General features: G+C 45.4%; 1 protein-coding gene across 1 annotated transcript; it reads left to right on the top strand.

The window, feature by feature from the left end:
• Positions 1–148,299: 148,299 nt before the first annotated feature.
• Positions 148,300–381,029, top strand: PTPN9 (protein tyrosine phosphatase non-receptor type 9). Its single transcript, XM_069222172.1, has 13 exons — positions 148,300–148,996; positions 272,971–273,114; positions 276,234–276,323; positions 287,370–287,494; positions 316,334–316,439; positions 319,376–319,486; positions 319,770–320,098; positions 336,799–336,889; positions 342,628–342,697; positions 343,931–344,009; positions 350,060–350,210; positions 373,600–373,807; positions 374,525–381,029. The coding sequence occupies exons 1-13, from the start codon at positions 148,964–148,966 to the stop codon at positions 374,737–374,739; spliced, it is 1,752 nt and encodes a 583-aa protein (XP_069078273.1). The 5' UTR covers positions 148,300–148,963; the 3' UTR covers positions 374,740–381,029.
• The last annotated feature ends 161,728 nt before the right edge of the window (positions 381,030–542,757 follow it).

The following is a 542,757-nucleotide window of genomic DNA, read 5'->3' as shown; positions in this document are numbered from 1 at the left end:
CACCTTAGTCAGCTTTGTTAGGGAAGATAAATCCCTACAATAGTAAACTCCTACCGGCCAACAAGTCTGCTTAATGCAGCCTATAAATTATTCACAAAAGTTTTGGCATCTTGTATGATCCCTGTAGCTCCTGCGCTAATTCATAAGGATCAGAGCGGATTTGTATTCAGTAGGCTTATGGTAGCAAATACAAACTTTTAAATTCATGCTATTGATTATTTTACGAGTACTCAAACTAAGGCTGAGATAGTCCTAATTGATGCTGAAAAGGCTTTCGACCTGGTCAATTGGGATGCCCTTTTTTACAGTTTGGGTAGATTCGGAATTTTCAACCAATTCATAAAAATGCTTAGAAATGTTTACCAGCGCACAGAGGCCAAAATTATTATCGATTTAAAGCTTGGGGGTTCTTTGAAAATAGAGGTACCCGTCAGGGGTGCCCTATGTCCTGCATTCTTTTTACCTTTTTAATCAAACCTTTAGAGGAGAAAATTTGTAGTACAAGCTCGATTGACCGACCTATTGATGGGATGCCAAACACAAAATTATGTGCGGATGACATTATTCTATACCTTAAAGCCGATAGGGTTACTATTCAGGGGTTATTTGACTTAATCCAAGATTTTACTAATATAGGAGGGTATAAGGTCAATCAATGTAAAACAGAGTTCCTTTTATTTCATGCATCACCCATGGTTCTTCCTCTTTCTCTGCAGTGCCAGGGTAGCTCTTGCCACCCAATTCACTATTTGAGGATTTTTGTTACAAATAGCTACTCTCAACTGTTCCAACTGAATTATGTTGCATTGCTCCGGAAACTTCAGGGCTTATTAGGAAAATGGGCTGTACTTCAGTTGACAGGGACGGTGGCACTAATTAAGATGTCAATATTACCCCTGCTTTTATTTCTTTTTTTTCTACCCCTGTTTTTTTATTTCTCTTTTCTGATGTACAGATTAGAATCAGTAGTTTATATTTTAGCAAGTTAGATTCCCTCATCAGAAGTTTTTTTGGAGCAGAAGAACCCATACGATTAGATACTCAATTCTCCGGCTGGATAAAACCCAAGGAGGTTTAGCGCTTCACTATTTTCAGACTTACTATCAGGCGTCATTGTTTGAAACCATGGCCCAACTTATTGATGGCGCTGGAGTATTAGATGACTAGTTACTGAAATGTATGGTGTGAGAGTCCGGAATTGATTTACCGGACTTTATTAAAACTGCGAAGCTCCCAAAGAAGACTAGTCATAAGGCATTACAGGAGTTGGGAAATCAAGTTGGTTCTCTGCTTAGGTCGGAGCAGTTCACACTTGTCATAGATTTATCCCACTTCAGGAATGTACATGTTTGGGCTTGAATTTATCTGGGATAACGTTAAGGTTCTGGAAATTGAAAAGTTTTAGAGGGATAGGAGATTACCCTGATTAAGTGGGAAGAGCTAATGTTGCACTGGGGCATGGGGTGCCATCAGTTTATCTTCAGTTTTACCTTTATCAACTCATTTGTAGAGAGGCAAATCACTTTCTACTATAAATGTGCATAAGTAAAGCTGAAGGCATCCTGTTTCTTCTGGTAGTTTCTAACCATTGGGAATACGCACACAGATCTTAGAAATAAATATAGATAAAGCATCATTTTTTTTTAGAAAAGAATAAAAAAAATTGAGGTTTAAAGTAAGGATCAAGTATCTTATGTTACACTTTTACAAAAGACGATAGTTTAGAATTCAAGGGCAGCCTAAAAGTAAGCTCTGCATTCTTCACCTACCTCTAACCTAAACTTCAGACAACTTAATACTAAGTGCCACATTTAGCAAAAGCCCATCTTTCTACAACGTAGGTGGTTGACTTGCACCACAAATCTCATACCTCATAATTTCCATTATAGCAGCCATAATTGCATAGAATATAACACAAGCATGAGACTCTCCTATGCCATTCTGTTTCAGTAAGTAGAGGAATGATTACCTCTGTCCTATCGAGGAGGACGCGAAGGGCTTCAAGCACATTACCTTAAAATTATAATTTGCCAGAGAGTTCCAGAATATAGGTAAGTGATGCTTACAAGGTTTTACATAATTGGCACAATTGTGTTTGTCCTGATATCTTTATCAGCTCATGTAGAGAAAATAAACAAGCATTGGCATAGCAAATAGGTCTCGTCTTTGGGACCTTATAAGTATTTAGCCATGCAGCACATTATCCTGGGTGCTACAACATCTACTGTTATTTCATGTACCACTGGTGAATGGCCACACACACACCCAAGGATGGGCTTCCATGCTGTTTAATGAAAACATGATAAAGTCTCTTCAAAATTCAAAAATTTTATTTCTTTAACAAAGAAGCTTTGACACTAATAGGCACAGAGATGCACACTGATATGCACTGTTTGCCACTGTCATATTCAGAGAAAAAGTAAGGTATATTATCATATACTGGAAAGTGGTCAACTGAAGGAAAAATGGAGGTATGAAAAAATGAACTGAAGCGTAATAAAACAAATAGACCAGTGTTTTTGATCAGTTTGTTGTTGGCCTTTAAGAACCTATGCCAGTCTTAAATATGTTCAATCCCCCCAATTAATATGGGTACCTCGACTATAGGTGTGATGTGTACACTAAGGATATTCCAGGTTGCATGCAGCCACGTGTATTTGAGCAAAATAGGCATGAAATTGTATTCAAAGTGTAAGGAAATGCCTCCTTGGCATGGTTACCCCCTGACTTTTTGCCTTTGCTGATGCCAAGTTATGATTTGAAAGTGTGCTGAGGCCTGCTAACCAGGCCCCAGCACCAGTGTTCTTTCCCTAAAACTGTATCTTTGTTTCCACAATTGGCACACCCTGGCATCCAGGTAAGTCCCTTGTAACTGGTACCCCTGGTACCAAGGGCCCTGATGCCAGGGAAGGTCTGTAAGGGCTGCAGCATGTCTTATGCCACCCTGGGGATCCCTCACTCAGCACAGACACACTGCTTGCCAGCTTGTGTGTGCTGGTAGGGAGAAAATGACTAAGTTGACATGGCACTCCCCTCAGGGTGCCATGCCAACCTCACATTGCCTATGGCATAGATAAGTCACCCCTCTAGCAGGCCTTACAGCCCTAAGGCAGGGTGCACTATACCATAGATGAGGGCATAGGTGCATGAGCACTATGCCCCTACAGTGTCTAAGCAAAACCTTAGACATTGTAAGTGCAGGGTAGCCATAAGAGTATATGGTCTGGGAGTCTGTCATACACGAACTCCACTGCACCATTGTGGCTACACTGAAAACTGGGAAGTTTGGTATCAAACTTCTCTGCACAATAAATGCACACTGATGCCAGTGTACATTTTATTGTGAAATACACCCCAGAGGGCATCTTAGAGATGCCCCCTGAAAACATACCCGACTTCCAGTGTGGGCTGACTAGTTTTGCCAGCCTGCCACACACCAGACATGTTGCTGGCCACATGGGGAGAGTGCCTTTGTCACTCTGTGGCTAGTAACAAAGCCTGTACTGGGTGGAGGTGCTTCTCACCTCCCCCTGCAGGAACTGTAACACCTGGCGGTGAGCCTCAAAGGCTCACACCCTTTGTTGTTACAGCGCCACAGGGCACTCCAGCTAGTGGAGATGCCCGCCCCCTCCGGCCACGGCCCCACTTTTGGAGGCAAGGCCGGAGAAGATAATGAGAAAAACAAGGAGGAGTCACTGGCCAGTCAGGACAACCCCTAAGGTGTCCTGAGCAGAGGTGACTCTGACTTTTAGAAATCCTCCATCTTGCAGATGGAGGATTCCCCCAATAGGATTAGGGATGTGCCCCCCTCCCCTCAGGGAGGAGGCACAAAGAGGGCGTAGCCACACTCGGGGCAAGTAGCCATTGGCTACTAACCCCTCAGACCTAAACACACCCCTAAATTGAGTATTTAGGGGCCCCCAGAACCAAGCAAGATAGATTCCTGCAACCTGAAGATGAAGAAGGACTGCTGACCTGAAGCCCTGCAGAGAAGACGGAGACACCAACTGCTTTGGCCCCAGACCTACCAGCCTGTCTCCCCACTTCAAGAAAAACTGCACCAGCGACGCGTCCCACAGGGTCCAGCGACCTCTGAAGGCTCAGAGGGCTACCCTGCATCTAAAAGGACCAAGAACTCCCGAGGACAGCGGCTCTGCTCCAAAGAAGAAACAACTTTGCAATAAAGAAACAAACTTTAAAGGACTGCGCGTTTCCCGCCGGAAGCGTGAGACTTTCCACTCTGCACCCGACGCCCCCGGCTCGACCTGCGGAGAAACACTACAGGGAGGACTCCCCGGCGACTGCGACCCTGTGAGTAGCCAGAGGCTCCCCCTGACCGCGACTGCCTGCTTCTAAGAACCCGACGCCTGGTAAAGACACTGCACCCGCAGCCCCCAGGACCTGAAGGATCCGACCTCCAGTGCAGAAGCGGCCCCAAGGTGGCCCTCTCCCTTGCCCAGGTGGTGGCTACCCAGAGGAGCCCCCCCTTGCCTGCCTGCTTCGTTGAAGAGACCCCTGGGTCTCCCATTGAACTCCATTGCAAACCTGATGCCTGTTTGTACTCTGCACCCGGCCGCCCCCGTGCCGCTGAAGGTGTACTTTTTGTGCTGACTTGTGCCCCCCCCGGTGCCCTACAAAACCCCCCTGGTCTGCCCTCAGAAGTCGCGTGTACCTACCTGCTGGCAGACTGGAACAGGGGCACCCCCTTCTCCTTTGAAGCCCTTGTGTTTTGGGCACCACTTTGACCTCTGCACTTGACCGGCCCTGAGCTGCTGGTGTGGTAACTTTGGGGTTGCCCTGAACCCCCAACGGTGGGCTACCTTGGACCCAACTTTGAACCCTGTAGGTGCTTTACTTACCTGCAAAACTAACAAACACTTACCTCCCCCAGGAACTGTTGAAATTTGCACTGTCTAGTTTTAAAATAGCTTATTGCCATTTGTGCCAAAAACGGAACATGCTATTTTGCGGATTCAGAGTTCCTATGTTACCTAAATGAAGTACCTTTCATTTGAAGTATTGATTGTAAATCTTGAACCTGTGGTTCTTAAAATAAACTAAGAAAATATATTTTTCTATACAAAAACCTATTGGCCTAGAATTGTCTTTGAGTGTGTGTTTCTCATTTATTTCCTGTGTGTGATCAACAAATGCTTAACACTACCCTCTGATAAGCCTACTGCTCGACCACACTACCACAAAATAGAGCATCAGAATTATCTCTTGTTGCCACTATCTTACCTCTTAGGGGAGCCCCTGGACTCTTTGCATGCTATTTCTTACTTTGAAATAGTACATACAGAGCCAACTTCCTACACAAAGCATCACTAAATCGGATTAGTTTAATGATGTTACAAAGTGTTGTATGCATCTTTAACTGGATAACAAATAATCACAGAGTCATGGGAACAAGATGCATTCAACTAGAATATCTCGATTTAACCCTTAACAGTATTGAAAATTATCAAAACAAACGTGCTCATTATGTGTATTCGTATAGCGCCAATATGATAAATGACGGGAAAACGAACACACTGGTTTAAACAGCTGTGTATGAATGTGTTTCAAACTTAGCAGGCATGCGTCTTATCGTGTGATAATATTTCTGAAAGCTAGACGTCACTGAACTGGCATTTAAAATAAATGTGGATTAAATACCCAGACTTCAACTTGCAACTGGGGTGCAGTACGGAGCATCAGAGTGTGATTGCGATGCTCTGTAGAGGCTTCTAGGAACCAATGGCTAATTACCAGTCGGGTTCGGATTAGTAAATCGTTCCTCTGCATGAACAATAGTAGCGGAAGTGGCGATAGTCGCCAACATTTGTGTCTCGCCTTCTGTATGCGGTGGTACAGCTTGCAAAAGCTCTGTCAGCATCCTCTGTGGTCGGCCATATTCGAGTGCTATAAGTACTCCGGGAGCAGGGCCCATGGAAAAGGGACTGTTTTGGAAACTAGTGTGGAAAAGTGAAAACCATCACCTTACTGGAGTTAAAGACAAACGATCCCCGGAGTTGGAAAACCGGCCATAGAAAGGGGACCACTATGAGGCCAAGTGTGGAAAGGTGAATAACCACTGCCATACTGTTGTTGGAAAACACTACCCCATAACACTTGGAAACTATACCTCGCGCTTTCAGTGATGTCACCCCACCGGCTAGAACTCCCTCTAACTAAGCAAGATTAAAATAAACGAGCAGAGTGTGACACCGTGCTGGTGTGTTGTCAAGCAATACCCACCGCCTTCCTCACATCATGATTAATGCGCGAGAAGAGCTACTTCGCCTTTGCTCCTAAGGGCTGTTGCAGGGTAGGCTCTCTGCGCAGGAGTCTAAATCGCCCCCAAAATTAGATAATCAACGGAGGGGGGACAGGAGTGGGGAATTTACAACATTGACCGCATGAGGAGGAAAGAGGGGGGCCAAAGGCACACAGACAATGGGTGAATGAAAAGCGGACACGGGGCGGCGGTCGGAGATATGGAACCAGAGCACAAGCAGGAAACTAACAAAACAAGCCAAGGAAAAAGAAAAAAAGTAGTGCACTGACACCAACTTATATGGCTGATCGTGCAATAATACATTTAACAGTGGCATTCTTCAGGGCGGGAACAAAACAGCCAAAAGGCGGGACAAGCATAAAGCTTTTACCAATGAAACCAAAGGAATTTCGAAAGGCAGGCCAAGGAGCGAAAGAAAGTGACGGGCATGGTGAAAGCCCATAGAAGTCGATAACAGCATGTCGAGAGGTGGCGCATTAGTGCTGCCTAGGCTAGACCTAAATACAAACAAAAAATATGCTTCTTATAATTTTGCTGGGCTAACAATTTTATATAGAAAGGAGAAGGATTTTAAATACTACCCGGCCTCTAAGGCTGAGTTCTGCCTTTCACTTAATTTGCATTGTCATTTTATAGTGTATTTTATCAGCCTTGGGTAGAATAGAACACACGAATGACAATGTTCCACTTGACCCTTGGGAGCAAAGGAGTTCCTCCCATAGCCGTGATCCTCTTCCGTGTTAGATTGTATTAATCAGGTCCTTTTACACTTTTTTTTTTATTGCAACGGTTTCAAGAAAACTCCCACAACACTCGTCACACTTAAGGTATTCTTAGTTAAGAATGTCCAGTACAGAGGCATTTTTTGACTAACGTTTAAGTCCGCTTGTGCTAGTAAGGATTTAAGTATGTCTTTCCGTCCTGTGCAGTGCAGTCCCTTGACCCATAGCGAGCATCATTTGGAGATTAGTAAGGTTTTATAAAATACAGATATCACTATTCTGGTACTCATTCACCCATTACTTTAAAAGTAACTTTTCTGAAAAATTGGGTATCAGAAAACCTTCAAAAGGTGCTGAGATTACTCTATAGATTATAATAAAAGTGTATTCTTCATATGGACTCAATTAGAAACTCTTGTACACCTCAGGTGCAAAGCATGATTAAGCTTTGTCAGGAATGCCCCATTTTCCTTTTATCAAAGATCTCCTCAACCACTTCTGAGATAGACACGTAGATTTTGAAATACATATTCCAGAGTGCAGCATAAATAAAAAAGAATAAAAAAGATTCAATAAAGGGAGTGAGGGCCTCAAAAAGAAAGCTAAACTTAGGTATAACCACCATTTTGTAATTTGCGGATTACAGTCAAATTGGCGGGATTTCTTTTCATAAACATGAATTTAACCATAGTGATGAATTGATCAACGTTTGCTGCTTTACTTCTCCCATGATTTGCTGATTCAAACCCTGCGTATTTCACAGTAAATGCCTGTATAAGTCTGGTGCGTGCAATTCCATTGCATGAATTCACACAGAATAATTCACATCTTATCCTGGTTTGGGGCAAAACTTTTAAAAAAATAGATGAAGCCTTTAGCATGTCCTTATACGTTATCAGGTTATTAGCATAAAATCCAGACTAGGTTTCAGTTCCTTAAAACATAATGGGGATACAGATCTCTTCTAATCGAAGCTTTTAGTCTAACGGTTCGATTGCAGTGAATAAAAGAGGAGAAAAAATACATCAGTGCTTAGTCTATGTATGAACCTTAATGCTTCCGAAAGAAACTCATCTATATCTAGCTTGGAAACCTGACTTTATACAAAGCCCAAATACCTCTTTTAATAACATCGGACAATCCATGAAATTTTAGATTTGTCCTTAAATACCTCCAGACCGTGTGTCAAATGCTTTTTCAGCATCCACTAAATCCACATGGATAGCACTTTTGAAGATAGAAATATCTACCGTGTGGATTACAGTATGCATGAGTGACCTCAGCTGGAAGTTAGGGATAAACTTGTTGATCATTATGAATTAAGGTCTCTGTCAACCACCTCACTCAATCGATCCACCAAAATGTTGGAATGAAAAGGCTCTAAATACTTGGGGGTCATGATAATGAACTCGGAAATGAAATTGCACAAGATTAACACTATCCGATTACTGGAGAGCCTCAAGGGGTTGTTGGATTTCTGGGCCTCACACCCACTGTCGAGAGAATAGCAGTAGCTCAGATGATAGCACTACCCAGGTGTTTATATTTGTTTCAGTGCAGCCTGTACATGATCCTGCAAGAGTAAATCAGGCAACTAAGGTTATTACTGAACATTTTGGTATAGGGTTGTTAAAGAAGCAGAGTCAAAGTGGACACACTAACATCCACATAGGCGGAACGGAGGACTCTTTTCTCCAGATATTAATACGTATTGTTTGGCATCACAGTTGCAGTTTGCGGCAGGCTGATTTGCTCAAGAGCCCAACAATGATAAAGACCTACTGGGTGGGATACTGCAGGCAGACAAAATAGTCAGTGGTTTATTTCAGCATGCCCGGGCATCCCAGGAGACCTCCTGCTTAGTATTAATCATGCTATCAGTCTGGAACATAGCAAAGGATGTAGGGTAACTGTATGCACAAGATCTGTCAGAGTGGTACCTGCTGGGATTTGAAAATCTGGAGAGAAATGTGAGTATGTTCAGAATAAAAAGGAGAGGTTGTGATACATTGGCTGATGTTTGGGTCATGGGAACCCTGCCTTGGTTTGAAATGACAAACGAACTGTTCCAGTAAGATTAACACAAACTTTATTGCCTTTATGAATCACAGTGCATATATATGGCAAAATAACAGTAATATTTAATATCGTTTGGCTCTCTTAGCCATGCATTGATTGCTTATATATCTGGTGTATGAATCATCAATGCAATATTCAACATCATATAAGAAAAAATAAAGAAGTAATAAACAATCCAGTTCCCACCCCTCCTGTTGTCTTCTGCTTTTCAGTTTGACGGTGATAGTGTTGGTATGGGGGGTCACAGTTCACTACAACAAAGCAACCTAAAAGAGCCTATATATGGTAAATGATTGTATAACCACTAAACTTCTGGACGGTGGGGGGCGGGGGGCTAAGGAGGTAGTTTGGAAGGAGCTAGCTAGCAGGGCTATTCAGGGTTGTAATATGGCACGGGGAACAGCGTGTATTAGGAGGTCCTATTATGTACATCCTAATCTCCTTCTCGAAATGATTCTAGTATGGCCTACCATTGCATTGAGACTGGTCTTTTACATAGCCCTCTGTATTCTTCACAGTGTATTGCCACGCTTTTGGCCTGCCCCCACTGTATGACTTTGTCCCAAATGTAGAACTCCTGAAGCTACATAGTTCCACTAAGTATGGGATTGTCCCGGGCTTGCGGAATATTGGAAGAAGGTTATAGAAAGGAATACCCAACATGTGCCAGTCTCAATATTATTACTTCCACATACGTGCTTATTGGGCATAGCCACTGGAAAATCCAAACACAAAATAAAAGGTTGATGCAGATCACGTTACTTCTAGGAAAAAGATGTATTGCTAATAGTTGGCGTGGTGCCGGGGTCCCACAATGGAAGGCTGGTTTCCTGACGCTGCCAAATGAACATTAGGGGAAAAGATACAAATACAATTGACCAGAAAAGACGAGAAACTGCAAGAGGACTTCAATATGTTGAATATTCTAGCAATAATTCAAATTTTCTCACCATACGAAAGGCCCCTTTGATTGTTACAGTCCTGTACTAGAACGTTAAGGTGTCATTTCACTTCGAAGCCATTGCTCTATATTAGAGTATACTGTTCTGCAACACTGTGATGTTTCTCAGAACCCGTTACCACCTACGACAGGTGTTCATTGATACAACTCCATATACCATGGCACTTCTTGTTTATTGAAATATAAAAATACGTTTAAAAAGTGTTACCATATATCCTGATGCTAGAGTTCAGAAAGGAGTTGAAGCATAAAGGTGGACAATTTCGGAAAACCTTTGCAAGTATATTAAATACTGTGATTGCTGTTGGTTCACATAAATTGAGGACCTAAGCCCAGAATAAAATCTGGAAGTGTGTCAAACAAAGGAGGTAATCACTTGTTAAAGACATTCTTTATCTCTATCCCTCTGTGCTTCTGAAATTCAAGAAGAGATGGCAGAGAAATGTCAAGCCTTCTCGAAGGATATTGTGGATTCTAGGGATTTCTTGAATTTCTGGGATCCTTTAAAGGCTTGTTTAAGGGCCTCGTGTGGTCATGATTGGGAACAAGGAAAAACCTTTGAGTATGAATCAAAAAGCTACAACCAGAGTGGGTACAGCTGGAGAGTGAAACTTTCTGCCATCTAAATGATTTTATGCTGAATCTTAGAAAGAGAAGGCCAGAGGCACTGAATTCTTGCACATTTTAGGAAAGTTTATTAGGAGCAATATACTCGAATATTCAAGTAGAAAAGTGGAAGACAATTGGCTCGTCAATAAAAAATACAACAGGCGAACTCTGAGATTAATTAAATTTTTGACTTTGATTTGCAAATGTCGGGTGCAAGTGGAATATTGGGAATGTTTGAAGATTTTTTCAGAAAACTCTTTAAGGAAGAGGGTATGTCACAGGGGTTCTATTAAATGATAATTATTAATCGAAAACGTTCTTAAGAGGAACGAATAAATTTTTCTCCCTCTTATAGTCCTCATCAAGCAGGAGAAGATTTATGAGACTTTAGCAGAAAAGCAGCTGATCCTAATGAAATACCCTCTGAAGTTCATAAATGTCTTCCCTGAGGCAAACCACATTTAGCGGTGTCCACAAAATGTCATGGTTGGCTTGTAGGTTGTGACTGAGCAGGCGGAAGTAGTACTGCAGCAATACTCTTGGATACTCTTACATGACTGTTATTTGGTCCCGAATCATCCAACTCCATATTAGCAAAAGTGAAAAGACAACTCCCTAATAGCAAAAGTGCAAAGAACATAAAGTCATTTTTCTTTGTACTAATTGTGTGTGCTTATTCCGTGGATATTCCCATTTTTGTTGCTTTGGGGATAATTCACAAAGGTGTATAAAAATGTACTGCTTTACATACTCCCAAGTGCATTCATGAATAGGCCCCCCATATGTAGAAAGTGTTCTTTTAAGTATTTTAGTGACCATTCTATTCTCTCTCAAGGATGTCCGTGTGTTTGTGTATATAAGTAAACATAATATGGAAGTGCCACTATGTAGCATACATACAGAATTACACGTTGGGTAATCTAAAACAGACTACAGCCACATGTATTAACATTTGAGGGATTTTTTTTAACCTTCAACTTTTTTACCATAGGATGTTAAACCAAATCGACATTATCGGGTAAAACAACATATGACGGAAAAAAAGAAACACATTTAAAACCTACGTGCCTTTTCAACCAGTATCAAAACTGAAGGATCGGATCCCAATGAAATGTCAATTTTTATGGATTTTAGTTTTATTTATATTGCACATATGCTAAATCAATATACATAGGAACATTATAAATGGGACAAGGCTATTGAAAACTATGGGCCTGATTACGACCTTGGCGGAGGGGATTATTCTGTCCCAAATGTGACGGATATCGCGCCCGCCATATTACAAGTTCCATTCTATCCTATAGAACTTGTAACACGGGGGATGGGATATCCGTCACATTTGGGTCAGAGTAATCCCATCCGCCAAGGTCGTAATCACGCCCATAGTATTAAAGTTGGAATGAACAGGTTAGACAAGAAAGAACTGATGAGGGAAAGAGATGGAAAGCGGTAGAATTTAGTAGTAGTTTAGATTAGAAGCAGGATGTACAGATGACGGCACTTAGGATATGGCGGGAAGGAGTAACAAAGCATACAAGTGAGAAGCCACCAGGGAGGCTTTTTGGGGAATAAGATAGAGTAAATAGCATTAAAACCAAAAAATCACAATATAAGCAAAACCAAGAAAACTGTTTCAGTTTAGAATAAAAGGAAGTGTTATGAAATGAAACAGCAAATACTCAGCAGATCTTTTATCTTCATGCTTCTCCTCTTTCAGTCAATGAATTTGATTCATCGGTGTGCTCCTAGTGATTGTATTTATTCAAGATTCTTTTCTTTCAGTACTTTGTTCTAAGGAAATATCGGTACACCCGGCGTAAATGTGGGTATTTCAGCATTCATCCATGATCTGATTTTGTTGTTTTGTTTGCTTAGTTAGTTGCAAAAATAATAACCATTAAGCTCTTTAAATAAGTGCTGAAATTGCAAGAGTTGTTGGCCTTCCCTTGTACCAAGTGTGATGTTCCATTACTTCCTATAAGCCTCAGCCCAGGTACTATTCAAGATAATCTTTGTTCTTTGAAAACTTGTACACTGTCTTTAGGTCTTACGAACCAGGGAGATACTAGGTGTCTGGCAGGTAAAACCCTTTTATGGAATATACTTTGACCCAAACCACTTGCTTCTATGTTGTAACTCCCATTTGCGTGTGTTTTATTCTATGGCTCTTGTCCATTTCCTGTTTGTTCCTCCCCTAAATCTACTGTGTTCTCAGTTGGTGACTGCCCACAGGACCTGGATTGGACATTGGAATTGTGATTGCCTCATGCAGCTTTAAATATTTGGGTATTTTTGTACACCTCAATGCTGCATTGACACGGACACGTAACTTAGAACCTGATCTAGCTTGCTTAAAAGAAGATATACAAATTTGGTCGGTTCTGCCTCGCTCCCTAACCTGTAGGTCTGCAATATTAAAAATGGTATAGCTGCCCCAGTTGCTATATCAACTACAGAATTTTCTGCACGCTATTTCGTGACAATGGTTTCACTCCGTCATCTCCATCCTTAATAGTTTTCTCTGGGATGGCAGAACTCCCCGCATTTCTCTTGGTAAGTGTTTTCAAACTACTTACTTCGTGGATATTGCTGAGGCTGTTATAGAATTATATTATCAGGCGCTGCACCTCCTTCTCATAAATGATTGGTGGTATGATGTACGGGGCGACCCTGCTTCCTCATCTGAAAAATGGGCGATGGGGGACACTTATTTCATACCTATACAGTAAGGGCGATTGTAATTGTCTTCCTCCAGTGATGAGAGTTATCTTGACTCAATGGAGGCACTCTCTCCGGTGGATGGGGTGGTGGGGGAGACTGACACATTGTTTAAATTTTGCTCATAGTTTCACCACCCATAAGAATATGTGCCTTGTAAGAATACTGGGCATCTCTGGGTCAGGTTTCTTGTACAGAATATGAAGCGGGATTAAGTGTTTTTTCTCGCCTGTTCCATAACATATCCATACCTCTGACAGTCGTTGACTTATGAACATTGCAACAAATCTAAATAGCACAATAATAACATCTGTGGCATTTGACAGTACAATGACTGGATTGGAACCATTTTGAACAGCCCACTCAACATGTGGCACAACATGAAGGTCAGCTTCCTCCAATTTGCTGTTAAGTTCTTGAACAGGATGGCCTGTACCTTTCGGATATCTCTCTGCAGACACCAACTCCTCAATGACAATCATTCCCCTTGTAATAATTAGAAATTCAGTGTTCACTGAAGCATCAGCGATGTTTTGGTGAGTTAACATCTCCAAATTCATCTTGTACAATGTTGATGACCAGAATTTATCAAGTTGCACAGGTATGTGTCGAATTTTTGTTGCAGACAAGGTCAATTGTTCCACTTGTAGGCATTCGTCTGATTCTCTCACATTCGTTGACAGATAGTTCAAGATAACTATCAAAAACAATGGCCAGTTCTTGAAAGGTGCACACTGACTTTGATATCTGTAGAACAGTCTGAACCACCTCTCCGAAGTTTTGCATGGATGAAATCATGACCATTTGCATTTGTGACACATAGTTCACATCAACAGCAGTTTTCAACAAGGACACATTTTCAAATTAAAGTTCTTCAGGCGAAGGTTTTTTTTCAAGCTCTTGTAAGAGTAAGTGCTTCTCTGGTTTGGTTGCAGCATCTCCATCAAATAATGCGTTTGTTAGACAAAGAGCATGCAACAGAATGTCCTTGATAAATTCACCCCTTTCTTTCGCTACATCATTCTCTCCATGTGATTGAGGAAGTTGTTTTTTTTGTAACCTGTTTTGTATGGGAATTAAAGCGTGGAAGTTTTAGCTTCAGTGATTATGTCAAACAGATTTTTTTCTTTCAATACAAATCTTTCCTGCTTCAGTTATGCGTATAGTTTCGATCCATGTTCCATGACATCTAGGAGACTTGTCTTTATATCGTTATCTACATATTGTTTGGTCACGAAGTTGTGTAGTCACACAGGCCCAGTCATTTCAAAGGGTTTTCCTTGCTGCTGCATGGAATGAAGAAGGCTCTCAACATGTTTATTAAAATGTCCCCTCTCTTTCCCACAAGTTGGTTGTGAGGAACAGTTTTATGATGGGCCAGTAATTTTGAATTTGTCGTCTCTCTGAAAACATTGCAAATAGAAAGGACTTCATGGTAAACTAGCTGCCATTGAGCAACATATTCACTTTTACATGTCTGACCAACAATTCCCTTGGAGATTTTCTGGGATCTCTGGATCGTCTGTTCCAGTTTCATATCTAGAGCCACAGCATTGAAACTTCCCTCTTTGTCTTTCACCACAAAATGTCTTTGGATGAATTTTCTGTAGAGGTATGGGTTTTCCACCTCTAGCTTCTTCACTCTTTCCAAACACCAGGACCCATATCACTGGTAGCTTATGGAACTGAATTTGCAAAGCACAGTAATCAGTAATGCCACCGTCTTCACATGCAGCTCCCATTAACATTCCTGATTGGCATGTTTTTACTAGAGCTATCATGTTTGAAACATTTCCCCAGTACATGCAAAGTTCTGATTGTTCTTCACATTCTTTGACAAACTCCATGAACTTGGTTTTCAGGTTTTCTGATTATGAACTGAGTGTATTGAACATTGCCTGGCTTTGTATTGTGTCTTTTGAAGGAAGTACACACTGTGCCTTGTTTACTTCTGAGATAAGATATGGAACACCTGATTTGTCATTCTTTATCCAGAAAGCATTCCAATGCATTGTTTCTATAGCCTCAGATATGATGATCATGCCTTGTAACGAAAAAACATAATGATTTCCGCTCACTACTGACTGGACAGTTTGGCTTCCAAAGATTTCAGCCTTATCGTCTGTGCCACATCCACTGAGATAGCATCCTGCACACCGCAGCACAACTTTTGCCATGTGGAAAATGCCCGTCATTGGATAAATATCATCAAATTCTACTCGATTGCTCATAAAAACATCAGCTACAATACATAAAATACCTTCATCTCAGAAAATTGGCAGGATAGGCTGGTCTTCAAGCTGAGCATGCCCATTTTGGAATTTTGTGTAGAGCTCCGTATACTGTTGCATAGTTTGTGAATGGAGATGGTATTGCTTGTAAAAAACAAACTTTCTTCAGTGGGACAGTATTCTGGGAGATCAGAGCATGAATTTCAGCCCACGAAGAAACAGGCTTTTCTTCCTCCTTCAATATACACTGAATAAGCGATATGATAAATTCAGTTAAGTCAGCTTTTGGGACCACAGCATAAGGTAGAAGAAGATGCATGTCCTCAGCCACTTTGAAACTTTCAGGTAGACTGGCACATGTTGATGGTTTGCAGTGATTTTGTACATGTTGGCAAAGTAGTTGGGTTATAAGTTTGCTGCTTCGTGTGTTCATGCCTACAGTTGACACAGCTCATTTTCCAATCAGTCAGTCAATCAATCAGTACTTCTATAGCGTGGCTCATCACCGTGGGGTCTGAAGGCGATGTTTGTTGGCATACTGCTCAATCGACTAGCCAGGTCTTGAGGTCCTTCCTGAACTGCTTCAGTGATGAGGTCTGTCTGAGTTTGAGGTAGTGTGCTCCATGTCTGGGCTGTGAAGTAGGAGAAGGCTGTTCCTCCTGCTGTGCCTTACCGGATCTTGGGAATGGCTGCGAGGGGAATCTGGGAAGACCAGAGTTGTCTGTTGGGTACGTAGAAGGTGAGGCAGTGGTTGAGGTAGGCCGGTCCTTTGTTGTGTAGTGCCTTGTAGGTGTGTATCTGTAGTTTGTAGGTGATGCGCTTGTTGACTGGGAGACAGTGTAGGTCTTTGAGGTGGGAGGAGATGTGGCTGTGTCAGGAGATGTCCAGGATGAGTCTGGCTGCTGCACTCTGGATTCTTTGTAGTCTTGATTGCAGTTTCTTGGTGATGCCGGCATAGAATGCATTGCCGTAGTCCAGCTTGCTACTGATGATTGCATGGGTGACTGTCCTCCTTGTCTCGATGGGAATCCATTTGAAGATCTTTCTTAGGAGTCGTGGGGTGTGGAACCATGATGACGACGCGGCGTTGACTTGGCAGCTCATGGACAGAGAGGAGTCCAGGATGATTCCAGCAGCAGCTACTTTGTTACAGTCTTGAAAAGGCAGCAGGGCAGCAGGGCAGCAGGGCAGTATCATGTGTCATGATAATAAAAATTATCAAGAGCTGCAATTGTAAATCCTTTCCTTGTGAAGTAACTTGCAAGTGGTGTGCTGTCGGAGTCACAAGATTTTACAGCATGAGCTGCTAACAAGTTCCTACTCTGTACTATGTCATTATAACTTGTTGATACACCAATCCTACTAATTGAAGTGGCTAGCTCTCTACTTTTGAACTTGTAATGGAATGCATAGGCAGTCATCATGTGTAGCGGATTTTCCACTATGGCGTGATGTAATTAATAAAACATGATTTAGAAAAGACAGTACATTTGTGCAGCATAAGCCTGTTGGTTCATGGGATTGTCTTCCACTTCTTTGCTTAAATCTTCAAAACCATCATCAAAATTGTCGGCTTCTGTTTCGAACTCAAACACTTTAGTTTGTAACAGTTTTGCTTTGCTGATATTAAACAATGATCTAAAAATGTTTAAAAAAACATCAGGCATTCTTGTTGACTCCCATGATTTGCAGAGCTCTGGGGCATCACAAAATGTGTCATTAAGTCCAAAATCTAAATCTTTCAGGATTCTTCTTAAAATGGTTCCTGCTGATTTTACTGCATCCTGTGATCTTATTTTGGCAGCAAGAACATCAGGAGTCACATCAGCTGGGAACACCATCAGTGGTTCATTCTTTTTTTAGACTGACAAAAGCTAATTCTGTCATTGTACATTCTCACCAGAAAAATCTATACAGTTTCATCAACATTGACCATTATTTCGCTCATCTCACAGAGGATGAACCCGTAGCCAGCACTCAGGAGTGGCTTTAAAACGTAATTTTCTTTTTCAAAGAGTGCAAACTTAACTGAAGGCTGGTGGTTATGTTGCTGCTGGGAGCTCATTGTATATTCAGATTTTCAAATGTATGCACGTATGCAGTTCGGGTGGGCACACAAACGCCCCTGCAAATACATTCACCTCATAGTTTAGATCAGCTACTCGACTGAAAACTTCACCTTGGAAGGAACTAGCTGCAGATAAAAACATGTTTGCCCTTTGAGACTCAGATACTCTGTACTTTGTTCATTCATCAATCCCTTTGGCCTGTGTTCTGGCTAAACCACAGATAACACATTGAAGATCCTCTGCTTTTTGATCAGTTGTTGGAGGTGGACAAAGGGTAGCCATAGATTTTCAGAGACTCAGATTCTTGTTATCATCAGTTTCAATCTTTTGTGAACTTTGTCTTTCCATATTTCTGCAGTAACTCTCACTCTCTTCTGTCCAGTCACAGCTGATGTTAGCTTTTTAAAAAATTAGTTTGGCATATGACACATTTTTCTTTCTTGAAGGAGTCCTCAGATTTTGTAGTTAGCAACACTCTGTTAGGAGGTACAGATCCTCTGCAACCAACTGCTTTGCTCATGTTTACGAATTTGAATCAAGGGAAACCTTAAAACAAAACAATATTAAAATAAATTACGAATATGATGGCTAAAACACATCATTATTGAGCCGCCATTTTGACAAAATTGTGGAAGGGTTGCTCTGAGAAGTTATTTTCTGTCTCTAGAAGACTACTTGACCCCCAAGTCCTATGTTTCATGGCTCCTGAAATATTAATTCATCACTGCAATACATCTGCGATTTAAAAAAATGTTGTCCAGAAAAAAAATGGCCCGGATTAGCAATGTCTACCCAAGCTAAATTACTTCTCTAATGTTACAAAATCACAAATCAAAAATAAAAATCTCTTGACAACAATTCTTTTACGGAGGTATATCAAGGGGCCAGGACTATGATGAACCTCCATGTGGAACATGTCCTCCATTCAACAGGAGCTCCTTCTTTCAATCATACTGTGGCATGGTAAATCAGACCGTTGCCTAGCTAGCTACAATTGGCACTAGGATCAACCACAAACAATATGTTACTAACCAACACCAGGGTAGGTATAAGCATTAGTAGTGGGATAATATACACCTCCTTTGTCTTCAGTAAAATTAAAATTCTTCTCCACTAACAGGCCAGGAGAATCAGCAATTTGTTTTTACAAGACACGAGGCTCATAATATGCATGCTTCAAGCAGATTCACAACTGTCATTGCTGTATGCTGGATCGGTTTACAGCAAAAAGCCTCAAACAGTGACACCCTAGACCAATTTGCTGATTAAGGATATCTTCTAATCTTGCACCTACCCTAAATACCTTTGATGCCATAGCCCATGGGGACAAGCATGTCACAAAAGACCGTCCACTGCCACAAGGGCCATCATTCCTTTAGACCACCTACTTAGGGTAGTTGCAGATACCGAAGTGAAAGGTTTGAGTAATAACATTTTTAACATGGTGATGGAAGTTCTCAGGGACTCTATCACCATAAGACACTGCTTTAGGCATCTCACCACACACAACCTAGGGTGAATGAAGGTAACTCTATAGAGGTAGCAGCATTCTTGGTGCCCCTCATAAAGGTAAAATCGGCCAGTACTGGGATAAAGTCCATCACAGAAGTATCCACAGATCTGATACACTTCTAAATGATATCAGATAGAACAGTATCACCAAATTAGTAAACAACAATTTAAAATAAAGACTGTCATCCTCCCATGATGAGAAGGTTTGCCATGCCACATTACTGTCCCATAATGTAGATTATATGGGTTTAGGGGAATTTGCAAACTTTCTCCACTTCAAGCTGAAAAAATAAAGGGTGCTCTTCAGTTGATTTACCATCAACCTTATGACACCGTATTGATACTGCTGACTTACACACATGCAAAAGAGGCTGGGAAGTTCAGTGACCATCTGGCAATTGAAGAAAAGGGTTCCATACCCATTCCATACACCAACCATTTAAAACCTCTTAAGCTGAGCTCCAGGCCCTGATAGTGCCTTCTGCCCGTGATTGCCTGATACACCCGTAGTAGACTCTGAATGTCCCGGCCTGTTTACAAACAACATGAAGAGTTCCATGGTACCTGGGTTAGGTTGCTTTGCATAAGAATAGGTCACTTCAACAATTATGGGAGGACCAGCAGACGAATTGGGCAACCCACCATAAGCTCTAAGAGGTGCGGATACCAAGGTTACACTGTTGAAAGTGGTGTTATCATACCACTTTCACTGACGACCTGCACCACACACCAGGGTATCATGAAAGACGGAAAAGCATAGTGATTTCCAGTGGATCAATCTTGAAGAAAAGCATCAGTTGCTAACTCTTACGGATCTGGCCTCCAGCTGAAATATTTTATAACTGAGCTGTCAGTCAGGAAGCAAACAGGTCTATGTCGAATGGACCCAACGTTTTGTTCAGGGTCTCGAAAACCTGATCATCCAGACATTGGAATCGTAGTGGTTTCTTGTGAATCAGTCTGCCACCCAATTACATGGGCCCAGAAGACACTCCTCCTTCTGTGATCTTCTCAGATGGAGTAAAAACACACAACAGCCTGGCTAACTGTGCTAGGTGCCTTGACCTCCTTCCCCCCAATCTGTTTATATATCTGTCCGTGACATGGGCCCTCTGATCAACTGACTTTAATTTGGTAGTGATACCTTACACGAATAGGCTCAGGTTTGGAGGTCAGTCCTTTAAAAAAATTGCTCCGGTTTTATGGAACAACCTGCCTCTATATTTACGTAATACTCATAACCATCTTTATTTAAGAAAGCAGTTGAAGATCTGGCTATTTTCAGCATAGGTCCTTCTGCTTCAGTTCTGTGATAAGTCATCTTGGTAGTAGTAGGCTAAGTCTGGGAAGCCCCGTTGTTGGGCAGATATGCGCTTTATAAGTTAGCATAACATATCAGGTTATTTATTATTTTCCAATTTAGTAATAACGTTAAAGACCAGAGAAAGGGATATATTCTGAATTTGTAAGCCATTTAAAATCCCCGTTAAGCACCACTAAATGCCCACAAACGCGACATGCTTTCTTTGACTCATTGTTAAAAATTGAACCCGCTGGACTAAAAAGCTTACATGTATGTATTTAATGCTCTTTCACTTATCTAAAGGAGAATGCAGCTTGTACTTGATTTCCAGTTTTATGCAGGTTCATTACGAACTGAAGGCAAACTGAATTACTCCTCTGTGTAAATTACCAACATATTTCTATCGGAAGTTCTCCTTCTTCAGTCATTGTTGCATAAAGGAAAATGTACTAAATTCTTAAACTATTTTTAGGTAATGAATATCATAATTGAGTTCAAAAACTCTAAATATCTCCACCTATGTGTAGGTTGGTCTGAGAACGTATAACAAAAATAAACATATTTCTAAGATCCGACATAAATGCAAATTTCTTCGAATAAGCCAATTGGAAACTAAAACACATTTTTGAATGAAATAGTCCTGTTAAAATCTAAATAAAACAAACAGGGCCAAACGGTAACACATTTTCAGGGAGACGAAAAACGGCACTGTGATATAAAGCAGAAGGTTTGACTTCCTAACCCACAACAACATGCACCAACAGTTCAAAGTCAGCTCATTTCAGAGTAAGCAACTTTACCTCATTATACTGTTGGCTTTAAGATAATATTCATAAACACTGCATTGAGTATAAAACTCAATCCACCACTTAACAGTGGAAAAGCCAAAGAAATGGTACAATAGACACCATGAATGAATTAGCATCAAATGTTGCAACATAATTAATTAGTATGGGGAAGTCGTGATAACTACCACGAATAAAGCTAATCCATAGAAGTTGCTGGGGTTCTGATTGTGCACAGGCTCAAAAGGACGACCAGTTTGAACAAGACAACACTTAATTAGGAGAGAAGACATTCTAAAAAAATAATTGACAAATCATGAAAGAAAGTGTGGGAAAGATATTCCCTAGAACAGCAGTTCCCAACCTGTGGTCCAGGGACCCCTGGGGGTCCACAAAGCCTCCTCAGGGAGTCCATGACAGCTTAGAAAATGTAATAATAATTAACAGATTAGGTCTCCAGCTTACATTAATGACTCATTGGGTGAGGGGTTGGGGGTTCCCGTATTCCAATAATGATTCAGTGGGGGTCCCCGGGTTCCACTACTGATAAAGTGGGGGTCCACAGAAGTCAAAATATTGGGAATCACTGCCCTAGAAGCAGCAATTATCACCTGGTAAAAATGTAACACAACTGCAAACTAGATGGAAATGGAGAAAATACTCTGCCTGCAAGGTCTGAAAGGATTTAAGAACCATCCCGCTCATAACATCACCCAGAGTGGAGATTCCAATCAGATCCTATCTTCTGAAACCCTCTAATGCACCAAAGCAGCCGCCTGTGCTGAACCAGTGAAAATTTTAAAAGTATTTGCTTAGACAGAAGAAGAATGTGACTTTAATGACATAGAAAAATACCTTGTGCGTATGTGGAAAATGAGGCCTGACTGTGACACATTTGACGATCTTCGGTACAGTAAGTTCAAGAGATCAGTCCCACCAACTGACCTTCCACTGATATCATATTCTGTGTGTGGACACATTAAACGAGCCTTCTACTTGCTCAGAAGATGTGTAAATGTTTTGGATCATGCATATGTAGAAAAAGATCGGTGTGAATTTGGTTGGGAAGATATTGAAGGGGTGCTACAACGCATGAAATTTCTAAAGCCAGTACCCACAGAACCTACACATACATGTACATGCAAAACCTGTGCTGCAAAAAGATGTCCCTGTTGATATGCACTTCTCAAATGTTCAACATTCTGCAAATGTACCACGAGCAATTGCCAAAACAAATAAATAAAGTGAACTATGAAAATGTGTCTAAAGGAGGAGTGATAAACATTTTTTTTTTCATATTCAGATCATAAATATTGGTGTATACATAAAATGATTAAAAACCATTACTATTTGTTTCATTTCTACATATATCTCTTCTTTCTCTATTGTAGCCGCCATTTTGGAAAATGATGGAAAGGTTGTTCTAAGGAGTTATTTTTCTGTCGCTATAAGACTACTTGACCCCTAAAACCTATGTTTTGACACCAAAAAGAAGTATGCAGGTCTCATGGTTACTAAATTATTACATCATCACTGCAACAAATCTGCCATTTTTAAAAATGTTGTTCAGAACAATTCGGCCCGGATCAGTAATGTCTACCCAAGCTAAATTACTTTGCTAATGATCCAAAAACACAAATCAAAAATGAAAATCTCTGGACAACAATTTTTTTATGGCGGTGTATCAGGGGGCTAGGATTACCAAAGGAAAGAGGAAGTTATTTGGCTACTTCTGGGATTTCTTTCTGTAGAAGGGATGGGTGAATATAAGGACACAAAGGCTGCATAGGTTTCTGAATTTTGAATTGTTGTGGCTGTACAGTTGAACTATACAGGCTCTGTAGGGTTTTGGGTGGTTTGGGATGGTGGTCATCCTTTTTTTAATGTTAACTGTTATACAGTTTATTTTCTATCTTTTCAGGTATTCTCCATCAGGATGGCGCCGCCAGGAGTCTTGCGTAAAAAAGAGCAGTAGGCATAAGTTTTGGGTGCTGACATTTTAGTTATAAACTGGGTGTCTCCAACCTTTTCTTTAGTGAGAGCTACTTATGGTCCGTGAAAATAGTTGTGAGCTACTAAAGGCCAAGCAATTCACACATTTTTCTGAGAGACCCCCCACGGCCAGCTTCATTGATGTTAAACTTAATTTCTTCAGAGCCCATAGTGTGATTTCAACAAAATACTTAGAGAATGAATTTGGATTTGTGTTGCCGCCATGCTTCAAGACCTTTCAAATAATAGCTGTCACTGAAATAGCCATTGTAATGCAGCTCAATTAAATCAATCTTACCTTCAGTGTGGAACTGTGTGATTTTCTCTAATACTGTGTATGCTGGAAGCCTGGGAGGGAAATTCTGAAGAAGTCACTGTAGTAGTCACAGTGCCTGGCAGTCAGCGGGTGCAAAGCATTACTGAATCTCAAATGCAGATGGATTAAAATAGTTATTACTGTTGTATTGCAGATTTGACAATGTTGCTGTGTTTTTTCAATGTCCAGATAAGCTGAACTTCAGCTTTGTTTTATGCAGCTACTTGGGAAAGTACTGAATTTGTCCTCTACTCTGCATTCTTTGAAAGGTTATGTTTTGACTGTAAGGTTTTTATGGCACCAGTCATGTTGGCAATTATATTCCTATTGCTCCCTTTACTTTTTTGGAGTGTCAGTAAACCAGACCTGCAGTGCCCATTGCTTTGTTTTTGTTCAACTAATAAAAGAACTGTGAAAGATGCCAAATATTTTCCTCAATAGCTATATTTTTTTCTTGATCTCAATAAACCAGGCCTCCAGTAAACACTGCTTTGCTCTTCTGCAGCAAATACAAATTTGGAAAGGTGCTGAAGATTCTTCTCTCCAGCTTATTTTTCTTGGTGTTAGTACAATAGGCCTGCAGTACACATTCCTTTGTTTGTGTTCAACTAATAAAAAAACTTTGTAAGATGCTGAAGATTCTTTGCAGCAACTTTTTTCTTGGTGTCAGTAATGAAACAGATGCCTGGATTTGGGATTTCACTAGTAACTGTCACTGAATATGTGTTCATTGCAGCTGCATACAAACCATTTTAGTGAGAGACTTGACACTGCCGGGTGTCCCCAAACCCCTGTAATCTGGGATATAGCCTGAGGGCAACGCTAATGGAGTCATTCAAATGTTCATCAGTCAGGCGTGTGCGTAACTTAGATTTTACAACGCTCATATCAGAGAATTTTGATCCACAAAATAAGTAGAACCAAACAGGGAAAAAAGTTTCAATGCAGCTGTGTGGATGTTCTTATACTTTTCAGCATCCACAAGACTCCAGAAATTAATGTTAGATTGCCTTGCTTACAATTCAATGTCAATTTGAAGTGTGACAATTTCCATTTCCATGGTGGCAGGCTCAAGGTTAAGAAGCAGACTAATTTTCTCAGAAATATCACTAACTTCCATGAAGGAGTTTGACGTGACCATCACACAGGGCTCCAATTGCTCAAGATCACTAAATCTGTCACTGAACTCTTGATTAAGCCTCACCGGGAGGCTATTTGTCTATGTCCAGGAGCTCAGCCTCAGCTCTCTTTTCTGAGCGGATTTGGAGCACAGAGGGAAAGTGCTGCATCTTTCTTTGCTGTGCATGCTCTATAAAAAGGTTTGATTTGAATGTTTTCACAGAATTAATCATGTTGGTGATTGTCTTTTTTTTCCCTTGTACTTCGCAGTTCAGTACATTTCATTTTTCTGTCACATCTGTCAATAATGCTAAATCGAGCAACCACTTAGTGTTTGATAACTGTGTAGTATCTTCATTTCTAGACTCCATGAAAGCTTTGACTTCTGGCAATAGCAAAAGGAATCTAAACAGTATGTTCCCCTGCCGAGCCATCGGATCCGAGTATTCATGAAAAGGTCACCATTCGGCTTATAGTTATTCAAGGAATAATTTGAAGGATCAGTGCTGCTTGGCCTTTGCACAAATTAAATTAATAATTTTAACAACAGGAGCCATCACATGATCAAACCTCATTATCTTGGCACATATTGCCTGTTGATGTATAATGCGATGGTAGTTCAATAACGGAGGGAAATCTGAATCTGCTTTACCAGTGGCAATGATACCAGAATGATGCCCTGTCATCGCAGGTGCACCATCAGTTGTTATTGCCACTAACATTTTCAATGGAACATTTTGTTTAAAAAATAATTCTTCACCTCATTGTCGATGTCAGCTCCTCTAGTTGCGGTTTTCAGAGGCAATAGAGTTAAAAACTCCTCTTTTTCAGTGAAATCTTCAAAAAACATTCTAACAAACATTGCCAACTGAGCAATATCGCTTGCGTCAACTGATTCATCACTGAATAGAAAAATATTTGCATGTCTTTAAATCCCACTCTAACTGCTCTATCATGTTGCAGATAATGCAGATATCCTTCTTTCCATAGTGTTAGACCCTAACTGCACATCTAAAATTGCAGGCATAACTTCAGGGCTATTTTTGAAATCTTTGCATAAGGACTCTGCTATTAGAAGCATTTCTTCCTTCACAATGGCTCCATCCAAAAATGTTGCTTTGTGCTCGATCAAGTGATGAGTAACTTTGAAGGATGCTTCAGTTGCCACAGTGGGTTTCTTCACTGGCTATGTAAAAAATGATTGCGTGTCTGCAAAGCAGATTTCAGTTTGTTTACATTTTGTGACTTCAGGATGCTTCCTTTAGGGAACTTCCTCTCAAAATGCATGTGCTTTGTGCTTTGTTAAAAAAATACCTCTCAATTGCCGTTTTTCCCCACTGCAACATTTGCTCCACAGATTAAACATATTAAACAGTTGTCTTTGATTTGTGTATATAAAACTTCAGTCTCCCACTCTTGATGGAAGTAGTATGTCTTACTCTTTGGCAATTTAGAGGGACCTGGTTCTTCATCCATGATTATAGTTGTTAAGCCTGCAAGCAAGAGTAGAAATATTGATGAAGTCAGGATCCAATCCACAACAGACAAGAGTACTATATGGACACCTTTAATGATGTTGAATTGCAGCCCAGGTGTGATTAGCAGCCATGCTGGTAAATTAAACAGCTTTGTTTAATTGTGAACACTGGATAACTGCTTTTCACAAATGACCTGAGATTTGATTCAGTATGACCAAAGCATCGTTTTTGGATGGTGTGGGGTTTAGCCAATTTATGTAAATACTAAGAGGACTAAAATTTGTACCACACAAAGCACCCAATTCACAAAGGTGAAAGTTTTGAAATTCATTTTTATCAGGTTCTCTGTCATTTTGTAGCAAACATCGGACCTTTTTGAATTAGGACACGTTTTCAAAACTACTCCAGATACCAATATTCCATGACTGCTGCAGATTTTGGGACATAACCCCATGAGCTCTGGCTTATATCAACTGGGGTCATCCATGTTTCAAACCAGTATCACCCTCCTAAAGATATTCATTCTCCATTCCCTTGGGATCACCCTCTTAAATGCCTATCGTCAACTGCATTTTTGAGGGAAGAAGTTCACACGTAGGCAAGATAAGTATAAATTCAGAAAAATCATTAAAAGAAGTACATGATCTTTTTTTGATACACAATATGCATACAACAATTACAAGATACAAGAAGATGTCCTGGACCTAAAACCCAACTGAGTTTTAAACCAAACATTATTTCCTTGAGCGAGGTGTGACCTAGATTCCATATTGCACACAGCTGATTGAGGCAACAAATAATGTTATCTGATTATCCCATTATACTTAGGACTGAAAATGTCTTGGTATCAGGATAACCAGTTATTCTTTAACTTGCCCTGGTGCGAAGAGTCAGGTCGTTGAGCACTGCTGCTCTAAACTGCCCTGGTCCTCTGCTCTTGTCTAATCTTCTTCAGTACACCAAAGGTTGCAGTTCACCCAGTGAAGCACTAAAGGTGGCCAAGCCATCTCTAGGGAGAAGATACTCAGTGGTTGAACTGTACAACATGAAACCAAAAACCTTGGGCTCAATCCCGGGCTCCCCTCTTCAACAATTTGTGTGATCCTGTCCTTAGTAGTAACCAATTAAGGCTGCTAGCAAACTACTACAATCACTAGAAATACCTACAGAGCTGTTAGCAGACTGAAAATCATACAGAACTGCAAAGCCACATGCAAGAAGCATGATGCCGCATCAGGTGCATAGGGAACCCCCCACTGCAGCAGCTTAAGCTGGGGTTGACACTGGAAACATGGGCTGGTGGACTTTGTCTCAGTTAAAAATTAATAACTTGTTAATGTGCCTTTTCTGTCTGCAATCAAAATGCTCATAAATAACAATATGTGGCACACCATGAAGGAGGGATGTGGTGTACAATGATAGAAAAAAGAGATAAATAAAAAAAGTGAAACACAGGGCGAGGGATCAATAGAAAATGTATGCATGAGAGAGAAATTAAGAAAGAACAAGTAAGAATATGAGAAATTCAGTGGGTACATAGAAAGGGGAAAGAAAGAACAGGAGGAGAAAGAAAGGATGATAGGAAGCAAACAGTGAAATGAAAAAAGGGGAAGCGATAGAACAGTGAATGAATGAACGGATGTAAATGTAAAAGGTTGAACAGATAGAAGGATGAAAGGGTGGATGGAAGAATGAAATGATAAGAATGTGAAAGGGTGAATGAATGTAAGAAAGAGCAGACGGATAACTATGAAAAGACGGAAGGATGGATACATGGATGATGGAATTATTGGTAGATGGGTGGGTAGATGGAAAGGGAAACAGGTGGATAGATGGAAAGGTGAAGGGTTGGATAGATGGATCGATGGATAAATAAATGAAATGGTTAATGGGTGAATGTTTAGATGGTTGGAAAGGAGAAGAAATGAACTCCTAAAAGGAGGGTCTGATTTGCTTGCTTTACATGCTTGATGGTAATAAACAGAGGTGTACTTCAAGTGAGGGGTATTTAAATTTTCTGGCAACTCCCTTGCGCAGCAGGCCATAGTATGGCTTATTTCAAGCGTTCCAAAACAAAATCAGCCTTTTCGCACACCCTGCTGGGCCCGGGATTGTGGTTCTTAACTTGTGTTTGACACTGCCTGACAGTATCAGGGCTTTGTGTCCCTTAAGGGTGCTGGTCACTTGGCCCGCTACGGACCACTTTTCTTGGCTAATGGGCTGCTAGGCCTCAGGGGCCGCCAGGCCTGTGTTTAAGGGGCTGGTGGCCCACTGTATCTCTCTGCCCAGGAGAGGTCATTCTCATCCACCCCCTCGGCCTCCCCAGCCCTTAAGGCCTCAGCAAAACCCAAAGCTAGATGCAGGAAGCACGGGCCTGTGCTTAAAGCGAAGTCACCAGCTCCTTGCAGGGGCATAGCTTCAGGGGGGTGGTTGGGGTGTTACGTCCCTCCTAATAAATGTATTTTCTGAAGAATAGTTGGGTTACAGTTGCTTTCAGGTATATGGTGAGGTGTCTGTTGAACTTCACCTGGCATTTATACACACATTCAGACAAATACACACTCTCTCTCTGTTTTGAAAGCCCCAAAAAATGTTCATTATTTTAAAGATTCGAATATTGTGTTTCTCTCACTTAGTACTCCTATCAATTCGCATGCCTCCCCTTTCCACTGGCTCTTAAGCCGCTCTCTCATGCATCCCGCTTGTCATATAATGTATTTTAACATTATATCACAGCGTAATTGACAGGAAATGTGAAGTTCACACACTCGCAGGATTCCTGACTAAGCTAGCCCCTGGCTCCTCGCTTCCAGCAGGGCATATGATAGCTCTGAAGTACACCCAGGCCTTGTGAGGAGCCGTACCGTGCGCAGGGCCTCTCGCCCCTGCTTGGCCTCTCTCACGCAGATGGGGCAGAGTGATGACTTCTCTACGAGGAAGGGAGGAAGGTAGAAGACCGGAGTTGTCCCAACAATCAGTGCAAGAAGGGGGAGGGACAGGAGTGTGGGTTGGAGGGAAAAGCCAAGGGTGTTGGCACTTCAGGAAAGGGCAAAAGGGGCCTCTTGCAGTTTATCTCCTATAAGCATCAGCAGCATTGGGGGCCAGTATTTCATATGAATTAGTGTCACACGTTCCAGGGCCACAAAAAATGTTAGTTTTTTTAATATTCATGGAATGCGTATGGTTTATCTGATTAACGATAAATATTTCATGGATATTAAAAAAACAAACCCTCATTGTACACCGGGCACACATGACAATAATTCATATGAAATACTGGCCCCCATGCTGCTGATGTTTACAGCAGATTAGAAATGATCCGACTGGCCTAGCCTATACAACTATTAGGCCAGTGCCGGTGCATACTATGGGTGTGGAGCTGATCTTGCCAGCAAGGGACTTCTTTAAACCTTACCTGCTGCTCTGATCGGTGGAAGGCTGAACAGAGCAGGTGGTGCGTGTCCTGGTAGCAGTTCAATACTGCTTGTGCCACCTACACGCTTTCCTGCTCTGGCCACTTTGCCCTGCTAAACCTACTGCTCCGCACCAGCGCTCTCGCACAGGATGAAAAGTGAGGTACTAGGGTGTGAAAGGCAGGTGGTGCAGAGACAGAGATGCCAGGAAGGAACAATGTCATCCTCTTCGGGCTGCCCTGCCTCAATCTGAGCAGCTGGTTTTTGGTGAGGGCAGCAACGTCACCTAAAAAAAGAAAAAGCCTAAATATTTTAATGATGTTAATGGGCTACTAAATTGAGACACTACCGGTGTGAGCTATTCAGGCGGTCTCGGCGAGCTACAGGTTGGAGACCCCTGTTAAAGACCATCACCACACCCTTAAATAGTGACTTGCATAGGTGTCAGTCTGGTGACCATGTGTAATCTTTAAATATGAGCACCTCTGTTCTTGTTCATAGTGGATCCTTTCATGCATGAGAGTTATAAACTGTTCTTTCAAAGACACCATTGAACCTCCTCTCTATCATGCCCATGAAGCACCACGCTGTTTCTACTACTCACATGTTCACGCGCAATCCATCGACCACCACTCGTTTTACACTCTGCACCTGCTCCATGTAACTCGCTTTACCAGTGGTCTATGGGGAAACAGAACAAAATGGTCTCGTTCAGTCTGACAGAACATGCCAGGCTTGCAGTGTTCCTATCATACAGTGGCGGACGGGGGGGCGTGGCCGGGGACCAATAGAGCTGCACGCGTAGTGCGGCGCTCTTGGACCGCAATCCAGGCCCGAAGCTTAAATCCTGCCATAATAACGACCAGAGGTCTCAAAAATTGAAGAGAAGTGACCGGAGAATATACAGAATGAGTAAATACCGCAGCGATACACTTTGGGGCAGAGTTTACCCCAAAAACTCCCCCCGACAACTTCGCGGCTACTGTGACTCAAAATGGCGGCCGCAACAGAGCAGTGAACCCGTTGCAGCCGCGGCTCGCGGCCAAGAGGATACAAGGATCTCGTGGAGGTGAGGGCCATCGCACCATTCGTTGGGGGGCACGAGAGGCTCAGACACCTTCGCCACAAACGGCGAGAGCAACAGAACGAAGCGGAACATTAACGAAAGCGGCATAGTGTGGCGCCCTTGGACCACAATCCAGGCCCGAAGTTTAAATCCTGCCATAATGACAACCGGAGGTCTTGGGGTCTGAAGAGAAGTGATCGGAGAATACACAGCACAAATAGAAACCGCGGCGCCCCACCCTGGTGCAGAGATCGCCCAGATAACTCCCCCCGAAAACTTCGCGGCTGCCGCAACCCAAAATGGCAGCCGCAACAGAATAGTGAGCTCGCAGCGGCTGCAGCTCTCGGATGAGAGGTCACGAAGGTCTCGGGGAGGTGAAGACCCTCACACCATCCATCGAAGGACACAAGGAGCTCAGACGCCATCGCCACCAACGGCGAGAACAACATTACGAAGCGGAACATCAGCGAATGCGAAGTAGGACGGCGCCCTCAGGCCACAAACCAGGCCCAAAGCTTAAATTCTGCCATAATAATGACCGGAGGTCTTAAAAATTATAGGGAAGCGATCGAAGAATATGCAGCATAGGTAGGAATCGCGGCGCTCCACTTTGGGGCAGAGATCGCCCGAAAAACTCCCCCCGTCAATTTTGCGGCTATAGCGGCATAAAATAGCGGCCGCGACGGAGCAGGGAACCAGCTACAGCCGCGGCACTTGGCTGAGAGGATACAAAGGTCCCGCGGAGGTGAGACCTCCCACACCATCCATTGAAGAGCGCAAAGGACTCAGCCACCTTTGCCACTAACGACGAGAACAACAGTACGAAGCGGAACATCAGCGAATATAGCGTAGTTCAACGCCCTCGGGCCACAATCCAGGCCCAAAGCTTAAATTCTGCCATAAAAAAGAAGCGTCTGGGACCTGTTACAATGGTAAAACCAAAAAAACAAGACAAATCACCAGCGGGGGACTCCTCGCACACTGAGAATCCACCCCCAAATCCCACCAGAGAATCGCAAACGGGGCACGAACAACGAGAAACAACTCTGGACACTGTACTGCTGGCCATTAAAGATTCCCGGGAAGCGCTTGAGCGTAAAATCGATAACCTCACCGCAGATCTTTCCCCCCGAAAACTTTGCGGCTGCCGCAACCCAAAATGGCAGCCACAACAGAATAGTGAGCTCGCGGCGGCTGCAGCTCTCGGATGAGAGGTCACGAAGGTCTTGGGGAGGTGAAGACCCTCACACCATCCATCGAAGGACACAAGGAGCTCAGACGCCATCGCCACCAACAGCGAGAACAACATTACGAAGCGGAACATCAGCGAATGCGAAGTAGGACGGCGCCCTCAGGCCATAAACCAGGCCCAAAGCTTAAATTCTGCCATAATAACGACCGGAGGTCTTAAAAATTATAGGGAAGCGATCGAAGAATATGCAGCATAGGTAGGAACCGCGGCGCTCCACTTTGGGGCAGAGATCGCCCGAAAAACTCCCCCCGTCAATTTCGCGGCTACAGCGGCATAAAATAGCGGCCGCGACGGAGCAGGGAACCAGCTACAGCCGCGGCACTTGGCTGAGAGGATACGAAGGTCCCGCGGAGGTGAGACCTCCCACACCATCCATTGAAGAGCGCAAAGGACTCAGCCACCTTTGCCACTAACGACGAGAACAACAGTACGAAGCGGAACATCAGCGAATATAGCGTAGTGCAACGCCCTCGGGCCACAATCCAGGCCCAAAGCTTAAATCCTGCCATAAAAAAGAAGCGTCTGGGACCTGTTACAATGGTAAAACCAAAAAAACAAGACAAATCACCAGCGGGGGACTCCTCGCACACTGAGAATCCACCCCCAAATCCCACCAGAGAATCGCAAACGGGGCACGAACAACGAGAAACAACTCTGGACACTGTACTGCTGGCCATTAAAGATTCCCGGGAAGCGCTTGAGCGTAAAATCGATAACCTCACCGCAGATCTTTCCCTTTTGAGAGACGATCACCGTAAATTAAAGGAAACGTGGGTTTGCACGAGACTACGCTGACAGGGGTATTAGCGACGCACAAAAACTCATCCTCAGAAATTAAAGACCTGACCACCCGGCTGAAAACATTGGAGGCAAGGGCAGAGGATGCAGAAAACCGAGCCCGACGGAACAACATCAGATTGGTGGGGGTTCCGGAAGGGGCAGAGACCTCCGCGGCTAATACAGAAATATTACTAGAACAGTGGCTCAGAGAAACAATACCATCAGCGGGCTTCTCACCGTTTTTTGCGGTGGAACGAGCACACAGGATCCCTGGCGGACCACCCCCACCAGGAGCTAGGCCACGGCCAATAATCGCTAGATTACTCCACCACAAGGATAGAGACTACGTATTGTCACAATCCCGCCAGCTAGGAGAGATTCAATTGGATGGCCAAAAGGTTATGATATTCCCAGACTTTACGAAAGAAACACAGGCGCAAAGGGCATCCTACATCGTAGTAAAACGAGCCATGCGGGAGCATGGTATTAAATATGCCATGCTCTTTCCAGCAAAACTCCGAGTGGAATACGATAACAGAACCCATTTTTTTCTCACACCTCAGCTGGCGATGGAATGGCTTGAATCGCTGAACATCCACTGCAGAGCAACTTGCGACCGGTCATTCCGAAACCCCAGGAAGAAACGTAGCAGATCCCGGAAGAAGACCACAGAAGCGGCTCCATCGAAACGTCAGTCGCAACATGAGATGCGTGATGCAGTGGAAACAGCAGCAGCATTAAGCGGAGGAGACTTCCATACACACCGGACCCCAGATACTGCATCAGACGTTGAATCAAACTGTGAACATTCCTCAATATCCTCTCAGGACACTCGTGTTGACTTACCTTTGATCACCCCAGGAACGGCAGACGAGATTATTTGACCTCGCTAAAAGAACGAGTTGGCAAGTGAGCGGACAATTGTGGGGGAACCTCAATCTGTTTAGGGACATTGATAGGACCCAACCGTAAATAGAGAGCGATGGGAACCTAGATATCATTTCTTAACCGGCACATTACACATGATCGGGCCTGAGGAAGGGTCCGGGACGCTGCCTCTTGGTCTCTGGCACGCTTCCCTCCAATAGGTTGATAATTAAGATTACAATAGTTGTAATGGTTTGGACGGGGAGAGTTGTAGGTACCGGTCCTGGGGAGAGGGAGTTACAAAAGGGGTTTGATTTTGGTTGTGTTGTTTTCAGGGTTTATCAGGCACATCTATCTCGCAGCCCAAACAGTTCACACCTTCGATTACGAAACTCAATAGGTTTCTCCAGTAGTAGTAGTAGAGCGGTGTTAGTCGACCGCCTCTACACCCCTCCTTAGATTATGTCCACAGAATATAAGATAATCACATGGAATGTCAGGGGCCTAAATAACATGTCCAAGTGGTACAAGGTTCACAGCTTTCTTAAAAGAAGGGGAGTGCACATAGCTATCTTACAAGAGACTAACTTGTTAGAGCAGGAGATCAAGACCTTGAAAAAGCGCTGGAGGGGACAAATATTCGCTACTACCCACTCAGCGTTTGCGAGGGGAGTGTTGATATGGGTCAGACCAGGCGTCCCATTCCAGGTTCTTCATACCTTGATTGATACTGAGGTGAGATACGTAGTGATTTCTGGTAGATTGGACAGAGAGAGGTAACTCTTGCGGGACTATACGCCCCAAATCACGAACAGGGAAGATTCCTAGACAGATTATCACTGAGCATGAGCACACTTCTCACTAGCACTACGTTAATAGGAGGAGACTTTAATTGCGTAATGGATACCGCAATGGATAGATCGCACCCACCATTGTCACAATCCATAACCCATAAAACAGCATTACACTTCCAGCAGTGGCAAAAACACTGGCAATTAACGGATTGTTGGCGCAAACTTAATCCCCCCAATAGAGAATACTCTTTCTATTCAGCAGTTCATGACCTGCATGTACGACTGGACACCTTTTTGGCGTCTCCAGAGGTGCAGTCTGTGGTGACAAGGGCTGGAACTGCCTCGTCCAGATCTGTAGAATGGGAATCCTTTAAAACAGTGATCAGGGGATATTGTATTAGCACCACCGTAGGAGTACAGAAGGTGCTAGAGATAGAATTAACCGATCTCGAGAACTCCCTAAGGGATCTCGAACGTAAGCACCCAACACAACCCGACCTCTCAACACAAATAGAAGAAACAAGGACTAGAATAATAGAAACTAACACTAGATTGTCTTGTTTTGACTACAAACAATTCTTGCAGAAGCAACATACAGAGGGCGACAGAGCAGGGGCCCTACTGGCCTGGCTGGCCAAACCACCCCAACATCAAACCATAGTGGTGGAGTTAGAGACCACCCCGGGTATTAAAGTATATGGACAGAAGGAGATTAATGCCACCTTTCTTAAATATTACTCAGAGTTATATGCCCCTCCCACCGAAGTACTCAGCGACGCTCAATTACAAGATCTGGGGAACCTCAACCTCCCGGCATTGAAATGGGAAGATAGAATAGCCCTGGCGACTCCCATATCGCTTACAGAAATAAAGACTGCAATCCAGAGTATGGCAAGGGGCAAGGTACCGGGAGCAGATGGTCTCCCCTTGGAGTTCTACCTTACGTACCAGGACTCATTAACCTCCCAGCTCAGCATCTTATATGCAGAGGCATGGATTAACAACAGCTTACCTCCTTCCACTACGGAGGCCATAATGATTCCCCTTCTGAAACCCACCAAACCCCCCACAGAAGTTCGATCATAACGCCCACTATCAATGTTGAACTTAGATTATAAAATATTAAGCAGAGTACTAGCTAACAGACTTCTACCATACATGTCCTCATTAATCCATCAGGATCAATCGGGATTTATCCCAAAGCGAAGCACTGCCCAAAATATCCGTCGATTGATTTCACTCCTTCATGCCCTGCCCTCTGACGCAAATAGAGCAGTAATCATCTCGATAGATGTCGAGAAGGCTTTTGATAGCCTACGATGGGACTACCTAGAACGAGTGATGCTGCAGCTAGGACTAGGAGAAGGGTTTGTCAAATGGACGAGGCTTCTTTACACAAACCCCACAGCGAGAGTATGAACTGGCCGTACAATATCCCCTTCCTTTGCCATAGGTAGGGGTACAAGACAGGGCTGCCCGCTATCACCTTTGCTTTTTGCGTTGGCAGTTGAGCCTCTCGCCCAATCAGCTAGGTCCCAGAGGTTCTACGAAGGCATTACAATCAATGCTTGGACGCATCATATTGCTCTCTATGCGGATGACATGTTTACTCTTCCTCAGGAATGCAGAGACCGATCTACCAGGAGCAATGACAATGTTAGACAACTTTGGAGCTGCATCTGGGCTCCGGATAAACTGGGGGAAGTCGTCCATTTTTCCAGCTACTAGGGGTATCGAAGAACCAATAGACAATCAAGGTCTCCCGTGGTCCCCGTCCACATTCAAATACTTAGGGGTCAATATCTATCACTCTGCTGAGGATTTACTAGAGGGGAACATTCAGAGCACGATTAGGAGTATAAAAAACAGCATGATATTCTGGCAGACACTTCCGCTAGCGGTCACTGGGAGAATTGCACTGATTAAGATGATAGTATTACCCAGAATGTTATATTATTTCGCAACCATCCCACTCATTATACCAAAGGTGGTATTTAAAACAATTTCGTCCTTGATTACAGGATTTATATGGGGAACCAACAGACAAAGGATAGCATTGCACACCATCCAGAGAACAACAGCAGAGGGTGGTTTGGCTGTTCCTGACTTTGAATTATACTATTGGGCGAGCCAACTCCAATGGCTGGCGCGATTCATCAGAGCACCCCCAGTGGGGGAAGCACTGAGAGCCCCTCTCCACTGTACCCGTGATAGAATTCTGGGCATTCTACTAAACCCCAAGAAACAGAACACACCTCTTCCGATAGAATGGGAAGCATCACGTCACTGCTGGGAACAATACCTAAAACGAACACATACCAGAACACCGTACTCACCAGAGGCCCCACTGATCTGATCTGTATAGGAACCATCACAGGAAACCATGTGATAAGGAGTATCACCCAATTCATGGCACTTCAGATCGACACTATAGGGGATCTATATAATGAGGGGAAACTGTGCACTTATGCAGAACTGCAGGAAAGGTTCCAGATACCACCAGGGCTGTTCCTAGCTTTTAACGCAATTGCTAGGACTCTTCGTAGACAATGGGGCACAGGACTAGAAGAACCCCCCAGACATAATACCTGTGACCAAATATGCACTATAGGAGACCAAGGGAAGTTGATATCAGGGATATATACATCTCTACTAACCGGCATATGTCTTCCCTTAGATAAACTTAAGACCAAATGCAGGGGGAATTAGATGTTACAATAGATGACACACAGTGGACCAGAATAACCACACACATATATACAGTTTCCAGAAATGCCAGGTTTAAATTAATAAACACATTTGTTTATCACAGAGCTTACTTAACCCCCTATATGATATCAAAGATTTATGGTGTAGAAAATGCCAGCTTCCCCGATGTGCAGAACTAGCAGTAGAGTTGCTGCACATGCTTTGGAGTTGCCCACTAATCGGGGACTTCTGGACGGGGATATTTGAAGCACTCTCCACCTGCACGGGCAGAACATTATCCCAATCAGCCATGGTAGCGGTTTTGGGAGATTTCCCTCGCCCCAGCAAGCATAAAATCACAAACCGATTCATAGACCTGGATCTGATATTAGCAAGGATAGAAATAACCTCACACTGGAAAGATCCGAAGGGACCACAGATAAATCGTTGGAGAAATGCATTAATCAAATTGGCGGAAATTGAAGGGACAGTATTATTAAGGGGCCTAGGAACTAGAGACAATGCCCAGCATTGGAACACGATACTGGACAATTTTAGAACACCTGACACCTCTAACTCCGATGCAGAGGCAAATTTATCAGAGTCAGATCATGTATAGTTGACCAGGATATTCCTGTTGAAGATCGTACAAGAGACCAAATAAGTGACTCATTTGTGAACTGAACAAACACATCTGTATAATTGATGAGAAGTGCGAAAGGGGAGAGGGAGGGGAGGATACAAAAAGAGGGGAAGTTATTTTGTTCTGTATGCGTTTTCATGCAATTATAAAGCAATAAAAGAGATTTTAAAAAAAATAATCATACAGTGGCGGACTTGCAATGCTCTTTTTTTATGCAAGGCATCAACACATAATTAAAGTAACTAAAGCAAATGTGTATGGAGGATTTTAAGTTGCAGAACTTGCCACAGTGAATTCCCGTCCACACCCTCCCAAGCTTCACTCACCGTCTGCGCTGCAACTCTTCTGAGTTGTGGCGGGCTCTTCAGAGTCCTCCGGCGTCCTCCACCTTTCCTTGGTCCAGATCTCCTGGGTCCGTTCCTCGTTGGTGGCGTTGTCCTCTTTTGGTCCAGCTGCTTTGGTGGTTCTCCCTTCGGTCGGCTACAGGTACCTTCCTCTTCGAACTTCACAGTGTTTCCTGCAACCTCCTCTTGACCTTCCTCAACATTCTTTTCTCCTCCTTCAAGAGGCTCTGATTGGTCCTTGTTTGGCGAGGCCCCGCCTACCTGTCCAAAGACCCAGGGGTCTTTTGTTACTTTCAATGGTGACGGATTTTTGCCTTGTTTAACCAGTGGTTCCCCACGGGTGTGCAAGTTTCTGCAGCTGGGGTCAGCCCATACCCAGGGAATCACTTCAGGTGTGAAAGGGGGTTCAAGGGACTCCTCCTCGCACTGTCCTTTTTTGTACTGTTTTGGTTCTTCTATAGATTATGAAGTTCAGTCATCAAGAGAAGAGGATATGATGTATGCTGTCCCCCTATATATAGGGCAGTGCTTCCCAACCCTTTTAAAACCACAACCCAATTTTTGGAACAACAAACTTTCACTTCTCTCCTAGCTTGAATAAAAATGAGGCATGGACAACTTTTATTGTAATAGTAGACGTACTTTCAAAATTCTGTGATTTACTAAAATAACGTACTCTTAAATGTTTTTTTAGTTTAGTTCCTCTCTAACAGAAATTGATAGTAAATTTCACAACTTTGGCCACGCTCTTTAATATGTCTTTATCAGACTGTGGCCAAGATATTGGTCTACTCAAAAAAGTGCCAGATGTTGAACACTTTTCGAGTGAGTGATGGGTCAAACAGTAAACTCGCAGGGTAGAATTCAAGACAGGTTTAAGGTTGAGCTTTTCCAATACAGCACGCTGAACAGCTGTCTTCAATTTACTCATGAAACATTTGACAAGGCCATTGGTCTGTGGCCAAAGAGGTGTCCTCTTTTGGTGCTTCCCAATACTGAGAAAGTCTCTGACTTCTTGACTCATGAGAGGTGGCTATTGTCAGATTTTAAGATCGCAGTAATACCCCAAGTTGAAAACATGCCATCTAATCACTCAATGACTCTCTTTAGTGATAGATGAGAGATCTTCAATCAATTAAAAGAAAGAATTAATCAACAATCACCATCAGGTGATGTCCATTGTCAAGAGGACTAAAATAGTCAACAGCAATTCTTTCCCATACAAGCTTTTGCAACTCTGACATGCTTACGGTTTCATAGATGACAGGCCTTCAACTCTCTTTCAACTCTCTCATTGAGATGAGGAAACCAGACTAGGTCTCGGAGATCTAGTTTTGTGGCAACGATTCTACAATGTTCCTCATGGGTCACTTCTATTATCTGTTGTCAGAGACTCTCTGGAATGACAATTCTCGAACCGCTCAGGGTAATGCCTTCTTGAGTCAGGGACAGTTAATCTTTGTCACTTTTAAACTTCTGGTATTCATTGTCAGTGGCAAGAAGTCAAGTGCACTGGTTCCAAGACTGGTGTGTAATAAGGTCTTTCAGTTTTAACATGTCACTATCTTGACTTGTGGCAGTGACAATTTGCTCCAATAAAATGACAGCTGGTGTGTTTGATTCCACAATGAAATTTATGTAGGCTTTAGCCTTTTTGGAAAGGGTACCGTGACACTGTATAGGCACTCTGAAGAAGTAATCGGCAGGGTTTTGATCTTTCCCTGGACAGTGCACACCTGTGTAGTTATATTCTTGTAATTGTAGACCCCCAATGTTCAAAGCGAGAAGGCATCTTGGCCAAAATGGTCAACAATGCTTGATGATCTGTCACAAGCATAAAGGTTTTCCATATAAGAACACATGGAAATGTTCACAAACCTATACCACTACTAAACGTTCTTTCTCAAGTTGTGAGTAAGCATGTTCAGTTTGGGACAAACTTTTGCTTGCATATGCCACAATTTGTCTTTGAGCATTTGGGTATCTGCTGTGCAAGGATTGCACCTAATCCACTGGGTTAACGTCAACAACTTCTGAATGAAACTTTGAATTAAAATATGCCATTTCAGTAGCATTCTCAATAGCTTGTTTGATTCTCTTAAAGCTTTGCTTGCATTCATGTCATCAAGTCTCTCAATAGAGCACTCATGGTGGCAAAGTCTTGTTCATATCTGGAACAGTAACTGGCCATGCCAAGGAAAAAACGTAACATGGAAACATCTTGTGAGGCACTGGCAGTTGACAATGCATTTTAGCTGGATCGAGTGTCATACCCCCATCAGAAAAGATATGGCCAAAGAACTTTAGCTTTGTTATATGTGTACGAAAGTACCATCTTGCCTGGCATGTTACCCCCATTTTCACTGTATGTATGTTTGTTTTAGTCCTTGTGTCTCTGGGATCCTGCTATGCAGGACCCCAGTGCTCATAATGGTGGTCATTACAACCCTAGCGGATGGTGTTAAAGCGGCGGTAGGACCGCCAACAGGCCGGCGGTAAAAAAATGGGAATTATGACCGTGGCGGAAACCGCCAACAAAGACAGCCACTTTAACACTCCGACCGCCACAGCGGTACAGACAAACAGCGCGGCGGTCACCGCCAACAGACAGGCGAGAGACAATGTACCGTCCACAGTATCACAACCTACCAATCCGCCACCTTTTCCGGGGCGGATTCACCGCGGATAAAAACACGGCGGAAACAGCCATTTCAAAGGGAAAACGCTCACCTCTACACACTTCACGAGGAAGGAGGGCACCATGGAGCCGGAACTCCATATTCTTCCTGCACTAGTCTTCCTGCTCCTATACGAAGATCATCAATGCCGGCGGCGAAGACAAAGGTGAGTACTGCACCTACGACATAGGGGAGGGGGAGGCAAAAGACAGGGACACACACAACCAACATCCCAACCCCCACCCGACCCTCACCCACTACAACACGCACACCGATGCATATCCAAACATTACAGTAACAACCCCCAACCCCCCCGGAAGAATGCAAAGACAAAAGGAAATGAGTGGAACCATTGTAATATATCAAAATACAGTAACCAAATATATACAGATATATATATACACATTAAACAAAATATACATCACGATTAGTAGTGCAGGTAATGCACCATTCATTGTCCATGGACCACTGGGGCCAAAATGCATGGGCGAAGCCCACACCAGATACCTGATCAAAACGGAGAGAACACTGCTGGGGCATCAGATAGAAATACAACAGGCACCTCAGGGGGAAGGGAAGAGGGGCACCTCAGCCGGATGAGTGCACCATGCCAGATCCACGAGGGGGCTCCATGCCCATTGATGTATCCTGGGGAGTGCAAAGCCACAGTCTCTCAAGTCTCTACAGTGGGTGGTTTGCCCACTGTTCCATCCTGGGGAGTGCAAAGCCACAGTCTCTCAAGTCTCTACAGTGGGTGGTTTGCCCACTGTACCATCCTGGGGAGTGCAAAGCCACAGTCTCTCATGTCTCGACAGTGGGTGGTTTGCCCACTGTACCATCCTGGGGAGTGCAAAGCCACAGTCTCTCAAGTGGATAACAGCCTCCACTGGTTCTGGAGGGGGACTGGTGCCCAGAGTGCTTCATCCTGTGAAGGACAGACAGAGTGGATGCATGTCTCCACTGGTTCTAGAGGGGGACTGGTGCCCAGAGTGCTTCATCCTGTGAAGGACAGACGGAGTGGATGCATGTCTCCACTGGTTCTGGAGGGGGACTGGTGCCCAGAGTGCTTCATCCTGTGAAGGACAGACGGAGTGGATGCATGTCTCCACTGGTTCTGGAGGGGGACTGGTGCCCATAGTGCTGCATCCTGTGAAGGACAGACGGAGTGGATGCATGTCTCCACTGGTTCTGGAGGGGGACTGGTGCCCAGAGTGCATCACTCACCCCGTGACGGTCCCAGTTGCGTCACTGCCCCTGCCGCCCATGGGCTAGCGGTGCTTGCGTTGGCGGTCTTTGCCCTGTTCAGCGGTGCTTGAGTTTGCAGTTTCTGAGTTGTTCAGCGGTGCTTGCGCTGTTCAGCGGAGCTTGCCATGGCGGTCCTTCATTGCCCAGCTGGGCTGGGGCTGGCGGTCCTTCATTGGGCAGCTGGGCTGTGGCTGCCGGGGCCCTCCTGGGCAGCTGGGCTGTGGCTGGCGGTGGCCTCCTGGGCACTGACTCTGGCGGTGGCCTCCTGGCCAGTGACGATCGGGCTGCCCTCCTGGGCACTGACTCTGGCGGTGGCCTCCTGGCCAGTGACGATTGGGGTGGCGGTGGCCTCCTGGGCAGCGGGGATGATGGCGGTCTTCTCCGTCGTGTTGCTCCTCCCAGACTTTGGAGATTTCTTCTGCCCCTTCCCCACCTTGGGAGGAGTCACAGCTGAGTCAACACTCCCCCCGGCACCCTTGTGAACGGCTTTGCTGGCTGGAGTCTTCACCCTCTCCCGCTGGGCACTGTCCAACTTCTGGTGCTTCACAGGGGGGGGACTGGCTGTGCTGTGGGTCCGTGTCACACTGGCTGTCCTGGTGGCCGGTGCACTCCACACACCTGTAACAACAGGCACCACTGGTCCCGGAGATTTTTTGGCTGAGGTGCTAGTACGGGACCTATGATTTGGAGGGGGGGTGGGAAAGAGGTCAAGCTTGGTCAGGAAAAGTTTCTTAGGAACACTGGGACGGGTAGCTGGAGGGGGTTTGGGAGTGGAGGAAGAGGTAGTGGTTGTAGGAGGTGTAGGTTTGGTGACTTTGGGTGAAGGTGCATGCGCTGGAGGCTGTCGTGAGGTGGATGGCTGTTGGGTGGGTGTGTGCCTGCGTTTGTGTATCTTGGGAGGGGGCGTCACAGACACACTGGGAGAGGACACAGGGGACGTGTAAATGGTAGTGGGGGTGGTGAGTGCACGTGAGCGTGGTGTGGTGGTGGGTGTGCTGGTGCGGGACGTAGTGGCTGTAGTGATAGTGCATGCAGGTGAGAGTGTAGACGACACTGGGAGGGAGGAGGGAGACGACGAGGAGGGGGACACAGTGGAGGCAGTGGATGTTGGGGTGTCTGCATGTGTGTGATGCTTGCATGAGTGCCTGTGGGATGTGTGGTGCTTATGTTTGCCTGAGCTTCCCTTGTGTGTTGACGTGTGTATGCTGGTCTGATGGTGTGCTTGGGATAGGATGGGGTACAGGGGATTGGGTCTGGGTGGAGGAAGTTGGAGGGGGGAGGCTAGAGACAGGGACAATGGCTGCCATCAGTGCTGAGGCCAGAGTTTGCAGGGTTCGATGAAGGGCAGCCTGACCAGAATGAATGCCCTCCAGGAATGCATTTGTGTGTTGCAATTCCCTTTCTACACCCTGGATGGCATTCAAAATGGTAGACTGCCCAACAGTGAGTGACCTGAGGAGGTCAATGGCCTCCTCACTGAGAGCAGCAGAGGTGACAGGGACAGGGGCTGAGGTGCCTGGGGCGAAGGTGATGCCCACCCTCCTGGGTGAGCGGGCACGGGGCGAAGGCTGAGGGGCTGCTGGGAGGGCGGTGCTGGTAGTGGGGGTGGCGGCTGTACCTGTAGAAGTGGGGGGCACAGATGTTGCCACCACCACAAGGGAGCTCCCATCGGAGGACGAATCCGTGTCGCTGGTAGCTGATCCGGTGACCGCCGTGAAGCTCCCCTCGCCTTCCGTCCCACTGGTGTATTCAGAGTCCGTGGTGTGTCCCTCCATGGCCATGTGGGATGCAGCCCCCTAGTGCTCCGGTGCCACTGTACCTCCGCCTGATGATGCTGATGCACACAAGAACAGGGAGACCACAAAAAGGGGGAGGACGACAGAAGAAAGACAGGTTGAGTGCATGGCTTACTGCTACCATTGGCGGACAATACAGACACAGAAGCCCCCTGCACTACGCCGCGCTGTTGGGCTCTACAGATGCAATTCCTGGGATATGTCCTATATGGCTATGGTCGACATCTGCACACATACACAGGGGCATGTATACCTGTACTTGGCACTCTACAGAGGTGAGGTGGGGTGCCACATGGCCTGCATTACGGAGGGGCCTAGCCTACGGAACTCGCCCTGGCCTAGGGAAACCCACAGCCCTCCTCCCCCACCCAGACACCTTCACTGTGCGCAAAGTCCGCTGAATGATGTTGTACTCACCCCCTTGTGTCTGCTGTGATGCCCTCAAGCGCCCATCCAACTCAGGGTAGGCTACCGCCAGGATCCGGAACATCAGGGGGGTCATGGTTCGACGGGCACCCCTCCCACGTTGGGAGGCCATCCCCAGCTGAGCCTCCGCCGTCTTCTTGCTCCAGCGGCGAATGTCCTCCCATCTTTTCCGGCAGTGGGTGCTCCGTCTATGGTGGAGCCTCAGGGTCCGGACGTCCTTGGCGATGGCATGCCAAATATCCTTCTTCTGGTGGGCGCTGACCTACATGAAATGTACAGGGAAAGAAGAGAAGTCATTACCAACTGCACCGTCGAAGTGAGTGGCCCACATCCCTAGCCTTGCCATGTGGCACATTCATTCACAGTCCTTCATGCACGCAGAACTGTGCCCCCTTCCTTCTTACAACCAGCCCTCTCCACACAGGCATAGCCCATACAACGTGCTCCCTGTGTACTTACCTGTTGGTCTGGAGGACCGTAGAGTAGCGTGTACTAGGGGAGGACCCCGTCCACGAGCTTCTCCAACTCCGCTGCAGTGAAGGTAGGGGCCCTTTCCCCAGACGCACAAGCCATTGTCTCTTCCAGACCGAGGTCACAGCAGCACTTGCAGTGTAGGTCTTCTCTGTTGAAAATCAGGTATCGAGTGATTGAACAGCTAGAAAATGGCGGTCACGTCCGCGGCAGTGCGTACCATCACCGCTGGCGTACATCGTCATTGGCTCCTGGGACCCATAGGGTCCAATGTTAACCAATGCAGCATTGCGCCGCGTTCTCCGACCGCCTACCGCGACGGTGTACAACGCCAGCGCAGTTACATCACATCCCATTGTCCCACTTTAGAGGTCAGGCAGCCGCCATTTCAGGGGCCCACATGGCCTGATTCACAACTGCGTCACACAGACCTAGGCCTTGTCGCACAACACAAATACAGGCCAGAATCTGTGTATGAATGGTGTTCTATGTAGACTGTGGGTACATACCTCTGAGTTGTTTGACTCTGTGGTCGCTGTTGTCCTTCCTAGGCACCGTCCGCTGGGACATGTGAGGAGATGGCGGAATCCTCCAGTGTACCGACCGCTGGTGGACCTGTTGACAATGGAGGAGCGACATTTGATCATCACCTACAGGTTTGACCATGCCACAATCCAGGAACTGTGTACCCAGTTGGAGCCAGACCTGATGTCAGCAATCCGCCATCCCACAGGGATCCCCCCTCAAGTGCAGGTGCTATCAGTGCTCCATTTCCTTGCAAGTGGGTCATTTTAAACAACAGTGGCCATGGCATCAGGGATGTCCCAGCCTATGTTTTCCAACGTGTTGTCCAGAGTGTTGTCTGCCCTTCTGAAACACATGCGGAGCTACATCGTTTTCCCTCAGGTGGAGGATTTGCCTACAGCTAAAGGTGACTTCTATGCCCTTGGACATATCCCCAACATCATAGGTGCCATTGATAGGACCCATGTAGCTCTGGTCCCCCCCCACAGGAGTGAACAGGTGTACAGGAACCGGAAGAGTTATCATTCCATGAATGTACAGATGGTATGTTTGGCAGACCAGTACATCTCCCAGGTAAATGCTATGTTCCCTGGCTCTGTGCATGATGCCTACATCCTGCGGAATAGCAGCATCCCTTATGTGATGGGGCAACTCCAAAGGCACCGTGTGTGGCTATTAGGGGACTCTGGTTACCCCAACCTGTCATGGCTACTGACCCCAGTGTGGAATCCCAGGACCAGGGCAGAGCAACGCTACAATGAGGCCCATGGGCGGACTAGGAGGGTGATCGAACGCACCTTCGGCCTCCTGAAGGCCAGGTTCAGGTGCCTCCATATGACAGGTGGTTCCCTATTCTACTCACCAAGGAAGGTGTGCCAGATCATCGTGGCCTGCTGTATGCTTCACAATCTGGCTTTGTGACGACAGGTGCCTTTTCTGCAGGAGGATGGTCCAGATGACGGTGTTGTGGCAGCTGTGGAGCCTGTGGACAGTGATGAGGAGGAAGCAGAGGAAGAAGACATTGACAACAGGGACTCAGTTATCCAGCAATATTTCCAGTGACACACAGGTGAGAACACATTCCTGCCTACTACAAGTAGTTTCACACTTCTACCTCTATCCTGTCTGCCGATTTCAACCAGTATATGGTAACTGAGTTGTACATTTCCTTTACGGTTTCACAGGTGTGGTTACCAACGTGTGTCATCTGCTTACATTCCACATGGACTTGAGTTGTGTGACATAGGTATGTTGACAGTACATTTGAGAACGCATTTTGTCACTGTCATTGCTAATACACATTTTCAAAATCACAGACTGACTCCAGATTGTTTTGTGCTTCAAGGGTGTTTATTGCAGTGCTAAATATTGGAGGGGGGTTGTAAAATGGTGATGAGTGATGGTGGAGGAATGTCCATGGCAGAGTCCAGTCTATTAGTCTCACAGGTGCATTGCCCATATGGGCATAGGAAGTGGAGCTGGAGCAGTTCCAATATGGACAGGGTTACAAAGTGGGACAGTAGGATGACAATCAGGGTGGTGTCATTTCTTGGCGGGGGTCTTGGCATCGTGCTCTGTTTTGTTCCTGGATCTCAGGGACCGTTTGCGGGGTGGTTCTCCGTCTGCAGGGGGTACGGTGCTGGTGTGGTGGTCCTGTGGCGGTGCCTCCTGTCCACTAGCGCCGGCGGAGGTGGTGGGCAGTTCTTCGTCCATGCTAGTGTCAGGGGCCCCTTGGAGTGCCACAGTGCCCCTCCTGGTGTTAAGTATCTCCTTCAGCACCCCTACGATGGTGCCCAGGGCGGTGCTGATGGTTCTGAGTTCCTCCCTGAACCCCAAATACTGTTCCTCCTGCAGCCGCTGGGTGTCCTGAAACTTGGCCAGGACCGTTGCCATTGTCTCCTGGGAGTGGTGGTATGCTCCCATGATGGAGGAGAGGGCCTCGTGGAGAGTGGGTTTCCTAGGCCTGTCCGCCCCCTGTCGCACAGCAGCCCTCCCAGTTCCCCTGTGTTCCTGGGCGTCCGTCCCCTGGACCGTGTGCCCACTACCACTGCCCCCAGGTCCCTGTTGTTGTTGGGGTGGTGGGTTATCCTGGGTTCCCTTTAGTGGTGGACACACAGCTGATTGACGTGTCCTGGGTACGGAGGTATGGGCCCGCTGGGTGGGTGCTGTGCTGGTGTTACCAGAGGGTGGAAGGTCTGTGGTGGCCTGTGACTGGGTGTGGGGAACCGACTGTCCCGAGGCCCACGATGGTCCGGGCTGGTCATCTGGATCCAGTTGGACAGAGCTGCTGTCATCACTGTGGGCCTCTTCTGTGGGTGGGGTGGAGATGTTTGGACCCTCCTGTCTGGTGACGTTGGGTAGTGGTCCTATAGGGGTGTAAAAGCATGATTATTGCATCTGTGTGTGTCATGGTGTGCAATGGGTGGGTGACCGTGTACCCCAGTGCTTGCACTCCTGTGTGGGGGCTTGTGTGATGATGGTTGAGGGGGGTGTTATGGGTATGTGCAGTGGGCATGCTTTAGTGATGGGTGTCCATGCTTTGTTGTGTCATGCAGGGCTTGGTGTTGGGATGGGTGGTTTGTGTTAGTAGTACATATGAGAGGAGTTGAAGTGATAGGGGAGGGGGTGAGGGTGGGGGTCTGTGATAGCATGCAGGTAGGGTGGGGGATATGATAGTTAAGATTTGACTTACCAGAGTCCATTCCTCCACCGACTCCTGCGAGGCCCTCAGGATGCAGAATAGTCAAGACCTGCTCCTCCCATGTTGTTAGTTGTGGGGGAGGAGGCGGGGGTCTGCCGCCAGTCCGCTGTACCGCGATGTTGTGTCTGGAGACCACGGAACGCACCTTCCCCCGTAGGTCGTTCCACCTCTTCCTGATGTCGTCCCGATTTCTTGGGTGCTGTCCCACTGCGTTGACCCTGTCGACTATTCTTCGCCATAGCTCCAACTTCCTAGCTATGGAGGTGTGCTGCACCTGTGATCCAAATAGCTGTGGTTCTACCCGTACGATTTCCTCCACCATGACCCTGAGCTCCTCCTCCGAGAACCTGGGGTGTCTTTGCCGTGCCATGGGGTGGTGTAGGTGATGTGTGGGGTGGTGTATGTGGTGATAAGTGTGGCGATATGTAGTGGTGTGTGGTGTTTTGTATGTGGAAGTAGTGTGGGTGATGGTGTTGAGTGCCTGTGGCTGCTAGTTTGTGGATGGTGGTGTCTCTCTCTGGCCTTCTTTCAGATTTTTTGGTCGTAGGGGTTTGTGGGTGTGTGTTTTATATAGTATTGAGTGTGTGGGAGTGGTGTGTGTATGTGCATCAGGTGTGTGTATTTCGAATTGTCCAATGTGGTGGTGTTTTGGAGATGTGTGTGTGTATTTTGAGCGCGGCGGTGTGTACCGCCAATGGAATACCACGGTTGAAAGACCGCCGTGTGGATTCATGGGTCCTGATAGCATGGGCGTATTTCTGTTGGCGTGACGGTGGAGGTTTTGTTTTCGCTAGTTTATCACTGACATTTGGTGTGGCGGACTTGTGTGGGTGTCTGAATTTTGTCGGATTTCGGGATGTGGGTCATAACAGCTGTGGCGGATTTCCGTGGCCACGGCGGTGTGTTGGAGGTCTTCTGCACGGCGGTAAGCGGCTTTTACCGCCAATGTTGTAATGACCCCCAATATGTGCCCTGTATGTGTTCCCTGTGTGGTATTTATGCTCTCTCTGCTTTCTAAATTTGTCACTGCAGGCTAGTGACTAAATTTACCAATTCTCATTGGCAGACTGGTACATCCATATAATTCCCTTGTATATGGTACTTAGGTACCCAGGGTATTGGGGTTCCAGGAGATCCCTATGGGCTGCAGCATTTCTTTTGCCACCCATAGGGAGCTCAGACAATTCTTACACAGAACTGCCACTGCAGCCTGAGAGAAATAACGTCCACGTTATTTCACAGCCTTTTTTCAGTACACATAAGTAACTTATAAGTCACCTATATGTCTAACCCTCGCTTGGTGAAGGTTGGGTGCCAAGTTACTTAGTGTGTGGGCACCCTGGCACTATTCAAGGTGCCCCCACATTGTTCAGGGCAATTTACATGTGCGCACTATACATAGGTCTCTACCTATGTATAGCGTCACAATGGTAACTCCGAAAATGGCCATGTAACATGTCTAAGATCATAGAATTGTCACCCCAATGCCATTCTGGTATTTGGGGGACAATTCCATGATCCCCCGGGTCTCTAGCACAGAACCCGGGTACTGCCAAACTGCCATTCTGGGGTTTCCACTGCAGCTGCTGCCAACCCCTCAGACAGGATTCTGCCCTCCTGGGGTCTGGGCAGCCCTGGCCCAGGAAGGCAAAACAAAGGATTTCCTCTGAGAGAGGGTGTTACACCCTCTCCCTATGGAAATAGGTGTGAAGGGCTGGGGAGGAGTAGCCTCTGGAAATGCTTTGATGGGCACAGATGGTGCCCATCTCTGCATAAGCCAGTCTACACCGGTTCATGGATCCCCCAGTCCTGCTCTGGCGTGAAACTGGACAAAGGAAAGAGGAGTGACCACTCCCCTGACCAGTACCTCCCAGGGGAGGTGTCCAGAGCTCCTCCAGTGTTTCCCAGACCTCTGCCATCTTGGAAACAGAGGTGTTGGGGGCACACTGGACTACTCTGAGTGGCCAATGCCAGCAAGTAACGTCAGAGACCCCCTCTGATAGGTTCTTACCTCTCTTGGTAGCCAATTCTCCTTTCTTGGTAGCCAAACCTCCTTTTCTGGCTTTTTAGGGTCTCTCCTCTGGGGTATTCTTCAGATAACGAATGCAAGAGCTCACCAGAGTTCCTCTGCACTTCCCTCTTAGACTTCTGCCAAGGATCGACCGCTGACTGCTCCAGAATACCTGCAAAACCACAACAAAGTAGCAAGACAACTACCAGCAACATTGTAGCGCCTAATCCTGCCGGCTTTCTCGTCTGCTTCCTGGTGGTGCATGCTCTGAGGGCTGTCTGCCTTCACCCTGCACTGGAAATCCCGAAGAAATCTCCTGTGGGTTGACAGAGTCTTCCCCCTGCTAACCAGGCACCAAACTTCTGCATCACCAGTCCTCTGGGTCCCCTCTCATCTCGACGAGCGTGGTCCCTGGAACACAGGAGCTAGATCCAAGTGACCCCCACAGTCCAGTGATCCTTCAGTCCAAGTTTGGTGGAGGTAAGTCCTTGCCTCCCCACACTAGACTGCAAACCTGTGTACTGCGTGATTTGCAGATACTCTGGCTTCTGTGCACTTCTCCAAGGATTCCTTTGTGCACAGCATAGCATGGATCCCCAGCACTCCGTCCTGCAGTGCTCAACCCTCTGAGTTGGACTCTGACGTCGTCGGACCCTCCTTTGTGGCTCTGAGTTAACTGCTGTCCTCAGATCTTCCAAGTGCCTGCTCCGGTACTTCTGCTGGTGCTGCCTGCTTCTGTGAGGGCTTTCTGAGTTGCTGAGAGTCCCCTCCGACTCATCCTCCAGGGGGCGACATCCTGGTCCTTCCTGGTCCCCAGCAGCACCCAAAAACCTCTACTGCAACTCTTGCAGCTAGCAAGGCTTGTTTGCGGTATTTCTGCGTGGAAACAGTTCTGCAACATCCAGCACGCCTGGGGACATCTTCCATCCAAAGCAGAAGTTCCTAGCCCTTTTCGTTGTTGCAGAATCTTTGGCTTCTTCCACCCAGAGGCAGCCTCCTTGCACCTTCATCCGGGGTTTCCTGGGCTGCTGCCCCCCCTGGACACTATCGCGACTCTTGGACTTGGTCTCCTTGCCTTGCAGGTCCTCAGGTCCAGGAATCCGTCTTCAGTGCTTGGCTGGTGTTTGTGGTTCTTGCAGAATCCCCCTATCACGACTATTGTGTCCTTTTGGGGTAGTAGGGAAACTTTACTCCTACTTTTCAGGGTCGTGGGGTGGGGTATCCTGGACACCCTGACTGTTTTCTTACAGTCCCAGCGACCCTCTACAAGCTCCCATAGGTCTGGGGTCCATTCATGATTTGCATTCCACTTTTGGAGCATATGGTTTGTGTCGCCCCTAGACCTATATTCACCTATTGCATCCTATTGTAATTCTACACTGTTTGCATTACTTTTCTTACTATTACTTACCTGTTTTGGGTTTGTTTACATATAACTTGTGTATATTACTTACCTTCTACCTGAGGGTACTCACTGAGATACTTGTGGCATATTGTCATAAAAATAAAGTACCTTTATTTTTAGTAACTCTGAGTATTGTGTTTTCTTATGATATTGTGCTATATGATATAAGTGATATAGTAGGAGCTTTGCATGTCTCCTAGTTCATCCTAAGCTGCTTTGCCATAGCTACCTTTTATCAGCCTAAGCTGCTAGAAACACCTCTATTCTACTAATAAGGGATAACTGGACCTGGCACAGGGTATAAGTACCATAAGGTACCCACTATAAGTCAGGCCAGCCTCCTACAATATGGAATTCACATTTCTCAGCATTCAAAGTTAAACCTGCATCAACTTGTAAGCACCAAACTTTCTTGAGAGTTTTATTGTGTTCTTTCTGTGTAGCTCCGAAAACGAATATGTCTTCACTGTACTTGAAAGCATTCATGACAGATGATACATCAAATGACATCTTGAAAAGGTTACAATGTACATACAATTCTCCTTGAGTTCCTACTGATGATATCCTTTATTTAAATAAAGGCGAGGGACGAACTTCACAGCATTCAATTGTTATCATGTCAGCAATGTGGGGAGCTTGATGTTGTTCTCTTTCAATTGTCTTGTTCACTGGATGCATATTCACACAGATGCATATAGCTCCTTCACTGTCCTTTTTGAGTACTAACACTATGGAAGAAACCCATGGCGTGGACCAGTTGAATGCTCAATTATATCATGTTTAAGTAATGATTCACGTTTCTATTCTACAGCTTCTTGTAAATGAAATGCAATTCATTTGTGTCTCTGAGCAACAGGAATGATGCCCTCATTAATATGAAACTGTACTCTCAGAGTCTTACGTATTCCTAACCCATGTAAACAATGAGGGGAACCGACTTACTGAGCATTCATGATGAGCATTCATGTTGTAGTTCACTCATATCAGTCCCATATCAGCAGCCATGCTGAAACTGAGTAAACAGGCAGTTGATGCTGTACCATGAAGCACATGAATGGATGCTTGCACTTTTGTTGTTTTGTGTTTCATAGTTGCTACGAATTAACCTTGACTTTTCAATGGCGATGATGCAGCCCATGTATAAACTTTAGTTTTCAATGGCATCAGTTGTGGCAATAGAGATAGTTCATTATATTTCTCCTCAGGCATAATGTTTATAAGCACCACTGTTGATAATGAACAACCTTTTACTTTCAGCGTAATCTTCGGACAATGTTGAAATGACTTTGGTGCTTTTTCTTGTCGACTTTTCTTTGACTGGTATTTTTCTTCATATGCAGCTAGTCCAATATGCACACATTTTTCAGAGATAAACATAGACATTGCATAACCATCTTCTTTGCTTTCACTTTATATTGATACTGAAGAACGTTTTGATGATGATTGACTTAGTTTGGTGTCGATTGGTCTCAACTTGTGTTGTCGCTGGGCCTAGGGCATGCATTGAACATTGCTTCTGGAACATTCTGTGGCTATTTTGTCTCCTCGCTGTGAAGCACTTACTTTTTCCTTCACCTTGCAAACTGTTACAACATGGTACTCCTTCTCACAGCCTTTGCATATCTGTCCAATGGCATGTGGTAACGAAAATTCACACCTGAAACACACTTCTGCTTGCTTTTTACATTCATGACTGACTCATTTTGTCACCTCTCGCCTCCATGTCAGCAGCTTGTTGATCAGCAGAGTTGATGAGTCTGGCAGCCATGAGAACTCACTCTAGGCTAGGAGTTTCTCTCAGAATTCATCATATGAATGAATCTGAAAGGCATCAGTCAATAACTCTGTGATGTATTGCTTCCTCATCGTCAAATTCATTGAACTTACAGTGTTTGATGATATCCACATTAACAAATTTGTCTTTGGTTTCACCAACTCTGTCATTCTCGACTGAAAATGTACCTTTCGTAATCTACATTTGGCATTGGATTCAACTTGAGATTCAAGGCTTCTTTAATTTGACAGTATGTAACTTTGTCAGATCACAGCATTTTCTTTTTTACTTCTTTTACACCCTCACCAGCATGATTCTCAAGTTATTTGATAATCTTCTTTTTATCTGTTTCTTCTAGTGCATCAATGAAATCATCAAACGTACCTATCCAAGCAGCCCTTCTTTTGCTAATATTGTGCTTTTTGGTGATATCGAATTGTGGTGGTAGTTTCAGCAAGGCAAAGGCATTATAACTGTTTACAGACTGGTTGACACTGAGATTGGAGTTCTCTCTGATAATGTCTGCTGTCCACTAGGAACCACTTCCTCCGTGCCATCTCTAAGGCCCTATGATGTGCTGGCCTCTGGGTCATCTTGTACTGTCTGTGGAACTGTGAACTCTTTCTTAGTCTCCATTGGAAAACAGCCTTTCACTTTTCGCTGCTCTCTCTATTTCAGTCTTTAAAGACCTGTGGAGCTGTTCTGAGCCCCACTTAGCAGCTTTGGTGGTGTGCGCTTCAGATGTGAATGGCTCTGTAAGCGCAACCCTGGACACTTCTCCTTGGGCCACTACACCCAGTGTTGTGGGATGATGACCCTTTATAATTGGTTCTTATAAGCAGATGACCATTTCTTTTACCTGAATTGCTTTGTTTTCAGGTTTTTAGGTGTCCTTTTGTGCTTTTTGACACGTGGTTCATCTCTGCCTCCCAGTGCTTCTAATCACAGCGTTAACTTGCAATTTGCTGTTGCTATTTGCTGTACTTTTAAAACCTGCTACTATCCACCTTCAGCATTATCAATCGGCATAGCTTTATATTGCATAGTAGCATGGTACCCCTCTTTATGGCCTTGCCAGCAGGTTCTTTGCCAATGATATGTAGATTTCTCAGTGAAGCTTTCATTATTTTCAGGTGATTTACACCAGCTGGAATTACGCTTTGACTTCACATTGTCAGTTCTGCACTTTGATGGAGGCACACATGGCACGCACAAGCAAACTCTCTGGGAGAGCACTGTGAATCTTTGGGTTACATATCTCCTATCGCATTGCTAGCTGTAGTGTCTTCCCCAACCTGGGTACCCGCCAATAACTATACCACACACAAAGCTGGGTATTACACGTCTTTATTCGTCTCCGTGTAACCATGAACTAAACATTCCAAACCTGCATTCACTTCACCATGCCCTAATACGTCATATGCAGGCCGCAGCACGACCTTATCAGTAGGCACCTGGACACCTAGCCCGCCACTTGCCTGTGACTTCCAGTTCCTGCTTTTCCAGATTGATCTAGTGACACTGCAGCTGCCTGACTGAGTTTTCCCACTCACCGTTCTTCCCGCCAACAGAATCCCAGCCCACCCTGGGACCTACTTAATGCAGGCAGCAGCGCAACCGCAGAGTGACAGCATAGCAGACACATGCAGTGGGCGCGCCAAAGGTGTGCTAAAGGCAATCCTGTCTGCACCTGGACCGCGCCCAGAACTATGACCCCTGGCCTTCCCTCCCCTGGAAGATAAACCATTGCTGAGCTCTACACCCTCGACCCCGGAAGCCGCAACAAACACTGCCACCATGCCGACCCACGCTCCACATTAGGATCCTTTACCTGCAGCCACTGCCATATCACCTGCCACAGCACACACACCAGCCCACCGTCCAGCCCCACCACAAACACACCACAGACACCACCTGAACAAAAACACCAACTTGCAAGCGCCCTTCTCACCACACGCTCACTATGCAAGCATTACACCGAATTATGGGACCTCAACGCCACCCTTGCTCCCGACACCGTCTTCCTCACCGAGACCTGGCTCAACCCCACATCCGCCCCACACATTGCCATAGCTATCTCCAACAAATATAAAATCACTCACCAGGACCACACCAAAAAGCCAGGAGGAGGAACAGCCATCATTCACAAAGAGACCATACAGTGCACCAACATCTCACTTTTAAGCTCCACATGGATGACAAAACAACCATCACAGGCACCCTTGCATACCAACCCCCAGACCCGCGCTCCAGCTTCTGCAACACCATTGCAGACTTCATTGCGCCCCTAGCCTTAGACTCCAAGGACTACATCTTCCTCAGTGATATAAATTTCCACACTGATGACCCCACCATCAACAACACTGCACACCTCCTCGACAGTATGAGCAGTCTCAGATTGTCCACGATCCTACACACACCGCAGGACACATGCTAGACCCCATTTTCACCTCCAGCAACTGTGTCAAATACAGCTATGTTACAGAACTCACCTGGACTCCATCGTCCACTTCAGCATCTCCAGCCCCTACACCTCCACCCTCAAGATGACCATCGCCCCCCACAAGCAGTGCAACAAAATCTTAGACACCAGCTGGACTCAGAGACCAGCTCTACACTTCCAACCCCGCTACCACCACTAACCTCGAACAGGGAGTGAAAGATGTCAACACCTGGATCACCAATTGCGTTGACAGCATCATCACCATCAAGAACAACATCCAGAGAAAATCCCCCAAAAAGGCCAGTTTCTACACCCAAGAACTCAGAACAGCGAACTGAGACAGCAAGCACCTGGAGAAGAGATGGCGCGCCTCAGACAGAGCAGCTTTTAAGACCTCCCTCAACCTATTCCACCGTCTGCGGAGGGCAACAAAGAAAACAGCCAAGGAACTTTTCAAAATCACTAAGGAATTCTAAAACCAGGCTGCTAGCGAAAACAACATCACAGCCTCACAGGAGCTGTGTGGCCACCTTGCCCACTTCTTCCACAACAAGATCGCAACTATATACAGAAACTTTAAACCCCAATGGACTTCCTTGATAGATAGGCCAGCACTGTAATCGACATGAACCACTTACTGACCAGCTGGAACATCCTCTCAACCAAGGACAGCACCTTCATCATGAAATCTATCCACTCCACAGACCCAGGCCAGCACTACATCTTCACCCTTGGAAACCAAAAGATCAGCCAGGAACTCACCACCCTGTTCAACACTTCTATCAACAACGCAACATTCCTGATGCCTGGAAACATGATGAAGTCAGACCACTACTCAAAAGATCCTCCGCCGACCCCAGGTAACACAAAAACTACCAGCCAGTCTCCCTGCTCCCATTCCCAGCGAAGTTGCTGAAAAAGATCATCAACAAGTAACTCATGACATACCTGGAGCAGAACCAACTACTCTATGCCTCCCAATCCGGCTTTCACCGAAATCAGAGCACCGAAACAGCCCTGATCCCAGCCACCTACGACATCCGACGAAGGACAAACAGCTTTGATCCTCCTCGACCTCTTGGCAGACTTCAACACTGTATCGAAAGTCTCCACTACATTGGCACCCAAGGGGAAGCGCTCAGGTGGATCACCTCCTTCCTCACTGGTATAACCCAGAAGATCTACCTCCCAACTTTCATCTCCGAACCCAAGGAGATCACCTGCGGTGTGCCCCAGCGCTCATCCCTCAGTCCCATGTTCTTCTACGCATATATTACCCAGCTGGCCAACATTGTCAGAGCCCATGGTCTCAACATAATTTCCTAGGCAAACGACACCCAACTTATCCTCTCACTCATCAATGACCCCTCCACCACCAGAACCAGCTTCCACAGATGTATGACAAGCATTGCAGATTGGATGAAGAACAACTGCCTGCAGCTGAAAACAAATAAGTCGGAAGTGCTGATCTTTGGCAACAGCAGTAACACATGGAACAACTCCTGGTGTCCATCAGACCTAGGACCCACACGCACTCCCTCTGATCACACCAGAAACCTCAGAATAATCATTGACAACAAGCTCACCATGAGATCAAAGATCAATGCAGTCTCCTCTGCCTTCTTCCGCACTTTGCGCATGCTACATAAGATCATCAAGTGGCTAACTCCACATATGAGACGCACCGTGACACAAGCCATCATCACCAGCCAACGGGACTACGGCAATGCCCTCTATGTAGGAATCGCTGCGCACCTCCTACTGAGACTTCAGACCATATAGCACGCCGCAGCCTGACTAACCCACATCACACCCCACATCAGTAACTCCACTGGCTCCCCGTACAGTAGGATGCCAATTCAAGCTGCTGACCCACGCACGCAAGGCTCTACACAACCAAGGACCCGCGTATATTAACCACTGCCTGAACTTCCAATTACATTGAGAAAACTATGCCTCCCTTTCACTTGCCCATACTCCTTGCATCTGCAGAAGTGTAAGACACTCCTTCTCTCACATCACAGCAAAAACCTGGAACAGCCTCCACACATGCCTCTGGGCCATCACCTCACTTCCGGAATTCCAAAGGGCCCTCAAGACCTCGCTGTTCGAATAAGCCTCCGGTACCTGCAAGCGCCTGGAAACTCTATCGGGTGATTAGCCACGCTTTATAAATCCTGATTGATTGATAGTTCTACAGAGCCCAACAGGAACCAAGGGAGTTCTGTCATTAATAACTCACACAACACTACAATGGCTACTAAATTTGCACAGACATACAGTTTTACTGAAACACATTATATAGCAAACAAATAATGAGGGAAATCAGATTTTGGTGAATGTTTATTGTTTGTGCATCACAAAGTAAAAGCATCTTGATTTGTTTTTAAAACCTACTAAAATCTTTTTTTTCCATCAAACTTCAGAATAACAAAAATTATGATGCATTTTTGCTTTTCTAAGTGCTGATATATTATGAAATAGGTGTATAGTTTATTTACAGTATTTAAATTGTGTTTTGTGTTCCAAAAATGGCATACTTCAGCATATCCTTTCACACTTCCTGTACCCCAACAAGATTGTCACAGTTCACTTTAAAAAATCCTCTATTTTTTCAGTCAGAAAGAAAAATAAACACCAATCCACATGTTAAAAGAATAAGCACAAATTTGTCAGATGATTTACCCTGCAATTTGACCTCTGTCTTTGAAGCACATTGTAGGAGGCTGGCCTGGCTTATAATGGGTACCTTCTGGTACTACTTGTGGTAGCAGTTTAGGCTGTTAGAGGTAGCTATGGCAAAGCAGCTTAGGCTGAAATAGGAGACATGCAAAGCTCCTACCATACCACTTATATCATATAGCACAATATCATAAGAAAACACAATACTCAGAGTTACTAAAAATAAAGGTACTTTATTTTAGTGACAATATGCCAAAAGTATCTCAGAGGATGCCCTCACTTAGGAGGTAAGTAATATACACAAATTATATGTACATAAACCAAAATCAGGTAAGTAACAGTAAGAAAGTACAAACAATGTAGAATCACAATAGAATGCAATAGGTAGAAATAGGCCTAGGGGCAACACAAACCATATACTCCAAAAGTGGAATGTGAATCATGAATGGACCCCAGGCCTATGGTAGGTTGTAGAGGGTTGCTGGGACTGTGAGAAAACAGTAAGGGTGTCCAAAATACCCCACCCCAAGACCCTGAAAAGTAGAAGTAAAGTTACCCTACTACCCCAGAAAGACAGTATAGTCGAGATAGGGGATTCTTCAAGAACCACAACTGCTACCAAAGCACTGAAGACAGATTCCTGGACCTGAGGACCTGTAAAGGAAGGGGACCAAGTCCAAGAGTCACCGAAGTATCGGGGGGGGCAGGAGCCCACTAAACCCCAGATGAAGGTGCAAAAGGGCTGCCTCTGGGTGGAAGAAGCCAAAGATTCTGCAACAACGAAAGGTGCCAGGAACTTCTGCTTTGGTCAGAAGATGTCCCACGGTGTGCTCGAGGATGCAGGAGTGTTTCCATGCAGAAATACCGCAAAGAAGCCTTGCTAGCTGCAAGAGTCGTGGTTGAGGATTTTTGGTGCTGCTGGGGCCCAGGAAGGACCAGGTTGTCGCCCCTTGGAGGAGGAGACAGAGGGGGTACTCAGCAACTCAGAGAGCCCCCGCAGAAGAAGGCAGCATCCGCAGAAGTACTGGAACAGGAACTTAGAAGATTTGAGGACAGTGGTCAACTCAGAGTCACACAGGAGGGTCCCACGACGTCGGAGTCCAACTCAGCGAGTTGGACAATGCAGGACGGAGTGCTTGGGACCCATGCTAGACTGTGCACCAAGGAATCCTTGGAAAAGTGCACAGAAGCTGGAGCAGCTGCAAATCACGCAGTACACAGGTTTGCTGTCTGGCGTGGGGAGGCAAGGACTTACCCCCACCAAATTTGGACAGAAGGGCCACTGGACTGTGGGAGACACTTGGACCCAGCTCCTGTGTTCCAGGGACCACGCTCGTCAGGATGAGAGGGGACCCAGAGGACCGGTGATGCAGAAAATTGGTGCCTGCGTTGGCAGGGGGAAGATTCCGTCGACCCACAGGAGATTTCTTTTTGGCTTCCAGTGCAGGGTGAAGGCAGACAGCCCTCAGAGCATGCACCACCAGGAAACAGTCAAGAAAGCCAGCAGGATGAGGCGCTACAATGTTTCTGGTAGTCGTCTTGCTACTTTGTTGCGGTTTTACAGGCGTCCTGGAGCAGTCAGCGGTCGATCCTTGGCAGAAGTCGAAGAGGGAAGTGCAGAGGAACTCTGGTGAGCTCTTGCATTCGTTATCTGAGTAATAGCCCAGAGGAGAGACCCTAAATAGCCTACAAAGGAGGTTTGGCTACTGAGAAAGGAGGATTGGCTACTAAGAGAGGTAAGCACCTATCAGGAGGGGTCTCTGACGTCACCTGCTGGCACTGGCCACTCAGAGCTGTCCATTGTGCCCCAACACCTCTGAATCCAAGATGGCAGAGGTCTGGGACACACTGGAGGAGCTCTGGGCACTTCCTCTGGGAGGTGCTGGTCAGGGGAGTGGTCACCCCCTTTTCCTTTGTCCAGTTTTGCACCAGAGCAGGGCTGGGGGATCCCTGAACCGGTGTAGACTGGCTTATGCAGAGATGGGCACCATCTGTGCCCATCAAAACATTTCCAGAGGCTGGGGGAGGCTACTCCTCCCCAGCCCTTCACACCTATTGCCAAAGGGAGTGGGTGTAACACCCTCTCTCAGAGGAAATCCTTTGTTCTGCCTTCTTGGGACCAGGCTGCCCAGGCCCCAGGGGGGTAGAAACCTGTCTGAGGGGTGGCAGCAGCAGCAGCTGCAGTGGAGACCCAGAAAGGCAGTTTGGCAGTACCCGGGTTCTGTGCTAGAGACCCGGGGATGCATGGAATTGTCCCCTCAATACCAGAATGGTATTGGGGGGACAATTCCATGATCCTAGACATGTTACATGGCCATGTTCGGAGTTACCATTGTGACGCTACATATAGGTAGTGACGGTGTAATTGTGTACCCGCACTCACAAAGTCTGGGGAATTTGCCCTGAACAATGTGCCGGCACCTTGGCTAGTGCCAGGGTGCCCACACGCTAAGTAACTTGGCACCTAACCTTCACCAAGTGAGGGTTAGAGATATAGGTGACTTATAAGTTACTTATGTGCAGTGAAAAATGGCTGTGAAATAACGGGGACGTTATTTCACTCAGGCTGCAGTGGCAGTCCTGTGTAAGAATTGTCTTAGCTCCCTATGGGTGGCAAAAAAATGCTGCAGCCCATAGGGATCTCCTGGAACCCCAATACCCTGGGTACCTACGTACCATATACAAGGGAATTATAAGGGTGTTCCAGTGTGCCAATGAGAATTGGTAACATTAGTCACTAGCCTGCAGTGACAATTTTAAAGCAGAGAGAGAGCATAAACACTGAGGTTCTGGTTAGCAGAGCCTCAGTGATTCAATTAGGCACCACACAGGGAACACATACAGGGCATACATTATGAGCACTGGGGTCCTACCTGGCAGGATCCCAGTAACACATAGGCAAAAACAAACATACATACAGTGAAAATGGGGGTAACATGCCAGGCAAGATGGTACTTTCCTCCACAAACCCCCCCAAACGAAGACCAATAAGGCTAACCTTGCCCAGATGAGTCTTCATTGTCTAAGTGGAAATATCTGGAGAGTCCATCTGCATTGGAGTGGGTACTCCAAGGTCTATGTTCCACTGTATAGTCCATTCCCTGTAGGGATATAGAACACCTCAACAATTTAGGGTTTTCACCTTTCATTTGTTTTAGCCAAAGTAGAGGTTTGTAGTCTGTCTGAACAATAAAGTGAGTACCAAACAGGTATGGTCTCAACTTTTTCAGTGCCCAGGCCACAACAAAGGCCTCCCTCTCTATGGCAGACCAATGCTTTTCTCTAGGGGTCAACCTTCTGCTGATTAAAGCAACTGGTTGATCCTGGCCCTCAGTATTCAGTTGTGATAGTACTGCCCCAACCCCTAATTCAGATGCATCAGTTTGTACAATGAATTTCTTGGAGTAACTAGGGCTTTTTAGGACAGGTGCAGAGCACATGGCCTGTTTGAGCTCCTCAAAAGCTTTTTGACAGGTGGCTGTCCACAATACCTTCTTAGGCATCTTCTTGCTAGTGAGACCATTAAGAGGGGCTGAAATGGAGCCATAATTCTTTATGAATCTCCTATAGTACCCTGTGAGGCCTAAAAAAGCTCTCACCTGGGTTTGAGTTGTGGTGGGAGCCCAGTCCAAGATAGTCTGGATCTTCCCCTGTAGTGGTGCAATCTGTTCTCCACCTACCAGGAGGCCCAGATAAACCACTTTCCCCTGCCCTATCTGGCACTTTGAGGCCTTGATAGTGAGGCCCGCCTTTTGCAGGGCCTCCAAAACTTTCCATAGGTGGACCAGGTGATCATCCCAGGTTGAGCTAAAGACAGCAATATCATCTAGATATGTTGCACTAAAAGCTTCTAACCCTTGCAGGACTGTGTTCACCAACCTCTGAAAAGTGGCAGGTGCATTTTTCAAACCAAAGGGCATTACTGTAAATTGATAGTGCCCTCCAATTGTTGAAAATGCAGTCTTGGGTTTAGCATCCTCTGATAACCTAATTTACCAATACCCTGCAGTTAGATCAAAATTGCTTAGATACTTGGCAGAAGCCAGTGTATCTATAAGCTCATCTGCCCTGGGTATAGGGTGAGCATCTGTCTTGGTTACTTGATTGAGCCCTCTATAATCCACACAAAACCTCATCTCTCTTTTTCCATCTTTGGTGTGAGGTTTTGGTACAAGCACAACTGGGCTCAATAACCCCTAAGTCCAACATTTCCTGCACCTCTTGTTTGATGCAGTCCCTGACATGGTCAGGCTGCCTATAAATTTTACTTTTGACAGGCAAGCTGTCTCCAGTATCAATTGTATGTTCACACCAAGTAGTAGTACCTGGCATAAGTGAAAAGAGTTCAGAAAACTGACTTAGGAGATTGACACAGTTGTCTTTCTGTTCAGCAGTAGGACAATCTGCTAAGACCACTCCCTCCACTAAGCCATCAGCTTCAGTGGTGGAGAAGAGATCAGGGAGAGGGTCACTCTCTTCTTCCTGTCCCTCATCTGTTGCCATGAGCAGGGTGAGATCAGCCCTATCATAGCAGGGTTTTAGGCGGTTGACATGAATCACCCTAAGGGGACTCCTGGCAGTGCCCAGGTCTACCAAATAGGTAACCTCACCCTTCTTTTCAACAATTAGATGGGGTCCACTATATTTGTCCTGGAGTGCTCTTGAGGCCACTGTTTCTAATACCCACACCTTCTGTCCTGGGTGGTACTGAGTCAGGACAGCCTTCTGGTCATGCCGTTGCTTTTGCAGCTCCTGGCTGACCTGAAGGTTTTTACTGGCCTTTTTCATATACTCAGCCATTCTTGATCTTAGACCAAGTATAAAGTCTACTATGTCCTGTTTAGGAGCTTTTAAAGGTTGTTCCCAACCCTCCTTCACAAGAGCAAGAGGACCTCTCACAGGGTGCCCAAAGAGGAGTTCAAAGGGGCTGAAGCCCACTCCTTTTTGAGGTACCTCCCTGTAAGCAAAAAGGAGGCAAGGTAACAGGACATCCCATCTCCTTCTGAGTTTTTCAGGGAGTCCCATTATCATACCTTTGAGAGGTTTATTAAACCTCTCAACCAGACCATTTGTTTGTGGATGGTAAGGGGTGGTGAACTTGTAGGTTACACCACACTCCTTCCACATTGCTTTGAGGTATGCAGACATGAAGTTACTACCTCTGTCTGACACCACTTCCTTAGGAAAACCCACCCTGGAAAAGATTCCCAGGAGGGCCTTTGCCATTGCAGGAGCTGTAGTGGCAGGAGCTGTAGTGGTCCTTCAGGGGATGGCTCCAGGATACCTAGTGGCATGGTCCACTACCAAAAGAATGAATGCCTGAAGCTGTTGGAGGGTCAAGGGGGCCAACTATGTCAACCCCTACCCTTTCAAAGGGCACCCCAACCACTAAAAGTGGAATTAAGGGCACCTTTGGAGTGCCACCAGTCTTGCCACTGGCTTGGCAGGTCACACAAGAGCGAAAAAACTCTTTAGTGTCCTCTGACACATGAGGCCAGTGAAACAAGGGGACAAGTCTTTCCCAAGTTTTCGTCTGGCCCAAATGCCCAGCCAAAGGAATGGCATGTGCCAGGGTAAGAAGAAACTCTCTGTACTGCAAGGGAATGACCAATCTCCTGGCAGCTCCAGGTTTAGGGTCCCTTGCCTCTGTGTACAAGAGGTTATCTTCCCAATACACCCTATGGCTATCACTGACATCCCCATTCTGCTGTTTGACAGCTTGCTGTCTTAAACCCTCTAATGTGGGACAGGTTTGCTGTGCCACACTCAGCTCCTCCCTGGCAGGCCCCCCTGCACCCAAAAGCTCAGCAGTGTCTGCTGCCAGCTCATCTGGTGTAGGTTCTACACAGGGAGAGGATTCCTCTTCCTCAAAAGTGGAATCATCTGCAGAGGGAGGGATAGTGGGCAGGGATTTACCCTTTCTACCCCTGGTTATTGGGAGCACTTGGTCCATTGTTCCAGGATCCAAGTTTCCCTGTCCTTTTTGCTTTTTGGTCTGAGCCCTTGTCAAAGCACAAATATGCCCAGGAATGCCCAGCATTGCTGCATGAGCCTCCAACTCCATTTCTGCCCAGGCTGATGTTTCCAAATCATTGCCCAGTAAGCAATCTACAGGTAATTTAGTGGCTACCACAACTTTCTTTGGACCAGTAACCTCGAACCGACCCCCCACCCCCCCAGTTGAGATTCACAACAGCCATGGGGTGGCTAAGAGTGTTGTTATGAGCATCAGTCACTTGGTACTGCTGACCAAGTAGGTGTTGATCAGGGTGGACCAGTTTTTCTATTACCATAGTTACACTGGGTCCTGTGTCCCTGTAGGCTTCAACCTCAACACCATTGATTAGGGGAAGTTGCTTGTACTTATCCATATTAAGGGGACAAGCAACCAAGGTGGCAAAGTCAATGCCACCATCAGAGACTAAAACAGCCTCTGTGGTCTCCCTAACAAGACCAACCCCAAGTACATTACCAATAGTGAGCCCAGCTACACCCTTGGACTGGCTATTTGTAGTAGATTTCCCACCACCACTGCTATTACTAGGGGCACTAGAGGTTGCAGTTGGGGTTGTGGTGGTGGAAGGTTTGGTGTTTTTCTTTGGACAAGTGGAATCACTTGCCCAATGGCCTTTTACTTTATATAAATAACACCAAGGCTTTTTCTGATTGTTAGAAGAGGATTTGAACCACCACCCCCAGAGGATTTTTGTGGGCCTGATGAAGACTCAGAATGTTTACTTTTGTCCCCACCCTTGTCAGAAGACTTACCATCCTTCTTCCTGCCATCGTTGTCAACCCCTGTATGAACTTTTCTGTTCACTCTTGTTCTGACCCATTTGTCTGCCTTCTTTCCCAATTCTTGGGGAGAGGTCAGATCTGAGTCTACCAAGTATTGGTGCAACAAATCAGACACACAATTGTTAAGAATATGCTCTCTCAGGATAAGATTATACAGGCTTTCATAGTCAGATACTTTACTGCCATGTAACCAACCCTCCAAGGCCTTCACTGAACAGTCAACAAAATCTGTCCAGTCTTGAGAGGACTCTTTTCTGGTGTCTCTGAACGTAATCCTATATTGTTCAGTGGTTAAGCCAAATCCATCCAAGAGTGCATCCTTCAAAACTTTTTAATTATTGGCATCACTTTCTCGGACAGTAAGGAGCCTATCCCTACCCATTCCAGTGAAAGATAGCCACAAGATAGCAGCCCACTGCCTTTGAGGGACCAACTGTACCCTCAAGTGCAGCAAACCACTTGTTAATGTCATCCCCCTCCTCGTAAGGGGGAACTATCTTATGCAGATTTCTGGAATCTTGCTCTCTGACAGGATTACTATCTGAAACACTGCTGCCGCCACCATGGGGACCTAACCCCATTCTCTGTCTTTCCCTCTCTATATCTAGGGATTCCCTGTCTAAGGCCAGCTGCTGCTGTTTAAGCTTCAGTCTGGTCTCTTCCAACCTCAGCTTTCTGAGTTCCCTTTCCATTAAGTTATCCTCAGGGTGGGAGGCTTGGGAATGTTTCGATACAGAGGAGATTTGGGAATTGGCAGAGAGAGACCTGGCCCTAACTGGGTGGACCCTAGTAACCTTGCCTTTAGGAGTGAAAGATGCCCTACTAATGTATGACTCTCTAACACTACCAGTGTCACTAGGTGGCCTGCTAGATGGCAGGTCTTTGTAAGAACCCTCCCCAGCTTCTTCAGGAAACTCCTCTGAGTCTGACTGGGAAGCTTCCCCTCCTACCTCCCTTTTCTGAGATGGGCCAGACTGGTTCTGGTCATCCTCTAAGAGTAGGTTAAAGAGAAACTCTTTTGTTGGATTCTTACCAAGGCTTAAACCTCTTTCTAAGCAGAGACCCCTCAAACTTTTATAGCTTAAACTCTCATAAGTTGCCTGAACAACTTTGGGAGAGACCTCTACTGAAGACATGATAGAAAAGGTTTAAGACAGAGAGAGAATTTTTTTTAGAACTTTTAAAAATTCAGAGAAAAAACTTTTTCAAACTTTTAGAAAACTTTTAAAAGTTTTCAGAACTTTTCAGAAACGTAGTAGAACGTTTTAGAGCAGAAAAGTAAACTGTTTTGGTTCAATGTACATATACTAAACTATTTGGTATAAGATTTTCTTATGAAAAGCACCAAATGACAAAGTGGTAAAACAGTTACAAGTACTTATCCCACCGCTGCACCACCAATGTAGGAGGCTGGCCTGGTTTATAGTGGGTACCTTGTGGTACTTACACCTTATGCCAGGTCCAGTTATCTCTTATTAGTAGAATAGAGGTGTTTCTAGCAGCTTAGGCTGTTAGAGGTAGCTATGGCAAAGGAGCTTAGGCTGAACTAGGTGACATGCAAAGTTCCTACCATACCACTTATATCATATAGCACAATATCATAAGAAAACACAATACTCAGAGTTACTAAAAATAAAGGTACTTTATTTTTAGTGACAATATGCCAAAAGTATCTCAGAGGATGCCCTCACTTAGGAGGTAAGTAATATACACAAATTATATGTACACAAACCAAAATCAGGTAAGTAACAGTAAGAAAAGTAGTGCAAAAAATGTAGAATCACAATAGGATGCAATAGGTAGAAATAGGCCTAGGGGCAACACAAACCATATACTCCAAAAGTGGAATGCGAATCACGAAAAGACCCCAGGCCTATGGTAGGTTGTAGAGGGTCGCTGGGACTGTGAGAAAACAGTAAGGGTGTCCATAATACCCCACCCCAAGACCCTGAAAAGTAGGAGTAAAGTTAACCTACTACCCTAGAAAGACAGTATAGTCGAGATAGGGGATTCTGCAAGAACCACAACTGCTACCAAAGCACTGAAGATGGATTCCTGGACCTGAGAATCTGTAAAGGAAGGGGACCAAGTCCAAGAGTCACGCAAGTGTCCAGGGGGGGCAGGAGCCCACTAAACCCTGGATGAAGGTGCAAAAGGGCTGCCTCCAGGTGGAAGAAGCCAAAGATCCTGCAACAACGGAAGTTGCCAGGAACTTCTCCTTTGGTCAGAAGATGTCCCACGGCGTGCTGAAGGATGCAGGAGTGTTTCCACGCAGAAATACCACAAACGAGCCTTGCTAGCTGCAAGAGTCACGGCTGAGAATTTTGGGTGCTGCTGGGGCCCAAGAAGGACCACGGTGTCGCCCCTTGGAGGGGGAAACAGAGGGGGCACTCAGCAACTCAGAGAGCCCCCACAGAAGCAGGCAGCACCTGCAGAAGTACTGGAACAGGCACTTAGAAGATCTGAGGACAGCGGTCAACTCAGAGTTACAAAGGAGGGTCCCACGATGTCAGAGTCCAACTCAGTGAGTTGGGCAATGCAGGACGGAGTGCTGGGGACCCAGGCTAGGCTGTGCACCAAGGAATCCTTGGAAAAGTGCACAGAAGCGGGAGCAGCTGCAAATCACGCAGTACACAGGTTTGCTGTCTGGCGTGGGGAGGCAAGGACTTACCTCCACCAAATTTGGACAGAAGGGCCACTGGACTGTGGGAGACACTTGGACCCATCTCCTGTGTTCCAGGGACCATGCTCGTCAGGATCAGAGGGGACCCAGAGGACCAGTAATGCAGAAGTTTGGTGCCTGCGTTGGCAGGGGGAAGATTCCATCGACCCACTGGAGATTTCGTCTTGGCTTCCAGTGCAGGGTGAAGGCAGACAGCCCTCAGAGCATGCACCACCAGGCAACAGTCGAGAAAGCCGGCAGGATGAGGCGCTACAGTGTTGCTGGTAGTCGTCTTGCTACTTTGTAGCGGTTTTGCAGGCGTTCTTAAGCAGTAAGTGGTCGATCCTTGGCAGAAGTCGAAGAGGGAAGTGCAGAGGAACTCTGGTGAGCTCTTGCATTCGTTATCTGAGGAATAGCCCAGAGGAGAGACCCTAAATAGCCCAAAAAGGAGGTTTGGCTACTGAGAAAGGAGGCTTGGCTACTAAGAGAGGTAAGCACCTATCAGGAGGGGTCTCTGACGTCACCTGCTGGCACTGGCCACTCAGAGCTGTCCATTGTGCCCCAACACCTCTGAATCCAAGATGGTCTGGGACACACTGGAGGAGCTCTGGGCACCTCCTCTGGGAGGTGCTGGTCAGGGGAGTGGTCACTCCCCTTTCCTTTGTCCAGTTTTGCGCCAGAGCAGGGCTGGGGTATCCCTGAACCGGTGTAGACTGGCTTATGCAGAGATGGGCACCATCTATGCCCATCAAAGCATTTCCAGAGGCTGGGGGAGGCTACTCCTCCCCAGCCCTTCACACCTATTTCCAAAGGGAGAGGGTGTAACACCCTCTCTCAGAGGAAATCCTTTGTTCTGCCTTCTTGGGACCAGGCTGCCCAGGCCCCAGGGGGGCAGAAACCTGTCTGAGGGGTTGGCAGCAGCAGCTGCAGTGGAGACCCCGGAAAGGCAGTTTGGCAGTACCCAGGTTCTGTGCTAGAGACCCGGGGATAAATGCAATTGTCCCTCCAATACCAGAATGGTATTGGGGTTACAATTCCATGATCCTAGACATGTTACATGGCCATGTTCGGAGTTACCATTGTGACACTACATATAGGTAGTGACCTATATGTAGTGCACGCGTGTAATGGTGTCCCGCACTCACAAAGTCCAGGGAATTTGCCCTGAACAATGTGAGTGCACCTTGGCTAGTGTCAGGGTGCCCACACGCTAAGTAACTTGGCACCTAACCTTCACCAAGTGAGGGTTAGACATATAGGTGACTTATAAGTTACTTATGTGCAGTGAAAAATGGCTGTGAAATAACATGGACGTTATTTCACTCAGGCTGCAGTGGAAGTCCTGTGTAAGAATTGTCTGAGCTCCCTATGGGTGGCAAAAGAAATGCTGAAGCCCATAGGGATCTCCTGGAACCCCAATACCCTGGGTACCTAGGTACCATATACAAGGGAACTATAAGGGTGTTCCAGTGTGCCAATGAGAATTGGTAAAATTAGTCACCAGCCTGCAGTGACAATTTTAAAGCAGAGAGAGAGAGAGCATAAACACTGAGGTTCTGGTTAGCAGAGCCTCAGTGATACAGTTAGACACCACACAGGGAACACATATAGGGCATACATTATGAGCACTAGGGTCCTGCCTGGCAGGATCCCAGTGACACATAGGCAAACGCAAACATACATACAGTGAAAATGGGGGTAACATGCCAGGCAAGATGGTACTTTCCTACACACATCAAATGTGACAAAATAAATGCAATTGTAAAGTCAGAAATCAGCTGATGACCCACCACCGGGGGGTGTAACCCACAATTTGGGAAATGCTGTTATTATAGGGTTTTATAGGGTGTTGATGTATTTCTTCTGTAATGTTACTTCCTGCCCACAGGAGCAGGTTTGTGGGTAAGGTAGTGTACTTTAAAAGTGCGGGTCAATAAACAGCACGAAAAGAGGCAATATAATATTTGTTTCCATTAATCTTTAATAAAACCAGGACTCTCCTTCATAAACTGGCTAGGAGAATAAGCAATTTGTATAAGGAATGCCTGAGAGACAGTCATCGATCTAGTCATGCTTTAGGCATTTTGGTAGCAGTGCTTAATTTGTCAAAAACTCACCGGTGCCAAAAGCACTCCTCTGAAACACGGGCTGCTGCAATTAAATGTGAGAGCACAGCATACTAAGGCAGCGTAATACTGAAGCCATCTCTGGCATCTTTAATCCATTTTCAACCACTCCGTGCTCCTTCAACTCATTCTTGCAGCTTTCTGCTTTCTCCCTTTGTGACGCTTTTTAGTTTTTCTCTTCTGCCTCCTTTCCCATGGGTGTTTTTTGCTTGCAGTAAGGGCCTCATTACGAGTGCGGTCTTCAGATTGCCACACAGTCAGGACCGTCGCTGTTTCTGAAGTCCGACCACCATATTAAAACCGTGGGAGTCAGACAGCCAGCGCCGCCAGGATCCATGATCCCTGCGGCCTGGCCGTGGCAGAGATCGTAATCCACAGAGCAGCGCTGCCTGCAGTGCTGCCCTGCGGATTACAACCTTGTTCTCCGCCAGCCTTTTCATGGCGGTAACACCGCCATGAAAAGGCTGGCAGAGAACAGGTGCAGGGGGCTATGGGGGACCCCTGCACTGCCCATGCACTTGGAATGGTCAGTGCAGGGGCCCCCGTGCCCAGCACAGTCTCAATGTTCACTGTCTGCTTTGCAGACAGTGAATATTACGAGGGTGCTGGTGCACCCTGCGGGCTACAGCATTTCCACCCGGGTGAATTATGAGCCGGAGACAATGCTGTAGCCTGTTTCCCGCTAGGCCGGGAGGCGGAAACTGAGCCGACCCAGTGGGAAACTTTTATTAGCTCTGGCGGGGTGGTCACCACAGAGGCAGTGGCCACCCTTTTGGGAGTTTGGCCGACAGGCTTTCCGTGTGCCGCAAACTCTTAATTAGGCCATAAATGCCTGATTCTGAAAACTAATGGCCTGATTACGATCTTGGCGGACGGGATACTGTAAAATGGCGGGCAGGATATCCATCATGTTTGTGACAAAGTATCCTAACCGCCAAGGTCGAAATCGGGCCCTAAGTGCCGGCTCTCAAAAATAAATGCCCTGCACTGGAAACCACTGGCTCAAACTAAGCACTGTTTGGTAGATATGATTCCTCGCAGTAGATGGCTATGAATGTTAAAAGTGGGGCTTTTTTGAGGTTACCAGGTTTCACCATGTCAGGAAGGAGTCAGTTCTCCACTCTTGGGCTTTTTCTTTACAATGCATTGAACTGAGATCTCTTAATTCGATGGATAAGTGTAAGAGATATTGGAATACAATTCCCAGAATGCACTGGGGTATTAAACGAAAACCTAAGAGTGGCGCTGTGGTGACACTGTCTCATCTGGTAACTTTGGACCTGTTGGTATTGTAGGCTAGCTTGTTTGTTAGTGTATCACATAAGGCCTCCAATCCATTATTTGGTAAGACTGCATGGACTGTTTCCTTTGATGCCTGTGGACCTCACTCTTGCGTCACTCTGACGAACATTTTAGTTCTTTCCTGTAGAGCCAGATACGTTATTTTTAGGCTCATCCTGGGCCACCAGAGCTATGCACAGAATGTATTATGTTTTGGTGGCACAGTGTCACTAACTGCGCGGATACTGCTCACAGCCCGTTTCCTCTCTGTCGCATCACTTTGACCTTTCTCTTGCTTCGACTGGCCTTTTCTTTCCCACGTCTGGCTTCTCGTTTCCTTTCATGTGACGTATGTCCCTTAGGAATGCTCGCCTCTTCTCTTTTCTTTTTCTCTGCTTCTTCCCTGCTCGTGGTTCTGTTTTTTTCTGAAAGGGAAGTCACCCTGCTTCCTGTTGTTGTGAATGGAAACAGCTCTGTTTCTGATAGCCTGAATATGTGGCCACAGCCTCTGGCCTGCCTTTCTCTGGTTTTGAAAAGAAAGTGTGCGGTCTCATGTGTAAACCTGAGGGATGTGTTAAGCCCCATGTCTTATATAGCTGGTGAGATGTGTAATCCTGAGATACAGCTCTTCTGGGGGGCGGGGTTGTAACACTAAGAATAAATCCGGGGTGTTCTTCTGAGATAACTGTGACCCGAAGTACAATTCATCTGAAGTCAAGCATCTGAACCTGTAAACCTGGTGTAATCAGCCTCCCACTCTGCCAGCAGCAGCGGCTGCAAAACTTTTACAAGAAAACGATAATAAACAAAGTTTATTATCGTTTTCTTGTAAAAGGGACGAGGCCATGGGCTGTGACGAGCACGGAGGGGGAATGCACCCCCCCCCCTCAGTGCGCATGTATGTTTGGCCAGCTGTCTGGGGTGGCCAAACATACATGCGCACTAGGCTGTCTCCAACCCTGAACGCAGGAACTGCATTGCTGGGTTGGAGACAGCAGGCAGAGACTTTCAGTCTGCTTCGGAGCGCCCAGTCTAATCCTAACACAGCTTTCATACTGCGCCGCCAGGCACCGCTCTGCCCCTTTTCCCTCCCATGAGCCGCCGCTGGTCTCTTAACTTGTTCATAGTCGTGTCATGTCCATTGCGTAGCCCATTATTGTATGGCTTAAGCCGATGAGTATTAAAAGCATTTGTTTTAACCCTGAAGGCAAGTACCCCAAATACTTTGTATATCTGCAGTGGTTCATGTAGCTCGTACATTGTTCTTTCAAACAGTGGCATTAACTTCATGGTTTACAACCATTCCTGTCAGGGGTACTGGTGAGTGCTGGTGTCGAAGGATACATAGGAAACTTATTTAGGGAAAGTGGTGCCGCACTAGCGCCACTTTCCTAGCACCCCTTAGTGCCCCCCTAAGCCACCATGTCTGTGCCGTATCTATGACATGGCACACCATGGCTGTAGTTAGTGAACTAGCGTCAACATTTTTGACACTAGTTTGAAGCTTAGCAGGATTAGCGTAAAACATGTTGACGCTAATCCTGCAAAGCCCATTGTGGCACATTGTAAACAATGGTGTGCCTCCTTTAAATGCCTGATCTGAGCAGGCGTTAAAAGTGCCGAAAAAAATGATGCAAAGAAATCTCTTCGATTTCTGTGCACCATTTTTTCAGCCTCCCTAACGGGGGAAAGCCCCCTTTGCATACATTATGCCTGGCGCAGGCATAATGTAGCCCAAAGGGTTAAAAAGTGGTGCAGGGAATGCTTTGCGCCACTCTGTAAATTTGGCGCTGTGATTTTGGCCTCGTTACACCACATTAGCGGAAAAAAACAAATACGCTAATGTGGTGCAAGGAGATGCTAGGGGCTCTTAAATCTGCCCCATAGTGTTGCCATAGAGAGCTCAGAGTCTTGCCAACTGTGTCTATGGACATTTGTGCCTTCCACATCCAGCCTGTCATGAAGGATTGGTAGTTCAATGGCGGGGGTCAAGAATAGGGCGCTAACACGAGAAAGGAGAGTCCAAAATCTTTCATCTTTGAACAGGACCAGAGAATATGAATTATGTCTCCGTTTGGATCATTACAGCGTTAACAGTCCAAAGTTGGTATTCACCTTCAATAGTTTTTATGGTGACTAGTGTCAGTCATGGAGCAATTAGAACAACTGGCTTCTAAGAAGGCTTTGTAATGAGTAGCTAAGAGTTCTTCTCAGTCTTCAGAGGAATAAACCTAGATCAGGGGTTACCATTCTTCCGTAAAAATTGCATCACAGACTTATGATAAGGATCTTCGATCAGTGTTGTGTACAGACCACTGTTGAGCTTCCTGTAACTGCCTCATTCCCATGGTAAAGTATGAAATGGAAGGTATGTGATTGCATGCACTGACCTTTAAAGCACAGCTCAGCTGTTGTTAACACAAAAATTGAGAGTGGGGCTGGTTGTAAAGGATTTGGTAATCCCTTCAAAGAGAACCTGTCTCACTGAAGTTACCTCTTTACTGATTCATATTGGCCAGAATAGTGGTTGTGCAGCTAGACAAATGGCTGAATTATTCCATAAGGGGCCATGCATGTTCACAAAACTGTTCTGTTAGAAGTGTTTATCGACTGTCACCCACATTTTTCTGGATCCTTGCAAGAGAGGCTTTGTCTTTGCTGCTTGTGAGGAGTGGTGGAGGTATATCACATGCAATCCTTGTGCTACACTTTGTAGCTGTGTTTTAGAAGAACTCAGTGTAGGCACTCCAGATCTTTTCCAAATTGGTATTCCTGTTGTGAGAGATGGTGTGCCATAAGATTGATTTGCATCTTGGAAGCTGTAGTGCATCAGAGTTAGTGCCTTCATGGAGTTTGGACCAGAGCTGGACTGAGAACCCAAAGCAGCCCTGGAAACTTTTGGCAGACCAGCCCCATTAGGGTGCATAGCAAGCGAGTCTGACCACAACAATGGGTCTCAGTGGGTTCTGCCCCATCCCCTAAGAAAATAGCAGAAACAGTGCATTCTACAACACATTTGGCATTATAAATTCAATTTATTGGTTTTTAAAGCATAGGGAATGATGTCCTTGTAGTGCACCAGGATGCAGCAATCTTTATTGGGGGTTCTTCAATAATTTCCAATTTCCTCACTATCACCCTCTAACAGTGCCTCTCATCGCTCCATAGCCCCTCTCTCACATGTATTTAATTTGTTTTATAGCACCTCTCTTACCAGCGTAGGGTGTTGGAACACTTTACATCAAACACACATATGGAGACAATGAATCATATGTGTTGTTGGAAATGGCACTCTTTGCAGGGTTATCCCCAAAAGGTTTGCCTCTGTCCTCCTGTTTTTGTCTATGTGCTGCATTTCATTTTTGATGGCTTTAGGACTCTGAACACTTTACCACTGCTAAAGTGCAAGTGCTCTCTGGCTAAATTGTATTGGTGATTGGTGTATCCATGAGTGGCATATTTGATTTACTGGTAAGTCCCTAGTATATTGTACCATGTGTGCTGAAGGCCTGTAAATCAAATGCTACTAGTGGGCCTGCAGCACTGATTGTGCCACCCACATGAGTACCCCTGTAGACATGTCTCAGACCTGCCACTGCAGTGTCTGTGTGTACAGTTTAAACTGCCTTTTCGACCTGGCAAGTGTACCAAATTGCCAGGCCCAAGCCTTCCCTTTTACTACATGTAAGGTACCCCTAAGATAGGCCCAAAGCAGCCCCATGGGCAGGGTCTAGTGTATGTAAAAGGTAGGGCATGTACTGGTGTGGTTTATATGTCCTGATATTGAAATACTGCTAAATTCGTTTTTCACTATTGCAAGGACTATCGCTCCCATAGGGTAACATGGGGATTGCCTTGAAATAGTTTTAAGTGTAATTTCCCATTGGGAGCAGATAGAGATGTGGAGTTTGGGGGCTCTGAACCTATTTTGGCGAAGATGGTTTTTAAATTGTACGTTTGAAAATGGCACTTTTAGAAAGTGTGCATTTTCTTGCTTAACCATTTTGTGCCTCTGTCTGTCTGTGGAATACACATCTGGGTCAGGATGACAGCTTGGCTGTTTGTAAATTTACTATAGACAGTCACACAAAGGGAGATGAGCTGTGCCCTGCATATCCTGATGGGTCTTCCTGAGCTAGAGTTGTGGGAGGAACTGACACTTGCATCTGAATAGGGCTGTGCCAGTCCTTACAAAAAAGCAGTCTCCAAACCCTTGTAGTGTATCCGGGGCCAGGGCAGGAAAGGCAGGGTCTTGTGCAATACAAAGACTTTTCTTTGAAGTTTGCCTACTTCAAAGGCAGAAATGGGTATAAGTACTGGACCTCTGACCCCACAAAGTTAAAACACTTCTAGACTGAGGACATTCTGCCAGGAAGAAGATGCTGTAAGAGGGACTGCCACTCTGCTTGTTGCTTTGTTGTGCTGGCCTGCTGCTTCTGTCCTGGCAGTGAAAGAAGTAGACTTTGCTTTCTACATCCTGCTTTCCAAATTTCGCCAAGGGCTTGAACTAAGAAGCCTGAGGGACATCAAAACCTTTATCTGCCAGTGCCTGGGCTCTTTTGGTGAGAGTCCTGACTTTCCAAGTGGTGCCAACTCCAGTCGCTGGGCCCTTGGAGATGTAAGCTGGTGACCTGAAGGAGAAAATCAACGCACTGACATTCCGTAGCAGAAAAATCTAAGTAGCGCCTTTCCCACAGCTGCAAAATTGACGCAGCGCCTGTCTTGCAGCTGCAGAATCAACGCAGTGCCTGTTTCACTGTGGCTCCATCAACACAGTGCGCCTGATTTTCCACGCATCGTTTCTGCACATCAATTTCTCTTCAGCCCGCACTGCAGTAAGGGACTGAGGCTCCATGTCTGGAAATCAATGCATCACCTTTCCTGCGAGGAAAGAATTGACACATCACCTCCCCTGTCAGTAAGGAACCAACGCATCACCTCACCTGTGAGGAAAGAATTGATGCATCACCTCCCCTGTGCAGTAAGGAACTGACGCATCGCTTTGCTTTTTCAGCACCTCACCTTCTCTGCAGCCCGCATCGTCTTTGTTTTTGACGCATCCCAGGTACCTTTTGCTAAAAAGATACAACCATTGAATCCTATGGACTAAGGCTCATTTAAACCTTTAAAGTGTGATATCTTTACTTGTGTATGTTGGATTTTTGCTGTTTTGGTCTTGTTGTATTTAGATAAATATTGGCTACTTTTCTAAGCTGGTGTGGACTCCTTTTGTAGTGTTTTCACCGTGTTACTGTGTGCATGTGTACAAATACTTTACACATTGCCTCCGAGATAAGACTGACTGCTCGTGCCAAGCTACCAAGGGAGTGAGCAGGGTTTATCTTAGCTGTGTGGCTCCCTCACCCTGACTAGAATCAAAGTCCCTACTTGGATAGGGTGCAAACCACTGCCAACTAGAGATCTCATTTCTAACACATGTGTAAATCAGTGTATAGAAAATGTTGACATAGGGAACTACAAGGTGTAGAATTCACATGTCATCCATACTGGTGGGCATTTTTTAAGAGTGCTTGGTCTGGGGAAGCATAAACTCAGGGTTCAGAATTAACACAGTGGTTATAGTTGACTTTACTAATAACAATTTCTTTCCATCCAAACATAACTTTCTAACCCGTATCATGAAGTTTGCATGCAGCTCTTTGATGGCAATTCGTAGCTCACTGTGCTAGGTTATGATTGTAACTTATGAAATGCACAGTAACAAAAGGAGCATGTGACAAAAGCAGTAGCCCACTGAGATATGCATATAAAATACCGTTCTGAGATATGCATAGCATGCATTCTTTGCAGCAGGCACATTAACCCTCTGTGCTACGTTAGATAAGTCAAAACTGCCACTAGACAAAACCCCAATCTCTCTCAGGCAGGTACAGTAGTCACCAGAGTTATCTTGGCACTTTTATTGTTGCCTGAAAACTGTTGGCTATACAAGGAACTCTGCAGTGCTTTGACAGCTGCTGCACTGCTACAAAACCGCCCCCAGTACAAAAGCAACCCCTACCCTTTCAGCCTCCTGGGGAAGTCCAGTCCAGTGTTGGTTTGGACACAGCCATTTGTTTCTCTTGATGGCTGCATCTATCAGTTAAACTTTTGATGCAGGGACTGGCAGAGGTAACATACCAAAAACATATTTAAACTTCGGGCCACCACCATCTACACAGTTTGGACCTGTCCCTAGAGCAACAATTGCAGCTTGATCCATTCCACAAACTCCTGGTGCATTTTTTCAGTCAATAGCCATATTATCTTTGATTATCATTTGGAAATGAGTAGCAAACAATACCCCTAGATATTTAATCTTGGTGGACCTCCACCAGAATGGATATGTGTGTGTAGTGCCCCTTTAATTATGTGAATCATCTTGGGTAAAGTTTCACTTTTAGTCCAGTTCATTTTATAACTGGAAAACATAGAGAAAGGTGATCTAGTGGACATCAGTGCCGGTAGTGAATGTTATGGGGAAGCTATCATAAGGTGTATATCGTCAGTGTATAACATAATTTTCAGGTTACTGGCTGGGTTATCAATTCACCGGATGTCTTACATATGGCTGTTACATGGGGCTCCAGGACTATCAAGAACATCAGCGGTATGGGGTCACCCTTGCCTTGTGCCGCAGCTGAAAGTTATATTATGTGACAAAAAACCTTTACAGTTAACTACGGCTGTCTGTGAAGTGAAGAGATACTGTGCCATCTGCATGAATTGCTGACCAATACCTATTCTGCTTATTGGAAAAGATAGCTCATTTCACATAATAAAATGCCTTCTCTGTGTCGAGAGAGAGGGCTATTTTTTCATTTTTGTCATGAGGGGTTCTCCAGAGCAAGTGTAGGTGGATTTGCATGTGATTACATGATAATCAGCCAGGTCCGACTGCCACTTGAGATTTGTGAATCAACAAAGGGATGACTCTCTTAAGACATTTGGCCAACACTTTAGCCACAATTTTAATATGGCAATTGAACAGGCATATTGGCTTATAGTTTCTGCAGTAGAGGGGATCCCTTCTGGGTTTAGGAATAAGGGACATAAGTACATTATTCCCACTACAAGCAGGCCTCCTGTCGGAGTTCCCTGAACAGATTGCCTAGGATAGGGACTGTTTTTAAAAGTAATTTTATAAAATTTGTCAGGGAAGCCATCTTCACTGGGCTTCTTCTTCATGTGCTTCTGTTATTTCATCATCTGAGATGTCTGCATTCAGATCCTCCTGGAGGTCTGGTGGTAGACATGAGATTGTAATGTCAGCCATTATTGAATCTCAGTGCAGTCAATGACTGGGGCTTCTGCTGTGTATAACATTGAATAGAAGGGAGCATAATCCTTGGATTGGTGAGTAGGGTGCCCTGAGCATCATATATTGGCGGTATCATCGACTGAGCTTTTCTTTGTTTCAATTGGAGAGCACAGAGCCTTCTGGCCTTTTCTTCCTGATCATAGTGGTGTTCCTTTAGTCAGTGTAAAACCCTCTCTGCCTTTTACCCTAGAGGGCAATCTGTAGCAGGGAGAGTAGCGATTCTTAAAATGATAGTGCTATCACGACTATTGTACCACTTTACAGTACTGCCAATATGGATACCCAAGGCCACATTTAAGGAGCTGGAAACTATGGTGGTGGCATTCCTATGGGGCGATGGGCGGTCGAGAGTAGCTTTGACCAAGCTCCAGAAACACTCCACAGACGGAGGACTAGCGGTCCCCGATTTCGAAGCTTACTACCTGGCATCACAACTCCAGTGGCTGGCACAGTGGATAGCAAGTAGAGTAGAGCCAGGGGCGAGAGTGAAGGCATTCACCCCACCGGGGTCTAGGTTGTTCGAAGTATTGCTGAGAACCGCGTGAGACGGGAAGCGGGACTCCCCAGAACTAAACATCTTGACTCAATGCTGGAAAGGCTTCCTACGCATAATCAAAATAAGGGCCCCTTACTCACCAGAACTCCCTCTGCTGTCGCTGCGAGCCTTGCCCCACCGAGGTGCCTGGAGTGGACTCCAGATTTGGTTAGAGGCCGGAATCCTGACAGTGGGAACATTATTTAAAGAAGGGACATTGATACCCTTTGAGGCTCTCAGAGCAGAATTTGGGCTACCAAGGGGACACTTCTTGTTACATGGTTCGCTAGCGGCCAGTATCCGTAGTTACTGGCGAGGAGGAGTGGGGGAACCTCCTGCACAGGTGGCGTGTTCATATCTGGCGTCATCTGCTGGCAAATATAAAGCAGTGTCAAACCTCTACAGTAGGATTCGAACTGACAAGACCTCTCCTCTGACCCAACTTAAACTGGCCTGGGAGAGAGATCTGGGCACTGATATTACTGAGGAAGAATGGGAGCGCATTCTGGGGGGTTTCCCTGTAATGCCAGATTCAAGCTTATAAACTTTTATGTGCTCCACCAGGCATACCTAACACCTGGACTGATTAATAAGTACTTTGGAACGGAGAGTGAGGGCTTTCCAAGATGTGGTTTGATAGGGGTGGAATTTAAACATATGTTCTGGGACTGCCCCAGGTTGGAGGCATACTGGGCAGAGGTGAGCCAGATTGTGGCAAGAGCCATAGGAAGGGATATTCCTTGCACAATGGGTCACTGTCTGTTGGGATGGTTTCCGCATACAGCCATAAAGTTGCTAGCAAGCTTCAAGACCTGGCCTAAACACTGGCAAAAAGAGAAATTGCAATGTCCTGGAAGAACCCATTAGGGCCGAAAATTGATTAAATGGGCTAGCTGCGAGGGAAACATTCTCTACCGGGAGGCCAAGAGAGGAATAAGACCTCCCAAAGTGGCTGAAGGATGGGAGATAGTGCTTGAAGCACTCAGAGCCGAAACCCAAGCTGGACCGACCCCCTGACCGACCCATTGATCAACAGGCAATAAAGACATAGGTGGTCATTACGACCCTGGCGGATTACTTCCGCCAGGGCCGCGGGACGCGGTGGCACCGCCGACAGGCCGGCGGTGCCCCGTGGGGCATTCTGACCGCGGCGGCTTAGCCGCGGTCAGAGAAGGGAAACCGGCGGTCTCCCGCCGGTTTCCCGCTGCCCCCAAGGAATCCTCCAAGCCGGCGCAGCTTGCTGCTCCGGCTTGGGGATTCCGACTCCCCCTCCCGCCATCCAGTTCCTGGCGGTTCTCCCGCCGGGAACCGGATGGCGGGAGGGGGAGTCGCGGGGCCCCTGGGACCCTGGGGGCCCCTGCAGTGCCCATGCCAACGGCATGGGCACTGCAGGGGCCCCCGTAAGAGGGCCCCAAAATGTATTTCACGGTCTGCCTTGCAGACAGTGAAATACGCGACGGGTGCAACAGCACCCGTCGCACCTTCCCACTCCGCCGGCTCTATTACGAGCCGGCATCCTCGTGGGAAGGGAGTTTTTCCCTGGGCTGGCGGGCGGTCTTTTGGAGACCGCCCGCCAGCCCAGGGAAAAACTCATAATACCCTCCGCTGTCTTCTGACCGCGGAGCGGTATTATGGAGGGCGGAATTCTGGCGGGCGGCCTCCGCCGCCCGCCGGAATCGTAATCAGGCCCATAGTTATGTTCTGACTACTGGCGGTTCCCTTGTGATTCATACCCCGGGGGAAACAAGCAAGATAGGGGAGTTGCATTTTACCTTAAGTTTCGAGAATAGGGCCACACCTGACCATGGCACACCCAGTTCAACTAAGAGTATTACAATACATCATAATGCTCACCTAGAGGTAGCAGGGGTGGGCAACGGGAGGGATGATAAGGGCATAGCCGCGTGTAACCGGACGTCTCCGGACGCCGGTTTCCAGGACATTGTGCGGAACGGACGCGAGCCTGTGACGTCAGACGCCTTCGGCGTCTGGACGACAACCGAAAGAAAAGACGGACCAAAAGAGGACGAAGAGAGAGAGGAGACGGAAGTGGTATCTCGACGTGCGCGGCCGGAGGAGAAGGAGACCGGGACGCCGACGACAGAGAAGAAGGAACCCGCCGAAGGAACCGAGACCCCGAGAGAGAGAGGAGAGCCCCGGGGCTCTCCCGCCCCCGTCGGAGAGAAGCCGGGAGGCTGCCAAAGTGCCGGCCACGTCCCAGGAGGGGCGTGGCCACCTCAGGTACGTTCGTACCGCAGCTGGGGGTTTGCTAGAGGGTGGTTGTTAGGGAAAAGGGGAGCCAAGGGAAAGGAAGGGAGGTCCTGCCGGGAAGGGGAGGCCATATAACAAAGACCCCTAAAATAAAACCTAACCTCACAAAAACCAACCACCAGAGGATTTCTACAAGGAGGAGAAGGTCTGAGAACACCCATTGGGGGGAACCACAAACCAACGGGCAGTTAAACCCTCACTTCCCTTCACTTATACCTACCCCCCCCCTCACCGCCCTACTAACCCTATATACTTACCTTATATATATATCCCACTTACCTGTTTTGTTATCCTCCTTTCTATTTCTTTGGAGAGCCGGGCCCCTGACGAAGAGGAGGACCGGAGACCTTCCCAAGGCTGGACCGCGTTACTCACGGACTACCACCAAAACCCTGAAAGAGAAAAACAAGGGGGAACTTTTTTGTTAATTATTTCTGGATTGCAAGTGCGTTATCCGTGTGAACAAAACAAGGGATAAAAAGCCATCCTTAAAACCAAAACACGAATAAAATAACTAAAACCTACCTTCTGCGCCTGTTATCTTATTCCAATATCCCTTTTATGTGCTTCAGGGATAAAGAACCCATTACAGTGGTGTCAGAAGTGGGATATTGGAATAACTACAGGTAACCAAAGACGATGGAGGGCACACCCAGCCTATCGGAGATGATGCAGCAGCTAGCCGCAGGGCAGAGGCATCTGCAAGTAGTATGGGAAGAGCAACAGAAGGAGGCTAAAGTGGAAAGGGAGGCCCTACAAAGCGCTCTGAAAAGTCAGGCCACTATCATGGCCAACAATCAGTTGGTCCATGAGACTGCAATCAAAAACCTCACGGACACTATTGCCGCTACCCGGGTACATCCGAACGTACCCAGTTCGGTCCTGCAGCGATATCAGGAAGGCGAAGACCCGGATGCCTTTTTCACGAATTTCGAGCGGGTTGCTACTTCCGCCACCTGGCCCCCGGATAGGTGGGGCCAATACATCGCCCCGTTATTGACAGGAACTCTCCAAGCGGCTTATCAAGCGGTAAACCCCGGCGGAACGACACCCTATCAGGATATTAAGAAGAGTATCCTGGAGCGGGTGGGGTTTGATACAGAACATTATAGGGTCCGGTTTAGGAAAGCCAAGTGGGGACCCTCCGAGAATCCCCGGGCCCTATATTTTCGAATTAAGGACTTAGGACTCAAATGGCTAGGTCCCATTGGGACCAATAGGGAGGATATCATTGAGGTTGTTCTCCTAGAACAATATCTAGATGCTCTACCTACCAATACCCGTAATTGGATCAAGCAACACCCAAGTCCAGATACTAACACCACTATTGAATTAGCCTGTGCCTTTCACCGCTCCCTCGAGTTCAAAATCCCTCCCGTACGGCCAACACTTAACCCCCTCCGACAGAACCTCGGACCCTCCCCATCCCTACGGCGAAAACCAACCGAGGATCCGGGAAAATTACGAGGTCCAGAAAGACCCTATATGCAACAACCACAGTGTTTTAGCTGTGGAGAGTGGGGACATATCGCCCGGGTTTGCCCACTGAAATCAGAAAAGTCAGAGCCGATGGAAATAGGAGTCACCAGGGGGAGAGTCTTCTATACAGGGGGAAAGGAAACCCGATACAAGAAGAGACTTGTTATCAATGGAAGAACCACAGTAGCGCTCATCGACTCAGGGTGCAGCCAATCTGTAATTCGTGCTGATTTATTGGAAAAACCCCTTTTTGCTTCAGGGCTTACAGTATCCATATGTTGTATTCATGGAGATACAAGGGAATACCCCCTAATCTGGACAACTTTGTCCTGGGATGGAAAAGAAGTCCCCATAAGGATGGGGGTGGTGGAACGATTAGTCGAAGAAGCTATCATAGGAACCGACTTCCCTGACTTTTCGGAACTTCTTGACAGTACAAAAGACTCTGAAAACATGAGCACATGGTGGAAAAGAGCTCCTTTTTCTAGTACACCAATAACACCACCGGTGCTTAAATACCGACCCTCCCGAAAAGAAAAGAGAGAAACCCGAAGAGTCTTTGCCCAAGGAAACATGAGTCCAGATAGGGTAATTACAAAGGTCCTTACTCTTACTGACCTTCCCCCATTCCGTAGTTGTCAAAGGGAAGATCCGAGTTTGATCCATGCCTGGAAAAATGCCCGACCCCGGGAACCCCAAGACAAAAGCCCCTCTTTTACCATAATCAGAAACCTGTTGTACCGTGTCACTGGTAATAACCGAGAAGAAAAGAAGCAGCTATTAGTCCCCGAACCTTATAGACCACAAGTCCTACACCTAGCCCATAGCCAGCCAGGGGGGGGTCACTATGGCAGGGAAAAAACTGAAGAATATCTGTTGAGGAAGTTTTACTGGCCGGGGGTCTTTTCACAGATTAGGAGGTTTTGTCAGCAATGTCCCAAATGCCAAATGATTGATCCTGGTCCCAAAAGAAGAGCCCCCTTACAACCGTTGCCCATTATAGACATCCCTTTTTCAAGAATAGGAATGGACATTGTAGGTCCTCTCCTACCTTCTTCTAGAGGATACCGTTATATACTGGTATTGGTGGATTATGCCACCAGATACCCAGAAGCCATCCCACTCAGCAGTATTAACTCCAAGAGCGTAGCTCATGCAATGATAGGGTTCTTCTCCCGAATAGGCTTTCCCCGAGAAATTTTAACAGACCAAGGTACCCAGTTCATGTCCAACTTGATGTCACAAATATGTCAACTTCTGGGGATCAAACAGTTACGGACAGCGGTTTATCATCCTCAAACGGATGGTTTGGTAGAAAGGTATAACCGCACTCTGAAAACTCTACTAAAGAAATCTATTTCAGAGACAGGTAAGGACTGGGATAGAAAACTCCCCTTAGTGTTATACGCTATCAGGACCCATGAACAAGCTTCCACGGGCCATAGTCCATTTGAATTATTGTTCGGACGACAGCCAGGACCTTGTTAGATATGGCTGCCGAGTTATGGGAGGAGGAGGACGGAGAAAAATCCCTCTTAGAATATACCCAGGAGTTAAAAACCAACATCCAAAATGTGTGGGAAAATGTAAGGGAGCATATGGAAAAGGCTCAAGAAAAGCAGAAAAGATATTACGACAAGAATACCCAATTAAGGACCTTTACCATAGGTGATAAGGTGTTAGTGCTTCTCCCTAGCTCAGACAACAAGTTGCTGGCAAAGTGGCAGGGACCTTATAAAGTGATAGGGGTAATAACCCCCGTGACCTATAAGATCCAGCTCACAGATAGTTCCAACCGGTCCCAGATCTTTCATGTCAATCTATTGAAAAAGTGGGAAGAGCCACAGGGAGAACCAACCAGGGGATGCCTAGTTAACACCGTTAAGGAGTTGGAGATAGGGTGGTGTCCCACTGAGCATCCTAGCGGAAACGAGGTGCCTCCCATAAATAGCGAAATCTCGATCCAACAGAGTGAGCAATTAAATCAGCTCCTCCATGTTCATGCCCATGTGTTCTCCTCGATACCAGGCAAGACCAAGCTGGTGCATCATCAAATCATAACCCCACCTGGCAAGGTCATACGCTTACGGCCATATCGTATCCCAGAAGCTAGAAAGATCCTGGTAGAAAACGAAATAGAAAAGATGTTAGACCTAGGCGTTATAGAGCCTTCCCAGAGTCCCTGGTGTTCCCCGGTGGTATTAGTGCCAAAGCCAGATGGGTCCATACGTTTCTGTATTGACTTTAGACAAGTCAATTCTATATCCCAGTTTGATACCTATCCCCTTCCAAGGGTAGACGAACTCTTAGAGAAGTTGGGAAAAGCTAGGTACATGTCTACACTCGACTTGACCAAAGGCTATTGGCAGATTCCTTTGACGCCAGAAGATAAAGAGAAAACGGCCTTCTCTACCCCCTCTGGGTTATACCATTTTAAGGTTCTCCCTTTCGGGTTACATGGGGCACCCGCCACCTTCCAACGTCTCATCGACACCATTCTACGACCTCATACCAGATACGCTGCCGCGTATCTGGATGATATCGTTATCCACAGCGAGACTTGGGAGGATCACTTGACACATTTAACCAAAATCTTTACAGCCTTACGAGGGGCTGGGTTAACAGCCAATGCCTCCAAAAGCCGGTTGGCGTTCAATGAGATCTCTTATCTAGGATATCATATAGGGAAAGGTATACTTAGACCACAAATGAGTAAAGTTGAAGCCATCCTACGGATAGAGGCACCCACAACGAAAAAGGAGGTCCGCTCATTCTTAGGCTTAGTAGGCTACTACCGAAGATTTATACCCCATTATTCCACCGTGGCCGCTCCCCTAACCGATCTCCTGAGGAAAGGACAGAAAAAAAATATCACAAATTTAAACCCCGTACAATCCCATAGTTACCGTACCCTCCAAAGATACCTCACTACCCAACCGATTTTAAAATGTCCTGACTTCACTGTCCCCTTTCACCTCCAAACGGATGCCTCAGACGTGGGTCTGGGGGCCGTGCTTTTTCAGAAAGATGGGAAAGGTATTAGTCACCCCGTGGTCTTTATTAGCCGTAAACTGTTTCCCAGGGAGCGAAACTATCCCATTATTGAGCGAGAATGTCTCGCCATCAAGTGGGCACTTGAGAGCCTCCAATATTACCTCCTGGGAAGATCCTTTCTATTATATACGGACCACGCTCCCCTCACCTGGCTATCGAGGTATAAAGATACTAACAGTCGCATATTGAGATGGTTTATGGAGCTTCAACCTTTCTCCTTCCAGGTTTGCCATCTCCCTGGTGATCTTATGGGACAGGCTGACTATTTATCCCGGTTCCCGGGACCTTTGGGTCTCGAACAGCCCCATTCAAGGGAGGGGATGTGTAACCGGACGTCTCCGGACGCCGGTTTCCAGGACATTGTGCGGAACGGACGCGAGCCTGTGACGTCAGACGCCTTCGGCGTCTGGACGACAACCGAAAGAAAAGACGGACCAAAAGAGGACGAAGAGAGAGAGGAGACGGAAGTGGTATCTCGACGTGCGCGGCCGGAGGAGAAGGAGACCGGGACGCCGACGACAGAGAAGAAGGAACCCGCCGAAGGAACCGAGACCCCGAGAGAGAGAGGAGAGCCCCGGGGCTCTCCCGCCCCCGTCGGAGAGAAGCCGGGAGGCTGCCAAAGTGCCGGCCACGTCCCAGGAGGGGCGTGGCCACCTCAGGTACGTTCGTACCGCAGCTGGGGGTTTGCTAGAGGGTGGTTGTTAGGGAAAAGGGGAGCCAAGGGAAAGGAAGGGAGGTCCTGCCGGGAAGGGGAGGCCATATAACAAAGACCCCTAAAATAAAACCTAACCTCACAAAAACCAACCACCAGAGGATTTCTACAAGGAGGAGAAGGTCTGAGAACACCCATAGGGGGGAACCACAAACCAACGGGCAGTTAAACCCTCACTTCCCTTCACTTATACCTACCCCCCCCCTCACCGCCCTACTAACCCTATATACTTACCTTATATATATATCCCACTTACCTGTTTTGTTATCCTCCTTTCTATTTCTTTGGAGAGCCGGGCCCCTGACGAAGAGGAGGACCGGAGACCTTCCCAAGGCTGGACCGCGTTACTCACGGACTACCACCAAAACCCTGAAAGAGAAAAACAAGGGGGAACTTTTTTGTTAATTATTTCTGGATTGCAAGTGCGTTATCCGTGTGAACAAAACAAGGGATAAAAAGCCATCCTTAAAACCAAAACACAAATAAAATAACTAAAACCTACCTTCTGCGCCTGTTATCTTATTCCAATATCCCTTTTATGTGCTTCAGGGATAAAGAACCCATTACACCGCGATTTTAGGATTCCTTAGAACAGGGCTCTAAAGATCAGGTATTGGGTAGACATGGGACAAATAAATAGATTGTTACATGTTGTACTGTATGATGTTTTAACTACCTGCCAAATGACTGATTGAAAATCACAATAAAATATGTTTACAAAAAAAAAGAAAAACCTCCCTGCCTTTGATAAATGAGTTGAGCTGATATTTCTTCAGCAGACAGAAGTGTTAATTTAAGGTGTCTAATTGTTAAGCACTTTGCACCTGGGAAATGTCCCCTTCCAACAATGCAGCCTGCTTATGTCTGTGCCTGTGGCCTATAGAAGTGTCTTTCATCAGCAGGTATCTTTAATCAGCAAACGCCTCATGTAGTCCCTGCCAGCTGTTCATTAGACTGGTGATGAGGAAACTGATACAGAGGTAAAATGCAATAAGTCTTTGAAATAGTGTAGCATTTGTTTCTTCTCCTTTAGGTGTTTCAGTTTTAGAGTATCTAGTCTCCAGGTTCTGTCTTTCTGTGTTATGAGGTTCCAGTCTAACTGTATATTGGTCAGGGCATGATCTGTGATACTACTTTGAGCATGTAATGACTCTAGGGAGGACATTGCCATGGGTCAGGAAGTAGTCTATTCTGGAATCAGTTCCATGTGTATACAATGGAAAACTATAGCCTTGGTCAGTCGGATATATGGTGTGCCACAGACCAACCAAGGAGCGATCTAAGAGAAGGTCTTTCAGCAGGCCTCTGTTGTGGAAGTTATGTCTTCCAGATTATTCCAGTACTGGGTTAGGAGCTAAATCCCTGTCTCCACCAATCAGCAACTGAACGTGGCGTAGTTCTGTTAGGACTCTATTTAGTGAGGCAAAATAGGAGGCGTTTGTAGCGTTGGGAGCACATACGGATCCATTGCACGAGGCATACCCTGTTGAATGGAAAGTTTGACAAATACTAATCGACCTTCGGGGTCACACACACCACTCACACCCATACACCCCTCACACATGCCACATCACACACCCCAACACATTACCCAACACACATCACATAACACCCATGGCACCACAAAGACACCCCCGTTTCACTGAGGAGTTAAGGGTCTTGGTGGAGGAAATCGTCAGGGTAGAGCCACAGCTACTTGGAGCACAGGTGCAGCAGATATCAATAGCAAGGAAGATGGAGCTATGGCGGAGAATCGTGGACAGGGTCAACACCGTGGGACAGCACTCAAGAACAAGGGATGACATCAGGAAGAGGTGGAACGACCTACGGGGCAAGGTACGTTCCATAGCAGCAAGAAACCAGCTCGCTATACAGAGGACTGGCGGTGGACCCCCACCTCCTCCCCCACAACTCACAGCATGGGAGGAGCAGGCACTGGCAATACTGCATCCTGAGGGCCTGGCCGGAGTTGGAGGAGGACTGGACACTGGTAAGTCAACTTTCAACAATTATCATCCCCCATACTTGCATGCCATCACACAACCTCACCCTCACTCCCATCACTCCATCCCACACACTCCACCATCACATCCCACTGATCACAATGCCAAGCCCTGCATGCTGTACCAATGCATGGACAGCCCTCACACCCCTGCATGGACACTCATCACCAAAGCATGCACAGCATAAGGATACTAACATAACCACTATACACTAACATACATGATCAAAAGCTGGCAGGGGAACAACAACCATAGATAGGAAGCTACAGGTGTACAAATGTCAGACACCTGAAGCATAATACATCATTTACATCCCCACAGGTACCCCAGCCAATGTCACTGGAGAGGAGATGCCACCACTATCCAGACCCCCAACAGAAGAGGCACACAGTGATGACAGTAACTCTGGACTTCAGGATCTGGATGATCTACCTGGTCCATCAGGGACCACTGGACAGTTGGTCACCCAAATACAGTCAGAGACCACCGCAGAGCCTCTACCATCAAGAACCAACACTACAGCACCCATCCAGCGTACCCACACCTCTGTCCCCAGGACATGTCAATCAGCAGTGTGTCTACCTGTACAGGGACCCCAGGCCACAACTCATACCCAAGACAATCAGGGACCTGGGGTCGGTGGCACTGGGCACACCGTTCAGGGGACAGAGGCACAGGCCAACAGGGACACTGGGAGGACTGCTGTTCGCCAGGGGAGAGACAGGACCAGGGAACTGACTCTCCAGGAGGCACTCTCCGAAATCCTGGGAGCCTATCAACATTCCCAGGACACGATGGGCCAGATCCTTGACAACATGCAGGAGAACAGGCGGGTGCAGGAGGGAAAGTATCAGGGGATCAGGGAGGACTTTCAGGCCATCAACAACACCCTGATCACCATAGCAGGGGTGCTGGCAGTCATGGCCAACATTATGAGGGAGGCAGTGTCACACCAGTGGGCCCCTACCACTAGCCTGTCAACTGTACAGCCCTCCACTTCCGCTGCCGCTAGTGGCCAGGAGGCCCCACCACAGGACCAACAGGCCACCAGCACCCCACCCCCTGCAGAAGGTGAACCACCCCGCAAACGTTCAATGCAAACCAGATAGAAGCCAGAGACTCACCTGAATGTCACCCTTGTGTCCCACTCCGTCACCTTGACCACCTTGAACTGTCATTGCTCCCTTTCCTATGTCCCCATGGACAATGCACCTGTGCTACAAACAGACTGGAACATTACCCTGGACTTTCCTCCATCATCACCCCATTACCATTGCACGTTACCCTCTAGATATTAGCACTACAATAAACACCTTTGGATAAAAATTGACTACAAGTAATTAATGTTTTGCAAATTTGTATTGATTGAAACAGCAAAAACCATGGCAAATAAACTGTACATACAGTGAGCATAGAAATAATGACCTGTAGCTGGCTGTTGTGATCACACCAGGAGAATGTGTCATATCACCAACATCTGCAAAATCAAGATTCAAAGGTAACAGTAAGTAGGGGAAAGAAGTGGGTAATGCCAGCATGGCCATGCCACACAGAATACAACAATAGTCATAGAAATGTAAAGTTTCACTGTCTCACCTGTGTGTCATTGGAAGTACTGACGAATCACTAATGTTCTGTTATCCACATCCTCATCCTCTGCCTCTTCATCCTCACTGTCCTCAGGGTCCACTGCTGCCACAGGGTCATCTCCAGTCTCCTCCTCCTGCAGAAAAGGTAAATGGCGCCTGAGGGCCAGGTTGTGCAACATGCAGCATACCACCACTATCTGGCAGACCTTCTTGGGTGAGTAGCACAGGGATCCACCTGTCAGATGGAGGCACCTGAACCTGGCCTTCAGGAGGCCAAAGGTCCTTTCTATGATCCTTCTGGTTCGCCCATGTGCCTCCTTATAACGTTCTTCTGCCCTTGTCCTGGCATTCCTCACAGGGGTCAGCAGCCATGACAGGTGTGGGTAACAAGAGTCACCTGCAAATATTGGGGAACAACATTTAGCCACACACTATCCTATATGGCCAACAGCATAGTCATACACCAACATATACCTGGGTGGGAACCAAGGCTCACCTATCAGCCACACCCTGTGCTTCTGTAGTTGGGCCATCACATTTGGGATTCTGCTATTCCTCAGAACAAAGGCATCATGCACCGACCCAGGACATTTAGCATTGACCTGGGAGATGTACTGGTCCGCCAAGCAGGCCATCTGCACATTCATGTAGTGGAAACTCTTATGATTCCTGAACACCTGTTCATTCTGGTGGGGGGGGTACAAATGCAATATGTGTCCAGTCAGTTGCACCAATTATGTTGGGGATATGTCCCATTGCATAGAATCCGGCCTTCACAGTGGCCAAATCCTCAACCTGGGGGAATGCAATGTAGCTGCACATGTGTTTTATCAGGGCAGACAACACTCTGGTTAGCACGTTTGAGAACATTGGGTGTGACATTCCTGCTGCCAAGCCCACTGTCACTTGGAAAGAACGATTTGCCAAGAAATGGAGAACTGATAGCCCTTGCACAAGAGGGGGATCCCAGTGGGTTGACGGATAGCAGATATCAGGTCAGGCTCTAATTGGGCACACAGCTCTGTGATTGTGGCCCTGTCCAGTCTATAGGTCAGTATTATGTGCCTGTCCTTCAGTGTACCCAAGTCCCCCAGGGGTCTGTACACAAGGGAATGTCTCCATCTCCTATTCATCCGCATGGGTGGGTATCTAAGGGACGCAAGAGTGAGTAGGCTGTCACAAAATGAACAATGGAGCCACAACAGCACTCCACAATGTGCAAACATGTAATGGGACATTGTAATTAATGAAATATGTGCCTATTGACCCTGAGATGCAGCAATAAACGATAGGCCTGTCTACCCCCCCAGAAATGGCGACCGCCTGTCCTGTGTGGAGGGACAGGTGGAAGTGAGGTAATGCTGCAGACGTTGTGCGCTGTGGCGGTAGGCGATCGTGAACCGCCATGAATTCCTCATTCATTAATATTGGGCTCTGTGGGGTACATTGGCCAATGGTGATCTAAGCCGGCGGTAACGGTATGCACCGCCGCGGTCGTGACCCCCATTTTCTATCTGATTCCTCACTTGTTTCCTGACCTTCCAATGGAGAGGACCTACACTGCATGTCCTGCTGTGACCTGTGTCTGGAACCTACCAGGGCCCGTGTGACCGGGGAAAGGGCCCCAGCCTTTACTTTGGAGGAGTTGGAGCGACTGGTAGATGGGGTCCTACCCCAGTACGGACTGCTGTATGGGGCTCCAGACCAACAGGTGAGTACACTGTGGACATGATGCATGTGGCCTGAATGCTTGGAGTTGTGTGTGAAGACCTCGTGTAAGGGGGGTGGGTGGATGTCCTCTTGGCGGTGTACCTATTGTGGGCTGGGCAAAAGTGTGTGCCAATGGTGATGGAAACGTGATGGTGGGCCATGTGTGTGACAGGCTGGACTGCTGGTTTAATGGTGTTCTCCTGTCTGTATTGCCTCTGGAGGTCAGCGCCCACCAAAAGAAGTGATTATGGCGTGCCATCGCCAAGGAGGTGTGGACCCTGGTGGTCTATGGCAGGCGGAGCACACACTGTCGGAAACGGTGGGATGACCTAAGGCTCAGCTGGGGATGGCCTCCCAACGAGGAAGGGGTGCCCTTCAGACCCTGACCCCCCCTGATGCCCCACATACTGGCGGTGGCCTACCCTGAGCTGGATGGGTGCTTGAGGGAATCAGAGCAGCCACAAGGAGGTGAGTACAGTTGGTATCAATGCATATGTTGGCTGGTGGGAAGGTATCCGGGTGGTGGTTGTGTGTCCTTGGGTGCCCCAAGGCCAGTTCAGACATTGCAGCGGGGGTCCTCGGGTGGCTAAGGGTCTGAATGGGAAATATTGCTTACCTAGCTTGTTAGAACTCACTCCCGGGCAGGGCTGCGTGGGTCCCAGGTGTGTTGCAGTTGGCGGTGTGTGCCCCTCCACATTCCTTAGTGACTAGCCATTTCACTGGTGGTGCAATGCACAGTGCGTAGGCGTGTTCCCTGTGTGTGAGGGTGCTGTGTATGCCAACAGTGGTGTTGGTGCAGCCACTGACCATGTGTATCCTTTGTCCCTCTCCCTTCCTTTCTTGTTTTGTCATCTAGTCCTTGTGTGCATTAGCATCATCTGGTGGGGGAGCATGGGCCCCAGTGACAGAGGGAGCTGCATCCCACAGGACCCTGGAGGCAGAGTCCACCGACGCTGAGGGCACCAGTGGGATGGAGGGTGAGGGGAGCACCACGGTGGAGAATGGAGGGGACAATACAGGCTCAGATACCTCCTTCAATGGGAGCTCCCTGGTGGTGGCGGACACTTCTGTGACCACCCCAGCTACAGGTACAGCCGCCACCCCGTACCAGCACCGCCCCCCCCAGTATCCCCTCAGCGAGTTGCCCGTGCTCGATCACCCAGGAGGGTGGGCATCTCATTTGCCCCAGGCACCTCAGGCCCTGCCCCAGTGAGCCCTGCTGCCCTGAGTGAGGAGGCTATTGACCTCCTGAGATCCATCTCTGTAGGGCAAACAACCATTGTGAATGCCATCCAGAGGCTGGCAGCCCAGATGCAGCAATCTAATGCATTCCTGGAGGGCATTCACAGTGGATCGGCAGCCCAACAGAGATTGATTCAGGCTCTGGCCTCCTCTCTGATGGCAGCTATTGTCCCTGTTTCAACCATCCCCCCTCCAACCTCCACTTCCCAATCTCATTCTCCTCAACCCCAACCCATCCCAAGCACACAGGCAGACGAGCATGCACACAAGACAACACCCAATAGTGTCACAGGCAAACACAAGGACCACACTTCATCCCACAGGCACTCACACAAACACCATTCAGTTGCAGACATGACAACATCCACTATCTCCACTGTCTCCCCCTCCTCCTCCTTCACCTCCCACCCAGTTGCGTCTACTCTCACACCTGCATGCACTACATCAATATCCACTATCAGCATTATCACACCAAGCAGAACGCACACCTCACTGACAGACACCTCCACAACATCCATTCACGCGTCCCCGGTGTCCTATCCCACCATGTCTGTCTCCTCTCCCTAAAGTACACAAACGCAAGTACTCAGACACCCAACAGCCATCCACCTCACAACAGCATACAGCCCATGCACCTGCACCCAAATACAGCAGACAAACACCTCCAACAACCATTCCCTCATCCTCCACTCCCATTACCTCTCCCTCTTCCCGCCCCAACGTCCCTAAAAAGCTTTTCCTTTCCCAGATTGACCTCTTCCCTACCCCTCCCCCCCGTCCTGCATGTATGGGCAGGGTAGCAAGGACCCAGCCAAGCACCTCAGACCACGGGCCCAGTGGTTGCATCACCTACTCATGGTGGAAAGGATTCCAGGACAACAGTACTGAAGGGGAAGGAGCCTGCACCAGCTGCTAAGAAGGGGAAGGAGCCCGCACCAGCTGCTAAGAAGGGGAAGGAGCCTGCACCAGCTTCTAAGAAGCGGAAGGAGCCAACACCAGCGGGCAGAGGGGGGGAAGAGCCCATCCACCAGTGCCAGGAAGGGTAAGGGATCCCCAACCCATGAGCAGGAGGAGAGGAGGCACTCTACGCCAGTGGAATCTGCCAGCCAAACACTGTCACCACCAGCAGCTGCCCCAGGGCCCCCACTGCCAGCCGTGGTTGTGCAGCCATCAGAGGGTGCAGGGGCTGAACAGGAGCCTTGCACAACCACCACCACAGTGCAGCCATTTGAGGGTGCAGGGGCTGAGCTGGAGCCTCCCACAACCACCACCACAGTGCAGCCATCTGAGGGTGCAGGGGCTGAGCAGGAGCCTCCCACAACCACCACCGCAGTGCAGCCGTCACCGCCGGCGGACGCCATATAGTCCATCCTCCAGGGGCTGCTGTGAGGCCTGCCCCCACCAGAACCATTGGGCAAGACACCCACTTGAGAGACTGTGGCCTTGCACTCCCAAGGACCAAGAGCACAGGGCATGTTGCCCCCTCCAGAACCAGTGGGCAAGACACCCACTTGAGAGACTGTGGCCTTGCACTCCCCAGGACAAAGCACAGGGCATATTGCCCCCTCCAGAACCAGTGGGCAAGACACCCACTCGAGGGACTGTGGCATTGCACTCCCCAGGACAAAGCACAGGGCATGTTGCCCCCTCCAGAACCAGTGGGCAAGACACCCACTTGAGAGACTGTGGCCTTGCACTCCCCAGGACAAAGCAGAGGGCATGTTGCCCCCTCCAGAACCAGTGGGCGAGATACCCACTCAAGAGACTGTGGTCTTGCACTCCCCAGGACAAAGCACATGGCATGTTGCCACCTCCAGAACCAGTGGGCTTATTCCCACATCCGGCTGAGGTGCCATCCCACCTCCCTCCCCCTGAGGTGCCTTCCTATTTGACAACTGATGCCCTTGCAGTGTTCTCTCCGGATTGTTGCAGGTTTCAAATGGGGCCTTGGACTGTGCCCTGTGGCCATGTGGGCCCTTTGCGCTAAGGACTGGGCAGTATCCCTTTATTATATATATATATATATGTACAGATCTGTATCATGGCCAAATCGGAATTATTATTTTATTGTTGGACTGATTACAATAATTTTCGTAAATTCCTGTTGTCTTTGCATTATTCAGTATATTTTTGTGAACAGATTGTTTTTTTAACACATCTGGTTGTGTGTATGGCGTGTGTATGTCGGGAGTGTGTGGTGCGTGTGTGTGTCACTCTCTTTTTCCCTCCCCACCCCCGTGTGTGCTAGTCTGCTGTACTCACATGCATCGTCTTCGCCGACGTTGGCGTTCCAGGTGGAGCATAACGTAGAATAACATCGGGAAAACTTGCAGTTCTGATTTCACGCCGGGGTGGTTCTTCCCTGTGTCTTCAATGGTGAGTCCTTTCACTTCTGAGCTCTGTTTTCACCAGGGTTTTGTTGGTGTTGGTACCGCTCCAGAAACGGTGGCGGATTGTGGTGTCATAATATGGTGGGCGGAACTTTGTCTTCTGCCTGGCTGTAGGCGGCTACCGCTGTGGTGAGTGTTATCTCCACCCTAGCGGTCGGTGTGATACATTGGCTGTCTATCGGAGATAACACCGCCATGGTCATAATTTGGCGGTAATTACCGTCAGCCTGTTGGCAGTATTGCCGCCACTTTATCAACGACCGCCAGGCTCATAATGAGGGCCTTAGTCTTTGAGAGAGCAGAACAAATTAAACCAGTGGTTCTCAACCATTTGACTTCTGTGGACCCCCAATTTATCATTACTGGAACCTGGGACCCCCACTGAATCATTAGTGGAATCTGGGGACCCCCTACTGAGCCATTAGTGGAAGCCTGGGACCCTGGCCTAAACATAGTCTATGATTTGAACTGCAAAACAGTACACAAAAAATACAGAAGCACTCATCAAACACATGCGCAAATGATAACACATTGTATTTAATGTGCAAACAAATATAAATAAATAAAAAATAATAATAATTTTAATAGAAAGGTTGGAGCTTTTCTAAATTCAATTGAAGCCACATATCGTCCATACTATATCCTGTTTCATGCACCTGCACTGCTCCCACCACTCAATCTGAGGATACTAATTTAATTTTTACCCTCCAATTTCAAATTACTTGACATTTACAGTACGTTTTAAATTTTTCAATTGTACATTAAGCTACTTTATTTATATACACTTAAATAATCTGTTAATATTATTTCATTTATAAACTATCGCGGACCCTCTGAAGAGGCTTCGAGGACCCCTGGACCACAGGTTGGAAACCACTGTACTAAACCGCTTGAATGATGTCTCAGAAAGGCAATGTAGAAAGATAACATTGCCTGATTTGTAGTAGCACATGAAGTACAACTCAAAGCGTTGTCGGCTATCTGAGCACCACTCGTGTTAACGTTTCTTTAAAGTGTAATGAATCACACGCCATGTGTGCTCCCATAGAAAGTGTATTTATTCTGGTAAGGCCAAGCAACAAACCGGAGTCACCTTTTAGCCACATTTGGAATTGAGAGTGTTGAGTTTTTATCGGCACACGAGGTGCAATTAAACTCGGTGTTTCTGAGGCATCCCCTACTTCGGCCACAATTAAAGGACAGGTGTCAGCAACGTTATTCTCTAATTCAACAAGCAAGCATGATGTTACCAGAGGCTATGAAAAGCATGTGGTACAGCGCCCCATAATGCAAGATGTGTGCATTTCACTGATTAGATAACCACACCACCTCCTTCTCAAGGCAGATAGCTCAATAGAGGTGCTAGATCTCTGGATAAATTGACTTTCCAGAAATTGCCTCCAATTGGTGCCAGTACAATCAGGGCCTGAGTCTTCTGATATTCAGAGCCCCCCGGCAAGGCATATGGGGGGTCATTCTGACCCCGGCGGGCGGCGGTTGCGAACATTGTTAGCGCCCGCTGGCCCAGCGGGAAGGGGGCCTGCAACACTGAAGCCGGCTCCGAATGGAGCCGGCGGTGTTGCAGGTGTGCGACGGGTGCAGTTGCAACCGTCGCGCTTTTCACTGTCTGCTAGGCAGACAGTGAAAAGCAGGCTGGGGCCCTGTTAGGGGGCCCCTGCACTGCCCATGCCAGTGGCATGGGCAGTGCAGGGGCCCCTAGACACCCGTTACCGCCAGCCTCTTCCTGGCGGTGTAAACCGCCAGGAACAGGCTGGCAGTAAGGGGGTCAGAATCCCCATGGCGGATTCGCCCAGCCGGGGGAAGACCGCGGCTTTACCGCCACGGTCAGAATGGGCAGGGAAGCACCGCCAGCCTGTTGGCGGTGCTTCCGTCATTTTAGCCTTGGCGGTCTCGGACCGCCAGGGTTAGAATGACCCCCATGGTCTCATAGTCATGCAGACTTTAGTAAGGCTTCAAGGTTTTGATTCCCCCAGGCTGGAGAAGCAGAGTAGCCCCTAGCAAATGGCTGTGGCTTTCACTGCCTGCAACCTGTGAGGGTGGAAAGGCAAGTTTGAGAATAACAGCAGTTCCAGACAGGGTTCAAAGCCAGGTTGAGATCTTTACAGTATTCCTATTCCATTTGTCAAATAGGAGTGTGCTCTCGCCAGATGTTCAGGAAGATCCACTAGATATAAAGGGAGCAACACGGGCCTCCATGGGAACCTGTGTTTTAACACATTGTGAATAGGTATTTTTGAGAAACATTCATCCTGTCAATACCATATCCAGGTCTTGGTACGTAACTTTCCTGTTATTCACAAAAAAATAGCTGACATCCCCAACACCCTTAATTTGGCCCATGGCCTAGGATGTACAATGCTGCCCAAGCAGCAGACGCAATAATCAAAATAAGAATCGTAAATACACTTGTATTGATGATATATTATCCCTTGATAATTGTTAGTGCCAGATTGTTATCTATAGTTGAGCCCTTAGTTCTAAACCCCACACTGCTTAGGTTTGACGTGTTGATTCAGTCCTGCAAGTCTACCAAACCTAAAAGCTTTATTGGGTGTTAATTCTCTAGATCATTTCCAAAAAAAAGTCCTGTTTGTAATTTTGGGTAAGAGGCTCAACAGGTAAAAAGGTAAAACAGAAAGACAATAGGAGGTAAAGACAACTGAGAAAAGGATCTCTTCGAAAAACACTTTCTGGATTCCCGTCTGCCCTGTGCCCATTAGGTGCTGGATCTAAGATTTAGGGCCCTATTTTTAGTTTGCAGGATGGGATACTTTGTCACAAACAGTGGATGATAGGCTATGTATGGCACTCCTAACACTGCGGACAGGATATCCGTCACCTTTTGACTGAGTATCCTGTTCCCCAAGCTCTAAATAAATTCCTTAGTCAGAAAGATTCTTCCTGACTCATCACAAGAATCTCCCCTTATCCTTTCCTTGATGACCCTTTCTAGGAGTTATCGTAACCTGCTCAACGTCATGTTGCTTGTCTAACATGGATAAATATGCAACTCACTCCTTTTACCCTAGCATAATAGATATTTTCAGAATATCTTTTCTTCCAACTTTGCCAGAAATCCCTCATGCTTTTGTTGTCGATAGCTTTCTTTATCTAACAAGAAAGTTCTGCTGTTTCAGCCTCTTCTACACTTTTGTGTGGGGCTGTAGCTAGTAGGGGTGAGTGTAACTTGAGCAATTCTGTGTAGTATAATCACACTGAATTACCTAACAATACTGCAAGATTACTTTTGAAGTACACAAGAATAGTAATTCTGCAGTTAGCACTATTTCTTAGCTTAAAATGGCCCCCCGCTTCCAAAATCGATGCAAGAAGGCATTTTGCTCTAAGAAACACCGCTAAATGCAGCAGAATGCAGCAGAATACAAATACTGAGTGTGAGCGCCCGGTTGCGCTCACTAAATATGCTCTTATGTTAGGATTTTTTCCCCAAAATTACTCTTTCTTATGCGAGCAGGACTAATCACGTAATAATCGTAAATTCTGCATCAAAGAAAAAAGCAAAATTACTCAAGCGTAATCAAATTTCTGCCCAGGCCTACTAGCTAGTGGAAGGTCTTTTTTAGAGCAACTACTCCACATCAACTCCCATGTGCTAAATTAACTGGGTACCAAGCAGAGCCACTGTGAATCCCCCAATTTAGCAGCTACCGTGGGGGTGGAGATACTAAAGGGCCTTTTCTGTGTGCAGTTTGGCAGACAAAAGCTCATTACTAATGCTAAAAGGAAGAAAGAAAGATGAGGTGATAGAAAAGGGAAAAAAGGATGGAAGGTTATAAGGAAGGAAAGGTGAAAGTAAAGAAGGTGAAAGAAGGATGATAGGAAGGATGGAGATGGAGTGATGAGTGGGTGAAAGGATGGGTGAATGGCTTGGTTGATGGGCAGGTTAAACAATGGCAGAGTAAATAGAAATCCGAGAGTGTGGATGGTTGGAAGAATCAGTTGATGAATGAAAGGCTTTATCAATACTTTATTTAGGGGTTTTGACATTGTGTGGGTTGACATTGTGTCAATGTTTTGACAATGTCTTGTACAAAAGGAGGAAGAAAAAAAGATGGTATAATTGGTCCAGCCAATGTCTGGATTATGTGTTGTGAGCCAAGGAATACCTAGAATTGCTTGAAACTGAGGAGCGTGTATCAGGTCAAATCTAACAGATTCCCTGTGACAGTCCTGTACGGTAAAACAGAGGTCCACCGTTGAGTGAGTGATAGGATGTGATTTGATGGTACTACCGTCAATGGTCTTAACATCATCTATACTATCTTTTTGCAATAGAGGAATCCCAAGCTGTTTTGCTAGCTGTAAATCCATGAAATTTCCAGTAGCACCAGAGTCTATCATGATACGTATGGCTGTGGTATGATCCTCCCATTAAATATCAGCATACACAAAGAGATGATGATGGATAGATAGAGAGGCAATAGGAGTTAAGGCTTCTGAGACTATAAGACCTGAACTACCCGAAATACACTCGTCTCAGTAGGTTTCCAAACGTGCCTCTTTTCTTGGGGTTCACAGCACAGTCACAGTCACATAAAAAATGTCCCTGTTTTCCACAGTATAAGCAGAGTTTTTTATCTCTACGTCTCTGTCGTTCCTCATCACTCAAAGGACCATGCACGCATTGGTTCCAGTTCCTCTGTTGTCTTCTTGTTTTCTGTCTTTCTCTCCCTATACTCTGCTATCTGAATAACCTTTTTCTCTACATCATTTGCGAAGTCTTTGATCCAGTTTACCTGCAAGATCAATAAGATCACGACAGGAGGATCCACTAATTGTGCCAATAAATCATTAAAATCACCTTTCAGTTCTGTGTAAAATAAGGCACTACGTTTGGCTTCTGGCCATCCTGCTTCAGCCACTAGTTGATTAAAGTATGTCAGAAGATCCTTGGTACCCTGTTTCAGATTCAGCAACCTAGTAACCACTGATTGCATAAATGAATGACTATCAAATAACCTCCTTAACTCAGTTTTAAAATCATTGTAATCATACAGTAAAGGATCATTACATTCCACAAGGGGAATAGACCAAGTAGCCACCGTAACCCCCAAATATGACAAAGCAAAAGGTACTTTGGATTGGTCAGTAGGAAAACAAGAGGCCTTACACAGAAAGTGCAGATGGCACTGGTTCATGAATGTAGTGTATTTTGTGGGATCTCCTGTGAACCTTTCAGGTGGTGCCAACGGAATAGATGGAGGAGTTGTGACATGAATCACTAAAGGTGCAGAACCAAAATGAGCAACATGAAAAAAAGTATCCCCAGAGGCTCCCTTTCTAGTCCCAGGAGTAGGATTAGGGGTATTGTCATGTTGTAATGCATCTACTCTAAAAGAAAAAGCATGTGTTTCTTTTTGTAAATTGCCTAAAATGTTCACTAAGTTGGCTAACGTGACATCAAGCACTTCCATATTGCTCAGGCAGAAATTTGACGTGGGCTTAGCATTCTGTCAGATCTCACCTTACTCTCCGCAGGAGCGATATGGAATTCCTGACGTGATTTGCCAACTTTCCACACCACTGAGTCAGCCCAACAAAACAAAAGTGAAAGCCAATCAAGGATGAGTGGGGGAGGTGGGGGTGGAAAGGAGAAATATCAAACGTCCCACAAAGGTGGTGCAGAAAAGTGTGTGTGCCCAGCTGAGTCCTGTACGCCTTCCTGAGTGAAATAGAAAGTACAGAAAGAATCAGTAAATGTCCACTAGAGCCATGCATAAAATGTAGCCACAGATATGCCCATTTATAATCCCTGAATGAAACCCCTCTTCCATTGTGTGGTAGACAAATAGCTGAGTGTGATAAAATGTGAAATCTTACAAAATCTCAGTATTTGGCAATAATAAATGTCAAAACAACAACAAAAAAACAATTATAAAGTCTTTCTTAGAGTTCATAGTTCTATGTCCTTTAACTCCAGAACCAGCACTAATGTATCCTGTTAGAATCCACAGGGAAAGGTACTTCAGCTTCAAGACAACAAAGGTCCCAGATGCAGGATGCCAATCTCAGTACATAGCAAAATAAATCATGCAGGCGCATAGCGCGTTGTTGCCTTTTGAATGGAACTGCATGATGCGTAAAAGTCTTCTTGGACTTTTGGTTTTCTACACAGTTATACTTAGGGTGAAAATCAGGAGCGGCAGTAATGGAGAATCCCAGGATCCTGAAACAGGAGAAAAATCGACGGTGGAACCGCCGACACCGCAACATGGCTTGCTGTGCCCTGGAAACAGAAGAAAAGTGCCAGACGTCATAAACTACAGACGCGTAGCCAGAACACTAAGCAGTTTCCTGCTGGGCAAGAGTGGCTTTAATGCTGCTGAGCCCCACACTTGCCGCATCCGCTAAGCGGATCGCAGCAGGCGCAACAGCTGGGCACAATAGAGCAGTGTCTTAACCTGAGTCTAATAGCCATCAAGCATGTCCAGATTAAGCGCTGCCCTCTGTACCTGGCCTTTATTGATCTCTCAACAGCTTTTGATTCAGTCAGTAGGTCCAAGCTGTGGCCGAAGCTGTTGGATATAGGCATTGATGCACCAGTGGTGAACTTGCTGTTTAACCTGCATACTAATTTGGTAGTCAGAGTGCTTCGAGCCCAAATGGGGAAATGTCTCTGGGAATTTATCTTGACCCCCTTACTTTTTATTTGTATTTTATACATCAATGATCTTTCTCCTTATCTAAACGCTAGCTTGGTCGATACCCCGAGAGTCGCTGGCAGACAGGTAGCTGCGTTATTATACATTGATGACGCTGTTTTGTTAGTTCATACCCCCAAAGCTTTGTGAACATTGGTGGCCCTTTTTGTTCAGTTCATGAGTAGTTTAGACTTGGCAACAAACTATGGTAAATCCCAGATCATGGCCTGTGGTCCAGGCAGCATTTCTTTATGAAATGTTTATTTTAATATGTGTGTTACTTATTAATTTTATATTTGATGTTTTCTATTGATCTGTGTCTTTTATGGCCACATTAGGCCAAATAAAGATGTTAATTGATTGATTAACTAGGCCCCATTTGTTTGTATCTACAGGCTGAGTTGGCACCTCCTGTATGAGGGCTTCAATTGGTACTCTGTTAGTATGCTGAATGTTTCCCACCTGTTTCTGGGCTGCAAAAGAAACAGTGCAGATTCTTCTGTAGGTGGCCAGTATGTTGCTGACTATGTCTTCTTTTTTTAAAAAGAACTGCACAACCAGCTTGATGCAATGCGCCAAACACAGGACCCTGAAATACCCACCATCTACCATGGCCTTACCTATAATACTGCCATTCTCTGTTGCAACATATCCAATTCTGAGACCTCTGGGTAACAGCCATTCAAACACTCTGCTGTTTAAGTCTTCCAAGATGTTTGCATCTATATGGGATTTCTCCATGGCGAACATGGCTACTGTTACATGCCGTGAACGCACTTTAAAGTTTCTTCAGCACTAAGACCAGTAGATAGCTGTTGCCTAACCCCTGCAAAAGAAATCAAATGTGAAATGATACACATGTAATCAGTTGCTTGACAACTGGTCCACTTGTTTGTCATCAGATGGATAGTGTGAACAGCACTCTGATGCAAAGCTTGTCCAGCCAATTGCAGCGCATCGTGATGGCGCACTGGACCAGCAACTACGGCCAACTAGGTCTGACTGAGAACCTTCCATTTCAGGCAGATGGCCCCCACAAATTCTAAAAATCCCACTCCCTCACCAAAAGAAAAAGGGAGGCGGTCCAGCGCTAACAAGTTAGCCAGCTTCCCATTGTACAAACCTGCCACTGGGTGGTTGCAGTCGTAGGGCCACTCCTGCCTAAACATGCCCTTAATAGTATCCTTGATTTTTTTATTTTCTGGGGCCACTGACTCAGGTGACTTCCGAGACACTGTATGCTGTGGTGTTTCCATCGACTCTTGTGCCATTTTGAGGTTGCTGAGGCGGGTGGAACTGGCTCACTGCTGGGGACAGTGCTGCATTGCATAAAGGTGTCACCCTCTTCTTCCTCATCACTTTCACCTCCCACCATGATCAGAGCTGATTCCCCACTCTCATGACCTTCACCACCACCACATGCAGCAATTTTGTTAAGTTGTTCCTCCCACCCGATTGCATGATGTTTTTTCATATGGGTTGTTTGGCCTCTAGCACCATAGTGTGAACCAGGCTTACCTTGACAAACACTCACATGGCAAATGAAGCATATTGAAATGTTATCCTCCTGCTTTCTGATCATAAAAAAGCCCCATACTAAGAAGGAAAACGTTCTTAGTGTGCCATTACCAAAGTCTGAAAAAAGGACCTGAGGTCGATGGATGTGTCATCCATTGCCTCTCTGCAGTGCATACTTCTACTGACGTAGGGGTTAATGCAGGTCTCAGCAGAGGACTTACAAGTATAGGAACTGGCAACTTGTGGTGCTACAACTCTCAGAACAGCGTGAATAGGAGGGGTAATGCCAGTCTCCTATGGGCCAGCCTCCATGACAATGACTGGCTCGTCATCCTCCTCATCCCCTTCCATAATTCTAAGGCTTTCAGGAACTTTTATTTTCCCTTGCCTCTCCTGGTGTGTCTTGGACTCTACTCGGGTCCAATCCATGTCTAAATCATCAGAAGGGGTGCTTGGAGAAGGTGGCGGAGTAACCTTCCTTTTCCTTGCTGGAGATATGGGAGCTAATGACTCTAAAAGAGGAGGTTCATGCTTAGCAGAGAGCTAAACCTCCTGTTCTGCTTCTACTTCAGGAGGATCTACCATTGCTGGTTACGGCTGTTGTCCACTTTGCTCAGTTCCCTGCAACGATTGGGCACTACTTTTCAAAAACGATAAACCCAATTCAACCTCACTGCTCGTCGCAATAATTGCAGTGGCTGCCTTGCAGACATGGGCTTGGGATTAGGTTGGGGTGGTGCCGTTCATTGGGGAGTGCTGCTCCTTGCTTTCTCCCCAGAGGCTGGTGCGGCAGGCACAACTTTCTGGAAAAAGGTTGTGGTTGGAACACCAGTGGTGGAAAGCTTCTTATTCTCACAGGCCACTTTCTTGGTAACATCTTTCTTTGGGGCCATCTTGAAGCTGTCAGTTGGTAGTGACACTGAGCTGCACAAGTGAATTAGATTGGAGAACTCATGTCACATGTTGTGTGGTCACACCACTTTGTACAGGCCTTCTGTTTGGCAATACTGTGGGAAATGACTCTTCTCTTGTGCACCTAAAAGCAAAGAAGGAAGAAAACATGTATTGAAATGTGGCATTGTTGTAGTTTGAATTAGTACAGACAAAGACAATGCCATTCAGTGTGGTTTGTTACTTAAGTATTATCCTAAATAATTAACAACAATATATCCAACATTTTAAAGTCAAACCAAACCACCATAATATACAATGTAATTTCCAATCAGAATAAGAATTTACAGATGTAACTCCTTGCTTTATGTGCATCTATTTTACACACCTGTGGCAGTCAGGGAGGTGCTTGGAAAAATGGAATAATCCTTAAAAACTGAAGGCTGGTGTACACCTAGGACAGGCAAGTGGGTCTAGTGCGTAATGGAATAATCCTTAAAACTGAATGATGCTGGTGTGAATGAACCTACTACGGTAGGCAGAAGGTCCAGGGGAAAATGGAATAATACTTAAAAATGAATGCAGAAATGTGGTTGTGCACCTAAGGCAGTCAGGGAGTGGATGGATGCAAAAAATGCATGTAATAGAAAACACTGTTCATCTTAATATACATATACTACAATGATCCTCAGGCATATTTTCAAACTGATATCAGGGAAAAGAAAAAACATGAACAAAAACAAAAAGCTATAACCCTCTCCTATAATTCTCCAAAGAAAATGGCTTTGAAAACTGGAATAAAGGGTGGCTGCACAAAATAGCCACTGGCCACATGGTCAACCAACAACAGCAAGCAAGGAGGCATGGAGAACAAAGAACACATGCAAGCCTATGGCAAAAAGCACACTGGCTGGCTACACAAAATGGCCACCGGCCACATGGGTAAACAAAAAGAGCAGGTAAGGAGGCATTGACAACAAAGAACAGAGCCAACAAAAGCATAGTAACTAGCTGCACAAAATGGCCACCAGCCACATGGACAAACACCAAGCAAGGCGGGATGATGGAGCATTCTGTGCAAAGGGATCAACTAGGGCATCAGGTAACATTCAATCAACATTTAATTTACAGTGTAACCAATCTGACCAAACAATGAACACCCAACTGGAAATAAAGTTAAAGGGTTTATTACAAATTAACACTCAGGTTAATGGAGACAATTCTCAAGAATATAGTGTAAAGGTACAAAATCACCATAGGATAGCCATATCTTCTGAAGAAATTTAGTTGAACTAACATGAGACAAACTAAACACTCATTAACAGCAATACAAAATATCAGCCGGAGAATTTGATGCTCCTCAAATAGACACTGGTCAAATCTTTTACACAATAGTGAAAATTAAATCATCTAGCTAAAGAAAACTATGAGCAATTTGGATACGTTCCCTAGGACCTCAAATGTTAAAACATATTAATCGAACTAAAGACATATTGGAAAAAAATAAGGAGCAAATTTAGGACAAAAAGGATTTGGAAAAATGAAAGAGAAATTGGAAAGGGAAGCACAAGGGAGGTTGTCAGCATTTCAGAAGCTCTGTCAGTAGTCGTCTTTGAGAATTAAGTGTACGCATAAGCCACACTCAGCAAACAACAGGGCAAAAAGGGGAAGTCAGAGTGTGCCGCAGCGAAGACTGGCGGCGTCCCACTTGCGGGCCGCCGTCAAATCGGCGGTCCGTGTCTCGGATGGCCGTTTCTGCCGCTGGCCGCTTTTTGGGTCGCGACCTGCTTGTTGGGCCGCAGCACAACCTGAAACTTTCCCTTTGGTCTCTGTTTCAGGCTGCTCTCACCTTTTAGCCCCCGAGCTTTACTTACCTGTTTTTGCTGTTTTTCTTCTTTTCTGTCTTTTTTCTTTTTGTTTCTTCTAGCCCATATTTTCTCTTACCCAGGAGTCTGTGTTTTCTTCCCTGCATGCTTTGCTCTCTACTTTTTATACTACGGCTATTTTCCCATTTTCTTTAATGTGGCTTTTCCTAATCCAAGATGGTGTCATCATTACTTTCTGCATGTCACTACCTATTTGTCAGTATGTAAGCACAGTTGGTCTTCTGTTCCTTGTGTTGTAAACACTTCCATTCCGGTTGCGCTCCTTGCTCCTGTATCCTGTGATTTTGGACTTAACCTGCTTTTCCCTGTCTGCAGATTTTGTTCCAGACTTTGTGCCTCACATTTTCTTTTATTTGTATCTTCTTCAGCAGTTCCTTGAGCTGAGGTTTTTCCCAAGTTTTTCCTCTAGAACTCTTTCTGGAGGTTACGGCCTGCTTGGTGTTCTACTATCAGCAACACCGTGGCTACTGGAAAGGGTCGCCCCTACCTTGGTCAATCCAGAACAAGCAAGAAACTTGGTGGTGCCCAGAGACTGGTAGATTACAGCAGTAAGAAGTGTTCAGGTTGTGACACAGAGGTCGGTACCTCTTAAAGTCCAAGGGTGATCAGTCTTATAATCAATCAGTGAGAGTCCTAGTTAAAACTGCAAAGATCCATCTTGTAACACTCATGTATCATCTCATCAGTGCTTCATTCTTCTCCCAGCTTACAGTGAAACTTGTAACATTGGACAGCTGTCCTTGGTTACCTGAACATCATTTGCAACATATATGAATATGGTACAGTCTTTGCATTCTGTGTATCTCTATGTACCTTCTTTTAGGTTGTTTTCTTAGATTCTATATTAGTAAGACTATAGTATATCTATTTCCAAACATTTCATGGAAAAATACCTGCAATTAAATGACACATTAGCAGAAAATGGAAAACAGTTTCTCGTGTTAAAGAAATTTCAGGCCTAGATAACGTTAAGCAAATGTACATTTAGTTTCATGGTATATTGTGCACACATTTAACTCTACATTAATATAAATGTGAACCACATTTTCTAAATCAGAATTACATGATACAGTTATTATGAATGCATATTCTACCGAGGCACAAGGATAAATATGATGTAGCCATACATTTCAACATTAAACTTCAGCATTAGTGCATACATTACATAGACCTTTATTGTCTTAAATGCCATTGCATTCAAATAAAGTGAAGATGGTTAAAATACTTTCAATGATCACATTTCACTTTGTGAAGTCAAGACACAGATTTTATGTATTTCTAACACTACAGTGGATACGCTTCAACAGTGAATTTTAGTGCACCAGTTGTACATTAGCCAACGGTTAAAACACACAACTTGTTAAATGTCATGAGTACATATGGGTCATGTTTTATGATGTCAAGGGTGACAGATAATTCTCTGCTGCACCAAGAACAAAACACACATGAAAGCCTATGGTAAAGGTACACTGGCTGGCTACACAAAATGGCCACTGGCCACAATGTCAAACAACAGCAGCAAGCAAGGAGGCATGGCCGCAACAAAGAATACATGCAGGCCTATGGCAAAAGCACACTGGCTGGCTACACACAATGGCAGCCAGCCACATGGTCAACCAACAAGCAAGGAGGCATGGAAAATAAAGAACACATTCAGGCCTATGGACATTGACTACACAAAACGCCCCATGGCCAAATGTTATGGAGAACAAAGACAAATGGTGGCCTATGACAAACACACACACATACACACACACCCAATACACACACACACACACTGGCCAGACAAACACTGACGTGAGGGTCTCGCCTTGAGACCCTCATGGGTGAGTAGCACGCTTTACAAATTCCTTGATTGATTGATTGAGCTATAATAATTTTATAACAACACACATCCTGCTATGGCATCGAATATTATCCCACCTATATACTTTTTGATGAAAAAAAGTGAAATACAAAAAATAACTCACATTTTTAATATAATCCAATGCCATTCCTGCCCTAAATTATGTTTTGTTTATTAAATCAACATATACCACAGAAACAGTTCTTTCATGCACTAATGGCTAGCACTGGGCCTACTGGCTGGATGGCCCATTGGCAGTCTAAGCAACATAGTGAAATAAATGAATATCACAATTGTAACAAACATGGAGAAAATGTACTGACCTGTGCAATATGTTTCATTTACAAAAGATGAAAAATGTAATGCAAAAAAATAAGTAGGCCCCTACTGAAACTCCAGGCCACCCACCACAATCAAATAAAAAAATTAAATAAAAGTACAAATAAATACTGGTGCATGTCCTATCAAACAAACAACACCGTTAGACAATAGTTTTGAACTTAATTGTGACATCGGAAAAACAAATTCCTTAAATCCAATTGTACGTATACAGTAGAAAAAGAGAGTGAGCCTTCCACTTTGAAAAGTGACCAGGCGATGGACAAAGCACTGGGCGGAGCCTTCTAGACAGGAACAGGAAGTTGGGGTCTCTGGGGCACTTCCTTGCTGTTGAGAAAAAAATAAATTAAAAAAAGGCTTCTCTCACTAAAACACCTTGAACAGTCCATTGGAGTAGAATATCGACTCACAAACGTCTTTTCAGTAGATTTAGCTGCTTTTCAAGTAGATAATTTGCTCGAGGTGCAGCTGTGGTCCCTCATGCTCACCAGCGGCCCAAAAAAGGTGCCAGAAGAAGGAGCCGTTATTGCTGGAAGCCTCGCTAGCGTCCTCAAAATCTTGCACGCTCGCAAGCAGCTGAAAAGTATCGTGGTGTTTGCCAGTGCGAGCCAAAACAAGTCTCGAGCGCCAATGGAAAAAATAACTAGTCTGTGCACTGGATGGAGGAATTTACTGGGAACTCCATGTTATACGCGTAGCGGGGAGTTTCTGCATTCTGCCAAATCTGTCAGTGGAGTGATTTTTTCCACCTACCCCTAGTTACAATTAGACATTTACCTTGTTTTAAGGGAAAGAGCTTTGGCACTAGGGGTCTGGTTAGCAGGGACCCAGTGCACTTTCAGTCAAAAAGTACTGGGGCAATAAGTGGGGGTTACAATGCCAAAACAAGGGCACTTTCCTACACAACCCTCCACCAAACAAAAGGGAATGAGACTAACCTCTCCTAAGAGAGGCTTCATTATCTAAATGGAAGATCCTGGTCAGTCCCAGGTCTGTGTTCTACTGTAAAGTCCATTCCCTGTAGGGAGATGGACCACCTCACTAATTTAGGATTTTCTCCTTTCATTTGCATCAGCCATCTTAGAGGTATATGGTCAGTTTGTACAAGTGATTACCACACAGGCATGGCCTCAGCTTCTTCGGGGACCAAACCACAGCAAGGGCATCCCACCCAATGGCACCCAATGTTCTCTGGGGAGTGGCCTCCTGCTAATAAAAGCAAAAGGCTGGTCCTGGCCATCAATGTTGGTCTGGGATATGACTGCTCATATCCCATGCTCAGAGGTATCTGTGTGCACAATTAACTGCTTTGTATAGTCTGGAGCTTTTAGAATGGGTGCGGAGCACATTGCTTCTTTCAGAGTGTCAAAAGTCTTGACAGCTCACTGTCCAGTTTACTTTTTTGAGTGTCAAAAGTCTTTTGACAGCTGACTTTTCAGTTTACTTTATTGGGTTGTTTCTTGGAGGTCAGTTCCATGAGGGGTGCCACATGCCCCTTCACAAACCTTGTGTAGTACCCAACAAAGCCAAGGAATGCCCTGGCTGAATCTGGGTTGTTGGAGCCTCCCAGTGCAGAATAGCCTGGATCTTGGATTGCAAGCGTTGAACTTGGCCTCTAGTTATAAGGTGGTCCAAGTTTACAACAGATGCCTGCCCTATTTGGCACTGGCTAGCCTTGATAGGGAGTCCTGCTTTCTACAGGGCCTCAAGAACCTTCCCAAGGTGGATATGGTGATAATATCAAATGGGGCTGTAGACCGCAATATCATCAAGATATGCTGCACTATAAGACTTCAACCCAACAAGGAATTTGTTCACCAGCCTCTGGAAAGTTGCAGGAGCATTCTTAAGTCCAAATGGCATTACAGTAAACTGGTAAATGTTCAACTGAGATTGAGAATGCTGATTTTTCTTTGGCCCCTGGAGTCAGGCCAATTTTCCAATACCCTGATGTTAAGTCGAAAGTACTAAGGCATTTTGATGCACCCAGCCTGTCAATCAGTTCACCTGCTTTAGGGATAGAGTGTACATTAGTGTTTGTGACTGCATTGAGACCCCTGTAGTCCACACAAATAGTCAGCTCTGGTTTACCTCCCTTGGAATGAGGTTTGGGGACTAAGACCACTGGGATGGCCCAGAGACTCTTAGAGAGTTCAATCACCCCTAACACCAGCATCTTGCTGACTTCAGTTCTGATGCTTTTCTTGATTTGATCAGACTGCCTGTAAATGTTGTTTGTGACAGGTAGGCTGTTCCCAGTGTCCATATCATGTGTACACAAGGTTGTCTGACCAGAGGTCAGAGAAAAGAGCTCAGCATATTGCCCTAGGACTTGCCTGCAGTCATCTTGCAGCTGGGCAGTGAGGGTATCTGAAAAGACAACTCCCTCAAAAGGCCCATTGTTAGACTGGAAAGCCTTAGGGTGGTCACCCCTAACTTTTAGCCTGCCTCCCTCCACGTTTTAGATACTGTTTTTGCTGGTTTTAAGACTCTGCGCACTTTAGTACTGCTAACCAGTGCTAAAGTGCATATGCTCTCTCCCTCTAAACATGGTAACACTGGATCATACCCAATTGGACTGTTTACTTTACTTATAAGTCCCTAGTAGAGTGCACTATTTGTGCCCAGGGCCTGTACATTAAATGCTACTAGTGGGCCTGCAGCACTGATTGTGCCACCCACTTAAGTAGCCCCTTAACCTTGTCTCAGGCATGCCATTGCAAGGCCTGTGTGTGCAGTTTCACTGCCAATTCGACTAGGCATTTAAAAGTACTTGCCAAGCCTAAAACTCCCCTTTTTGTACATATAAGACACTCCTAAGGTATGCCTTAGGTAACCCATAGGGAAGGGTGCTGTGTAGGCAAAAAGAAGGACATGTACTTATGTAGTTTACATGTCCTGGTAGTGTAAAACTCCTAAATTTGTTTTTACAATGCTGTGAGGCCTGCTCCCTTCATAGGCTAGCATTGGGGCTGCCCTCATATATTGTTTGAGTGGTAACTGCTGATCTGAAAGGAGTAGGAAGGTCATATCAGTAGGCCAGAATGGTGATATAAAATCCTGTTGACTGGTGAAGTTTGATTTAATATTACTATTTTAGAAATGCCACTTTTAGAAAGTGAACATTTCTCTGCACTTAAATCTTTCTGTGCCTTACAATCCTCGTCTGCCTGTGTTTAGTTGACAGCTCCTTGTGCATTCACTCAGACACACCCCAAACACAGGATAATCAGCCTCACTTGCATACATCTGTATTTTGAATGTGTCTTCCTGGGCTGGGGGGTGGAGGGCTTGCCTTCACACAAAGGACTGCCACACCCCCTACTGGGACCCTGGCAGACAGGATTGAACTGAAAGGGGACCTGGTACACTTCTAAGCCACCCTTTAAAGTCTCCCCCACTTCAAAGGCACATTTGGGTATATAAACAGGGCCTTTGCCCCTACCAACTCAGACACTTCCTGGAGAAGAAACCCATAACCAGAACCTGCATCCTGCCAAGAAGAACTGCCTGGCTGCCCAAAGGACTCACCTGACTGCTTTTTGTGAAGGACTGCTGCCTTGCTGCTCTCTGGCTGTGGTGAAGAAGTGCTCTCCAAGGGCTTGGATAGAACTTGCCTCCTGTTCCCTGAAGTCTCAGGACCAAAAAGACTTAGGGGGTCATTCTGACCCCGGCGGTCATGGACCGCCGGGGCCAGGGTTGGCGGGAGCACCGCCAACAGGCTGGCAGTGCCCCGCAGGGCATTCTGACCGCAGCGGTTTGGCCGCAGTCAGAAGTGGAAAACCGGCGGTCTCCCGCCGGTTTTCCGCTGCCCAAAAGAATCCTCCATGGCGGCGCAGCTCGCTGTGCCGCCATGGGGATTCTGACACCCCATACCGCCATCCCAGGAACAGGATGGCGGTATGGGGTGTCGTGGGGCCCCTGGGGGCCCCTGCAGTGCCCATGCCAATGGCATGGGCACTGCAGGGGCCCCCGTAAGAGGGCCCCACTTTGAATTTCACTGTCTGCATTGCAGACAGTGAAATTCGCGACGGGTGCAACTGCACCCGTCGCACCTTCCCACTCCGCCGGCTCCATTCAGAGCCGGCGTCCTCGTGGGAAGGTTGTTTTCCACTGGGCTGGCGGGCGGCCTTTTGGCGGTCGCCCGCCAGCCCAGTGGAAAACCCAGAATCACCGCAGCGGTCTGACGACCGCGGTGCGGTGTTCTGGCGGGGGTACTTTGGCGGGTGGCCTCCGCCGCCCGCCAAGGTAAGAATCACCCCCTTAATCTCTTCAAGAAGGACTCCTTGTACAGCGAAATTCGACGCACAACCTGCCAGAAACGATGCACAGCGTGCCCCACGGTGGAAATTTCACTGCACACCGAACCGGAATGACGGAGCCCGACTTCGCAACAAGAAGATCGATGCAGCGCCAGCATAGCGACTTGAAATTCGACGCACCGCCTACTGGATTGACACACAGCCAACCCGGAACGATGCAGCCCAACCTCCAGAAAGGAATCGACGTGTGGTAAAAAATTCAACGCAACGCCCACCGGATCGATGCAGCTCCTGTGACTTCGTCCTGCCAGCGCAAGAAATCCACGCACTGACCCCGGGGTGTCTGAAAACCCCGCAACCCGAAGAGGATCCACGACTGAGTGCTGGAAATAGACGCACAGCCGTCCCTGCGTGAAAACTAAACGATGCATCGCCGTGTGCAGCCCAAGAAAACGCTGCACACCCCTTTGTTTCCACGCTTCTCCTCCTCTGCGGTTCTTTGCAGAGATTTTTCATGCGAACCAGGTACTTTGTGTTTGAAAGAGACTTTGTTTGCTTTAAAAAGACTTATGAACTTTATACCACTTTTCAGTGATATCTCAACATTTACTTATTGCATCTTTGATCGTTTTGACCTGCATTTACCAAGATAAATATTATATATATTTTTATAAACACTGTGTGGTGTTTTTTTGTGGTGCTATATTGTGTTATAGTATGATTTATTGCACAAATACTTTACACATTGCCTTCTAAGTGAGCCTGACTGCTCACTGACAAGCTACCAGAGGGTGGGCAAAGGATAATTTGGATTGTGTGTGACTTACCCTGACTAGCGTCAGGGACCTGACTGCCAACCAAAGACCCAATTTCTAACATTGGTGATCAGCGGTGAGGATAGGACTTTTATTTGTGCAGTGACATGCAGTAGCTAAGTATTTCACTACCTATCCACAGTTGAAGGTCAACTTGATTTTTATCTCTTTTTGCAATTTCGATTTTTGCTGTCAATTTTTGACTAAAATCCTCACTCAACATGTCTCAGGCTGGGTCTCAAGCAGGAGATTTTGACCTGACCCAGTTAGAGACATATACTGTCAAACAGCTGAAGGGGTTCTGAAGGGATATGGGAGTACCCACCCAAGGTGCCTCCAGAAAGGAGGAATTTCAAATGGCGCTGAGGGCCTGGGCAGAAGCCCATTCAGAGGAGGTTTGCTGAGGAGGAGGAGCCAGAAGATGGCTCCTTAGACGAGTTTTTGCCATCAGTGGATGATGTTACCACTGCAATTGTGCCCCCTGCCAAACCAGGGAGCAGTGTCTCTGATTAAGGCCTGACTGCAGAGGAAAAGAGAAAGGAGAGAGTTTCAATTGCAGATGGGAAGGCTAAACATTGAGGCTCAACAGGAGGAAAGGAGCAGAAAGAGAAGCCAAGCAAGCTGAGGCCGATAGAGCAGCCAAACAGATTGAAGCTGAAAGAGCTGAAGCTGTAGCTTAGAGGGCCTTGGCTGAGAAAATAATGTTGTTGGCTCATGAACTAAGTCTCAAGGAGCTGGAGATCAAGGCGAGACAGTCGGAGTCCAGCAGTGATGGTGGCAGCATACATGCAGGACCTGTTGGAGACAAAAAGGTTTGTATACCCAAGAATGTGGTGCCAAGCTTTGTGGTGGGAGATGACATTGACAAGTGGCTGGCTGCCTATGAAGTTGCACTAGGGGCCCATGGGACCTCTGAGGAGGACTGGGGGGCGGCCTTGTAGTTTTATGTATCAGCAGTGGGGAGGGACACACTTCTTACACTAGCTCCACAGAATAGAAATGACTACTCACACATGAAAACTGCTTTACTGGCCAAGTTTGGGCTGACCCCTGAGAAATACCGTTAGAGGTTCAGGGACAGCACCAAACTTTCAACACAAACTTGGGTAGATTGTTATGATTTCTCCAACAAGGCACTGGATGGATGGGTACGGGGCAGCCAAGTAGATGATTACAGAGGGTTATATGACTTGATTCTGAGAGAGCATATGCTCAGTATATCTTTTACAGAGTTGCGCCAGCACTTAGTAGATAGTATGCTGACTGATCCCAGGAAGCTTGCTAAGGAGGCAGACCTCTGGAATAGCACCAGAGTGTCCAAGACGGCATCTGGGGGGGACACCCACAAAGGTGGCCAGGGTTCCGACCAGAAGAAAGCTGGGGGAGATAAACTTAAAGAGAAGGAGTTCTCAAAAGGCCCCCAAAAGAATTCCGGGGGGGGGGGGGGGGTGGTAACCATTCCTCTTCTAGATTTGGGAAGAAGCCAGGGTATTTTGATAAAACGTTAGGGAAGTTCATCCCCAAATGCTTAGAGTGCTACCAGCATGGGCACTATAAGGGCGGATCCCAGTGTGCCAAGAGAGCACAGTCCACCACTGGACAGACACCTGGGTTGGCTAGTGTAGCACTCGGGGGGGAGACAGTCGCAGTTAGCTTTGGGGGGCAGACAGAGGTTTCCCTAGTGTCCCTGGGACAAGAGAGAGGGTACCTAAAGCCCATATGCCAGAAAATAGTTCCAAGTATAGGCAGTGGGTCACCATTGAAGGACAAAGGGTGGAGGCTCTGTGTGACTCAGGAGCCAGTATGACTACTGTCAAGAGTCAGCTGGTGTCAGCAGAGCAGATAGTCCCTAATACATTCTACCAGGTCATAGTCACTGACAATCGTGAGAGTCACCTACCGATGGCTCTGGTTCCCTTTCAGTGGGAGGGGGCTCTCTGGTACTCTGAAAGCAGCTGTGAGTCCTGCCATGCCTGTAGATTGTCTGTTAGGCAATGATCTTGAGCATACTGCCTGGAAGGAGGTAGAGCTCAGATCCCACCTAGAGATGTTAGGTTTGCCTGAGTGGGTCTTTATGACCACAAGGTCCATGACTGCCCGGGAAGGGAGTCAAGAGCGTCTGGAGCCTGGAACAATGGCCTAGAAAGCTGCAAAGAGGATGGGCAAGAGGCGCAGGAAACCTCACTCAGATGTTCCCACAGTGGTGGATGGGGCCCCTGAGGAGGAGGAGGCCCCTGAGCCAACTGGGGAGGACGTAGCTGACCTGGGCAACCTACCTGAACTTGCTGGCTGGGAACTAGAGGGTGGACCAACCAGGGCAGAATTCTGCAAGGTGCAGAAGGAATGCCCCACCCTTGAGGGTGTGAGGCAACAGGTTACAGCCCAAGCAGCAGGTGACGCCTCTGTGACTCACCATATTTACTGGGAGAATGATATCCTTTACAGTGAGCATAAGGTTCCAGGCCCTGGGGCATCACATGTGCTGGTGGTCCCCCAGTATTACCTGGCCTTCCTACTGGGTCTGGCTCACGACATTCCTCTGGCTGGACATCTGGGCCAAGACAAGACCTTTAACAGGCTTGCCACCCACTTCCATTGGCCCAGAATGAGGGTAGCCTCAGATAATTTCTGCAGAGCTTGCCCCACCTGCCAGGGGTGTGGGAAGACAGGGAAAAAGCTTAAGGCTCCCCTGAACCCACTCCCCGTCATTTGCACCCCCTTTAAAAGGGTGGTTATCAACATTGTTGGTCCCTTGGACCCCAAAACTGCCTTGGGCAACAGGTTTATCCTGGTTTTGGTGGACCATGCCACCCGATATCCAGAGGCAATCCCTCTGAGAACAGTGACTGCACCGGTGGTGACCAGAGTCCTGCTGGGAATATTTATTCATCTGGGCTTCCCTAAGGAAGTTGTGTCTGACAGGGGCACAAACTTCATCCATGCGTACATGAAGTCCATGTGGGATGAGTGTGGGGTGACCTACCAGTTTACCACCCCTTATCATCCTCAATCCAATGGGCTTGTTGAGAGATTCAACAAGACCCTTAAAGGCATGATTAATGGCCTGACTGAAGCCATGAGGCATAAGTGGGACGTCCCCTTACCATGCCTGCTGTTTGCTTACAGAGAGGTGCCCCATGGTGGGATTCAGCCCCTTTGAACTTCTCTATGGTCACCCTATCAGGGGTCCACGGAGTATAGTTAAGAAGGGCTGGGAAAAAGCTCCCAAGACACCTCCCCAGGATGTGGTCAGCTACATGCTGGGCCTCCGCAACCAAACCCAGTGCTTCTGGAAGCAAGCCAAAAGTAACCAAGAGGTGATGAAGGAGTGGTACGACCGGAAGAGCACTCTGGTTGAGTTTTCACCTGGAGACAAGGTTTGGGTGATGGAGCCAGAAGAGCCTAGGGCTCTCCAGGTCCGCTGGTCTGGCCCATTTGAGATTAAGGAGCGTAAGGGAGAGGCCACTTACCCAGTGGAACTCAAGACCCCTAGGCACCCCCTAAGGGTTCTCTATCACAACAGACTCAAACCTCACTTTGAGAGGTCAGTATGCTCCTAGTCACACATGAGGGCATGGAAGAGGAGAGTGAACCTCTCCCGACCTCCTCTCTGCCAAAGAAGGTGGTAGGTCAGTGGAGGTTGTCATTCTCTCTGACTCCCTGACTCTAAACCAGAGAGGAGACTGCTATGAGCTGTTAGAGCAGTTTTCTTCCCTATTCTCCCTTACTCCTGGACTTACCCATCTATGTGTCCATGACATTGACACGGGAGACAGTCCCCCTGTGAAGAACAAAATTTACAGGTTGTCGGATAAGGTGAAGGCCAGCATCACGGAGGAGGTCTCCAAGATGTTGACCTTAGGGGTTATTGAGCAGTCCAGTAGTTCCCGGGCCAGCCCTGTGGTGCTGGTTCCTAAGGCTGCTGCCCCCGGTGCGAAGCCAGAACTCCGGTTCTGTGTGGACTATCGGGGTCTCAACTCAGTCACACAGACTGACGCTCACCCCATCCCCCGAGCTGATGAGCTTGTTGACAGACTAGGCGTTGCCAAGTTCCTGAGTACGTTTGATCTTACATCAGTGTACTGGCAGATCGCCCTGACTGAGGGTGCCGAAGAGAGATCTGCATTTTCCACACCTGATGGCCATTACCAGTTCAGGGTGATGCCCTTTGGATTGAAAAATGCCCCGCTACCTTCCAACGGTTGGTTAACGGGGTCCTAGCTGGCAAGGATGCCTACTGCGCAGCCTATCTAGATGACATAGCTGTCTATAGTTCCAGCTTGGTGGAACACCTGCTCCACCTCAAGGATGTGCTTCATGCTCTGCAACAGGCAGACCTGACCATCAAGGGGTGTTAGAGAGAAGGTCAGGGAGAGGTTCACTCTATTCTTTCTCATCCTCATTATTGACCATTTGCATGGTCACATCAGCCCTCTGTCATGAAAATGTTTTAGGCTGTTTACATGGATGACCCTGTGGGAGCTCCTGCAAGTGCCTAGGTCTACCAGATAGGTGACCCCTTTTCTTTCTAGGATACGGTAGGGACCACTCCATTTGTGCTTGGGGGCTTGGGTGCCTCAGGCTCCAAACCCTATACATTCTGCCCTGGATGAAACTCAACCAGTGAGCCTTTTGGGCAAACCATTGGTTCTCGAGCTCTTGGCTGGCCTCAAGGTTTTTATTTGCTTTTTTATGTACTCAGCCATCCTGGAAGGAAGGCCAAGCACATAATGTAAATGTCAAGTTTGGGCTCTTTGAGAGGCTCTCCCAAAATGTTATCAGCAGTGATAACTGCATATGTCTGTCCAGTTAAGTACTGGTCTGAGGTTATCAGTTTTTCAGTCACCATTGTGACACCTGCACCTGTATTCTTCAGTGCTTCTAATTCAACCTCATTGATATGTGGATTTGTTTCTGTATTACTTCAGGCTACTGGGCCAGACTGCCAGGATAGCCCTATCCACCCCTCCCTTTGAGATTAAGGTAGTTTCAGTGTACTATCTGACCTGGGCAGTGCACATCAAGGATCCCATCTGGAAAACAACCCCTGAAGTTGTTTGACTAGTGGAAGTCTTTTTGGGGCAGGAAGAGTCCCCAGTTCAATGACCATTCTGCTTGCAGAGATGTCACCAAGCCTTCTTGGGATCCCAGTTTTTACCCTTGTGCCGGCCTTTGGATTGGGAAGAGTCTCAGTCCCACCCACTTGTTCAGGTTTTTGAGGGCCTTTGGAAGACTCCTTGTGTTTTTCCATTTGTGTCCCACATTTTTCCTTTGGTGGGGGAGTAGTAACCCCTTTCTTATGTTCAGCCCCACCATGGGTCTTTCTGGACAACCTTGTTTTGTTCCAGTGGTTAACCTTCTTCCCCATTTCTGGAGGAGAGACTAACCTTATGTCCAGTTACTGATCCAATTTTTTGGAAGTACAATTACTCAACAGATGCTCTTTCATTATCAAATTATAGAGTACTTTATAGTCTCGGTCCTTACTGCCTTTCAACCAGCCATCTAGTGTTTTGACTGAGAAGTCTACAAAATCTACCCAGGAATGACTTGAGGTTTTGTGAGTCTCCCTGAATTTAATCATGTACGCCTCAGTGGTGAGTCCAAAGCCCTCAATCAGGTTATCCTTCATGAGGTCATATGACTCTGTATCTTCCTCATCCAGTGTCAGGAGTCTATACCTACACTTTTCTGAGAATAACTCCCAGAGTAGAGACCCCGGTGTCTCTGGTATAACTTTCTCATTTTACAAGCCCTCTCAAAGGCTGTAAAACACTTTGTAATATCATCACCCACAGCATATTTGGGGACAATCCCTTTGAGATCAAAGGCTTCCTCTCTCTCCCTACTTATTTGCTGCTACCATAACCTATAGGTGCTAGACCCATCTCAGCCCTCTCATTTTTCTATAGCCAGGAGTTTGGCTTCAAGGGCTGCTCTTCTGGCTAGTCTCGCAAGAACTTCTTCTTCATCACCTAGCTCTTCTCTGTGCCTTGAGTGGCCTGACCTTCCCCCAACACGGGAAGGCACTCCAGGTACAGTCTCGGGGTAGAAATAAGGAGGTACCTCATCACCTTCCCTAGTAAGTTTAGGAGGACAATCTTCTGGAGAACTATCCCCACTTTCGTGGTCACTGTCCACCTCCTCCCGTAGAGGGGTGTTAGGATTGTCTGTAAAATGGGTGGCATCAAACTTTGCAAGGAGCTCCTGGAGCCGTATTTTTTAGGTTTTGAGCCAGTTTTGATTTTGCTGACTGTAGAGAGATTTCTTCTCCCCTTCTGTGCTAAGGATGGCGCTGTGCTGTCCTCGGCCACGATGGGTGTGTGCTGAGGAGGGCACTGTGCTGTACTCGCACCCATCCACGGAGGAAGCTCTGGTGCTCCCCTCGTGGGCCGCTCCTTTAAATACCCCCACCAGGGGTGGCAGCTGAAGCGCTTCCGCTGGCACCCCTGACTAACCCCCTGTATCTGATGATGTCAGCACACACACAGTATGCTGACATCATCAGAAGCTGCCAGGAATGCACTGGAAGCCATCTGGCTTCCAGGTCATTTGGAGAAAGGACCTCCATTACGTAGGTGCTTCTCCGTTTTTTTGTTTTTTTTTAAACAGACACCGGCGAAAGGAAATAGTTTCTTCTTTCCCCCTGTGCCTGTTTGGGGTGGATTTCTGCTTCACAATCTCAGTGATAGACGCAATACTGGAGTAGGACTCCAACCACTGGACCACCAGGTATTTCTTTAGTGTTGGAGGAGCAACCCCTTCAACAAGAATCGCTCTCTATGGGGGAAAAATATATATCCCCCCCCGGGGAGTAGATTGCACATTTTTTTGGGCCGATCTCCCCAGGGGTGGGGGGACCCCCACTAGATCACTAGGGATTTGATTTTTTCACATTCATTACGGGGAGCGACACCTTGGGCTAAGGCTCGCTTCCCCTGGGGGAGAAATTGTTGGGGAATTACCTCACCTCAGTGGGCACATCGCCATTTTTAGGCTGATCTGCCCTCTGGGGGCCAGGATGGAAGGGAACTAGACCACTAGGGCTTGTTTTGTTGTTGGGGGAGTGACCCCTTGGGCATTTGTTTTGTATTCCACCTACCCCTATGACAGATCGGCCGTTTTAATGGAAAGTTTCTGTCTGTGTGTGAACTGGAGTTCGGCTGACGGTCTGTGTGTACTGGCGTTTGGCTGGCTGTGTGTATACTGGTATGTGGCTGGCGGTGTATGTGGACTTGCGCTTAGCTGGTGGTGTGTGTAGACTAGTGCTTGCCAGGCTGTGTATATGGACTAGCACTTGGCAGGTGGTGTGTGTGGACTAGCGTCTGGCTGGCGGTGTGTTTGAACTGGGGATTTTGATGGAGGTGTGTGTCAACTGGCTTCTGGCTGGTGATGTGTGTGGCTGGCATTTGGATGATGATAGGCAGACTTCATAGTGTTTTATAATTTTAACTGTTTTATTTCTTATCATCATTTGAATTTGTGATGGTAATGTTTTATTTTAGTGCAAAGCTTTTGATTTCCTTTGCTGTGACTCCTGCTTGCAGTTTTGGCACTGGTAAATCTGTAGTTTGTGTAGTTACTTGTGTTTGATACTGTTTACTAAAAATTAGTATAATTGACCTGCATAAATGAGTTTTTTGTAAATGGTGTAATAATAACAGCATATTTAACTTCTCTTTTATTGTGTGTGAAATTCTCCTTGGATTAGTGCACAATGTGTTTTGTGTTGTCCTGTGTGTAATTTCCTTTTGTTTTCCTTTTTAGAGGGATATCATTGGTGCTTGCTATGTCTGTGCACAGTAAGTGCAGGTGATACTGAGTCTAGCTGTCTCTGGCAAGTGAGTGGTATTGTTAATGAGCATATAGGCCTTTATGTGCTTTGTACGGATTGACTTTTCTTTCCAGCAAATTAAATAGGGAGAGAGAGGAAGCCTTTGATACCAAGATTCCCAAAGGGATTGTCCCCAAATAGGTTGAGGGTGATGATATCACAAAGTGGTTTGTAGCCTTTGAGAGGGCTTGTAAAATGAGAAAGTTATACCAGAGACACCGGGGCTCTGTACTATAGGAGTTATTCTCAGGAAAGTGTAGGTATAGACTCCTGACACTGGATGAGGAAGATATGGAGTCACATGGGGAAATACCTGATTGAGGGCTTTGGACTCACCACTGAGGAGTAAAGGATTAAATTAAGGGAGACACACAAAACCTCAAGCCTAGTCCTGGTTAGATTTTGTGGACTTCTCAGTCAGAACACTAGATGGCTGGTTGAAAGGCATTATACTAGTAGATCTACTTTTTGTTTGATAAAGCCAAACTTTGTTTATTGCTTATTTTACACAGTGTTGATTATTGCTGATGTATTTGTCGTGTTACTTTTATTAGGGATTATGGCTAACCGCAGGATTACCACTCAGCAGGTTGTTGGTATGCTTTTTGGATCTTCCGCTGACCTTGGTTCTGAGACTGACTCTGCATCTGAGGCAGAAGAGGAAGTCCAAGATTCTGGCAGTGAATTTTCTGTTCAAGAGGAATCATCTTATGATTAAGCCATTCTCAGTGCAGAGGAAGTGCCTCTTTTAGAGGAGGGCATTGATATGTCAAAAGTGCAGCTAGAGGCATCTGGATTGCAGCATGTGGCTGAAATGCTTCCCATTGGACGTGCTGATCTCTGGGTTTCCCCAAACATAGTGCTGCTTGTGTTACCTACCTTTACTGGTGTTTCAGGGTGTAGAGTGAATACTGAAAACCTTTTGCCTATACATTTCTTTCAGTTGTTTATGATCGATGTTTCTTTGGATGAGATTCTTGACCAGACAAATTTGTATGTGAAACACTATTTCAGGGACACCAGTGCCAGACTTAAGCTCCACTCTAGAGCTAGTAGGTGGACTCCCACAAATCTGGATGGAAGGAAGAAGCTCTTGGGTTTAACTTTTTTGGTGGGCTTGATAAGGAAGCAGTTGCTGTTATCATATTTGTCTACTAGGCCCTTGATGGCAATGGTTATATTTCCTGCAACCATGAGTCGAGATCAGTATTTACTTCTGCTTTGGATGCTGCATTTTGTTGATAATGCTTCAGTATTGCCACAAAATCACCCTGATTGTGACCATAGGCCTGTCTGTGATCATTTTGTAGATTGCTTTTCAGAGATCTATGTTCCAGAGAAAGAAATAGCTGTGGATGAACCTTTGGTCCTGTTCCAGGGCTGTGTGTTTTTTAGGCTGCACATTCATAGCAAGGGGGCACTTTATGGAATTAAGATGTGTATGCTGTCTGAGAGTAGGACTGGGTGTGTCTATAATTTCAGGGTGTACACTGTTAGGGATTGTTCTATTGACCTCCCTGGTTGTCTGTCCACTTTTGGTGTCAGTGAGAACATTGTGTGGGATCTTAGAGGGTGGACTTTTAACAAAGGATACCAGTTATACGTTGATAACTTCGACACTGGTGTGCAATTATTCAGGCAATTGTTAAGAGTGGACACTGTTGCTTTTAGCACAATCTGCCCTAACTGAAAAGGTTACCCTAAAGAGCTTGTATGTAAAAAGCTTCAGAGGGGACAGTCCAGTGCTTTGCGAAGTGATGAACTTCTAGCTGTAAAATTTGCACACAGGAGAGATGCCCACATGCTGACAACCATTCATGATGAAAGTACTTCACCTGTGACCGTTTGGGGTCAGGTTGCTGAAGCACCCAAACCTGTGTGCATTTTAGACTTGAATTAGGGTGGTATAGATAAAGTAGATCAGACCCTTACACTGCTGTTCGTGAGGCTTACATTTGTTATAAGAAGCTGCCTATCCATTTGTTCTATTTAGCAACCTTCAATGCTTTTGTTGCATTCAAGGATTGTTCTCCACATTCAAAGATGACAGTTGTTCAGTTTCAGCAGTCTGTGATAGGCAGCCTTGTTGTAGTGGAGCAGGCAAGTGTTCTTAGAGTTGGAGTGGTGGAGGATATAGCTAGATTGAAAGATCACCACTTACTGATTACATTCCTCCCACGCTCCCAAAAAAACTTTCCCTGTAGGAGATGTAGGATCTGTCTGAGGAGGTGTGCAGAAGGAAAGTCGTATGTACTGTCCAGAGTGTCCTTCTAACCCTGGGCTACGTGTGCCTGCATGTTTTAAAGTGTACCATACGCAAATGAATTATTGGAAGCAACAGTGAGCGCAATAGTGAACTGATTGGTCAGTACAGTTCCATAGATATTGTTCAGGTTTCACCATAGGCATTAGTGTGATGTATTTAGTTGGAGCTCTTGTGTTTGTAGTTAGAGTCTTTCATCTACTTCAAATTGGTTTGTGTTTTCTTTTTAGTTTAAAAAAATGTGATGGTGGTGCGTGTGGACTGTTGCATAGCTGGTGGTGTGCATGAACTGGCACTTGGCTGGCAGTGTGTGTGAACTGGCACTTGGCTGGTGGCGTGCGTAACCTGGCACTTGGCTGGCGGCGTGCGTGGACTGGTGTGTGGCTGACAGTGTGCGTGAACTGGCGCATGGCTGGCGGTGTGCATGGACAAGGGCTTGGCTGGTGGTGTGTGTAGACTAGCGCTTGGCTGGTGGTGTGTGTAGACTAGCGCTTGGCTGACAGTGCGCATACAATGCCGCTTGGCTAGTAGAGTGTGTGAGCTGGCATTTGGCTGGCGATGTGTGAGTGGTGACTTGCTGCAGGTCACACAGGCACTGCAAGCCAAAAGGCAGTCTACACACTCTGTTAGCTGCCAGCCTTTGTGATTGCTGTGTCAGTCATGTGGGCATATGAAAGTGATGTGCCCTTGAATGGCGCCATCTGTTGGTGTGAGTGTTGTAATGTGTTGGGCCCGCAGCTGGCGTGTGTGTCACACATAAAAAGTGTGTGAATGGCTGTAAAGCAGTTGGTGCCTTGTCACACCTTTACAGTTCACGTTCTGTGAGTCATTGGTTCAGTTTTTGAACTTTCAATAATTAACAGGGTTTTTAATTTTTTGTGAAATCTTGTGTTAATAAAATTTACATTTTGAACCTTCACTCACCGTTGTGCCAAATCCAACCAGTATGTGTATGTACTTGAGGAATAGATGGATGTGCAGGAATATTTGCCTTTTCTGTCTCTCTGTGCCAGGGTGTACGTTGTCTCTATCAACTCTAGATAGTTTTGTAAACTAAACACCTAGGGGAGAACAGGGTGGTGTGCCTCTCATGAATTCCAGTTTTCTAACCCACAATGCCCTGCAAACCTTAAAATGTCACTGAAATCACATTTTTCCTTGTATTTATGTGCCAACTTCTTACAGCATCAGAGGAAACCACAAAATTACTACCTCACTTGTCCCAATAAATATGCTTTCGCACATGTGCGGTTGGGCCTACTACCCGCGACAAGAACTGATCAAACTAACATCAATGGGAGTCCTGGCAAAGCCACCCTCATCGACCTTGGTTTATTCTGTTCTGTTGCAGGCACTAGGCCCAGCAACACACGTGAGGCACCACTTTTTGTCAGAAGAATTGGTGGAATGCTGGATGGAAGGATGTTTGCGGCTCCCCACAGATTCTAAAACTTTGCATCACAGAAATGAGAGGAAAATTTGTTTGTAGTCTCATTTTGAGGTTTGCAAAGGATTCTGGATAACACAACCTAGTGAGAACCACACAAGTCACCCATCCTAGATTCCTCTATGTGTTTAGTTTAAATAAATGTATAGGTTTGCTAGGTTTCCCTTGGCGCCGGCTAAGCTAGGGCCCAAAATTCACAGCTAGGAGCATTGAAAGAAAAGGTCAGGTTTCAGTGGAAAAATATGATGAGTTCACGTTTAATTTTGGCTGTCTTGTGTTGCAGGCACTAAACCTACCCACACAACTTAGGTACCATTTGTATCAGATGACTTATGGGAATGCTGGGTGGAAGAAAGTTTGTGGCATTCCACAGATTGCAGGACGTTCTATCACAGGAATGTGAGAAAAAAAATGTTTTTTTAGTCAACATTTGCAAAGGATTCTGGGTAGCACAACCTAGTAGAGCCACGCAAGTCACCCCATCCTGGATTCCTCTACGTGTCTAGTTTTAAAAAAAATGCGTAGGTTTGCAAGGACTCCCTAGAAATGCGAGGAAAATGTATTTTTAATCTGATTTGGAGGTTTGCAATCGATTTTTGGGTAACACAACGGTGAGAGCCACATAAGTCACTGCATTCTGGATTTCCCTAGGAGTCTAAGTTTAAAAAATGTACAGGTTTGCTAGATTTCCCTGGGTGCCAGCTGAGCTAGGGCTAAATCCACAGCTGGGCCCATTGCAAAAAAAAGGGTCAGTTTTCAGTGGAAAAATGTATGTGTCCATGTTGCGTTTTGAGCAGTTTCCTGTACCGGGATATAGGCCTAATTGTGAGGTACCATTTTTATCAGGAGACTCAGAGTATTTCTCTGCAGTTGCCACTTCCAAATGTAAGACAGTGTGTAGGATAGAAGTCATTTAGAGAAATGTTCATTAATTCACATGTTAGTATGGGTACCCACAAATTCAGAGATGTGCAAATAACCACGGCTTCTCAACTGCTTCTAAACTCCATATCCTTTACCCATTTTGGAAATTCATAGGCTTCCCTGATACCTATTTTTCACTATTTATATTTTTCCATATGAATTGCTGTATACCCGGTACATAATGAAATGATTGCAAGGTGCAGCTCACTGCTTGGCTCTGGCTACCCCGAGTTCTTGGAAAACCCACAAATCCTATATGTCCCCACAAGCAGAAGGGTCTAGTAGATGTAATGGTATATAGATTTTGTAAATTGATCTTCGTGCCGAAAAGTTACAAATGAAAATATTGTCACAAATGGCTGTTTTTTCTGACTAATTCTCATTTTTCTTCTGACTAACTTTTTTTATTTCAACACTTATTTTCTTTGAGAAAACCTTCAAGACCCTGCACAAATGACCCCTTTCTGAATTCAGAATTTCACCTAATTTTCAAATATGTGTAGATTTACAGGATCCACCATTGGTTTCACACCTGTTTGTACCACAAACTGGAAGGAAGCTGAAAAGTGCAAAAATGGGAACAATTGGCTATCTCCCCGTAGAATGCCAAAACTGTGGTAAAAATATTGTTTTTCTGAATCAGGTCTGCCTGTTCCTCATAGCTAGGAAGATGGTGCATTTAGCACCCCAAATCTTTCGTGTAAGCCATTTGCATCAAAAGAAATAGACACTTTCTTCTGAAGCACTTTTTCCCCAATTTTTCCACAAAAAACAAAATGTAGCTGTATTTTGGCTAATTTCTCATTCCCCTCCAGGGGAATCCATACATCCTGGGTATCTTTATAATACCCAGGCTGTGGGAAAAAAAGGCTGCCGTTTTGGAGTGGACAGCTTATGTGGAAAACAAATATCACAGGCCTAAGCGTGACCTACCCCAAATAGTCAATAAAAGGCTTAGCACTGGGGTTGGGTAGAGAAAGGCCTAGCAGTGAAGGGGTTAACTGTTGCATACCAAGTTGCAGGTAAGGGGCTAGGTCGAGTTCCTGCATGATTTCCTCTGAGCCAGACTTATTTAGAATATTTGGGCCCTTTTTAGAAAATCAACAAACATTCTAAAATACTTTTTAAGGCCTAACTGACAAGTAGACTTTTAAAACTTTCTAATGCAAAGGACTGGGGGGGACTTAACACAAGGCCCTAACAGTTTAGATTAGAACATTTGGAAAAATATTTTGTGAATTTCTTAGTGGAGTCACCTATTGACAAAGTGGTACCAGCAAATGCAAAGTCTTGTATTCCACTGCTGAACCACCAATGGAGGAAGCTGGCTTTTTATATAGTGTACCACTATAGTCACTGCAAAAAGTCCAGACGCCCCTTATTGGTTTACAGGGTCGTACTTTAATAATCCCAAGTGCTTTTCTTGCAGTAGTGTGGTAGAGCACCTTAGGCTTATCAGAGGGGAGTGTTGGGCATCTGTTGTACACACAGTCAATGAATGAGACACACAATCAAAAAAGAAATCCAAGACCAATTTATAAAAAATATAACACAGATTTTTATATATATTTACACAACCAGATCATCGATATTGGGTAAGTAATTTAGACATTATAATTTTTTCAAGAAAAACAGTAAGAACAACAGAGCTGTCAGATTTGAGGCATGACCCTCGAACGCTGTAACGTTATCCTATGGGAGAAACATAAACTGCATAGGTATACTTGCAAACGCTTTTGCTGGGTGTCTCCCAGGACTTAAGGCGCTTAGGGGCCAAGGTCCAAGAAACCACCAGCAGTTTGGTTTTACCTGCCCTGGTGTCTCCGGGTGCAGAGGTGCTGGTCGCGTTGGTAGCCTTGAGCGCTGCGTGTTGAAGTATAAGGAAAGGGGACCTGCAAAAGAAAGGGTGGCTTGGCTCTTGAGGGTCTCTGGAGCAAAGGGACACAGCGGGTATCGGTAAACTAGGGCTGGAGGGCTTGGGTGCAGAGGTGTTTGGTCCAGTGGGTCGCTGCAGTTAGATGCTCTTCCTTGGCTCGTCCTTGGCTGTGGTGACCTGTGGTGACCTGGAGAAAGAGAGAAAAAAGGGCAGCAAGGCCACTCAGGATGATGACCTTGTGGATCTTGAAGTCCCTCAAAGGCAAGATGATGTCGGTCTCGGTAGTGTCTAGACAGGACATACAAGAAGTCTTGGTAGTTGCAAGGGCTCCGGTACCCAGAGTATTAGTGCTGAGAGACTCCTGGGTGTGGGTCAGCATCTCGAGACTTGGTGAAACAACGCAGCAGACCTCCTGGACTCAGGACAACCTCCTTTTGATGAGATGCTCCCTCGGTGGGCCCGATGCCCAGCAAAACAAAGTACCAGGTAGATATGGTTGGTGCCTGCAGATGGGGGGTGGGTAGATCTCCCTCCCCATGGGAGATGCTGCTTGGTTGCCAAAGGGTTTGTGGAGGCTGTTCATCTTCTGGAAGAGTCAATCTTTGTGATTTTTGCAGGGCATATACCTGCCCCAGAGAGCATGGGCTCTCACCTGTAGGGAGTCAGAAACCCCTCTGTGGTGGCAGGCTGTTTGATACGAGTCAGCCAGCACACTCGGGGACTAGTAGGTTTTCAGGGGGCGCCTCTCATGTGCACTCTGACTGCATCTCATAATAAATCTGGTACTGGCATCAGTATGGATTTATTAAGATGAGGTGTTTGATAGCCGCTTCGTCCCTGCGGCCCCGCCCCCCTCCCTCCACGTACTCTGGCCTTCCCGCCCTTGCTCCTCTTGTGGCCCGCCCCCCGCCCTACCATTGGTTCACCACCACCCTCCTCCCAGCTGACACACCCTCCCTCCTCCCCTCTTATGCCGGCCGCAGCGCGGCAAGGACAGCGACCTTCGACCCTGCTTTAGGCAGGTAGGTCGCTTCCCTCACTCCTCGCTGCTGCCAGCCGCCTGCTTTCCCTGGTAGTATTCTCACTCATTGGTTTTCTCCCAAACCGGTACTTTCAGCCTTGCTTTTCCTGTAGCCGCTTCGTCCCCGCGGCCCGCCCCCCTCCCTCCCTCCACGTACTCCGGCCTTCCCGCCCTTGCTCCTCTTGTGGCCCGCCCCCCGCACTACCATTGGTTCACCGCCACCCTCCTCCTAGCTGACACACCCTCCATCCTCCCCTCTTAGGCCGGCCGCAGTGTGGACGCGACAAGTCCACGCCTAGCGCCAGTCCCCCTGGGCAACACGCCCCGCACTACCTCTAAACAGTACACTTCTGCCGAACTCCACGCCCTAAACCCAGGTCGTTCCTCCACCTGCTGCCAACGCGCACCAGAGGACCTTTCTCTTGCAGTGCCTGCAACTTCACCTGCAAGCCGACCCCCGAAACCACACCAAAACAGACTGCCACCTAAATTACATCCTGCTGAACACCCGCTCCATCCACAAACATGCAATTGAACTATGGGACCTACTGACCACTCACTCGCCAGACATCGCATTCCTCACCGAAACATGGATGAACCCTGCCTCGGAACCAGACATAGCAATAGCTATACCAGATAACTACAAAATCACCAGAAGAGACCGCAACAACAAACCGGGAGGAGGAATCGCCATAGTCCATAAAAACACCATAAGAATCTCCACCAACTCCAACGACATCATCAAATCCGCCGAGCACCTCCACTTCACAATCTATGTAAACGCCACCAACATACTTAGAGGAACACTGGTCTACAGACCTCCCGGCCCGAGACCACAGTTCTGTGACGATATCACCGACACCATCAGCTCCCAAGTCCTCTCCTCAACAGACTACATCCTCCTAGGCGACCTGGACTTCCACCTGGAAAAGAACAACGATACTAACACCACCAACCTTATCAACAACCTCGCCAACCTCAGCCTCAAGCAATTTGTCTCCTCACCGACCCACTCCGCAGGCCACACTCTCGATCCTATCTTCACAACTAGCAAACACGTGACCTTCAGCCACACCACCGAACTCTACTGGACAGACCACCGATGCATCCACTTTTTCTACCAAAAACCAGTCACTCACCACCACCACACACAGCCGCCCTGACGCAACTGTAGCAGAATATCCTCAGACCAACTGATCTCCACCCTCGCCCAGACCCCCCCCCCCCCCGGGACCTCAGACCCCAACACCGCCGCCACCAACCTGCACCACTGGTTAGAAGACTGCGCCAACACCCTCGCACCGCTCAAAAAACACCCTAACACCCGCACAGAATCAAGGCCAGCTGGTTCACCCCAGATTTACAGATATCCAAACGAGGTTGCTGCAGAACGGAAAAAAACTGGCGCCGTGACCCCACCGCCTCCAAACGCTGCACCTTCAAGGAGGCCCTGCGCAGACATCACCAATTGATACGCTCCACCAAAAGGACCCACTTCAAAAACCGCATCGACACCAACGCTCACAACACCAAAGAACTCTTCAGCATCATCCAAGATCTAACCACCCCAAAGGCATGCTCCAACGAACCCACGCCATCACAGGAGCTCTGCAACTCACTCGCATTCCACTTCCGTCGAAAGATAGAAGAAATCCACAACAGCTTCAACTCCAAATCCTACCAGCTAACTACGAGTACCCTCGAACCCCACACTCCAAGAAACACCCACCTCCTCCACACCTGGCCCCAGTCAACACAGAAGACACAGCGAACACCATGGCCACCATCCACTCTGGATCTCCATCGGACCCCTGTCCACACCACATCTTCAACAAACCCAACACCATCATCACCCCCCATCTCTGCCACACCGTCAACAGCTCCTTCGAATCAGCCACCTTCCCAGAGAGATGGAAGCACGCAGAAATCAACGCCCTGCTAAAGAAACCTAAGGCAGACCCTGACGACCCCAAGAATACCAACCGATCTCCCTCCTCCCCTACCCAGCCAAGTTCATAAAAAAAATAGTGAATAATCAACTATCCCGGTTCCTGGAAGACAACAAGGCACTTGACACCTCCCAATCCGGTTTCCGCAAAAACCACAGCACCGAGACCGCACTCATTGCTGCAACAGACGACATCAGGACCATGCTAGACAAAGGAGAAACAGCAGCACTCATTCTCCTGGACCTCACCACAGCTTTCGACACAATATGCCATCACACTCTCCGCACACACCTCCACAACGCTGGAATCCGCGACAAAGCCCTGGACTGGATCTCGTCATTTCTTAAGGACAGAACCCAAAGAGTTTGCCCCACACTTTTCAACATATACATGGCCCCCCTCTGCAACATCGCACAAACACACCACATCAACATAGTCTCCTACGCGGACGACACTCAGCTCATCATCTCCCTCACGAATAATCCCACCACTGCAAAGGACAACCTCCACAACGGACTCCACACCATAGCCAGCTGGATGGAAGCTAGCCACCTAAGGCTAAACACAGACAAAACAGAATTACTCATCTTCGCCACCAACCCCTCAGCCTGGACCGACTCCTGGTGGCCCACCTCCCTAGGATCCGTACCCTCACCCACCACCCACGCACGCAACCTGGGCGTCATCTTGGATTCCACACTCAGCATGACTCAGCAGGTCAATGCCATCTCCTCTTCCTGCTGCTATACCCTCTGCCTGCTCCGCAGAATCTTCAAGTGGATTCCCATCGAAACCAGGAAGACCGTCACCCACGCCTTGGTCAGTAGTCGACTAGATTACGGAAACGCCCTATATGCAGGAATCACAAACAAACTCCAGACATAACTGCAAAGAATCTAGAACGCATCCGCACGTCTCATTCTGGACATTCCTCACTGCAACCACCTCGCCCCCCATCTCAGAGACCTACTCTGGCTACCAGTATCGAAGAGGATCACTTTCAAGATCCTCATCCACGCACACAAGGCCCTCCACAACACGGGCCCGACATACCTCAACGACAGACTCACCTTTCACACCCCGACCCGCAACCTTCGCTCTACCAACCACGCCCTCGCCTACGTTCCTCGCATCCGCCGCACGACCACCGGAGGAAGATCATTCTCCTACCTCGCCGCTAAGACCTGGAACTCCCTACCACTCCACCTCCGCCTTACCAATGACCTATCTTTCAGGATACACCTTAAGACCTGGCTGTTCGACCAGTAGCTCCCCCCCCAGCGCCTTGAGACCTTCCGGGTGAGTAATGCGCTTTACAAATCCCGGATTGATTGATTTGATACTGAGCACCGTTTTTTTCAGTGAATCCGTTATGCTGCTGGGTAACTCGTGATGACCAGTGCCCAGTAAATGTTCTCACAATGGCCTCCTGAACACTTTCAATATCTAGCAATGGAACTAGCCATCACAGAGTACATCTGCTCATGCAGATGTGCCCTTACACGTAATATAATACACCCTGCCTTAGGACTGTGAGGCCTGCTGTAGGGTTGACTTAAATATATTACAAGCAGTGGGTATGGGCACTGCACACAGGGTGTGTGCAATGTCATGTTTTCAAAATGGTTTGCATCATTTCACGCATTCTGCAATTGCAGTCTGCATGTGTTTGAGTGTGGCCTTTAATGTGCCATAAGACATGGTGCAGACCTGAGGGACCCACGTTAATACCTGTGCTCTGTGTATCAGAGATACCATTTACTAGGGACTTACAAGGGTGCTAAAGTCCTTGCCAATTAGGTTACAGTTAGACATTTACCTCGTTTTAAGGGAAAGAGCACTGACACTCAGGGCATGGTTAGCAGGAACACAGTGCATTTTCAGTCAAAAAGCATCAGTGCAGGGCAAAAAGTGGGGGTGACCATTCCAAAAAGGGCACTTTCCTACACTGATGACCACACAATACTACAAGTATAGACAATAATATAAGAATGAAGTAATAATTGCGCTGGTCTGGTTACTTTGTGTAAGACTTTCCCAGCTTCTTGTTCTTTTTTATTGTTACTCCTAATCAGACAAATCTTTTATCCTGCAGTGTGTGACTATAGGGAGACACTGCCTCTAAATCCCTGGGTTTTGAGTGACTCATTTGGCACAGAGCAAGCCTATAGGGGAGACCTGACTCCTCTGCCACACTTTTACTTCACATGTATGTGTGTAGTGCCTTGTGTTTGATCAATGTCGCCCCCCAAAAAAACACTGTGAATTCCAGATATTAATGAACTTTGATTTGCTTTTGGTTTATTTTCTAAAGATAATTCTTGGAGCAAATCAATAGAAGTAACAATGTTTTGTTACTAATGGGGGTTTTATTGCCTGTCCACATTCCTGACAATTCGACTATGGGAATATGATAAACATTTAGGGATCTCTTTGTCCTGATGAAGGTGGCTGACCCACCAGGGCACTTAGGGTCAGTCGAAACATGTGGAGAAGAGCATTTTTGAGGACGATAGGGTGATAATATCCAATTACTTTCACAGCTTCTTATTTATTCAGAATACCCTGAATAAATTGAAGAGTGGGCTTGACCCCTAAGCATTTTTAAAGTGATTTAACTACCAACGATTCTGATCCCTATTTAAAATATTCCATACTCCCATTGATGACAGAGCCCAGACACTACCAGGTTTTTCTGTGTGTGGGAAAAAGCCCAGTGAGGAATCACTGTGGGCGAAGGCTGTTTTTTCCAGTAGGGGGATTTCTGTTTTCCAAGTAGGATTATAACTAAGTTATACATATTTTCTTTGTAGTCTCACTAATCCTTTTAAGGTTATAGATTTAGTAGCTGCGTTGAGTATATGTGGGGCATTAATTTGATTACTTTACCAGCGGTTAGTTTCAGAATTTATATTTTTTACTGAAAACTCTACAAGTTGACAATGTACAAATATAAATCCAAAGTGGAAACAAAAAGAAGCGGTCCAACAGGCTATAAAGGTCTGCACTATGCTGTTGTTAGGAGTTTATGGTGCAGTAATAGAGATCACCTTACTGTTAATGTTGTATGTTTACATTTTTTTTGTTTAATTTTTTGTTTGTGTATGTTAGACCTGACAGCCTTAAGATTGTCATCCCCCAACTTCTTGCCTACCTCCCTCCACTTTTCTGACACTTTTTGCTGGTTTTGGGACTCTGCACGCTTTACCACTGCTAACCAGTGCTAAAGTGCATATGCTCTCTCCCTTAACCCCTTCGATGCAAGGCCTTTTCCCCCTCCTGTGCCAGGCCTTTTTTTGCCTATTTGGAATAGTTCTCTCTTAGGCCCTCATAACTTTTTGTCCACATAAGCTACCCATGCCACATTTGCGTCCTTTTTTTACAACATCCTAGGGATTCTAGAGGTACCCAGACTTTGTGGGTTCCCCTGAAGGAGGCCAAGAAATACAGTGAAAATTTCATTTTTTTCAAAAAAATTGGAAAAAGGGCTGCAGAAGAAGGCTTGTGTTTTTTTCCCTGAAAATGGCATCAACAAAGGGTTTGCGGTGCTAAAATCACCAGCTTCCCAAGCTTTCAGGAACAGGCAGACTTGAATCAGAAAACCCAATTTTTCAACACAATTTGGCATTTTACTGGGACATACCCCATTTTTACGATTTTTTGTGCTTTCAGCCTCCTTCCAGTCAGTGACAGAAATGGGCGTGAAACCAATGCTGGATCCCAGAAACCTAAACATTTCTGAAAAGTAGACAAAATTTTGAATTCAGCAAGGGGTAATTTGTGTAGATCCTACAAGGGTTTCCTACAGAAAATAGCAACTGGAAAAAAAATTTAAATTGAGGTGAAAAAAACTGCAATTTTTCTCTACGTTTTAATCTGTAACTTTTTCCTGCAGTGTCAGATTTTTTAAAGCAATATACCGTTACGTCTGCTGGACTCTTTTGGTTGCGGGCATATATAGGGCTTGTAGGTTCATCAAGAACCCTAGGTACCCAGAGCCAATAAATGAGCTGCATCCTGCAGTGGGTTTTCATTCTATGCCGGGTATACAGCAATTCATTTGCTGAAATATAAAGAGTGAAAAATAGCTATCAAGAAAATCTTTGTATTTCCAAAATGGGCACAAGATAAGGTGTTGAGGAGCATTGGTTATTTGCACATCTCTGAATTCCGGGGTGCCCATACTAGCATGTGAATTACAGGGCATTTCTCAAATAGACGTCTTTTTTACACACTCTCTTATATTTGGAAGGAAGACATGTAGAGAAATCCAAGGTGCAATAACACCTGTTTTAGTATTCTATGTTCCCCCAAGTCTCCCGATAAAAATGATAACTCACTTGTGTGGGTAGGCCTAGCGCCCGTGACAGGAAATGCCCTAAAACACAACGTGGACACATCCCATTTTTTGACAGAAAACAGAGGTGTTTTTTGCAAAGTGCCTACCTGTAGATTTTGGCCTCTAGCTCAGCCGGCACCTAGGGAAACCTACCAAATCTGTGTATTTTTGAAAATTAGAGAGCTAGGGGAATCCAAGATGGGGTGACTTGTGGGGCTCTGACCAGGTTCTATTACCCAGAATCCTATGCAGACCTCAACATTTGGCTAAAAAAACACGTTTTCCTTACATTTCGGTGACAGAAAGTTCTGGAATCTGAGAGGAGCCACAAATTTCCTTCCACCCAGCATTCCCCCAAGTCTCCCGATAAAAATGATACCTCACTTGTGTGGGTAGGCCTAGCACCCGCAACAGGAAATGCCCCAAAACACAACGTAGACACATCCCATTTTTTGACAGAAAACAGAGGTGTTTTTTGAAAAGTGCCTACCTGTAGATTTTGGCCTCTAGCTCAGCCGGCATCTAGGGAAACCTACCAAACCTGTGCATTTTTGAAAACTAGAGACCTATTGGAATCCACGATGGGGTGACTTGTGGGGCTCTGACCGGGTTCTGTTACCCAGAATCCTATGCAAACCTCAAAATTTGGCTAAAAAAAAACAAGTTTTCCTCACATTTCGGTGACAGAAAGTTCTGGAATCTGAGAGGAGCCACAAATTTCCTTCCACCCAAGTCTCCCGATAAAAATTATACCTCACTTGTGTGGGTGGGCCAGGTGCCTGCAACAGAAAAGGGCCACAAACTTGTAGAGATTATGGGGATAGCACAGCAAGTTGATAAACACATATTCTTCTTTTATACATCTTTAGGCTGACTCTGCTTTGGGCACCCACACAAGTGAGGTGTCATTTTACTTGGGAGACTGAGGGGAACGCTGGGGAGTAGGAATTTTGTGCTGGATCAGTGATTGTACAAAACGAAAGTCAGGAAAATATGCTTTTTTAAGCAAATTTTGAAGTTTGCAGAGGAGTCTGGGTAAGAAAATGTTGGGGGATCCATGCAAGCCACACCTCCCTGGACTCCTTGGGGTGTCTAGTTTTAAAAAATGTCTGGGTTTGGTAGGTTTCCCTAGATCAAGGCCTCACCCAGGACCAAAAACATAGGTGCCCCCGACCCCCCAAACACAGGTAGTTTTGCAATATATCATTTTGATGTGTCCACATACGTCTGTGATGTGCCAAACACTAACACTGTGAAAAGAAACGCATTTAGGTTATGTGAAAAAGACCCCTCACCCACCAACCAAGTTGGTGGCATGCTTCATCTTCGGGGTCCCATCTGAGACACCTAGCGTGTCACAAGTGTGCTGCGATGCCTGATAACAGCGGAGCAGGTTTTGTCATTTGTACCACACACACTGGTTGGATTTGGCTCGAGGGTGAGTGATGGTTCAGTAGATCAAATTTTATTAACAAGAGATTTCACAATAGTGAAATGCACTGGTAATAACTGAAAGGCCCAAAAACTGAACCAATGACTCACAGCTCGTGAGCTGTAAAGCCACGGCAAGGCACCAACCGCTTTACAGTCCATTCACACACCTTTCATACATGACATGCACAAGACCATTCACGCCGCCAGTCATGGGCCCAGCACATTACAACACTTGCATCGACAGACAGCGCCAGTCAAGGGCCCATCACTTTCAAACGCCCACATGCCTGATACAGCACTCACACCAGCTGATGAGTGTGTGGACTGGCGTTTGGCTCTACACAACTCCTTGAACAACTGCACTCCAGTGTAGAAATTATCTACGTACAAATGGTGACCTTTGTTAAACAGTCGTCTACCAAGTTCCCACACAATTTTTTCGCTAACTCCAAAAGTGTCCGGACAACCAGGAGGGTCAATACTGGAATCCCTACCAGTGTAGACCCGGAAATTATACACATATCCTGTACTGCTTTCTGACAGCATCTACAATTTAATCCCATACCATGCCCTCTTACTAGGAATGTACTGCTTAAAAACTAAACGCTCCTTGAAAAGGACCAAAGACTCGTCCACACTTATCTCTTTGCCTGGAACATAGACCTCTGAAAACTATCTACAAATGATCAAGGATAGGCCTAATCTTAAAAAGACAGTCACAATCAGGGTGATCTCGTGGCATGGCTAAAGCATTGTCTACAAAATGCAGCATACGAAGAAGAAGCAAATAGCGATTACGTGTCATAGTTGCAGGAAATATAGCCGTTGCCATCAAGGGACTAGTAGACCAATAAGAAGCCAGTGACGGCTTCCTGATCAACCCTATCAAAAAAGTCAAACCTAAAAACTTTTTCATCTCTTCCAGATATGTGGGAACCCACTGAATAGCTCTAGACTGAGGCCTAACCCTGGCAGCGTTGTCCCTCAAATATTGCTCTGCATACAAATCAGTCTGCTCCACAATCTCTTCCAAAAATACATCGTCCATAAACAAGTGAAAGAAATGGACAGGCAAAAAGTTTTCTGTATTGACTCTACACCCTGGGAGACCAGTAAATGCAGGTAACTGTGGCTGCTCCATGTTTGGGGCAATCCATGTGTCAGGTCTTCTAATGGGAAACCCTTCAGCCCCAGGCTGCTGCACTCTTGGCACATCAATGTCCTCCTCTAAAACAGGCCCTTCATCTGCACTGAGAGTAGCTTCCTCATCAGAACACTCTCGGACAGAAAACTCACTGCCAGAATCTCTCACTTCCTCCTCTGCAGAGTCAGTCTTGTAATCATGGTCTGAAGACGACTCAAAGAGCATGCCAACAACCTGCTGAGTGGTCAATCTGCGGCTAGCCATGATCCTCACTAACAACAAATGGATTGCCAACAACAACTAGCACTGAAATAAGTAATAAACAAAGTGTAGCTTTATCACAAAGTGTTATGTACTAAAAAACTATACCACTCACTTGCCTGAAAAAGCTACTCACCAGCAACTACTCTGCACAGACACAGCAATCACCAATGATATCCCACTAAAAAGAAAAAAGAAAAAAGCAAATTAGACATATGACAACACAAATATCATTGTGCTCAAATCTAAGGAAAATTTCACACACAATACTGCATTTAGTACACCACCTACAAACATGTCATTCATGCATGTCAATAATACTCCTTTGGAGTAAATTGCTTTCACTTACCTAAAACATGCAACTAAGCAAACGCAGGACAACTACTGCCAAAACCGCAAGGATCCACAGCAAAGGAAGCAAAAGCTTTGAACTAGAACAAAAAGAAGAAATAAACTGTTATAATCACAAATACAAATACTTCGGCAGTTGACAAACACCCCGCCACTAAGAACTTAGAAATTGTCCCTGGTGCCTAAGTGGCTTCTGCTCCACTAGGAGGCAGATGGGCCTAAAAAAAATAGGCTGATCTGCCCCAAAGTGGGGCAGAAATGACCAACAGCTCTGTACCCTGTTTGGGGGGACGGCCCTTGCCAAAGAGGGCGAATGGGGGTGCCCTCAGCACAAAAAAAACAAAGGGAAACCAAAAAAAATCTCTGACATCTTGGTGCCTTCTGCCCCCCTTGGGGGCAGATTGGCCTAACAAAAATAGGCTGATCTCCCTCCAAGGTGGGCAGAAATGGCCATCACTAATGAGCCCCCTTTGGGGGGGTGACCCTTGCAAAAGGTGCCCCCCCCCCACACACACAAAACACACACACACACGATCCCTGGTGTCTAAGTGGATTCTGCCCCCTTTGGGGGCAGATGGGCGTAAAATAAATTGGCCGATCTGCCCCCAAGGGGGGCAGAAATGGCCAACAGCTCTGTGCCCCCTTTACGGGGTGACCCTTGCCAAAGGGGGCACCCCAGCTCAAAACAAAAAAAGGGAAACAAAAACAAAATCCCTGGTGTATTGGTGGTTTCTGCCCTCCTTGGGGGCAGAGATAGCCAATACGAAATTTCCCCACTTTGCGGGGGCGACCCTTGTCCAAGGGGTGCCCCCAAACACACAATACACACACACAATCCCTGGCGCCTAGTGGGTTTCGACCCCCTCACCCCCCGGGGGCCAGATTGTCCAAAAACATGGCCGATCTAGCCCCGGGGGGGGGGGGGGCGAAACATATTAAAAAAAAGATTGCCCCCGGGGCAGCAACCCTTGCCTAAGCGGTCGCTGCCCAAAAACATAAAGAAAAGAAAATCCCTGGTGTCTAGTGGTTTTCACCACCCCCCCCCCTCCCGGGGGCAGATCGGCCAAAAAATCAGCCGATCTGCTCCCGGGGAGGGGGGGAGGCGAAGTAGGATAAAAAATAGCCCCCCATGGGAGCGACCCTTGCCCAAGGGGTCGCTCCCAAAATACATATGTAAAATGAAATCCCTGGTGTCCAGTGGTTTTCGCCCCCCATGGGGGCAGATCGGCCAAAAAATCAGCCGATCTGCCCCCAGGAGGGAGCGAAATAGGATACAAAAATAACCCCCCAGGGGATCGACCCTTGCCTAAGGGGTCGCTCCCAAAATAATTGTGAAAACCGAAATCCCTGGTGTCTAGTGGTTTTTGCCCCCCCGAGCCGATTGGCCGAAAAATCAGCCGATCTGCCCCCGGGGGGGCGAAATAGGATAACAAAAAATTGCCCTCCATGGGAGTGACCCTTGTCCAAGGGGTCGCTCCCAAAATAATTGCGAAAACCTAAATCTCTGGTGTCTAGTGGTTTTCGCCCCCCCCCGGGGCCAATTGGCCAAAAAATTGGCCGATCTGCCCCAAGGGGGAGGCGAAATATGAAATAAAATAGCCCCCCATGGGAGTGACCCTTTCCCAAGGGGTCGCACCCAAAATCCAATAAATAAACAAATCCCTGGTTGCTAGTGGGGAATCCACTGAAAACAGGCACAGGGGGAAAGGAAAATCCCTTTCCTTTCCCCCCGTCTGTTCCCCCCCCCAACCCACAAAGAGGGAAGGCTTTACCTTCAAGTCCTTTCTCCCCGACGCGCTGGAAGCATATGGCTTCCAGCGCGTCCCTCGGCAATATTTGATGACGTCGGCACGCTGTGAGCGCGCTGCCGTCATCGGATTGCCGAGGGGGGGGTCGAGGGTGGAAGGGGAAGGGAATCCCCTTCCATCCACGACCAGGGGGTGCGGGTGGGGGGTCCATAGGGAGAGCGCTAGCGCTCCCCGTGTCCCAGGTGCAGGACGAGGTGATCTCGTCCAAGGCACCCGGGAACCGGTGCCTTGGACGAGATCACCTCGTCCAAGGCACCCAACAGGTTAAACATGGTAACATTGGTTCAGCTCTAATTGGCATATTTGATTTACTTATAAGCCCCTAGTAAAGTGCACTACAAGTGCCCAGGGCCTGTAAATTAAATGCTAGTTGTGGGCCTGCAGCACCAATTGTGCCACCCATTTAAGTTGCCTATTAACCATATCTCAAGCCTGCCATTGCACATGTGTTTTATATGTCCTGGTAGTGAAAAACTCCTAAATTAAATTTTCCACTACTGTCAGGCCTGCTCCTTTCATAGACTAGCATTGGGACTGCCCTCATAGACTTTTTGAGTGGTAGATTCTGATCTGAAGGGGTAACCAGGTCATATTTAGTATGGTCAGAATGGTGATAGAAATTCCTGCTTATTGGTGAGGTTGGATTTAATATCACTATTTTAGAAATGCCACTTTTAGAAAGTGAGCATTTCTCTGCACTTAAAACCATCTGTGCCCTACAGCCTGTCCCAATCAACGTCTCGTCTGTGCTGTTTGACAGCTCCCTTGTGCATTTCACCCAGACAACCACAAACACAGGACACTCAGTCACATCTGCATTCATCTGCATACTGAATGGGTCTTCCTCGGCTGGAAGGGTGGAGGGCCTGATACTTGCATTTCAAAGGCCAGTGGCCTGCCCTCACACAAAGGACTGATAACCCCCCACTGGGACCCAGGCAGACAGGACTCGGCTGAAAGGGGAACTTATGCACTTCAAAAACACTCTTTAAAGTTTAAAGTCTCCCCCACTTCAAAGGCATTTGTGGGTATATAAACTGGGTCTCTGACCCCACCAACTTAGACACTTCTGGAAATACACCTGTACCCTGTCAGAGGTGCCTCGCTGCCCAAAGGACTCATCTGGACTGCTTTGCTGAGAAGGACTGCTGTCCTGCTGTTGCCCTGCTGGCCTCTTACTTTGCTGGAAGGACTCTACCTTTCCCAAAAGTGCTCTCCCAGGGCTTGGACTGAGCTTGACTCCTGTTTCTGAAGTCTCAAGGCCAACAAAGACTTCACCTCTTCAGGAACTTCTGTGTGCATTGAAAATGAATGCAACGCCTGGCGAAATCGACACAAAGCCTGCATTGCAACTGAGAAATCGTCGCACAGCCAACCGGAACGATGCAGCCAGACTGGAAATTCGATGCAGCGCCTACCTTGCGATGGAAAAATTCTATGCATCGCCTACCGGATCGACGTAGTGCCTGTGCCTTCTTCCAGCACATCAAGGATTTTCATGCATCATCCCTGGGCATCAAAATATCCCAGCATCGCAGTGAGGAACTAACTGTGTGATAAAAAACAACGCAAACCCCTAGCAGCATGGAAGGAAACAACGCACTGTCTGTGCTACGTCGGAAAATCCGATGCAACACCTTATTTTTCCATGCATCTCCTCCTCTGCGGTCTCCGTGAGTTTTTATCTTGATGCTTCCGAGGTACTGTGTGTAACAAAGAGACAACTGTTTATTTTCTAAGGATTAAGACTCTTTTAAACCTTTTAGCGGTGATATTTCAACTTGTGCTTATTGGATCTTTGTTGTTTTTACCTTATTTTATTCAGATAAATATTATCTTTTTTCTAAACCTATTTTTGTTGTGTTTTCACTGTGTTACTGTATTATTTATTGCACAAATACTTTACACATTGCCTTATAAATTAAGCCCGACTTCTCAGTGCCAAGCTACCAGAGGGTGGCCACAGGATAATTTGAATTGTGTTGTGAATTACCCTGACTAGGACTGTGGTCCCTATTTGGACAAGGGTGTACACCTTTGCCAACTAGAGACCCGATTTCTAACAGTGTATACTCTATTTTTAAGGATTATAATTAACTTTATGCTACAATGTTAATGCTTTCAGGGGCCTGCTCGACAAAAAGCCACTCATGGTGTCTGTGCACATACCAGGATGCAAGCGAGGGGACCTCTTCATTACATTTAAGACATGTGGGCTCTCATTCTACTCAGCTGGGAGTTATCTCCTCAGCTGAAACCCGTACCACCTTAGGGCAGTGGTTCCTAACCTGTGAACCAGGGACCACTGGGGGATGGGGCGCAGGAAGCCTCTCCACGGGGTGGTGGCTGCTTAGAAAATGAACTAATATTAACAGATTAATAAAGTGTATATAAATAAAGTGGCTACATGTACAATTGAATTTTTAAAACCTACTTAAATGTCAAGGAAATTGACAATGGAGGCTTAAAATGTAATTTGTATCCTCAAATTGATTAGTGGGAGCAGTGCAGGTGCATCAAAAGAAATACAGTATGGACAATGTGTGGTTCCAATTGAATTTACAAAAGCTCCAACCTTCCTATTAATTTTTATTTTTTTATTTTATTTGTTTGCAAATTAAATAAAATTTGTAAATATGTGTGTGTGTTTAATGGAATGCTTGTTTCTGTATTTATGTGTATTGTTTTGCAGTTCAAATCACTGACAGTGTTTAGGCCTGGGTCCCTGGTTTCCAGTAATGAATCAGCGGGGTGCCCAGAGTCCAATATTGATTCAGTAGAGGACCGAGTTCCACTGATGATAAAGTGGGAGTATACAGAAGTCAAAAGGTTGGGAACCACTGTTGTAGGGGATTTTCTTCCAGATCTAACTGTGGACCTGCATTTGCAGCAAGTGCTGCTTTGTATCACATGCTTTCAGCTAGTTTTCTTGTCAGCTCAATGGTGAGGTTTCTCCTTTGACAAATAAAATCCTTGTCAGGCTTGACCTTAGCTTTCTCCACTAGGGGTTAGGTTTTTTCCGTTTATACTTCGTACCGTTGGTATGCCTATATTTTACCTTTGGGATGAAGGTTAAGTATTTAATTTTTTTTATGGTTAAGGAATTTATATTCATTATTTAATATTTCTTATTAGATATTTAGGCTGCTCACTTCTTTAAGAATTGCCTAGACAGGCGCCATAAGGAGAGCATAAAAAGAGAGCATAGAAAAAAGTGGCCTAAGCAGGGTTTCCATTGGTAACATCTATTAAAGTCAAACCATTTTGAGTCTAGATCCTCTCTGGAAGAGCATGGACCGGATGGGAAGTCTAGGCAGAAGCTTGTCAATGATAGGTAAATTATGGTCCAAGAAGTAATTAATTCTGCTGTGACTGTGTTGATTCAATCTATGCAGGATGCTATAAATCACTCCATAGTGGCTTCTTTCACCAGACTTATAGTCCATTTATCTCCACCTGTCCTCGTGATGAGGCACACAGCTCTCAGGGGTACAATTCCATGAATGCAGGTCATTTGGATAGCTCTTCCTCTGCTCCCATCCCATATTCTTCTAGTGAACAGGGTGTTCATGCAATTTCTGTAAAATTAACCCCCAGCTGCAATGTCATAGAGGCGGCATGCATGTCTGTGCACACTGTGTGCTCACGTGTTCCATATAGCCAGCCCACTGTCTCTTACCCTAGTTGCACACTAGAGGCCTTATCTTAAAAGGTGGACACTGTGATCAGCACGCCCCATCTAATTACTGTAATAGAGACTGAAGTAGTGAGACTTGGTCACAGTTAAAGTCCAAAAATCTGGTAGACAATTGTGAAAAATCCTGGTGGACTAAATGGGCGGAACCAATTTCCTACAGCAGACTTTGGAGTTGCAGGCCACTGGGTACTGCAGACAATTCATTATTACAAGATGAGTTTTTCACTCATCCAGTTCAACTTATTCCTCCCTGACCAATGGTGTTCACTGTCATAGAGAGGGAGTTAATAACAGAAGAAGTGTATGAATGTTTTTACAAAGGGGCAATAGAGGAGTGCTTAATTTGAGCCGGTGGTTTCTGGTGTTCGCCACCAGCACTTAATTGTCGAAACCAGGGCTTATGACAGTCTGTCACATGGTGGTGCTGTCTGTTCAATTTAGAGATGAGCACAACAACAGTTGTTTATGAATTAAATACAGATTAAAAATGACTAATACCTGCTGCCCAAAAGCATTCTTATAGCTTTGAGGGCCTCGATTAGTCTGAAATGTCACACTTATAGGAGTGTGATGGTTAGAAATTGTGTTGGTAGTGTAATTGGCAGTGCTGCCAGTGGCAATGGGTGGTGCAATCTGAAGTAGCCTCTTGGCGAGGGCCCTGGCACTCATATTTTTTACAAATTAAGCACTGCAATACAAAAAGTTCTGGTTTGCTCTTGGGATTTTCTCAGCAACTTGCTTTTAGCCAGATGAAAGGTTTCGGCCAGTAATAAACCTGAAGCTGTTGAATTATTTTGTATTTTACAGACATTTCAAGAAGGATGGATTTCATTGTTGAAGAGACTCCTTGCAGGTAGGAGAAGGGTTAACAAAGATATATCTAAAAGATGCTTATTTGTCTGCTCCAAATCTTCAGCCCTACAGACAGGTACTATAGTTTTAATGGAAAGGGTAAGAGGTTCCAGGTCAAATCACTACCTTTTGGCCTATACTCAGCCCCTTAGTGTTTTGCCAAGCTGCAGAGCCCAATGATAGCATTACTGAGATCTCACTGGGTCATACCAGTGATTTATTTAGAATACATGCTGGTAAAGGCCACACCAGGGAGTAGTTATGCAGGCACATAAGGTGGGTTGTTTCCCTTCTTCAGGGGCTGGGTTTTGTAATAAATGAGAGGAAATCACTTGTAAACTCTTTGGGGTCTATTCAAATTTTTAGGCTTCACAATAGTCTGTAAAAGCATCTCTTTTAATACCACAGGAAAAAATGGTTAACAAAAAAGAGATTCAATCAGTTCTCAGATTGGACACGTTTTCCCTGAGAAGGCTAGCCAAAATTGTAGGTCCTTTTCTCCCCGTCCACTCACACAATATTTCCAGGTTCTCTTTATTATTGGACCCTACAACACCTGGAAGCTTTACATCTTTGCAGGGACCTCCATTACTATGCATTAATATCCCTTTCTATAGACGCAAAGGAGAAGAACTGGGGGCTCTCTCAGGTAGAGGCCTGGAATAGAGGATATATTTTTCAGCATGCACCAGAAAACTGTTGTATTTTTGTGCAAATGGATAACGTTTTCAGCTGTCAGATATATTAACAAGTTAGGAGTTATAAGGGCTAAGGTTTAGCAGATCTGGCCAAGGAGTTTTAGTATATTTGAGTAGAGAGAGACATTATGCTTCAGGCAGAGCTGGTCCCTGGTTGGATTCAGGGGGTTTCCAGGAGATTGTGTTTGGGGGGTACTCCAGGTAGATATTTTATCCTTACAGCTTAAATCACAAAGTGTCCTGGTTGTTCAGTTAGAAACTCCATCTGAAAGTGGAGGTAGTGAATGTGTTCCTCCACTAGTGGGAGTCTTTTCAAAGTTATATTTCCCCTCCTTTTGCTGTTATCTCAGAATTGTAATAAATGTCAGAAGAATGTATCACCTCTGGTTGCTGTGACTCCATTTTGGCCATCACAGCTGTGGCACACACAACTTCTGGAGCTCTCTGTAAACCTTCCCAGAGTTCTTCCTGTGTTGCCCCTCTATCTCAGGCAACCTGAGAGGTGTCCTCATGACTTGCTTCGTCAAGCCATCTTTGACTCATAGCTTTGAGGATTTCAGGTTGTCCTGGTATAGCCAGGGATTTTACCAGGTTCCTCTTTCACTCATTCCAGTTATAAATGGTGGTCTGGGTTGGCTGGTGTGTGGAACAAAAAATTGATGCCATATCTGTATCTCGGGTACAATTTTTTTGTTTTCCCTTTTTGTTTCAGGAAAGGCCTACAGGACAGAAAATGCTTACATGTCAGTGATTTCTGCAGGTCACATTCTGGTCAAAGGGAAACCAGCCGGAGAGCATTTTCTGATTTGCAGAATCTTGAGGTTGATCTGTCTCAAAGCTCTTATGAAACAAAAGTATTCTGATTTGGGGGCTGTTAAGGTGGTATTGAATTACTCTGATCTTGGCCTGACAATGAATTTCTCTCCTCAAAACAGTTATCAGCAACATTTATAAAGTTGTTATGTTTGATATTGTTTAGAAGTGTTTCGTATGAGAGAGCTTTAGATGTGGATAATATATATTTTTCTCCACAGAGAGTGATCTTCTATGTTAATAGACGTACTAAGACGTTGTCTACTTTTATTTGTATACTGCTTTTCTAGACTGTAAAATACTATTTGTAATTGTATTCCTTCATTACTGTGAATCCCAAACGTTTGCTTTTATCCTCCTACTTCACAACTTCTCTGATTTCTTAATGTAATCAGGTATCTCCCTGTACCCTGCCCAGATGGAGTACATGGGCTATGGCTGAAGCTGGTGTGGATGTATGCTCTTTCTAATTCTGGAAGAGGGGCTAGACCACCTAAGGTCTAAATATCTTCTGAAGACTGGAGGACATTCTAAACGCAGCAAATTGGTCATGAGAGTCTATTTTGTTCAACTTTTTTTTAATTATAAATCAGTACAAAATGTATTCAATGTTATTGCTAAGCTTTAAACTTGTCATAATTGAGCCTCAGATATTGTATTACAATGGAAAATCTCCCCCACTAATTTGCTTTCTTTTAAAGACATGGAGGTTATGAACAACCCTTCCTGACTCTCCCTTCAGGTATATTCTTTTGGCGTATTTTTTGTTTTTTCAGAGTTTAATTGTGAAGTATATTTCTTCACCAGAGGAGGACATTTACCTTCGTCTTTCAAGGAGTTTGTTGAACTTTCTTTTGGGATCCGATCCTTTCCTCTGCATTGGTTTAGGACATGGAGGACAACGTTTTGTCTTCATCTGTTTGATGCTTTTCTGTTGAACATTTATTACTGCAAAGAAGAGGGAGTTTGCCACTCTGCAGGGTTTATTATACTCATTACTGTATTATGCTTGATGGTTCCATCGTGATGTGAAACCGCATAACATGTTGGACTGCTTCTCTTTTTGTTTCTAGAGCTAGAGAGTTTTCAGTAAAAAAAGATAAAGTTGTGATCTTTGCCTCTACGTCTTTATTGGATCCCAAACCTTAAGTAGGGGAGATTTTGCTTTGCGCTCACTTCGATTTTGGTCTGGGGTCCACCTCCAGTTGTAGTAAAATCAGGCACAAAACAAAGAAAATGCAGTCAAACTTACAAAAACTTTGAGTGCCATCCCACACTTTTACAGAAGTGCTCACTTTGGGTGCAAAAACTGGGAGTCTTTGTATTCTGATGTAGCACAAAACATTAAGAGGCATCTAAGTTCACCCAGCTATGCACCCCCCTCCTGAAAGTTTGAACTGGGTTAGTATACTGTCACAGATGCCAGATCAAGAGACAACCTTTTCCCCACCCCACGATAACGACACCAACTCGAGAACTAACCCAGCTGTACTCAACAGAAAACACGACTTATGCAACATCAAAAGATGTTCCCTATCCAACTGCCTGAACTATTAACTTTGTCGATGTTTATTTTTAAAATATGCTATACAAATGTACAACGTGAAGCTTGCATTGTGCAGCAACGGAAAACGACACGCCGATTCCCAACATGGATCATTTTGTACATATAACATTGATGTTTGGGCCCTGTAAAAGGTTAGGATGTCTGATAATGATGGCATTAGCATTGATCGGCAGTCCAATGGGAATACCCGTGTAAGTGGCCGGCTCTTTGATTAATTTCTGCTTGGCTTGTGAATGGGAACCTTCCCGATCCTTGCTTCCCCAATCCCCGACTGGCATCCTTCCCCTTTCTGCTGCTCTGCATTTTTGTGAATGGAAAGGACTCTCTGGCCTCTCCCTATTTCTCAATGGTGGAGCTGCAGCTGGAGGCCGGTCATGGTTTGAATGGGGTGGGGGTGAATGTTGATGAGGGAGGAGGGAGACAGGAAGGAGGCGGAGGAAGAAAGAGGTGGCGGCTGCAGTTTCTACCCTGCGCCGATGCTGCTTTCCAAGAAAATGCACCTAAGTGAAGCCCTCGCATGGGTGCTTTTCTCCCTGAAAACATCACAGGAAGCATAAAAAAAAAATATATATACGTTTAGTTTTAATGCCCGCTTCCCAAGCGCGTTGTTAGGGACCGCGCGTGGACCTCCCAAAGCGACTGCTGCATACCTGGAAGTTGGAAGTGACGAGTTTTCATGGAAATATTGCACACTTCTATGCAAAGTCTGCCTTGATTTTTCCGATCCCGGATTTGGCGTACTCTGCGCGAGAGAAAAGACCAACAGAGTGACCCCTGCAGCAAAGACACGAATAAAGGCTCCTACAACCAGAGCACTGGACTTTTATTTTGCTTTTTTAACGGCATTCCGTTTCCAGATGTTATAGACGTCAGTCCACGCCCCTTTACAAAATCTTGCACCTAAAGTTTAAAAAAAATATATAATAAGCACAGAAATGCTGGAAAGGGAACCCGAAAAGGGGGAATTTAAGGCATCCGTTGGTGGAAGGCAAAAGGAGGCAGGTTTCCTCTTTTGCTTGTAGCGGAGGAGGCCCGGCTTGCATCCCCGGACTTGAGTGGCGACAGTGGCCGTCGGGGACGCCGCGGCTGTCGGCATGGCAGCCCAGCTGACACCGGAAGAAGAGCAGGTAACTAAAACGTCGAAACCTTAATGTATCACTGACAGCACCACGGAAACACTGCGGTTTAGTGAAAAAGAAACGTCAGAGGGTGGGGTTGTCTAAATCCTATAATCTCTGTTTTCTAATGTATGACGAAAAAATAGTGTTTGTAATTATATCTTGCACAGCTTTTTAAACGTCTACTATCTCAGTTTCGAATAAGGCGCGTTTTGTGTAAAAATATGAATTCATGTCAAATTGATGTTTAACAGGAGGTGTCGTAAATATTTTTAATCGCTGGCTAAACCCGCCTTTATGTTCTAAAGTCATTTCTACTGTAACAAGTAGAGAAAACCCCAAACTGCGCACACGATTTTAAGTACGCGACTTTTTGACGGCAGGCCCGGTTTCTGAGTCTGTGAAATGGCTACTTTTAAAATGTCTTGTGTTTTTTTTTCTTATTTTAAAATTAATTTCAACTGCGAAAACAATGAGCTTTTCACGTCACATAGTTTGTGAGGCAATGCCAAACTTTTTACCTATTTCTTTATCGTGTTTTTTCTTTTATCATTGATAAAACGTAATTTGCGCGGGTCATTACCGGAGAAACCTTATACTGCCCCCCAATGCTCTAAAGGTTAATTTTAATCCCTTTTCTTTAGAATGGTCCCGAGTAACAATGTGCTTTTAGGGACAGGAAACCGTATTATCTGTACCCAATCTACATATAAATACTCTATAGATGAAAAAATTCAGACCACCAAACATGCCAACGTTTATTCTTTTTGTCCTGTGCGTGCGGGTGAAAAAAGTAAAATCACTGCTAGAAAGACATTATTGATATTGCCTTCTTGTACGTCTGAATTTAAGAGAATTGAGAAAAAGGGGCGTTGGATTGCTTAATGCCCAACATTAAAAAGATAACAATACCATTTTCGATTGCTTGATAATGGCCAGTTTTAGGCTTTTGGATTTGGCCTTCTGCTATAGCAATTTAGTGCAAAGTAAAGATTTGTAAGAGGGGCACAGATGCAAAATTATTAGGAGTTTTCTCAATCTCGCCCTCTTACCCATTTGCCCCATCACATGCACGAGTTGTCAGAACGGGATCACAGTAGTTTTAAACAAGGTTGTCTCCTTGGAAAATGTACAAAAAGTAAAATGGGGAGTTGAAAACAGTTATTTTAGGAGTGTCAGGAAAACTAAGCAACAGTTTAGTATTTGTGTTCTAAACTACACACCATGGATCCCCACAACCAGAGATCTTGTGGTGACTCCAACATTTATGTCTACGGCCAGTTTCCATCATACTCCCTATCTGTTTCCATTAGCCCTCAAATTAGAGCTCCTTTCGCTCTCTTCAACCTTCCCTTCTACTTTATACCTTTTCAGTTACTTCACCATATAACCTACCTTCAGTGTTTCAAAACTACAGTTGTATTGCCTTTATTTAAATAAAAAAACACTTCAGACTCTGCCCCTGTATAATTACCGCCTATTTTCTGTTCTCCAAAGTACTGGAATGCCTAATTTTCATCTGAATGCATTTATTCCCTCTACTAATATTCTCACCCCCTTCAGTAAGATTTGTGCACTTCATGCAATTCAAACTTAGCATTCACATGTACCCAACATTATCTCAGTGGGTCACCGCAATTATCTATACTCATACTGTTTGGTATGCCTTCTGCTTTTGACACTGTAGTTCACCCTACTTCACTTTCTTATCTCGCAACTCTTTGACAACTTCTTTTTTGTGGCATATGAGTCAAAGCTGTCTCCACTAACTTCACTACCAGTCAGTTTCGAAAGCACTCATTTCTCTTTTAATACCACCTGCCTTCATGGCATCATTTCCTCTTGTGACTTTTCTCTACCATCTTTATGCAGAAAACACCCAGGGTCTCTCACGCTGAACTTTCCCAAAAATTGTAGTCTACTTTCCTTCTTCATCTGCACTTATGCCAACACCTATATGTGTCCATTCCCTCGCCCTGACGTTCTTCCTCTCAACTAGAAATCTTGGTATGTTGCTCCGGCTGCAGCACAATATCTGGTCCAAATATATATAAAAAATATGTATTCATCTACTGTGCATACTACTAAAGCCTTAATGAATTAACTTGTACTTCGTAAATTTGATTACTGCAACAGCTTGCTCGTAGGTCTACCTCAACTTATCTTCTCTCCATTTGGCAAATTACTTAACTTTGCAACCAAACCCTACTTATCCTTCCCAGACATGCTCGTACCACATCATTTCCACACAAATTTGGTTGTTTTCAGTGAAACAAGGTCCTCTGGAAGTTATTAACACTAGTTTCAAATTACCGGCTGACATCTTAACTCACTACAACCCACACTAAAAATTTGCAAATTAACAACTAGAATCTTCTGATCACACCTAAGCCACTCCATGCAGCCTCATGACTTCAACTCCTTCACTTCCTTGGTCCCATCAGTGTAACTCACAACCCACTGAAAACCAGCCTTGGAACTTAAACACTTGCAGCTTAGGGTAGTTTAAACCTACTCTGTAGAGTCCCCTCATGCAATCAGAAAGAACAGTAAAACTCGAAATACATTTGAAAAATGTCATGTGTGAAACAACCTACATGTATCTTACCATATGTAGTCACTGTTTTATATGGCTAACAGTAGCACCTTTATCCTTTGTACAATATATTAATCACATGTTTATTTTTTTCATATCCATAAAATTTGTGTATCTTGTTTGTTAGTACCATCTTTTTTTACAGCATTTCAGGTACAAATGTTAGCGTTGCTTGGATAAATAAGTAAACAAAAACAATGTGGAGAGCATCATGCAAATGATTAGTTCAGTTGTAGTGTATTAATTACACAGTACATTTGTTTTCTGGTGGAATAAGTTTATGTGCTAGTGGGTGGGTGTAAGCACCATTGTAGGTAATGTGAAAACTGAATTTATTCCTAATGATTTTCATCTATTTTGGATTATGGATTTGCATAGAATTTGACTAATATAGAAAATAATGTGCAACTTGGAAAATGTGCCCACTTGAGTGGCCGTCATGAACTACGTACATGCTTTCAGTGATGCATATTAATTATTATTCAAAGTGTATGTGTAGAGAAATTATAGTGGTCTTTTTATATTAATGAATTTACATTATGTCTTTGCCTTTTTTATCGTAGGACTTAAGTTAGCGAGGTTTGGGCCTAGTCTGCACATTCTCATATTTAACTGCATTTTTTAAATAAAATCGTGGGAATGTATATCCAGTAAAATCAATTCATGTATTGTAAACACTGTGTTGACCAAACATTAGCAGATGTTTCACATGAGAACTGGTTGCTAGAATATCTTGTATTAGTAGTTGTTACACTGTATAGTTTGATGCGTGAGACAGCGATGTTCCCGGGAACTAACAATGGATGCACTGACTGGAGTACAAATGGATACAAAAATTTTACCTGACGAGCCTGATGATGGGAACAGGAGAAGAGGAGCCACTTATAGACATGCGAAAGACAGTTTGGTTATATCTTAGATTTGGTGTTTAATCCTCATTGGACAAATTGTAAACATGCAATTTTCTGACTAATTATAATGTGGGAAGTTCTTTAGGTAATTTTAACTTAGCACAAGTGCACAGAGGAGAGACATGCGTATTCTTCATGTATGAGGAACTGAACAGTTCCTGATGGCTTTGTTCCTATCTTTAACTTTATTGCTTAAAATCTTGATGCGGAATGCTGACCCCTTAGACATTGCTTCTTAAATGGTTCAGGGATTGCCTAGACCCCTGTGTCTGAACCATTCCCTTTCACTACCCGTTGCTGATGCTGACCGAATTGATGTGCAGCTTGCTGACCCATATGAGGAGAGGTATAACAAAATGCTGTTGTTCTTGTTGTAAGTTTGTTTCTTGTTTCTAGGTATCAACTGCTATTTTGATAGAGCCATAGTTAGATGCTTTCCAAATGAACTTTGACGAAGTCCAAACATGCTATTCTAATCAGAAGGTTAGTTAGGGAAACCCAGAGAACGCTAGCAAACTATTAATAAAGTTGATGTTGCTCATTTGCTGAATCTAGATGTATGCTATTTCTATTTCACAGCTATTCTTGCTATTGATTTGTACTGTGACACTCGAATGCTCAGTGATCAATGCGTTAGCTAAATTGAGATTCTTTAGAAGACTTGGTCAACCGGTGTTATTCCTATATGTTTATCAGTTGAGATTAATTTATGTGACAATAGCATTGTTAATCTAAGGAAATAAACATTCTAACTTTTACATAAAAGTGTGGTTATTCGTGACCAAATGGGTCATGGTGTGTCAAGATTACTGACTCCAAAGAATATTTGATGATGTTTATTGATTATAATGTTGAGATTGTATTGAATTGGAGACTTATGGAGGAAACACTCTAAGTGCAGTCAGAAGGCTCATTGAACCTCTAACGCGCCCCCTTATAAATAAAACAATTAAAGACCAAATAAGGACAGACGTGCTAACAGAAATGGTAGCAGAGTAGGATGGTTTAGTCTCCTTAAGAGCCCATCATAAGGTCTTTTGCATGGTTAGCCTCCTTAAGAGGCCATCGTAGAGTTTAAAGATAGGTAGAAGAGTAGGATGGTTTGGCTCCTTAAGAGGTCACCATTAAGTCCTTGTTCCCTCAGATTGTGCTAGGAGAATTGGATGGGTAGTCTCCTTGAGATAACAATACAGTTCACTAATTTGACAGAGAAATTGGTAAAGGTTAAGATTTCCAGATTCGATGATACAAAGTGAAAAGATTATGTCTCCCTAAGAACCTATCATGACTTTCTCAAAACCTTGGAGCTTGCCAATGCTTGTTTGAGGATGTTCTCGGCGTTCTGTTGACAGAGTGAATGAAATAGGTTTTGCGCTTCCACAGCTTAAGCTGGCAGTTGAATTGTGATGTTTGAGAGTGTTTAGAGAGTTTGCGTACTCCAGATGAAGTTGTCAAGGGAGTTTGCGTACTCCAAAGTGTGAGAGTAGGGAAGTCGTTGAACTTCACATGTGTGTGGCGCTTTGTGCTAACAAAATTGTCCGCGTGGTTGTTGGTATACTAACCCCGTGTGGTCGAAGACTCCGGAGTAATAAATAAGTGTATGAGGCACTTGGTTTATGTTGTAATTTGTCTGTTTAATAGGTCAGTCGGCGTGGTTGACAAACTCATAGTGCGTGTTAAAGTGAGTGAAATGTTTTCAGCTGAGATTTGATGAATCCTATGTGCATCAGGATAGACTCAATGATCAGTTGAGAGTGAAATTTGCTGGTCGAATTTTGCTTGCAAGTTAGGGAAACTGAGATAGAAAGGAGTATCTGTTAGAGCAAAATGCCACAGTGAAAAATCAGTAAGGTTTCTGAAGCAATTGGATTACCTACCTGTAGTAAACAGACAAATTAGGTTTTTGATTTTATTTAGTGTTTGCAGTATTTGCATTTGAGTTGAGGAGGGCAAGCCGAAAGACTTTGTCAGCCGCTGTACGTGTGAGTGTGATGTCATTGGAGCTGTGCTGGGATAGGCTGGTTAGTGAGAGAGGTTGCAAATGGATTGATGGACAACTGTGAAGCATAATTGGTTGAGAGGGTCGGCAAAAAGGATTTTGGGATTGAAAGTCACTTCCTGATTTGATTGAGAGTAGCGTAAATTACCAAAATGAACATTTTCAAAGCTTTAAAGAGTGCCCTAAGGGAAGATACGTATATTGCAACTAGAATAGGAGAAATTACACGGCCCGAAGGTACACCCGCTTATATCGTATTTCAGGAACAGGATGCTGCACCATGTCTTTGGCTGAAACAATGGTGCAAAGAAACGGAGAGAGATGGGAGCTTAGCATTTTCTGCACATGGAACATTTAATTTTAGAATTTTAGAGAAATTGAGGAGAGTATTGTATGATTTCAAACCTTCTCCGAGACTTGCACAATTTGAAGCATTAGCGATTTGAGTACTAGTGAGCAATTTTTTTTTTAGAACTGAGACTTTATAGGGAATTTAGTTGTTTCCGGTAATTACCCAAGAGAGCAGGAATGAGGCTAAAAAGGGTACAAAGGAGTGGGATTCTTATCCTTCGGACGACATAGAGCAGAAATCTGTAGAGAATAGGAGGTCTTTAACACAGGAGGAAGAGTCAGATGATGATGAGTTTATTTTACAGTTATTGAGAAATCGTCCCCCATCATATGCAGCACATGAGAAGAGTTCCAATACCAGTGTAGACCCTACAGCTCCGTTATCGACTGAATCCACACAGAGCCAGATACAGGTAAGCCATAGGTTTCCGAATACCTATGCGGTTGAAAGGCCTATGCCGTAGGTGTATGTTCCCAGACTTTATCCAGATGTACCTATTGCAGGTACTGCAACAAACTCAGTAGTACCGTCAAGGCAGGTTTATCAGAAGCTGATTTTGGCCCAGATAGATTCTACCCCGAATTTGATCTCCCCGATACAGACACAGACAATCCCGAGATACACCCTCATAATAGGATGAAAGATAGAAATTTCTGCATTGATGAGTCAGAATATAGGAATAGTGTACCCTAAAGACCCAAATGCCCGATCAAGTCCAGATGCAGTGTCAGTACCAGTTACCGTAGGTCTAGTTATACCATTGTTTGCCAGGGAAACAATAAGAGCAGTGAGCAGAAAATCCTGAAACCGAGCATAGAGAGGGAGAAATTCACTGCAAATGCAAGAATGATGACCCCCTTGAGATTGACATTTGATAGAACTGGTCCATTAATTGATTTAGGTCCTATCAGGACTCCTCCAAGTTATGAAGTAACATAGGTCCTAATCCAAGCATGGTGACAGCAGAGACCCCGAACCTAACGTTACAGCAAATGTCTGGTGTAAGTAATAACATTTCTTTACAAGGTTTGACAGCTCAGCAGTTAATCGAGTGGTTAGAGAGGTTGAATAATAGTCAAGGATATTCCAGAGGAGGAAGTGCCCTAAATTTGACCAGACTTAGATTGGAAGCAGAAGACCTAATTGAGGGAACGATGGGGTTGGACAGGATCGACACATTCAGAGAAAATTAGTTGTGTTACTCAAGAAAACTGATTTACTGCTTTGTTAGTATAGCACATCAGAAATTGGCAGACTTAGCAGAGAAATACAATATAGAAATTGAGAAAAACAAACACTTAGAGGAGTTACAGATTAGAATTTGACTCAAAGGATTTTGAGAACATGAGAGTTCAGGAATGAAAATTCACATTAGAGAACTAATTCAGAGCATTCAAACATGGAGACCATTAGATAAATGGGAAGGCAGATGGGTGAAGAAAAGAGACCAGAAAAAAGGGATTCTGCAAATTTTTCTGTGAATGTGCAGCAGGTTGAGGTTCCAGTGAAAATCTTACCAATGAGAGAGATTCCCGGAGGGAATTTTGTGCATGTCCCTTGGAGCAGAAGTGACGTTGTCATTTACAAATGATTACCCCAGACTGAGAGAGAAGCCAGTAGAGTATTACCAGCAAACAGATAGGTTTTTAAAACTCGCAAAAATGCCTGTGGGAGAATTTGAACACCCTGTTGGAAATAGTAGTTCCACCAAACTTGTGGGTGAAAAAGAAGTGTAGATTGGCCAACAAGGGAACCTCAGAGAGATCCAGCAACAGGTGCACCGTCTCATGACTTAATGAAATATTGCTATAAGCTTATTGAATTTTTGAAAATAAGAATTTCACCCAAAAACATTGACTGACAGAGAATAGACTGGACAGCTCAGGAAAGCAAGGAGTCAATACATGCATACTACGGGAGATTGTTGCAGGCATTTAAACATTACAGTGGCACAGAAACAGTTGAGCCAAAAGACATGATCCATTTTAAGTTCAGGTTTGTCAAAGAATTGAGACCTGAAATTAGCCAGATGGTTAAGAGTCATTTGATTTGCTGGCAAGCAAAGCCAATTGATGAAGTACTGCAGTATGCAAAGTACTGTAGGGACGGGATTGAGTTGAAGCAGAGAAAGTTGAAAGAGAAGGCAATGGTGATGCAGATTAAAGCGGCACAAACAGGAATGCAGGGAAGTTTTCCCCAACAGCAGCAGCAGGGAACACATGGTTTCAGAACCAGGCGAAAGGCAGAGGTCATGGTGGAACTGGAAATGTGAACTGTAGTCCTGATTTGAATACTGTCGTCGTTCAGGATGACGTGCAAGAAATGAAGAGGTTGTTACCATGTCACACTTGTCAGTCACAACAAATGCAAACTCAGGTTCAAATGGTACCTAAACAGCAAATGTAAGTACCTCAGGCCCCAGGGAGCAGCAACAGGCAGTGCTTCCTCAGCAAGTCACAGGTCAAAGTTTTAGTCAGAGTAACAACACAGCACACCAATTCCCACTACACAGTGAGGATGGAATAAACGATGATTGCGTGAGTGAGAGTTCAGATGAGGAGGAATCTGTGTTAGCAGCTTCACTAGAAGTGGATCAGAAAGGCCCGTATGTGAAAGGAAAAGTGATGGGCCACAAAGTCTCATTCTTAGTTGATACAGGAACTACACGCCCTACAGTGAGAACTGAAGAAGTTCAGGGAAAACAGTCAAAATTGTAGGAGTCGCAAAACAATATTTGACAAACCCTATCACATAACCAGTTCAGGTTAAAATTGCAAGGATTACACAAATTTGTTGTTTGTGACCCGAGTCCGGTATCCTTACTAGGTGGGGACTTGTTATGTAAGACAAGATGTTTAATTTCTTGCTTAAATGGTGGAATTGCCATTCAGACAAACAGTGATCATGAAGATGACTTGTCCACAGACACAGATTGTGATACACTGAATGAGGAGTACCCCTTAATTAGTTTCTTTCCAGTTTTCACAGTGAGAGGTCTTCCTTCTGACTTATAGGGAACAGTTAAAATGAAAGTGTGAGATTTTACAGGAAAATACATTGGTCTAATCAAAGAAGTTGAGCCAGTTAAGGTCCCAGTCAAGCCAAATGCGATTTTCCCCCAGATTCCTCAGTACCAGATGACACGAGACGATTGAAGGGATTGCACCCATAATTTCAGAATTATGGAAGCCAAGATGTTTTAAAAGAAGTGCTGAGTAACCCATGCAATTCACTGATAATGGGACTGTGAAAGCCATGTGGGAAATTCTGAATTGTTCAGGATTTGAGGAAAGTAAATGACATTGTGATTAAGTGTTGTCCTGTGGTGCCAAATCAACCAGTGATATTGTTTCAGATCCCCTGTGATGCTGAATGGTTCACCATACTGGAGCTGTCACATGCATTCTTTTCCATACCTCTTCATGAGGATAGTTCATTTCTTTTCTGTTTTAAAATTTTGGATCGAGTCTAGAGTTGGTGTAGAATTCCTCAAGGGTTTTCGGAGTCACCGTCCATTTTCAACCAGATCTTGAAAAATAATTTGGAGTCATTAGAAATGCCTTTCCAATCGATGTTAGTCCAGTACATTGATGATTTTGTTAATTGCTTCAAAGACAACAGAAGCATGCAAGTATGATACTATTGCTTTGCTGAATCATTTAGGGAAGAATGGGCATAACGTGTCCCCAGTGAAATCACAGTATTGCCAGAAAGAAGTGAAGTATTTGGGTCACTTAATTGAACAGGGAATTAGGAAGATTTCCAGAGAAAGGGTTACAGCCATATTGCAGATGAATCCCCCCAGCGACACAGAGAGATGTCAGGATGTGTTTGGGAATGGTGAGCTGTTGTCGTCAGGGAATTCCCAACTTTTCAGCAATTTCAAAGCCATTGCAGAAGCTGACTCACAAAGAAATTACCGATCCCTTATGGTTTGGACAAAGCCTGTATGGAAGCCTTTACTGAGTTGAGAGAGAGTTTGTGCAAAGCCCCGGCTTTGGGTATGCCTGACTACACATAACCCTTCTTGTTGTTTTGTCATGAGCGTGATGCTTGTTCTTTGTCTGTTCTGACTCAAGTCCATTGTGGTGTAAACCGCCCAGTAGCATATGTTTCAGCTACTTTGGACCCAGTTGCAGCAGCATTACCAGATTGTCTGTCTGCATACAGTCGCTGCAGTTGGACAGAGCCTCACTCAGAGCAAGAACATTGTGATGGGACATCCATTAACTATCATGGTCCCTCACTCCATTGAAGTTTTACTCACCAGAACCAAGACTCTGTATTTTACTAATGCCAAGCTGACGGAGTATGAGGCTGTCATCCTGGGGCCCTCAAACGTGTCATTGAAAAGGTGTACAGTGCTTAACCCAGCAACTTTACTTCCAAATGAGAACATTGAGGTGGACAAATTGAAGGAAGTTGAACATGACTGTCTGGAGGTTACTGATTTGTTCACAAAACAGAGACCTGATATTCGAGATACTCGATTGGAAGAAAATTACCAAATTATTTTTGTTGATGGTTCCTGTTTAAGAGGTAACATGGGAACATTGAGAGCAGGATATGCTGTGTGCACAATTTCTGGTATACTCGAAGCATCCTGGCTTCGAGGAGTGTACTCTGTGCAAGTGGCTGAGTTGGTAGCCCTTCTGAGAGCTTGCCATGTCTCTGCACAGCTTAAAGTTGCCATTTATACAGACAGCTAGTATGGATTTGGAATAGTCCATGACTTTGGCCAACTATGGTCACAGAGAGGTTTCCTGACCTCTTCCGGTTCACCAGTTAGAAATCGTGAAAGAATCCACAACTTGTTACAAGCTATTCAAATGCCTGAAAAGATTGCTGTGGTGAAATGCAGTGCACAGCTGAAGTCACAAGATTTTGTTGCAATGGGAAATGGATATGCGGATCAAGTTGCAAGGTTTTGTGCATTGAACTGTATATCATTCAAAGATAAATGGGAACTATTACCTGAAGAAGAAAAAATGTGCCCAAATTATGCATTACATGTTATAGATACTTGGGAAGAGCTGAAAACACTTCATGATAATGTTAACAAAGATGAGAAGAAGAATTGGATAAAATTGAATTAAAATGTGTTCAACGTGAAGATGATGTGTGGGTATCAGGAGAGAGACAAGTGGTCTTGCTGAATAGTTTGTTGACTCAAATGGTGAGATATAACCATGGTCAAGCACATGTTGTAAGGGATGTGATGATTCGAACATTTCAACATTTTTGGTTCAATCCAAAATTTAGACAGGTTGCCGAAGCAATTTGCCACCGTTGCATCATCTGTCAGCAGATAAACGTGAGTAAAGGGACTGTGGTCCATATGAGCCACGTTGGAAGAGCGGGAAGTCCTTTTAGCGGAATGCAGATGGATTTTATTGAGATGCCTGTGTGTGGTGGATTAAGATATGTGTTGGTGATTGTTTGTATCTTTAGCCACTGGATTGAAGCTTACCCTACGTGAAGAAATGAGAGCCTTACCGTAGCGAAGTTACTGCTTAAGGAACTGATACTGCGCTTTGGTTTCCCAGTCTCTTTGAATCAGATAGAGGAAGTCACTTCAACAATGAAGTAATTAATTTACTATGTTCAGCTTTAAATATTGAGCAAAAGTTGCATTGTAGCTACTGCCCTGAAGCCTCAGTACTTTTTGAGCAAATGAATGGTACCTTGTTTTGCTTCACTAATGACCGAGCTGAAAAACTTATGCACTGACAAAAATCTCTGGAATGCACTTCTTAGTCCAAAGAAGACATCTATAATTTCACGCCGCAAGGTTCGTAAAAGGAGATTAGCATGCTGAAAGAACACGTTTAAAAATGGTCACAGCAATGAAATGAAAACATGTACAAATGATTCTCCACTGCAATATACACAGCAAATATATGTATCTATATTATGATGCAAAGCAAATAATGAATTAAAAAATATGCATCACCAGAGGAAAGGGCACAACTGCTTTATCTCCCTCCTTTTCAGCATCAGATCGCCAGATCCCAGAATTGATCGAGGAGAGAGAGATCAATTATCCTCACGGGGAGAATGACACACTCCAGCGTCCTGGATATGCCTGAGATCTGCAAATACTCTCTGTCCCCCGGTCCATCTGGTCTCGGCCTCTTATACTTTGAACAAACAAGAGAGGAAAATTCTAGAACCTCCCTCTCACTGCTAAAGTTTATTTATTCCAAAAATTCTGATTGATTTAGGACAGCTTTGAAAATAACACGTCGGGACGTGGCCACATTCCCAAGGTGCAAATTCAAAACAAGACCATTCCCTGCTGTCTTAGTACGTTCTCATCAGCCTAAGCCCTAGGTGGGAAAGAACACAGAAAATAAAAATTTACTCATTGTACAGTGTGGAAAACTACTTGCAGCTTTTAACGTGGCAGTGGCTAATGCTAAAATAAAGTCAATAGGCAAAATGGAGCTGGTGGTAAGTAATGTGATATTGTGCTGCTAGGCTAAGTGCAACGTGGAGTCAGTGGTCAAAACATAAATATCATAACATACCTTTAACGCAAGAATTTCAAAGATGTGTGCGTCCATGAATTTGAAATGGCCAGATGCACTGCCGTTAGTTCTGATGACCATGAGAAACACACCCGACAGGAAAACTGGACTGTCGCCATATGAAATCCTCATGGGCAGAGCAGTGAGGTTGCCAGCTGTTCCTGCAAGTGCTCTTGTGAACATGACAGATGATATGGAGTTGGATTACTGCAAAGGTCTGGTTGATGTGATTCGCTCTTTCTCTCATCAGGTGGAAGCCACCACACTGCAACCGTCTCAAGACCAAAGACACAACCTGAGAGTGGGAGACTGGGTTGATAAGAAAACATGTGAGGAAGACTTGTTTGGAGCCTCGGTGGAAAGGCTCTTGCAAAGTAGTACTGGCTGTGAAGTGCGCTGGAGTTCCGAACTGGGTTCATGCCAGCCTTACGAGGAAAGTACCCTGTCCTTTGGACAATGAATAAGAGTTGTTGAGAGTCCAGACAAAACTGAGGCTCAGAGAAAGACACAGGAGAATCAGAGGCTGAATCTGAGCAGATTGAAACCAGTGCAAACACTGCTGTGAGAGACGAAGTGGAAGACCTACAGGCAAGTGACAGTGAACCAACCTCAACTGAGGTGACAGGAGAGTCTAGTCAGAGGAGGGCTCTCCCAAAAGCAGGTGGTCTTGAAAGACAAACAGAGCAAAAGACAGACCCCGAGGGGGGAGGAGTTGAGGCCAAAATAATCTGACTCATCCTAAACCAGTCACAGGTACGTCAAGAGAAAATCCTGCAGAGCAAAGGGAAGTTACAAATCCAGCACTGAAAAGAGCATTGACAAAAGGTCCATTGAAAGGAGATATGTGGCTGAAATCACAAGCAAAGGAAAGAAGCAATTACAGTGACAACAATTGAAGAGGAAATAGACACAACAAGAGTAGAAGATTTTAGTGATGGAGAATTAAATGGAGATTGAAGATTGAAAAGAAAGAAAATTGCAAGTATGCAGGTCCTGAAAGGGCATATGCAACGATAAGTGAATGGCAGAGTGAATTTTTGTCTTTTTGTTTTGATCGAGACATCCGTCAATATTTTGGCATGTGAAGAAGATCAATGAACTGAACTTTGTAGAACTGTGAACTGTTGAAAGTAAATGAAAGGACTTTTGAAATGACCTGATTTGACAAGCTGCTAAACCGATTTTGACAAGCCACCTATTTTTGAGAAAAGGTACTGGAAGATAGACTGAAAGCTGTGAATAACTGCCAAAGGAGATTGTAGATTTTTGTTTTGTTTTGCTGCATAGTTATATTTTTTTCCCTTTTACTTTCTGATTCTTTACAGATCATGAAGAACCATAGCCAACAAGTTAGGAGGAATAGGTGTTGTAAATACATAGGTGTTGGTTTGGCAATTGTATGCATGATATTGTGTCTGGTGTTGATTGTGAGTATGTTTTTTCTTGACAAGATTGTGGGCAACCATACCTCTGCGTTAGAGACAACTACTGCTCTCACGGAAGTAAATATGTTTAGGATAGGTGAGAAGTACTTACATGTAATCATACAAAGTCAAAGGGTACACTGTTCCAAACAAAAAGAGAAAACCAAGAGACCTGCTACTACAGGAGCGTGAACCCTCATGCATCACAATGGATGACTAGCTTCATCATCAGGAACGCTCCTCGCCAGGCCGGTACTGCAATGCCTGGCGGGCTCCCCTAAGGGGGCTCTTAACCGCATTGCTCTTTTAGTAGCTGATAAATCCAGGTTATGTGGATGGGGAACCCGCTTATAGGTCCCAAAGCAAACCGGAGAGAGTAGAAAAAGAATAAAATTGGTTATCCATCTCGAAAAGACATCATGAATTTAATCAGTATGAGTGAGATGGAGACCAAGATTAAAAACCAAAGTGAAAGTAAAAATGATGAGTGGCAATGCTCAATTACTTTCAAGACAAAAAATGAAAACACAGGAGGACTGAGACTGTCAGGACCTCCTAATCGTGGGTCGACATGTTTCGTGTCTAATGGTCCAGCCGGATCCTACAACGCTTCATCAGGACCAAAAAAATTATACAACATCTTCTCCAAAAGTTTTAACTAAAGAAAGCTCAAAAGTGGGAGATAAAAAAGGACAGTCACTTACGTTAAGTCAACTGGCTACAACAATAGAGGTCGCCCTGGAAAAGAAAATCAAAATCACGTGTTTCAAAAGTGACCAGGCTTACATGTAGACAGTACCCAAGGAGAACTTTCTTCTAATATTTTCTATTGTTTGTTGCATGTATATGTTGAGACAGGGGGTGCAAGAGATTATGTTTGCACGCAGATTCCTTCATCAGTGGAGGAAGGAGTTACTTACCATAGTTTGCCCCTTACTTATGGAATAAGTTGTAGTCTTTTAATAACAAGATTTTATAACCAGGAGTACATTCAGTACTTCTGTTCCAATCATGATGATGTGTTAGTAGAGTAGCTAAGGAAAACACCATAGACTTAGTGAGAGGATTCTTTGAATCTACATTGACATTTGGCACAGCTTACATGCTTGCTAACCCCTGCAAAAAAGAGTTTCCTAGGTGAGACAGATGACAGGAGAAAGGCATTAAAGGAGAAACTGGAAAAGGGCTTGGAGAAAAGGATATTTAGAAATAATCATGCATTTAGTGACATAAAGACACAGGGGAGGTTAGCATTAGATGCACAACACGTAGGAAAGCTTTGTGTATATAGGCCTAAGTCTAGAACTGATACGTTGTTTGTGGGAATGAGTGAATGTACACATGTGTTTTTGTTTCAGAGTAAATGGGCATTCACGTTAAATGGACAAGTATACAGCCATTCCACAAGTTTATTACATCTGTGGACCAAATGCGTATTACCGTCTTCCAAGAGGATGATATGGCACATGTTACTTGGTGATAGTTTTCCCAAAGATTTATTAGCTTGAGAACCTAAATTAAGTACCTAAAGTGACTGAATTACATCATGTTAGACAGAAGCGGGAATCTTATTCTGGCATAGTTGGAGACATATTTGGAGCAATAATTCCTTCAGTGGGAGTTATTCTGAATTCTTTGAAAATTCGAAAGTTGTCTACTATTGTGGATAACATGCTGACACATTTTTCAGGAGCCATGACCCTAATGGATACAGAAATGGCTGTGGTAAGATCCATGACTCTTCAGAACTGCCTTGTGTTAGATATCCTTTTAGCGAAAGAGGGCGGAGTTTGTAAAATGCTGAACTTGCAACGTTGCTGCTCATATATACCTAACAACAGTAAAGAAATTAGAAGCCTTATTAACAATTTGACTAATGGTAGCGCTGATTTGAAAGAGCTGAAAGAACCTGGAGTTTGGGAAAATGTTGGCAAGGGTTTTGCTTCTGTGGGAAATTGGCTTGGCAACCTAGGGAAAGGGATAATTCGAAAATAATACTGATAATATTGATTATTGTGATTTCTATAATTGGAGCATAGGGAATTTATAAATTATATTGTGATTAAAATGAGGACATTGAAAAATGATCAGAGGATGGACGAAATTAAAATGGAAAGATTATTTAGGGAAAATTTGAAAAGGGAAAGAAAATGTTAAAGTTTTAGGGAGAAATATTTTTAGGCGAACAAAGATTTGTATGGAATGATGTGATTGTGAATGCTGAATATATTATAAATGATTTTCATGTATTTTTTATTGTGAGTTTGCATAGAATTTTATTACTATAGAAAATAATGTGCGACTTGGAAAATATGCCCACTTGAGTGGCCGCCATTAACTACGTAAATGCTTTCAGTGATGCATATTACTTATTATTCAAAGTGTATGTGTAGAGAAATTATAGTAGTATATTTTATTAAGGAATTTATTTACATTATGTATTTGCCTTATTAATTGTAGGCCTTAAGTTAGCGAGGTTTGGGCCTACTCTGCACAGCCTCAGATTAAGCTGCCTTTTTAAAATAAAATTGTGAGAATGTATGTCCAGAGAAATCAATTCATGTATTGTACACACTGTGTTGACCAAACGTTAGCTGATGTTTTTAACTTTCTCCCAAGAACTGCTTGCTAGAATATCTTGTATTAGTAGCTGTTACACTGTATAGCTTGATGTGTGAGACAGTGATGTTCCCAGGAATTAACAATGGATGCACTGACTGGAGTATGAATGGATACAAAAATGTTACCTGACGAGCCTGTTGATAGGAATAAGAAAAGAGGAGCCAATTATCGACATGTGAAAAACAATGTGGTTGTATCTTAGATATGGGGTTTAATCCTCATTGGACACATTGTAAACGTAGATTTTCTGCCTAGTTACAATGTGGGAAGTTCTTTAGGTGATTTAGCCCGACTGCACAGAGGAGAGGTGCGCTTAATCTATTCTGTCTGAGGAGCTGAACAGTTCCAGATGACTTTGTTCCTATCTTTAACTTTATTGCTTAAAATCTTGATGCTGAATGCTGACCCCTTAGACATTGCTTCTTAAATGGTTCAGGGATTGCTTAGAGACCCCGATGACTGAACCATTCCCTTTCACTACCTGTTGCTGATGCTAACCGAACTGATATCAAACTGACAAAGATAATTGCAGGTTGCTAATCCATATGAGGAGAGGTATAACAAAGTGCTTTTGTTCTTGTTGTAAGTTTATTTCTTGTTTCTAGGTACCAGTCGCAACAGTTTTATGGGCTTGGGTGGATTAGGGCACATAGGGGTTCACTGGGTCGCCAATACCATGATGGGGAGGGTCTGCCCATGGTCAAGTAGGGGAATCTCCTGTATGTATCCGTGGGTAAGTGGGTAAGCATCCGGAGGGTTGGAGGTAGTTGTAGAGGAAAAGTAGGAAGAAGGGGTGAGGAAAGTGGTAGGAGGGAAGGACAGAAGTGAAGAGAAACATAAAAGGGGATGTGAGAGAGAGAGGGGCGTGGGCGGGGAGAGCGTTGCATCAGCAGTTGGGGAAAAGGTAGGTGTGCCTGTGCACCTCTATACGGGGGTCGGGTCCAGCTGTAGTGGGATGTGTCCATTGGATGCATCTGAGGGTGCAGCGTATGTAAAGGGACGTATGCTGTGCTCATGATCACTGCGTGGCATCCTGGAGAAAGGTGCCCATACTTGAATGAAAGTCTCAGTCCTGTCCTGCAGGTTGTAGATGACTCTCTCATAGGAGGCTGTCTGATATAGTGCCAAAAGCCATTCAGTATAAGAAGGGGGGGAGGGGGGTGCAAATGGCAGAGTATGCAGAGCTTGGCTGTGCCATATGCAGGAGGCGTGACTGAGGTCGTGAGGCATCTTGGGACTCCACCTCATTGTGTAGGAAGATCATATAGTGGAAGAGAGGGAGGGCGACGGGTATGGTCTCACGTCGCATGTTCTCGACTACGTCCCAGTAAGATCGAATGGTAGGATAATCACAGTATATCCATGAGATAGCAGTCGGTATGGGGGCAGCACCAGCAGTTTGTGTGGTTTAATAGGCCTGCTGCCTGTAGTTTCACTGATTTCTGGTGCCAGTTGTGTAGGGTTTAAAAGAGGCAAAACTTCATGCGAGCCTCTTGTAATTCAACCCAGTCCTCTGTTTCATAGTCCACCTGCAAGTTAGCCTGCCAGATGGTGCGGAGGTTATTTTGTAGGGGGTAGGGGAAATAGCTGGTGAATCAAGAGGTTGGAAAAACCTGACATTACTCTGCGGAAGCTGACCCATATTCTGAGATAGGAATCCACCGGTCAGGGTTGGAGAACCCAAGATTTCGCCCTTATGCAATGGTAAAGGCAGTGCTGGAGCTGGAGATATCTCCAAGACTGGCTCAGTGATAGGTGAACTTCTCTCGGAGCGATGCAAAGGGCTTAAGGGCACCCCTGGCAATAATCTGGCTGAGGCTATCTATGCCCATAGGGGCCACTCTTTCCAGTCCAATGCCTGGCCACTGATAGACTGGCTGACATTGTACCATAGGCAGGCATGCTCATGGAGGTGCGAGTTCACACCAAGCAGGTGGTGGACCCGTCGCCATGACTTCCTCATAGCACTCAGCACTGGGTTGACAGGTTGTATCACAAATGCTTTGTCCTCATAGAGTGAGCTTAGACTCTGGGGCCACGCCAGAAGCGAGCGTTCTACGTGGACCCACAGTGATGGGTCTTGTATCCCAGGGGGCACGTAGGCAGGTTAAGAGAGGTGAAGAGCTAAAGCGCAGGTCTCTACTGAGGGTAGGTCCAGTCCACCGCATGAGCGGTAAGCCAAGAGTTTGATACTAGCTAGTGGTGGTTGGGAAGTCCCCCAGTAAGAATGTATGCACCTGTCAATGGAGCAGAGCATGGGTAGAGGGACCAGTAGGGGCAGCATGCCCAAGATGTAAGTATACTGCAGTAACATCACCATTCACACTGCTTGCACTCTATCCCATAGGGAAAGGCTGAGGCGTGACCATTTCTCAAAATCCAGTTTCATGCGTGCTATTAAGGGGTCGAGGTTGTCCGCTATCATGCGATCTAGGCCTCTATTAATATAAAGTCCTAAATACTTGAGGCTGGCAGGGGCCCTTCGAATGGGAAGCCACATATAGCCACGTTCATGGTTATTCTTATTCTAGTCAGTGAGGATATCCTGCAATGTCCGGAGGGAGCGAGGGAAGTCTGTGAGTATAAGTGGTATATTGCCCGCATAAAAGTAGATTGTGGATGTGCCACCTGGAAGGGGGATTCCGTGTATGAGCGGCGAGTGTCTGATTGAGGCCACCAAGGGTTCTATGGGCAAGAGAATCAGAAAGGGTGATAGTGGGCAACCCTGTCAGGTTGCTCTCTTTATTGGGAATGGGTCAGAGAGAGACCCTCACAGTTCACCTTTGCCGTAGGTGCGTAGTAGAGCCAACAAACCTTGGCGATGAAATCACCCTCAGACCAAAAAGTCATAATATCTTAAAGAGGTACCACCACTCAACTCTGTCAAGCACTCTTTTCTGCATCTAGGGAGAGTGCAAGGGTGTTGCCCTGGAGGTCCTTGGCCGACCACAGAGTGTGTGCTAAAGTACAGAGGTGATTTCTGGAAGAGCGATCTGGACAAATCCCACCTGTGTGTGGTGGATGAGGGATGGTATCACCTTCCTGAGATGGGCCGCCAGAATACCTGCCAGGATTTTAATATCTCTGTTGAGCAGAGAGATGGACCTATAGCTCCCACAAAGTAGGGGGTCTTTCCCATGTTTTGGTAGTACTGATGTCACTGCTTTGTTTGAAATGGAGTCCACAGAGCTCGTACGTTACGCCTTGTGAAAGGCTTCATATCGGGAGTCAGCTGTATCCTTGCATGTCCATTTGTAGACCTCTGCGGGGAAACCATCTTTCCCGGTGGTAGTGGAGCCTAGAGAAGGCCTGTACTATCCCAGTCTTGCTGATTTCCCCCTTGAGTAGTTTCCTGCTGGCATAGTTGAGGCAGGGGTTGGGTATTCCATCTAGGAAGGCAGCCAAATGCGCAGTCTCCTCTATCTTCGGGGGGTGGGGGATCGGTAAAAGTCAGCTAATTTGTCTACAGTGGCCTGTGGGCATGTGAGAACAGTGCCGATCACTGACTGGGTAGCAGGGATGGCTAGTGCTGTCTCCTGCTACCATAGTTGGGCTGCCAAGAGACGATCTGCCTTCTCTCTCTGTTCATAATGTCTCCCCTTCCGTTGCTGGAGAGCATATTCCACCTTCTAAGTGAATAATGAGTTCAGGTCTATGCGGGCCTGGTCCAGACGGCAGTGGACAGGAAGGGAGGGTGTATTGGCAAGTGAGAGCCCTAATCTCGCCCTATAGTTCATTCTGCCGGGCCGCTCTTCGAGCATGGTCGAGGGCAGCATCCTTCATGAGCTGACCTTTGCCGCAGCCTACAAGACCTTCTGGGAGAAAACAGACCCCCTTGTTATCGATTAAGTGGAAATGTGTGAGTGCAACTGCACTTTTCTTTGGGGGGTACGGTAATGCAGTATATTTCAATCACCATGGTTTGCATCCCCATGAGGAGAGTCCCAGGTCAAAGGTAGTTAGGACAGAAGAATGGTCAGAGAGGGCAGCCTCCAGGATCCAGGATTCTCTCCCAAGGGCAACCAGCCGGTGGGAGATTGGCACATAATCCAGTCGGGATTGAGTGCGGTGGACCAGTGACCGAAAGGTCATTCTTCCTGGTGGGAGAGACATCGGTGGTCCACCAGGCCATGATCTGATAGTACATCTATGAGGAGAGCCCTGTCGGCATTGCTGCCCATGTCAGGAAGAGGTTAAATTGGAGAAATAATAGGCGCTTGTGACCCGTGGGGGTATATACTGAGTCGATGCATAATGTACGGTCACAGAGTTTAAGTTTGGCTAGGATGTACCAGACATCTGAGTCGGACCAGGCCTTGAGGATGGTGAGGGGCAGAGATCTGCATAAGAGGATTGCAATGCTACATTTCCTGGAAGAGCTGTGTTAAAAGGAAGCTGTCGGCAGCTACTGTGTAGCACTCGGCCCACCCATTCTCGCCGCAGTTTCTCAGACTCAAGATGGGAGAAATGGATTTCCTGTAGGAGGGCCACATCCATGCGTTTAAACTGATGGTAGGATAGTACTTCTTCTGTTTTACATAGTGCGTCAGGCCATTAACATTCCAGGATATAATACGCAACAAGGTGGAAGTCGCAGGGGTTGGGGAGGCCATTGGCACGGCGAAGGGCACGTATAGTGGTCGCGTGGCTCGTGGGCCGCAGAGGTCAGGCACGAGGGGGTTAGGGGGGAACCATGTAGGAGATACTTGAGGGGGCTAAGGAGGAAAAAGGAGAGAGTGGGTAAAGTGCAATAGAGGGCGAAGTAGAAGTTGAAGAGGAAGGAAGATGCACAAGGGGAGGGCTGTGCAGCGAATCCCTTGACGCTGTGAAGGAGGATATGTCTACTGTAATAGGGATTCTGGTGTGAAGGGGGAACAAAACCATGAGAATGGCGCTGGACCGAGGGAGTTCTTGATGGGGGCCAAAGGCTGTGTAAACTTGCCCCATCCGCGTGCCAGGAGCTCCCCCCCGGGAGTGGCGGCCTCAGAGGTGTATAGGGGTGAAGCAGTGTGTTATTGGAGCCGGGGTTGCATCCTAAAAAGGATGTGTTCGCATTGAATGGCTAGAGTCTCAAGTATTCATGGGTGTGGGAGAGGGATGTTGACAAAGTGATGTATGTGGGAACAAATGCCTGTTGTGCAGGAAGCAACCGCCACCTGTCCGAAGGGGTAGGCCAGTGACCATGGTAAGGGAGTGGGATGGGGACATTAGAAAAGGGCTGAGGAGGATAGGTCAAACAGTGTTGCATAAAAAGTGCAGGAATTTCTGCTAACACCATTAGGGAAAACAACACTAGAACGGTGGGTACATCGGTTTAAAGAACAATGCAAAATAGAAAACAGTAACAATATCTTGTGGGACAATAAGTCCCTGCACAATGAATAGGCATATATAAGCCAAACAATAGTCTGGGAACAAAACATGCAGCAGTCACTCGTTAATAACCAGCGATGGGTGCAACAGTGGGGGATCATCAGCAGGGGGAGACCACCCAGTTCTCTATCCTCCATAGTTGAGAAATAGCTATCAGAGGATCAGCCACGCATTAGAATACAGCATCACATCTTGATCATAAAGCAAGCGATAGTCACCTACCAAGTAAGCACTGTGAGGACCTGTGTGAGAAACATCAGTAAAACTACGTAAACATGTTCAAAGGCTGTACTAAAAGAATTAGCTGTAACCAGGCATTGCGGGACGATGAGCCCCCACGCATTTAGGAGACATAGAGATACAAAACAATAGCCATTAATACAGCCCAAGAGAGTGCCATGCAGTGGTCGCTCACATTCGCTCAGCAATAGGTGTGGGAGTGGGAGGTGGTAGCGGACTGAAGCAGCCCAGTGAACCACCCCCCCATGTCTCATATTGGCACTCAGAGTTTTAGTCAAGCCTGGCATGGTTTCATTGCGACTCAAGTTAAGACATGTGGCAGTCATCCCTTGGTAAACAGCGTGAGGACCAACAGTTTAGGTATTATTAGCAATAGGCAGATATGTACAAAGTATATACTCAGTCGCTTCTCCCGGATGTGGAAAGGACCTTGTTCTGTGTCTGCTAATCAATGGGACTGCAGTCAAGCTGTGAGGACAGTGTCAGACCTCTGCCAGTGGAGATCAGAACTTTCATGATCCTGGTCTTGGGTAAGGGCCACCACAGACTTGAGAGCCATTTCTCTGTCATCCTGGGATCTAGTAGGTCGATCCAGTGCCCTGCCTCGATTGTAGGTGGCATTAAAATTTCGGTTGCTTTTTGGAGGTGGGAAGAAGCAGGGATGTATCCACAGGATGTGAGGCAGGAGATGGGTCCGGCAGAGCGTGATCCTTTGCTTGGTCTGAGAGTCCGTGCAAAAAGAGCCTGAGCACATCTGGGTCAAAGAAGTCTCTGGAGCTGCTGTCTTTGGTCTCTTCGAGCCTTCCCAGATGTGGATAACCAAACATGATGCCCAACTTACACAAATGGGGCCGTAGGCTTAAGAACGCCCTCCTTTTATTGCTGGTTTCACAGGAGAAATCAGTGGCAATGCATATTTCGTGCCCCATGAAGGAATACGGGCCTTGGGCGTGGGCCGCTGTCAGGATCTGCCACATCTGTTCATGCCGGAGGAAGAATGCTATTATGGGGCGCACCCGTTCCATTGAATATTTGCGCAGAGCACCCATTCCTTGTGCTCACTGGAACTTAAAGGATGAGTGAACTTGAGTCCCATGAGGGTGGGGAGAAGGTCTTGAAAGAAGTTCCCTTCCCTCAGCTCGTTCCGGAATGCCAAAAAAGTAGACACTGTCCCGGTGGCTTCTGTCCTCCAGGTCTTTGAGTTTGTTCTGTAGGTGCAGCAGTTCCTGGTCTCTTACAGGTTGAATGTTGAGTTGATCATCTACAGTCGTGAGGTGGTGTTCCACCCTAGTCACCCTGTCCTGGAAGCCTGCAATGTCAGTTCTGATTGACCTGGATTCCGCAGCAAGGTCTGAGATCTTGGAGTCCATGTTTTCCAGTCGACGGCCAACCGCAGTGATCTCCTCCAGTATACTTGCCATCTTGGTATCCTGATACTGGCAAGCAACAAGGGGCCATATGTACGAAAGCTTTTTGCCATAGACACAGAATGGGTAAAATCCTTTCGTACATCTGGCCCAAGATTCATAGGGCCCATTTCAGGTCATGTCTGTTGCGTGGTCATGGCGCGTTGCTGGGAGATGGCCCCTGAGAAGAGCAATTGACGGGCATGTTTCTTGTAGGACTTGCCGGTGGGCATCACCTGACTAGGGATGTGGAGAAGAAGCTAAGTCTATGAGCTCAAGGGAGGGGGTATGAGGAGGAGCGAAGGAGTGCCACAGAGGGCAGAGGGAAGGCTGTTGCCCTACTATAGTGGAGTCCAGCGAGTGCTGGCTGTCAGAACAACCTAGAGTATCCGGCACTAGTGTGGAGGCCTGCGGATCCAAGAAAACAGAGGCCTCAAGACTTGACCCTGGCCCCTCCCTCTCCAGTGGGGGGGGTGGCGAGCAGGTCTCATTCAGGGTTCACTCCAATATCTAGCGCGAGGGTGAGAGAAAGGGAAGATCATGGTCACTCGCCTGAATGGGGATCGGTAAGTCCTAGGTCTCAGAGAAGTTGCTCTCCTCAGCTGGCATTCCCCCAGTCCTTTGGGGAGGGATGAGTAGGGTAGATTTGGGTATATCCGGTCGTCCTGGGCCCTCCCCATGTGGAAAGTGGTAAAAAGGAAGAGGAGTCCCCTTCCAATCCCCCACAGCTTAGGGCGACGATGTCCGGCGGAGGGCTGGGGTCAGGCAACTGCTCCACCTCGTTAGTGTGGGGAATACAGCTGGGCGCAGCCAGGCCGGTGGTGAGGGGGGCTATTGAGTCCTTGTTCCCCAGGTGCCAAAGTCTGTGGTGGGGTCCCAGACGGTTGTTTCTGCGGTTGCACCCAGTAGTGCTGCTCATGGTTGGCTGGGCACAGGGAAGGGGTCCATGTCAGTAGACTCAAGTAAGCGTTGTTGGGGCTCTCTTGGAGAGGTGGGCCAAACCTTTGTGTGTGCTCCGCAGGACCCTGAACTGTCACAGGCTGAAGAGCCCAGAGGGAGGGGGGGTAGACCCCCAGGGCTCAGGCCCCCCCCTCAATGTTTGACACCGCAGGTAAGTAGGGGGCATTGCCTGTAGGGGCTGGCATCACCTGGGCTCCACATGCAGAAGTGGCGATGGACCTGGTGCAATCAAACAGCAGGCAGAGGCACACAAGTCTGCTGCTTCACATGCTAGGTGTAGGCCCAGTGCGCGCTCTCGCACATCCCATGTTGTTCCTGGGCACTGAGGGGAGGGATCGGGCACCAGCCCCCCCCCCCCCCAGTACACTTCAGGGCACTGAGCTTTTTAGCAAGCGGCCATCTTCTATTGTGACCGTACTGCACCCGATTTGGCTTCTCTTTCCGACATGATCAATTGCTGGTAAGGTTGTTTCTGGGGTGCTGTTGGCATGTTGCAGGTGTGGCCACTGTGCTTAAACACTGGTGGTCAGTTAATCATCCCTTTCTTGGAAGTAATGATTCTGCCCACTGTGCTGCTTGCAACAAATTGAAATTTCTGTAAATAGCTGTATTTGTTTCTGTTATTAACTTGTGGTTAAAGCGAAAGTAAGCAGGAGAAGGGAATTCTGACAGTTGTTTCGTATCAAAACTTTATTTCGGCTATTAAAGCAACCATTAAAGGGCAGCACAGAAATAGCATAGAGATTATCAAAACAAGTCTAAATCTGCTTAAAAGCACTCTATTCCAGGTACTGTCAACCCATCCTAGGTACAGCTCCAATACTAGAGCGGTCTGGAGCTCTGCATAATTCCTGATGGTGATTTGTGTCATTTCAGTTTCCTCCCTATGCCGCTGTCTCAGAGCTTTAAAGGACTTCTTACCCAAGCTAGATCTGGATTAGCCTTGGGCTGGAAAAAAGATCTGATCTCCCCAGATTAGTCCACTCTGCCTTGCTGTAATGAAAACAGTGTCTGTCGCATGAGAGGTGGTCAAGGATGACCTCCCTGTTAAAGCCAGCATACAAATTTGCCCATATTGTGCGCCACAAGGCGAGGGGAGGCCAGTTTGATAATATCCTCCACATAGCCAATCCTGAGCTCTTGATGTACCATGAAGGTTCAGAAAGCAGGGGAACTCCCAGAAGATGCCTCAACACCCTTATATCTGTTTGCCATGAAGGGAGTTGATATTCAAATAGCCCTATAAACCAGCCCCGTATGTAAGAATGGGAAGGCATTTACTCCAATAGAACTCCAGCAGGCCACTGGTTTTCTTCCAATGCTAAGTTGTAGATATACCAGGGATGTGGAATTCCTATCGCCCGACGCCCGGGACATATTGTTTGGGGTCAAGGGCAACCCATTTTCATGTTTATTTTGTCCTTGGGACAAGTAGGCCCAACCCCCTGCAGCACAAACCATTTGGCTGTCGGTTTACAAAAAAGGGAACTGTCTGCAGTTGAAGTAATATGTGTGTCATTATGTTAATGCTGTTTGAACTTGTAATTATGGTTCATTAATGAAAAGCCTTCATTATTAGGGTGAGTGTTGCAAATAAACATTTTAAGGTCACACTGCTTTACTGACAGTAGACAAATGTACACACATTTGAAAAGTTTAACAATATGAGACTGAGTATAATGCTCCCCAAATGCTCTCTGATTAGATGCAAATGTTTGCATCTAACAGTGCAACTGTTACCTGACCTTTTTAACCTACACCAATATTAGTCTAAATTCTACAGTTCTTTGCTTCTACACCATACATATCAATTCCTATGTTATCCTCTTGTAATGTTTTACGTTGCCATACAACATTATTTTAAAGCCAGACCTATTGCCATTGCCATTACTTCTTTAAGAATGTTTCTGTGACATAATGTTATCCACCAAGCATATCTAACCCCGGCCAAGTTATACATTATTTATCCAGCGAGGGCTTCTACCTGTCCCTGGTGTCTGGTTGAACATGCAGACTTCTTACCCATGTTGTGGGGTGCCATGCACTTAATATCTTTTGGCAGACAGTGGTCGAGTCACAGGTTGGATAGTTCTGAAGGATCCCAGACAATACCTGTTCAGCTTACTTCCTATCCCAAAAAAAACAGGGTCTGAGCAGGAAGATCCTAGTGTTGGGGTTAATCCTCACCAAGTACAGGGGGGCCATTCGCTGGCTCTCTCGACCCGTGCTGGGGTGCAAGAATGAGTGAGGGACATTGCTGAATGGGGAGTGGTGGAAGAGAGCCATATGCGTAAATGCAGGAGGGATAATAAATTGGCAGATGATCTGCAGGCCTGGGCCACCTTGCTCTCTCACCTACTTGAACCCCGGGATGCTAGGCCTCCCTAGATAGGTTGTCCACTTTGGTGATTGCCATGTTGGTATATTGGGGGGTAGGAATATTAGGATCTCGAAACCACTTGTGGATACAGGTGCCTTGGGTGTGCATGGACTTGTGCTTCCTGAAGATGACGGTGAGTTGGGGGCTCCTGATGGGTAGACAAATGATGTTTCAATTATCTACACACAGTTTCTGCTCCACTAATGATTATGCCTAAGCTATGGTAGAAAGCTGGGGTGGGAGGGGAGTGGGGATTGGGATGTTATTTATGACATGCAACTGTTATGCTCGTTCCAATTTGTATGTATACTAATTATACTAATATGCCAATAAAGACTCTACAACAACAAAAATGTTTCTGCTTCATTTGTCGAATAAAAGCTGTATTGGAAGTGTACCGAAAATTGCAGGTAGTATTTAGCTTTTAATTGCAGAAATTGTTGTCCAGGGTAAATTCCTAGTCAGTGAAGTCAAGATGTTTTCAGTGGGACCAGTAGCATAAAGAAAAGTCTCCTAGCAGGCTCCTAACCTTCTCAATTTCTCACTTCACCCACTGGGACCGCACCAGTACTTCCTCAAGAATAGCAGTCACTGTCGAGACAAATGAGAGCATAGGTGGACAAAGTATACACGCACCTGCATTCTCCTTGGGATTGCTTTTCATCTTTCTTACTCTTGTTTGTCTGAAGAGAAGAGTTTGGTAGATAAGAAAAAGGAAGAACCTTAGTACTCCCCTGAGTTCTTCTAGAAATACTTGTGAAGGACTTGCTGGCATTGGAGTCCGCCTCCATATTATTGCACAAAATCCTGTGGTCCTCTGACTAGGAGTCTGATCAGAAGGGCTCACTTGTTTTTTTGTACAGAATTTCCATTTTGCGTGGTTTAAAACATTTTCATATGTGAACTATTTTACGTTTGTGAACAATAGTGTATGCTTTTCTTGCCTACATGCAGTTTGTCAGACTCGGGCATACTAGATATGACCTGGATCTAAGCTTGCTTTTTTTCCAAATAAATATCTGAACTGCTGCACTAATAAGACTGAATAAGCATTGATGTGATTTTACAGATATCTTCTAGACTTTTTACATTTACCCATCAGTTTTGTAAAGGTGTGGCTTTAGTTTAACCACCAGATGCATTCTTTGTTCTTGAATGTCACTCATTCCACGCATGACGTTTTTTAAATCTAAATAGAAGGAAAGCTAGGTATTACCAAACGGAAGGAAAAAACACCCAAAAAAGGAGAAAAAAAGTGCCTGCTTGAATAACTAGCACCCAGAAAAGTAAAACCTAGATTTAAAAAGTAAGACTTATTGTGTCAAAGAACAGGGAGGTGATGTGTAAAATGTGTATTACATGGTAAAAACACCGCCGGATTCCTGTCTTATTATTCTAGAGTGAATTACGCATAGGTTACATGTAAGGCACAACTACTCACGGCAACTCTTAATGATATGCATCTTCAGTAGTATAACGTGAATCTGTGCTGAATGACCTGCCTACAATTTGTTAAGGGCATGACATTGTCAAGAGTTAACCTTCATATGGATAGTGTTAGACCAAATAGGTACCTCATTCTGTCTATCCAAGAGTTTATGCACATCTAAGTTGAAACTTGGTTCAAACTTGAGTTCAGAATTTCTTTACAGAATATAATTTATTTGGATTGTTGGAATTCCAGAAGATCAAATTTGCAAATATTTTTTCCAAGTGTCCTCTCATTTAACTCACTTCTTTAATCCTGACACCCACCTATTACCTACCTCCGATCTTACCTCAGTCACTTCAACACTAACTCGAACATGTAATTCACGCTCTAACCCTTAACCTTAAATGTAAGTTGAACCCTCTAACCCTAACCTCATTCCTTAAAGTATCATAACTCTTAACACAGTCACTCATCTATCTGTGTCCCTTACTAAACATTACCTTAAGTCAGAACTTAATCTTCACCATATTCCCAAATCTGTCTCTAACATTTATCCTAACCTTAGCATTAGGAATGCCCCTTACTCTATTCGTAATCCTAACCTTTATGTAAGACTTCATTTTCCTAATGCATACTTGTGTAATACGTTTGTTTACTGTATCCTTACGCACTTACTTACTGTGTTGCATTTTTTTTGACCACTTTCCTTCTTTTTTTAGTCATTCACTTTATTTTTCTTATCAACCTTTTTCAAACTTCTGTTTTTAGACTTTTTGTCTTTCTAACATTAATTCTCGAACGTTTTTAGCTTATTGGATTTCTTGGTGGTCACTCTGTTTGGAACGTGTTCAGAGACTTGTGGTAATTGTTCGGGATATACCTAACACACTAAATGACAGTTTCTGCTGTTTACATCACTGTGACTACCTTGACAAGTATGCTGCGTTAATCTTATATTCTTGTATTGTTTCCATTCAGTTCGTTTAAAATACATCTGCTGCATAAGTTCGCTCTTTGAGCCTGAAGTGGCAAAGCACAGCATAAAGGAACATAGCATATGGCATAAAGGTTGGCTCTGAACTGAGTGATGAGTGAAGGCATTGCTGGACAGGACATGGTGGCGGCAATCCAAAGATTAAAGGCAGACATGTTTCAAATGTTTGTTTCCTTGTTTTGTACAAGTGATCAACAACCTAAAACCTTGAATTGAAGCGCTTCGCACCATAGCATCATGAAGGTCATGGACAGGCAAGGCAACGGTAGGATAGTGCTTCAGTTTATTCTGTGACAACGGCGGTAATGTGGCACTGAGCATAGCAACACACTCACTCAGTTTAAGAGCATTTGTATCCTGTGAGGACCTGTGGGTGTCAAAACTGGATTGCCTGCTTTTGAGCAGACTCTGCTCACCCTTTCGGAAGGAATATTTCAGAATGAACCATATGCTGCAGTTGAGAGACCCCTCCTGAACAACAAGCAGAGTTTTGGGAGAGTTAGTGTAGCACCAGGCAGTGAACGTTATTGCCTGAGGTTCTCTCATCTGATGAAAAGTGGATTAGTCCTGTCTTTCATATTGTGATCCAATGTGAAAGGGGCCGGGTAAACAAGCTGACACGAGACAGGTAGTGTAAAGTGGAGAGCTTGAGCGAAGTGTAAAGATATTTTCCTGGTCTTAGTAGGACTGTAGTTGAATGCTCTTCTGGGTTCAGTGTGAAGAAGTATTCAAAAACGTCATCGCATATCACATTGCATGACTATTTTTCCAGCATGTTTGTTTACAAAGCATTGTAAAAGATGTCTCCGAAGACTGTAGGCAGATTTTCAAACTTTTAGATTTATTTTTGTATGAACCTACAGAGGTCTGGAAACCTCTTTCCCTAAGCCCACGATGCCCGGCCTTTGATATTTCACCTGGAGCTCCACTGCTTTCCTTGATCCGAATACAGAAATCCACATTTTACTCTTTGATTTGGGGGTAGTCCACCAACTGAAATATTTATTTTTCTAAATTTCTCTGAAAAAGCCTCACAATTTGTTACTTAAATTTGTGTTCTGCTCCCGTGCCCTTAAAGTTTGAACTTGTATATATTGTATACAGACCCTGAACTAATGGTAAAGACATCTTTACTCCAAATCTACAATTTCGTCTTGACTTATTGTCCTAAAGAGCAGTACATGCAGACCAATTGCAGAACACACATGTAGTTAATGTGCTCTGATTGTGTCCTATTGTGAGAAAAAACCCACACTCCTGTGATTTGAGTTTTCAGTGGCTCCAAGAGCATGGGTCGGCTATAGGTAAAGTAATGCTATCAAGTATCCATCAGTTTAACCCATCAACATTTTTATTGATAAAAAAGAGAGACTTCGAGGCTCGTGAAAACCACAAAATATCAATCCAGCTTTCTGAAAGATGAATTATATTTGACCCTAAACTGCTCAATTTAGTTAGTAATGGACACAAATTGACTAGCAGGACTGGGCACCAGCAGGCGAAGTCCATCAAATTTTAGCAGTCAATAATGTGTCATTTATTTATTGCACTTATCTCTGCTGCAAGACCTAGGAAGTACCAATAGCTTCCTGTGGGCGCAAATGTGCACCCCAGCACCATGTTGTAAGGAGTGGCTGTTAGTTGGAATCCTCTTCACACTTTGCTTCTTCAGGGGCGTACCCTACAGAGCTGTGCCAGTGTTTGGTACAACTCCCACAAGACACAAAACCTTCTTGATTTACAAGGTGTACCGGTTCCACTGTGAGGATGACAATAGGTAAAAAAGGAAGTGTTACAGTCTCTGCGTTATCGGTTACAATGGGCATCATTTATCAATTGTTTGCCAAAGACTGCAAAGAGAAATCTCCTAGCTTATTGGAAGCTTTTCTCACATTTCATCCCACTAACTCAGCTTTCAGTGTCATTATTGGTTTGAACAGAATTTGTGAAAAGTCTGTAGGATTGAAAGGTGTGTATCCATCTCCCCATTTCTACCTATGAAGAGTTGTCCATGTTATGAAAAGTATTTGGGCATTTCCAAATATGATCCATGTGGACTACACAACTTTCCACATGTGCACATTGTTGCAAAGGGTACAATAGCTGCATTTTTTTTATTTTGTAATTTAGCAATTTCCCAGTCCAATTCAGCAGAGGAGGAGGAAGAACAAAGGAAAGGAAGATCTGTTCTATGTTGTTTTTTTTTTTTTTAATAACCAATTGTATTGATTTTATTGCAGTACAGTAGGTTACAAACACATCAAGAACATAGTCACTACAACTCTTGTTACAGGTAATGCGAAATTCAGTATTGCACCCTGGGTAATCCCACAGGACAACTAAATAAACAACATAGTGCTAGAATCAATATCTCAAGTCCACATCTGAATCTCTCCACCATTTGTTCCATATTTTATTTGGCAGGACATCCCCAGAACTCGTACACCGGCTTCTCCTGCTGGACACACCAGTCTACCTTACCTTGCCACTGAGCTATTGTAGGAGGCTCAGTCTTTTTCCAGCTAAACCACTCCATTAATTTGTACTCGAACAGTGGAGTTAGATTAAGGTACTCAAACAAAAGTGCAGAACAAAGGCCCAATTCCAGCTTTCTGTAGTACCCCAGCAATGTAGTCAGAGTCCACCATATCGAAAGCCTTCTCAAAATCAATAAGGACTAGGGCCAGCAGAGGTGGCAGAAGGTAGCAACAAGCCAGTGCCAAATGAAGATCGCCTACACAATGCTTAGTGCTTCTAGTTGGAATAAAACCACACTGGTCATGGTGAATAAGGGTCGGTAGAATACATTTATGGCGTGAGGCTAGGATGATCTATTCTGTGTTGTTCTTTCTACTTGGCAGTGCCACTGCCAGCCCCCGGATGTTTGGCCAGGGATCTCTGAGGCTGTCCACTCTTCTGTATATAACCTATGCCCTGAGAAAATGGTTCCTGGTTTAGCGGTAAAGCCTTTCTCTGTGCAGCTAAGTGTGCTAGGAGAATAGTTTCAAAGTAATTCGTGTGTGACATGATCTTGGTAATGGTTGTTAGTGCACTATGGCACGATTTCTGGAGCCACAATTTGGAAACTACTGTTTCATTTTCCCATGAGAGTGACTCTACATGGAGGGTCTCTCTCACAGCTTATTTTACTAGCAGTGTTGCTACTGGGTCGCTGTCAGATTTCCTTTGCCTCTTTAGGGTTTAGTAGTGTCCCTCCTTGGTTCTATATTTGTGAAAGCATCTTCAGTCTTGGTCAGGTCGATGGTGGTCTTTGTGCTTGCAAGAGTAAATGGACAGCTGTGGAGCTGCATGTTTCTTGACTTTGCCAAGACTCGCCAAGTATATGTAAATGTCAGTACATTTCTATGTTATTGCATGCTTTTGTGCTATACGGTACAAGCATAGGGATCATTTGGTACACTCCATTATTCTAGTTACTGTGAACATCTCCATGGGTTCTGCTGCATACGTATTTGTGAATAACATTAAAGGCCTCATTACGACTTTGGTGGTCCCAATGCGGGACCGCCAAACTTGCGGGAGGACACCACTGCCATGGTGGTGACGTCCCCCCGCCCTATTACAATGTTCCTGTCTGTCTAACCAGCAGGAACACTGCACTAAAGTGTTCTCGCTGGTCAGACCAGTGGGAAAAATGCTAAGAGACAGCACTCAGCTTCCTTGAAGGAGCCGAGTGCTATCTCGTAGCACAGAGGGGGCTGACCAGAACACAGCACCAGCAAAGCAGACAGTGCGCATTCCAATGGTGCTGGGCAGGGGGGCCCAGCACACCATCGCTGCCAGCCTTTCCATGCCGGTGAAACCACCATGGTAAGGCTGGGGGGGAGGGACATTGTATTCAGCAAGACGGCTCTGAGTTCAGCGCCACCCTGGCTGAGCACCATCAGGAACCATGCTCCTAGCGGGGCAGCAGTCCCCTGGCAGGTCCGCCCTCCAGGGTTGTAATTGGGAGGTCAGACCACACTGAATGTGGCAGACCGGCCATCAACGCAAGTGTGGCAGTCCTTGGACCGAAGTGTGAACAAACTAATTTTCTTTTAGTTCAGTCAGCACAGTCCGTTACAAAGTCAGCCACATAAAAAGTCTCTACCCATTATGCATCCATACAAAATCGATGGATGCAAATACCAGAAACATATGAAAAGGGTGCCCAGATAGACAAAGTGCTTTGGTGTTACACTAAAGGGAAAAGGTGCTATGTGAGTGGTATTAACACCTGTTTGTTCCTCAGAATATCACTTGCTGGGGTTCGCCTCTTTGTATTGAGCACTTTGCTGTACTGGGGACCCCAAATGACACACCTATTTGTGCCACAAAAGGATATACATGTGCTTTGTATAAATGGAAAGATCATTGAATTTCAGACCGTAGAGTCATGTGTTTGTGTGAAATAAATAGGCATTTCTTTGACCAAATTCTTTTTTTAGTGAAGAATGTTTCTGTTCTGCCACCGGTTGTTAAGTGTCTGGGAGTGGGAAATAGTTCTTCTTCGCTTCGTGCCTTCAGTATTTTTTTGTATTTTCTAGAAAGTGTATATTCTTGCCTTTTTGTTTGTTTGCTTAAAGAATACATTCTTTATTCTCCCATGGGGGTCTTTGGACAGTGGTCAAGTTTTACATTTCTGCTTAGATTAGCTGGATTAGTGGAATGCTTTATAGATTGAAATCCCTTCCACCCTGCATCAATTGCCTTAGCATTTTGTTTTAATTTTGCACGTGTAAGAGCTGCTTTATTGAAAAGCTTTGTATTTGTTCTCCCAGGCCGCCATGTGAAAAAGTATGACTTTCTCTCTGACTTGGCTAATAAGTCATGTTGTACCGATGACTAGCACAAAACTGTCTTTCCATAATGTTTTTTTTAATTCCACGTATAGTTCATCCAGCATTGCAGCTGCTTCATCAAATACATTCCTGTTGTCCTTCCTTTCTACAAGGACAGCCTGAGGCAGACCACGAAAATCCACTACTCTCTTTGCCCTAGGTGGGGCAGTATGTGTATTGTCCAGCGCAGTGTTACCACAATAGGCATCCCAGCTCTAGACTAATTATACCCGGTATCAGAACACAGAACATATTACTAGTTTGTAAAGAGCTAGATTTTCAGCAAAGTCCTAAAGGAAAGTGGTCTTCCTTTTTGAAAATATTAGGTACGGCCAACAATCCTTTGAAGATGATAGGTTATTGCGAAGAGGATGCTAAGGAGTATCTTTTAAACAAAAGAATAATTGTTACTATAGATAGCTTTGTGATTGGGGCACAAGCTTGTCGGTAAGCAGTTGGGGTCAGTAGGTAAAATATAGGAGTCCAGCATGGCAGTCCTAAAAATATTGTGGCCACCACATTTTGTATGATTTAGAGTTTTTGTATCTGGCAATTGGGTAATGCTCGGTAGAGTGCATTACAGTAGTTCAAGTGTGATCCTGTAGTTGCCTGGATGCCAGTAAAATGGTGTTCGATGGGCAAAAAAGGTAATATCTTCCTTGATAATTTCAAGTGAAGGAAACATAAGGGTGATGTTTTTATTTGGAACACACAGTCTGTTTTATTGTCTGAAATAAAGCCTACGTTGGCAATTTTGTCCACTGGTAAAGGACAGTTTCCTAATAATCGTTTGGTGTGGTTCAACAACTAATACCTCAGTCTTCTCTGAATTTACCGTTAAGATGTTTTTGTGCTTCCAGCAAGCCACTGACAACCTATAGGCTTTGAAATTATTTCTGCCAGTGTCCCATTGTCCATTTAATCTCAAAATGATTTCCCTGTCCTCAGCATGTGGCATGATCTCCGGTTTAAGGATCTATTGAGTTTTATCAATATTGCCACATAGATGTTGAACAACGTTGGGCTAAGTGATGAGCCCCTAGGCACACCACAGGTAACGTTCTTAAACTGAGATCTCAAAACTGGAGTTGTAACTGCCTGGTTATTACCCTGTAAGTAAGACATGAGCTTGTCATGTTCCTTTTCTCCAACACCTGCCTCCATTAATAAACTGGAGAGGATCTTACAGGACACCTTAACAAATGTTGGTGACAGATATAACACGTTAAGGGTGGCAATACCCCCCTCATATTGTATCATCCACAACTAATTCATCACAGGAAATCCACTGCAACCTCTGTGCCATGGTAGGCCCAAAGTGCCACCTGTTCCTTTTATAAATTGTTGTTTGACTCAATAAAGGAGCTTAAATGCCACTTTTCCCACTAATTTGGCCATCAAAGGTATTAACAATAATAGCCTGCAATTCTTTAAGATGAGGCATCCAGATGACATTTGGGGGGTCATTCTGACCCTGGCGGTCATTGACCGCCAGGGTGAACGACCGCGGGAGCACCGCCAACAGGCTGGCGGTGCTCCCAAGGGCATTCTGACCGCAGCGGTATGGCCGTGGTCAGAAACGGAAAACCGGCGGTCTTCCGCCGGTTTTCTGCGCCGCCATGGGGATTCTGACCCCCTCACCGCCATCCTGTTCCTGGCGGTTTTGACCGCCAGGAACAGGATGGCGGTGAGGGGTGTCGTGGGGCCCCTGGGGGCCCCTGCAGTGCCCATGCCAATGGCATGGGCACTGCAGGGGCCCCCGTAAGAGGGCCCCTAAAAGATTTTCAGTGTCTGCCATGCAGACACTGAAAATCGCGACGGGTGCTACTGCACCCGTCGCACCCTTCCCACTCCGCCGGCTCCATTCGGAGCCGGCTTCCTCGTGGGAAGGGGTTTCCCGCTGGGCTGGCGGGCGGCCTTCTGGTGGTCGCCCGCCAGCCCAGCGGGAAACACAGAATAACCGCAGCGGTCTTCTGACCGCGTAGCGGTATTCTGTTGGGGGAACTTTGGCGGGCGGCCTCCGCCGCCCGCCAAAGTTAGAATCACCCCCTAGGTGCCCATGTGTGACTTCCAGTTATATTTAAAATTATTTTTCTATTCAGATAGGGGGGGGTGTGGCTCCCTAGGATTGTCCACAGACAGATTGTTCTATTAGATAAATGTTTCACACTGAATTTGATTGATGCAATCTCTTATTTCACCCTTCCCATTAGCTGCCATAGAATCTAGCTTTTCTCTTTAGCCAACCCTGGTTCTAGTCCCCTCATACCCAGACAGGTTACCATCACTTTGGCCTGATTTAGCGTTTGGCGGAGGGGGTTACTCCGTCACAAGTGTGACGAATATCCCGTCTGTCGTATTATAGTTCTATTACAGCCTTTCGAACTTGGAATACGGCGGACAGGTTTATCTGTCACATTAGTGACAGAGTAACCCCTTCACACCACACCCCTCCCACCACACTCTAAATCAGGCCCTTTGTCTCGATAATAAGTCTGTGCCATGCCACAGACATTGCAAGTGCTCCTTGCATCCACATTCATGGATCAAGTGTGGGTTCCATGGCATCTTATTTCAGATTGAGCCATGCTCTCCTGTTGAGGCATCTTTCCCTTTTGAACTCCTCTTGAAGATATCAGCAAACAGTCATGCCTTTCCCTGTCATGCCTTGTGCAGATTGGCCACTTTAATTGGTTAGCATGAAGCTCTCCCACTTAGCCACGAGGGAATCTCGATGAGAAAATGAACAGTCAGAGCTCAGGAATGTCAATACATTAAATGCTGATGTCCTGTGGGACACAGTGACTTCCCATGCTTTCATCCTGTGAGACATTTGTCTAGCTGAGACTAAAAGACCAGAGGCTTATGAGAAATATCTCACCACTGTGTCACCAGACTTCTCACAAAGAGCATACGCATGTACCACTTTTTACTCACTGTTGGAAAATGGGTTATTGGTAGGGCAGGTAGGTACCTACACCTAGCAACAAGCCACTAACCTCCACATAGGTACAGTTAGGTCTCAGTAAATTAATCCCAGCTCAACCCTTGGTAGCTTGGCAACGAGCGTCAAGGCTTAACTTAGGAGACAAAGTGTAAAGCATTCAAATATCACAAAACAGTAATTAAATAAAACACAGGAAACAGTTTAAAAATCCAAAACCAATTTATAAAAATAGTTTATATTTTTATCTTTAAAATGACACAAAAACGATTAAAATCGCTTCAGGGGAACCGGAGATATGAATTTTTAAAGAATTATTACTTTTCTAGCGCTTAGAAGCAAAAAGCGCCAATCGGGTCATCTGGTTGCACCTCGACCGGGGCAAAGTCAAACTTTCAGGCCGACCGCGATGGAGCCCTGCTCGGCTACAGGTCGCGGGAGGGCCTCGGTTAAAAAGTTACCTTCTGACTTAGTCTTTATTTTGAAGTTTTTCTTCACCGGGACGAACCTGCCAGTTGAATCCGACCTCCTGGAGCCCTTGTCCGGATACGCGATGTGGGTTTCCTCGGTGGAGACTTTTACCTTCGGACTTAGTCGTTTTTTCGAGATGAAAATCCTTCGACCGGGGTAAACCTGGATCTTGATCCGACGTCCATGGAGCCCTTCTCGGATACGATGGCTGGGAGGTCCCGGTCAACTTTTTACGTTCGGACTTAGTCTCTTTTTTGGATGTTTTTCTTTACCGGGACGAACCACGAAGTCAGGCCGGGTCGCGGTTGAGGCAAGCCGGCTAGAATTTCCGCGGCGGGTCGGTCCCTCTCTGGAGCTTTTTTCCAAAAATTCTCAAATCTTTTCCAAACTTCTGGGGCTTCACCCAGATGTTCTTTTAAGGTTCTTTTGGGGTCCACAGCTCACCCCAAGGGTCCAGAAGTTCTGTGATGGTCCTTGGGGGGTGCGGACTTCAACTCCCAGAATGCACCTGGCGCAAACTCCTTTTTGGCCACTGGACAGTGGTCAGCTGGTCGCTTTCTTCAGGAGTTGGTACAGGGGACTCTGGTTTAGCAATTTTTCACCTGTAGCAAACAGGGAGTCCCTCCTTGAACCAGTTGAAGCCAGGCAAAGTCCTTCTTGTGGTGAAGCCCAAGTGTGCAGCTGGTGCAGTCCTTCTGAGTGCAGGTTCCAGGTGCAGGCCAGGGGTCCAGCAGGGCAGTCCTTCTTCTTCTTTAGTTCCTTTCTTGTTGAATTCTGGAGGGGATCTGAGGTGTGGGTGCAGGTCTGCCAGTTTATCCTTGCTCCTGGGTGAAAAGCAGGGGGGCCCTGGTTCTCCAATCAGGGACAGGGTCGTCCCCCTGTGATGACCACTTCCTGTGAAGTGTGGCAAAAATCTATCCCAGAAGGCAACAGTCTCTAAAAATCCAACATGGATGAATCTGATTTTTGGAGGTTACATCTGGCTGAGCCCACCCACTGGTGTGGCTAAAAATCATAAACACACCCCTCTCCTGCCCTCTCCTAATCTAATCAAGGGGGCACCTAGCTGTCTGGGGTTGCAGGATGTGGGGGTGTTACTGGGTGCTGCAAATGTCCTTCTCTGCCTTTGAAGACCAGTTTGGCAGCCCTCCCCCTTCCTGCCTCACCATCTGCTGAGGGGAGATTCCCTCCCCCAAGCACATTCCTTTGTGTGAAGTCTGGCCACTTCACACCTCATCAAGGCAGCCTGGCAGAAGCTGCTGCAGGCTGGCCAATCAGAGCACAGCAGCAAAAACAATGCAGAGCTGAAATTGGCAACTTTTTAGGTAAAGTCTAAACTTTTTACCTGGACAAGTTATATTAAATCCAACAACTGGAAGTTGTGGGATTTATTACAACAATCAATTTGATACCAAATTATTGGTATGTAACATTTAAGGAGACTTTAAAATTTAAAATAAAGTCTGCCCATTCTAGCCTATGAAGGCCATTTACTTCAATGAGGGAAAAACGAATTTGGCTGTTTTTACCTCACCAGGGCTTATAAATCTATTTTTATAAAGTCCCTGCTTATAGTTACATGGCACCCAGCCCTAGGGGCACATAGGGCACACCTTAGGGGTGACTTATATGTAAAAATAAGGTAGTTTAAGACTTTGGAAGTACCTTTAATTCCAAAGTCGAATTTGCATATAACTTTAATTTAAAAGCAGCCAGCAAGGCAGGCTTGCTTTTAAAATGACACTGGGCACCTCAGCAATGCACCTAGGTGTGCACCACCTATGCTGTGGTCCCTAAACCTACATGCCCTACCATATACTAGGGACTTATAGGTAGGTTAACTTAGCCAATTATAATTAGCCTAATTTGCATATCCATTTTACACAGAGCACAGGCCCTGGGACTGGTTAGCAGTACCCAGGGCACCTTTAAAGTCAGGAAAACACCAGCAAAAAGTGGAAAATGGGGGCAAAAAGTTATGGGGCCTCTGCAATCAGCCCTGTTTTCTCACACAACCCCCCCCCCCCCCCCCCAGCCCACACGCCCAGGAGACTCAGCCCAACCCTGGGAGAGTCTTCCTGGCTTGTTAGGCGAGGAAGACAGTGAAGAAAACTGGCTGTCCCTTTGCAGGGCCTACTCTGCCTTACATCCCCCTGTCAGGGTCACTCCCTCTGGGTAGTGAAGCCATCCCAACAGTAAAAGGACCCAACTCAAACTGAAACTTCCCTCTAGGGGGGTCTTCTTCCTTTCTCTCTGCCAACTTGGGTAGTGAGGTGCCCACCTCCCCTACTCCAAACTTTGCTAGGGCAACACCTAGCTTACCCAAAGAGGTCACCCAACACTTGAGCAACCCCACCATGACCAATAGGGTCAGGGGGCCTACTTTGCTATTGGCCCTGGGGTCTGCCTCCCAGGCCAAGTACAGTGCTGCCTGGAAGGCTAGCACCCAGCAGAGGCTACTGACAGCTGTCAGTACCCAGAACCACACCCTAAGCTCTCCACTGACAGGTGGCTGAGCTGCTTTAGGGGCATCTTTGGGGTCCTGGCACCCCTCTTGCTGTCTAGAGTGGGGGCTACCACCTCCTGTGGCAGACACCCTCCTTCCACTCTCCCTTCTGTCAGTGCAGGGGCAACACCTTGCATCTGGACAGCTTCCTGACTACTCAGGACTTCCTTGGGGTCAGGTGAGGCCTCACCAGTGCCATCTCTGGGCTCCCCCCTTACTGGGGCAGAAGGCCCTTGGCTCCCTGGAACTCTCTTTAAGAGTGGTCTACCCTTCCTTTTCTTCTTTCCTTTTCTTGGGGACCCCTGTCTCCTAACTGTAGGGACTGACTCCCCAGGACTTTGGGTTGGGGGGGCGCCTTGGGCGACCACCCCATCTGTGACCAGACTCACCTCTGGGAGGTCATTGCCCAGGATACAATCTAGGGGAAGGTCAGCACTGACTACCACCCTAATCCAGTCAAGGATACCCTCCCTCTCTAGGGGCACTATGGCTACAGGTTTGGAGGTGATCTCCCCTGTGGCTATCCTGACTTTCTTTGTCTTTCCTGGGACATACATGTCTGGGGTCACTAACCGGTCACTCACTATAGTGTGACTGGCACAGGTGTCTCTCAGGCCAGTGGTAGGGATCCCATTCACTTGAATGTGGTGGAAGTGCCTACTCCCACCCTCAGGGATCACCAGCTTACCATCTGGTCACGTCTCCCAGCACAATGCTAGGAGGACTTCATCATCTGAGGAATCCTCCTCTATGGCTACACTGGACAGCCCAGTGCTAACCACCTTCTTTGGACAGGCTGCATCTCCTCTGAAGTGACCTGTCTGCTGACAGTCAAAGCAAGCCCTACTGTCCAAGAGCTTTTTTAACCCTGGGTCTCCCTGTCTCTGCATGTCAGAGTGGGAGTGGGATTTACTCTCCTCCTTCTTAGGGTTCTGGGGTATGGAGGGAGTCTCTGTGGTGGGCTTACCACCTCCCTCCTTAGGTTTTTGGGGACCTGTCCCCCCCTTCTTGGAGTCTCCCCCCTGGGACTTGACAACCACCCTGGTTCTCAACCACTCATCAGCTGCCTCCCCTAGCTCTCTAGGGTTGGTCTGCTTAGAGTCCACTAGATGCTGGCGTAACCTTTCTTGGGTACAATTGGTCAAGATGTGCTCTCTCATGATCAGATTGTATAACCCCTCATAAGTATCTACTTTGTTACCAATAATCCAGCCCTCTAGTGCCTTTAGTGAAATGTCCACATAGTCAACCCAAGACTGGGTACTGACCTTCTGGGTGTCCCTGAACTTCATTCTATATTGCTCTGGGGTCAGACCAAACTTCTTGGCTAAGCACCTCTTCATACTAGGGTATGAATCTGCCTCCTCCCCCCTTAAGGTCAGAAGCCTATCCCTCCCTGAGTTGGGGACCAACTCCCACAAAAGGGAACCCCAGTATTGAGGCCTAACCCTTCTCATTTGGAGTGCCCTCTCAAAGGCCCCCAGCCACTTATCTATGTCATCCCCCTCTACATAAGCAGGAACTACCCCCTTGGGTAACCTGGGGCAAACTCCCCCACCCATGGACACCTCAGCTTCTTTATCGCTGCTTCCATCTCTTGTCTCTTTGTATGCCCACTTTTTCTTTTCTAGGGCCAGCTTCTCTGCTTCCAAAGCTATGTATGCTAGCTGGGCCTCCAGCTCTCTTTCTCTGATGGATGGGTTCTCTCCTCCTGAAGGGACCCCCTTCCTACCACTAGCTTTGGGTCTGCCCCTAGTGACTGTATCTACTGAGGACCGTTCTTCCTCTTCCTCACTTAGGCTCAGATGCCTTCCCTCCCCTGAGTGGTTAGAGTTAGCATCTTCCCCTTTTTCTCCCTCCTCTGGAGCTTCTTCTGACTCTACCTCTTGGGCCTCAGCCCATGCTGTCAGGGATGTGATCAGGATTTGCTTCCTGAGATCAGTGGTTGCAGGCAACCCTCTTTCAATACACAACCCCCTAAGCTGGACTACTGTCAGTGTGGGTAGGCTAGCCAGATCAAGCTCCATGGTTCCCTAGTTTTGTGTCAACAAAAACTTTTTGCAAAAATTGGAAACAAGAATTTAGAAAAATTACAAAAATTGAATAATTGAAATTAATCCAAATTAAAAAAAAAAAAAATTTTTGCACTAGGACAATTTAAAGGATTTTTAATTTGTTTTACTCAAAACTGTAACGTGATATTGAACACAAGTACAGGATCCCGTCGCTGCTTCCAATTATGTTGGAAAATGGGTTATTGGTAGGGCAGGTAGGTACCTACACCTAGCAACAAACCACTAACCTCCACATAGGTACAGTTAGGTCTCAGTAAATTAATCCCAGCTTAAACCCTTGGTAGCTTGGCAACGAGCGTCAAGGCTTAACTTAGGAGACAAAGTGTAAAGCATTCAAATATCACAAAACAGTAATTAAATAAAACACAGGAAACAGTTTAAAAATCCAAAACCAATTTATAAAAATAGTTTATATTTTTATCTTTAAAATGACACAAAAACTATTAAAATCGCTTCAGGGGAACCGGAGATATGAATTTTTAAAGAATTATTACTTTTCTAGCGCTTAGAAGCAAAAAGCGCCAATCGGGTCATCTGGTTGCACCTCGACCGGGGCAAAGTCAAACTTTCAGGCCGACCGCGATGGAGCCCTGCTCGGCTACAGGTCGCGGGAGGGCCTCGGTTAAAAAGTTACCTTCTGACTTAGTCTTTATTTTGAAGTTTTTCTTCACCGGGACGAACCTGCCAGTTGAATCCAACCTCCTGGAGCCCTTGTCCGGATACGCGATGTGGGTTTCCTCGGTGGAGACTTTTACCTTCGGACTTAGTCGTTTTTTCGAGATGAAAATCCTTCGACCGGGGTAAACCTGGATCTTGATCCGACGTCCATGGAGCCCTTCTCGGATACGATGGCTGGGAGGTCCCGGTCAACTTTTTACGTTCGGACTTAGGCCCTCATTCTGACCTTGGCGGTCTTTTCGCAAGACCGCTGAGTTACCGCCGCGGTGAAGACCGCCGACCGCGGCGGTGTGCCGCTGTGCGCATTCTGACCGCTGGGAGCGTTCCGCCGGAAAACCGCCAGCAGCCACACTGGCGGTCGGCGGGAAAGTGGAGACTGGTCAACCTCCACCGCCACGCCAGCAGAACACCGCCCACAGAATTACGACCCACATTTCTGTGTGGCGGTCTTCTGTTGGCGGTCTTCTGTTGGCGGTCACGTCCCTATGGCTCCCGTCGCCTCCCGGAGGACCAACGCACAAGGTAAGTTGATCGTCCGTGAGGGGAGGGGGTGGGGGGGTGTTGTGTGATGTGGGCGTGCATGGGGGTGTGCGTGTGAGTGTGTAGAGGGGGTGTGTGAGTGCGTGTATGCGGGCGGGGGGTGCTGCTGTGTCTATGGGTAATGTGTGCTGTTCGGCAGGTGCGCATGTCGGCATGTATGTGTGCGGGTATGTGTCCCCGTTGTGTATGTGTGTGTAGGGGGTGTGTATATGTGCATGTTGGGGGTGTGTGCATGTCGGGGTACATGTATGTGCATGTCGGGGTGGGGGTGGGGAGGGGGTTCGTACCACCTCTGGGGGGTGGCAGGGGGGTGGAGGGTGTGGGGGGAGGACTCGGGTGGGTAGTGGGGGGTGGGGGAGACCCCTATCAGTGCCAGGGAAGGAATTCCCTGGCCCCGATAGTGCTTACCGCCATGGTTCGCACGGCGGTTCCCGCCCGCAAGAAACCGCGGCGGTAGGCAGGGTCATAATACCCTTGGCGGTCTTGGGACGACCGCCGGGCCGGAGTGCGCAAACTCCAGCCCCGCGGTCATGACCGCCGTGGCGGTCGGAGTGGAGAAGTAGCGGTCGGTCGCGGCGGGGACCGCCGCGGTCAGAATGCCATTTTTAATACCGCCGGTCTGTTCGCGGTCCGACCGCCGTCTCTCCGCCGACCGCCAGGGTCAGAATGAGGGCCTTAGTCTCTTTTTTTGGATGTTTTTCTTTACCGGGACGAACCACGAAGTCAGGCCGGGTCGCGGTTGAGGCAAGCCGGCTAGAATTTCCGCGGCGTGGTGAAGCCCAAGTGTGCAGCTGGTGCAGTCCTTCTGAGTGCAGGTTCCAGGTGCAGGCCAGGGGTCCAGCAGGGCAGTCCTTCTTCTTCTTTAGTTCCTTTCTTGTTGAATTCTGGAGGTGATCTGAGGTGTGGGTGCAGGTCTGCCAGTTTTATCCTTGCTCCTGGGTGAAAAGCAGGGGGGCCCTGGTTCTCCAATCAGGGACAGGGTCGTCCCCCTGTGATGACCACTTCCTGGGAAGTGTGGCAAAAATCCATCCCAGAAGGCAACAGTCTCTAAAAATCCAACATGGATGAATCTGATTTTTGGAGGTTACATCTGGCTGAGCCCACCCACTGGTGTGGCTAAAAATCATAAACACACCCCTCTCCTGCCCTCTCCTAATCTAATCAAGGGGGCACCTAGCTGTCTGGGGTTGCAGGATGTGGGGGTGTTGCTGGGTGCTGCAAATGTCCTTCTCTGCCTTTGAAGACCAGTTTGGCAGCCCTCCCCCTTCCTGCCTCACCATCTGCTGAGGGGAGATTCTCTCCCCCAAGCACATTCCTTTGTGTGAAGTCTGACCACTTCACACCTCATCAAGGCAGCCTGGCAGAAGCTGCTGCAGGCTGGCCAATCAGAGCACAGCAGCAAAAACAATGCAGAGCTGAAATTGGCAACTTTTTAGGTAAAGTCTAAACTTTTTACCTGGACAAGTTATATTAAATCCAACAACTGGAAGTTGTGGGATTTATTACAACAATCAATTTGATACCAAATTCTTGGTATGTAACATTTAAGGAGACTTTAAAATTTAAAATAAAGTCTGCCCATTCTAGCCTATGAAGGCCATTTACTTCAATGAGGGAAAAACGAATTTGGCTGTTTTTACCTCACCAGGGCTTATAAATATATTTTTATAAAGTCCCTGCTTATAGTTACATGGCACCCAGCCCTAGGGGCACATAGGGCACACCTTAGGGGTGACTTATATGTAAAAATAAGGTAGTTTAAGACTTTGGAAGTACCTTTAATTCCAAAGTCGAATTTGCATATAACTTTAATTTAAAAGCAGCCAGCAAGGCAGGCTTGCTTTTAAAATGACACTGGGCACCTCAGCAATGCACCTAGGTGTGCACCACCTATGCTGTGGTCCCTAAACCTACATGCCCTACCATATACTAGGGACTTATAGGTAGGTTAACTTAGCCAATTATAATTAGCCTAATTTGCATATCCATTTTACACAGAGCACAGGCCCTGGGACTGGTTAGCAGTACCCAGGGCACCTTTAAAGTCAGGAAAACACCAGCAAAAAGTGGAAAATGGGGGCAAAAAGTTATGGGGCCTCTGCAATCAGCCCTGTTTTCTCACACTCACCTTTAGTATGTACAGGTGAAACTCGCTGGACTTGAGCCACTGTGGCTTTGAGACTGACAAGGAAATGGTTCATCTTACAAATACTTGCAATTCTACCACTTCAAATTGCTTGGGACACTAAACATACATTCTCCTCACTGCCTGGCAATGGACAAGGTAGTTTTGAGGGTGCCACACGAGGGTTGATCTCCCCTATGTTGTAGCAGGTATGAAATGACAGTTCCAGGGACTGTTTTCTCAATACGTAAAAGTCTAAATCAGAACAAGCACTGAGCAAAGGCAATCATTTGAGCTTTTGCGTAGTGAAAATATTTTACCAAGCTACACAGAGTGTAGAGACACCTTGTACAGCAGGAATGTGCCATTGCACACCAGAACAGTTCCAACACACGCAGAAGCAGGGCAATATTCAATGTTTGTGGCAGACTAACCCATCCTCCAAACTCTAACCAGAGGTATCTGACAAAATAGATATAATTTTGTGACCTTCCTATATATGTTTGGATCTCTCTTTCAGTGGCTGTGATCTAGGTGCAAGACTGGACAACAAGTCACACACAAAAAAACAACAAAAAAAACCAAAAACTTACCCTCCCTTCAAGAACGCCTCACCACAAACACAAAGGGCACCACCCACTGTAATTAATAAACACTGCAGTTTAAGGTTTTAGCGTAGACTTTGTCCAAGCCATTGGTGAATAGCGGTCTGGTTACTAGTGTCTGGACACGGAGCAGTGCAGTTGGTTTGCCTGCTAAATCTCTAAACAAAAAACAAATCTAAAAACAGGCTCAAAACCTGCCCTTTACCATTGGTTGGCTCCCACGTCACTCTTGTTTTTTGCTTCTCATTGGTCAGAGCCGCTTCCTCTTGGTGCCTCTCCGTGGGTCCCGACTGTGGAGCATGGACCAATTACAGCTTCCTGTCTGCAGTCTTTGTTCTTCCACTTTTTTTTTCTACGTTTCAACTTGCCCTCTTACTGAGTGCGTGTCTCTGCAGTTCCTCTGCTTCAGCTCCGTTCTTGGTTGTTTTTTCTCCTAACAGCCCCACACTCTTCATTTCTACCCTCTGCCCTCCTCCTGTTCGCTAATGTTTCTCAGACACCTCTACCATCCTCATGTCCGCAAAGGTTATTTCTCATCCACCCCCTGCCCTCCTCCCTCTCTCTATTGTGTTTCCCACCCTCTTTGTGTTGCTTGGGGCCCGCTCTTCAACCTCCCTGCTCTGTTTTTTGTACATGTTGCATGTTTTTTTTTTTTTACTTTAAGCGATGTTGCATAGCAACAAATATTGACAAAGCTTTTAGATTTCAGTAAAACTATTGACTCAGAAACTACTGGTCTTAGGCAGACGTGTTAAATGAAGTTGCCACTAACGAAAGATGAGATATGACGCCTTACAAATAAGAATGATACATAATTGATTTTCAAAATGTATAACCACCTACAGGTGCTTGGAGAGATCCCGGGGCAGTGTTGATATGTGAAAATGGGCTGATCTCTGTTGAGTCAGATGTGGAGAGAGGTATTTGTCGGGGCTCATAATCGAGCTGAAGTAGCAGTTGACAAAGAGACACTAGCTACAGTATTCATGTACTGGTATCAAACCCCATTTAAGCTTTAGGAATGGGGCAAAGGCAGGTGTGAGAAGTGTTGGAGAGTCTGTGGCAGTCGCAGTAACCTTCTACATATGCTATGGCTCTGCCCAAAAGAAAACTAGAGACGTATTGAAGTTAAGTTCTTGATCATTTTGGTGAAATGATTCAGACTGCTATACCAAGATTCCCAACATATGTCCTATTTGGGTTTTCTAATGCACAAATGTATCCCATTTGTTCTTGTAGAAGTTGACAAATTTACAAGCCATCACTGCTCTCTGGGGGAAGAGAAGCCTCTGGACCAGAGCGAATGGCTTTATAGGCTGTAGGGTGTGTTAAGCCTGAAGAAATCCACACATACTATTTCTAGAACACTTCAAACTTACTGTGCTCCATTCCTGTTTTTTTTCCATCGAATATAAAGAAATGACATGCCCCTAATACCTCCATACGTTACTAATAATAGCTTGCACCTCCACAGCTAGGACTGATTCTGGAGAAAGTAAAGCATCCTACCGGTGAAAACGTTGTGATGTAATTGAGAAGGGGTCACTGCTTTGATCCTGACCTCCTCTTTACAGACATTGAAGACAGGAGGGAGTGTTTCTTGAAACATGTTTTGCATACATCAGTGTTCCTTGCTGGTCTGCGGTTGCAGGCAAGTGTATATTTATAACTTTTACAAAACAAAAATACATGTTGAGGGCACCCAGACCCCAGAGCTTCATCCCTGGGAGCTGGAATTTAGGGTTAGCAACCAACTGCAACTGTATCTCCAGAATCATAAGGTCTAGAACGATTCCAAACTCAAGAACGCTTTTCCAGCCAACAGGATAATCTCCAGGACCCCTTAGGTCTGAGCTGGCCAGTATTGGAAACCTATGGGCTCTAAGATGGTACAGGCTAACCGGTGAAGAGCCAGAAAATCGGCACTCCGTTCGACAAACTTGGTGGTGTTTTCCACAGTTGCTTCTACCAGGCCACCTTACTGCATTGATTTTGTGGCTGCTGGAAATCTCTCCGCCTTAAGCTGTCCTCTGTAATGATCCTCAGTCGTCTGGGTCATGTTCAGGAGCAGCTCCTTTAGCACAGTGCAATCAATCTCACACAGGTGACAGCAGCAATCTGTTTCAGGAATTCAGCATTGCCCCCATGGTGAGAGAGCCCCAACTAGCAAAGGTTCAGCTCCTCCTAATGCAGCAGTTTAACACTGGATTAAAGGACCTACCAACAATAAGGGCTCCCTGTTTATGTTTTTTTTTAACATTTTCATCTGTATTTATCCATAGTTATTTTTTATTTTGAGAATAAATGGAGTCATAAAATTGTATATTTCCACATATATTTAACTGAAAAAACATGCAGCAATACTTTGTTGCCTGTCCCGTTTTAGCAAATATAGTGAAACATTACACCCACTAGTAAATATCACCATTATAATTCAAATATGTTAGCACATGCATGTATTTAGGGAAATCTCAACCTGTTTTTTAACTTCCCATGGTGCCTGTCTGCTCAGCTGTGTCCTGCAAATCATGAAAGACAACATGTTGGGTCACCCACAAGAAGCACAATTTTCCGTATTTTTCCACTTTTAAAAATACAGACAGAAAACACATTGTTTTCTGTCTATTTATCTGTAAAAAGCAGTAAAAACTGAGCCTTACCTACAATTTATTGGGCTCAAAGACCCAATATGTATGTTACTTGGTCAGACAGCTAAGCATTCTGAGACAAAACAAATAGAGACTTTTAAAAAATGTGCTACACTTGAGCCAGTGCTGGAAGAGTGCATATTCCTTATTGTTCTCTTGTTACCACAGGCTTCTAGAGCTGTACGTCCAAGGGCAAACCAGACTCCAAGTGTAGAAATGAAATGTCCTGAGACAGTGCCCAAAATAACTATTGCAAGATACGGCCCGTAACAGAGAAAGATAAGAAGCGGCAAGTGTGACCAGGGCAGGGGAAACCTGCTCTGAACAAAAGAAAGGAGATGTGAAGCCCCACTACTATGCACACCAGTTTAGGAATTGGGGTCCTGAAGAACAGAGATGTGCAGGCATCCATAAAGGCAGCCTACAAGAGAACCACTATTTTGTGCCCCTGTGAATGCGGTGTCCCTATAAGACACTAACATTTGCTGTGAAACACGCACACAACAGACATATGTCACATAACTGTGTCCCATACATGGGTTTAGTCAAGCAACACCAGTTATGGGGAACTAGATGCACCTCTACAGGAAAGAGCTGGTAACAATTCCCCTACAGAGGTACAGTTGCCTCACAGCCTAGCATTAGCTAACCTCACACAAAATGGTGGTCCACTTGTAGTGTGGTCAGTTTCATGTATCTTTTGCACGTTAGCTTTAGGCTTTAGGCCTTCGTGCACTTTGCCCTGGATGTATTTTATTCCTTTGCTCGCAGCATAGAGCCATGTGCTCTTTGCTCTAAATGCTTTTTATTCAGCTTCGTACTGTTTTATTTCAAATAGCCAGTTCTACGGTCTTGTTTTATTTTTTTGATCACACTGTTTAGCCTACTTCGGCACTGGAGTTTTCAATAACACATTCTTGTTCACTCTGTGCTTCAGTCAAGGATACAGTCTGGTACATTGCCGATAGACGTGGTAGGAGTTTAGTCTTTGGCATTCTTACGCAAGGACATTTTGTGATCACACTGACATGTTAGTTATAAAAACACTTCCTTGTCCTAATAAAGGAGAGCGGGAGATTCCGACCAGGGAACCACAACTAGACGCTGACTGCCTTGTTGCAGATGCTGAACCAGATCACAGGTCTTTGCTCGGGTATGAGGGTTGATGGTTTCCCAGGGAATCTAAAAGGCATGTTAGAAGCTTAACATGCTGTGCTCGAAATAGAACTAACTGAGAGAGAGTAGAATTTATTAACACCATGATAGCGTTATTCTTATGTTTCACTCACCTCGTGACTATTTCAATCCTACTGTGTTGCATGGTTCTGGTTATTGCGGCTCACGCCTTAATATCTGAAATGCAGTCGTTTTATTAAAACAATATATAAAACTCAAACTGCCTTTGTCATTTGTATATGAGATCATACTGTAAATGAGAGAATTGGTTTGGATCTGAGTGACCACGACTTCCCTGAGAAGTTCTATAGATGTCATGCGCTCGGCTGCCCAATCATCCCTTCTCCTTTGGAGAGATGAGGCACTGCTAGCTAGCCGGAGCAAAAACGGATTGAGGGTGACAGAGGTCCTTCTAAGTGGGTCAGACTCAGTCCCCCCACACCAAGAACGATCCTGCTACCTAGAAATCCAGTAGTCTCATTTAGGATAATGAGAGCCAACGGAACACACTTTGGGTGTGCCAGATTCAGCCAAAACTTACTGCTGACGAACCACATAGAAATAGGTGGAGGGCCGCCAGTGGACTAGCAGATGTTTAGCTTATCTAGAGCTAAAATACAGTGAAGGCCAGAATAAATTAGAAAGCCTTGAAGAGGCGCAACACACACAAATCCTGTGCTGCTTGCAGCACCATATCCATCCAAAGTCCTTGATAAACAATAACTATGACGGAACTGGTACCTAGAACTTAAGTCTGGGAGTGGAGTAGCCCCCATTCCAGAAACAAAGCAGCAAGTTGAAGAAAAAATCATTGCATCAAGCCTAATCCACTATTCATTTTGATATGCTTGTGAGGCAATGGACACACTCCTAGAGATAGCAATGATACGTGAACCTTGGCCCACGTAAGCGGAGTGGTTTTCTTGTAGTAGTTCAGTGACACCACTACACCAAAATGTGATTTGTATAGAAATCTTTTTTAACTACAGAGTTAATCGCTCTTTCATTTTTTCACCAAATATAGATTCTTATGAAACATAAAACAACATTCATATCAATTATTTCACAAGCTAAACGCTTTTACCCACTTATTAGTTATAGGTTATATAGTAAAACTCTCAGATCCAACCTGTCACGGAAGAAATAACCAAAATCTTACTAGAAAAAGTCTCACAAGATTGCCTTTGGAGCCCTGTACGCTTGAGCTTGACGAGAAATATCCGTACAACACTGCGCCAGTCATGGTAGATATACATAAATGACTGATCGAAGGTTGCATCTCCTCTGAGATACAATTTGAATTAACCCTTTAGGCTAAAGATAAAATTAAAGCCAGATAGTTGGTAACACTTTCCTTATAACTATAAATCTTTACTTTGTGAAAGCACAAAACAAGTAAAATAGAAATGTTTGAGGCAAAATCATAGCTGCTTTATGCAGCACCAAGCTGGTTCATGCGGTCCTTTGTGGTTTGTATTTAGTTTATACAGGCTACATACAACTATTATGAAGAGTTCTCACCATAGTGCAAATTGCACATGTTTCCATTTCAGTCAATTATAACTTTTATCTGTATAGCACATGATTCTTTAGTTCTGCTCTTTAAATAACAGGTGTTACAGTAAGCCTAGTTTAATTTCATGCTCTTCGGAAATATGAACAAATTAGTTTGGAGCGCCTAGAAGCAAACAAACCTGTGACTTGAAAGCTATGCATAGGTCCCAGCGGTTCCTCAGCTCAGGCCAGCCCTTGTTCTTTTACTTCATATGCTCAGAGATGTTCCACTGATGGGCACTCATTTAAGCGGAGGTTGACATCCTGACAAGAGAAGGTGGCTGTGAAGTTCCCCTGACTTAAATAGGTGCCTCATGTCTGATCTGACTGAGAGCTATCCCTGGCCTTCCCACTTAACGCAGTATATAGCCTTCTGTAAATCACTTTTGTTCCACACACCTCAGCTCTTCCTGTTGGCTAAGTGTCTGTATTTTAAATAACAAATAATAATTGACTTTAACTGTTGTAGGTACAGTCTGGCTGGCACTGTAATAAGGCCAGGTTGCGGCACGTGCTTCCCCAGTGTTTCAGATGGGGTTTAATTTAAGAACAACATATCCCTTCATGTACAATGCTCTTGAAATATTGACTAGTAAACCCAAAGCAGATGGTATTAAACTCTCTGAAGTGAGATAAAATATCACTGCACGTACCCTGTTGCAGACATATAACAATGGATAATGCTTTCAGGTGCGAACATCTTGGGGAATCTGCCTCCGAACGGATCAAGTCTAGCAACTAAGTTGGTGAGTGGCATGAGTTTGTTTGCAAGCCAGGTCCTACACTTGACCACTTTTTCAATCTAAGAAAATAACTTTCTGCAGAACATTTTCCTTATTCGCCAAAAATGAGTTACTATCATAAACACCAGAAAGAACAATGCATCCTTATTTTCAAGTGCATTAAATTAAAACCCAAGGGTGAAACAAGCATTTGCAATGCAACGGTCTCGCATTTCTCGGAATTAGAGCCATTAGCAGTTGTAAACTCCCAACCGGACTTTTCTTGCCTCATTAAATGGAAAAAAACGAGCGTGATGGCACTGCTAAACAAGCGAGATCGCGCTGCGAAAAAAGACAAAAAGTAGTCCACAAATCGGATGGAAAACAGAGAGCCTCCTATGTTTTCAGTACTTGGTCGCTGCACTCGAGGAGCGCTAACCACCAGAAAAAGCATGAGGTATGCATGCCTTCCACTAATGAAAGCAAGCAGATTTTAAAAGGAAAGCCCACAACCCAATGAAAGACACTGATGTGACATGGGCGGGGCTCCAAGCCCTTTTCTAACTACTACAGAGTCTCGCAAGTGCATGCTACGCAGGCTCGGCCCTAAAAAGTAATTGGCATTCTGCGAAGGTAGTGGCATTGTGCAAGTTCTAGACTCTGCAAAGTGTAATGAAAGTGAAAAGATGACCCTTTTTTACATTCTTTACATTTCGCTGAGTCTAGCACTTGCAAGATGCCACTCCGTTCGCACAGCGCCAATTGAATATAAAAGGCAAACTTTTTCATAAGATACTCAGTATAAAAAAAAAACACCCAAAGTAAGCCTAGGTCACATTACAATCTCCTTCCGAGCCTACGAAGGAGAGGTGACATCAGACCAGCAACATGAACTAATGAACCCCATATAATGGAAAGAGAATGCAGCATCAGCTCAATTCTCTGTCATCTTGCGTGTTCATAAGGAACCCCAAAAAACGTGCACTTCCTCACGCCATATGAAACTGGGCTGTTTACCCTGAATTGGCATCCTCACTCTTACCGAAAGGGCAGTGATGCCACTAGGCACCTATAAATCATCTCCTTTTTAATATGCTGCATTTCTTGCCTTCTGTGGACTGTCTGTCTGAGATCTGGGAACATGTACCCTTGCCCCTAGAAGGAGAAGATCGAGCATTTTTGCTGCTGCCCTGGTCACTGCATCCTTCTGTGTGGGCCATTAATCCCTACAAACAATGGACCAGTCAATCCGGCTACCCTAACAATCTCCACCTCAGGTGGGGATCCTATCACAGTATTTATGGTTGTGTCCTCCACAGGAGAGGGTACAACCAGTATTCAAAAGTAAAGGAGGCTCTCCCAGTGCTCCTCACTCAAATAGCTCTTTCCCAGCTAGAATATGACCACGATTGGACATTGCAGAAAGTGATCACTGTGTGAAGGGGCATCTGAAGCACAGGATCTGTCTGGTTCCAACGCACAGACCCTCTGATCTTGTGGGACCACAGCTCCATCTGTTATGGACACCTATCCTTTAACCTCTTGTAGCCTACCCTCTATTGCCAAGACTTTGGTTTCCGTACACATGGTTTGTTGTAGGGCCAATAGAAACATGTCTTCTCCGCGGGTAAAAGCCAGAATTGAAGGGTCTTAATTTACTTGATCCTGACTTGAGATCTCTATGCTATTGGCAGGCCTTGGGTGGATGTTGTTCCTCCTATCTTTCATCCCTACAAGGCAGGTAATGGTATCAACAGTGTAAGCATGTGAATCAGGAAGGCAGGTAAAACACAGGTAACACCAGTGCATCTATGTGCCTACATGTAAACACACAGACACCTAGTGTAGCACCAGCGCATGCATCCCATACAGAACTATTGCAGCATGAGCTGCAGCAGCGCATGTTTCATTACACAAACTGAACGGATGTAGCATATACCACAGCATTGCAAGCTTCACTCAGATACACAAATACTGCAGCACGGGTGCAGCTGTGTATACTTCCTTGCACATACAACATGTACATCTTGTGGATCAGAGTGCAAACTTCACTAATGTGTGTCTTTCTCAGGGTACCTGAGTGTGCATGTGTAGGTTGTGTTGATGTGCGATATGAGCATCCACTGGTGTTAGTTGATATGAATCTGATAGAGAGACAACATTCCTTACTAAACACGACAAACCAAATTACACCCTTTCACTACCACCAACAAGGTATTTCTGAGTGCACCGTAGGCCTTTGGCTGTGCCAGTCAGGTACTGTGCTTTTTAACAACTGGAAGTTTGAATGTCTGCAGTGCACACGTCTGCGTTCCGAAGAGCTAGACTCAACATACTTTGCAGTCCAATGCAGCAACTTTATAGGTTATTCCCAGAGTTAAAAAAAAACTTACTTTTGGCAACATGAGTTCGTTGCGCAATTCCAGTACTTTGCCTTGTCCTCTTTGCTGGCTTCACAGAGAAGGAATACTGTAGAAGAATTTACGAGAAATTGCAAAACCTTGTGCTCTTATTAATTTACTGTTTACAGCTGCACCATCAGTATTCGGTAGGCAGGGCTTCTTTCAGATTCTATTTTGCAGCAACCTTGGTAGCTTGAAATCAAAAACTCCGGACACTCATAAATATAAGAAACTGTTAGTGGTGGGAACAAGCTAATGGAGCAACATTTAATTTATTTTATAGGCGCTATCATTAGCAGGGCCTTAAAGTCCTTTTCAGTCCATGTTTGTGCTTGATGAAATTGACAAACGTCAATGAATATTTAAATCATAAGTAATTTAATACAAATAGGACGAATAAAGGCACAGGTCCCTTCATACACAACATGTCACGGTTAAAGACCAACATGGTCCATCTTGTGAAATTTGAAACCTATTTCAAGCTGGGTTTGGCTGGGATTGCCGAAGGTAAGAGTACTTTCAGATGAACCTATTTTAATTAGCATGTTATCAGTTCACAGACTAATAGTTATGTATATTTTTTCTCAGATTAGCCTCAGTTTAATCACAATCATTAAATTTACAGTTCGCTTGAAATGTTGCAAAGTTCACAGATTTAAATAATTGTAATTTTCTTTATTTTCTCACGTAGGCAGCTATTTCAATGATGAAATTATTTTGATGCAATTTCAAATTCTCAGGGGAATACTGTTGTTCATTTTCGACCCAGATTCAGAATATGCTTTTGTAGTTGTTGACCAAAAATTACACAGAAGCTTTATAGATTTACCTTAACTCCACTTATAGGGATGTAACTGCAGCAAGAGGCCCTTGATTATCTAGGGGAAATGGGGCATGCTTATGGCCCTCTGTATTCGCTGGATTCAGGCCCTGTAGTGATTTGTGTTACTGGGAGAGAAAGAGTTTGCTAACTGCACTTCCTTAGTGCCCACCTTGTGGCTGCAGCTCAGGCTTCCTTCTGATAGTTGGAGTGAAGCAAAAACAAGGTAATGTGTGTCTGCCTTTTATGGCTACTGACTAGATTCCTGTTGTATTGAATTGGCATGTGCTACTTAAGATGTGTCATTTATATAGTGCTGTATGCCCCTCATGATGTTTCTGCAACACTCCAGTTTGCTTTAGGGTTCCTAGTGACTCTTGCAGTGCATGTTTTTAGAGTGTTGGTTGTAGTTATTACTATATGGGACATGCTGGATGAGGTATATGAGCTGAGAAGTCATAATCTACTCAGATGCGCCGATCTTTGGTGTACATAAGCATGGGCCTGGAGTTATGTTACAGTGTGGAGTAAAAAGAAAAGTGTAGCAAGATGAAAGTGAAAGATAGGGTTGCTTCTTGCATATACAGACCAGTGATTCTTGTGAGTTCCACCTAGGTTGTATTATTTTTCCTGGAACAGGCAGGTGCTTAAAGCCTTTTCAGTCACCATGTGTTTGCTGATTATCCTTATTTTCTTCTGGAGTGTGTTCTAAAGCTTGCAAATCTGTACAGAGAATGGTTTAACAGTCAGGGTTTTTTGTTTTTAAAGGGGGCGGGGTCAAGAGTCGAATCATTCTAGATTTGACATTACTGTTTTGGTAAAAGAGCCTCAACTTTGCTTGTATTAAATTAGGTCCTTATCTATAAATTGTCCAATGGGTGATGCACAGAGCTTTGAAAGATTCTGTTGGCCAAGGGGATCCAGTTTAAAGCATTTAGGGCAGGGGTTATGTGACTACATTTGCTAAGGTTTACTGTTTGTCTAGCTGCAGCTTGCTGGACCCATTGTAGTTTGTTCACAAGGTATCTTAAGAGCTCAGTATAAATCTATTTCCATGGATCTATTGGCTAGACCCATTGGAGAAAGTCTAAAGTTAGGAAAGCAACTGTGTAGGATTTTCCTATTAAGGAATTACTTTTTTGGTCACTTGGAATACATATGGTCTGAAGGTAAGGCTGGAGTCCATGATCACACTGTGGTTCTTGTATAGATGTGTTTGGTGGGGGGTGATTTCCTTCAGACAGACAGTTACAGTTAGAGGTTTGCTGTGCTCTGCAAGGATCTCTCTTTTGAGAAGTTGAACTTCAGTTGATTTTGCAGCATCCTAATATTTCTTGCCCTCAAGAATTTGCCAAGTCTTGATGTTTCCGGATGACCTAGTTGTAACAAGTAAGCTTAAAGGTGCTGGTTCCTGGAAGTGGGGACAGGTAAATATTTAAAAAAGAAGGGAGCAATTCAGCTTTGTTGACTCCTACACAAGAAATGAATGTTTTTGAGCAAGTAGTTTATGGTCCTCAGTGTCAGATGCGGATGACAGGGTAAGTACAATAAAGACTGCCATGCTGTTGGAATGTACAGTATTGTTCAGGCTCTGTCAGTTAGCAATTAACACTGATTTTGCACCTTTTTAGTGGCAGAATCCACTCTGGCAGAGAGGAAGTTGTTTGAGGAAAACGGCTAATGGACGTATGATCTAGGCAAGAGCAGGTGCGGTGTGAGTGCAAAAAAAAAAGTATAGTCTCAGGTGGTGGGATGTAGTTCCCTCCATGCTTCGAGGAGGCCTGATTGACGTAGTGCCAATTTTGTGTTCTTAGTAAATATGCTGGCTTGTGTTCTGTGGGAGCGAGCGCTATCTAGTGTAGGATCCCAGATGAGATTGAAGTTTCCCAGTACTATGATGTCCCCTTCAGCAAAGCCGCCTAACAGTGTAAAGAAGGAGAAAAGAAAATCAGATTGATACGAATTGGGAACATACATCGTGGTGAAGAACCGGGAAAGGCAGGCTCACCTCTCCCAGCGGTGGAGGGGACACCCTAGGCCTTCAGGGTCTCTTACCAGCAAAGAACACAACAGGCGGAGTCACGACTGACGAGGAAGAGAAAAGTTTTATTAGTAAAACAGATAATAGCTCGAGCTGAGCACAGTGTCCCAGGACAGTCTGAATGACTTTCCTACGGAGGCTGGCTGCTTCATTCTGCAGCGTACAATCTTATATAGTTAAGCTGCCCCCCTTCAGCCAGGAAGCCACCCCTCCATATCTGGCGAACACAAAAGCTTCAAACAGTTCTCCTTTTAACCCGAGAGCATCCTGCTGACGTACATACATTTGATTAGTCTTTCCTGCTTGTACTCCCACTGTCTCGGGAGTATCCTGCTAATACACGGCAAAGTGACAGTTCATTTGTCAAATGTCAGTCTTATCACAGTTGGTTTGATAATTTACGAGGATATCCCTTGCAGGAGGCCCCTGGAATGCGGTGGGAAGAGGTACAGTTCTGTTCGTGCACAATGATAAGAAGGATACAGCTGTGGCTCGGTATCCTGAAAGTCAGCTTGGTTAGATAAGTGGAGAGGCCCAGAGAAGGAAATGGTTTTAGACAAAAACTGAGTTCACAGGGAAGTCAACTTACACAGTTTTAATGAAGAGTCAGCTTTGTCGAGCACATGGCAATATTAATGGAATACGCAGAAATAAAGTCTGAGGCAAATACATCTCGGATTATTATTTAACAATCCCTCCTTTTGCCATTGCGAGGCAAATTTCTGTTCAGTTCACTTCTATCTTTAGAAGCTCATCAATTTGTTGTTGAAGCATTAGTCGCTCAGTATGCTCTTTGATATTGGTGGGTTTGGGTGTTAACATCGAAGCACAGACCCCACACAATGCAGGAACACATTGTACGCATAGACAGCATGTGAAGAATGCGGCAGCTATGATAGCCAGGAATATCAAAACCTTCCAACCCCAGGAGACCAACACCTGCCACAGACCTGAAGTCCAAGACCAAGGCGTACCGTTGTCCTCATGTATAACCGATGCTATTTTATGTAATCTTGAAATGGCTGCAAATACTGAGGGTGAATTATCTGGTATGTAAACGCAGCAGCTGGCCCCTATGATGCGACAAGCTCCACCCCTATCTGCTAGTATGACGTCAAGCACCATTCTGTTCTGAAGAGCTACCATCCTGGTAGCTTGGAGTTCTGCGGTGTTATTGGCAAGTGCTCCAGCTGTTTCATTTATCGTAGCCTCCAAGACTCGCGTTAGTCGTCGTATTTGCAGACTGTTCACCGAGGGCCCCCAAAAGGGTAGCAGTCCTTTTGTTATATCCATGAACAGCTGTGCGGAAGTGTCTGTTTGGTCTACAGTATCTCTTCTTTGTCGATGATACGTAGGTGGCTTGTTGAACGTTGGTGGGAGAAGGAAGGCAATATAGCAAATGCCGCTCCAACCAGGTGGCAGCCAGGTGTAGGCCTTACTCCCACATACAAAGTATAGTCCTGTAGGTGCATTGAGGTAAGGGGTGGAGGTGTTGTACGTGATGGTCGCATTACAGACACTGACTCCGACAGGTATGCGTCCTTGTCCGCAGATACAGAGTGGGGCCTGCCGAGGTCTGATAGATATTGTTTTTGGTTTCATGGAGACCGGACCAAATGTATATTCCATGAGTGGATATCGGGGCAAGGTCATGATCCTACGCATTGTTGGAGAATCCGTACAATTGCACGCGATGTGTATCTTGGCTTGAAACTGAAGGATAAAGTCTTCAAAGAGTGTGTTGTTCGTTATGATACCGGGTCGTCTCACAGGCCTAGAACCGGGTAGGGGGGTCTGTATTGAAACATTGGACATTAAGGAACAAGTGTAGGCAGCCGTTACAGGAAAGACTGGAAACTGAAATGCATGAGCAGCCGTATGAGGAAAATGACCACAAACCCAACAGTCTGTCAAGTTTGTAACAAGTTGATGTTGATGTAGCATCTGGATGAACGTATTATTGTCATATTCTTGTCTCCTGGCATGTATCTCAGGTGGTAGAGATACATGTGTATGCATGGGCGCAGACGTTGGTGTAGGAGGCTGTCTTTTCTCTGTAGCAGTGTGGATGGTCCAGCCAATGCACGCTAATATGACAAGAAGCACTACAATTATCGCCAGACACGTTGTACGTGGACCAAACAATTTTTTTAAATGTTTAATTTTTCTCAGTTTCTGTCTCTGTACGCTCTTCTCGTAATCTGAATACATAGTCCTTTTCCTTTCTCAAGTCTGCTCTTCTCACTGGCAGTGATCAATATCAAATTTAGTTATTCAGTACCTGCGTGCCACCCAGCCTCCCCTAGGTGCTGCCCGTGACTGGTGGTTGCTCCACCGGTGGGTGATTCCAGCAGTCCTATTGACACTCTCTGGTCCGCCACACCGGACAAAATCACGGCCCTGCAGCGAATGTTTGGCTGGATGCAACAGGTAAACGATGAATCATCTATTCAATGTTGGTGACGTTTGCGGAGGTCATATCTCGCAGAACCAGGCTCAGTCTGATCCGGAAACAAGGGAACAACTGGAACACCTTCAGGTGTTGCTCCCCGAAGGACCGAATCACTCTCCTCCTGGGTGGCTGTCCACTCTATCTGCGCGTCACTGAAAGGAACAAAAGTGGGTACTTTCTCGCATTCGTCGTCACCTTGACCCTCTTTCACCCACTGATCGTATGGTAAGGGCAAAGGTACCCTTTTGCAGTGTGAAGCGTGGATCCAATTCTTTGCTCCCTCGACTTTCACAGCAGTCCTGGTAGCAAGGAGTACTTGGCGGGGGCCTTTCCACCGGGGCTCGAGACTCTTTTTGCGCTGGAAATTCTTGGTGAGGACCCAGTCACCAGGCTCGATACAGTGGCCTGGAGTAAGAGGTAATGGTGGCAGAATATCCTTCACCTGCTGATGAATGAGACGTAAAGAGTTAGTGAGTTCATTGAGGTAATCCATCAATACAGGGTATGGTAAATCTGAGTATTTCTTTGGCCTTGGAACTCCCCACACATTAGCCGGTCTCCCCATGACCACTTCATATGGCGAGAGACCTGACTTGGAATGTGGTGTAGCCCGAAGTGACAACAGGGCCAGGGGGAGAGCATCAGGCCACGATATGCCTTTGTCAGCACATATTTTGGACAACTTCAATTTGAGTGAACCATTATATTTCTCAACTAGTCCTGCAGCTTGTGGATGGTTGGCAGCATGGAATTTCTGTCTAATTCCCAATCCTTCACACACCTTTTTCATCACCTGACCTGTAAAATGGCTGCCATTGTCTGACCATGCAATTCGAGGCATTCCAAACCGGGGAAAGAACTCTTTCAAGAGTACCTTAGCAGTTGTGAGGGCTGTGTTGTCCCTTGTAGGATAGGCTTCTACCCATTTGCTAAACATGCAGACGACCACCAATACATACTTCAAATTGTTACATCTTTCCATTTCGATGTAATCCATCTGTATAGCTTCAAATGGATAATCAGGGGGCGCGAAATGGCCGGGAGGTACTTTAATGCCCTTGCCAGGATTGTGTTGCATGCAAATCATACAGTGTTTAACCAACTTCTCAGCTGCCTTTGGAATATTTTTGTTGTACCAGACAGGGGCAAGAAGTTTGCATATCCCTGCTGGACTGATGTGTGCTGGACCATGAGCCATTGTCACTACAGGAAGGACATACCCATCAGGAAGCATCCATCTCTGGGCTTCTGACAAGTCTGTCCAACACCCTGTTTCTTCATTAAACCTCGCGTGTGTCTCCTTCCATGATGCCAATTCAACTTCCGTCGCTTCTGCCTGTATGCTTTTCACACTCTCTACCGTGTCCTCAAACATCCCGTTATCTGGGACCCATCTGGCTGGTCCCGCTACATACATCTTGTTTTTCGTCTGACGTGCTGTTTCCTTCGCTACCTGATCTGCAAAGGCGTTCCCTTTCCCTACGTGATCAGTGATCTTTCTGTGTGCGCTGCATTTCACAATGGCCATGGTCCGTGGCAGGGCTAGAACGGAGAGCAGTCTGTGTATTAACCCCCCATGTTGTATGTGGGTGCCGTGTGATGTGAGAAAGCCTCTTTCCGCCCACAATCTGCCAAAATTGTGTGCCACTCCAAACGCGTATTGACTGTCAGTGTAGATATTGACATCTAAATCTGTGCTTATTTCACAGGCTCTAATCAGTGCCACTAACTCAGCCGCTTGTGCTGAATTATGTGGTATCCGACGTGCTTCAACTACTGCCGTTAGTGTTGTGATAGCATATGCGGCTGATGTGGTGCCATCAGGTAATTTGAGACATGAACCATCAATGTACAAGGTGCCTTGGGGGTTACTTAGAGGCGTGTCTTGCAGATCTACCCTTCCTTTCGTTTCCTCCTCTGTCCTGATAATGCAGTCATGTATATCAGTATGTGTATCTTCAGAGCTTTCAGTCAGGGGTAATAACGTTGCGGGATTCAAGGTAGTGCATCTTTTGATGGTGATGTGACTGGCAAGAAGTGTTAACTCATAACTGGTCAGGCGGGCATTTGTAAAGTGTTGTGTCTTAGTTTTGTTAAGTAGGGCATCAACGGCATGTGGGACCAACAATAATAATGAAGTATCCATAACTATTCCAGCTGATTGGCGCACTGCTACTGCGGCTGCAGCTACAGCCCGTAGGCAGCTTGGAAGAGCCCTGGCAACAGGATCCAGAAGGGCTGAAAAATAAGCACATGGTCGCTGTTTGCCACCATGTTCTTGTGTCAGGACTGAGAGAGAGCAACCGTTATGTTCACTTACAAACAATGTAAAGGGCTTATGATAGTCAGGCGTGCCTAACACAGGGGCTGAACAGAGAGCGTCCTTCAAATCTTCAAAGCTGGACTGGCATTCAGTATTCCAGACAACGGTGTCCGGGCAGTCTTTGTGGGTGAGTGCTAAGAAAGGCTTGATAAGGAGAGAAAAATTAGGTATCCATTGGCGGCAAAAAGATGTGATGCCAATGAATCCCCTGACCTCCCTCTGTGTTGTGGGGACAGGTATATTGCGTATGGCTTGTACCCGGGCCGGGGTAAGTGTACGTCCCTCCTTCGACAGCAGGTGACCAAGATAGGTAACCTGCTGTTGACAATTCTGTAATTTAGTGAGGGATACTTTGTGATGGTGTTGGGATAGATGAGTGAGAAGTGCAACTGTGTCTTTTTTGCAATTTTCTTGGGAGTCAGAAGCAATAAGGAGATCATCAACATATTGTACCAGGGCGGAACCAGCAGGGAATTGAAAGGAATCCAACTGTCCCTTGAGCACCTGGCTAAAAACACTGGGTGATTCCGTGTACCCCTGAGGTGCGCGACAGAACCGGAAACTGCGACCGCCCAGGGAGAATCCAAAAATGTGTCTGCTGTCCGGGTGAATGGGTATGCTAAAGAATGCATTCTTGAGATCAATTACAGAGAACCAGGTAGCAGTGGAGGGTATCATTGTTAGGAGGGTGGTAATGTCGGGTACAACAGGGAATTGAGGCTCCACTACTTTATTAACTGCTCGAAGGTCAAGCACAAAGCGTAGGCCGGGCTGATGGGAAGAATCAGCGGACTTTTTGAGTACTGGGAGTATGGGGCTGTTACATGTATTACCTCTGGTCTCTTCAACAACCCCTTTATCAATCAGCTGCAATATAATGTCCTTGAGGGCCTGTTCAGTGTGATGTGGTAACTTGTACTGTGGCAGACGGGGAAGTAGTGCATGCTCTTTTAACTTGATGGAGAAAGGGGGGATATCAAGGCAGCCCACATCTTCATTGTTTGAAGCCCAAAGTGTAGCGGGGAGCATCTCTAGCTCAGGCGGGAGTGGTAACGCTATGAACTGGGTGGGTGTCACGTGAGGACCCATGGTGATGTACACGCCATCAGGGGAACAATATATAGTGGCGTGTAATCTTTTCAGTAAATCGAGACCTAGCAAATTTTCACTACAACCAGAGGTAAGTATTAGAGGAGAATCAACAGTGTAGGGACCAATTGTGAGTTCCAGTGGCTTGGATACGGGGTTAATCACTGGGACGCCTGAGAATCATACAGACACGTTAGTATTGCTGGACAAAGGGACCCCAGGGACCGCATCCTTCATAACAGAACTCTTAGTGGCTCCAGTGTCAATTAAAAAATTCTTAGAAGTACCATCTAGTTGTACTTCTACATGTGGGCCATTCTGTTTAACTGGTATTGGGACGGGTCCTATCCTCCCTTGTCCTAAGCTGTCCTAGCAGGAATAGAAGCCCTGACCTTCTTCCGGATCATAATTATCATTATAATACTGGCGTTGGGCAGAACTATTGTCAAAGTAATTTTCAGCGGCTGCTATATTTTGCTGTTGATGGGCTCTATTAGGTCCCTGCTGTGGGGGACCTCCCCGTCCTCTACCTCGGGGTGCTCCACGGGGCGCTCCTCTACCTCTTGTCTGGGGCGCAAACCCGTTTTTATTTGGGCAATCATTTTTCCAATGACCTTCCTCTTTACAATAGGCACACTGATTGTAGCTCAGGGAATAGCGGGGCTGATAACTGTTGGGACCATTATTTTGGTACTGAGGTCCACGGGGAATTGACCTATTCTGGGGGTACGCCTGCTGTACTAGAATTTTAGTTTTTAACTCTTTTGTTTGTTTGTCTTTTCTGTCCTTCTCTTCATGAACCCTATTCTCGTAATATTGGGCCATATTAAGTATCTCAATGGGAGTGCTTGTCGACCAGGTACTCTCAGTCAACCGAATTTTTGAGGCCACCTCAGGTGATATGCAATTTACAAATTTATCTACAAACCGCCGCATACCACCTTCGGTAGAGGTGTCTTGTCCACTAAAGTCAGTGTATGCCCTTTCAAACCGAGAGAAAAAGTCAGCAATGTGTTCGTCTTTCTTTTGTTTACATGTATCTATTCTATCCCAGTCTACTAATCGCGGGGGCAGGGACTTCTGTATAAGCGTAAGAAGTCTGTCAGGGAGAGCTACTATTAGGGCTCCCGGCTTGTCACCAGGCTTCCTGTCTTTGTCCTCGTGGTCCAGTTGATCCCAGGTACCGCCTAGCTCAACAGGATAGTCTTTCTGTATGATAGTCTTCCAGATATCCTGTGGTACAAGGGTACCAAACAACATTTTAATGTCCATGAGAGTCAATATTTGTGGACTTATTATTTGGGAAAATTCTTTATAGAAGCCGGCAGGATTCTTGCGTGGGTCAGGCAAGTGGGCTTTTAGCGCTAGGACCTCTTTTCTATCCCATTGCTGGTACACAAATTGTTGTTTCCAGTGAGCGGGCACTACCGCGGCACCCTCTCCTGTGGCTGGAACGTAGCTGGGTGGGACTTCCCTTAAGGGGTGCTGTGTTGTGTGAGTGGAAGGAATACGTGAAGGACTGGCTGAACCTGTTTCTTTATCCCTCTTGTGGTGATAGTTCTTCCTATAACTTAACAGCTGACGGAGGTAGTCCTTAAGGTCCTTTCCCTGATGATAGCCTGTGGCTACCTCCTGTTTTATTCTGAGTACCTGCAAGGGGGGGTTGCTATCTAAATTTTCGTCCCATTTTTCCATTAGTATCTCACACATACGTTGTATCATGTCTGCCTGTTGTACTGCTTGGAACTGAGCAAAATTCTGCCAAATAGTCTCCAGGCTTGGCTGTGTTAAGATATATTTATGCAACATTGTGTTAATTTTCCTTTCTTCTGTCAGTTTATTGCGTCGTGGACGTCCTGGGGGAGGTGATATTGTGAGGCCATCATCGTCTGAGCTCTCGTCTTTTATTTGTAGCAAGGGGGCTGAAGTGCTTGGGGGGTCTGACCTGGGGGTCACTGGAGCTGATGCTGGGGGTCTCTGGTGTTCAGATTGTGGTGGTTGGGCAAATGTTACTGCATTCACTGGTGAACCTAATGGCTGGGGCATCTGAGCAATTGGGGGTAAAGCTGGATATATTGTCGGGGTATAAACAGGGGGGCAGTCTAGGACATCTTGCATGAGAGGATCCTTTTCGGAGTCTCTTTTCTTTTTTTCAGGTGTTTGTTGAACCACATATATCCTGTCTGTATCTAACTGGTGTCTTCTATCTATCTGGGCCCATCCCTGCTCTGCATTCTGCCGGTCATATTCTTGGGCTTTCTCAGCATCTGATTTTGCATTATGTCTCTTAGCATCCTTTGCTGCTTTAATTCGTTTTTGTCTACCCTCTTTCTGCCATAACCTGAGTGAATCAAACATACCAGGCCTACTTTTGGTTGCAAATAATCTTTCTCAGTTCATCAAAAGTCCCATGCAGTGGCCACTGTAATTCAGCACTATGCCTAGTCTTTTTACGCCATATGTCAGTCCATATTATACTTCCCACCCCGTGTTTTACATACATTTCATGGCAAGGAGTTCCAATTGGAGGAGCCGGACAAGACTCCTCCAAGCGGGAGTCCGCTTGACAACAAAAACAGCACCATTTCCTTAATTTACTGAATGCCGGCATTATTTTAAACAGACAGTTGTAACTTAGTATCAGTGGATGGAAAACAGAAACAACGGGAGCAAATATGCAATCTATATATTATGACAGTTAATTATTTTACAAAACATCCACTGACTTCGGTCTTTGCAAAGATCGAATAACACCTACCAGACAGACACAGAAAAGACAGGGGTTAACCCTGTCCTTACCTTACTCTTGTCTTCCTCCTCAGTCAGGACTCCGAACTCAGGGCCAGCTATGTCAGGAACTCCAGTCAGGGCAGAGCCGCCGGCGCCCGTTGAGACAAAGAGGGGGGAGCACCGCTGGAGTACCGCAGGTCCACGAGGAAAAAGATACTTCCCAAATCAGTTGTGGGGCGCCCCCTTTGGTAGTCCTGCAGTGAACCTCCTCCTCCTTCCGAGCAGACGGCGGGTGCCACTGATGGAGTCCCTGTTCGGGCGCCAACTGAAGAACCGGGAAAGGCAGGCTCACCTCTCCCAGCGGTGGAGGGGACACCCTAGGCCTTCAGGGTCTCTTACCAGCAAAGAACACAACAGGCGGAGTCACGACTGACGAGGAAGAGAAAAGTTTTATTAGTAAAACAGATAATAGCTCGAGCTGAGCACAGTGTCCCAGGACAGTCTGAATGACTTTCCTACGGAGGCTGGCTGCTTCATTCTGCAGCGTACAATCTTATATAGTTAAGCTGCCCCCCTTCAGCCAGGAAGCCACCCCTCCATATCTGGCGAACACAAAAGCTTCAAACAGTTCTCCTTTTAACCCGAGAGCATCCTGCTGACGTACATACATTTGATTAGTCTTTCCTGCTTGTACTCCCACTGTCTCGGGAGTATCCTGCTAATACACGGCAAAGTGACAGTTCATTTGTCAAATGTCAGTCTTATCACAGTTGGTTTGATAATTTACGAGGATATCCCTTGCAGGAGGCCCCTGGAATGCGGTGGGAAGAGGTACAGTTCTGTTCGTGCACAATGATAAGAAGGATACAGCTGTGGCTCGGTATCCTGAAAGTCAGCTTGGTTAGATAAGTGGAGAGGCCCAGAGAAGGAAATGGTTTTAGACAAAAACTGAGTTCACAGGGAAGTCAACTTACACAGTTTTAATGAAGAGTCAGCTTTGTCGAGCACATGGCAATATTAATGGAATACGCAGAAATAAAGTCTGAGGCAAATACATCTCGGATTATTATTTAACAGTGGCTATGGTGCAGAGACGGCCCTTGAGTAAGCCCTTGACTATCTGTTATCTCCCTCCCTTATCTGATTTGCTACCAGTGATATGAAATTTCCAGGAAGAGTGGAAGAGGAGAACTACTCTAAAATGTTTAGTAGTAGCTGAGGATTTATAAATCGGGTTATGATTGTGTCTAAGTATATGGTCTTCTCTATGCTTAACATGTGTTTCTTGTAGGGCTACAATGTCGAGACCCCTATCTAGGGTATATTTCCAAAGTTGGTGGCATTTATGTGGGGAGTTCTGCCCTTTAATGTTTCATGAAACTCTTCTTATTACCATCAAGGAGTTGAGTAAGTTTGGGATATAGCATTCTTCTCCCGGGCGGAATCCGTTAGAATGATATGTTCACCTCCCCTGCCTTCCAGCATTCCCCTTCTCTCCCCACTGCCTTGCTCCCTCTGCGTCTCCACTACCTGGTCATCCCTCCAGATTGTAGGACCAATAGTGATTAAACCACGCAATAAATTGTAAAACATGAAACAGAGTGATCTGGGGAGTATAAACCCTCAACAACTGAGCAGTGTTGTATGCAGTGGAATTAGATTGGGTGTATTGGGCCCAAGTCTGTGGTGCAGTCTACAGTGAGTTTTGTTTAGCAGAATAATCTGGAATCTCAATTTGTTTCAGTTATGGTATGATACTTTGATCACAAAGAAAGGTGGGAATCTGGTAAAGGGGTATAGGCATTTGCTATGAGGTGCTGGCTTTACAAGAATGACTTGATGAAATGTTGCCAAAGGAGAAAGTCCATCGGTATTTAATATGTTCGCAACTTAGGGCATTGGTTATTGGCTTGAATTGAAGGCGCCTTGTTAGGGTGGCAGGAGTGATATCTTGGAAAAGGAAACATGTTGCACCTTTAAACATGCCGAGCTGTTTGTAGAATCAATAGTTTGACAAGGCTATCTCTTGGTCTTCTCCCGCTGCGTGTGGTCTGTGGGCTCACTCTGTGTGCTCTCTCTATCTGCACCTCTGATGATCCTCTCCCAGGATATCCGAGAACCTGCATATTACAAGGCTCCCAAGTCCGGTCCTTCGATCCCCTCCTCCAGACCCCGTATCCTTATGTTGTCCCTTCTGGACCGGTTTTCCAAGTCTACGCATTCTAGTAGGGCATTGTGTAGTTGGGATCAGAGGTGTTCGGTGATGTGTTCCACTGGGCTTAGTCGTGGTTCCAGGTGTTCGTGTTGTGTTTTAAGGTCTAGTGTGTGTGCACCCAACTAGTCTATATTGGTTTGGAGAGAGGCAAAGCAGGAGCTAAAATCTATCTTGAAGGCCTCAAAGAAGGCCCCTTTATCTGCCTTGAGTTCCTCCCTAAGTGCCTTCTTGAAGTCTCGCAGGAAAGGGCAAAGGTCCTCCTTAGTCAGGGCCATTGCGATCTCAGAGTTGGAGTTAGTGTCCGGTTCTCTTGTCTCTATGGGGCTAAAGTAACTAAACACCCTGTTGGTCTGAGCTTTCTTTGGCGGCATAAAAGATTTTTGGTTGTGACAGGCAAATATTGATGGAGAGAGCATGTGTTGATTCCTCTATAACACGGACATAAAAGGATAGTCTAATAAATTTCAGCTTCTTTCCTCACCGTGGAGGAGGAGACAATGTCCGTATAGTGCAAGCCAGGTATCTTGAGAGGTGTAATGGTGAGAACCCAAGAGGCAGAAAAAGAGTAAGAAAATGGAACGCCTTTGCAGTTTATGGCCTCGAATGACTCAACTGTTAGAGATACACCAGGGTGTTCAGCAGTGACAGAGCTCCCCAGGAATGCCTTTGGTATCAGGGCCTGTCGGACTGAAGTATCTTACTGCTGTGACAGCAAAGGAGGCCTTCTAATGTCAGGCTGGTTGCAGCCCCTTGGGGTTTGCAAGGTAAAGTTACCACTGACGGTAGCAAGTCAAGCGCAATATGATTTCAACAGTGGTGCAACGTTTAAAGTCTATCGGGGCCACATTGCCGGTTGACCCAGAGCGATGGCGAGGCTCTCAGGAGCCAGGCGTGGAAAGGCATCGGCCTCCGTGCATCGCAAGCGCCTATGCTAAGTGAGGCATTCTGGATGCAGTGAGGAAAGTGACCATTGGGCAGCGCATCGAGCCCCCAGACATTGCAGATAGTATGCTGCTGAGCTGGAGATTGTAAAGGTAAGTGGCAGCAGGGACCAGCTATCTACATATTACGGGGAGGGGTCGCACTCCACTTATTATCACTGCCATGTTGTTGCAGGCCGCAGGGACAGAGAAGGGTGCTTAATGACGGATTCCATCCGCTGCATGTCTGTCTCTTCTCTCCTTACTGCCGAATTGGAGTCAGGTGCGGTCCACAATGTCTCCGGTGATGTTTTCTGCACTCTGGGGTCCCTCTTAGTAGCGTGAATGCAGCCGGGTCTCTGTCTCGGCTGGCCACATGTCACAGGCCCCAGGTGCCTCCACTGGCAGATGGCTGATAGTTCCTGACAGTTCTTGTGCTCTAGTGGAACAGGATGGGTCCCCCCACCTTTTAGGTGGTGATAGCTTGTTGTCCTCTGTAATTTATAAGGCGGTGGTAGCTGGATGGTGGCAGATACAGCTTTAGCTGCAGTGCATTGCCTGGAGCCTGAGTGGATTATGTCCACAGAGCCATGATGGTTGGCCATGCCCCTCATGTTATGGACATATTTCTGTCAAACAAGAGGTAAAACGTATGGGAAAACTTAGGAAATCTACAGTCAAGTCTGTGATAGTGTATGTCAGTCTTTCTCAATATAATGCTAAAAATATTTACATTTAGCTCACAAAACGACTCAGCTCTTGTCAGCCTCTGTGTATTGCACTAAGTTGCATTTTCCATTGCACATCAAGAGCATGTACTGGTACACTGAGGTACAGGGAATGACTAAGACCTTCTGCCGGGTGACTGAGTGAATTGAATCTAAATCTGTCTGTGCCAGCTTAGTCACTAGCCTGTTTTGATAGCAATCATTGCAGCTATGCTTGTTGTCTCCAGTCATTCTTACCTTTTGATACTTCTTTTCCCTCCACCTTCAAATTCGGGCTGAAGAACAAATCAGTTGTACATTAAAAAAATATCTTAAATTTGTGAGGAATTTCCCAAATGTGCAAATAGTGAGGCAGAGTAAGAACTTTGTATCACTGCAGTGGATTTGAAATGTTCCTACTTATGACCTGTAGTTTTCTGTTGCTGTGTTGTAGTAAGGAGTGTTCTAGTCTATCCTGCGCTGAGCCTTTAAATATTGCGACGCATCTTGAAATACAGAGTGGAAGGAAGTGGGGAGACAGGAAGTAGTTGAGGAACGCAGAGTTAGAAAGTTTCCTAATTCCTTGTTCCTAATGAGTAGATCATATAATTAATCTAACTTGAATTGCAGAAAGAGACTCATTTTGCACATTTCGGTCTTGGCTTTCTTCTGCGCAGGACAATCTTCCTGGTGTAACTTTCATCCCTACCCTCTCTTCACATTGATTCCCAGGCTGCAATTTAGCAGCATCGGGCAGGAAGAGAATACATTCATGGGTGATTGTAGCTCAGTGTCTTTGGTGACTCTTGATAGTAAGATTTGAATGCTGATGCCAAACCTCCACTGCTCCATATGCAGCTGCAATCACTGCTTCCTCATGGTGAGCAGCATGAGAGTAGAATGCCTCATTAAACCATCTGATATCGGACTACTCATCAGGCTCTCGGGTAGCATTAGGTATGGGATATTGTTTTGTCAGCAAAACTCCACTTTTGCCTCAGAAATGATGTCAGCCTGGTTAGTAGAGTAGGGCAGCAGGCAGTATGAGCATTGTTTCTGGGTGCAGCACCACCAGTGAACAAAGCTATTACTCAATACCAATTAAGGTTTGATATCCGTAGCCACTGAAGACCCCTTCTTTGAAAGTCACCAACAGTGTAGCACTAATAAGTTATATTGCACCGTGAAGCAATTAAGTTTCCAGTGTTTTGCAAAATCAGAAATAATCTAACAGACAGTTAATACTGATCTGTGACCAACGGCTAACTTTTCCCACTGCCTGAAAATAGTAGTGTCATTTCACATCTTGTTTCAGTGACAACATCATGATGCAGTTCTCTAAGATGATCATGTGTGGAACTCCCATTATTTCTAAGTATGTCTAGTACACATTGAGAACAACATTTGTACCTAGTTCTGTGTTAGTATATGGTGCTGCTTAAAAGTAATGAATCCCAAGCCAACAACTGAGGTAGTACCATCACTGACAAACCAGTTAACAAATAAGGTGAGACAGTCTGATAAGGAACTGGTACACTGTTCTCCTCGCTGGTGTTAAAAATGTAGTGATAATGTCTTGTTTGTGCTTCACTGTGATTAAGGGTGCTGTGACCTACAGTGATGCTTTTGGTCGCTTTAAGGAGTCTTCTCTGTGCTGTCTTCTTTGCTGATTTGTGTTTGAAGTCAGGCCTTTGCCAGTGGTGGCCTACTGTGTATGTGTTCTTATTTTCTAGGGTTGGTTCTGTATGATGGCACTGAGCACTAAATGATATACTTTAAGTAGCTCTTGACTGCCCGCACCCTGCCAAATAGCCTATAAGGCATGTCTCTATTTAAATCAACTGAGCTAACTCTAGGAGTATTGTGTGGATCCAAAATATGCAAAAACTTCCACATATCAAAGACGCTGTGGGAACCTAGGCACCATGCGATCGTTAGGATCCTACTCTAGCTGTTAGCTTAATTGCTTGAAACTTCAAACTTCAAATGTCAGTGAACATTGCCTGCACAAGTGGATTACATTTACAGACTTAGGCATGACCTTCACATTCAGGAGACTTGGATTATGGACCATGAGCTTTGCACCACTCATTAAGTGGAAACTTTGCTACAGCCTAACCTCTAAATTCAGTTTAATTCAAATGGCATCCATTTCTTCACTCTTGTTTGGTTTTCATTGCACGCCACTGTACACCCATACCACTCTATGGATTGCCTTCTTCTGTGGCTTGAATGTGTGATCAGTGGCACAGGTTTCACTTTCTGTTAATGCCATGCGGATGCTGGGGTGAGGGGAACCTCCATTCTTCCTCCCCAAATGTATTCCTTTGCTCGTCAGTTAGTACTGAACCTTAGCTTTGGTCTGTGTATCTGATCCACTGTGCAGCTCTCCGCGTGTTTTGTGAATAAATCATGTTATTTGGAACTGATTTCTAAACAGGAAATTTGATAACATGCTCTAAAATCTAAGGCAATTAATCAGATTAGAAGAACCAAGTAAGCAAAACAAGTCACATGAAGGACGGTGGCTCCTATTAATCATCTGTTCCCAGATCTCAACAGGTCACAGTAGTGACTGAACACATTTTGGCCGGATAAAACTAAGCTACGTGTACTTCAACACTTTCCTCACCTGTCCATTCACCTCTGCATCCCCAGTTGCCACCATAGTGCAGCGACCAACACATCATGCAGGGACTGTCAATCTGTATCTAGAATTGGTCTTTATAGTGTGATGGAATTCAAGTAAATTTCAGCAAATTGTTTATAAAGGGTTAGAAATGTGTTTGACACCTGTTATATATCTTTCCATGCCTTTTTTTTTAAAGCAGAGGTGCTCGCCTAGGGTGGCAGCTTCTGAGAGGTACCACCATCACAACATGTCTGCAATGTTCACTCTTTCCAATTCTGAAGGGATCAGTCAATGTTTCTGAAAAGGTTATAATCGTTGCTTGATTGACTTTTGTTTCCAGAGTGGAGCACCGCTCAGTCTGTCCACGTTGTTCGAGAAACATTTTCTTTTCTAGTATGCATACGCTTAATTTATGTAAATCTGCTGATTGAAAGTATTATGCATCACTCTCGCTGATGGTAGTGCCCTTTACAAATACACATAACATAACATGGCATGTGAAGGTTGAAAAGTCCAGGGTAGCTGAAGCTGCCACAGATAATATTGCTCCACTTTGCAGTTATGTAAAACTAAAATGGAAATGAAACCTTATATATTCCAGTAAAGTCGCAAACAAACATCTGCGCATAGCTCTCAGCCCGTCAGGTCCACCCGACATTACAATGCTAGGGCATCTCAAACTATCTATTGAAGTGCACTGTACTGAATGATCTCTTTCCTAAACTGATGACTCACTTGCTGTACAGTAAATGAAATTAGTCTTTCACTGTGATTCTTCCTGTCTGTGGTCTACACTTACCGCATTAGAATAGCTGTTCGCCCTTGTCTCCACCACGCCTAATGCCTACATTGCTTGCCCCACAATAGGGTTGGCATGAGCAAGGAGAATCCTGCGTTATATTTGGTAATTTCTCTGTCCTTCCTATGATTACTGAGCTTGTCAGAACTAGGAACATGTTGGCATTTAGATCTGTTGATTTTCACTGCTTTATGCCAACTTATATCATTTGGTGTTAATAAAATTTTGGCTCATATTAGGAAGTGATTGGGAATGGAGTGGGTTTTATGTTCTAGTATGCACTTGTGGGACAATACTGTAGTCTTGTTTTTAGGTCTAGTTCTGAGACAAAAACATTTAGAATGGGATGTGTAAGAAAAACCTTAGAGAGATTGCTGAAGGACTGTCCTTGATGCTCTTCTAGGTCTTCTACTGCTAAGGGACCGTCTCTGGCACTCTTCTGGGTCTTCAATTGGAAAGTGGCCAGCCCTGACGTTCTTCTAGGTGAAGTGACTACCCCTAACTCTCTTCTATGTATTATGTTGCCAAGAGGCCGTCCCTGACACTCTTCTACGTCTTCTGTTGGAAATGAACCATCCCCAACAATCTTCTAAATCTTCTACTACCAAAGGGCTGTCTGAAACGCTGCTCTAGGCCTTCTATTGGAAAGGGGCCATTCCTGGCCCTCTTCTAGGTCTTCTATTGCCAAGGGGCCATGCCCTGCTGCTCTTCTACCAAGAGGCCATCCCTAATGCTTTTCTAGGTCGTCTATTGCCAAGGGGGCCATCCCTAATGCTGTTCGAGATCTGACAATGTTTGCCAGACCTATTCTTCAGCAGTTTGGGAGGCATCTCTCAAGAAGCCCTAGTGATTATAAGCCAATAACGACCTGTTCCTCTCCAAAAAATATCTGTTCCTCAAAGAAAGATGTAGATGCTAATTTCTGAAATCAGAGGCACAATTCCCTTGGACACATTCTGTGTGAGCCAAAATTTCTGTACTTTCACAGAGTAAACTAAAGAGGCAGGGTGCGGCTTAAGCTATGTTAGGACCAAGAGTATAGAGGAGGGAGAAGGAAGATCTAAATAGTAGAAATGCAATTCAGAAAAAGGATGGGGCCTGGGGACAGAAGGAAAGTACTATGACATATCACCAGAAATGCAAAAACTGCCTGACAACCTGAACACTTACAAAGGGTTTAAAAGGCATAGAGTCCAGTGGTTTTCCTTTGAAATAAAGTCTCACTGTATGGTGCCACCCACTGATTGCCATATCAGTTGCTGGTGGATGCTCACGGGGAAGATTTTGGCACACCGTCCAGTCAACCTTTGCTGAATTGTTTTTGTGCATCTAGGTCATGGCTATTGCTGCATACTTCTTAAGTCGAAACAACAAGTGATGGACAGAATGCTGAACATTGTCAAACATTCACCCCCAGTACAGTGATCTGGGCCTAAATCCATCGTTTTTTTGCTGCCCATGCCATTCCAGTTTGGACCCAGCCATATGCAAATCAGTCTTGACCCTGTTCCCCATGGGAACAGTCCAGCCCAAACTGCTAGGCCAGGTCTTCCCTGGACTGGAAACAAGCATCCTGGGACCGGTTTCGGGGTTTCACCCCTCATCAGCCAGGCCAGCTTGAATCCAGTGGCATGGGAAGCACGGGACCCACGTCTGGGCATACCCTTCCCACTTAGGGAGACAAAGCAAAAACAACAAGTGATGGACGGAATGCTGAACATTGTCAAACATTCACCCCCAGTACAGTGATCTGGGCCTAAATCCATCGTTTTTTTGCTGCCCATGCCATTCCAGTTGTGGCCCAGCCATATGCAAATCAGTCTTGACCCTGTTCCCCGTGAACAATGGATTAAACCCAGATCTATGACTGGGGGTGAGTGTTTGACAATGTTCAGCATTCCGTCCATCACTTGTTTTTACTTCTTAAGTTGCACATGCATGTTGGAAACAGCTATCAGCACTGCCTAGAGCTAGTATGAGCTGCATCACGTTTCACCTTTGAAACCCTAAAAGAGTTGATAGACTAGCAAAGTGAATGCCAACTTACTGCCCTTCTGCACACACTTCATGAATGCCTACACATTGCACTGCACAGCCTAGTGGCAGTGGTCAGTAAGCTGTCACTGCATCATGGCTTGGTATACACCCACGATGTTTGACGTCCACAGTGGACAGTTAGCTTGGTATTTTACAGCTTCAGTGGTATATTTGAACATGGGTGAATTACTGGACAAGCAACTAGCTCCATTAGCGTGCTCAGCCTCACTAAATAAACCTGTCTGAGATAATCCAAAGAGGTGGACTGAGTGGTAGCACAAAAGAGGTTTGTGCCTCTGATATGTCTGGCCAGCTTTGTTATGAAGAGACGTATCCTCTTTTCCTCCCTCTCGTTCGGTTACCTCCCATGAGCCAATTTAAAATCTCCTTCCAAATTTCGGTCCCCAAAGGACAGCTCTCCTAAATCCACTCCTTCCTGCCCACCCACCCACCAACAAAGTAAGCCCACTGCTATTCGGAAACTGCACTTCTAAAGGTACTACACACTAAAAGGGACCCAAAGCAGTAGTAAATTACACCACCTAAGAGCTGGAGTAGGGTCAGCACCACACATGGCTAACCATTGGTACTGCAACATCCTCCCACAAAAAATAAGTTAGGGACTTAAGATAAAAAACCCAGATGTTAAATTATAGATACATTTTTAATGTTAAAAAAATCTAAAAATAGAACCCATTTATTTAACTTTTTAGTCTAAAAATGTACATATTATTTTTAGTAAAATACAATGCATGGTTTCTGGCTCTCCTCAGGGCTAAGCTCCCTAATTTCACATTCCCTCGTATGTATCATTAGCTGTTACAAAAAGATGTACATTATGGCGGTCATTCCAACCGCCGCCCGCCTGGCGGGAACCGCCGAATGACCGCACCGCGGTCAAAAGACCGCGGCGGCCATTCTGTCTTTCCCGCTGGGCCGGCGGGCGACCGCCAAAAGGCCGCCCGCCGGCCCAGCGGGAAAGACCCAGCAACGATGAAGCCGGCTCCGAATGGAGCCGGCGCAGTTGCTGGGGTGCGACGGGTGCAGTGGCACCCGTCGCGATTTTCAGTGTCTGCAAAGCAGACACTGAAAATCATTATGGGGCCCTGTTAGGGGGCCCCTGCACTCCTCAGGGGCCCCACGACACCCGTTCCCGCCATCCTGTTCCTGGCGGTAAAAACCGCCAGGAACGGGATGGCGGGAAGGGGGTTGGAATCCCCATGGCGGAGGATTCCCTGGGCCAGGGGAAAACCGGCGGGAAACCGCCGGTTCCCCTTTTCTGACCGCGGCTTTACCGCCGCGGTCAGAATGGCCCAGGAAGCACCGCCAGCCTGTTGGCGGTGCTTCCGCGGTCCCCGCCGCCAGGGTCGGAATGACCCCCTATGTGGCATAAAGGGTACAACACGAAAAAAATGTATACTGGCCCAGTTGTGTAGCTTTCAAACTATTTTTTATCTTTGCCGTGATCCAGTGTCGCAATATTTTAGGAGACCACGAGATTGGGATTGCAGATGGACATGTCGCACGCAGGACACTGCATCCCACTGTTGCCCCCGTGGTAGAATGGATGAGGTTCTTTTGGGCAGATGGGGCCGCCGTCGGTGGAGGAGCTGCTGGCCCTACGTTTATTGCCAGGATATGTCTCCACGCGCTTGTTCTGTGATGCTGTATTGACACATGAATGTAAAGCACCCTAGTTTACACCTTGTTGGGAGATGGCAATCTGCATGTTGGTCATGTGTAGGTTCTGCAGGACCAGCGGGTCGAGATGCCGAGTCTGACTGACGCGAGGCCAGTGCAGAACGAGTTCTAGATACGGTGAGATAAACTCACCATTCAGATGCTTTCAGGCATGCCCGGTTCAGGCGGGAGATTGACGATTTTTGAAGCCGCGAATGGCTTTATTTTGGCTGTCTTATGCCTGAAATTGCCTCTCCTTCAATATAGGTCAACATGGGATATCTATTCTCACGATGTTTATTTCTTAAATCTTGCACGTTACTCTTCTGAAATGTTGGAATGTGTGGGTTTTATTCTTGTAACGTCAAGGGGAGCAGCGGTCTCCCTTTCCTGACAAGCTCAAGTGAACCTAAGCGCAGGCTTCATATTTGAGTTGAAGCTGAACTGTAGGCATTTCAGTCCTGAGGTCATTTCTGGCGGTCTGGGAACAAGTTGTTCTCTTGTGGTGTTTACGCGAGGCTCTGCGTGCTGAGGGGGTTTCTCTTGGATTGTGCACATCTGCGCGTGAGCGCTCGCCATTCATCGAGGCCTTTTACGGTGCACCGCGAGAAAGCCATCTCGGGGAGGTGGTGGGCGATGCTGCCACGCCCGCCCAGAGCGGAAATTGAATTAAGGTCTTCTGAAGAGGGGGGTCGGGCGGATGACTGTACACAATCCTCGTTGAACGCTAAAAGCACTCCAGCATCGCGCCGCCGGGCCCCAGCACGCCCGGGCTGCTAGGAGTCGATACCCTCTCGGCCTTTCACTTCCTCCTGCAGGAAGTTATTAATACAGAGTGGCTTTTCATGCGGAGCAGCTGCCAGGGCTCGGTGTGTCCGGAAGATCCCAGGCAGCCGCTGGGGTGCTCCATTCACGTCTGTCCCTTACAGCTGGCGCCGGGGGGCCTACGTCTCACATCTCTCAGGGGGCGCCGATCTCAAGATGTAACAATAATCAAAATAACGCCACCCCCTAAACTTGGGGGTCTCTGTGATCGACCATATACAAATACATGCCTCGGAAGTATAAAAGGCCGAGTCAGTCCTGCCGAGAATGAAAGTCATGACTGTTCATGGAAGGCATATCGTATTACAAATCATTTGTCCGTTGCAAGAGTTCTTCCGTTGCTGTAAATTGTGTCCGGGAACACAGTGTACGTTTGGAGCACTGACCCTCGGTACCGAAATCCATGGTTCGCCGCGTTGGAACACAGGATCATTTTTCCCCTTGCAATGAAAGGTGGTGGATTCCTTCATCTCCCGTTCTTCGTAGCACTAGCGGAGGCATTTGTCTTGTTTTAGTCTTCTGTTTCATTGACGTTGTTTTGAAAAGGTGGAATATCTGAGAAAGAATAAAAGGCACCTGGGCAATGGGCAGTTTGGCACAGTATGCAAGTAGGATCTGGTGCACAGGAACAGTGTTCTCCTCTCTCCGCGCAGTAGTGCCACAGCAAACATTCTTAACACAACAGGATGCGATGGGTCAATAAAATCTTCACGAGTCAAAAGAGCGAATTTACCCCCTCCCCCATCAAAGCAATAGCTGTGCTTCTATCAAAACGTTAGGTTACAGCACGTCCTGCTGACGGTAGCATGACTCGGGTGGCATTGATGTAAGTGAAGGATGAACAACTTGTAAGAACTGTATTCTTTTTGGTAATTCTTGACCGGGCCTTACTGTTTAAAACTTGGTTTAAAATACACACTGCAGTGTTTATGCAGTTATACAACCTTTGTGCGGAAGCTGTGCTGTCAGATAGGAAACTTACACTACAACAAGAGTGAAATGTGTGGCTAGTGTTGGTTGACAGAGCCACGTCCTCAAGACGAAGTTTAAAATATCAGATAGATAGCTTCACCCCACCCCAAGACTTTTAACCACCTCAGATTGGGTGCTTAGTTGTGGAGCCCCATCCGACCAGAACAACTGCCAGTGTATTGGAAGTTTGTTTCCAAATCAGAGAACCTAGGTCTTGTCTGCATTACATTTTAGCTGGTTCATGTGCATCCTTTGAAAGACCGCGGCTAGAGAAGGTTTGATAGAAGTAATATCCTCTCCTTTGTTAAATAGAATTATTTTGGCACCAAAGGACTCCATCACGGGGGGCAGTGGGGCCATTTAAATGTTAAATAGCAGACTTAGTTCAGAGAGTCAGGCAGCTATTCAGAACCAGGGTGTCACCCCTTAACTGACAGAAGAAAGGGTGGAAGAAGGATGTCTGCCACATGAGGTGGTAACGCTCCAGTTTAAAAAGTTAGAGAGGTGCCAGGAATCCACAGTAGCCCCTAAGGTGACTGCCCACACACCCGTCAGTGCAGATCTCAGAATGTGGTTCTGGGCACTGCCAGTTGTTAGTATCGTGTGTTGGGTGCTTACCTTTATGGCAGCACTGTCTTTGCCAGTGGAGGCAGACCCTATGACAAGAAGTAAAGTAGGCGCCCTGACCCTGTTGATCAAGTTGAAGTTGCTCAAGTGTTCGGTGACCTATTTCGGTCAGCGTGAGGATTTGGGTGTATTATTTGATATGGCTGTGAGGCCTTATCTTGGAATGCACATGCAAAACCAATCTTGGGTCCAGTCAGGCCTGTTTGTATCACATTTAACTCAACTTTGGGTAGTTGTGGCTTCGAGCAGCAAGAATAAACAAAGGAACTTAGTGTAAAGCATTTAACAGTAACAAACAAGGAAATAAAAGAGACTCACAACACGAAAGAACCAAGGCTCCAATTTATAAAAATAAAGTATACTTTTTTATGAATAGTTAGAGACCTTGATGAGCAAAATCCACAGGAGAGTTCCGGAGATACAGATTTTAGAAGATATTACCACTTTTAAATGCAACTGCACATAAGCATTGGGCAACAAAAAGTTTGTAAACTTTTGAAAAGTTTGAAAGAGTCAGTTTGACTACTCCGGCCCTGCTTGGGTGACCAAATTTGACAGGATGGAGGTCTAGGAGGCCAGATTGGATAATTCGGACAGTTAGCTGGCCACCAGAGCATTTTTAAGGCAAATTCCAAACTTTACAGGACAACCTCCCATATACTTCTATGAAGTGGAATTGATATTTAGGATACAGATTAGAAGATGCTTAAGGATGCTTCGGTTGAGGTGCAGTTGATGGGGGTACCTTTGTGGTTGTTCCTTGGTCCACAGGTGGTGTTGGGCGAATATAGCCACAGAGGTCAGAGTCCCTTGAGGTCCTCTACGTTTCAATAGCTGACTAGCCGATGCTGGGATACTGGTCTCCTTGCACCGCGGTTGGGTCGAAATCCTTAGGTGTCCCTTAGAGCTGGTTCCATGGGATCAGCCAACTGATCCTTGGAGTCACAGCTTGGATCTAGGGCCAGAACTCAACTTTCCCCGCGCCAGGAACCACATACACATCCCAAACTTCACTAGCCCAAAGTGCAGCAGGTGCAGTCCTTCTGATAGTGCAACATCTCTTTGTGTAGGTTCAAGGGCAATGTGGCAGTCCTTCTGTGATCCTTTCTCGAAATCCAATGTGGTCTGAGGGACAGGGTGCTAGGGGTGCCATATTTATCCCAGGAAAGTGCCCTGAGATGACCATACAGTCAGTAGCCAATGGTTTACTTGATCCCCTCCCTTCTGGTGACGTGCTTCCTGCAATGTGTGGCATCTGGCTATCCCACGGTGCACTATTCTAGACACTCTCAAGAAGTCAGGACCCCTCTTTGGTCGTCAGGAGCTTGGTAGCCCACTCTGGAGGTGTGGCTACTTTGGAGCTAGATGCCCACAGGAAAACCGGTTTGGGAACTGGGTTTCCCTCTCTGTCCCTGTTTCCAGCTTCTCTACATGAACAAAAGGCAACCTGCTTCAAGAGTGTTATCACTGTTTGCCCAACAAAAGCATTTTCCCCTTTAAAGGTCGCCCTTTGGGCTAACACCCGAGTGGCCATCCTGGGAGAGAAGGTCACACCTCACTCTGTGGGAGCTGCTTTTGTTCTTAAGCCTGGGTGTTGTTCACACATCCCTACCGGGCAGAAAGCTGTCTATGTGCCAGAGCCTGTATGAACTGTGTAGCACTCTGCACGGAGTAGCAACTTTCTAAAAGTTGCAGAACTTTAATTGTGCCATAAAATTATACCTGGGCATCAGATAATGTTTAATGCCACAATTTCTTTGGTACCATACAGTACCCACTTAGGGAGTCCCATTCAGGAGTTAGCCAGGCTGGTAACCCTGCTGCCAGTCTGTAGCCATGTGATAGCTCATGGGACTACTAACGTTTCCTCAGCAAAACACCAGTTTCCGAGTGTTACTGTTAAGACATATGAAAAATATATGTCTTACTTAAAAATATATTGTTCCCTGCTGTAGAGCTTTTTAAGCCTTCCTTAGGGAAGACTTACATATAAGGTTAAGGGAAGTGGTGGCTTTGCCATTGGTTTAAATGACAAAGTCGAGCTAGCAATGAAAACACTGCTCTTCCAGTCTGCAGTGGCAGACTGGGAGCCATTTTGTCCTTTGTCACACTCCGGGAGGCACAAACAGTGCTGCAACCGTAGGTGGATACTCTGTCTTCTATGTCCTGGGTACCATATACTAAGGACTGCTAAGTAAGTCAGCACTTGCCAATTGGGTATAGCTAATCCAACATATACTTTGTAAGGGTTTAGAACACTGGCAGTGAGGTCTGATGCTTTTATATTAAGGCACTTAGCAGCATGGACAGAAGTAATTTAGGTGAGCAGGCCAGACTGGGACCTTGGAGTCTGTGTAACACAGGCATGCCTCTACTCTGTGTACCTATGGACCACTATTAAGTGCCTTAATATATATATGATAAATTCACTACTTACATCCACATTATGGTCTAGATATGGATTGTTGTAGTATAGTCAGTCCTGATGAAAGCCACATGCATTTGGAAACATACGTGGCAGAAACATGTTGACCCTAAAAGGAAGTAGGGGTAACTAGAGCCCTGGGACTTCTTAACTTTTCCTTTTATAATCATACCAGCTGGCACCCAGATTAAAATGTTAGGGCTACCAGGCATTTATTTTTAAAGCGTAACCCTATCCCTACTCACTATTGTATTTCTTTTCCAACAAAGTGCTTCTGTGCATCTCACAGGTTGTGGCACACCCCATTCCACAACTGAACAGAAAAGAACTCTATGGTGAAGAATGCCACCAAGGGGTATCCCTTATGGGTGAGAGTTCTTTAAATCAGAAGGACTCTTTTCCCCTTAGTTTGATGGGAGGGTTCCAATCGAGTTGGGTTATATAGTTTGTGTAAAGTTCTGAGTCAGAGGAGGGTTAGCCCATCCTCTACAGCACCTCTTCACTCCCCTTAATTTGGTTACGGATCCATAAAGAAATAGACATTGTTTTTGTGAAGACTATTCAGCCTGGTTGACTATAACATGGCCTAACTCATTTGCAACTTCTGAAGTGTTTCTGGTAACATTTTCAAATGGTCTTCTGGCCTTCTCCATTGAAGTTGTGAAGTCAGGGAAGCAAGACAGTGTTGGAAATAGCCCTTTCTGCAGGGTTTCCCCTACCTTTTTGGCTTCTGACCTCCTGTTTTGATCCTGTGCTGAGCTTCATTTTTGCTGGCTTTAGAACTCTGGGCACTTTGACACTACTGACCAGTGCTAAAGTGCAAGTGCTCTGTGCCTAATTTGGATTGGTAATTGGGTTATCCATAATTGGCATATTTGATTTACTAGTGAATCCCTAGTAAAGTGCTCCAGAGGTGCCCAGGGCTAGTAAATTGATTGTGCCACCCACATGAGTAGCCCTGTAAACATGTCTCAGACCTGACACTGCAGTGTCTGTGTGGGCAGTTTAGATCTGCTAGTTCGACCTGGCAAGTGTACCTACTTGCCAGGCCAAAACCTTCCCCTTTACTACATGTGGGCTCATTGCAGTCCCATGGGCAGGGTGCGGTATATTTAAAAGGTAGGATATGTACTGGGGGATAGAGTTTTTTTTTTTTTTTTTTTTTTTTAGAAGCGGGGTGGGAGTTCGGGTTTATATTTTAGGTTGAGTGAGGGGTCTAGGTAGTTTATTATTTAGGGGCGCAGGTGAGTGGGCAGGGTAGTTTATTTTTTAGGAGCAGGTTGGGGTGTGGGGTAGTTTATTTTTTAGGGGTGGGGAAAGTTTAAGGAAGGGCGGGAGGAGTTGAGGAAGGATCGGGAGAAGACGTGATGAAGTAAGTGGAGCTGGGGCATAGTTTGGAGAAGTATTTTTTAGGGGTGGGGTGGATTTAGTGCATGGGTGGGTGGGGAGTTGGGTTAGTATATTTTTTAGGGGTGGGGGTTGGGTAAGTTTATTTTTTAGGGCTTAGATTGGGTGGGGGGTCTGGGTAGTTTATTTTTTAGAGGCGGTGGGATGGGCGGTGTAATTGATTTTTTAGAGGTGGGGGAAAGTTTAAGGAAGGGTGGGAGAAGTGAGGAGAGGAGGAAGGATCGGGAAAGGACGCAGTGATGTTATTGGGGCTGGGGCAGGCTTAGGGGGGTAGTTTTTAGCCGTGGGGTGGATTTAGGGCTTAGTGTGGGTGGAGGGGGTGGGGTAGTTTATTTGTTAGGGGCGGGAGTGGAGGGGGTCGGGGTAGTTTATTTTTTAGGGCTTAGGGTGGGTGGGGGGCCCTGGGTAGTTTACTTATTAGGGGTGGGGGAAGGTTTTAGGGCTCAGGGCGGGTGGAGGGGGTGTTGGGGTAGTTTATTTTTTTGCGGTGGGGGGAAAGGGGTTGGGGTAGTGTTTTTAGGGCTATTGGGGTAGATTAGTTATTAGGGGGGAGGTTTTAGAGCTCAAGGTGGGTGGCGGTGGAAGGGGTAATTTAGTTTTTAGAGGCATGGGTGGGGTAGTTTGTTTTAGGGCTTAGGGTTGCTGGGGGTTACAGTAGTTTAGTTATTAGGGCTGGGGGAAGGTTTTAGGGCTAAGGCGGTTGGGGGGGTGTCTGGGTAGTTTTCTTATTAGGAGTGGGGTAGGCTTGGACCTCAGGGTGGGTGGAGGCGTTGTGGTACTTTTTTTTTTTTAGGTTAAGGGGAGGGTTGTATGACACAACCACGCATGCCGTTTCTACATATGCCTTTACTAAGCATGCTTTTACAATTAAATTTGTTGTAAAGGCATGCATGGTAAAGACATGCGGGGAAAAGACGCAGTCATGGCTCCAACTGTGTTGTTAAGGCATGAGTGGTTCCTGCTTGCGTGGTTGTGTCATACAACCGTGTTTTACATGTCCTGACAGTGAAATACTGCTGAATTTGTTTTCACTATTGCAAGGTCTATCTCTCCTATAGATTAGATTAACATGAGTAATTTGCCATTGGGAGCAGATAGAGATATGGAGTTTGGGGTGAAGATGGTTTTTAAATTGCAGGTTTGAAAATGTCACTTTTAGAAAGTGGGTATTTTCTTGCATAACGATTCTGTGCCTCTGACTGGCCGTGGTATACACGTCTGGAACAGGATGACAGTTGGGTTGTTTGTGAATTCACTCTAGGCAGTCACACAAAGGGAGCTGAGGTGTGCCCTGCATATCCTGATGGGTCTTACTTGGCTAGAGTGGAGGAAGGAGCTGACACTTGCACCTGAATAGAGCTGTGCCAGTCCTTACACAAAGCAGTCTCCAACCCCCTAAAGTGTGCCTGGGGCCAAAACCGGGAGAGGCAGGGTCTTGTGCACTACATAGATTTTCCTTTGAAGTTTGCCTACTTCAAGGGCAGAAATGAGAATAAGTATTGGGCCTCTGAGACAACTACTTCAGAACACCTCTGGACTGAGGACATTCTGCCAGAGAGAAGAGCTGGATGCTGTAAGAGGAACTGCCACCCAGTCACTCAGCCAGTCTGCTGCTTGTTGCTTCTGCTCTGGGAGTGAAAAGACTGGGCTCTGCTTTCTACATCCTGCTTTCCAAGTTTCTCCAAGGGCTTGAACTGAGCTTGCCTCCTGCTAAGACGTCTGAGGGACATCAAAGACTTCATCTGCCAGTGCCTGGGCTCTTCTGCTGAGAGTCCTGACTTGCCAAGTGGCACCAAATCCAGTCCCTGGGCCCTTGTAAGTGGAAGCAGGTCACCTGAACAAAAATCCACACACACCGGGCTATTGCAGCAGAAAAATCGACACAGTCCTGTACCAGTGGCTAAAAAATGGGCCTAGCGCCTGTCTCACGGCTGTGGATACGGCGCATCTCCTCCTTCAGCGTGGATTAATCTTTGCCGTGCATCTAGATTTTCCACGCATCACTCCTGGGCGTCATTTTCTTTATCAATGCTGCACCGCATTAATAATTTGTTGCATTGTCAAACTGTCAGGAAAAAAATTGACGCATCACCTGTCCAGTGGGAAAACAATATACGAATTGCGTGCTTTTCTGACGCATCACCTCCTTTGCAGCCCTCATCGTATTTGGTTTTGACGCATCCAAGGTACTGTGTGTTATAAGGATACAACCATTCATTTCTCATGAGTAAGACTCTTTTAAACCTTAAAAAGTAATATCTCTACTTGTGTATGTTGGATTTTTGTTGCTTTGGTCTTGTTTAACTCAGGTGTGTGTGTGTGTGTGTGTGTGTGTGTGTTTGTAAAAAATACTTTACACATAGCCTCTGAGATAAGCCTAACTGCTTGAGCCAGGCTACCAATGGGGTGAGCAGGGGTTATCTAAGGTGTGTGACTCCCTTATCCTGACTAGATTGAGGGTCCCTACTTAGACAGGGTGGAAACTGACGGCCAACTAGAGACCCCATTTCTAACAGACAGAGATACTCCTTCCAAATATAGATCCCTTTCCTCACACAGCAACCTTAACACTGCATCATATAATTTAGTAAGCATGTTGTTATGAGCCTTGGAAGATCAGCCTGGGTGCCAGAGCATGATGCTCCCGCTACACAGCAGTGAGGAAGGACAGTTGTGATCCGTAGAATGTCTCAGTAAAAAGATCCTGCACAACTGTCTCCATCCTCCCAGTGTTGGTGGATTCTGTAATTCTCACAATGCGTATGTTGTCTTTATGAGAGCAGGCACTTAGATCCTCATTCTTTGCTCATGTCAGCTTGAGCACTTTCTTCCTTTTGAGGAAATTTTTATTGCATACTCTTGGTCAAAGTCAGAAATGTGTTGTTATGTTGCATATATGCGGTATGCTTAACTAGCCTTTCCTTTACATGAACCATATGCAGGGTATAATTCTCAGATTTATTGTGAGTAGTATTAGTGGCATTTTAAGGTCTAAGGTAAGTTTGAGCGCTTCTGCGTTTGCTGTAATTAGCCACCATACTGGTTTCTGACTAGAAGATACTCACCTTTTAATTTTTTCCTGTTGGCCGTCTGGTGGTGAGAGTGAGTGTAACCTGCCAGCCTTCCCAACATTACTTTTGTGAAGCTCCAGTTGTTAACCTTCTGTCATTTATTGGGGCAAGACTGTCACTGCCTGGCCCGGTAACCAGCCTGACCTTCCCTTGTTTGTACCACCACTAAAGATTCCAATCCCCAAGCACAGGTCACTATAGTAATGAGGTACATGCAATTATAATATATGTAGTCATACTCATCCCTTATGCCATTCAGCCTGACTCCATTTTGTATTTACTGCTTTTTCTTACTCCCCACATGGCCAACCCTGGAACACAGTGGATTAGTGCCATATGTTTTTACAGGGAAACCAGAAGCTGATGGACACCAGTTAGGGCTCTCGCCACCACCTTCCTCTGCTTTTACCCCCATCAGCAGGTAACACTCCTGCACTAATCGGCTGGCCAAGCCCATCTGGCTGTGCTCCAGCGACCGACTCCTCTCCGTAGATAGACTTGGTTCTTTCCACTGCGCCAGGTGAGTCTCCAGCCTGTATATAGCACAGCCATATTAGGCACCAGCTCCAGATATGGGGCTTTCAAATAGACCAGCATCTCGTATATCAAGGGTAGGATGTATCTTTCTTTTTCTTTTTTTTTTTTTTGGTTTGAAATACAAAATAAGCTCCTCATCATATCCAACTGAAGACACAAGCAAATCATTGAAGTAATATTCTTCCACCATTAACGTATTTGGAAAATGTGGAAAGAGCTAGAGCGGGACAATCAGTGTGTGCATTGGACCACAGTTTGTAAGAGGTGAGACAAGTGACTGTTCTAAACACACACAGCAGAGTGTGGTAAAGAATGTTACTTTTTCTATTGTGTGGGGTGATATTTCAGGGTGCTCCTCATCAGTTTATGTACAGAGGCTACTTAAGGAACTACATCTGGTCTAAACATATTAGGAGCATAGAACCTCCTTGTAGCTAGGTGGGATGAGGATCGTGTAGACAGATTTAAGCTTCAAGGAACTGGAAACACAAGAAGTTTAAGAAAAGTAAGCACTTCATCAGTGCCTTTGGTTTATCAAGATGCCTAGTTAAGTTGGCAATGAGTAGCGGCTAGTGGTAAAGAGCTACAGTCCAGGTGTTCTTCAGGGATATCGCAGTCAAATGTTACAGTAGCCGCTAAAATATGGCAGATGGACAGTGATCTCTATAGCGTTAACTCCACAATCAAGAGTGAGTGCAGCTGCAGTGTGTGGAATCGCCTGTTAGTAGTTATGATTGAAACACAAAGAGAAACTGCAGTCCAGATGACGAGACGAGACGAGAGTGATTAATGAGAAGTGGTCACCTAGAGGCTGAAATGAGGTGCAAAAGTCCTGTTGTTGTCTGCACACCTGGATTGGTGCTACAGTTTGAGCTGGTGAGGTGCCATTTTAAGAGCTGCTAACTTCCCCTTTCGGCCAGTTGGCCCTTCTGTCCTGTTGCCATGTCCTCTGAGGATACTAGGGTCAGAGATAGTCCAGAAAACATGGCGGTGCACTTCATTAGAGGCTCCTTGTGAGGAAAGAAATATGTCCGATGCTGTGTGGTGTCCATGGAGCAGTTTAACTGTATAGTCAGTAGTGTTATTGACAGTTGCTCTCCATGTCTTTCTGTAAGAAGATTTATCCTCCAGGGAATGTATCCCGGGGGCATATTGTGAACTGTGGAGCTTTGAGGTACAGACAGGTGAATAGTTGCACCGTGCTAATGTTAGTTTGTTATGACAGGTTGTGTGTCTCTGTACTGGTCTTCAGTGAGTTGAAGGGTGTATGGAACTAGAACAGTAAAGGGAGTAGATTTTTTAATGTGTAATGTCATGTTTATGGTGTGTTGGTTACAGGTATACTGGTAATATGTGCGCTAGTGAGTTTGAGGCTACTACTGAGCGAGTTGATCAAGACTAGAATCACAGGGCCATTTGGACTATGTTATTTGTGAAGTTTCGCTTTTTATGTTGTGCAAAATGTCACCAAGCGTTGTTCAAGCTGCCTTTCCCACCTCAGATTATTAAATGGGTTAAAAGGTCATATAGAAAAAATAATTATAAAACATGATTGTTTTTTATTTTTACCTTCGATGGGTTCTAATTTTTTCTTTTTTCCCGGACATTTTTAGTAATATCTGTGTTTCTTTACTGTTTCCACAGTATTGTTTATTCAATGGTGCCTTCCCTTAATGACCATAGAATACGCACTGCCCTGAGCCTGCTACGGAATAGCAATATCTTTTTGGAACTATTGTTGGCTCTGTGCGTGATGTTGCCTCAGTCTCTCATGGACTAGTCCTTTCCTAGCCAACATAATCTCTGCGCTTACTGCAGTCTCGCCAAGAACCTCACAGCGAGATTGGGCTGTTGGTTGTGAAAAATATCTGAGAATGTCTTACCTTTTGTTACCAACGCACATGAGTTTGCCTTCATACGCAATGTGGTCGCTGACAAATATGTCTTGTATTGGTTTTTGTGGATGTTATGTGACATGGTGTTTGAGAGTTTCCCTATGAGGAAACGTGGTCAATCCCACACTTCACAACATTTATGAAAAACTAGGACTCCTCACTCGTTGGCTTCATGACTTTGTGAATTGAGTTGGGTAGTAGAAACGCTGATTTAGCAACTGATAAGGGACCTTGCACTGCTTTACACTTTAGGGTGCCTTAGGCCTACTCAGCGGGTAAGTCCTACAATATGGACTCTTGTATCCCATGAAACAAGGCAGCTAAAACCCAAATTATATGTCGAAAAACAAGGTCTTGTAGCAAGGCGATGGGAACAGATGGAACTACTTGGGACTTATGTACTTGAAGTACAATACACTGTGTGATAGAAGTTGCAGTCAAATTAGGCTGCTTGGGTACTAAATAGTGGCCACTGGCCAGCAAATCAGGCCCAGATCCTTTCCTTATAGGATAGGTACCCTGGGCAAGAAAACGCTGTGCAGAAGTGCCATTTACCTGTCCCTTTTATTCATTTACGTTATGCAGAACCCCCCCACAAAAGGTGAATTTTCTTCCATGTTTGTTTCAGCAATAGTAGCTCTGTGCCACATCTGTGTAGCTGCACCTGGCAAGTGCCGAAGGGCATGGAAAGCACAGAGGAATACAATCCAGTTAAGTATGTAGATAAAATCCAGAGTCTTAATTGGCACCTTTGTCACTCAGCAGAGGCCACCATGTATGTAAACGCAGAAGATGTTACATCTCATTCAGGGCTTCAGCTGTGGGAGAATGAGGCTATTAACCGGTATATCCCTCTATCCCCATTCCGTATACAATGCTAACTCAGCGTATCCCTCTCCTACTAGGTGCGCTCTCCTGTTTATCGCAAATCAACATCTAAGTACCAAACATTTACTCTCTTAGAAACCCTTTTAACCACTGACTATTCCCCTTAGATGTATAGGTTTCCTTTTCCAACTTTAGAGGGTTCCATGCAATAGATTTTTTACAAATCATCTTTTGCAAAATTAGTTTTCAGAAACACATTTTCAGTAATCGAGTTTTTACTTTGTATTGTATTATTTTTCGTAATTTTCATATTTATGACCTCCCCATATCAGCTTTTTTATTAATTTTACTTTTTGTATTTTATCAGTTACATGTCTGTCTGTCTATCTGTCTATCTATCTATCTATCTATCTATCTATCTATCTATCTATCTATCTATCTATCTATCTATCTATCTATCGCTGTCCTTTTTTAATGTGTTACTATTGCATTTCCCCTATGTGTGTCTGTATATCTACATATATTCATGTTGTTTTTATATGGGAGGGACATACATCTATGCATCTGTGGTGTTTGGCTTTAGTTTGCAGTGTAAGTTTTTATGGGAAAACAATGTTAATGTAAAATATGTTTTCTGGAAAATATGTTCTTGAAAACGATGTTCTCAAACGCTACCCTCTAGCGGGGCCAGTGTCCTTCTTAAGCCTGCACTTTAAAAGAAAAAAAAGAACATACTGATCCCACATATGTTCAGAAAAAGTGTAAGGGCTGTATATCACTCTTTGAAACTCCACGCCGAATCCGCGCCATGCAGTTGCATTCATATGCAGGAAAGGACAGAAGAAGAACTTGTACCACGAAGAATGAGCCTAGAAGTTTTACCTAGAAGTGTTTTTGCTTTGGAAACACTGGTCAGAATAAAAGTTGCAATGCCTTACAAAATAAGTCCAGTCCACAGTAGGTAGGTGTCTTCTCAACAATGAGGTTAAAAAAGTCTCCCCAAACATATGATGCCTTAACTGTTTGTGCACAACATATTTATTAGGGTCTTGAGGTGCTCAGGTAGGGCACGCCTTGAAATCTCGCCAGAGGAAGAGTGAGTTAAAATCGTGTATTCCCCTTGTGTGACCACTTATGTTTTCTAAAGCCAGACCATGGCTGTTTTCGGACCTTGTCCCAAGTTTCTCTTTTGTGGGCAAGTAAAACAAGCAACATCTTTGTAAGAAACTGTAGCAACAGTGGTACCTTTATCGTAGGTAGGGTTACACAGTTGTGAAATAATTCTTTAGTTGGGTGAGGTTAAAGTGCCGAATAACAATGCAAAGGCAGAGGTACTCCCCAAGTTTCAATGCCTTCAGGGTTGGGGCGGTGGGGGGCGATGTGTGTTTGTGGAATCCATATCTGTTCCAAAACAAAATCTTAACCTTTCTTCCAGAAAGTGCAAGTTCTTGTCATAAAAAGCTTTACACCACGAGTTTACTCTCTACAGTGTGATACTCCAGGACCTGTGTATCTTTGGTACTAGGGGCCAGGTGTATAAAAAAAAAAAATCATTTGCAAATGGTGCGAATCGCAAGATTCCACCGTTTGTGAATGCATGATAGCCTTTCATGATGTATGAAAGGCATCACAGTACAATTTTTGGGAATCTCAATTTTTAGCGATTGCAGGAGGCTGGCCTGGCTTGTAGTGGGTACCAAAGGTACTTACACCTTGTGCCAGGTCCAGTTATCCCTTATTAGTAGAATAGAGGTGTTTCTAGCAGCTTAGGCTGATAGAAGGTAGCTATGGCAAAGCAGCTTAGGCTGAACTAGGAGACATGCAAAGCTCCTACTATACCACTTATATCATATGCACAATATCATAAGAAAACACAATACACAGAGTTACTGAAAATAAAGGTACTTTATTTTTTTGACAATATGCCACAAGTATATCAGTGAGTACCCTCAGTAAGAAGGTAAGTAATATACACAAGTTATATGTACACAAACCACAAATAGGTAAGTAAGAGTCAGAAAAGTAATGCAAACAGTGTAGAATTACAATAGGTTACAATAGGCAAGCATAGGTCTAGGGGCAACACAAACCATATACTCCAAAAGTGGAATGCGAATCACGAATGGACCCCAGACCTATGGGAGCTTGTAGAGGGTCACTGGGACTGTAAGAAAACAGTCAGGGTGTCCAAGATACCCCACCTCCAAGATCCTGAAAAGTAGGAGTAAAGTACACCTACTACCCCAAAAGAGCACAATAGTCGTGATAGGGGGATTCTGCAAGAACAACAAACACCAGCAGTGCACTGAAAGCAGATTTCTGGACCTGAGGAACTGCAAAGCAAGGGGACCAAGTCCAATAGTCGCGACAGTGTCCGGGGGGGCAGGAGCCCAGAAAACCCCGGATGAAGGTGCAAGGAAGCTGCCTCCGGATGGAAGAAGCTTGGAATTCTGCATGAACGAAGAGGACTAGGAACTTCTCCTTTGGATGGAAGATGTCCCACGTCGCGATGAAGGTTGCAGAAGTGTTCCCATGCAGAAATACTGCAAACAAGCCTTGCTAGCTGCAAGGGTCACAGTAGAGGTTTTTGGGTGCTGCTGAGGACCAGGAAGGACCAGGATGTCGCCCCTTGGAGGAGGAGACAGAGGGGCCGCTCAGCAACTCAGAGAGCCCTCACAGAAGCAGGCAGCACCCGCAGAAGTACCTGAACAGGCACTTGGAAGATTTGTGAACCGGAGTCCACGCAGAGTTACAAAAGAGGGTCCCACGACGTCGGATGCCATCTCAGCGGGTTGAGCACTGCAGGACGGAGTGCTGGGGACCCAGGCTAGGCTGTGCATGAAGGAAATCCTGGAAGAGTGCACAGAAGCTGGAGCAGCTGCAAATCACGCAGTACACAGGTTTGAAGTCTAGCGTGGAGAGGCAAGGACTTATCTCCACCAAACTTGGACTGAAGGGCCACTGGACTGTGGGAGTCACTAGGGTAGAGTTCCTGTGTTCCAGGGACCACACTCGTCAGGATGAGAGGGGACCCAGAGGACCGGTGATGCAGTCTTTTGGTGCCTGCGTTAGCAGGGGGAAGATTCCGTCGACCCACTGGAGATTTCTTCTGAGCTTCTAGTGCAGGGTGAAGGCAGGCAACCCCCAGAGCATGCACCACCAGGAAACAGTCGAGAAAGCCGGCAGCATGAGGCGCTACAATGTTGCTGGTAGTCGTCTTGCTACTTTGTTGTGAGTTTGCAGGCATCCTGGAGCAGTCAGCGGTCGATCCTTGGTAGAAGTCGAAGAGGGAGATGCAGAGGAACTCTGGTGAGCTCTTGTGTAGGAAGTTGGCTCTGTATGTACTATTTCAAAGTAAGAAATAGCATGCACAGAGTCCAAGGGTTCCCCTTAGAGGTAAGTGTAGGAGGCTGGACTGGCTTGTAGTGAGTAGCTAGGGGTACTTGCACCTTGCACCAGGCCCAGTTATCCCTTATTAGTGTATAGGGTGTCTAGCAACATAGGCTGATAGATAATGGTAGCTTAGCAGAGCAGCTTAGGCTGAACTAGGAGACGAGTGAAGCTCCTACAGTACCACTTAGTGTCATATGCACAATATCATAAGAAAACACAATACACAGTTATACTAAAAATAAAGGTACTTTATTTTTATGACAATATGCCAAAGTATCTCAGAGTGTACCCTCAGTGAGAGGATAGGAAATATACACAAGATATATATACACAATAGCAAAAATATGCAGTACAGTCTTAGAAAACAGTGCAAACAATGTATAGTTACAATAGGATGCAATGGAGACACATAGGGATAGGGGCAACACAAACCATATACTCCAGAAGTGGAATGCGAACCACGAATGGACCCCAAACCTATGTGACCTTGTAGAGGGTCGCTGGGACTATTAGAAAATAGTGAGGGTTAGAAAAATAGCCCACCCCAAGACCCTGAAAAGTGAGTGCAAAGTGCACTAAAGTTCCCCAAAGGACAAAGGAGTCGTAATAGGGGAATAAGGCAGGAAAGACACAAACCAACAATGCAACGACGCTGGATTTCCAATCTGGGGTACCTGTGGAACAAGGGGACCAAGTCCAAAAGTCACAAGCAAGTCGGAGATGGGCAGATGCCCAGGAAATGCCAGCTGCGGGTGCAAAGAAGCTTCGACTGGACTGAAGAAGCTGCAGTTTCTGCAGGAACGCAAAGGGCTAGAGACTTCCCCTTTGGAGGACGGATCCCTCTCGCCTTGTAGAGTCGTGCAGAAGTGTTTTCCCGCCGAAAGAACGCCAACAAGCCTTGCTAGCTGCAAATCGTGCGGTTAGCGTTTTTGGACGCTGCTGTGGCCCAGGAGGTCGCAAATTGGACCAGGAGGTAGAGGGGACGTCGAGCAAGACAAGGAGCCCTCTTAGCAGCAGGTAGCACCCGGAGAAGTGCCAGAAACAGGCACTACGAGGATGCGTGAAACGGTGCTCACCCGAAGTCGCACAAAGGAGTCCCACGTCGCCGGAGACCAACTTAGAAAGTCGTGCAAAGCAGGTTAGAGTGCCGTGGACCCAGGCTTGGCTGTGCACGAAGGATTTCCGCCGGAAGTGCACAGGGGCCGGAGTAGCTGCAAAAGTCGCGGTTCCCAGCAATGCAGTCTAGCGAGGTGAGGCAAGGACTTACCTCCACCAAACTTGGACTGAAGAGTCACTGGACTGTGGGGGTCACTTGGACACAGTTGCTGGATTCGAGGGACCTCGCTCGTCGTGCTGAGAGGAGACCCAAGGGACCGGTAATGCAGCTTTTTGGTGCCTGCGGTTGCAGGGGGAAGATTCCGTCGACCCACGGGAGATTTCTTCGGAGCTTCTAGTGCAGAGAGGAGGCAGACTACCCCCACAGCATGCACCACCAGGAAAACAGTCGAGAAGGCGGCAGGATCAGCGTTACAGAGTTGCAGTAGTCGTCTTTGCTACTAGGTTGCAGTTTTGCAGGCTTCCAGCGCGGTCAGCAGTCGATTCCTTGGCAGAAGGTGAAGAGAGAGATGCAGAGGAACTCGGATGAGCTCTTGCATTCGTTATCTAAGGAATCCCAAGAGACAGAGACCCTAAATAGCCAGAAAAGAGGGTTTGGCTACCTAGGAGAGAGGATAGGCTAGCAACACCTGAAGGAGCCTATCACAAGGAGTCTCTGACGTCACCTGGTGGCACTGGCCACTCAGAGCAGTCCAGTGTGCCAGCAGCACCTCTGTTTCCAAGATGGCAGAGGTCTGGGACACACTGGAGGAGCTCTGGGCACCTACCCTGGGAGGTACTGGTCAGGGGAGTGGTCACTCCCCTTTCCTTTGTCCAGTTTCGCGCCAGAGCAGGGCTGGGGGATCCCTGAACCGGTGTAGACTGGCTTATGCAGTCTATGCTGTGCCTATCAAAGCATTTCCAGAGGCTGGGGGAGGCTACTCCTCCGCAGCCCTTCACACCTATTTCCAAAGGGAGAGGGTGTAACACCCTCTCTCAGAGGAAGTCCTTTGTTCTGCCCTCCTGGGCCAGGGCTGCCTGGACCCCAGGAGGGCAGAAACCTGTCTGAGGGGTTGGCAGCAGCAGCAGCTGCAGTGGAAACCCCGGAAAGGCAGTTTGGCAGTACCTGGGTTCTGTGCTAGAGACCTGGGGGATCATGGAATTATCTCCCCAATACCAGAATGGTATTAATGGTATTGGGGTGACAATTCCATGATCTTAGACATGTTACATGGCCATGTTCGGAGTTACCATTGTGACGCTATACATAGTAGTGACCTATGTATAGTGCATGTGTGTAATGGTGTCCCCGCACTCACAAAGTCCGGAGAATTCGCCCTGAACGATGTGGGGGCACCTTGGCTAGTGCCAGGGTGCCCACACACTAAGTAACTTGGCACCCAACCTTCACCAGATGAAGGTTAGACATATAGGTGACTTATAAGTTACTTATGTGCAGTGAAAATGGCTGTGAAATAATGTGGACGTTATTTCACGCAGGCTGCAGTGGCAGGCCTTTGTAAGAATTGTCTGAGCTCCCTATGGGTGGCAAAAGAAATGCTGCAGCCCATAGGGATCTCCTGGAACCCAATACCCTGGGTACCTCAGTACCATATACAAGGGAATTATATGGGTGTACCAGTGTGCCAATGAGAATTGGTAAATTTTGTCACTAGCCTGCAGTGACAAATTTAGAAAGCAGAGAGAGCATAACCACTGAGGTTCTGGTTAGCAGAGCCTCAGTGATACAGTTAGGCACCACACAGGGAACACATACAGGGCACATACTATGAGCACTGGGGTCCTGCCTGGCAGGATCCCAGTGACACAAGGGCTAAAGCAACATACATACAGTGAAATATGGGGGTAACATGCCAGGCAAGATGGTACTTTCCTACAGCGATTCACTAAAATTGCAACTCTGAATAGGGAATCGCAATTTGCGATTCCCTAAATAGGAAATCGCAAATAGGGAATTCCTATTTGTGATTTCCTATGCACATGTCTTAAGCATTTCCTAAATGCAAACTGGGCATTTAGGAAATGCAATTACCACCAACTCCAAGTTGGTGGTAACCATGTGCACTTTTAAACAATGCATTAAAAATGCATTTTTTAAAGTGCCATGTAGCGCACACATGCCCCTAGGGCATATGTGTGCTTTACATGTGCACAATTTTTTTTGGGGGGGTGCATCTAAGGGGGCATTGGGTCCTCAGCACTCTTGTTTTTGCATTACCCAATTTGCGAATTCCTAGTTCGCAAATTAGGAAATGCACTGAATGGAGTCTCATTCCCTTATAGCGATTGCAAATTTTTAAAAAACGCTATTAGGGAATCAATATTTTGTTACATTCCATTTTGCATTACCTAAATAGCGATTTCTTAAAATTTGCTATTTAGGTAATGCAAAATGGAACTTTGATACATCTGGCCCTAGGAGTGGTATAAAACGTCCTCCTAATAGGTACATCAGACCTGTCACTTGGCCAATGTCCTGATGGAACACGTTATTGCTTCAGTTGGTCTCCCAGCGATTTCTGCCTGGATCACAGGATGAAAATAAAGATGTGCAATAACCGAGTAGAAGGAACGCTGCACAAAGAGCTGGAAAAAATGTTATTCTGAGTAATGAGAAAACAAACGCAACATCACATTTTTAAGAGAAATATCTTTATTTGCTTGTTCAGCAGTACAGATATTTCTAAACGATGTGTAAATAAATTGAACAAAAATAGTCTGGGTAGGATGTCAAGACATTGATAGAAAAAGTTTGCTTTAACGCTGGAGCAGACTGGGAGGCTCCAGGAAGTCAGTATGTGTGAGCCAGCCTTTAATGAGAATTGCTTCTGGTGACCCTGGATGTAAAACTGCCCATACAATTGTGTGAGTCTGGAACGATATTAAGAAGGCAAGCCATTCTGCTACAGACTACTCAAGCCCTCACTCTCGTACATCTCCCATTGATTTGACCATTGAAGAACCAAGCCAGGCCATTGCAGACTGTGGTCAACATTTAAAGGTGCATGTTAAGTAGTTTGCAGTGAAAGAAAATGAATAGTTCTTAACTTGATTTCCAAGTGGATAGCCCCTTAAAGCTTACTTGAAAGAAAGAAAGAAAGAAAGAAAGTAAAAAAGACAAAACTGAATGAACATCATGGAGAGGCCAAAGAATAGGCAATCTATGTGTGATTACAACTGAGCCAGCAAGATATTAAAACTAAAAACTTAAAGGATTACGTATATCAGATGTCTGCCCCCAGACCATCAGTTTCCTCAGTGTTATCCTCCATTTTGAAAAGATCTTTTTGTTTTGCAGCGAGAATCCAAACATCATGGAACCATTGATAGAAGAAAATCCCTCCAAACACCCAAACATATACCTTCTATTCAACTTCTCTGGTTGCTCACCCCATCTATTATACATGCAAGAAAAATATAGTTGAGTTTACTCAACTAAGATAGCGAAACAGAAGCAATTAACTTTGTAGAGGTTGATGGGTAATAACTTCACCTCTATTCAAATAAGTCAAAATTCAATTTTAACTAGCTATATTCTTCCAGATAGGCTTTTATCCTAAGTGAGCTGCATCTAAACACATCTTATGTCACTTCCATATCTGTTGATCGCCATAATATGTGTGTGTGTATGCCTCTCACATTTACAATTCCTAATGAGTCTGTTCATCAAAAAATGTATGATGATGATGGTTGGTTAATGAATTTGTATTTGTCTTAATCTAAGTGTAAATAAGCATGTTCCATAAAAAAGGTGGAGCCATGGACAATCTTCTTTTCAATTCTCTGCAGTTGGATACCATTCAAATTTACAGAAAAACGAATTTTAATATATAGACCTTTGCCTAGTTTTGGTTTTTGCAATGTTTTTTGTTGGGCATCCGGACAGCTTTACAGTAGGCAGAACCAATGATCTACTGAGCGCTAAATAAAGATTTAGACATCAATATCTGATTATTCTTGTTTCCACTTGCTCTGTTTGGTCAAGGACCGAGAGGTCATTGCTATGCGTAGTATAACAAAAATAATCAGAAGTTATGATCCTGACGGGATCCTAATCTTTTTCTTTTGTTCGATTCCACACCACAGACATTGCCTCACACACACGTGGGCTCCTGGAAATTTTAGCAAACACGATGGAGGAATATATGTGGATCTCACCCTCTCTGGAGTCTCCTTTACCAGCTCCAGGGTGAGTTCTGCTAGGGCAGGGACCCCCAACCGTTGAAGATCATTGTGCTCATGAAAGTGACTGGTCTTCTAGATGGATCTTTTAACCTTAAGCCTTTGGTGAGCACTGGGTATTTAGTGTGGTTCACGACTGTACTCTGCTTGTGGCTGAATGCTTTGTTAAACTTATTGTAGGTTGGTAATGTAGACCCATAATTATATGTTTGATAGGTTTGTATGGGAGATGTACAACCATCCAGACATTGGTACACGAGTACCACTTGTAATCCATCCAGAATCAATTGTGTGTTTTCAAGAGGAACATTCTACATTGTGATAAGATGAACACAGTTAGTGATCCTACAATGAAGACATGTATCTTCATCACTTCCTGTGTCCCTTAGGGATTATCTTCCCCCACCCTCTGCCTTAGAACTCTGGTACCACAGAGGGTTAAGTCGGATCTACATATTGTGTAAGCAGAGACTGTTGTGACACACTTGTGTAAACCATGATTTGTCCTTTCTCGAAATTGGTGAGCCACTGCCTGGTGCGTGGCTCTGGCGGAGTTCAACTTTAGGTCCCCTCGGGCCCTCAAGCCCAGAATGAGCTGAGCCTCATAAAGCTTCCACCCATGCTCTTACCTGATTACACAAACCTAACCTGCCCTCTCACCCTTCTTCCTCTCCTGGCTGTCTTGCTGTAAAGGGTATGCTTCCGCCCAAGCCTGAGGGTTTAATTTAATATGCAGAAAGCTTTCACGGTGCAAGCACGTCCTGAAACTAATGGCTGAATTGCGCAGTGTAAATTCAGGAAACGTGTACTCAATCCCGGCTTCTCATTTGAACAACTTGTGTGATCCTAGGCAATTATTATATATATTTTTTTACTATGCCGCCTTTTTCTTTATCAACGCATTTGACAACAGCTACGTCAATTTACGATGTGCGCCTTACAAAATCATCTCTGGTACATGAGCTACATATAGGAAGGAGGCAGATGGCGCCTGAATTGACACTTGGGTCACTACTAGCATCGTCGTCAGGGCTGGCCATGTGGTTGCACGAAGATGCAGTTCATCTTTAGAAGCCATCACTTCTATCAGATTACTCCCAGTGCAGCAAAATAAACTAATGTACTAAAGTGAAACTCTCCATCGTTACAAGGAAATCTTTTTTTTAAAGTGTGAAACCTCTTTTTTCAGTGTTTACATGACGTTTGTTGCATGATTTACTTGCGAAATACTTTGCAAGCCCGGCTCGAGCTTGTCCTCTTAAAGCCCAGACTGACGCCTGGCTTGGCTCTCCCTGTTAATTTGCTGGCTCGCCCACCTCTAGTCCTTTCGGACTGCCACAGAGAAAGCAAATTTGAGGGACGCGACGCTGCAGCATACTTGGCACACGTGTACTCCCAGTTGTTTAAGACTTATTTCCTGTTGCCTGGTGTCCCTTCCTAAACCCCTCCAGACGGCCCATTCCCGCAATGACATACTAATACAACAGTCAGTTAAATGGTTTGGAAAATGTTGCCGGCAGTTTATGAAAGTTGGTTTAAAGGCATGGCTGCCCTGCTTTTATGAGGGCCATAAATCATCATGTCATATCACAGTTACAAGCAATTAGTGGTTGTCATAATCGCATATCTCCCTGAGGTTACAGACCCTGGGGTTTGTCATTCACATTAGTACATTTGTGTCATACCTTGCTTAGTATTTTAACAACCTTATCCTTGATGATAAATTGCCTGTTCCATGTCCTTCATTCCTTTGCCGGCAAGCAGCCTTGTGTCTTTATCCTTTGCCGTTATTCCTTTTTTATGTAGGAGGGTACTCGTTCCTTTTAGGCTTAACTCGCTACCTTGTTTAGTCCTTGTGTCCAGCTCTCTGGCGGACCCGGGCTGCGAGTGCTGTGTTTCCGAGTACCTCCCCTGACTGCCTTACCCTGCCGTGAGTCATCCCGAGGTAAGTAGCCTTGCCACCCCCTGTGTTGGGTGTGGCCTTAGTTGTCCCATATCTCACCTTTCCGCCGCCCTTCTGCCTCTGTCACCTTTCGCATGACCCAGCCTGCGATGATCTGGGTGCTTAGCCTTAGGTGTGAGTGGGTGGGTGTCCTCCCGATCTGCTGCCAGGCCGCCCTGGATATGAATAGGTGGGTCTGAGCCGGGCAGCCCTTTTTTAAACCCCCGTTTCTGCCCCGGGGCATGTTGAGGTTATTTTAAAAAAATGCTTTGACCCCATTGGGTTGTTGCTCCTACCTTGCCCCCCCCCCCTTCTGTTTCCACCTTGTGCCCCCTGGGGCAGGCCGGAAACAGGGTGTTCGTTTTGCAGGGAGACCGCTTCCGGTCCCCCTGCCTGTTCTTTGTTTGCACGGCCCCTCTGGCGCGCTTTTTGCTCGGGGGTCTCGGCGTGGTTTCTGCTCCGGCCCCTCGAGCTCCCTATGGTTGCGGGCCTTCGCCCAATGGCTCTTGTAGATTGGGCACCTCTGGGACTCCCCACCTCACAGCTCATTGACTGCTGGTTGTGACATTAGCTAAACAAAGCAAGCTTGGGCTCAGTACAAGCTCTGTAGGCCTTTTCAGAGCACAGCTTGCAGGCGGATGTGGTGCAACAACATCAAGCGCTTTGCCTGCAAAGGGAACAACGTAGGACGCCACACTGCTGAATGGCTGAGAAGGCTGGGATAGAAGTGGGTAAGGCAGAGGAAGATTTTCCTGTGAGCTATTCCTTTCCGTCCATTTACTATTTGTTGATGTGTGGGTTATAACATTCAAATGTTATAGGATACTTGTCTCCTTACGTAGGATTGGGGCTTATTAATTCACAAAGCCAAACACAAGTTTAAACGTAACCAGATCAAGCCTGTGCAGGCATTCAATATATAATAAAGAAAACCTGAAAAGGAGTTCAAATTAAACATACAAAAATGTATTATCATAGTCCATGGAAAAAGTATTTTTGATTATATTCAGAGCGAAGATCTTCACCTGATGGTGCTGGATGATTATGTTCCATCAGTTGTTAGTAATACTGCATAGCTCTCAAGTAGGGCCTCATTCAAGTAGGCAGCTGAACAGTTAAGGAAACATAGGATGCATTGATGTAGTGAATCCTACGAGATGGTAGAATATAGATTTCCTGGAGCAACTAAATCGATCTTCGTCTCCTCTGAAGGAAGTAAAACAGCAACAATATGCCACAGGATTTCTCCATTTTAACCTTGATTGGATCCATTTTGAACTCGTTTGCAGATAACCAACCTGATATAATAGCAACTGTCGTGCTGCAAATTAATTCTTCAGCTCAGCAATTGAACAAAATACTTATGATGCATAATACATGAATTACCTCTTCATTCCAAAAATGTAATTGTGAATAATTGTTGGAAAATATCCGCGCACCCAGATATGTTAAAACATTGACCAGCTGCCCGACAGAGAAACAGTTATTCACTAAAACATTATCACCACAACAGAAATCCAACCATGGAGCGCAGGAAGAGACAAACCTAATTGTACTGTGGATGAATCTTAAAGAGTATGGGAGTGGATGTCTAAAATGCAACCCTTGAAACTAAGAATTGGTTGGAATACAAAATACCCAAAACGTTGTTCATTAACAATAAACTGATGTGCGATTCATTAGCAAAGCATAAATCAGTCTGTAATAAAACGCAATAGAAAGTATTACTGTAGCTACATTGAACTACACATAAACAAAGCTATAAACAGCATGGAATAAGAATAGACAGTGTAGAAGGGATGTTGAAATTAGCCTCGAAAATATCAAGGGACATCTTCAAGATTTTCCTACAAAATATAAACGCTGGAAGAAAAAATAAAAAGCCATGCTTGGGTGAAAGTGATTAGACTCTCAAATTGAAATATATGCCATGGTGGAAACAGTCTGATGTCTACAATGGCATGAAAACATATTTCCCCACTGAAAGAAGTTAAAGACAATATTGCGGGACTAGGAGGACATCTGTTAAAATACCACACACTAACTTTATTCATAATACGCTGCCAGTAAGGCCAGTTCTCTGGAATTTTGCAGCAAATTTCGTACTTAATTATTAAGAGCTCAAAAAACCACACTCAAACCGTTCACAGCCAAACATAAAGGGGGTGGCCACTCACTTTTCAATTTCCAATTTGAGAGAGAGATATTAACAACATAGGCCCTACAGCATCTGTGCCTATCATAAATGTTGTTCACCTAGAAGTTCACATAGTATATGGAGGCAGCTTGATAGAAAGTACTATTTCTGTATCTACTCTAGTCTGAGAGAGCGTGGATTGGATAACTTTAACCAGTTGGAAGGGATTTTAATGGGATTGAAATGTAGATATGGTGAAACAAAATGCCCCAGGAGATGCACGGACACATGTGTTATATCTATGCACATACACATTGGGTCATAGATGGTTTTTTTCATTCAGTAATATGGGCTTGCATGATTAAAATCATTTGAAACAGGTGTGAATGCTTGCTCCCCTTTTGCTCAGGATTTTCAAGACTCATTTGGTAATTGAATTAAATAAAATCAATAGTTTCTCGACTCTATTTTGGTACATAGTCAATTCAAGCAAAAGGATGTAGCGTGTTTATCCGTGGGGGAAGGAGTCTAAATTCCTGGTCTGAACCGGGTGAGTAAATATACCTGAACCTGAGCTGATTCGCCCTCCTGGCCGCGTGAATTATATGTATATATTCACTTTTATCGTAAAATGTTATCTTGTTTTATTGCCCTTTCTATGATAGCAAATTGCACCCTCATCAATAAGTGCCAGAAAGGTCATACGTTCTTTGGTGTAACCCTCACTAACCCTCAGTCCTGCCTCAGCCTATTCACTGGTGTCCATCAAACCAAATGAAACCACTTGTTGTAGAGCAGCCACACCAATCGGGGATCTCAAGAGAGGGACCAAAATACACAGACATTCAGTCCTGCCCTTAGTCCCGGCCTGTAAGAATTAACAAAGGCTTTCTTTGACTCCCAAAGGCTTCTAATTGAAAAAACAACACTGTATGTGAAAACCCGCCTGTCCCTGCGCCCGAAAAGGGGGCCGAGATACAGCCACCTGAATAAGATCTCTTCAGGGCCCTACCATGGAAAGCCTGCTGGTGGGAGACTCTTGGGAGTCGGAGTCCCCAGCTGCATGGAACAGCTGGAGCTGAAAACAGTATTTTTCTAACAAGCCCACCTACTAAATGTGTGACTTACCACCTCTAGTCCCATTTCTCCCTCAGTGATAGCAGGCTAAAGCTGTCTTTGGGGCACCTGTGGTGCTATATATAAATTCGACATGCACTAATAATTACATTTGTAGAGTGGTCCTACTGTGAGAATCATGAATGGAAAACCTTGAGCCCCCACTATCTCTCAACTGAAGTCTAGCTGATAGCGTTGCTTCCGGTCACGGGGAGAGTCTCCCTTTGCCATGGGCGCTAGTAACAGTCACAGCACAACGTCATGCAAACAAAAAGAGTGCAAGGTGATGATAACGACCAGGAAGGGACTACATTTAGAGATAAACTAGATCCATTTCCTGCATGCAAACTGAGATAGATTATTTAGTTTGCAGTGCGCACTGTACAAGAAGCTTCAGCTGGTCACTTGTATTTCTTTAGTTTTTTTGGCCCCTCTGCCGCTGAACACTGCATGCTCTCCTCCTTGAATTTCCTTCTTTCAGCTGCCGGTTCGTACATCTCCACAGCTAGCACATGCCTTAGTAGCCATCTACATATGACCTCTAGCAGGACTAGTCTGAGCCATCACAGTCGTGTTCACTGTCAAACGTTGACCTACAGATCGAGACCCATTCTCATTGAACAGACCCAGTTCTACTTGGGGACCATGTGTGTTGGTCCATTTAGAAGTTCTAACACGCAAGTGTTCTAGCTGTAATGACCTGAACCAGTGCAATCTTGTACCAAAGCACTACATTTGGTTGTCCTGTATGTAATTGGAACCCAGTCTAAAGGGTCACCGCAGCATGTTTCTTTTTGGTTTTAGCTTTATTACAGGTATCCATCTCCCAGTCCGGACCAAGTAAAGACAACCAGTAGAGCTCACTATCAAGGAGAAAGCCAGGCAGTTTTTCGATTCAGTTTTTTTCCTTGCAGGAAATCAGTGAGTTCAGTTGGGGTAAGTAACTAACTGGAGAGAACGAAGTTGCAGAGCATTGTTTTAATATTGGTTGTGGACAGAGAAAGGATTACGATATAAGGGCAGATGTATGAACAATTGGTCGCATAAAAACTGGTCACAGTTTTCAACCAGTATTTTGAGACCAGGAAAGAATGATATGAATCGACCTATGTACTTTCAGGTTAGTTCGTAAAATTCAGATTCGGAATGGGTTGCAATTGGACCCTGCATCATGAATAATAATCAGGAAGGTCACAAATTGGGACTCACTCTGATTGATGGCGCTTACAGGTATGGTGGGGCAACAGACCACCAAGCCTGTGATCGCCTTTTAAAAAACGTTTATTTTTGCCAGCATGTTTTTCCTTGAAAGAAACAGAGCTGTGTTTAAAAAAAATTCTTCTTTAAAAAGTTTGTTTTGAGAGTCGGTGGAGAAAAGATCCATACATAATCACTAAATAACAATATGACTGTACATGTCTTAATTATGTATGCAGTAGTAAATAGGTCACTGCGCATCACCATAACCAACCAATGTATTTGGATAATAATTTAGATGATTTGTTTTTAGAAAGCGCCAATATGCTCGCTGGTGGAAGGTGAGAAAATATATATATAAAGAGACTAATCAGGTGCCTGTAATTAGACAAGCTGAAGCCATGCCGGTCTTTTCAGTAAGAAAGAAATGCCTGGAACACTTCCAGCACTGGCTGCACCTATGAGGGTGAAACACTTTTATATTTTTCTCTGCTGAAGAAAGGATTGACCTAGAAACACGTGTCCAGAGATGATTTTATAACTTAAGGCCTGGGATAATGAAACTGCTTAAAGAATTCACTGTGAGTTGCTGGCTTTGCTTTTTTTTTTTCCCGTTTATATAACCTGTTGGGAGTGCGCTTTCACATGAGGACAACTTCGTTTTTTGATATTTAACCGGCCTGTCCAGTCGGGAAAGCAGCACCACTGCACATCGTAGCAGGTCTGTGTGACTAAAAATGGATTGTCACACAAGAGCAGTCAGGTTGGGATACTCACAGCAAATCTGACAATTTTACTTTGGATTCGCCTACAAAGGTTTTGCACTTCGGTTCATTATTTCGTTTGGCTCCAGCAACCCACTTGGGGCAAAATGAAAAAATTGCAGGACCACCACAACCAGCATGCACTGCTCACTTGAGAGGCTCACTGGGGCGGACTGGTATTTAAAGAGACTAATCAGGTGCCTGTAATTAGACAAGCTGAAGCCATGCCGGTCTTTTCAGTAAGAAAGAAATGCCTTGAACACTTCCAGCACTGGCTGCACCTATGAGGGTGAAACACTTTTATATTTTTCTCTGCTGAAGAAAGGATTGACCTAGAAACACGTGTCCAGAGATGATTTTATAACTTAAGGCCTGGGATAATGAAACTGCTTAAAGAATTCACTGTGAGTTGCTGGCTTTGCTTTTTTTTTCCCCGTTTATATAACCTGTTGGGAGTGCGCTTTCACATGAGGACAACTTCGTTTTTTGATATTTAACCGGCCTGTCCAGTCGGGAAAGCAGCACCACTGCACATCGTAGCAGGTCTGTGTGACTAAAAATGGATTGTCACACAAGAGCAGTCAGGTTGGGATACTCACAGCAAATCTGACAATTTTACTTTGGATTCGCCTACAAAGGTTTTGCACTTTGGTTCATTATTTTGTTTGGCTCCAGCAACCCACTTGGGGCAAAATGAAAAAATTGCAGGACCACCACAACCAGCATGCACTGCTCACTTGAGAGGCCCACTGCGGCGGCCTGGTATTTAAAGAGACTAATCAGGTGCCTGTAATTAGACAAGCTGAAGCCATGCCGGTCTTCTCAGTAAGAAAGAAATGCCTGGAACACTTCCAGCACTGGCTGCACCTATGAGGGTGAAACACTTTTATATTTTTCTCTGCTGAAGAAAGTATTGACCTAGAAACACGTGTCCAGAGATGATTTTATAACTTAAGGCCTGGGATAATGAAACTGCTTAAAGAATTCACTGTGAGTTGCTGGCTTTGCTTTTTTTTCCCGTTTATATAACCTGTTGGGAGTGCGCTTTCACATGAGGACAACTTCGTTTTTTTATATATATATATATATATATATATATATATATATATATATATATTAACCCCCCCCCCCAAAGTATGAAAGTGACAAGAGAATATAAAAAGATTGATTCATAGCAGAAAATATGTTTTGGGGACATCCTAAAACAGTCTTTTAAGTGGAAAGAGGTGCAACCTGTGACCGGATTTTGTAACCTTGTATGTCTTCCTTGTCTCGGCTCTTACATCGTGAGAACTTGCCTCATTAGGCAGACAGGATTCACCTTCCTTAGCGCTAAAAACCCACAAAAATACTTACACCAGTGTATAACGTAGGCTCCACCTCCTCCCAGGGAGTTATAAAAAGGAACTTCACCCACTATACCATGTTTCTGTCTCGCAACACTGACTGCTTACTTTCCCTTTCAGTAAGAGTTATCCATTTTTTATTCTCTCAATCTTTACCTTCCTTCTACAAATGGCAATGGGTCCTGATTCAATAAAGGTCCCACGTTCTCTGGTTAGATAGTAAAATGCTGCTATAATTAGGGTTCAGCCGGTCCCTAATACCAGTGGGTCCTGATGTCACTACACCTACTGCACTATTTATAGCCACTACCCTACCTTGTAATGCCCCTGTGGCTGTCCCTTGCTAGAGCAGGGGGTTTCTGATCGATCAGTGTGTGTGCGTTTTATCAGTTGAAGGGTTACCACTTTAGCAGTCCACTCTACCCCACCCCCCTAGGCTCCTGGGTCATCCCATCTCATATATTCCTGCCCTGCATTTGGGTATTGTTTTATCCATTTATTCACTCAGCCTATATGGGTCTTTCTGTGGTGAGGAGTTAAGGGAGTGCATGTGGGTGGAGCGCAGATCATGGGAAATTGGGGAGTGCTTTCCTGTTGTGCTGGAGGATCTAGACCTCTATTCCCCTATACAGTAGGTGGATCGTCAACCAGCAATCTCTTAGGGTCCATTATGACCATCAGGTTGTGGGGAACCAGAAGAAGGGTGGGAACACCTGGACATTTATCTAGACTTGCCTTAACTGGTGATCACCTAGCTCCATGTTATCATAGGTGCTTTTCCAGGTCCTGTTTTTTTTTTTGTTACAACCTAATACAGTCTGGGTGGTGTAGTTTTGATGTGCTCCCATTGAACGAATTAGACTAATGCCCCTTTTAGAAATGATTTAAGCTTTAAGTGCTCAAGACCAGGGTCAGTGTTGAGGGTGGCATGAGGTGTCCAGCTTACACCTGCCCACTGCAGTCTTGTAGTGCCTGTGTGGTGTGCACCAATCCTTTTTAGGGTCGAGTCTGCGAGTACGTGCGCTAGCTTGCAAGACTCAGTTAGTAAAGGGCTTGGAGGCCCCATCTGTCACTCACCAATTGTTGGCTTGAGTGCCACTCTTTTTTACATCCTCGTAATTCATCCACTTCAGACCTGGCATCATTTCTGTTCTTCCCTGTGGCTCAGGGACCGATTGATTCAACTTAATCAGTGACCGTCTGCTGCTCCCGACATGCTCGAGGTGCTTTTTTGTTATTTTTAACTTCTAGTGCCCTGCAAACAGAATACTAGTGACTGGCTAAAACCTGCCCAGCAGGAGAAACAAAATAGCTCTTTTCTGTTTTTATAGCTAACTTTCTTATATTTTGCTAAGTCGTCTTTTCTCTCGTTCGACTCGTGCTTTAGTTCCTGTTTGCTTGTGGGCACTCTTCTCAAAAGATTATCTTCTTCGAATATTACAATGCAACGTTGTTTCTTTGTTATGTGAAATTTATAAAATGATACTTTAAATTGTATAGTACACCCCAACCACCCAACTCCAATCTGCCCCACTAAAAACCACCCTACTTTACCCCACACCAATCCACCCACTCTATTCCAAACCACTCACCCCAATCCAGTCCAGCCCACCCCACTCAAATCCTCCCAACCCACTCCAGTTCGCCCCATTCTAATAAAAAAGAATATGCCCCACTCCAGTTCAATACAATCTGCCCCACTCCAATCATAGAGAATATGCCCCACTTCCATCTACTACACTCCAGTCTACCCCACTCTAGTCCAAAACAATCTGCCCCACTGCAATCCAAAACAATCTGCCCTACTCCCATCTGCCCCATTCAAATCCAAAACAATCTGTTCCACTCCAATCTGCCTCACCCCCACCTGCCCCATTCCAGTCCAAAACCATCTGTCCCACTCAAATCCGCCACCCTCCAATCTGCCCCACTCCAATCCAAAACAATCTGTCCAACTCCAATCTGCCGTACTCCACTCCAAAACAATCTGACTTCAATCCCCCTCAATCCAATTCTAAAGCATATGCCCTACTCCAATCCAATCCACCTCACCCTAATCCATCCCAATTCATCATACTCCAATCCACCCCACGCCCATCCAATCCACCCCACTGCCATCCAGTCCATGCCACACCTACCCAATCCACCCCACTCAAATCCAATCCACCCTAATACATTCTGCCCCACTCCAATCCAAAACAATCTGCCCCACTCCAGTCTGCTCACTCCAATTCAAAGTAATCTGTCCCACTCCAATCTGCCCCACTCCAATCCAAAACAATGTGCCCGCTCCAATCCATCCCAGTATGCCCCACTCCAATCTTACCCACATTAATTCAGAACAACCTGCCACACTCCAACCTGCACCACTCCAACCTGCCCCACTCCAATCCAAAACAATGTGCCCCACTCCAGTCCACCTCACCCCAATCAACCCACCCCACTCAAACCTAATTCACCCCACTGCAATCCACCACAATCCACCCCACACCAATCTACTCCACCCGCTCCAATCTAATCCATCCCAATCCAGACCACTACAGTCTACCCCAATCCAATCCGCCCCACTACAATCCAGTCTACTCTTGTCTAATCCACCCACTCCAGTCCAGTCCACCTTACTCCAGTCCAGTCCACGCTACTCCAGTCTAATCCACCCTACTCCAGTCCAATCCACCCCAGTCCATATTACCCCAGTCCATTTTACCCCAATCCACTCCAACCCACCCACTGCAATCCAACCCACCCTACTCCAAGCCAAACCACTCCAATCAAACCCACCATACTCTAATCCAATCTACCTCACTTCAGTACAATCCACCCATACCACACCACCGCAGTCCATCCCACTTCAGTACAACCCACATTAATCCGCCCAAATCCAGTCCAGTCCACCCCACTCCAAACCACCTTAATCTACCCTACTGTAATGCAGCCCACCCCTCTCCAGTCAGTGAACCCCACATCAATCCAATCCCCCACACCAATCCAATCCAACCCACTCCAATCCCATCCAACCCACTACAATCCCATCCAACCCACTACAATCCAATTCATCCCACTCCAATTCAATCCAACCCACCCTTCTCCAGTCCGATTCACCCTACTCAACGCCAACCCACCCTACTCCAATCCACCCCAATTCAATCCCCCCTCTCAATCCAATCCACTCCACCCTAATCCATCCCACGTAATCCAATCCACCCCACTCAATCCAATCCACTTTACTCTAATCCATCCTACACCACACCACCCCAATCAGATACACCCCAATGTGATCCACTCCACCCCACTCCAGTCCACCCCACTCCAGTCCGCTATACACAAAAAGCAATCAACCTCCCCTCGGTCCAGTCCACCCTAGTCCAACCCATCCAATCCAATCTACCCCAATCCAGTCCACCCCCTCCAGTCCACACCACCCCATTTCAAGCCAATCCACCTCGCTCCAATCCATCCCACTCATCCCACTCCACTCCAGTCTACCCCAGTCTACCCTAATCTAGCCCACCCCATCCCAGTTCAGTCCACCACACTTCAATACAGTCCGGCCAATGCACCTTACTCCAATCCAATCCACCCCACCCAAATCCAGTTCACTCCACCCCATCCCAGTTTAGTCCACCCCACTCCAATCCATCCACCCCACCACACTCTAATCCACCCCAGCCCAATGCAATCCACCACACTCAAATCTATCCCAATCCAGTCCTTCCCAATCCAATCCAACTCACCCCACCACAATCCGCCCCACTGTAATCTACCCCACTCTACTCCATCCATCCACTCTATCCCAATCCAGTCGACCCCTCTCCAATCCATCCAGCCCGCCCCACTCCAATCCATTCTGCCCACTCCACTCGAGTCCAACCCACTCCAATCCATTCCACCACACTCCAGTCCATTCCACCACACTCCAGTCCAATCCACTCCAGTCCAGCCACCCAATCCAGTCCTATCCACCCCACTCCAGTCCAATCAATTCACCCCACTCTAATTCAGTGAATCCAATCCAATCCACCCCACTCCAGTCCAATCCACCCCACTCCAGTCCAATCTAATACACTCCACCCTACCCCAATCCAATTTACCCCACCCCAGCCATAATACTCCAATCCAGACCAGCCACCCCAATCTAATCCACCCCAATCCCATCCACCTCATCCCATTTCAATCCACCCCAATCCAACCCACCCCATCAATCCACCTTACTGCACTTAATCCACCCCACTCAACCCCAATCCACCAAACTCTGCTCCAATCCACCAACTACCTCAATCTATCCAACCCACTTCACCCTATTCACCCCACCCCACTCTGCCACTCTTCTGCCACTGAACTCTACTCCACTTCACTCAACTCTACGGCACTCTACTCCTCCTTCTCCACTTTACGACATTCCAAGAAATACACTCTACGAAACTCTACTCCACTTTGACACTCCACACCACTAACTTTTAGCTATGCTGAACAGCAGCCACTCTGGTGTACAACATGGCAAAAAACATTGCCAAAGCCAATACCTCTTGTATAGGCAAGACCTATTGGCTTTGCCAATGCTTGTTTCTTCCTCTGATCACTGGGCGTGTATTTACCAAGGATGGTACAGAACTAAGAATACCTTTGCCCTGTGATTTCTGGCTTGGAATCACCTCATTTACAGTTTCACTGATTATTCATTATTATTTAAATGCCATCCCAGGTTTGCTCATCCTAAAGAAAAAGTCTCTGAAAAAAAGAATCTGGGGCGTGTAATTTATTCAAAGAAGCTGCTTCTTTGGTTCTCATGATTTTTTTGTCAGCAGATGCACAACACTACAAGTTAGCTTAGGGGTCAAAACCATCAGGTTTACTTCTCAAAACGTGGTGTTTCCAGGCACGTGTGTGTATCAGGTTTTCCGGGTTGCCTGATCAATCCAGGCTGGGCACTGCAAAATGTATACTTATTCTTCCACTTAGCCCTACCTTTCATTCTTACAAAGACTGTATATGTTGAATATTTGGTGAGCTGAGATAGCACAGAGATAAAGCTTCTGTCATAAGAGCATAAGGCCACCAGTTTGAGAACCACCATTGGCAGGCTCACCATTTATAGATGAATTTGCTAATCGATATCAGTGTAGTGAGAAACACTACAGTTAAGGTGGAGTAATAGTGATTGTTTTTATACATTTTCAGAAAGGTATCTGGCAGTATTGTTACCAAACGGCTGTGCCTGCTACCTTGTTTGAAGAGAGACAGAGCTTCTCAATGATTTCTGAAAATGAAACTCGCATAAACTTTTGATACTTTCCATGTGAAAATATTAAATCTGTCTGTGATATAGGTGCCATTTACATTCATAACAGGCTGGATGTTATAAGTGCCAAGAGTGCACTCCTTTTTCTGTTTAAAAAAAAAAACAAGTCCATATTACAAAGAAAAGTCCCTTTTGAAATCTGTGCTGTCTGTGGTTACAAGTGGTCCATTTGACCCCTGAAGAATGATCTAAGAGGTTTGTTTAATTGCAGGTATATTTAGGAATGCAGGTGTTCTCATACCTAATGTTGCCTTCCTCTTCTTTTCAATGCATACAAAATAATATATGTGTATGTACATATTATTTGTAAAGTAGACAGAATGTTTCAGTCAAAGCCTGTTTTTGTGTGATAGGCCAATAGTTCAGCAACAGGGCTCTGTTTGTTTCATACTCCTGTCATACTATTTCTGTGGGAGCATCACTTTGAGGTCTACTATTCAGATCTGTGCAATTTGCGGGTTTGGGGATTATTTTGGTTGTGTCCATGGTCAAGTGCTTGCTGGAAAATGTATGTTCGATGGCATCTGTCGCTGTAGATACGCATGTTTTGCATAGCTCGCCATCTGGTGTTGGGCCGGAGTGTTACAAGTTGTTTTTCTTCGAAGAAGTCTTTCGAGTCACGGGACCGAGTGACTCCTCCTTTTGTCTCCATTGCGCATGGGCGTCGACTCCATCTTCGATTGTTTTTTTTCCGCCATCGGGTTCGGACGTGTTCCTGTCGCTCCGAGTTTCGGAACGGAAAGATAGCTAATTTCGGAAGATTTTCGTCGGTATTGTTGCGTTCGGGATCGGCGTAGTTAGATTCAACACCGCGTCTAAGATCGAAGAGCTCCGGTGCCCTTCGGGGTAATTTTTTCGATCCCCCGTCGGGGCCTGGTCGGCCCGACCGCGTGCAGAAGAACGCCGATGGAACGGACCCCGTTCCGTTTCTGTCCCAAATGCCACAATAAATACCCCTATACAGACCAACACTTGGTCTGCAACCTGTGCCTGTCACCTGAGCACAGTGAAGACACCTGCGAGGCCTGTCGTGCGTTCCGGTCCCGAAAAACACTCCGAGACCGTCGAGCCAGAAGACTTCAGATGGCGTCCGCGCCGACAGCCCACCGGGAGTTCGAGGAACAAGAAGAGGAGGGAACCTTTTCGATCCAAGAATCGGACTCCGAAGGATTCGACGATACACAAACCGTGAGTAAGACGTCGAAAACCACTCAGAAGAAGATGTACAAGGCCCAGGGGACGCCACTGCCACCAGGCCATGGCTCGAACCATAAATTCGGTGACCGACCGTCGGCACCGAAAAAGGCCCAAACAGTGCCGAGATCGTCCGACTCCGGTCGAGACACCGGCACGCAGCCTTCTCGGGACCGAGAAAGTGCTGGAGACAAGCATCGACACCGAGATACCGGTGTAGACACGGCTCGATGCCAAGACAGCGGCACCGAAGAAGATCGACGCCGAGAGGTTTCGGCCCCGAAAAAGAAAAAAGTCACCTCGGAGCCGAAAAAAGATGCAGACAGGGTTTCGGTGCCAAAACAAACTGCAACCAACCCAGTTTGTGGCTCTTATACAGAAGAGCACTCGCTAACCTCCCAAATGCAAAAGCATAGGTTTGAGGAAGAGCTACACTCAACTGATGTAGACCATACGCAAAAGCGTATTTTCATACAGCAGGGGACAGGAAAAATAAGCACCCTTCCCCCTATTAGAAGAAAGAGAAGATTGGAGTTCCAAACTGAACAAACACCACAAACAAAAGTGGTGAAAAAAGTTACCCCACCACCCTCTCCTCCACCTGTGATTAACGTCTCACCAACACAAACTCCATCACATTCCCCAGCTCACACCACCATGAGCCAGGGTGACCAAGATCAAGACGCATGGGACTTATACGACGCCCCAGTGTCAGATAACAGTCCGGAGGCACACCCTACGAAGCCATCTCCACCAGAGGACAGCACTGCGTATTCTCAAGTGGTGGCTAGAGCAGCACAATTTCACAATGTAAGCCTCCACTCAGAACAGGTCGAGGATGACTTTTTATTCAACACACTCTCCTCCACCCACAGCTCCTACCAAAGCCTGCCTATGCTCCCTGGTATGCTCCGGCACGCAAAAGAAATCTTTAAGGAGCCGGTCAAAAGTAGGGCAATCACACCAAGAGTGGAAAAAAAGTATAAGGCGCCTCCTACAGACCCGGCTTTCATCACTACACAGCTGCCACCAGACTCTGTCGTGGTAGGAGCAGCTAGGAAAAGGGCCAACTCCCACACATCTGGAGATGCACCACCCCCAGATAAAGAAAGCCGCAAGTTCGATGCAGCTGGTAAGAGAGTCGCAGCACAAGCTGCAAACCAGTGGCGCATCGCTAACTCCCAGGCACTACTTGCGCGCTATGACAGAGCCCATTGGGATGAGATGCAACATCTCATTGACCATCTGCCCAAGGACCTACAGAATAGGGCAAAACAAGTGGTTGAGGAGGGACAGATCATTTCCAACAACCAAATCCGCTCCTCCATGGACGCTGCAGATACAGCTGCACGGACAATTAATACATCTGTAACTATCAGAAGGCATGCATGGCTCCGAACGTCTGGATTTAAACCAGAGATTCAGCAAGCAGTTCTCAATATGCCTTTTAACGAAAAAGAACTGTTCGGTCCAGAAGTGGACACAGCGATTGAGAAACTCAAAAAAGACACGGACACTGCTAAAGCCATGGGCGCACTCTACTCCCCGCAGAGCAGAGGGAATTACAGCACATTCCGTAAAACACCCTTTAGAGGGGGGTTTCAGGGTCAGAGCACACAAGCCAGCACCTCACAGGCAACACCGTCCAGTTACCAGGGACAGTACAGAGGAGGTTTTCGGGGACAATATAGAGGAGGGCAATTCCCTAGGAATAGAGGAAAATTTCAAAGCCCCAAAACCCCTACTACTAAGCAGTGACTCACATGTCACTCACCCCCTCCAAACAACACCAGTGGGGGGAAGAATAAGTCATTATTACAAAGCATGGGAGGAAATCACTACAGACACTTGGTTTTCTAGCAATTATCCAACATGGTTATTGCATAGAATTTCTACAATTCCCTCCAAACATACCACCAAAAGCACAAAATTTGACAAAACATCATTCCAATCTCCTGGAGATAGAAGTGCAGGCACTATTGCAAAAGAATGCAATCGAATTAGTGCCAAACACACAAATAAACACAGGAGTTTACTCACTGTACTTTCTGATACCAAAGAAGGACAAAACGCTGAGACCAATCCTAGACCTCAGAATAGTGAACACATTCATCAAATCAGACCACTTTCACATGGTCACACTACAAGAAGTATTACCATTGCTAAAACTACACGACTACATGACAACTTTAGACCTCAAGGACGCGTATTTCCATATACCAATACACCCATCGCACAGGAAATACCTAAGGTTTGTATTCAAAGGAATACATTACCAATTCAAGGTACTGCCTTTCGGATTAACAACCGCACCAAGAGTCTTTACCAAATGTCTAGCGGTAGTCGCTGCACACATCAGAAGGCAGCAAATACATGTGTTCCCATATCTAGACGACTGGCTAATCAAGGCCCATTCGTTAATAGAGTGCTCAAATCACACAAAACAGATCATACAAACCCTCTTCAAACTAGGGTTCACCGTCAACTTCACGAAATCCAACATTCTGCCGTGCAAAGTACAACAATACCTAGGAGCCATAATAGACACAACAAAAGGAGTAGCCACTCCAAGTCCCCAAAGAATTCAAAATTTCAACACCATCATACAACGCATGTATCCAACACAAAAGATACAAGCAAAGATGATATTACAACTCCTAGGCATGATGTCTTCATGCATAGCCATTGTCCCAAACGCAAGACTGCACATGAGGACCTTACAACAGTGCCTAGCATCACAGTGGTCTCAAGCACAGGGTCATCTTCTAGATCTGGTGTAAATAGACCGCCAAACTTACCTCTCGCTTCTGTGGTGGAACAACATAAATTTAAACAAAGGGCGGCCTTTCCAAGACCCAGTGCCACAATACGTAATGACAACAGATGCTTCCATGACAGGGTGGGGAGCACACCTCGATCAACACAGCATATAAGGACAATGGAACGTACATCAAACAAAACTGCATATAAATCACCTAGAACTTCTAGCAGTTTTTCAAGCACTAAAAGCTTTCCAACCAATAATAGTTCACAAATACATTCTCGTCAAGACAGACAACATGACAACAATGTATTATCTAAACAAGCAAGGGGGGACGCACTCCACGCAGTTAAGCCTGCTAGCACAAAAAATTTGGCGTTGGGCAATTCACAACCAAATTCGCCTAATAGCACAATTTATACCAGGGATCCAAAATCAACTCGCAGACAATCTCTCTCGAGATCACCAACAGGTCCACGAATGGGAAATTCACCCCCAAATTCTGAACACCTATTTCAAACTCTGGGGAACACCTCAGATAGACTTGTTTGCGACGAAGGAGAACGCAAAATGCCAAAACTTCGCATCCAGATACCCACACAAACAGTCCCAAGGCAATGCCCTATGGATGAACTGGTCAGGGATATTTGCTTACGCTTTTCCTCCTCTCCCTCTCCTTCCTTACCTGGTAAACAAACTCAGTCAAAACAAACTCAAACTCATATTAATAGCACCAACTTGGGCAAGGCAACCCTGGTACACAACGCTGCTAGACCTATCAGTAGTACCCTACATCAAATTGCCCAACAGGCCAGATCTGTTGACACAACACAACCAAAAGATCAGACACCCAGATCCAGCATCGCTGAATCTAGCAATCTGGCTCCTGAAATCCTAGAATTCGGGCACTTACAACTTACCCAAGAATGTATGGAAGTCATAAAGCAAGCCAGAAGGCCATCCACCAGGCACTGCTATGCAAGTAAATGGAAGAGGTTTGTCTGCTACTGCCATATTAATCAAATACAACCATTACACACAACTCCAGAACATGTAGTGGGTTACTTGCTTCACTTACAAAAATCTAACCTGGCTTTCTCTTCCATTAAAATACACCTTGCAGCAATATCTGCATACCTGCAGACTACCTATTCAACTTCCCTATATAAGATACCAGTCATTAAAGCATTCATGGAGGGCCTTAGGAGAATTATACCACCAAGAACACCACCTGTTCCTTCATGGAACCTAAATGTTGTCCTAACTAGACTTATGGGTCCACCTTTTGAACCCATGCACTCCTGCGAAATACAGTTCCTAACCTGGAAGGTTGCATTTCTCATCGCCATTACTTCCCTAAGAAGAGTAAGCGAGATTCAGGCATTTACAATACAAGAACCTTTTATACAACTACACAAGAATAAGGTCGTCCTAAGTACTAATCCTAAATTTTTGCCAAAGGTTATTTCACCGTTCCATCTAAATCAAACAGTGGAACTTCCAGTGTTCTTTCCACAGCCAGATACCGTAGCTGAAAGGGCACTACATACATTAGATGTCAAAAGAGCATTAATGTATTACATTGACAGAACAAAGAACATCAGAAAGACTAAACAACTATTTATTGCATTTCAAAAACCTCATGCAGGAAACCCAATATCAAAACAAGGTATAGCCAGATGGATAGTTAAATGCATCCAAATCTGCTACCTTAAAGCTAAACGACAGCTGCCCATTACACCAAGGGCACACTCAACCAGAAAGAAAGGTGCTACCATGGCCTTTCTAGGAAACATCCCAATGCAAGAAATATGTAAGGCAGCCACATGGTCTACGCCTCACACATTCACCAAGCACTACTGTGGAGACGTGTTATCCGCACAACAAGCCACAGTAGGTCAAGCCGTATTAAGAACATTATTTCAAACTACTTCCACTCCTACAGGCTGAGCCACCGCTTTTGGGGAGATAACTGCTTACTAGTCTATGCAAAACATGCGTATCTACAGCGACAGATGCCATCGAACTGAAAATGTCACTTACCCAGTGTACATCTGTTCGTGGCATCAGTCGCTGTAGATTCGCATGTGCCCACCCGCCTCCCCGGGAGCCTGTAGCAGTTTGGAAGTTACCTTCAACTATTTGTATATGTATCATCTCAACCTTAAATAGGTACATACTTAGTCACTCCATTGCATGGGCACTATTACTACAATTCAACTCCTACCTCACCCTCTGCGGGGAAAAACAATCGAAGATGGAGTCGACGCCCATGCGCAATGGAGACAAAAGGAGGAGTCACTCGGTCCCGTGACTCGAAAGACTTCTTCGAAGAAAAACAACTTGTAACACTCCGGCCCAACACCAGATGGCGAGCTACAGCGACTGATGCCACGAACAGATGTACACTGGGTAAGTGACATTTTCATTCCTATGCAGGAGTTCCTGAGTTTACTCTCTGATAGAGCATGTTGTCCCTCTTACAGATGGGCTTCGCCCTGCTTCAGGGTCAGTGCTTTCTCTTGCTTAGTGCTGTTTTACAGGTTTTGTGTGATCCTGTAATGTCTGGCAAGTCAATCATGAAAGACTCTGTGCCCAGTCTTCCTATTGCATGCTTGATTCCTACTTACAGTCTGTCATTGTCGGCTTGTTTTATACAGTGTGTTGCTGGTGCATTCAAAGAATAATTCTTTTTCAGAGTGCTTTAGGGCGCTGATTCAACTAACTACGTTTTTGTATTGCGTCAGACAGTCATGTGCAAAGAGATGGCATCGGCCTAGTTGAGGAGCAGGGGAGAAGTAAACATAGACATGCTGGAGGCAAAAGGCATGAAGGGCATTAGGGGTGACAAGGGCACAGATTGAATGAGGCCTTCACAGGAATGAGAGAAGACAACAGACCACACAGGAATCTCTCAGAAACATCTACACAATTCATGATGGAGAATAAATTGAAATTGGCACCATCAAATGAAGATCCAAAGTCTTACCCCCATGAACTCTGTAAACATGTAAGCGAACTGAGTTATCAGGTGGCGGACCTGAAGATAACACTTGATGAAAGGGTGGAGGAACAGCAGTACATGGAAAATAGACTTGTCACTGTGAAGGATAAGTTTGAAGGCCTACTGTTTAAATAAGATCTCAATGAAAGTTACACAGGATCAGCACCAGATTCAGGGGACTTCTACCCAATGCAGAGGGACAGGACATCGAAGTGTTTGTACAAAGACTCCTGCGAAAGTTTGCAGCCATATAATAAACCCTCCTATCTGCTTGGAGGCTGTGAAATCCTCCATATCTCAAAACACATTCAGAGGAAGCATAACAACGTCATGCTGCTCTCTTTGGATTCTGAGTAGTAGTTTGATCGAGTTGGCTGACCATTCATGTCTAGGGCAATACATTGCCTTGGCTTTTACTGATGTTTCGTTAGTTGTGTCCTGGGCAGCCACCAATTACTGAGAGCACATGTCTGAGTCAATTTAACTAAATCTCCAACATTCTCCCATGCCTCCTTTTTGCACTCACTTGGAACCATCAGCCTATGCTTTCAGGGCCAGCGAGATATCAGATGAGTATGTAGAGGGTGCGAAGTCTTCAGGCTAACAATATTTGCTGATGATATCATGGTGTAGCTATCATAATCCCTGCAGTCGTTCCTCCCCTGTTGGAGGAATTTCAGACATATTTTGCTGCGGCTATGTTTAAAATAAACCTACATAAATTAGAAGCTCTGTTTCTGAATCCAGTCCCTGGTCAAACCGAAAACCCTGAAGAAACGAATCCCTATTTTTTGGGACTCAAGGGAAATTACATATTGAGGAATTTGATGGGTGTTTTTCATGCCTTAAATCTTCATGCTAAAATTATCTTCCCACCTGATTTATGGACATACGGATCCTAAGAATGGCAGTAACGGAGACCACTCTTTCTCTGTTGCTGACATACTCCTCCTTCAGGCTGACAGAGTAAAGGCCATCTGAAGTTACACCATTCGACCACTTATCCAATTTAGTGTGAGCAGTTGAATGGACAGTTTTCATTGTTTGTCACGCCAGGTAAAACCTGATGGTAAGGGGCAGGAAAAATTTGCAAAATGACCACACAACATGGTGTGGGTGTCATTAGCTTTGTATTTTTAAAAACAAAATTCCACTTTGGGACTTTATTTTTGAAAATACAAAAACACACTAAAAGTTTGACGGACGGTACCGTCATGTTGACTGAGCTGTCCGTCAAACGTTTAATACGTTGACAGGACCCGCCAGATCTGCAGTTCCTACTAATGATAAGAAATGTCCCTTGGGCCATTGGACTCTCTAAATTTGGCAGGCAGAGGAATTCCACTATGGCTGGAGTAAAGTACTACCAGAGGCTATGCATTCTGTATTAGACAAGGCTGCTTGACTAATTCAGGTTAAATTTGTGTGTAGAGTGACACGTGATGTAGGGTACAAAGTACAATGGTTGCAATGTACTTGGCACATATGCAGATAGCATTCGTGTTTGACCGCATTTCACACCAGCGGGATAGCTCCGTGGGCTCAGACTTTCACCCTTCTGAGCCTTTGATATCAGTACCACTTAGATGGCGAATAATAATACCTGTGTGTATATTGTTTTTCTGTAGTGCAAACCCCAGGACAAAGACAAACATAAAGTCAACAAGTCATAGGATATGTAGGAGGTTGGTGGACTGGTAATGTATTGTGATGTAGTATTCTTTAAAAAGTGCATCTCTAACGCTTTCTTATATTGGAGCAGCATTGTGGCAGTCCCGATGGATACGGAAATGTTGTTTCACATCCTGAGAGCATAGATGGATAAGGCCTGCTGTCTTGTTTTTTTCCTTTTGCACTTTTTAGTCTTCGGTCTGATGTTGATCTCGTGCCTTCAGATGCTTCAAAGCACAGTGAAGAGCAGGATGTGCACTAGAAGCAGTCATATCAGAAGTGTACTAAATCAAGCTTTAATCACATTCTGTATCCCATATGGAGGAGGTGATCAACCATCAATGGTGACTGCCCACCAGTTACAGCCACCTCATATGTATACAAACGCTCCCCAATGTGCCACTGTTTGCTAAATTCCTTTTTGAAAAATCACCATCGCACGTACATACTTATTGTGTCATGTGAATTTATCATTTGGATTACTTAGACATTCTAAGTACATCTATATGCGCTCACTGTAGGAACTGGACACACATTATTATTCATTACCAGATTTGGTTGCAATGACCAAGATGTCACCTATGGGGCACTTTTTGATTTCGTACATGGTTGTTCAATGTGCTCCACTCCCAACATTATTTAATGGGCAGTTCCTCTTAATCGTATGTCTAGGCACCTCAAACATGACATAGAACACCATGGTGATGTGCCGGTGACCATTCATAATTAGTATATGTGTAAAAATCGAGAGGTAAAAATTCTATTTGCTGCCGTTATTGATTGGTGGAAGAACCCATGACTTATGAAAGTCGGAGTTTCGAGCGATCCCTCGTAATCCCCACCAGTCGCAACAATAACAGTAAATAGCGTAATATTCTCAGTGTGAGGCTTGTAGCATGTTTTTTTCATTTGTACAAGTTAAGATTAAATTGTGCTGCAAAGCGTACTGGCTGGCGGCTGTGCTGAGTGTATCACGTTGTGGTCCCTGGAATATTCGGATATATATTGGTGACCTTTCTATGATATTTTGGAGATAGTCTTACTAATGTAGTGGCCATCCCGGCGTATTGAGACCCGTATGTGACACATTAGGGGCATCTTTGGCAATATTTTGGCTATTCCTAGTGTAATAGTACTCTACCCTTGGTTTATAGTTGCCTTTCATTCTGCTTTGGACAACTGTAATAGGGGCCAATCCTTAGATAATTTGCTTTCTTGATGACATTATGGCTATTCATGGCATCATAGTGGCCTTACCTGACATCTGTAAACATTCCTGTCAATCGTTTAGCTATTGCAGGGATTAATGGTGGCCCATCCTTGACATTTAGTGGGTTTTCTGGCGAAATTTTGGCTATCCCTGGCATGCTAGTGGCCTACCTTGACGTTTGTGGCATTCTTCTCACCTTCTTGGCTACCTCTGGCCCAATAGTGACCTTTCCTTGATTTATCAGGGGCACTCTCAACAACATTTTGGCTATTCCCTTTCAATAGTGGCCTTCTTTTATATATCGAAGACATTTTGGTCATCCATGGCATAACAGAGGTCAGATATAACATTTAAAGAGCATTCCTGTTGACATTGTGGCTGTGCCTACCATAATACTGGCCTTCATAAAAATCCGTAGTGGCTGATCCTTAACATACAGTTGGTGCTAAAGTTGACTTTCCGGTTGTCTCTAGCTATGCTTGTGGTAAACTAGTGGCACATTCATGACTTGAAGAGAACATAATTATGGTTATCCGTTTACTAATAATGGCATCCACACAATAGTGCTTATCCTTTACTTTATGTGGCCATTCCTTCTGTAATCCCTGCCATCTCATGCATAACAGTGGTGTAAATCTGTGCGGAAAATGGATATAAGAGGCACATTCTGGCAGTCTGGAACAGGAGTATGTGCTTGAAAGTGCTAAGCTAAATCGTGTGTTTATTAAAAATGAATGTCTAGTGTTTTGAGACCAAAATACTCCCGTGCTTTGAAATTGCAAGTTTCTGTTGGGTAACATGTAGATTATTTATCCAAAATTAAACCTTTCCATTTCATAGTGAAATACTTGTATTTTCAAAAACCGCCAACCTGATGCTTCACAGATACATTTAAAGTGAATAATTCATAGATAATTCATGCTGAGTTCAGGAGACCTGTTGTGATTCCATAGTATGGCACTCACTGCTATATCTGCTGCTCCAGGACTTGTGTAAAGGGATTTCATCATCGGTCTTGATAAAGCTATCAGTGTTATCGCCTCTACTGTCGGAGGACAGAGCTTACATGGTTGGTGTAACTGGTCAGCTGAGTGATCCTGTAAGATTGAAACTTGGAAGGGGCATGATTGAAACACAAAATAAAGAAAGATACTATATACATTTCGAAAAAATATAGGTAATTGAAGCCACATAATCAGGCTTTTTAATTGTCTGTAAACTTGTAGTTCTTTAGCTAATTTCAAATGTAATTGTCCTAAAAATCCTCTGTTTTGTCACAATTTTTCAATCCATTTTCAAATGCTGAGTCCCAACATCCCTGCTGGTCTGGTAAGACTTACTTGGCGCGCCTCAAAATTATTACAGTGTTCCATTACTTCTCCTCCTGAATATAGGAGTTTTTGCTAGTGTATGTGAAAGTTAATTTGAAAAATGGCCCATTCACCCTGTGTTTTTCCAGCATTTTCTCGAAAAAAAACAAACAAAATATCCCTTAAGTAACTTGGGCTTAAATTAATTTGGTCCTTTTCAAAACAGGTGTTTATGACCCATTAATTTAAAAGTTCTCCAGGCGCCACCGTTTGTAAATTAAATAAAAAGAAGATTTGCACTATTTACACGATATTTACTGAAGCACGTACCGTTTGCACAAGTGAAGGGCCGCTTTTTGTTACTATCCGTGAATACTGGTTCCAGCATGTGAGTCAAACTGAACGAATAAACAGGAGCCGGGTGGGAGGGGCACGGCCTGAGAAAATATTCCCCAGAAGTCTGCTAGCACTGAGTACTATCCGTCCCTGGAGACAACATGAAAGAAATGGTTTGATATAACGTGACTGAGCCAGGAGAGTCCAAGAAGCCGTGCGGTTTTCCAGCTGTTGAAGACATCTGTCCTCTTTCACGTGAAAGTCGAAGGGAGAGTCATTTTGGAATGAACTGAATGAGGCAGGGCATATTTGATTGGCAGGGAAATTGGGAATTTACAGGTACAGTGTTTGCCAATCTATATCACAGACAATGAAAACGTGATGAAGAAAACAGCAGCAGACAATAAGTATGCCACTGAACATTGTCAGGCCTTCGCATCTCCCTGACTCTCTGTCTTGTCTTTTAGGCTACCAAGCGTTTTTTGGAGGAGATCAACAAATGGACCGCCAACCACCATGTCTCCCCGCTCTCCTGGAACGTGGCTGTCAAGTTCCTGATGGCCAGGAAATTCAATGTGCTGAGGGCCATCGAGCTCTTCCACTCCTACAGGGTAGGTGCTAAGCCTAATTGACCTGCAGTCTCTCAATGTTTGTCCACCACGTTCTTGGGCACCATACTTACATGTAGCTTGAAGCTGATGAAGCATCCTTGTATCCTTACTTTGCCCCATAGAATGCCATTCACATTCTGTACTTGCAGTGTTAGATCTGTCAATTTACTCACAGCCATATGTATGTTTCCCGGCACTCAGTCCCAGTATCATATTATGGTTAGGGTGACCAGGCGTCCCAGATTTGCCGGGACAGGCCCAGTTTTTCACATCTGTCCTGGCAGACTTCAGCAAATTTGTTTTGACTCATGTCCCGGTCTTTAGAGGGGGTCGACAGAAAACAAAGACAGGCACTTTTTTGTATGTTCTAATGATGTGCTAGTAGAAGCTGTCATAATAATTATCAGCTATAATGCTGGGTTTAAAAATTACATTTTATTTATTTTCTTACTCCCTCTTCTGTGTTCCTATGTTGATGAGAGCTGTCATTCCATGCCGCTCTGTTGATGTGAAATTGTATTCCTTCTGTTTTTGGACTATCCCAGTTTTTGGTTCTCAAGATCTGGTCACCCAAATTATGTTTGGGCACGACCACCCCTTAAGAAAGAAATCGGGCTACCCATCTGGCTGTCCCATTTTGAACAGCTATCTGTGTGATCAGGCCCTATGAAGAAGATTAAACTGTGTAGTACATAACCTGCCATTACTCATCACGTTATTATTGTACTCACGCACCCTATGCCAGTTAGCACCCCTCAGCGGATGACCAGTATGACCCTCCCACTTGCAGTGAATTGTTAGAATCAGTTGTGGCTGATCTCCACATAAAAGATGTTGCAGCACATACACCAGTCTGCTGCCCCCACCAGCCGAGTCAGGACCATTCGCGTACTGGAGTTTACGTTTCTTATCTTGATACTCAGGTCCTACCTACTCTTCATCACTCCTCTTGCTTTCTCAGCACAATTGCTCCACTTTATTTTTCTCATTTCTTTTAGTCAAATATTTGTATTGATCCATTACAAGGAAGTAAAATAATCAATTTAAATAACCATAAACAACCCCTGTTCACTGCCTTCCCAGCTCTAAACCTTTTCATATGTAACGTCTCATATTAAATGCTGAGTCATACTTGAAAATGGGAAAAACTGAGAAAACTATGGAAGAGGAAGAGAAAAATGATCCTAAAATTCCATCCATACGAGGCCTAACCTTGCCAGACGTTCCTCAGTCGCTGCCATGTCATGTAATGAAGGACAGAACTCACAATAAAATGTATGAAAGGCCCTTGCTGTGAAACCTCATGCATCCTCTATGTATATTTTGCTACTTAAGAAAAGCAAGCTCATAGATTCAACACCATTTCCTGTGCTTTTTTTTTAAATCATGTAATGTTTGTTTACAGACTGTTTCCGTTGGGGGGCATTGAACGCATTCATGTAGTTAGCCTTCATGTAAAGTCCCTTACACGTGTCTTTGACGCCCTACCACCCTGTCGTTCACATCAGAGAATTAATGCATCGGAATATTCTGAAATTTAGAGTCAGTCAGACAGAAGTGTTAATCTGCATCAACACACTTCTTTGGGCTACGCAGCTCTGGATTGAAATTATAGTGCTGTGTTCCATTTGTTCGCAGGAAGTCAGCACGACTGAGGAATATCTTTTCTTTGCCCTGCAGTTTGGTGCAAGTGACAAAGACGGTCACCACCAGCTGAGCATTTGAAGGTGGCTCGTGGCTGACACCAAGTGGTGTCTCATGGTGGAGTATATTATGTCGTCCTGGCTCGAAAACTGTAATGGCAGCTACTTATAAAACACATTTCAAGTTCATCAGTAGGAACTGCTATCAGCAAACATTGGTGGCAAACCTTCCCATCTCTGATGGCATTGTTGCAGTGGTTGCCTGTATGCATGTGCATCAATTGAAAACCTCTCTGTTCGTGCCCTAGTGAACTATTTTTAGAGTTATGCCCTGAGCCAAGCCCTTCGCTCAACTCACTACATTTTGGCAAGAATGTCGCTGTTTAAAGTCACAAACAGAAATTCATGCCTTTGGAGTCGGAACATCTCTGCTTCTTTATCTTCAGAAGTAAAGCAAATAGCTTATCTTCTGGAAACAGCCGAAGACCTGACCGAATGTTTGTAATTACAGCTACGTAGTGAGTAGCTGTGCAGCGCCATCAAACCATTGAGCTGAAAAGCTCTCCAGCCTTGAGACTTTTGCCCCTTCGGGGCTGCAGCCAAATTGTTTCCCATATCCTGCTTACAACACGGGGGATTGTATCTCTTTATATTAACTCTGGCCCTTTAAAACTGTGCGCCCACGAACATTTCCTAAGAACTTAACCGCTCAAGCGGTTTCCTTTTGTGGCAACTCTACCTTGCGTCTTCCTGATACAGTCATTCAATAAATATTTAGTGTCCTTCCATCCTCAGCCCCGGTCCTAATAGCGTATTGCACCTCAGATCCATCTTGGCACACTGTCCTCCATTTTGACAGCTCAACCGCTATACATGAATAATTGTCGAATTCCCTCAGCTACCTCCCTGTTACTGAACACACGACTGAGGTAATATGGTATACATGTACAGAGGGCTCTTGCTGTAAAACCGGGGAGGAATCTTTTAGGTATACGCCGCTACACAAGAAAGCTGTCAGTCGATTCACTGACTCTTATATGGAAAACCTTTTCTAAAGTTACTCCACATATCCTCTTCTCTGTAATATTAAATTGCAGTCTTTTATTGTGCGCTACTCATGTGAAGTAAACCTGTAATGTCTGTGCTACAGGCAACCCATGTGTCCGTGCAGCCGTGGCTCCTGTGGCTGGGTTTTGTGGGCTCCCAAAGTTACACCAATACCACAGCGGTCAGTTAATCGAGGTATAGCGTCAGCAGCCAGTGGTTAGCGTAGCCAGTGCTTGTTGGGCACGCACTTTTCAGTTACACTGGGTAGCCACAGGACTTCGGTTTTCACAGATTTCCCTGTGGAATACTGCCTCCTTTGAGCTCAGAAGTGTGAACATCTGTGTCAAGGTTGTTTCTCAGCAGGAGCAATGGATGTTCTTAGAAGCTTCTTTTATCCTGTTCTTATGCTTGATCTCTCCGGTTCTGTAGGAAACCCGGCTGAAGGAAGGCATTGTAAAGCTGAAGCCCCAGGAAGAGCCGCTGCGTTCTGAGCTTCTGAGTGGAAAGTTCACTGTCCTGGTAAGTTATCTCGAGGGTTGTGGGGCAAGTAGTGCCTCCTGCAGACTGTACGTCAAGTCATTGAAGTCAAAATAGTGTGGGGGGCAAATTATGCAGACCTAAACATCTAGAACGAAAAAACGAAAATCCTGTGAAAGTAAGTGCATATTTGTAACTGTAGTTTTACTATTATTGTCTCCACACCTGTGTACCCGAAAGATGCATATACATACGTGTGTGTGTGTGTGTGTGTGTGTGTGTGAGAAGTTAAGTATACTAAACCTACATGTATCTTCACGATTATTTTATGTTCTTGATATATCTTTATTGACAATATTCGCAACATTGGTACAGGAACATCAGACAGTGCTATATATTCAAAACCAGGACATCTGCTTAACAGTGACACAATCGCACAGCACCCCGGATCCCTTTCCTCCCCCAAAAACCCGGGTCGCCAGGAGACCTTGAACGTGGTGTTAGGTATCTTGGCCCAGGACGCCCACAGGACAGCTCTCATTTCGTCACTGAGTCGGGTCTCCATCAGAATCGGACTTCGTGACTGGGGCCAACAACTCTTGCAACATCCCTGCCCATTGTGAACAGTCCTCCTCCATCTTGTCGTTAGACCTGACCTCTCGCCTCTGGCATTCTTCCGCCAGTGCCCATTCCTACTCCACTGTGTATAGGTAGGTCTCAGAGAAGACTGCCATCTAATAGTGAATCTTCAATTTGCCAATAAAAGCCCCAGCAAAGCAAACTTCTAGTACACCCTACTCCCATTCAGACTCAGTATCAGATGTAGCAAATAGTGTCGCACTGTGCACTCAATATGTACGTCAGTCACCTGTCTGAGTTTACGGGTAACAATGCTCTGGTAAGCCTTCAAGTCCGGACACCCCCACGCCTTGTGCAGTAAGTCTGCGTCAGCCCCTGCACACCTTGGACAGATGCCTGATCTGCTTATATATATTCCATGCAATCTCTTTGATGAGAGATAGGCTCGGTGCAAGACATAAGTGTGTCAATTTGAATTTTGCATTACTAGATATTCCTGTCACTAGTATGCAAGCCTTCATCCAGTCCTCTGTCAGTCAAGGATTTCCTTAGGTCTCCATCGCAGCTTTGCCTAGCCACTAGCCGGGCTGCTGGTCTGTCCCGCCGCAACACCTCGGATAATCTAGTGATTAGCCCTTGGGTAGCTCCACCTTCTAGTACCTCCAATGCAAGTATGGGCTGTGGAGTCTGGGGGAAGCCAGTCTAGATGTCACTGGCCATTTTTGTGAGTTTGGCAAAGTGTAGAAAAAGACCAGATCCCACACTGAACGCATCTCGTGCCTCCGCAAACGTGATGCACTTTCCCCCCGAACATAGGTCCTCCAGTGTTTTACAACCACCCTCTATCAATGCCGTCATGGACATGACCTCCTTTATCAGCAAAACCAGTTTCCACCACCACAGCGGTAGTCGCGTAGGGATTGGGAACCAGCGCAATACTCGGTGAATCGCTGAATTATGTGGATGTGGTCTGCCGCATTACGTATCGGCAATGTTTATGTACCCGAGTCCCACGACATTAGACAGAGGGCAGTTCATCTGCTCCCACTGTGCCTGCCACAAGTCTCTTCTCCCCAGGGACTTTAGCGCACCCCTGTGCAGCGTGCTGCATTTGTGACACCATGTGATATAATTCCATGTCTGGCAATCCAAGCCCCTCCCCCATGTAGGCCCAGTTTAAGTTACTTGACTGTGTTTACGGACCCAAACTAGGGCCACCAAGAGGTAATCCACTTTTTTAAACATCGAGCGAGCTGTAGGTCACTGCGTGTCCTGCAGCCTATATGACAGCACGGCAGGAACACCATTTTCGCAGTTGCCTTCTTATCTGCAACGGATAGCGGTAGTTTATTCCAAAAATCGACTGAGGCTTTCGGGCCATCGGACGCTACCCATGTTGTATCTTTACTGCTCCTTGGCCGCACCAGTCACTTGGATACCCAGGTAACAAAAGCTGTCCATTTCCCAGCACAGGCCCAGGTCTGGGAATGAGCCTGCAATGTCCCCAGCCTATCCTGCAGTAGAAAAGATAAGGGACTTGGCCACGTTCACTCTAAGGCCTTACAGTTTCTCAAATGTATTCAGTGCATCCAGCAGAAGTGGCTCAGTGCTTGCCGGGTTCTTTAAGTACACCAGAGCATCATCCACATACAAGAACACTATATGCTCTGTGTCCCCCGCCTGTATCGCCCAGCCCTGCAGTATGTCTTGCATATACAGCGCCAACTGTTCCACAGCCAACAAGAGCATTAGTGGGAGAATGGGCACCTTGCCTAGTGTCCTTTTGTATCGCCAGCCTGTCGTAGAAAAGCTAGACCCTGGTCGAGGGCTCAGAGTACAACAGGGCTATCCATTTAGCACATGAGCCCCAAAAACCATCATGAGACCGCAACGCCCACAGGTATTCCCAACCAACTGTGCCAAATGCCTTCTATATTTCCGGTGCTACCACTGCCATCTCCGTCAGTGTACCCTGCACTGAATGCATGACATGTGTGAACCAGCGGATGTTCATAAGGGTGCTTCTGGGGGGAATAACCAGCATTGATCTTTATGTACAAACTGACGAATTACCCCACATAACCTATTAGCTAAAATCTTAGAGAGGACTTTCACATCTACATTGATCCTGGCAGCAGACGGTAGGAGCTTAATTTCTCCAGGTCACGCGATGGCTTAGAGGGTATAATGATAAGAGTTTCCTGCATCGAGTGGGGCGTACACATCTCTCGCCTGCCTCGTTATAGACCTCAAGCTGACGCTTTGACAGCACATCGGAGTAGGTATCATAGAATTCAGTGGGGCACCGATCCAGGCCTTTATATCTCAGCATAGCCTTGACCACCTCCTGGATCTCCTCCTTGGTCAGGGCCAGATCCAACATCTCCGGTTGCGCGGTCTCCAATATGGGCATGTCTGATCCCACCAGGCACTCCTGCACTACAATCGTTTCCTGGTCTCCCCACCGCTGATATAATCGCACAAGGTACTGCTGCAACTCCTTATTAATCACGGCTTGAGCCATGACCAGTCTGTCCTTCTCCAGCCGCACTGATAAAATCAGGGAACTCGGTCTCTCCCTATAGAGTAGCCAAGCCAGGAGGTGGCTTGGTCTGTCACCCTCCTTATGCAGCAATTGCCTATATTCCTTCTGTGTACAATTATCAAACCTGTCCCAGATCTCCCCCACCAGTTGCTGGGCCTCTACCAGTCTACCCTGCAATAATGTATCCCCTGACCCTCCAATGGGTGCTAGCCTGTACATACTTCTCGTCTTTAAGCTCTCTCTCCAGCTGTTGCCCTATGCCATATACCCAGGAGAGACATTCGCCACACAACACCGTTTAGGGTGTACCACTCATTAGCCCTGGTACCAGTGGACCCCCAATTACTGTCTAGGTAACACTCCAAGTTCTCATGGATATCTACTCAGAATGCACTATCTGGCCGCACCTCTGTGGGGAGACGCAACATGGGAATAGGCGGGACACCCTGTCTCCACAAATATGTCAAGAGCTGTTCTTGATATTTTAGCCCCACAATATTTCTACCCGTCTATTCTGCTGGAAAAACCCACTTGCATGGATCCATTCTGCATAATGTCAAGGATCTAACAGGTTGGACATCTCCGTGTCTGATATGTACTGTCTCACTTGTGACCTCTGAAAAGAGCCATCATCCTAATCTCTGTCCACTGAAACCAATAAACACTTTGCTTATCCAAGTTTATAAAGTCTCTTTCGAAATCTCTGTTAGTTGTGTGTCAGACTCTGTTGCATTACATGAAACTGAGTACCAGGAATGTCATGCCAGAGCCTTTGATCCCACAGGTAGGCCAAGACCATGACTGTGTGATGTGATTCAGTGCCTTATTGATGTTGCCTTAAAAAAGTGTATGCTGTTAGACCTGTACCTGCTGTGACTCAAACAACATGTCTACATGTAAATCAGTGGCACAGGCACCTTCTGTGTGTAGACATCACTGATATTTATTTGGGGGAAGAGTGTGTCATGCATCTGTGGGCTATACCCTCCCATAGATAAAAGGATCTTCAACGATTCTGAATGTGTTGATTACTGATATCCACTCCCATGGCAGGAACAGTTGGACCTTCATAGCTCTTCATCACTGATCTCACCTCGTGTGACGGGTACCCTCACACCTTCTCTACCTGTACCTAATTCCATTTACTTCTGGGACAGGGACCCTCTTCCCAGTACAATACCGATGATACCGTCTGAGGTAGGGTGCCTTACACATTCTGTACATGGTTTTCGTAGTCTTACGTAGTGCAGGGACCCTGACACATATGTCTCTGTACCTCGCTTACATTGAGTCCTGGGCAGAGTATCTTACACATTCTGTAGCTGTGCATCACCTTCTGGGACACAGTCTTTTAGATGCAGAGTCTCACAGACCTTCTTTATCTGTGCATCACACATACCTCTAGGAGCTGTGGCTCGCACTCTGTGTTTTATTATATCACTAATTTAACATGCTGTGACACATCTTATGCATGTGTATTTCATTAATATGACCTTGTGTGGCATGGACCCTCACTCATCCAATATCTCCTCATTATCACAGATCTCTCCTCCTGGGGCAGGATATCTTTCTGTAGCTGTGCTTCACTGACACCACTCCCCTGGACTGGGACATGTGCACCTCCTATCTGGGAGGAACTTAGTATGCCCATGATTTTCTGTGCATCACTGATGGTACACCTAAAACGTGCATTGTGGATTTGTGGCTATGCATATCAGATAAGAGGCACCTGCATTAATGATGTTTTTAAGAACGGGGACTGTCAGACCTCTGCTAATGCACAGTGAGACTTGACCCCAGAGGAGAGAACTTGTCAGAATCTGATCATTAGTGGTAACGGTATGTTTGAGGCATCTGTGGCTGTATTTACAAATGCTTTGCATGCTCCTGTCATCTTGTGTTGTGTCCGGATGTGTGCAAGTTGTTTTTCTTCAAAGTGGTCTTTTGAGTCACGAGGTAGAGTAACTCCTCCTTTTGGTCGTAATGCGCATGGGCATTGACTCAATTGTTACATTGTTTTCTTTCCACCGTTGGGTTTGGACGTGTGTGCCTGCGCTCCATTTTGACTCCGTCCTGGTTGTACTTTCAGTTCATGCAACATCAGTCTCTTCATAGGTATTGTTTTGATCGCGTTTCTCACCTGCGTATTGAGTTACATCCTCATCGCTCATCAGGTCGGTTCGCTTTGACCTCAGCCCCAGCAGGACTTTGTCCTTCAAGGTCCTCCTTTCAGACTCCCTCACATTCTTCTGACAACAACTTGTGGGTACGGTACAACCTGACCGTCTACAACATGTCAATCCTTCCCAGGGACACTCGGCCTCTCTGGATCCACACACAGACACAGGCCCTCGATCCACCACTGTCTTCTGGCCATGGTCCGCACTGAGCAACTGGTTCAGACGCTCTGGCTTGGTGCCGAAACACCAATCAAAGCCGAAGCCTTCGGCATCGAGCACTTGAGTCCCGAACCTCCACTTGGCGCCTACCCAACCCTCAGTACTGAGCCCACCATTGCCATCGATGTCTTCTGCCTCGACGAGGAGCTTTTGTGGCCACACCGAAACCTGGGTCGGATTTGAAATCCTCGAAGCCAAGATCCAAGCCCCATTACGATAGCTCCTTTCTGACAGAACAGTGGTGTCCATTCAAGGGATGCTAAATAGAAGCAAATCTCCATCCAGCCTCACACCAGACGTATCCTTGCCAAAGCTTCGGCTCTGACGCCTCAGCCACCTAAAAGGAGGCTAACTTTCCAGGAGGCACTAGGTTCCACCAAAACAGAAAGAAGTAGACAAGGCCACCAGTCCTTTGGCTCTTCAACTATCCTCACCACCCCCACCACCCCTTCCTTCGCCACCACATTCTATAGAAGACCCATTAGACATTCCTTCTCAAGGGTCGCCACATTCTGCTACTGCTGGGCATGGTTGGGGCACACAACACTTTTGGGACACCACCACAGGATGACCCCTGTGATGCCTACGATGCTGACCATCCGGGGGACACAGATCCTCATTTATATCCTGCCCGTCCCTCCCCTCCTGATGATGCAACATCTTATCAGGGGATTATAGCTAGAGCCGCTGCGTTCCACAACATGGAACTACACAGCCATTAGAAGAGAACTTCCTCTTTGATATCTTCTCCACCACTCATAGGGCCACACACTATCTCCCTATGTTAAAAGGCATGCTCCGATACACAGGGGACATATTTAAAGATCCTATTAGGGATAGGTTCATAACGCCCAGAGTAGACAAAAAATATAAGCCCTCCCCATCGGATTCCATCTGCACCAGGGGCCAGTTACCTCCACACTGCCTTGTCAGTACCACTGGAGATACCTGCCTCCTGATAAAGAGAGGAAGCTTATAGATGCTGCGGGGAAAAGAGCTGCGGCACAAGCCCCTAGTCATTGGAGTATCAGCAGTTCACATGGCCTTCTGGTGTGTTACGACCATGGCCACAGGATGAAATGGAGGATCTCATCCAATATCTCCTGGATAAACATAAAAACGCGGATATGAAGTTGTGGCAGAGGGCAATCTCATCTCGAACACATCAATATGTTGCACATTAGACACTGCTGACAACACAGCTAGAGGTATCAGTAGCAGCACTTTTACTCAGGTGCCATGCATGACTACTGATCTCTGGTTTTAAACCAGAAGTACAACAGAATGTACTTAAAATGCCCTTTAACAAAGAACATCTCTCTGGTCCTCTCTGGAAAAAAATTAAAAAAGATACAGCAGAGGCGAAGGCAATGGAGGCCCTTCAAACACTTACTCCCTGGCGCTTCTTTCACCGTCCCGGCAATTGTGGAGGCTCAAAGGTGGCCTTCTCTGTTGCCTTTACCTCCTACCAGTGTCATGAGGGCCAACATACCTTCTCAAGGGATTACTTGAGCTCCTACAGAGGCAACAGTGCCAAAGCTAGAGGTAAGGGTGACTCCTCATGTGGAGCAACACCCACCACTAAACAAAGACTTTCCTCTGCTGCACCATGACCATATAACACCTGTCAGAGGTCAGTTACAGCATATTTTGCCCTATTGGCAAACAATTACATCAGACCAGCGAGTGTTAGCCATTATCCAACATAGCTATTGTCTGGAGCTCACAACCACACCGCTCAGCATTCTACCTTGCACTCACAGGCTATCACTGGAACATCAAACATTGTTCAAACACTAAGTCCAAGCTCTTCTCCTCAAAGGAGCTATAGAACCAGGGCTCAGGTGTATGCTCTGTATACTTCCTAATATCCAAAAAGAACAGATCTTTGCAGCCAAACTGAGATCTCAGACCCCTAAACAAGTACATCTTGTCAAAGCACTTCCACATGCTCACCTTGCAAGAAGTGATCCCACTTCTCCAAAAGGGCGACTTTATGGCTACACTAGACCTAAAGGACGTCTATTTTCACTTACCAATACACACAGCACATCACAAATATCTCAGATTTGTGCTGGGGGGGCAATATTTATTTCAAAGTTCTCCCTTTCGGGGTGAGTACTGAACCCCATGTATTCACCGAGTGCCTAGCGGTGGTAGCAGCCCTTCTGTGCAAACAAACAGTCAACATATTTCCATATCTGGAAAATTGGCTCATCAAAGCCGACACTCCTCAACACTGTCAACAACACACTCCGTTTACAATAGATCTGCTCCCCCGCTTCAGGTTGACCATCAATGTTACCAACTCTCACCTACACCCTCTACAGGTTCAGCCAAATCTAGGAACTATTCTAAACGCACAGATAGGATTAGCCTTTCCCTATACTACATGAGTCCAGAATTTTCAAACACTATTTCCTCAATTTCAGACAAATCAATAACTCGCAGTGAGGAGAGTCCTGTGTCTCTTAGGGATGAAGGCCTCCTGCATTGCCATAGTATTCCATGCCCGACTACACATGTGTTCATTACAGGAATGTTTAGCTCGATAGTGTCTCAGTCACAGGGTCAGTTAGAGGAACTAGTGTTGATAGGCCGTCAAACTCATCACTCTCTGCAGTGGTAGAATACTAGCAACCTGTTAAAAGGATGGCCTTTTTCTGACCATGTTCCCCACATTGCTATCATGACGGATACATAACTCGCAGGATGGGGTGCACACTTGCAGGATCTCACAGTACAGGGTCTCTGGGACGCCAAACACCAGGGTCTTAACATCAACTACATAGAGCTTCAAGCTGTTCACCTAGCATTGAAAGCATTCCTATCTCACCTGATTTGCAAGGTTGCCCTAGTCCGGACAGGCAACATGACAGCCATGTACTATCTATAAAAGCGGAGGGGGGGCTGGGGATGTGCACGGTTTCCACAATTATCTTACCTGTCTCAGACCACTTGGAGATGGGCTCTACAATCACAACATTCACCTGCTAGCAGAACACTGTCTGTGAACAGAAAACGATTTTGCAGACCCCCTCAGCAGGATGCAGCAACAAGTCAACAAGTGGGAACTCCGCCCCCAAGCACCCCTCCCATGCTTCCACAGATGAGGGTTCCCTCAAATAGACCTGTTTGCAACTGAAGACAATGACAAATGCCCACACTGCGCATCCTAGTTCCCACACCCACTATCCAAGGGCAACGCACCATGGATGAGTTGCTCAGGGATATTTGCCTACGCTTTTCCACCTCTCTCTCTCCTTCCACTTCCACTTCTAGTTCGGAAGCTCAGGCAAACATCCCTTACACTAATACTAGTGGCTCTGACTTTGGGCCAGTCAACCCTGGTTCACCTACCTACTGGACCTCTCTGTAGTTCCACACGAGAAGCTCCCCCAACAGGCCGGACTGTCTCATTTAGACCAGTGGAGAAATCAGGCACCTAGATCCCAAAACTCTCAATTTAGCGCTCTGGCTCCTAACGTCATAGAGTTTGGTTACCTTAATCTATCACCTAAATGTATGACCATTCTTAAAGAACCCCGTAGACCTACCACCCAAGCAAGCTACCCAGAAAAATGGAAAAGGTTTGTCTGCTATTGTCATTAAAAATATATTGATCCTTTCAAAGCCAATGTACAAGACAGGGGGCCTGATTCTAACTTTGGAGGACGGTGTTAAACCGTCCCAAAAGTGGCGGATATACCACCTACCGTATTACGAGTCCATTATATCCTATGGAACTCGTAATACGGTAGGTGGTATATCCGCCACTTTTGGGACGGTTTAACACCGTCCTCCAAAGTTAGAATCAGGCCCATTGTCTGCTATCAGCTTAATTTACAAAATTCTTAGCTGGCGTTCAAGTCTATAAGAATACATCTTGCTGCAATGGCTTCCTATTCACAGAATAGAAAACACATCTTTTTACTCAAAACACCAGTCATTAAAGCCTTCATGGAGGGGCTCAACAGAGTTATTCTACCATGGGTTGCACCTGCACCCTCATGGAACCTTAACATTGTTCTTACACAACTTATGGGCCCTTCATTTTAGCCCCTGCATACATGACCCCTTCAGTGCCTCTCTTGGAAATTGGCTTTTTTAACTGTTATTACCTCCCTTAGACTTGTTAGTGAGCTGCAGGCTTTAACCTTGGTTTAACCAAGGCTTTAACCAGAGACAGGGTGGTTCTCCGCACCAACCCCAAATTCCTCCCTAAAGTTGTCTCTCATTTTCACCTCAATCAGTCGAGTTGCTGTTTTTCCCCCACAACCTGATTCAGTTGAAGAGAGGGCTCTCCACACATTAGGTGTTAAAAGGGCTATTGTGTTCTACATAGATAGAACTAAAACTTTCATAAAAAAACTAAACAACCATTTGTTGCTTTTTCCCCACCACATAAACGAAAGCCTATATCCAAATCAGGTATAGCCAAATGGATATATAAGTGCATTCAAACATGTTATGCTAAAGCCAAAAGACCTCTAGCTACACCTCCTAGAGCGAGCTCTGCTCTGGGGGGAAAAAAGGTTAATGCATTGCTTTTCTAGGAAACATTCCACTAACTGTCATATGCAAAGCAGCTACATGGTCTACACCACACACTTTCACTAGAATTTATTCTGTGGATGTCCTAGTACCTCACTAAGCCAATGTAGGTCAGGCGGTGCTGCGTACACTTTTCCAAACAACTGCAGCAACCACAGGTTAGCCACCTCTAACAATGAGGACTGCTTTACAGTCTATGCAAAGCATGTGTATGTACACCCACACATGCCTCAAATGGAGTACCTTATTTACCCTATAAGCATCTGTTCATGGCATGTACTGCTGTAGAATCACTTGCGCCCACCCTCCTCCCCGTACACCTGGGGCCATTGTAGTTTTACTTCTTATTCTTATGGACATCTCATTACTTACACTTACTCTACACTCCATTCTTACCCTCCTGCGGGAAAACAATCCAACAATGGAGTCGATGCCCATGCACATTATTACGAAGAGGAGGAATCACTATACCTCATGACTCAAAAGACTTCTGCAAAGAAAAACAACTTGCACACATCCAGACCCAACAATAGATGGTAGGAGTATGCAAAGCATGTGAATCTACAGCACTACATGCTACGAACAGATGCTTATATGGTAAGTAACCTATTTCTTGCGTATGTAAAGGGACTCTTTGTACCTTCACTTCTATGCTATTGCAGCCAGGGTTGAGAGACTTGCTTTGCTTGTGCATAACTAATTACACCATAGGACTGTATTGTGACACCTTCTGTACTTTATTCACACCTTTTGTGCTGAGGCAATAGCATTTTATGCATTTGTGGTATTGTTTTTTTCCCTAGCTTCTGTAGTATTTAAAAAAGTGATTGGAATATGTATTTTTAGTAGCTTTAACGTGGGCTTTCCTTAAATCCCAAAGCAGCATGAGTTGGATTAGAAAGCCTCACATAAACAGCCTGCTATTCACAACATTACTAATCCTATGACTCCCAGATGGCATTTGAACTATCTGTCTTTTCAGGCGACTTCTGTATTCTTTCTTTCCTGTAGAGTGTCCGTGACCCCTCAGGAGCCTCCATTGCTCTTTTCACAGCCAAGCTGCATCATCCCAACAAGAGTATCCAGCAGGTGGTTTTACAGGCGCTCTTCTACCTCCTGGATCGTGCTGTGGAGAGGTGAGTCTCAAACTCCTAAGTGCGCCTAGTTCTCTTTACCTGAGTGGGATGGGCGTCTTATGACCACTATATCTGGTTACAGGAGGGCGACCTAATGTGGTCATTTTTATATTCATATCAGCATGAGGTTACAGATTGATGTTGGACAGTGCTGATAGTGCAGGGATTTTCTTTACTCAAATGGATATTTGACTTTTGGATTTTTCTTTAATACCATATGCAGGCTGCAGTGCTATTTGCACATATGCAATGGGTCTGAAGCAGACCTCCTTTCAATAAAATGATGGCTATTAGTTTAAGATACTTGGTCTGAGATATGAAGCCTTTGCCCTGGGTGGATTCTGCTGCTTGATAATGGAACACAAAGTCATTAGAATCCATCAGCTATACCTAAAATCCCTATTTGTCATCCCTTCAAGCAGTTCATACTTTGAACCCCTGGATTTCTGTTAGGATGTTCATTTTAGACGAAGGCATATTGGTCAAGTTACACTGCCTTGTGGAGTGTTTGTATGCTCCAGTAGCTCCTGCATTACAGCAGGACAGGCCTTTTCGGCAGTGTAAATGACATACTCCAGCACACTGACTCGCCATTCTATTGTCAGCCAGCTGGTGGGAGGATGTTGAGACAAATAGGAAGCTGTAAGGTTACCACTTTTCAGACTCAAAAGCTGCTGGCCGTCATTGGATTGTTGGGATGCTCTATTCCAGCCATAAATCCTCCTTTGTCCAACCTGGACTCTGCTCCTTACTCACACATTTCACCATTACAGTTCTCTCTGTCCAGGTGGCAGTCCTGTTGCTGATTCCCAGAGCTCTGCTTGCACACATAAGCGGGAAAGAAACACAAATGCACCTTAACACCTTGTGATCATAGTAAAGTATATTCAAGCAAGACAATCCCAAAAATGTAGCAGTGTTCCTTAGTCCACGCAGGCCTCTATCAATTGGCCATGATATGAAATGTCACATAGCTGTATGTGGCTTTGGTCTTTAACTTGTGGTGGCAGCCCAGTGTACCCACTGCTGCACAGCTATAACTGGTGTTGGACTAAATATAAGAAGATTCCATTAATGAAACAGATTCCTTCATAAATGGGGACCCCTTATTTTATATCATCAAAATTCAGGAACACTTTTAGTAAAGAGGACAAGAAAAATAGAGGAGCAGTATTTCAAGTGTGAGGAGAAGAATCAGAGCTTTAGTGGTTGTTTTTTTTTTCTCTTCAAATCTATTTAAATTTTAATTGTTACAACATATTCAAACGATGCAGATCACTGGGCGTTCATTATACATGCACATATATATCATCAGGTATATTTAGTGGGGGACTGTGGGAAAAGGGGAACAATGGGGAAGGATTCCAAATGACTATAGTTCTTACTGGAACAAATATCTTTTCTCAACAAACATTATCTGCTTCATGCGTATATATGTATTCTCACAATGCCAGGATGCTAATTACGGTGAGTGGTGGTAATCAAGGCAGCGTTTTTGCCACATTTATTATTGTATTTGGCAGTCATGGGTGTGATTACGATGATATAGTGCCACCCAGGATTTCCCCTGTGCACCTTAGTGTGATCCCATTAGTAGACCTGGTGTCTCTGCCTGGGTTCCATCCTCTGTTGTGTGGAGTAGTGTGTCTCGCCTCTCTGTATATTACGTTTGTCCCTGATTGGGTGATTGGTGCGAGCTGTGCAAGTTTATGTATCACCTCACTTAACCCGTAGTGCCCTCCCGTGAGGCGATCTGGAAGTTATCGCCAAGGTGAATGGTGGCTTCTGTAATTCAGCGGGGTGTATGTCATTCTTAGCCTCGACCCGCGCTATGCTGGTGTCCCAGTTCCACGTCCTGCCACCGGTACACCCCTGTCATTAAGTGAACGAAGCACTTGTGCAGCCCCTTTAGCCAATTTGTTACGTCTGGGGTAGTTGGCGCCTTCCATTGCATAGCTATGAGGCGTTTGAAAAGGTCAAAGGCAAGGTCTATAAACCTATGTAATTGTTTCTCCCCCTTGGCCCTAGTGCGTATGCCCAATAGGCAGGACTCAGGGGTGGGAAACAATGGGTGGTTCGTCATTTCCCCTGTTAATAAGGTAATTTCATGCTAGGTGCGGTGCATAGGTGGGCAGGACCACACCCTCTAATAGAAGTTGGCTTCTTGGTCTCCGCATCTAGGGCACCTGTGGGCCGATTGTGGAAACATACATTGAATTTGGTGGGGGGATAAGTAAGTTTGGTGTAAATAATTAAATTGTGTATAGTGAAATCTAGGATTGCGGGACACACCCTTCACATGTTGGAGCACCCTGGTCCAAGCTGATTGAGGCAGTGGGTTGGGTAGGTCCGTCTCCCATTAGGTTCTAGCTCTTGCCTGGCCTGTTCCCATACTTCCCAGGAGAGCACCCTATAGCAGGGACACCACTCTAGTGTGTCCAGCATCTAAAAATAGGAGGTGAAGTGTGGGTGATGTTGAGGGTCCATGTTCCCATTCCGCCATGTGTTGTGTATGAGCTGTTTCTTGGCGCAGTAGGTTAGGAAGCATCCCGGACCTATGTTGTAAGTGTTCTCAATGTCTGCGTATGTCATGAGCACGCCCTCTTTGAATAAATCCCCTGTCGTGGTCAGTCCAGCCGCTAGCCAGGGTCCCATTGCATGTTCCTTGTATATTTCCCCAGCCCCCTGCATACCCAGCAGTGGGATCTTAGGAGAGTAAGGCGGTAGTGGGCCCCCTTAGCAGAAAAAGGAGAATAAGGCAGCAGTGGGCCCATTTTGTGTACAAATCTACGCCAGCATGTTCAGGCTGTGTCAATCAAAGTGTTGCTGTGTGAGGGAGGACATGTGTAATCTGATAGCCATGTCAGCACATTTGTGCGACCCAATCTGTCCTGCACCATTGTTTTCTCTGCTGTGGGAGGTGTCTGGAGGGAGGTGTCTGGAGCCAGGTTAGGGGCTGTTGGAGTTGCGCCGCTTCAAATTATAGTTCAAAATTAGGCATGCCTAGACCCCTCCTCCTCTAGCGGTTGGTGCATGGTAGTTGGGGTGACCCTTCGTCGGTTGTTTCCCCAAATCAAGTGTAGTATTATTCCGTTGAGTGATCGGAAAAATGAGCGGGATAATACCGGTGGTAGCGCTGTGTAATAATATAACTGTCTGGGGAGCACTATAATTTTTGCTATTGCCACACGTTCCAGGGGTGATAATGGTAGCGATCCCCAGAATGCAAGTGATCCACGGATCGAGCGCATCGCCCTTCCTAGGTTACCTTCCCTGGGGTCTTCTGTGGTGTGGTATTTAAAAGTGACATGACTCAAGGACAGTCGGTATGACTGGAGTGCAGGCCGTAAATGTTCCGGGATGGGTGTCAAAGGAAACACGCATGATTTCGCTCTATTCACCTGTAGGCCGGATAAGTCCCCAAACGCTTCAAGGAGTCGCATGACCTCCGGAAGAGTGGAATCATTCTTATTTATATATATTAATACATCCTCTGCGTGAAGGGAGATGATGTGAGGAGTGTCATGCTCCATGATCCCCCACTGCCGGGCACGGAGGCGAAGGCGAAGGCATGCTGTCTTGGGCTCAATTGCTATTGCGAACAATGGGGGCAATAGTGGGCATGCCTGTCTGGAGCCCCTACGGATTGAGAAGCTCTCTGAAATAACGTGGCTCGTTTTAATCCGGGCGGTTGGGTTACAGTACAGTGTGTTAATCCACTCCATAAAGCCAGGGCAAAAGCCCATGTATCTCAGCGTCACTTTCGAGAAGGGCCATCCGAGGGTATCTAAGGCCTTTTCAATATCCAGTGACATTGTTACCCTATCGTACTTCCCTTAGGGTGTGCCATGTAAGAGGCATAAAAACCGTCTGATGTTCTGGGAGGTGTTCCATCCCGGAATTAATCCAGATTGGTCTTCATGGATTAAGTGATCAACCAGCGGGCATAGCCTGTTGGCAAGCACTTTGCCCAATATTTTACAATCTAAGTTGAGTAGCGACAGGGGTCCATATGAGAGCACATCCTGCGGGTCGGGCCTGGTTTTGGTAGGACCACTATTAGTGCTTCACATTGGGATTCTGTAAGACTGCCTAGCTGCTTTGCCTTTGTTTACACCTCCAATAATGGACCCGCCAGGTGGGCCAAGAAAGTGGAGTACTACTCAGCCGGTAACCCATCTGTTCCGGGAGCTTTATTATATGCCAGTTGTCACAGTGTGGTACGAATCTCTTCTATATTTATGGGCTCATCGAGCTCCGTTTATTGCAGGAGATTGAGGTGGCTCAGTGGGAGGTTATTAAAGAAGTCATCTAAGTGTGTTGTGGTGGGTATTGGCCCTTCTCTATATAGCTTGCTGTAGTAGTCCCTAAAAGCTTAATTTATAGCAACTTGCGAGTTAACCATGTCACCCGCCTCTAACCTAATAGCTCCAATGGGAGTGTGATTCTGTCCGCTGTTTACCAACCATGTGAGTAGCCTACTGGATCGGCCCCCCTCTGCATGCAGCCTAGTGATGTAATATCTGTAATCATATCTACGCAGGCGTGAGTCTGCGTCTTTGTGTTCCGCACGTAACTCTTCTATCACTTCCGGGTCTGCTGTGCCCTGCGATACATCTCTTTCCATGGCTCGCAAGTCGTCTCTAGTGTAAGTAGTTTGTGCGTCAGATTGCGCTTGACTCCCCCTGTGGCCGAGAGGCAGTGACCCCGCACAACCCATTTGTGAGCGTCCGAATCTATGGCTTGCGAGGAGGCTGTGTGCTTGTTGTGGTTAAAGTAACTCCCTATGTTTTCGGACAGCTACTGATGGAACGGAGGGTCAGTGAGTACTGGCTGTTGTAAACGCCACATTGGTATGTTTGTGCGCAGTCTACCCCACTGAAGACCAATCATGAGCAGACAGTGGTCCGACAGTCCTGGCCATATATTCCACCTTCAGAACATCTTGTGCCAGGCGAATTGGTCCGATCTGTTCTGGTGTGCAGTCTATGTACCGGAGAGTAAAAAGAGTACTCCCATTTTTTAGGGTGTTTTAAGTGCCATATATTATGTAGCCCTCTATCAGACATACATGAGCAAAGTCCTTGTGTGGTGATTCTACTGGGTGTCCTGAATAGGGGAGGGTGGGATCTATCTGTGTCTATGTCTGGAACGTAATTGAAATCGCCTCCCCATATGCATAAGAAGGAGGGGCCATGGAGGAGTGTGGGTGTGATGGAGGACAGGAATTCCCTATGTTTTGAATTGGGGGCATAAATACTGGCTAATGCTGGAGGCTGTCCATGAAATGTACCTTATGTTAGCACATATCTGCCCTCCTTATCGACTGTGACATGCTACACGATATAAGGGACTATGGGAGTCACCCATTTCAAAACCCCTCTGGCAAATGCCAACAGTTTTGTGCCGTAAACCTGCCCCCTCCATTTAGTTTGGAGTTTTTGTACTTCCCCTGCAGTGGTGTGTGTTTCTTTGATTATTGCTATTTGCACATTGTGGCATTTCAGATAGGATTGTACCTGCTGGCTCTTAGTGTTGTCATGCTCCTCATATTCCACGTTTAGATGTTACATTGTGTGGCTCCCATGTGTGTGTGTGATCGTGTGGTGTTCGTTGTGCACTCATTGCCCTGTCCTGTGTCTATTGCATTGTCATAACGCAGTGCCTAGAGTATGACCCTGTTTTCATCTCCGGGTCCTCTCCTGCCCAGATCATCACGTGTCTGTATCCAGGATCCCTTGTTAACACGAAAAACACTTTCAACATCAACCATCTCAGGTCTGTGGCCAACTGCCAACTCCCCCCCGTGAACATAACAGAAATCAAGTACTTTGACCTAATTCGGATGGACCTCTCACTTTAGACTGTTTGTCCTCTAGGTCTTAAGTCTTGTGAAAAATTGCCTCCCCATTACGTAGCATGTTGTCCTCAAGTAATAACCCATTGGGGGCAAGAAAAGGGAGGTAACACCCTAGTGTTGGACCTAGATGGTGCAGGCCAAGCTCCTACACATAATCAGCTGGTTCACAATACTAGGAGGGACCTCCTGGAGTCTGTTGGGACCTTGTGGCCAAAACCTGTATGACTGGTCACAGCTCAGGAAACACTCTCAAGGGATAGTTTAGAGGAGTCACACATGATTGGTCCGGCTGGGACTACTATGATTGAGAGGATCCCAGAGGACACTAGCCCCCAGTCATGTGGGATTGAGCCAGATAACAATGGCTTATCTATAATGACTAGGTCGTGCAAAAGGGGGGCTTTTAATCCTTTTAAGTAAAAAATTTCAATGTGATTATAAGATTTTAAAATTTGATTGTGTCGATTTGATGGGGTTGCAAATTTCGTTTCAACAGAGTTTTAATGTAATTTTGTCTATGCTCGATCTGTCCCACGAGGATTTGAGTCTCAGACCCTAACCTTGTTATCTGATTTTTTAGATACTCTACAACCAACATTTAACCTAATTATAGCTGGGGGTGTTAATTGCACCTTTGAACCATCCGTGTTGCTTAGTGGTCTAACAGAGGAGGAGGATGAATTATGAGGGATTGCACAGCTGAATAGCGATCATCCATGCCTACACTCTTGAGTGGCTGTTCAGTTGGATTCCCTATGCCTTAGGGCTTGCAATGGTCGTATGCTTTCTGACATTAACATTGCACCTACATTCCAACGAGGTTCAACGACAAGTGTTATTGATGACTTTTTAGTGGATGTGAGACTATGGCCCCTGCTGAGGGACATGAGGGTGGATCTGAGATGTGAGAGTGACCACTTCCCCTTGCTTCTTTCCCTTTCTGGGAATGCCTTTGGAAGAACCTCGCATATGCAATATACAATGGTTCCCTCTCCCATCTTGAATAATTAATCTATGAAGATTGGGTGGCCAAAGGTGATGTCGAACCCCTATTTGTTACGCAAGATTTATCAAATGTTTTTAGACAACTTGGCAGTTTACAAAGATCATGATTCTATTAATATTACACTCCTCTGTGTACATGAAAATATGATTGTAAAATTGCAAAGCATTTTTTATAAAAAGGTTGGGGCAAGATTGCGAGGTGGGGTCCAGTCTAATAACAGATGGTTTGATGAATCATGTTCTAGGGCCAAGTCTGGGTTGAAAAAAGCCATTACGAATGGGATTCTGGGGGAAATACAGCAGGCTAGACATACTTATAAGGAGACTATTTTACGAGCTAAGAAATCTTGGGAAGACTCCATTTGGCAAGGATTGTTGGACACCATGAAATCTAATAATAATACGCTGTTCTGGGAACTGCTGCACAAACGTGAAAAAGGGGGTAGGAACAATTTAAGGAATCATATTCAACCAGAAAGTTGGGTGGAACACTTTTCTTGCCTTTACAATAGAATTGATACTCCTGTGATTCCTGGTTCCAGTGACGCGGGACAAGATTCTTTATCTTTGTCTGACGTGAACCTTGTCATTGCCCCCATAGGTGGGGGTTCATATGACTCTGAAGATCATATCTGTTTTTCTATAGAAGAAACCGCTGATGCAATTTATTCTCTAAAACCTGGTAAAGCTCAAGGACCGGATAAGATCCCAGGCGATCTTTATAGATCTGAGCCAACTATATGGACCTGGTATATCAATTTACTCTCCAATAAAATTGCTGATGGGGGACAGATTCCAGTTACATGGAAGGGTGCCGAAATTATTCCTATTTATAAAAAGGGTAATGCGAATCTCCCAACAAATTATAGACCGATCAGTCTTATAGATAACCTACAAAAGATCTTTGCGAAACAACTTCTAGGAAGATTAACGAGTTGGGCCACTGACCATCAGATTCTTTCCCCCCTCCAGGCGGGGTTTCGACCCAGGATTAGCACAGTGGATCAGGTTTTTAGGTTGGCTGTTTTATATTGGAAGTATGTAGTCCTCGCAAAGCAAACCTTATATGTTGTTTTTGTTGATTTGCGATCAGCTTTTGATTATGTCCCAAGAGAGAAATTATGGGAAGTGCTATATGGAATAGGGACTCCAGCAAGCATAATTCAAATATTAAAGCGATTGCACGAAGATACATATGCTCAAGTGAGATGGGGCAATCAAGGCGAATTGACTAATAAAATCCCCATAAATAGGGGTGTTCGCCAGGGTTGAGTGCTGGCCCCTCTTTTGTTTTCTCTTTTTATCAATGAGGTGGTCCAAGTCTTGATGGCATGCCAGAATGATGCTCCCTCTCTGAACGCCCAGAAAATCTCTATCCTGCTTTTTGCAGATGATTCACTTCTCATCTCAAAGTCACCTATGGGCCTACAAATCCTTGTCGATAGATTTAATCTATTCTGTCGGAATTATGGTTTGGAGCTGAAACCTAAGAAAACAAAACTGATGGTTCTCCGTTCTGGATCGCAGAAGAAATGTACTATTAGTTTAGATGGCGACCTTTTGGACAAGGTTAGCTCTGTTGATTATTTGGGTGTGAGGCTCACAGACAAACTACACTGGGAAGAACAGGTTAGCAAAAGCGTTGGACTTCTGCAGCATAGTGCAGCACCTATACTGCGCTTTTATAGGAGTACGACGGCCAAAGCTGTATCCCCAGCAATTAAGATCTATGCGGCTAAGGCGCAGGGAGCTGCTGTCTATGGTGCAGAGATATGTTTTTTTACAGCAATAGGCTAACCACTGATGAGAACAGCTTTGCGAGGGCTTTGTGTGCTTGCCCTCCTAGCACTCCATTGATTCCACTATTCTTTGATTTGGGATTAAAACAAATAGCTGATCTAATCATTCTAAGACCCCTTCTATATTGGGTAAGGCTATGGACTGTTCCCGAATTGGATGTATATAAGACTTCATTCCTCGAGCTGTTAAAGTGTCCTTATTCCGATACCATCCCATGGATTAAGCATGTATCTAGCTGGCTCCGTTCCTTGGGACTAGGAGATTTCTGGGAGAATCCCCACAAACTTGAGAAATCTCATACAAAGGTATTGAAGAGTGTATATTGGTCTTATGTACGAAATAACTGCATTAGCCGCAAATCTTATGAACGTTTAACCAATCTTTTCATCGATTTTAAGTGGTGCCCGCAGTTTGAACCGTACCTAGACTTAATTCCTGATATTCTAGCCAAGGGACTATACGCTAGATTTCGCTTTGGGTCACTGCCGTTGATGTCTCTAACGAGTAGATGGGGATCAAACGCCACTACTGATATATGCCCCGTGTGTGGTGTTACCCCTGAAACAGTTGAACATTTTATGTTTTTCTGCCCTGCTTACTCATCCCCTAGGTCCAAATGGATCTGTAAAATCTGTCGGGAAATGAAAATAAGAAAATGTGATTTAGCTCTGAGGGTTTTAAAAAGCCATTGTTCTAATGTATTAATTTATGCCGTTAGCAAGTTTTTAGTGGCAACATGGCGTGTACGTAACTTTTATGTAAGCAATGAATTTTAAGGAAGTCTGGATGGGATTCTTTGATTGGGTATTTGAGTTTTAAACTATTTGTCAGATATTGGCTTTTATAACGGGATTGCATTAATTTATATTTATGATGATATTATTGTTTTGTACTGCTTTGATGGTCTGTTGATCAAATAAAGCTTGTGTTTGACGCATTGTTACTGTCCATGGAGGCATTGTAAGTCATCTGATGTGCGTGGGGTGACATTCAGGCCCTGGTGGGAGCCAGTTATCATGCAGTTGGAGTGGCATTCTGAGGCGTCGGTGTCCGAAGTGTGAGCTTCACGTAGAGCGTTGTACATATTGGACGTGTGCTGCATGGCGTCGAGAAATGCTTGAGCTTGGCCTTCCGCCGCTTGAGCTTTTGTTGGGCACATCTTGGTCCTCGATTTCCTTTCACAATGGGACTGGGAGGTCAGCCATCCCTGAGACAGCGGTTCCTCTTGAGCCTGTTTCACTAGGCCCTTGGCGTGCAGCCATGTCCAGGTATCTTTGGGGGTGGAGAAAATATGTGTTTTTTCCTCGTCCACTACTCTGTCTGGCAGGGAACATCAGCGCATACTTAATGTTGTGCTCGTTTAAGTGTTGCTTAACCCTGATGAATGAGTTTCTCTTCCATTGTACTTCCATCGTTTAATCAGGGTAGGCTGTGATGGTAATGTTTTCGAACCTCCAGGGGCCCTTTATCCGCAAGCTCTGAAGGATAAGATCTCTGTCCTGAAACTTGAGGAGCTGGGCTATGTGTGGCCTAGGTGGGGCACTGGGTGGAGGTGGTCTGCCCGGGATTCGGTGTGCTAGTTCAATGGAGAAGAGGGTCGGTATTTTGTTTTCCCGCACTGTGGTCTTCAGCCATTCATCTAGGAACAGTTCACTGTTAGGTTCTTCTACATGTTCCAGCAACCCTAGGAAGTGAATATTGTTCCTGCGCGATCTCCCCTCTGCGTTCTCGGCCCTGCGCTGTAGGAATGTGACTTCTTCTTGCAGTTGTTTTAGCTGAGTACAGAGTTCCAGTACCATTGGGTGCATGGACGCCAAGGTTGACTCAGTGTTGTCTTCTCTCTCTGATAGTTTTCTTTGGTCCACACGGAGTAGATTGACTTCCTGTGACACAGTATCAATATTGATCTCTAAAGCGGTTTTAGTGTCCAATACAGCCTGCAGTAGCTTCTCGAATTGAGTAGAATGGGCTTGGAGTGTAGTGTTTATTTGCCAGAGTGTGGCAATGTCTTCCCCCATGGCTGTAAGCGATGTTGGCGTTGTCCCTTCCAAGGATAGAGATAACTTTGCTGCCTTGGGTTTCACCATTCTGTGGTCGAGCAATTCCAGTGTCCAATTGTTAACACCGCAAGTTCGGGTCCCTCTATCCCGAGCCGCACCGTTCTGTGGCTTTTGTCGCTTCTTGTGGGTGCCCAACGTTGTCTTAGATAGGACCTCCTGGCCCTGGAACCTGTTGCAGGCTCCAACTCGGCAGCTGATGTGATTGCATGGTGTCTTTTAGTGTTGCAGGTTAAGGTTCTCTCCTGGTGTTTTCCCCAATTGCCCTTTATGGCAGTGTACAGGGCCATGAGTTGGTGTCTCCTGCGTTTTTATTTCCCAGGTGGGGCTGTAAATATGTTGCGTAGTCCTGTGAGTATTTGCGTCATTGTTGGAACTGCTGGGGCACGGAATGCCGTGTTGGCCCTAGTTTATTGTTTATCAGTGGTCCGCTATTAGCGATCAGTGCGTTGAGGGTAGGCAGTGTTAATGCGATCACTGACCCCCCCTCTGGCTGGGTGATCCCACCCTCGTGGCTTGTAGGATTAGTGGGTCGCGGCCTTCAATTCGTCTCTGCTGCCACGGGGGCCCACTCATAAAGCGTGCATGCGATCCCGCGCATGGGTCTCACCTCCGTTTGCTATTTGAAGCAGGGCCCCCGGTCAGGATCTCCAGTACGGCTACGGGTGTTCCTCTTTGGGTTTATTTTCCGCTCTCTGTGCCTCCCCATGTGGTTACGCACCTCGACCGCTCCTTTGCCATGACCGTGTCCCCTGCAGCTGTGGGCCGCTTGGGCCCCTCCAGGTCTCCGTCGCCATCCGCCTCTCACCGGGTGGGTTCGACTCCATCTGTGTTCGTCGGGCAGGAGTCCGCAGCTAGGCCCCTCTGGTCCTTTCCTCACTGCGGATGGCGGCCTCGCGATGTGTTCAAGCCGCGTTCATGATCTCCTGCGCTTTGCGCCTTTTCGCCCCGTGTTCGCCGACAGCAAGCGGTTACTTTTCTGGTCGGCTTGGGGGCCGGTTGGGGCCACTACATCAGGGTAGTAGACGGGCCTGGAGCAGAGCTGATTTTTAAGCGTCCGCTCTGGTCGCCATCTTGGCCAAGCCCCCTTTAGTGGTTGATAAGGTGATAAATGAATGTTTTACACATACAAAAGATCTAAAATTAAGTAAGGTGGGTGACTGAAGAAATATGTAAGATGTGAGTTAGTGAAAAGGGCAGAAAAGTAAAAGGAGCGGTAGTGGGAGACAGGAATAAGACAGAATTGCTATGAGTTATCTGCTGTGAAATGACAGAGCTGAGAGGGGCTGCTACACTGAAGATAAGAATGCCAAGCAATGAGTCTTGAGTGAAACCAAAAAGATTTGAAAAATGAGGACAAATGGAAGTAAGTGTAGATATACACAACTAAAATGTTAGGGATGAACAAACGGTTACTTACTAAATTGTGTAAAAGAAGCCAAAAATTGTACGAAAAGCAAACCTAGAAAATCACATCATCCTGAATTGGCTGACATTACTGCTTAGCATATTTACTCTTCATGAAAAACCACTGAAAACATTTTTTTAAACAAGACCCTTACACTAATAGGATGGTAAGATGGATCAGAGAGTTAAAAGCACACCTGACATGTAGTATTACCTGCAGATCACAAGTTTTTCGGCATAGCCTACTCAACCTTCCATCTTTTCAATGTTGATTAATTAGGTATAGTTATATGTGAGTTGAATCAGTAAATAAAAAGTAAGGCAAAATCATTTTTCTTCTTGTTTTGAGGCATATGTTGGGGGTAGGAAATACAGAGTGCACGAGTGGGATTAAATGACGTGAAGGACGTGGGTGGGGAAGGAAGCAATACGGCATGAAGTAACATAGGGGAGGTAGAAGAAACAGGTAAGGGAAGCAAAACTGAGGGCAAGGGGAAGCAACATGGGAAAGAGAGGAGCTCTGGGGCTGAAACTCAAGAGGGCAAGTACAACACAGAGACATGCAGATGGGTGAGAGAGGGCAGCACAGTTTGTGACAGAAGGGGATAAACAGTATGCAAGGGAGACTTCTGGAAAACACATGCACTCTTGTAGAGTGCCTAGCCAAAAAGAAAAAAAAAGTAGTGCTTCAAAAGTGAGCACTCAAAAGATGCAAGTATTGCAGCAATGCTCCAGGGGAGGGACAAAGAAGAGGAAATAAAATCCACACAAGCTAGCAGGTAAAAAGCAAGCAACTAATAGTGACAATGAAGCAAACCAATGGTAAGAAATTGGTGGGCTGTAAGCCCTTTGTAAGCCGACAATAGGTTTTTGAGCTATTTGGTAAATCTAAAGGTAAGGCTTTTCTGAATTAGATACTTTTTTCGTTAGATGTATGTTTTTTGGTAATAGACATACAAAATGAGTAATTTTTTAGATTGCACTGACTTCTAGTTTAAGCAATTTCTGACTGACTTCCTCAAGTGAAGGTTTTTTTGATACCTATATCAGTTCAGAAACAGAAACAATTTGAAACCTCTCTAGTGGATCTGACTGGGACCAGGAAAACAAGGTGGTACAAAAGAAGACTCTGTTCATGTAGGTAGTTGTCTGTGTTAAAATCTGCTCAATGGTGGCTAAGAAAGAACCCTCATTTCACCAGGGCCAAGACCTCTTTGACCGAGCTGGCAAGGTGGGTGCTAGTTCTGGATATTGTCCAGGCAGCAGAGTAGGCGTAGGTACACATATTCACAAAATGTTCTTCCTGACAGCCAGGTCCGATGGGAAGACCGCTCAGTCCTGCAAAACCTCCTAATCTGAGTCCACACTTGAGACCTTTCACCTTGGGGAGGTATTCCATAGGTGAGGAATTTGTGATTAGAAGTATCCATCGGAAATCCGCCCTCCCCTATGCCTCCGCCATTCCCGTAATAGTGTCACTACATACTTGGGGTTTATTGTCCGCGTGATTCTTGCAGGGTTGGCATGCTGGAAGGTGGGCTTTTTGCGGGGGTGATAACGCTGGATGATATTTTCCAGGATGGTGCTTTAATGCCATTTCACAAACTAGTAGACCAGTGTAACGTCCCTGGAGGGCAATTCCTAACATACCATGCACTGGTCCATTGTGTTATCTGTAAATTAAAGCAATGTACTGGCAGACTCTACATCTCACGCCGTTGTGCAATATCTCCATACCATGAAAGGCTTGCTGCCTAGGCCTCTCAGGGAACACAGCCAGGCGTCCGTGGCTGAACTCTGCAAAAGATTGGAAACACAAATAGGGAGAGCACTTCTCGACAAGGATTAGGGCATGGTGCTGCCTTATCTGGTTGTTGTCTCCAGGAATGCCATGTTCAATCTCATCCGATTTGTCATCCTACACAGAGCTTACTTGTCACCTGCCAAGGCTAATCAGCTCTTCACTGGGGCGAATGTCAGCTGTCCCCAATGTCAAGCCCCTAAAGCTGATCTATATCATATGCTGTAGATGTGCATGTCCCTGGGTATTGGTCCACAGTTACTATGCAGCTTGCACAACTGACCAAGTCCACTCCTATTCACAACTGGAAGGCTTGAGCCCCGGGTTATCTCCCATGCACTGTGAAAAATGGAACTGAAGCACACTTTCTAGATTTGGCTTTGGTTTTGGCCAAGTGCACCATCACAAACCATTGGAGGGCCCCTCAGCCCCCTGCCTCCTCTGCATGGTGACTCTCTCCCTTGGTCTGGTATGGGCCTGAGAGTATGGATCTGAGAAAAGAGGAGGCCAGAGGCCTCCAAAATGACCCCTTTTATGTGGAACAGGATGCCCCCTTGCTCAGGTTCCTGGGATAGAGACATGACGATTCCCTCTTTCCCTAGCTGTGCTTCCTTACTTGCAACCAAGGAGTTTCATTCCTAGCAACACTCTGTGTCTGGTACATTAAGGCCTGCCCTCCCCACCCCCAACTACCATTCCCTGTGTGCTGTTTCCTGCTCTTTGATTGGCACTTGCTTGTTTAGAGGGGTTTTCCCCACCCCACTGCCATTATGCACACTGCTTCGTATGTATGTCAGGATTATATTTTGCCTTCCGATGATAGGGGTAGAGATGCTTGTGCTTTATCTCCCAATTTATAGCCATGCCCAAACAGCTTGTTCTTTCATCATCTGTTTTTTGGGCACCTACCACCTTTTTCGCCTTTCCTTTTTCCTCAGTCTGATATGCTCGGTTTGGCTTGTTTGCTGCCAGCATTAGGAGTTTAGCAATGTACCCAGTTACCCTATTGCCACCTTTTTATTGTCTTGTCCTTCTTGATATAAAACCTAATAAAGAAACCTGGAAAAAAAAGAAGTATCCATCAGAGAAGCACAAGTTTTGCAGCATTAATCTTTACAGGATTCACATGCTGTGCATTATTCCGCCATCTAGTGGTTGGGTCCGGAATTTTCCAACTTTTTTCATCTTCCATTGTCCTTTCTTTATTTGTTGTCTTTGTTGTTGGTGTTTGCTTGACGACAGATCTGCACATTTGGTGCTTCCTGTGACGCTGGATCTCCGCCTCCGAAAGCTCCCACCTTTTGTCGCTATCTTCAGATTTTGTTTTCCCACCAATGGGTCTGGAAGCCTGCTGAAGAAGCTCCAACAGAGGAAGAAGTTTTTTGGAATAAATTCCTTGAAATCGTTGAAAGGTTCTCCGATGTCATTACCATCACCACCTACCATTACCACCAGAGAGGTCCTGGAGGAGTTTTTGGGCAACGGAGAAGATTTATTTCTAAAGAACTATTGAGAATGCCCATTCAGGGGTGTTCCTGAAGGGTTTAAATGGAGAAGACATCCTTCCAGTTTTGTGAGAACTACCATCATAAGTTCTCAAAAAAGGAAAAGCACTTCTGTCTTCGCATTGACCACTGAAGCGAGGATTGCAGCATTTGCTTGGTATTCATGTCGAAGACGCTAAGGTTGAGAGAGGGACGACAGAGGCGGGCTTATCACAGCACACCATTCCTCAGGAACCTGGGTCTCTCCAGTGAGGAGGACGACACTGTCGCCGAGGAAGCAAAGGGAGAAACTTTGGACACCGAAGTTAAGATCGTTGAAGTTCAGGGGACCAAGAAATCAAAGAAACCAGAGGTAAGGGAGTCATTGGCCCTTTAAAAAAACAGACAGTCACGTAAATCTGACTCAAGGATGTTAAAGGGAGCCTCGGCGTTGAAGGGCTCTCCAACCACAGGCACGCCTTGATGAAATGACCCTCTCGCATTCCTCGAAGGAGACTCTGCGGGAGGACTTGAAAAATGGAGACGGTGGAGGAAAAGACCTTTCTGTGTTGAAAACAGACAGGCTGCGATCAGAACAACGAAGCTCGGTGTCCGAGACGTCTTCGAAAGGCTCTTCCATCAACAGTAGAGCCGCTCCAGAGAAAGAAAGTAGGAGGATGGAGGTTATGAGAGAAGAGTTGGATGTAGCCAACCAATGGCTCATTGCAAATTGTAATGCCCTGCTGAATAGCCATGCATATCAGCAACAAGATGAAATTGGGGAGCTCATGAAGCACTTCCGAGAACAATATAGAAAAAGGGCGGCACAATTACTCGATAATCTCTAAAACATCACCGTGTTTAAAGTCCGCTTTGGACGTGGCTGATACATCTAGCCGTCAAATGATGATAGGCGTAACACTAAGAAGGCACTGATGGATACGAATTTCAGGATTCTAGCTGGTGGTGCCAGCCAACATTCTCAATACTCCATTCAAAGGTGAGCAGTTGTTTGGCAGTATAGTTGCCGACAGACTGAACCAGTTAAAAAAGGACAATGAAACTGTGAAATCAGTGGGAGCATTGCAGTTTCATGAAGGAGCGTGCAGGGGAACAGCATCACCACATAGACCCCATAGGGAGAGGAAGTTTCCAGAATGGATCTTCACAGCAAAGCTTTCAGGGAACCGGCCAAACAGCTGCAACTCCACAAGGGTGGCAGTATCAACAGCAAAGCCGATAGCCTTTTCGTAGAAGAGGCAAGGTAAGTTGTCAACCCCACAAGAGAGGATCTACTCCTACACACAAGTGACTGCAAATCAGACAGTCCTCTCACAGACACCATCAGGGAGAGGCACCATTAAGGAACATGCAATACCTGTAGGGGGCAGAATAAAAACTTTCCTTTAGAAGTGGAGGAAAATAACACTAGATAAGTGGATAGTGAACTTAATCCAATTAGGACATTTGTAAAATTCCCTTCAGCAAGACAGCCAAGGAAAAAAAAAACTCCAAAGAAGAAACAACATGTTTCCTCAGGAAGGTGGAAGAACTGTTGAGGAAAAAAGCAGTAGAGAGAGTTCAAAACAAAGAGGTCAACAAAGGAAACTACTCAACATATTTCCTAATTCTCAAAGTAGATTGGTCTTTACCACCAATTTTAGATCTCAGGTTCATAAACAAGTTTATAAAAACCCAAAAATTCAAGATGATAAAATTGCAAGGGGTAATCCCTCAATAACAAATAAGAGATTACATGGCAACAATAGACTTAAAAGACACCTACTTGTACATTCCAATGAATGTGCAACACTAAAGATTCCTATGCTTTGTGGTAAACTAGATTCACTATGATTTATCAGTGCTGGCATCAGGATAAAGTCAGCCCCAAGAGTGTGCACCAAGTGCCTAGCAGCAGCAGCAACGCACTTCAGGAGGCATCGCATACATGTTTACCCATACCTAGTCGACTGACTAGTAAGAGCAAACGTGTACAAAAAAAATGCAGAGGACATACAGAAGGTAATAGAAACCTTATTCTCACTAGGGTTCTTAATTAAAAAAGAGAAATCATCCCCAAAACCAGAGCGGGAAAAAATATTTCTTGGAACAAGAATAAACTAATTTCAGGGGAAGGTGTTTCCCTACGAGAAGAAAGCACAATCCTTGATTGCAGAGACTCAACTTTGCCAGAAGGGGCAAGCTATGACAGTGAGGATGTTGGGGAGATTTCTAGGGAAAATGGTATCATGCATTCCCTTAATCCCATATGCAAGACTTCATATGAGACTAATTCAGGAATGGTTGCAAACCAATGGTCACAAGCAGCAGGGAGTTGGGAGGATATAGTGGTTGTCACACAAAAAAATGCAGGAGGAAATAGTGTAGTGGAACAGGTCAACTATAAATCAAGGAATGCAATTTCAGCAACCAATTCCATCATTAACAATTACAACAGATGCCTCACATATGGGGTGGGGAGCACACACAAACTCGCTCAACGTCAGAGGAGTTTGGAAGGAAATGGATGCAGTAAAACACATCAACATCACAGAACTAAAAACAGTATTCCTAGGTTTAAAAGCCTTTTCAGAAGCAGTTTTCAGGGAAAACAGTATTAATTCAAATAGACAACACTACAACAATGATTTCATCAACAAATAGGGGAAATACAATCCCTTCAGTTTCCAAAGCTAGCATTAGATTTTTGGAATTGGGCATTACAAAGGAAGATAACATCAGGGTGTGGCCTGGAGCCCATTGAGTAAGCGGCAAAAGTGAGGAGCTCTGGCCCGGGACCCCCCTCTGCATCAATCCTGCTGACACAGAGATTCTGAATGACCTTACCCTCCCCCCCCCCAAGGTCCAGGAGGGGGGAGGTACCTAGAAAAATTATGCGAGAGAGCGGTGGCGGGACCGAGAGACAGCCCACGACGACAAAGTAAACAGCCGTTCGCTCCCAAAAAGGCGGGCGCATGAGGAGTGCGCGCGGCCCCTGGTGGCCGCTGAGTCCAGCTGGCGAGAGAGGGACCCCAGCGAGGAACACGGACAGAATCTGCAGGGGTGACCCCGCAGCCCAGCGAATGCACCGGGCCCAGGGGGATTTTGCTGTTGGCCCGCCTCCCTCCGGCCACGGTAAGAGCCCTCGACCGGGAGTGAGGAGGGGAGACTGAAGTTCGGGGCTGCCAGGCCTGCGACCCCTGCCTCTAAGCGACAACGGTAGGGAGTGAGGCACGTGGCTCCCAACCCCCCCACCATCAACAGAGATAGAGCGCAGTCCAACTGCGCGAAGAAGGCAGCGGGCCGCGGCAAAGGTATTGGTGACCCTCCCCACCGCGCCCTAGAGAGGCGAGAGCGTGGAGAACGGCACAATTGGAGGGAACCCTCCCCTGCTGACCGGGACTGCGGCGGAGGCATTGGGGGGGAAGAACCGGCTGGGCCTGGGGGGAGGCAGACGGTGCTTGCCTGCTGGACTCAGGCACACGATAAACCAGCGCTGCGGTGGGACAGCAGGGATTCACCAAACAGTGGACAAAACCAACAGGAAAAAGGACATGGCTGGAGACACCAGCTTGCAACATGACTGCCCTACCTCTTCACATACAAACACTGCGCAGTCAGCGCCTCTTGACGGCCTGGCGGGGGGGCCTTCTTTGGAAGACATACTGGGAAATTCTGGGAGACATACTGCAGGCCATCACGACTTCCAGGGAAATTCTGGAGTCTAAAATAGATACACTGGCTGCGGACTTGGGTTTACTGCGAGAGGACCAAAGATGCCTGGCAGAAAGAGTTGCAACGACAGAACGAAATATGGAGGAGCTCAAACAGGAAGTATCAGCGATGGGAGACTGTGTGTCCACCCTGGAGAAGCAAGTAGGAACCCTAATGGCCCACGCAGAGGATGCCGAAAACAGATCAAGAAGAAACAATATCCGCATAGTGGGGCTACCTGAGAAAGTTGAACTAAAAGACTTGACGTGGATCCTGGGGCCTCACCATGGCCGGTGGTGGCCAGTCTACTGCACTATAAGGACCGGGACCACATCCTTGCTCAAGCTAGAAAAGGTGAGGAACTAAGGGCCAGATGTAGCAAGGGTTTTGCGACTCGCAAACGGCGAAAAAAGCCTCACCGGAATGCAGAAATGCATTTTGCGAGTCGGATCCGACTCGCAAAATGCATTTCCGACTCGCAAATAGGAAGGGGTGTTCCCTTCCTATTTGCGACTCGCAATGCTATTCATTTTCATTTGCGACCGCAAAAGCGGTCGCAAATGACAGCGCAGTTACCATCCACTTGAAGTGGATGGTAACCCAGGTGCAAACGGGAAGGGGTCCCCAGGGGACCCCTTCCCCTTTGTGTCTGGAAAAAAAAATAGTTTTTCAGAGCAGGCAGTGGTCCCATGGACCACTACCTGCCCTGAAAAATACCGAAACTAAAGGTTTCGTTTTTTTTTTCAAAGTGCAGCTCGTTTTCCTTTAAGGAAAACGGGTTGCACTTTGAAAAAACAAAAAACTGCTTTATTAAAAAGCAGTCACGGACATGGTGGTCTGCTGTCTCCAGCAGGCCACCATCCCCGTGAGTGCCCCTACTCGCAATGGGGTCGCAAATTGTGACCCACCTCATTAATATTAATGAGGTGGGTCTTTGCGACCCCATTGCGAGTTGCAGAAGGTGTCTGAGACACCTTTCTGCATTCCAAATTGCGACTTGCAATTTGCGAGTTGCAGGTACTCGCAAATTGCAAGTCGCAATTTGGAATCTTCCTACATCTGGCCCTAAGTGTGGAAAACAACACAGTTCGAATTTTCCCTGACTTCTCCCATGAGGTGTAAAAACAAAGGGCCACATTCCTAGAGATCAAGAAACAGATGCGAACATTAAACCTCCCGTACACCATACTTTTTCCTGCTACATTGAGGGTGGCAGAGGGCTGAGGAGCTACATTTTTTTGTACACCACAAGAAGCAAGAGAATGGTTGGATGAGTGTGAAGGTCCCACAGGCACAAGAGCACCTCGCAGAACCAGACCCAGGAGCAGGCAACAGCGATCCAGAGGACCCCGGCGCAGAGAGGTAGCACCCACCTTAGAGGAAGCCCAAGAGGAGAGACAGCGTGCCACTGCTGCTGTGGCATCGCTAAGCGGGGGAGAAGCTAGCCCACAGTCTGAGATGACAACGAGAAGAGTGCGAGGATCGGACTCCGGCGTGAAATCTGAGAGCTCGGCAGTAATGAGCGTGGAACTGCCGGTGGTGACACCTGGAACATCTGATGATATAATCTGATACCATGGTTAGGAACTGATGCTGTTATGTAGGGTCCTGCTGCGACGAATCCAGGACAAGATGAGAAATGAAACGCCAAGGCTCGAAGAAACAGGACGGGGGAGTGCCCGGCGCTGTGAGCTCTGGGCGACTCGAGAACTAATCTCACCCACCCCTTAAGTACTGATATTAGTATGCAATAGTTTGGATGGGAGGCTGTTTTGACACTTGTCCTGGGTAAGGGGAGTTGGGGAGTTTTTTGTTTGCAGTTATAAGGTAAACAATGTAATTATGCGTCTAATGCACGACAAGTGGATGAACAGAGACAAAACGGTACTATTGATTTCTCATGGATGATTTACAAAATTGCAAGGTGGTCTCCTGGAATATCAGAGGCATGCATAGTAGGGCTAAACGATATAAGGTATACTCCTACCTGCAGGGGAGAGGGGCCCACATAATAATGCTGCAAGAGACTCACCTGACGGCAGCGGCGGGAGCGGCGCTGAAGAGAAGGTGGAGGGGTCAAATGGATTACACAACTTACTCCACGTATGCACGGGGCACTCCAATATGGATAAGAGCAGGGGTACCATTCCAAATGACCAGCACACTTATAGATCCTAATGGGCGCTTTGTGGTGGTCACTGGCCGGCTGGGGGGACGAGACATTGTGCTAATAAATGTATACACTCCAAACACAGACCAGACCAGAGCACATTTTTAGATCATCTCTCGAGCGCCCTGGCCCCTCACCTGCTTCACGCGGTACTGATTGGGGGGGACTTTAATTATGTGGCCAACCCTGAACTAGATAGGTCCCACCCCCCGTTGATGGACTCACCAGTGAAGGCTCTAGCTAAAAACATTCCAGGAGTGGCAGGCCGAATGGAAACTACTAGACTCCTGGAGACACCTTACCCGAGCACCAGGGATTACTCCTTCTTTTCTGCAGTACATGACTTGCATGTGTGACTGGACACCTTTCTATGCATGCCTGAGGTACATACTCAGGTCAGAGATGTAGAGTACTTGGGAAGAACAATTTCTGATCACAACCCTGTTCTTCTCTATTTATCCTGGGGAAAAAACTAAGACATGCATACCTAACTGGCGCCTAAAACCCGAATTCCTAGAAGACCCTGCCTTTCGAGAACAAATAGGGGGACACATCAAACACTATTTTGAGGCGAACAAGGCTACGGCCCCTCCCCCCCAGATACTGTGGGATGCATTCCCGTTGGTAGTTCGGGGACGATGTATCGCTGCATCAATGGGAATTAGGAGGACACTTATACGTGAAATAGAGATAGCTGAGAAGGAGCTACAAACATTAGAAAAACGAAGTCCGGAATGCCCCAAGCTGCGGGGGAGGTGCACGAGGCTACAGGGAGAGTAGCAGAGCACACTGAGAGGCTCCGATGCTTTGATTAAAAAAACTACATGATGAGGGCACATGTGCAAAGGGATAAAACGGGTGCACTGTTGCCATGGTTGGCCAACCCTGCGAAACGAGGGACCCCCATAATAGAGATCATGACCCTTAAAGGGGGCAGACTATATCTGCAGGATGAAATTAACCGTCACTTCCTCGAATACTATACCACACTCTATACCAGTGTCCCACATGGGCAGGGGAAGCTATACGGACATTCCTCGGGCATCTTCCGCACAAGTGCCTTGATGTGGAGGAGAGGACCACACTGGGAGGCGAAATCGAGGTCTCAGAAATTAGAGAAGCCATTAAAGGCATGGTGAGGGCAAAAACCCTAGGCACAGATGGTTTGCCAATAGAATTCTACGCCACGTATATACAAGAACTGGCCCTTAAAATAGCGCAGTTATATAGTAAGGTACATGAGGCGAAATGCCTCCCACATTCCACAAAGGAAGCCTTGATAATTCCTCTACTTAAACCCAGCAAGCCTTCAAACGATAGCAAAGCTTATAGGCCCCTGTCCATGCTGAATTCGGACTACAAGATCCTAAGTTGAATACTAGCGACAAGGTTGCTCCCATACATGACCTGGTTGGTCCATACTGACCAAGCAGGGTTTATCCCCTCCCGGAATACAGCCCAGAATATCAGACAAGCTATCCGTACCCTAGACATTGTCACTCCACACGTAGATACAGCGACTATACTAGCAGTAGATATAGAAAAGGCATTCGATAGTTTAGAGTGGGATTATTTATACGAGGTCCTTGAACACATAGGACTGTGCGAGGACTTTATCAAATGGACAAAGCCTATACACAGACCCTAAGGCACGGGTCAGAACCGGTGTCACAATCTCAAAGCAATATTTGGTAGAAAGGGGCACCAGACAGGGTTGTCCACTCTCGCCATTATTATTTGCATTGGCAATGGAACCCTTAGCTACCTAAACGCGAACCGCCACTTGTTACCGGGGGCTAGAGAACGGTAACCGGCATCACAATTTAGCTCTGTATCCGGATGATCTACTCCTGTTCTTACAAGACACTGGGCCAGAACTAACAGGAGCCCAAGCAATCTTGGCACAGTGCCATCTGGCAGGACTGCAGGTAAACTGGCAGAAGTCGTTCCTGCTATCGGTGGACCGGGACCCACCCGAAGGGCTGAGAAATGTCTTGGGAGCCCCAATGCATGACCTACCTCAGAGTCAAAGTGTACCATACTAGGGCGGATATCCTGGAAGGTAACATAGGGAGTGCCATTAGGGCATTGAAATCCAATATGGGCTTCTGGAGGTCGCTTCCATTATCCGTGGCAGAAAGAATAGCACTAATTAAGATGGTGGCGCTGCCAAGGCTCTTATACTATTTTGCGCTCTTACCGATCTGGGTCCCTGTCGCGCCTTTCAGGGAACTGGATTCCTTAATTACGGCGTTTATATGGGGAGATGGGAGAAGCAGAGTGGCACTAGCCACCCTGAAGAGTCCGCGGGCGGAGGGGGGCCTAGCGGTCTCGGACTTTGAATCCTACTACCCGGCCGCCCAGTCGCAGTGGGCGACCTGATGGACGGCATAGCGCAGAGCCCTAGTAGATGGCAGGGCCACCTCGACGACTCCTGTTTCTATGCTGGCGGTTCTATTCTTTAAACTCACTAGGTCGGACCCAATGCCCGCTCCGGAGATTCTAGTCCTCCGTTGATGCTGGAGGTGATGCCTCCATAAGACAGGCACGACCATGCCTTACACACCCGAGATACCAATGACCTGGCTTCAATGGCTACCTCGTGCAGGCGAGTGGAGGAGATTGACGACCTTGGAGAAAGCAGGGGATGTGCAGATGGGGGAACTATACCGAGAGGGCAACCTGATGCTGTTCAAGACTTCCGGCAGGAACATGACCTACTGCAGGGTCATTTCCTGCTGCACCGAGCACTTATCTGCATTATTGGCACCCATTGGCAAACGGGAAGCACCGTGCCCTGACCTCACGAGCCCAGCACCTACCTAATGACCTCAGATGGCACACATAGAGCCATAACTGGCTAATATAGAGCGATCCACACAGGAGCAATGTGCCCCCTAGATGACCTACAACATGAATGGGAGATGGATCTGGCGATCCCAATACCGGAGTTGGCCTGGGAACATATACTGGAGAGGGCGCCAAAGGTCTCCAGAAATGCTAGGTTTCAACTTATACATTTTTATGTAATAGATAGAGCCTATCTCACCCCCAAAAGGCTTTGGGATCACCTTTGAGTAATAGACCTGCAATGTCCCTGCCGTGGAGAAGAGACGGCAGACTTTATCCACATGATGTGGTCCTGCCCATACTTAACCACCTACTGGAGAGCGGTGACTGCATATGTGGCGGAAAGTACGGAGCGTGAAACTGCGTGTACCCCAGCCCATTGTTTGTTACATTGGTTCCCCCACACTCCCAAGAATAAGAAAACTAGTAAATTTCAGGATCTTGCATACACTCTGGCCAAAAGAGAGTTAACAAAGAACTGGAAAAGCCTGATAGGTCCCAACCTTCAATGCTGGAAGAGGGAATTAAGACGCTGGGCAGAGTACGAAAGTCTAGTGCTGACAAGGGAACACAGACAGGGAAGGGGATCCCCAGAGATAACAAATGCTTGGGAACAAATTGTCGTAACATTACAAAAGGAGATAAGGACACCCCATACAGAAGGAAATGGGACCACATCATCACCTACAACATGAGACAACACCACATCCACAATGGGTAAAACAGGCAGAGCGTAGGACAGCACACGTATGTGAACTACAAACTCAAGCACTCTACACCATGACACAACATATGCATAGCATAGGTGCATCAAGAACTGATTGAAAAATGTTTTGGGTGGAGGGGCGATGGGAAAATGAGGGCAATTGGGAGTTAAATGTCATTCATCCATACTTTATTCTAGTTCACTGACAAGAGAGACATACATATAAATGTTACCCTCCCGCGAACACATATCGGGAATCGGCCTAATCAGAAGAGCACAATATCAGAAGGTTTCCATGATCAGGAACAATTTTCCAACTGCCCGGCTGAGAATGTGGAGGAGGAAGATATATGTCTCTTCTGAACTGACCTTTTAGAAATTGAATGTCTTTGAACAAAATACCAATAAATCTGTTTAAAAAAACAAAAACAAAGGAATATAACATTAACGACAATCCACAATACAGAGGCATAGTGAGCGAAATACAAGTTCTTATAATTCAGGAACCATATATGCAAATTCACAAGGACAGAATTGTCACAAGAATGGATCCACAGTTTCTGCCAAAAATAGTTTTGCAATTTCATTCAAACCAAATTATTAAAATACTAAGATTTTTCTAAAACCTAAAAGTTTAAACCGAGAGAGCCTAACATTGGGCGCTAGGCACACAATAATGTACTACATAGAAAGAACAAAACTATGCAGGAAGACAAACCCGCTCTTTGTCCCCTTTGGACAACAACATGAGATAAACAGTACATAAAGGTACAGTGGCCAGATGGATTTCTGAAACCATTCAAATATGCCACTCAAATGCCAGGGAAAAATTGAGCTCAAACCCAAAGGCACACTCAACATAAAAGAAAGGAGCAACTGTTGTCTTTCTAGCAAACACACCATTACAGGCCTCAGTATCTAGAACGCACCTTCAGGGCATTTATTACAAAATTTCGAATAGCGTAAATAATCCTTTGATTACCCAACTGGAGTAAAAAGGCAAATATAGCTGTGTGAGACTTGGTTCTGGGTGCGCATAAGACTGGGCACAAAAACTGCTGTCTTTAAAGACGCATAAAAAGAACAAAACAATACAAAGTGCAACGTGCTTTGTTCTGATGGCAAATGACAATGATAGTAAGGAAGAGAAGAAAATCTAGTGCTTTTTTGAGGCAAAGCCACCAGGAAATGTATTGTTTTAAGTTGAAACTGTGTCAGTAAGAATGTATGTTTTTCATTAGCAGTAAGCTGTAAATAAAGAGCCGGGTGCAATAAGTGATCATAGGTGTGACTAAGAGTCACTTCTCCTTTTGAAACAGGCCGAAGCGCTACCAATGTGTTGTTTAAATAGTTATTTAATCTGACTCGTGGGGGGACGGGGTGTGGTTCTTAATCTATCTGAATAATTATAAAAAGCTTTCAAAACTTGTCTTGATATATTTTAACTAAGGGATATCTTGGTTCTTATCAAGAGTCATACAGTCCCTGGTTATGATTTCACAAAACTGCGCCTCCTGGTTTGGCCATATTCTATGCCTGCAGCCCAGTATAATCTCCCAGATTAGAAAGCCCAACCTATTCATGAGAAAAAGCAGCAGGAGTGGACTGCGGAACTGCCAGCAACCTTCCTAGAAAATGATTTTCAAGTATTTCAAGTGCTTTGCAGTTCGCATGGCCCCAAAATCCCTCCCCAAATGTAGCCGCTGGGACACATTTGCTTTTAAAAATACAAATAATTTTTCACGTCCGTTTATGGCCCAGCCATTTGGAGAATCTAAAAACAGCATCTATAGTTTGTTGAAATTGTATCACTCTTACATTAAGTAAAAATTTACAGTTGAGATCTACATCAAACGGGATCCCCAAGTAAGTAAAATGAGTGTTTTTCATAATTTCCTCATCATTAAATAAAAACTTTTCAGATTTTGCGAGCTTAGGGCCACATTTAAAAACAAAAGAATTTAGAATGGTTCACCCCGAGGTCCAAGCTATCCATAAAGTTGTTAATAGGATCTAAAAGAAGCTGGAGGACGTTAGGTGTTAGAGCAATAAGAACTGCATCATCTGCATATAGCAGAACAGGAATTTCTCTACTGCCCAATTTGGGACTATCTTTTCCCTCCCTAGACAGGTGGTCCCCCACAGAGTCAATATGAATTAAAAAATAAAAAGGGGGCCACAACTCAACCCTGTCTAACCCCAATGACCAATGGAAACTCATCTGTAAGGTCTCCTCCCATACTATAACGGACTCTGGCTGTTGTCTGGTCATGGCGCCTACTGAGGAGGTAGACAATGGGCGCTATTAATCCCCAAATTCAAGATAATAGTCCATAACTTTGCATGATCAACCATATCAAAAGCACATGTAAGGTCCATAAGCGCAAGATGGACAGAAACTTTCTTGGCCTTAGTGTACTTTTGAATAATAAGGGAAAGATTTAAAGTTTGGTTTGCCTGGTTGCCAGGTGAGAAACCAAACTGTTAAGTCAGAAAGCCCCTGCGTCTCTATTGCCCAAACTTCTGATTTGGACAGAATAACTCTACCCAGTATCTTTACTGTTCTGTCCAACAGCAAGGGGGAGAGCTCTTGTCTCCTTTCTTAAATATAGGAACAATAATGGCCTCCTGCCAGGATTTAACCAGAGGTCCGAACATCGCGCTTCTAATTGCATTGGTCAATAGAGGAGCCCAGAACTCCAGGAATGATTTAAAGATCACCTTTTCAGAACCCAGGATAGGAGACTGCTCTTTAGGGCCGAATACATTAGAAAAATACTACATAATCCATCTGAGGATAAGAAGTTTTAGAGCACAATCCATTTTTTAAATAGCCTCGGCCAAAGGATTATAAGAGTTCACCACCTTCCAAAAGCTTCTGGGGTCTTTCTGATCACTTACTGTTCTCAGATCCTCCCATGTTTTTACCCTTGTCTTTGCCTTCTGCTTTTGGAAAGGCTCTTTATAGGATTTCCTAGACTGAACTATTTCAGACTGGGCACGCGGGCATTTATTTAAAGCGAGTTTCAAGTGTTTGTGAGCTTTAGAGCAAGAACTGTCAAACCACCTTGGGTTATCCCCTACTTTCTAGGCCACTTTAGTCAACTTATCAGCCGTGCAGCTATTTAACCTTGTATATGCCGCTATAACTTCTAAAGGTCTGATATCTTCACGCAAAATTGTGTCAATATCTGAATGATAATGCTGTATGAGGTCTTTATGAAAGGCAGCCTTATCTACCTTCTTCATTTAATACTTACACCTTTGAGGGAAGTGTAATCCACGTGAGGATAAGACATTTTAGAGGACTACCTACTTGCGGGCAGCTTGAGTTCCAAGGTAAGTGGGTTGTGATTGCTCAAACATGAAGCCCTAACTTTACAGGAACCAACTACTGATACCAGTGGTCTAGAAACAAGTATATGATTGATGGAAGAGTTTGATTTAGGTCCCATAAAAGTGGGAGTTTTTCTCAAACTTGACTGGGAATGATCCGAAAGTAACCTCAAATTATACAAACAAATCACCCTATTCAATGAGTTGCCATATGGTGTATGCTTAAAATGAACAAGTGCATGATTAAATTAATCACAAATCCCACATATATGGGTGTCACCAAAAGCATAGAGATCAATATTAAAATCCTCCACCCAGACAATTACAACATCCTCAACAGGGCCATTCAAAATATTTTGCAGAGGTACTTCTATGTCACCCACAACACTTGTCTGTGCATAAGAAGTCTACATTTTAAATACTTAGATGTAAGCTTTGTTAAATATATAGAGGGAAGCAATCTCCTATGTGCATTGCTATTTAGGACTGCATTTATATATTCTTCACTCTTCCTAGTGTTTTTATGACCGACATTTGGAACAAGGAGTATGTGTGTGTGTGTATATGTTTCATTGCATCTCAGTATTTTTAGTAGTTTAGCACAGCTCTGTATGTTTCTCAAATTATTATTTTATATTTCAATCATCAGTTTCGAGACACAGCGGAATGGACTGGTATTTATATATGACATGGCAGGGTCACAGTATACCAACTTTGAGCTAGACCTCAGCAAGAAGATCCTGAACCTTCTGAAGGTAAGGAACTTCCAGAAACCTGTTGTCACAGGTTTAAAACATGTGATCTGGTTAGGATTAAAGTGTTAGTTACATTTTTGTCTGAAAATGAATAGAAGTGTGCATGTTTCGATATGAATGGGTAAAGTAATCCAAAGTGAGTTGTAGTGCCATTAAGAATGATCCAGATAAGCAAAATTTCAACATTCCAAATAATTAATGGGGCATGTATGGAGGTAGATCCCTAATGTAGAAAGAACTCATTCTCTGGAATTATATGAACTATCCTTTAATGCTCCAGCAAACTGCACCCTGTCTAGTAAGCAGTGGTAAGCATTCCTCCTCAAACAGGTGTTCTTGTCACTATCTAGATATGCCACATAGCTTACAAAGTCCATAACAGCATACAGCACCTAACCACAGAAGTCCTGGGGTAGAGACCCTGTAAAAAGTCTTTACTTTGTTATTAAATTGCCACCTTATCTTGACTTATAGCCTGCAATTGAAATGCATTGAAATAGTTGTGTTTAATTTTTACTAGAGATGTGGTGGAACACCTTATAGTATTGAAGAATGAGTACTGTAACTCTTTATATCTTTGCCTTCCTGTCTATTAGATGGAGTGTCTACAGATGCCTTAGAGTGTACCTGTCTGATTTATTTAGCCTTTCCTTTATTTTATTAATTTGATCTCTCTGCACTAGCTTCCATTTGATCGCCCCGCACTAGCCTCCAGTGTTGAGGAACTCTATTTGTAAAGGCTTATGTTAGTTTCATAAAGCATAGGTTTTTGACATGTCTGCAGGTAGTACTATGAAAGCACTGATTACTGGCCAAAAGCACTCAAGGTTGCCATATTCAGACTACTGATGAATCCTACCCATATAAAGTTCTCAATCTTGAATCCGTCATCAAGGCGTGGATTTGGCTCTTACACATTCTTCATCTGGAAAAATGCCTTTGGTGTTTACGCAGGGCTCAAGTTGAGAAGCCAGAACAGCGATGGCTTACTTCCTCCAATTGTGGAGTTATTTCCACCTCTACAAATAAAGGCATTAACCCAACAATGGAGGAATTTAAATTAAGAGAATCCGGGATGGGTGAAGGGGATGTGCACAAGCTGGTTCTAAAGCTATTAATAGTAGGAGGAGAAAGAATTATTTTTCCCTTGGTTTGTGAGACCTTTGGCATGAGGGCTATTGATCCAGAGTGTATTGGACATCGAATTGAAATTTATTGATTGTCCAAGCTTCCAGGCAGCATCCCTGTGAAGAGATGAAAGGCAAGTTGTTAATGGATCAACAATATTGTTCTCCCTGAAGGCGTTCTTGTTCATTTTGAACAATTCTGGATTTACACAGAATTCAACTAAGGATGGACACACTACCTGCTCACTTGATCCACTCAGGTGTTATGCTTTCTAGAGGCATTGGTTTCCAGTAAAGCAAAACATTTCCTTTCCAAGGATTTCATTTCTTGAACCTGTTTTTACAATGTGTGTCTGCAGATTTCCAGATGGCATTTGATGTTATGGCCACTTCGTTTGAACCAGACATCTTCCTTTAGCAGAAAAAAACGTCCAATTCAAACAGTGTTTGACCTTGATTGGAACCTTCAACTCAGGCCACTCTGTCTGTCAGTGTTACAATTTTTGGATCTGACCTTGGCACATACTGTTGCGATCAGGTGTGAAGTAGAAGGCCCTCTTATTAACAAGTTATACGTAACCAGTGGCTATGCCAGAAATGCTAAAAGTTTCTGATTAACTGCTTGAAATTCTCTGAATTCATCCTCTAATGACTAATGAGGCTTACAGAAGCCAATGAAACCGTTCCAAAATCATGGAGATCAACCACAACCAACATCACACTACCAGAAGGCCTGGAGGGAAGAGGAAAAAACAGCCTCTAGTGCTGAGATGAGGAGATATGGGATAAGAGATTTTAGGAGGGTCTGCACTTTCTATCAGACACACCATTCATTAATATATGCTAAACTTCAACTACCATGGAAAACGTTCTGTTAGGATAAGAGTAACCATGTTGATAAGTGTCATATGGATTACTTTGCAGTTGTTTGTTTGCTCTGCAGTGATAGGATACATAGCGACAACTGGGGAAAATCAGATCCTGCTGAGGTAAGTTGTTCCTAAAACGTTGCATGGGAAAGATGACTGTACCCTGGCAGTTCTGGTTCAGGTAAAATGCTCTTAAGTAATACAGGACCTTTGAAGACTTCTTTAATGAAGGTTGTTTCAATTTTTGGGGCAAGCAGTACAATTTTTGTTAAACCTGAGCATGCAGTGACCCACTGTTTATTCTTTATGTGGAAGAATATTAGGGCAGGTTTAAAGTTCTTGCTATTCTGACAGGTTGAATGTCACTTGCTATTGTGGTAAAAACCATTACTAACTTAGTTTAGGTGAATGTAGTCATGCTATTCTCTTCCTGCTCTGTTACCATCTTATGTAGGTGCACCTCATTATTTGTATTTTAAAAATGTGAACAATGTGGGCGAGGCAACCATTTTTCACTGAGCACAGATAGTGTTGCAGTGGGACATAATAGGACGCAATAGACATAAGAGGCACCAAATGAAGTCTCTTTCTCACAGAAGTGGTTTTAGATGCATGGAAGTGCCTTTCATCAGAGATAACTGACTCGCCTCATAAAATACCACAAAATGGTAAGGGAAAGATGGATTGTTGTAGTTGTAAGAGAAATGAAGGGGGTGACTACAAGAATCAAGTTCTATTCGCTTATGTCAGTGTTTGTGTTTCTGCCTGTGTGAAATGTCATTCTTACTCAGCAGTTGGTACTGTATGCTTTCTTGACCTTAAACCGTTCCACACCGCACTCTGCTAAATGTGATTGCCACTGAGTGCATTTTAACTGTCTCTGTGCACTAGTTTTTTTTTTTATTTCTTCAGAGTCACTAATTGTGTTTGTACTCAACAGGGCGCCTTCCCCGCACGGTTGAAAAAGGTCTTCATTGTGGGTGCTCCTGTATGGTTCAGAGTGCCCTACTCCATCATCAGTGTGCTGCTGAAGGAGAAACTCCGGGAACGAGTGAGTGGGGCGAGTTTTTTGTTGACTGTGGTGGTGCACCACACTCTGGGTGACATGAACAGCTAGGGTCTGAAGAAGGCATTGGGCTGACAGGGAGGGTAAATGGGCATTGGTAGTCCATAATTCCCAGATTGTGCAGTGTTGTCAAAAACTAAAGTTTTAGTCTGGTAAGATAAATATTTAAAGTTTGGTAGAATTATTTGGCAACTTTTTTAGCTGACCTGATGAATGAATAGTAAACGTGATATGCTGTTTGTTTTCTGGCATTATTCTTGTGGCTCAGGTACAAATGGTGAAGATGTGTGAGATGAAGCAGCACCTCCCTCGAGACTGCCTCCCTGAGTATTTAGGGGGCCTTGTCAAGCTAGACCCCCTGAGTTGGAACTATCAACTGTTGCCGCAGCAGAATGGTCATCCAGATCCTCTGGATGAGTTGATCCTGGTGCCACAGGTATCAAGTCGCGATAACAGCTCTGTGCATGTGCCTGGACCAGAGTCACTGAGTGTGCAGGAGCTGCTGGAACACATAACCCTCATGCAGAAACGAGGAATTCATGAGGAGTACGAAGACATCCGGAGAGAGGCGCCAGCAGGAACCTTCAGTTGCTCCCTGTGAGTATGAGCCTTGGATGTGTCGATTCAGAAATTCTGATACTACTGAAATCTTTTCATACAAGGGAGTCATAGTTTATATTAAGTGGGAGAATGATTACATAGCTCACTTCATTTTTTTTTTTAAACATTTGGTACTCCAGCTCGCTTACAGAATAGTATATCTCCATTTGATGCTGGTAACTAGATGCTTTTGTTGACCTTGCAAAGAGCTCAATCAATCAGTCATTCATTTGTAGAGCACATCGCTGTCACCCCTTAGGGTATATAGGTGCTGGGGTGCAATGTCTCTGTCGAAGACCCAGGTCTTGAGTTTCTTCCTGAAGCCATCCAGCAAGGGTGTAGTTTGGAGGGGCAGGTCGTTCCAGGCCCTGGCGACGATGTAGGAAAAAGAGCAGCAGCTGGTGTGGCTGCGCCAGACTCTGTGTGTTTCTGAGAGAGCCAGAGAAGCAGAGCGCAGGTGTCTGGTGGGTTGATGGAAGTGTAGACGGTGGTTGATGTCCGGTCCTTGATTGTGTAGGGCTTTGTAGGCATGCATGAGGAATTTGAAATTACATCTTTTTAGGATGGTGGTCGGTGGTTGTTTCTGAGATGGGTGATGTGGGTGCTCCTAGGAATGTCCAGGATGAGTCTGGCAGCAGTGTTCTGTCTTGGTTGGAGTCTCTTTAGGAGCTGGGAGGATACGTTGGCATATAGATTGTTGCTGTAGTCGAGTCGGCTGGTGACAAGGGCTTGGGTGACGGTTTTCCTGGTATTGGCTGGGACCCATCTGAAGATTCTGCTGGGCATGCAGAGGGTGTTAAAGCAGGAGGAGGTGACTGTGTTGATCTGGCGCTTTATGGTCAGTTCACTGTCCAGGATAATACCAAGGTTGCGAGCGTGGTCTGTAGGCGTGGGTCTGAGTTCGGCTGGCAACCAGCTTTAGTCCCAAATGGAAGTGTTTTTCCCGACATCTTGTCGAAGTTTTATCCAGTTGGCTACAATGATCATGGCGTTGCAGAAGTTGGTTCTGATGGTGGAGAGGTCTTCAGTAAGTGAGAGGATCAGTTGAGTACTGTCTGCGCAGGAGAAGATGTTGAGTCCGGGGGGATCATACAATGTCATTCAGTGGGGTTACGCAAGTATTGAACAAAGTGGGGCTGAGGTATGAACCTTGGGATATGCCGCAAAGGATGCTTTTGGGTGTGAAGGTGAAAGGGGGTAGTTGGATGCTCTGAGTGCATCCTGTCAGGAAGGAGGCAATCCATTTGAGTGTGTCATTTTGTATTCCGATGCTGTTGAGTCTGTTGATTAGGATTTGGTGGGGGACGGTGTTGAATGCGGCTAATAGGTCAAGGAGGATCAGGGCGGCTGTTTTCCTGCGGTTGATGTCCTCATTGGTGGTAATGAGTGCGGTCTCTGTGCTGTGGTTGGAATGAAAACCTGATAGGGAGGTGTCCAGTAGGTTGTTTTCTTCCAGGTAGCTGGTGAGCTGCTGATTGCTGGCCTCTCTAGTACTTTGGCCAGGTAAAGTGGTAAAGAGATGGGTCGGTAATTCTTGAGTTCACTGCGGTCAGTGGAGGGATTTTTCAGGAGGGGTTGGATTTCTGCATGTTTCCATTTGTCCATAAAAATTGCTGAGGTGATGGAGGTGTTGAGGATGCTTGTGAGTTCTGTGCTGATAAGGTTGGTTCAGCGGGTGAACAAGTGGTGTGGCATGGGTTGGTGGGTATCCCGGAGTGCATGGATGAAATGATGGCTGAGGTGGCTTTTGTGGTGAACGGTGCCCACGTGGAAATGGTGCTGTTGGTGTGCCTATGGGGTCTAGAGAGCTGAGGTTGGAGAGTGTGGGTTGATGCACAAAGTTATTGTAGACGGTGGAGATCTTGCTGTGGAAGTAGTCTGAGAGGATGTTGCAAAGTTCTCGGGAGGGGGGAAAAGTGTTCTCTCTGTGGCTGCTGGGTTGGAATATTCTTTGACTATATTGAAAAGTACATTAGTGCGGTTGGATGCTGAGTCATCCAACCAATGAAGAGCTCAGTTTTTAACAGTTCAGTTGCATTCATTTTGTATATTTTTCTTTTTTTCTGGCAATTGGGCACATGTAAAAGCTGTTGACTGATTTCACTAAGCAAGACATTCTCCAGGCAGTGTGAAAATTCTCATCCATGCAACAACTTAAATAGTTTATTCAAAGTAATACATTTTTAAAAGTTTCAATTAACTGAATGAGAACAACGTCATTCCAGTACAATAATTCCATTTACTGCACTGCATATTGAATATTACACTGTTAGCTTAGTATTCTTGGATAAACCACCTGTGACATGGCGAGTTCCTATGTTGCTATATCACAAGATGTTTTACTTACATTAGACATTTGATTACATAATTAGAATCTGTTATGATCATAAGTTATGATCATATGTCAGTAGGGGTTTCTTTAAGTGTTATGTTGGAAGTGGAATTCTACATTGTGAGGATTCCACACGGAGACGGTTGGAGAGAGGGAAGAAAGGAGGAGGCAGAAACTGGTTGTGCTGGCTCATCTGTTGGTGGATGCTAATAAAAGGTTTCAATAAAGAAGAAAACGACTTTGTGTCAAAGGCGACGAGTTACTACTGAGGCATCCACCCTTCAAAGAACCCATGCGTCCACTAGACGAACTATGAAGTGTCGTATCATGAAGGTTATTGTATTTCATGTAGTCGATGTTTTTTTGGGCTAAATACTTACATAGGAAAGGAAAAAAAACATTACGCTCACTGTTGTCTGGCCCATGAGCGATCGTGAATGACTAAGCGAGTAGCACACCAAACTGAGCTGTTGTTGTAGTTTGAACAACAGCAGCCTCCGTTGAGGCCGCGCATACTTGGAGAGTCACGCGCTACAGTGAGAACATTGCTATTTTAATATAGTAATCTATGTTGCTGGAATATTTCTGCTGTGAATAGTGTTAACGTTCTCCATAAAAGTCGCACATACTATGAGTTGCACGCTGCAGCGGTAGCATTTTCAGCTTTAATATATTAACATGCATTATTACCACATTTTATGGCACGAGCTGCAGCAGCACTTGTCATCAAAGCTGTGTATACCTATAAAATTGTGCGTTTTAATATAAACATTTCAGTTTGGTACAAAAATACCTCAATTGATCCTTCACTTGCTCCACACTGTGATTTCCTTGTTAAACTTGAGCACTGTCTACAAGAAATAGGAAAAGACTAGAATGCTGACACGATTATAGTGGCATTTCCCATTCAAACTCTGGGACGTTCAGAAAGTGGAATAAGGAATTGGAAACTGTACGACCAAAGAATAGAGGAAGAGCAACTATGAAGAAATATTAACATTTACAAAGTGGATTTATACGTTTTGGTTCTTGTTGCCGTTTAATACTGAATTCATAAGGTGTCTCATCAATCTCCCTTCAGTATGTCTCAACCACCACAATTTCTGTCTGAACGGGGTGAGCCGATATTGCCTTGGAAAAAATGGATAAACTTGTTTGATTCCTATTTAATTGGTATTGGTGGTGAAAAAGTCTCCCCTGCAAGGAAAGAAGGCATTTTCTTGCACAATCTAGGGACTGAGGGGCGGAACATTTATAATAGCCTTGACTCAATGAGCATTGGTACTGCTGAAGGCGCACCTGGAGATGTTTATGAGATGTCACTCATGATGCTTAAAAAACATTTTGGTGGTCGCATAAATGTTGTTATAGAAAGACATATGTTTTTTATGAGAATACAAGCCAGAGAAGAGAGAGTTGGTAACTATATAGCATCACTCAAGACATTGGCTCAAACATGTGATTTTGCTGAACTAACTGAGTCTTTGATACGTGACCAGCTTGTACGTTGCACCAACAATCCAAGAGTCCAAGAGAAATTATTAGCGAAGAATCCATCTTTACAGGAAGCAATAATTATTGCTGAAAGCATGGAACATACCATTTTCTGGGCAAAAGAAATGAAAGATGTGGGTCCCAATCCTGGTACCCATATGGATTCTGGTTCCACGTCCATGCTAGCAAGGATTTCAACTTGTGATTGTGTTCAAGAAAGTGATCTTGTGCAGAAAGTAAGTGGTAAAATTAAAATTGGTAGTGATACACAGAAAGAATCCAAGATCAGATGTTATGTGTGGGAATATTGGTCATCTGGCAAACAACTCCAAATGTTTTGCCAGAAATGTTAATTGTAGGAATTGTGGGAGGGGCATTTAGCAAAAGTTTGCAAACGTTTTAAAGTGAATATGGTTGATGAGTCAGCAAGTAAACAACAGATGATGTTACATGTCGATTGTGCAAGCACTGGAAACCGACAACTCAATGAGAACAAATTATTCATGCCAAAATGTGATATTGGGATCTGGGGGAAAATCTGTTTCAGTCCTTGCTGACTCAGAGTCTCTTTTTACATTAATTGGAGATAAGAATTGGGAAAAAAATCTTTGCAGTTGATAAAATTGAGTTAATTCCACCTGGTATTGATCCTGTTGGATATGGTGGGCAGAAGATTGATTTATTTGGATACTCTGTAATGTCAATAAAATTTACAGGCCGTGAGACAGTGGGTAAAGTTTATGTAGCCAAACGTGGTGGTGATCTCCTGGGGTGGCGTCATCAGATGGATTTGGGAATTATTTTGAACCCGAATGCTCCTGATCAAGTTCTTTCTATTTTAAATTTGGGTGATGATGCTGAGATTGTAAATGATTTTCCAGAAGTTTTTAGTGATAAGCTGCTACTGTTGGAAAAATGTCAAACACAAAATCATTTTAAAGTCCAGTGCTAAACCAGTTGTATACAAAGTGAGAAAGGTACCACATTTGATGTTGCAGCCGTTACAAGCAGAACTCAACAGGTTATTGAGTTTAGGTGTCATAGAGGAGATTGAAGCCTGAGTGGTTGGCGCCTATAGTTTTGGCTCCTAAGGATAATGGGTCAAAGATTCGGTTGTGTGTTGATCTTAGGGGTCTCAACCAATGTATATGGGTAGACCGTCAACAGTCAACTAAAATTAATGAAACTCTGATTATGCTGACTGGAGCTAATGTTTTCAGTGTTATGGACTTATTAGCAGCATTCCCTTAGATTCTACTTCATAAAGATTTGAGACATCTTACTTCTTTTGTTACTCCTTTGGGGGGCATTCAGGTTTGTTAGGATGCTATTCGGGTTAGCTTCTGCTGCTGCCTGTGAGGGAGGTGCTCAAGGGTCTTGATTCTGTTTTATTCTTTCAGGATGATATTCTTGTTTATGGTGAGGACACTGAAAGGCATGATGTGATCTTAAAAGCAGTGCTTAAGAGATTGAGAGAAAATGGATTGACCTTGAAGAGAGAAAAATGTAAGTTTAGAGTTGGTACTGTTTCATTTCTAGGTCACACAATCTCTGGGGATGGTAATCAACCAAATTTGGAGTTGGCTAATTCAATCATGTCGGTTACCGACACCTGTTGACAAGGATCAAGTACGGTCATTCCTTGAACTTGCTGAGTATTACTCTAAATTTGTTAAGAATTTTGCGAGTGTAGTTCAGCCTTTGAGAATGATTCTGAAGAAAGGTGTGAAGTTTGAATGGTCTCCGGAATGTGAAGGGGTGTTTAATGCAGTGACATTGGAAAAATTCCCACTTTGGGCCATTTTGATGTAAAACGTAAAACATTCTTGTCCACTGATGCCAGTTTAAAGGGCCTTGGTGCGGTTCTCTCTCAACTGGTGGATGGAGAGGAGAGTGTGGTAGCTTTTGCTTCATGTTCTCTTAAGGGGCCTGGAAGAACGATATTCAGTGATAGAGTGTGAGGTACTAGCCTGTACCTGGGCCATAAATCATTTTAAATATTATCTGTGGGGTTTACCATTTATACTCAGGAGTGATCACAAGCCCCTGGCACAGATGTTTACCTGCCGGAATATTGAGAGTACTACACCACGAATCAAACGTTGGGTAGAACATTTATTGGATTTTAATTTCCTTATGGAATATTATCCTGGAAAGAAGAATATCCCTGCTGATTTCCTTTCTAGGTAGTCATTAATTGATTGAAGTCTGGATGAGGGAGTTCATGTATTATGGGTTAAAGAATCTGCTTTTGAAAAGGTAGACTGGAATGAGGAATGTGGTAAGGACACTGTTTGCAGACTAGTTATGGACTATGTTTTACAAGGATGGCCTTGTCTGAATAACTGCCAGGAAGGTACTTAAGCATTTTGGAGCTTAAGGACGAATTAAGCATCATAGATGGCAGTTTGTATAGGGACAGCAGATTAGTTTCACCTGCAGGCTTATATGAGAAATTAATTAATTTGGCCTATGAGGGGCGTTTGGGTAGGAACCTTACCAAAGCCAGTATCTGAGAATGTTATTGGTGGCCAGGTCTAGACAAACAGGTAGAGGTGATTGTAAAGGACTGTATACAATGTGCCGGAAATGACAAGTCCAAGGTTATACGGACTGCCCCTTTGTCCCCAGTTTCTGTTCCAGATGAACCATGGGTCAAATTGGGTTTGGATTTGGTTGGACCATTGGATTTGTGATTGTTTTGGTTGATTACACTTCTAAGTGGGTCACTGCTAGTTGCGTACATTCTATTACCACTAAAACCATAATACAGTTTTTGACTGATGTATTTGCTTGTGAGGGGATTCCAAAGGTAATAGTGACTGATAAAGGGGTCCAATTCACTTCATTAGAAATTAAGGGCTTCCTTAAAGACCTAGCAATCTCCCATTACCATACTGCACTACATGCTCCTCAGGCTAATGGTTTTGTTGAGAAAATTAATCAGTTGGCGAAAGCGTGTGTTCAGATAGCTCTCAAGAACAAGGTGCCTTTGAAGGTTACGCTGAGAGAGAAATTATGGGCCCATAGGAATGCACCCAATGTTGTTACTGGGATGTCTCCTTTCTGTATTTTGAAAGGCAGGTTAGCGGGTTCTAAATTGAATCCTTTGTGGTTATATTTTAAAACCCGAGCTGATGCAGCGTCTGACAGCTCTAAATTTTTTTGTGCCAAAGTGATTGCTAATCAGTCTAAATATAAGAAGAGGTTTGACGAAAGACGTGTGCGTCAGAAGAATTGGCGTGAGGGAGTTTTGGTGTTTGTCAAGAAACCAGTGTGGTGTCCCAAAGGAGAATCCAAATACACAGGACCGAGGAAGATTATGAAAGTGAAGAAGAATGTGGTTTTACTTGAGGGTGGTGAAGTTTGGAGTTTGTCTCGCCTAGCCAAATGTACAAAGTGTGAGGGTGAACAAAGAAACAATTTGCCTAATTTGGGTGAGAGTGAAGGGTTGAGGAGAAGTGTGAGGAACAGAACTTATCCTAAACATCTTAAGGACTTTGTGAATTAGGCAATTAAATATTGTATACTTATGCACTTGGTTAATGTCAGTAATTAATGTCAGTTGTAATTTTATTTACATATTTGCAATGATATTTCTGTTATATATGTATATATTTGTTATTTTGTTATTATAACGTCTTTAATATTGTTTATAACGGGGGAAGATGTGTTATGATCATATGTTATGATCATATATGGGTAGAGATTTCTTTAAGTGTTATGTTGGAAGTGGAATTCTACATTGTGAGGTTTCCACAGGGAAGACGGTTAGAGAGAAGGAAGAAAGAAGGAGGCAAGAACTGGTTGTGCTGGCTCATCTGTTGGTGGATGCTAATAAAAGGTTTCAATAAAGAAGAAAACAACTTTGTGTCAGAAACCTCTTGGCGCGTAATGAAAATGTCACTTACCCAGTGTACATCTGTTCGTGGCATCAGTCGCAGTAGATTCGCATGTTTTGCAATAGCTCGCCATCTGGTGTTGGGCCGGAGTGTTACAAGTTGTTTTTCTTCGAAGAAGTCTTTCGAGTCACGGGACCGAGTGACTCCTCCTTTTGTGTCCATTGCGCATGGGCGTCGACTCCATCTTCGATTGTTTTTCCCCGCAGAGGGTGAGGTAGGAGTTGAATTGTAGTAATAGTGCCCATGCAATGGAGTGACTAAGTATGCACCTATTTAAGGTTGAGATGATACATATATAAATAGTTGAAGGTAACTTCCAAACTGCTACAGGCTCCCGGGGAGGTGGGTGGGCACATGCGAATCTACTGCGACTGATGCCACGAACAGATGTACACTGGCTAAGTGACATTTTCAGTTCGATGGCATCTGTCGCTGTAGATACGCATGTTTTGCATAGACTAGTAAGCAGTTATCTCCCCAAAAGCGGTGGATCAGCCTGTAGGAGTGGAAGTAGTCTGAAATAATGTTCTTAATACGGCTTGACCTACTGTGGCTTGTTGTGCGGATAACACGTCTACACAGTAGTGCTTGGTGAATGTGTGAGGCGTAGACCATGTGGCTGCCTTACATATTTCTTGCATTGGGATGTTTCCTAGAAAGGCCATGGTAGCACCTTTCTTTCTGGTTGAGTGTGCCCTTGGTGTAATGGGCAGCTGTCGTTTAGCTTTAAGGTAGCAGATTTGGATGCATTTAACTATCCATCTGGCTATACCTTGTTTTGATATTGGGTTTCCTGCATGAGGTTTTTGAAATGCAATAAATAGTTGTTTAGTCTTTCTGATGTTTTTTGTTCTGTCAATGTAATACATTAATGCTCTTTTGACATCTAATGTATGTAGTGCCCTTTCAGCTACGGTATCTGGCTGTGGAAAGAACACTGGAAGTTCCACTGTTTGATTTAGATGGAACGGTGAAATAACCTTTGGCAAAAATTTTGGATTGGTCCTTAGGACGACCTTATTCTTGTGTAGTTGTATAAAAGGTTCCTGTATTGTAAACGCCTGAATCTCGCTTACTCTTCTTAGGGACGTAATGGCGATGAGAAATGCCACCTTCCAGGTTAGGAACTGTATTTCGCAGGAGTGCATGGGTTCAAAAGGTGGACCCATAAGTCTAGTTAGGACAACATTTAGGTTCCATGAAGGAAGTATAATTCTCCTAAGGCCCTCCATGAATGCTTTAATGACTGGTATCTTATATAGGGAAGTTGAATAGGTAGTCTGCAGGTATGCAGATATTGCTGCAAGGTGTATTTTAATGGAAGAGAAAGCCAGGTTAGATTTTTGTAAGTGAAGCAAGTAACCCACTACATGTTCTGGAGTTGTGTGTAATGGTTGTATTTGATTAATATGGCAGTAGCAAACAAACCTCTTCCATTTACTTGCATAGCAGTGCCTGGTGGATGGCCTTCTGGCTTGTTTTATGACTTCCATACATTCTTGGGTAAGTTGTAAGTGCCCGAATTCTAGGATTTCAGGAGCCAGATTGCTAGATTCAGCGATGCTGGATCTGGGTGTCTGATCTTTTGGTTGTGCTGTGTCAACAGATCTGACCTGTTGGGCAATTTGAGGCAGGGTACTACTGATAGGTCTAGCAGCGTTGTGTACCAGGGTTGCCTTGCCCAAGTTGGTGCTATTAATATGAGTTTGAGTTTGTTTTGACTGAGTTTGTTTACCAGGTAAGGAAGGAGAGGGCGAGGAGGAAAAGCGTAAGCAAATATCCCTGACCAGTTCATCCATAGGGCATTGCCTTGGGACTGTTTGTGTGGGTATCTGGATGCGAAGTTTTGGCATTTTGCGTTCTCCTTTGTCGCAAACAAGTCTATCTGAGGTGTTCCCCAGAGTTTGAAATAAGTGTTCAGAATTTGGGGGTGAATTTCCCATTCGTAGACCTGTTGGTGATCTCGAGAGAGATTGTCTGCGAGTTGATTTTGGATCCCTGGTATAAATTGTGCTATTAGGCGAATTTGGTTGTGAATTGCCCAACGCCAAATCTTTTGTGCTAGCAGGCTTAACTGCGTGGAGTGCGTCCCCCCTTGCTTGTTTAGATAATACATTGTTGTCATGTTGTCTGTTTTGACGAGAATGTATTTGTGAACTATTATTGGTTGGAAAGCTTTTAGTGCTTGAAAAACTGCTAGAAGTTCTAGGTGATTTATATGCAGTTTTGTTTGATGTACGTTCCATTGTCCTTGTATGCTGTGTTGATCGAGGTGTGCTCCCCACCCTGTCATGGAAGCATCTGTTGTTATTACGTATTGTGGCACTGGGTCTTGGAAAGGCCGCCCTTTGGTTAAATTTATGTTGTTCCACCACAGAAGCGAGAGGTAAGTTTGGCGGTCTATTAACACCAGATCTAGAAGGTGACCCTGTGCTTGTGACCATTGTGATGCTAGGCACTGTTGTAAGGGCCTCATGTGCAGTCTTGCGTTTGGGACAATGGCTATGCATGAAGACATCATGCCTAGGAGTTGTAATATCATCTTTGCTTGTATCTTTTGTGTTGGATACATGCGTTGTATGATGGTGTTGAAATTTTGAATTCTTTGTGGACTTGGAGTGGCTACTCCTTTTGATGTGTCTATTATGGCTCCCAGGTATTGTTGTACCTTGCGCGGCAGAATTTTGGATTTTGTGAAATTGACGGTGAACCCTAGTTTGAAGAGGGTTTGTATGATATGATTTGTGTGATTTGAGCACTCTATTAACGAATGGGCCTTGATTAGCCAGTCGTCTAGATATGGGAACACATGTATTTGCTGCCTTCTTATGTGTGCAGCGACTACCGCTAGACATTTGGTAAAGACTCTTGGTGCGGTTGTTAATCCGAAAGGCAGTACCTTGAATTGGTAATGTATTCCCTTGAATACAAACCTTAGGTATTTCCTGTGCAATGGGTGTATTGGTATATGGAAATAAGCATCCTTGAGGTCTAAAGTTGCCATGTAGTCGTGTAGTTTTAGCAATGGCAATACTTCTTGTAGTGTGACCATGTGAAAGTGGTCTGATTTGATGAAAGTGTTCACTACTCTGAGGTCTAGGATTGGTCTCAGCGTTTTGTCCTTCTTTGGTATCAGAAAGTACAGTGAGTAAACTCCTGTGTTTATTTGTGTGTTTGGCACTAATTCGATTGCATTTTTTTGCAATAGTGCCTGCACTTCTATCTCCAGGAGATTGGAATGGTGTGTTGTTAAATTTTGTGCTTTTGGTGGTATGTTTGGAGGGAATTGTAGACATTCTATGCAATAACCATGTTGGATAATTGCTAGAACCCAAGTGTCTGTAGTGATTTCCTCCCATGCTTTGTAATAATGACTTATTCTTCCCCCCACTGGTGTTGTGTGGAGGGGGTGAGTGACATGTGAGTCACTGTTTAGTAGTAGGGGGTTTGGGGCTCTGAAATCTTCCTCTATTCCTAGGGAATTGCCCTCCTCTATATTGTCCCCGAAAACCTCCTCTATACTGTCCCTGGTAACTGGACGGTGTTGCTTGTGAGGTGCTGGCTTGTGTGCTCTGACCCCGAAACCCCCCTCGAAAGGGTGTTTTACGGAATGTGCTGTAATTGCCTCTGCTCTGCGGGGAGTAGAGTGCGCCCATGGCTTTGGCAGTGTCCGTATCTTTTTTGAGTTTCTCAATCGCTGTGTCCACTTCTGGACCGAACAGTTCTTTTTCGTTAAAAGGCATATTGAGAACTGCTTGTTGAATCTCTGGTTTAAATCCAGACGTTCGGAGCCATGCATGCCTTCTGATAGTTACAGATGTATTAATTGTCCGTGCAGCTGTATCTGCAGCGTCCATGGAGGAGCGGATCTGGTTGTTGGAAATGGTCTGTCCCTCCTCAACCACTTGTTTTGCCCTATTTTGTAAGTCCTTGGGCAGATGTTCAATGAGATGTTGCATCTCGTCCCAGTGGGCTCTGTCATAGCGCGCAAGTAGTGCCTGGGAGTTCGCGATGCGCCACTGGTTTGCAGCTTGTGCTGCGACTCTCTTACCAGCTGCATCGAACTTGCGGCTTTCTTTATCTGGGGGTGGTGCATCTCCAGATGTGTGGGAGTTGGCCCTTTTCCTAGCTGCTCCTACAACAACAGAGTCTGGTGGCAGCTGTGTAGTGATGAAAACCGGGTCTGTAGGAGGCGCCTTATACTTTTTTTCCACCCTTGGTGTGATTGCCCTACTTTTGACCGGCTCCTTAAAGATTTCTTTTGCGTGCCGGAGCATACCAGGGAGCATAGGCAGGCTTTGGTATGAGCTGTGGGTGGAGGAGAGTGTGTTGAATAAAAAATCATCCTCGACCTGTTCTGAGTGGAGGCTTACGTTGTGAAATTGTGCTGCTCTAGCCACCACTTGAGAATACGCGGTGCTGTCCTCTGGTGGAGATGGCTTTGTAGGGTATGCCTCCGGACTGTTATCTGACACTGGGGCGTCGTATAGGTCCCATGCGTCTTGATCTTGGTCACCCTGGCTTATGGTGGTGTGAGCTGGGGAGTGTGATGGAGTTTGTGCTGGTGAGACGTTAATCACGGGCGGAGGAGAGGGTGGTGGGGTAACTCTTTTCACCACTTTAGGTTGTGGTGTCTGTTCAGTTTGGAACTCCAACCTTCTCTTTCTTCTAATGGGGGGAAGGGTGCTTATTTTTCCTGTCCCCTGCTGTATGAAAATACGCTTTTGCGTATGGTCTACATCAGTTGATTGTAGCTCTTCCTCAAACCTATGCTTTTGCATTTGGGAGGTTAGCGAGTGCTCTTCTGTATAAGAGCCTGAAGCTGGGTCGCTTGCAGTTTGTTTCGGCACCGAAACCCTGTCTGCGTGTTTTTTCGGCTCCGAGATGACTTTTTTCTTTTTCGGGGCCGAAACCTCTCGGCGTCGATCTTCTTCGGTGCCGCTGTCTCGGCGTCGAGCCGTGTCCACACCGGCATCTCGGTGTCGAGGCTTGTCTCCAGCACTTTCTTGGTCCCGAGAAGGCTGCGTGCCGGTGTCTCGACCGGAGTCGGACGATCTCGGCACTGTTTGGGCCTTTTTCGGTGCCGACGGTCGGTCACCGAATTTATGGGTGGAGCCATGGCCTGATGGCAGTGGCGTCCCCTGGGCCTTGTAAATCTTCCTCTGTGTGGTTTTCGACGTCTTACTCACGGTTTGTGTATCGTCGAATCCTTCGGAGTCCGATTCTTGGATCGAGAAGGTACCTTCCTCTTCTTGTTCCTCGAACTCTCGGTGGGCTGTCGGCGCGGACGCCATCTGAAGTCTTCTGGCTCGACGGTCTCGGAGTGTTTTTCGGGACCGGAACGCACGACAGGCCTCGCAGGTGTCTTCACTGTGCTCAGGTGACAGGCACAGGTTACAGACCAAGTGTTGGTCTGTATAGGGGTATTTATTGTGGCATTTGGGGCAGAAACGGAACGGGGTCCGTTCCATCGGCGTTCTTCAGCACGCGGTCGGGCCGACCAGGCCCCGACGGGGGATCGAAAAACTACCCCGAAGGGCACCGGAGCTCTTCGATCTTCGATGCGGTGTTGAATCTAACTACGCCGATCCCGAACGCAACAATACCGACGAAAATCTTCCGAAATTAGCTATCTTTCCGTTCCGAAACTCGGAGCGACAGGAACACGTCCGAACCCGATGGCGGAAAAAAAACAATCGAAGATGGAGTCGACGCCCATGCGCAATGGACACAAAAGGAGGAGTCACTCGGTCCTGTGACTCGAAAGACTTCTTCGAAGAAAAACAACTTGTAACACTCCGGCCCAACACCAGATGGCGAGCTATTGCAAAACATGCGTATCTACAGCGACAGATGCCATCGAACATTTTATTTTGTTTGTTTTATGATACGATTTACACAGCTATTGAAATGAAGTCATGATTCTGTAACCACAATTAAATAACATCAATTGTTTTGGTGATGTATTTTTAATACTCTCCAAGTTGATTGTAACTTGTTGATATTACTGTGTGCTGAATTAATCATTATAAATAATAACAAGTCTTGGCAGATAGGTTAAAATGTTGGTTTTTTACAAGTTTACTTGATGATAACTGTGTAAGTTCACTTTCTAATGTTCCCCATATTTGGTCTATAACCGTTAGTCTACATAAGTCTAGTGTGGCCACAGCATCACCCTACAGTAACTTTGAAAGTAATCTCAGAGGTAAGAAATGCTGTTTTTGTGAGCAAGTGTTTGATTGCAGGAATATATTATGAAGGGTTTGGACCAATGCGAAAAATACAACAGAGGTATTTTGCACCTTTCTACTGCTTTCTTTAAAAATAATAAAGCACGCAAAATTTGTATTTTATGTAATAAGAAGTGAACCAAACTGGCCTTGCCTCAAATGTATCCTTAAAATAATCCGAAGTGTACAGCGTAATACATTTGTTCCAACTATTGTTATGTAGCCATAGGAGTCAGCCTTACTCTCCATTTTCTCAAGCTAAGGGTAGATATATTTTATCTTCCTTATTTCCCAGCATACTAGGCTTGTTGTCACTCCTAGCAGCTTAGACACCTGTCCAAGCTCTCATAGCAGGTACAGTTTATTTTCTTAAAAACGTTATTTTGAATTAAATGACTTGTACCCCTTAGACATAAAAATAAAGATACAAGATCATTTGACTTGGTGTGGTTCTGCATTTTCTGTGCCTTGTTTCTGTAAATTGTGAGTGTGGATCTCCCTGTTTTCACAGGGGTGAGAAATGTAATAAAATATCTACTTGTCCATTGGACAGGTTGCTTCTTAAATCTGCTTGTCCTGTAAAAAAAAATCTGCTTGTCCCTTTGGTGCCATGTAGTGGGGCGACAAACTATGGCAGCAATCTCGTTCTGCAAGAGCTCGGATAATAGCCTTTCTGATTATGTCAGAGCTACTTCAGGGCTTGAATACTTGCAACTTCAATCCCTACTATAGCAATTTTCTTATTTTGCCACCTTTCCGCAGAGCTACATAGTGGGGCTGGAGGAAGCCGTAAGCAATAGTTCCAGGGCTGGAATACCTTTGAGTCAGCAAACCTACTAACTTGCATGTTTTAAGGATTTTCACCAGCTCTTCTCTAATCTTTTCCCATAAAGAGCAAGGTTGAAAATTGACTCCTAACAATGGCAGAAGTAGAATTTCTTCCAGGTTGGGGAAAAAAGTGGTTGGAGGGAAAGTGAACTTGTAAATGCGCGAAAGATTTTCACAGGATCAAATCTACACATACATATTTGCTTGTGCTAAAACACAGTTCACAACTATTTTCTAAGAGTACGATTTCCTGATCTACTTCTGTAATTTCTTGTGAATTCAGGAAAGCCACTAATTCAAAGACATATACCATGGGTGCACCTTTTTGACTTTCTTTAAAAATTGGGTCCCTAATTAGGTCTGGCGTTAACAAAGATATTTTGTTTTTATTAAATGTATATTTCTCTATCTATCGGATGTCTTTACTGTGAGTGATCACATTCTGCTCTTCCACAAGAAGCATATTGTCACACAAAGTAGTTTTGTTCAGTGCCAGGAACTACTGTGGCAGTCAGTGGTGGGAATGTGTGCTTTTTGAGACCAAAAACGTGTTTTTCTTTTTGCCAGTGTTTGTTACAATGGTGAGGGCCTGGCTGCGCCCACAAGAATAAAGTGTTATGAAAGCCATGTCATAACAAGACAGCCAAAACCAAAAGACTCACAAAAAGTATTTTATCGGTTGGCTTTGCCAGTGCTTGTTTATTTTCATGTTTCCCATAATCTTATTGAAACTGGCTACACTGATTTTCCATTGGGAATATTTTTTGTTAATATTAGCATGCATCAACACATTTTACTAAATGTCGCTTCAATGAAATAGCACCTAACATTTTATAGTAGCAAAACGTTTTTTTCCTACTTGCATTTGTTTTCCTGAACATTGTATTTTGAAAGCAAAAAATCATAACTCTTGCTTACAATCTTCTGCACCATTCAAACATTTGCATCTAATCAGAGAGTATTTTGGGAGCCTCATATTGTTAAACTTTTCATATGTGTGTACCCTTTTTTTTTTTTTTTTACTGGAACTTCTGTCAGTAGTGCAGTGTGACCTTAAAACGTTTATTTACAGCGCTCACCCTAATAATGAAGGCTTTTCATTAATAAACCATAACTACAAGTTCGAACAGCATCAACATATAGACACACATTACCTCAACTGCAGACAGTTCGCTTCTCTGTAAACTGACAGCTGAAGGGTTTGTGCTGCAGGGGGTTGGACCTACTTGTCCCAGGGACAAAATAAACATGAAAACGTGTTTCCCTTGACCCCAAACAATATGTCCTGGGCTTCCACATCCCTGTTTCAGAACACAGCTATATGCTCATCGTCTCAGCCCCTGCCAGTTGGTCTTTGGTTTCACCCTGCTGTCATCTGTTTTTCCTTTGGCATTGCCTTACTCAGTATTAGCGCCGTGTCTAACCTACGTGCACTTCTGAATCTGTGCAGTAAAGATTCGATCAGTCAGTGTCCTCTGGTGTAAGAGATAGAGAGGGCTATATAGGCTGAGGTTCAAGAGGGAAGTGGCAGCTTCTCCATCCCGAGTACCTAACAAATTTGGGCATAAAGGTTCAGTCTGCTTCAACCACTGACCTCAATAAAAACTACGGTGAGTAGGGAGCACACCCTCAGTTGCCCGAAGATTGGGCTTGTCTGTTTTAACGTTTGTGTACAAGAGCTTTGGAGGATCCCAAATGAATCTTCTCCACATGAGGATCACTTATATCCATAAATACCTGCTTACTTTAGAAGAATATGCTATTTGTTGACAGAGTCCTACATTTGTGCATCTCACCAGCTTTGTTTCTAGCAACGTCTTCCTCATTTGCAGCTTAGGTAGTTTAAGCATGCTTCGTGAGACACTGGAAGACTGTCATAGCAACTCTTGTTTTTTTTCATTTCTGTAGTGCTCCATGGAACCAGGAGAAAAACCGTTATGGTGATGTGCCTTGTTTGGACCAGACAAGGGTGAAGCTCAAACAGCTCGGTAGGAACGAGGTCTGTTGAATCGTATATTGGCATTAAACTGTTTCTGTATTCTATGTTGTCTTGATCTTGTCTAGCTCGCTGTGTAGCTTTTTGCAGCGTCCTCTACGCCACACAGATTCACACCATAACAGCCAGAGGTTGCGCTCTATCAACTTATTTCTGACCCTCCCTCTGTGTTTAGAATATTTGTAATTACAACTGTGACATTCATAGGTTGTGTCTTTTTTACTTGGATTCGGGCAGCCTTCTTTTCTTAAACCCTCTCTACTTTCCCAGACTCTTTTAGATCTAACAAGGTACAAAGAGGTGAGCCCTGGCTGAGAATATATGTGCCTCACCTGTAGACGCCATATCTCCTCTTCAGTCTCATAGTACCCACTGAGAAATAGCTCCAAAAAACTACTTCTTTGAATGCTCTAGAATTTCTCTCTAAATCTTCACACGCAGGGCTGTCTTGTTGTACCTGTTTTTCTGCAGATTGTACACTTCTGAGATGAACTTGCTTATTTTGCACAATTTGAAACTCTCAAACCTAATCGTTAGTAGTGCTGCTTCTTCTGCAGGTTATAGTACATTTTTCTAACCCCTCAGTCCTTGCGCCCACTGGTTATAGCCTGAAACTTGCTTTCCCTGCATACTCATTGACATCCCGCTGTTGCTAGTTTAACAAAGCCTGCTTTTCCTACATCCTCTTTCCCATGTATCTGACTCTTCTTCCCTTCCATGCTCCTTGCCACCACCTGCTTGCCCTGATTTTCTCAGTAAATCTGATGTTTGTAGCATGTTTTGCTGTAGATACACATGCTCTGCATTCTCATGCCTGGACGTTTGTAACTAATGTCTTGAGGTATATGGTTGACCCCTTATGTGTGCATTGCGCATGGGCACCAACTCTGTTGTTGGCCTGCAGGAGTTATTTCAACACCTGCCTCCTAAATACAGACAAAGGGGAGAGGAATTGGTCGCAGAAGCCAAGAATATCTTGAACGCAGCTATACGTTGAACCCTAGGTGCACCAGACAGCACAACACAAGGAGTGAATGCAAGAATTCTCATTTCCCGGCACACATGGCTTGTATCTCGGGGGCTAAGCCCAAGATGCAAGAACACCTACTTAATCTCCCCTTTGATGGAGAACACTTGCTTGGCCTACCAGTCGTTATCCAAAAGGTCTCATATACAGTGCCTTGCTGTCAGCCGATTTTTCAGCTACTGTCACTATGCTGATTTAATATGCCTGTTAACTCGCAATTTAAAAGAAGTCCCTCTGACCTTTCCATTTGACTTAGAGTCATACCCTGTCCATTAAAAATAATTTTTGGAACTGTGCCCACAACTTAAGTCCATGAAAATTTTGTTTTTTTTGCAGATCTAACAGTCCTGTTCCGTTTCTTCTGTCAGTCAGTCAAGATTCTTTATTTCAAAGAAATCAATCCTTACAGACATATTAGAACATTGGAACGTTGGCAGCTCCACTGAAAACAATGGAGTGCTCCGGGCTTTTACTGGCCGGTAAAAGCCCGCAGCCGCCAACATTCCAATGTTCGCTTTGTTCACAGCAACAGCTGTGAACAAAGCCTAACGGAGCCCGAGGGGATTTTAATCCCCTCGGGCTCCGTGAGCAATTTGTTTTTTATAATAGAACATTCTGCCCTTCGACTCAGGCATTTAACGCGGGAGCGGGCCTTTAATAGCCGGTAGAGCCTGCTACGGCGGGTTCTAACGCTATATTGCACATTGCCACCAAAAAACCTCTCTGGTTCTCTGACACCCTCAAAGAATCAAAGAAAACTTGTCGTGCCCTTGAGAAGGCCTGGCGCAAGGACCACACCGCTGACAACATGACCGCCCTCAAGAACGCTACACGCGAACACCACCACCTGATCCGCACTGCCAAAAGGAACTTTTTCACCGACAGACTAGACAAAAACAGCCACAACAGCAGAGAACTCTTCAGCATCGTCAAAGAGTTCTCCAACCCCAGCGCCAGCGCCAACGCCGTCACGCCCTCACAGGATTTGTGCGAATCCCTCGCCACTTTCTTCCATCGCAAGATCAGCGACCTCCACGACAGCTTCGGACACCAGACCCAACCATACACCACTGAACCCGCTTCCCCGGACATCACCCTCAACAACTGGACCCACATCAACACGGAAGAAACCAAATCCATCATGAACTCTATCCACTCCGGCGCCCCTTCGGACCCCTGCCCGCACTTCATCTTTAACAAAGCCGACGACATCATCGCCCCGCACCTCCAGACCGTCATCAACTCTTCTTTTTCTTCTGCTACCTTCCCCGAATGCTGGAAGCACGCTGAAGTCAACGCCCTACTAAAGAAACCTACGGCTGACCCAAGCGACCTGAAAAACTTCCGCCCCATCTCTCTTCTACCTTTCCCAGCCAAGGTAATAGAAAAGACCGTCAACAAACAGCTGACCACCTTCCTGGAAGACAACAACCTGCTCGACCCTTCACAAACCGGATTCCGAACCAACCACAGCACGGAAACCGCCCTCATCTCAGTCACAGACGACATCAGAACCCTGATGGACAACGGTGAAACAGTCGCCCTCATTCTCCTCGACCTCTCGGCTGCCTTTGACACCGTCTGTCACCGCACCCTAATCACCCGCCTACGCTCCACCGGGATCCAAGGCCAGGCCCTGGACTGGATCGCCTCCTTCCTCGCTAACCGCTCCCAAAGAGTTTACCTCCCTCCGTTTCGCTCAGAACCCACCAAGATCATCTGCGGCGTACCTCAAGGCTCATCGCTCAGCCCGACACTCTTCAATGTCTACATGAGCCCCCTCGCCGACATCGTACGCAAGCACGACATCATCATCACCTCCTACGCCGACGACACCCAACTTGTACTCTCCCTCACCAAGGACCCCGCCAGCGCCAAGACCAACCTACAAGAGGGTATGAAGGACGTCGCAGATTGGATGAGGCTCAGCCGCCTAAAGCTGAACTCTGAAAAAACGGAAGTCCTCATCCTCGGCAACACCCCGTCCGCCTGGGACGACTCCTGGTGGCCCACGGCCCTCGGCACCGCACCGACCCCCGCAGACCACGCCCGCAACCTCGGCTTCATCTTGGACCCTCTTCTCACCATGACCAAGCAAGTCAACGCCGTGTCCTCCGCCTGCTTCCTCACTCTCCGCATGCTCCGTAAGATCTTCCGCTGGATCCCCGCCGACACCAGAAAAACCGTGACCCACGCCCTCGTCACGAGCCGCCTGGACTACGGCAACACCCTCTACGCCGGGACCACAGCCAAACTCCAAAACCGCCTGCAACGCATCCAAAACGCCTCGGCCCGCCTCATCCTCGACGTACCCCGCAACAGCCACATCTCCGCACACCTGAGACACCTGCATTGGCTCCCAGTCAGCAAAAGGATCACCTTCCGTCTTCTCACCCACGCACACAAAGCCCTCCACAACAAGGGACCGGAATACCTCAACAGACGCCTCAGCTTCTACGTCCCCACCCGCCCCCTCCGCTCCGCTGGCCTCGCACTTGCTGCCGTCCCTCGCACCCGCCGCTCCACGGCGGGTGGGAGATCTTTCTCCTTCCTGGCGGCCAAGACCTGGAACTCCCTCCCCACCAGCCTCAGGACCACCCAGGACCACTCCGCTTTCCGGAGACTCCTAAAGACTTGGCTGTTCGAGCAGCGATAACCCCCCCTTTTCCCCCCTAGCGCCTTGAGACCCGCACGGGTGAGTAGCGCGCTTTATAAATGTTAATGATTTGATTTGATTGCCTAACTCATTGATATACACACTTACAAATATCATAAAATTAGCAATACATAGCAATTAATTAAATCAGTTCCACCAACGCATGTAATTTACCTATGAGTACAACACAGCATAAAATTTAAAATTTCTTCTCGCTGAAACTCAGTAGAAGGTCAGCAGCCCATTATCCTACACATATTAAAACATTTTTAAAAGTGATAGATTAACCAGTGGCATGCAACTAATTTTGTCAATTAAAATGTTATAAAGTGCAGTGTGCAAGACCAAATTATCGCAGTCCCAAGGGACCCGTTCAGCCAACCTCCATAGCAATTTCTTCTGTCCTGAAGACAGTGGCGGCCGGCAGCTTTAGGAGGGAGGGGGGCGGGCGGGAAGCACGCACACACTCTCATTCTTTCACACACAGACACGCACACACGCACATCCATTAACAACACTCATAACATTCAAACATGCACGCATGCACCAAACATTCATTTCAAAACATCACACACACACACACACACTCATTCTTTCACACACGCACGCACATCCATCAACACTCATAACATTCAAACATGCACGCATGCACCAAACATTCATTTTAAAACATCACACACACTCATTCTTTCACACACGCACACACGCACGCACGCATACCCATTAACAATACTCATAATATTCAAACATGCATGCATGCACCAAACATTCATTTTAAAACATCACACACACACACACTTACCTTCAGCCTCGAGGTCCCAGGAGGGTTGGGACTGCTGCCTTCGGGAAGGCAGCAGTCCCAGCCTCGTCACAGAGTGGAATGGGGTCAGTGAGACTGCTGACCCCACCCCACTCTGTGACGAAGTGTCACTGATTAACACTTGCCCTGGGCTCTTCAGGGCTTAAACCTAAAGCGCCCAGGTCGAAGTCAATGGGTGACGCTTTCCTCGTCACCCAGGGGAGGGCCTCGAGGCACCTTTGCTGAGCCGAGGAGGTCATGCCCATAGGAGCTGTGACCTCCTCAGCCCAGCAAAGTTCAGCTCAGGCAGCGAGGAGTCTGCGCAAATGTCTCACTTCTGGCTGTCTGAGCTGAAAATGTTCAGCCTGACAGACACTCTTCATAAGGGCAAAAGGTGGGGGGGCTTGGTCCCTCCCCCTAAAGGACGGGCCACGTCTGCCTGAAGATGGTCTCATGGTTTTGGTCCGCTAGGAGTTTGACACATCGACCTTTTGCCTCACATAAATCTTTACAATTTCGATAAAAAAACACCTGTTTTCTAGGCATAGAGTTTTTTAAATTTGGTTGAGTGGTTGTTCTGAATAATGCAAGGCCTATTCTCGGAAAGACTCATGAAAATAATTTACGAGCTTGCTATGCAACTCATGTCTATATGACCTTAAAAGGAAATTTTATTCAGCTGTTAGAAACTGCTAGTGATTTTGATTTGTATATGTTATTTGCTTTCAAAGACCGTACACTTACATTAATATATCAAAAAATGCTATTCGAATGCCAGCATTGAGTACACCTCTTACTATTTTTTGTTATTTTTGGATATTTTTTTTGGTTTTTGATTCTGATCGATTCCCCTGATTGGATTTATTTGATCAGCCATCTATAGTAGAAGATTGAGTTGCTCTTTTGTGTCTTACAACCATTTTCCTTTACTCACTCAAGCAAAAAAGTTGTGATCACACCACTTCAATTTTCAGTTTCACTATGTTGGTTATGACATGTAACTCCATGACCACACCTTGGCCTTCTGGAGGTTTTCCGAAGTCCTACTGTATCCCGTCTACCCTACAGGTTTGAGAAGTCCTTATACCAATCACATTGTTGCCAGTGTTACCTTTGTTTAACAAAAACAAAACATTAAAGTGTTTATATAGATGGACGCCTTCCTGCATGCTCAAACTTTTGTGATCACCAGCCTGTGTCATTCTATTCTTGGAGTTTGTATGTTCATGAAACTTGTTTGGTCTTTCTTTTCCTCTTAGAGGACAGATTACATTAACGCCAGCTTTATGGATGGATACAAGCAGAAGAACGCCTACATTGGTACTCAAGGTAATCCTGCCAACAGGTTTCCATTCTACTTTGCAGACAAGTACACCAGCTCTGAGCAAACATATTGTGCTTACAGTCCATACGAAGAAATAGTTTTTTTCTGTGGCACAATGTGTCAAATCCTCAAGCAGGTTTCTACAACAAATAACTTCTTTTATGTAAAACTACCAACACCACTGCGGAAACTGGAGGTATATAAATGTTAAAGTTACGTTATAGTTGGGTGAAAATGTCAGTTTAAGCAAAACATTCTAAGCTAAAAGCACTGAAATTCCCCAGTTATAGTTAACTGAACTAACTATAGCTAGCACCCCTGCCAAGCAGAGTGTTGTGATCAGTGATGCCATTTCAGATGTCAAGAGTGATGTAGCATGTGGTTATAAGCAGTGCAAGGAGAGGGTGCAATTTATATGTACTTTAGTTAACTATAACTGGTGAATTTCAGTGTTCTTTTAAGTTTTGTAAATGTCACGCTTAAATGACAGGATTGCTTTAACCTTTGGTTTTGTATAGTGAATTTCTAAGGTTTTTATTAAATGTAAAGTAAGATATTATTAGCAGGCCCTGCTCCCAACCTCCCTCAGGCAGCCACTCCTTGCGGCGCATAGCCTTCGGCGCAGCATGGGGTAGGCGCAGTGTGGAGATGCACCCAGATCCCCCCATGGCTCGTGGTCCCCCTTCAAGGTCTAGGTTTCAAAAATACACTGTGGCGCTAGGTGTGGCACTTTACATCGCACTCTGTCTGACCAACTACATTAGAGGCTGCTATCATGACAGGATCTTCTGAGTTATAAGGAAAAATATTCATTAGCAACCTAATGTATTTTTTACAGTGACTTTTGAGTTTTTAGTCTGCATTTATCCTGCATGGACAATATGAAGGAATCAAAAGCACAATGAATGAGAAATCTTTGTCCCAACCCCCACATTAATATTCTTTCCTTTAAACCCTTTTATTCTATTTGTCAGGTGTTATTGCATGCAAAAAAACCTCTTTGATCCCTACCAATATTGTGTTACTGTCCCTGCAACTAAAGACATTTTAGAAGTCCTGCACACGCAGACCTGCTCCAACCTGGGAGCTGAATGTCACATTTGCAAAATTAATGGTCTGAAAGGGTAGGGTGTGATGCACCTATTTCTCCTTTGTTTAGACTTTTGTGTGCATGGTCGAATATATGTGTGCTTGATTGCAGAGTTGTAACAATTACATGTTTGATTTTCACATTATAGGGCCCCTGGAGAACACGTACTCTGACTTTTGGCGCATGGTCTGGGAGCAGAATGTGCTGGTAATAGTTATGACAACACGGTAAGTGTGGATTGATAATTATGACAGCATGGTAAGTGTGGAGTTAGTATAGTACATGCTTAGCTACCTACCCAGAAATTAACCCTGTCTATTTCTGCTTTCCTAAGCGTGAACTTTAAGACTGAGCTCAGTGATCATTCCTCTCACATATGCATCCATCTTTATTTTTCAATTGAGTGAATCCTGTCTGCAGAGAGCTGTCATTGAGCTCAGTACACCTCTCTCATCACTCTCAGGACTCTATGGAAATGATCAGTGCCTCTCATATTTACAACCTACCTGAAAATGGACTGCTTCATATCATAATTGTAGCAGAAAACTGGCAGTATATGGTAAGGGTTGCCAAATGGAATGTCCCTGCTTGCTATCTTTGGTGGGTGTGTCTGACCACGAGAGGGGTAGTTGACCTGAGTTAAAGTTGCATCATATGTGCTGCTTTAGGTGCCTCCAGTTAAATCTGTACCTTGGTCAGTGGACTTGACCAGATGTTGTAAAGATGGAGCGTAGATCAAACATGTTGTACAAACAGTAGCCAATAACAGCATGTTTGAACATTAACAATCCCGAACAAGAACATTTAGAGAGACACTGGTTTACTCCATGTTCCTGGGAGGAACTGATTAAAGAGCAAAGAACAATCATACATCCTGTTGACGGACCCAGCAAAATCGGTTCCTATGCCATTGCAACTTAGTAGCACACTCCTTCCAAAGACAGCTTGGTCGTTGGTGCAAAACTGGGGTTCGTGAATGAGGAGTGTTCAGAAGGCTTAAGGTATTGGAGAACAGCGCAGTAGGGTTTAAAGAAGCGAGGCTAACAAGAAGACTTTACAGTGTTTGCAGATGTTAGTTACCACAGACTCAACTGTTAGTGAGCTTACTGCAAGGAGGACTGAGCGTGAAGGACAAAGGCATGAACAGCCTGGCCTCTGCTCTTAGTCTAGCAAAAGACCACATCCCATCTTCCTATTCTTGATGGGAACTGGGCAAAAATATGAAGTCTTAATAATGATCCAGATGCACTGAACCCTCCAGATAAGTAGAGTTCTGTACAGTTCATCAGTTGTGACTTTAGGGGTGGTGCCTAGAACTTCCCCAGAGGGTCCCTGGGTTTTGCCATCTTGAATCCAAGGTTGGCAGGGACCTCTGGGAGCATCTGAGTGGCCAGGTCAGGCAGGTGACGTCAGAGCCCCCTCCTGAAAAGTGGTCACCTGGCTAGGTGCCCAATCCCCCTTTCAGGGATATTTAGGATCTCTCTCTTGGGTGGGTCCTCAGATTTAGCTTGCAAGATTCCAGCAGGACTCCTCTGCAACCTCTACTTTGACTTCTAGACACAGTCTACACTACACTAGTAGGGGATACCTGGCCCTGGTATAAGGTGTAAGTACCTTAGGTACTGATGCACACAGGACCAGCTTCCTACACTCTCCTTCCCTAACTACACACTAGGTGTCTTAAAAGTGCCTGTTATTGAAAAGGGTGGTATATCAGTTGCTGAGTTGGTATATTTGCAAATCTATTTTCTAAGGCTTGCCTAGAGTAATTTTCTCTTTTACATTTCAAAAGCTCTATGATTTCCTTCACTCTTACCTTTTGTGGATTTGGAGGAATTATTTACCAAAACTTCCTAACGTCCACCGCGTTAATGACCATATTTTCATGGTTGTATGTATTTAGATTCTCATCTCTCAAACCTTCAAGAATGACTTTCAAGTCACGCCCCCAAATCCCTTTCTTATCTCTTCCCTCAGCCTCTGGGTTTCTTAAGGTGGACTTTGAATACATTCATACAACCACTTATTAGTCTGTCTTATCCTCTTGAATGGTTCTGTCCCCACCTTTTGACACATGAACCATGAACAGGATATTGTTGAGAACAGTATATGACGGTTTCTCATTTATCCAAGAGGCACTGACCCCAGTATAAGAGTAATCCCTTTCTGTAGCCAGTTTACAAGGTGATGATTAAAGCCAAACAAACAGATAAGTGTTCCCAAGATGAAATCACATTCAGTTGGAGTTAAAAGCCAGTATCCTAAAAACACTTCCAAGGCTGCTGAGGCGAGTTGGAGTTGACAAGAAGAATCTAATCTATAACATCAGAGAGCAGCTAGTGAGAGGGGTAGCAGGAAGAAGGAAGAGCCAAATACTGAAGAACTGGGGGAATAAGGGCCATGAAAGAAGGAAAAACTGGCATTCAGAAGTCAGACAAGCAGACCATGTCAAATATCAATATGCAATAAGAGAGTTGAGAGTCGCTTACTTTAGTGCAAAAATTGACAATGTGCCTAGCTCATCTAAAATGTTATTTAATCTGTCTCATGAAGCCTCCCTCTGAGGTGCACTGCAATATGTTTGTCAACCTTTTTCTAGAAAAATAAATAATATCCTTCACAGGTTTCAGCAAGGTCCCCCACATACAAACCTCAACTAAGGATACATTTTGGCCTTTCCTGAAATCATTAAAGAGGTTACTGTGTTGTAGGACTCTCGTTGTACCAACAAGACTGCTGTATTTTGAGCGGCAGCACCACCGAGCATGGGGTACTGAGTCTGATCCCACACTGTGTGACAGCTGTCAACCTGACCTTTACATCTAGCTAGCAGCATCTCACCAGAATCCAAGAGTAAAAGGTGATTTGTGGCAGCCTATCACATGACACTCTGACTCGTCAGGGAAGTTGTGGTGGAACAGATCATACCCCTTTCTCTCAGTTATACATGTCTCCTACATGCAAAGACAAACAGAAGCAGGATTTGGTTCAACATGTTTATAGAAGCTACTGTATTCTTTGTAAAAAGCCATGAATTACGATTATTAGGTTAATGAAACACAATACCATATGAACGATGACTGGGAAAGTGAAACTGAAGAACAGTCCCACAATACTGTCACAATATTTATTCTAAAATCCCTACCTGAACTAATACGATTCTACATGAGAGCAATAGCAGTGTTAGTCCCAATATGCCCATCCAGTCCCTGGAAGGAAATCCAATCCCCATACCAGTACTATAGGTAGAGAAGAGGTCTGTTGGTCTACTGGGAGTCCCCCCACATAGATGAAGAGAAAATGCAAAGTTTCAGCAGAAACTGCAACAAATTGCTGCATGAGATGGCAAACTGGCTGGAATGTCCCCTCTAAAGTGGTGGGAAAGTGCAAAGTTTTAAAATTAAACATATGATGTTCCAAGAACTGCCCAGACGTGACAACACATATTTTGCCTGTGTGGGGTAGACATTGTACTGTTTGTACCGGCAATATCTCGTAAACTATTGTGTGCAGCCTTGGATTGAGCCCAGGATGAAAATGTTGTGCAAGGAAATGAGTTACAAATTCTGCGTGAAAGGGCAACTGATAAAAAATAATAAAACATTAAAATTAAGCTGTGCTAAAATAATAAGAGGAATACATTTAAATGTAAGTAGTTAAAAGGGCACAGGCCAAGAAACCCCACAACAACTGAAGATATTTTAAAGTCAGTCAAATCAGGGTCATCACAGGACCTAGCCCCTCCAGACATACTTAGGAAAGGAGGTAATGAAGTTCAGTCTGTTTTCACTGATATTTTTAATTACTTGCTGGAAAGTGGGAGTATCCCTCCAGCATGGAAACATGCAATTGGAAATGCCTGCTGAAAAAAACCCTCTGCTGGTCCTTTAAGCACTGAGAATTACAAGCCAGTTTCCCTTGTTTCAAGGACTTGTAAAGCACTGGAGAAATACGTGGCCAAACACCTGTCCTCATTTCTGGAGAAGCATGCTATTTTACATCCAACCCAGACTGGTTTTAGACCTGGAAGCAGTACTGAAACTGCCCTACTAGCAGTCACAGAACAATTAAGAGCAATTTTAGATGAAGACTGTTCTGCGGCTATGATTTTATTGGCCTTTGATACCGTCTCCTATCCCATTCTAATTCGGAGGATGGAGGAGGCTGTAATTTCTGGGGCCATGCTTAAATGGCTTGCAGCCTTTCTTGAAAAATAGACGTTTCCAAGTATGTGAAGAGTCCCTGTTCTCTGCAACCCACCCCCTAAATTGTGGGTTTCCACAGGGTCCTTCTTTAAGCCCGACGTTATTTCATTTATATATTCTCCCTCTGGCCGGCCAACGGTCTTGCACTGGTGTTCTATGCTGATGACATATCTCTTACTCCTGATACAGGAAGAGTTTCTAACCAACTAAATGCCTGTTTAATGTCTGCCAGCCAGCCTAAAACTAAACGGAGAAAAAACTGAAGTGTGCTTTGTCGGCAATAACCCGTCTTGTTGGCTGGAGTTGTGCTGGGCAGACAATCTAGGTGTGTTTCCTCCTCCTATTCCCGTAGTCAAAAACCTCGGGTTCTGGATTGGCAACAAACTTTCCATTGAGGTACATGCTAGGAAACCTGCATCAAGCTGCTTTGGACTTTTAAGGACACTCTGAAAATTGCTAAGTTGGTTGCCGTGCTCTTGTCGCAGAGTAGTAGTGCAAGTACTGGTGAATGCACGCTTGGACTATGGAAACTCTCCCTTGGAAGTCCGAAGTCTGTGATAAAGAGGCTTCAAGCGCTTTAGTATGCTGCTGCCCGGATTCTCTGAAACATACCAAAGTACCAGTCTGCTACACCGGCCCTAGCAGCTTTGCACTGGTTACCTGTGCATAAGGAAAATCCAATTCAATACACTCTGCTTAGCCCATCGTGCTATTTATAGCAAGGGTCTGCAGCTTATACAACGATTGCTGAATCCCTATATTTCCAGGATAATCATTGAGCTCCAGGGATCAAAGGTTGTTGCTGATCTCTAGGATCAAGAAGGCAAGGGGGGCGGGGTGGGGCGTGCTCCTTTTCCTACTTAGCCGCCAGACTCTGGAATTCCTGCTCAGTGGATTTTAGAATGATCCTGTCAGAACTTAGTTTTAGGAAACACTTAAATACCTTTCTTTTTTAGTCAATTACCTTACGTTTCTAGTCTATCTCCTTGAAGTGCACTAAGACTCATGGCAGATGTGTTGTTCCTAGTGATGGGAGGCCCAGTGGGGACCCATACAAATTCCACAGAATAGAATAGAATTTATATTAAACATTGGTCTTATTCGACATCTGTCAGTCTAGTCATCTACCGAACTGGTTGAACAGATTTGGGTACAACTTTCACGCTCCTGAACCAGGAATTGTAAAATGAAAATAGAAAAATTAACCCAGAATAGCACAGAGTGAACCAATAGTTGGTGGCCCATGCACAGGGTGTTGATTAGCTGGTGCAATAGAATGCAGATGAAAAAACAAAACACCTGGTAAGACAGCTGCTGTGGGTTTGGCACCGTTGGCAATTAAATGGGTTGTCTGCCAGTAGTCCTATTGAGGATGTCCGTTGAAGGTATGTATTGTTCCCATTCTTTAATTTTATTGGCAAGAGTACCATCTGTTGCTCAAGTGGGGTGGGTATTTGCAAGGGTTGTGTGCCCTAGAATGCATGGTGCAAAGATTATAAGTTAAAGGTGCATGCCCTATGCTAGATTTTACACAATGTGGTCAAGAAAGCTGCATCTGTATTGTTTTTATGGGGTAGTAATCAGACTTCTGACATGTAATTAATTACATGCATGCAACTGTTTATCAGGCTGGAGATTAATTCCCCCATTATAGTCACTTTTCCCATTGAGGGCGACCCTTGTGCAGCTGAGGAATACTCAGGATTGTGTCATACTGTGTGGTTGAACAACTGTTACATAATGCTGAAAGCAGTAATTAACGGTCAACAACTTCAAGCTGTTTAAAAGTGTATTGTGTGTAGATGACTACTCTGTGAAATGTGTTATAGATACACATTTCATTTGAGACAACAGTTCTGAATATGTAGATAGTTATATTGTTTGCTATCTTAAAGTCAAAAGTCCATTTTGACCTGTGGATGTAAAGTATAGTAGCTCCTCTCCCCAATGGTTTAACCCTCTGATGTCAGCATCAATCACCATCTCCTAGCTGTAGCGTCCTCTATTATCTCCTCTTCTGCCTTGTTTTTCCACTCACTCTTTTGTTCTCTATTTTCTGTTTCTATATGTAGGGTTGAAGAGGGTGGCAGGAAAAAGTGTGGTCAGTACTGGCCACTGGAGCCAGACTCAAAAGGAAAATATGGATTCATCACAGTGACCAACCTGGGGATCGAAAGTTTGAAGCATTACAAGAGGACCACACTAGAACTGAGCAACACTGAAGTAAGTAGATACTTGGAGAAGAAAATCGTTTGCTGTTGAGGGAGATCTCTGTATTGGTGTTGGTTGTAAGGGTCACTGAGAATGGAGCTCTGCTCGGCGTGAGGTTTGGGAATGCCAGCATGACTAATTTCTCAAGAACTGTGTAGAATTTCACTAATTCCAAGACAGGAAGAGGTTGAAAAACACTTGTTTCTGGAGGTTTGACTGAAAGGGATATGTTTGAATAAAGAGCTTGATTCAATATAAGAGAATAGGTCTCTATGTTGACTTATTGCACACAAGCAAAGGGCCACACTTCCATCTATACAACGAACAACTTCCCTCCAAACAACATACTTTCAAAATGGAACATTGTTGCTGCTGTGATCACAATACAATATTCCCTTAACAAATTAACAAAACAAAAAAGAAAACGTCATTATCTCCCTGAAAGAATGTTGTCACCTCTTAGAATGTTTCCATCTTGCACAAGGATCTAGAATGTTATCATCCGTCAGGCACTCCATGCCTTCCACTGTATACCCTTTTGTTGTCATTCGGGACTTCACCACATTTTTTCTTCCCACCTTTTTAACTTTCCTCTACACAAGGCCATGTTTCTGGAATTCCTTACTTTCACCATGTTGCTCTTAAATCCTTTAACTCATTTCCAATTCCAATGTTTTTTTCATTGTACTTATCCCCATACTTTGCTTTGCTTTAACTTATGCTTTCTTGATTTCCAATGTTAGTTTCAGTGTATTCCCTGGGATGTATAAGTTATAATTAGGGCTCCCAGTTTTATGATATATATATATTTTTTAAATATTTCCGGCTATATTTTTTCATATTTGTTTTTGCCTATCTTATCATTATTTGTCTACATTTATTTTGAGTTTTGTGAACAAATGTAAAGTATATGTTCCACATTTAACTGATAAACATGCACTCATACTTTGAGCACATTACAGAGCCAAATAAAATACAAAACATATACCCACGTTAAAATATTAGCAGTATACCACAAACATATGTTAAGATGTGGAGTTATTTAACAAAATTGCATCCTTTGTTTAAACTCCCTATGCAGTCAATCCGCACAGTTGTTAGCCCAGAAGTCATGAATGATAGCCTAGAGAGTGACTAAAAAAAACATTATCTGTATTTTCCACTTTTAAAAAATAAATGGAGACAAGAAACACAGGGCCTGATTCTAACTTTGGAGGACGGTGTTAAACCGTCCCAAAAGTGGCGGATATACCACCTACCGTATTACGAGTTCCATAGGATATAATGGACTCGTAATACGGTAGGTGGTAAATCCGCCACTTTTGGGACGGTTTAACACCGTCCTCCAAAGTTAGAATCGGGCCCACAGTGTGTTCCATCTGTATTTTTCTATAAACATGAAAAACTGGAAGCCTTAGTTATAATGGAAAAAAGACTTGCATAAGTTACCCCATGTTGAATAGTTAGGTGCACCCACACCTTTTCCTCTTAATTCTCGTGCAATTTATCCCATTCCTTATAGCACTCTTTAATTCGTACCACTGCACTTTGGGTTACGCAAGTAAGTGTGATCCAAACTCCTTGCATTTCCCAGAAACAGAATTTGTCATTTTTTGCAACCCATGCCTTCCTGTAAAGATGTTCTCCTTAAGACATCAGTAACTACATTGATAAGTTGCCAACATGCCATCTCTAACTTCCTATGCTCCCATTCTTTGGACGATACGAGGGAACGATGCCACAAATCCTGACCTCGCTCGTAAGTAGTCCCTGTGCAGCTGGCCTCAGAACCTGGGTCCTCTCAATGCTTGTCTGAATTTCCTGGAACCAGAGCGACCCCCACCCAGCTCTGAAAGTTTTATGAGGCCATGAGCCTCATTTCTGAGAGGTCAAATCCCTCTGGTGCGCCTTTGGGTCCCACTGGTTCAGAATGCTCTTTAACTGTTAGTCCATCCTCCTTTCCAATTGACCCCTTTGGATCCGTTTGTTGATCTGGATCATGGATCACGCTATGGAAAGGCTGGCGTCTGGGGACTCTTAATCCGGAGCGCTGCCCTAGTGGATTACAACCGCCGGGACCCCCAGGGTGCAGGCTGGCTGCAGCCTGGCAGTGTCGGCGGTTGGACTGTGGTAGCTCCCCCCACAGTTATAATGGGGAGGTCGGACCGTCCTGTCTGCGGCGGTCTGTACCGCCACTGCGGCCCTGGCAGTCAAAGACCACCAGGGTCAGAATGAGCCCCTCCATCTGTATCTGCCCACAGCATAGTACTGAAACAGCGTTACTTGAGGTGACAGAAGAAATTAAGTGGGACCTGGATGAGGATAAAAGTGCTGCCTTGATTTTGTAGGACTTGTTGGCAGCTTTTGTCACTGTCTCCCATACCATATTGCATCAGCATTTGTCCGTAGTGAGCAATGGAGGTACAGCTTGGGGGTGGATGAAATATTTTCTAGAGGGGAGAGAGCAAGAAACCTGACACCCAGTTATTCCCTACCTTTGATTCTGCCTCCACCGGCCCAGGTAGAAACTTTAAGCCTTGTTTGGTGGATATTTTACACTGGTTGCAATTGTCATCTATAGTGTAATGCCAAGAATGCAAGTATTTTACTGTTTGGGTTGGTGAGGGAACACCGGTTCACTTCCAGCTGACTCTTTGATCTTCACCCTCCTTCACGTACCTCGATGCCAGGAATCTGGGTGTCAGGTTTGACAACAAGCTTACTTTTCAATCCCAGATCTTGTCTGTCTCACAATCGTGTTTTGTATTACTTCAGACCTTGAAAAAATGCCTACATTTTCTCCAGGGATGGCCCTAAGAACAGTCATTTATGTCTTGATAACAGCAAGGTTTGACTGTACCAACATTTCCTACCTCAGTTTCTCGGAGAGATGGATCAAGAAACTTCCAAGTGGTTCAGAACACTGCTGCCCATTTTATTTTAGTTATCCCCAAGATGGAGGCTGTATCTCCTCATCTGCATGCTCACCACTAGATTCCTATCCAGAAGTTGATTCCGGTTAAAACTCTTACACTTATGCACAGAGCCTTTTATAAGAGGGGCCCGAATACTTAATCGATAGGACAGCACACTGTTTTCCGCCTAGTTTTCTTCAATCTTCTTCTGCCTTGCTAGTTAAGGTCCCCCACTTTAGACAACTTAGGTAAGGTGGGAGCGGTTTTGTCAGTTGAAGGGTGTAATTTGTTGCCAATCCCACTGCAGATTTAGCACCGGGACACACTGTGGAGTAGCTGTGCGCTCTAGAAAGAGTTAATTCATTCATTCATCTGCTTACTTTAATGATTACTACTTGTGATGCCTTTTTGGCGTCCTTCTGGCAAGTGATGTTACAGTGCATCGCAAGATCCAATCAGACGTCATCAAATAAACATTTTAGAATGCCTGTTGTTAGCGATGCGGGAGTAATTACTGTGTTTTTTTCTACACAGTATGTCTCTTTAAGGGAGCATTAGCCATCATTTAGTGGTGGATGCCAGAAAGTCTGTGTTACGTCAGCATGTGGATTTGTCATTGTGTAACTGTTGGCTTTAACAGTCTATATTACAGTGCCTTTGACCTGCCAGTGTTTTATCCTGTTGTTCAAATTTCACCCTCCCATGTGCCCTGGCAGTCACAACATCAGTATGTATGTGATTAAATATGCGTATGGTGGCATCATTTGTTTCATTATTCCCAGTTTAGTATTCCAGGCAAAGGAATTTAAGACACACCGGAGTGTTATAATGAATGGTTTGGTTTTCCAAATCTTGAACAGAATATGGATGATAAAAAGGCAAAAATTATAAAATAACTTCCCAACAGTCTTAAGGATTTCTTATGGTTGACTATTGTGCAAGAGTAATAAAAAAAAGCAAGCAGTCAGCATTCCTAGCCATTATTGCTTACAAAGTTGGTGTAACTTGCTTTAAAAAAAACAAAAAACGGTTTCTCATTTGCGGACACAACGCATGCCTTTATTTTCAGCACAATACTTGGTTGCTGGGGTTTTACCACAACCTTTCAAAGGTAAATGATTGGAGTCAAAGTATAAACTTGATTGTCTGAAGTTCAGTTTGGCACCTCGATGGGAGATTAATCACAAGATCTGATTTATGTTAGCTTCAATACATTACCTCTATTTGTTTCATCAACCAGTAGTGTTGTGGCCTCGCTTTTTAAAGAAATAAAAATTCTTGTACCATTCCCATCCCCTGCCAGCCCCTATGGCTTAAAACACGTGGCACTATGGATCACGGTCCACGATCTACAACTCGGTGCGCACTTAAGTCTGGGCACCAGGCGCGGACTATAATAGCGCTTTGTATCGCATCGAATGTTGCACGAGCACAGAGACATAGTGCTTCCTCCTTTATATGGAGCCGCACCCTCAGGCCAATGAGGGGATGCATACATGTGATTGGGCCGCAGTTGTATTACAGTAAATGACTAGAGGTTCAGTGGATGTTTGCACCTGCTTCTTGCACCCCCGGGGCACTTTGTATTGTACAAGAGGCCACAGAGGCCTTTTCTACCACGCTTTGAGACCGCACATTCCCTTTTTGTGTGTGGGCATTGCTGCATGCATATGAGGAACCTCCGTGCATATTTGTGCCCGATCAGTACTGCAGACTCAAGCAAAGAGTACATCGGGAGGCATTCCAGCTGTATGCCACACAGAAGTGGCACAGAGTCAGTGCAGCCCCTAAGGGTGCCCCTTGACGGAGGAAAGAGAGTCCCAGGGGCACCCCAGGCACCCTCCTGCAGGTGGCTGGAGCTACTCGCTGCAACCTCCGGGAGGAGAATCTTTGTCTCTCTTTATAATGAAGGGCAGATTACTACCTCTGGTGAAAGACAGACCGGCGACTTAAAAAAGCTAGTCTGCCTTTCGCTAATGTGCTTTTCCAACTGCAGGAACAGGTTCACGCCTGCTCTGGGAACAGCGCATTTAGTGCTAAAGTTGGGCTATGGTACAGACCGGGCAGTGTCCAACCATTTGTAATAAGGGCCCTCGTCCACAAGTAGAACTTCCGCCGTTCACCACAAGATGGCAAAGATGAACCATGATGTCTTCTAATTTTGTTATGCCCTTTCCTGAGAAACACTGATGACTGCAAAAGTCAATTCCTATTGTTAAAACTATTCAAAGCACAGGCAGACCTCTTGCCTCCAACACATTTGTAATGCATCACTGTAAAATTTGTAGCAGAAATGCTTATGCCATAGCAGATATCGTTAGCAGCGTCCACCACTGGTATACATGACCTTACTTATTTGCCAACTTAAAGTGTAGTACATTGAGAAATTTGTGCATATCATATATCAGACCAGTTATAAACTTCAACTTGGGTATGTTATCAGAAGTACAAACAAAAAATGCTTGAAGTTTATTCATCTAGTGTGTGGTATAATGAGACCCTGTTAGTTCATGAATTAAGTATAGACTCAAGACATAGTTGGAGATATCCAAGGACAATAAAATATTGTTCCTGCAGTTGCTTTCACCAGTGAGGGTGTTGACCTGAGAAGTGATACCTACTATGGACACAAAGAGCAAATAGAAATGGGTGTGTTTGGATGAAAATTGATGGCCACATATTGATAGAAAATTAGGGGCACAAGGCATGATACATTGGCACCACAAAATTAGGTATGCCATCAAAAAGTGTGCAATACAGAAAGAAAATACTTGATAACTTGAGTTCTTTTGGTCATGATAAAGGGTGGATAAATGCAATAAAAGAAGCCCAAGCACAGTGGTGCTCCACTGTAGTACATGCCAAAATATTGAACGAAAATAATCATTTCCACTGCATGTTAAATTCTTAAAATAAAAATGGCTACCTTTAGTGGATTACCTTGAAATTAGTTTTCAGCAATTAAACCGTACTGTAAAATAAGACTTTACAGAATCAAAGGATTTCAGTTTAAAGCCCATGTATAATAGATAAGTATCAATTTATACAGTGAAATTTATTTCAATGAAACATGCCCTTCTGAGCAGAATTGTATGAATTGCTTACTTTGAGGTCTAAAATTTGTGTTGTGTCTATTTCTCTTAAGAATAAGAGGCGCTAGTGGATTTTATGTAATTGTTAATCATATGTAGTTATAAATGGCATATAGTACCTTCTGCCATATATTATAAGGGTATTGCAGGTCACAGAGGACTTCCATGGCCGTTCAGTTTAATTCAGTTTAATGAGGCAGAGTTCTTTACAAAGTTACGGAGGTTTGATTTGTAATATTCTTATGTACAGCAGGGGTTAATTATTCCTTATAACACATGGGGACAGCATCGCTTTTCCCACAAACCAATTAAGTCCTTCGTGCATTGGTCTTACTTATGAAAGAGGGACCATGTTTGCAAACATGAAGAATAAAAATAGAATCTTTATTGCCAAATTAATCACACCCAAAAGGTTGTTAGATATTTGTTGTAAAAAATATTCGAAGCAGTTTATTACAAGTTATGGTTTTGTTTTTTTAAAAGGTGCTGTAAAACCTGCAGAAAGATTCTAACTTTTCTGTAATTACTTAAGGAGTGCAAAAAATAAACATGTTGCCAAAAAATATCTTCTTTCTGCTTGTCACTTTACAGCTAGAAAAACAGAGCAGAAGAAAGAAAACAAATGTTTGTTTTCATTCTTTAAATAGCTGCTTTCAATACGCTCGAGGACCTGACCTGCCTTTCCCCTCGGCTGCTGGCCCTGGCACCAGGCATTGTGATGTCAGAACTGAACTGTTATTACAATTTAGTTCTAACGTCATTTCTTTCTAATTGCAAATGGGTTCATCACAAGTTACCAATTATGAAGTAATTAGAGACAGGTTTTTAGATTGCAGAATCCAGTGTATTATAATGCTTTTTATACTTGTGCATTACTCGGAATTCTTTAAAACTAAATTTGTATGCTAAGGAGGAGAAGCAGTAGTAAGTGGTGTAGCACTAGGGCAATTTTGAATTTGAGCCAGTTAAAGAGAAAAACTGGAGGAACAATAGTTGTAAGAGGCCTGGTGTCAGTTCTGCTATAGCACTGTAGACCTGCTAGTTATGGATGCATCTTGACGTACATATTAGGTGAAGCAGACACTTCCTTTACAAACATGGCTACCATTGCATGACTGTGGTTGAGCCTGGTTGCTGGGACCAGTTGCCTCTAACTTTAATTGCCAATCCGTGGTCTTGTGCTTTTTGCCATGATTCCATTAATGTTGCTGCCTGATGTTGGGAAATGTTATATAGAGTGGGCACTTCATTCACATATGAAATTGCCAGTGTGGGAATGGGTAGGTTAATTGTTCTTTCACTGCTCCTTGTTAATATTCTGGCACTTCATGCAGTGACGAGCTCCATTGTAGATGACTGGACATGCTAGAGGTTATAAAGGTAGCCAAGAGCTCCACTTGAATGGATAGGGATGAGCGTGGATTCCGATAATCAGTTTAGGTGATTGACCTAGAACGTATAGGGACTCAATGACTCATTTGATCTTGAGCACAGTGGCATAAATGTGAAGTGTATTAAATAGATATGGGGACTCAGTGACCACACTTGATCTTGCGTGTAATGGCATATCTGGAAAGGTATTGGATAGATGTTTCCTTTTTGCAAAAGACTCATCACTTCCCGGGACCAAGACTAAACTAATGCCAAGACTGGGCACTCACTGCTCTTTTGCTTATTACATGTCTGATTCTCTGGAGTAGCTTTTTGTCATATTCATACAAATAATGGCAGTGATAGCTGTTATTTGTAGATAAGTTTATTCTGTAATCCATGCATCCTTATATGGGGATGATTTTGACAGAATTGAATCCAGCTCTTGATGGGTCTAGCTCTGTACCTTGTCTGCAGACATCAGATTCAAAAGTTCTTTTAAAAAATGTGGAGCACTCTAGTCTGATACACATATGGCACTTTCGCCACCCATGTATTCAAGTGTTCTCATATTATTACTCCGTGTACAACATATAATCACAGATTGCTCTCAAGATGCTTGTACAGAGGTAACATTATTGTACCACACTTTTCTTTGATTAGTCTCCAGTGCTTTTTGCATTGGCCTTAATGATTGCTCTGTAAGGCGTTGCAGTTATATAATGTTTTAGCTAAATGTGTGTTCAGTCACTAGCGCATGCACAATCTCTGAGACATTTAAAGTTTACATGAGGGGTATGTTTATTACTAAGCAAGCAGGTGTCTTTAAACCTATTTGTACCTGCCTAGCACGGGGCATGGGGATGTTGAGAATAATTATGCTGTGATGGGGAGAGTTCCTTCTTTGGGGCTATCAGTGTTGTAGTTTTGGAATATCGAGACAGAGTGAATCTCAGTGATATAAATCTCTGGTGAGGAGGTGCCTCTAGAGAGAGAGTGGGAGATGAGCCAGCATGTGCATCTCAGGATGTGGTTACCGTAGAGAGCAAGAGGGTGGTATTTGCACCTGTGCTACCAAAACCTTAATTGAAGTGTTTGTTGAGTTCTATACTGATCTCTATTTATCGAGGATGTCCAAGGCTGTGACTGAGACATTGGCATACTAGGATATGGCTGTGATGGCAAGCAACTTTTCTCACCTGTAGAGATTAATAAAGATATGCTTGGGTCTTAAGCACTGGGGACTGATGGACTTACTGTACATTTCTATAAGAAATATATTGGCATCCTTGAATCTCATTTACTGCGGATGCTGGCGAAATCCAGAAGGCTTTACCCCCTACACTACATGGGGCACTTATTGTCACATTGTTAAAACCTGACAAATCTATTGTCCGCTGTAAGTCACATACAGAACTAACCCCTTATGAACTCGTATTAATAATATCTTGGTCAGAGTGATAGAAATAGGTGTGGGCGTTGTTCTACTAGAACAGGCTGGCTTCATTTCCGGGTGCTCTACTTCGTAAAATCTCTGTCTTTCTGAAAGTGGGCAATGCTTTTAACATGGGTGTGACGTTTAATAAAATATCTGCTTATGCGTGGGAGAGGTTGTTTCATAAATCTACTTGTCCTGTAAATAAATGTACTTGTCCCTTTGGTGTCATGTAGTGCACCGACAAATTATGGCAGCAATCTCATTATATAAGAGTTTTACTAAAAGCCTCTCTGATTTTGCCAGGGCTGATATTACAGTGGGGCTTGAATACTAGCAATTTCCTTATTTTGCCTCCTTTCCGCAGATCTACATACTGGGGATGGAGGTAGCGGTAGGCAATATTTTCAAGGCTGGAAAGCCCTTTTGAGTCTGCGCAAACGTACTGACTTGCATGTTTTAAGTGTTTTCAGCAGTTCTCCTCTAATCTTTTTCTATACTAAGAAAGTTTGGAAATGTACTCCTGCCAAGGAAAGAAGTAAAACTTCTTCCAGGGCTGGGAAAAAAAGTGGTTGGAGGGAAAGTGAACTTGTAAACCCTGAACAGATTTCCACATGAGCAAATCCACACATGCATGTTTGCTCATGCTAAAATACAGTTAACAGATATTTTCGAGGAGTACAATGTCCTTGTCTACTTCTATAAATTCTTGTGTTTTAATGAAATTCCTAAATCTGCACTAATGCAAAGACATATACCATAGGTGCACTTTTGTGACTTTATTTAAGAATTGGGCCACTAATCAGGTATGGCGTTAACCGAGACCTTTTGTTTTTACTAAAATTCTATTGCTCACTGTATCCATCTGTCAGCTGCCTTCACTGAGAGTGATAGCTTTCTGCTCTTTCACAAGGAGCAAATTGGCATTCAGAGTAGTTTTGTTCAGTGCCAGGAACTATTGTGGCAGTGTCTGTATTTTTAGATGAAAAAATATTTTTCCTTTTTGGCAATAAGTGTTATATTAGTGAGGGCCTGGCAGCTCTCAGCAATAAAGTTTTACAAAAGCCATGTCAAAATAAGACACTCATTTACAAAATCAAACAACTGACCGTCAATGTCAGACCGATTGGCTTTGCCAATGCTTGTTTATTTTCATATTTCTCATAATCTTGTTGAAAGAAGTTACACTGATTTTCCATTATGAATATTTTTTGGAAATACTAGCATGCATCAACACATTTTACTAAATGATGCTTCAAAGAAATTATACGTAACATTTCACAGTAGAGTAGCTAAACGTTTTTTCCTAGTTGCATTTTTTATGAACATTTTATGTTAAAAGCAAAGAATCATCTCACTTTCAGTCTTCAGCAAATATTTGCATCTAATCAGAGAGCATTCTGGGAGCATTATACATAGCCTCATATTGTTAAACTTTGCAAACATGTGTACACATGTTTTTACTGGAACCACTGTTCGTAGTGCAGTCCGAGCGTACAACAATTATTCAGACAACTCGCCCTAATAATAAAGGCTTTGCATAATGAACCATAACTACCAGTTCGAAGAGCATTAATATTTGGCCCTAAAAATTACCTCATCTGGAGACAATTTCCTTTCCTTCTCCATAATGTGGTACTGTAAAGTGGCAGGCAAAGGGTTTGTGCTGCAGGGGGTTGAGCCTACTTGTCCCAAGGATAAAATAAACATGAACACTTGTTGTCCTTGACCCCAAACAATATGTGTTGGGCGTTGGACTATAGGAATTCCATACCCTTGCTTTTAACTCTCTTGAGCAGGACGTTATATATAACTACTCTGCTCAGAATGGGTATGGGACAGAGGATACTGGGTTGGATTACTTTTCTGTATGCAGACCCAGTAGCCAACATTAATATAATTAATCTTATCTTGTGCTCTATTTCACTATAAAGGAACACACGTTAGGGTTGGCTACATACCCATTGAATTTTTGCAGTTGCTCCTGTACTTGTCAATGAGGCGAAAAGTTTTGATATCATATGCTGACAACATGCTGACGTTATTGTATTATATGACCAAGAGCTAAACATATACCTTTCTCCAACAGTACGCATGATTCGTTAATTTAGCAGATTCTTCATCCTCATTAACAAATTCGGACTAGTCAGTTTTTCTCAGAAACAACACACACAGCTGAAAATGGTTAGATTTCTTGCTTCAGTGGCAGTGTGTGATGGATCGCTATCTTGCTGTTGGTCAATATGGGGCTAAAGTCTTGCTTATGCTGTACATATTCTGAAACATTCTCACTCAGATATTTTTCAGGAGCTTGCAATCACTGACTGAAGCTTGGACTGCTTTGGGTGGGTAGGCAGCTTTGTATCAACTGTGCAGCTTTGACCGTGCCTTACGATAAAGGTAGTTTCCTTGTGGCTGATTTTTAACTACTCCACTGTACAGCCCAAGTGCCTTATGCTAAAAATTGGGTCTATCAAGATCCCTACCATCCTCATCTTATGTTGAGAGTGACATTCACATTACATCCCTTCGATCACCATGCTTCCATGACCTGTACATCTGCAGTGAAAAACAACCTCAGTTACTTATACAAGCATCCCTCACAAACATCCCCGTAACCTCGCAACTCAGAAGGAATCCTCATTTCAGCATGTCACTTGGCTCAAGGTTTGCTTTTAATAACTCTTTGCAGTGCTTGTTCTTACAGGATTTAGTAAATTAGAAATTTGAACGCCTTTAATAACTAGATCCTCTTTTTAAAGTTCAACCAGGGAGATCTTTTTTTTTGTGAACTCGTCATTCTGGTGTGTCAGTGAAAAAGTTCCAGTCTTTGTATTCAGTCAATTAATTGTTCAGCTCCCGAAATCCCCTCACAACTTTTTGAACACATTCAGTGTAAGGAAATGCCTCCTTGGCATGGTTACCCCCTGACTTTTTGCCTTTGCTGATGCCAAGTTATGATTTGAAAGTGTACTGAGGCCTGCTAACCAGGCTCCAGCACCAGTGTTCTTTCTCTTACCTGTACCTTTGTCTCCACAATTGGCACACCCTGGCATCCAGGTAAGTCCCTTGTAACTGGTACCCCTGGTACCAAGGACCCTGATGCCAGGGAAGGTCTCTAAGGGCTGCAGCATTTCCTATGCCACCCTGGGGACCACTCACTCAGCACAGACACACTGCTTGCCAGCTTGTGTGTGCTGGTGGGGAGAAAATGACTAAGTCGACATGGCACTCCCCTCAGGGTGCCATGCCAACCTCACACTGCCTATGGCATAGATAAGTCACCCCTCTAGCAGGCCTTACAGCCCTAAGGCAGGGTGCACTATACCACAAGTGAGGGTATAGGTGCATGAGCACTATGCCCCTACAGTGTCTAAGCAAAACCTTAGACATTGTAAGTGCAGGGTAGCCATAAGAGTATATGGTCTGGGAGTCTGTCATACACAAACTCCACAGCACCATAATGGCTACACTGAAAACTGGGAAGTTTGGTATCAAACTTCTCAGCACAATAAATGCACACTGATGCCAGTGTACATTTTATTGTGAAATACACCCAGAGGGCATCTTAGAAATGCCCCCTGAAAACATACCCGACTTCCAGTGTGGGCTGACTAGTTTTACCAGCCTACCACACACCAGACATGTTGCTGGCCACATGGGGAGAGTGCCTTTGTCACTCTGTGGCCAGGAACAAAGCCTGTACTGGGTGGAGGTGCTTCTCACCTCCCCCTGCAGGAACTGTAACACCTGGCGGTGACCCTCAAAGGCTCACCCCCTTTGTTGCAGCGCCACAGGGCATCCCAGCTAGTGGAGATGCCCGCCCCACCGGACACAACCCCCACTTTTGGTGGCAAGGCCGGAGGAGATAATGAGAAAAACAAGGAGTCGTCACTGGCCAGTCAGGACAACCCCTAAGGTGTCCTGAGCTGAGGTGACTCTGACTTTTAGAAATCCTCCATCTTGCAGATGGAGGATTCCCCATTAGGATTAGGGGTGTGAACCCCTCCCCATCGGGAGGAGGCACAAAGAGGGTGTAGCCACCCTCAGGGCTAGTAGCCATTGCATCTAAAAGGACCAAGAAGCTCCCGAGGACAGCAGCCCTGTTCAACAAAACTGCAACTTTGCAACAAAGAAGCAACTTATAAAGACAACACGTTTCCCACCGGAAGAGTGAGACTTTCCACTCTGCACCCGACGCCACCGGCTCGACCTGTGGAAAACTAACACCACAGGGAGGACTCCCTGACGACTGCGAGCCTGTGAGTAGCCAGAGTTGACCCCCCTGACCCTCCACAGCGATGCCTGCAAAGGGAATCCAGAGGCTCCTCCTGACTGCGACTGCCTGCTTCAAGGAACCCGACGACTGGAAAAGACACTGCACCCGCAGCCCCCAGGACCTGAAGGAACCGAAATCCAGTGCAGGAGCGACCCCCAGGCGACCCTCTTCCTAGCCCAGGTGGTGGCTACCCCGAGGAGCCCCCCCCTGTGCCTGCCTGCATCGCTGAAGAGACCCCCGGGTCTCCCATTGAATCCTATTGCAAACCTGATGCCTGTCTGCACTCTGCACCCGGCCGCCCGTGTGCCGCTGCGGGTGTACATTCTGTGCCTGCTTGTGTCCCCAGGGTGCCCTACAAAACCCCCCTGGTCTGCCCTCCGAAGTCGCGGGTACTTACCTGCTGGCAGCCTGGAACCGGGGCACCCCTATTTCCATTGAAGCCTATGCATTTTGGGCACCACTTTGACCTCTGCACCTGACCGTCAATTATCTCTTTTTGCCACTATCATACCTCTAAGGGGAACCCTTGGACTCTGTGCATGCTATTTCTTACTTTGAAATAGTACATACAGAGCCAACTCCCTACATTCAGCCTTAATACATACCGGTTCAAACTAAAAAGGAAATCAATACAATATGCATGGTCCACATTGTATTAATTTATGTGCCCCATAAAGAAGTTAGTGCTTTCCACGGACCTTACACATATAAACAGCTTTTAGTCATATAGGATCATTATCTGAGCCCCTCTGTTTTCATTTAATTATATTGAATTCTATTGAAGTCAATAATTAGTTAAAGCCAGACCACCATATTTAGCGGTTTGATGTCACATTTCCATTGATGTATTGGGAATGTAGTAACATGAATGTTTTCATGACTCACATTCTGTGCATTATTCCACTGTCTCCGTGGTTGAGTATGGACATTTATTCTGTAGTCTTTTGTTTTCCCCACTCCGGGTCGCGGACCATTTGGTGGCATGTCCTTTGACCTGTAATTCCAGACAAGCCCAGGATGCACATGTGCATGGTTAACATCTTCAGATTGTGTTTTTTCACCATTGGGTCAGAAGCCAAGTGGAAGACCTCCAGTGGGATCGAGAATATCTACCGATAGAACCTCGAGCACAACAGAGAAAAATCTTGATATAATCAACAAACTGAGAGTATATGCTGAGAACCTTTGGCAACACCAACAAAAAACAAATCGTTTAACAGGTTTACCACTGGAGAAACCAGACTACACTGTCGGGGAATGTGCTTAACTGGACCATCTAGGGAGATGGAAAATAAATACTCCTTTTAGATTGCCCAAAGTGGCATCACAAGTTAGTGCAGAAGGACTTCACAGAAGATCTACAACTTCAGCCTCCCAAAGGACCATAGCATTGAAGGCTATGAAGCATGCACGAAATTGGGAATTTTCCCCCCTCAAAAATATTTCAGTAGAATATGGTTTAATTTGAAATCATGATTGGCAGGACAACAGGATTCTGTTATATGGATAAGATATTTGCGAGATAAAGTTAATTTTAAGAATAGTCAAAAAAGAAGTTCATGTATCTTATATTTTCAGGTAGAGTTTTTAGATGTAGCCCTAAGTTCATGATGACATGTAAGGAATTATGAAAGTCTTAACTGTCTTTATGATGTATTTCAGACACTTTAATGTTGTAGAAAGGCTAGCAAGGTGAGAGAAAATATTGAAACATTTGCATGTCTTTCTAGACTTACATTTCAATAAATAGAAACATTTCAAGACTATAGGCCTGGAAAACTGGGATAGTATTGCTTTTCTCATGTTCCCTGTCCCTCTTTTTAGCAGTTGCCATTGTACACAAAAGTATGCTTTGCTTTCTTGCTCATGCCTACTTCTCAGCTGAGTAATCAACGTGCAACATTATTTCTTGTTACATGGCATTTCATTGACTTCTCAATACAGAACCTCATCTTACCACAGAAATTTACTTGAAAACTATGTTTTTTGTCACACGTGAAATTAAGAAAAACTAAGAAAACCTGGTCAGTTTAGCTAGCAATGCATAAAGAAGGCAAAGCCTAAGATATGTCCCTTTTAGGGTGTTGCTTATTAGCTTAGCAATAGGTTCACATTTAATTTAACATGGAAGTCTAATCTTCTCACCTCTAGAATAATAACTGCAATGACATCCTTCTGATGAGATATTCCTTTCAAGAGCAAGCAACTTGACACTCTCTCCTTCCTGATTCCTAAATGTTGTCAGGTGACCAGTCAATACCAGTGGTCAAGACAGAGTTCCCATGTCCACTCTTGTAAAAGGTGGAGAAACACCTTTTAGAATAATAACTGCAATGACATCCTTCAGATGAGATATTCCTTTCAAGAGCAAGCAACTTGACACTCTCTCCTTCCTGATTCCTAAATATTGTCAAGTGACCAGTCTATACTAGTGGTCAAGACAGGGTTTCCATGTCCACTCTTGTAAAAGGTGGAGAAACAATTGTTCCTCTAACCACCACATAAGAACAAAAGGTGACGTGTGACGCAGATGTGTATGGAAGACTGGCATTTTCAAAATTATCCTGCTTAAATTTCCATACCAAAAGGATCAGTTTTACAAGTACAGGACAGATATTTTCAGTACCTGGATGAAAAAATCCATCATCTCTTATTTTTCAAATGATCATTAGTAACTATGAATTTCCTGTTCCACTGTTACTCGTACATCCTGATTTCACATATCGATTCAAGCACAAGAGATCTTATGCTTTCAAAGCAGGAAGAAAGATGTTACTGTTATTCCAAATCCCTTGAAACAAAAAAAAAAAACAGAAGACACAGTTGATCAATTTTGTCCTTTTTAGAAGTTACATATGTACCCTATCACTCTTATTGGGTATCCTTTGTAACTATAGTTAACCTATGCCAATATACCTTAATACTACCTTGACAGGGCTACATTGTACCAGCTTCAGAAATTACATAGTCACTAGAATATCTGGCCCCAGCATTAATCAATGCAGGCCATGCTGTAAAGCATGAGCCGCCATGAGTTGGGATAAAGATGTGGATTTTCTTTTGATATGCGATACATAGCCTTGCCGGGCAGCGCACTGAGGACATTTTACTTTCATATATATATATAGATATATATATATGTTCGGTGGCATGTGTGGCTGCAGATACACATGCTGTGCATTATACTTCTGCCATCTAGTGTTGGGCTCGGAGTGTTACAAGTTGTTTTTCTTCGAAGAAGTGTTTTCGAGCCAAGGGATCGACTGACTCCTCTTCGGTTCCATTGCGCATGGGCATCGACTCCATGTTAGATTGTTTTCTTTCCGCAGTTGGGTTCAGATGTGTTTCCTTTCGCTCCAAAAGTTAGATTCTGAAAACTTAGAAAACGCCTTATTTTCGTCAGTATTGTATCGATCGGGTTTACATCTTCCATCAACACATCGGTACTGTCGGAGAAGACAACGTTACTCGCCATTCGGGGCGCGCACGCCCAACTCGGGCCTAGTCGGGCTGACCGCGTGGTAGCCTCATGGATCGGACTCCATTCCTATTCTGTCCTCGGTGCCACGCAAAATTCCCTTATACAGACCAATATCTCGTCTGTAATCTTTGCCTTTTTCCCAGATCATCGGGAAGAAAATTGTGAGGCCTGTTGATCCTTCCGGTCCAAAAAGACACTTTGAGACAGGAGGGCACAAAGACTCGAGATGGCGTCCAGAAGCTCCGAACATCTCCACATGGAGGAGGAAGAGATCATGCAGACAGCAGTCTCCATCCGAGGTTCCGACTGCGACCAGGAATCCGAGGAAGACAGACCGGTCACGACAGGACAACATGTGAGTACGCCTGCCCCTGTACCATCACAAAGACAGAAACATAAGGCCTTGGGTACGCCACTGCTGGGAGGCCATGGCTCGGCCCAAAAAAGGCATCCGGTGACCAAACTGGCAGTTCGGCACCGAAAAAGGCCACTCCTCCAAAACCATCTGAGTCGATCAAAGGCTCCGTGTCCGACTCGAGCAAACACCATTTTTCGGAGTCAAAAATGTGGAAATCCCTTTTGGAGCCGAGAACATCCACTACGCCATCTTTTTCGATGCCGAAAAAGCCGGCTTCGGAACCGAAAACAGCAGGATACACAGAGGAACATGGACTTTCAAAAAGACTAAAAGAAAGCCACAAAACCTCTGAAGAGGAGACTCCAGTACAGCCAATACTTGAATTAATGGATGAGAGGCACACCAGGATTCATATCCACAAGGAAACCGGCAGAATCCTAACAGCACCTCCTCTAAAACCTAAGAGGAAGCTAGCCTTTCAGGAGGAATTTGACACTATGCTGCCTCCAGCTAAAGTGCCAAAGCCGAAGAAGAAACCACCACCTCCTCAATTTTCTCCTCATTGTTCTCCTCCTCGCTTTCCAGACCTGCATACCCCTCCTCCTACCAGTCCTACACCAGTGCAGTCACCATCACACTCTTTTGACTCACAACAGGACAATGTAGATCCATGGGATCTTTATGATCCAGATCCCATTCCCAACAACGATCCAGACTGCTATCCCTCTAAGCCTTCACCACCTGAGGATAGCACTGTGTACAATCAGGTTCTAGATAGGGCTGCAGCATACCATGGTGTCACCATGCACACTGAACCGTTGGAAGAGGATTTTTTGTTTAATACACTCTCCTCCACACATTCAAAATATCAGTCCCTCCCCATGCTCCCAGGCATGCTAAAACACGCTGATCAAATATTTAATGAGCCAGTTAAGGCAAGGATAATTACACCCAGGATAGAGAAAAAATACAAACCACCTCCCTCTGATCCAGATTACATTACTCAAGTTTCTCCAGATTCGGTAGTAGTAAGCGCTGCAAGAAAAAAGGGCAAACTCCCAGTCATCAGGTGATGGATTCACCCCCACCAGACAAAGAAAGCAGGAAGTTTGATGCTGCAGGGAAGAGAGTTGCATCCCAAGCAGCGAATCAAAGGAGGATAACTAACTCACAGGCACTGCTAGCTAGATAGGACAGGGCCTATTGGGATGAGATGCAAGACATAATTCAGCATCTCCCCAAAGAACATCAGAAAAGGGCACAGCAAATAGTGGAGGGAAGGGCAAGCTATCACCAATAACCAAATTAGATCTGCCCTAGACACAGCAGACACCGCTGCGAGAAGTGTCATTACTGCTGTAACAATAAGGAGGCATGCATGGCTCAGGTCATCAGGCTTTAAACCCGAAAAACAACTTTTTAGCCCAGAAGTTGATTCAGCCATTGAGAAATTGCGCAAAGATTCCGATACTGCAAAAACAATGGGTGCACTGTACTCCACACCATACAGGGGATCCTTTCGGAAAACTCAGTTTAGAGGTGGATTTAGAACACAAACAGCAGAGGCATCCACATCGCAGGCGAAACCAGCCTACCAACCACAATACCAATGAGGTGGTTTTAGGGGCACATATAGGGGGCAGTATCCCAGAAATAGAGGGAAATTTCAAACCTCTAAGCAAACTCCACAGCACCCTAAGCAGTGACTTGCTTCATCCCCTTCCACTCCACACCCCTCCTGTGGGGGGAAGACTACAACAGTTTCACACAAATTGGCAAAACATTACCACAGACAATTGGGTACTATCAATTATCCGCAAAAGTTATTGCCTAGAATTGATACAAACTCCCCCAATCATTCCACCAAAGTCACACAAACTATCTACAGAACACATCAATCTGTTACAGGAAGAAGTCAAATCTCTATTACTCAAACAAGCAATAGAACCCGTGCCACGAGCTCAAATAGGGACAGGAGTTTATTCACTATACTTCCTAATTTCCAAAAAAGATGGCACCCTCAGACCAATATTAGATCTCAGGACCCTCAATCTTTACATCCTGTTGGAACATTTTCACATGGTAACTCTTCAAGATGTTATCCCACTACTCCAAAAACACGATTTCATGGCAACATTAGACCTCAAAGATGCGTATTTTCATATACCCATCCATCCTGCGCACCGAAAATATCTCAGGTTTGTCATTCAAGGAAAGCACTATCAGTTCGGAATAACAACAGCTCCAAGGGTAGTCACAAAGTGCCTAGCGGTAGTCGCAGCCTACCTAAGAAGACAGCATATACATGTCTTTCCATATCTAGATGATTGGATAATAAAAACAAACAGTCATATGCAGTGTCAAAACCATACGCATTACGTAATACAAACCCTGCACACGCTAGGGTTCTCAATAAATTACCAAAAGTCGCATCTACAACCTGCACAAATACAACAGTATCTGGGTGCAATACTAAATACTCAAAAAGCGTTAACATGTCCAAATACGCAAAGAATAAAAGTATTCCAAAACCTAATCACACAGATACAGACAAATCAACAGTACACTGTCAGATTTGTCATGAAGATTTTAGGGATGATGGCATCATGTATTGCGATTGTTCCACACGCAAGACTAAACATGCAGCCCTTACAACAGTGCCTTGCACAACAGTAGTCATAGGCACACGGTCAACTTCAAGATCTAGTGTTTATAGACCGCCAAACGTGCATGTCCCTTCAGTGGTGGAATTTCACAAATCTAAACAAAGGGCGGCCATTTCAAGACCCTGTGCCTCAGACCATAATTACAACAGATGCATCAATGATTGGTTGGGAAGCTCACCTCAACAATCACAACATTCAAGGACAATGGGATGCCAAACACAAACAGCTACACATAAATAACTTAGAGTTGTTAGCTGTCTTCCTAGCACTCAAAGCTTTTCAGCCTCTTCTCACACAGAAGACTGTCCTTATCAAAACAGACAACATGACAACCATGTATTACCTAAACAAACAAGGAGGGACACATTCGTCCCAACTCTCCCTTCTAGCCCAGAAAATTTGGAAATGGGCAATCCACAACCAAATTCACCTGTTAGCACGATACGTTCCAGGGATACACACCCTATTGGCAGATATTCTCAGCAGAAATCACCAACAAACACACGAATGGGAGATTCCCTCTCAAGTACTTCAAAAATACTTTCAACAATAGGGAACACCAAACATAGATCTGTTCGCCATAAGCAAAAACGCAAAATACCAAAACTTTGCATCCGGACATCCTCTATCCAAGGGCAATGCTCTATGGATCAATTGGTCAGGAATATTTGCTTACGCTTTCCCCCCCCTCTCCCACTCATTCAGTTTCTAGTCAACAAGTTGCGTCAAAACTTACTCAATATGATACTCATAGCACCAATGTGGGCCCGCCAACCGTGGTACACAACATTGTTAGACCTTTCAGTAGTACCACACTCCAAACTCCCAGACCGACCAGATCTGTTGACACAAAACAAAGGACAAATCAGGCACCCAAATCCCAAAACACTCTATCTAGCGATTTGGCTCCTGATGTCATAGAATTTGGATATTTAAAACTCCCATCAGAATGTATGGAGGTTATTAAGCAAGCAAGAAAACCCACTACTAGACAGTGCTATGCTAATAAATGGAAAATATTTGTATATTACTGTCAATCTAAACAGATTGCTCCTCTTACAGCATCTATACAAGATATTGTATGCTATTTATTTCATTTACAAAAATCTAATTTAGCATTCTCTTCCATAAAAATACATCTTACTGCAATTTCAGCATATTTACAAAATATACAGCACAGCTCCTTATTTAGAGTTCCTGTTATGAAAGCTTTCATGGAAGGTTTAAAATGCATCATTCCACCCAGGACACCTCCAGTTCCCTCGTGGAATTTTAACATAGTGCTTACACGACTTATGGTCCCACCATTTGAACCTATGCACTCATGTTAATTGCAATTCTTAACATGGAAGGTTGCCTTCCTAGTCGCAATTACGTCTTTACGAAGAGGAAGCGAAATACAAACCTTCACTATTGAAGAACTGTTCTTCCAAGTACACAAGTATAAAATTGTACTAAGAACAAACCCCAAATTTTTGCCAAAGATCGTCTCACCTTTTCATATAATTCAAACAGTGGAACTGCCAGTCTTCTTCCCACAGCCAGATTCTGTGGCAGAACGAGCTCTACATACATTAGACATTAAGGGCCAGAGGGCCAGATGTAGCAAGCAGTTTTGCCCATACTGTGTCTATGGGAAAATGTGTTCGTACATATGGCCCTAAAAGAGCTCTAATGTACTATATAGACAGAACAAAACCATTCAGAAAGACTAAACAACTGTTTGTAGCTTTCCAGAAACCTCATACAGGTAACCCATATCAAAACAAGGGTTGGCAAGATGGATCGTAAGATGCATCCAAAGGCAACTCTTAATCACTCCTAAAGCACATTCATCAAGAAAAAAAGGTGCTACAATGACTTTTTTTTAGGAAATATACCAATGGCTGAAATATGCAAAGCAGCTACATGGTTAACACTACTGTGTAGACGTTTTAGCTGGACAACAATCCACAGTAGGTCAAGCTGTACTCACAACATTATTTCAAACAACTTCAACTCCTGCAGGCTGACCACCGCTTCTATGGGAGGACAAACTGCTTTATAGTCTTTGCACAGCATATGTATCTGCAGCTACACATGCTACCAAACGGAAAATGTCACTTACCCAGTGTACATCTGTCGTGGCATGTTCCGCTGCAGATTCACATGCACCCTCCCACCTCCCCGGGAGACTGTAGTCGTTTAAGTTTAAAAAAACACTTGTACATATATATATATATATATATATATATATATATATATATATATATATATATATATTTGCATTAGCATGGACATCTCTTTTCTTTTCACCTATATACTCTATCACTCCTACCTTACCCTCTGCGGGAAAACAATCTAACATGGAGTCGATGCCCATGCGCAATGGAACCGAAGAGGAGAAGTCACTCGATCCCGTGACTCGAAAACACTTCTTAGAAGAAAAACAACTTGTAACACTCAGAGTGCATGTGAATCTGCAGCGAAACATGCAACAAACAGATGTACACTGGGTAAGTGCCATTTTCCATATATATATATATAGATATATATAGCCAATAGCTTCATCCTCTTTTCACTTGTCCTTCGGCTCAGGTGCAGAAAGAACATTACTCCTTTGCTCCCACTTTTAACCTGTCACTTCTTTAAAGTTTCTCTTAGAAGCCTCCGTCTCAAACACGTCTTACAACTTGAAGATAATCGTCCATACATCTTTGTTTCCAATGCCCCTCTCTTTCATGAGAAACTTCAAATTTAGAGCCTGAACCTGGGAAATCTAGGACTAATTTAACCAGATAGAGACCCTTAATTTCCACTAGCACTCTCCTGGCAGAAGCTGTTTCCTCTCTACAAATATTCTTGAACCTGGCCTCCAGGTCGCGAAAATGTGCATGGCACATTGTAGGGATTGAACTGTGTTTTCCGTTGTACCCCTAATTCATTGGCTGATTTTGGCGGCCCTGCCAAGTTTGTTTGAGAGATGGAAACAGTATTTTAATTTCCTTCAACTTAGCTTGTCAGCACTTCAAATGTATTCTGCTTTGCCGCTGGCTTATCCTCTGCACCATTGTTTTTCTGTACCCTTAATCATCTTTTCCACCCTGACAAACCTTGCTGTCTTCTTGTGGGACAATCAGTTACACAGCAGGTAAGTATTCCTTGTACTAGGTGAAAAGTAGCCTTCAGTGTATAGTGCCATTTCCTCTGAAACTACCTTGTCTCTGGGCATTTTGCCTGAGTAGATCATCAGGCTTGAATCTTTCAACTGCCTTCATATGTTATGTGCACAAAGTGTTTCACCTACATGACAGCTCTCCTCCTGCAGAGCCTTTGCAGGCCATTACAGCTTCCTTCCCCCACACTGCCTTGGAGGTGCAGCTATCAGCACTTGTATCTGGTCCTCCGTCGCTCTCCAATGAAAGCAGCTCCTATCCAACATCATGAAACGGTCTTGCAGCAGAGGTATTGGGACAATAAAAAACCCTAAAAAACGGCCTGCAAAAGATTAAAAAGAACCAATGTACCTGGAAAAACACAATTTTAGTATTAAAGGTGTTGAGAAAAAACAGATATAGAAGAATGGACGTCCTGCTTTGTCATCGATTTTTCTGTTTCTAAGGATCTGTAAACATTAGAAGAGACAGTGTATGTAGGGAATTTGGTTTATTCAGGCCCCAAGCACAGTGAAAAAAGTATGTGCCATTTTTGCAATGTACATTTTGAAGTTAACTGCAGAGAGCTTCTATATAGGGAAGTTGGTATGTTGGGGACTGTTTCAAAGGCGTATTTTGTGTGTGACTGAATTGTTTGCATTTCCCACAGAGCCGTGAACGACGCCCAGTTTTCCACTTCCAGTACCTTAGCTGGCCAGATTATGGTGTGCCTTCCTCCGCTGCAGCACTTATTGATTTCCTAGGGGCAGTGAAACACCAACAGCGACTGGCAGTGAGGGCCTTGGGCATGCGCTGGAAAGGTCATCCGTGTGGGCCTCCCATGGTGGTACACTGCAGTGCAGGAATTGGCAGGACAGGTGAGCTGTCGACTGGATTATGTGCTCTGTACTTGGGCCAACTAGTGTAAAGGCGGATGTTTTACACTTTATTTTACTGTTTTGACCTTCCTCATTAAAAATAATTGTTCATATCAAGTACACAAACCCTGTTCCCACCCACACAAGGAACCCTTAAGATTCCTCTTCTCCGGGATTGGACTCCTTTCCCCCTCTAGAGCCGACCTTTTCTATTCTCCACTCTTGGAACCCCGCCCCAGCATAATTACTTCTGTTGCACACAGGGAGGCTTTTATCTCCATCCATATAAATGCCATCGTGCCCTGCCCCCCTTTCCGGGTGAACTTCATCCTTCTCACACAACAGCCTCCCAGCTCGTACACATTGCAGGAGGTATTTTTCCCTGATTCTTCCTCAACTGTGCAGTGAAGTCAAGTTCTCCATTTCTATCAAAGAAAAGCCCAGCCATATCACATGAGAGTGGAGCTTTTGCAATCCTTCTTTTACAGCCCACAGGAAAGCAAGACTCTCTTCCTCCATAGTCTTTCTGTAGCTGTCTGTTTTGCTCAAGGGTCTCTTCCGTACAATATCAGCAGCTGACATCTACTTGGAGGCCGGCTTCTTTTTCCAGTACTTCTTCCATTGGCAGAGTGTGTTCTCTTTTGGAAAAATCAGGGATGTAATACATTTCGAGGTGACCTAACGTTCGCTCATGCTGTCACATTCTTCCCATTATAGGTACCTTTTGCTCCCTGGATATATGCCTATCTCAGCTGCAAGATATTGGCACCCTGAACGTGTACCAGACCGTGCAGCGGATGAGAACGCAGAGAGCTTTCAGCATTCAGACTGCTGACCAGTACTACTTCTGCTACACTGCCATCGCTGAACACGCCCAGAGGCAAGGCTTGCTGTCCTCATGTCAGAATTGGTCCACTGTGGAGAAGAGCTAAATGGGTGTATCTGCCAATCCAGCCGCCTGCCTTGGAGGTAGAAGGACCATTCAGGTTCAGCAACAACATACCACAAAGGGCCAAAAAGCCAAACCAATTCATCTGTGACATAGACTTTACTTAGATTAATCGAAGACCGGCAGTGCTGGTGATCAACCTCCTACCATATGTTCTTAGCTGTTTTTCCTTGAACTGTGCCTTAACCAAGCCATGTAGTGGCCTTAATCTAATGCATGGAGACTGGACCCATGATTATCCTTGATAAGAGTTTATTGGGACCATCTACATGATTAAGGGGATAGTAGATCCCACACTATCGATATATATATGGGCAGTGCCACCGTGCTGCCTTTTTCCTGTATATATTCGTGTATATTGGACCAAGGTTTTGGGTATGATGGTGACTCTAGGAGTAACTAATTCACTCCATTATGGAAAAGGGAGAACCCAGTTGTAAGTCCGCTCTCCGCATCCCCTGATATAGGAGAATTCCTAGTCCTCACATACAAAATCTTATTGCCAGCAAATCAATGCGAGGTAGCCATCTCTGCTGCCCCAAAGCATGGGCCACCCTATTGCTTCTACTTAACAACAAATGCAGTTTCATTGCCTAGCAACGAGACAACAAGATAATGCTTTGCAAAATGTTTGACCAGCCCTACTTGCAAAGCATCCACCTTCTGGTTTTAAATGATTTAACTCACACCGTCCTGTTCTCATCTTTAGGTGTTTGCCATCACAGAAGATGGGGGATTTCATCCTGGAACTTTAAGTATCATTAGTGAACGTTAGCACACCCATAAAAACAACTCACCATATGAAATTACAGTACAGATCTCAAATTCATATTAATGAGTTAATGCAGATTCTTCCATTCTGTTACAGTTTAGAAATCCAAGGAACATTACATACAATCTAAAAAGAAACAAAGAGATACATAATTAGAAAAAAGGTCGTGGTGAAATAACAAAAATGTATCATCATTTTTTCTGTATTGGATTACCTTTATCCACCTGCCAAACAAACTGCAAAGGCAAGGCTCTCCTACTCCAAGATTTGTAGTTTGTATTTTTAGTTTGCGTTCTATAGCTCGGTATTAGCATGCAATATTTACAATCTTATCCTTGGACTTTAAAGGCTTTTCATCACATAGCTAAACGGATGTGCCTAACGCACATACCAAGCTGAGGGAGGTATCACTTTTGCCAATGTGGAAGTTCAGGCAAATCTCGTAAATGACAAGGTTTTTCTAAAAGAGTTATCAACCATCTCTTCGACTTTTTAGCGTAAATAAAACAAAAATAGAGTTTGTTTCTTCTCCCACAGGCAGTAATGGCATTTTAGGGAGTAAATTACTTGCAACCACCATTTTTGTGTGAATCTAACCAGTGGCAAGAATCTCTATATAAAATATAGATGCAGCTGTTTTGCAAATTGTGGTTCTACCCAATCCAAATGAATTTCATATGGTGTAATATTTTTGACACTCAGGAAGTTTTCAGTTACTCCAATTCTGTTGGTTCCAGGTATGTATGGGCAAAATTAAACCAAAGCAGCTCAGAATCTTTATTTAAAGCAAGTTCCTCCAACTTTGCTTCCTGAGAAGTGTTTCATTGTCGAAAATCAACCTCAGTAAGCAAATATTTTTAAGTAGTGCCGAACATTTCAGATTCTGGATACCTCGTTTTAAGTAGAGTACCAGAGGGCAGTCTCCAAATAAATATTAATAATAATGTTTCAGAGATCAATTTAGGAGTTGTTACCTGTCTCAGGTACATTCTGGCAACCATACATTAACTGTATTTCCCAAAATATAAAACTGCTAATTTGAGCCTTCTTATGATGCATTTGTTTTGAGCATAGGGAACCTATGACATAGTAGCTCCAGGTACTTTTGAAACTGTTTTAGGTACTGTTCAGAGCATCTCCCTTAGGCTACCTAGTTACTCAGCATTACTGAAACCAACTGGGAGGGGTTAATGCCTGTTACATCTCTGATTAATGCATTTCCTGAACTGTGCTCTGGGCACGACTTAGGGATGCAAAACTTGTATATTAAAAGACCTAAATAAAGAATGTACAGTGCATTGTGCTTTCTGGGAATTTGTGCCTACATTTATTTAATACCTTTTTTCACGATGTAAATTACCTACCCCTGTTATGTGACTGAATCACAGGCAAGTCCCAGCTGCTCTTCGTGCAGGCTATTTCAACCCGTCGCCTATGCATTGTAAATATCAGTCTCTGCCCTAGAGTGTGGAGGAAGGAACTAGTTCCAAGGCTCATTTTTTAAACCATCCGTTAGGGGCTTCAGTCAGACGTTCACTAGTTGTTTGTGAATGAACATTTTGATCACAGATTGTGGTTTTCGATGGCACAGCTGCTGTGGTGCTATCTGAGAACTTACAGGTTAGGGCGGACATTTTATACAATCCAGGCCTAAAACCACCAGTCCACGGTTGCAGGATACCACTTCCCTGCTACTGTGATGAAATTACTGTCTATTACACATTCACAAATTCCCCACATATAGAGCTCATTTCAAGGTTCCAGGGAACCCACTCTTAATATTTCTTAATACATTTCTAAGTGATGTAAAACCGAGCATGGAAAAATTGTCACTTTAGCATAGTGTGGCTAGGTACAGTATCCACTTGTTACAGCAGGACTAGTAACTGTTGTCACAAATCAGAACTGCATTCACAGATGTGTTTTGGATAGTTCGACTTCACAGACCTTGGTGCCCAAAAAAGGACCTCTCTTCCTGGGGCTTGTGCATGAGCCATTGTGTTCTGGTCTGGTAGGCTGCACATAATATACTTCTTCTCCAGAAAGACACGCCCCAGAGACACAACCTGCAGGTGTTCATGTGTGAACATGTGAACACTTGCACCCAGAATTTGGTGCTTCTATAGCAAGAATAACACACATTTTAAACTCTGTTGTCACACTATATTTTTTCAGTGTCTGAAACCAACTATAATTATCTTGCTTCCTTTACTTAGATTAGGGATGCCTAAACTAGTCATTTAACATGAACCACGTCAAACTGATGGTGTCTCCAGGACCCAGTCAGTAACGCTTACCCTGGACTCTTGTTGCGCAACCTCCAACCCCTATAGCGTTTGACATTAGGGGTTTTGTTTTGCTGACGTCCTACGCTGGTAACCCAGCGGTCATGATGGATTGGAAGATACAGAAATGAGAAGTATTGCTCTTGGTACCGCATGATTGAAAGAGTGGATAATCTCTCCTCTTGCCTCCGTGCTGATGCTTATTCGCTCCGTGACCTGGTAGTACTTGTCACAGTTCAAACAGAGACAGCAGAGGTTCCTTCAGTAGACAATATTCCTTTCTACTCTTTGTGACATCTTTCTTTTTTTCTTTCTTTTTTGTTTTTTTTTGTTTTACATAAGACATGGCAAGTGAAAGAATTCACTTTCCGTAGAATTAAACTGAATACAATCATGTGTGTACCTTACTATGTTTAATCATTTTATACTCTGTCAACAGGATTAAAGAATGACAAACTTGCTGTACGAACTTTCCTAAAACAGGAAGACTTTGTATGAAAAGTGATTTTGTGAATCGATATCTTCATAGAATGCTTCCTATACAAGACGTTTTGCACATAGGGAAATCCAAAATAGTGCTGCAGAGAGAGTTTTGTGCAACAGCTGTGACTCCTAAAACCAGAGAGACAATCTAGAGTTGTTAACTGAGCTTCTTATCAGAAATGTGTGTCTGCTATAGGACTTAGTTCAGTTGGAAGGAGCTGAGTAAGTCGATAGAAAGACAATTTTATCAGGGAATGTATCTGGTATTGAAATTACTCCCTTCAAATCAGTGATCTCAAGCTGTGGAAATAGGCTCTTTAGTTGTGAATGTGGCTGTTTGAGAATTACTTCCATTGGAATCAGCGAGCTAAGTCTTTTGAGAGAGGCTCTTATGGAACGGACCTATTACTCAAATTACTCCCATCGAGTGGGCGAAGAAGAGAAGTGGGACAAGACTCTTAGTAGGTGTATGCCTGTTAGAATTACTCTCATCAGATTGGGCAAACTAAGGATTGTCAAAAGCCTCTTAACTTGTAGTTACACCCCTTAGAAGGAAAAAGCCAGCAAGACAGGGCTGTTCAAAGTAGCTCCTCGCTAGCAGCTGTCCCTGTAACAGAAAATACTGTCATAGCAAGGGACATGCAAGGGCTGTTAGAAGATGTTCTTGTGAGTATAAAATTTGCTGGCTGTCCTTTCCATCAGGCTACTACACCAAGGCTCTGCTGGCACATGACTCGGGCGACTTTCTCCAGGGAATAGGGTCATTGCTAGCCCTCCATTTACTTGGTCTTAGCTTTAACCAAATCATTTTCTTTCTCACAGATTGGACAATGTCAGCAATAAATCTGACAGCTAAGTGGCTAAGCACCTAGTCTAAGGCCAAGTTTCATGAGGTTGTTGGCTACAAGCATGCCGTCTTCTCATTGTACGTGAATTTTTATCATTCAGTGGGGTGTCATCATTGGAAACCACTGCTCCATTCACACAGTGCCTCATTTGATACCAATGTGGGCAGGTTCTTTTATTGGTAGCAGCAAGCGACCCCTGTTGTATTTAGCAACAAGACAGCAGGCCTTTTCTAGCTATGCTTGCAGGATCTGGAACAACATCCCCGTATCCAGCAGGACTACTTCCAACGCTTCTCCAATCTAGGAAAGAGTTATAGACTCACCTTTCTAAAACAACACTACATCACAGTGCATTAACTGTCCATAATCCAGCTTCCACTCTTCTTACTCATTGAACTTTATGCTTGTCTTTTACTATCTACAGCACTCCATTGCCCTTTGGCTAGGTTTGTACTATATAAATTGCTTATACATACATATAGGATTCTGCTGAAAGCCTCCAGGGAAAGCAGACATAAGGGAGGCAGAGCTGATGGTTAAACTTTTAGAATTTTAGCTTTTCAGACAGAAACATTTTATACCCCTTTCGGCTCACTGTGCTCATGTTCAGATTGGGGCCCCATTTGGTCTCTTCCCTTTCAATTTGCCGTGAGCGCCTGATTTCTGTATGGGTCTACCTTACTGTACCTTTGTATGCTGCTTGATGGCCACTAACCTGCAGAACCAGTGAACAAAAAGTTTTATCCTTGCAACACGATAACCCTGCGCCGCACAAACACATTTGTGAGCATACTAAAAGATGCCCTGTCGGAAGTGAAAAAATAGTGGTGGAGGGAGTACGCAAATGCTTACAGAGAGTACAAAAATATGTGATCTCTCCAACCACCTCACCTCAGCAGTTTTCCACTAACTGCTTCTAAACTGAAGAAGGCATGCTGCGGGAGGCCACTTCTTGACTAGCTTCTGCATCACTGGATTTCAGCTAGCGAGAGCATCTTTCCCTCCTGTCCGCGAAGACATTGCAGAGATGAGATCTACATCTTATTTAGAGTGCTGAAGCAGATGGTTTCTCAAAAACTAATTTGAACAGTTGTAGCTTATTTTTATATAATTCCGGAACACAAGCAACCTAGGACCGGTTTCACTCTAGTTAGAGTTCATCAGCCAGGCATAGCTTGGTACCAGTGACACAGTGTGCACTAGACGCACACCTGGGCATACCCATCCCTCTTAAAGTGGCCCATCAAAGAACACAAAATAAGTGATGGAAGGAATACTTGAATAATCTGGTAATTACTCGGTCACATCCCAGTCCATCTTTCTTCACAAGTTAGAGTGAAGGTTTATGAGAACCCTTGCTGTACTCTGGTCCAAACTGTCATGACGTTTTACTGCAAAATGGTATTTAAGTCTGTATTGTGTGTAGGCAGCAGAGACAAGCCATCTCATCCCAAGTGTACTATGGCAATTCAGTCTATTGATTGCCTCATTTGATGAATTGACCTGTGTGTGGCTTCAATGAAGGGTTGTCATTTGTGATGGATGTTTAATGTATTGTTCATGAGCACAAAGCTCCGTAATGTAACCAGTCTTGATTTGTGTTCTTCAAACCTAAAAGCACATTTGCCCATGAGAATAAAGTAATTTAAAGAATTGTACCTCTTCTTAGTAGACCTTGTGGGATGTGTACATAAGTTGTTTCTCAATAGTGATTGTTAATACTACTTTTTCAAACTTGTCCCATGTTTATTAGCTTTTATTCAGCTGTCTCTGACGTTTCTCACATTGCTGTAGCATCATTTTGTGTACTCTTGTACCATACACCTTTCAATTACAGCATAATGTAATATTTATTTTTGTAATAAAGTATAAAGGCCCTCTGTTACCAGTATTCAGTGTCTCTAATGTACATGCATAGCCCTAGAGCCTCACTGGTTTTAAGAGGACATGAATGGACGATCATTAGAGAGCACATTCCTTGTACTGATTTGAATGATTAGAAGCGCGCACTGTCCCATGGAAAACACTGAGAATGTGTGATAAGGTTTGCAGAATTTTGTGGGCGATCTGATAAAGGAGGATTGCACCCACACTCATGCCATAGCAGGCATCAGCTAGTTTCTCACAAAGCTGAAACAGGGCCTTATGATGTGTGCTTTTTTCATGCTTTTGGTAGCTGACTATCCAGAAAGCTATGTTTGCAGAAGTGGGTGGAGTAGAAGTGGCAGTTCACAAAATTGAATAACAGTTTAGAGTAAAAATAGACAAGGTAATGAACAACAGTACTAAAAAGGTGAACAATAACGCACATTTTTAAGTGAAATAAAGTGCTTGAAAAACTCAGATAAATTCAGAGGTGTGCGCAGGAAATTTGTGAGGTATACTACTGTATAAAGTAAGTTTATAGGAATTTGTAAGGTATACTACTGTATAAAGTAAGTTTATACAATTAAATTGCCGCATAAGGGCTGCAGAATGGCTTCTGCCATTGGAGCATGTTTGCACTACCTATGTGTAGCAAGGCTTTCGTGTGGTGATAAATGCATGTTATGTGAAAGACAGGCCTAATTGCATGTGAGCATGGCTGCATTTAATATTAAAGAATGTGTGTAAAAGGTGCAGGGCCTAGATATGTGGTTCTATCTGTTTGAATGGTATTACAATGTGTGCTCGATCTCCATGTTTTCCAGATTAGAAATCTCATGTTTTCTAACTATTCAACAATGTGGTAACTGACTACAGGGGAAGATGGCATTGCAGAAGACCGCCTTTGAAGAAATAAAGAGATTTGATTCTGTATGCTTCAGAAAAGGGGCATTGCTTGCTCTCTTTTATAGCAATGCAGGAGCCAAGAGCAAGTGACCTCCTTATTCCATAAACTATGTAAACTACTGGTGCAAGAGCACAGATAGATACATGGACTGATTGTAATGGGGAGATGCTGAAGGGCTGACTTTTGACTGCTTTCCTGGTGGATGTATGACCTGCAAAAGTTGTGCAGGGGGAACTAAACATGGCTTGCCATAATTTAGGCTTAGTAAATCAATACAGACATGAGTTAGATGGTCGGCCATATCTAGCTGATTAGGGTACTAAGTAGATTAACAGGTTAGGGATGTGTGATGAAATAGCATTTGTTCTGATCTACATATTATCTCCTGACTTGTTCATAATAATTCTGATACTAGAAACAGCCTTTGCTACGCAGGTAGCTTTATCACATCTGCTTTTAACGTTCGTGGTAAGCATATGAGTTACCAGTATATTTAGGGTAATTTTAGGGTTATGGGGTGGGTAGTTTTAATCCCTTTGCTGCCAGGCCTTTTCCCCTCCTGTGCCGAGCCTTTTTTTGGCTATTTGGGGCAGTTTGCGCTTAGGCCCTCATAACGTTTTGTTCACATAAGCTACCCACGCCAAATTTGCGTCCTTTTTTTCCAACATCCTAGGGATTCTAGAGGTACCCAGACTTTGTGGGTTCCCCTGAAGGAGACCAAGAAATTAGGCAAAATACAGTGACATTTTTTTTTTTTTTAAATGGGGAAAAAAGGGCTGCAGAAGGCGGCTTGTGGTTTTTTCCCTGAAAATGGCATCAACAAAGGGTTTGCGGTGGCAGGATCACCATCTTCCCAGCTTTCAGGAACAGGCAGACTTGAATTAGAAAACCCAATTTTTCAATACAATTTTGACATTTTACTAGGACATACCCCATTTTTACTATTTTTTTGTGCTTTCAGCCTCCTTCCAGTTAGTGACCGAAATGGGTGAGAAACCAATGCTGGATCCCAGAAAGCTAAACATTTCTGAAAAGGAGACAAAAATCTGAATTCAGCAAGTGTCATTTGTGTAGATCCTACAAGTGTTTCCTACAGAAAATAACAGCTGAAATAAAAAAATATTGAAATTGAGGTGAAAAAAAAAGCCTTTTTTCTCCACGTTTTACTCTGTAACTTTTTCCTGCGATGTCAGATTTTTTAAAGCAATATACTGTTACGTCAGCTGGACTTTTCTGGTTGCAGGGATATATAGGGCTTGTAGGTTCATCAAGAACCCTAGGTACCGAGAGCCAATAAATGAGCTGCACCTTGCAATGGGTTTTTATTCTATACCGGGTATACAGCAATTCATTTGCTGAAATATAAAAAGTGAAAAATAGGTATCAAGAAAACCTTTGTATTTCCAAAATGGCCACAAGATAAGGTGTTGAGAAGCAGTGGTTATTTGCACATCTCTGAATCCCGGGGTGCCCATACTAGCATGTTAATTACAGGGCATTTCTCAAATAGACGTCTTTTTTACACACTGTCTTACATTTGGAATGAACAAATGTAGAGAAAGACAAGGGGCAATAACACTTGTTTTGCTATTCTGTGTTCCCACACGTCTCCCGATAAAAATGGTACCTCACTTGCGTGGATAGGCTTAGCACCCGCGACAGGAAATGCCCCAAAACACAACGTGTACACATCACATTTTCACAAAGAAAACAGAGCTGTTTTTTGCTAAATGCCTAGCTGTGGATCTTGGCCTCTAGCTCAGCCGGCAGCTATGGAAACCTAGCGCAGTTTTGAAAACTAGACACCTAGGGGAATCCAAAATGGGGTGACTTGTGGGGCTCTGACCAGGTTCTGTTACCCAGAATCCTTTGCAAACCTCAAAACTTGGCCCAAAAAACACTTTTTCCTCTCATTTCGGTGACAGAAAGTTCTGAAATCAGAGAGGAGCCACAAATTTCCTTCCACCCAGCGTTCCCCCAAGTCTCCCAATAAAAATGGTACCTCACTTTTGTGGGTGGGCCTACTGCCCGTGAAAGGAAATGCCCCAAAACACTATCTGGACACATCAAAATTATCAAATACAAAACTACCTGTTTTGCGGGGGGCACCTGCATTTTTGGTCCTGGGCTCAGCAGCCTTCTAGGGAAACCTACCAAACTCAGACATTTCTGAAAACTAGACACCCGAGGGAGTCCAGTGAGGTGTGACTTGCGTGGCTCCCCCAATGTTTTCTTACCCAGAATCCTCAGCAAACCTCAAATTTATCTAAAAAATCATTTTTTCCCCACATTTCTGTGTGGGATCACAGCACTGGGACACATTTCATACCACCCTATGTTCCCCTCAGTCTCCCGGTAAAAATGATACCTCATTTGTGTAGGTGGGCCAAGTGCTTGTGAAAAGGAAGAGCCAAAAACATGTTGATATTGAGGGGAACCAAAGGGGGTCAAAAAGGGAAGTTTGCAAAAAAAACATTTTTAGGCTGACAAGTGCAGCAGAATTTTTATCGGTATAGGTGAGACAATGCTGGGTGGTAGGAATTTTGTGGATTCCTGCAGATTCCGGAAGGTTCCATCACAAAAACGTGGGAAAATGAGTGATTTCCAGCAAAGTTGGAGGTTTGCAGGGGATTGTGGGTACAAAAATGGTGCGGGTGCATGTGAAACACACAACCCTGGAATCACCCAGATGTTTGGTTTTCAGATGTGTCTAGGTCTTGTGGATTTTTCTACATGGCAGCGTCCCAAAGTCCATAAAGTGGAGCCCTCACCATTCCAAGTGGGACAATTTAGAGAGTAAGCCAAGCTCTCATGGCCCAAATGTAAAACTAAAACCCAAAATAATCAAATGTCTTCTTGCTTGCTGTGGGATAAGATGTTTTAGAGTGTGGGGGAGAGCTGAAAGACTGTTACCCCCTTCATTTGAGGTGGGGGCGTAACCAGGCCCATACTGGTTGGTAGTCACCACCCCAATATTATTATTATTATTATTTTATTCCCTGGCATCTAGTAGACTTTCTGCCCCCCCCCAATTCCCCCACCCCGGGGGTGTGGATCAGGGGTAATTGCCCCATCTGCCCACTGGTGGGCAGAACAACTTTGGCCCCATTTATTTGGGGTGGGGGTATGTAGGAGGCTGGACTGGCTTGTAGTGAGTACCAAGGGGTACTTGCACCTTGCACCAGGCCCAGTTATCCCTTATTAGTGTATAGGGTGTCTAGCAGCTTAGGCTGATAGATAATGGTAGCTTAGCAGAGCAGCTTAGGCTGAACTAGGAGACGTGTGAAGCTACTACAGTACCACTTAGTGTCATATGCACAATATCATAAGAAAACACAATACACAGTTATACTAAAAATAAAGGTACTTTATTTTTATGACAATATGCCAAAGTATCTTAGAGTGTACCCTCAGTGAGAGGATAGGAAATCTACACAAGATATATATACACAATAGCAAAAATATGCAGTATAGTCTTAGAAAACAGTGCAAACAATGTATAGTTACAATAGGATGCAATGGGGAAACATAGAGATAGGGGCAACACAAACCATATACTCCAAAAGTGGAATGCGAACCACGAATGGACCCCAAACCTATGTGACCTTGTAGAGGGTCGCTGGGACTATTAGAAAATAGTGAGAGTTAGAAAAATAACCCTCCCCAAGACCCTGAAAAGTGAGTGCAAAGTGCACTAAAGTTCCCCTAAGGACAAAGTAGTCGTGTTAGAGGAATAATGCAGGAAAGACACAAACCAGCAATGCAACAACTGTGGATTTCCAATCTAGGGTACCTGTGGAACAAGGGGACCAAGTCCAAAAGTCACAAGCAAGTCGGAGATGGGCAGATGCCCAGGAAATGCCAGCTGCGGGTGCAAAGAAGCTTCGACTGGACAGAAGAAGCTGAGGTTTCTGCAGGAACGAAAAGGGCTAGAGACTTCCCCTTTGGTGGACGGATCCCTCTCGCCGTGGAGAGTCGTGCAGAAGTGTTTTCCCGCTGAAAGAATGCCAACAAGCCTTGCTAGCTGCAAATCGTGCGTTTGGCGTTTTTGGGCCTGCTGGGGCCCAGGAGGGACCAGGAGGTCGCAAATTGGACCTGAAGAGAGAGGGGACGTCGAGCAAGACAAAGAGCCCTCACTGAAGCAGGTAGCACCCGGAGAAGTGCCAGAAACAGGCACTACGAGGATGCGTGAAACGGTGCTCGCCGAAGTTGCACAAAGGAGTCCCACGTCGCCGGAGACCAACTTAGAAAGTCGTGCAATGCAGGTTAGAGTGCCGTGGACCCAGGCTTGGCTGTGCACAAAGGATTTCCGCCGGAAGTGCACAGGGGCCGGAGTAGCTGCAAAGTCGCGGTTCCCAGCAATGCAGCCCAGCGAGGTGAGGCAAGGACTTACCTCCACCAAACTTGGACTGAAGAGTCACTGGACTGTGGGGGTCACTTGGACAGAGTCGCTGGATTCGAGGGACCTCGCTCGTCGTGCTGAGAGGAGACCCAAGGGACCGGTAATGCAGCTTTTTGGTGCCTGCGGTTGCAGGGGGAAGATTCCGTCGACCCCCGGGAGATTTCTTCGGAGCTTCTGGTGCAGAGAGGAGGCAGGCTACCCCCATAGCATGCACAAGCAGGAAAACAGTCGAGAAGGCGGCAGGATCAGCGTTACAGAGTTGCAGTAGTCGTCTTTGCTACTATGTTGCAGGTTTGCAGGCTTCCAGCGCGGTCAGCAGTCGATTCCTTATCAGAAGGTGAAGAGGGAGATGCAGAGGAACTCGGATGAGCTCTTGCATTCGTTATCTGAAGTTTCCCCAGAGACAGAGACCCTAAATAGCCAGAAAAGAGGGTTTGGCTACCTAGGAGAGAGGATAGGCTACTAACACCTGAAGGAGCCTATCAGCAGGAGTCTCTGACGTCACCTGGTGGCACTGGCCACTCAGAGCAGTCTAGTGTGCCAGCAGCACCTCTGTTTCCAAGATGGCAGAGGTCTGGAGCACACTGGAGGAGCTCTGGACACCTCCCAGGGGAGGTGCAGGTCAGGGGAGTGGTCACTCCCCTTTCCTTTGTCCAGTTTCGCGCCAGAGCAGGGCTAAGGGGTCCCCTGAACTGGTGTAGACTGGCTTATGCAGAATTGGGCACATCTGTGCCCAACAAAGCATTTCCAGAGGCTGGGGGAGGCTACTCCTCCCCTGCCTTCACACCATTTTCCAAAGGGAGAGGGTGTCACACCCTCTCTCAGAGGAAGTTCTTTGTTCTGCCATCCTGGGCCAGGCCTGGCTGGACCCCAGGAGGGCAGATGCCTGTCTGAGGGGTTGGCAGCAGCAGGAGCTGCAGTGAAACCCCAGGAAGGGCAGTTTGGCAGTACCAGGGTCTGTGCTACAGACCACTGGGATCATGGAATTGTACCAAAAATGCCAGGATGGCATAGAGGGGGCAATCCCATGATCTTAGACATGTTACATGGCCATATTCGGAGTTACCATTGTGAAGCTACATATAGGTAGTGACCTATATGTAGTGCACGCGTGTAATGGTGTCCCCGCACTCACAAAGTTCAGGGAATTGGCTCTGAACAATGTGGGGGCACCTTGGCTAGTGCCAGGGTGCCCTCACACTAAGTAACTTTGCACCTAACCTTTACCAGGTAAAGGTTAGACATATAGGTGACTTATAAGTTACTTAAGTGCAGTGTAAAATGGCTGTGAAATAACGTGGACGTTATTTCACTCAGGCTGCAGTGGCAGGCCTGTGTAAGAATTGTCAGAGCTCCCTATGGGTGGCAAAAGAAATGCTGCAGCCCATAGGGATCTCCTGGAACCCCAATACCCTGGGTACCTCAGTACCATATACTAGGGAATTATAAGGGTGTTCCAGTAAGCCAATGTAAATTGGTAAAATTGGTCACTAGCCTGTTAGTGACAATTTGAAAGTAATGAGAGAGCATAACCACTGAGGTTCTGGTTAGCAGAGCCTCAGTGAGACAGTTAGGCACCACACAGGGAACATATACATGCACACCTATGAGCACTGGGGCCCTGTGTGACAGGGTCCCAGTGACACATACATATAGGCCACAAACCTATGAGCACTGGGGTCCTGACCAGCAGGATCCCAGTGACACATAACAAACATACTGAAAACATAGTGTTTTCACTATGAGCACTGAGGCCTGGCTATCAGGATCCCAGTGAGACAGTGAAAACAGTGACAAACACCCTGACATACACTCACAAACAGGCCAAAAGTGGGGGTAACAAGGCTAGAAAGAGGCTACCTTCTCACACAACCCCCCCCCCCCAAACGAAGGACAATAAGGCTAACCTTGGCCAGTTGAGACTTTATTGTCTAAGTGGTGATAAGTAGAGAGTAGCTCTGCAATAGACTGGTTACTCCCTTTATCATCCACTATATGGTTACTTCCCTGTGGGGATGTAAACCACCCTGTTTGAAGTTTTTTAGCTAAGCAACAATGTGAAGATGTATTTTCAGAGTTTCTATCAGTAAGTTTTAGTTTAGAGCAGTGGGAATTGTCCACTGAACCTATTTGTAGTGATGGAAATGCCAGACAGGGATGCTGTCTCAATAAAGCCATAGCTGGGCAAAAACTTTGTCCATTTGGCTGGAAGAGAGAACAGGGATGCTGTTTCTCTTGAGTTGGAGCAGGACAGGGATGCTGTCCTATGAGCTCCACACTAGGGCAGGGATGCTGTCCTAAGTGTTGTGAGGCAGTGCAGGGTTTCTGCACTAAAGTTTCTCTGGGAGGGTTGGAGGGATGCTCCATGTTAACTAAAATGGTGCTCTTTTTGTCACCAATGTTAGTTATCCCACAGAGAGGTACTTCTACCTCAGGGAGTCCAGCTTTGCCAGCTGATGATTCCCTTGGAACAGGTGCCACCCCAGGAGAGGTTTCTCCCACCACCGGAATGGTATCCTGAATGGTAGGGTGGTTAGGGGATACTGTGATACCCTTTTTACCTGTTGATGGAGAGGGATCCTGAGTTTTCAGGCCTTCTCTCCTTTGCTTTTTCATTTCAGTAGAAATGAGAGGGAACAATTCCTCAGGGATGCCCAGCATGGCTGCATGGGCATAAAACTCTACATCAGCCCAACCTGAGGCCTCTAGGTCATTACCTAAGAGACAGTCTACAGGCAAGCTAGGTGATACCACCACCTGATTAGGGCCAGTAACTCCACCCCAACTAAACTGAATTATAGCTAAGGGAAGAAACTTAGTGGAGTTATGGACATCAATAATCTTATACTGTTGTCCAATGATGTGTTGATCAGGGTGCACTAGGTTTTCAGTCACCAAAGTGAAACTGGCACCTGTGTCCCTGTAGGCCAAGGCCTCAACACCATTTATTGTAACTGTCTGCCTGTACTTATCCATTGTAAGGGGACAAGCAGCCAGTGTGGCAAGGCCAGTGCCACTAGGTGTGACAGAAACTGTCTTGGGACTGATGACATCAGTTTCCACTATGGACCCATAAGTGAACCCAACTACACCCTTTGCTTGACTGTTGCCAGCAGTCCCACCACTAGTACCACTACTGCTAGGGGCACTAGAGCTTGATGTATTAGTGGTGGTAGGCTCAGGGGGTTTACCTGGACAGGACTTATCCCCTGGCCTATGGCCTCTATTTTTACACACAAAGCACCAAGGCTTTTTAATGTGTGCAGGTTGGGAAGAAGAGGAAGAATTTGTTTTATCCCCACCCTCTGAAGAGTGTTTAAGATTTGAAGTGGGATCTTTGGTTTTACCCTTATCCCCATGCTTATCTTGAGATTTTTCACCATCTTTCTTCTTATTGCCATCTTTGTCACCCCCTGTATGAACTTTTCTGTTCACCCTTGTTCTGACCCATTTGTCTGCCTTCTTTCCCAATTCTTGGGGAGAGGTCAGATCAGAGTCTACCAGGTACTGGTGCAACAAATCAGACACAATTATTAAGTATATGCTCTCTCAGGATTGTGTTATACAGGCTTTCATAATCAGTAACTTTACTGCCATGTAACCACCCCTCCAAAGCCTTCACTGAATGGTCAATGAAATCAACCCAGTCTTGTGAAGACTCCTTTTTGGTCTCTCTGAACTTTATCCTGTACTGTTCAGTGGTTAAGCCATAACCATCCAGGAGTGCATTCTTAAGAACTTGGAAATTATTAGCATCATTTTCTTTCACAGTAAGGAGCCTATCCCTACCTTTTCCACTAAATGATAGCCATAGGATAGCAGCCCACTGCCTTTGAGGGACATCCTGTACAACACAGGCCCTCTCAAGTGCAGCAAACCATTTGTTAATGTCATCCCCCTCCTTATAAGGGGGAACTATCTTGTGCAGATTCCTGGAATCATGCTCTTTTGCAGGATGACTATGGGGAATACTGCTGCTGCCACCATGGGTATCTAAACCCAACTTCTGTCTTTCCTTCTCTAATTCAAAAGACTGTCTATCCAAATCCAGCTGTTGCTTTTTAAGCTTCAGTCTGGTTTGTTCCACCCTCAACTTATTGAGTTCCCTCTCTAACATTCTGTCATCAGGGTTGGTGGGAGGGACATTTCTAGAAACAGAGCTATGATGGGAATGAACAGAAGGAGACCTGTCCCTTACAGAAGCCACCCTAACAGCTTGGTTTACAGAAACATTACTACCAGTATGGTGAGAATAAATGCTTTTGCTATGATGTGAGACAACACTATTTATTTGGTGTGGCTCATCATCATTACCATCTATGCTAGATTGTCTAGTAATGGGCAGGCTAGGAAGTTTTTTCCTGAATCTTTTCCTGGGGGAGTCCCTGAATCAGATTGGGAACTATTAGGTACTTTTTCAACAGATGGGGCACCTATGGCCTTATCCTGTTCTCTAAGCATGTTAAGTAACAGTTCCAAGGAAGGATTCTTCCCTACACTCAAACCTCTCTCTATACAGAGACTCCTTGCTCTTTTCCAGCTAAGGTTGTCATATGCAAGTTTGGACAGATCAACAGTTTGGCCTGTGCCAGACATTTTTTAGAGAGAGTTAAAGTGATAGAAAAAGAGAAAAAAGTTTTCAGAACTTTTTGGAAAGACAGAAAAAACTTTTTCAACTTTTAAGAACTTTTTGAAAGTTTAGAAGTACTTTTCAGCACTTAGAAAAGAGTGAAAAGAGGAAATGCAAAACTTTTTGGCTATGTGTATATACACTGACCTTGTTTTGTATATTTTTCTCTTATGAAAAGTACAATGACAAGAGTGGTAAGTAGTCTCAAGCACTGATCCCACCACTGCACAACCAATGTAGGAGGCTGGACTGGCTTGTAGTGAGTACCAAGGGGTACTTGCACCTTGCACCAGGCCCAGTTATCCCTTATTAGTGTATAGGGTGTCTAGCAGCTTAGGCTGATAGATAATGGTAGCTTAGCAGAGCAGCTTAGGCTGAACTAGGAGACGTGTGAAGCTACTACAGTACCACTTAGTGTCATATGCACAATATCATAAGAAAACACAATACACAGTTATACTAAAAATAAAGGTACTTTATTTTTATGACAATATGCCAAAGTATCTTAGAGTGTACCCTCAGTGAGAGGATAGGAAATCTACACAAGATATATATACACAATAGCAAAAATATGCAGTATAGTCTTAGAAAACAGTGCAAACAATGTATAGTTACAATAGGATGCAATGGGGAAACATAGAGATAGGGGCAACACAAACCATATACTCCAAAAGTGGAATGCGAACCACGAATGGACCCCAAACCTATGTGACCTTGTAGAGGGTCGCTGGGACTATTAGAAAATAGTGAGAGTTAGAAAAATAACCCTCCCCAAGACCCTGAAAAGTGAGTGCAAAGTGCACTAAAGTTCCCCTAAGGACAAAGTAGTCGTGTTAGAGGAATAATGCAGGAAAGACACAAACCAGCAATGCAACAACTGTGGATTTCCAATCTAGGGTACCTGTGGAACAAGGGGACCAAGTCCAAAAGTCACAAGCAAGTCGGAGATGGGCAGATGCCCAGGAAATGCCAGCTGCGGGTGCAAAGAAGCTTCGACTGGACAGAAGAAGCTGAGGTTTCTGCAGGAACGAAAAGGGCTAGAGACTTCCCCTTTGGTGGACGGATCCCTCTCGCCGTGGAGAGTCGTGCAGAAGTGTTTTCCCGCTGAAAGAATGCCAACAAGCCTTGCTAGCTGCAAATCGTGCGTTTGGCGTTTTTGGTCGCTGCTGGGGCCCAGGAGGGACCAGGAGGTCGCAAATTGGACCTGAAGAGAGAGGGGACGTCGAGCAAGACAAAGAGCCCTCACTGAAGCAGGTAGCACCCGGAGAAGTGCCAGAAACAGGCACTACGAGGATGCGTGAAACGGTGCTCGCCGAAGTTGCACAAAGGAGTCCCACGTCGCCGGAGACCAACTTAGAAAGTCGTGCAATGCAGGTTAGAGTGCCGTGGACCCAGGCTTGGCTGTGCACAAAGGATTTCCGCCGGAAGTGCACAGGGGCCGGAGTAGCTGCAAAGTCGCGGTTCCCAGCAATGCAGCCCAGCGAGGTGAGGCAAGGACTTACCTCCACCAAACTTGGACTGAAGAGTCACTGGACTGTGGGGGTCACTTGGACAGAGTCGCTGGATTCGAGGGACCTCGCTCGTCGTGCTGAGAGGAGACCCAAGGGACCGGTAATGCAGCTTTTTGGTGCCTGCGGTTGCAGGGGGAAGATTCCGTCGACCCACGGGAGATTTCTTCGGAGCTTCTGGTGCAGAGAGGAGGCAGGCTACCCCCACAGCATGCACAAGCAGGAAAACAGTCGAGAAGGCGGCAGGATCAGCGTTACAGAGTTGCAGTAGTCGTCTTTGCTACTATGTTGCAGGTTTGCAGGCTTCCAGCGCGGTCAGCAGTCGATTCCTTATCAGAAGGTGAAGAGGGAGATGCAGAGGAACTCGGATGAGCTCTTGCATTCGTTATCTGAAGTTTCCCCAGAGACAGAGACCCTAAATAGCCAGAAAAGAGGGTTTGGCTATCTAGGAGAGAGGATAGGCTACTAACACCTGAAGGAGCCTATCAGCAGGAGTCTCTGACGTCACCTGGTGGCACTGGCCACTCAGAGCAGTCTAGTGTGCCAGCAGCACCTCTGTTTCCAAGATGGCAGAGGTCTGGAGCACACTGGAGGAGCTCTGGACACCTCCCAGGGGAGGTGCAGGTCAGGGGAGTGGTCACTCCCCTTTCCTTTGTCCAGTTTCGCGCCAGAGCAGGGCTAAGGGGTCCCCTGAACCGGTGTAGACTGGCTTATGCAGAATTGGGCACATCTGTGCCCAACAAAGCATTTCCAGAGGCTGGGGGAGGCTACTCCTCCCCTGCCTTCACACCATTTTCCAAAGGGAGAGGGTGTCACACCCTCTCTCAGAGGAAGTTCTTTGTTCTGCCATCCTGGGCCAGGCCTGGCTGGACCCCAGGAGGGCAGATGCCTGTCTGAGGGGTTGGCAGCAGCAGCAGCTGCAGTGAAACCCCAGGAAGGGCAGTTTGGCAGTACCAGGGTCTGTGCTACAGACCACTGGGATCATGGAATTGTACCAACAATGCCAGGATGGCATAGAGGGGGCAATTCCATGATCTTAGACATGTTACATGGCCATATTCGGAGTTACCATTGTGAAGCTACATATAGGTAGTGACCTATATGTAGTGCACGCGTGTAATGGTGTCCCCGCACTCACAAAGTTCAGGGAATTGGCTCTGAACAATGTGGGGGCACCTTGGCTAGTGCCAGGGTGCCCTCACACTAAGTAACTTTGCACCTAACCTTTACCAGGTAAAGGTTAGACATATAGGTGACTTATAAGTTACTTAAGTGCAGTGTAAAATGGCTGTGAAATAACGTGGACGTTATTTCACTCAGGCTGCAGTGGCAGGCCTGTGTAAGAATTGTCAGAGCTCCCTATGGGTGGCAAAAGAAATGCTGCAGCCCATAGGGATCTCCTGGAACCCCAATACCCTGGGTACCTCAGTACCATATACTAGGGAATTATAAGGGTGTTCCAGTAAGCCAATGTAAATTGGTAAAATTGGTCACTAGCCTGTTAGTGACAATTTGAAAGTAATGAGAGAGCATAACCACTGAGGTTCTGGTTAGCAGAGCCTCAGTGAGACAGTTAGGCACCACACAGGGAACATATACATGCACACCTATGAGCACTGGGGCCCTGTGTGACAGGGTCCCAGTGGCACATACATATAGGCCACAAACCTATGAGCACTGGGGTCCTGACCAGCAGGATCCCAGTGACACATAACAAACATACTGAAAACATAGTGTTTTCACTATGAGCACTGAGGCCTGGCTATCAGGATCCCAGTGAGACAGTGAAAACAGTGACAAACACCCTGACATACACTCACAAACAGGCCAAAAGTGGGGGTAACAAGGCTAGAAAGAGGCTACCTTCTCACAGGGTATGGCCATACCCCCACCCTCTTATTTTTGGAGAAAAAAAACTTCCCTGGACTCTGGTGGGCTTTCTGCCCCCCCTTGGGGGCAGATGGGCCTTCCAAAAATAGGCCTATCTGCCCCTATGGCGAACAGTAATGTGCCCCCATGGGGAGCGACCCTTACCCAAGGGGCTGCCCCCCTAAAGAAAACCCACACATACACACACACACCAATCCCTGGTGCCTAAGTGGTTTCTGCCCCCATGGGGGAGATTGGCCTAACAAAAATCGGCCGATCTGCCCCTAAGGGGGCAGAAATGGTCTAAATACAATTTGTCCCCCAGGGGAGCGACCCTTGACTAAGGTGTCGCCCCCCACTCTAAAAAAACAAACAAAAAAACATTTTGTTTTATCCCTGGTGCCTAGAGGATTCTGCCACACCTGGGACAGATCGGCCTAATAACAATAGGCCGATCGGCCCCCAGGGGAGGCAGAAAAGGCCTAAAAAAGATTTCCCCCCCCCCCCCCCGGGAGCGACCCTTGCCTAAGGGGTTGCTCCCCACCTCTAAAAAACAAAACAGAAACAAACAAAAAAATGTTTTTATCCCTGGCGCCTAGAGGCTTCTGCCCACCCTGGGGGCAGAAAAGGCCTAAAATAAATTTCCCCTCACCCCTGGGAAACGACCCTTGCCTAAGGGGTCGCTCCCCACCTCTAAAAAACAAAACAAAAAAGAAATCCCCCAAAAATGTATCCCTGGCGCCTAGAGGTTTCTGCCCCCCCTGGGGGCAGAAATGGCCTAAAATATATTTGCCACCCTGCCCCCCACCGCCCCCGGGGGAGCGACCCTTGCCTAAGGGGTCGCTCCCCGTGCGTGACATTGGCGCAAAAAAAAAGATCCCCAGTGCCTAGCGGTTTCTGCCCCCCTTGGGGGCAGATTGACCTAACTAAAATCAGCCGATCTGCCCCCAAGGGGGGCAGAAATGGTCTAAATACAATTTGCCCCCCAGGGGAGCGACCCTTGCCTAATGAGTCGCTCCCCATCTCTAAAAAAACAAACAAAAAAAATTAGCCCTGGCGCCTAGAGGTTTCTGCCCCCCCTGGGGGAAGATCGGCCTAATAACAATAGGCCTTTCTGCCGGGGGGGGGGGGCAGAAATGGCCTAAAATAAATTTGTGTCCCTGACTCCCCCCCCCCCGTCACCCCCCTTCCCCTGGGGAGCGACCCTTGCCTACGGGGTTGCTCCCCTTGCGTGACATTGGCGCCAAAAAAAATCCCCAGTGCCTACTTGCTTTGCAATCCGGCTGCTAAAATGCTCAGAGAGACTTCAAAGGGAAGGAAAATCCTTTCCTTCCCTTTGAAGCCTCTCAGGCCTCCTCCACGTGATCGGAAGAGAAATGCTGAGCATTTCTCTTCCAGCGCGATGGGAGGAGGCCTCTGTGATGGTCAGCCGTCACAGGGGTGGGTGGGGGTGTCGGGGAGGCTGTCGGGGGTGGAAGGGGAAGGGCTTCCCCTTCCATCCCTGCCTTTGGGGGGTGGGGGAGAAGAACACAGAGGGAGCGCTAGCGCTCCCTCTGGGCTCTGTTCCCAGGACGTAATGGTTACGTCCTGGGCACACGAGTACTGTGCCACAGGACGTAACTGTTACGTCCGCGGCACAGAACAGATTAAGAGGTGGAGGTAGGGTAATTTTAGGGTTTAGGGGAGGGTAGTGGAAAAGGATGGTAAGGGTAATTTTAGGGTCTAGAGAGGCTATTGGAAAAGAATGGTAAAGGTCATTTTAAGGTGTAGGGTGGTTAGTGGTAAAGGGTGGCGATGGTTAATTTTAGCAGGCGTACGCACACAATGGAGCTGAGAGCGATGAGTAAGCAGTGAGAAGGAGGGAAAAGCAGGCACACACACAACGGGGCTGAGGGCCCAGAGAAAGCAGTTGGTAGGAGGAGGGAAACGCAACCAGCAGACACACAGAACAGGGCTGAGAACAAGGAGAAAGCAGTGAGAAAGAGGGAAAGGCAAGGATCAGGGATGCAGAATAACGGGAAGGAGAAAGCAGTGAGAACGAGAGGAAGGCAACAGGTAGCACAAAATGGGGCAAAGAGCAAGAAGAAAGCAGTGAGAAGGAGGGAAAGGTAAGGAGCAGAAACACACAAAACGGGTCTGAGACCAAGGAGAAAGCAGTGAGAACGAGGGAAAGCCAATCAGCAGGCACACACAAATTGGGGCTTAGAGCAAGGAGAAAGCAGTGAGAAGGAAGGAAAGGCAGACAGCAGGTACCCATAAAACGGGACTGAGAGTGAGGAGAGAAAGACCGGCAGCAGGCACACACAAAATGGGGCTAAGAACAAGGAGAAAGCAGTGCGAAGGAGGGAAAGGCAAGCAGCCTGCAGCACAAAACACAGCTGAGAGCAACGAGAAAGCAGTGAGATGGAAGAAAAGTCAAGGAGCAGGCACGCAAAAAACGGGGTGGGGAGAAAGGAGAAGGCAGTGAGAATGAGTACAAGGCAAGCAGCAGTGTGCCGCCTTCTTGCTTTTCCCTTGAAGGCTGTGCAGGGTAAGTGGTTGGATGCACGAACCGGGAAGGGACGCATGCAGGAGGTTGGCCTTTGGCCAAGCTATGCAGTCAACCCCCTCAGTGCATTAGAAAAAACATAGAAGTTCCCTGAAAAAAAACAATGGTTGCGAGGGACATTATAGTTAGGAAATAGAATATTAAAAAAAACTTAAAAATTCACTGAAAAAAACAAAGATTACAGGGACGTTATAGTTAGGAAATAGAATAAAAAGAAACCTTAGAAATTCACCAAAAAATAAAGGTTACAGAAACGTTTTAGCTAGGAAATAGAATTAAAAAAAACCTTAGAGATTCACTGAAAAAAAACAAAGGTTACAGAGACGTCCCAAAGCGTGTTTTCCTCATAGGGATTTTAGACAAGACTACCGCCTGAACGGATTTACACCCAATTTGTGGAAAATCTAGATTTTGGTCCGTATAGAGTGCTTTTTATAATTTGGTGTAAATTAGTTCAGTGGAGTTATTAAAGAAAAAATACTACATCTAGAGATGTGGATCCACGTACCAACAGCAGTGCCGTGATTGGCCGGCCGCAACCAGAGAGAAAAGTTGCAGCTGCCATTTTGTGTATTGGTACTCGGTACCCCCACCCTTGGGACTAATGGACGGGTCTATGAGGGAAATTGTTTTGGGGAGGTGCACGAGGATCCGTGCAGCCCCTGTGTGAATCTGCGACATATCCAGACCCCAATTAAAAAGTACAGCCACTCACAATCCCATTCACACATCCATATAGACACTCGTACACCCACTCACAGACCCACAAAACCACTCACACACCCACTCACAGACCCACATGTGCACTCACACAACCACTCATTCAGTTACACATGTACACACACACCTACTCATTCAGTCACACATCCACTTATACAATCTCACACCTACTTACACAACCACAGACACCCCATCACACACCCATACAGCCAATCAGACCTACTCACAGACCCACAGTGTGAGGATTGGCCACAGGCCAGGCCCTGCGACCAATGCTGTGCACGGCCGTGGTTGGATTAATGTATGGTAATTTAAATATTACTTCAGGTTATACCAACATTTTCACTGAAAAAAAATAAAGGTTACAGGTACAATTTAATTGAGAAATAGAATTTAAAAGCCTTAGAAATTCACAAAAAAATCAAAATGTACAGGGGCGTCATAGTTGGGTTCAGAGTTTACATACACAAAACAATAGAATTTCAGCAGTTTTAGTTATACTTATCTCACGGAACTATAATTCGTGCCCTAAGGTAACCATAACCATTGCACCCAAGCCATGCACTGCATGCATTACCCCACATTTTACATCAATCATGACATCTTCTATGATATCATGGATAATATCACTGCAATATTTATAGGGCACGTGTTATAGTTTCTTCAGTTAAGTATAACTATAACTGCTGAATTTTAATGGATTTATCTGTGTAAAATCGGAACCTAACTACAAAGTCCCTGTAAACTTTGTTTTTTAGTGAATTTCTAAGTTTTTTTTAAATTCTATTTCCTAACTGAAACGTCCCTGTAACCTTTGTTTTTTATATATATGTATATATATATATATATATATATATATATATATATATATATATATATATATATATATATATACACACACACCTACTGGCAGTCACCAGTAGGTAGTCATAGTTAGGACCTAGTTCCCATAGGAAAAGCATTTTTTGTTTTTGTTTTGCCAATAACTTTGCCACCATTTAGATGATGAGCAGCCAGGCCGCACCCTGGGCTGTCTGATGCGTCCTCATGGTAATTCATAAATTCCAGAAATCCTACAGAAAGATGAAATCAGGATCACCGACAATAGGGAGATAATGGCGTAGCTACTGCAGTACTACCCTACACTCTACACTACTCAGAATACCTGCGACGAGTATACCATACTGGACAACCTAAACTTTCTGAGATTGCCATGGTGTGGCTCCCACGCCTCCAACAACAATTCCTTAGTGAACCTGTCTCCACCGACAAGATTGTGCAGGCAATTGATGCCCTTGAGGCTCAAAGGCCCCTGGTTTGGATGGTCATATGGGCTCCTTCTATAAAACTTACCAAAAGCTTGTTGCCCCACAGCTCCTCGAGGTCTATGCTGAGTCCCTTGAAAATGGCACTCTCCCCACTTCCTTGTGCGAGGCAATTATCATGTTACTCATCAAGCCTATCAAAGACCCCCTATACTGCACCTCCGACAGGCCATTGTCTCTAATAAACTTTGATACCCAAATTCTTCCTAAAATATTATCTACTCAACTGTCCCTATTACTTGACCAAATTATCTCTCCCTTGCAGTTGGGCTTTATCCCGGGGCGATCCACCTCCCATAATCGCCACACAGTGTTCACAGTGCTCCACAGGATTTCTCCAGAGATGCCCGCTGTGGTTGCCCTTCTCAGCAAAAAGAAGGCTTTTGATTCCCTTGAGTAGCCCTTCTTGCTCGCAACATAATGCAAGCTAGGACTCCCTCGTGGTTTCATATCAATAGTTCAGTTACTTTACATTCAATCGCTGGCGCGCATTCACACTAATGGCTCTCTCACCGATCCCTTTGAGATCACGAAGGGGACTAAGCAGGGTTGCCCATTGTCACCTCTCCTCTTCATCATAGCCATGGACCCTCTTGTCCGTTACCTTCAGGAGAGGCACCTAAACTGTGGTTTGCAGTTTCGTCCGGGTCCTCTTCTCATGTCAAAATATGTAGATGACTTCCTGCTACTCGTTTACTATCCAGCTGAAAATATGGCTCCTGTTATACAAGAGATCACCAGATTCAGAGAATTCCCGTAACTCTGCATCAACTATGAGGAATACCAGGACAAGGGCAGTGGAACGTTACAATGAGGCATATGGGCGAACAAGAATAATAGAAAGGACATTTGGCCTCCTGAAGGCCCGGTTTCTTTGCCTCCATCGAACGGGTGGATCCCTGTACTACTCATCCAAGAAGGTGTGCCAGATCATCGTGGCATGCTGTATGTTGCACAACCTTGTCTTACGTCACCAGGTGCCTTTTTTCTGCAGGAGGATGAGGCTGGAGATGGGTGTGTGGCGGCAGTGGACCCTGTGGACAGTGAAGATGAGGAGGCAGAGGATGAGGATGAGGACAACAGAAGTGCAATAATACAACAATACTTCCAATGACACACAGGTAAGACACTGTAATTTCACTTTACATTGATAGTTTTGTGTTTGACATTGTCACTGGCAGGCTGATTTTCCCACTTCTATGGCCACTTACTGTACCCTTTGGCATCTCTATTTTCAGATATTTGTGCCCCACTATCACAGCCTGGTGTGTTGACTGCAGCCAACTACAGGTCATTCCTATGTATACATTACTGTACAGTTGTATTGCAGTGTTTAAAGCTTGTTAAACAAATACATATTTCAATCATTTAACAGACTCCATACTTGTATTTATTCAAATGGTGTTTATTTAAGTGCTAATAAGTAGAGGGGGATGTGCAATGGGCTATGGTGATGGTGGAGCAATGTCCAGGATAGAGTCCAGTCTATTTGTATCATAGGTGCATTGTCCCAGGGGGCATAGGAAGTGTAGCAATGGCAGTTCAAGGTGGACAGGGTGACAGAGTGGGACACAAGGGTGACAATCAGGAGAGTCTTATTTCCTGGCGGGGGTATTGGCAATAGTCTTTGGCTGGATTGCAGGGACTGTTTGCGGGGTTGTTCTCCTTCTGCAGGGGGTGGGGTGCTGGCAGACATGGCCAACACCATGAGGGAGGCAGTGGCACAACAGCGGGCCCCTAACACTAGCCAAACTGATGAACAGCCTTTCACCTCCGCTGCCGCTAGTGGACAGGAGGCCCTGCCACAGGAACAACCGGCCACCAGCACCCCACCCCCAGCACAAGGAGAACAACCCCGCAAATGGTGACCAGGGTAGTGTTGATGTCCTTCAAGTCCTCCATGATGCCCAGATTCTGTCCCTCCTGCAGTCGCTGAGTGTCCTGCAACTTGCCTAGTATCTGGCCCATCGTTTTCTGGGAATGGTGGTATGCTCCCAGGATGTGGGTGAGTGCCTCCTGGAGAGTCGGTTCCCTGGGCCTGCACTCCCCCTGTCGCACAGAAGTCCTCCCAGCTTCCCTGTTGTCCTGTGCCTCTGTCCCCTGAACCGTGTGCCCACTGCCACTGACCCCAGGTCCCTGAGCGTCCTGTGTTTGTGAGGTGGCCTGGGGTCCCTGTAGTGGTGGACACGCTGCTGATTGACGTGTCCTGGGGACAGAGGTATGGGCCCGCTGGGTGGGTACTGTGGTGGTGTTTCCTGATTGGTGAGGCTCTGTGGTGGTATGGGACTGTGCCTGGGTTACCAACTGCCCGGAGATCCCTGATGGGCCAGGTTGGTCATCCAGATCCAGGCGTCCAGAGCTGCTGTCTTCACTGTGAGCCTCTTCTGGGGGGTGGGGGGCTGGATGTTGCTGGCACCTTCTCTCTGGTGACGTTGGGTGAGGGACCTGTGGGGATGTAAATGCAGTGTTATGGTTTCTGTGTGTGTCATCTTGTGCATGGGTGTGTTGTCCTCTATGGTTGTCATTGCTCTGTCAGTTTTGCCTTGTGTGAGTAGTTATTTTGTGGGCAAGGTGATTCTCTCTAGTGTGCCTGCTTTAGTGATGGGTGTCCATGAAGGTCTGTGATGGGGGTCCGTGCATTGGTGTTACATGCAGGGCTTGGTATTGGGAGGGGTTGTTTGTGATGGTGGGGTGTGTGAGAGGTGGTGGAGTGATGGGAGTGAGGGTAAGGGTGGGGGTTTGTGATGGCATGCAGGTGGGGGGGGGGTGATAGTAATAGAGAGTTGACTTACCAGAGTCCAGTCCTCCTCCTACTCCTGCCAGGCCCTCAGGTTGCATGATTGCCAAGACTTGCTCCTCCCATGTCGTTAGTTGTGGGGGAGGAGGTGGGGGGTCCACCTCCAGTCCACTGTACAGCTATTTGGTGTCTTGCTGCTGTGGAACGCACCTTCCCCCGTAGGTTGTTCCACCTCTTCCTGATGTCATCCCTTGTTCTGGGGTGTTGTCCCACAGCGTTGACCCTGTCCACGATTCTCCGCCGTAGCTCCATCTTCCTAGAAATGGATGTCTGCTGCACCTGTGATTCGAATAGCTGTGGCTCTACCTGGATGATTCCCTCCACCAGGACCCTTAGCTCCTCCTCTGAGAACCTGGGGTGTTGTTGTGGTGCCATGGGTGTAGTGTGAGTGGTGTGGGTGAGGGTGTGTGGGGTGATGTTTTGGGGTGTGTGGTGTAAGGTGCCTGGATGGTGTATAGGTGATGGTGGTGTGTGGCTGTGGTCTTGCTATCTGTCTTGTGGCAATTGTTTGTATTCGTGAAGGGTTGCGGGTAATGTGGGTGGGTGTAGTGTGTGTATCTGTATCAGGTGTGTGTTATTCAAATTGTCAAATGTGGTGCTGTTTTGTTAGGTTGTGTGTATTTTGAGCGGAGCGGTATATAGTGCCAATGGTTTATCGCCATTGAACGTCCGCCGCAGTGATTCATGGGTCATAATGCTGTGGGTGTAGTTCTGTTGGCGTAACAGTATGGGTTTTGCTACCGCCAGTTTATCACTGACCTTTGGGCTGGCGGACTTGTGTGTGTGTTGCTGTTTAGTGACGGATTGCTATGTGTGGGTCATAATATGGGTGGCGGTAATCCGCTGCGGCGGTATGTTGGCGGCAGTCAGCATGAATGTCATAATGAGGGCCTTAATGTCCAAACTGTATCACACTTCGGTAGCATTACTACCCTCTCATGATACGAGACTCTGGGCGATATGGGAACGTGAATTAGACTGATAAAACATGGCTTTTTTGCTGCAGATAAACTAAACTTGTGTCTCCCAATCATAGACATACACAACAAATTTCTGCATCGCATTTACACATCACCTAGCACTCTGGCCAAACTTGATCAGTCCAAGTCCTCCAGTCAACCTAAATGCAAATCCTCCGACGCCCAGGTGACGTGGAATTGCAGCCTTATTGGTACTTACTGGTGGGTAATATTTACACCGCTTTCCATAATGACTGGGACACTTTAGATCCTGACCCATTACTGGCCCTTTTGGGATACGTTGCCGACGTTCCTCAAGGGTTATGCAGATTTACTGCTATGGTGCTTCTGTTAGCTAGGTGCAAAATTACCATACACTGGGGCAGCATGCTCTGTCCTTCCGACTCAGACTGCCCATGTAGTATGACACACTGCGACACCACAAGCTAAATTTAGGCTTCACTTCAACCTGCCTCCTTACAACCCCATGATATATGGCAACCTCTAAGAGACTACTTACTAATGCAAGAAAATGTCGATGCTGAATAGTGGAGCCAATGAAACATCAAGTAAATATTGCTGATGCTGGTGTGTCTTCAACCCTACTCTCAAACTGTATGCTAAATATTGCTGTATCTGTGGGACTCTCCTACTGCTGATCCCTGTATCCTTATGCAGAGAAATTATGTTTGCACCCTCTCCACTGCCAACATATCACTAATGTACCTGATTTTGACTTACTAATTGCTCAGCTGTCACTATTTGAATATGCACTTCAAAACATGCATGTATGAACTGTTTTTAGAAATTACTACAGCCTGAACCGCTGGACAGAATTACATCAAATTTGGCAGATAGCTAGCTCTTGGTCCAGAAAAGCGTGCTTTTGTGATTAGGTGTAAATCTGTTCAGTAGTTTCTGAGATATTAAAAGTAAAAATAAATATATATATATATATATATATATATATATATCTCTAGGGATGCGGATCTGACAGTTCCGTGCTGATATCTGATTGGTTAGCATCACTTCAACCAGGAAGTATTGGAAGCCATTTCGGGACTCTGACTCAGCTGAGTCTCAAAAATAAAGTTGGAAATAAAGAAAAAAGGGCGGGGTAGGAATACCCTGACCCTCTAAACCTGGTCCTGGGGTCCCATAAATCATTTTGTTTTTAATTTTCACAGCGAAAATCATGGAGGATCTGCGAATCCCCACAATTCCTTTTTTCTTTTTAAAAAGCACGATCTCCTGCGCTTGTGCCAGGTCCCAGGGGCATAATTGAATATATGTTATGGAAAGGGGGATGCACATGCGGCCCCCCTCCCCATGGCGGATATGGGCCTTGGGGAACACCACCTTCCTGGGGCCTGGCCAATCTACAATTGCCCCCTCCGTAGGACTTTTAAGGCCTGGGGATCGCCCTCTCCCCGGGGCTTGGCCATCTAATAATAAGTTCATGTACAGTAGAGTACATGTGAAAGGGGGAGGGAGCCTCCCTGGCCATATTCAGGCCCTGGACCGCCACCTCCCCTGAACATGGTCAAATTCTAAGTGGGAAGGGAGGGGCTGCACAGGCCCTACCCCTGGGCAAAGCTCTTGCATAAATAAGCAGGTGAGGATCCATTCTGGCACCAATGCTCATTTGACAGAAATTAAACCTCAACGGGAAGCACTTACAAATATAAATATAGCAGGTGCCCCAGTTAAAAAACTGCTTCTGTGAAGGACTAATCCTCCCAATCTATTGAATTTATCCAAGAAAAAGCAACAGTGCTTTCTCTGGAATTCTATGTTGAAAAACATCTGAGGTCAACCCCTGCCTTGCGTGGCCGAAGACTGCCTGGCGCGGGGTGGGATGCCTACGGTAGGTTGGCCGCAAGATCAATCTCGCACAGCCCAAGGTTGAGTGCCTATTGTGGGTTGGCCGCAGGGCCTGGCGAGGGTTGGATTACGCAAGGTAATTTAATATTAGTTAACGTTTAAAAACCAGAAATTCACTGAAAATAACAAAGGTTACAGGTACTTTATAGTTAGGAAATAGAATTAAGAAAACCATAGATACTCACATAAGAACCAGAGGTTAGACGAATGTGATAGTTAGGTTCAGTATCGTAAGGCATCTGAGTGTACTGGGTGCTGGGATATCAAGGCAGTGTGCTCCCATCCTCTTTTTGTTTCATAAGGCTCCCTTGAAGCAAGACCTCAGATGCGTTCTGGACAAATTCTAGTATCAGGGAATCATCCCCCCTACCCATTAACCAAGAACAGCCCGAGTTCCGTATTATAGAAGCCAGTTAAGTCTTAGAGAGCTGGACTATCGAAATTTAAACCAACACAGTCCAATCTTATAATATACAAAATCACACAGTACTGGAGGGATGACACAGCTTGCATGCAAAAAGTATAATACCACAATAAACAAAGCAAATGGGTTTTCACTTGGAGCACAACATCTGAATCACACAATTAGACTCCATTCAAATTTGTAGGAACACAGTAAGTACCGCTTTGCAAGTATACCTCATCGGTATAATAATAACTCAAGGCTTTTCTCAGCACCCAAATCCTAAAGTGCTTGCAAAGATATGTGATTGTAACTGCACACATGAGCCAACAAATACTATCTAGTGGTACCAATAGTTCCAAGCCAGCAACTATAATCATCTATCATGTACAATGAAGGGCACCAGATGTGTACCGATCACATTCATATTCTGCAGCAGAAGAGCATTTTGCTCGAGTAGAAAAAGTTCCATCAGCAGTTCTGACAGCGATCATTAACGAAAAACCCACCACACAAAGTAAAAAAATAATTGTGGTAGTACCTACTCCATCTCTGGAGGATGCCACAGAAGCAAGTCTACAAAATGTTTGAGATTTATATGTGCACTGGGTGCAATAGGCTGCAAGTCAGGCCAGTTCAGATGTACAATCTGAGTACAATCTGACATTAAAAGCACAGGTATTCCTATCATTTCAACAAATATTTTCAGAGATATTCATACTAAAGCCATAATATGAATGTTTTTTTTACACAGATCAGCTCAACCTAAAGTGGGCACTGCATTGCGATATTTCACCACTTGTACAGCTGTGCAGGGAGCTTTCAAGGATCAAAAAAATAAATACAAATTCTGATCTAGCTGCAAGGGAGCTGAGCAAGCAGAAATAATAACACAGAGTCCCTAGTACTGTGGTTAGGGAATCTTGAGGTATCCTGATATCTACCTCGCTACAAGATGAATTTATTGGGAGGACTTGGGGCATTAAATCATGACTGCAGCAGGAGATGTTCAAGTGCCACACACCGAATGTAAGTATCTGGTTCCCTGATTGTGATTTTGGCCCTAGCCTTACACTAATCTAGTATGATCACAGAGGCCTGTCCATTGACATGAGTGAGGTCCTGGACTTGTCCTGTGACCTGGAGGGTGCACTAAGTGTGCCCTCACAGCCCTGGCAGTGGACTACTTCCCAATAATGTGTTTAGTACATAGAGCTGCGGTGGTTGCACACTATGCTTTGTTAATCCATAGTTGTGGCCCGACCTTTTTAGCTATGTCACTGGAGTTGAGGCCTGTTGCCGCACTCATATAAAGTTCCACTTCTATGTGCTACCCATCGTCCTAGTGCTAGCATTGTGTACCATTGTGTCTAGGTGTGAGACAGACTAATGGAGGCCTGTGGGGTCCATTTTGGATGCTCCTGGACTGGTCTTGTGCACAGGTTGTAGGCAAGGTTGTTTTCCAGTACGGTGGACGTTTTATTGCTGATATGCCTGAATCTGGATGGAAGAGACCTATACACTGAATTGGGAAGAGACAAGACAATGCTCCTTTTTAAATTCAATTAGGCCTTTTGCTGAGAGGGGCTGTTGATTAGTCTTCCTTTAGCACTGCCATTTGATAGATGGTGGGATGGACTGTTGGACTACAGTATCTGTTGTGCAAGATGACTTAGGTGAGTGCAGCCTTTTGTCGTTGATCACTATTCACTGTGGCTGATGACAACTGAGAACAGAAAGCTCACACCTTCTTGTGGCTCTGTTGTGGGTGCTACAGGCTGGAGATTACCTTGCTCAGAGGAGCATCACTCTACCCGAAGGCTGCGTCTGGAGAGTAGCCTGCAAAGGACACTTGAAAGAAAACTACTCAAAGCTTGTTCTGAGAGTTCTAACAGTGGATTCACATCTGCCTGCTTCTACTAAATGGACCTATATAAAAGTGGCAGCCACTGACCCACTTGCTGTTCTAGTTTCAAGTTTGCTATTACCAAGGAAGGGAGTGCCCTGCAGATTACTCTAAGGAATGCTGTTCAACCGGAACTGGTGTCTGCCTACGACCAGCTTCCAGGGGTGACAAGGCATTCACCTGAAATCATGCATAGAAGGAAGAAGCTGTGGATCTGACCTAGAGTGCCTAGAAGCCAATCTGCCTACTGAGAGAGGAAGAGAGCCCGCCAACCCTGAAGGAGGTATGACTTTTTAGGAAAAGGCAGAAGCAGCAAGAGCTTGGTGCTGGTGGTGTCTGCCAGAGGAAGGAGAGAGGGGAGCAATCTGCATGCCCCAGGTGTTGGCAGGCATCAGACTTTCCAAGTGGCAGTTTCAGTTGGTAATTGTAGCTGTTTGTGCCTCTGTGGCCAGAAAGTGCGCATGTGGCTCATCCTCTGCCGCTTTGACCAGTAAGTGCAAATTCTGCGCATCCCATGCTGCTGGGACACAAAGACTAGTGCTGCCCACTTGAGTGTTCACCCCACAACCAGTTTCCGGATGGGGGCACCATGATCTGACCCGGCCTTTGAGGGCACCACAACCCCAGGTTACATGAAATTCCTGGCCGGTGCATGGGCTCAGGACATGACTCGAAATTGTGCGATAAGTGCGCACTAATGCATTTGATGGTGATTTGACACTAGGAGGTAAAGTAATATGTTGTCGAATATAAGAAGTTGCATTCTGTGACCATTGCGATTTGCCATCCTCCAGTATGTCGAAGTCCAAGTGCAAGCTTGAAAAAGGTAAGGTACTTCACCCTATCTTGTCACATGAATTGCGAATAGAAGCTGTGGGAGCATCAAGATGCAAGTCACACTCCATTGAGGTCTCTGGCCACAGAGCCAATTCCTCAAATTCCTCCAAAGTTTCTGGTCCATTGTCAACCCCACAGAGATAAGAGGCCATCCTGCAAATTTTCAGTGCACTTCTGGCTTTGGGCCTCACAGAAATGCAGGACCTCTAGTTAGGGTTATATTCTGAGGACCACTTCCCAGCACTGTCAGCCCCCTCAGTATGCTTACAGGGCCCGTACTGACTCCAGTACAGACTTCCAATCCAGCGCCGATATCCACCTTGGTTCCAGCCACCTCAACGCTACCAACACCAGGTGATGATTCAGTGCCAATGCATATAATGGACCCTTAACTGATGCTGACTCGAGCTCAACCAATTACAAAAGAATAACCTGCCGTAACCCTGTGCCCATACCACATTGCTCCCACCTCATTACACTAAAGTTTCTTTATACCTTGGTGTGCAAAACACCAATGGGCTTGATACCTCTACTGAGGTGGAACTTAACTCTCCACACGCCTCACCTGCATTGGTGTTTAGGAGGGCTGCTGCGGTACCGGTATTATAGCTGCCCTGAACTGAGAATAAAACAAATGTTGTGACCTGTGGCGGCTCCCGGCTATAGCAGAGGAGCCACTCCCCTCCTCCTGCCGCTGCCAGCAGCTACCGCTGCAAATGCTTTCACAAGGAAAGGATAATAAACGTTGTTTATTATCCTTTGCACCCCCGTCAGAGCGCATGTGTGTTTGTCCGGCCGTCTCATATGCGCGCAGAGCTCTCTCCAGCCCAGCAACACAGTTGCTGGGGAGGATAGAACCTGCACAGGCTCCCAGACAATCCTGACTCTGCTCTGAGTGGCGTCAGGATTGGCCCAGAGACGACGCAGGATCAACGGCGTGCAGCGCAGAGGTAAGTTTTTTAAAATTCTTTTTTATGTTATTAATTCCACCCCCCAACCCCCAAACCCTGATACAGGGATGCCCTTGGGACATGGCCAGCAAAATCTTGATAACAATTCCAAAGAATGTTGGGGCTTTTTGGCTAAGACGATACATGATGGGCAGGATGCCGCCAAGTATATTATTCTCGCTCGTTTGGATTCTATGGACTGTTGGTACCACTGTTTTCCTTATAGCTATGTCTGGATGAGGTCCTCCGGATTCCCTGGCAACGTACAGCCTTTGCTAATGAACATGCCCTTTGATGGTCTCACAACTTCAGAGTGAAGGAGGAATTTTAAAATGCTTTAGAGACAGCAGAGCTACAATGTGTTCATTGAGGCTGTTGACCCAGTGAAACAATTTCCACACCAAACCCAGAAACTTAGGGGCTATTCCAGAGTGCTCACATATAGGCAGAGACAGCCTTCCCAGCCAGTGATGCAATAGACAGACCAGTCATTTCACTGCCACAGATGCAGGCAGCTTGCAGGTCTGCAGGGGTTCCAGTACTGTAGCTCCTCTTCCCTTCTACAGCGGCCAACAAACCACTTTAATGTGCCCACAGTGGCACATGCCCAACCAGTAGGGGGCAGGATCCAGCACTTCCTCCCTGGATGACAATCCATCATTTCCAACAGATGGGTCTTGCAAATTGTTCAAACAGGCTACACTGTACCTTTTCTTTCCAACACACCCCAAATTCTTTGTACAACCGAACTGATTTCACCAAAGCATTTATCCATCCTGCTGCAGGAAGAACACCTGTTGCTCTCCAAAGGTGCCATAGAGAGGGGGCTGGATTTGGAGACAGGGGATTATTATTCCTGCTATTTACTCATCTTGAAAAGGGACGGGGCCTTAGGCCTGTCTCAGACCTTTGACCCCTGAACAACTTTCTGCAGAAGGGAAAATTCAAAATGCTCACATTGTCCAGATCCGTTCTGCTCTGGATCTGGGTGACTAGATGGTATGAGTTTTGTTGCAGAACGTGTATTTTCATACACCCATTCTGCAGGCCCACAGGCGTTAACCTGCGGTACAAGATGGGTGAGGGGCATTATCATTCTATCGTGCTCCTCTTCAGCCTTACTAGTGCCCTTTGGGTGTTCATAAAAGTGATAGGATGGTTGCTGCCCATCTTCTGAGGGCAGGTGCTTCTGTATTTTTGTACCTCTATGACTGGCTGCTGAAGGTTGACTTGCCACAGTCAATCGTGAACCACCTCCTGATGGTGGCAAAACATTTGACATTGCTGGGTTTCACCATAAACAAACAAACCTATCTGATTCCCTCACAGAGGTGGCTATTCATTGGAGCAATTCTGGACATGGAGTTCAAGGCTTTTCTGCTGGAGCAACGAGTCCTGGACATTTGGGCTATTATCCTGATATTTCAGGCTTGATCCTGGGTGCAGGTGAGAGTGGCTGTGAGGCTTCTTGGTCTCTTAACCTGGTGCATTCTCCTTGTCAATTATGCCAGGTGGCATATGTGTTCTCTGCAATGGACCCTCAAGTCCTAATGTGTCTAGTATAAAGGCTGACATTCTGACACCATCCAGGTCTCAGAGGAGACTGTACAAGCTCTGTGGCAGTTTGCTCTATCCCTCCAGCCAGAACTGACAGTGGTGACAGACTCATCACTGCTGGGTTGTTTTGGTTTTGGGCAGGTGCACTAAGACTGGTCTCTAGAGAAAGGCCAGCTCCACATCAGTCTAGTGGATCTGCTGGCCATTTGTCTAGCATCAAAATCCTTCCTGCCATATATCAAGGGGAAGTTGGTGCAGGTTCTCACAGATACCACCACCATGTGGTACTGTATGTAACGTGGAAGCTGGTGTTATGGATCCTGTGCCAGAAGACTTTAGGCCTGTGGACGTGACTGTAGTACCACTTCATCTTTTCTGGTCACCAACCACCTGGAGGAGTCCCTGAATGCCAGAGCAAACAACCTGAGCAGACACTGTCTGTCAGATCACAAGTGGCATCTACATCCTGAGGTAGTGCAAGGTGTTTTTCACCAGTGGGGCAACTCTTGCTAGATGCTTGTGGCAATGTCAGGAAGGCACAGTGTAGACAATTTTGCCTGAAAGAATACTCATTCGTGAGACACATTCTGGCCATTATGGAACAAGGGACCTTTATATGCTTTCCCGCTGCTACAGTCCCTGTCCCAAGTTCTGAAGAAGATCAAGAATGGCTAGGCCTGATATGTTCTCTCGATTTACATAGAATGCACTAAAGACTTAGTTAATGGGTCAACCTGAGAGAAAATGTGTTGGATTAAAACCACTCTATAACCCACTGAGCAATGAGTTAAATGTGTTTTAGGTAATAATCCCATGAGGCATTACAGGTATGATTAGTGGAACTCCAAACCCCGCTTTCATTGAGGAGTGGCACACTTAAGTGATTAGGAAACAAAGTACATATTGTAAAGATTTATTTTTTAATAAGAACTCTATTGTAGAGCACACAATAGGAATTGTAACCACAATAAAAAGAAATAGGCTGACAGCAGTAACATTTGCAAAAAGTGTAACTATTAAGTAGAATTCTAACCTAATTTCTCTATACTTGTATAGCAATCCTGTGCTAATTCTGTTACTTCTGGGCACTCAACTAATTCTAGTGCAGCAGAAATATAAAAGCTTGATTTGAGTTTCAAAGATGGCACACACCACTTCTTTGTGTGAGCAATGAGGCTTGTGTTCAATACACTAGCAAAAGGATGCTATATGTGTTGTACAGGGCCATCTGATAAGCTTAGCATGCAAAAGCAGGACACCTCCCTTCGCAGTTCCTTGTCTACCTACTCTGTTGTTACCTTTTGTGAAGGTCCTCTCTACATTTCACTTCTTGCACTTGCTTTTTATAACCTTGTTTCGTTTTTGATGAATGCTCTCAGGCTAACCAATTAACAGGGAGTGGTTCAGTGACTGCTCTCTTAAATAATGACAGTAAACAAGCCACGTAGGCTCTTATGACTTTGGCGGTCTTTTTGCAAGACTGTCAATGCCACGGCAGCAGAAGACTGCCAGTGCTGGCGGTCTTCCGTCCACCATATTACGAGTACTGCTGGATTTCCGCCACATTTTGGGTGGAAATCCAGCAGTAGTCGTGCTGGCGGGTGGAGGTGCAGGGGCAGTTCCACTGCCGGCCCCACCTTCCAAAAGGACTCCGCCAGCCATATAACAACCTGTAATACGGCCTGGTGGTGCCCTAATGGTGGGGCGCTGCCAGAGGTGGAAGCGCCTGTTCCCTGCCAGACGACCTCCTCCCCGGACCAGGTAAGTCGATCGTCCGACAGAGGAATAGGTGGGTGTGTTGTGTATGCATGTGTGTGTGCGTGTATGAATGTAAATGTAAGATCGGCCCAGCGGGTTGTGGCAGCTTGACAGAGGCCAACCCATCACACACATAATGTGGCGGTCTTCCTTGCCAGCCTGTTGACTGTGAAACCCCCACTGTGACCCTGGCAGTTAGAAGACAGCCAGGTTCATTATGAGGGCCAAAATATTCACCCTTCTAGAAACTCTTCAGAAATCAATAACAGTTTCCATAGAACAGTCAGCATTTAGATAAAATACTGCAAACATATTCACGCACAATTATCAGAATGATCATGACAGGCCCAAGTCATCCAAAGCATGAACTTATGTCCTCCAATCAGGCTACCACTTTGGGAGGACCTAGAGGCAGATGTATGAAACATTTTTGCACTCGCAAACGGTGCGAATCGCAAAAATCGGCCGTTTGCGAGTGCAAAAAAGTGGTCTGCGATGCATGAAAGGCATTCGCAGACCAAAAATAAGAAATCGCAAAAATTGCGATTTTTTTCGTTGCGACCTGGATTTGCGAGTCGTAATTTGCGATTCGCAAAATCCAAATCGCAAGGAGATGCAGCAAAAAATCGCCAATTGCGATTTTTCGCAGAATGGCATTTTGCACATGCAAAATACCATTAAAGAAACCAGGTGGTAAACAGGTGCATAATTTAAAAATGCATTTAAAATGCATTTTTAAATTGTCCATGCGAAGCACACTTGCCCTTTTGGCATGTGTGCACCTTACGTGTCCCCAGAATTTTTTTGGGGTGCAGCAGAGGGGGCTTTAGGCCCCCAGCACCCTGGGGTTTTGCATTTCCAAAATTGCGATCAGGCCCATAGCTGCGAATGGGGCCGGTATCGCAATTTGCGATTCGATAATAGCATTTGCGATTTTTAAGAAATCGCTATTATCGAATCGCAAATGTGATACATGGCACTTTGCGAGTCGGAAATAGCGATTTCTTAAGACTCGCTATTTCGAATCGCAAAAAGGCCGTGATGATACATCTGGCCCCTACTGTCTTAGCAGCAGGGCAGAGTCCATTACCAGAATCTGCACAATTTACACCTCCCATGTATGGAGATTACGCAGCAGCAATTAATTATGTTTGATCTGCCACTTAAGGTGGTGGATGTCATCCTGACTGCACAATGCACCTCTATGTAATCCATTTGTGCCGGATGCTGGGAGAAATTTGTATCATGGCGTGGTGCCCGGGACACAAACAGATTTGCCTGTAAGGGGTGAGATGTCCTTTTGTTTTTGCCTTGAACACAGCAAGGCTGTTTTGTCTCCATTTCCTGCCCTGCTTCCCCATTCAGTTTGTGAAAGGATTGACCTCCGATATGTTTAAGTTAGTTTATTTGGTAACAACAGGAAAACAGCTCTCCTCTCCGTATATCACCCAGACTTCTCCTACTCTAACCGCCTCCCAGCGAATCTCCACCCTCCCGCATTCTAAATACACAACACAATACCTTGTGCACGAGAGAGCGGCGTGCTCTACAAGATATGACCCAACACTTTTCCCCCCCTTATAATTAAACATACAATTGTTAAAGAATACAAATTAAAACAAATAACAAGAACATTCTGTAATACCCATAATCCCAACACATCTTCCCCCCTTATAATTAAACATACCATTGTTAAAGAATACAAATTAAAACAAATAACAAGAACATTCTGTAATACCCATAATAGTACCCAACCTATGTATATCACAACAAATAAATATAACATTTTCAATATCTGTCCATAACGTATTCTTCAAATTTCTTAGGAGGTCTGACAGATCTTATGGGAAATTTGCGTGTATTAAGATCTTTCTTTCCCACTGCGGCGTTGGTAAATTTCCTGTGACCCAAAGTTCTGGATAATGATTTTTTGTCTTTATTCCACCATTTTCCCTCCTCCAGTTTCACAGCACTGTCACTCACTTGCACTATATTTTTCCTTTCAGAAAATCTCGACTGACCTTTTGCAATAATTCTAGGACACTTCACTCTCACTCCATCTCCTTCCTTCCATTTGAATCTCCGACTTCTCATCAACTGATGATCATGGACATACTTCTTTTGTGAACACTCCCTTTTTCTCATCACATCATCAACTTTATCCCATGGCACCACAAATTGACCCATCCATTCTCTTACCAACTTGGATGATGGAATGCGACAACTTTTCAATTTCAGATTTACAATTTAACCCAATCACCTTAGACAACTGTACATTATCTTTTATAACTCTGTTCAGTCTTTCCACAAGGCCATTGCTCCCTGGGTGGTACAAAGAAGTCTTAGTATGTTTAATGCCCAAAAGCACAAAATATTCCTCAAATTGCTCGGATATACATTGTCTGCCATTATCTGTTAAAATTTCATCCAGAATACCTTCCCTCACAAAAATATATTCCAACGTCTTTACTATGTTGCCAGAATACCACCTAATTAGTACATCGGTCCAATAATATCAATCGCTATCTTACTCCAAGGCTTTTCCGGAACCGTAACAGCTTCTACAGGACTCGGAGCAGTTATCGGGGACTTGTCACTGATAGCACAATTCATACACTCTCTAACAAAATGTTCCACACTCCTGTCAACACCTGGCCCCCAGAAACTTTCTTTAATCCTTCTTTTCATGGCTCGCATTCCAATGTGACCCTCATGTGCCAAACTCAAAACTTTATACCTCATACCAAGAGGTACCACTAAAGATCTTGCACGGAACAATAAATTATTAACTATGGATAACTCATCAAACACATGTTTGTACTTATTACTAAGCTCTTCTCCAGGATTCCATTTGGATCATCCCAACATAACCCCTTGCATTACCATTTTAACATCCTGATCGGCTTCACACACATCCCTCCACTATTATTCCGATAAAGCTCCTTCCAAATGATCACTTATAGAACACACAACCACATCACCATCCTCACACTCAATATCTGTACCAATCATTGCTTCTTCTTCACATGAGCCAGTTAATCTAGACAAACAGTCTGCTAACAATTTTTTTTCCCCTGGGATAGACACGATCTTGAAGTTATGCTCACAAAGTTTATATTGCCACTTAGCGATTCTAGGAGTAGACTTGTCAGCACTTTTTGTTGTGAATAATTGTACAAGCGGTTTATGATCTGTCCTCGCGATGAACCGAGTGCCCCAAACATACTGTCTGAAATGATTTATGCCCCACCAACATGCTAACCCTTCCCGTTCAATCGTAGAATATGTAGATTCTGCACCCCTCAAACTCCTAGAGGCAAATGCTATAACTTCCTCTTTGCCATCTCTCTTCTGCATCAGAACTGCACCCATCCCTATCATACTTGAATCTGTCATGGTTATAGTTTGATCTTTGGTGTCAAAGGGTTTCAACGGTATACCCTGAGCAATTTCCTTCTTAATACATTCAAACTCCCCCTCGCAACACTCATTCCAAGTAAACTTAGAATTGTTTTTCAATACGTTTCTCAAATTGAAAGTTTTCTCTGAACAGCCAGGTACAAATCTTGCATAAAACTCAATCAACCCCATAAAGGACCTTAACAGATCTTTATTTTTGGGACATGTGAAATCTTCAATCGCCTTCACTAAACTATCCTTGGGTTTAATGCCTGCTTCAGATAATTCAAATCCTAAGTAATTTATGGATGTTAGACCAAAGTGGCATTTGATAGGGCTGAGAGTTATTCCCTTCATCTTCAACACATCTAATGCATTACCTAATCCCTCATCATGCTCTGACATACCCTTGCCATAAATTAAAATATCGTCCTGCAAAGCTTTCACGCCATGCATGTTTTTGAACATGCTTTCAACAGTTCTTTGAAAAACAGCAGAAGACGAAGCTAACCCAAAAGGCATGCGTTTAAATTGAAATAAGCCAAAAGGAGTTTTAAAGGCTGTATAATGCCTAGAGCTGGGATCTAAATTAATCTGATGATACGCCGATGTCCTATCCAACATTTCGGATACGTTGGGTAGGGGATATTGATCTACTCATATTTGTTCATTCAAGTCTTGTAAGTTTACACACATCTGCAATGATCCATTGGGCTTCCGGGCCAAAACTACAGGTGCAACCCAGTCAGACGATTCAATAGGCTCAATGATGTTATCTGTGCACAGTTTATTTAATTACTTTTTAAGATCATCCTTCAAGGTCAAAGGTACTTTATGTACTTTCAGTTGGGCATGCTCTCTGATTTTGATTTTATGGACAAAACCTTTGAGTAAACCCACTCCACTCTTAAATATTTAAAGGTACTGGTGTTCCCATTTGTTATTCCTTATGGTCGACGCTTGCATCTATTCTTGTTTCATTACAACTTCCTCAGGATTGTTCTGGTCCAACACCACCTCTAGATTACCTTGGTCAAACCATCCAAGAAGACACCCATCATCCTTGGCTACATATACTGTTCCTTGAGACACATTACATTTGAAGTTTAGTTCAGAATCAAACTCTCCAACAACCTCTATAGACTTCCCACCGTAGCCCACCGGTTGAATGTTGGAATGTCTTAAAGGAGCTCCTTAACTCCTGAACAATTCATTCCATTTTGTCTCACTCAACAACGAGAATGGAGATCCTGAGTCTGCCATGACTCTTACTTCTATTCCATTAATCGTCACCTGGCAATAAGGGCTTCTTGGACTAGATACATTCAATTCATAAACTGGCGCCTTGGACTTACTAACAAGAAATATTTTGTCTTCATCGCTGGATGGTGAAGTATAGTTCAAATCTATACTATTTATTTTGTTCATATTTGATTGACTTGACTTGCATACCCTCGCAGAATGTCCTTTCTTATGACATCTGGCACAAGTTTTATCAAAGGCTGGGCATATTTTAGAGTTGCCAATGTGAGACATACTGCCACATCTGTAGCACTCTGTTGGTCTACTTGAATGCTTCCTCTCTGATTTGTTGCTTGTATTCTGTTTTTGAGTGTCCTTCTTAGTGATTTGTTTGTTTTTACTTTTTATCTCGAACACATCTTGCCGCTGAGATTAATTTTTATTGTCAGTAATGGCCATTTGTTCCATGAAGGACACAGTACTTTCAATTCTGGTGGCTACTTCAACTGCCTTTTGAAACGTTAAATTGGGTGTAGACAACAAAGCTTCTTGTACTTTTTTATTATTTGTTTTTTCTACTAATTGATCTCTTATAATTTTTTCCTCAAATTCCTTATACTCACAAGAAACAGCTAAGATCCTTAACGCCCCCACATAACTGGATGCTGATTCACCTTCCATCTGCACTCTCCTGTAGAATTTTTGTTTCTCTAACGTGACATTTTTGCACTTTTTAAATCTGGAGTCTAACGACTTAATGGCAGTCTCATACTCACCCTCAATTCCATCCCCTTCACCTTAAATTACTAAAACCAATTCCTTTGGAATGTGTTTGAGTATTTTCCGAACTTCAGTTCCCAAACAGTGTCTCAAAATTGCAAATGTCCTTTTGTGAGTAAAATTTTCACCTTCTAGCGCATCCAAATATGCTTCAAAAGCTTCCTTCCACTGTTCCCAGTCAGAATCCGGTGAAGCAGGATTTGGAACAAATGGTGTAGGTGGTAAAATAGAATGTTGCATAGTGCTTTGTTGCTTAAATTTAAAAACTTTTAAAAATAATGCTGAAAGAAAATCACCAAAAGTACATTAAAACAAGTGTGCGTGTCACTGAAGATAAATTCAAATTAATTTGCACATGTTCCTATTAAAATTTGTGAAACCGGGAGACTTAAAATTGCCCAATTCAAACTGTCACCCAATTATGGTGTGTGTCACCATGACACGCTTAGTACTATTTGAAAGAGGAAAAAAAATGTGCTGCCGTTCATGACGTGTGTAATAGTGTATACTCGTGCACACAATAAGATTGTTGAAACCAATTCAAAATGGCATCCAATAATGGTGTACGTGTCACCATGACACGCTTAGTTTAATCCCAATGAAAAATGGCCGCCATACGTGACGTGCATATAGCGGATCCTGTTACACTTTGCTCGTTGCCACTGAAAAGATTGACCTCTGGTATGTTTGTTAGTATATTTGGTAACAACAGGAAAACAGCTCTCCTCTCCGTACATCACCCAGACTGTTCCTACTTTAACCGCCTCACAGCGAATCTCCATCCTCCCGCATTCTATATACACAACACAATACCTTGTGCACGAAAGAGTGGCGTGCTCTACAAGATACGAGCCAACAGTTTGTTGGTAGAATGTGGTGGTAGAACTCTTGAGCCCGGGGGCTCTAGAGTTCTAGAACTTGTAGGATGAGTGAAGCTACATGGCGGAAAGCAGATGATTATATCCTCTCTGGATCTATGCAGCTGCCTGTTACGCTGTACATGTGACCTAAAATAAAGCAGACATGCTTTTCCTGCCTGCCTCTAAATATTTTCAGCACTCAGCTTCAACACAGGCCTTGCAGGGGCACTGTAAACGGTTATGTGTCACACTTTCTACATTTTGCTGGACCGTTGTTAACGGTTATTTGTCACAGCTTCTACATTTGCTGGACCAACCGTCCTGGTGCAAATCACCTGATTACAGGTTTGACCCATGTATTCCCCCTGAAGCCATAGTATCTTAACTTGGTCTTGACATTCCTCATGTGCATGTCTCTTAAACTGATGCGTAGCTGCTCACTGCTTCTCCAGACCTTGACAACTGTCTTCCTAAATGCAATTACATCAGCCTGTCGTGTGAGTGACCTGCAGTTACTGTCAGTGCAACTGCCCTCTGGCATATTTTTCAGGACAAATTGGTGCTGAGGACTCAGACGGCTTTCTTACAGTATGCCATGTCTCCTTTGCACGTTGGGCAATCCATCACTGTATCAGTGTTATTTGCTCTCCTTCAACCCTCAATAGGTGGCTTGGAGCCAATGCAGAACTGCATGACAGCATCTTGTGGTGAACTGGAGTACTGCTACAAAATTATCTGGACCTAGTCTGGCACTCTCATATATCCTAAGGTGAGCAATCTATAGTTAGATAGAATATCCACCAGAAAGATTGTTATCTTAGGTGAGTTATTTGTTCTTCTTACCCAGATGGTGTCTTATCCAGGTGACTGGTTGACACCTGTTCGGTATAAGTCAATAAGGACGCTCAATGAAGGACCACACGCCAATTATAAATACAATGTAGCTTTACTAGAATTGCAGGTAAATGTAGGCATTTAGTACAATAACAATAGTAGAATAAGAATAGCAATGAAAAGCATCTATTTATATATAAGTACACTACAAAGAGTATCTATGCATATATTTATATGTTCGATGGCATGTGTAGCTGCAGATACACATGCTGTGCACATCCCGCCATCTGGTGTTGGGCTCGGAGTGTTACAAGTTGTTTTTCTTCGAAGAAGTGTTTCGAGTCACGAGATCGAGGGACTCCTCCCATTTCGGCTCCATTGCGCATGGGCGTCGACTCCATCTTAGATTGTTTTTTTTCCGCCATCGGGTTCGGACGTGTTCCTTTTCGCTCCGTGTTTCGGGTCGGAAAGTTAGTTAGAATCTCGGAAAAATCGTCGGCATTGTTTGCGTTCGGTATCGGGTTAGTTACAACAGATCGACACCGACTTTTGAAGAGCTCCGGTGGCCCTTCGGGATTTTTTCGATCCCCCCGTCGGGGCCTGGTCGGCCCGGCCACGTGTCTCTTCAAGGCTGATGGAACGGACCCCATTCCGCTTCTGCCCAAAATGTCATAACAAGTATCCATATACAGATCAGCATCTGGTCTGTAACTTGTGTCTGTCTCCAGAGCACAAGGAGGATACCTGTGAAGCCTGTCGAGCGTTTCGGTCGAGGAAGACATTAAGAGACCGAAGAGCGAGAAGACTGCAGATGGCGTCGGCGCCGACAGGACAAGGGCGTTTCGAGGAGGAAGAAGAAACCTTCTCCATCCACGAATCGGACTCGGACGAGCTCGATCCCGAAGAAACGCCGAAAACCGCGAGTAAGACGTCAAAACATAAAACTCACGAGAAGACAACAAAAGCCCAGGGGACGCCACCGCCAACAGGCCATGGCTCAACCTGAAAAATAGGTGACCGATCATCGGCACCGAAAAAGGGCATGAATGTGGCGAAGTCATCCGACTCCGGTCGAGATACCGCCACACAACAATCTCGGGCCCGAGACAGCGGCTCCGAGCAGACTCGGCACCGAGACAGTGGCACCGAAACGGTTCGGCACCGAGACACCACGACGCCGAAAATAAAGAAGGTTTCCTCAGAGCCAAAAAAGGCGACCGACAAGATTTCGATTCCGAAACATCCAGCCTCGGAACCGAAAACAGGTTCCTACACAGAGGAACAGGGATTGTCCTCCCAGATGCAAGGACATAAGTTCGGAGAGGAACTTGAATCTGTTGAGCCAGACTACACTCAAAGAAGGCTCCACATTCAAAAAGACACAGGGAAGATAAGCACTCTTCCCCCAATTAAAATGAAAAGAAGACTTGCCTTTCAAGAAAAGGACAAGCAGCCACAGGCAAAGGTGGCAAGACAAACAACTCCACCACCATCTCCACCACCATAAATGCACACATCACCGGTAGCCACTCCACCACTGATGCAATCCCTGACTCACACTGCAATGAGTCAAGATGATCCTGATGCATGGGACCTTTATGATGCTCCTGTATCAGATAACAGCCCAGACTGTTACCCTGCGAGGCCGTCGCCACCTGAAGACAGTACATCCTACACGCAGGTGGTCTCAAGGGCAGCTGCGTTTCATAACGTCACCTTGCATTCAGAACCAATTGAGGATGACTTTTTGTTTAATACACTCTCTTCCACTCATAGCCAATACCAAAGCTTACCTATGCTCCCGGGAATGCTAAAACATTCCAAACAAATATTTCCGGATCCTGTAAAAGGAAGAGCCATAACTCCAAGGGTGGAGAAGAAGTACAAGCCACCACCAACAGACCCTGTTTATATTACGCAGCAATTAACACCAGATTTTGTGGTTGTTGGGGCAGCTCACAAGAGAGCAAACTCTCATACCTCGGGAGATGCACCACCTCCAGACAAGGAGAGTCGCAAAGTCGATGCTGCGGGTAAAAGAGTTGCAGCACAAGCAGCAAACCAATGGCGTATTGCCAATTCACAAGCACTTTTGGCAAGATACGATAGAGCTCATTGGGACGAAATGCAGCATTTCATAGAACACTTACCCAAAGAGTTCCAGAAAAGGGCACAACAAGTGGTAGAAGAAGGACAAAGTATCTCCAATAATCAGATACGTTCATCAATGGACGCAGCAGATACGGCTGCAAGGACAGTAAATACTGCAATAACGATAAGAAGACACGCATGGTTGCGTACGTCAGGATTCAAGCCGGAAATACAACAAGCCGTGCTGAATATGCCCTTTAATGAACAGCAGTTGTTTGGGCCGGAAGTCGACACTGCTATTGAAAAACTCAAAAAAGATACTGATACCGCAAAAGCCATGGGCGCACTCTACTCCCCACAAAGCAGAGGCACATTTCGCAAAACACCATTTAGGGGAGGGTTTCGAGGTCAACCTACAGAGGCCACAACCTCACAAGCAAGGCCCACTTATCAAAGCCAATATCAGCGGGGAAGTTTTCAGGGGCAATATAGAGGGGCACAATTCCAAAAAAATAGAGGGAAGTTCCAAAGCCCCAAAACCCCTCAAAACAAGCAGTGACTTCCAAGTCACACATCCCCAACACATAACACCTGCGGGGGGGAGACTAAGCGAATTTTACAAACATTGGGAGGAAATAACAACAGACACTTGGGTACTGGCAATTATCCAGAATGGTTATTGCATAGAATTTCTCAAATTCCCTCCAAACGTCCCACCGAAAACACACAATATGTCAAAACAACATATAGATCTTCTAGGACTAGAAGTTCAGGCATTGCTACTAAAAGAAGCAATAGAATTAGTACCAAAACACCAGAAAGGAACAGTAGTTTACTCTCTGTACTTTCTCATACCCAAAAAAGACAAGAGTCTGAGACCTATATTAGATCTCGGAACATTAAATACCTACATCAAATCAGATCACTTTCACATGGTGACATTACAAGACGTAATCCCACTACTCAAACAACAAGACTACATGACAACACTAGACCTAAAGGATGCATATTTCCATATACCGATACATCCTTCACACAGAAAGTACTTAAGGTTTGTATTCCAAGGGATACATTACCAATTCAAGGTGTTGCCATTCGGAATAACAACTGCGCCAAGAGTTTTTACAAAGTGCCTCGCAGTCGTAGCTGCACATATCAGAAGGCAGCAAATACATGTGTTCCCGTACCTAGACGATTGGTTAATCAAAACCAACACGCTAGAAAGGTGTTCACAACACACAAAGGGGGTGATTCTGACCGCGGCGGACGGCGGTCGCCGCCCGCCAAGCGGTTCCCGCCGAAAGACCGCAGCGGTCATTCTGGCTTTCCCACTGGGCCGGCTGGGCGACCGCCGAAAGTCCGCCCGCCAGCCCAGCGGGAAACACCCTTCCCACGAGGACGCCAGCTCAGAATGGAGCCGGCGGAGTGGGAAGGTGCGACGGGTGCAGTTGCACCAGTCGCGAATTTCAGAGTCTGCAAAGCAGACACTGAAATTCTTCGTGGGGCCCTCTTACGGGGGCCCCTGCAGTGCCCATGCCATTGGCATGGGCACTGCAGGGGCCCCCAGGGGCCCGCGGCACCCCCTACCGCCATCCTGTTCCTGGCGGGAGAACCGCCAGGAACCGGATGGCGGTAGGGGGTGTCAGAATCCCCATGGCGGCGGAGCGCACTCCGCCGCCATGGAGGATTCTCAAGGGCAGCGGGAAGTCGGCGGTACACCGCCGACTTTCTGTTTCTGGCCGCGGCTGAACCGCCACGGTCAGAATGCCCAGCGGTGCACCGCCAGCCTGTTGGCGGTGCTACCGCCGACCTCCGCCATGGCGGTAATTACCGCCAGGGTCAGAATGACCCCCAAAGTGTTTCATAGAAACCCTCCACAAACTAGGTTTCTCAATCAACTACACAAAGTCACACCTTCTGCCGTGTCAAACACAGCAATACTTAGGGGCGACAATCAACACAGCAAAAGGGATTGCCACTCCAATTCCACAAAGGGTTCAGGCATTTCACAATGTAATACAGGCCATGTATCCAAAACAAAAAATACAAGTCAAAATGGTGATGAAACTCCTAGGCATGATGTCCTCATGCATAGCCATTTTCCCAAACGCAACAACAGTGCCTAGCATCACAGTGGTCACAGGCACAGGGTCAACTTCTAGATCTGGTGTTGGTAGACCGCCAAACATACACCTCGCTTCAATGGTGGAACAGTATAAATTTAAACCAAGGGCGGCCTTTCCAAGACCCAGTGCCACAATATGTAATAACGACAGATGCCTCCATGATAGGGTGGGGGGCACACCTCAATCAATACAGCATCCAAGGACAATGGAACACTCACCAAAAACAGTTTCACATAAATCACTTAGAACTATTGGCAGTATTTCTAGCGCTAAAAGCATTTCAACTCATAATAAGCCACAAACACATTATTGACAACGATGTATTACCTAAACAAACAGGGAGGGACACACTCAACACAGTTGTGTCTCCTGGCACAGAAAATATGGCATTGGGCGATTCACAACCACATTCGCCTAATAGCACAATTTATTCCAGGAATTCAGAATCAGTTAGCAGACAATCTCTCTCGGGATCACCAACAGATCCACGAATGGGAGATTCACCCCCAAATACTGAATACTTACTTCCAGAGTTGGGGAACACCACAAATAGATCTATTTGCAACAAAGGAAAACGCAAAATGCCAAAACTTCGCATCCAGGTACCCACAAGATCAGTCTCAGGGCAATGCGTTATGGATGAGTTGGTCAGGGATATTTGCTTACGCTTTTCCCCCTCTCCCACTCCTTCCATATCTAGTAAACAAGTTGAGTCAAAACAAACTCAAACTCATACTAATAGCACCAACAGGGGCAAGACAACCTTGGTACACAACACTACTAGACCTTTCAGTAGTGCCCCATGTCAAACTACCAAACATACCAGATCTGTTAACGCAACACAAACAACAGATCAGACACCCAAATCCAGCATCGCTGAATCTAGCAATCTGGCTCCTGAAGTCCTAGAGTTCGGACACTTAGACCTTACACATGAATGTATGGAGGTCATAAAACAAGCTAGGAAACCTACCACTAGACATTGCTATGCAAATAAGTGGAAAAGATTTGTTTATTACTGCCATAATAATCAAATACAACCCTTACACGCATCTGCCAAAGACATCGTAGAATACTTACTACATTTGCAAAAGTCAAAGCTAGCTTTTTCTTCCAATAAGATACATCTTATAGCAATTTCAGCTTACCTGCAAATTACGCACTCAACTTCTCTATTTAGAATACCAGTCATAAAAGCATTTATGGAAGGTCTAAAGAGAATTATACCACCAAGAACACCACCAGTTCCTTCATGGAACCTCAACATTGTCTTAACACGACTCATGGGTCCACCTTTTGAGCCCATGCACTCTTGTGAAATGCAATACTTAACATGGAAAGTTGCATTTTTAATTGCCATCACATCTTTAAGAAGAGTAAGTGAGATTCAAGCATTTACCATACAAGAACCATTTATTCAAATACACAAGCATAAAGTAGTTCTACGGACAAATCCTAAATTTCTACCAAAAGTCATATCACCGTTCCACTTAAATCAAACAGTAGAATTACCAGTGTTCTTCCCACAGCCAGACTCTGTAGCTGAAAGAGCACTACATACATTAGATATCAAAAGAGCGTTAATGTACTACATTGACAGAACAAAACTAATTTGAAAAACAAAACAATTATTTGTTGCTTTCCAAAAACCTCATACAGGAAATCCAATTTCTAAACAAGGCATTGCTCGATGGATAGTTAAGTGCATTCAAACCTGTTATCTTAAAGCAAACCGAGAACTGCCTATTACACCAAAGGCACACTCAACTAGAAAGAAAGGTGCTACCATGGCCTTTCTAGAAAATATTCCAATGACCGAAATATGTAAGGCAGCTACATGGTCTACGCTTCATACATTTACCAAACACTACTGTGTAGATGTGCTAACGGCACAACAAGCCACAGTAGGCCAAGCAGTACTACGAACATTGTTTCAAACAACTTTAACTCCTACAGGCTGAACCACCGCTTTTGGGGAGATAACTGCTTACTAGTCTATGCACAGCATGTGTATCTGCAGCTACACATGCCATCGAACGGAAAATGTCACTTACCCAGTGTACATCTGTTCGTGGCATTAGTCGCTGCAGATTCACATGCGCCCACCCGCCTCCCCGGGAGCCTGTAGCCGTTTAGAAGTTGATCTTGAACATCTGTATATTTGTAAATATATTACTTTAAACTACATTATATACATACGTATTCACTCCATTGCATGGGCACCATTACTAGCATATACAACTCCTACCTCACCCTCTGCGGGGAAAATAATCTAAGATGGAGTCGACGCCCATGCGCAATGGAGCCGAATAGGGAGGAGTCCCTCGATCTCGTGACTCGAAAGACTTCTTCAAAGAAAAACAACTTGTAACACTCCGAGCCCAACACCAGATGGCGGGATGTGCACAGCATGTGAATCTGCAGCGACTAATGCCACGAACAGATGTACACTGGGTAAGTGACATTTTCCATATATATATATATATATATATATATATATATATATATATATATATATATATGTATATATAAGCAGAGAGTTCATTGACAGATATAAGTTTTGATTAACTGTATAACAAAATGCATCACACTACGATATTCAGGAAGCAGAATATAAATGAGTTGAATACTTCAGATGAGCTTTAAGTTACTGCACACCAAAATGCATGTTTCAATTACTGCAGCAGGCTCTCACTACGATGTTCAGGAGGCAAAATATAAACAAACTGAATACTTCAGATAAGCTTTGATTTACTGCACACCAAAATGCATGTTTCAGTTACTGTAGCAGGTTCATACTACGAGGTTTAGAAAGCAAAATATAAACGAGCTGAATACTTCAGGTTATAAACACAGTGAAGCATAAATAATCAGTCATAATAATAGAGCAGAGAAATAAAGGCCTTTCATCCCTGTGTGGAACTTAACTTAGTCCATGAAATGCTGGGGAGCCCTCTACTGCCTGCTTGGACCTCTCTCTCCCTCAATACATCACGGTCAGCAAAACAGGGAGGCAGCGCTGGGCCATGGCAGCTTCCACAATTCCATCTGCGAGCTTCCAATCCCCCACCCACACTTCAGTGCTTAAATAACTCGAAGCTTGGATTCTATCTCATTCTGGCATTTTCTAGCTATGTTATCAGTACTTAGCTGCTCTGCCCTTCTCCAGCCTTTGTTTTTGTTTTCATTCCATCTTCTCCCTGTACTCTCGTTCTCAAAGTTTAGACGGAGTCTTCTACACAAATAAGCTTGAAAATAATATCATGAACTTTACCACATTGTTTTGGGGGGGGGGGGTTTACAACAGGCATCACACTGCTCAAGCTAACCCTTCGCGTCACAATGTCTTCCGCACCTTTCCCTATACTGATCAGATGGCGAAGTTGGATAGTTTAGAATAGGGTAGGAACCCAGGAGTAGGGAAGTGGATAGCAGATTGACATGCAGTGTCCCCAGCACCAGTTCACTTAAATGTGTCTGTTCACTATTATATCTGAAGTATCTAGTTTTTTACTTTAATAAAAAACTTTAATTCTAACAAGTAAAGCACTGGGTTGAACAATCAGTTATTTTACTTTCGGGTAAATGATGAGTTCTGAGCTTGCAGTACACCCCATACCTCCCTGAGAAGCCTCTGATTGCTCACCATGGATATTACTGAGACTCAGGTGCTTAAGGGGTTGTACTTGGCCACATTTGCAGAGCCATACTAGGATGAACCCTCTGACATCCAAAGCAAATGACCCCAACCCCTGTGGTTGCCGCCCAGTAGCCCTTACATGCTCTGTGGCCCTGAATAGGATCTTGCACCATCTTATCTCAAGGGGCATTCACCAGTGCCTGGGATAAAAATACTACAACAAACTTGCTTCCATATATTTAGTGAATCTTCGTCTCACAGTGAACATTTACAAACATTTGTATTGCTTCAACTGATGTGCTCATTGTTTTTTTTGTATGTTTCTAATAACATATGAATGGTGTTTCTGTAATTTAAGTGGGAACACTGCAGTCTGCCCATGTATAGGTTTGACACAGACACATATTTCTATAACCAAAGTAATACAAATCTGACTTGTGGGTTTCTTTCTAGACATACGATGGTTTATTCACTTGCTTTTTTGGATTGATATACTGAACAGAGATTTAGTTACAGTCGGTGTGGTGAAATGATGATTGGCAAACTCCGAAATCTGGCATTGTTTCCAACATGTCACTTTCCTAAATACTTAATATTTTTAGACAACACTGTGCAATAGGCCATGTTTTGTTTTTGCCAGTTGTGAGAAAACAGCCTTTTTGCAGGTTCACTACACTGTGTGCCCCCATTTTGATTCCTAATCAGGACTCGTTGCCTGTGCACTGACCCTTAAAAGTGTAATGATAGATTGACTGTACCCAACTGGCATAACTTTACATACTTTTAAGTCCTTAATATATGGCAGGGACGGCTCCTCCCCAATGGCGGAGGAGTGTTGCCCACCTGGCCAAGAGCCAGGAGATGAAAAATAAAACAATAGTTTAATATTGTTTTATTTTTCATCTGTTAGCTCAGCCAGCAGTGTGGGGAGGGACTATGCTGGGACATGAGAGGTGGGAGGGGGGAGGAGGGAGGAGGAAAGAATGCATGGCCGGCCAAACACACATGCGCACTGAGGTTTCTCCAGTCCGGCTGTGTACACAGCTGGGCTGGAGAAACTGCATAGACCCCAGGGTTGTGTCTGAGCGGCAGTCCCAGCCACTAAGACCAACCCTGGTGCTGCTTTCATGCTAGGTTTAGCATGAAAACAGTGCCAGGATTGCTGGAGAGCCTGTGTTGGTATCCCAGTGAATGCTGGGATACTGAGTGAATGCTGGGACACCAGAAGAAGAGAAGGAGGCAGCAAGCTTGGGTGACGAGAAAGGTGTTTTTCTTTTTTTACGTTCTTTCCCCCATTGTTCCCTCCTGCCAGCCACGTTGACATTAGCGGCGGCTGCAGGTATATGGTACCGGAGGTACCCAGGACCTGTTAGTTGAAATGTCCTAACAGGGCTGCAGCACTGATTGTGTTATCCTGGATATGACAATGTGAAACATGCCTCCCAGCCTGCCACTGTAGACTGGTAGACCAGTTTTAAACTGCTAACTCGACTTTGACATACAAGCTTACGGCAAAGCCCAAAACACCCTTTTTAATATATATGTCACCCCTACATCAGGCATATCAAGTTCTAAGGCATGATACTGTTTATTAGAAAGCAGGACATGTATTTTTATATATCCTAACAGTAAAAATTTCAAATTGTAATTTTTACTGTGGAAAGGCTACTAGCCCTATTGGCGAGTACACGGTTACTTGCTGACAGCTCAGCTGTGCTAACTTCTGAATGGGAGTACTAAAGTTGGTACTTCAAGGTATCAAATTAACTGTCACATTAAGCCCATGTCGAATTTAATGTATATTTTAAGTAAATGTAAGTTTTAGAAAGTTGCCACTCTTTTGCCTCAGTAGCCACTTGCAGATGCTGGTCACAAGGCAGCCTTCTGCCGTCATAGTGAGGAGTGTAAATAATTCCCAGGAGCGAAGATAATACAGGCCTGCCAGAAGTGTAAATGATTCCCAGGAGCGAAGATAATACAGGCCTGCCATTGGATGCCACATTTGACATGAAGTAATCATCAGGTAGGAAAGCCTCTACTAGTCCAACAGCTTGTGTCCACAACATCCCCAAGGGCACTTTCTGGGCATAAAAATAGCACCCCTGGCACTCACACCACAAATAATATCTGGACTGGAGAGAGGACTGAAGAAGGACTGCCCTGCTGTTTCATGTACCTGGCAAGAGGCTGAACCTGCTGGTCCTTTGGGTAGCAAAGAGAAGACCGTGCCTGTTGTGCCTGACTCATGGAAAAGTGACTTCAGAGCAAGAGAGAAAAAAGGTGAACTCCAAACGTCTATTGGCTGACTTCCTGTTGCAGCACCAGGCCAGAAGAGATGAAGTAGCTCATTCTGGTCAGTTGCTAGCCACAAGCCCTTGATCTCCACTGACCACCAATATGCAGAACAGATGACCAAGCCCCAACAATCAAAAGTTGCACCTGCGTCCACTGAACCTGGGAGAGTCATTGGAGTATGGTTTGGTTGCTCACGATGGATGCTGGCCTTCACCAAGAGGAACAGCTGGTTTCCCTGTGACCAGAGACTGGTAGTCCAGTGGCAACAGGTCTTTTGCTCGACAAAAGAGGAGTTCAAAGGATATCAACCTCTGTGGCCAAAGCCACCCCAGCAGGACTGTGGACCGAGGAGTAGCCCCAGGAAGACCCCTCTCACCAGCACAGGATCCTCAGCATCTTGTATCCCTTGCATTAGGACCATTCCATTAAAGTCTATGGCGGTTCACCCATAGCACCTAGAAGTAAGCTTGAGCTGCTTTGGAGCTAACATAAATATCCTACTACTCATTATTGGTCCCCTGACCTGCCCCCTGTCGGGTTTGGTTTCTCAGTGCGGGTTGGAGTAGCTGAACTCTTTAAAAGTTTTTGAAAGCTTATGCTTGCCAATGCTTGTTCAGGTTTTTTGAGTGAAAAGCTGAGATTTATTATTTACTTAAAGATCTCTGGAACCGTCCAGGGGATTGTGTTCATTTTTTTCATTTTGGTGTTTAAAAAATCATACAGATAAGATCTATTTTCTAAATGTTGGATTTGCATTGTGTAGCTTGACTTTTTTTTGTTTTGTTGCTTTGGTACTTCTAAATTTTTTACACCTGTTCCTTTGTTTAAGGGTGACTACTCGATGCAACAGCTACCCAGGGTTGAGCTAAAGTTAAGCAAATGAACCTGACTGGATCCAGGTTGGCTTTGTGAAGTTGCACAATCGCACCATATAATACACCACAATTCCTCACACCAGTGTTGAGAATTATGTTTCCTCTGTTGCCTAGACATAATTAATCACGTTCTCCAAAGTAAAGGTGGAGAAGTTCTTGCATTGCTTGCTAATAGCAGTTTTTAAAAAGTAACTTCTGAATTAAAAGGGACATGTATTTGGTGTCTACCTAGAAATGAGTCATCAAGGTTTGCAAAAGGAGTTGCAGAATCACTTGCTGACAGATTGGATTCTATGAACAGTGAGGTCCATATAAGCCTATTTATTATTTTAGCTAATTAGCATTATCCTCCAGGTGCAGCCCTCTAGGTGTTCAATACTGAATAAGGTGTGAAACTTGCTCCCAAAGCAACAACATAGGCCTGGATGTAGGGAGGTGTTTCAGTTCCTTTGGCAGGATGACCATTTGGGCAGTGCTTAGGAATTTAATTAACTTCAAACAGGGCTTCCCCTGTCGCAGGCAAATGTCAGATAACACCTGTACAGCCTCCTTCCGTGTTCCCTCAAACAGACAGGCTCCAATTCCAGTGGAGAAGGAACTGTCCAAAACTGGTATGAGGTGACCGCAGAAGAGGGGTTGCTCATTTTTCTGACCACATCTCTGGGGTGGACACACAGGCTCTGCACAAGGTCTTAATTTAGACCTTAATTTAGGCATAGAGGAGTAATGTGAGATTGGAGTAGGGCACATTGTAAATGCTGACAATATGGGTTGGATAACCTCTAGGAAATTTGTTCCCATTGGCTAGGGAGGAGCCAGGAGTCATCCCCATCCACAAGCTGGTTCCAGGTATAAATGTGACATCTCCAGTACCCTCCTCAGAACACTACTAAAAGAAGATTGAACCAGATGCCTGACATCTGAGAAGAGCCCTGAAGGATTGGACCTGCTCCCTCCTGTACTCAAGGTGAAGAAGTAAACTCCAAGGGATATAAGGCTGACCTCCAGTTCACCTTACAGGGGCACAACTATCTTCAAAAAGCCTTTCCTGCAACTGCCCAGCTGAACCAGGCAGGACCTGCCCTGGACCTTGCTGTTGGCATCTGCTGGAGTAAGTCCTGAATCCCCCTGAAGTCCTGGAATACTTCGCTGTGTCTGGCTGGACTTCTCCTATCACCTCTGAAAACCTGAGGTTAGAAACTCCAAAGACCTCCAGAGGACTGGGAAAACCTGCCTAACAGATCCCACCGGGGTACGTTGCAGCTGTGCAAAAGATTCAGGTTTTTCTGCAGCAGCAAATCTGATTCAACAGGACCTGACAGAGAAGGTATCCTGCCTTGTGAAGCCACCTATTGCTACATCTTGGAGCATTGCCCCACTGGAAGAATCCGAGCTCAAAAAAAGTGACTAAGTGCAAACAAAAACCTTGACCTGACCAGCAAGAGACCTTCTTTGGGCATGAAATTCAAATTTCTCTTACTTTGAGCTTTCCCTCCAAAAACCAATAGCTTCATGGAGACCTTCTGTGATGGCTATTGATTGTCTTGGAGTTCTCTTTGGCTACAGCCGGCTGCCATACCTTGCTAAAGACTTTGGATTTCACTTTTGAGACTAAGCCCCAAGGTAAAACTTGCATCAAGGTCTAACCTGGTTGCTGTATTGCGGTCAGCCCAGGTCCTGGTATACAGCAAGCAGTTAACTGCTTTTGGCACTATTACTATTTAAAACTTTAAAAAGACATAACTCAGGGTTCTCCTTATTTGATTTTTATCATTTTGGTGTCATTTAGTTTATTGAAATCTACTATAATTTAGTTTGAGATTTTCCGTGTATTGTGTTTTGACTTTATTGTTGTTTTGGTACTCCATAAACACTTTATCCATTGCCACTAAATTAAGCATGCCTACTCTGTGCTATAGCTACCCTGGGGTTGAGGTCAGGTTAATATATTGACTTTAGTGGTTCACCCAGAAAAGAACTGTGTTTATTACTTAACCTCTTGCATGCCTTGGACGAGGTGACCTCGTCCAAGGCAGCGGTTCCCGTGTCATCAAGTGTTGCCGGGACGCGCTGGAAGCCATTTGCTTCCAGCACGTCGAGGGAAGAGGACTTCTCCCGGTAAGTCCTTCCCTTTTTGGGGGTTTTTTTTGGGGGGGAAACAGACACGGGGGGAAAGGAAAGGGTTTTTTCCTTTCCCCCTGTGCCTGTTTTCACTAGATTCCTGCTCCACGATCGCGGGCAGGGCCCGCGATCGTGGAGCAGGAATCTCCACTAGACACCAGGGATATTTTGGGGTATGTTTATTTTGGGGGCGACCCCTTGGGCAAGGGTCGCCATCCTGGGGGGCTATTTTTTTTAGTATTTCGCCCCCCCTGGGGGCAGATCACCGATTTTTTGGCCGATCTGCCCCCAAGGGGGGGGGGGGGGCGAAATCCACTAGACACCAGGGATTTTGTTTTTATTGTGTATTTTGTGGGCGACCCCTTGGGCAAGGGTCGCCCCCCGGGGTCTATTTTATTTAGTGTTTGCCCCCCCCCCTGGGGGCAGATCGCCGATTTTTTGCCTGATCTGCCCCCGGGGGGGGGCGAAATCCACTAGACACCAGGGATTTTGTTTTTATTGTGTATTTTGGGGGCGACCCCTTGGGCAAGGGTCGCCCCCCCCGGGTCTATTTTATTTAGAGTCTCTCCCCCCCCCCCCGGGGGCAGATTGCCGATTTTTCGGCCGATCTGCCCCCAGGGAGGGCGAAATCCACTAGACACCAGGGATTTCTGGGGGGCTATTTTATTTAGTATTTCACACCCCCCCAGGGGCAGATTGCCGATTTTACGGCTGATCTGCCCCCGGGGGGGTGGGGGGGGTGAAATCCACTAGACACCAGGGATTTACTTTTAATCCGGGGGGGGGTCAAAGCACACTAGGCGCCAGGGATTGTGTGGTGTGTGTGTGTGTGGTGTGTGTTTGGGGGCACCCCTTGGGCAAGGGTCGCCCCCCCAAAGTGGGGAAAGTTCGTATTGGCCATCTCTGCCTATTTTTGTAGGCCCACCTGCCCCCAAGGAGGGCAGAAACCACCAATACGGCAGTTTTTTTTTTTTTTCCCTTTTTTTTCTTTTGTGCTGGGGGTGCCCCCTTTGGGAAGGGCCGCCCCCTAAAGGGGGCACAGAGCTGTTGCCCATTTCTGCCCCCTTGGGGGCAGATCGAGCAATTTTATTTTATGCCAATCTGCCCCCAAGGGGGGCAGAATCCACTTAGGTACCAGGGACAATTTCTAAGTTCTTGGTGGTGGGGTGTTTGTCAACTAGCGAAGTATTTGTATTTGTGATTATAACAATGTATTTCTTCTTTTTTTCTTCTAGTTCTTCTAGTTCAAAGCTTTTGCTTCCTTTGCTGTGGATCCTTGCGGTTTTGGCAGTAGTTGTCCTGCAGTTTGCATAGTTGTATGTTTTAGGTAAGTGAAAGCAATTTACTCCAAAGGAGTATTGTTGACATGCATGAATGACATGTTTGTAGGTGGTGTACTAAATGCAGTATTGTGTGTGAAATTGTCCTTAGATTTGAGCACAATGATATTTGTGTTATCATATGTCTAATTTGCTTTTTTCTTTTTTCTTTTTTCTTTTTAGTGGGATATCATTGGTGATTGCTGTGTCTGTGCAGAGTAGTTGCTTTGTGAGTAGCTTTTTCAGGCAAGTGAGTGGTATAGTTTTTTAGTACATAACTCTTTGTGATAAAGCTACACTTTGTTTATTGTAATTGTAATTGTAATCGTATTTATATAGCGCTTACTACCCCTGACGAGGCGTCGAAGCGCTTTTCGATGAGTAGCACGCTACTCCGGTACCCAACAAGAATTAGTGATGGATTAGTATAATTTAATAAGGAGTACAGTTTTAGTATTATTATGAGTTAATTTGAGTTGCGGATATGAGAGTTTGTTAGTTAGATTGACTGGAGTAATGGAGGGGTGGAGGAGGAAAGAAATCCAGAAGTGTTAATTGGGAGTTTATCCTTCATTTACTCAATCCAAAGGCTTGAGATGAATAAAAGGGGGGCGGAGGGGAAAGAGGATGTGGAAGGGTTAGGGAGAGCATAGTAGCAGGGTGAGATGAATGCAGGAGAATTTAGTAGGGTTGTGTGGGAGGTCACAGAGGTAGAGTGAGGTTTGGTGAGTTAGATGTGGGGGTGGAGGGATGAGCTTAGGCAGAGATATTTAGGAGATGAAAGTGGTCGAAGGGATTTGGGATGAGTCCGAGTGAGAATGGAGGATAGTTTGATAGAGACATGACATAAGAGCGATGAGTAGATAAGTGTGATAAAAAGAGAGCAGAAATTCATAGAAACATGCCAGGCACAGAAACAACATATACACATACATACACATATATATATATATTTATACACACACACACATGACTATACACACACATCTGCACATACAATACATAATTAGAATCATGGGTAAAAAAATACTTAGTCGTTCATCCATCATCCTGGTAAAAAGGCGGGAACTCCCCCACCTACCTCGAGGGTGGACGGGGTGTGGCCCAGCGGGCGGAGCCCACAGGTGCTCCACAAAGGGAGAAACCCTCCACTCTGTGTCTCCAGCAGAGGAAGACAGAAACCGCGCGTCCCAGTCAGACACAGACCACGCTCCAGCACATCATCAGCTCACCTCCAGGAAGGATTCCAGATCCCCTCCGCCATGGGATCTCTGAGCGCACAGCCCCGCCCCGCCCCATCCCTGCTAAGCCCAAGAGTCAGGGTGGGCCGTCCTTTCCAGAAGGTGAGCTTCAACCGCGGCATCTGCCGCGTCCACATTGTACACTAGGGTACGTGATGGGCCACGGGGGCAAAACGTCTTCAGCAACCTTGTGTGCCCCCGGCAATGTCATTGCCACTAGTGCGTCCCCGCGGAGATGTCCTCGCGCCCCTGCGCATCAACAACGCACCACGCGAGTCGGCGGCAAACGCAGTGGGGTCGCCTTGGAAAGCTGTCCATCATCCTGGCAAGAGGCGGGAATTCCCCTACCTACTTCGAGGGTGGACGGGGCGTGGCTCAGCGGGCGGAGCTTACAGGTGCTTCATAAAGGGAGAACCTTCTACTCTGTGTCTCCAGGAGAGGAAGATAGAAACCGCGCGTCACAGTCAGATACAGATTACGCTCCAGTACATCATCAGTTCACCTCCAGGAAGGATTCTGGATCTTTTTCTGCTATGGGATCTCTGAGCGCACAGCCTTGCTTTATCTTTGCCAAGCCCGAGAGTTAGGGTGGCTTGTCCTTTCCAGAAGCTGAGCTTCGACTGCGGCACCTGCTACGTTTATATTGGTAAGTGCTTCCTTTGAGGTTTAGTTTCTGTAAAATGAGCATCGTGGCCTACACAACCGGAGTATTTTCTACGAGTATGTCAGTAAGCGTTACCTAGCATGTTTTATATACCCTGTTTATATTGTACACTAGGGGTACGTGATGGGCCACGGGGTAAACGTCTCCAGCAACCTTGTGTGCCTTTGGCAATGTTATTGTTACTAGTGCGTCTTTGTGGAGATGTCCTCGTGCTTCTGCGCATCAACAACACACCACCGGAATCGGCGGTAAACGCAGTGGGGTCGTTTTGGAAAGCTGTCCATCATCCTGGCAAGAGGCGGGAATTCCCCTACCTACTTCGAGGGTGGACAGGGCGTGGCTCAGCGGGCGGAGCTTACAGGTGCTTCATAAAGGGAGAACCTTCTACTCTGTGTCTCCAGGAGAGGAAGATAGAACCCGCGCGTCACAGTCAGACACAGACCACGCTCCAGCACACCATCAGTTCACCTCCAGGAAGGACTCCAGATCTTCCTCTGCTATGGGATCTCTGAGCGCACAGCCGTGCTTCATCCTTGCCAAGCCCAAGAGCCAGGGTGGCTTGTCCTTTCCAGAGGCTGAGCTTCGACTGCGGCACCTGCTACGTTTATATTGGTAAGTGCTTCCTGTTGAGGTTTAGTTTCTGTAAAATGAGCATCGTGGCCTACACAACCGGAGTATTTTCGACGAGTATGTCAGTAAGCGTTACCTAGCATGTTTTATACACCCTGTTTATATTGTACACTAGGGGTACGTGATGGGCCACGGGGTAAACGTCTCCAGCAACCTTGTGTGCCTTTGGCAATGTTATTGTTACTAGTGCGTCTTTGTGGAGATGTCCTCGTGCTTCTGCGCATCAACAACGCACCACCGGAATCGGCGGTAAACGCAGTGGGGTCGTTTTGGAAAGCTGTCCATCATCCTGGTAAGAGGCGGGAATTCCTTTACCTACTTCAAGGGTGGACGGGCGTGGCTCAGCGGGCGGAGCTTACAGGTGCTTTATAAAGGGGGATCCTTCTACTCTGTGTCTCCAGGAGAGGAAGATAGAACCCGCGCGTCACAGTCAGACACAGACCACGCTCCAGCACACCATCAGTTCACCTCCAGGAAGGACTCCAAATCTTCCTCTGCTATGGGATCTCTGAGCGCACAGCCGTGCTTCATCCTTGCCAAGCCCAAGAGCCAGGGTGGCTTGTCCTTTCCAGAAGCTGAGCTTCGACTGCGGCACCTGCTACGTTTATATTGGTAAGTGCTTCCTTTGAGGTTTAGTTTCTGTAAAATGAGCATCGTGGCCTACACAACCGGAGTATTTTCTACGAGTATGTCAGTAAGCGTTACCTAGCATGTTTTATATACCCTGTTTATATTGTACACTAGGGGTACGTGATGGGCCACGGGGTAAACGTCTCCAGCAACCTTGTGTGCCTTTGGCAATGTTATTGTTACTAGTGCGTCTTTGTGGAGATGTCCTCGTGCTTCTGCGCATCAACAACGCACCACCGGAATCGGCGGTAAACGCTGTGGGGTCGTTTTGGAAAGCTGTCCATCATCCTGGTAAGAGGTGGGAATTCCTTTACCTACTTCGAGGGTGGACGGGCGTGGCTCAGCGGGCGGAGCTTACAGGTGCTTTATAAAGGGAGATCCTTCTACTCTGTGTCTCCAGGAGAGGAAGATAGAACCCGCGCGTCACAGTCAGACACAGACCACGCTCCAGCACACCATCAGTTCACCTCCAGGAAGGACTCCAGATCTTCCTCTGCTATGGGATCTCTGAGCGCACAGCCGTGCTTCATCCTTGCCAAGCCCAAGAGCCAGGGTGGCTTGTCCTTTCCAGAAGCTGAGCTTCGACTGCGGCACCTGCTACGTTTATATTGGTAAGTGCTTCCTTTGAGGTTTAGTTTCTGTAAAATGAGCATCGTGGCCTACACAACCGGAGTATTTTCTACGAGTATGTCAGTAAGCGTTACCTAGCATGTTTTATATACCCTGTTTATATTGTACACTAGGGGTACGTGATGGGCCACGGGGTAAACGTCTCCAGCAACCTTGTGTGCCTTTGGCAATGTTATTGTTACTAGTGCGTCTTTGTGGAGATGTCCTCGTGCTTCTGAGCATCAACAACGCACCACCGGAGTCGGCGGTAAACGCATTGGGGTCGTTTTGGAAAGCTGTCCATCATCCTGGTAAAAGGCGGGAATTCCTTTACCTACTTCGAGGGTGGACGGGGCGTGGCTCAGCAGGCAGAGCTTACAGGTGCTTCATAAAGGGAGAACCTTCTACTCTGTGCCTCCAGGAGAGGAAGATAGAACCCGCGCGTCACAGTCAGATACAGATTACGCTCCAGTACATCATCAGTTCACCTCCAGGAAGGATTCTGGATCTTTTTCTGCTATGGGATCTCTGAGCGCACAGCCTTGCTTTATCTTTGCCAAGCCCGAGAGTTAGGGTGGCTTGTCCTTTCCAGAAGCTGAGCTTCAACTGGGGCACCTGCTACGTTTATATTGGTAAGTGCTTCCTGTTGAGGTTTAGTTTCTGTAAAATGAGCATCGTGACCGAACCAACCGGAGTATTTTCTACGAGTATGTCAGTAAGCGTTACCTAGCATGTTTTATACGCCCCGTTTATATTGTACACTAGGGGTACCTGATGGGCCACGGGGTAAAACGTCTCCAGCAACCTTGTGTGCCTTTGGCAATGTTATTGTTACTAGTGCGTCTTTGTGGAGATGTCCTCGTGCTTCTGAGCATCAACAACGCACCACCGGAGTCGGCGGTAAACGCATTGGGGTCGTTTTGGAAAGCTGTCCATCATCCTGGTAAAAGGCGGGAATTCCTTTACCTACTTCGAGGGTGGACGGGGCGTGGCTCAGCGGGCAGAGCTTACAGGTGCTTCATAAAGGGAGAACCTTCTACTCTGTGCCTCCAGGAGAGGAAGATAGAAACCGCGCGTCACAGTCAGATACAGATTACGCTCCAGTACATCATCAGTTCACCTCCAGGAAGGATTCTGGATCTTTTTCTGCTATGGGATCTCTGAGCGCACAGCCTTGCTTTATCTTTGCCAAGCCCGAGAGTTAGGGTGGCTTGTCCTTTCCAGAAGCTGAGCTTCAACTGGGGCACCTGCTACGTTTATATTGGTAAGTGCTTCCTGTTGAGGTTTAGTTTCTGTAAAATGAGCATCGTGACCGAACCAACCGGAGTATTTTCTACGAGTATGTCAGTAAGCGTTACCTAGCATGTTTTATACGCCCCGTTTATATTGTACACTAGGGGTACCTGATGGGCCACGGGGTAAACGTCTCCAGCAACCTTGTGTGCCTTTGGCAATGTTATTGTTACTAGTGCGTCTCTGTGGAGATGTCCTCGTGCTTCTGTGCATCAACAACGCACCACCGGAATCGGCGGTAAACGCAGTGGGGTCGTTTTGGAAAGCTGTCCATCATCCTGGTAAAAGGCGGGAATTCCTTTACCTACTTCGATGGTGGACGGGGCGTGGCTCAGCGGGCGGAGCTTACAGGTGCTTCATAAAGGGAGAACCTTCTACTCTGTGCCTCCAGGAGAGGAAGATAGAACCCGCGCGTCACAGTCAGATACTGATTACGCTCCAGTACATCATCAGTTCACCTCCAGGAAGGATTCTAGATCTTTTCTGCTATGGGATCTCTGAGCGCAGAGCCTTCCTTCATCTTTGCCCAGCCCAAGAGTTACGGTGGCTTGTCCTTTCCAGAAGCTGAGCTTCAACTGCGGCACCTGCTACGTTTATATTTGGAAGTGCTTCTTTTGAGGTTTAGTTTCTGTAAAAATGCGCATCGTCGCCTACCCAACCGGGGTATTTTCTACGAGTATGTCAGTAAGCGTTACCTAGCATGTTTTATACGCCCCGTTTATATTGTACACTAAGGTTACGTGATGGGCCACGGGGTAAACGTCTCCAGCAACCTTGTGTGCCTTTGGCAATGTGATTGTTACTAGTGCGTCTTTGTGGAGATGTCCTCGTGCTTCTGCGCATCTACAACGCACCACCGGAATCGGCGGTAAATGCAGTGGGGTCGTTTTGGGAAAGCTGTCCATCATCCTGGTAAGAGGCGGGAATTCCTTTACCTACTTTGAGGGTGGACGGGGCGTGGCTCAGCGGGCGGATATTACAGGTGCTTTATGAAGGGAGAACCTTCTACTCTGTGTCTCCAGGAGAGGAAGATAGAACCCGCGCGTCACAGTCAGATACTGATTACGCTCCAGTACATCATCAGTTCACCTCCAGGAAGGGTTCTAGATCATTTCTGCTATGGGATCTCTGAGCGCACAGCCGTGCTTTATCTTTGCCAAGCCCAAGAGTTAGGGTGGCTTGTCCTTTCCTGAAGCTGAGCTTGAATTGCGGCACCTGCTACGATTATAATTGCAAGTGCTTCCTTTGAGGTTTAGCCTCTGTAAAATGAGCATCGTGGCCTACCCAACCAGAGTATTTTCTACGAGTATGTTAGTAAGCGTAACCTAGCATGTTTTATACGCCCAGTTTATATTGTACACTAAGGGTACGTGATGGGCCACGGGGAAAAACGTCTCCAGCAACCTTGTGTTCCTTTGGCAATGTGATTGTTACTAGTGCGTCTTTGTGGAGATGTCCTCGTGCTTCTGAGCATTAACAACGCACCACCGGAAACGGCGGTAAACGCATTGGGGTCGTTTTGGAAAGCTGTCCATCATCCTGGTAAAAGGCGGGAATTCCTTTACCTACTTCGAGGGTGGACGGGCGTGGCTCAGCGGGCGGAGCTTACAGGTACTTTATAAAGGGAGAACCTTCTACTCTGTGTCTCCAGGAGAGGGAGATAGAACCCGCGCGTCACAGTCAGATACAGATTACGCTCCAGTACATCATCAGTTCACCTCCAGGAAGGATTCTAGATCTTTTTCTGCTATGGGATCTCTGGGCGCACAGCCTTGCTTTAGTTTCCAAAGAAACTATAAATCAATAGAAATATACATATAGGGCCTGATTCTAACTTTGGAGGACGGTGTTAAACCGTCCCAAAAGTGGCGGATATACCACCTACCGTATTACGAGTTCCATAGGATATAATGGACTCGTAATACGGTAGGTGGTATATCCGCCACTTTTGGGACGGTTTAACACCGTCCTCCAAAGTTAGAATCAGGCCCATAATCTGAAAAAAAAAAAAAAAAAATTATCCCCATAGGCATATGCAGTTCATAGTTGTTTGAAAAAGGTGGTTATGAAGGAAAGAGCCAACTCTTGAGTAGTTTCCTGAAAACAAGAAAGTTATCTGTGGCTCTTATAGTTGGGGGTAATGAATTCCATAGTTTGGCTGCTTGGACGGAGAAGGATGTACCACCTACAGTCTTTTTCTTGTATGGTGGTGTTCTAAGGCGGGGTGCCAGTCTTGAGCGGAGGGTTCTTTGTTGGATGTATTTGGTAATTTTCTTTCTGATGACTTATTTTAGTGCTAGTTGTTGTTGGCAATCCATTTGTTGTTAGTGAGGATCATGGCTAGCCGCAGAGTGACCGCTCAGCAGGTTGTTGGCATGCTCTTTAAGTCGTCTTCAGACCATGATTACGAGACTGACTCTGCATCTGAGGAGGAAGTGGGAGATTCTGGAAGTGAGTTTTCTGTCCGAGAGCATTCTTCTGATGAGGAAGCTACTCTCAGTGCAGATGAAGGGCCTGTTGTAGAGGAGGACATTGATGTGCCAAGAGTGCAGCAGCCTGGGGCTGAAGGGTTTCCCATTAGAAGACCTGACACCTGGATTGCCCCAAACATGGAGCAGCCACAGTTACCTGCATTTACTGGTCTCCCAGGGTGTAGAGTCAATACGGAAAACTTTTTGCCTGTCCATTTCTTTCACTTGTTTATGGACAATGTATTTTTGGAAGAGATTGTGGAGCAGACTAATTTGTATGCAGAGCAATATTTGAGGGACAACGCTGCCAGACTTAAGCCTCAGTCTAGAGCTACTCAGTGGGTTCCAACATATCTGAAAGAGATGAAAAAGTTTTTAGGTTTGACTTTTTTGATGGGGTTGATCAGGAAGCCATCACTGGCTTCTTATTGGTCTACTAGTCCCTTGATGGCAACGGCTATATTTCCTGCAACTATGACACGTAATCGGTATTTGCTTCTTCTTCGTATGCTGCATTTTGTAGACAATGCTTTAGCCTTGCCACAAAATCACCCTGATTGTGACCGTCTTTTTAAGATTAGGCCTGTCCTTGATCATTTTGTAGATCGGTTTTCAGAGGTCTATGTTCCAGGCAAAGAGATAAGTGTGGACGAGTCTTTGGTCCTTGTCAAGGGGCGTTTAGTTTTTAAGCAGTACATTCCTAGAAAGAGGGCATGGTATGGGATTAAATTGTATATGCTGTCAGAAAGCAGTACAGGATATGTGTATAATTTCCGGGTCTACACTGGTAGGGATTCCAGTATTGACCCTCCTGGTTGTCCGGACACTTTTGGAGTTAGCGAAAAAATTGTGTGGGAACTTGGTAGACGGCTGTTTAACAAAGGTCACCATTTGTACGTAGATAATTTCTACACTGGAGTGCAGTTGTTCAAGGAGTTGTTTAGAGTGGACACTGTTGCTTGTGGCACAATCCGTTCTAACCGGAAAGGCTATCCAAGGGAGCTTGTCTGTAAAAAAAACTTGAGAGGGGACAGTGCAGTGCCTTGCGGAATAATGAGCTGCTAGCTCTGAAATTTTCAGACGGGAGGGATGTGTACATGCTGTCTACCATCCATGATGAGAGTACTTCCCCTAAGACTGTTTGGGGTCAGGTTGCGGAAGTGCGCAAACCTGCATGCATTTTGGACTACAATAGGCACATGGGTGGTGTTTATAGAGTAGATCAGAGGTTGGAACCTTACACTGCTCTTCGTAAGTCTTACGTGTGGTTTAAAAAGTTGGCCCTACATTTATTTCATTTGGCAACTTTTAATGCTTTTATTGTATTCAAGGATTGTTCACCTGAGTCAAGGATGACATTTGTTAAATTTCAGGAGTCGGTGATAGAAAACCTTATTGTGGTGGAACAGGCAAGAGTTCCTAGAGTAGAAATGGTGGAGGATGTGGCTAGATTGAAAGATCAGCACTTTCCAGATCACATTCCTCCCACTCCCAAAAAAGACTTGCCCACAAAGAAATGTAGAGTATGTGCCCGGACATTAATCCGGAGGGAGAGCCGAATGTACTGCCCCGAATGCCCTTCAAAGCCTGCGCTGTGTGTGCCCAGCTGTTTTAGAAGTTACCACACAAGGAAACAATTTTGGGAAATACCGTGAGCGTAAACTGTCTGTTTTATATTTTCATATGTTGAGTTTCACGGTTGGCATCACTGTCATGTATTTAATTAGAGCTTTTGTGTTTGTAGTTTTGTGCTTATTTTATAATTAGTTAGTGGTTTCTTTGTTGTTTTTTAAACAAAAAAAAAGAGATGGCGGTGTGCGTGGGGTGGCGCTTGGCTGGCGGTGTGCTTGGGGTGGCGCTTGGTGGGCGGTATGGGTGGGGTGGCGCTTGGCTGGCGGTGTGGGTGGGGTAGCGCTTGGCTGGCGGTGTGGGTGGGGTGGCGCTTGGCTGGCGGTGTGGGTGGGGTGGCGCTTGGCTGGCGGTGTGCGTGGGGTGGCGCTTGGCTGGCGGTGTGCTTGGGGTGGCGCTTGGCTGGCGGTGTGGGGCTTGGCTGGCGGTGTGCGTGGGGTAGCGCTTGGCTGGCGGTGTGGGTGGGGTGGCGCTTGGCTGGCGGTGTGGGTGGGGTGGCGCTTGGCTGGCGGTGTGCGTGGGGTGGCGCTTGGCTGGCGGTGTGCTTGGGGTGGGGCTTGGCTGGCGGTGCGCGTGGGTTGGCGCTTGGCTGGTGGGGTGGCGCTTGGCTGGCAGTGTGCGTGGGGTGGGGCTTGGCTGGTGGTGGGGTGGCGCTTGGCTGGCGGTGCCAGCCAAACGCCTGTCCACACACTCATCAGCTGGTGTGATTGCTGTATCAGGCATGTGGGCTTATGAAAGTGATGGGCCCTTGACTGGCGCTGTCTGTTGATGCGAGTCTTGTAATGTGCTGGGCCCGTGGCTGGCGGCGTGAATGGTCTTCTGCATGTCATGTATGAAAGGTGTGTGAATGGACTGTAAAGCGGTTGGTGCCTTGTCGTGGCTTTACAGCTCACGAGCTGTGAGTCATTGGTTCAGTTTTTTGGCCTTTCAGTTATTACCAGTGCATTTCACTTTTGTGAAATCTCTTGTTAATAAAATTTTATCTACTGAACCATCACTCACCCTCGTGCCAAATCCAACCAGTATGTGTGGTACAAATGACAAAACCTGCTCCGCTGTAATCAGGCGTTGCAGCACACTTGAGACACGCTAGGTGTTTCAGGTGGGACCCCGATGATGAAGCATGCCACCAACTTGGTTGGTGGGTGAGGGGTCTTTTTCACATAACCTAAGTGTGTTTCTTTTCACATGTTTAGTGTTTGGCACATCACAAACGTATGTGGACACATCAAAATTATATATTACAAAACTACCTGTGTTTGGGGGGGAGGGGCCACCTATGTTTTTGGTCTTGGGTGCGGCCTTCATCTAGGGAAACCTACCAAACCCAGACATTTTTTTAAACTAGACACCCCAAGGAGTGCAGGGAGATGTGGCTTGCGTGGATCCCCCAACATTTTCTTACCCAGACGCCTCTACATACCGCAAAAGTTGCTTAAAAAAGCATATTTTCCTGACTTTTGTTTGTACGATCACCGCTCCAGCACAAAATTCCTACTCCCCAGCGTTCCCCTCAGTCTCCCAAGTAAAATGACACCTCACTTGTGTGGGTCCCCAAAGCAGAGTCAGCCTTAAGATGTATAAAAGAAGAATATGTCGCTGTGCTATCCCCTCTATCTCTACAAGTTTTTGGCCTTATTCTGTTGCAGGCACCTGGCTCACCCACACAAGTGAGGTATCATTTTTATCGGGAGACTTGGGGGAACGCTGGGTGGAAGGAAATTTGTGGCTCCCCTCTGATTCCAGAACTTTCTGTCACCAAAATGTGAGGAAAACTTGTTTTCTTTGCCAAATTTTGAGGTTTGCAAAGGATTCTGGGTAACAGAACCTGGTCAGAGCCCCACAAGTCACCCCATCTTAGGTTCCCCTAGGTCTCTAGTTTTCAAAAATGCACAGGTTTGGTAGGTTTCCCTAGGTGCCGGCTGAGCTAGAGGCCAAAATCTACAGGTAGGCACTTTGCAAAAAACACCTCTGTTTTCTTTCAAAAAATGTGATGTGTCCACGTTGCGTTTTGGGGAATTTCCTGTCGCAGGCGCTAGGCCTACCCACACAAGTGAGGTATCATTTTTGTATCGGGAGACTTGGGGGAACGCTGGGTGGAAGGAAATTTGTGGCTCCTCTCTGATTCCAGAACTTTCTGTCACCAAAATGTGAGGAAAATGTGTTTTTTTAGCCAAATTTTGAGGTTTGCAAAGGATTCTGTGTAACAGAACCTGGTCAGAGCCCCACAAGTCACCCCATCTTGGATTCCCCTAGGTCTCTAGTTTTAAAAAATGCACAGGTTTGGTAGGTTTCCCTAGGTGCCGGCTGAGCTAGAGGCCGAAATCTACAGGTAGGCACTTTGCAAAAAACACCTCTGTTTTCTTTAAAAAAATGTGATGTGTCCACGTTGCGTTTTGGGGCATTTCCTGTTGCGGGCGCTAGGCCTACCCACACAAGTGAGGTATCATTTTTATCGGGTGACTTGGGGGAACATAGATTAGCAAAACAAGTGTTATTGCCCCTTGTCTTTCTCTACATTTTTTCCTTCCAAATATAAGAGAGTGTGTAAAAAAGACATCTATTTGAGAAATGCCCTGTAATTCACATGCTAGTATGGTCACCCCGGAATTCAGAGATGTGCAAAAAAACACTGCTCCTCAACACCTTATCTTGTGCCCATTTTGGAAATACAAAGGTTTTCTTGATAGCTATTTTTCACTCTTTATATTTCAGCAAATGAATTGCTGTATACTCGGTATAGAATGAAAACGCACTGCAGGGTGCAGCTCATTTATTGGCTCTGGGTACCTAGGGTTCTTGATGAACCTACAAGCCCTATATATCCCCGCAACCAGAGGAGTCCAGCAGACGTAATGGTGTATTGCTTTTCGAAAATCTGACATTGCAGGGAAAAGTTACAGAGTAAAACGTAGAGAAAAATTTATGTTTTTTTCACCTCAATTTCAATATTTTTCTTTTTCAGTTGTTATTTTCTGTAGGAAACCCTTGTAGGATCTACACAAATGACCCCTTTCAGAATTTTGTCGACTTTTCAGAAATGTTTAGGTGTCTGGGATCCAGCATTGGTTTCACGCCCATTTCTGTCACTGACTGGAAGAAGGCTGAAAGCGCAAAAAATAGTAAAAATGGGGTATGTCCCAGTAAAATGCCAAAATTGTGTTGAAAAATTGGGTTTTCTGATTCAAGTCTGCCTGTTCCTGAAAGCTGGGAAGATGGTGGTTTTAGCACCACAAACCCTTTGTTGATGCCATTTTCAGGGGAAAAACCACAAGCCTTCTTCTGCAGCCCTTTTTTCGCATTTAAAAAAAAAAAAAAAAAAAAAATATTGCTGTATTTTGGCTAATTTCTTGGTCTCCTTCAGGGGAACCCACAAAGTCTGGGTACCTTTAGAATTCCTAGGATGTTGGGAAAAAAAGGACGCAAATTTGGCTTGGCTAGCTTATGTGGACAAAAAGTTATGAGGGCCTAAGCGCGAACTGCCCCAAATAGCCAAAAAAAGGCCTGGCACAGGAGGAGGAAAAGGCCTGGCAGCGAAAGGGTTAAAGTGGGTTATTACTCCACTTAACTAATAACCCAATATCTTACACTTACAGACTATGGCCCTCATCATGACATTGGTGGTAAATGCCGCTTACCGCACACCAATCTGACAGAATTCAGCCACATACACAAATCCGCCAGCCCAAAGATCAGTGATAAACTGGCTGTATCAAAACCCACACTGTTACGTCAACAGAACAACACCCATCACATTATGACCTACGAATCACCACGGCGGGCATTCAATGGCGGTACATACCGCCGCGCTCACAATGGACACCCACTTAAAAACAACACCACATTGGACAGTTCAAACAACACACTTGACACCCATACACACACCACACCCACACCATTATAAAACACACACCCACATTACCCACAACCCTTTACGATTACAAATCATTGCCAACAGAGAGACACCAAGACCACTGACACTACTAGAGCCACATACTACTCACACCTATACACCACTCACGCACTCTACATCACACACCCCAACACATTACCTAACACTCTCACCAACACACCTCACATAACACCCATGGCACCACAAAGACACCCTCGTTTCACAGAGGAGGAGCTAACGGTCTTGGTGGAGGAAATTGACAGGGTAGAGCCACAGCTGTTTGGAGCACAGGTGCAGCAGATATCAATAGCCAGGAAGATGGAGCTATGGCGGAGAATCGTGGACATGGTCAATGCTGTGGGACAGCACCCCAGAACTAGGGATGACATCAGGAAGAGGTGGATCAACCTACGGGGGAAGGTACGTTCCATAGCAGCAAGACACCATCTCGCTATACAGAGGACTGGCGGTGGACCACCCACACCCTCCCCCACAACTCACAGCATGGGAGGAGCAAGCCTTGCCAATACTGCACCCTGAGGGCCTGGCCAGACACGGAGGAGGACTGGACTCTAGTAAGTCAACTTTCAACAATTATCACCCGCCTCATACTTGCATGCCATCACATACCCTCACCCTCACTCCGCTACATCCACCATCACATCTCACTTATCCCAGTGCCAAGCCCTGCATGCTGTACCAATGCATGGACACCCCTCACAGACCTGCATGGACACTCATCACTAAAGCATGCACAGCATAGAGAACTTACAATCCCACCATACACTAACATACAAAGGTGAAAGCTGGCAGGGCAAATCCAACCATACAGGGGAAGCCAGGGATGTACAATATGTCATACACATAAAACATTACACATCATTTACATCCCCACTGGTACCCCAGCCAATGTCACCGGAGAGGAGGTGCCAGCACTATCCAGTCCCCCAACAGAAGAGGCCCACAGTGATGACAGTAACTCTGGTCTTCAGGATCTGGACGATCTACCTGGCCCATCAGGGACCACTGGACTGGATTACCAAAGCCCAGCCAAAGACCACCACAGAGCCTCCCTGTAGGAAGTTGGCTCTGTATATACTATTTCAAAGTAAGAAAAATTAGATAATTCTAATGCTCTATTTTGTGGTAGTGTGGTCGAGCAGTAGGCTTATCAGAGGGTATTGTTAAGCATTTGTTGTACACACACAGGCAATAAATGAGGAACACACACTCAAAGACTTACTCCAGGTCAATAGGTTTTTATATTGAAAATATATTTTCTTAGTTTATTTTAAGAACCACAGGTTCAAGATTTACAGTTAATACTTTAAATGTAAGGTACTTCACTTAGATACTTTAGGAACTTTGAATGGAAACAATATCATGTACAGTCTTTGTAAAAATTTCAATAAGCTATTTTCAAAGTGGACACAGTGCAAAAATCAACAGTTCCTGGGGGAGGTAAGTAAAGGTTAGATTAGGAGGTAAGTAAAACATTTACAAGTCTCAGTCCTGGGGCATAGGCAGCCCACTGTTGGGGGTTCAAGGCAACCCCAAAGTTACCACACCAGCAGCTCAGGGCGGGTCAGGTGCAGAGGTCAAAGAGGTGCCCAAAACACATAGGCACCTATGGAGAACAGGGGTGCTCCGGTTCCAGTCTGCCAGCAGGTAAATACCTGCGTCCTCGGGGGCAGACCCTGGGGATTTTGTAGAGCACTGGGGGGGACACAAGTAGGCACACAAAACACACCCTCAGCGGTACAGGGGCGGCCGGGTGCAGTGTGCAAAGCAGGCATCGGGTTTCAGGTAGGAAACAATGGAGGGACCCGGCGGTCACTCTAGCGGTGCAGGCAGGCACAGGGGGCTTCTCGGGAGAGCCACCACCTGGGCAAGGCAGAGGGTCGCCTGGGGGTCACTCCTGCATCGAAGTTCGGTTCCTTCAGGTCCTGGGGGCTGCGGGTGCAGTGTTGGTTCCAGGCATCGGGTCCCTTGTTACAGGCAGTCGCGGTCAGGGGGAGCCTCTGGATTCTCTCTGCAGGCACTGCTGTGGGGGTTCAGGGGGGTCGTCTCTGGTTACTCACGGGCTCACAGTCACCTGGGAGTCCTCCCTGAGGTGTTGGTTTTCTGCAGGTCGAGCCAGGGGCGTCGGGTACAGAGTGTAGAGTCTCACACTTCCAGCGGGAAACGTGAAGTCTTTGGAAGTTGCTTCTTTGTTGCAAAGAAGTAGCTGGTTTTGAACAGGGCCGCTGTTCACAGAAGTTTCTTGGTCCTGTAGTCCAGGGCAGTCCTCTGAGGCTTCAGAAGTCGCTGGTCCCTGTTGGATGTGTCGCTGGAGCAGGTTTTCGAAGTTGGAGACAGGCAAGTAGGGCTGGGGCCAAATCAGTTGTCGTCTTCCTCCTTCTCTACAGGCTTGTAGTTCAGCAGTCCTTCTTCTTTCTTCAGGTTGCAGGAATCTAGTTTCCTAGGTTCGGGGGAGCCCCTAAATACTGAATTTAGGGGTGTGTATAGGTCTGGGAGGGCTGTAGCCAATGGCTACTGTCCCTGTGGATGGCTACACCCTCTTTGTGCCTTTGGGGAGGGGGGCACATCCCTAATCCTATTGGAGGAATCCTCCAAAATCAAGATGGAGGATTTCTAAAGGCAGGGGTCATCTCAGCTCAGGACACCTTAGGGGCTGTCCTGACTGGTGGGTGACTCCTCCTTGCTTTTCTCATTATCTCCCCGGGACTTGCCACCAAAAGTGGGGGCTGTGTCCAGGGGGCGGGCATCTCCACTAGCTGGAGTGCCCCGGGGCATTGTAACACGAAGCCTGAGCCTTTGAGGCTCACTGCTAGGTGTTACAGTTCCTGCAGGGGGGAGGTATTAAGCATCTCCACCCAGTGCAGGCTTTGTTTCTGTTCTCAGCGAGCACAAAGGCTCTCACCCCAGGGGGGCAGAAAGTCGTCTCTCAGCAGCAGGCTGGCACAGAACAGTCAGTCCTGCACCGAAGGATTGGGTAAAATACAGGGGGCATCTCTAAGATGCCCTCTGTGTGCATTTTTTAATAAATCCAACACTGGCCTCAGTGTGGGTTTATTATTCTGAGAAGTTTGATACCAAACTTCCCAGTATTCAGTGTAGCCATTATGGAGCTGTGGAGTTCGTTTTGTGGTATAGTGCACCCTGCCTTAGGGCTATAAGGCCTGCTAGAGGGGTGACTTACCTATGCCACAGGCAGTATTTTGTGGGCATGGCATCCTGAGGGGGATGCCATGTCGACTTTGCCTTTTTCTCCCCACCAAACACACAATCTACAATGGCAGTGTGCATGTGTTAGGTGAGGGGTCCCTTAGGGTGGCACAACATATGTTGTAGCCCTTAAGGACCTTCCCTGGTCACAGTGCCCTTGGTACCACTGGTACCATACGAGGGACTTATCTGTGTGCCAATTGTGGAAACAATAATACATTTTAGGTGAAAGAACACTGGTGCTGGGGCCTGGTTAGCAGGGTCCCAGCACACTTCTCAGTCAAGTCAGCATCAGTATCAGGTAAAAAGTGGGGGGTAACTGCAACAGGGAGCCATTTTCCTACACTCCCCCATCAGGAAACAACACCACAGCACCCACCCAGTGTACCCACACCTCTGTCCCCAGGGTACACGTCAGTCAGCAGTGTGCCCACCTCTACAGGGACCCCAGGCCACACCTCGCACACAAGACAATCAGGTACCTGAGGTCAGTGGCATTGGGCATACCGTTCAGGGGAGAGAGGCACAGGCCAACAAGGAAACTGGGGGGAGTGCTGTGCACGAGGGGGAGGACAGGACCAAGGAACCGACTCTCCACGAGGCACTCTTCGAGATCCCGGGAGCCTACCAACATTCCCAGTACACGATGGGCCATATCCTGGACAACGTGCAGGAGAACAGGCAGCTGCAAAAAGGACAGTACCAGAGGATCGGGGAGGACTTGCATCAACACACCCTAATCTCCATAGCAGGGGTGCTGGCAGACAAGGCCAACATTATGAGAGAGGCAGTCTCACACCAGCGGGCCCCTGCCACTAGCCAGACATCTGAACAGCCTTCCACTTCTGCTGTTGCTGGTGGCCAGGAGGCCCCACCACAGGACTCACAGGCCACCAGCACGCCTCCCCCTAGAGAAGGTGGACCACCCCGCAAATGTTCCCTGCAATCCAGTCAGAAGCCAGAGACACATGCCAAGACCCCGTCAGGAAATGAGACTCTCCTGATTGCCCCCCTTGTGTCCCACTCAGGCACCCTGTCCACCTTGAAATGCCATTTCTCCCCTTCCTATGTCCCCTTGGACAATGCACCTGTGCTACAAACAAACTGGAACAATACCCTGGACTTTCCTCCTTCATCACCCCATCCCATTGCACTTTCCCCCTAGATGTTAGCACTTCAATAAACACCCTTTGACAAAAATCTATTTGGAGTATGTCATGTATTTCAAATATGTATTTTTGAAACAGTTGCAAACAATGCAAATTAACTGTACATAGAATGAGCATAGATTAATGACCTGTAGCTGGCTGTAGTGATCACACCAGGAGTATTTGTGAAATCACCAACATCTGCAAAATGAATTGCCAGAGGGAACAGTAAGTGGGCATAGAAGTGTGAAATATCAGCATGCCATTGTCACACAGATTACAACCAAATTAATTGAAATGTAAAGTCACACTGTCTTACCTGTGTGTCATTGGAAGTATTGACGGATCACAGATGTTCTGTTGTCCTCATCCTCATCCTCACTGCCCACAGGGTCTACTGCTGCCACAGGGGCATCTCCAGTCTACTTATCCTGCAGAAAAGGGACATGCCGTCTGAGGGCCAGGTTGTGCAACATGCAGCATGCCACTACTCTCTGGCAGACCTTCTTGGGTGAGTAGCACAGGGATCCACCTGTTAGATGGAGGCACCAGAACCTGGCCTTCATGAGGCCAAAGTTTCTCTCTATTATCCTTCTGGTTCGCCCATGTACCTCATTATAACATTCTTCTGCCCTTGTCCTGACATTCCTCACAGTGGTCAGCAGCCATGATAGGTTTGGGTAACTAGAGTCACTTGCAAATATTGAGGGACAACATTTAGCCTCACATTACCCTATATGGCCCACACCATACCCATACACCAACAAATACTGGGTAGGAACCAGGTCTCACCTATTAGCTACACCCTGTGCCTCTGTAGTTGGCCCATCACATTTGGGATGCTGCTATTCCTCAGGACAAAGGCATCATTCACCGACCCAAGATACTTAGCACTGACGTGGGAGATGTACTGGTCCGCCAAGCACACCATCTGAACTTTCATGGAGTGGAAACTCTTATGATTCCTGAACACTTGTTCATTCTGGCTGGGTGGAACAAATGCAATATGCGTACCATCAATCGCCCCAATTATGTTGGGGATATGTCCTATTGCATAAAACTCTGCCTTCACTGTGGCTAAATCCTCAACCTTCGGGAAAACAATGTAGCTGCACATGTGTTTTATCAGGGCAGTCAACACTCTTGTCAGCATGTTTGAGAACATTGGCTGAGACATTCCTGCTGCCAAGCCCAGTGTCACTTGGAAAGAATCAGTTGCCAGGAAATGGAGTACAGATAGCACTTGCACAAGAGGGGGGATCCCGTTGGGATGACGGATAGCTGAGATCAGGTCAGGTTCTAACTGGGCACACAGCTCTGTAATTGTGGCCCTGTCCAGTCTATAGGTGAGTATAATGTGCCTGTCCTCCAGTGTAGCCAAGTCCACCAGGAGTCTGTACCCGGGGGCATGTCTCCATCTCCTATTCATCTGCAGCGGTAGGTATATAAGGAGCACAAGAGTGAGGAGGCTGTCACAAACTGAACATTGGAGCCACAACAGTAGTTAGCATTCTGTAAACTTGTAATGGGTCTGTGTGATTTGTCCAGTATGTGCCTATTTTTCCTGTGACGCAGCATGATTCCATAGGGCTGCCCCCCCGCCCCATGAAATGGTGTCCGCCTGTCCTGTGTGGTGGGACAGGTGGAAGTGAGGTAATTCCGCTGACGTTGTGCGCCATGAGGGAGGCGGTCGTGAACCGCTGTGCAAATCCTCATTGGTTAATATTGGGCCCTATGTGTTACAGTGGCCAACAGTGATCTACGCCGGCAGTGACTTTATGCACCGCCACCGACGTGACCACCATTTTCTATCTGATTCCTCACTTGCTACCTGACCTTCCATAGGAGAGGACCTACACTGCATATGCTGCTGTGACCTGTGTCTGGAACCAACCATGGCCCGTGTGACCGAGGAAGAGGGCCCCAGCCTTCACTTCGGGCGAGTTGGAGCAATTGGTGGATAGGGTCCTACCCCAGTACAGACTACTGTATGGGTCTCCAGACCAACCGGTGAGTACACTATGGGCATGATGCATGTGGCATGGATGCATGGAGTTGTTTGTGTAAAGGCCTTGTGTAAGGCGGGTGGGTGGATGTCCCCTTTGCGGTGTACACGTTGTGTGTGTCAATGGTGATGAAACGGGTATGGTGAGACATATGTGTAACCGGCTGGACTGATCGTCTATTGGTGTTTTCCTGTGTGTATTGCCTCTGCAAGTCAGCGCACATCAAAAGAAGGGTATATGGCGTGCCATCGCCAAGGACGTGTGGACCCTGGGGGTCTATGGCAGTTGGAACACCCACTGTCGCAAACGGTGGGAGGACCTGAGATGCTGGGAACGGAAGACAGCAGAGGCCCAGTCGGGGATGGCCTCCCAACGAGGAAGGGGTGCCGTCGGTCCCTGACCCCCCTGATGGCCTGCATACTGGCAGTAGCCTATCCAAAGCTGGACGGGCACTTGAGGGACTCACAGCAGCCACAAGGGGGTGAGTACAGTGGCTAACATTACAACTTACAGCTGGTGGGGTGGTATCCGGGTGGTGGATGTGTGTTAGTGGGTGCCCCTAGGCCAGGCCTGACATAGCAGCGTAGGTCCTTTTGTGGGTAGGTTTCTGAAAGGATAATCCTGCCTACCTAGCTTGTACCCATCCACTACTGGTCAGGGCTGCATGGGTCCCAGGTGTGCTGCAGTTGGCGGTGTGTGCTCCTCCTTATGCCTTGGTGGCTAGCAATATCAGTGGTGGTGCAATGCATAGTGCGTAGGCCTGTTCCCTGTGTGTGAGGGTGCTGTGTACTCCAACTGTGGTGTTGGTGCAGCCAATGACCCAGTGTATCCTTTGTCTCTCTCCCCCCTTTTCTTGTTTTGTCATCCTGTCCTTATGTGCATTAGCATCATCTGGTGGAGGAGCAGAGGCATCGGCGGCAGTGAAAGCTGCATCCCACAGGTCCCAAGAGGCAGAGTCTACCAACGCTGAGGACAACAGTGGGACCGAGGGGAGCACCACGGCGGACACTGGAGGGGGCAATTCAGATTCAGATACCTCCTCCGATGGAAGCTCCCTGGTGGTGGCGGCGGACACTTCTGTGACCACCCCAGCTACAGGTACAGCTGCCACCCCTCCATACCAGCACCACCCTCCCAGCAGCCCCTCAGCGAGTTTCCCGTGCCCGCTCACCCAGGAGGGTGGGCATCTCCTTCGTCCCAGGCACCTCAGGCCCTGCCCAGTCAGCCCTGCTGCCCTGAGTGAGGAGGCTATTGACCTCCTGAGATCCATCTCTGTAGGGCAGTCAACCATTGTGAATGCCATCCAGGGGCTGGCAGCCCAGATGCAACAATTTAATGCATTCCTGGAGGGCATTCACACTGGAGTGGCGGCCCAACAGAGATCGATCCAGGTTCTGGCCTCCTCTCTGATGGCAGCCATTGTCCCTGTTTCTACCATCCTCCCTCCAACTACCACTTACCAGTCCCATTCCCCTCAACTCCAACCCATCCCAAGCAGTCAGCCAGAAGAGCATGCACACAGGACAACACCCAAGAGTGTCACAGGCAAACACAAGCACCACACTTCATCCCACAGGCACTCACACAAACACCATCCAGTTGCAGATACAACAACATCCATTGCCTCCACTGTCTCCTCCTCCTTCCACCTTCCTCCCAGTCACGTCCGCACTCACACCTGCATGCACTACATCAACATCCACTACCTGCATCATCACAACACCAAGCAGAACACACAACTCACTGACAGACACCTCCACAACAGACATGCACATGTCCCCTGTGTCCTCTCCCACTGTGTCTGTCCCTCCCCTCCTAAAGTACACAAACGCAAGCACTCAGACACCCAACAGCCATCCACCTCACAACAGCATACAGCCCAGGCACCTGCACCCAAATCCAGCAGACAGACACCTCCAACAACCACTCCCTCATCCTCCACTCCCATTACTTTTCCATCTTCCCACCCCAATGTCCCTAAAAAGCTTTTTCTTTCCACCATTGACCTCTTCCCTCGCCCTGCCCCATCCTGCACGTATGGCCAGGGTATCACGAACCCAGCCAAGCACCTCAGCCACACAGTCCACGGGCCCAGTTCAATCCGCACCTACCAATGGTGGATACGATTCCAGGCTACATATACTGAAGGGAAAGGAGCCTGCACAGGCCAGACAAAAAGGGGACGGAGCCTGCACCTGCCATCCGAAAAGGGAGGAGCCTGCACCAGCAGGCAAGAAGGGGAAGGAGCCTGCACCTGCCACCCGAAAGGGGAAGGAGCCTGCACCAGCAGGCAAGAAGGGCAAGGAGCCTGCACCAGCAGGCAACAAGGGCAAGGAGCCTGCAACAGCAGGCAAGAAGGGCAAGGAGCCTGCACCAGTAGGCAAGAAGGGCAAGGAGCCTGCAACAGCAGGCAAGAAGCGCAAGGAGCCTGCACCAGTAGGCAAGAAGGGCAAGAAGCCTGCACCAGCAGCTGTCACGGAGCCCCCACCACCAACTGTGGTTGTGCAGCTATCCGAGGGTGCAGGGGCTGTGCAGGAGCCTCCCACCACCAGCACCGCCACAGTGCAGCCATCCGAGGGTGCAGGGGCTGTGCAGGGCCCTCCCACTACCAGCACCACTACAGTGCAGCCATCTGAGGGTGCAGGGGCCTCCCACCACCAGCGCCACCACAGTGCAGCCTTCCGAGGGTGCTTGGGCTGTGCAGGAGCCTCTCACCACCACCACAGTGCAGCCATCCGAGGGTGCAGGGGCAGTGCAGGAGTCTCCCACCACCAGCACCTCCACTAGGCAGCCGTCACCGCCGGCGGATGCAATGTGATCCAGCCTCCATGGGCTGCTTTGTGGCCTGTTCCCTCCAGAACCTGTGGGCAAGACACCCACTTGAGATACTGTGGCCTCTCACTCCCCAGGACAAAGCACAGGGCATATTGCCCCCTCCAAGACCAGTGGGGAAGACACCCACTCAGGAGACTGTGGCCTGTCACTCCCAGGACAAAGCACAGGGCATGTTTCCCCCTCCAGAACCAGTGGGCAAGTCGCCCACTTGGAAGACTGTGGCCTTGTACTCCCCAGGACCAAGCACAGGGCATGTTGCCCCCTCCAGAACCAGTGGGGAAGACACCCACTCGAGAGACTGTGGCCTATCACTCCCCAGGACAAAGCAGAGGGCATGTTGCCCCCTCCAGAACCAGTGTCAAGACACCCACTCGAGAGACTGTGGCCTTGCACTCCCCAAGACCAAGCACAGGTCATGTTGCCCCCTTCAGAACCAGTGGGCAAGACAGCCACTCGAGAGACTGTGGCCTATCACTCCCCAGGACCAAGCATAGGGCATGTTGCCCCCTCCAGAACCAGTTGTCTTGTTTCCGCTTCTGGCTGAGGTGCCCCCCTCCTCCTGAGGTGCCTGCCTATTTGCCAACTGATGCCCCTGCCGTGTTCTCTCCCTATTGATGAAGGTGACAAGTGGGGCCTTGGACTTTGCCCTGTGGCCATGTGGCCCACGCGAACCGAGGACTGGGCAGTTTCCCTTTTTCTGTACATTTGTAAACATCTGTAGCATTGGCTAAATTATTATTTACTGTGTTGATCCTATTACAATCACTTTGGTACATTCCTGTTGTCCTTGCATTATTCAGCCGATTTAGGGGGATTAACTTGTTTTCTTGTGCAGCTGGTTGTGTGTATGGTGTGTGTGTGTGGGGTGTGTATGGGTGCGTGTGTATGTCACTGTCGTTTTCCTCCCCCCCTCCCTTGTGTGCTAGGCGGCTGTCCCAACCGTCATCGTCTTCGCCGGCGTTGGTGTTCGTGGTGGAGCAGAACGTAGATTATCATCAGAAATACTTGCAGTTCTGGTTCCATGGCGGCGTGGTTCTTCCCTGTGTCTTCAATGGTGAGTCATTTCACTTGTGTGCAGTGTTTCCGCTAGGCTTTTGATGTCGTTGGTACCACCCCAGAAAAGGTAGCGGATTGTCTGGGCTTAATATGGTAGGCGTAACTTTGACTTCCACCTGGCTGTTGGCGGCTACCACCATGGTGCCTGTTGTTTCTGCCCTGGCGGTCAGTGTGGTACATTGGCTGTCTTTCGGAGATCTTTCTGCCATAGTCATAATTTGGCTGTAGTTACCGCCAGCCTGTTGGCGGTATTACTGCCACTTTATCACCGACTGCAAGGGTCGTAATGAGGGCCTATATGCTAAATTGATTAAACATTTTTGCATTCGAAAATGGCCCAATTCGCAGAAACCAGGCCGCTTGTGAGTGCAAAAATTCCTTTTGTTATGTACAAAGCCCAAATTGTGATTCAGTAACCTATTACCGAATCACAATTTGGGTTTGCAAATCAGTATTTGGAAGGGGCGTGTTTGGGGGGTCCCTTCCAAATACCGATTTACATTGGTATATATGAATGTTTTGCAACCAAGATTCAGTTGCAAAACATTTGCACTTTACCACCAACTCAAAGTTGGTGGAAACCTATTCACAAATAGGAAGAGATCCCCTTGCGGCCCCTTCTCCTTTCAGAATGGTTGAATTCTCAAGTTCCCAAGGACCACTGCCTTGTATTTTTTTATTTTTAAACACATCCTGTTTTCCTTTGAGGAAAATAGGCAGAATTTAAAAAAAAAATATTGTTTTATTTAAAAGCAATCATAGACAAGGTTGTCTGCTGTCCCCAGCAGGCCACCCTCCCCTTGATTACAGTGAATCCTAGTGGGTCTCAAATAGCGACCTGCCTCATTAATATGCATAATAAGGCCTATTTGCAACCCACTACGAATCACTGATGGGTCAGTGTGGTGGGTTCTTTCTGCGTGGAAATGGACGACGCTCTACACAAAATGGATGATTTGATAGTTTATTATGTATATATTATTGTAGTCTTATGTGTGCGTTTTCTCTATATCTTTTTGTCTCTGTTCTTCCCAAATCTTTTCTTTGTTCCTCTGAAAGGTCTTCTTTATTTCTCTTTTTCTTTCTTTATTTCTCAGGTACAGAGCGATTCATGGAGAAGACCGGTGTCAGTGACATTCCCCAAAGAGGAGAAAAAAAAAAGAAACCAAAATAAAGGTAAGGGGTCTTTTTGTTCAGACCTTTTATTTTGAGGGGTACAGGGTGCGGGATATTTCCCCGTAATGCCAATAAAGATTGAGCCCAGTGAATAGTGTCCAAAAGAAATTATCTATATTCATGAAAAAGAAAACAAGCTTCTCTGAATGAGGACACAACGGGGTTACCAGGGGTTATGAAACCTCAACCCTGAACAGAGGCTTGTATTTCTTTAGCCCGATAGTTGTGCGAGAGGGGAGAAAGAAAGAAAAAAAAATAACCCAGTGACTGTAAACCCAAACGCCTGTGGAAAAGGACTCTTGAAGCCCTTTGTAGTAAATCTAGTTGCTCCGATAAGGAGTTTATAATAATATGTTTATTGATTAAACATAGCCGCGACAAAGAAACGATCCCTCGCCCACCTCCGTCTTCACCATCAGCTCTAACCGTCCTCCCATGGAATGTAGAATTCTTGACACGCGCGTGCCTGTCGAGAATTCTACAACACAACATATCCACCCCCTTTACAAACAATGAATAACACAATAATATATTGAAACCAATAATAGACCATAAAAAAAAAAAAAAAAAAAAAAAAAATACAAATTGCACATTAAAACCATCGGCAATAACATTCATTGGGGTTACAATAACTTGGAACTTCACAACCACATATATCTTAAAACTATACACAAAGTTTTACTAGATACACAATATGTAGAATAATATAGAATAAACTTCACTCAACGTAATCTCGTAAATATTCTGGAGGTTTACGAAGTCTTGACCCTATTCGTTTAGTTTGAACATTCCCTTTATTCATACCTATAAGTGTTCTCATCTCTGTTTCATGTTGATTCCCGTTTCGCACATTGTCCCTCTCCTGTACATCCACTCTTCCTTTATCCAACAATTCTTCATCACTCATAAACAGATAACCACTATTCCCGTCTGGAACCCATCTCTGAGAGCATATCTTCCTCTTTCCATTTCCATTACCTCTGCAATACAAGGCTACCCTCCTCTTATTCCACCGTTCACCATTTTCTAAAACAACATGAAATTCACGTACATCTTTAACTAAGTAGGGCCCTCTAAATTTCATAAAGCTATTTCCAGTATTCACCACTCTAATTTTCACCAAATCTCCTTTATTAATATCCTTTTCTGAAACTGATCGTGATGTCCCTGCACTCTTTTGGATCAAATCTCCTTCCTCTAACACTGACACCAACCATGATGGGTAAACTCTTGTACATGCTTTCCTGCCTCTCATCACCTCAAAAGGAATTCTACCCGTAACACTGTGCACAGTGGTGCGATATGCCCACACAAGATCATCAACCATGGTACGTACATTTTTGCCATTCCTTATAGCCATGTTGATAACCCCTTTTACCATCCTATTGCACCTCTCAACCATGCCATTAGCCTGAGGATTGTACAATGCAGTACGTGAATGATGTATCCCTGCGTGTTTAAGAAATTGCTCCATCTCATGGGAAACTAACTGTGTCCCATTATCCGTAATGAGTTTAGTTGGATAACCTTCTTCATGAAAAATCTCCTGCATTGTGTTAATAGTTGCTCTGGTAGTGATCTCCTTCATAAACTTCACTGTCAACCATTTTGAATGTACATCAATCATTACTAACGCATACTTTAGATCCCATGGAAAACCATTCAAAGGTCCAATAAAATCCATACACACTGTATGCCACATTATGCCAGGATCTGATATGAATCCCGATAAGCCTTGTTTTCCCACTTTCAATCTCTTCTCACTCTCCACACAATCAACACACCTTTCGACCCAATTACTAACATCGTTATCAATCCCTGGCCACCAAAAATGTTCCTTTAACCTTTTCTTCGTTAAAGTCTGCCCTAAATGACCTTTGTGAGCCAACCAAAACAGTTTATACCTCACGCCCACCGGAGGAACAAACTTGTCACCTCTCACCACGATATTCCTAGTTATTATAGACAATTCCTCCAAAATTTTTGCATAGGGTCGAACTTGAGGGTTCAACGTACTCTCTCTTCTTTCTCCACCAACAATTAAATTCATTACATCCTTTATAACCTCATCTTTTCTCATTTCCTCACACCATTCCTCACGCGATACCACACCATGAGTGCATTCCAGCACGTCTTCAACACTTGCCACAGCACCTTCGTTCTCATAATCCTGCACACATTGTTTATCTACCTCCTGCCAATTCAATGGCAAGCGAGATAGGCAATCTGCCTGAACGTTACGCCATCCCGGAATATATTCTATAGTAAACTGATACTCCTGTAACCTTGCAGCTAATCTGGCCAGGCGTGGAGACACTTTGTTGGCACCCCCAGGTAACAGTACTCTCACCAATGGTTTATGATCAGTGCGTAATGTAATCTTACGTCCCCAAACATAAGTTCTGAAATACTCAATGCCCCACGATGCAGCCAATGTCTCTTTTTCGATGACCGAATAATTCCTTTCCGACTTGGTCAATGACCGTGATGCAAAAGCTACAGTTTCTTCACCTTTGTCAGAGTTCTGCGAAAGTACAGCTCCTAGTCCAATTGCACTCGCATCCACCGTTACAATAGTTTTAGCAACAACATTGAAAGGTACCAACACGTTTGCTGCACACATTTCTTTCTTTATATTTTGAAAAGCCCTTTCTTGATCACCCTCCCATTGGAACTTTTGCCCCTTGCGTAAGAGTTTTCTTATACTCTCTGTTTTGTCAGCAAAATTCTTTATAAATTTGGAGTAGTACTCAATGAGTCCCATGAATGACCTCAACTGTTCTTTATCCTGGGGGGTTGGAACCTTCTCAATGGCATCCAAAAGTTTCCTCATTGGTTTTACTCCCTGTTCAGAGAGGGTATAACCCAAATACTCAATTTCCTCAACTAAGAATTTACATTTTTCTCTTTTTATGGTTAGACCTGCACTCATAACTCTCTCTAATGCCCACTTCAATACTTGGTTATGTTTTTCCAAGGTTTCCCCAAAAATTAGGATGTCATCCTGAAAATACAGCACATTATCAACCCCTTCAAATATATCGCCCATTATTCTCTGAAATACACCTGCCGCTGAAGCCAATCCAAATGGCATCCTATTAAACTGATAAACCCCTTCCATAGTGATAAATGCAGTTAACTCTTTGGATTCATCATGCAATTTAACCTGGTGATATGCACTTCTAAGATCTAGCTTTGAAAAGTATTTCCCCCCTCTCAGAAGTAAAACCATCTCATTAATATTGGGCAATGGATAATTGTCCACCACAATATTCTGGTTAAGTGTCCTGAGATCAACACAGAATCTCAAAGACCCATCAGGCTTACTTGTGATAACCACTGGGGAGATCCAACATGATGTTTCAATGCGTTCTATAATACCTTCTTGTACCATGTCACCAATCATCTTTTTTACCTCATCCCTTGCCCTAATAGGAACCCTCCTCAATTTGTGCTGCACCGGAACAGCATCTTTTCTTAGCATGATCGTGTGTGTATATCCTTTAAGTTCTCCTACCTTATCAGTGAAAACTTCTTTGTATTCCTCCAATATATTACCCAAGTTATCATCTTGCAACAACATGACCGTATTGTCTGTCCTGGGATCCAATTTTATGTGTAAATCATACTGGTGATGCCAACCAAGTATTGGTGGACCATTAGTAGCCACATAAACCTTACCCTCAATTTGTCTCCCTGCAAAACTTATATTGGCTAACATGTAGCCAATTATATCTATTTTCTCACCTTGATACCCACCAGGATTGATATCTTTTGGGAGAAGTCGCACATTGGGCCATTCTTTACTTAATAAGCTCTTGGGCACAATTGTGTATAGCGAACCCGAATCAATCATCAGTCGCACCTTTCTCCCACGTAACATAAAATTTGCAGTCGGTCTGGGAGGTCTATGCATACTTCTTATTTCCTGTCCCGTGTTCTCTATGGATAAAACTCTATCTATTTCCTCGGCCTCCTCCATATGATCTTGATGAATAATCCCCACTCTAGATTTACCAGTATTTTTACACATACGTGCAAAATGCCCCTTTTTACCACACTTCATACAGTCTTTACCCAAGGCAAAACAAGATTTTGAGTCTGCATTGTGAAACTTACTTCCACATCTCATACACATCTTACTGTAATACTTGTTGACATTGTTATTCTTATTACCACCCTTGAGCATACGCCCCCCTTTTGTATTTGTCAAAACATCATTTCCTTCTGTCATAGCACAAGTTGTATTTGTTTCAGAACTGCCATTAGATACCCTCTCCTTCTTTTCCATTTCCCTCATACAATATTCAGAGTGTTCAACAATTTTTGCTATATCGATAGCATCTTTCAATGACGGATTCTTGGCTGCCCATAACCTCTCCTGCATTTTTTTGCTATGACACTGAACGATTAATTGATCTCGTATTAATTCTTCAGTCATTGCACCAAATTGACATTTGGTGGATAACTCTCTTAACCTTGTGACAAATTCGTCAATACTCTCCTCATATCTTTGTGGTTGAGTATAGAATGTGTGTCTTGCCATGACAATGTTGATTTCTTTTGAAAATCTTTTTTCCAATCTTTTCCGCGCCTCCTTATATACATCCATTTCCGGTTGACCTTCTTCTATTAATGGTTGAGGTAAGTACTTAAATACACGTTGGCCTTCCTGTCCCATAGTACTTAAAAGAATAGCTTTTTTCCTTTCCGGTCTTAAATCCTGGCCATCAAGTGCTACCAAATAATTCTCAAAAATGTCAATCCATTCACCCCAAGGGATGGGTGGATTACCTGGTTGTGCAAGGAATGGGGGAGGTGGCACTATACCTTGCGTATTGGTAGCCATGGTAACACACAATGTTACAGTATTGACCAACTATTGTTAGATATATTTTGTTCTAGGAAAAGTCCTGCCCACTAAGTCTTAATACATAAATATAGGCAATATCTAACATCGGTGAAAAACAGTTTCAGTCTTGTGTGATGATTCCCACATTAACTTGTCCAATTTCAAAACAAAATCGATTTTATACCCTCAAGATGGCCGCCACGTTATTCCAGCATGTATTCCTACCCCCAAGATGGCCGCCGCGTCATTCAGGTTTCTTTCTATAGGCGGTAGGGGTTGTTTTTTCCTTTTTCTTGTATCTCTACTCCCAAGATGGCCGCCGCGTCATTCGGGTTGTTTTCTATAGGCGGTAGGGGTTGTTTTTTTTGTTGTTTTTTTTTTAAAGAAAAAAAAAAAATACAACAATATATTTCCTCTTCACTACACGCTTCCTCCTCCCAATTCACGCGCGTCTCCTTCGTGCCATCCGATGGATGTCGCCATCTAAGTCAGGATCGAGGGTCCACTCTTGACGTTTCCGTGCCACGGCGACGCAGAGATGGAGGTAGGCGCTCGTCGCCAATGTAGTAAATCTAGTTGCTCCGATAAGGAGTTTATAATAATATGTTTATTGATTAAACATAGCCGCGACAAAGAAACGATCCCTCGCCCACCTCCGTCTTCACCATCACCATCAGCTCTAACCGTCCTCCCATGGAATGCAGAATTCTCGACAGGCACGCGCATGTGTTCTACAACACAACACCCTTCTACCAGTAATACCCCGAGAAGTTCAGCATGCAGGCACGTACCTGCGTGTGCCACGTCCCTTCAGGGACATGGCTGGCTCTGTTGCGTGTCGAGTCGTTCTGTGGCGATTCTTCCTCAGGAGCAGTCACGGGCGTCTCCGTTCTTCTTTCTTCCGGTCCGCTGTCTTCCTGGTTGTCCGGCATCTCCTCCTGCCTTCCAGTTGTCGGCGGCAACGCTGCATCTTGGACTTCTGATATTTGTAATCGGATGTCCGGATGGTCGTCTGATGATGAGACTTCCGGGTTTAGGAAAGTGCCCCTGGGGCACTGTTTCATGACTCCCAGGGGATCGGCTTGTAGCGGATAGCTTCGGCTCTGCTACAGGGAGATATTACTTTTGTTAATTGGTAATGGCGATTCGCAAAAAATCGCTATTTAGTAATCGCTATTACCAATCTTCATACATCTAGCCCTATGTTTCTTGCTTTAAACACCATGCTTCACACACACCAGGGTTAGTTTTCCATATTAAAGCAGTCGGTAAGGGAATACAAGGTGCAATGGAATATGCCTTAGGAACAGCTTCACAAAAACTAGAATGTCTAGCTTATTATTTCACTGGGTTTACTTTTCACTGGGCAGAATTTCCTTTGGTTTGGTGTTACTGTTAGAGCTGGAATTGAGAAGCAAATCAGGATGGATTAATGACAGCCCACAAATACGCCACAAAATACTTTTAACTTGAATAGACTGTTCTGCATCTAGGCATTTCTGACCTGAATATTATTGTTCTACAGATGTGCACCAGAAATGAAAGTTGGCATGCTGCTGATTCGCTGAAGAATAGCAGTGGGAGAACATAAACAACATTTTCTGCTTGAAAGCCAAATCAAATAACACATATGCATGCTACTCTATACTGCTCTAGAGCAGTCATAGAGACATTAGGATTTTCAAAGGTTTTAGTCTGCAAACAAAATGAAGGCTAATGATTGTCAGTCACAATAATCATCATGCAAGCCGGGGTCGTATGTGTGGTAGTGCTGCTGTGTGGCAATTATGAATGTTACATGCAAAACAGGCTTCAATGCATGCAAACATGGCTGCGTTGATCATTTGGGATTTGCCTATAATAGGTGTAGCGCCCAGTGGATTGGTGCAGGGAGATAAAAATGTTTTAATTCTGTGAAGGTTAGTTTGGTTGAGCTAAGCTAAGGAACCAGTATCTCCTAGAGACTTCAAGTTGCAGGTTCCTTACCTTTGAATTTCCCCCCGGCATCAAACTGGATCTGGAGAATTTTTGTGAGCAGTACCCCAGTGTGCCCTTAGGTGGTGTTGATGGGCTCTGCATTCGTCGTCAGATATGACTTTGCGGTTCCTACATAGGCACCCTCCCCCAGTGCGCTGTCAGTTCTTTTCTTTCCTTGCAAGCTAGCGCTGATCCAAAGAAAGCTACCCCTTAGTCATTTTTTGACTGTTTATTTTTTTCAATTTTTAGTTAAAGATTTTTTTGAGTCTTCAACTCCTGGTGCGTTGAGGATGTCATCAAGGAAGACCGGGTTAAAGCCCTGCAGTTCCTGTCATCAGGCGGTGTCCATGATGGATTCACACCTTGTGTGTCTTTGGTGCCTGTAGTCCAACCACAACCTGAATTTGTGCTCCGAGTATCGGGACATGCATCTGAAGGCTTTCAGGGAGTGGTCCCTGAAGCTGATGGAGGCACGATGCTTGACTCTACACAAGTCAAGATCTTGGTCAAGAGGCAGGTCCTCAATCGTCATCGTCTCACTCTAAGTCCTTAGGCGATCGGGTAAGTCAAGGCACAAGAAGAAATCTAAGACGTCGAGCATTCTTCTATTTCTAGGCTGATGAGACGAGGGAGCGTCGACATTCTAGGCCTCGCTCCGAGAGGCTGTGCCTGGGCCAACTCCATGCCTCCCCAAGATTCCGGGAGCCGGAGCGACCCCTGCCCAATTTACAGATTTATGAGGCCATGCAGTTCATTTTTGAGCTGTCTGACACCGCTGGAGCGCCTTCAGGCCCTGAAGGCTCAGAAGAGGACCCTTTAGCTTCTGCGCTGGCGGTATCCTCCTTGGGGCACCCATGGATCTAGTACTGGATCTGGACCAACGTAGGTCATACCACACCGACCTTCCCGATTGCTGGTCCCAAAGCTGTCACTCTTGGTTCTGCTCGCGCCAACGGGTGGCACTATTCTCCATTTTTATCCCTGACTCTGACACAGAACCGGATGGACCTTGTATGATGCCGACGCAGGCAGGAGCCTTGCCTTCTATGTCGGATCCTATGAGCTAGGTTATGGTGAGGAATGGGAGGGGTCACTGGACCGATTATATTATCAGCTCCAGGAACCCATGGACTAGTGTACATACTTGGCTGAAGCCAGCAGACTGACGATTTCTCCAGATACTGACATGCTTGCTCCCCCTGCCGTACATACAGAGAAAGGAGCTCCCTATTCTGTGGTGGTGAGAAAAGCAGCTGAGGTTCTGGGCCTTAAGTTGCCTTCAGTGTCTCGACAGAGGTGCTTCAACCTGCAGCTTCCTCCTCAGACCCCATGCACCAATTTAAGAATGCCCTCATGGATGTCCTACTGTGTACCTGGTCTGAACCTAGCAAAGGGGCGCCTGTGAACAGGACAATTGCCCGTAGCCATCGCCCTGCTCCAGGGACCCAGATTTTCAGACGCAACACCCCCACTTCTGACAGCTTGGTAATCCAAGCCTCCACTTCCCTGGGCGCGTTCCCTCCTGCACTCAGATAGAGAATCCAGGAGGCTGGATATACTTGGGAAGAAGATTTCTTTCTTCCACCAGCATAGCATTGCAGTCCGTGAACACCGCATGCCTTTTGGGCTGTTATTCCCACAGGCTGTGGGATACGGTTGTGTAAGGTCTGCCAAAGGTCCCGGAGGAGACCTGGGCTGTACTTTCCCATGCTGTTGCTGGTGGGAGAGTCACAGCAAAGTTCACTATATGTTGCGGACTGGACACGACCGACTCACTAGGCAGAGCGATTTTGTCAACAGTGGTCTTGAGGCTGAGTATGTCTGGCTTTTCAGGGGCTGTCCAAGCTACTTTGATAGACAAGCCCTTGAATGGCACCCATCTCTTCAGAGACATGGCAGACTCTGCACTCAAGCACTTCCAGGATTCTCGAACTGCAACCAGGGCCTTTGGCCTCGTAGCAGCCCCTCGTCCTCCTGATTCTTCCCTTTGTGGCTACGGAAAGGGGCCTCCAACCACATCCATTCCCGCCAGTTACCGTGCTGTGCATGTTGCCCAGCCTCTGCGAGGGCATGGGATCCATCGACCTTGAGGATCAGGGAGCCAGCAGTCTAGCTGGTCCACCCACCCCCTCTGCAGCAGCCTCTAAGCCTTCCTAGCCTGCCTCTCCCCTCACCTAGGACTAGTTGAATCCAGGATCCGCCACCACCAATCCAGCGTGTCAGATAGGTGGGTTTTGCAGTTAGTCTGAAGGGGCCACTCCTTTCCCTTCGATTCTATCCCAACATCCATGCCACCATCCTACAATCGGATGACGGAGGACCACTTGCCCCTTCTCCCTGTGGAAGGTTCAGCTCTCTTGGTCAAGGGAGCCATAGAGAGGCTTCCAGTACCAGAAGTAGGTTGTGGTTGCTATTCCCACTACTTACTGGAACCCAAAAAGGACAAGGGCCCCCACCCTAGCCTAGAATTTCAGTCCCTCAATCTCTTCATCAAGAAGGAGAAGTTCAAGATGCTCACTCTGGCTCAGGTTCTATCTGTCCTGAACTGGATGGTAGCGCTGGACTTGCAGGATGCCTATTTCATATTTCCATCCTGCCTGCCCACAGACGGTTCATGGTGGGCCACGAGCATGTTCAGTTTACTGTGCGCCCTTTTGGCGTTACAAGCGCCCCTCGGGTGTTCACCAAAGTGATGGCAGTGGTTGCAGCTCATCTACGCAGATCAAAGGTTCAAGTCTTCCTCTATCTTGATGACTGGCAGCTGAAGCCGGGCTCACCCCAGGCTGTTGTTTCCCACTTTTAGACTATTATGAACCTCCTGCATTTACTGGGGTTCACTATCAACGTGCTGAAGTCACACTTGACTCCCTCTCAGATGCTCCTTTTCATTGGAGCTGTTCTAGACACTGCAGTTTCATCCAGAGCAACGAGTCCAGGGAATTCATGCTATGATACCGATATTTTAGCCTCCATCCTGGATTTTGGTGAGAATGACTCTGAGGCTGCTAGGTCTCATACCCTCCTGCTTCCTGTTGGTGACATATGCCAGACAGCATATACAAGCTCTGCATTGGGACCTGAAGTTCCAGTGGGCGCAGCATCAGGGGAATCTCTCCGACAACGTCCAGATCTTGGAGGGAACTGTGCAAGATCTGCAGTGGTGGTTAACGAACCGCAATTGGGTCAGACTCAGATCCCTCTTCCTTCCCCAACCAGATCTGACAGTAGTGACAGATGTGTCACTCATGGGATGGAGCAGCCATCCAGAAGAGGTGGAGGTCAGAGACATCTGGTCTCCGGCAGATTCTGGACTCCACATTAACCTTGTGGAGCTCCGTGTGATCCGGCTTGCATTGAAGCCATTTCTTCCCTCTATCAAGGGAAAGATGGTGCTGGTGTTCACAGACACCACCTCTGTGTAGTACAGCAACAAGCAGAGTGGGGTGGGTTTGTGAACCATTTATCAGAAAGGCCTGCACCTTTGGATGTGACTGGAACAGCAGGGCCTATCCCTGGTGGTTCAACATCTGGCGGGCTCTCTGAACCCCAGAACAGCTCCTTGCGATCCGGATTGCATTGAAGGCATTTCTTCCCTCTTTCAAGGTAAAGATGGTGCTGGTGTACACGTACAACACCACCTCCATGTGGCACAGCAACAATCAGGGTGGGGTTAGTTTGTGAACCATTTGTCAAAAGGGTCTGCACCTCTGGATGTGGCTGGAACAGCAGGGCGCAGCCCTGGTGGTTCAACATCTGGGGGGTCTCTGAACCCAAGAGCAGACAAACTCAGCTATAAATGCCTAGATGATCACAAATGTCATCTCCATCTGGAGGTTATGCAAGGTCTCTTTTAGCAGTGGGGAGAGCCTTAGTTAGATCTGTTCACTTCCTCAGAGAATGCGCAATGTCAGCAGTTGTGTACATTGGGAGTTTCCAAGGCAGCAGTCGTCGGGAGACACTTTTCGTCTTGAGTAGAACTCAGGCCTCCTGTATGCCTTTTCGCCTATACCACTTATGCCCAGAGTGCTCCAGAAGATCAAGAACAACCTGGCCCAAGTAATCCTTGTGGCTCCGGACTGGGCATGGAGAGTCTGGTATCCCGAGCTGCTGAGCATATCCATTGATCCTCCTATCAGACTATCCCTTCAGGAGAATCTTCTATCACAGCAGCAAGGGAGGGTTCTGCACCTGAAACTGTCCACTCTCCACCTTCTTGCGTTGAGATTGAGCGGCAACAGTTGACAGCTTTTGACCTTCCTTCTGAAGTCTGGAACGTACTCTTGGCACCCAGGTGTCCCTCCACCAAAGCGGTATGTGGCTGTCGTTGGAAGAAATTTGTGGCATGATGCACAGACAAGTCTGTTGACCCCCTTCCTGCTCCGCTCTCCCTGAGGGCTGTTGTTTATCATTTCCCTGGCCCAGCAGGGCTTTTCTAACGGCACTCTTAAAGGTTATTTGCCAGCTATTTCTGCTTTTTTGAAGTTGTCTGACCAATCTTCTTGTCTAGGAACCTAGGTAGAATAGGAGACTTAAAGGTCTTACACATCTTTTTCCTCCATCCCCATTCGCTATCCCCCAATAGGATCTGAATTTGGTTTTGACATGTATAATGTGTGCTCTTTTCGAGCCTCTCTACAATCATCCTCTCAGGCTTCTCACTTTGAAAACAGCCTTCCTTATGGCCATTACGTCTGCTTGCAGGGTGGTTGAGCTGCAGGCATTGTCATCTAAGCCGGAGTACCTTTACATCTATTGTGACAAAATGATGCTTCACATTGGGGCTTCTTTTCTGTCAAAAGTGGTTATATCTTTTCATGTAGGCCTATCCATCACCTTATCTACATTTTACGCACCCGCACGTCCTTCTAAGGAAGAGAAGAGGCCCCACCGCCTGGACCCAAAAAGAGCATTGGTGTTCTACCTTGATCGTACAGAAGAGTTCCGGGTGGATAATCAACTCTTTGACGGTTATGTGGGTGCAAAGAAAGGTCGGGCAGTGCAGAAGCGGGCCATCTCCAGATGGGTCATACTTTGCATTAAGATCTGCTACGCACTGGACAAAAAGCAACCATGTGAAGGTTTGAGTGCTCATTCTACCTGAGCTACAGGTGCAACCTCTGCATTAGCTTTTGGAGTTCCAGTCCTTGACATCTGTCAGGCAGCAACATTGGCATCTTTGCACATGTTTACCAAACACTACTGCCTGGACAGTCAGGTACATGGGAAACGGTACTTTGCCCATTCGGTCCCGCAAGATTTTCTAGTAAGATCCTGGTTTGCAGACCCACCTCCAGGAATGGTATTGCTTGGGTATTTATTCAAAGGTAAGGAATATGCAACTAGATATCTCTATCAGGTGAACAAGTTACTTACCTTTGATAACACCTTATCTGGTAGAGACAATATCTAGTTGCAGATTCCTTACCGACCCGCCTATCCTTCCTGCTTTGTGAACTGATTTCTAGGGGCAAGGACTCCCCTTTCAGGGTCTTGCTTTTGACGCATCAGTACTCAGTGTTCATCATGGCTATGCGCTTCTGGCATGGAAAGTCATGAAAAGGAACTGACGTCAGATCACTGGGGTGGCGCCTATGTAGGAACTGTAACACCACATCCGGTGCAGACGATGGCAGAAGTGGACCTGATGGATGCCACCTAACGGCACTCAGGGGTACTGATCATAAAAATTCTCCAGATCCAGTTTGACACCTGGGGGAAATTCAAAAGTAAGGAATTTGCAACTAGATATTGTTTCTGCCAGATAAGGTGCAAACAAAGGTAAATAACTGGTTCATTAATTCTCCTGGTAGAAGAAGTGTTCTTTCATTTGGAAGCGAGTGAACTGTGTCTACTGATCTACAGAAACATTGGTATGTTTTTGCATGTTTACCAGCAAACACCCCCAAGTTATAAAAATACAAAACCCTCTGGAAAGCACATACTCAGCCAAGTTCCTAACACGAGCCTGGATATCTGGCGACTTATATCCCACTTACCTTAATGCATTACTTGAGGACGGTGTGCACAGAGCAGCCATCAGTGCTTCGAGACTAAAGCATTATTTGTATAATGGTATCCATAACCTCTTTCTCCATTGATGGAGACACGCACATGAAACTTTTTTATATATTTTATAGGCTTTACGATTATATGAATACGTCATTATAAAGGTAAACAAAATAGTGGCAGGTTATCAAACAATATATTAAAAAATATTAAAAAGAATTGCAATATTATCGATGATATTCATTAAGTCAAATCACTGAATGATGAAACCAAGTGTATAATAAAACCTCTCCCTTTTTAGGCATCAGCCAAACATTCCTAACACCAAAGTGCCATTTGAATGTTTTAGATGGGGGGATTTAAGCATGGATAACATCTGCTAACCTCTACTTTATTAAGATGATAGCAGTTCGAAAGAACAAGAGGATTACCTCATTCCACCTGACACCCTCTACCTTTAAAATGGCAAGTTGATCGGGGAACAGAGAAACAGCATATTCAGTATGCTAAACCTTCTATAACATATATTTTCTAATAATTGGGGCCACCTGTTAATAATTTTTAGGTTTTATTTTGGCATGTGTGTTATGAGAAACATGGGGACATCATATACATTAAAAAAAGGTTTACAATTGTGTAATCCCAATACATTTCAAAGAAACCTGTTGTAGTGAAATATATTGAATTGAAAAGCATTATGTTGAAAAACGAAATCAGTCAAAGAAATTATCTCATCAAAATTAAGTGAAATGATTAAGGATAAGGTCAAAATTAGGATTTGGGCCAGGGTTAGGTTCAGGTTTAGAGTTTTAGGTTAGAGCCAATGGTATGCTTACAGTGAGGTTCAGATTTCGAATTAGGATAGTCAGGGTAATGGAAAGGGAAAGAATTTAGGAACGGGTAAACATTAGTGTCTGGCTCAAGTTCCTGTAAGAGTAGCATCAATGTCCGAGTCAGGGTATCCGAGGTAGATTAATGCCAGGATAATGATCCAAGTAAGAGATAGATGTCACATATGCATATGCCCCTTAATTAATAAAGTGTTGATAGTGTGGAGATGAACTATAAACACCCTGCCTAAATGAGACTATCACAGGGAATTATTCAGTTATGCGGTTCACCAGAGGGCATTCTATCTCTCAGGATTCCACCCCTCCATTCTGATATATTGAGCTAGGTCCTCCTTTTCCTCATAATTCAGTCCTTCCTTTCTAATGGCAGCTCTAAGGAATTGACGTTAGTGCTATCCTGGCATGCTCTGTGTTTAGAGTGCTGGGCTGGGCACAACTAACCATGTTCCTTCCCTTTCCTGGACCTGGAAATTATGTCAGTCTTTTTTCTGTAAGAGATTCAGTATAGCTCACCAAATGAACCAGTAGCAGATAAATAACTACTGAGCTTGGGGCAGCTGGAGTGGACAATCTGTGCCATTATAAGCCTCCATGTACAGCTTCTCCTAATTTAATCTGTTTAGGATTTAAGGGGATTTTCTGTCTGGAGTTCATACTGAAGCTGGCAACAATAACCTACTATGGTATTATGAGGCTGGATTGAGCAACGCATAAGGATGCTCATCAATTCAGTTTATGAAACCACCTGTTCCCATCTTTTTCTTAGGATCAGCCACTTGGTTAAGCCCTGATACAAAACCTCTGGCTTGCCTACTGGAGTCCAGGTTCTTCACAGTACTAACGTAGAGACAACCAAAATCAAAACAGCGCCCAGGGTAATATGGCTGGGGTGTGACGCCAAGCTGGAATTAATGGATGGTTTATGACATAGGAATTATTAGCTGACCAACAGATACCCACAAGTGAAAATTTACAATTAATCTCTGCATCTATTGTGTCTCTTGCGTACTTTGCTTGTTAAGGTGGTCAGGTAGATACATGCTTTAAGCAGGAGCCTTTGATGGTAATTCGAAAAGTCTAACAAATTTATCTGGCTTCTCATTTACATCCTGAAGCCAAACAGAATCTTCAGCAGCCCTTTATTTTTGGGTGGAATATTAGTGCTCAATACCCTCTCATTTATCTCCATTTTTACTATTTCAGGGTAGTTTTATTCATATTGTTGGAATATGAGATGCCTACAAATAACTATTTTTCAGACTCAACCAACTATCATTAATTGTGCCCTGTATTCTCTAGAGTATGTCTTTTACCATACTTAGATTTTCATGGGCTCTTTAGACAGATGAACATTTATGAGTGTCATCTTCATTGTTTTGAAATAGCTCCTTTGATGTACATGAGAGATTGTGAACTGTTTTCTTAAAGATGCCCATTTCGAAAGACTAGCAAGTTTTGAAGTTTCAAATAGAGGATGTCAGTTTGGGTCCTGGGTTTGGAGATCTAGGGCCAGATGTATCATGCATTTTTGCGGCCCCAAGCTCCCGACCGCAAAAAAAAATAGCGTTTTGGTATGTATGAATTCCAATTTGCGATGCAAATTACAATTTGAAATTGCGAATACATACTGATTTGGTATTAGGAAGGGGCATGTCAAGCGCATCCCTTCCTAACATCGAATCACAGTGGTATGAAGGAATGTTTTATGACCGGAATGCGGTAGCAAAACATTTGCATTTTACCACCTACTTCAAGTAGATGGTAACCCATTCGCGAATGGGAATGGGTCCCCTTATATTAAGAGCAGGCAGTGGTCAGTTTTCTTTTTGAAACGCATCCCATTTATCTTTAAATAAAAAAGATTGCTTTAACTAAAAGCAATCACAGACATGGAGGTCTGCTGAGCCCAGCAGGCCACCATCCCTGTGATTTTTAGCATTTCCTAATGGTTCGCTAATTGCGACCTACCTCATGAATATTAATGAAGTAGGTAAATTGGCAAGCCATTGGGAATCACTGAATGAAACTCCTGGTGTTTCATACATTCAAATAGCGATTACCTAATTGTGATTGGCAGAAAATACATCTGGCCCTTAGTCTCTTAATATAACCTTGCCTCTCCAAACGATAGGTAACTTCAATGCATTATCCACTTGGTAGACCTGTATCTGTAATACTATCAATGGAAAGCCCCCATGAAATGGGTGGACTACACCTAGTTAGCAAAATTTGCTTATAACAAGGCTTGTCATTATGCCACATAATATTCAGAATTTCACTGTTAATTTCCACATTCGTACAATACTTGCCCATCAGTAGTGACGCAGTAGACCAGAATCTCATTGCAGAATATGACAAATATTATACAGAAAAACCTTTAACAAGCTAAGATCCATTGCAAGGTGGACACACACAAAAACTTTAGCCCCCAAGTAAACGCTGGGAGATAAAGTGTGGTAGTCTGCCAAGAGTATGAGGCTTAAAGTTTGCTAAAAACTCGTTCTTTCCTAGAGACGCTCATTAATCCAGTCACTGTTTCCCTAGCCTAGCCCTTTCAAGAAACGGGTCTATTGAGACAACAGAGAATATACGTCCAGCTGACAGGTAACTTACCACTTGTTTGTGTGGGTGGACACAAAAGAATTGAGTTTTCAGGACCCTGCAATCTCTCCCTACCCCAGGAAATCTTGCATGCAAAATCACCTAATTGAAAATTGTTTCATACCTTCCTAACAAAGATCCACGAGATCAGGTGATGTCTTTCTTCGTGAATAACTTCTCCTCCCCATGCTTACTCGGCCAGTTCTCACGCTTCTCATCCCTCTGTTCATTTTCTACCATTCTTCCTGCCTCACGGGCCACACCAGACCATATTCTGCATGCTGATGACATTTCATGTGCCCCACTAACCCCGTTGACCCATGAAATGATTGTATTCACTTACCCTTCAGACTCCCCAATGTATATTGCTAAATGTACATCTCTGTTTCCAGTCTGTTTCACCAAACCACGAGCGGTATAGAGTTTCATCAGTACAGAGAGCTTTGCTATGCTACTCCTAAACCAGAGCCAGCGATAACGTTAATCTTAAACTGCCGGCTTTACAGTACATTAGCGCCACATTTGCGCCGCTTTTTGACGCAAAAGCGGCGCACACTTACAAAATACATTTGTATTTTGTAAGTTTGCGCCGCTTTTGCGTCAAAAAGCGGTGCAAATGCGGCGCTAAAAAAGTATAAATATGGGCCTTGATGTAGTAAGCTACCAATCCATGATCAAAGCAATACACTGCAGTCAGCACCATCTATACCTTAATTTGCTGTTTTGGTGAGATCAGCCTGAAAAGAAGCAAAACCTGTCATCAGAAGCATCTCAATCAAACTAAAGGGAGTGAGCCCATCTTTCCTGTTGGTAAGACTGTCTATACTGGCACTCCAGTACCACATGCCACACAGCTGCCCCTCAGCACCAGCCAGACAATAGAGAGCCATCAAATGATAAACCATGAAGGGCAAGAATGCTGTTGGCGTTCTTAGTTGTGACAGCACCCTGTTGTTATAAAATCCACATGCTAATGGTGGTCCATTTCCAAATGTTTTTGCAGTTAATGACAGTGCTTAAGTAGATTATGGTCACTTTGCATGACACAATATGCATCATACAATAAGGTTTATATAAGAAAGGATGAATACAAGGGATGATTGTTTTGGTATTTGGAGAGCACTATTCCAATTCAGGATCCTACCCTTTGGCACTGACCAAGCCACCAAGGGTTTTCAACAAACGTCTATAAGTAAGAAATGTGAGCTACCTCAGAAGGTTTGTCTGAACCTGAACAAAGGGTAGTTGGCCAAAAAGACTACCTGAGAACACCTATTTTTTTAATACCTTGCTCACTTGTACCCTCGAAATAATGTTTTGCTGATTCAGTGACCAACAAGCTCAGTCAATTGACAAACCTAACACAATTTGTTTGATATAGAAATATTAGAAGCTTATTTGTATTAGGTTCCTGGAGGAAGGTAATGTGGGAAGGTTATGCCATAAGACTCGACCAGCACGCTCTGCATTGCCCATACACAACATTTCTTATCCTTTTCCAATAGGCCAGTGAAGTGCACCAGTATAGGGAAGAAGCAGTGACCATGAGATTATGTAGCCTGATGAGAGAAGGAAAGGAAGCAAACCAGTTACCAGCTTGCTCCTAGTCCTTCTACTCTGTAGCACAAAGTGCAGGAGCGAATAAGGGCAAGTTGGGCATGTTTCCAAAAGTGGATGCTTACATCACTGGTTGGTCCTAGATTGTCTGATTGGGCTTCAGCATCAGCCCTAAAAAGGAGTCCTGTTCCAAGGTTCCCCCTTAATAGTGCAAACCATACATGGGGCACTACATGTTCTCCACATACTCCTTCTGGTATTGTTGATGAGGAGTGTAAGCTTGTGTGTCTGTCTGTCCGTCCAAATGGAAGACTCGCTGTTTGCCCTCTCAGGCAAAACACAGAGGGGATGGGACCAGAAATGAAACCCTACCACACTTCAGATTATAGTATTTTTTGTAAACTGTGTGTCCTGTGGTCTATACGTTTTGTTGTTTGGCATGGCATGTGCCCAAGGTCCATAGCAGGTTAGTACGATAATGAACCGCACACTCTAGAGGGTACCATATGTCATGTTATTCTCTAGCGTGTGTACATGGCAAACGTGGAGAGACCTGGCACTATCGATGGGACATAAGACATGCAGAGATATTGCTTGTCTTGTGACATGCATGGCGAGGTGCTAGATATGCTAGGAGTGCTGCTTAAAGAGGTCGTGTGATGACACTGGATGTAGCCGCTCTAGCCTGCCACTACCGTTTTTTTGCACACAAATGTGCAGCTTTATTCTGCCACAGCTCTGCCAGTGTGACGAAGAAAGAGCAGCAAGCACCCAGCCTGTCCCTGAACATTAGCCCTCCACCTCACTGCAACAATGTTGAGAACCATGGATGCGTTCTGGCCATGAATGGTTTGGCTATTTTTAACGTCACCAGGAAAAACATTGTTTTGTTTCCTGGAGGACCCCCCCTGTATAGGGAAGCAATTGGCAAATTGTTGTGGCCTGTTACTGTAACATGGCACTGACACTAGGTAGTGCCCCAAGCTGCTGGTTTACCTTACCTTATGGAAGCACTGGCCCAGTACCACCTCATCCGAGGAGGTCATATATATGTGCAAGTGGGACTGAGGCTTACCGCTCCATGCACACCAACGAGGGACACTGCAGTAGAAGATACTCCAGTGCCTCGACCTGATGTGGGAGGTAGAAGGGGGGGGAAGGGATCTGAGGCCAGCCAAACAAACATGCACACTTAGGTTTCTCCAGCCCGCCGGCTATCTGAGGCCAGCCAAACACACATGCGCACTTAGGTTTCTCCAGCAGCACAGACCCCAGGTTTGTGTGTGAGCGGCTCAGATGCTGCTTACGTGCTATGTTCAGCATGTAAGCAGGGCCAGGATTGCTGGGGAGCCTGTACTGGAAGAAGTCCTGAGGAACAACGCAGCACGAAGTGGTGGCAGCAATGGGAAAAAGGTACTTTTTTAAAATTATATTTTTATCTATTTATCCCCCTGCCCCTCCTCTTGAGATTGTGCGGCGGCCGCTGCTGGGTTAAAGTGATAAACCAACCCATTGCTTCTGGAATGTTAATTGGATGGCCTAGTATGTTTGATCCCATGGATGCATAAGAATGTTGTATTCTTCTCAGAAGTTACCTGAGTGCCATTGTCGGTTATTATTTCATTGGGATAACTTTCTCTCATGAACACGTTTTGAAAGAAAATTGAATAACAGTGCCAGCGTTGACAATCTTTACAAAATTTACTTCAGTCCAGATTTACTTCAGAAATCTGGACAAGTAATCTATAAGTACAATGGAATCCTTGGAATTTTTCCCCAACGTTTATAAGTACAGCTATGTCCGCAAATAGTTTTGACCATGGACATGAGGGTACAGCAACCAGGACGATGAGACTGCTTGGTAACTTGGGATTTGTACATAAGGCCTGGCATTCTGACCCAGATTATTGGAATTGGGCCACCCCTGTATGATGTATACAATGACATTCTAAAGAACTTCATCCATGTGCGAACGTTCCATCCATGTATCCTCTCCAAAGTCCCCATTCACCATCTCTTCAATTTCACATGCCTTCTCACAATCATCCCATTCCACACCATCTCCTTCATTCCGAGGAATGCAGGAAAAGAAATCTGCCACAACATTCATCTTGCCCGGAACATACTCAATATGTAACTATATTTTTGTAGGAGGTAATGCCGATTGGCTATCCTAGGTGTGACTTTACCTCTTTTCTTTAAGTTCAATAGATCAATTAGGGGTTTGTGGCCATTATGGTGGATAAAAGCCCCCAAAATATATGTCCTGAAGTATTGTGTACCCCACCTCAATGTCAACACCTACTTCTCAGTGGTTGTGTATGTGTGCTCAGCTCCCTAAAGAGCCATGCTGAAAATGTAGCAACATCTTCTCTACAGTCTTCCCTTCTATGCATAAGCACAACACCATGCCCAAAAGTTCTAGCTTTAGTGACAATAAGCCTAATATTGCTAGTATCGAACGGTTTCAACTGTTACTCATTTACTATGCCTTCCGCATCTTGTCAAATGCATTTTGACAATTTTCATCTCATTCATACAACACATCTTTCTTGAGTAAGTCCTAAAGGGGATTGGTTTTGCCAGAAAAATGTGAAACTAATTGGAAATAAAATTAGACCAACCTCAAAAAGGATCTTGTTAGTATGTGCTTCCTGAATGCCTTCCATAAGTTTCATTTTGGATCTGACTCCGCTTTCAGAAATGTGATGCCCCAAATAATCAACACCGGACTGTTTTCTGTAAATTTTTTCACTCTGAAGCATTAAACCCTTGACTTTCAAAATTTGTAAAACCCTCCTTAACATATCATTATGTTGCTCCACTCTACCGCCATATATTAATATGTTGTCCTGGAAGTAATAAACCTTATCACAATCTCAGAAAATCTCTTTCCTTAGCTTTTGAAACACCAAGAAGTCTGGCACTAAACAAATGGCATACGTTTACAATGAAACACTCCCTCTGGTGTAACAAAGGAAGTGATATGTCTAGATTCCTCACACAATACCACCTGGTGATGAGCGGTAGACAGTTCCAAAGTGGTAAACAATAAAGCACCTCCAGACGTACATAATATCTCAGAAATATACGGAAGGAATATTATAATTAAGGTTTCGTAAATCCACACAGAGGATCATGGAACTGTTACCTTTGCCACAATAACAGGCACCAGCCACTCAGACCCTTCAGTGTGTTCAATCACATCAAACAGTTTATCCAATTCCATGTGTAAAACATGCTTTAAAGACAAAGGTACTTTTCCCACCTTGTGTACAATAGGTGCAGACCCATTTCCAATATGATTTTGTGCTGGAACAGTTTTAACTTTCCCAGAGTTTCAGAAAATATGATAGAGAACCTATTTACCCATGAACTTATAGGTGATACAATCATACAGGTGAGCCTAGATTTGGAAATTACACAATCAGGATGATTTGGACCCAAAATAATGACAAATTGCCCTTAGTTTTTCCAAGCCAATAAGTGTGATCCTTTTTTGGCCATATAAACCAAATACTTTGCCTTTTTGCCATTAGGTTCCAGTACACCTTCAAATTCTCCTTGAGTTTTGATAAGGAATCAGCCATGAGTTGCACACTAATCCCATTAATTCTAACATTGCAATAAAGAGGCTTCCTCTTGAATGGTTTAAGCATGGCAATCTGTTTGGCATGATCAACACCAACATTCATTGCCAAACATCATTTCTCATTTCTGTATCCTTCCTCCACCTGAGCTACTGTGGTTCTGCCTACACTGTGACATATTCTCGCAAAGTGGCCCTTCCTATTACGCCAAGAGCAAGACTGATGCACAACAGAACAGTTCTTTGCAAAAGCTAAATGTGTATGACTACCACATCTAAAAGAAGTGGTGGACTCAGCATATTTTTTTCTTTCAGATGTGCATTATGGTTTGCTCCACTTGCCAAATTTTGCTTCTTTAGTGCCATCTTTCCCATGAAGTACATTGATCTATTTGCTAGATGGGTTGGTTGATGTAACTGCTGGGACAGATAGTTTCTTGAAGTAAGCATCAGAGTTTTCAATAGTCCTAACAATTTGGCTTATTTTAGATTGGGATCTTTTCTGGAATGCAGGCTTTCTTCTATTTTTCTTGTCTGATGTTTTCTCTATTAACTGATGACTAATAATTTTGTCTTTAAACTCCTGACAGTTACAGGTAGCAGCCAGTTTCCTCAGAGAAGCTATAAAATTATCAGTAGATTCATCTTGTTGCTGATGTCTCTGTAAGAATGTGTCTTTCTAAAACTATGCTTTTCGAAGGTAGAAACCTTCTATTTACATTTTTCACTACTGAAGCATACTCATCAATCACAAATTCAACTGTTGCACTTTCACCAGATGCACCTTCTTGCTGAATGTCTGTGTCGACTACTTGTAAGGGTAATGTTTTTAGTGTGGATCTTCCTTACGGCCCCAAGTTATGTATTAATAAAGCTTTTTTTTCTTATTTGTGAAGGTATCTCCATTAAGTGCGTTGAAGAAGGCTTCAAAAGATTCTTTCCGTCTAAGCCAGTCTAACAGCAGTGTGCCTGGATCCATAAGCAAATGGGGTAGTGAAGATATGTCTTACATTATTTACAATTAATGCAAATTCAGGAGGGTGCTCACAGTCCCAGGGATATAGAAAGAGAACTTTGTAGCAATGAAGAGGAAGTCAATCCTTTGTTAGAAAGAAAATCAACCAGAAAAATATAAATCCCTGTCCCCTTCAAGATGACCACAAAATATTTGAAATGTAGAATGTTTTTTTTCTCTAAACTTGAAAGCATGTGGTCCACAAATCACGTTCATCAGAAAATGTGCCCAATCCAAAATGGAACTCATGCTTAGTCTTTCCTAAAGGAACTGATCTTACATTGGTGTACCCCTACTATTGGCCGGAGACTTCAATGGCAGGCTCGATGGTGACCAAGACAGATACCCTCAAGGCCACGCACCAAACCACACATGACAGATACCCTGCGTGTGGTGATGGATTGCCTACACTGTATAGATGTGTGGTGTGAAACACATCTCAGGGTGTGAGAATACATGTGCTACACCACTGCCTGCTAGATGTATAGCTGGCTTGACAGGTTCCTGGTCTCTGGTGAAATGACACCAGCAGTTTGTTTGATCATTTTTGCTGATCCAGAGATGGGGGCAACCACAATACTTCGCCAATGATGGGAGTTTTTGTACAGACTTTACAACTTTGGGAAACTACAGAAGATGTGCAACAGGTGATTCCAAGGGTATGAGGGAAACACAAGAGATGATAAACCAGTCAGAAATGGATTAGCCCTGAAGAAGTCCTATGTTGGAGGACGAAACGTGTTGGCTGTTGTTATCATAATTGTATACATTACTGAGAAAAAGAGGAAGAAAATAAAGAGAAGACTTTTTCACAATCTCACTTCAAAAGGATTGGACTTTTCAATACAGAAATTGTTTATCTGAAGGGTGGTGTACTACCATTATTCTTTATGAATGTGACACCAGCAGTGCCTCGCAGTCAGACCATGGGCCACCTCCTGTCAGATAATGCCCCACTGCTACTGGAGAGGTGTGGGTGGGGTTCGCCCGCAGGCTCCCCTTTGGTGACTACAGTCAGACACACTGAGAGATACTCTATTCTGAGAGGAGCTCCATGAGGTGACAGCTGTGAACTTTGACATAAACTGGTTATCCACATCAGAGAGGGGGTTGGAGTGGGATACCTTGAAGGGGGTGACCAGCAGAGAATGACTCACCAGAATTGAAGGCACAAGGTGACGCCTTGAGAGGGAGTTTTCTTGAAGCGGAGGAAATCTTGTTGGACCTTCAGTGGTCGGGCCAGAGATTGGGGCAGGCTGTGACTCCCTACTGCAGTTGCAGCACCGAGGTGGTGATATCTGGGACAGACTAGACTGCTTGATCAGGCGTGAATACCAACAGCTACTGCTTCGGGTGAGGGATAAATAGGGGAGACTGTTGGCATGGCTACCGCAACGAGAGCGTTTACCTCCCCTTATTGTAACACTGAAACATCCTGATGGGACAAATCGATCACAGGGTAGACGTGACAAGAATTTGGGATAGATGGTCAGATGACCTGCAAATGCCCCTCACAGATGGGAGTAGAGACAGGAATTCGCACAAGTCAGTGATGTGGCCAGCATATACTGATTTAAGGTCATTCACTATCTGCATCGTACTTATCTTACACCACAGAGACTACAGAAGTTTACTGCTGCGCACTACTCTAAGTGCCCTCGCTGAGGATTTGAGCCGGCGACATTTCGCCACATGATTTAGGAATGTGTGAAGTTGCAGAGATACTGGGCCAAGACACTGAGCGAGCTATAGGAGATCACAAGAGTCCAGAAGGAGACCTCAATCCAACACTGCCTGCTGGGTGTACTGCCAACTCCCAAAAAGGGGGCCCAAATAGAGCTTAAGTTTGCTTTGTTGGGCCTGGTTCTGGCCAAACACCGTATTGTAATACATTAAACCCATCCCCACCCCACCCCTCCAACTTTAGAGAAATGGAGACATACACAAATGGGGGATAGCAGAGGAAAGGAGACTAAAAGTGGTGCGTACTGATTAGAATGCAGAGCGAGATCTGGAGATATGGAGCGATATGTTGGATGGCTTTGAGGAGGGGGAACCACGTCCTGCTATGCCTATTGGACACTTGCATGCGACGGGTGTGGATGCGACCCCGGGTGCTGCCAGAGAAGTCAGTCCAGCCCCCTGAAGAATGTACATATGTGTGAAGGTGAATGGGGCTGCATGAGAGAGCGCACAGCTGGGTGTATGTGGAAGTGAAGAATGGAGGGTTCTGTGCTAGGACATGCAATCTGCACCTTGCAGAAGGCCCCTGCACTGCACTTTCCACATCCTCCACCCCTTCTACCTCTTGAGAGTATTTGGAGCCCCCACAATTGATACAAGAGTCCTCTGCAGCCACGGATCGATAAGGGTACAAATACATTGGATGGGTAGGGCCCAAACCTCCTGAAGCACATACAGCACATCACCAGGGATTCTCGCTCTGTGGGGGACTGGATACGACTATTGGCAGATTCCACCTCCCACATCCCACACATTCCCCCCATCATACATATATCAAAGGTAGTTAATCACACGCTGTCTTGGTTCTGACACAATTGTTACTGTTAACTGTTTAGTAATGTTGGAAAAATTCTAGAATTTCATTAAACACTTTTTGATCCTATATCTGATGGCATCATATGACCACATTCTTGTGAGCGTGACATGCTAGAGCCAAGAATGGTACAGGTGGTTGAGATTCCTCAGAGAGGTCCTATGGGGCCCACAGACTCACACTAATGGAATATTGTGCTATATTCCTGACATAAGTGGATGACTCCACTGAGCTATACTATCATGCTTTTTATGTACTTCCACTGTATTTTTCAATGTGTATGTGATACACTGTACGATAACTGACAAGTGAGAGAAAAAAAAATGAGACAGTAAATCTTTTCACCCAGCTTAAGGGTGTGGAGACATGAGACATAAGGCATCAACATTTCACAACAAGTCAATAAATTCAGAATAACTGTGTGACCAATTTGGCCACACAAGGGAAACTCAAGTCTGAAATAAGGTTAAGGGGTTTTCTTACAAACTCAGGCCCGTATTTATACTTTTTTAGCCCCACATTTGCGCCATTGTTTGACGCAAAATCGGCGCAAACTTACAAAATACAATTGTATTTTGTAAGTTTGCGCCGCTTTTGCGTTAAACAGCGGCGCAAATACAGTGCTAAAAAAGTATAAATATGGGCCTCAGACTTAGTCATGTAGACAATACTCAAAACAAAGTTATAGAGGTACAGAATCACCAAGGATTAACCAAGGTGACAGAAAAGGTTCAAACAAACTAACACCAAAAGAACAGAGCATTTGACAAAAATAATTCAAAACATCAGCAGAAAACCTGATGTACAGAAAACAAGCTCTGTTCACTTCTTTTAAGCATTAAGGCAATTCAAAGTCATCTAAGCTTTGCTACCTAGGCGAGGGAAATCCTAGTTGAACACATATGGGCAAAAGGTTAAAACTGAAAAGTACAAAAGTGTTTGGAAAAATTAAATCTGGAGTGAAAGGCGACTAACCAAGGTTGGAAAAGAATAGATAGAAAGGAAAGCGTCAGCATGTCACAAGCTCGGTCAAGAGTCTTTTTCTTGGCGACAAGGAAAAAATTCTATGTCTCAGCAAAGCATTTCAAAGAAGGGATAAGGACAGAGGGGACTGTACTTCTCAGAGGTCAAGAGGTCCAACGAGAAGTGGAGATGGGGAAGTCTGACCAATGCTTAACTAGGGAACTGTATATTAAAATTCATAATGCAAAGATATTCACACATCCATCACTCCATATGACACAGTTGGGGTAGTTGTCCAATGAAACTCAGTCATGTGATATGGACTGCAATACCAGTGAAAGTTCCCATTATCGACATGTGAAAGGCACCCATCTTAGCTCATCCATGCAAATAGAAACAATTGTCTGGTTTCATAGTTCCTGAATGTACTGTGCTCAAAGTTAGTTTCTCAGGCTCACTATGAGTAAAACAATAGAGCATCTATTAGCAAGCTAGCACTAGCATTTCATGGGAACAAAGTCTGAAAGAAAAGTTTATGTTATTAAAAATGACTAAACATTTTCTGCACAGTCAGGAATCAGGACCTTGCAGCTTCATAATATAATATTATAATAGAATATAACATTCAAGATTATACCTTCATCATTAATACGCTTTGTCAGTGGTCATGTTACAGTAGATTTAGTACAAAATACTGTAATACATTGCACTAAGTATAGCGCGGAGCTACAATCTTCAACTTTCAAATTTAACATTTGAAACATTTCCCTCTTAAATTATTTTATCATTTTAGTGCAGACTATTAATTAACATGATGGAGAATACCACAGAAATTACTTAATTGATTAAACATGAAGTTTAAAGGCTATACCAGAACAGTTTTGCCTAGTGGCCTACAGTGTAATATGGCTTTCAGTGCACCACTTTACAACAAATCTATTAACAAAATGTAAAGTTTGTCATGTATAGATGATTACTGTGATAGCGGAGGTAGCAATAAGATTTCTGCTACATCAATTCCCCCCTCTGATGGCGAATCAAGCCATCAAATCAAACTTCAGTCGCTCATTTTCAATGAGACAGGTCAAAATATTTCCAGGAAAGATCTTCTGGAGGCCTGCTTTATATCACTATAGTATATACTCCTTCTAGTCTCCATCTCAATCTCTTCCTTTCTGTTTCCTCTCTTTGCTTTAACTTCTTGCAGCTTTTTAAAACAACTTATGGAGACCAATTGTAACTAAGGCCCAAAAAGCTGTAAACAATATAGGTCTCAGGCTACTGTAACACGTCTTTCCTTAAACTTCCAAACCACTTTCCAACTGCTTCCCAGGCACCTGTTGATTCTAACTATTTCAGGTCCTTTTTCAAGCTTGTCATATTCACAATATACATTCTAAGCTCCTTACTATTGTCAGGATTGTACCTGCAACATTGTTGAACCTGCAACATTTTGCAAACTCCACCTTCTTTCACAAGGAGAATGTCTAACGCAAGACAATTTTATAAAGCCATTGATCTTATGGCAACCATTTCTGTGTCAACTAACAAGAAGGCACCTGCTGCATCTGTAGGTAACTTATCTACTATTGTTGATAACTTCCTTATCTTTTGAGCATTCAGGATCACTTCTTCCACAGATGGAAATATGGCACCAAAAATGTCTCCTATTATCTCTGAAGCAATGGGTCATCTCTTAAATCTGGGGTTTGATTTCTCATCCCAAAACAAATCATTGAAATGCTACACATGATGAACCTTTGGAAAGACTACTCCTAGATAACATGTAACATACCATCCTTTAGGCAACCTATAATAAGCATTTATCCCACAGATGAAATAAACACCTGGTATGGCAGGGTTTTGGCTATTCAGCATAAAAGTCCAAACACTTTTAAACAGGAACTTGTCTACATTCACTAGCCCTACAAGGTTTGTGTCAGTTTTTGATTTAGGCTTATATACACACAACTTCCCTAAGTGTAGCCAATCTAATGCAAGGGATCCTTGACTCCCTGCTAATGAATGAGTTTGTTCTTTCCCCCTACTTTGTAGCACTACTCTCTTTTTTTACCTTAGCTTTCATTAATCTTCTTCTGTCTTCAACTTGCCCTATAAACACATTTTTTCTTGGGGAAATAATACAGTTCAAATTATTTCTATGGGCACAGATTGTACCAAATGTCAAAGCAGGTTCAAAGAAACCACCCACTGTTTCAATCGTTTTCACTTTGGCAATGCTGCTCACAAATTTCATGATAGGGACAATTGAGAAAACTAAGTTGTAGTTGGAATAATAATACTAGAAATACTCTTGCTGACACAACAGTCAGCAACAAACTACAGGAAATTCCATATGTCAATGGGTTACTATGATAAATGATTCCCTAACTAACTGATGATGGCAATTGGGTGCAGACATAGCAATCTTTAACTTCCTTGGTATTCACATACTCATTTATTAATTTGTAGACAAATCACCACTGGAACCATCTGCATGTAAATCTCTCTCATTAAATAAAGATTTTGAGTTTGCTATTGGGTTTGCATAACTCAGGGTACTTGTGGATTTAACTGTTTCTGAACTGATAGGTGCTGGTAAACTAAATCCAATGAGCAATAACATAATCATGATGACTGTCACAACTAACAATACTACAGATATGTACTACACTGTTTCTATTCGACTCATTGAGTTCTCAAATTTCAGACCAAAAATAAAAAATACAAAAATGTAAAGAATGCAGTTATGGAAGCAAAATTACCAACTGTCTCTTTCAGTCCTTTTAATTTGTGAGCAAAGCAAATATCCAGGAAATTTAAAACAAAAACAAAAACTTTTTTTTCTTAAAATTTTAAACGTTACTTGCAAAAGTCTTCTTGATCTTCTAGAAAGTTCATCACATTTTTCTCTAGCAAATGTTCAAAAAGCTTCTCATAAAAGTTCAATGTCTCTAATAAAAGCACAACTAATAGTTGATAATAATCACTTTCAGGATATAATGCCTTTGTTCATCAAGCGGTAATGAGATTTCAAAGATTAGCTCCACCAAAATCACAAACTCAAGGCTGTTGAACTGGATTTGTATTGTTAGAGCAAAATGTTGCATATTCCTTCTCTCAGTCATTTGCTGCAAAGTATGTCCATTCACGAGCTGCATACTTTTGACTAGGAACTCTCTTTCTCTTTGATCTCCAAGCTACTGGTTTATCAGCATCACTGTCGTTCTAACCAGATTCTTCAGTTTCTTCTGGAATTGTTAGGGACACTTTAACCATTGGCACAGCTTTCTCATTTGACCATGTGCCTCAGAGTACTACTCTTTTTGCTACAGCACTAGGTCCTTCGTCAACATCTGAGCTTTGTGTAGCCAACTGATTCTGTCTCATCCCTTCTGTAGCAAGGACTGCTGTTGACTCGCTTAGACTGCAATTGAGCTGTATCTGCCACTTGCACATCCCCAACAGCTTGACTAAACTGATCCCTCTGACTCTTTATAACCAACCCTTTAGGGACAGGTGCTGTATCAGTAAGGGGATCTGGTGTCGTAGGACTCTTACCATGGAGGTAAGACTGCAGGTTTTGGGTGGAAGCACCACCACATGAATGGACTGAGTCAATCCCACACTGTATGGAAGCTGTCAGCCTAACCCTTCCGGCTAGCTGGCAGCACCTTATCCATACCTGGAAAGTAAAGGTGATTTGTGGCAGCCTAACACAAGACACTCTTTTCTCTCATTAGCACAAGTCTTCCATAAGCACAGGCAGGCAAAGGGATGCAAGACAGATTTCAATGCATTTACCGAAAAGACTGCAATGTATGATAAAATACTTGAGCTGTGATTATTAGGAAGATGAAACATAGCACAGTTAGAATTGTTACCATAAGTGAGAAGCAAAGAAACAGTCCCAGCATATTGGAATAAACATGTGCCTAAGGGTTCTTATCTACACTTTCTAGAGTCTATACAAGAGCAAAGCAGTGACAGCACCTCTCTGCCCGTACAAGTCCCTGAAAGGAACACCCGTCTCCATACCTGAAAAACAGGGGTCTGCCCTTCGTCTCCTTTGTTGGCTGTAGAGACAGGGCTCAAGTCAGCAAAGTGGCAATAAAGTTGCACAGAGCATAGGATGGCTCCTCTGGCTGGAATGACCTCTCTAATCTTCTTTTGGCCTGTGTGATGCTTTTATAACAAAACGTGTTGTGTTCTGAAAATCAGGCCTGATGTGATAATGTGTCTAAGTGTTTAGATTGGCTTAACACTCTTGTGGCAGCAATACTAGATAGATTACCATGTATAGCCTTATGCTGAGGTGCACGGCAAAATGCTGTGCAAGGAAAGTAATAGAAACTGATTAGAAAAATAAAACATCCCCTCTAAAAGCAAACCAAGCTAGAATTATTTAAAATGAATAAATGAAATAACTCATGTAACTAGTTAAAAGGGCACAGGCCACTGGCCTAACCTAAAATAAGTGTGCCCAAGCAACGCGGTACAATTAACCCATAATACTGGAACCTTGCGAGTGTGGCTTGCATATACCCAGTTAGGGAGACCAGTGCATTTCACAGCTGTTGTGTTCACAAGCACAACCTGATGTGGGGCCTTCTAATGTGGTTCTAAGCAGGACCTCCTCACGTGCATATTACCCATTACCCAGTTGCCTGCAAACAGGTCATGGCAGACTTCCTGCTGCAACTGAACTGTAGCTTCTCCAGCCTAAACCTCATCAACTAGTCATTTGCAATAAGCCAGTATCAAGTCATCTGTGATATTCACAAGTGCATTTGTAGGTACAGCTAGCAATCTCATAGTGCCCCACTATGATTTCATGAGGGGACAAGCCAGTCTTTCTGTCTGGAGTACTGCGCAAAGTCATCAAAACAAGAGGCAACATGTCAGGCCATTTCAGAGATGTGTAGGCACATACTTTTGCCAATCTGAACTTCAGAGTTCCGTTAACCTGCTCCACCAATCCAAAAGCATCAGGCCTGTAACTGCAATGTAATCTTTGCTCAACTTCTAATGCAGCACATAATCATTTCAGGACCTCACTGTTGAAGTGTGTCCCTCGGTCTGACTCTAGAGAAGTCAGGAAGCCGAACCTCGGAATCAACTCTGTAAGCAACAGCTTTGCTACTGTGACCCTATCGATTCTCCTGGTCGAGTAAGGCTAAATCCAACAAGAAAAAACAAATAATAACCAAGATGTATCTCAGTCCATTGCATGCAGGAAGCTCAAAAAAATCCTGCATCCTTTTAAAAGGTCCTTCTGATCTGCCTATATGACTGAGTGAGACTGCTGTACGTTTGCCAACATTGATCTGCTGACATGTGACACAACGGTGACATAGGGCTTCTGCCATGAACCTGGATCTGAGGTTAAACCAACTCTGTCTGAATGTTCTAATCATGGCATCACGCCCAATATGTGGTGGACCATGGTAATTCTAGCATTGGGTGGTAACAAATGTAGGCATCACTACTCTTCCTTCACTAGACACGAAAACCTCATGTTCATCTCTCTTGACACAACCTGCTCTAATTCAACCTTGCTGTTTTTCCTCTGACACTTCTTCCTGCAACCTCTTAACTTCCTCTCAGGTATCTGTAGCAGTTAACAGAAGATTTTGACTTGTCTCATCATTTGACTCATTTGAGTATTCTCCATTAAAGGCAGTCCAGTTTAGGGCACAGTATCTTGCTACCTCACCGGCATAGTTGTTGTTGAAAGTTACATGATCAGTGGTTTCGCAGTGTGCGGAGCACTTTACAACCACAATTTGGGCAGGCAGCTGTAATGCATTCAACAGGTTGTAAACTTTATCACCATTTCGAAATAGTTAAACCAGAAGAGGTTAAAAAGCCTCTCTGTGACCACAGCTGTGCAAAGTTGTGACCGACAACAAAGCATTACTGACTAGTGGTGAAAATAGTCACCTTCAGCTGTTCAGAATCACAGCATGCTCTAGTACGAGCAACTAATTCAGCTACTTGGGCAGAAAAGACTCCTTGAAGCCAGGAGGCTTTGATTACACCTGAGACAGTGCAAACTGCATAACCAGCTCTTAGGGCACCATCACTGTCTCAAACAGGAGCCATCAACAAACATAACATAATCATTTTCTGTTAGGGGAATGTCTTGACTGTCAGGTCTTGGCTTGGTGGATAGCTCAGTAACATTGAGACAGTCATGCTCAATTTCATCATTACCATCATCATTTAAATTTTTCTCATTCACAGGAATAGGCACCCAAGTAACAGGATTTAGGGTATTATAACGCTTGAGATTTACATTCTGCGAAGTATTATCTGCTCATAAAGTGTAAGATGCACACTTGTAAGATGTTGAGTTTTGGTGCAGGTTAACAAAACTTTCACTGAATGGGGCACAAAAATATTCAAAGGATGACCCATAACAATGCTTTCGCACTGTTCTATGCTGACTCCTACACAGGCAACTGCCTTAAGACAGCCAGGCAATGCCGATGCCAATGGATCAAGACTAAAAAATATGTCACAGGTCTGTTTGCACTTCCATGTATTTGTGTCAAAACTGAGAGAGCTCATCCCTCTCTCTCACAGCAGTACAATGTTAAACATTTATTGTAATCAGGCATTCCCAGAGCAGGGGCACAACAGAGATTTTCTCTCAGCTCTGTGAAGGCACATTTGCAGTTGTCATCCAATGGTACCGGATCAGGCACGTCTCTACGCGTCAGCCTCTATAAAGGCTTGGCCAAAAGGGAAAAAGTTAGGAATCCAATGGCAACAGTAGCCAACCATTCTCAGAAACATTCTGACTTCTTTCTGTGTATTTGGGGGTTTTATTTTCAGAATTGCAAGATTTTTTCTTGCAAAACCTTCCTTGCATCTTTCTCAATTTGATGTTCTAAGTACAAGACTTCTTTTTTACAGTACTGCAATTTAGTTGGGGAAAATGTATGTTTATTCTCAGCTAAGTGGTTCAACAAGCAATAGTATCTCTCCTACACAATTCTTGAGAGTTTGATGCCACTAATAAGTCATCAATGTAGTGGACCAAAACTGAATGATAGGGCATTTTAACGGAGACCAGATTCTTTTTCAAGATCTGTTTAAAAATCAATGGACTCTGGGTATATTCTTGTGGAACTCATTACAATGCCAAAACACAACTGCCAAACTGTAACACGAAGAGAAACTGGCTTTCCTCATGCAACAGGGGAGTTGCGGCATAGCACGTGAGTGTTGAAGGGAAGGGTGTGTGGATGTTTGGGGAGGGACAGGTCAATGGATGGGATGGGGTTGAGAGGGTTGTTATATAATATTAACGTGCCAACTGCATAGCACACAAAGAGTCCCTGACTTAACAGTGGCATATCAGAGCTTGTATTCTAAAAGCATTGATTAGGACCATTGAGAAAAGAAGTCCTTGATACTTGGTAATGTTAACCTGATTCGGCCCTGAGACCTAAAGAAACAAGGGGGTTGGAGTCTGAGGCCTGTAAGAAGCATGGCACATTGCAGGTCATAAAATTCGAAACACACTAGATGCATGTTTTCCCTATCCCCCGGCACAACCCTATCCCATAAGCCCCTGCCCTAGCTGAAGAGGCACAGAGATGCATGTGATGATGGACAAAGCAAGAAGGAAGAGCATACCTACCACTATTCCTCACATCGTTGAGACTCTGGGTGGCTCCATCTTCATAGAGGAATCCTGGGAGAAAGCAAAGAAGACCACTGCAGACGGATCTATTGACTACCATCCTTATCACATGTTTATTTCTTCATGCAATATTATTATTAAACATCAGCTTTCAGAATCCTACCCGGCCTTTGTGTTTATATATCTGCCCAGCCCTCCTACACTCATTCACTTTTCTAAGGACCTGGATTATGCAGTATTTTCCATTGGGCTTCCACGGTCTCATAGTGGGAGAATTACATGGGCTTCCCATTATCGCTCTTAGAATTCTCTGTTCTATCAATGAATCTATCATAGAGATGATCCCTGCAGTTGCTTCGGGTGTCATGTTAAGTTGGGGGAGTTCTTGGATACACAGCATTCAGTTTCACAGTGCTCTTGATTGGCTCAATGCCTTTAATGAGTCCAATTTATTCCCAAACTTCAGGGGACACAGTAAATTTGAAATACTCTGACATGTCAACATTGGGTACAATGTGACACTTAGGCATTGACTCACAATTTTAAATGCTGCATCTTCATCATGTGGATTGCAGTACTACGTGGTGTACAGCTGATAGAACAATTCAGTTTGCATAGCAAGTCGCGTTCAAGCAAACTTACAGGACTTGAGCCACATACCATGAATTGATGCTTATCTTCAAAGGAACCTAATTTTACAAGGACATATTCTGTTATGGGGTTGGACAATTGTTTATTTGCGACTTCTATGACTTGAATTCCCTTTCCTGAAAGGGGTAAGTTTGGTACTTCTGCTGTTCTGACAGTAGAATGTGGGGCACCTGTGTCGACTACAAATGACACATGGTGACCCATTATATCACCATCCACACATGGACCACACTGATCTACTTCTAATGAAGCCCCTAGCATGCATTCCTCTTCTTCTTTGGGGCAACTTAACTGAAAAATGTATGAAAGATCATCACTCAGATCCATCAAAGGAAACTGTGATGCCAACTGCTTCACATCCACATTTGTAACATGATTTAAATTCTGCAGGAACACATTTGCCTGTTGTTGTGACATCAGTGCTTATGGAACTTGCATCTGATGTCTCTGGAATGCATTTGCATTTTGAATTCAGGGTCTCTGAATTCTCTGCATTTGAACCTGATATATGCCTTGCAACTCCATTATTCTGTACCTGATTGCTCGCACCATTGAGGCGATACTCCCTCCTCCAATGGTCCAAATGGCCACAACCTTGACACCCATTGGTTCTTTTAAGGCCTAGATATCAACATCTCCACTCTTATCTATAGGAACACCACGTCCTCTGCCTTACTGCTGGAAATTATTATTAACTCCCTGCTGTTGCACTCCTTACAGACCACCAGTATTCCCTGCAAACTTTTGAATCTGACTAGTTTTCTCTGTAGCTTGCAGTTGAATTACCATCACTTTCACAATTCCAAATCATCCCTACAGTATTTTGCATACCGCAGGATCTTGTCACTTACTTTGTTTTGCCAAATCAAATGCTTCTGAATCAATGTTACTTATGTTTGGCTTCAATCCCTCCACAAATCTGAACACAAAATGACCTATATCTTTCGCATTTATGGCTTCAGTACCACTGAAACGCTGATAAGTCTGCATCAATCTCTCATAATAAGAATGTATAGAATCCTTAGATTCCTGAGTCATCCTATCAATTTTCAGCCAATCAATGCTTTTTGGGGAAACCTGTTTTTCAAAAAGCCAATTTATTTCTTTTTTGATTACCTCCTCAGACATTGCATTTGTCACTGGATCACACAAATCATGTGGAACCACAATTTCAAACAAAATACTGAAATGTTCCCACAGGCATTTTTAAAGCTTCACATATCATTCTGTCTGCTTATACAACTCCACTGGTTTCTCTCTCAATTTCGGGTAATCATTTGTGAAGGACAAAATATCCTTCCTACTCCAAGGTACTTGAATATACGCTCCACCATGAATTTATACCATGGGAAGCATTTTCACATTTGCCTAACTCTGACCTGCTCCTGTCAGAGGCAGTTCTGTTTTTGTTGTCTTCTGATCTCTTTTCTTTGCCCATTTTCCTTCCCACTTGTCTAAAGCTCCCCATTTCTAAATGTAAGTAATTAATACTTGAATCTGCAATTTCATTCCAGGAGGTCTCCTGTTCAATATATCCTTGTTGGTTAAGTCTACTCTGTAAGTTATCTTCAAGAGTTTTGATTTCTCCAAATCCACATCACATCTCTGGGATATTTCAACTAGTCTGTCAGGCTTGACTAGCATGTTTTATAATGTCTTTGCACACAAATCGTAACTCCTCCTCAGTGTAATTTTCTAAGTGAACTGTGTCCATGTTTCTCACTATCATCTCCTTTAGTTCTAATTTTTATCTGGTTATATCCAGTTGTCTATCTCATATGGAGTGTTTTCTGCAACTCATTCCTCCTGTTGCACCTGCAGAACTCAAATTATTCAGCCACTTATTAAATTGCTGGGCAGTAAAGCCTCGCAAACTTATTAGATAATTCTGTAACACTTCTGCTGTTGGGTGACCCGCAACTGACTGATTCTGGGTACTTGCCGTAGTGTTAAAGGGTAACCTTCTATTAGTCGATTTGCTTAAGAGGTTCTGATCTGGGCACAAAATATAGTGAGGATCTCTGAGGAAACCTCGTATCAGGGGTAAATCCTTTCTGACTTGTCATTGAAGTTGAATCGATAATCCGGGCAGGGGTTAATGATCTCAGAAGAAAATGTATTCTCTCCATCTCTGAGTTATTTGGACTTACAAACCCCTGTGCGCTGTTTGACACAACTGGGGTATTCGAGACATTTTGAACATTCGGGACATTTAGGGCCTCATTACACGTTTGGTGGTCTCAGGACCGCCGTGTTGGCAGTCCAACTGCCAAAAGGCTTGTGGAGAAGGCCACCAAATAATGACATTGCCAGTATTCAGAACAGAATACAGCCAAAGCACCTCCGGCACCGCCACGGACAACGGTAGCCACCTGCAGGCCAGCAAAGACCATGTTTCTGCCGTACAGATTCCAAGGTTGCACACTGCCAAGGTTTCCGCCGTGATCGCTCCACCACAGAAACCCAGGTGGAAACGAGCTGAATAAAAGGAGACACTCACCTTCAGGAAGCCATACTCATCGGATGCCACCATGGAGCCAGAACTAGACGTCATCCCGCTGCTCCTACTCGCCCAGAGACTCTGGAATCAATGCCGAAGATGACGACAGCAACCGTAAGTACACACACTTACCTGTCACTGTTGTATATTGCCAAAATGTGTACATTCACAATAAACCATCGGTGTAACCTGACACTGACATGCACACTCACAGACAGCCACATACACACTTGCACATACACAGTACACACTCTACGGTCATCACACATACACACACACACGTAAAAAATACACATTGACTCCCGAAAACACGGCACAGTCACACACAATAACACACAACACCACAACACATCACAATAACCGCAACACCAATAATACATTGGCAAGCACCCACATAGACACTACCCAGTGACAAATCACACATACAACACAACATACCACCAACAGGGAATGAACACACACAACCATACAACTCAGCAATTGACATACAAAGCAAACACACAGCACATCGTATCTGACATACCATGCACCAAACATGCACATACAGTCAAAGCACACAAAGCCACACAACACTGCAACAAACACGTCAACACAAACACCACTCAATACCATGCCAACATTATGTCCCCAACATACACATGCCCATCACACAACACACACCCATCACTGGGGGACAAAGGCACTGCACACAGCCTCACATGCTGCCCACACAAAACAGGTAGCACAAACACCACTTACACACACAAACAATGTCAGCCATTAACAAATTTCCCCTAAGGAAAGAAATTCAGGACAAATATGTAATGTCAAAACCAACAACTTGGTTTGTCCAAATATGTAGTAAGTATAAATAGTAAAGAAATGTTCAAGGCCATAGGCCAGTCCACTGGAAAAATGTGCAACATTCACACAATGCACATCTGCGTGCCCCTAACTTTACTCCTGACTGCTATGTAACCTCCACAGATAGGGGCATCAAGGGGGCAGGCAGGCACCTCGGGATTAATGGGGGGATTGGGGAGGTTTGGGCCTAGGCTTTGGAGGGGGCCCTTTGGGATTGTGCTTGGGAGGGAGTTTAGGTCTAGGCTTAGGGGAGGGTTGGGTTCTCTTAGGAGGGGAAGACTTCTTGGCTAGGGGAGGGGCATGGGTACTTGCGGGGGTATGGGAGGCCTTGGAGGTGGAATGGATGGACCTGGGGAGGGAAATTAAGTGTTTAGCGGTCTCGGGGGGGGGGAGTAGGGAAAAGGTCAAAACATGAAAGGAACACTTTTTTTGTCATACAGGACGGTCATCAGTAGAGGGTTTGGGTGTGAAGGGTGAGGGAGTGGTTGTCTGACGTGTATGTGTGGGTGTCGTGGGTGTGTGTTTTTGGGAGGTAAGCTTGTGGGTGGGTGAGTCAGGGCGTGTATGTGTACGGAACTGAGGGGGGTGAAGGTGGTGGGTGGGTGACTGTCTGTTGGGGTGGTGACTGCAGGTATGGTGGATGTGCTGGATGTAGGAGTGTCAGTGTTTGTGGTGGTGGAGGGTCTGGTGACTGGGGTGGATGTCTGAGGGTCTGCTATTGTGCTGACTGTGGGTAGGATAGGTGTAGTGGCTGGATCCGTGAATGTTGGTGTGGTGTCTGCAGGTGTGTCCGGTGTAGTGTCAGTGTTGCTGGGGGTAGTGGGGATGTCAGGGCAGGTTGTGACTGTTGCTTTGTCTACATCTGTATATTTCTGGGTCGGGGAAGGTGTTTTGGGAAGAGGAAGGTGGAGACACAGGGTGACTGACTGCTGTCAGTGTGGAGGCCAGAGACTGAAAGGATCTCTGTAGGCCAGCCAGTGCACTGTGAATGCCCTCCAGGAACGCATTACTCTGTTGGGCCTCAGTTGCCAGTCCCTGGATGGCATTCACAATGGTCGACTGACCCACAGAGATCGACCTCAGGAGGTCAATTGCCTCCTCACTGAGGCAGCACGGCTGACAGGGGTAGGGGCAGAGGTGCTTGTGGCAAAGGAAATGCCCACCCTCTTGGGTGAGCGGGCACGGCTAACTGGCTGGGGAGCTACAGGGAGGGCGGTGGTAGTAAGGGGGTGGCGGACTTAGATGGTGCTGGGTTGGTCCAAGATGGGTGCGCCACCACCAGGGAGTGTCAACTGGAGGAGGATTCTGAAGATGAAGAACTGGATCCTATCTCCCCCGTGGCACTCCCCACGCCCTCTGGGCCACTTGGTTCATCAGTATCAGTGATATCATGATGTCAGGCCCCATGGCCAGCAGCTTCCCCACTCGGCAGTCTCCTTTGCCTGCCAGTGCTGATGCTGAGAAACAGAGGAAGAGGTAGGGTCATCACATTCTTTACATACACATACATTACACCATACACAACAGTAACCTTATATCTAGGAGTAAATCACCCCAGGTAGGAACCATTTTGAGCCAACATCATGTCACAACAACATACTTTCCACAACCCTATATGACAACAGATATAACACTCACTATATCTGCACAAGATGATTTGTCAACATAAAAAGTGTGTTCTTATACAGAGCATCTCTGTGAAACAACACTCCATCAATGGGAATTAGTGTTGACTTTGATATCACATCCATACATACCCAAAATCTACACTTGCTCAGTCCATTACCAGATGTCATGTCCTATGAAAGGTACCTCATCACATTCCAATTACAACACAGCATGTTGCTTAGCAATCACATTCATAACTTGTAACTGTGCCTATAACATTCAAAGTCATGTACATCAATAGGGGCTTACTCAGCACACCGGATTTACCACAGACAATCCAAGGGACCATACCAACACCTTCAATACAATGGACATATGTCATGGGCATGAAGGCTACATTCAGTTCTACTGATCCTGATGATTATCAACCTCTTATCAACAATATCAAAATGCCAACATAACTATCAGCATTTCAGACCTGAGTAACCTTACATCTTTGGAGTAAAGTAACACTGACATACTGACATAAACAACTTCTTAAGTGACCATGATTGAGACATACACCTGGAGTGATGCAAATTGACTGATAACATATACCATTCCATGAACATGTGAATGTCACCTACAAAACCAGCAACACAATGAAGTCAGTGAAAACTGAACTTAGCCATACTAAGATCCATCTAAACTGAATCAGAATAGCTAAAATAAGTATGCAAAACGTGGATCACAAATCGTGACAATGGCACGAGTTACCAATGTTTTCATGATTTTGACAAAAAACAGTGTATATTGTACCAAATAAGAGATGTCTTGCCCTATGTAGCATGCCCATAATACATTGACTAAGGGAATAGCAGGCTTTCTACTTACCTTCACAATACCATGTACATGGTACAAATAGTCCGAACTAACATTTCAATGATATGTCTTAAACTAGGAATTTAGATATACAACCATGCTTTTCGTCATGTAGGATGTCCACCCTGATTATACATCACTATTGCCAATGTACAGTTCACACTTAACAATGGGGACACCTCCTCACACCTCTGAGTAAGTGTAGCATTCAGATTAATCTCCAGTGAACTTCAGATTGAGATGAAGATGAAGACCCTCACATGAACTTTACATCTCGTTCACAACTCATTAATTATTGGACTGTTTCTCACCTGTCAGACCTTATGTTGCACATAGAGCTAGATCCAGTGGAATAGTAATAGACAGAAACCAAAGATCTGAACAACTTACCAACAGGATATCTGGAGTATGGATCAGTAGGTGGGAAGGATGACCCAGCACGTTACATATAGAGCAGTATAGTGGTACACATATGACATAGTCACATGTGCATCACCACATGCTCCAACACAATATGGTTCACATTGGTGAGTTTTATTTCCCTATACACAATAGAATCTCCACACCTGTATATCAATGTTCTAACCTGTACACCTAGGTGTATCTAGGGGACCCATTGCTTTTAGCACTTACCACATTGTCACAGCTTAAACAGTTAAACATTATGGCCCTCATTACAACATTGGCGGAATTGACCGCCTTCCGCGACGGCCGCCAACATACCGCCGCTGTGGCTACCACCTGCAAACACGTATTATGCCTGCAGACAGTATTCTGCCAGAATTCTGGGGGAACACCTCCGCCGGTCATGGCGGCAGATGGCGGTAAGGCGGAGCTGCTGACAGCAGCACCGCCTTGCCAGCAAAACACCGCCGACCGTATTATGAGCAATGATACCGCCTGACAGTGTTTTGCTGGCAGACACTGCTTCTGACAGCAGCACCGCGGCCTGTTTCCAGCCGGAGGACCCCTTGCTAGCAGGTAAGATGGGTTCTCCAACCGGAGAGAGGGGTAGGGGTGTTGTGTGTATGTGTGGGGGGGATGTGTATGTTTTGGGATGCGTGCATGCGGGTGTGAGAAACGTTGGATGCATGCGTGAATGAGTGATTGTGAGTGTTGTGTGTTGTGGATGCATGTGTGTGACAAGCTATGTTGGTGTGTGTAATGGTGTGTGGGTATGCATGTGTGCATGCATGGGTGGTGGTGGGTATGTGTGTGTGCATGTGTGTATATGGGTTCGTGTGTGTATATGTGCAGGGGCAGGAGGGGGAGCGTGGGGGAGGACTCTGGGGAGGGGGCGGCAGAGACCCCTATCAGTGCCAGAGAAGGGATTCCCTGGCACTGATAGTGCCTACTAGCATGGTTTTCGTGGCGGTAAGTTTGTCACAAAAACCATGGCAGTAGGCAGTGTCGTAATCTCAAGGGTGGGATTGTGACGGCCGTCGGGCTGGAGACCAAAGTCTCCAGCCCAGCAGCCGTTACCACCCTTGTGGTCGGTGTGTTAAAGTGGCGGTGTTGGATGGCGGTAACTGCCAAGGCCCATATCCCATTTTTTTTACCACCCGCCTGTTGACGGTATTACCGCCGCTTTAGCACCGACTGCCAGGGTTGTAATGAGGGCCTATACACTGAACTGGCAGAGGGATGTACATGTGTGTAGTCAGTATGTACCCCCTTGTGGCTGCTGTGCTGCCCTCAAATGCCCATCAAACTCAGGGTAGGCCACTGCCAATATGCGGGCCATTAGGGTCGGTCAAGGTCTGACGGGCACCTCTCCCTCGTTGGGAGGACATCCCCAGCTGGGCCTCTGCAGTCTTCCTGGCCCAGCGTCTCAGGTCCTCCCCCGCTTCCAACAGTGGGTGCTCCACCAGCTGTGGACCCTCAGGGTCCGCACTTGCTTGGCGATGGCACACCAGAATCCCTTCTTTAGATGGGCATTGACCTGCATGGATGACACAGACAAAACGAGAAAGTTATGTCCACATGCACCATCCCAACACAAGTGGTCATAACATATCAGTCACAGCAAGTAGGCAAACATTCCCTTCCTCTCAGTCCAAACTCATTCACAATTTACCATTCGCAGCCAGCCTATGTGTAAAGTGGAGTCTCCCATACAACATGCATGACAGGGCCTGGTATTGACTAGACACACGATTAGGCCACATGATTATCCATAACATGATATGTCTCTATAAAACTTTCTCACACAATTATTGTTGTACATGCTGCAATCTTTATTGTGTATAAAGGAAGTTAGATTACACATTATCTACCATTTATCACTACTGTATGTCTGCCTATGCACATGTACACAGTTCTATACACGCAGACATGATTGCCCAATCCCTCACATTTCATGTACACCATTGTACACTCCACCTTTCACACATTGGTATACCATTGGACTCACCTGCTCCTCTGGTACACCATATAGCTGTCCATACAGGGGGAGGGCCTCATCAACGAGCTTGTACAGCTCTTCTGGAGTGAAGGCTGGGAACCTATCACCTGGAGGACGTGGCATGATAGCTCCCAGAGACAGTACACAGCAGCTCAGGTAGTGGAGGTCAGGCAGCAGTGTCAGGAGTCTAGTAAGTTATACTGCAGAAGATGGCGGGCATGTCCCCCACTTGAATGAAGTCACTGCCTGCAGACATTGCCATTGGCCTAGGTCTGCCGAAGGCAGCAATGTGTTCCAGTGGCAATGTGCACTGCGGTTGTGCCCGTCTACTGCCATGACGATGGCAGAGTTAGGTCACTTCCTCAGGTCCAGTTTAGTTGGGCAGGCAGCTGCCATTTTGAGGCAATTATATATATGGGCCAGTAATGGAAGGTGCGTCATTAACGATTACCTATGTAGTGAGAGAAATGTTTTAAGTGCTGCCTTCATGTTTAGTAGTCTCATTGTGCATGTGAGTAGTAAAAGCTGTGTAACAGAGGTATGGTGGTAATGGAAATTATAACTTATTCTCAACATCCCATGTGCAACATCAATGGAGTATTGGTGCAACAAATATGGTTCTCATGTAAATCAGGTAGGACTATCAAACACTGGCAGTAATGTACATCAGAGGGTTTAGGGAATCTGAATCAAGGGGACTGTCATAGGATGCATAGCAATATGCTGCACATCAAATGACATATGTTGCACCTGACATCATATGGAGATGTCTGTGACTTGTATATGAACAGATTCATTATGTGTACATTGTACATTCAACTACATTTATTTTGGTCCCACATTGTTAACTTGGCATGAGGAGAAGAAGACAACTTCCAGTGTACCGTCCACTGGTAGACCTGCACACCATGGAGGAGAGACACATTATACAGATATATCACCTGAATAGGCAGACTATTATGGATCTCTGTGATCAGTTGGAGCCAGATCCGATGCCTGCGATTCACAATCCCAATAGCATACAGCCCATCATTCAAGTCATGCCAGTGCTACACTTCCTAGCCACAGGGTCCTTTCAGAATACAGTGGCCCTAACTGCAGGGACGTCTCAGCCCATGTTCAGTTTGGTTTTGAAGGCTGTACTGTCTGCATTGTCAAAACACCTGGACAGCTACATCAGGTTTCTTCAACGTGCTGATTTGGCCTATGTGAAGGCAGAGTATTATGCTTTGGGACACATTTCATTATGTGATTGGAGCCATAGATGGCACCCATGTAGCCTTGGTTCCCCCCCAGTGCCAGTGAACAGGTATACAGGAACAGGAAAAATGACCACTCCATCAACGTCCAAGTGATGTGTTTGGCAGACCAGTACATTTCAAAAGTATGTGCCAAGTACCCTGGATCAGTCCATGGTTCCTTCATCACGTGGAACAGCAATATCCCACTGCTGATGACACAAATGTACACAGAGGGCCTGGCTGGTTGATAAGTTACATATGACAGGTGTGTCTGCAAAGTTTTTCTCCTGCTATCACAAATGTGCATGTCCAAGATATATGTTTGAGTTGACATACCTATTCCTTATTGGTGACTCTGGCTATCCAAACCTGCCTTGGTTATTGACACCAGTGAATTAGCCAACCACGCCAGGGAAAGTCTGCTTCACTGAGGCCCATGGCAGGACAAGGCTTCTGAAGGCAAGAGTTTGCAGTCTGGACAATTCTGGAGGAGCCCTTCTCTACTCACCTAACAAGGTATGTCAAATTATTGTTGCCTGGTGCATGCTCCACAACCTTGCAATGATGTCAGATAACATTAATACTATATTAGGGGGAGCCAGCAGTATCAGTGGGTAGAAATGCAGATTTGCCAAGTGAGGATGAGCCAGATGAAGATGAAGCTGGAGACATCAGGGCAGATCTCATCAATCAGTACTTCAACTGACTAAAGGTATACGATGTGTTGTAAATAGATTCCATTTTGTAATCTACAAATGATGGCTGGCATGTCACCTCCTATTTACCATCATCTGTGAGGTTTTAGGTAGCTCCAATGCCAATGAGTCAGATATACGTGCAGAATGTTAGTTGGTATTGTGTACTGGACAGTGTAGTATACAGAATAATGATTTGCACAAGCAAAATCACACCTGTAAAACTGATTTGTCAGGAATGATGTATGTATGTTGACAATTATATCCTATCCCTTATCTTTGACTATCACAGATTTACAGAATTTCAGTTTGGCTCTTTCTCTCTGGCAAGTCACAGACAGTGTCAGAGGCAGATGGGATTTTCAGGCAGACATGAGAAGTTGACATGGATGAAACCAGGTACTGATTGGCATGAGTATGTGGAGTGTCACTTATGCGGCCAGACTGTCGGGACACAGGTATGGAAGGGTGTTTTCCTACCAAGAAGACCTGTTTGGTACTAGAGGTGGTCAAATGGTGCCATGTGTGTGTCCATAAGTGTCTGACTCATGAAAGATTTGGACCAGCTTCTGTTGTATGTGACCTACCTTGCACATAGCTGTCAGTATGTTACTACATTGCCAACCAATGTGCATGTCCCTGAGGACTGACATAGGTGAGTGGCAAACCTACAGGTACCTGACCACGATAAGTGAATGGTTCCAGGACTGGGGACATTAGTACTGATTTCTGTCTGTATCATGGGGTATGATTATTAGGAAGCTAAGGTATTGGGTTTGTGATAAGGCCTTACCTGGTGATACAAAGGACCAATCTGTATGCCTCCTGGCTTTTTGGAAGACTGACATGTCCCTACCTTCAGTATCCTGTGTGTTAGAAGTGTATTACACCTACGCTGACATTCTGAAGTCACCAGCAGTACTTCTCTATCTGTTGGTTGCAAATCTACAAATAAATGTGTGGAGATGTACAATACAGCTGTTTTGGCTTATGTCTATGTTACAATCCCAATGTAATGGGTCTCCACATGTGATGTCCATAATAAAGGTTGCACAAAGGTTGTACAATAGAGAGGGACATATTGGTAAAAGAGTTGTCATACATGACAGTTGTACATGGTTGATACAGGATACTTACACAGGACCTGTGTTTAAGTGGTATTTATTGGTGAATGCAATACAATATGTGTGAATTGAAACAGTAAAACCAGAAAGTAAACAGTGACTGGTTCAGTCATGGTGGATGAAATCATCAGGGTAGCTGCTACACCATTTGGGAACACAAGTCCAGTGTCCTTGCACCATAGGAAATGGCGTTAGGTTTCAGAACAATCAACAGGGTGTATCTGTGGCACACAAGGGGAAACAATCAGGAGAGGTTCACTTCCTGGCAGTCATTTTGGTCTTGGCATCTGCTCCTCCTGGATGTCTGGGTAGATTTCCATGTCCACATTTGCCGTTCACGTTCCTCTGCTACAGAGGGTGGGGTGTCTGGGGCATGTCCTTCCCCTGGCATGGCCTCCATTACACAGGCAGCCGCAGATGTTGAAGGGCCAGAAGGCTCATTAGCAGTGAAAGAGGTCTCATGTTGTACGGCTGACCTCAGGATAGTGTTGATTTCCCTCAGCAGCAATGGAAGCCAGGAAGGCATTTTGTGCCTGCCACTACTGCATGATTATCTGGACGTTGTCCCTCTGCAGCTGTTGGATTTCCCCCATCATGGTGAGTACCTGACCCATCATTCCTTGGGAATTTCGGTAGGCTCCCAAGACTTGGCAGATGGTTTCCTGATAAGTATTTTCCCTTTGAACCCCCATCTTCTGACCCACACCATCCCTCCCATGCACCCTACCCCCACGTGCAGGTGCCCCTGGCACAGTGTGGCCACTCCCAGTGGTGTCAGGTCCATCACTGTCAAGGGTGACAACAGAAGACTCGGGTACCTGTACTGGGGGGGCACACAATGGATAAAACAGTCCTTGGGACACAGGTTTGGGGGCGAATGGATGCCTGTGATGTAGATGCAACAGGGCTGGGAGGAGTCAATGTGGGCAGGGTGAGGATAAGAGTTGTTGACTGACCTGGGTCCCTGATGGGCCAGCTTCGTCGTCAGTTTCCAAACATCCAGGGGTGTTGTCCTCACTGGGGCCTTCATTCAGAGGGGTTGTGGCAGTCTCTGGTATCCTCTCCATTTTGACAACGGCAAGGTTACATGTGGGAGAAGTGGAACACACTGCTTTAACATGATCCCCAGAAATGGCAATGCAAGCTGCTACCGACTCTTACTTCGTACAACATGAGACTCTGATATTTCAATACCATACACCTTACTCAAAGATGTTAAGCTATGTTGGTAGTTATTTGACTGCTGAAACCCTCTTATGTTGTCCGACTATTGCCATGGGTAATAACCTTTTTGTGCCTAGTGAAGTGTATGGCATGGTACATGGCACTAAAAGCTGCACATTACACAATAGTGTCAGAATAGGAACACACTTTGGGAGTAGGCAATTGACATGTCTGGATGTACTGCATGTTCACCCACTTGGACATCTAGATTTCCCCCACCCACCCAGGTGAGTAAATTTCCATTTTAGGATTATTTTATCTAAGGGCAGTTTGATTGGGCACTCAGCTGTAGCTGTTTTTTTCTTGTAATGTAACGGGAGTAGGCCATTGCATTGCTGTCATTGCCATGAACTGTTTCACAGTGGAACAGCCATGATGGGTTACACTGGTTGTTATTTTCACATGCATGACATCTCAAAATTGGTATACTGTTCTGATTTCTTTATAGTGGAATATTGCCTTCTGGGATTTGTAGTGCTATCAGTTCCCAGGACCTAACATCCTATTCCCAAGAACTGTGGAACCAGGTGAGTTTAGTGGACACATGGCATGCCAGAGAGGGGTATTTGTATATTTGGCACAGAGGGGTGATAGGTGGTTTGGTAATTGAGGTGGGGTAAGGTGGTGAGGGAGTATGCAAGACCAATCATTTTGGTGACATGTATGTTGTGGGGACTTACCCGAATCCACTCCTCCAGGTATTCCAGTCAGGCCCTCTGGATGCAGTATGTCCAAGACCTTCTCCTCCCAAGATGTGAAAGTAGGGGGAGGAGGTTGGGGCTCACCACCAGTTTTGAGTACTGCCAGCTGGTGCTGGGATGCCATGGAACTTACCTTCCCCATGAGGTTGTTTCACTGATGTCCTCCCTTGTGTGTGGATAGCTGCCTACAGAATTCACCCTGTCGACTATTCTTTGCCACAACTCGATTTTCCTGGCTATTGATGTTTGCTGGACCTGTGCTCCGACTAGGTGTGCCTCTACCCTGATAATTTCGTCCACCTTGACCCTCAACTCATCATCTGTGAAACATGGGTGTTTTGTGGGGTCATGGTAGTGGTGGTATAAACGGTGAGGTAGTGTTCAAAGAAAGTTTGAAAAAACGTTAGTGATAGGTGTAGGTGCTGTGATGTGATTGGGTGATGGTTGTTGTGTATTGTGTGTGATTGTAAATTGTGTGTTGTGCATGTTGTAAAGGTGTGGGATGTATGCATGGTGAAATGTGGATGGGTGCCAAAAGTATTTATCGATAAATCTGTGATAGTTATTCCTCCTCTGTGGCTGTGAGTGGCGTTCTGTTTGCAAAGGATTGTGGGTTGCATAGTGTTGTGTTATATAGTGGAGTGTGTAGGTGCGTCGAGTGTGTCAGGTGTGGGATATTCAAACTATCCAATGTGTCAGTCAGTCAAACAAACTTTATTCGACTTTCAACAAGTCATAAAAGTATCAAGTAAAGGCACATCTATATATATATGAACACAATAAATAAATAAAGTGATAAAAAATAAAAAATAAATAATAAAGATGCACATCCTTAATTTATCCGTATACAAATATTTAAAAACCTTTATTTTTTATTATTTATTTTTTATCACTTTATTTATTTATTGTGTTCATATATATAGATGTGTCTTTACTTGATACTTTTATGACTTGTTGAAAGTCGAATAAAGTTTGTTTGACTGACTATCCAATGTGATGTGGGGTTCAGTATGATGTGAGGTCAGACCGCCGCGGTTCGCACTACCAATGGTTTTCTGCCATGGAAGAACCGCTGTCATGATTTGTGGATTGTAATGTGATGGGATGATTTTTGTCGGGCTGGTGGTGCTGATGGAGGGACCACCTCTTTTCCGTCCTCCAGTGTCCTGGCGGTTTTGGGATTTTAGCTGTTTTTTACTGGAGTTCCCAGTGTGACTCTTAATATGGCGGTCAGATTACCGCCAACATGGCAGTCTCTTGGCGTACTGGAACTGTTAATGTGTGTGGGTCCATGTAAATCATAGGATTCTGTGGAAATGCCATTCCTACACGCTGTCCTATCAGAGTAACATTTGGAGTTTGTCCTGTTTGAATTAGGGTAAAATATCTGCTCAGACTAATTTGGACTGAAATTCTGCACAGGCTGATGAATACTGCAGTTTTCCACAGACTGATTCAAATTAAAATTCTGTACTGGCTGACTCATGTTAGAATTCTGAATTGACTGGTTTGTGGTAAAGCTCTGAACTGATTGATTTACATTAGAAGCCTGTCCTACTGAACTCACTTTCGAAACTGGCACTGTCTGATTTGTGGTCTGTTCAAGGCACGTCAAAAGTCACAATACTCTGTACCTCACGTTTTGCTACTATCTGCACAGAATTATATGGAGGTGGCTGATTTAACAATAGCCGATTTATAAATTTATCATCCAAATCACTCTCACTTTCAGTCTTTTTCTTTTCTGTTGTCTGTTTTGTGCTGTCTTTTTCCTAGTCTGTGATCTGGTGTTTTCTCATTCTTCAGCAGTAATGGCTGGATACAATCTAGCTCCTTCAATGATATCTGTCCTCCAAGCTTTTGCTGACTATCCCATCTCACTTCTGCAACTGTTCTTATTGCTTTTTTCATTCTACTCTCGTACTTGTCTTGCTGTTTCTGATGAGCCATATGTTCCCATGTATTAAGCACTTCAAATTGTGGAGGTCTCGGATGCAGTTTCCTCTCATAAAGTACTTGTATCAAGTTCTCAATAATTCTTGAATTAAATGTTCCATAGAGGGGAAATGCTAATGCACCTTCTTTCTCAGTAACTTTATGCCATTGCTCAAGCCCAAAAACACAAAATGATCTGAAGTACCTTTGGGTGTGGTATCTATTCTCTCTCTAACCAGAATAAATTATTCTCCTTTAAATGCACTCTTTAATGTTTTTAAGAACTCACAATAAACTTTTTGTACGAATCAGGAAGTAATTCTGTTCCCACAGTTGTCTTCTCAATTTCTCAACCAATAGCAATGCAGCACTGTCCACCAATACCAGTGTAACTTCACACTAAGGGCCATATGTACGAACACTTTTTCCCATAGAGACAGAATGGGTAAAAACCTTTGCTACATCTGGCCCTAAAAGACCTATACTAGTGCGACACACAGTGACGTCACTCTCACTCCTCGCAGCAACTCACCCTCCTTTGCAATAGTCTCTCACACAATCGCTTCTCACACACACCTAATGCAAATATTGAAAGCAAAAAAACAACAACCTGTCTGTTCACTAGAGGATAGGGTGCCCAACACTTCAAAACAGTACCGAGATACACGTTCCAGCTATGCTTTCACAATTACACAGTGAATGAGACTTGATCAGCAAATCTCACTCCGGTTTATACAGATCCTCCATGCGTGCTCAGAATTCACTTAATACCAACCAACCCACATTAACTCAAGGAAAACTATTGGCACTGTTAATGACGTCTCACAACAAACACCTTACTGCAGACAATAAATTAACCAAGTGTCTCAACATGTGTGCATTATCCCAGGATCTTAGGCCACGGCAGACCCGTTCAACAACAACTGTGGATTTCTAGCAACAAGTGTCACAACCACACAAATATAGAAATCCTGCAAAACGCTTCACAACATCACACTTCACCGCAATCTCAAGCCAAAGCAACACAAGAGCAATCCCTAATAATATTCACACTCACACTGCAAAGGAACGACTCTGGAACTTCATCAACCTTCGGCACGAACCATGGGACAGGGACTTTTGGGGTGGGCAATTCACATGACAAAATTTCAGGGATCTCTATCACTATGCCTAACTCTATCTCCCACCTAAAGGGAGAAATTACAACTTTGCTACCAGATTTGCTGAAGCATTTTCCTACTGAGGGTTATGCTTTAAACAGGGTAAATAAATCTTATCACCCAGCATAAGGGTGTGGAGACAGATGCATCAAAAGTTCATAACAAGTCAATTAATTCAGAATGACAGTGTGACCAATTTGACCACACAAGGAAAACGCAAGTCTGAAACAAGGTTAATGGGTTTTATTAGAAACTCAGACTTACAGTCATGTAGACAATTCTCAAAACAAAGTTACAAAGACACAGAATCAACAACAATCAACCAAGATGACAGAAAGGTTCAAACAAACTAACATCAAAAGAACAAAACATTCAACAAAAACAATATAAAATATCAGCAGAATAACCTGATGTACAGAAAGAAAGTGCTGTTCAGTTATTTTAAGCATTAAGGCAATTCAAAGTCATCTAAGCTATGCTAGCTAGGGTGAGGGACATCCCTGCAGATTACCAAGTCAAAAGTTAACATGTGCTGGGCTGAACACATGTGGGCAAAAAGGTAAAAAGGAAAAGTACATAAGAGTTTGGAAAAATTAAATCTGGGGGGAAAGGTGACTAACCAAAGTTGGAAAAAATGGGCAAAAAGGGAAAGCGTCAGAAGCTCGGTCAAGAGTCTTCTTCTTTGGGACAAGGGAAAAATTATAAATCTCAGCAAAGCATTTCAAAGAAGGGATAAGGGTAGAGAGTACTACCTCTCAGAGTCCAAGAGATCCAGCATGAAGCAAAGAGAGGGGAAGTCTGACCAAAGTCCAACTAGGTAACGGTACATTGAAGTTCATAATGCAAAATGACTTGTCCATCCATCACTCCATATGACACAGATGGGGTAGTTGTCCAATGAAAGTCAGTCATGCGACATGGACTGCAACGTCAGTGAAGTTCCCATTACGGACATGTGAAAGATGTCCATCTTAGTTAATTTGTCCAAATTGAAACAATTGTACACATAGTCCAGTTTCACAGTTCCTGAATGTACTGTGCTCTAGGTTAGTTTCTCAGGCTCACTATGTGTAAAACAGTAGAGCCTATATTACCAAGCTAGCATTTCATGGGAACTTGGGGCCAGATGTATGACATTTTTTTGCACTCGCATACGGTGCGAATCGCAAAATTCGGCCGTTTGCGACTGTAAAAAAGTGGTCTGCGATGCATGAAAGGCATTCGCAGACCAAAAGTAAGAAATTGCAAAAATTGCGATTTCTTGCATTGCGACCTGGTTTTGCAAGTCGCAATTTGCGATGTGCAAAATCCAAATCGCAAGGAGATGCAGCAAAAAATTGCAAATTGCGATTTTTCGCAGAATGGCATTTTGCACACGCAAAATACCATTAAAAGAAACCAGGTGGTAACCAGGTGCAAAATTTTAAAATACATTTTTAAATTGTACATGTGAAGCACACATGCCCTTTTGGCATGTGTGTACCTTACATGTCTCCCCCAAAAAATTTGGGGTGCAGCAGAGGGGGCCTTAGGCCCCCAGCACCCTAGGGTTTTGCATTTCCAAAATTGCTATTTCTGGTTCAGAAATCGGAATTTGGGAAATGCAAATAATACGCAGATATGGGCCAACAGGCCCATAGCTGCGAATGGGGCCGGTATCGCAAATTTGCGATTCGGTAATAGCATTCGCGATTTTTAAGAAATCGCTATTACCGATTCGCAAATGTGATATATGGCACTTTGCGAGTCGGAAATAACGATTTCTTAAAAATCGCTATTTCCGAATCGCAAAGGGCCGTGATGATACATCTGGCCCTAGGACTGAAAAAAAGATCACATTAGCAAGAATGACTAAACATTTTCTGCACAGTCAGGAAGCAGGGCCTTGTACGCCTCACTTAGGCTAAGTAAAGGGAATTAAAAAGGCATATTTGTTTATGCAAATAATGCACATATAGCATTCAATATTATTAATTCATCTCCTCCTAATTGACCCTTTTTGGCTGACGTTATGGCTCTGGTCACTTTATCACTGCTAATCAGAGCTAAAGTGCATGTGCTCTCCCCTGTAAACTTGGTTTGATTGGCTTATACCTGATTGACACATTTAGGTGCTCATTATGAACATGGCGGTAAACACCCCACCGCTGGCGGTAACTACCGCCAACAGGCTGGCAGTCCGGTCCGCCAAATAATGAAGCACGTGAGAAACAAGGAGCGGGCCATCTACCCACCACCATTTTGGTAGTCTTGCCGATGACGGGGGAGGTACCCCTCAGCCCGGCAGAAAGGCCCTACCCGCCCACTAAATTATGAAACACCACACGCCATCACTTCCGGGGCGGGAACCACCGCCAGGCAAAGCATGGCGGAAATGACCCATATAAAGGGAAACACTCACCAGAGGCACACAGAACACGCCAACGCAGACATGGAGCGAGTGTTGGAAATAATCCCAGTGCTTCTCCTTGCCATATTTCTCCAGGACCAGTGAGTCCTTGAGGCCCTCCGGGTACAGGATAGCAAGGACCTTCTCCTCCCAGTCGGTGTTTTCGGGGGCGGGGGGACCACCAACAATCTTCTGTATGGCGATGTTGTGCCTGGATGCCATGGAACGAACCTTCCCGCACAGGTCGTTCCATCTCTTCCTGATGTCATCCCTTGTGAGTGGATGGTTTCCCACTGCACTGACCTTGTTGACTATCGTCTCCCATAGCTCCATCTTCCTGGCCAAGGGTGACTGCTGCACCTCTGCCCCGAATAGGTGTGGCTCGACCCTGAGTGTTTCATCCACCATGGTCCTTAGCTCCCTGTCTGTGAAGCTGGGGTGCTTCGGGGTACCATGGTGTGTGTTGTGGGTGGTGTGTTGTAGGTGTATTGGTGAGGGTGCTGTTGTGTGGTTGGGTGTGTGGCTTGTGATGGTGGTTGAGCAATGTCTGAGTTTTGGTGGTATATATGTGAGTGTGACTTGTGTGATGGTGAGTTCAGTGTATGCGTGTTGTGATTTCAATATCTGTTATGTTATTGCTGTTAAAGTGTTGGAGATGTGTGTCAGGTGTGTGCTTTTCGAACTTGCAAATGTGTGCATTTGTTGTTGGCAGGTCCCATTGCTGGCTGTGGCGGTACATACCGCCAATGGTCATTCGACATTCACTGTCCGCCGAGCTGATTTGTGCATCATTATTTGGTGGGCATGGGATTTGTCTACATGGCGGTGGTGGGATGAGGTGTACTGGCTTTCCACCGTTGTTGGCCCTGACGGTGGGTGTAGGTTGCAAGATTTTTGGAAGTTTGTCTTTTTGGCATCATTATACGGCGGTATGCAGTTCACCACTCTGGCGGTCTTTTGTTCACCGTCAGCACGGCGGTGATTGATGCCAAGTTCATGATGAGGGCCTTAATTTACCTGTAAGTTCCTTGTACAGTAGTATCCCCATACGCAGGGCCTGTAAATTAAATGCTACTAGTGTGCCTGCAGCGCTGCTTGCGCCACCCACTGAAGTAGCCTTTCAAACCTGCCCTAGGCCTGCTAGTGCAGGACCTGCGTGTGAAGTTTGCTGCCACAGGGACCTGGCATCCAAATTTTACTTGCCAAGCCCAGAACTCCCCTTTTACTACATGTAAGTCACCCCCAAGGTAGGCCCTAGCTAGCCCTAAGGGCAGGGTGCTATGTATGTAGAGGGCAGGACATGTAACTGGTTGCGTGGCCTGTCCTGGTAGTGACAAACAGCCTATTTGGTTTCACACTGCTGTGAGTGTTGCTTTCTCTTACACTGGAAATGTCCTGCCTTATGTCTAGGGTGTATTGTCTGATTTATGAGGGTGTGGCGTAGGTATGTTTGGTATGTTTGTAATGGTAGTGAAAAAATGCTGCTTATTGGTTTAGGTGGATTTTAGTAGTATTATTACTGAAATACCACTTCTAAAAAATGAGCATTTCTCAGTGCTTATGAATCTGGTGTTTTGCAGCTTGACTCCAATCAACGCCTGGGCAGAGTGACAGTTGGGCTTTGTGCATACTTTTCAAACAGCCTGCACACAGGGAGGGTGGAGGTGTCACAGAGGTACATCTTCATTTTGAATGATCTTCCTGGGCTGAGAGAAGAGGGGGGGGGGGTCACACATGCATCTGTAAAGGCTGTGCCCTGACCTCACACAAAGGGGTTGTTTACCTCAACCGATGTTTGGAGCCTGTGCTGGAGGAGAAAGGGGGCACTCCAAGAACCAGTTGTAACTGGTTGGAACCTCCTTTCCCCTTATTTGTTAACACACTGCAAAACTGAGTATAAGTGCAGGGGATTATTCCCCACAAAGAAAGAACATTTTAGGAACAAGAACCTGCTTGAAACTGGACACAGAATGCTGCTGGAGAGACTCACCAGGAGCCGCCTTGGACTGCTGCTGCTGTGCTGACCTGTGACCTGCTGGGTCACTAGGAAGAACTACATTCATCTTGTTGTGTCCCCCAGGGGCTGGGTGCTGTGGCCCCTGACCCCTGCCATCATCTGCTAAAGTGCGTGAGGAGAGCTTCACCTTGATTACAGAGCGCCCGGAGAGTGCGCTGTTTAATTATCTTAAAGCGCCTTCGAAGTGCTTATGACTTATTTGTTTTGTGCTTGAAAGCTCTTTGCTGCTGTGCCGATTTCACTGCTGCAACTCGGGAACTTTCGATTCCGAGCACGTCGGAGACGCATGGTCTGAGGAGTGCCTCCGGGGCACAGGTCAGCATCCACTTTGGTGCCTATTCATCGCGGCGGCCCAGGCTGCTTGACTCGCGCACCAGGTCGGGTGCGGGCATGTCCAGGACCGGACAGGAGGCCTCATCGGAGGCCTCCCCGCTCCATTGCGGCCCCCATTTGTCCTAAGAGGTTGTTGGTAGGGAGGAAGCCTCATCGGAGGCCTCCTGCACTGCTTGGCCTCCAGTACTGTTCTTGGCACTGCCCACCCCTTTGGGAGGGCCTGTTGTGGCCCGGGGGGGTGGGTTACAAGGGTTATAGAGGCCTGTTTTTGAGCACGGGCCCTAGGAGGAGCCCCAATATAAAAACTGGAAGGGCTGCGTGCCACCCCACTCTCCCCCCAAATCATCACCACACGGGCCCCGTTTTGCACAGAGGAGCATCGGGGGCCCCCTACATTCACCTTGTGGCACTGGAGGTGCCCTCATCAGCAGAAAACCGATACTTTTAGGGAAATATTATTTTTGGGTGTTCCTTGTAGGGGCAAGCTGGGACTTGTATGCTAACCTTGTTTCTTTATGCTGTGCCATATATTTGCTAATGCTCCTTTTAAGGGTATTGTATGTTAATATATTTTTCTGACTTGCCGTTTGCTTTCTAATGTCCCTAGTAGGGGCATTTATGATACTGTCATGACAAGTATATTGTGTAGTAATGTTTCCTGACTGCTGCTTATGTTGCAGAATAATAAGTAACTTATGTGTTATATGTGACTAGTGCTGGTTTCTGCAGGGTAACATTATTGTGTAGCGTTCTGACAACTGCTTGGGTAGCAGGGTATTACTGACATGTTTTGTTTCGTCTAATGATGTTGTGTTCAATACAGTTTATTTTTATGTAACTTGGTGCTGTTTCCTTTGTGGTGGGGATAGAGCGTCACTTGTGTTGTGTTGTTGTGCAAACGCTTTACACATCGCCTCTGGGATAGGCCTGACTGCTTGTGCTAAGCTACCAAGAAGGTGAGCAGGGGTTATCTTGGACGTGTAACTCCTTTGCCCTGACTAGAGTGGGTGGGTTCTGCCTGGCTTAGGTGCATACCCTAGCCAACAGGAAACCTCATTTCTAACACTGATTCTAATATCTATTTTCAAAATTACTTACTGCTTTTCAATGTGTTTCTTTTTGTGCTAAAGATTTTGCATTCATACTTCTTATTTACAATGAACATGAAAGTGCAAGACACCTCATTACTCTCTCTATGATTGTGAAATTCTCTAGTGGCTTGCAATATCCTTATAATATACGGCAAGTGGCACTTTATTCAATATATATGTGTGTCATGGTTAATTCAGTAATTAATGATGTTACGCGATGTCATTATCTTAGGGAACATCTCAGACCCAGACCTAATCTTGACATCACCATTACCTGTACGGATGTTTAAGAACTCTTCCTAAGGCAACAGAGTACAGGCGTGTTCTTTTTTCTCCATCTTCCTTTACCCTAAAAAAAAAATTCCCTGCTTAGCTCTTAGAGTTATTAACAATTTATTAACTCTGGAAACGTCAGTTTAGGGAGATCGCGGGGTTAATCTTTGAAACCATTGCGCCTCTTTCCCTCTCGGGATGGGAGCATTTTCAACTTGGAGATACAATTCAGCTTACTGTATCTAGGAACCAGTTAATGCCCCAGCTGGTTCATCTTCCTACGAATATATATTGCCCCAAATGTTTCTTAAGTTCAGGTGCATCTATCTGTGAATCTACCTTTTACAGTTACAATTTACCAGTGGTGAGGAATGCCCTGAGACTTGGCATGAAGAGCAGGCTTATGACACAGTATCCAAAGACCACTGGATAGCCTTGGGTTAGTCGTGACACCTACTGCAACTGGCAATATTTCTGGGTTCGAAATGGCAAGAACAATAGTTCACATGATTCCAGCATGAGGAGGATTTCCTCCAGCCTTGGGAACTGGACACCAGGGGTTTTAAAACTGGCTGTCCTCTGGGCCCTCTTGGTCTGAAGCATGGTGAGTAGGGGCAACTTACAGGCAAGCTATGGGTCGGAGACGATTAAGGCTCATTATTTATGATCGATGAGGGCGATAGTGCGGCTCAACACGTCCTTCTTCCTTCTCTCCTGGGAAGCTGGGCTCTGGAGACATCCTCGATCCTGAGCAGTCTAATCAAGCTGTACTCATTCATGTCCTTCCAGTCAGCTGGGTCTTGTGCAGATCCTCCCACGAATCGGGTCACTTCTACTGGCAAACACTCCTTTTTCACTCCTAGGCAGGTATGTTCTTTCTTCTCTTCCGGTCTCACACCACAAAGATGACTCTGCCGGGTTTCCAGATTTAGGTTGGATCTGTAGAGAATTTACCAGTCCAGCAGAGACTCTACCTCTACCCCTGTTTCTGTAGTCTTTTTTCCTGCACAGGCTTGTAGGCTTGCTTAGTGATAAGTTAATTATGGTAGTGAATTAAGTTTTGGCTAAGGGGTCCAGTACTTTAAACCCACAAGTGGTTTAAACAGGCTTCCAGAACAACCCATAGGGTCTGCCTCATTTATATATTTGAAAGTTCCTCATGGAGGTGCACCCTGGATTTGTGGGTCAGATGTTGTAGACATTTTCCGTAGGGCCTGCTCTAAGACCAGTTCTGACAAGCTCATATAAGATGTGTATTGACTGGATACTTTCTCTGCTTCCAGTGTCAAGGGAGATGGGTGTGTGTCACCCAGGCAGAGGAATCTTACCATACGAACAAAGGGAATTAGCGGGAGACTTACCCAAACCACCAGGTAAACATAGGAAGGAGAGTACATGCAGACTTGAACTTTCAAGACGGACATCGCCAGCTCAACACAGAGGAAACCACACAACACACTCTAGTTCATTTGTAAACCACGCATACCCATAATTGCAAAAAACACCCATCCTATATGTCCCATACATGATGAAGGCAAGGACCACTGACAAGGCTGTAGTGGGCTGAATTAGCTTTTTATATAGAATAGCTGGTATACATAGGGGCACATTTAAAAAGGCCCCTGGCTCTTACTAGAATAATGGTCTTGCCTCTGTCAGTTACCAGATAGCCCAGGTTCAGATGGCCATAGCCACTCTTACACAGAATGGAATACACTTAAGTTGCTCCCCAAGCATCAGAGCACAGGTCCGGTGAGGACAGAAATGTAAAACGGAAGGCGCACCTCCAGTGGGCTCATGATAGTGATCTCACTAGGAGAAAAACACAGCACTGTCTAAAAAAACATAATTAGGACATAGCCACAAAGAGGACTTATGTCCCAACAAAATATATGTCAGAATTAAGTGTAAGATACAGACTCGCAAAACATTGTGTAGGGGAATCTCATGTAGGCTAATTGTCTACCTACCAAAGCATTCCACTTGTAAATCTTTACTAGTGGCTCTTCCATACAAGTGCTGTGGAGGGAAAAACATTTTTAGATCACAGCCTACTACACTGCACACCTGTGTGGTATGTGAAAGACGTCTTAGGGAGTTTCTGAAAGTTAACCTGGGAATGCATTCTGCCCTTTGCTTGCCATTGGCTTTGTTGTTTATAACTCACGTTTTCTGGCTTTCCATTTGCTGGCTTTATTTTCTTTAGGCTCCCCATCGAGAGTTCGTACCTCCCCATGCCAAAGCCATGTTTACAATATTCTTCCATGAACTCATTTTCTGTAATAAACAGGCCTGTAACTCTTGTTATCTCGTCACATTTTCTGGGTATTCAAAGGCCAAAGTCAAATGTCAAGCTGTGTCTTTGAGGGAGCCTGTTTTCTTTTGCTTTCGGCTGACTTCAAGGTGAGAGCGTTTACAGGAAAGAGGAATGAAGCGGACTTTCTCCATGGAGCCTGCTTGTGCCATTTTTTACTTTTATTTTAGACCTAGCCACCGCAAAAGATATCTCGTTCTTTAGCTGCACAAAACATTTACCTTTCATTCATGGGGCACGAAGGTCACTATTGGCATTGTCAGGGTGGGCGAAAAAATAAACGTTTCTAAAATCATGTTTGAAAACTATTACTTATAAAAAAACATGCACTGATTTAGTCTGATGTCCTACTAAGATGAAACAGTTCTGTATGTGAATGATGTATATTTTTCAAATTTTTGCAGAGACTTTTTCACATTTAACATGGTTTTTGCAAAATGTCTTTACAAATGAAGGTGGCCCGAAAGATAAGTGTGCAGGACACCCTTGTTAATTGCTTTCTTTCGCGTTGATTAACTTGTAAATAAATGCACGCCTGTTTTCAACCGGAGGCTGCATGAAAAGTTCAGGAGGGTGCTTGCAGACAGCAATGGTTTAGTCTTATGTACTAGTTTTACCAAGATGAAACAGTTCTTAAGGTGAATGAAATGCATTTTTTGAATTTTTGCAGAGACTTTTTCATATTTAACACATTTTTTTTGCAAAATTCCTCTTCTTTGGTGAATTAATTTCTGAAACTGCCTTTTTAGGAACAAAGTACAAAGTATGAAACTGCATTTTAGTCTCAGCTTCAACCTAAAATACGGTGATCTAGGGCAATTTACACTGTTTATGGCCCATTCTCCATCAGGTGCAGGATATGATCTTTTCACAGAAAAGAGTAAGTTACATTGTAACACAATTTAACAATGCTTGGTTTTCACTTTAATGTGTAAAGCATATGTTTTATTTATGACATTTGTGGCAACCCGTTTTGGAGAGCTGTATAAGTTTAAAGGCACTTTTATTACTATATTTTACTACTAAATAAACATTCACAAGTACAGTTAACTTGCAGACACTAGGGCCATGATTTGAATGGTGCAGCAGGTGGAGTTGCACAGGGGTCAAAAGCTTTAGGAAACCCACTGAACAGCAATTATTGCTATATTTTACTACTAAACAAGCAGTCACAAGTGCAATTACCTTGCAGGCACTAGGGTCATAATTTGAATGGTGCAGCAGGTACAACAGCACATGGGACAAAAGCTTTAAGAAACCCACTGAATACTGATTTATTGCTATATTTTACTACTGCCCCCTAGCTATGGCCTATATTTCCTTGCTCCCTAGCAACTCTCTATCATCCCAGTGCTCCCTAGGACTTCCTCCACTGACGCTGACGCACTTCCTGACCCTTCTTCTCTCCCCCTCATGGGCTTCCTCCCTCTCAGGCTTCCTCTTCCCCTCACCTAGGACACTGGTACACTTTAAAAGTTAATGGATTACCATTTTTCACAGTACGGACAGCTTTTATAAAAAGCACTTAAAAGTTCTATAAAGTATTTTAGCGCTTCATAGGAGCACTAGTCATATTGCACAAAGACATTTTTTATGGCGCTGGGGAGATTACATGACTTGGCCAGAATCACAGAATGTTGAGCTGCCACTGAAACTCAAATCCGGTTCTGCAAGTGGGTAGCCTTTTCCATTACTTCACATCTTTATTGTAGTCATCTGCAACATGTAAAAAAGACAACAGATTTTGCGTAGGTGAAACCTATTTGCTTTGCAAATGCTTGTTATTTATTTGGAGGAGCAACATGTGATTCAGACCTACCGCCTGGATAGGCATACAATCATGGATCTCTGTCGTCAGTTGGAGCCATATCTGATGCCTGACATTTGTAATCCCTATGGCATACCTCTAATTGTACAAGTAATGTTAGTGCTGCGCTTCCTGGCTCCTTCCAAAATACAGAGGCCCTAGGTGCAGGGATGTCTCAGCCTATGTTCAGTCTGGTCTTGAAGGCTATACTGTCTGCATTGTTGAAACACTTGGACAGTTACATCAGATTTCCACAACGTGAAGATTTGGCTCATCTAAAGGCAGATTTCTTCTGTGCTTTGGTACACATTCCACATGTGGTTGGAGCCACAAATGGCACCCATGTAGCCTTGGTACCCCCAAATGCCAATGAACAGGTTATAGGAACAGGAAAAACTTCCATTCCATTAATGTCCAAGTGGTCTGTTTGGCTGACCTCTACATTTCACAAGTTTGTGAAAGGTACCCTGGCTGTGTCCATGATTTCTTCATCATGCGGAATATCAATATCCCACTGCTGATGACATGACAATACACAGAGAGGACCAGGCTGGTTGGTAAGTCACATATGTAATATGTGTTTGTAACTTATGTCTGTTACCAGATATGTGGATGTACAAGATTTATGTTTGGCCTGTTGTAACTATTCCTTACAGGAAACTCTGGCTACCTAAACCATGCTTGGTTATTGACACCAGTGAGGTACCCAACCACACAAGGGGAAGTCTGCTTCAATGAGGCCCACAGAAGGACAAGGTGTGTCGTGGAGTGGACTTTTGAGCTCCTTAAGGCAAGATTCTGCTGCATCATGAGTCTGGAGGAGCCCTCCTCTCCTCACCCACCAAAGTATGTCAAATAATTGTTGCCTGCTGCATGCTCCACAACCTCACCCTGAGATGTCAAATCCCATTAATACCAGATGAGGGGGAGCCATCAATTCCGGCGGGTGAGAATGCAGATTTGCTGAGTGAGGATGAGTATGATGAGGATAAAGCTGGAGACATCATTGCTGCTCTAATCAATCAGTACTTCACCTGACTTTAGGTATGTGATGTGATGTAATTAAAGTTTTTAAGTGGGGAATTGATGAGGTTAGGAATGCTTGATGAGAGTCTTAGTATAACCATCAGAGAAGTCATAGGTAGCTCCTAAGCCCATGATTCAGATATGCATACAGAGTGTTACATGTTGTAGTGTCCAGCCATTTGATCAACATGGTCTAAGCTTTTCACAATGCACAGAGTCACATTTGTGTGTAAGCATTGGCTGTGTAATGTTTATGTATCAATGTGGCCTATACCTTGTGTTTGCCATTTACAAATTACAGATTAAGTGCACAGGCCTATCCTCATTTAGCAATATCAAACAGTATCACAGGCAGATGGGATTTGCTTACTGACAATGGATATGGTCATGGATTGAACCAGGTACTGTCAGGCTTGAGATGTGTTGGGTGTGAGTTCTATGCCCAGACTGTCCGTACAGTGGGATGGTAGTGTCCTATTTCACACTAAAGACCTGTTTGGCATTAGATGTGGGGCCAATGGTGCCATGTATGTGTTCATTTGATTCATAATGATTTGTGTTGGTAAAAACAAACTTGTATGTAGCTGGCAGTGTGTTTCCTCATTGCAGACCAATGGGCATGTGTCTGAAGACTGACATAGGTGAGTGGCAAGCCTACAGATACCTGACCACAGAAAGAGGTGAGTGGTCATGGGATATGGTCATTTGGAAGCTATGGTATGGGTATGTGATAAGGCTTTACTAATGATACATTGAACTATTATGTTTGACTGACATGTCCTTAACTTCAGAAGTCTGTGGGTTGGTAGTGCATGACACCTATGCTGAAACTCTGAAGTTATCAGCAGTACTTCACTGTGTTATACTTGACATTCTCCCAACCTCCATGTGGCAAAGTAAATTACAAGTGAAATGAGTTATGTCTATCATTATTGCCGGGCCGACCGAAGTCCGGACTTAGGGGTAGACTCACAGGAGGGGGCTAGGCGAGAGAGTGCCCCTCTGGTGACGGCGAAGTGAGCCCGGTGCCGAAATCGGCCTCCTGGACGGCTCGGGGGACGAGAGGCCTGGGCGCACGACTGCATCCGCGGCCTCGCGCTGGGCTGTTGCCGGGCCCGCCGGCGAGGGAAGGATGCGACGGGACGTGAAGGTGCGGGGCCCTGGGCGTGGCCTTATCAGACGGTGAGAGAGCAGGGGGCGGCCGTGCCCGCGGGAGAAGTCGCGCCCAGTCGGGGCGTTGCAGGACGGGGTGGCTGAACGCGGGCGGCCCCGGGAGCAGACGGGCGCCGACCCTGGCGAGAGACTGCGGCCCCTACAGCGGCCCTTGAGGGTGTCGGGTGGCGGAGCTGACCGGCAGGCATGCCCAGAAGCGGGCGGCTCCAGCAGAAGACGGCGGCACCATCCCGCGGTAGGAGCGGGCAATGCGAGGCGCGAGGGGGGATAGTATGGAGTCCCCTCCTCATAGCGGCACAGGTGCTGGAGGGGCCTGAGAGCCCATGAGCTCCCGCATCGGAACGGGTGCGGCGGGGCAGCGCCCCGGGTGGCGAATGGCCCCGGGTGGACTCGGAGACCTGCTCGAGGCGGTGATTGAGACCCGGGTAGGGCTGCAGGCCGGGGCTGTGATCAAGCGTCTGGTCATTGGACCCCAGGGGACAACGGAGGAGTTCTCCTCCATCGCGACGGTGCAGCCGAAGAGCGCCCAGTGGCGAAGAGTTATCGGGAGGCTGTAAGAGGGGACCAGTGCAGTGAAAGGCCGGAGTGATAAGGGAACACATGGAGAGGTCACTGGAACGGAGACGGAACCCGGGGCCCTGACATTCCCTATGGCGGCGTAACGTGCAGTAAAATCGGTCCCTTGAGGACTGCTGTGGACATTGACGAGCCTGCGTGGGACTGGTAGGCTGTTTGGGGCAAAAGTTGAAAAAGAACGATCTGGACCCGCACCTGGGGGGCTGATCTGATCCCTGGGACGGGGGGACCCATTTGTCTGGACTGCAATAGGGGAGCAAAGGCGCGGAGCACCCAACGGAGAGACTCAGAAACAGTGGACCCTGAAGGGTACGGGGACCCGGCTGAGGAAAAGCCTGGGGCAAGGCAGCGGCTCACGGAGGGGAGGGAGTGACGTCTTGGAGAAGATAGACAAACACCGCCGAGGCTGCTGTCAGGGGTCCCTGGGGCGGGGCCTGCGGCCGCGCTGATGCCCTCCAAGGCTCGCCCCAAGGCCAGAAATATGGAATCCAAGGCTCAGGCCGAGTGCGAAGAGTCGGGCGCGCAGGACCACACACAGGTCAAGGTCCAGGACACGCTAGATAAAATTCTTGGAGCGATAGAGGACACCAAAACAACGCTGCAGCGAGAGATCAGCCAGGTTGCGGTTGAGGTGAGCTTGCTGAGAGCGGAACACCACAAATTGGTAGATAGAGTCAAAGAAACAGAAACTGCCCTGGCGGACATAGCACCGAAGCAGGAAAACCTGACAGCTGAAGTGTCCTCCCTGGTTGACAGAGTGACGCGCCTCGAAAGGAGAGTTGAAGACGCAGAGGGGAGGAACAGAAGGAATAACGTACGTGTGGTGGGTCTCCCGGAGGGGACCGAGGGTACGAACATGGTTGAATTTTGAAGTGGTTCGGTGAGACGGTGGCTCCGGGGCGCCTGACCCCCTTCTACACGTTGGAGCGGGCGCATCGGGTACCGGCGAGGCCGCTGGCCCCGGGCAGGCCCCCCCGGGCCGTGATAGCTAAACTGTTACATTATAGTGACAGGGACACCCTCCTGCAGAGGGCCAGGGAATCGGGCCCTTTTAAAGTCGGAAACGGGGAGGTGACATTATTCCCGGATTACACTCTGGAGGTACAAAACAAGCGAGCTTCGTTTCTGGCAGTCAAGAGAGCCCTAAGGGAGGAGGGAATCCAATATTCGCTACTCTACCCAGCCAGATTGAGAGTGATTCTGGAAGGGAAGACATCGTTCCTTCAGTCACCTGAGGAAGCCTGGGAATGGCTAGAGTCACACAGTTCCCGGGCAGGAGGATCCACAGGAAGGGTCGCGCTTGGGAACGGGGCGCGCCGAGCGCTGAAGGGAAGGAAGCCCAGAAACCGCAGACGTATGGTACCTACCCAAACACAGAAAGAGAAAGGAAGGAAGGAGGCATTGGAGGCAGCGGCACGCATGAGCGGAGAGGCGTCACCCCAGGAAGAATCCGGGAACGAGTCTGACGACACGATGGTTTCATCTGCAGGTGAAGCGGATCATTCAACCCGAGCCCCGAAAGTAACCCCGCAAACAGCTGACGAACTTGGCTAGCCTGGACGCACGGAAGGCCCTGGAGACAGGGCGCGTATTGGGATCGACCGCCCCCTCCGGGCAAGGCCACCCCCCCAGACCAGTACTCTGCCGTTTGACAATAATGGCGGGTACTGCTAATCAGAGACTGAACAAGTTGCACTGTTGCACAATTTGCTGGGTGACCTACAAGTTCGGAGGCGCCCTGGGGACTGGGAGTTGGGTCATACAGTTAAAAGTTAATAAGGCAATGTGGGAATTGGAATTGGAATGTGACAAAGTTATAGATAAAGGGAGAGGAGGCTCCGAGGCTTGGGAGGGCCGGGACAGAGCCACCAAACCGAAAATGGGCAATGGCAGATTACAATCTCATGACCTGGAATGTTAGAGGGATGGGCACTCCGGCTAAAAGGCACAAGATACTCTCCTATCTTAAGAGAAGGGGTGTACAGGTGGCTCTATTGCAGGAAACTCACCTGGCGCCTGGAGAGGGAGAGAAGTTGAGACGTAGGTGGAGGGGGCAGGTATTCGCAACGGAATACTCTGCCTACGCTAGAGGTGTATTGGTATGGATCAGGGCGGGGGTCCCCTTCACGACGATCTCTTCCAATATTGACAAGGAGGGTAGATTTGTGATACTGGAGGGGAGGCTGCATGGTGTACCGATAGTCTTGAGTTGCATCTATGCCCCTAACCAAGACCAGGTAGCCTTCATGTCAGGGTTATCGAGTCACCTTACACGCCAATGCACCGGAGAGCTATTAGTAGGTGGGGATTTTAATGCGGTGCTAGACACTGAACTGGACAGGTCTACCCCTCCTATACAGGGGGCTGCGGCAATAAAAACAGCCAAAAGGGTAGGGGAGTGGTTGGACGGGTGGGGGCTATCGGATGTCTGGCGAGTGCATCACCCAACTGACAGAGATTATTCTTATTACTCGGGTCTTCACCAGGTACATACAAGAATTGATAGAGTAGTATGCACTGCAGGCCTGTTAATTAACATGACGCGCTCGGAATACTTGGCCCGCACCTTGTCTGACCACAATCCCTTGTTAATAACGATGAGGGTGCCGGAGAACAGACCCCCCATACCGTCTTGGAGGATGTCCCCCTCAACACTTGAGGACCAGTCGTACAGAGAAGCCTTACGCTGTCATTTGACAGAATACATCGAGACAAACAACGGGTCCACCCCCACTAGGGCCCTGGAATGGGAGGCACTTAAGGTGGTGACGAGGGGCTTTTGCTTGGGGCAGTCGTCGGGGGTTAGACGTACACTTGAAAGGGAGCTAAATGCTCTGGAGAAAGACATACACGAAGGGGAGTTGGGACAGGGGAGAACTGCGCAGGAGAAGGAGGATTACAGTCGAGCCCGCAGGGAACACTCCCGCATTGAAGAGCAGCTTAGATGCCATGATAGACAAAAGTACACAGCATCCCTGCAGGCGGAGGAGGGTAGATCGGGGAGAATGTTGGCGTGGTTGGTCCGCTCCGGGGGGCAGGGTGAGCCTATCACATGTGTACTAGATGGGGAGGGTTCACGCAAGCTCAGCCCGGCCCAAATAAACAATGCATTCAGGGAATATTATATGCAGTTGTACGGGAAACCCAGTGATCTGCGGACAGAGTCCTTCGACGAGTACCTACAGCAAATCCCGCTACCAACTCTGAACGCAGTGGATAAAGAGGCCCTGGGGGGCCCAGTGTCAGTGGAGGAAGTAAACGAAGCCATAGCACAGCTAGCGCCAGGGAAGACTCCGGGAACAGACGGGCTCCCCATGGACTTTTACAAAAAATATAGGTCACTGCTGGCTCCCCAACTGACTGAGATGTACGCGGAGGCACGGCGACAGGGTGAACTGCCACAAACGTTGCGGGAGGCTGTGGTGGTCCCTCTCCCCAAAACTAAAGACAGGGAAGCACGGGTGACGGAGTTTAGGCCTTTATCAATGCTAAACAGTGATTTCAAAATTCTTAGCAAGATCATGGCTGCTCGATTGCTGCCCCATATGACCAAGCTAGTGCATACTGATCAGAATGGCTTTATTCCTGCCCGAAGCACCTCGTTGAATTTAAGACGGGTTTTCTCGGTGCTGCATATGCCCAGGGCTTTGAGACCGCCAGCTGGGGTTTTGTTGGCGGTGGACTTCGAGAAGGCCTTCGACTCAATCAGGTGGGATTATTTAAGGAAGGTGATGCTCAAAATGGGACTAGGGGAGGAATGGGTGAAGTGGGTGGACCTACTGTACGCTTCCCCCCTGGCTAGAGTTAAGACCGGAAAGTCGATCTCCAGTGCATACCCAATATACCGCGGAACTAGGCAGGGCTGCCCCCTATCACCGATGTTGTTTGCCCTGGCAATTGAGCCCCTGGCGGCACAGTTGCGGCGAGAAGGAGTGGGCAAGGGAATTATCTGGGGTCCGGCTGAGCATATCGTTTCTCTATATGCCGACGATATACTCCTTTACCTGAGGGACGGGGCGGGAGGTGTCGGGTGGGCGCTGGGGATTCTGGAGGAATTCGGGAGTCTATCTGGACTCAGACTTAACAGGAGAAAAACATTTGTATTCCCTGTTCTGGCAGGCTGCGCTCGTCCGGACTCGTGCCCTGCGGACGTAAACTGGGCCCGCGGACTTTTAAATATTTGGGCATACAAATATTTCACGAACTGAGCGATCTTAGGGACGGCAATCTCGGCAGGACACTTAGATCCCTGCGCACCTCGGTGGAGTTCTGGAGGTCATTGAAACTATCAATAATGGCCAGAGTGGCGCTCTCCAAAATGGTCATGGTGCCACGCCTACTCTATTACTTTGCGAACCTGCCAGTGCAGGTCCCTCCTACATGGTTCCGAGAGTTAAATGCACTGCTTAGAGAGTTGATATGGGATGTGGGTCGCAGGAGAACGGCGCTAACAACCGTCTGTAGACCGGCGCGTCTGGGGGGACTGGGTGCCCCTGACTTCGAGGCGTATTATTTGGCATCTCAGCTCCAGTGGGTGGCCGGCTGGATGGCGGGCAGGGGACAGCTAGACCTGGCAACAGCGCAAGGAATAACAGACACAGCTCGTATAGCGGCAAATATGGCGGGTAGGAAGGTCGCCCTCATAGGTGACAGCATAATGTGTAACGTGGCGTTGAAATGCTGGAAGCGTTGCGTGAAAAGGACCGGGGTCGGGCCGCCATACTCTCCCGCTTTACCATTGGAGGTAGTCGCCCTAGAACTACGGGGGCGTGAGCGAGGGGGGCTAGGATTGGGGCCATGGGTGGGAGCGGGGCTGGGGGCAGTGGGGGAACTATTCAAGGAGGGGTTGCTGAAGAGCTTCGATGACTTAGTAGTAGGAGGGGTACCGCAAGGTCAATTCCTATTCTTCAGGAAGCTGATGCACACCCTAAAAGAGCACTGGAGTACAATTAATGCAGAACCCACAATCCATGGGGTGCTGCACCTCTTGTTGACGGCAGGAGAGGAACCTCACATGATCACAAAAATATACCGTGCCCAAATAGAGTCAGCTGTGGACCCCCTGCACTCCCTAAGAGAAAAATGGGAGAAGACAGCGGGGCGAGACCTGTCCGAGTCGGAATGGGCCAGGGCTCTAGCTTATCCTAGAACGATCTCACGCAACACGAGGCTCAGATATATTCAATACAATTACTTACACAGAACTTACCTCACCCCACATCGGTTGCACCGCATATATGGGGGGGCTCCCAAGGTATGCCCCAGATGTGAGGGCGGGGAAGCTGACTTTGACCACATGATGTGGGTATGCCCGAGAATCCAGGTGGGTTGGTTCGAGATGATGGCTACCGTCACGAAGTTATTCGGCTTGGAGCTCCGGCCAACCCCTGATTTGTGCCTACTGGGTCTTCGAACCGGGATTAGGTGGGGCAAGGTTGGGAATCGTTTCCTTGACCTGTCTCTGGCTCTATTTAAAAGACTGATCACGAAGGGATGGAAGTCCCCAACCCACCCATCACTAACAGAATGGAGGAACGATGTCACAAGGTGGTCCAGGGCAGAGCTTCAGGTCCTTAGGGCTGAGGAGGCGAGGGTGGTCCTTCAGACCCCAATCGCGGCGGAGTGGGAAAACCTAGTGTCTAACTGGGAAGACTTAACAAAGAGTCCGATGGAGCCTGAGGGAGTGGGATGAGCTAATGGACACGGTCAGAAGATCCCAACATAGGGGAAGTTCACTGTAACTAAGACTGAATGACTACTAAGAATCAGTTTGATCCGGATGCGGTATGAGTGTGAGGGGGAGAGCGGGATGGTATAATAAAAAGGATAAGGGAGGGTAATGACGGAACGCAGGGCAATAAAACACGACAAGCAATACCCGGGCAAGCTATCTCCCTTTTTAGTAATTCAGCAATTAAACGGTTCCTCCCACATAGGCCTAAAAGTTCATATACAGTTTGAAGTTGAGTTAAGTCTGTTAACAGGTCACAGAATACAACAGTAACGTAGGATAATGAAAATGTGAATGCCATTATAAAGTTTCAATTGGGCGAAGAAATAACTGTTGATAAGTTAAGTAAATGCATGGTAAAGGCTAACCAAATGCGTAACGTACTGCATGGACCGCAAAGCCCGGAAATGGTATAATTAGCAGAAATTTATAATCACGACAATACGTTACTGTAAGAAGAATTACACTTGTAAAAACAGCAAGTAGTTGATAACAATAAAAACAATTTTTTTAAAAAAAGGAGGGTAGGAACACCCAAAAATTTTTAAAGCAACTATATCCTATTAAAAGGCTAATGCAGTGACTTCATTTTCAAGCCTCTAAAAAGTGCAACGTCCTTAGTGTAATATGTAAAATGCAAATAGTGCTTATTACATTCTTATAAATGCAACCTTAGCATACAATCTTAACATCGCAGCATACATACACAAAATTCAAATTAACCGTTATTTATATGACTAAGAAACATAACTGAATAGAAAATGTATTACACTAGGCCATCCTAGGATTAAATTATTCCAGGAAAACACTAAAGCCCTCATTGTGACAGTGGCGGTAAAAACCACCTACCGCCACGGCAATGATTGCCAAAAGATCATCACCATGGCTACCAGCCGACTGCCATATTATGACCGTAGCCAGAATTCTGCCTGAAGGGATTCCCTGTCACTGATAGTGCCTACCACCATGGTTTTCGTGGCAGTAAGGAAGCCATGAAAACCATGGTGGTAGGCGGGGTCATAATCCCGCCGGTGGGACAGTGACTGCCGCCGGGCTGGAGACTACAGTATCTTGAGCCAAACCGCCAATGTCATATTTTGGGGAAAGGTACCCCCAGCCTGTTGGCAGTACTTTTCTCCAAAATACCTCCGTCCTCCAGGGTCATAATGAGGGCCTAAGTTTTAAACACCTACCGATGCTACACAAAAGCCCAAATAGATGTTCTCAGAAGATGGACCCTAGTAGATATTCAGAAAAGGATCTAAAAAATTGGTAAATCTTATTGCGTATCATTTCATTCAGAGAAGGCAGTACAAATTTATGAGCCTCCATAGCAGAATGTGTATTATATTTGATAAACATAGGGCTTAAAAATTGGCGACGAACATTCAACAACCAGGACACACAAATAATACGTGGTTAAGATTCTGAATACGTAGCTGGCACAGCTCGTATTTTGTATCCTTTCTCAGGATTTTGACCCAAATGCCGGTAACCAGGTTCAGTCTCAGCAATAGGATCAGCCTTCTTATCCCATGGGGAAAATTCCATATTAGATAAGGCTGAGGTTTATTCCCTAGAGTACTCTCATATACCACCTGATTACGCTTATGTAAATGTCTTAAGGCAGTATCTCTGGCCAAAGGAATTAGGAACACAGAGCCCTTTATTAAGTTCTTCAGTGCAGCCTTATGCATAAAGGGGTCTATTTTCAAATTACTCCCAAAGGTTTCATTAGCCCTCCCAAAAGTGCTAAAGAACACGCTATATTCTTTCAGCCGGGAAAAAAGTTTCAATCCTCAGGGCTGCCTGTAATGTTGCCTCCTCACCAGAAGAGAGTTTCCACTCCACAAAACATCAGCCAGGGAAAGGGAAACAGACAATAGTAAGCCAAACTCCAGAAGCATTGTGTGGGGAGCCACAAGAGTATTCAAATTGCACATCTGATGAAAGATTCAACCCTCAATCCCCTCAAAAGAGTATCAATAACTCATATTTACCGCATGCATGGCACAAAGAAGGAGACATTTTTCCCTTATAAACCAACAAGACATGCCCATAGTGATGGCTCCCACACGTTTTATAAAATAAAGCAAGGCAAGGAATCTGGCACCAAGAAACCTTGTGTGTCTCCATTACAAGACCCAGAAGGTTGATGTAGAGCACCCAAAAGGAAAAGCTTACTCCTTAGCATCTGGCAATCTACTCAATCAAACTCTGTGGAGAAATCAATGTATGCTGTATAAACAGGCATAACTGGAGAAAAGCCATTTTTTCCACTACCCTTTGGAGGACCGCAATATTTTCCAGTGTACCATGAGTCCTCCTAAAACTGACTTGCTCTGGGAGAATAATGTTTGGATCTTGATCCCACTGCTGTAGATGACAGAGTCAGGTCTTGCCAAATAATTTGCCAGAAGCGTCCAGCACAGCTATCTGTCTAAAGGATGTAGGTCCCTTCTTGTACAGCGGTACAATAACACTATCCTTCCAAGACAGAGGTTTTTTTCCAGAGAGGTAGCAATAATTCAATAACAGGGCGAGGAAGGAACCCCAGGCTACAGCCTCCTTTTGAAGGACCACAATTGAGACTTCATCAAGCCCCAAAGTGCCAGAGGCTATGGCATTCTTTGTAAACCCCACTATCTCATCCACAGAGGAAGCGCAATACATCACGAGTGATACTTCATCACACAGATGTCCGGGGGGATATCTAACTCAATATTACTTGCACGCAACTGGGCAATATAATCCACACAAGAATTTGTAGCAATCAGAATTACCTGTGCTTTCTCCCTAGAATTACAGTATTCGGCGATCAAATGCCAGTACTTCCGGGAGTCTTTAGCGCTTGCCGCTTCTCTTAGATTAATCCATTTTTTATCACGATCGCTTCTACTTTCGAGAAATTTGTGCCGGATTCTTAACCGTTTTAGTCAGTCAATTTTGTGTTATCAACCAGAAGTAAACAGCAAATGCTGTTTCTGTATTAATAGATTTATTTCCTGATGTAAAACTTTAAATGATGATTTACACTTTTTCAGCAACCAAGAACCATTGACTCTAGTGCTTAATTTAGAGAACTCTTCCATATGGGATTTGAAAAACAGAATGGGGTCACCACAGAAAAGTGATACCAGGTCGTCACAGACTCACTTGATCTTAGCACTTGCAGCAATCATATTCTTAGTTGTCCAATAAGAACGACAATTCATTAAAAACAATCGTACCCAGATGAGGGTTCCCAGAGTCTTATTGCTCTAGAATAAAGATCACAAAAGTACCAACTATCCAGTGATCACTCATATAAGATGAGAAAAGAGTGAGTTTATCACAAACCCCAAACATATGGAAGGAGACTACCACATAATCAAGTAAACGTTGAGTGGAGGAAGCATGAAAGGTATATGAGGGAGCTTTACCTGCAGGAGATCATTCATTTAATATAATGAGGTAAAATCTTCAAAGAGTCACAAGCAGAAATAATACACGTTTGTCCATTCTAACAGAATTTCCGGAATGGACCATATATCTTCTTTATCAACATTGGCAAAGATTGCAGATGTGGAGTAGGGCACCTTTGCATTTAGATCTCCCATGATAATAACACAGGGGCAATCTTCCATTATGCAAATGCCATGAACAAAGGTGAAGAATAAACTCACTAGGAACTAAAATGATTTTTCCAAGTGGAACATACATATTCACTAATAAAAAGAAAAATGGACCGCTATTGTCACCCAGCAAGGCGAACTTCAAATATATACACAAATTTGAAGGATGAATGTAAACTGCATGAATCCAGTTAACCGTATTCTTGAACAGAATTGCAACCCACCCACAAGCATGACCCCTTTTATTATGCCTTGCATTACAGGAAAATACAAAGTAACCACTGCAATCAAACTCTGTACATCACCAAGTAGTTTCCTGTATGCACACAACTAGGGGATTGAATGATTTCAAAAGATTAAATTATTCCTCATCTTGTCCCAACCCGACCACATTGCATAACAAAAATACCCCTCCCACGATACCTCAAGGGCTCTTTGATCCTGGTTAAAAGGTGGGTATTATTCAAGGCACCTGCCACCCAGCTCCACTAGGAAAGATCATCCTTCAAAGCAGAAGCCAAAGGGTGAGTTACAGAACTCACCACATCGTTGATTACTCAACCCCCTTGCCGTAGTGAACAATTATATCTTTGAGGTTCCCATGTGTAATATCAGAATCAGACAACACTGCATTGATCACCGTATTAAATTCCCTTCAACCATTTAATTGTTAAACCAGTGATTTTGGAACTCGGCAACTGGGACAACGTCAATACCGTGCTTTAGAAAATACTTACAATTCTGAACTACCAAATTTGCGATAACCTGGGAACCAAAAGTAACTCTAGAAAAGGGGGACGGACCAGTCAAATTAATGGTTACATTTGTAATGTCACCACTTTTCACAAACTTTAAGGCATCAATCTCCATGAAGGAATTAAGGATAGAGCTTCTATTTACCAAAGGAGACTCGTTGTCAGATAACAGGATAAAATTCAGAACGGACCCCCAGGATCCTCCTGGACCTTTGTAAAGTGTCTAACAGGGGAATCCATAAACGCTCCCTGGCCCTTGGACAGAAGATACCTACCCCATGGTTAGGCCAGGAACTGTGTTGGGAGGCAGATACTACTAAGGAGTCATGATCCATATATCTCCTACTCAATGAATTAGACCCGTTGTAGCCCTTCTTTATCCTTCATTGGTGAGAACATTCCACCTGAGACCACGCATCTAGATTGCTGGCATCACAACAACCTAACCATGGAAGGGGAACCCCACTACCCATTCCCGCTCCCACTCTAGGAGGCTCAGACAGAACACTGGAATGGATAACTAAGCGCCCTAAGGGGTGACAAAACTACGGTTCTTGCCTCTATCCCAGCAAGATTCTCAAATAGGATATTCTGCATGATAAGTGCAGTTGAGGCACTACCTTTAGGAGGAAGTTTCATCAAGCCCCCCACCCTCAAATGTTGCATATCAATATCTGAGGGGAAATGCAATTATTTTGTTTTCTGTTTAGGAAATCTTCTAATTATTTTATTTTTCCTTTCCTTGGCCATACCCTTCTGACTCCTTACAGAAGACTCCGCCTTACACTCCATGAGAGCCCTACTTGGCTCACCACTTGACTTAGGCACAGTCTGATATAATGCAGTTGATGTACTGGTAATTACAGGTTCCCTTTCCTGCTCCACACCTGACCTCAGGGCTAATCCATTTACTCTCTCAGCTTTTTTAGTGCCCTTTTTTAATTCCCTTTTTGAATATTGGGAAAATCTCTATCTATCTCACCTTTACCCGAGGAGGAATACTGCTCTGGGTCCCCAAACAACATACTTAAACATAGCTCTTCATTTTCGAAATTACAATCATATTTTGAGGTCAACATAGGGTGTAAGTGTATACCAGCTTCAACAGAAGCATCTTTTAACCCTCCCAAGAACACAACTGTAGAGTTATGTTCATAGGAATGAAATGGAATGGAATGTGGGATGGACAGGATTCTAGGTGGGGTTTGAGAATGGTGTGTGGACACTGGAGGTGGAGGTCTGGAAAGAAGCTGGGAGTTATGTAAGCTGTTCATGATACTTATTGGAAATAAAGAAGATCTTACCAGTATTCATCTTCGTGATTACTACATGAATTGGCGACAAGGAACTCTGCGCAGGGGGCAGAGACATGTGTAACTCCCAACCCCTGGTTGAAAGAAACTGGATGGCAGTTCTATGAGATCAAAACCAAGTTTGATGTAAGTTACAGAAACTAAATAGAGTTTTAAGAATTTCTGTTTTGGGAAGAGCAGAGAAGTAAATCAAATTCTACAAATAATTGCTGAAGTGAGCCCTAATTCGTGAAGAAAATGCTTGGCTGATGTATTGTTCGGCAAGTTAGCGTGTGTAACAGAATGCGGCACACAAAATTCCTACAAGCATCCCTACAAGGTAAATAATAGACCGCTACGACTTAATTTTATTTAGAAATACACAGCGCATCTATTAAAAAGGAGCAACGGCCGCAGCACGCAAAGTCACCTTTTAAAGAAATACCACACGCGCCGCACACGCTCCCCAGCATGTGGCGCACTTCAACAGTAAAGGTGCATAATGGAGTAAATATTCGACGTTGGTAAATCGAGACTGTACTTACAGATATTCCGAAATCTATCCAAGACCGTGGTCATCACGAGTGACAATCGGATTAGTCAATCCAACTAGGAAGCATGTAGTCCTCATCGACATTGGAATCGGGGCAGACAAAATTTGAGCCAAAGAAAAAGGATTATGAAAACTACAAAATTTGAGCCATAGAAAAGGAAAAAGGACTATGAAAACTGCAAAGTGTAATAGGAATCGAAAGAAGTCAGCTGCATCTAAGAGGAGGTGGAGTCTATAGAGGAGTACTCCTTGGACAAAATACACGTTATTATTTTAAATTATTATTTTAAATTCTTGTTTTAGATTGTTGTGTTGGTTTATTAATTTGGATTGTTATTTTAGTGAATGTTTGTAGTTTGTTGTTGTGCATTATTTTTTTTTGCAGGTTGGCTGAGCAGAATATTTCTGCACCACTGTGCTTTCTGCCTGTACCAGGTGAACCTACAATAACATGGAGAAGATGGAAAAATACATTTACAACATACTTATTAGCCATAGCAGGAGATAAATACAGTCCTATGAGAAAGCAATCTATTCTATTACATCTTCTGGGAGCAGAAGGTAGAAGAATATATGACGACTTACCTGGGATACCCTTGGGTACCGGAGAGGGGCAACCGATGAATGTTTATGAGATGTCTCTGCAGATGTTAGAAAAACATTTTACTCCTAAATTGAGTATAGTGTTTGAACGTTACAAGTTATTTTCCCGTGTTCAAGCTCATGATGAGGATGTAATGTCATATGTGGCTGCTTTGAGGGGTTTGGCTGTCACGTGTGATTCCCGTGACTTATGTGACTCTCTGATACGTGACCAAATAGTGCGTTGTACAAACAATAGTAAAGTGAAAGAGAAATTATTGTCCATGGATCCGATGTTAGAGGAATGCATTCAAATAGCAAGAAGTATGGAACATACTGCTGCTTGGATGAAAGAAATTGAAGCAACTAGAACTTGTATGAAAGAATTAGGGCATGAGACCACTATGTAGGTAAAGGAAGTTAAATCTAGGAAACAAGTGTTCACACTCATATCGAGAGAAACATATGAGAAGACCATGGGAAAAGTCTGCAGACTTGTTGAAGACCGATATAAAGGCAGTTGGATATGGTGGTAAAAGAATAGAAATATTGGGGAAACATTGGACAAACATTTCATTCAAAGATGATGGAGTTCATGGGAAGGTGTACGGCACTGGTGAGGGATCGAACCTCCTAAGATGGCGACATCAGAAGGACTTGAACATAATACTTGATCCGAATGCACCAGAACCAGTTATGGCAGTAGAGTGGATGGCTAATGTGGAATATTTAAAATCTAATGAGCAGTGGTGTGAAGAAATAATGTTCAAAAAACAAAAAAGGAGAGGGGCTTGAAAAATATGGGAGGTTCGGAAATTGAATCCTGGTCCTGTGTATAATACTCCCATCTAACATACAAATCAAAAGGTATACACAGTTCCACTGGGAAAAAGGGTCCCTATCCTCAGGAGGGAAAAGAGGGAAACGAAGGTTCCTGAAAAAACAAATAATTCGGAACAAGAGCCCTCACTCACCAATTGGTGACATGCTTCATCATTGGGCTATGCTCCTCGTCAGGCCGGCACTGCAATGCCTGACGGGACCCACAAGGGGGCTCTTTGCCGGAGATCTTTAATCAGTAAATAGTTGCCGGTCAGTGTATACTGTTGTGTAGGACTGGTATGAATAAAGGTAAAAGTGTGCTGTTAAAAATGACTAGAGGTAAAAAAAATGGTTTATTAAGATATCTAACCCCTGTCATGATTAAAAAGAAGAGTGAGGGGAGAGAACAAGATAAGGTCTAATCTCCCCAAAAAAGTGTTGATAACTGGCACTAGCTCTCTCAACTTGGAGTGTAGTGTGTGCACGTACAGGACCCCCTGTACTGCTAGTAAATTAAGGTCAACATGTTTCTCGCTTTTTAGTCTATAAGATCTAGTGCGATTGGGGAGATTAGAACGATGTTTGAGTGGAGAACTGAAAGTGAGAAGGCATTTGAAGAGACTAAGGTGGTCATTACAACCCTGGCGGACGGTGTTAAAGTGGCGGTAAGACCGGCAACAGGACGGCGGTAAAAAAAATTCTATTACGACCGTGGCGGAAACCGCCAACAAAGACAGCCACTTTAACACTCCGACCGCCGCGGCGGTACAAACAAACAGCACGGCGGTCACCGCCAACAGACAGGCGGGAGACAATGTACCGCCCACACTATTATGTCAGGCCAATCCGACACCTTTTTCAGGCGCGGATTCACAGCGGATAAAAACACGGCGGAAACAGGAATTTCGAAGGGAAAACGCTCACCTCTACACACCCCACAAGGAACTAGGACACCATGGACCCGGAACTCCAAATTCTCCCTGCAATAGTCTTCCTGCTCCTCTACCAGGAGCACGAACGCCGGCGGCGAAGACCACGGTGAGTACTGCACCTACGACACAGGGGAGGGGGGAGGCAAAAAACAGGGACACACACACGCAACACCCCCACCCACACCCTCACCCACTACAACACACACACTAATACAGCATGCTACATTACAGTTACACCCCCCAACCCCCCCGGAAGAATGCAAAGACAAAAGGAAATGAGTGTAACCATTGTAATATATTAAAATCCAGTACTCAAACATATATATACACTATAAACAAATATATACACCAATAATACAAGTCCAGGTATTGCACCATTTATAGTCCGTGGAACACTGGGCCCAAAATGCATGGGCGAGGCCCACACTCAATACACGATCAAAACAGAGAGAACACTGCAGGGGCATCAGATAGAAATACAACAGGCACCTCAGGGGGAAGGGAAGGGGGGACACCTCAGCCGGATGAGTGCACGACGCCAGATCCACGAGGGGGCTCCATGCCCACTGCTTTATCCTGGGGAGTGCAAAGCCACAGTCTCACACGTCTCTACAGTGGGTGGGTTGCCCACTGGTCCATCCTGGGGAGTGCACAGCCACAGTCTCTCAAGTCTCTACAGTGGGTGGGTTGCCCACTGGTCCATCCTGGGGAGTGCAAAGCCACAGTCTCTCAAGTCTCTACAGTGGGTGGGTTGCCCACTGCCATATCCTGGGGAGTGCAAAGCCACAGTCTCACAAGTCTCTACAGTGGGTGGGTTGCCCACTGGTCCATCCTGGGGAGTGCAAAGCCACAGTCTCTCAAGTCTCTACAGTGGGTGGGTTGCCCACTGGTCCATCCTGGGGAGTGCAAAGCCACAGTCTCTCAAGTGTCTACAGTGGGTGGGTTGCCCACTGCCATATCCTGGGGAGTGCAAAGCCACAGTCTCACAAGTCTCTACAGTGGGTGGGTTGCCCACTGTGCAATCCTGGGGAGTGCAAAGCCACAGTCTCACAAGTATCTACAGTGGGTGGGTTGCCCACTGTGCAATCCTGGGGAGTGCAAAGCCACAGTCTCTCAAGTGGATCACAGTCTCCACTGGTTCTGGAGGGGGACTGGTGCCCAGAGTGCTTCATCCTGTGAAGGACAGAGGTAGTAGATGCATGTCTCCACTGGTTCTGGAGGGGGGATTGGTGCCCAGAGTGCTTCATCCTGTGAAGGACAGAGGTAGTGGATGCATGTCTCCACTGGTTCTGGAGGGGGACTGGTGCCCAGAGTGCATCACTCACCCCGTGACGGACCCAGTTGCGTTCCTGCCCCTGACGCTCATGGGCTAGCAGTGGAGGCAGTGGATGTTAGTGTGTCTGCATGTGTGTTGCTTGCGTGAGTGCCTGTGGGATGTGTGGTGCTTATGTTTGCCTGAGCTTCCATTGTGTGGTGAGGTGTGTGCAGGCTGGTCTGATGGTGTGCTTGGGATAGGCAGAGGTACAGGAGATTGGGTCTGGGTGGAGGAAGTTGGGGGGGGAGGCTAGAGACGGGGACAATGGCTGCCATCAGTGCTGAGGCCAGAGTTTGAAAAGCTCGGTGAAGGGCCGCCTGACCAGAATGAATGCCCTCACGGAATGCATTAGTTTGTTGCAACTGCCTTTCTACACCCTGGATGGCATTCAAAATGGTAGACTGCCCAACAGTGAGGGACCTGAGGAGGTCAATGGCCTCCTCACTGAGGGCAGCAGGGGTGCCTGGGGCAGGGCCTGAGGTGCCTGGGGCGAAGGTGATGCCCACCCTCCTGGGTGAGCGGGCACGGGGTGAAGGCTGAGGAGCTGCTGGGAGGGCGGTGTCTGGTAGGGGGGGTGGCGGCTGTACCTGTAGATGCAGGGGGCACAGATGTTGCCGCCACCACAAGGGAGCTCCCATCCGAGGACGAGTCTGTGTCGCTGGTGTCAGCTCCTGTCCCCTCTGTGGAGCTCCCCTCGCCCTCCATCCCACTGGTGAATTCAGACTCCGTAGTGTCGCCCTCCATGGCCATGTGGGATGCAGCTCCCTCGTGCTCCGGTGCCACTGCTCCTCCGCCTGATGATGCTAATGCACACAAGAACAGGAAGACCAAATAAAAGGGGGGGAGGCAGAAGAAAGACATGTTGAGTGCATGGATTACCGCTACCGTTGGCGGACAAGACAGACACAGAGGCCTCCTGCACTATGCCGCACTCTTGGGCTCCACAGTGCAATTCCTGGGAAATGGCCTACAAGGCTATGGACGACATCTGCACACATAGATAACACAGGGGCATGAATAGCTGTACTTGGCACTCTACAGGGGTGAGGTGGGGGGCCACAGGGCCATGCCTTACGGAGGGGCCTAGCCGACGGAACTCGCCCTGGCCTAGGGAAACCCACAACCCTCCTCCCCCACCCAGACAACTCCACTGCACGCAAAGTCAGCTGAATGAGAGTGTACTCACCCCCTTGTGTCTGCTGTGATGCCCTCAAGCGCCCATCCAACTCCGGGTAGGCCACCGCCAGGATCCTGAACATCAGGGGGGTCATGGTTCGACGGGCACCCCTCCAACGTTGGGAGGCCATCCCCAGCTGAGCCTCCGCCATCTTCTTGCTTTAGCGGCGAATGTCCTCCCATCTTTTCCGGCAGTGGGTGCTCCGTCTGTGGTAGACCCCCAGGGTCTGGACGTTCTTGGCGATGGCACGCCAAATATCTTTCTTCTGGTGGGCGCTGACCTACATGAAATGTACAGGGGAAGAAGAGAAGTCATTACTAACTGCACCGTCAAAGTGAGTGGCCCCCATCCCTACCCTTGCCATGTGGCACATGCACTCACCGTCTTACATGCACGCAGCACTCTGCCCCCTTTCTTCTTACATCCAGCCCTCTCCACACTGGCATAGACCATACAAAATGCTCCCTGTGTACTTACCTGTTTGTCTGGAGGACCGTAGAGTAGCGTGTACTGGGGGAGGACCCCATCAACGAGCTTCTCCAACTCCTCCCATGTGAAGGCAGCGGCCCTTTCCCCAGACGCACGAGCCATTGTCTCTTCCAGACTGAGGTCACAGCAGCACTTGCAGTGTAGGTCCTCTCCTGTCGAAGATCAGGTATTGAGTGATTGAAGTGATAGAAAATGGCGGTCACGTCCGCGGCGGTGCCTACCATCACCGCCGGCGTACATCGTCATTGGCTCCTGGGACCCATAGGGTCCAATGTTAACCAATGCAGCATTGCGCCGCGGTCTCCGACCGCCTACCGCGACGGTGTACAACGCCAGCGCAGTTACCTCACATCCCATTGTCCCACTTTAGAGGTCAGGCAGCTGCCATTTCAGGGGCCCACATGGCCTCATTTTCAACTATGTCACACATACCTAGGCCTAGCCTCAACACACATACAGGCCACATTTTGTGTATGATTGGTGTTCTGGGTAAACTGTGGGTACGTACCTCTGAGTTGTTTGACTCTGTGCTCGCTGTTGTCCTTCATAGGCACCGTCCGCTGGGACATGTGAGTAGATGGCGGCATCCTCTGGTGTACCGACCGTTGGTGGACCTGTCGACAATGGAGGAGCGACATTTGATAATCACCTACAAGTTTGACCGTGCCACAATCCAGGAACTGTGTACCCAGTTGGAGCCAGACCTGATGTCAGCAATCCGCCATCCCACAGGAATCCCCCCTCAAGTGCAGGTGCTATCAGTGCTCCATTTCCTTGCAAGTGGGTCTTTTCAAACAACTGTGGCCATGGCATCAGGGATGTCCCAGCCTATGTTTTCCAACGTGTTGTCCAGAGTGTTGTCTGCCCTTCTGAAACAAATGCAGAGCTACATTGTTTTCCCTCAGGTGGAGGATTTGCCTACAGTGAAAGGTGATTTCTATGCCCAGGGACATATCCCCAACATCATAGGTGCCATTGATGGGACACATGTGGCTTTGGTCCCCCCCCCCACAGGAGTGAACAGGTGTACAGAAACCGTAAGAGTTATCATTCCATGAATGTACAGATTGTATGTTTGGCCGACCAGTACATCTCCCATGTGAATGCCATGTTCACTGGCTCAGTACATGACGCCTACATCCTGCGGAATAGCAGCATCCCTTATGTGATGGGTCAACTCCAGAGGCACTGTGTGTGGCTATTAGGTGAGCCCCTGGAAGCAAGACAGTGGGAATGGTTGTCTGGGGTTATCCCTACAGGTTAGTGTGTGTCTAACAGTTGTCCCTCGCAATTTGCAGGTGACTCTGGGTACCCCAACCTGTCATGGCTACTGACCCCAGTGAGGAATCCCAGGACCAGGGAAGAGGAATGCTACAATGAGGCCCATGGGCGAACTAGGAGGGTGATCGAGCGGACCTTCGGCCTCCTGAAGGCCAGGTTCAGGTGCCTCCACATGACAGGTGGATCCCTATTCTACTCACCAAAGAAGGTGTGCCAGATCATCGTGGCCTGCTGTATGCTTCACAACTTGGCTTTGCGATGACAGGTGCCTTTTCTGCAGGAGGAATGTCCAGATGGCGGTGTTGTGGCAGCTGTGGAGCCTGTGGACAGTGATGAGGATGAAGCAGAGGAAGAAGACATGCAGAACAGGGACTCAGTGATCCAGCAATATTTCCAGTGACACACAGGTGACAATACAATCCTGCCTACTACATGTACTTTTACACTACTACCGCTATCCTGTCTGTCGTTTTCACCCAGTGTATGGTCACTGAGTTGTCACTTTCCCTTACGGTTTCACAGATGTGGGTCCCACTGTGTGTCATCTGCTTACATTCCTCATGGACTAGAGCTGTGTGACATAGGTATGTTGACATCACTATTTCAAACACTTTTTGTCACTGTAATTGCTAATACACTATTTCGAAATCACAGACAGACTCCAGATCATTTTGTGCTTTAGGTGTGTTTATTTCAATGCAAGTTAATTGGTGAGGGGTGATGGCGGAGGAGTGTCCATGGCAGAGTCCAGTCTATTAGTCTCACAGGTGCATTGCCCATATGGGCATAGGAAGTGGAGTTGGGACAGTTTAATTATGGACGGGGTGACAAAGTGGGACAGTGGGATGACAATCAGGGTGGTCTCATTTCTTGGCGGGGGTCTTGGCATCATTCTCTGTCTTGTTCCTGGATCTCAGGGACCGTTTGTGGGATGGTTCTCCCTCTGCAGGGGGTGGGGTGCTGGTGTGGTGGTCCTGTGGCGGGGCGTCCTGTCCACTAGCGCCGGCGGAGGTGGTGGGCAGTTCATCGTCCATGCTAGTGTCAGGGGCCCCTTGTTGTGCCACAGTGTCCCTCCTGGTGTTGAGTACTTCCTTCAGCACCCCTACGATGGTGCCCAGGGTGGACTGATGGTTCTGAGTTCCTCCCTGAAGCCCAAATACTGTTCCTCCTGCATGCGCTGGGTCTCCTGAAACTTGGCCAGTACCGTTGCCATCGTCTCCTGGGAGTGGTGGTATGCTCCCATGATGGAGGAAAGGGCCTCGTGGAGAGTGGGTTCCCTTGGCCTGTCCGCCCCCTGTCGCACGGCAGCCCTCCCAGTTCCCCTGTGTTCCTGGGCCTCAGTCCCCTGGACCGTGTGCCCACTGCCACTGCCCCCAGGTCCCTGTTGTTGTAACGGTGGAGGGTTATCCTGAGTTCCCTGTAGTGGTGGACACACAGCTGATTGATGTGTCCTAGGGACGGAGGTATGGGCCCGCTGGGTGGGTGCTGTGCTGGTGTTTCCAGAGGGGGGAAGGTCTGTGGTGGCCTGTGCCTGTGTGAGGGGAACTGACTGTCCAGAGGTCCCCGATGGTCCGGGCTGGTCATCTAGATCCAGTTGGACAGAGCTGCTGTCATCACTGTGGGCCTCTTCTGTCGGTGGAGTGGACATGTCTGGACCCTCCTGTCTGGTGACGTTGGGTAGGGGTCATGCAGGGGTGGAAAGGCATGATTATTGCATCTGTGTGTGGCATGGTGTGCAATGGGTGGGTGACCGTGTACCCCAGTGCTGGCATTCCTGTGTGGGACCTTGTGCGATGATGGTTTAGGGGGGTGTATGGCTATGTGCAGTGTGCATGCTTTAGTGATGGGTGTCTATGCTTTGTAGTTGCATGCAGGGCTTGGTGTTGGGATGTGTGGGTTGTGATATTGGGACATTTGTGAGGAGTTGGTGTGATGGGGGTGAGGGTGAGGGTGGGGGTATGTGATAGTATGCAGGTAGGGTGGGGGATATATTAGTAAAGCTTTGACTTACCAGAGTCCATTCCTCCACCTACTCCTGCGAGGCCCTCAGGATGCAGAATCGCCAAGACCTGCTCCTCCCATGTTGTTAGTTGTGGGGGAGGAGGTGGGGGTCCGCCGCCAGTCCGCTGAACGCCAGGTGGTGTCTTGAGACCACAGAACGCACCTTCCTCCGTAGGTCGTTCCACATTTTCCTGATGTCCTCCCGATTTCTTGGGTGCTGTCCCACTGCGTTGACCCTGTCCACTATTCTTCGCCATAGCTCCATCTTCCTTGCAATTGAGGTGTGCTGCACCTGTGATCTGAATAGCTGTGGCTCTACCCGGACGATTTCCTCCACCATGACCCTGAGCTCCTCCTCCGAGAACCTGGGGTGTCTTTGCGGTGCCAAGGGGTGGTGTAGGTGATGTGTGGGGTGGAGTGTGTGGTGATAAGTGTGGTGATATGTTGTGGTGTGTTGTGTGAGGTGCGTGGAAGTTGTGTTGGTGATGGTGTTATGTGCCTGTGGATGCTGTTGTACTTGCTGGTGGTGTCTCTCTCTGGCCTTCTTTCTGTATTTTTGATCGTAGGGGTTTGTGGGTGATGTGG

Source organism: Pleurodeles waltl, chromosome 3_1, assembly GCF_031143425.1.
Source record: "Pleurodeles waltl isolate 20211129_DDA chromosome 3_1, aPleWal1.hap1.20221129, whole genome shotgun sequence".
NCBI classification, from domain to species: Eukaryota; Metazoa; Chordata; class Amphibia; order Caudata; family Salamandridae; genus Pleurodeles; species Pleurodeles waltl.
Note: the sequence above shows the minus strand (reverse complement) of the source record. Positions and strands in the feature narration are given on the sequence as shown.

Coding starts and splice junctions, on each gene's coding strand:
- PTPN9 (XM_069222172.1), top strand. CDS start 148,964: ATGGCAGCCCAGCTGACACCGGAAGAAGAGCAG. Junction 276,324..287,369: donor GTGGAAAGTTCACTGTCCTG/GTAAGTTATCTC, acceptor TCTTTCCTGTAG/AGTGTCCGTGACCCCTCAGG. Junction 344,010..350,059: donor GTAATAGTTATGACAACACG/GTAAGTGTGGAT, acceptor TTCTATATGTAG/GGTTGAAGAGGGTGGCAGGA.